The sequence below is a fragment of the Balaenoptera physalus genome, assembly GCF_965194825.1.
Source record: "Balaenoptera physalus genome assembly, chromosome: 8".
Taxonomy (NCBI): Eukaryota; Metazoa; Chordata; class Mammalia; order Artiodactyla; family Balaenopteridae; genus Balaenoptera; species Balaenoptera physalus.
In genome coordinates this window covers 94391352-94968067 of record NC_138887.1, presented here as the reverse complement: position 1 = coordinate 94968067, position 576716 = coordinate 94391352, and the positions used below count along the sequence as shown (strand labels likewise).

The 576716-nt window shown below is 37.8% G+C and overlaps 4 protein-coding genes and 1 long non-coding RNA gene across 15 annotated transcripts; 2 read left to right on the top strand and 3 right to left on the bottom strand.

Moving 5' to 3' along the window:
* Positions 1 to 112422: 112422 nt before the first annotated feature.
* Positions 112423 to 160749, top strand: FAM3C (FAM3 metabolism regulating signaling molecule C). 2 transcript variants are annotated; one of them, XM_082473278.1, is made up of 10 exons: positions 112423 to 112638; positions 125865 to 125919; positions 129839 to 129943; positions 137170 to 137199; positions 137974 to 138097; positions 148557 to 148615; positions 149732 to 149782; positions 152274 to 152358; positions 157883 to 158009; positions 158601 to 160749. In XM_082473278.1, exons 2-10 carry the CDS (start codon positions 125907 to 125909, stop codon positions 158688 to 158690), a joined length of 684 nt encoding a protein of 227 aa, XP_082329404.1. In that variant the 5' UTR covers positions 112423 to 112638; positions 125865 to 125906; the 3' UTR covers positions 158691 to 160749. The 2 variants fall into 2 exon arrangements, with proteins under 2 accessions (XP_082329404.1, XP_082329405.1); XM_082473279.1 differs by lacking the exon at positions 149732 to 149782.
* A 2324-nt stretch (positions 160750 to 163073) lies between these two features.
* On the bottom strand, positions 163074 to 180485 carry WNT16 (Wnt family member 16). The gene is made up of 4 exons (XM_082473277.1): positions 180044 to 180485; positions 179612 to 179853; positions 177503 to 177789; positions 163074 to 170707 (listed from the first exon to the last, which is right to left on the bottom strand). Exons 1-4 carry the CDS (start codon positions 180136 to 180138, stop codon positions 170243 to 170245), a joined length of 1089 nt encoding a protein of 362 aa, XP_082329403.1. The 5' UTR covers positions 180139 to 180485; the 3' UTR covers positions 163074 to 170242.
* LOC309666149 lies at positions 180319 to 200113 on the top strand. The gene is made up of 3 exons (XR_014266937.1): positions 180319 to 180414; positions 195993 to 196857; positions 197837 to 200113. It is a non-coding gene; the product is annotated as an uncharacterized lncRNA (long non-coding RNA).
* Positions 200114 to 200542: 429 nt separating this feature from the next.
* Positions 200543 to 498045, bottom strand: CPED1 (cadherin like and PC-esterase domain containing 1). Of its 8 annotated transcripts, XM_082472286.1 has the most exons (23): positions 496867 to 496955; positions 495775 to 495930; positions 465893 to 466076; positions 435706 to 435812; positions 429657 to 429732; positions 400239 to 400371; positions 398872 to 399040; positions 367812 to 367954; positions 366953 to 367025; positions 365251 to 365418; positions 363929 to 364033; positions 362197 to 362366; positions 358490 to 358560; positions 356969 to 357019; positions 352532 to 352718; positions 351359 to 351527; positions 249909 to 250026; positions 241199 to 241335; positions 225336 to 225556; positions 224986 to 225087; positions 224485 to 224572; positions 220485 to 220631; positions 200543 to 203746 (listed from the first exon to the last, which is right to left on the bottom strand). In XM_082472286.1, exons 4-23 carry the CDS (start codon positions 435730 to 435732, stop codon positions 203507 to 203509), a joined length of 2595 nt encoding a protein of 864 aa, XP_082328412.1. In that variant the 5' UTR covers positions 435733 to 435812; positions 465893 to 466076; positions 495775 to 495930; positions 496867 to 496955; the 3' UTR covers positions 200543 to 203506. The 8 variants fall into 8 exon arrangements, with proteins under 8 accessions (XP_082328412.1, XP_082328408.1, XP_082328413.1 ...); XM_082472282.1 differs by having other exon boundaries at positions 495775 to 498041; XM_082472287.1 differs by lacking the exons at positions 495775 to 495930; positions 496867 to 496955 and adding an exon at positions 492891 to 492926.
* A 7624-nt stretch (positions 498046 to 505669) lies between these two features.
* ING3 (inhibitor of growth family member 3) lies at positions 505670 to 536085 on the bottom strand. 3 transcript variants are annotated; one of them, XM_082472389.1, is made up of 12 exons: positions 531054 to 536077; positions 530737 to 530808; positions 528038 to 528138; positions 526110 to 526175; positions 517983 to 518079; positions 516092 to 516163; positions 515130 to 515249; positions 514719 to 514876; positions 513915 to 514108; positions 512410 to 512602; positions 510019 to 510057; positions 505670 to 508152 (listed from the first exon to the last, which is right to left on the bottom strand). In XM_082472389.1, the coding sequence occupies exons 1-12, from the start codon at positions 531079 to 531081 to the stop codon at positions 508036 to 508038; spliced, it is 1257 nt and encodes a 418-aa protein (XP_082328515.1). In that variant the 5' UTR covers positions 531082 to 536077; the 3' UTR covers positions 505670 to 508035. The 3 variants fall into 3 exon arrangements, 1 of the variants encoding a protein (XP_082328515.1); XR_014266639.1 differs by lacking the exons at positions 505670 to 508152; positions 510019 to 510057; positions 512410 to 512602; ... (1 more) ...; positions 514719 to 514876; positions 517983 to 518079 and having other exon boundaries at positions 515131 to 515249; positions 531054 to 536085; XR_014266640.1 differs by lacking the exons at positions 505670 to 508152; positions 510019 to 510057; positions 512410 to 512602; ... (1 more) ...; positions 514719 to 514876; positions 515130 to 515249 and having other exon boundaries at positions 517983 to 518075; positions 531054 to 536085.
* Between the last annotated feature and the right edge of the window lie 40631 nt (positions 536086 to 576716).

Below are 576716 nucleotides of genomic sequence, written 5' to 3'. Positions count from 1 at the left end.
GAGACAGAGAAATAATAAATATAATATTTGCAGTATTTATTTACTGACTGATCACTCATTATATTGGTGGACATAAGTGATGATTCTATTCACCAACCATTTTCAGGGACTTCTGCTTCCAGCCTCAACAAGTAATAGCAACTAAATTTACTCTCTCACCTTAGGCAATTTAAAAATGATCAAAATATATGAAACAAAAGATTTCAGACTCTGGACAACAGGCAGTTAGGAGAGGGATCCCTGAGAGAAGGGGAACAAATGAGGTAAGCCCATGATTACCCCAGCTAATTACCCACAAGGAGTTTCCAGGGAAAGGGAATACAAACCAGAGGCTGGCAGATTGCTTAGCTGAAAAGACAGGCCTGAGAATCGGGGGAGGAAATGGAATTTGCAGCACCCCGTTTATCAAATAATTTGATTAAACATTTCCGATTGTTTTAACCAAAATGCAAAAAAAAAAAAAAAACTGAAAACTTACGTTTTTCAAGTTCAATACCATTATAAAATACTAAAGGAGATTTATTAGGTCAAGTATCAAAGGTCAACATTTAAAAAATCTAGCTGATGATGGGCAACAAAGAAGAAAGCATGTACTGCTATGCTATGGTAGCATTTTTTCTTTTATTCAGTATTAACTTAGTTGCAAAAAGTCTGTACTTCAGTTCCTCAGTTGTGTGTATATAAAAATATGGGTAAAGTTCAGCAACTATAGGTTTTGATTGATACAATATAGATGCTTATTTAGACACAACTATGAGTTGAGTGTGCATGGCAATTAATTCCAAGTAGTTCTCCATAAATTTATTAATTTAATGATAGCATTGTATTTACTATAACCCTGTCCTCCACAAATATTCTCTTTATATTATCATGTCAAAACATTTAGTTTATTCTTAAATGTTGAACTTTTGATTTAATTTTTGGTATCATTCACGATAGCTATTTCACTTTCAACTAAATGAAATTCCGAAAGCATTACATTGGTTCTGTGAGTTTAATTAAAAAATTGAACCATTAGTATTAATTTACCTAACTTTCTGTTTGAAGCAGCTGATGTCACTGATACAAAACAGGCTTTGTTTAAGTGTTTGAAAAGTTCTGATGGGACCAACACATTAATTGCTATTGCTTCACTTTTTCTACATGCTTTTTTTAAAAAAATGGAAATCAGAAATGAGTGAAATTAATTCAAAGACTCATTTGATCTTAATGAAAAGTTGTTCCTAGTCTTCCTAAAATAACTACCCACTTCACATTTCTGAAGCAAATGTTAATGCATCTTAAGCATATTTTTCAGTGATATCACTATAGCTTCCATGTTGGGATGGTAAACATCTTCAATTTTTTTTTAGCTCATTGCTATCAAAAAGGTTCATTGCAAAATAAAAGAGACTAACCCAAAATGTAATATTATATTTATTATATTATACATATAATATTACAAATTATGATATTATAAATAAATACTATTATATCCTACATAATAAATGACTAAACCACTGTAGCAAGAGCGTTCAGACCACTTGTACACACTCTGTAGAACAACTGCTCACTCCATTTCTCCAGCTTACTTTATGCTTACTTACTTACTTTACTTTACTTTATACAATGTAAGAAGCACATTCAGTCATTATCTCTCATAATACCTACAACAAACCCATTAGAGGTTATCTAAAGGGCACATCTAGTTCATTGTAGAATTGAGATTTTTATTCAGCTCTAACACCAAAGCCTGTGTTCTTAGCGGTAATTATGTTTCATTCAAGTGTTATATGTTCTATACATACTATAAAGACTTACCTGAAATTCTCCTGTTCTGATTATATACTGCTGCCTAACAAACCACCACAAACTTAGTGGCATGAAACAACTACAATTTTCTGTTCATGGATTTTATGAGTCAGAACTTTCTTTTTTTTAATATACCTTATTTTTCTTAACAAATTTTATTTTATTGTGGTAAGAACATTTAATGGGAGCTCTACCCTTTTAACAAAATTTTAAGTGTGAGATACATTATTGTTGACTACAGATACAATGTTGTACAGCAGGTCTCTGAAGCTTGTTTATCTTGCTTTACTGAAACTTTGTATCTGTTGATTAATAACTCCCAAATTTCTCCTCCCCCCAGTCCTTCACAACCATGATTCCACTCTTTGATTCTATGAATTTGACTATATTAGATGCCTCATTTAAGTGGAATCATGTTTGTCCTTCGGTGCCTGGGGTATTTCCCTTAGCATAAGGTCCCCAAGGTTCATCTATGTTGACATATATTACAGAGTATTTTGACAGGGCACAGTAGTGCTGATGGCTTGTATCTATTCCATGAAGACTGAGGCCTCCACTAAGAGAGACACAAGTGGTTCAGTCTGGACCATCTGAAGCCTTCTTCACTCACACATCTGGTAGTTGGGCTGGATGAGCCTGAGGCTGGGTTCGGTGGGAACCAGAAAGACTGCACGTGGCCTCTCCAAGTGGTTTAGGCTTCTCCCTGCATGGCAGTTAGTTTCTGAGAGGAAGTGTAACAAAAAGGAGTGTCTGGAAAGATGACAAAAGAAATAGGAGGTGGCTTTCTGGCTTTTTAAGACCAGCCTCAGAAGTCACATAGCTTCACGTCCACCATAATCTGTTGGTCAAAACAGGCACAGACCTGCCCAGGTTCAAGGGGAGAGAGCACGGACCCCATCTCTCAAAGGGAGGAATATCAAAGAATTTAAGGTCATATTTTAAATGACTAAATTCTCCTTTTCTCTCCCTCTATCTCTGTCTCTCTCTGTCACACGCACACACACACACACACACACACAAATAGATTTGATTACTCCTTTGTGTTCCCATAGTCCTTCGTACAGACAACTGTCTGATCACCTCTGACCTGTTATAACACTTATTTGTTTACATACAGACTTTCTCTACTGGACTATAAGTTTCTTAAGGAGCAGGTCTCTTTTATCCCCAGAACTGAGCGTAATGCACGGCACATAGTAGCTGCTCAATCAACGTGTGTTGAATGATTGGTTGATGGATCGGTTAAAAAAAAAACAACAACAACAAAAAACACTTAACATCCTCCAGTTACCAATATACATTTTGTGCATTAAAATATCAGTTGCCTCGATTCTTCCTCCATTCCAAAAGGATGCCATGAAATCTCTCAGTGAAGAGCATATGAACAAATAATCTGCCTTCTTGACGGAAGGTGGAAATCATGTGTCAGGCTAGACATAGTCTTCCAAGAGAAGGTGCTGGCATCTCCTATCTCCTTTCCTTCCTTCCAGGTAAAGAACAACTCAGGCTCCCTCATCTTTCTCCATATACCCTTTGGTTTTGTGACTCAGATGCATGACAGGGACTTAACAAGATTCCCTCATGCCCAGGTGACCTAGATATTTGACCTGGAAAATGGAGCTCTTCACTCGGCCACACTTGGTCCAGTGGCTCCCCTGGGAAAGTATTTAGCAAATCTTCCTGGCTTCTTGTCCTCCTCTTAGCTCTGAGCACCACCTAGAGATCTGAACTCTGTTCAAAATGTCCTGCTCTCCACTGAATTTTAAGAGTTGATGATTCTATAAACCATATACAGAGAAAAATACAAGACATATTATTGAAATGACAGTCTTTATTTCATATTTTCCATCTTGACATTTTTTTTCTGATTTATGACATGTATTTGTTTTCCAATACTTTAGTACTTCAGATTTTCTGTCCCACATTGAAAAAAAAGCAGTGTCAAAAATACAATGGGATGTTTTCTTAGATGAAAATTTTACACGTTTCCTGCCATTCAGCTCATCAAGTTGAATTTTCTGGATCAACAGAATATACCTAAATTTAATTTTATTGTTGTTTGGTTGAGTATCTTGTAATACTTTTAACATATAAAATAGATTATTCAGCAAGATTCCTGCTGCCAGAGAAAACATTACTAAGAACTTCCTCTAGATAAGACTGGCTGGAGGGTGACACCTGAGAGCTACCTTCCTTAGCTCTGGAACACCCTCAAGCCTCACTGATTCACTTCTTTCCATAAAGCCTCCCCATGCTGAGGGAAGATGGGTCTAGCAATGTTGTCCCATGGTTAGATGTAAAATTTGCCAAAGTAAAATACTCGACCTTCAACTGAAGTTTGATAGAACCATCTCTTTTCACTCTGACCTCCTCTCTACCATATTCCCTTCCTGCTCAAGATGCTGAAGTGGCTGTGGCATTTTTTAGGTTCAGATAAGCAGAGGTTGAGTCGGAAAGAGGCCATTGAAAATGAGTTTTGGGATATTTTAGTAGAACAAGTTATAAATGACAGATTCCCAATTTTCTCATATCAGGGGTAACTTCCTTACACATCTCTAAATTTATTCATTAAATAAATGAGAAAATTTTAGATTAATAAAAAATAAAACAAAGGCCATAAAGATGAGTAGTGAAATCAAAAGGAAATTAATGTCATTGGAAAGTGAATTGTAACCAAAAATAAATTATACCAAAAGCAATAATTCATTAAGAAAAAGAGATACATTTACAAGAAAAGTAATGAATACACTCTTGGATTATTTGGTAATCCAAATAATGAAGAGGAGCAAATCATAAGAACATGTTGGAAAAATATTTCAAATTCTTCCTCACCCGACATGAAATATTGCTGTCAATGAATGCACATACATGTAAAATCACCTGGAGGGTTTGTTAAAACACGGATTGCTAGTTTCCACCCTCGAGTCTGAATCAGTAGCTCTGGGTAGGGAGGAAGGTGTAGAGAATTAACATTTCTAATTAGCTCCTGGGTGATGCTGATGCTGCTGATTCAGGGGCCACACTTAGAGAACCACTGAGTTTTTTACATCATTTTCTTACATATCTTCTTCCTTTCTTCCTTTTGCCTTTATTTTAATAAACTTAGTAGACTGTCCCATAATTTAAAAAGTAATTGATTATAGAGGAGGAGCTTCAAGAGTAAGAGTAAGACGTGGAGATCACCTTCCTCCCCACACATACATCAGAAATACATCTACACGTGGAACTGCTCCTACAGAACACCCACTGAACGCTGGCAGAAGACGTCAGACCTCCCAAAAGGCAAGAAACTCCCCACGTACCTGGGTAGGGCAAAAGAAAAAAGAAATAACGGAGACAAAAGAATAGGGACAGGACCTGCACCAGTGGGAGGGAGCCGTGAAGGAGGAAAGGTTTCCACACACTAGGAAGCCTCTTCGCGGGTGGAGACGGGGGGTCGGGGTGGGGGGAAGCTTCGGAGCCGCGGAGGAGAGCGCAGCCACAGGGGCGCGGAGGGCAAAGCAGAGAGCTTCCCGCACGGAGGCTCGGCGCCGAGCAGCAATCACCAGCCCGAGAGGCTTGTCTGCTCACCCGCCGGGGCGGGTGGGGGCTGGGAGCTGAGGCTCGGGCTTCGGTGCTAGCCGGGAGGGAGTCCGGGAAAAGGTCTGGAGCTGCCGAAGAGACAAGAGACTTTTTCTTGCCTCTCTGTTTCCTGGTGCGCGAGGAGAGGGGATTAACAGCGCCGCTTAAAGGAGCTCCAGAGTCGGCGCGAGCCGCGGCTATCAGCGCGGAACCCAGAGACGGGCATGAGACGCTAAGGCTGCTGCTGCCGCCACCAAGAAGCCTGTGTGCGAGCACAGGTCACTCTCCACACCTCCCCTCCCGGGAGCCTGTGCAGCCCGCCACTGCCAGGGTCCTGTGATCCAGGGACAACTTACCCAGGAGAACACACGGCGCGCCTCAGGCTGCTGCAACGTCACGGCAGCCTCTGCCGCTGCAGGCTCGCCCCGCATCCGTACCCCTCCCTCCCCCTGGCCTGAGTGAGCCAGAGCCCCCGAAGCAGCTGCTCCTTTAACCCCGTCCTGTGTGAGCGAAGAACAGATGCCCTCAGGCGACCTACGTGCAGAGGCGGGTCCAAATCCAAAGCTGAACCCCGGGAGCTGTGCGAACAAAGAAGAGAAAGGAAATTTCTCCCAGCAGCCTCAGGAGCAGCGGATTAAAACTCCACAAACAACTTGATGTGCCTGCATCTGTGGAAAACCTGAATAGACAACGAATCATCCCAAATTGAGGAGGGGGACTTTGGGAGCAACGATATATATATATATATATATATATTTCCCTTTTTCTCTTTTTGTGAGGGTGTATGCGTATGCTTCTGTGTGTGATTTTGTCTGTATAGCTTTGATTTTACCATTTGTCCTAGGGTCCTGTCTGGCTGTTTTTTGTTTTTTAGTATAGTTTTTAGTGCTTGTTATCATTGGTGGATTTGTTTTTTGGTTTGGTTGCTCTCTTCTCTCTTTCTTTCTTTTTTTATTCCTATTACTTAAAAAACCTTTTTTTAATAATTATTTTTTATTTTTTATTTTAATAACTTTTATTTTATTTTATTTTATTTTATTTTATCTTCTTTCTTTCTTTCTTTTTTTTCTCCGTTTTGTTCTGAGCCGTGTGGATGACAGGCTCTTGGTGTTCCAACCAGGCATCAGGGCTGTGCCTCTGAGGTGGGAGAGCCAAGTTCAGGACATTGGTCCACAAGAGACCTCTCAGCTCCACGTAATACCAAACGGTGAAAATCTCCCAGAGATCTCCATCTCAACACCAAGACCCAGCTCCACTCAACGAGCAGCAAGCTACAGTGCTGGACAGCCTATGCCAAACAACTAGCAAGACAGGAACACAACCCCACCCATTAGCAGAGAGGCTGCCTAAAATCATAATAAGGCCACAGACACCCCAAAATACACCACCAGACGTGGACGTGCCCACCAGAAAGACAAGATCCAGCCTCATCCACCAGAACAGAGGCACCAGTCCCCTCCACCAGGAAGCCTACACAAGCCACTGAACCAACCTTAGCCACTGGGGACAGATACCAAAAACAACAGGAACTACGAACCTGCAGCCTGCAAAAAGGAGGCCCCAAACACAGTAAGTTAAGCAAAATGAGAAGACAGAGAAACACACAGCAGATGAAAGAGCAAAGTAAAAACCCAGCTGACCTAACAAATGAAGAGGAAATAGGCAGTCTACCTGAAAAGGAATTCAGAATAATGATAGTAAAGATGATCCAGAATCTTGGAAATAGAATGGAGAAAATACAAGAAATGTTTATCAAAGACCTAGAAGAACTGAAGAGCAAACAAACAGTGATGAACAACACAATAAATGAAATTAAAAATTCTCTAGAAGGGATCAATAGCAGAATAACTGAGGCAGAAGAACGGATAAGTGACCTGGAAGATAAAATAGTGGAAATAACTACTGCAGAGCAGAATAAAGAAAAAAGAATGAAAAGAATTGAGGACAGTCTCAGAGACCTCTGGGACAACATTAAACACACCAACATTTGAATTATAGGGGTTCCAGAAGAAGAAGAGAAAAAGAAAGGGACTGAGAAAATATTTGAAGTGATTATAGTTGACAACTTCCCTAATATGGGAAAGGAAATAGTTAATCAAATCCAGGAATCACAGAGAGTCCCATACAGGATAACTCCAAGGACAAACACACCAAGACACATATTAATCAAACTATCAAAAATTAAATACAAAGAAAAAATATTAAAAGCACCAGTCAGAATGGCCATCATCAAAAAATCTACAAACAGTAAATGCTGGGGAGGGTGTGGAGAAAAGGGAACCCTCTTGCACTGTTGGTGGGAATGTAAATTGATTCAGCCACTGTGGAGAACAGTATGGAGGTTCCTTTAAAAACTAAAAATAGAACTACCATACAACCTAGCAATCCCACTACTGGGCATATACCCTGAGAAAACCATAATTCAAAAAGAGTCAAGTACCACAGTGTTCATTGCAGCTCTATTTACAATAGCCAGGACATGGAAGCAACCTAAGTGTCCATCAACAGATGAATGGATAAAGAAGATGTGGCACATATATACAATGGAATATTACTCAGCCATAAAAAGAAACAAAATTGAGTTATTTGTAGTGAGGTGGATGGACCTAGAGTCCGTCATACAGAGTGAAGTAAGTCAGAAAGAGAAAAACAAATATCGTATGCTAACACATACATATGGAATCTAAAAAAAATGGTCATGAAGAACCTAGTGGCAAGACGGGAATAAAGACGCAGACCTACTAGAGAATGGACTTGAGGATACGGGGAGGGAGAAGGGTAAGCTGGGACAAAGTGAGAGAGTGGCATAGACATATATACACTACCAAATGCAAAATAGATAGCTAGTGGGAAGCAGCCCCATAGCACAGGGAGATCAGCTCGGTGCTTTGTGACCACCTAGAGGGGTGGGATAGGGAAGGTGGAGGGAGGGAGATGCAAGAGGGAGGAGATATGGGGATATATGTATATGTATAATTGATTCACTTTGTTATAAAGCAGAAACTAACACACCATTGTAAAGCAATTATACTCCAATAAAGATGTTAAGAAAATTAATTGATTATAAGTATTGTCTTATACTAATAGTGATAATATTTTGATTGTTTCTGGTCTTTACTCTTTGCTTTCTTGTAGAGAAATTCTTCTCTTTAGAATAAGTTCACCGCCATATGTTGTCCTATAGCAATTAATCTCTGACCTTAATGGGTGCATAGTTAGATTTTGAAGAATTTAGATGGAAATTTATGCTCATGTTCAACATTTTCAAGCATTGGTATAAAGCCATGTAATTATTATTTTTTTAGTTCAAAAGATAAAACCTGAAAGTCACTGCATAATACAAAAGCTTGTTATTTTCAATGTAGTCAAAATGATCATATGACTGAGTGTGAGTACTGTGCTTCCTGAGGGGGTAGTTATATTTTATGCAATTGAGGTTTTGGCTAACTGTTCCAGAGAACCCTCAGGAGTGAGTGAATTTAGGGCATTCAAGTCATTTTTACTTAGTTGACACGGTGATAATTGATTCTAGATTACTTGGCACATGTAACTGTCCCTGGCAAGTTTCTGAGTTCTACCAGATGTTGGGCACGGCTCTTAGGATGCTCAGGGACAGCTTCTCATGAGCTGCGTGTCACTGCAGTGCTGCAGGGAAACAAAACCTTCATGTTTCATGTCATCAAAACATGATTCCTTGGGTATCCCTGTCTTGTATAATGCAGTTCTTACTCTGATGGGGACAGAAACCAATTCATTGCTGTGCACAGAGGTTGTATGTCATGGATTTAAACTCCAAACTATATTGATGTCCCCCCCCAAAAAAAAACCCCAAACCTATAATTTAAGCAGATATAAGTGAATATTCACTTTCTTCCATGGCAGATTAATTTCCTATTTTTCATCTTTAAAGACTACATGTGAAAAGTAACAACGAGGTCATCATTTGCTCTATAAAAGAAAATGAGAACTACGTAGTGACACTTTCGTGTAAAAAAGTAGTCCCATTTGCAACAAAGTACCTTCCTTTATGTATTGAATTTGACTATTGCTTAAAAAAAAGGACTTTTAAGAAGCAAGTGAGGGACTTTCCCTTCTGGGAAGGTGAAGTACACATACTGTTTCCTATTCCTCCTGCTAAGTACAACTAAGACCCCTGGACACGATCTATAAAACAAACATAAAACTCTGGAAGGCTGGGAGAAGGCAGATCAGATGCGCACCTCAGGACCCAACAAACAATATGGTGATGCATTCCTGGGGGTTTCTTATTTTCTGGTTTTGGGGGTTTGCCTCATCTATCCCCAAACACAGAGCTAATGAAGATGGTTTCTGGAAATGCCAAATAATACAGATGAAACAAACATACAAAAAACAAAAAACCTAGAAGCTGGTTCTTGCTAGCCAGAAGACCAGGAAAGGGACATCCTACAAAAAAAAAAAAAAAAAAAAAAAATTGCTGCACTGATCGTTACAGAGACTCCAGGTTGCCTTGTCGCTGGCGTTTCCCCCAGGACCTGAAGAAGCACTGCAAGCTAAAGGCTGATGGCATAGTTTTAACCTTGAAGGGCTCACGCCCACAGCAGACCATGCTTGTGCTGATTTCTCCCTGGATAAATCGCTGTCTGGGCACGTGACCTATACAGTCACAGGGGTCCAGACCTCAGAAGGGCTCTGCACTTGGTTTAATAATCTGTCGTCACCATCTTGAAATTCTTAATGAGTTTTGAACACAGGGGACTGTCACTGAGCACCACAAATTATGTAGCTGGTCCTGACTGTGGATCCTGCAGTGGTATTTGTGTGTCTGACATTCCTCTGTCAGAAAAGTGAGAGTAAATGTTTATCACATAAAGCCTTATCATATTTCATGATCATCAACTTTTTAAGCCTGCAATGCAAATTATATTTATACTGTCATTACTGTAATGTTCTAAGATAAATATGAAAATGACTGTAGCCAACCATGCATTATGAAAGGTCCCAACCAAAGGGCACAAATCCAATTCACTCAGTTTAGTACTTAAATGATGTGAACATGGAGAGGATTGTCAGGGAACATTTATCCTGAATCCTCCACATTCTCCACTGTATCCTCTTGTGCTTTCCATCATGATGCAGTCCTTCCTGTTTCAAATCTTTTCTCATGATAAAGTATTATATATCATTTTTACCTTACAATAAAATTTTACCAATTAGTAGATAATTCTGAAATGTTTTTATTTTTTAAACTCACTTCTAATTTTGGAATGCAACATCTTCCCCAGTAAAGAAATTATAAACATCAGATTTTAAAATGATGAAACACTTTGCTAAGGTCTCTTAAATTTTGCTAAGAGGTAAGGTCTAGACCTACTATTAAATGATATATTTACAAAATGGCAGAACTTTTCCAAAGAGTTATTTGCCCTGATTGCTTTAAATTAAGCATTTCATAAACTATAATAGGAAGCCGAATTCGTATGTTATAATATAGTTTGACTTAAACAAATAGAAAAGTTATTCTGATTTCCAAATGTATACTTTTTTGTTTTTCTTTAGAAGTTTAATTTGTTTATTTTTTGTTTGTTTGTTTTTATAAACCATGATTATTGCAATGGTTTAGACTGAGATAAACAGTTGGATTATAAATCTCTGTCTCTAATGGATTGCCTTACCCAATTCACAAATTATTTTATTCCACTCACAGGTGCCTCTAAAATGGCGGGTGGGGGGGGAATGTCTAAATTTACGATATAGCTGTTGTCATAATGTCCCTATCTGATCAAATTTTAAGCAGAAAAAATTGTTATATTTGTGTTAAAATAATAAACCATCAATCAATGCCTTGATACATGAGCTAGCACTTCCCTCAGCAACATATTTGGGGAGATGGAACAAATGCAGGCTCTCTGATGCTCAGACAATTCCCTGCTGTTCCAACAGCTCAGGGTCACTCATGTGTTGACCCTGGTTTGTGACAGATAGAGCTTACCTAAGAAGAAACTGAAGGCACTTTATACTTCTATATATCTTTGTCTTAGGTAAATTTACATATTGTCTTTCAATAGCTCTTTGAGAAAAGGAGTTTGTGATATTAGAAATCAAAACACTAAATATTTTTACATTCAGCACGTCTTCTCAGACCCTTATGTTTCTCAACCCTTTCGAAGCCAACTTCATCTTCCTTTTTAACATGCCTATGCTCTAAAAGAAATATTATTTACACACATTAAGTGTCTGTTGTCTAAAAGAAAACATCCTTTTTCTTCCATACGAAAGCATTGCATTGACATACATACACTATTGATACTATGTATAAAATAGATAACTAATGAGAACCTGCTATATAGCACAGGGAACTTTATTTACTCGATGCTCTGTGGTGACATAAATGGGAAGGAAATCCAAAAAAGAGGAGACATATGTGTACATAAAGCTGATTCACTTTGCTGTACAGGAGGAACTAACACAACATTGTAAAGCAACTATACTCTAATAAAAATTAATTTAAAAAAAAGAAAGCATTGCAATATGATAGTCCTAAAGAGATAAATAAAATAATTCCTTCCTAATTTCCATGTTACAACATGCATTCTGGTTCGGTTTTTATCTCAAATATGTATTCTAGCCTTCCATTAACATCAGTGGGATATATATGCAAAATGTATTTGAAGAGAAAATTGTACCAGAGGTTGATAAATATTTCAAGGATAAACATACAATAGATATGTTCAGTGAGCTATATATCTTCACTCTTCAAATGATGTTAAATGTACATCAAAATTGTTGACTTTTCTTGGTGTCTCAGATACCTGCTAGTGTTTAAGTAGAGGTTACACTAGTCTCCTTTCTTCAGAGTTAAGGACTCCAGTACGTACAAAGCACATGGGTCAGATATTGATGTTATTGCTCACATTTTTCACTAGATGGCGCCAGGAGCATCTAAAATAGCAGAGTACCCCACACCAGCGTCCTGAAATACTCCTTTATTTCAGCATTTCTTTAAATTGTAGAATTTCCATTTCTGAAAAAAAAAATTAATTACTTTTGCACATTTTATATTCCTATGTATACCTAAACACATGCTTTTCTATCAGTGTTTTTAAAAATTACAAAATTCTGTTGGAAACTGTACATTTTTTAACCTATTTAAATATTGCCATTTTTTTCAGGACTGGTTTTTCTTTTTTGTTTATGAACCACTTACGATGATTACTCTACTTGGTAGCATTCTGACAAGCTGCTAAGGCTTCACTTGTAGTACCTTAACAGCTTATTTTCTCAGAGTGTATACATGTCTACAAGAAAATTAGTGGCTGATGAAAGGTAAAGAGCCTTACCTAAAGTCAGATCAACAAGCGAATGGTCACATGAACCCAGCCTACATAATCAGGAATCATTATATTATAGTTTCTCTGACTCTAAGACTTATTGCATGAAGCAAGCGGTGAAGTGGGTTGGAAAATTATGCCTCAAACAAATAGAACAGAATCCTTCCCTTTGCTGATGCTGGAAAACAGTTTCTAATTTCCAGACTGCTGACCCTCCATTAAACAGTTGAAGCTTGTCGGTATATAATTTCCACTAGTCTTTAGGAGAGTTTCTTTTCTGCTCGTTTATTAGTTAATTACAGTATCAGTGTTATGGAGACAGTGAGTATGAAGGACTAGATGTTCGCAGGGCTGGCTTGGGTTCTTTTGGGTACAGGTAGAAAGAGTGACTGAAAAGTGGAAACAGGAGGAGAAAATGCAGAGACAGACCTGTACAATCAAGCCCAGAAGGGTGTTCAAGACAATAAGAAACTTCACAATCACTTGAGGATGGCAGTTAGATCAGAGGATCTCACATAGTTGGCCCCAGGGCTTTTTGCACTGCCTTGAACCCAGATTCTTTGGGCACAAGGATACTCTTCTTTGTTAGCACCTATTGCTGTTTTGCACAGAGCTTTCCTGGAAGGAGACACTTTCTGATCAAATAGATTGAGTAACTAAAATCTTATTTTAGTTATCAACCAAAGATATTTGTTTTGATTTAACTGCTTATCTATTCCTACATTTACTTAATAATCTGAGTGGCTTGTGCAAAAACTATTCAAAGCACTGAAAACTATTTTTTTAAAATAGGTTTTATGCATTGAGTTTGACTTCTGGGAAAAAATCTGCCATTTTGGAACAAGAAAGCAAATGAGCGGACATCTTTTGTACTATTTAATAGATCTCAACAATATGTACCACATAGGTGAAACCGCACGCCTCAGATGGGACTCGAACCCACAATCTTCCAATGAAAACACACAACTCGTCTCAGGACTTAATGAAGCTCAGATTCTTTATGTGTTGGTGCAGAAGGAATTCAGAGAGAGGCAAAGTGATAGGTAAGAAGTAGATTTATTTATAGCCTTTGTTAAGAGGTTGCCAAAAAATGGAGCACAAGAGGACTGTCATGTCCCAGGTCTTGGGCAAGTTCCTGGGATGGGCCATCAATTGAGGGTCCTTGGCTCTGCATAGAAAAGAATTCAAGAAGGAGCCATAGTAAAGTGAAAGCAGAGGTACACACTCGTGGTTTTCTCAGAAGGCAAGAGTGGCTCCAGGGTGCAGGGGTGATTCGTTTTTATGAGCTGGGTAATTTCATATGCTAAGTGGGAGTGGGAGGATTATTCCAGCTATTCTGGGGAAGGGATTTCCAGGAATTGGGCCACCACCCCACGTTTTGGCCTTTTATGGTTGACCTTGAACTGTCATGGCGCCTGTGGGTATGTTGTTTAGCATGCTAATGTTTACAATGAGTGTATAATGAAGCTCAAGGTCTACTGGAAGTCGAATCTTTTGCCATCTTGGGCCTAGTTGGTTCTAACTAGTTTATGTCTTATCCTCAACAGCTATGTCATTCTTTTAAATGTTGTGCCCTGCCCCCTTCTCTCCTGTCTCATTGGTAGAAAGCACATATATGTGTTTGTCTTAAGGAGTGAGTTCTAAATGTGTAGGTTGTTTACTAATTTCTGAAGATTTAACTCTGAAGTCATATCAGATATTGAGAAAGCATGAATCTCAATCAGTTACTAGGTATGTGATCCTGGGTGGGATATTAACACCTCTGACCTCTGTTCCTTGCCCCTAAAATGAGGATACTGATCTTACAGAGGTCGTTAAAAGGATTAAGTGAATTTAGATGTCTAGCCCAGGTCAGCACTTATTAGATGTTCAGCCGATAGGATTACCTCCCTTCTCCCAACTCCCCTACTCAGTCAGAGTGATGACATGTTACCTAAAATGGGCAGGCAAGCACTAAATCAGTATTTTAAAACAATGTAACAGTTTTTATTTTCTCCGTGGGTAGAGTCACTGTAACTGAGCAATGTAAGTTTCTTAATAAACTTATAATTGCCTGCTTTCCATATCTCTAAGGTAGAAATTACACAAACAGTATCAGTGTCTCTCATAGCCTTATCTGATGGTTCTATAAACTGATAGCTTTTTGCTCCCATTTCTTTTACTTGTCTGGAAAGTGAAAAGGAAAGAAAATGCGGCCCCCACTGTTACCCCCTCCGCAGCCACACAGGGAGTTCTCCCGGATACGGTGCACAGGACAAAATGAACCCGACAATTAAGATTTTGTCTCTGTGTCCAGCTAGTTTCAGGAGGACCAACAGTTATAACCTTAGCTAATTGCTCCTAAAACAAAGAGGATGTTGGCTAGAGGCAAAAGGAGAAGGGTTTATGTCTGGTTTTGTCAGCAGTTTCAAACAAAAGGGGAAAGGTCTGTGTTTGGCTTTGTCACAGGTAAACAAGGGAGTCACCTGCGAGTTCTACGGGTGTCATGAGAGAGAGGGGACAGCAAGCCTCATCTAAGTCAGATGCGGGAGGGTGGCTCTTTTTTGGTAATCTGTTTTTCAGAACATAAAATGGTGAGGGATTTCCGAAGATGAAGATTTGGAAAGATTTCTCAACCATCATTATTTTCCGGAAGCACAAGGCTCATATAAAGTTCAACATTGCCAGGCCCCCCTCCCTTTTTGTTCAAGACAAATGAATTGCATTCATTGCTGAACAGCTCAGAGGTCACCATAGTCACCTGAGTGAGGTGAACCAGGGTCTAAGAAATACTCTTGTGGGGACTCTTGCTGGAGTTGTACCTGCAAAATTAATTGAAACATCTATCGAGAAGCAGTGGCACAGGTCAGCTGTTTTACAGAGTTTTGGAGATCAGTCATCCAAAAAGAGGAATGTCTTAAATGAAAATAAAAACGCAAATAGAAAAGTTTAGGTTAAATTGAAAAGACAGGAGTTAAACCCTGAGAATGTTCGGTCCAGTGAATTCCAAGAGTTGGTGGATGCAAGTCTTTCCATTACGCAGCACTGCTCATTGACGTTAAGACATCAGTGCTCTTGGTGGTGTTGTGCAGTCTTCATTACTTCTTGTATAAGGACATGCATGGCCCAAGCATTTCACCAACCTTCCTTAGTGGCCCAGTGACTTGTCCAGGGAGAAATCCAGCCCATGCATGGTCTTCTGTAGTGGTAAGCCCTGCAAGGTTGATATCATGTCAACAGGCTTTAGCTCAAAATGCTTCTTCAGATCCTGCATAAAAGGCCAGCAATAAGGCAAGCTAGAGTCTCCATAAGGATCTGTGCAGTCAGATTTCTGTTGTCAGTGATGCCAAGTGAGGAGGGAGGGAGAAAAGTTGGAAACATTAGTTGAAGGGCTGTAGCCAGATAGTGAAGGAAACAAGAAGAATTTCAAGTTTGGTAAGGGTTGACAATTTATGCAAGTTTAACAGTGTCCAGTCCAACTTACTGGAAGGCAGCAGAACTAGTTTTTCCAGGGTTGGGAAGGACCTCAAATGAATCTTAATCAAACAAGACAGAGGTTGCATATCCTTTAGTTACCTGCAGTTTACAAAGAGGTACAAAACAGTTCAAAGACAATGAACATTTTGCTGTGTCATAATCTTCATCCATCCTAATCAAGCCTCCACTTTGGAAGACCCACCTTAAATCAAACTTCAATTTCTCAATTAATATCAGACCTTGACTTTGGCTTTTGGAGACACAGACAAAGCTCTGTCAAAGTGGTGAGCCACAATAAGCAATAAACTCAGCTTTGCCTTGTCAATAAGTTGTATTAATGGTATGTTTGGAGGGATGGCATTTGACAACTGAGTACCAAACACTGTTGGGTTGGGGAGTTGGGTGGCTTTTGGGTACCAACAGTGAAAGGAAGCCAGAATATAAGACTGCGTCAGGTGTGCGACTGAAACTTCTTCCAGGTCTTGTGTCTTAATGAATCTTAGAGTTAACAAATTTGAGGCAATACCCAGCCTGAGAAACAGATGAGATTTGACATTTGTATAAGAAACAAAATTTACTGAAATCTTCAAAGCAGTTGATTTGGTTTAGTTAAATTTGTTTCATGCAATGTCATCCTCTATTAAACATGCTTTGTGAACCTTTTCTATCATGATTATGAAAAGGAAATCTCCAATCTGGGACTAATCACAGTGTCCAAACAAATAAAATTCTGATTTTAATTTAGTAACCATTTGTGTTGCATTTAACTATGTTTAAAATTAACATAACTTCTCACTAATGTTATCACCACCACCACCACTACAAAAATTCAGGAGAGTAGCCACTAAATAAAATTTTAAAAATAAAAGTTTTCTGACTCTTTAAGGTTATAGGAGGTGTTTTAAAAATTAGAATATGTAAATATAAATACTCCCTGATTTCTGCATCTAGTAAATTCTTTAATTATTATTAAATTATTCCAAATTTTGTTTGAAAGGATTTAGTTATTAAAAGGGAAGTTTTACTACTTGTGTGAATAGACCTGTGAGAATAAATGTTAAATAGACAAGGGCAAAGATGAAACTCTAGTATATGGTCATTGGATTTCTGGGTGCCACACTTCATATTCTGGGTTTCTTGGGTTCATGTGTATAAAATGATAGTATCTTTACATTATAATTGGAGATTCCCACCCAGTTCAGAGCTGATCTCTTCACAGCTTATGTGCTCTTTTGTTAGCTTCATCTAATAGCTTCAGTCAAAACTCAGTTTGCATAGAAAATATGCGTGACACAGAGGGAAGAAAAAGAAATTTTAAAAAAATGAGGAAAGGGATAAAAAATTAGAGATACCACCATGTTGCTCTGAAACCAAGATTTTTCCCAAACATATTATAAATGAGAACTAAAATTAGTCCTTCCCTGGTGTAATGGAAAGCAAGGAAAATCTTTAGCCATTATCTCTTTTGTTCTCAATGTCTTGTCAATATTGTAAAACACACACACACACACGCTAAAATAATTTTTTAAAATACAGGTACAATAAACACAACCAGAAACTAAAACTTGTTTTCTGTGATGGTGGACAGCTATAGACAAGAGTGTATTCCAAGAAGCTAATTCCTCTCCGCCTCCTCAGGCTTTAATTTTTGAACTGGTGACTGTTTCTGGGCAGATGGATTAACAATTCACTTTGGGTTTAAAGTCATTAGTGAGACACAAGTGTGACTGAGCTAATAGGAATTACTGATTAACATTTATGAGAGTCAACTTAGCATTGCGCTCCTCTGTAAATGTCAGGCAAGTTCCCCATTGGGATTTCATGAGTACAATCAATACCACTAAAGGAAGTTAAACAAATTTGGTTGGTAGTTGTTTAAAAACATACTTCAAAGGTACTTGTTATTAGAACTGTCAACATTTCTGGGAAATAATTTTTGGAACATACTTCACGGAGGTTATTCTACTGTGGCACCCTTGCTCACTCCATTTGCACTGGAGGTGTATTTTCTTTTTTTCTGACTCTTTTATTTACCTGGATATAATTTATACCTATATGTGCATGCATAGCCATTCATTCAGAAAATATTCTTGAGTTTCTCCTATGCTGCTGACACTCTGTTGGGTGCTGGAGACTTAGAGTTAATGACAGAGACCTGTTTCTGCCTTCACAGAATCTTCTAGTCTAGAGAAGGACACAATTACAGTACACTGTGGTGAAATGTGATAAAATGGGGAAAGTCCAGTGTGATTTGGGAGCCCCTGGGAGGGGCACCAAACAGCTTTGAGAATGGAGAACGAAGTCAGAAACAGTTCCTGAAAAAGGTAGCAAATAAGGTGAAATGGTACGTTAGGAAAAAGCCATGTCAAGGTGGGCAGAAAGGATGGTCACCAGCAAAGATTTTCATATGCCCTATAGGGGTGTGACTGATGTCAATCGAACCTAGATTATGAGCACTTTCAGAGCAAGAACTCTGCCTTATTTATTTATGTAACCTTGCTGTTTAGGTCAGAGATTGGCATTTAATACTTGCACCATAAATGTTTGACCAAAGAAATAAAGGGAAAGATGCAGAGAGTTATAGTGTGTCCAGGAAGTAGGCCCAATCTGCTAGAAGAGATTTCCTGATACCCCTGTACAAGTGATCCTAGTAGATAAAGTAAGGTATGAAAGTTAATTTCATCAGGTCCCAGATGTCAACAAAACAGGCCAAGAGACCTCTCAAGGGTCATGGTTTCTCTTTGAACAGGTGTAAATCATGACAGGTGAGAGCTGTTTCTTATAGTAACTTGGGACACAGGGCAAGAGTAGATCAAGATGAGTGTTAGACGTAAGTGTGTGAATCAGAAGTGAGGACGAGATGGAAGGAAGGCATGAGAGCAGGAAAGAGTAAAAAAACAATATGTTAAAAAAAAGCTATAAAAAGAAAATGCAAAAGTCTTCGAGTAAGAAATTAAAGGAAAACTGGGAATGAAAGGAAAAACAAGTGAAGAAAGAACAAAATACAAAACAACAGGAAATAAGGTTTAAATATCCATTCCAACTCAAACTCATGAGAATGACTACAAAGAGAAATACCTCCCAGACTTTTTGGGCTATATTATCAAGAACCTAAAGTCAGTGGACTAGAAAAATATTTACCCCTTTCATTATGATAGGAACCAAGGATTTCTACATTATTGAATCAAATGTTTGTCAGACAAATAGATGTTGATAATTTTTGGAGACTATTGCCCGACTTTTTCTCCTTCAAAAAGGATTTTTCTCTAACATATATTTATGGCATTTGTTTAACCACAAGGAAACAGTCAAATTATTTTGTTTATAACCTCAAACCCAAAAGCTTGTTCTGAACAGAAATATGAACCAGAAAAAAATTACATGGTAAATCAAACCCTCATTTTGGGGCTGGGACACTGTGCAAAGTGGTTTACAATTTGTTCTTTGCAGTGTAAATGAAAACCCCAAGATATTGGCAGACGAGGAAAACATTTTTTTCTTTTAAAATTATCTTTTAGTATACATGAGAGGCAGACTTCACAAATAGAAATTTCCCATTTTATAAAAATTTAAAAGAAAATGGACCCTTGAGAAAGTGGTAATTTTTTAATATAAAAATATATTATTTGAGAGAAATGCAAATTAAAACTACACTGAGATACTACTTCTCACCCATCAGATGGGCAAAGTACAAGAGTTTGAAAACCCACTCCATTAGTGAAGCTACAGGGAAACAGTTCCCCCAATTTTGAGCTGGTGGAACTGTAGAAAATCACAACCACTATGGAGGGAAATTTGACAATATCTAATAAAAGTGCATATGCATTTACCTTTTGACCCAACCGACTCTACTTCCAGGAAACTGCTCCAAAGATACACTCCAAAACATGAAAATACATATGCATAAAATATTCATTGTCATTTTACTATAATAGCTAAAGAATGGAAATAACCCAGATGTCTGATTGCAAGACTGGTTGAATAAACTATGGTACATCCACACAATAGAATATTATGAATCTATAAAAAATAAGAATAAAAATATGTTAAAATAGGATTTTCCTTATAGTATGGAGTTATCTCTAATATTATTGAATTAAAATATTCAAATAAAGGAAAAGGATGCATAGTATTCTGTTTAGCTTAAAAGAGGGATATGAGAATTCTTCTACATTTTCTTATATTTTAGACAATAGAAAGATTATACATATATTTATTTATTTAATTATAAGGTAAGAAAGGAAATAAATGGGAAATATAGTAATAGAAATTACACTTCTTAGTATGGATGGTATTTTATAGAAACTGTATTTCTTAGTAAAATAATACAATATTTTGTAGATTTGACTTTGAAACCATTTAAATATTTTATTTAGGTATAAAACAAACATTTTTAACCCCTAAATATTTAAAGCAAAGTGAAACAAATGAAACTGTGAATCTGTTGGTGGCATCACCACACCAAGTGCATTTAAAACACAGTAATTTAACTGTACATCTGTAGTGGTATGTATCAAAAAATAATAAAGGCCTGCAAAAGAATATTAAATTATGTTTAGGAAACATCCTACTTATCATAGTAGCATTTTGAGATTGTAATTTTGAGGTTGTACTTTAGCATTTGGTGTTGTAATTTTGAGACTAATATGTGTATTGTGGGACAAAAGAAATACTTTAACAGGGATTTTCACCAAAAGAGAAAGGAGATACTTATATAAGATTATGAAAGTTAAGTTAAAAAGTCTCTAGTCCTGAATTTGATTGGAAGTATCAAGAGTCAATATAAGCCACAATGTATTTTATTTATAAAGGTTAACAAGATTAAAGTCAAGTTATACAAATTGAAACAAAGGGGATGGGAGGGTGGGGGGAAAGGCTAAAAATATAAACAAAGCCTAACTGATCTCTGGGAAAACACAAAGCAGTCTGACGTCAAACACATGTCTAATCAGAGTCCAAGGAGGAGAAGTGAGAATATAGCAGAAAAAAATGTTTAAATAAATAAAGGCAACCATTTGTCCAAATTCAATTTTTAAAAATCCAGTCAGGAATCCAAAAGCTCATCAATTCCCATGCCAAGAGAACCACACCTAGGTATGTCACAGTCAAATTGCTGAGCCCTAAAGATAAACAAAAAATCTTAGAAGCAGACAGAGAAAAATATAATACACACACTACCTTTGTGAGACAATAATAAGAATAATCCCAGACTTCTCATAAAAAATAACGCAGGCTAGAAGATAATGAAACCACATTTTTTTTTTAAACTTATTTTTATATTTTTATTTTTGGCTGTGTTGGGTCTTTGTTTCTGTGCGAGGGCTTTCTCTAGTTGTGGCAAGCGGGGGCCACTCTTCATCGCGGTGTGCAGGCCTCTCACTATCGCGGCCTCTCTTGTTGTGGAGCGCAGGCTCAGTAGTTGTGGCTCACGGGCCCAGTTGCTCCGGGGCATGTGGGATCTTCCCAGACCAGGGCTCGAACCCGTGTCCCCTGCATTGGCAGGCAGATTCTCAACCACTGTGCCACCAGGGAAGCCCATGAAACCACATTTTTAAAGTGTTTTAAGAGAAAAAAGAAGTTATAGTCAAAGAAAACAGCCTTCAAAACTGAAGGCAAAATGAAGATGTGTACAGAAGACAAAAGCTGAGAGAATTTACTACAACAGACCAGCCATACAAGATAAGTTAAATGAAGTCCCTTAAGCTGAAGAAACATAATACCAGATGGAAACGTGGGTCTAAATGAAGGAATGAAGAATGCAGGAAATGGTAAATATACAGGTAACTATAATGGACTTTCTTATCTCACTTCTTAATTTTTGTAAAAGATAATTGACTGTTTACAGAAAAATAATAACTCCATATTTATGGGGTTATAACATTTAGAAATAAAATGCATGATAACAATATGAGGAAGGGAGTAAATGGAAGCATACTGTTGAATGATCTTAGATTACATAAGAAGTGGTGCAATATTAATTCAAGATGGGCTATAATAAGTTAAAGGTGTCCATGATAATAGCTAGTGAAACCAATTTAAAAAAAAAAGATTTTAGCTAAATGCCATTAGAGGAGATAATAATACACTGCTGAAAATAAATACTCAGTAATTCAAGAAAAGAAAGGAGGAAAAGGAATAAATAAAAGATAACTAGAAAACAAATAGCAGATAGTATACTTAAGCCCAAATATATTAATAATTATATTAAATATGAATAAACTAAAACTCCATTAAAATATAGAGATTGTCAGACTGCTTAAAAAAGCAAGCTCAAACTATGTAGTATTTATAGAAGATAACCTTTAGATATGAAAAATAAACAAATCCATTATAATATTTGAATACTTCAACACCTCTCTCAATAACTGATATCATTAGTGAGAAACAAATCACCTGAGACATGGAAAATTTGAACAACACTGTCAACCACCTTGACCTAACTGATATTTATGGATCACTGCGCCTCAAGTTAGCAGATGATACCTGCTTTTTTAAGTGCTTACAAGGAAAAGCATACATTAAATACTTATATTAATAAAGAAGAAGGTCTTAATCAATTGTATAAACTTCCACCTAAAGAAAAGAAAAAAGAAAAAAATTAAAGCCAAACTAAGCACAAGTAAGGAACTAAAAAAGGTAGAGTAGAAATCAATGAAATAGAAAATAAAGAAAATCAATGAAACCAAAAGCTGGTTCTTTGAAAATATCAATATAATTGACAAACCACAGAGGCAGAGGGAGGGAGGGAGGGAGGGAGACAAAAAATATTAACAATATCAAGAAGGAAGGAAAGAGGAGGCATTCTACAGATTGTATAGAAATTTTGAAAAAAGAATAAGCAGGATGTTACAAATATCTATGTTAATAAATTTTGCTACTTAGATGAAATGAACAAATTCTTTGAAAAACTATTTCTTTTAAAGAAATTCATAATTATTAGCCTCCAAGTCCATCTGACTTTATCAGTGAATTATATCAAACATTTAGGAAGAAATAATACCAAGTGTACACACACTCTAACAAAATAGAAGAGGAAAAAACGCTTTCCAATACATATTATGGCATATAAAGCATAACCTTGATAGTAAGAAGGAAATTAAAGACCAATATCACTCATAAACATAGACCTACAAATATTTTAAAAATATATTTCTAAATCAAATTCATTAATTTATAAAAAGGATAATACATTGTGAGTGGGGTGTAAAGCAAGACTGGCTTGATATTCAAAGTCAATTAATACATTAACAAATTAAAGGAGAAAATCATATGTTTATTTCAATAGATGCAAAAAAGAGTATTTGACAAAATTTAATACAGTTAATGATTTTTTAAAACTCCCAGCAAACTATAGAGAGAAATTTTCTCAATGTATTAAAAGGCATCTTGAAACAAACAATCAAACCCCCCAAAGTATGAAAATTTTTTATATCTGATCATCAAAGTATAAACACTTCCCCTCTAAGATTGGAAACAAGGAAGGGATGGTCACTCTCCCCACTCATATTCAGCATTACACTGAGATATTCTTCATAGTATGAGTGCAGGGCTCTCCTGCCCCCAGAGTATTTCTGTAGTACATCCAGCCTGCTACCCCAGGCAGACCCCTGTCTGCTGAAACTTTGGCCACTGTCCATTTAGAACATCTATATCCAGCCCACACTGTGGAATAATAAGACTACAGGGGACTGCATGTACTGTATTACTTCTCTGTTTTTAAATTATCCCCAATAAAATCTATATTACATCTATACTGTATAATGCTAGTAGTATATGTGATCCCTTTGCATGGGTACTGAATACAGCTTGGAATTTATCCATACATGTTTTAACCATACATGTTCTAAAAGATATTTGTGAAAAGTTATTACATGATTATTTTTAGTAATAGCAAAATATTGAAAACAATCTAACTGCCCAACAAGAAAGTAGTGGTAAAATGTATCCTGTACATCCAGAAAATAGAATGCTGGACCGTCATAAAAAAGACTGAAGAAATTTGTTGTGTAATAATGTGTAATGATCTCCAAGCTACAATGCTAAGTGAAAGGGCAACACAAAGAAAATGTGTATCACAAAAGAGGATGTGAGATAGATGTTAGATAGATAGATAATAGATAGATATGCATTGCTTGTATATGCATAGCATATTTCTGTAAGGATACACACCAAAAAATATTTAATATTAGTTAATTGTAGAGACAGAAATTTGTTGGCTGGGTAACAACAATGGAAGGGAGATTTTTGCTATAATTGCCTTCTCTTCCTTTTGAATGTTGAACTGTCTTAATGTAGTAGGTAATCCAAAACTAAATCAAATTTAAAAAATAAAGAAAAAACTCGTATGAATCACAGTAATATGTAATCTTTACCCAGCACAGGGGGTGTCACCTGCCTGTTATGCATAAGACAGGTTGAGATGTGATAACAGGATTAGAATCTAGATGAAGAGATACAACAGTGCAGAGAAAGAGCATGAAGACGAAATGTTATGAGCCAAGTTCCATGACATTGTAGAGGCAATCTGCGGCATGCCTGAGCCAAACTTGGAGTCTCTCCCAGGAAAGGCTGTGCTAAAGAGGCACGCAGGCCTCTCCTACAACCCCGCACCCTTTTCTCCGTTGCCACCACCGTGCCATCCTGCAGCTCAGTACTAATGCCGTTAAACACAGCTGTCACTCACTCCTCCCCCACCTGACCTCGTTTTATCTGACGCTTTAATATCCTACTCCATGCAGTCAAAGCTAGCAAAGAAGATAAAGCAGGATTTGGAGGGAGATGAATAATAGAAAGGAGAGGAGGAAGAAAATTCCCATGAGCCTATCTGGGAATCTCACCACCAAATTATCACATAATATACATGAGAAAATTCATTTCTATTTCCTACACAACCAGCATTTACATGAAATGCTTTGCTTGGCAATGATTTTTTTTTGGATTTGACACCAAAAGCAAAAGCAACAAAAACAAAATAAACAAGGGGGACTACATCCAACTAAAAAGCTTCTGCACAGCAAAGGACTCCATCAACAAAATGAAAAGGCAGTCTTTGGAATGGGAGAGAATATTTGTAAATCACATATCCCATAAGGGGTTAATATGCAAAATATATAAGAAATTCATACAACTCAATAGCATTATGGAAAACAGTATGGCATTTCCACAAGAAATTAAAAATAGAACTACTATATGATCCAGCAATCCCACTTCTGGGTATACCTCCAAAGGAAAGGAAAGCACTATGGTGAAGCGATATCTGTACTCCCATGTGTTCATTGCAGCATTATTCACAATAGTCAAGGCGTAGAAACAACCTAAATGTCTGTCAGCAGATAAATGAATGAAGAAAATATAAAAGAGAATATTATTCAGCCTTTAAAAAGAAGGAAATTCTGCAATTTGCGGCACATGGGTGAAATTGGAGGCCATTATGCTTAGTGAAATAAGCCGGACAGAGAAAGACAAATACTGTATGATGTCATTTATATGTAGAATCTGAAAAAAAAAAACCAAAAAAACCCAACATAGGGTAGAATGGTTGTTTCCAGGGACTGGGGGATAGGGAAAATGGGGAGAGTTTGGTAAAAAAGTACAAATTTTCAGTACGTGGTGACTATATTTGCTAACACTTATATAATTGAAATTTGCTAAGAGAGTAGATCTTAAGCATTCTCACCAAAAAAATAAATAAACAAAACCAAACAAACAAACAAAAAAGGTATCTATTTGAGGTGATGGATATATTAATTAATTTGACTTGATTGTAGGAATCCTTCCACAATATATACATATACTAAATCATCACGTTTTACACTTTAAATACATTACAATTTTCTTTGTTAATTATACCTCAATAAAGCTGGGAGGGGGAACACTTTGAAAGACAACTGGATTGTAAATTAAGGAACTTTGTACTCCCATATGGAGACGTAAAGACTAAAGGTCATGACAGCAAATGAAAGGAAACGGCAAATATCAGCAAGACTGATATTTACACCCCATTAGTAAGGATTCATTTTTTTCTTGAAAATAAATATTATATTGAACTTCATTTAGGCATAGACGATGCTTGTCAGTTTATGGAGATTGTGACAGAAGCAAAAGATATGTTAGCACAGGCTTCAAGGGACAGCAGACAATTCTGAAGCACTTCAAGTTGGCAACTTTAAGTAACTTTTCTTCCTCATATATCACTGACACAAAAATATGTGAACCAGATGGTACTGCTTGGCTATTTATAGTTTGTGTTGAAACTTGTTAAAGACAGTTTGGATCATGATTAACAAATCTTATCACCTCTTAAATGAAACATACCCCAGGGTTTTTCTTAGAAGGTGTTAGAAAGGCAGCTGGTGATTATAGTCATTGTTTCTTCTTTCTACAGATAATAAATCTAAAATCACCAATGGCCTTCTGGATGTAAGCAAATATACACAGAAAATCAAAGACAAAGTTGGGAGGTAGTCATGTCTATTGAATAAGCAGGTATTCCTTGGGCCCCTGACACATGATAGAGGATGATGTTGATGGTGATGATGATGATGATGATGATGGAGATAGATAGATAGATAGATAGATAGATAGATAGATAGATAGATAGACAGACAGACAGACAGACAGATAGGGAGTTAGATGGATATAAATACATATTTTGCTTCAATGTATCTTTTCCCCTGAATGAGTTGTAGCCATCATCAGAGCTGTTCAACAGCTGTTTCCTGTTCCTGCCCTTCTGGGCACTTTGTAGATTTATACTTCTTTGCTCCTTTGCATTCGGGTGAGGCTGTGTGACCACTTCTAGCCAATGAGTTGTGAATAGATGCGCAGTGCGATACCTCTGGGCTAGTACACTTAAGTGACAATGTCGGACATCAAAAATATTTTTTTTTCCTCTCGTCACTCTAACCAGCAAACACTGAGGCAATGGCTTCTCTTGCAGCTTTGGGCTTTGAGTACTGCAATAAAAAAAAGCCCTGTTATCAACCTGTGATAAGTTGTTTATTATGAAAGATATCAGAAGCTAAAATAGCACAGCTTTATGTGGTGCTCCTATATGTCTATCTCAGAAAATTATTTTGAATTATTTCATTCCTAATTTAATATCCTTATTTTTCCTTTCTTGTGGAAATCCTAATCAACCTCCTGAACTGATTCTCTAATTTTCTGATATTTGTTCCCCTAATGTCTATTTCTTTTTTTCTTTACCACCTGGAAGTTTCCTCCATTTGTGAGATACTAATGATTCCACAGTCCCCTATACTCAAATTAGTTCTAGTAGCTTCTATGTTTTGGCAACCAGAAGAACGTAACTAAGAGAGTTATTTTTATAGGGCAGCTGTAGCATTGCAGATATTTGCTGGAAGTACCTCTTCAGTTTTTTTGTTGTTGTTGTTTGTATTTTATCTTGCTTCGTGTAGAGAAAGAAATGTTTTCTCTAAGAATAGACTTTTTCTTTCCCTTCAATTCCATTAATAAGTCATCGGCTGCTGCTTTATTGCTTACTCATTTCAGCATGACCTGTTTCAGTCAGGATAGGCTGTGTTAAGATAACATTAAGTGCTGTATATAACAGACCCAAAATTTTAAATGGCTCAAATATATTAGTTTATTTCTCACTCAAGTAAAAGTCTAAAGTCTCTACTTACAGGCAGTTTTTCCATATTTAGTAATTCAGGGACTGAGCCTCTTTCTTATATGGGGGGTTCCTATTCTCTAGAACCTCATTCTCATCTGCATCTAGCTAGCAAAATAGGAAAGGATGAAGATAGCATAACTTTCTCTTGAAAGCCTTGACCAGAAAAGGAAACACATCACTTGTACTGACATTGCATTAATACCAGGACAATCATAACAACAAGAAAGGCTGGGAAATGTAGTGTAGCTGTGTGACAAGGAATAAGAGGGACAAGATTTTGGGTGAATAGCTAGCAGTGTAGAGAGAGTAATAAGGCCCAGTGAGGCCACGAGCAGGAAAGAAGCTTGGTTCCTTTTAGAACCTAAGGAATAAAATGATGCTTCCATGCAACTGTGCAATAGAAGACAGCATTACGTAATAAAAACTTGCTTGGAGCTGAATCATTGTATATAACTGATCATAAGATATGGCTTCATATAAGTATGTTGGCACCTGCAGGCTGATACAAAGTTCACAGATCTTTTGGGACGTGTTGTTGGCAATATCTCCCTTGCTTGGGAAAGGTTAGGAAGCTTTAGCTGGGAAGAACCCCAACATATGTAGATTCTGGTTCTCTTTATCATCTTTGCATTCTTCTCAATCAAATAAACTGCACTCCACAGAGATATCTGGAATAGTGCTTCTGTCCTGAGACAAAAGTGGAGAAGTCCCTTCAAATTTTTACATGGAAAGTATTTCCAGTCAATCATTTGGTAACTGCAAAATTATCAATTAAATGTGAGAACAGAATAAAGATGTTTTCACATATGCAGAGTTTCATATGTGAGTTTAAATAAAACTTTTTATTTAAAGTTTATGTAAAATAAAATAAGAAAAATCTGATGCTAATACTTAGTTCATAGATTCTCATGACTTATTTGGCAATTTTTAAATTAAAGACAATATAGTCTAGTGAAATGTGCCTAGGCTTTATAATCAACCTCCCTGAATTCAAATCTTTGCTTGACATATTAATAAATATATGACCTCAGGAAAGAAGTTATATTGTTGCTAAGTTGTTTGTGTCTCAATTTCTTTCCCTGTAAAAATAGAAATGAAGATGGCAACCTCTCTGGGTTTCTGTGATGAGCAAAGGAAAGCATGTACATGGAAGCACCTGATACTTAGATGGGTACTGAAGGAGTATTATTATATTATTTTCAGAATCTTAGCCCTTAGAAGCAATAAACACTCTCCACCTTCCATCTTCTACTTTTCCCATGAATGTTTAATGCAAATTTTTTTCTTAAAATGTGGATTTTTTTATCCCTACATTCATTTATATATAAGCACTTGTGCTGTGGAGAAAACCATTTACTATGTGACCTATGATCATTGCAGCAGAAACCACTATATCCCAAAATATGTTTCACTTCTTTGTGGCCATACAGCCACCCTTGCAGTTACTTAAACATGCCTTTTGATTATGTTCTCCCCAATGCAATCAATGTAAGAAGTGATATGAGCCACTTCCAACCATAAAACATGTATCACTGGGCTACTCCTAGCGTTATTCTTCTTCCAGATATCTGGGGCAGTAACGATCAGGCTGATCCTGAAATCAATATTTTTAGGATGACATAGCTACCTTTAGTCTGGGTCTTAAATGATTGTGTGGAGAAAAGAAATCACCTTACTGAACTAAACGACCTCCCAGGACTCTTAAGAGAGAAATGAATGGTACTTAGCCACTAACATTTTGTGGTCTGTTACAGAAGTCTACCTTAATTAATATACCAAATGAGCCTATTATCCTGAATCTCAGTATCCATATCTGTAAACTAAGAGAGTTAGACTAGATTACTTCTAAGATTAGTTTTTATAATAACGTGGTATGACCCTTAACCTTAGGTTAGGAAAGACATTCTATAAATATTAATGTGTTCCAAACTGTAGAGAGCTACACATTAAATAGAATACTTACATTCCAGATATTAGGAAAAAGTAGAAAAATATGCATAATTAAAAAAAAAAAAGAATTGGTGAATCCAAGAGACTTAGAGGAAAAGATTTGGGCAGGAGGGAAGGGAGGGGAGAAAGAGACTACACAGTGGGTCTAGAATAACCAGAATGATGTTTGGCCTGAAGGCTGTGCTTCTCAAAGCAAACAGAGGGAGCCTTACACCCACAAAGAACAAGAGAGTGTAATGTGATCATTTGAGGAGAGAAGCAGGGTTAAATTGAGAGGGAAAAAAAAGACTTGGGGAAAGTCAGACAAGAAAAAACCATGTTCAGGAAGACTGAAATTAGAAAGCCAGTTACAACCACTGGAACCTAAGAATGGCCACTCTTGAGTCAGAAAAAGGGATCCAGCAGCCCATTTTTCTTTTGCCATCATCGACCTCAAACATGTGCCTTCTTTGCCTTTTCTGGTTTTATTACACTCTTTTAAATGTGCAGCAACAAAATGTGCAAAAAAAACCCAATAACAAAAAAAGTAGAAACCAAATTCCATAAGAACATAAACAGTGGTTTTACAGAAAGATAGAATAATGGTTCCAGTTTGTTTCTAAGAGCGTTTGCTTTATCTCAAATGGACTGAGAAATGGAGAGAGTTAGGATGTTAACCAAGTACAGATGACAAGCAGCAATGACAGGAACTATCAGAGAGAAAGCTAAAAGCAGAGGCTATTCCAAGGGATCAGACAAAGGACCAAGGTCTAGAATCAATCATTTGAGATGCAATAATAAAACAGGCTGCCAGTGATCTTGTCCCCACAGTGAGCCACACCCATCCACTGCCTCTGCAGGAGACCCTCCAACACTAGCAGGGGGCAGACAGCAGAATCAAGAAGAACTACAATTCTGCAGCCTGTGGAAGGAAAACCACATTCACAGAAAGATAGACAAAATGAAAAGGCAGAGGACTTTGTACCAGATGAAGGAACAAGATGAAACCCCAGAAAAACAACTAAATGAAGTGGAGATAGGCAACCTTCCAGAAAAAGAATTCAGAATAATGAGAGTGAAGATGATCCAGGACCTCAGAAAAAGAATGGAGGCAAAGATCGAGAAGATGCAAGAAATGTTTAACAAACACCTAGAAGAATTAAAGAACAAACAAACAGAGATGAACAATACAATAACTGAAATGAAAAATACACTAGAAGGGATCAATAGCAGAATAACGGATAAGTGAGCTGGAAGACAGAATGGTGGAATTCACTGCCACGGAACAGAATAAAGAAAAAAGAATGAAAAGCAATGAAGACAGACTAAGAGACCTCTGGGACAACTTTAAATGCAACAACATTCACATTATAGGGGTCCCAGAAGGAGAAGAGAGAGAGAAAGGACCAGAGAAAATACTTGAAGAGATTATAGTCAAAAATTTCCCTAACATGGGAAAGGAAAGAGCCACCCAAGTCCAGGAAGCGCAGAGTCCCAGGCAGGATAAACCCAAGGAGAAACACGCTGAGACACATAGTAATCAAATTAACAAAAATTAAAGACAAAGAAAAATTATTGAAAGCAACAAGGGAAAAAAGACAAATAACATATAAGGGAAATCCCATAAGGTTAACAGCTGATTTCTCAGCAGAAACTCTACAAGCCAGAAGGGAGTGGCAGGACATATTTAAGTGATGAAAGGGAAGAAACTACAACCAAGCTTACTCTACGCGGCAAGGATCTCATTCAGATTCGACAGAGAAATCAAAAGCTTTACAGACAAGCAAAAGCTAAGAGAATTCAGCACCACCAAACCAGCTCTACAACAAATGCTCAAGGAACTTCTCTAAGTGGGAAACACAAGAGAAGAAAAGGACCTACAAAAACAAACCCATAACAATTAAGAAAATGGTCATAGGAACACACATATCGATAATTACTTTAAACATGAATAGATTGAATGCTCCAACCAAAAGACCCAGACTTGCTGAATGGATACAAAAACAAGACCCATATATATGCTGTCTACAAGAGACCCACTTCAGACCTAGGGACATATACAGACTGCAAGTGAGAGGATGGAAAAAGATATTCCATGCAAATGGAAATCAAAAGAAAGCTGGAGTAGCAATACTCATATCCGACAAAATAGGCATTAAAATAAAGATTTACAAGAGACAAAGAAGGACACTACATAATGATCAAGGGATCAATCCAAGAAGAAGATATAACAATTATAAATATATATGCACCCAACACAGGAGCACCTCAATACATAAGGCAACTGCTAACAGCTGTAAAAGAGGAAATCGACAGTAACACAATAATAGTGGGGGACTTTAACACCTCACTTACACCAATGGACAGATCATCCAAACAGAAAATTAATAAGAAAACACAAGCTTTAAATGACACAATAGACCAGATAGATTTAATTGATATTTATAGGACATTCCATCCAAAAACAGCAGATTACACTTTCTTCTCAAGAGTGCACAGAACATTCTCCAGGATAGATCACATCTTGGGTCACAAATCAAGCCTCAGTAAATTTAAGAAAATTGAAATCATATCAAGCATCTTTTCCATCCACAAGGCTTTGAGATTAGAAATCAATTACAGGGAAAATAACGTAAAAAACACAGACACATGGGGGCTAACGAATACGTTACTAAATAACCAAGAGGTCACTGAAGAAATCAAAGAGGAAATTTAAAAATACCTAGAAACAAATTACAACGAAAATATGACGATCCAAAACCTATGGGATGCAGCAAAAGCAGTTCTAAGAGGGACGTTTATAGCAATACAAACATACCTCAAGAAACCAGAAAAATCTCAAATAACAATCTAACCTTACACCTAAAGGAACTAGAGAAAGAAGAACAAACAAAACCCAAAGTTAGTAGAAGGAAAGAAAGCATAAAGATCAGAGCAAAAATAAATGAAACAGAAAAAAAGAAAATAATAGCAAAGATCAATAAAACTAAAAGCTGGTTCTTTGAGAAGATAAAAAAATTTGATAAAACTTTAGCCAGACTTATCAAGCAAAAGAGGGAGAGGACTCAAATCAATAAAATTAGAAATGAAAAAGAGAAGTTACAAAGGACAACGCAGAAATACAAAGCATCCTAAGAGACTACTACAAGTAACTCTATGCCAAAAAAATGGACAACGTGGAGGAAATGGACAAATTCTTAGAAAGGTATAACCTTCCAAGACTGAACCAGGAAGAAGCAGAAAATATGAACAGACCAATCACAAGCAATGAAATTGAAACGGTGATTAAAAATCTTCCAACAAACAAAAGTCCAGGACCAGATGGCTTCACCGGTGAATTCTATCAAACATTCAGAGAAGACCTAACACCCATCCTTCTCAAATTCTTCCAAAAAATTGCAGAGGAAGGAACACTCCCAAACTCATTCTGTGAAGCCACCATCACCCTGATACCAAAACCGGAAAAAGATACTACAAAAAAAGAAAATTACAGACCAATATCACTGATGAATACAGATGCAAAAATCCTCAACAAAATACTGGCAAACAGAATCCAACAACACATTAAAAGGATCATACACCATGATCAAGTAGGATTTATCCCAGGGATGCAAGGATTCTTCAATATACGCAAATCAATCAATGTGATACACCATATTAAAAAACTGAAGAAGAAAAACCATATGATAATCTCAACAGATGCAGAAAAAGCTTTTGACAAAATTCAACACCCATTTATGATAAAAACCCTCCAGAAAGTAGGCATAGAGGGAACTTTCCTCAACATAATAAAGGCCATATATGACAAACCCACAACCAACATCGTCCTCAATGGTGAAAAAGTGAAACCATTTCCACTAAGATCAGGAACAATACAAGGTTGCCCACTGTCACCACTATTATTAAACATAGTTTTGGAAGTTTTAGCCACAGCAATCAGAGAAGAAAAAGAAATAAAAGGAATCCAAATTGGAAAAGAAGAAGTAAATCTGTCGCTGTTTGCAGATGACATGATACTATATATAGAGAATCCTAAAGATGCTACCAGAAAACTACTAGAGCTAATCAATGAATTTGGTAAAGTAGCAGGATACAAGATTAATGCACAGAAATCTCTTGCATTTCTATACACTAATGATGAAAAATCTGAAAGTGAAATTAAGAAAACACTCCCATTTACCATTGCAACAAAAAGAATACAATATCTAGGAATAAACCTACCTAAGGAGACAAAAGACCGGTATGCAGAAAATTATAAGACACTGATGAAAGAAATTAAAGATGAAACAAATAGATGGAGAGATATACCATGTTCTTGGATCAGAAGAATCAACATTGTGAAAATGACTATACTACCCAAAGCAATCTACAGATTCAATGCAATCCCTATCAAACTACCAATGACATTTTTTACAGAACTAGAACAAAAAATTTCACAATTTGTATGGAAATACAAAAGACCCCAAATAGCCAAAGCAGTCTTGAGGGAAAAAAACAGAGCTGGAGGAATCAGACTCCCTGACTTCAGACTATACTACAAAGCTACAGTAATCAAGACAGTATGGTACTGGCACAAAAACAGAAATACAGATCATTGGAACAGCATAGAAAGCCCAGAGATAAACCCACGCACATATGGTCACCTTATCTTTGATAAAGAGGCAAGAATATACAGTGGAGAAAAGACAGCCTCTTCAATAAGTGGTGCTGGGAAAACTGGACAGCTACATGTAAAAGAATGAAATTAGAACACTCCGTAACACCATACACAAAAATAAACTCAAAATGGATTAAAGACCTAAATGTAAGGCCAGACACCATCAAACTCTTAGAGGAAAGCATAGGCAGAACACTCTATGACATAAATCACAGCAAGATCCTTTTTGACCGAACTCCTAGAGAAATGGAAATAAAAACAAAAATAAACAAATGAGACCTAATGAAACTTAAAAGCTTTTGCACAGCAAAGGAAACCATAAACAAGATGAAAAGACAACCCTCAGAATGGGAGAAAATATTTGCTAATGAAGCAACTGACAAAGGATTAATCTACAAAACATACAAGCAACTCATGAAGCTCAATATCAAAAAAACAAACAACCCAATCCAGAAATGGGCAGAAGACCTAGATAGACATTTCTCCAAAGAAGGTATACAGATTGCCAACAAACACATGAAAGAATGCCCAACATCATTAATCATTAGAGAAATGCAAATCAAAACTACAATGAGGTATCATCTCACACCAGCTAGAATGGCCATCATCAAAAAATCTAGAAACAATAAATGCTGGAGAGGGTGTGGAGAAGAGGGAATCCTCTTGCACTGTTGGTGGGAATGTAAATTGATACAGCCACTATGGAGAACAGTATGGAGGTTCCTTAAAAAACTACAAATAGAACTACCATATGACCCAGCAATCCCACTACTGGGCATATACCCTGAGAAAACCATAATTCAAAAAGGGTCATGTACCAAAATATTCATTGCAGCTCTATTTACAATAGCCAGGACATGGAAGCAACCTAAGTGTCCATCAACAGATGAATGGATAAAGAAGATGTGGCACATATATACAATGGAATATTACTCAGCTATCAAAAGGAATGAAACTGATTTATTTGTAGTGAGGTGGATGGACTTAGAGACTGTCATACAGAGTGAAGTAAGTCAGAAAGAGAAAAACAAATACCGTATGCTAACACATATATATGGAATCTAAAAAAAGAAAAAAAAAGGGTCAGAAGAACCTAGGGGCAAGACAGGAATAAAGATGCAGACCTACTAAAGAATGGACTTGTGGATATGGGGAGGGTGAAGGGTAAGCTGGGACAAAGTGAGAGAGTGGCATGGACATATATGCACTACCAAACATAAAATAGATAGCTAGTGGGAAGCAGCTGCATAGCACAGGGAGATCAGCTTGGTGCTTTGTGACCACCTAGAGGGGTGGGATAGGGAGGGTGGGAGGGAGGGAGGTGCAAGAGGGAAGACATATGGGGACATATGTATATGTATAACTGATTCACTTTGTTATAAAGCAGAAACTAACACACCATTGTAAGGCAATTATACTCTAATAAAGATGTTTAAAAAAATGATAGCTATGAAGATCATGTAGAAATTTGGACAAATGTTTATGATAAAAGTTAAGTAAACAAAGCAGGTTCCAAAAAAAAAAAAAACGTTTGTAATTTCTCAAAAAAGGAAACTTAAAGGCAGGATACACAGATTTTAAGAGAGATTGGATCTAGGAAATTTAAAAATTAGAATGACTTAATTGTGTTCTAAGTGTGTATGATGTCTCATTAATCTTTTTCTCTTTTCTCTCTCTGTTTCTCTCTCACACAATTTCTTTTTATAAGATAATTCGCTCACCACTCTCTTTAGTTCTCTTCAGACTGCCTTTCTCTACTTCTGTTTACTTATGGCCTCCTCAGCTCTAAGCCTCCCAGTTCAAGAACCCAGTTGAAACTAACAAGAACAGAATTATGCTAGATAAAGGCTCACTCCACTCCCAAGCTCATTCATCCACACGGTTGGGAGATAATTCTCCATGGGTCTCTCATGTTTCAACATGTCTCGTGAGTAGAAGTCCTGACAGCTTTTGTTCTGGACTATCATTACAAGGATTTTTGTATATGGAACAGTCTAAGAAGTTAGAAATAAGGTCTCTCTCTGAGACAAAGGGCAGTGGTGCTTACTGCCTATCATAGAAGATGCAGGCTCTCTAAATGCAGGGTTCCTCTCTTGAAATACAACCCACTACGTGGGCTAGTATTATTGATACTTTTTCCCATCACACCCTGGGAATTGGGGCTCAAGAACCCAGCACAAATGCTAATATTCTGCTACTACCATTGCTGCAAATAAAACTATGATTCTTCTTCTCTAAACCAGGAGTCTCATGTTGTCTACCAGCATTAATGAAATTGTGGTAAGCTAACTTGTTAGTTTGCAAATAGCATAAAAATTTCAGAAACTTCACAGCTCTTGAATCAACTATGACCTGGAGCAGCTATGAAATATAGGCTGCCTCCCTTGCAAGTTTGAGAAGAGCAAAACCTGTAGGGGAAATTGCTTCTGTTAGACAAAATGATTTATACTTTTATTTCCAGTGTGTTAACGGTGGTTAACTTTAGAGTCTATTCCAGTGGATCTCAAACTTTTGCATGTATCAGAATCATGTGAAGGGCTTTTTAAAATGCAAATTCCTGAGCCCCATCCCACAGAGTTTCTCACTCAGTAGGTCTGGGACGGAGACTTTGCCTTCTTCATGAGTTCCCAGTGATGCTGGTCAGGGGATCCCACTTTGAGAACCACTCATGTATTCCACAGTCTAAAAATCAGGGAAGATTGGATTACAAAAGAACAAGAGGAAAAATAGCCATTAGCTGGTGATAGAGGGGCCTGATATATAGGAATTGTCTGTGACTGTATCTCTTCTCACCAGGTATGGGGTGAGCATCTTTGCAGTTGCATGTGTGACAATTAGGCCATCATTAGAAGTGTATTTATGAAGGAAGAGATATTAGTGTATTTAGAAGACAAAAGAGTAGAATGTACTAACAGGTTTCATTACTCATCCCATCTATTACTTCTTCTAGAAAATCTATGCCACTCATAATCTTTGGAACAGGCAATGGTTCATAGCTTTGTTGGCCCGGTTGGCCTATGTCAGTCCTGATTTACATCTGTTCCGGGTGTAATTATTAACAGTGCTTCCTTTACTCTAGAAAGTGTGTTCAATCCGTAGATAGCAGATGGCATCCACTTCTGCCCCTCACCCCCTTCACTCCACCCCTCAAAGCTGATTTGATAGAGAAAAACTACCTGACCCAACTATCTGATCTACTGGCTGGTTAGTATTCAATCAGATGCTCATGCTTGAAAATTCACTTTGAAATTCTTTTAGAGATTGAAGTTAAGTGGTAGTTCCTAAACTTGAAAAGTCACATGGAGCCAGGTCTCTTTTGGGACATATTTGGCCATATTCAGGATGTGTAAGCAGAGGAAGCCAGCCAGGGTAGCAATGGAGGAAGGAGCCCGAAGGAGAAAATAAAGCAGCTGTATAAAGAGGAGCCATGGAATTGAGAAGCCAGTTGTCCCCCCAGGGGACAGCCCGGGTCCCAGAGCCTCCAAGAGGCTTGGCTGTAAGTATCACCCTAGGATTCTGTAATGATTCCAAGTATTCTTTAACCCTTTATGGAAGCTAGCTTGAGAGGGTTTCCCTTCCTTGCAGGCACTTTAAGTATCTTACAATTTTATTTGTCAACTTTACCTCAATAAAGCTGGAAAATAAATAAATAAATAAATAAATATTGGGTCCAAAATAATTCACTCTGACTTCTAGAAAAAACATATCAGTGTTGGAGATTGATCTTTCTGGCTTCTTTTTTTCTACTATCCTAGCCTTGGTATGTATCTGGGGACTAGATGAAAAATTTTCCCAGCACTTTTTTATGTCTTCTTTCGCTAAAGTATAATTTGATCAAATGTATTTCGAAAGCATTTTAGGAAAACTTACTGTTTGCCAATTTAAACTATCCACAGATTGTCAGATTACACAGACACTATCTCAAATATTATAATGATGATTCATGGTTTACAAATATTAGTAAAGTGTTAAAATGAAATTTGCATTTTACCATACCATCTTCCTCACTAAGGAAGTACTATATCCATGAAACAGAAACTTTACCGTAGAAGAAATCCTGACTTTAGCAAATACAGTTGTCTGGAATTGGAAAGATAGAAAACAAACGTCTGACTTCCTCTGGACTCTCAGTCTTGCACAGCAAGCCAGATCTCCATTGAATTGCCCCAAAAGGAAATGCACGCTTACATCTCTGCAGGGCAACTCAGCACACATGTTACTGCCACAGAGGGTCTCCCACAAGCACACTTAACAAATATCCTTCCCACCACCTTGATCTCTCTCCCAACCTTGACTCATTCTTTTATTCTTGGCTATCAGAAAAAAACGAACAAACAAAAAAACATGTCTTTGCCCCATTTCAAGATGAGAATGAGCCCCTTCACTAGTTGCCCATATCCTGTCCTTCCACTCTTTTCTCATCATTTTCAGAATGTTTCCCATCTCACGTCCCATCTCACCCTTCACTGGCTTTCCCTTCTTGCTCTGTAAAATTAACCCCCTCCCGTTAAAAAAACAAAAACAAAAAAAACACCCCAGGTTGACTTTTTTTTTTTAATAAATTTATTTATTTTATTTATTTATTTTTGGCTGTGTTGGGTCTTCGTTGATGTGTGCGGGCTTTCTCTAGATGCGGTGAGCGGGGACTACTGTTTGTTGCAATGGGCGGGCTTCGCATCGCGGTGGCTTCTCTTGTTGTGGAGCACAGGCTCTAGGCGCGCAGGCTTCAGTAGTTGTGGCACGCAGGCTCAGTAGTTGTGGCGCACGGGCTTAGTTGCTCCGCGGCACGTGGGATCTTCCTGGATCAGGGCTCAAACCCGTGTCCCCTGCATTGGCAGGCGGATTCTCAACCACTGTGCCACCAGGGAAGTCCCCCCAGGTTGACTTTTAAAAACTATATTTACTCCTCGAGGTATAGTCCCCATTTCCTTTTTTACTCCAGCCTCCTCCCCTCCAATTTGCCATTTCGGCCGGAGCAATTCCTTCTGCATCTTATTACAGAAAAGCTCGCTCTCATCCAAAACCAAAGTAATCCTCTCTTCTCCCTTTTCATTTCACTCTTCCTCTTTGCAAGAAGCAACTCTATTGAATGTTGCATACTTCTTTCAATTCTCACCTTCTTCAGCTTTGATTTGTTTCTGTCAGTACTACTCCCTTCCTACCTTTCTGAATGATATTTCTCACAACTCTTATTGGTTCCTGTTCTTTTACACACCCATTAAGTGTAAGCTTTCCCCAATTTTTGATCAGCTTCTTCTTTCTGGGCTGTTTTATTCACTCTCTCAGCTTTCACTCACCTCTAACCAGAATGCTAACATTTCCAGTTTCAGAACTCTGCCCCCTTTTGAGCCTCAGACTTAAACCTACAACTGCTTGCTGGACACCTCCATGTGCATGACAAAATCAGACTCTCTACCTTCTCTCCAAGACGAATTTCCTTTAATATTCCCAGTGATCTGGCCCGGATCTAATCTCTCCTGCTTACCACTGCTTACCATTCTGTTTTCCAGCTACACGGAGCCATACACTATGTCTGCCTCTATGGCTTTGCACGCATTGCTACAACTCTCCAGCATCCATTTCTCCCCATTTTCTTCTTGTAAAAAACCCCATCAATCCTTCAAGGCCTAACTAATGTCACTTTCTCCATGACTTATTTCGAAATTTTCCAGTCTAAATTAAACTCTCACATAAAGGAAGGGTTTATGTTCTTACTAGATTTTTATAGCTTTTAACATATCCTGTCCCATATTTTAAAGGTTTATACATTTTTATTGGGGTGTAATTGACATACAAACTTACATGAGTTTCAGGTGTACAATATAATGATTCAGTATTTGTATATGTTGGAAATGATCACCACAGTAATTCTAGTTAATATCTGTCATCATATATGTTACAGAATTTTTTCCTTGTGATGAGAGCTTTTAAAATTTCCTGTCTTAGCAACTCTCAAGTATAAAATACAGTATTATTAACTATGGTCGCTATGATGCTGTGCATTACCTCCCCATGACTTACCTATTTTCTGACTGGAAGTCTGTACCTTTTGACTCCCTTCACCCATTTCACCCACCCTCACCCCCCCACCTCTGGCAACCATCAATCTGTTCTCTTTCTCTATGAGCTTGGTATACACTTTTTTAAGTACTCACTAATTGTATGTTGCGTTTGCCATGTGCCTATTGTGTGTCTAGAATTTCACACGTGTTAACATTAATCCGGTCAGCCAACCAACCAATATTTATTAAGTCCCTAATTGTAGACTGATCAACATTAGTACCTGAGGGATGTGACTGTGAACAACGTGGACAAAATCCCTGCTCTGGGGATTCTAAAGGAGGTGGTCACTTTGTATACACGGAAGTGCTCTGAGGAGAATTCAGCAGGATAACGTGGTAGTGTCTGGGGGCAGCGGTTAGGGAAGACGTACTTGAAGAGGCAGTGACCTCACTGACAGGAAAGAGCCAGCCAGATGTGAATCTACACGCAGAGACTCTAAGCGTGAGCCATGCGTGTTCCGGGAACAAAAGACCATAAATAGGGCTAAATGATGTGACGAACTTATTCAGGAGATTTAAGTAAGAGGCCAAGAGAGGGAGAGAGATAGGAGCTGGATCATGTGGGCTCTTGAAGGCCACAGTAAAGAGATTAGAGTGCTTTCTAAGTGAGTTGAGAAACCATTAGAGGATTCTGAGCAAGGGGATCACATGATCTATTATTTTATACATTTAAATCATTCTGGCTGTAGTGTTGAGAATAAAGTGTGGGAAAGGGTTCAGACAGAGAAAACCTTAGGAAATTATTGAGTAGTCCTGGAGAAAGAGGATGGGAGATGAGAAGAAGAGGTCAGATATGGAACTCAGTTTTTTTTTTTTTTTTTTTGGCCATGCCACGCAGCGCACAGGATCTTAGTTCCCTGATCAGGGATCGAACCCATGCCCGCTGTGGCGGAAGTGCCGAATCGCAACCAGTGGACCGCCAGGGAATTCCCCAAGAACTCATTTTGAGTGAGCATTCTTAGGCCTTGCTCATGTATTAAATGTAGGCAGGAGGGAAAGAAAGTAATCATGTACGAATCCTCCATTTCTGTGTTGGGAAATTGGACGGAAGATAGTGCTATTTAATAAGTTGGGGAAGGCTGGGGGAAAACACAATTTTTTCATTGGGAAGGAGGGCAAAGAGTTCTGTGTTTGATATACTAAAGTTTGTACATATTAGACATTTTTAATATTCGCAAAATTCTTAAAAAATAGATGACATCATCATCCTATTTTACAAGCAAGAAAGCTAGATATTTAGGAATGTAGTAAGTTTCATCATCCTAAGAAGTGAAGCTAAAATTCCTTCTCAGGTCTTTTCTAACGAAGAGTTTCAAAGACGCCCCATTGCCTCTCTATGAGGCATCCAATAGATGTCAGGATCTTTTTTTTTTTTTTTTTTTTTTAACTTATTTATTTTTGGCTGTGTTGGATCTTCGTTTCTGTGCGAGGGCTTCCTCTAGTTGTGGCAAGCGGGGGCCACTCTTCATCGCGGTGCGCGGGCCTCTCACCATCGCGGCCTCTCCTGTTGCGGAGCACAGGCTCCAGACGCGCAGGCTCAGTAGTTGTGGCTCACGGGCCCAGTTGCTCCGCGGCACGTGGGATCTTCCCAGACCAGGGCTCGAACCCGTGTGCCCTGCACTGGCAGGCAGATTCTCAACCACTGCGCCACCAGGGAAGCCCGATGTCAGGATCTTTGAAGGCAGAAACAACTCAGTCTGGCTCCTCCACATCATTTAACATCAGCTATTTAAAAGATGTTTCTGTAAAATCAATCGTTTTGGAATTTTTAGGGGTTTAAACTTATATATAATCATTATTTAAAGTGAAATCACTTTCCTCTGCCTTGGGAAATATATTCTTCCCAAGAAGCATCCTTCGGTATCCTTGACAAAGGAGGTGAACTTGGATAGTGAGAGGAGTGCCGTTCACCTTTATGTACAAGTACTTGAGAACTGCTTTATTGTTTTACCTTCTGCTTCCAAGGAAGAGCTAAACTGCTATGTTGGTGCGCAAGAATAAAAGAACTAAAACAGACAGGCTGACTTTGCAAGCATATAAATCACAAAAGTAAAAACCTGCTTATCTCCACATCATCTTTTCAAATTCATTTTTACTGTGCTCGTCTTAAACGCTGTGGTTTTATTAATAATTAAGTGATTGTGATAAAAGTGAGGCCTAAGTAAATGCCACGCTTTTTAAAAACGTACGTTCGTGTATTACTAAAAGCTTTCATGAATCAGATAATAACCTTCCTGATTCTAACAGCTAGAATCTCCCTATTCATTAGTCCCATGAAACATTCATTATGGTCTGTACCTAGAGCCTGATTTTCCATTGTACTCAGAGAGCCTCCGTTTATATTAATTGGGGGAGGGGGGTGTGTGTGTGTGTGCGCACGCGCGTAACCAGACTAACCCTTTAGTTCTCTTAAACTTTCTGATAGTTGATATTTGTTCAACAGAAATAACTGTGTTTCTGTGAGTACAATTAGTATTTCAATTGATCCAATCTACCTTCTCTTTCTCGAAAATTATTAAACTGAATATAGAGCTTTGATCTTTTTCAGTATTCTGCTTGAGTGAACCTCTCACAGAGCAAAAGGATTCTTGCACAACGACGACCCTGGGAAGATGAAGTGCATATGGCAATATTCCCGCTTAACTGTTGTCTCCTCTGCTCTCAGAGACATGTTTTCTTATACAACGGGGCCCTGCAATTCAGTCCAGTATAGTGATTAAGACGGTGATTAAGAATAAAGGCGCTGGAGTCCCACTGCCTACGTTCAAATGCCAGACCCCAGTTACCAGCTCTCTGAGTCTGGTCTTCATCTGCAAACCAAGGATAATAGTATCCTTTACTATTGTATAGTAGCCTAAACAATTCATAGACTGTTTGAAGATTTAACTAGTAAATGTACTTGAAACAATTCCTAGCACATGTATGAGACTAAGTATTGTTTTCCTCCCCGCCTGTTTCTCCAGTTTGATCACGAATAAGTGGCATGTGTTTAATTTCTAATTTACTGAGTAGTCTTTTTCTCCTTAAAGCAATTGCCATTCATCAATTAAAACAAAAAACAAAAAAAAACCCAGAGTTTATGGCCTAGTTGTAGAAATGAATAAATACAAGTTAAGGCTACTTAAGACCTATGAATCCATAATATATCTCAAAAACCTAGAAACATATGAACTGCAATTGAAGATTTTTTTAAAGATAATAAATGTGAGAGTTGTTACCCATAGAATGTTTGACATATAATAAAAGATAATGTTTGGGTAGTAGAAACTACATTCTCAACTGAATGACCTCTGATTAATTAAGTACTGGGAAAACAAGCAGAATTTGAATCGATATGTTTTTCAAGAAGTCGTAAGGCAGGAAATGAATCAATGCACTATTATTACACTGGTCTGGAGGCACAGCCATTTTCGGCTCATCATATGGTGACCATTCTATGTGCTTCCAAATGTAGCCACAGCCTTACAACTGTTGCCCAGACTTCACCAAGACCTGGCTCCTGAGCTACCAAGTACACATTTTGTAGACTCACTCACGTAAGAGAGAATAATATGTTTAGTATTTCCTTCACCTGGTGTTCTCATCCTCCAGACACCTGCATTTCTGTGTTCAGCATTACCTTGCGGATAAGCATTCAGGGACCACACTACAGGAGAATAGGAGAGCATTCCCCTACCCTGAACTCTCCATCTGGTCTCATCTTTCAGCTTTGCTTTCCTTCATAGCTCTTGTAATCACTAGACATACTTTAACTTTATTTACGAGGGTTGAGACTTTGTTTTGTTCACTGCCCAGTGATTGGCAAATAGTTGGTGCTAAATAAACAAACACCCATTAAGTAAATGAATAAATATTTCTACACATTTAAAAATTCTATGTATGTGCTATTTTGATGTGTATGGCAATCTTTTCTTTGCTCAGTAGTGAGGAACCATAAAAATGACTGTGCAAGCTGAAACCGTGAAAAGCAATGTTAATAATCGACGGGAAAAAATTATGATTTTTCTGTGACCTTTCAAATTTTCTGCCAAAACATTAAAAATTCTCTTATTGTCTAAATTTATAGGTACATTTAAAATGATAGTAAAACTAACATTTACTTAACACACTGTAATTTAAAATATTAGAAACATTGAAAATTAAAGTGCTTTATTTCTTTTTTAAAAAATTTATCAAGAATAGTTTGAACAGTGCTTGCCTTCTCATCCGATAACTCACAGTATGGAACAAGCATCTTTATTACACCTTGGTGAATTGTCATATTCCTTTCTAAATTGGGGTCAACTTAACCAACATTTTATCCTTTGTTCTTTTAACAGCATGAAATACCTCTGAGAATTCCTTTAATGTGAGGTCTTTTTGTCAGCGTCACTTCTGGGACCTCGTCATCTTTTTCATTACAAGCCCTTCCTCATATATGCTGATGAGGTCATCTTATTGAGTTCTCCTGGCTGCATATATAGAGCCCTTAGAACCACAGCAGCAGTTTCAACATTCCCTTAACTTCATTTACGTCTGATCTGAATCCCACAGAGTACGTGCACCACATGGTAACAGTTTCTGTCCTACTGCAGATATTACCTGATTTTCTTCCTGCCATAATGCTTAAACATTTTCAATTGCATGCTTTATGACACATTTCTCCCCAAATTCAGCTAAAGTTACATGCTCTTCAGTTGTAGTTTCCAGAGCCTGTCCTAAAGTCCATATAAGAAAATAGGATTTAAAAGTTAAAACACCTCCTTGGCCCGTTGGCTTGATTAATGAATTTGTGTTCGGTGGTTAAAAGCAAATTTTCACATTTTTAAGTCCCTAAGAGAAACAGTGACAGTAGTAAGTGCTTTAAATGTTAAACTACTTTGCTTATATTATCTCTTTCCTGCTGGGAAACTGGGAAGCAACACAACTACGTACACTGTTTTCTGTGTATGGACTGAGTAATGAATGTGTAGAGACCAATCACTGACAGCCTTTGAAAGGCGCTGTGAGGGTTGCTGATCATGACGGGCATCTGTTGTTTATGTAGTGATTTGTGAGCCAGCAGCAAAGATTGTACTTTATGCAATTACTCAGTAAATATACTGTGGAACCTGAAATTTGAACAACTGTGGTGTTGAGGGACTTGGTGTCATTAACTAAGGTAACTGCAATTCATGTATGTTGGAACGGTGCAAAGTGAGGACTCCATGTATATATATGAAAGTACCTATTTCCTGAATGCAAATCTGTATTGTTCTGAAACTGATAGAGAGAAAATCAACTGAATAAAGTGTAGGTGCAGGAAATATGTCTAGCCAAATGCTAACAGGGTAAAAGGGCCAGAAAGATGAGAAAGAAGAAATGAGGGTAAAGAAGAAATTCACGTCATGTCTCAGCAAGGAATTGGAGTTTGCTTAGATTGCATTCTTCAGCTAATTCAAGGAACGTATGAACACAGGGACCAGGAAGGATAGAGGAGTCATCAGGAGACCGCCTGGAAGAATAGTTTTAGCCTAAACCTGAAGGTTCTGCTTGATTTTAATTCGAATGGACTTTGTCTCTAGAGATATGTTCACATAAACATCCAGCAGGTGGGGGGAGTGAAGCCAGGAGGCCTTCAAGCCCCGGAGCTCTTGCTGCTCCGGAGAGGAATCAGTTTACCGGCCACGCCCTGATGCTGCGACCTGGGAAATCCTCACTTGCGCTGACGGCAAAAGCAGGGCCCCGAGCAGGCTGATAACTTCTTATCAGGGAAAGGAGCAACGTACCTTATTTTGCCCTCAAAGGTGCAACCATGGCTACTGAGCTCCACTCAGCCCCAGCCTGAAACCCCGACCCCCACTCCATGCGATCAGACATGGAGTTTCTCAAACTCTCACCTTTGCTTCATTCACATGCGCCAACAAGAAGCCTTGGGCCCCAGCATTAATCTAGATAGTCAGCTTTGCTTTCCTCGCCGGTGAAAGAGAGCTTTACCCCCTAGTCACTTCCTGGATCCAGCTCTAGACAGATCTGATCAGCCGTTTCTTTCCCTTTCCCAGCACCACATTTCCGATCCATCCGTTAGGTATCCCCACATATGTCTGCGGATTTCTTACTTGGAGTTTTTCATCACGAACTGCGAAATGTATTTAGTTCTTATTCCAGAGCATGGAGCCAGTTATTCTCACTTACCTTCCTTTGTCTTCACACATTTTCAGAATCCTAGAGATATTATCCATAGGCCCCTGGATGAGGCGGGGCCGTTTGACTCTTACAATAAGAAATTGTTATAAGTGCTCCAAGTACGAAAGCCAGCTTGTCAGCAACTCCTACAGAATTTTATTTCATACAAGTCTCATTTCTGTGTACCTCTAATTAGTGTTTTTTTCTTGCCTGTAAATTTGGTCACAAGATTTCTTGAAATAAGGTTTTTGCCTGCTCCAAACAACTAGTGACTGATAATTGGATAACACACTTGATTAGGAGTCAGTGTCTTAACCATGAGAAAAATACAAAACTTTCTTATATACAAGACAATGAAAGAGGTGTTCTTTGGAGGTGCCATGGTCAACCTTCATTTATCACTGTAGTGTGCTTTCCTAAGGGATAGTAAAATACTGTCCACTGAGAGACCTGAAATTACGTGCCAAGCTACAGAGAGCAGGGCAGAGAAATTGTGGAATTCTAAAGATGAGATGGCTTTTATTTAGTAAAATATGATACTATCAGGCAAAAAAAAAAAAGAATACTGTTTCAGTAGCTACAACCTCAGGCTTCAGGACAAACAGGCCAAATTTCCCCCTGGGACGTAAGCAATTCACAAATCTATCCACACTGAAGTTCCTCAGACTACAGTTGCTCTTATGCCAAGGTTCTCATAAACCTATTTTGCATAAGAAACTCCAAAGGTGTTTACTAAATATGCAGCTACCCCAACTCCCCTCCGCAGAGATTCTGAGTCAATTGATTTGTGAATACCAAGGAATCTAGAAGCTACTCTTATTCTAAGTCCTGCCTTGGCCTACTGCAAAACATGAAAATATTTCTAATGCCTAAAGAAGGAACACTACTGCTCCCTTTTAAAGATGAATTAGGAAGAATGCTAAACGACAAACTTCTTTTTCATGAGTTAGTTATAGGATATGTGTGTTTCAGACATGCTTTTGTATAACTACAGCAGTGATTCTCTAACTTCATTCTGCATCAGATTTACCTGGAGGTCTTGTAAAAACTCTGATCGCTGGTCTTTAACCCAAAGTCTCTTTTTTCATAGGTCTGAGATGGGCACTGGGAATCTGCATTTCTAACAAATTACCTAGAGTTACTGGTGCTGCTGCTCTGGACACCACATTCTGAGAACCACTGATCTACGAAACATGCCTGTTTTGGTTTACCTGTTGACTTCGCAGTAAAGACAATTGAAAAACAAAGTCTGTACATACTAATTGAATGCCTAACATGTGTTGATTCTACTTTAGGCATTTGTGACATTATGACGAATCAGTCAGACACTGACTGCAGCAGTTTGATGTAAATAAGTAACCAGAGGTGTGGCTGAGAACCACGCCACTGCATACGTGAAAATACGTGAGCAACTGGATCTGAAGAGAACAATGACATTCCAAAGATTGCTGTCTATTTCAAAGAAGCTTATAGTATAGATGATGATGATTCACATATAACTTCCTTTGGGACACCACAGCTTTTCCAGAGCAGGGTAAAATACAGAATTTTCCAGAATAAAAAGATAGTATGACATCAGACAAGCAAAAAATTTTAAGTGGATACCTCCAAAAGCCCTTCACTAGAGCTTGTTGCTCGTAATAAATCCATTCAGCATTTATCTCTTACTCTTTCAGGCAAAATGGTACCTGGCCCTCATTGATGTGCCCTGAAGCATGCTTAGGAAAGCTGCGATCTTGCCCCTGGGAGTACACTCCATCCAGCTCCACGTGAGGTGTGTCGATTCCTCCTGCACAGGTATGAACTCAGTGCTCGCACTTTAATGACGTCAGGTCCGCTGGAAGAAGTTTGAAAGTGTATACTAGAGTTAACATTTATGGAGCATGAACTTTGTGCTAAGCAAAATGACAGTCTAGCTTAGTGGTTAAGATCATGAACTCCAAAGCCAAATACCAGGTTTTAATAGGCAGGTGATCTGGAGCAAATTACTTAGCCTCTTGCGTTAATTTTATCGTCTGAAAAATGGAAATAATAGCAAAGCCTACCTCATAGAGATGTAATTAATAAATAATTTACTATATGCAAGACACTGAAATAATGTCTAGTCCACAGTAAGTACTGTTTGTGTCGATTTGTGATTTTTGACAAAATATGTAATTTAATCCTAACGACACTACCATGTGGGTGCTGTTATAAGATCTGGTTTAAAGATGAGAAAAAAACTGAAGCACAGAGGGGTTAGGTGACTTTCCCAAAGTCACAAAGTAAGTGGTGGCACCACTTCTGTGCACTCATGCAGTTTGACTTCAGAACTCATTTTCTTAATCTCAGCGTTATTCTGTTTCTTGAGAGAAGTGATTTGGCAAAGGCAGAGCTCATAATATATATTATATTAAATATACTCGGAGCATGTAACTCAACTGCAAGTCAGTTACTTTAAAAACATTTCCAGCAGATCCACATTTTCTTCAGACCAATGAGGAAATTAGGCCATTATTATAATTATTCTTTTCAGAATTGAGGTCGCTGTAAAAGAGGCAGTGCAGTTTTATAGAAAGAGCATTTACTTTAAAGTCTGACAGCCCTACTCCACTCTGTATCTACAGGCAAGTTATATAAATTCTCTGAGGCTGTCTGATCATCTGTAAAATATTGGTAGCAGTACCAACCTCATGGCATTGTTTTGTGGATTAAATGAAATGATATAGGTAAAGTCCCTACCACAATCCCATGCATAAGGTAGATATCAAATAATATGAATTTCTTCCTCCTCTAAACATTATATACTAAAATATTTCCAGTTATAAAAATACAGTAATACTTACCACAACGATGTCTCTCTCATAAGGAAGAAAGCACATGTAGCCAGTTCATAAACACAGTAAACCACCAGGTGTGAGCCTTGACGTAAAAGCAGAATGTTCTATTGACGGTTTTGATGGGCTCCTGCCTTAATCCAGAGGTTGAAGCTCTCCTGAGTAGAAGGCAAAGGAGATGTCTTCTTCCTTCCACTTCTACATAGGAAACAAAAGTGAAAACCTCATTGAACTTTTAGTTTACCTTTATCTCCACTCAAACACTTGAAATTTTCAGTATCCTCCTCCTTCTAATGTCATTTTGAATAATAGTTTCAATTATCAGGTTTCATTTATGAGACTACTTAGATTTCACTCCTAGAGAATATAGTACAATAGCTCTTTACTTTGTAACATCACTAGGTAAATGGATAGAAAACTGGAGTGGGAAAAACCAGAAGTGAGAAAAAATGCACAATTATATGTACTATAATTTAAACATGTCAGCAAATATTACCTTTACCTCCCTGATTATGGATCTAAGTGATCCCATGTAGCCAGAATTGAGGTTATGTATGTGTTTAAGTGTGTACATGTACCCATATGCATACTTTTTACATATGTGTATACATACATATTTGTGTGTGCATGTATACATACACAGGAATTTGTCATTGAGATTTGACCTTCCTCAGCTGGTCAAGCTGGTTAAGGTTGGGTAGGCAGTAAGGAAGGACAGATGGAGGTAAAGTGGGGGAGAGCAGCAACAGTCTGGAACCCAAATGCATGAGCCAGGACCCAGGGGGACAGGCTAAAACCTAGATCAGTTCACATTGCCTTTGGTCTTGGTGAAGCAGACATCCTGCAGACACCAGGTTCTTCTTCGCAGAACTAAGCACACACACCTAGCCCAGGAGACAAAGCAGCTGAAGAAGGATCCAAGAGAAGGTGAACAGTTACAGGCCCAGCTTCCATCCTTCCACTGTGGCCCAATGTCACCAGAAACATACAGGAAGGAGAATTCTGGTAAATGTAGTGTAGGTCAGCCAATGGATCAATGTAAGTTGATACATTATTAAGCTAGAAGAAAATATTGTGTTATGAATATCACTGAAAGGTTCACAATCAACTGACAATTTAGAAAAATCCTTTTTTTTTTCCTTCTCCCTCCTTACAAGTCATTTTTCTTTAGCCTGGCTGGATATCTTCAGCCCTAGTTTTCTATTTGTCATTTTAAAATCTAATTCCACGCTTTATGTTAGTTTGTATTTTTGTATCTGTGAAGTATACGGGGCATAGTTTTCTGAACTACAAAACATCTTGCCAAATATAGTTGCATACATTTTAATGTTTTCATAGATTTTTTTTTAAAGCTAGTGACTCTCATTACTTAAACTAGTTCTTGGATGTAAATTAGGCAACTTAAAGCAACAAACTACTCTTCCAATTATATCAGGTATTATTTAGTTACTGAGGATCCTTTACCACTGATACAATCTTTATAACTTCCAAGTAGCATCTCTAAACCACAGAGTCATGGCTGGATTTCCAATTCCAGCCTCTTTCCCTACTTGGTGAATTGATTTAGCAATTAAAAAGGAAGTAAAAAGGAATCCTCATGACCTATTTCCTTCTTTTTCCTGAGTCCTGAACCTCCTTCTCTTTGTCTGGCCCTCACCTCTTCCTTACAATTCGCTACAGCCAAATATGCCTCTAAATCAAGATATCTCCTTCCCCCAAAGCCACACAGACCCCCAAAGTGCTTCTCCCCCCACCAAAAAATCTCTCCTTACCTAGTCCTGAGAAAAAGTATATAATGCTCTAGCATTGTAATATCTAGAGCAATAGGTAAGAGTAATAATATCTCTCCATTCTATCTTCAAACACTACCGCCACCCTGCTACTGATGGAGTTTGCACCGGAGCTGCCAAGGTGGAATACTGTTTCACATCCCTCCAGCACTTTCCTTTTTACTTTTTAAACCCTTATTCAGCTGAATGCTATTCTTTAGGCAACTTATTAACTCCTTACAGGACTCACAAAGCTGTGAGTTCTTGAAGCAATTCTCTGATCCTTCCTGAATTTTTTGGGTAAATATGGTAGAGTGAGCTCCTTTCATATCTTTAACCTATCATAAAACATATCTTTTAAATGTTGCCACTTAATATGGGTTTATCTTAAGGTATATTGTGGCATCACACTTTATTCAAGTTGCTTTAATACTTCCTCTTGTATTACATTGCGATTTATCTACTTACATGAGTTTTTGTTCCTCCAAGTCACATTTCCCTGCTCTTTTCTTTCCAGAGTGTAACAAAGGGTCTGGCACATAGTAATCATTCAGTAAAGCATGGTTGGATAAATAAGGTCTTAAATGACAAAAGTCTTCCACTAGACTTTATCTAATATCCATTCCCTTCTCATCCTGAGTGGTAGTCTGAATCCAGAGGGTGGTGGACCCCATCCCTAGTGATTTACATGTAGTTGTACCCTCCTCACAGCACAGTGAGAAATAAATGCTGAAACAATCCTCAGGCAAAAGCATTCGCTTAGAAATGCCATCTGGAGGTCCTTGTGATATTCCCACCCTAACATGAAATGTTTGTCAGGGTTCCTAGTTGCCATCAACAGATGATGACTCTGACTGATTAGGCAAAAAGGCAGTTTATTCAAAGCATATTCAAAAATCTCAAAATTCCTAGGAAGGCTGGTGAACCAGACTTCAGGCTAATTCTCAGGAATGAAGCCCAAAACCTCACGACAGAATTGGCCTGATGAAAAAACCTGCTGTCGCTATTGCTTTCCTCCCCACTGAGTTCTGGAGGAAACTTGGCAGCTGCCACCCCGTCCATGCTACTTCTGTGCCAGGAACTCCACCTTGGACCCTCTGGGAAGTGGCTCCCGCCACTGCCAAGGCTGAAAGTTTAATGCATCTGTTGCCACGTGCCCGAGCCAAAATGGAAGCTCCTCTCAAGGACAGCACCCTCCTCTTGGCTCTAATAGACATAGCCTAGGCCCAGTGCCTCCATTTTATCTGCTAGGAAGTCTCGAATTTGAGTTGTGACACAATGAGGAAGTAGTACCCATTGTGTGGGAATTCACCCAAATACTTAAAAGTCTTTCAAAGGAGATGGCTAACTTTTAAAATTACAGCTACATCTTTAGAGACCAGTTCATGCTTGCTCCTATGACTTATTAATCTCCATTTCCTTTCAACACTCAACTTTGGAATCTTGGTTTCCCCAACGCTAGGTGAGGTCCTTACTCCAGCACCTGGAAGGATGCTCACTGGCCAAAACAACTGACCTTTCTCTCTGTAGGATCAAGAGATGAGATTAAGTTAGGAACTGGGACCGTACATGCCTTCTGATAACTGATTTTAGATGGCCTGTTGGTGGCATCTGTTAATGAATCACGTGGTTGAAATCAATTAGATGCAGCGTAAAAGAGCTGCTCAAGGAAGTGGATGCTGTTCATCTTGGGGAAAATATTATTTGCATTTCTTAAATTGAAAACGGTGGAGCATATAGATAATTTCCTCTCATTATTTTTTTAAATTGAAGTATAGTTGACTTATATTACCTTTAGGTATACAAAATATTGATTTGATATTTTTAAAGAGTATATTCCATATAAAGTTGTGATAAAATATTGACTATGTTGCACTTTCTTATTATTAACAGAATGATAGGATGTGTCTGGGTAATATTAATTTAGAAGTGCCACATTAAAAAAAAATCTTTTCAGAAGTCAAGAGTAGGTAGGATTATACCAATAGATCTAGCTGACAGTCATTTTTCAATATCTTGTCTCCTATAGCTTTCTTTTCTAACTTCAAAGATTATTGGTGACAATTACTGATTTTGAGACCCTTGGTGTCATAATTTTTGCTTTAAACTTCAATGAAATTTCTTTTGCCTCCATTTCAACCATATATTTATATGACCAAACCCCAACTCATCATCTTCCTTCAAAAATATACCACTTCCTAGTTCTCAAACTCAAAAAGTCTTTCTCTGACCTTGTCATTCTTTCCCCTTTCTTCTTCTTCTGTTATATCTACTGAACCTGTTTCCCCATTTCACTGTGACTTACAGGCCCTATGTGTCTTCCAATTACCCTATTACAGTACATCACCTTTTTCTAACTTTACTTGCCATCCAGTTGGGCCAGAATTCCATGATCACACCACAAATCTCCACCGTTAAGTAACCCTCACTTGTTTCTTTCTCAGCTTCCACACCAAAGCTGCCAAACTTTGCTGGAGAAAGTAAGGAAATCATGCTGATGAGATTTGTTAGATGTATGCTCTCTAACTTCGGGTGTCTGCCCTGCTCCCCCTAATTTATGTTTATCACTTCTTGTTGATGTCCTAATTCTCCAAAATGGTTCGAAGAAACTTCTCTCATTAAGCCCCCTCTAGCTCTTATCTTTGGCAGATGATTTATCTTTTACTCAGTTGAGCGATCACCAGCACCAAACCATGCTGCCTGCCCAGAGATAAAATGCTGAAAAAAATGATAAAATATAAAGTGTGATTATATAAGATTTTAATGTGCTATTCCCATGGCTACAACTCTGGTTCAGGCTCATATTCAAAGGCAGATTTACCATAAAGCAAATAAATCAAGCTTTGAGGCCCTTTATTTGTACCAATCTCAAGACCCTTGAAGGGACCTGTATTCATTTTCTGTTGATATGTAATAAATTACTTCACAATTTAGCAGCTTAAGACAACACACATTTTATCTCATAGCATCTTTGGTTCAAGAATTCAGACATGGCTTTATCTGGGTCCTCTGATTCAAGATTTCTCATAAGGCTTCAGTCAAGGAGTTGGCCAGAGGTGGGATCTCATCCAAAGGTTCAACAGGAAAAGGATTGATATCTAAACTCATGTGGTTGTTGACAGTTCCTCAAATGTGGTTGGACTGATAACTTCCAGCTTCTGTTTCTAACTGACTATTGGCCAGAAGCCACCCTCAGTTCCTTGCCATATGGGCCTCCCCAGTATGGCAACTTGCTTTACAAAGCCAGCAAGCGAGAGAGTTTGCTAGCAAATTGGAAATGACTATCTTATATAACTTAATCCCATTACCTCTGTCACGTTTTGTTGGTTAGAAGCAAATCTCTCGGCCAAATTACACTCAAGGGTAGGAGGTCACATAGGATTATAAATTCCAGAAGATAAGGATCATTGGGGCCATCTTAAAATATGTCTAGCAATATGTTCAGTGGGTCATATATTTTCATAAAATTTGCAAAAATAAGGTATGTTAATTGCAATTGGTTAAGACTACTATCTTTCTCCACTTCAACATCCCTTCCATCATAAGCCCCCCAGCAGCACCCACCCTCCTCTGTGAAGTGGCATTGGAATGATCACTTGCCCACAGGACTAAGGTAATACTGATCAGAGGAAACTGAGTTGGAGATATATTTACGGTGAATTTAGTGTGGTCTGTTAAGTGGTACATAGTCCCTTCCTTGTGCAGCTAATTTATTGCTAGTTACTCAGGTGTAGAAATGGTTTCCAAGAATACACCAGTTGCCTCCTCGGCAGTCTCAGCCAGACTTGCGACACAAAGCAGAGGTCCTATATTGATATGAACATGTCCTCAGGCTGCCAGCACTGGCAGAATTAGGGGATTTGAAAGGTATAGAGCCTGAAGCTGGCATGGGGGAAATTCAGTCATGAGATATGTGCAGTTAGAAGTGAAGGATTTGGTCCTCATCAATGTCTAGTCAAAACAAGTTCTATCTTGTCAAGAATATGTCCAATAATGCAGCATATACAATTATAAATGCACCACTTATTTTTTTGTCTTTCCTGAGGGCTAATATATGAATTATAATTATTAGATTTCCTGTACATAAAACAATAGCACCTACGTCTCTGGGCAAAGTTGTACATTTTATGTATTTCATCATATCAGAATCCATCTTAGTGTGACATTACCAATAGGAAGTTGTAAAATCAGGAGAAACTTTTCTAAATTACCAATAATCTTTCATTGTGATTAATCATACCACCAAAAAAAGAAATCATCTTTCTGTTCTTTCTACAGAAAATTATAAGATTGTTCTCGTAGGAAGAGGCCGTAAATGATTAAGCAACCAAAAAGTGTAAGAAAAATAAAATATGAATGTGTCTTGGTTAATTTTTATGGTGGGGAGACAGTAAAGATTTCTCAATAGGACATTTATGTGATTAGTGTTTCATGAAAGTTATCTGAACTCTTCAGACTGGCAAATGGGGGTCCCAGTCTAATTTTTAGTTCTATTGTCCCCTTTTTTGTTTTTGTTTTGTTTTTCTGCCAATATGTAGTTACTTGCTATTATAAAAACATCACTTTTGGTCCCTTCTCTTCCTAGTCTCCCTCTACTTTCATTTTTATTTCCTGAAATCCTACTCATTCATCAAGACCTACCTCATAAGGTTTCCTGCAGGAACTTTCTCTGCTCTCTCAGACTATGATAGTCTCTCCCAACCTTCTCTATGCCTGTAGCATTTTTACTCCACTGTCATTGCTCATTGCATTTTATCATTGCATATTGTATTTGTATCAGTTGATTTTTTAATATTTTGGTTCAACTTGCAAATTCTAAACTCTTTGAGAAAAAAATGTTACTTTTTAATCATTGTAACCTCTAGCACCTCTGAAGCTATATTTGTAGAATAATAAATATTGTTAGTTACGAATGATTGGATGAATGCATTCAACCAAATAACAAATGAATCTGTTCAAATGCTACCTCATTCATTCATTCATTCATTTATTCATTCATTCATAATAAACAAATGTTTGCTGAGGCCATACTGTGTGCCAACACTTGCAGTCATTTCTGAGAGTCTGAAAACATAACAAAACAGCAACAAATGCAGTTCTTGCCCATAGTGAGATAACATTCTAGTAGGGCAGACAAATATTAATCCAAGAATCCCTCAAGTTAATATAAAATGTCATCCTTGATGGGCCTATGCAATAAAGGTGACTCGGGCTGTGAGTATACAGTATGCAGGATTTCAACCCATCAGGAAAATTTCATGTGCGTTTCCTATGATGAACCAGAAGACACAATTCCATTTTTTAAAATTCTCTTCAGTAAGGAAATAACTATATGGGATTTCATTTAACCACTTCCATAATGTTCAAGTCCTTAACTAATAATTAATTTGATCTTGAAAATTTTTCAAGATTAGAGCAATGGTTTGTCCCATGTTTCTGAAAATCAGTACATTCTTGGTGTTGCTATTCTGAGGGCATGAGTGAAATGGAGAAACCCCAAGGGTAGGCTTAGTTCTTTCTCCAGGAACAATCCTCCCTTTCTCTGGGATCGTGGCAGTTGGTAGCTGAGTTTATCCTGTCTTGATGCTGCTGGCCAGTGCCTGTGCTTGCACGAATTGCAAATGATCTGCTGCTGGACTTCCCCAGATTAGAGTGTTATGGGTTGAATTCTGTCCCCCCAGGAGAGAAATGTTGTTGTCAGAATGTAGCTTTATTTAAAGATAGAGCCTTTACAGAGGTAGTCAAGTTAAAATGAGGTCGTTAAGGTAGGCACTAATCCAATATGACTGGTGTTCTTATAAAAAGGGGAAATTTGGACACAGAAGAAAGATAAGTACAAAAGAAAGACATGTGAAGACAGAGGGAGAATGCCATCTATAAGCAAGGAGTGCCTGAGGCTATCAGAAACTAGGAGGGAGGTATGGCCCTCAGAAGGAAACAGCCTTGAACTCCTGCACTTCAGAACTGTGAGATAATAAATTTCTGTTGTTCAAGCCTCTCAGTTTACAGTACTTTGTTATGGCAGCCCTGGCAAATTAATAAGGATATATTTCCATAGAAAAATTTATACCAAACTAATGTCTCCTGAATGTTTATCCAATAGGATTTTTAAAATTTCTTTAGAATTGTTTACATTTAAGCTTAAATGCAAATTCAGAAACACTCACCTGAAGTCTAAATGGTATATGGCCATTGAAAAAAAAACAACTAAAAGCTCTCTTGATATGAACATTTCTTTTCTGGAACTGCCTTAACTTCACTAGGCCAATTTGGGGTGACTTCCTACTCTGTGTGCTGCTACCTCTGACAGTATTAGGAGAGAGTATAGCCATTACACCCTTAGGGCAGAATGAATGAAGCCAAAAATGTTCTTGAGCTGAGCGTCAAAGAGGAATGTGCCAGGAGTACAATGTAGTTTTGTATTGAAGTCTCTTAATGCTTGGGCCAACACCTTATTTACTTTAGGGACTGAAGAAATCATTGTACGTCCTGGCTCAGTGGGAAAGGCATTTTAAAATTCATCCAAATGGCTGTTCCCTGTAAAGGCGTGCCTATAAAGTAACTTCTGTTCTTTTCACAATGGACAGCCTGAATGGTGCTTTCTTTCACCTGGTTTAAAAGGGGGAAGAAAAGGCACAAAATATATCCACACAAATAACTGCATATGTAGATATTAATGGGAAAACTGGTAAAATCTAAATAGATCTGAAGGTTAATTAATAGATTGTATCAAGGATAATTCCTTGGTTTCAATCATTGTATTATAGTTACATAAGATGTTGGCATAGTTGAAGGATATATGGGAATATTGTGCTATTTTTGCAACTTTTCTCTAGGTGTAAAATAAATTTAAAGGTAATTTTTTTTTTTTAATGTAGGCTTTGAGAGTTCTTTTTTATGGCTCAGAAATGGACCTGTTTCTTATTCAGCAGGTATAAGTTTGCATAATTTGTTGGGGAAGAGGATGAATGAATTAATGGAACTAGCATTGTTGTGTATAACAAATCAAGGAATTAATTTCATTGTTAAGTGGTGGTGTCTTGGGATATATATAATATAAACTAGTATGAATACTAGTTAGGATATATACTAGTTAGGATATATACTAGTATATATACACTAGTTAGAATAAAAATTTGTTCTCTCCTTTTATAGGTTTAATTGAACCATTTGTGAGAATGAATGTTTGTTTGAGAGGGAAAAATGAATGTTTGTGTACATATTTGCACTTGCACTTGCTTGTATGTATATATGTATAGAAAGATGGAACCCATGAGTGGGGGGGGCGTTGTGAGAGAGAGGAGAATTTAATAGTTACCTACTGTATTGATTTCCTATGGCTACTATAATAAATTTCCACAAACTTGGTGACTTGAAACAACAGAAATTTATTCTCTCACAGTTCTAAGGGCCAGATGTCCAAAATCCATTTCACTGAGCCAAATCAATGTGTCAGCAGGTCTTTGCTCTGTCAGAAAGTGCTAGGGGAGAATCCGTTTCTCGCCTCTTCCAGCTTGTTAGCATTCCTTGGCTTGTGGCTTCATCATTCTAATCTCCACCTCTGTTGTCACATGGCCTTTTCCTCTTCTGTGTATATAATCTCTCTCTGCCTCTCTTTTTATAATGCTTGTGATGGCATTTAGGGCCCACCTGGATAATGAAGGATAACCTCCCAATCTTGTGATCCTTAATTTAATCACCCCCATAAAATCTTTGCCATATGTAATGGATTGAATAATGTCCCAGAAAAATTCTTGTCCACCTGGAATCTCAAAATGGGACTTCATTTGGAAATAGTGAGAGTGTCCTTATAAGAAACAGCAAAGGACACAGAGACACAGGAGAGAAGCCCATGTGAAGATGGAGACAGATATCAGAGTAATGTTGCCACAAGCCAAGGAACATCAGGATCCACTAAAAGCTGGAAGAGGCAAGGAAGGATTCTCTCCTAGAGCTTTCACTGAGAGAGTACAGTCCTGCCAACATCTTGATTACCAACTTCTGGCTTCTGGAACTGTAAGCCACCCAGTTTATTGTTACTTCTTGAGCAACCCTAGGAAATTAATACACCGTATAAGGTACCAAGTACAGGTTTCAGGGATTAGGATATAGACATTATACAGCCTACCACACCTACTCTACCCCCAAAAGGGTAGGTATATTCACATATCACATAGGGCAGGTGACCGCATATTGGTCTTGCTTTCTGCCAGTAACCGTCCTAGACTATTTTATCAGACTTGTTGACACAAAGTGGCAATAGAAATCAAATAAAATGCTATCATCAAATAGGCAGATCAGGAGTGTAAGACAACTGACCCCCAATTCCAAAATACTCAAGAAGTGAAAAGTAAAGAGAAGGAAAGTAATTTGAGTTCCATGTGAATAAACACTCATAAATAGTAAGTGAACTGTGCCAAGAGACCATGAAAGGAGAAGACACAATATCAGGTGTAATTTATGTAATATAAACAGTAAGACTCAAAGGAATTAGGGACAAAAAAGGGATTTTGATTTGAGGCAAGTGGAGAAAATTTATGAAAGGAAAGGGATTTGAAATGGGTCTTCCCTCGTGGGTAACGGAGGAGACAGGAGACCATTCTGCCATCACTCAGGATACTCAAACTAGAGTACCCCACTCTCTGAGCCCTACTACTTGCTAACCTTGGTGGAGTTTCTGACCCTTGTCCCCTTGTGTTTCCTCAGTGGACCAACCACTCTCATCTTCCCATTCTTGCCTATCACTGACTCATTCCACTCCTCTGGCTCTAATCCCACTGACCTCTCATCATTGCTTTTCGCTCCTTTGGTCCTCTGCCACACCGCTTAGAAAAACATCCCACTCAGGCAGTAGTATATACATTTCCCTCTCACCTCCTATATAGTAGCCTAATAACCTTTCAGTTTCAATTCTCCAGAGAATAAACCAACTTCCTTCTCCATCAGGGAGGGAGGGTAGAGGTGAGGGCGGTTACCTGGCCCTGTGAAGTGCAGGAGGGGCCCTACAGGTGTCCCCAGCTCTGTATGTGGCCTCTAACCCAGTCCCTCTGCTTTCAGCTCCTCCTTCCCACAGACCCACATGCACTGATGCCTGGTGCCCCAAGGCTTGGGATTTTCTAGGTCTTGCTTCCTGTTGGCACGCTTCCTGTGGGGCCTGAAAGTGGCAGCTTTCTTTTATCATCTACATCAGCAGCGCCTCCTCTCTCTTCCTTTTATGTCATTTTCCTGTCATTTTAGAAGAGATTTAGCAATAAGGAATATTAGCAGACAGGAAGCTGACTAAAAGCTATGTATTTGATACTGACCTTTCTTTACTGGTTTGAATTCTGCGTTATTTAGAAATCACATACTTTGTTTAAGGCCATGGCTATGAAAGCATTCAAATTATGCAGTAGCATATTATGCTACTGCATAATAAAGCCACCGCCAAGAGTTTTTTTTTGACTTTTCAAGCATCAGAGTTTACTCCTATAGGAGTAAAATGACACCTAAAATGTGTCATGGTGAAAAGCTCTAGTGTGTCTAAATTTCCTAGCCAAAGGTTTTCATATCTTTAAAGGAAAAAAATAAAGGAACTAGCACTTATCAACTTGATTGTGTGCCTGTCACTCTCTAGCTTAGATCTCACAAAAATCTTCTGAGATAGGTTCTGCTCTATTATCAGGACTATTTTTATAGATGAGAAGCCCCAAACCAGAGGTTAAAGGAACTTTCTTAGTGTCATACACAGCTAGAAAAAGGTAGGGTAGGGTCCCTTCCAGGATTGACTGCAGAGTTCACGTTCTCCTACCACGTAATCAATCCACATGACTCACTGCCATTGCCAAGGCACGAGTTTGACATATTCTGCCAAAGTGATGGGTTTCATTAGGATTTAAGTGATACAATATGACAGTTACGATCTCTTCTGAAGTTGTCTTGTAAATCATGGGTTACAAATGGTTTTCTGTCTGTCATATCTATCTCTAAACTTATGCATTTACATCGGAAAGTCAAAACCACATTTCATTTCAAAAACCACATGAGTCAGTTAAATGCATTTTTCATATTTGTACTTTACTTTTTAAGGTAGTTTTGGAGTACCTACGAACGCTACTTTTATTTATTTGTTTGTTTGTTTATTTATTTATTTATTTATTTATTTTTTACTTAGATCCCCATCTATCAAAGCTCTACCTAAATACAATACCTGGTATGTGTGGAACACAATGGTATTTGCCAACTTTGAGCAAACACGTCTTTTAAATTTATTTCGTTTTTGGTGTTGTTTGTTTTGTACCTTATTTTTTAAAAATAAAAGTAGTGAAAAGAGCTTTGGCACTTTGAAGCCAGACAGTCCTGAATTTGATTTTTTCAGCTCTGACACTCAGTAGCTATGTGAATTTGAACACGTTTCCTAAGTTTACCTCCATATTCTAAGTTGGTGGTTATGATAACTAACTTGCAAGTTTGTTAAGAGGCCTTAGGGCTCGTCTCAGCCTGATTGGTTCCATGCAAGGAAACAAGAGTCTGATTCAAGCTAATACAAGCAAAAGGAGTAATTGTAAAGGTACCTGTGGATCAAAGTTCACTGAAGAGTCATCAAGAATAAAGGCAACTTGCAAAACGGGCTTTGCCTGCTTTTGCTTCTGTAATATGTATGGGCTCCATCTCCAACACCCACCTCTCCACTTCTCTCTGAACTCCTGCCCCATTCTCCTCTCTCTGCTAGTCTGCTTCCTCTGCTTATTCATAATTCTGCTCCTCGTAACTTCTGCCAGCGTGTTGTTTTGACTTACCACACTACAAACTCTTCCTTACGGTATCTTTCAGCGCCCCCTTTTGCTTCTGCCTCTGCTAATAATTGACAGATTACTTCATTTACTTTTTAGTTCAGAATTTTAAGAGCAATTCTCTGATTGATCCAGTTTATCTTTTCAGTTATTGACCTCGATTGTAGTAGGTAACTAGATTATATAGGTAACCTGAAAAAGGAAAGAGAGTCAGGTGGTCCTCCCACAGAATGCCACATACACTTCTGCAAAAACTAAATGTGGTAGTTGCCTTGGAGGTTATGTGAGTTGAACAGACAACTCTTAAAAACTCTAGAACAGCAATCTGTACCCTGCAAGTTTTAGTTTCTTTTTCCCGTTGATTTCATGGTTCCTGAATGACAAAAACACTCTGCAGATTCACCATTTGTCCCCTAATCTCATTCTATTTTCCTTTCTTAGAGGATTGAGTGATGTTGTCGGAAACAGGAAACAATAATTTCCCAACATGCCCCACAGTCAGTTTACCACTTATTCTGGATCTCCCAACGTTAACGCAGGTAGCTGGCAGGATGAAAAATCAATTTACTAAATTTTTGCTGAGATTCTTTATAAGCTCAGCACAGTGCTGGGCATTATGGTAGCTGTAAGAATCAGGCCCTATCTTCAAAGAACTCAATCTTGTTCATTTATAAGGGACTAATTCACAAGAAACCATATAGAACAATTAATAAGAAGATAGAGAGTATTCTGCTCCTTATAACTTCTGAAATCCAGAAAGATAACTGGATTTTAGACTAGATTTTGCTCTAGTTCTGAGTTTACCCTTAACTAGGCAACTTGCTTTCTAGGCCTTAACTAACTTAAGGTGAGGGAATTATGCTAGGTTATTTCTAAAATCCAATTCAAACCAATAATCCATGTCTCCATTCTTTTAAGACAAAAAATGTTTTCTTTCTTATGATTCTCCCCCTTGCCTTCCACCAGTTGAATTTAAATTTCATGCAATAGGATTTCTATCATGTAACTTTCTTTCACTGATTGAAATACATTGGAATGGTCTTTGACTCCCCACCCTCGGGCTAACCCCTATTGACCACTGAGATGCAGCATTACGATCACTCACTTGTGGAAGCCTTGCTTGGTCCTGGTTTGGTACCTTTTCTTCGTGCTCTCAGAAGAGCCTCATGCTTTCCAGATATTAGCTGGGTTCATCCTAGTTCTAGATGAGATTTATCCATCCCTTATTCCACAACTTGTGGAAAGTCCAGTGTTCTCAACAAGATTTGGTTTTGATAATAACACATTAATCACAGCACATCTTCTGAAACCTCCGCGTCTTTGCTTTTGTCAGTATTTTCACCGCTGCTTACGCCCAGGAAGATCTTAAAAAATAACTTCCTGAATTGTAATTATACCAAAAAGTTAAGAGTGGTAAGCAGATGAATGCCAGACAATTTTCTGTGTGTGTGTGTGTGTGTGTGTAATATATAATATCTAATATTAGATAGTGCTCTGGCACTATTTTATCTGTAAGAGTTAGTGTGAGTGAGTTGGATGTTCAAAGTTGACTATTTCGCTCATCAGAAACTTTTTATAGTTCCTCCTCTCTGGAGACCTTTGATGTTTGCCCTGGTTGCATTAGGGATGGGAGTAGAGCAGGGAGGAAAAGAATATATAGCACACCCTTCGGACTCCTATAGAAGCCATGGAAGTGTCACAGTCTCTCAGTTTGTCCTGTATAAATGGTCTAACACCTCACTTTAGAATGTGAAAGTACTTGGCATTTGTTTTAGTCTCTGGAACTTCAACCAGAATAGAAACAGTCTTTATCAAACAACCTGTTACAGGATAGCTAGTAAAGAGGAAACATAGGTTCTCCCTTTAAGGCACTTACATTCTGAGAAAGATAAAATATGCTGATCTGAAGCAATATAATAATATAGTCATCTGAAGCTTTTTCCATTTTGCTTAAATCCAGAATGGAACTTGAACGCTTTGAAAGGCACATCTCAGATCACTAAGGGATCATTTTATGTATTATTTATGTAGAGTTGATTGAGTCTCTGATTTACCATCTCTGAACCTTTAGATGCTTAAGGAACTCTACTTCAAATATATGTACATGCCACCCTGAGCTGAACCTAAACAATGAAGGGAATCACCCAACATCCAGTTGGTGTGCAAGTGCTTTTGAAGTACTGTATCAAATACATTTTGTCCTCCTTTTCCTTCAAATGAGACAGAGAGAGAGAAGGAAAGGGGGGAGGATCTGAAACATCGCTAAGTAATAAATAACTAGAATTACTTTGATAGTGATTAAACTCTAACTTGGATCTAATCTGATACATAGTTCTAAGTCTTTTCTTTTTTGATATTCCTTTGAGCTGGAGTATATGTTTGATCTACCCCTTGACCTCTTATTCTCATTTTCCAAAATTTATTTTTTTTTGTAGCTGTCATTTTTTTATTGAAGTATAGTTAATTTACAATGCTGTGTTAGTTTCAAGTATAAAGCAACATGATTCTTTTCCAGATTATTTTCCATTATAGGTAATTATAAGATATTGAGTATAGTTCCCTCTGCTATACAGTAATTCCTTGTTGTCCCACTTATTCTCTTTAAATGAAATTATTTTCTTGCCCTAATAAAAATTCAAGACCTTCTTTATTCTTCATCATTTTTATGATGATTAAGGGCATCCATCTGGATTTCTGGGAACCGTTCATCTTTTCCCTCCCCTTTCTTTCCATTTCAAAGTTGCCACCAAATCCTTTCATTTCTACCATCCAACTAGATATTGAAGCCATATGCTGCTCTCCATAACTGCTGTCACTGTTTGAATTCAGGCCTCCCTGAATCATCAGAAAATCTACAACCAACAAATGCTAGAGAGAGTGTGGAGAAAAGGGAACCCTCTTACACTGTTGGTGGGAATGTAAATTGGTGCAGCCACTATGGAAAACAGTATGGAGGTTCCTTAAAAACTAACAATAGAGCTACCATATGATCCAGCAATCCCACTCCTGGGCATATATCTGGGAAAAAACTATAATTCGAAAAGATACATGCACCCCAATGTTCATAGCAGCACTACTTACAATAGCCAAGACATGGAAGCAACCTAAATGTCCATTGACAGATGAATGGATAAAGAAGATATACATATATACAATGGAATATTACTCAGCCATTAAAAAAATGAAATAATGCCATTTGCAGCAACATGGATGGACCTAGAGATTATCGTACTAAGTGAAGTAAGTCAGACAGAGAAAGACAAATATCATACGATATCACTTATATGTGGAAGCTTAAAAAAATGGTACAAATGAACCTATTTACAGAAGAGAAATAAAGAATCACAGGTGTAGAAAATAAACTTATGGTTTCCAGGGAGTAACGGCAGGGGAAGGATAAAGTAGAAGATTGGGATTGACATATATGCACTTCTATATATAAAATAGATAACTAATAAGAACCTACTGTATAGCACAGGGAACTCTACTCAGTACTCTGTAATGGCCTATACGGGAAAAGAATCTGAAAAGGATGGATATATGTATATGTATAACTGAATCACTTTGCTGTACACCTGAAACTAATACAACATTGTAAACCAACTATACTCCAATAAAAATTAATTATAAAGAAAAAATAATAATAAAAGCAAATAAAAATTAGTCTGCTTTATATTATCATCATACAACAACACTTCTATACAATGATAGTATGGGGGTGGGGACTGCCACCTCTAGTCCCACCCTTGCTAAGCCATTCCTCTTGGGTCCTGAACTAAGAACCCTGGGAGAGAAGGCATTTTGTTTGGTGATTTCCTAAAACTTCTTTCTGGTGTCCAGCCCTGGCACTCACCTTTCAGGCCTTCTGATGATCTATTTGGAGGTCTCTGTACATCTCACTCTGGGACTCTGTACCCTCTGTCTAGACACATTTTTCTCTGTCCTATTAATCTTATTGAAAGTTGAGGTTCAAACTGGCTCAACCTTTAGTAAGCTCCAAATGAGCTTGGGACCTACTTTGACTGTAAGCCAGTGGCTTCAAGTGTGGATTTTATGTAAAAGAAGCCTGTTCATATTTGACTAACCCCCTCCCAGCATACCAAATGCATCTCGGCTTCGCCCTTTTTGCAACATATTATTTTTAAATTTCCAACTAAAATTTCTTTTGGTCTCTTTTTCCTCCATGGGAATCATCTTTGATTATTTAAAAACACCTAAACCAGAGTTTCTCAAACCTTAGTCATTCACATACCACCTTCACAAATTTTCCTGTATCTAATTTCCACTTAAATAATTGTTCACTTAGTAACTATCAAAATTGTGGTGCTTTCTAACAGTAGCACATATGTCACACTTTGGGAAACCTGGTTTTAAACCTACAGTGTCAATAATAGACATCTTTCCACCAAGAAAGAGGAAAACTGTTCCTTCACAGGACAATATCATTTTATAGATAAATCATTTTTCTAGAGAAAAATATTGTATAAATGTGTTAACTTTGTCATTACTAATAACTTGCTATCGGTATTCATCAATGACTTTCTGAAAATTGATAGTGAATTGGTGAATTAAGAAATATATTGTAAACAACAGGAGACTAAATTAGCAATTTGTCTTGGCATGGAACTCTTCTCTCTTTCCTTTCCTCAGTAAAAAATTTCTAGGAGGTTCAGGCCTTGGAGGCACCTAATCCTCTGATTAAATTATTAACCAAACTCTCTGCATGACTTAAGTGATTTTTTAACAGATACTTTTACTTTATTGGTGTGGTTTTGAGTAAACTCTCAATGAGCCAAAGATAAAGTTGAATAATCTGTCAGAGGATCATTGAGTATTATAGAGAGAATAACTATATACAGAATCTTCCATTTTGCTGAGTACAGCTTACTAACATGCTTAGTTTGTGTTTTAGGCTTTCAAAGTGTCTTTTTTCATGAGCTCTAAAAGGGAAAAATAAACTTCTGTCATCTGTTTTTGTTTTTTTGTATATAACCTTTGTATCATGAGAATGATTGTGGGAGGTTATCAGAAAGCAGTAGCCTTCAATAACTATTGCAAAGGGTAGGAAATTGAGTTCATCGGGTGTTCAGTAACCTGAGCAATGATCAAATCCTGAAATAGCCCATTCTAGTTATTTTGCTCTTCAGAATCCATGTAATGTCTTTCAAAGACCCAGGAGAGTTGAACAGCTTTTGAGGCAAAATGACTAGATTCCCCAAACTATATTAGGTTTCTCACCACTCTCACAAGAAAGGGTAATACAGACCCTTGTCAACGAAGCCAAAGAGGAAACAAACAATGTCCTGACTGTCTTTTCATCTGAGTAGTGAGGTAATATACAGGAACCCCTGGATTAATATGGGTTTTTCAAGCTACAGCCTCTCAACTTTGAGAAAGCAACTTTACTTCACTATTTTTATTGTTCAGTTGTGCCCTTATTACCTGAACGCTGTCAAGGTTAGATCCAAAAGCTGTAACACTTCATGCGAGGCACGTAATTCCATTACTTAGAATGTAGTTCTCATCTGGTTGTAAAAAAGTGACAGATTTTTGTGTGTAGTGAGTAAAATGGTCATTTGCCATTATTAAATCATAAAGGTTAAAAAATATAGTGAGGGACTTCCCTGGTGGCACAGTGGTTAAGAATCCGCCTGCCAATGCAGGCGACATGGGTTCAAGCCCTGGTCTGGGAAGATCCCACATGCTGTGCAGCAACTAAGCCCATGCACCACAACTACTGAGCCCACGTGCCACAACTACTGAAGCCCGTGCTCCTAGAGCCCGTGCTCTGCAACAAGAGAAGCCACCGCAATGAGAAGCATGCGCACCACAACGAAGAGTAGCCCCTGCTCACCACAACTAGAGAAAGCCCGTGAGCAGCAACGAAGACCCAATGCAGCCGAAAATAAGTAAATAAATAAGTAATATAGTGATGTTATATGAAGACAGAACCAAATAGAGAATTACATTACATTGATTACAATAAATCTGACACCAGCAAAAATGTGTAATATGTAAAGCATAAAACATTCTAAGAAATATTGTAGTTTTGTGAATTGAATTGGAAAATGCTTGATCAAATGATATGATATATTCTAATTTTTAACCCTGATGAAAATTGTAGATTTGTAAGGTGAACTGAACAATGACCCTAGTAGAAACACCTGGAATAGAAGTGCCATATTACTAAAGTGATCCAGATTTCTGAGGATTTCAAGGTTGTGCTCTACAGGGCTGGGTAGACTAGAAGGTGGGCTCCAGGTAAATAAGGGGCATTCTCTGATATACTATTGTATCCATATATCAGGGTCAGAGGTGAAAGTTTACCCTTTATTTGTCATATACTAATTTTAAATATTTATTTTTATGTAGAAAAATATATATAATACAAAAAACTTATTACAAAAATAGGAATAAATGAAATGAGAACTGAATGGCCACAAAAATTAAGTTAGAAGTCTTGGAAATGGAAACAATAGACTGGAGAGAGACCAGTGAATTAGAAGATGGCATTGGGGGAAAAAAAGAAGATGGCATTGGGGAATTCACTCATAACTCAGAACACAAAGAAACAAAAAAGCATAAAAGAGATGAATTAGAAATTAAGAAGCTCTAAAATTTTCTGATAGGTGTTATGGAAGAATAGAAGGAAGTAGCAGAGAAGTAACATGTGAAGAGATGACTAAGCATTTTCCAAAACTGAGGAAAGATTAAAAGTACATATTCTCTGAATGTCAAAGTCAAATAAAAATTAAATCTACGCCTAGGCATTTTCTAATGTCACTGTATATCCATCAGGGATAAAGAGAAAAATCTGAAAAGCTATCAGAGAGAAAAACCACTTACAAAGGAACACTATTTAGGCCAACGGAATACTTTTGAGCACTTCACTAGAGGCTATCAGAAAAATATATAGAAATAAAAGGGAAAACCCACCAAAAAAATTTATTCCAGTATTACACAGTATGTTCCTAAAGCATAACTTTCCAATATATAAAACAAAAACTGAAATTAAACACAGTGAGCAATTCACTATCATAGTAGAATATTAATTATGGCACATATTATGGTTTTACAAACTTGGAAAAAAAGAGAATGTACATCATCATGGAAATGACTCAAAACGCTATGTTAGACCAGAGGGCAGACAGCAGAAGCAAGAAGAACTACAATCCTGCAGCCTGTGGAACAAAAACCACATTCACAGAAAGATAGACAAGGTGAAAAGGCAGAGGACTATGTACCAGATGAAGGAACAAGATAAAACCCCAGAAAAACAACTAAATGAAGTGGAGATAGGCAACCTTCCAGAAAAAGAATTCAGAATAGTGAGAGTGGAGACGATCCAGGACCTCGGGAAAAGAATGGAGGCAAAGATCGAGAAGATGCAAGAAATGTTTAACAAAGACCTACAAGAATTAAAGAACAAACAAACAGAGATGAACAATACAATAACTGAAATGAAACTACACTAGAAGGAATCAATAGAAGAATAACTGAGGCAGAAGAATGGATAAGTGACCTGGAAGACAGAATGGTGGAATTCACTGCTGCGGAACAGAATAAAGAAAAAAGAATGAAAAGCAATGAAGACAGACTAAGAGACCTCTGGGACAACATTAAATGCAGCAACATTCGCATTATAGGGGTCCCAGAAGGAGAAGACAGAGAGAAAGAACCAGAGAAAATATTTGAAGAGATTATAGTCGAAAATTTTCCTAACATGGGAAAGGAAATAGCCACCCAAGTCCAGGAAGTGCAGTGAGTCCCATACAGGATAAACCCAAGGAGAAACACGCCGAGACACATAGTAATCAAATTGGCAAAAATTAAAGACAAAGAAAAATTACTGAAAGCAACAAGGGAAAAATGACAAATAATATACAGGGGAACTCCAATAAGATTAACAGTTGATTTCTCAGCAGAAGCTCTACAAGCCAGAAGGGAGTGGCATGATATACTTAAAATGATGAAAGGGAAGAACCTATAACCAAGATTACTCTACCTGGCAAGGATCTCATTCAGATTCGATGGAGAAATCAAAAGCTTTACAGACAAGCAAAAGCTAAGAGAATTCAGCGCCACCAAACCAGCTCTACAACAAATGCTAAAGGAACTTCTCTAAATCGGAGACACAAGAGAAGAAAAGTACCTACAAAAACAAACCCAAAACAATTAAGAAAATGGTCATAGGAAAATACATATTGATAATTACCTTAAACGTGAATGGATTAAATGATCCAACCAAAAGACACAGGCTTGCTGAATGGATACAAAAACAAGACCCATATATATCCGGTCTACAAGAGACCCACTTCAGACCTAGGGACACGTACAAACTGAAAGTGAGGGGATGGAAAAAGATATTCCCTGCAAATGGAAATCAAAAGAAAGCTGGAGTAGCAATACTCATATCAGATAAAATAGACTTTAAAATAAAGAATGTTACAAGAGACAAGGTAGGACACTATGTAATGATCAAGGGATCAATCCAAGAAGAAGATATAACAATTATAAATATATATGCACCCAACATAGGAGCACCTCAATACATAAGGCAACTGCCAACAGCTCTAAAAGAGGAAATCGACAGTAACACAGTAATGGTGGGGGGACTGTAACAGCTCACTTACACCAATGGACAGATCATCCAAAATGAAAATAAATAAGGAAACAGAAGCTTTAAATGACACAATAGACCAGATAGATTTAATTGATATTTATAGGACATTCCATCCAAAAACAGCAGATTACACTTTCTTCTCAAGTGCGCACGGAACATTCTCCAGGATAGATCACATCTTGGGTCACAAATCAAGCCTCAGAAAATTTAAGAAAATTGAAATCATATCAAGCATCTTTTCTGACCACAACGCTATGAGATTACAAATGAATCACAGGGAAAATAACGTAAAAAACACAAACACATGGAGGCTAAACAATACGTTACTAAATAACCAAGAGATTACTGAAGAAGTCAAAGAGGAAATCTAAAAATACCTAGAGACAAATGACAATGAAAACACGACGATCCAAAACCTATGGGATGCAGCAAAAGCAATTCTAAGAGGGAAGTTTATAGCTATACAAGCCTACCTCAAGAAACAAGAAAAATCTCAAAAACCAATCTAACCTTACACATAAAGGAACTAGAGAAAGAAGAACAAACAAAACCCAAAGTTAGCAGAAGGAAAGAAATCATAAAGATCAGATCATAAATAAATGAAATAGAAACAAAGAAAACAATAGCAAAGATCAATAAAACTAAAAGCTGGTTCTTTGAGAAGATAAACAAAATTGATAAACCATTAGCTAGACTCATCAAGAAAAAGAGGGAGAGGACTCAAATCAATAAAATTAGAAATGAAAAAGGAGAAGTGACAACAGACACTGCAGAAATAAAAAACATCCTAGGAGACTACTAAAAGTAACTCTATGCCAAAAAAATGGGCAACCTGGAAGGAATGGACAAATTCTTAGAAAGGTATAACCTTCCAAGACTGAACCAGGAGAAACAGAATATATGAACAGACCAATCACAAGTAATGAAATTGAAACTGTGATTAAAAATCTTCCAACAAACAAAAGTCCAGGACCAGATGGCTTCACAGGTGAATTCTATCAAACATTCAGAGAAGAGCTAACACCCATCCTTCTCAAACTCTTCCAAAAAATTGCAGAGGAAGGAACACTCCCAGACTCATTCTATGAGGCCACCATCACCCTGATACCAAAACCAGACAAAGATACTACAAAAAAAGAAAATTACAGACCAATATCACTGATGAATATAGATGCAAAAATCCTCAACAAAATACTAGCAAACAGAATCCAACAACACATTAAAAGGATCATACACCATGATCAAGTCGGATTTATCCCAGGGAAGCAAGGATTCTTGAATATACGCAAATCAATCAATGTGACACACCATATTAACAAATTGAAGAATAAAAACCATATGATCATCTCAATAGATGCAGAAAAAGCTTTTGACAAAGTTCAACACCCATTTATGATAAAAACTCTCCAGAAAGTGGGCATAGAGGGAACCTACCTCAACATAATAAAGGCCACATACGACAAACCCACAGCAAACATCATTCTCAATGGTGAAAAACTGAAAGCATTTCCTCTAAGATCAGGAACAAGACAAGGATGTCCACTCTCACCACTATTATTCAACATAGTTTTGGAAGTCCTAGCCACGGCAATCAGAGAAGAAAAAGAAATAAAAGGAATACAAATTGGAAAAGAAGAAGTAAAGCTGTTACTGTTTGCAGATGACATGATACTATACATAGAGATTCCTAAAAATGCCACCAGAAAACTACTAGAACTAATCAGTGAATTTGGTAAAGTTGCAGGATACAAAATTAATGCACAGAAATCTCTTGCATTCCTATACACTAATGATGAAGAATCTGAAAGAGAAATTAAGGAAACACTCCCATTTACCATTGCAACAAAAAGAAAAATACCTAGGAATAAACCTACCTAGGGAGACAAAAGACCTGTATGCAGAAAACTATAAGACACTGATGAAAGAAATTAAAGATGATACCAACAGATGGAGAGATATACCATGTTCCTGGATTGGAAGAATCAATATTGTGAAAATGACTATACTACCCAAAGCAATCTACAGATTCAATGCAATCCCTATCAAATTACCAATGGCATTTTTTACAGAACTAGAACAAAAAATCTTAAAATTTGTACGGAGACACAAAAGACCCCGAATAGCCAAAGCAGTCTTTAGGGAAAAAAACAGAGCTGGAGGAATCAGACTCCCTGACATCAGACTATATTACAAAGCTACAGTAATCAAGACAGTTTGGTACTGGCACAAAAACAGAAACATAGATCAATGGAACAAGATAGAAAGCCCAGAGATAAACCTGCACACCTATGGTCAACTAATCTATGACAAAGGAGGCAAGGATATACAATGGAGAAAAGACAGTCTCTTCAATAAGTGGCGCTGGGAAAACTGGACAGATACATGTAAAAGAATGAAATTAGAACACTTCCTAACACCAAACACAAAAATAAACTCAAAATGGATTAGAGATCTAAATGTAAGACTGGACACTATAAAACTCTTAGAGGAAAAGATAGGAAGAACACTCTTTGACATAAATCGCAGCAAGATCTTTTTTGATCCACCTCCTAGGGAAATGAAAATAAAAACAAAAATAAACAAATGGGACCTAATGAAACTTCAAAGCTTTTGCACAGCAAAGGAAACCATACACAAGACGAAAAGACAACCCTCAGAATGGGAGAAAATATTTGCAAACGAATCAAGGGACAAAGGGTTAATCTCCAAAATATATAAACAGCTCATGCAGCTCAATATTAAAGAAAGAAACAACCCAATCCAAAAATGGGCAGAAGACCTAAATAGACATTTCTCCAAAGAAGACATACAGATGGCCAAGAAGCTCATGAAAAGCTGCTCAACATCACTAATTATTAGAGAAATGCAAATCAAAGCTACAATGAGGTATCACCTCACACCAGTTAGAATGGGCATCATCAGAAAATCTACAAACAACAAATGCCGGAGAGGGTGTGGAGAAAAGGGAACCCTCTTGCACTGTTGGTGGGAATGTAAATTGATAACAGCCACTATGGAGTCTCCTTAAAAAACTAAAAATAGAATTACCATGTGATCCAGCAATCCCACTACTGGGCATATACCCAGAGAAAACCATAATTCAAAAAGACACATGCACCCCAATGTTCATTGCAGCACTATTTACAATAGCCAGGTCATGGAAGCAACCTAAATGCCCATCGACAGATGAATGGATAAAGAAGATGTGGTACATATATACAATGGAATATTACTTATCCATAAAAAGGAACAAAAGTGGGTCATTTGTAGAGATGTGGATGGATCTAGAGACTGTCATACAGAGTGAAGTAAGTCAGAAAGAGAAAAACAAATATCGTATATTAACACATGTATGTGGAACCTAGAAAAATGGTACAGATGAACCGGTTTGCAGGGCAGAAATTGAGACACAGATGCAGAGAACAAACGTATGGACACCAAGGGGGGAAAGCCGCGGGGGGGTGGGGATGGTGGTGTGATGAATTGGGCGATTGGGATTGACATGTATACACTGATATGTACAAAATTGATGACTAATAAGAAGCTACTGTATAAAAAAATAAATAAAATAAAATTCAAACATTAAGAAAAAAACAAGAGACAAATTTCCTTTGGTAGTGAGTTTTTGTTTTGTTTTGTTATTTTTAATTTAAAAAAAGCTATGTTATACTGTGGAATATTATTCAGTCATTAAAAAGATCGAATTAGAATCATGTCAGTTTCTGTCATATTTCTACTTAAAAGATAATATCAAAATGCAGAGAGGTAGATATAAAATGATACCAACGTTTAAAACTAAAATGATTCCTGGGACTTCCCTGGTCGTCCAGTGGGTAAGACTCCATGCTCCCAATGCAGGAGGCCTGCGTTTGATCCCTGGTCGGGGAACTAGATCCCACATGCATGCCGCAACTAAGAAGTCCACGTGCTGCAACTAAGAAGTCCACATGCTGCAACGAAGATCCCGCATGCTGCAACTAAGACCCAGCGCAACCTAAATAAATAAATAAATATTTTAAAATAAATAAATAAAACTAAAATAATTCCATTGTAAAAACAACCCCCACTGTATTCATATGTGTATATATTTGTATATGATTATAGGAGCAAGAAGAAAATTATGGAAAATACACTCAAGATTAATTTGTTAATAGTTTAAGGGGGTGTGATGGGCACAGAAATAGAGAGTGAAGGAGATGGAAGTTTTATTAAATTTCAATTATTACAGAAAAAATACTTTGATCAAGAGTTCTCATCTAAAATTCCTCAGAAAAGCTCTGAAGCAAGAAGAACACAAACTAGTAGTAGGAGCCCAGAACGGGGCACAGAGAAGAGGATCTTTTGTTGTAGTCGCATTACGGGGACAGAAGGGTCTATCTGGCCCCTATTTAGACAGACAGACAGACAAACCTAATTTATCTAATGTGTTGGATGGTCAAGTTTGCCACACCTTCCTGTATAGAATGCTTATGTTTTCATTTCTTCCTGTCATTTTACCTTTGTCTTTAATACGTTTCTGATTAGAAACAATTACTTCCTGTTATAAGTTGATCGAGAAACAGGAAGAAAGTCATTAAATGATTCCTATCGATTTTGTACTGTTTTGTTTTTTGGAAAAAAATGCAAAAATGTAAAAAGATACATGGTTTTCCAAATAAAATTTTTATTCTCATATACATGAGAATAGAAGGTGAGAAGACAGAGTCATTGCCTATATAGCACTCTTTGTGGAATTTTGTTATAAATTGAAGTGGCGATATGAGTCAGTAGCTGGAGATATTGGAATTAAGAAGGTTTGCTATGATTGCCGTTTGAATACAAGTGATATCGAAGCAAGTAACATAATGGAAATGGGAAAAATCCAATGGAGAAGGCAAATTGGATGGGTCATGAGAAAGAGATAATAATTTTGGAAGCACAACCCTCAACAGCCAAATAGAGATGGGTTCTGGTGCATATGTGAGGGCTTGGCCTTAGCTTGAACCAGAACAGTCTCTCCGTCATAAACAGAGGGAAAGCAGAGTGTACCAGGTGGAAATTCAAGTCGTTAAGCAGATTTGATGTGAGAAGGAAGAGAGGTTCTTTTCTAAGAGCTTCTACTTCCTCAGTGAAATCAGAAGGAAGATCGTCGGCTACCTTGAAGAGAGGGAAAAGGAGTGTTGGAAACTTAAGGTTACTTCAAAGAAAAAGAGCAGAACTGTAGAAGGAAAAGACCAGAGGAAGAAAGCCATAATAAATTCAACAAACATATATTTATAAATGAGGCTACTTTACTTTTAAAAGGAAATAAAACTATATTTATTTATGATTATCAGAGGCCCAGAAGAGGGTTGGTAGGGGAAGGCCCAAAAGATCGAAGCTCTCTACAAATTACCACTGGGGGAGTTTCCATCCTCACTCACTTCCTTGCTAGTCTACTAACTGCTTCTGGTTTTTAAGATGCATTAAAAGCTAAACTCAGCAAGAAATGCAGCCCAAAGATGTGGCAGAAGTTGAACTGAACTGGTCAAGTTTCAGGTTATATATATCCTTTAATATAACCTTCTTATGCCAATAAGTGCATCATGCATAAATGAAATGTTATGCTGACTGAGGGCTTAGCAGTATTGGTCTGGGTCTCAGATGGGTGGTTAGAACTCAGCCTCTGTTATGATTTGTCTTCTATGCCAAAATGTGCTTATTCACATCTAGGTGACCCATGGTTTTGTTGCTGTGCTCATGTAAATTTATTTGAGAACATAGCTATTGCCCGAGTCAAAGAGCTGAGTATCTAATAATCTATTTCTGAAGAAAGCCATTAATTAGTCACACAGTGCTAGCATTCCTGAGGAAAAAAGATATTTAGTCAAATAACACTGAGATGCATAAAAAGGAACATGATGGGAAAACATTGGGATTACACTAAGAGGCTTCTCACCCATCAAATTCTTCCTAAACTGTGAAGATCCACCAAAGCGCCTTATTCTTTTGTCTCAGAAACCCGTTCAGCTTAAACCCAGACTTAGGGATGGTCCAGAGCTTTTGCCACTAGCCACAGGTCACTATTCAAATTTGAATTTAAATGTTAAAGTTAAATAAAAGTAAAAAATTCTGTTCCTCAGTTGCACTAGCCACATGTGAGTGAACAGCACAGATATAAAACATTTCATTATTCACAGAAAGTTCTCTTGGACAGTGCTCATCTGACCATGGGAAGCCCCTATAATTTATCTCATCCTCAAGATTGTTTCTGGTCCAAGGGAAGCATAAAGAAACATGAAATTTTGATGCAGCCTCAGAATCACCTTGGACTTCAAACAGACCCCAAACTAGAACTCTGAGCTTTCCCAATCTGGACCTGACTCAGTGGAGACCCACATCAACCATGAGAGTTTAGAAGGAGGATATGGCAAACTTACGCCTCAAATGACATAATAATGTCTGGGAAGATCTTTTTAAAACTATGACGCGCTATACAAAAATAAAATATTCTTTCTATTTCCCTAAGCAGTCGCCTTTACTTTGTGGTGGGAGTCTCCCTAGATTATTATATTCAGTATTGGACTCTACAGCTTGAGACAGATGCAGAAAATTTGGAGGCAGTTCAGAAGAGACCCACAAAGATGATGAAAGTTTTGGAAAATAAAGTGTGGGTAAAGACAAAAGTCATTCATCCTGGGAGAAAATTTTACAGTTATCTTCAAGCATAAGCATATATATTATATGGAGAATTTTCTCCACTATATTAAGAGATATTGTGGACAGAATAGAAGAATTAGATCAAACTAATAGCACAAAGGGAAATTTCCTGACCATGGTGGCTGAGCTAGAGCAGGCTATTAAGGAAGTTTAAGGAATATTTTCTGGAAATTTTTAAAAGCAGAAAAGATACCATGTAAAGTGTTTTTTGGTCATTGACGCCTTCTGAGGGAAGCAGTCAGATATAATTCATTATGCATATATTGTTGTGTTTTGTACCATGTGCCAATCTGGTCCCAGGTGGTTGGCCCAGGAATTGAGTCTGGCTCATATCAAGCCACCTATACCCAGACCAGTAACTACTAGGAGGGCCCATCCCACAGGGGGACTTTATACTGGAAGTGATGTAGAGGATAAGGTTGTTGCCTCCCCAGAACCCACTTCTCCTTTTCTTATAACATAACTCATTAGTTGTATTGTGGAATCATCCCTGGCACACCCCCAGAGAACCCGGGTCTGGTTAATCATCTGGTTAATTCCCCCTGGCCACAGTGATTGGTTCAATAATAACAGGTAACCCAGGCAAATCCAATGAGACTCAATTCCAGGATTTTTTTTTTTTTTTTTTCCAAACTGTTGGAAGCAGAGAATCCCTCTTGTGATATGTTCGGAGGTGCGAAACTATAAGCCTCCTTCTAGTGATCTGGGGTGGGCTGTCACTGCATGGAGAATAGAGCCGTAGCTCTCCTTAGATACACTTCCATTCTATTTCTCCAGAGCAGAAACTTTTGAGCTCCTGCCAGGGAACAAGCAGCTAGAGATACTGAGCAAAGCCCTAGCTGTGGAGCCAAAGAAGGAGGTGGAAGGAAGAGGCAGGCTGGATGCTCTTCGGTACACAGACTTTCCATCCATCCCCTTCTTTACAGCAACTCACTCTCCGACTTTCAATAGCCCTTGGCCTCATCACAGTTTTTTGGGACAAATCTGTGCTGTTCTGCTCCTAAACAGTTTCCTCTACCCCTTAAGCCAGTTACCACTGCACCCTGCTTTCCCTCTGCCAAACATTTACTGAAATTTCCCAGCCATGAATGTCCACTCTCCTGTCTTTTGAGTATTTTTTTCCTTTACCATAGTTTTTTGAGTATTCTTATCCCTTACCATCATTTTAGTGTGGTCTTAGGAAGGCGAAATATGTCTTGGGTCAATCCATCATCTTTAAATTATTATTATGGTGACAGCAAACAAAATATCTAAGAAGAAGCAAAATGAATGAGGATAAGGAAAGAATTAAAGTAAGACAATGTTTGCTCGTTGTTGCCATGACAAAATGGCAGGGGTTAGGATGGTCTAACTCAAGTGGCTCTAGAAACCCATTGTGTCCTTGCACATCCTCAGAATAATAGCTAATGAATGCTTTGGGGAGGATGGAGAGCAAATCCTGCTGGGTCCTGGCAGAGACCTTGTCTGTAGATGTTTGCAACTAATTTTCCCCTGGCCCAGTAAGAGGGTTATATAAGTTAATTTGGTTGTTTTGGTTTTGTTTTGTTTTTCCTCTACTTTTGGATTAATTTCAGTTCTTTTCTCTTATGCAATTTTTGTTTATTTAACACATATTTAATAACCAACTAATAGGCTCAAATTATTGAGTTATGTCCTAAAGAACAATGATGAAGACTTAAATCTTGCTTCAAAATGTTTTCCACTCTTTTAGAGAAAAGCAATCTGTGTATTACAAAATACAAGAAGAGAAGTATTTCTGATAGAAGAGGGCATGGCAGGGCAGGAGTTGGAGACGAGGTGGGTGAGGCAGTGGTTACAGGCAACAAGAGGAAATATTTGGAAGTAGTCAATCCTTTGGTGGCAAATTGGAACATTGGTGTTTCCAGATCTCTCTTTAAAATCCCATCTCAGTAGCAGGATTAATATTGGAGAGACTCACCCAGATATGAGGGTGGGGGAATTTGTCTGGTGAAGGTACTATTGCTAAAATACACATTTTCATTCTATTTTTTGAGCTATAATCTACAATCTTTCATGGCCTTTAGTTTCCTTATTTAAAATTTTTAAGGTTGTTCTAAAATTTTAGTATTTGAACCCAAATTCTGGCTTCTGGATGATCTTCCCGTAGTCTTCCTGTTTTTACCACATCCTGTTCCCCAAACCATCAAATTCTTTTACTTTAACCTTGATTTAGAATTCAACATTACTTATTTCAGTCCCCACCCTATACATATTTCTTCTTCCCAATTTATTTCTAAGGTTGAAGTGAAGTTCAAATGAAACCTGGCAACACATAAACATAGAAAAAGGAAAGAATACAATTTCTTTTTTGGAGTAGAAGATATTGCTTGCAACTCGAATCATACCAAATGCTCCCAAATCCATGAGTGGAATTATATTAATTATATTTTTTCAAGGATATCCTGAAATGGGGTTTTTTGACCTAAATGAATCATTCTACTGTTACGATAATAATAGCCCTCCCAGGCTGAGAAAGCCCAGGTTTTCTGATACTATAATGTACTGCAGAATCATCTCTCTATCATATAATTTGGACAACAAACTTTAATTTTGTTTTCCTTCATGATTAAAAACCCTGTCTTAAAATTGGATGACTTTTTGAAATGGTCAAGAATTCTTCATTTTTGTTCTCTGAATATTAGAATCATCCAAGTTTGTGCCCAAAGAAACTTTAATTATAATGATATAAAATTCACTGAAAAAGAGTAGTACTATGCAAGCAGTGCTTTCCCCTCTTATACATTATGACACACATGAAAAATGACAATATTTGCATGTCATGTAATGGTAATAAGCTGCCGAAACTGCTGTCAGTCAGAGGAAATAAACCAAATAGTGGTAGGAGTCCTACAGGCTGATGGGACCTGCATTTCGGCACTCAGGTCCAACATCAAGGCTCCCCAGTAGGGAAACTTGGGGTGCATCATAGGCTTTGGTAGAAGAGTTGCCCAAAATTCCACCTAATCTTCTTCTAAATCAGCATAGCTATCCCTCCACCCCACCTCACACCCTCAAAAACTTGCATTTTTGCTCAAGACAGGCCAAGCATATGTGATTTCTTTTTTACATTCGTTTAATAATTTTTAAAAATTAAAAGAAAATAACAGGTGAAAATAGAATTTTACTATTTTACATTAGGGTAATATTACTACATTACACATTATGATTTTAGAGATAGACCTACTATCAGGGATCGGTGATAAAGTTGTTTACCTTCATAGCTGGCATTTAACAGTGATCACATCAACCATCAGAAGTACATATTAGTTCTCATTGTCTTATCATCCTTGTTACTTGAGTTGTATATACAATCAAAAGATGGGCAAGGCATTATGAATTCAAGAATAGTGTCTCCGCTATTACCTGGAAGACCAATATAATTCCTTAAACTTTTTGTTCATTACTGACTTAGGTTTGTAAAAGATGCTATAAAAATAATTAAATTATATGCTAGTTTGTGACTGCGGTTATACAGTTCTATCACAGAATCACTCCCACTTCACTGGACAGAACAAGAGAAGGGAAAATGATGAAGAGGAGAGTCTTAGCGGTGGAAGAAAGGAATATCTTTTTTCCTTTTTCAAAAATTAGTTTTGTAATAAAAAAGAAATACATACTCACTATGAAATCTTTAGATAATAAGTAAAGGAAGGCCTATGTCTCAGGTGATTTACTCAAAGACTTTTTTCTTATAAATAAGAAACAGATTCAAAATTCTAACAAAATAGAATGATGGCTAGAATGTATCAAGTTTTGGATACCAGACTCCCTGCAAAGCACTTTCCCAAACTTTCCAAACCCATCTAATCCTCAGAACAATCCAGTGAGGTAAGCATGCTATCTTCATCAGACAAATGAGAAGACTGAAAGTAAACAAAATTAATTGACCAGTCTGAGGACATACATAGAGCCAGAAAAAGATAGAGCAAGATTAGAAAGCTGGAAGGACTAATGTAAGTACCCCTGGTTTTGACCACATTGCTGTAGGCCCATCCATTGCCAGAAATAGATTGCACAGAAGTTAAATCAGCTCACTTACTAACTTAACAAGATAGTGAACAAATGCCAGTGGTTCCCAAACTACGTTCCACGTTGGAATCTCGCAGGGAGATTTTAAGATTCCTAACACCCAGGCCTCATCCCATACTCATTAAATCACAGTGTCTGGTAGGTGTGGGAGAAACCCAGTGTCAGTGCTTTTAAAGATCCCCACGTGACTCCCAAATACAGAAAAATTTAGAAACTACTGACTAATGCTGATTTTGGAGGTTTCAACATAAAGCTCTTCCTGTTGTCTCAAATGTCACGTAGGGAAAACCACTGGACTGAAAAGTCTGGAGCTAGATATTTAGCTACGGGCTAAGACTGCTTCCCAATTGTGGAAACCTCTGCTTCCATCTCCACAAAACAACTACTGATATACATTATTTAAACAATGGGATATGCCCAGGTGAACTGAGCAATGGTGGCAAGATGTTATATGTGCTGGAGCCATGTTGGCTAAACGTACAGAAAAGCACAAGAAAAAATTTGGCAATTAGCAGTTATTTTGATACTGCTAGACAGCCAAATGGGAAAATGGGGCCCAAAAATCCACTTTGGGACAAGATTATCCCATTTGGCTGTCTACCATGAACAAATAAGTCACCAAATGGCCTCTTCACCTGTTTTGTGCGCTCCAGCATATTATAAAAGAAACACTTACTTGAGAAACTTCTTTTTGCTCTCTTTTGTAGAAGGTAGGAATTGAAGAGGATCTTACCATCAATCCAGGCCAACACCTTCATTGTACAGCTGAGGGACAGGAGGCCCCAGATTGCTGCCTTATTCTCCCATCAAAGCAGCGGGGCCCTCAGGACTTTGTGCTCCAGTTTATATTATCTTGTGGAGATAACCTGGGGTTGGCACAGTGTCTAGAAGGGAGTGTCAGGAGACATGGCAGTGGCAGTCTGCCTGGGGAGGGGCGAGTGAGTCTGACACTCACTGTGTTTTGCTTCCCTGGGCAGGTCATGCATTCTGCCTGGTATGACCTGAGCATAGAATTTTTCTTTTACTGATGTTAAAAAGATTGTCTATCAGAACTCTCTCTCAGAAGAGGCTGTGCTACAGGTTTTGGCTTTTCTGTGGCAATGCAACAACTTTCCTAGACTAGGGCTTTCAGAGGAGATGACAAGGAGTCTGAAGCCCCTGCTTTGTGACCCCCTCGCAGATCTTGAGGTCTTAGGAGGGTGGGCTCCTTCCTCGGCCTCAATACCTACAGGTCTGGAGCACCTACCGAGACCTGGATGATTTGTGACCTCTGAACTGTTGTGGTCCCTGGGCCTTTGTTTCTCTGCATCCCTCACAGGAAACTAGATGGCTGAGAAAGGAAGGGAAGAGGGAGTTGGGCCTGGGATGCTTTCCCAGGTTTCTTACACCGATCCTCCCACACAATTATATTGTGACATATCATTACCTATACCCGCACTAGTCTCCTAACTGTAATAATTTAACTTTTTTTTGAACTACATTTATTCTCTTAAAAGGCTCTACATAGAGGAGGGGGAGAAGAAACATTAATCAGACAAAATTAAGGTTTTCCCTTGAATTACTAGAAGAAGTATAAAGATTAGTTACTTTATAGAAGTAAAATCTGACCATGTCTTAATATGACCAGATAAAATTTATCCTAGCAAACCAGTTCATTAATGACTGTGTTACCAATAGATTTATTTCATTACAGTGTTAGAAATGCTTCATTTACTCCCCATGATAAATATTGTAGAAGAAGATTACACTGTTAGAGAGTATAATTGCACTAATATGGTCTAAAATAATAGTCAGCAATTTTAGAAGTCAAATCACAGATTCTGTTTGTATTAAACTTATGAATGAAACTCCTGGCCTCTTTTCCACATGTAACATCAATCAACATGGCTCTTCCAAAATATATCTGATATAGTTGGTTTATTTGTGTACATTTTGTATTGGCTCCACCCAAATGTGCTATTTAGGATGCTAGAATCAGGTAAGTTCTCTTTTCTGTGTCTGTATTTAAGCTTTTATAAGACTATGTAGGACTTCCCTGGTGGTGCAGTGGTTAAGAATCCGCCTGCCAATGCAGGGGACACAGGTTCGAGCCCTGGTCCAGGAAGATCCCACATGCCGTGGAGCAACTAAGCCCGTGCACCACAACTACTGAGCCTGTGCTCTAGAGTCCCCAAGCCACAACTACTGAGCCAGCGTACCACAACTACTGAAGCCTGCGCACTTAGAGCCCATGCTCCGCAACAAGAGAAGCCACCGCAATGAGAAGCCCGTACATAGCAACAAAGACCCAACGCAGCCAAAAATAAATGAAAATATATACACATAAAACTATGTATGTAAACTTCCTCTCCTTTAATTCTTATATCTCCCTCACCCCCAAGCCACAAATAGAAATTTTATCCATCTCCAGCTGAAAAACTCCTATAATCTCTTATTCTCCATTCCTGCTGCTCTAGGCAAATGTCCATCACCTCCAAAATCTTCTGAAATTTTATATCCATCCATCCCAAACCCATATTTCCTCATGCCAAAACCTTCCCACTATTACTCCCTTTGGCTGCAATGCATTTGTAACAGGAATGAAAATTTGTTATTGAAAAAGATGACTCACATTTGCCTCCATAACATAAGGCAGCTGCATAAATTATGACTTTTTTGTTCAGACTAATTTATTGATATGAAGGCAGGCCCTAGAGCTCAGTCAGAATTGGAATAATTGGCATGATGAAGGCATAAAATTCTCTGTATAATTAAGGATGTAAAAGAAAAATTTTCACTTGGAAGTCAGGGGAGAAAAAGGGTTGGGAGTCCTGGAACTAGAAAAGAAGCCTCAGAAAAAAGATTTAAGTAGAAAGTGAGAAAGGACTAGGGAAAAAAGAGCAGATGAGAATATCCTTCTGGTGAAGATGTCTGTGGATCTTGAAGAAAAGTGACACGTGTAATTGAGAGGGGTTTGGAGAACTCACTTTATCTAGTCAGAGAACCTCCTTTTTTGCACCATTTTTTATGAAACGTACAGGATCCAAAGTTATCTGTATTAGTTACAACACAGAAAGTTCACTGCTGTAAATTACTAAGTTAATTAAAAGGAAAGACATTAACTAAAAATATTAATTATGAGTTGGGAACTGAGAAAAGTGCTGTCATAGTACTAAGTAAAAACCATCTATCAGTGCAACGTGTAGGGGAGGATCTTCAATAGACAAGGAGGAAAGGACCTTCACCCTCAAGAAATGTTCCAGCTGGTACTGATGGGGGGATAACTTTGTATGTCAGGCCACACCTATCTGAGGAGATAAAAACCTGGAACAAACTGCCCGGAGGTAGAGTACACCCACAGACTCTTTTCCGAATTTTGTGAGGGGTGCCTTTCTTCTTCACTCGTCAATGCATGAGTACAGGAGAGCTCCTTGGAATTGTCCAATTACATTAGGAATCTCCGTCATGTTGACCTTTCTCTCCTCCCTCCGTTCTTCCTTCTTTCATTCTTTAGAGCAACACAGGGCTGTGGGGAAGAATAAGCAACCCTTTAAAGAAACTAAACCAAATTTCCCCCCCTGGATTCTTCAATAGCATTGAAACTACTCCCTTAACAAAGGAAGGGAATTGCAACCTTAATAAGACTTTTGAAATGACTTACTGTTTGGGTCTCAAATAAAATAGAAGCAACATGAAGACAGGGATTTTTATCTTTATTGTTCAGTGCTTTATGCTCAGCACCCAGAAAAATGTCTAGATGACAGATGGTGCTAAAATCTATGTGCTAAATGGAATAAATGAATGTTCGTATGCCCCCATTATGCTCAAAGCCTATTTGATGTCTGTTACATAAAACAGCCCAGTGTTGATGGTTCTTTGGTGAAAGTAGGAGGAAGAGCAGCAGCCGTATGTGGCGTGTTGCAGGGCAACGGTGACAGCCAGAGCACCAAGAGTATAAGCAGGGATTAAGAGGGAGCAGAAATGATGCGTAATAGATCAGGAAGACACAGGGAGGAGGGAGGGGACTTCCTTCCCACAGAACATAGGATGGTGGCCCAAGCCAACTAGTTGGATCGTAGGGAAAGGTGACCCAGAAAGGCAGGAGAATTTAGGAACAGTTGAATGAATAAGCTGTGAAACCATTCTTTCCCTGTGGACAAACTCCCCGTCAGTCTAGATTTTTACCTCAGCCTGAGTTTTAGAACCAAGGACCTAAACCTCAATCACACTTATCAGATGAAGGACCAAGAGTAAATTTCACCCTGCCCCATTGTCAGTTCTTAACACTAGACCAACACACCTACACGCCAGGGATTAATGATGATGAGCTGAAGCTTCACCACAACTGCCCCCGTGACCGCTCCTCACTTTTTTCCTGAATTGCTCTCTATCCCTGGTCCAGGCTCTGCCCAGCTCTTGACTCAGCAGAACTAATATCAATCCTACCTTTGATCGTTTTGATTTAACACCAAAAGCAAAAGCAAAAACAGTAAAAATAAACAAGTGGGACTATACCAAGCGAAAACACTTTTGTACAGCAAAAAAAATCAAAATGAAAAGATAACTTATGAAATGTGAGAAAATGTTTGCAAATCGCATATCGAATAAGGAGTTAATATCCAAAAATATACAAGGAACTCATACAATTCAGCAGCAATAATAATAATAATAATTCAGTTAACAAATGGGCAAAGGGCATGAATAAACATTTTTCCAAAAAACACATACAAATGGCCAACGGGTACACAAAAAGGTATTCAACATCACTGATCATCAGGGAAATGCAAATCAAATCCACAATAAGATACCATTGAACAACTGTTAGGATGTCTATTATAAAAAATATATATATAAGAGGTAATAAATGCTGGCAATAAAGTGAAGAAGAGGGAAACTTTTTGGTAGGAATGTTAACTGGTACAGCCACCATGAAAAATAGTTATAGCAGTTCCTCAAGAAATTAAAAATAGAACTACTATATAATCCAGCAACGCTACTTCTGGGTATATATCCAAAGGAAACAAAATCATTATCTCAAAGACATATCTGTATTCCCACGTTCATTGCAGCATTATTCACACTAGCCAATACATGGAAACAGCATGTGTCCATCAATGGAGGAATGGATAAAGAAAATATGGAATATACATACAATGAAATATTATTCAGCCTTTAAAAAGAAGGAAAACCTGACATTTGCAACAATGTGGATAAAACTGGAGGGCATCATGCTAAGTGAAATAAGCCGGACAGAGAAAAACAAATACCACATGCTATCACTTAGTGGAATCTTAAAAAAGAATTCAAACTCATAGAAACTGAGAGTAGAAAAGTGGTTACCAGGGGCTGGGGGTGGGGGGACAGAGGTTGGTAAAAAGGTACCAACTTTCAGTTATAAGATGAATAATGTCTGAGATTTGAATGTATAATAGGGTAACTATTGATAACACTGTGCTGTATAATTGATAATTTGCTAAGACAGTAGAACTTCAATGTTCTCACCAAAAAAAAAAAGTAAATATATAAGGTGATGGATGTGTTAATTAACTTGATGGGAGGAATCCTTTTGTAATGTATATACATATCAAATCACCTTGTTGTATACTTTAAATATCTTACAATTTCATTTGTCAGTTATACCTCAATAAACCTGGGAAAAAAGAATATGTGCAAGGTTCTAACACATATAAATTAGTAAATAGATATATATTCCTATGGGGGAGAAAAAGCCATTGTCCTAACTGCCATTAACACAATTCAGTACACCAGGTTGGGGATTTTCATTTCCATGTGATTGTTCTTAGCTCTATTCATGTATTTCCAGCTTTCTGCTCTCCAGCCGCATGCTGGAACTGCACTTCCTCACCCTCCCTTTTTAATTTTTTTTATTATGACAAAATACACATAACATAAAATTTACCAACTTAACCATTTTTAAGTGTGCAGTTCTATGGTATTAAGTAACATTTATATTGTGCAACCATCACCGCCATCCATCTCCAGAATTCTGTTCATCTTGCATAACTGAATTATACCCATTAATTATTCCCCTTTCCCTCTTCCCACTCACCCATAGAAACCACTGTTCTACTCTCTGCCTCTATTATTTTGACTATCTAAGTAGCTCATATAAGTAGAATCATACAGTATTTGTCTTTTTGTGATTGGCTTATTTCACCTAGCATTATGTTTCCAAGGCTCATCTATGTTGTAGCATATGTCAGAATTTCCTTCCTTTCTAAGACTGAGTAATATTCCCTTGTATGCATGTAGCACATTTTGCTTATCTATTCATCTGTCAATGGAACTTAAGTTGCTTCCACATTTTAGCTTTTGTGAATAATGCTGCTGTGAACATGGATGTACAAATACCTCTTTGAGATCCTGCTTTCAATTTTTTTGCTTATATACCCAGAAATGGAATTGCTGAATCATTTGGTAATCTATTTTTAATTTTTTGAGAACTGTCATACTCTTTTCCACAGCAGCTGTACCATTTTACATTCCCTTAACAATACACAAGGGTTTCAATTTCTCCAAATCCTTGTCAATACTTGTTATTTTCTTTTTTTTTTTATTTACCATTTGTATATCTTCTATGGAAAAATGTCTATTCAAGTTATTTGCCCATTTTGAATCAGATTGTTTGATTTTTGTTGTTGAGTTTTAGGGATTCTTTATGTATTCTGGATATTAATTCCTTATCAGATATGTAATTTGCAAATATTTTCTCCTATTTTGTGGGTTGCTGTTTTACTCTATTGGTAATGCCTTTTGATGCACAAAATTTCAAACTTTTTATGAAGTTCAATTTCTCTATTTTTTATTTTGTTGCCTGGGCCTTTGATGTTATGTCCAAGAAATCACTGTCAAATTCAGTGTCATGAAACCTTTTCCTTACACTTTGTTCTGAAGTTTTATAGCATTAGGACTTTGATCAATTTTGAGCTAATGGTTTAATCTGGTATTAGATACGGGTCCAAATTCATTCTTTTGCACGTGGATATCCAGTTCTCCCAGTACAATTTGTTGAAAAGACACATTTCCCAATTGCATGATCTTTGCACTCTTGTCAAAAATCATTTGACCATATATGCAAGGGTTTACTTCTAGGCTTTCTATTGTATTCCATTGTCTATATGTCTGTCTTTATGCCAGTACCACACTGTTTTGTTTTGTTTTGTTTTTTAACCTTGGCATCTTTTTATTTATTTATTTATTTATTTATTTATTTATTTATGGCTACATTGGGTCTTCGTTGCTGCTCTAGGTCTTTCTCTAGTTGCGCCAAGTGGGGGCTACTCTTCGTTGCAGTGCATGGCTTCTCATTGTGGTGGCTTCTCCTGTTGTGGAGCACAGGTTCTAGGCGCACAGGCTTAAGGAGTTGTGGCACACAGGCTCTAGAGAGCAGGCTCAGTAGTTGTGGTGCACGGGCTTAGTTGCTCCGCGGCATGTGGGATCTTCCCGGACCAGGGCTCAAACCCGTGTCCTCTGCACTGGCAGGGGGATTCTTAACCACTGAGCCACCAAGGAAGCCCTACCACACTGTTTTGATTATGGAGCTTTGTAGTAACTTTTGAAATCAGGAAATGCTCTAGCTTTGTTCTTTTTCAAGATTGTTTTGGCTATTTGGGGTCCCATGTGAATTTTTAGGTCAGCTTATCAATTTCTCCAAAAGAATGTGCTTGATATTATAGTTAATTGTGAAAACAACCCAATTTAGAATTAGAATGCCCCTTGGAGATCATTCAGCCCAATACTCTTACTCTATAGATGATGAAAGACTTAGAGAAGCTGGGTGACTTTCAAAAGTCATGAAATGAGCTAGTAGAAGACCCAAGACCAGAACCCAGTCGCCTAACCCCTAGTCCAACATTCTTCGTGCTATACTATGCTAATTTTCTAAGAGAGAGGATTGTATTACCTCACAATAGAAAAAAATTTAAAAAACAGTAAACAAACAAAACAATTTGACAGCATTCTGCAACTAGAATTGCTTAGTTGATTTTTTTCCCACCATGAGCACCAAAACTTTTGCTGTAATAATAAAAATTATTTTTAAGCAGTTACTAAGCTAATGTGCTAAGTACTTTATATTCTGCATTATAATGGGTTCTTTGGTTACAAGCAATAGACAATGGCATAGCCATTTAAGCAAGAATGCTGTGCTCCTAACAATCAAAGGATCAAAGTAAAAACTGAACAATCAGGTCTTAGAAAGGACAGGAAACAGAATGCCTCCCAGAATTTAAGTAGCACCAATTCTCCTGGAAGGCACCCTTCTCAATGTGTCTCCATTCATAATTCAAATTTCTGGAAAGAGATTCTGGTTACCCTAGCCTTGACCACGTGCCCACACTTGACATTACAGAGTGTGGTCTGGTGATGGGCAGCCCTCTAGAATCACACATAGGCGAGAAGCAGAGCCTCAAAGATGAGACGCTGCATGACTAAAAACAAAAGTTCCCCATTATAAATACATTATCTTGTTTAATCCTGACAACACTACGCAGTAGGTAATATTATCTCCGTTTTACTAAGGAGGAACTTGAAGGTCAAAGAAGTTAATAACGTGACCACTAGAAAGTGGCTAGAAAGTGCCATTCACATGTCTAATATTTCTCTTAGCTCAGTCCGGAAGCTCTGTCTCTTTTTGAGCACCGTCTCGCCTACATTTTTGTTCCCCTCTCTGGGTAGTATTCCCTACCCTGCTGCCAAGTTAAGGAGTTAGGGTAAGTTACAATAAGCTCCCTTTGTAGGAAATGTCACTTCCGGATTGGATTCTGGGATAAAAATGGAATGCACAACTAGGATGTTCTATTTCTAAAACAACCAAGTCTTCCCTTTTGGCAGGATTATTGTTTAACCCCTTTACATCCACTGCAGTGTGGGTGTGGTAATGTGCAATTCACCTCAGTTTTGCACAGCTCATTTCCGTCACTGGATGTGTTCCTACCTATCACTTCAACAGAAGGTGGTAAAATTTGATAGAGATAAAATTCTGTACTTTTATACATGCAGAGTGATTGTTAACAGCTCTCATGGGACAAAAATAAAACGAGTATAGGTTGGGGAAACATATAGGTCTACCCACAGTTTTGCAAGAATTTTTCTTACTGTTTCTTCCCAAATGGTGATAATAATCAGCTCAGGATTGATTAGGTTTAACAGATTTAAAAAATTTCACCTAGCAAAAAAACCCTTTCTTTTAAAGAGTTTTATGCTTCAAATTTTAATGCCATAGCTTTTTAACTGTTTACTTTGAATTATGTAAAAACTAGAAACGTAGACAAGGTCCTTAAATGTATGCTAAGGTTTTTTTTTTTAACCTCTAATTATTTGGTTAATTAATAGAGACAATTTCACAGCATAAATGAAAACCAAAGATTTACGAATCACTTTTACCCTATATCAATAGTGCAACTAGTAATATTAGCAGGATAAAATTACTCAGGATATAACTCTTTTCCTTTTATTATCTGTGATGCTTAATATTGTGTGTCAACTTAGGTAGGCCAGGTACCCAGATAGTTGGTCAAACATTATTCTAGATGTTTCTGTGAAAGTATTTTTTAGACGAGATTAACATTTAAATCAGTAAACTTTGAGTCAAGCAGATTATCCTCTATAGTGTGGACTGACCTCATCCAGTCAGTTGAAGGCCTTAACAGAAGAAAGATTGACTTCCCCCAAGAAAGAGGAAATTCTGTCAGCCTATTGCTTTAGGGCTCAAACTGCAATATTAACTCTTCCCTGGGTCTCCAGCCTGCCCACTCACCCTGCAGATATTAATCTTGCCATTCTCTACAATTTCATGAGCCAATTCCCAATTCCTTAACATTCTCTCTCTCTTTCATATTCATACTCACTCACACATACTGGTGGTTTTGTTCCTGAATAACCTTGACTAATATGCTATTACTGCATTTGATATTCTAGCAATATATTTTCTGAGAGCAAGATGACAAATCCTAACTTATTTATCATGGGGATTAGTTTAGTTACTTGTTTCATGCATAAGATGGCTTTGTAATCCGATAAAGTAAGTTGTAATACAGTCCATGGTATAGAGAAGGTGCTCACTTATTTTTTGTTGTTGTTGAACTGAGTTAGAAACTGTACAACACTTCTATTATAAGAACAATTTTCTACATATAGCATAAATGGTGATGAAGATGGCTTCTCATGGGAGAAGAGCACTTTAAAGGGTATTTAACTTGGAAATTTAGCATAAAGTGTTTGAATAGCAATTGGGTTGTCATCTCCAACTATACTTTCTTTGTTTATATGCTTATTCTCCAGAGAAGATGTTATGTTAGTCATGGTAGTCTTCTCTGTATTGATTCTTTGGACAAATATTTATTGAATGCTACTAGGTCACAGGCACTATTCTACATCCTAAGGAAACAGTGATTGAGCAAAGCAAAGTGGAGCTTAAATTCTCATGGCAGAGAGTAAACAATAAACAAGTAAACAAATAAGTAATATAAAACTACTATTAGTACCGTGAAGAAAATAAAGCAGAGTAAGGGACCAGTGAGTGTTTAGGTGAGGGTCAAGCAAAGCCTCCCTACTGAGAACTGATCAGAGAACTGAATGATGAGATAAAGCAAAGATCTGGGGGAAGAAAATTCCAGGTAGAGATAACAGCAAGTGTAAAGACCATGAGGCAGGAACCACCCTGGCTGGTTGAGGAACAGCAGGAAGGCCAATATGCCTGGAGCAGAGTAAACAGGGAAGAGGAAGAAATGAAGTCAGGGAGATAGGAAAGTGCCTGATTTTGTTGACTATGTAAACGTTGGACAGGAGTTTGGATAGAATGGAACTGAATTAGGAAAAAGTTGTGAAAATCAAATATTTTTGTGGTTGATATCATAGTCTATAAATCAACTTGGAACAGAGGTTCTTTTTTTTTTTTAATTAATTAATTTATTTATTTATTTATGGCTGTGTTGGGTCTTCGTTTCTGTGCGAGGGCTTTCTCCAGTTGCGGCGAGCGGGGGCCACTCTTCATCGCGGTGCACGGGCCTCTCACTATCGCGGCCTCTCTTGTTGCGGAGCACAGGCTCCAGACGCGCAGGCTCAGTAGTTGTGGCTCACGGGCCCAGCTGCTCTGTGGCATGTGGGATCTTCCCAGACCAGGGCTCGGACCCGTGACCACTGCATTGGCAGGCAGATTCTCAACCACTGCGCCACCAGGGAAGCCCGGAACAGAGGTTCTTAATCTGGGACGCCACAGCTGCACTTCAGGCTTCCAGCAGCATTTCAGTGGCCTGCTCTTAAATACAAGTCAACAGCCAAGGTCACAGGGCACCTGAGGAAAGACCCCCTCCAGAGAGGCAGAGTTCAAAGCAATGATAGACAAGGAAGAAGACAGTGCAGAAGCAGGAGAAATGCCATTCTGAAAAACCTCATCAGAGTCTTCAGGATGGTAGGGAAGTCCTACTACAGGACTGCAGCAGCCTAGGGCAGAAAGATAGAGGGGTGGCAGAAACGAAGGTTCTAATAAAAAAATTGGAACTGATACATTATCTAATACGTTGCACAATATTGATCAGAGATTCACACTTCTCTAGGAAAGTTGCGAATGAATTAATTATAAATCCATAGAAAACTAAGCAAATGAAAAAACGAGACAACTATTATCTAGGAAAAAAATTTTAAAGAAAAATATATAAAACTTGGCTCAGTTTCAAACAAAATTTGCATACTCATACACACTAAATATTGATTTAATTCCTTTTGGTCTTATAGGAAGTAGCCTGTATTTTGATAACTTTTGCCTTGAACAATTGGGAAAACTGATACTAAATGAAAAATGACAAACTAGTGTAACAATAAAAGAATAATATGGGAAAGTGAACTCTGTATGTGTGTGCTACGTGTGCGTGTGTGTTTGTGTGTGTGTGTTCTGGATGGGCTGAGGTTCATAACACCAAAGGAACTAGCTAAAAGAGTTGAAAATTTAATAATTAATGGTGACAATATTTGTGAGAAACATTTGTTATTGTTTATTTAATTTGAACTCTAAGTTGTGCCAAGTTTGTCAAAAATATTTTCTGACAAAATAAAAACCCAGGTTCATAGGCCAAGCCACCTGAAAACTAGCTAAGGTAGTCACTGTGTGCTCTTACCTGGGAGTTCTAAGAGCACCAGTAAGCAGAGAGACTACAGATCTGTATTTTTTATAAAAAGATTGGCCCTTAAAAGAAAAATTGTTTTAAAAAGTACAGCATCCACAAAATTGAGCAATCATTGACAGCTGCCAACAGCCCAAGGTGAGGAAGGACCAGCTACTACGAGACTTCATGAAAAGCAAATCTTGACTGTAGATTGGAAGAGTTTTTTTAACCTTAAACGTTTGACTGAGATACTTGATAGAAATTTCAGGGTTTATCTATGAAACAAAAACTTGAATGGATATTGAAAGGTAGTGGGTTGAGTGGAAGCTCCCAAAATGATAGGTCCATGACCTAATCCCCAGAATCAGTGAATGTTACCTTATTTGGAAAAAGAGTTTTTGCAGATGTGATTAAGTTAAGGCTCTTGAGATGAGGAAATCAATTTAAATTATCCAAGCAGGCCCAAAATTCAGTGACGAGACACACAGAGAAGAGGGCAGACACAGAGGAGAAGGTGAGGTGAGCAAGGTGGCAGAGGTGGGAGTGACGTGGCCATAAGCCGAGGAATGCCAACAACCACCAGAAGCTGAAAGAGGCAAGGAAGGATTCTCCCCTAGAGCCTTCACATAGAGTGCAGTCCTGCCAACACCTTGATTTTGGACTTCTGGCCTCCAAAACTGTGAGAGAATAAATTTATGTTATTTTAAGCTACTATTTTAAGCCATCATTGTGGTGATTTGTTAGAGTAGCCACTGGAAATTATAAAGTGGCTACTGTTAGTTTCCAGTGGGTACCCTAACAAAGATTACATTTAAGGTACATAAGAGATTATATATCAAAAAATCAATATTAAGAGTGGAAAGGCAATACACATATATTTGGGATGGGCAGTGGGGAAGCAGGCTTTAAACATGCCTGTGATAATCCTTCCAAGTCTTAAGATATATATTAACATAGCTTCCACTCTTCTTTTCAGTTGACTAGCTTCTGTGGTTTTTTCATTTTAGGCAAAAATATACATAGATATTGACATACAGATTATAGACATAAGCAGATTTATACCAACATACAATACATTTACAATGGTTGATTCTTAACATTTTCAGAGATCTCTACTTCAAATGCACCACCACCACCTTGCTCCTCTCCATCTATCTCTGTGTGGGTTTGGTCCTTTTTTTTTTTTTTTTAAGATAAGGCTAAAACAAACCTGATAAGTCACCCTCACTAACATTTTAGTGGTGATATTTTTCAGGAGGGATTTGAATTTTATTAAGGGACTATTGAAAAAGAAAAAAGAAATCTCTTTATTGTTTTGTGGGGTCTTTTATTTATTTGTCTGTTTCATATTTCAACTTTGAAAGGGCAGAAATTCAGGTCTTCAGGGACAGAGCCATCCTCACGTTACAGTAAAATGGAGGCTTTTGTTCCAATTTTCCTACTGACTGCTGCAGTTGGTGTTTTAATAAAGACCTGAGGTTCATATATGTAAACACAATTCGTAATTCTTCTCTTAGCATCAAGTCAAAACAGCTGAAAAATGCCTGGTTTTCCTTCTGCAGACTCCAAGCCCCAAATCCCCATTCAATCTATAACCCCTTTTTTATTTCTCTTTTTCTCTTCAAGATTAAAGTTCGCCTTTGGTGTTCATGCTTTCTTTACCATATTTCATGTATATAGACGTCAACATGCGGTTGGGTGAGGAAGCACTCTACCAAGAACGGTGTGGGTTCCACACTGTTTAGAGAGGATCCAAGTGGAAAAATCTGCTTGTGCACTGAGTTTGTCAGATAAACTCTCCTAGGTGGCTACCTGGTCATCTTGCACACTCTGGGTTCCTTTAGGATGGTGCAAGCTATGGTGAGTAAATGTATAATTGGAGCAAGGAAACAGAAGTAAGATGTGTTTTACTTCCCTGAGTCAATGCCAAGTACTTCCCTAAGTAAATGCTTTTTGGAAGAGATCCAACATTATATAACTATAATGATAAAGCTAGTAAATAGGAAAGAAAAATATACAACCTATGAAAATTAATTAGTTTTTAAGTTGGAGGATAAAAGTTCACCCCCCCATTCATTTCTGTTGAACTTCTAAATAATTAAACTTCACATGCATAATTGACAGCAAAAATTGTTGAAAAGTAAGAAACACTATCAAGAATATTAATATATCTCTAGTTTGTTCAAAATCTTAGTAATATAAGTGTGCTTGGTTAATCTTGTAAAGATTTTATAAGATGAGAATTAGGCCCAATGTGTCTATTTTCTAAATCCTACTGACAAAGCTGAATTCAGCTCATTTACTTCCCCATGAATTATTGGATTAGGAGTTAAACATATTTATTGAAATATTTTAATAGTGAATTTAAAGACATTTATAATTAAAAGGAAAATGTAGGTGTTATTAACCTCTCCTTCTCCTCCTCCTTTTAAAAATTTCTTCCGGGCTTCCCTGGTGGCGCAGTGGTTGAGAATCTGCCTGCCAATGCAGGGGACACGGGTTCAACCCCTGGTCTGGGAAGGTCCCACATGCCGCAGAGCAACTAAGCCCGTGAGCCACAACTACTGAGCCTGCGCGTCTGGAGCCTGTGCTCCGCAACAAGAGAGGCCGCGACAGTGAGAGGCCCGCGCACCGCGACGAAGAGTGGCCCCCACTTGCCGCAACTAGAGAAAGCCCTCGCACAGAAACGAAGACCCAACACAGCCAAACATAAATAAATAAATAAATAAAAATAAAAATAAAAAAAAAAAAAAAAAAAAAATTTCTTCCATGTGGGAATAGAAAAAAAAAGAAACCGTAACTTTAAGCAATTATAATAAATTAGCATAGTTCATGATTAGAGCAGCCTTCTGATTGATTATATGTTTTGAACTTAATTTCATCTTTTTTTACAAGTACACACATGCTGTGAGATAACAATCTTCATTTCTGCTTGCTTCTAAAATCTATTACTTTCTGATATTGTGTAATCCATCTCAATTTTGATCCATGATGATTAGGAAGATACAAAGAATCCACTTAATCTATCACCTTTTAAAAAATTCTAACGGTGGCCTACCAAGAGTAGCCTTGGAGTTCAGAGGCTGACACAAACTCTTATTTACTATTTCATTAGGACACACTTCAGTCAATGCCAATTTCACCTTCCTGGAGTGACCAGAAGGCTTGTTCCTCCCTGAGCCTTTCTCCTTCATTTTCTATTAGATTTCCTCCAGGTATTGGCCTTGACCTCTGCTCTTGAGCTTACAAAGTCCATCAAAGTTTCCTGCCCTGGAACTTACTATCTCAAGTCCCCTCTTACTTCAAACCCTCCCCCATTGTATTGTAAGCTCTTTGAGGACATGGACTTTACATATTCTTCTCCAAATCCCCAATTCCTACAATTGCGCTTGGCACACAATAGATATTTAATAAACATATGTTCAGTGAATAAATTCTCACAGGCATTTTTAGAGTAACTAAAAGAACTTTCTCCTGCTAATATTGATCACTTTGCTTAAAGACCACAGGGAATCTAAATGGAAAAGACAAAGAAGGTGAAGAAAATAGAAAATCCCATCCTACTAGAATAATAAACCACTCCTGGAAAGGGAGCCATCAGCCAGCATCTGGGAAGATAGAATGGGTGCTAATTGGGTGTGGGCATATTGATTGATCACATCTACACCACAAACCAACTAAGATGAAGTTACATATCTGAAATCTGAAACCAGAACTCAGTGGAAAATGCATTAGGGTATGAGCATTTGGAAAAGAAAATTGACAGACGTGAGATGAATAGCCTTTCAAAGAGATGGCGTCACTATCAGAGGCCATGTGGCTGCTACAGAGATTAGGCCCAGATATTATCCTAGTCAAGTAATAAAGGAGCCACATCACAGAAAGGTGAGCTCACATTAATTTCCAACTATTGCAGTCTTCCTAAACAGGGGCTCCTCCTCTTCTAGGCTCTGAATTAGTTTACATGTAAGAAAAATATTTTGGTAGTGGGAGGGAGAAATCACTAAAATAAGGTCAAAAAATTAAAATGTAGTTATAAGAAAGAAGAAAAGGAAAAAAAAAACAGGGCAGTCTAAAGTCACGTGGTATAAGCTTTCTTAACCAGTTGGGCACAGAGCTCTTAAGAAAGTGAGAGTCACACACAGTTGGAGACCATCCCAGGACCAGGTGGCAGATAAGAGCATTAACTCAAAAAGAAAACTAAAAAGCAGGCTCTGGGAGGGACAGAGATCCCCACTGACTCACCCACCTTACCTAGCTATGGGGAGAGCACAGACACCAGAGGTTAGGTGTCTCAGTGGCTTGTTTGCTTGTAGACTTGGATGGTTGTCCTGAAAACTTTTCCCAGCCAAGTCCATGTGAGCTTGACCTTATTTGCTTTAAAGTCTGCCATTTTGCTCTATGATACCCTTTCTTCCTCTGTTTCTCTGTTACTTTTCTTTATTTCAATTTTTTCTCTTAGCCTCTTAATGAATTCATTTTGTCAAATTATAACTTGCTCAGAGGTCACCCGAGATGAAAGGATTTTTTTCTTCTCCTACCTAGACCAGGAGAAGTAGGGAGTCAAAATAGCCTAAAGGTTGGTTTATGGTGGTGGCAATATGTATGGAATTCACAGAGGGAAATGATGGGTGGGATGTATGGAGGAAGCAGCAGTTAATTGCGGTAAAATGAGCCTCAGGAAATAGACCTTAATGGGAGGGGGTGGGCGGCGGGCAGTTGTCAGATGACTGTGTCTTTCTATCTACATTCTTCCCTTTTTCCACAGAGGACATGTTAAGAGCAATAGAAAATAGTAGGATTACGCATTAAACGTAATTCCAATGCCTATTTAAGGTCACTGAAACTTGACAGTGAAAAGTGACTATGCAAAAAGTACAAAGGTATGAAGGGATGATTTTTAATAGTCTGAAAGTTTATCAGAATGATTAAACCAAATCTAAACATATCAGGTATGCTTAGTAATATTTTTTTTTTCAGTACAGTCAAATGTGTGTAAATAGCCAACCACTTAGCCTTTGCAGTATGGCCTTTACGAAAGATGTCATAAAATGTTAACCCTATAAAATGAAATTCTGAATACAATGATATCCTTTGCATTATAAGTTGTGGAGAAGTATTTGAACAGTGTTATACAAAAAGTCTTTCTCCCAGTTCATCAAATTCATTTCACCTCAAGGACACTCACTGGTACTTGGAAAGGAAATATGATACATAGAGGGGAATCTGGCCATTGGGGTGATTTGCTTAGTAGACTGTTGGTAATTGAAAGGGTAGTTCAGGTGACTGCAGTCTGATGTCGATGGATGGGCTTCAGAAGGTCCCTATACCTTCTGAAATGATAGGCATATCAAAAAGGACAAATCTCTATTTTGAACCATAACTGCCTTCTAAGGAAGTTGAATCTGTCAAAGGAAACCACGAGGTCTCAGAAAATGCTTGATGCTGCTTACAGAGCAGGTGGCCCCTTTGTTGGGCTAAGCACCTGGATTCTTTCTTTCAATATTTTTTTGGGAAAAAGATCCATGGTTTTCATCAGATACTCATCGGTACGTAGAGGCAAAGAAATTGAGAAGGAAAGGAACTAATAGAGAGGAAAACTTTTTTTTAATAAGTAATTTTTATATTGAATATTTCTGGACTCTCTTGGTATTTTTTTTTTTAATCTCCATGTGTCTCTTTTTTTTTTATAACAAAGACAGATCAACATCTCCAGGAAATTAAGATTCTTTTTTGGCATTTCCTCTTTTTCTTCTTTCTAGATATTTGTGCTTTGACATCGCTGCAAAGATCTTTTCAAAGCCAAGATGACTCTTCCTTTCCTTGAATTTTTCAATTTTGAAAGACAAATTCACAGCCTTTTCTTTTTGAAACTCACCTCACAAATTTTCATTAGGGTCTTGGCTCACAAGAAACCCAAGTGGATAACATGTGCCCCTTGAGTGTCAGCAAATGGCTAGTATGTGAGTTTATGAAGGGTTTAAACCTGTCTTAAGCCAATTTGCTCATTACAACTTTCAGATTATTTGTTACAGTTACTGGTTGTTACCAATAGAGGTAGTTGAAGGTTAATAACTACAAATTTTTCAACAGTGTATAATGAAAGTGAGCCTTGGACCAAAAATCTGCCATATATACATTTATTAAACAAATGTTTGCTAGCAAGTAGGCACAAAACAGGATAAAACCATTGATACAAACTCTTCTATAAATTCTTTGAAATCCCAGTTCTCTGTACTCTGAAGAGGTTTGAACACAAGTTGCATAAGAGGTCCGTGTGATAATGACACAATATTCTGGAGGCAGGAACATTCTAGAGGCGGTAACTTTAGGGATCATCCTTCAGAATACAAGTTACTAGAGTCTTATACCTTGTTCATACAATGGGGAGGGAATCTTCTAAATTATTTTTCTAATACATATATCACAAAGCCACTAATTCTGCCAATGAGTGAACACAGTTTTTAACCTTTGTTGTACTGATTAGCAAAGTCTTTGGCGTTGACAGGAGACAAAGACAGCTGCAGCCCTTGTATAGCTGCTTCTGGGGTGTAGCCTTCCTTAAACGTGAAGAGGTAACCCCAAAATTGTGAATTTCTGATTAAGGCACTGACTATTCTAGAGTCGAGCTCAAATTAAAACAAATGTGTCATCAGGTTGTCAAGGCTGAAGCGCTTTACAGTAACATACAGATGTCACAGCAGCTGCTTAAGCTTTTCCCTCATTCTTGAGACGTGCGCACATGACCTCTTCTAAGCTAAATCGGCTTCTCTGCACCTCATGCGAAGAGCAGCTTTGGGGGAGTTGGGAGATTAGAAGGTTTAGTGGAAGGAAGGCTGCCCAGAGTTAGGGGGCAGTACCACAGCCTGAGAGCCAAGAAGAGTTACCTATCGGGGTCCACTCAGCAAGAAGGGCCCTGAATGTTAGCCCAGGTGGCTTAATGCCCAAACAAGTTCACATTGTAACATACCTAACATGGCTGGTCACCTTCTTCAGAGATTAGCTCCCTTTCTGACTGGCAGTTTCTGGCAACAGAGCTTTTTTAGATGACCTTCTCTGTCATCTAAAATCATAATTTTGGTACATTTCCTCTCTGCGTTTTCACATCCATTCCATCCCAAAGCCTGTCTGGTATCCCTTTATGGTATTTCCCAAACTACGACATCATTTGTGGGGCCCAGTGCAAAATAAAAACGCAGCACCCCTGTTCGAAAAGCAGAAAAAAAGATACCGTGAAAGGAGCTAAGCAGTCTTTCTCTCTCAGTCTGTCCTGGTGTTTTTTCATTTGTGATTCAATGAAGCACTCCCTCAACATAGGGTCACTCAGGGCTTCCCTAGTGGTGCAGTGGTTAAGGATCTGCCTGCCATTGCAGGGGGCACAGGTTCGAGCCCTGGTTCGGGAAGATCCCACATGCCGCGGAGCAACTAAGCCTGTGCGCCACAACTACTGAGCCTGTGTGCCTAGATCCCATGCTCTTCAACGAGAAGCCACTGCAACAAGAAGCCCACACACCACAATGAAGAGTAGCCCTCACTCACCGCAACTAGAGAAAGCCCGCGTGCAGCAACGAAGACCCAACGCAGCCAAATAAATAAAAACATAGGGTCACTCAGTCCCCGCCCCATGACTACTGGCGGCCAGGTCCACTGTCCCATTAGCTGCTGGATCACATTCCAGGCCCCAGCTGGGATCAGGAAACCCCCAGTGGGCCCATAAGATTACAACCTCTGTGCCAGGACATGTTTAGTGGCTAGGTGGGAGAGGGACAAGAGCTTGCTCCCAGGGAGCTACCCACTGAATATGTCATGGCCCTGCCAGCTGGGGCTGGGCCTCCAGGCCCCTTTGTGACATGCTGCAGAGCATGCATGCCCATCTGTAATCCTCTCCATGCCAGCAGGAGGCCCCACCGGGGCAGAGGGCGGCAGTGATCACTAGGCCAGGGCAGGGAAAGGAAGCTGGGCACAGCCAAGGACACCAAGGGTGGGGCATGAGGCTGGTGGTAGAGAACCCACCCTGGGGAGATGAGGAGGCTTGGGGAGGTGGATAGGATTACTGGTGAACAGTGGCTCCACACATCCAAAACATGCTTCATTGCCCCATCAGATTTCACTTACAAAACACAGATTGAAAGATAAAGTTGTTAAGAATTTTAAGACAGTGACCACAGAGCATTAAACCCCAAGCAGGGTCCTTGTGACCGTGGGGCCCTGTGATGGTTAGCTTTATATATGTCCACTTGACTGGGTCACTGGGCGCCCAGCTATTCGGTCAAACATTATTCTGGGCGTTAGCGTGAGAGCGTTTTAGGATGAAATTAACATTTAAATCTGTAGACGGAGTGAAGCAGATTGCCCTCTCTAATGTAAGTAGGCTTTATCCAATAGGTTGAAGTTTGAATATAACGAAAAGGCTGACCCTCCTCCGAGTAAAAGAGGATGCATCCTGCATCACTGCCTCCAAAATGGGACATGAGCTTTTTCCTGCCTTCAGACTCTGCCTAGGTCTTCAACCTGCTGGCCTTGGGACTGGAACGACCTTAGTGGCTCTTCCGGGTCCCCAGCTTGCCAGCTCACCCTGCAGATTTGGGGACCTAGCCTCCGTAAAAGCATGAGCCAATGACGTATATTAGCCTATTGATTCTGTTTCTGTGGAGAGCCTGACTAATACAGGCTCTACATGACTGAGCGCTCCCCTGCAAAGCCTACCTTGGGTATCTTCCGTACCCTTCAGTTGCTTTTGATTCCCACCTTTGCAAGGTGAGCTCAGAACTTTGTCTCTTCTTGGGAGCCCTATGCCAGAGCTCCCAGCTGATCTCTCATTTGGGGCACTTCCCTGTCAGAGTCTCACAAATAAAATCAATCATTGCCACCCTCTTTTAAGAAGCATCCCATGGTTCTCCTTTATCATAAACTTCCTTAATTACATTAACACTTTGGGATCTAGCCTCAATGTAAATTTTCCCTCAATATCAGCCATTTGCCCTCATTAATTTTATTTCCTTCATACTTACATTTGGGTACAGGGGTCATTTCCACCACAATACTTTTGCCCACATTTTTCTTCAAGCCTGAAATGAAGCCTACTGCCCTTTAAGGCCCAATTTCAGTTATTTTTTCTTTCATATAGCCCATGAGAAATCTACCTAACAGCAGTTTACAATGGACTAACCTTCCTGGATCTCCTGTTCTTGACCCCTGCCCTCACCTGTATTTATGCATTTCTTGTATCTACTGTCATAAGCTTTGGCATGTATTTTTCCCACAGTGTGACTACAAGTTATTCATAGATACCATGGTACATGGATCATGTTTCCTAGGATGATATTATGTTCCTATTAGTAGCTCAAAGAATATTCTTGAAAGAATGAATGGATGAATTAATTATTGCTTATTGTAGTAGCTTGAATGGTGCCCCCCAAAAGATTTATCCACATCCCAACCCCTGCACTTGTGAAGGTGACCTTATTTGGAAAAAGTTTCTTTGTAAATGTAATTAAGGATCTTGAGATAAGAGCATACTGGATTATCCAGCGGGCCCTAAATCCAAAGACAAGTGTCCTTATAAGACACAGAAGAGGAGAAGACACAGAGAGAAGAGGAGAAAGACAGGTGACAATAGACACATTGATTGGAGTGATGCATTCACAAGCCAAGGAACGCCTGAAGCCACTAGAAGCTGGAAGAAGAAAGGAAGAATTCCCCCCTAGATCCTTGAGGGAGCACAGCCCTGTCAGCCCCTGGTTTCAGAATTCTAGCCTCCAGAACTGTGAGATAACGAATTTCTGCTGTTTAAACCACCTAGGTTTTGGTAATTTGTTATGGGCAGCCTTAGGAAACTAACATATCCATCTTTCCCTTGGGCTGTTTGTAGAATTAGTCTCCATTATGTCTGTGTATAATAGTAGAACCATTTTTATCTTAGACACTAACAAGACAATTGCTGTACACGCCTCGCATAATACGTACTGTTTGAAATGTTTAAAATCTTGGGTGCAAAATTCCTCAGGCTCTTTCAAAAACTGACATTCAAATTACATGATTTTTCAAGAATGCTGTCTTACTCTAATAGTCAAAAATGCCTCATGTGTATTCTAAAACCTTTTATTTTGAGATCATTGTAGATTCACATGTACATTCACATGTAGATACCCAGTTGGTAAAATCAAATGGTAACATCTTACAAAATTATAGTGCAATGTCACAACCAGGATATCGACATGGATACAATCCAATGATCTTATTCAGATTTCCCCAATTTTAATTGTACTCATTGGTGTGTGTGTATTTAGTTTATATAATTTGATCACCTTTATTGGTTCACGTATCCACCACCTCAGTCAAGAAACAAAACTATTCTTCTGCCGCAAGAATCCCTCAGATTGCCCTTTTATAACCATACCCACCTCCTTATGTCCCCACCCCCAACTACCCTTGAGGATAACAAATTCTCAAGAGAATTATGCTGAGTGAAAAAAGTCAATTCCAAAAGGTTATATACCATACGATTCCATTATATAACATTCTTGAAATGATAAAATTACAGAGATGGATAACAGGTTAGTGGTCGCCAGGAGGTGTGTATTCTCTTGAAAGTAAAAGTTATTTAAAATTTCTCAGGGGACTTAAAGTTGTCTTATACAGCAAATTAATTAATTAATTTATTTATTTATTTATTTATTTTTATGGCTGTGTTGGGTCTTCGTTTCTGTGCGAGGGCTTTCTCTAGTTGTGGCAAGTGGGGGCCACTCTTCATCGCGTTGCGTGGGCCTCTCACTATCGTGGCCTCTCTTGTTGGGAGCACAGGCTCCAGACGCGCAGGCTCAGTAATTGTAGCTCACGGGCCCAGCTGCTCCGCGGCATGTGGGATCTTCCCAGAGCAGGGCTCGAACCCGTGTCCCCTGCATTGGCAGGCAGATTCTCAACCACTGCGCCACCAGGGAAGCTCGAAATTAATTTTTTGGTTCAGTAAATATTTAGGGAAATCTTTTGTTCGCCTGACATTATTTTGACACTGGGAATACTCAATCCTTGCCTTGGGAAATGCACTAAAATGTCAAATGAGAAGACTCTCATTATATGGAATAATATGTTAAGCCCTTCGGTGGGGAAAATGACCCACCATGTATGAGAGGCTCAAAGAGAGACAGGATATAACAATAACAACAACAACAAACAACCAGACAAACTGTTGATGGAAATAATCAATAAACAAGCTATAATAGGAATAGAAAAGAATTTTATTTGAGCAAAACTGAGGGCTATAGCCCCGGAGACACAGATTCAAGAAGCGCTTGAATTGTGTTCCGACTACAAATTGGAGGAGGTTTATAAAGGCAAAAATCACAAGGTTACAGTTAGTTACATGAGTTATAGTTGGAGCTGGCAAGAAGTAAGGATACTGGGACTTCCCTGGTGGTTCAGTGGTAAAGAATCCACCTTACAATGCGGGGGACGTGGGTTCGATCCCTGGTCAGGGAACTGAGATCCCACATGCAGCGGGGCAACTAAGCCCACGCAACACAACTACTGAGCTAGAGCCCACGTGCTGCAAACTACAGAGCTCACGCGCCCTGGAGCCTGCACGCCACAACTAGAGAAAAGAAAACCTGCACTCCACAACTAGAGAGAAGCCCGAGCTCCACAACAAAAGATCCCACATGCCTCAACAAAGATCCCGCGTGCCGCAACTAAGACCCGATGCAGCCAAAAATAAATTAAATAAATAAATAAATCTTTAAAAATAAGGTTGCAGCTGGCAGCTGCTAGCAGATATTATTTTGAGAACAGCTGGTGGTGTCCTTGAATTCGATACAGTTTGGAAAATTCAAGTTATCAGTGATGTAGGAACACATCTGAAACCACAGTGGGCACCTAGCTCCATTATGAATGCCTGAATTGCAGTTATTCTATTTTGATTTTTCGATGCATTCTTTTCTTTAATGGTTAAAGCAGATGTACAATGCATGTTTTACAGACCATAAGACAAACTGTTCTAGGTAGCATAAAGTTCAAGCCAAATCTTGTATAAGCCAGAATGACTTCCCCATACCTCAGTATGTGAAAATTTCTTCCATCAAAACAAACAAACAAACAAAAAAAATGAAAAGGGATGGGATTGAAGAACAGGTACAATGGTGATTACATAAGAAATAAGTAAAAGTTCTGTCTCCAGTAAGGAACTGTGAGAAACTGTGAGAGAATTCGGGAGATGAGTTAAGGATGTGAGAGAGTAAATAGTTTAGGTTAAGATACAGGTGCAGACAGTTAATAATAAGCCATGTGGCCTCTGGATTCCTGGAAAAGGGTAAATGCACCAGTGATGAGCTTGACCACAGCTCTATCATTGGTGATGGAGAGATGATAGTTCTGCTGGGCTGGATAGAGCCATGAGGTGTCATCTCCTATGAATCAGACAAGCTGTACATGAAGCAGTAGTACAGAAAACAGCTGAACAACAGAGCCTTACAAAGATGAGTCCCAAGAGTTTTAGGGAGAACCAAAGTAAGGCCGTGCAAAGTTCCAGGACAACTGGCAGTCTGAACTGATAAGCAGATATCTCATCAAAGTTTTGCAGGCAGATCAGGGGGACGGTGGGTGAGGGCATTTAAGAATTCTCTCATTCTCATATGGCAAATGAGTTTTATCTCCTATACTAAAAACTATACTAAATGTTTTCCACTACTAAAGAAAAAAACCCCAAACTTTGTCAGGGAATTGTTATTGTTTTCATTTATGGGGCGGAAACTGGCTTGGACAGAGGAAGCAACTTGCCTAAGGTCACCTAGCAGCTAGTAATAGATAGAGCCAGCATCTAAATTCATCTGACTCCAAATCCAAGCCAACTCTCCCATCTCAGTGATTCGGTCAGGGAGGGGTGTCCTGGAGGTACAGAAGAGAAATGGAATTTGGGAAGGTGACATTATTTTGGAATCTATAGAAACTGAAGGTTAAATTCCCCACTCCTGGCTTTTTAAAGTGAAGTGAGCAATTTCCCTGGCTTTTGTTTCAGGAATAGAGATGGAAATTTTGAGTATTGGATAGAACTCCACAAAATACCAGATGCTATATTTGAGCAGAACTTCTCTGGGTAAATAAATTACACTTAAAAATATGTACCAAAACTCAGTGAGGCCACAGCAGTTCTACAAGAAACATTTCAAAATAAAAGTGCAAAAAATGAACAGGTTAGGGACTCATAAATATCCTTTCATATTTAATCAGGATACAAGTTCAGAATAGCTCAGATGCGGTATCTTGGTGGGGGGGTGGGGGGTGGTATTGAAGAAACTGCAATAGAAATTGACCTAAAATTAAATGCGGCTCATGAAACAAATTTTGGTAGGTAGACTCATTCCCTTCCCTATCTAGGCCACAGGTATATCAAGGAAAGGCATTTTGCACATACAGCCTTGCACAAGTCATACAGACTATAGGATTTGAAAGTCAATGGCATGGTCTGGGATTCCAGTGTTTCCATCTAATTCTTTGGACAGGTGATATTGAAATGAGTAACATTAGGAAAAAGGTTCAACAGATTTAAGAGTGTATAAAACTACGTGAAAAGAACACACAAAGATGGCAGCAAAGCATGGAATAGGTTTGGTTTGGTTTTATTTTGTTTTGCTACTTGTATGTTTCTTAGACCTGCTGTAATCACATGGGATTTTGGCCTCCTGGAGTGTTGCTGAATTATGTTTAGTGGCCACTAAATCCACTAGAGAACAGGTCTTAATGCAATACTAACCATTGGATGATATTTTGTTACCCATATTCCTGTGGCTTGGCCCTTCAAAGCAAACAATGCATTACAATTTAATGTAACTAGAGATCTTAATGTTTAATAAAAATACCACAGTCACAGTGAATCCTTTTGTGCTTAGACTAAAGGGTTCTCGTATTCAGTTCTTAATCAAGGATTGAAGTTACCGACTGAAGCAATTATGTTTTAGGAAAATACAAAGTTTGTTCCGTATTTGTTCAGTTGCTTCTTAGAGGATTTTCTGATAGATTTTTTTTTTTTTTAATGAGATGTGGAAAGAAGTGTTTTTAGATGACTTTATGTGAGGCTTATTCATTCATTTAATTAGAATTAGGGGTGCAGTCACATTTTCCCATTTGCTCTGTAGCAGTAAAAAAAAAATTATTTTCTCCCAAGGTCTGATAAATATATATTTTAAAATACCTCATAGACTATGTGAGTATTGTGTACATGCAAGATATGTGTTGTTTCTGTGTGTGTGTGTGTGTGTGTGTGTATGTGTGTGTATTTAGGCTGATCTCTGGCTTCTGTATCTTTGCTTGGCATTACAGACAGGTAACATTGCCATATAAGACTTCAAAAAGTATTTTTTAGATTATGATGCTGAGTCAGAAATTTTTCTAGCCAGTAATATTTTATAAAACAGAATAATAAACTATTCTTCTGAAGAAACCGCTAGTAATCTTAATAATTGTTTATAATACACACTCGTACATACTTTCAGGGAAAGGGAGGTTTCTTTGCAGTCATGATTACAATACATATTTTAGATGTGGGTTACCATACTCAGTATATTATTTAATATGATTTATAACCAAGACAAAAATGCCAAATTTTCCCACACTGAAAGATCTATTAAAAGATCTAATCCAAACCAGAATTTCCTAGGGAGTAGCATAAAGATATCATTAAAAAAATCCAAATTTTTATGGTCTCTATAATTTTCTTGTATGTTGCTAGAAAAGCAGTAATAGATGGAAAACTAGAGTACTTCTTTACGTAAAAATACATTTGTTATAATGATTTCATTGTATCTTACATATGTTTCATGGTAAATTAAACCACTTATTTTGTATAGACTGTGTTACTTATGGACCAAATACAGTGTCATGAAATCTGTGGGCTTGCTAGTTTATTTTTTTAGCTAGTTTTTTAAATGATACTATTTTGCTTATATGAGGTATCTAAAGTAGTCAAGCTCATAGAATTGGAATGCAGAAGGGTTGCAATGGATTGGAGAGACAGGAGGATAAGGAGTTATTGCTTAATGGGTACAGAGTTTCATTTCTTCGAGATGAAAAGAGTTCTGGAGGCGGGAGGTAGTGCTGATTGCACAACAATGTGAATGTACTTAACATCACCAGACTGTACACTTAAAAACAGTTAAAATGGTAAAAATTTGTTAAAATGGTAAATGTATCTAAGGAAAGGAAAGGAGGGGAGTTTAGGGTGAGGCATTTAGGCAAAAGTCCATCTGACTCATTCAACACAGGCTGTGAGAAAGAGAAGTCAGGAAATTTGGAGTCTTTACAGAGACAACTAGGATTAAACTTGGCTCAACTGATGACGCGTTTAGCTTGGCAGGGAAGGAGTTGGTAGGATGAGAGGGTAACACTGATGTCCCATGTCTTATACCTATAGGCTGGAGGAAGTTTGAGTCCTGAATGCACACTTCTGTAAACATTCTGAACAGTTTTTAAACCACACCTGGATGTGGTATTTAACTTAGTGTACGTATCGTATTTGACACTTTTACTCTTGTTTTTATTAGTCTACCTCTGTTTTTTCCCTCCCCCTGGTATTCTTTAAAAGCTAGGAGAGTTCCTGGCTATCTCTCTACAAGTTTGACTTTACAATCCAGTATAAGCATGCTTTAATATCTTAATGTCATCCCACTCCTAGGACTTGTCAGCTTGCATTTATGCATGTATGTATGTATGTATTTGTTTATTTATTTTTACTTTGTCTTTTTACAAACCTTTTCCTCCATGTTTCAGTAACTTATCACTACATAAAAAAACTACCAAAAAACTTAGCAACTGAAAACAGCAACAGTGATTTCTTGGGCTTCCCTGGTGGCGCAGTGGTTAAGAATCCGCCTGCCAAGGCAGGGGACACGGGTTCGAGCCCTGGTCCGGGAAGATCCCACATGCCGCGGAGCAACAAAGCCCGTGCACCACAACTACTGAGCATGTGCTGTAGAGCCTGCGAGCCACAACTACTGAAGCCTGCGCGCCTAGAGCCCATGTTTCTTAACAAGAGAAGCCACGGCAATGAGAAGCCCGCACACCGCAACGAAGAGGAGCCCCCACTTGCCGCAACTAGAGAAAGCCTGCGTGCAGCAACGAAGACACAACGCAGCCAAAAATAAAGTAAATTAAAAAAAATAATAAATTAAAAAAAAACAAAAACAATGATTTCTCAAGATTCTGTGGGCTGGCTGGTTCCCACGTGGTATTGTCTGGGGTCACTCATGCGGTGCACTTAGCAAGCAACTTAACTGGGGCTGGACCACACAGATGACTTCACTCATCTACGACTCTGCGTGGCTGGATGGTTTGGGTCTAACTAGGCCTCTCTTCCACTAATGCTTCTTTTGTTGTTGTTGTTTTTTAATTTTATTTTTATTATTTTTTTGGCTGCATTGGGTCTTCGTTGTTGTGTGTGGGCTTTCTCTAGTTGCAGTGAGTGGGGTCTACTCTTCGTTGTGGTGTGTGGGCTTCTCGTTGCAGTTGCCTCTCTTGTTGTGGAGCACAGGCTCTAGGCGTGTGGGCTTCAGTAGTTGTGGCTTGCGGGCGCAGTAGTTGTGGCTCACAGGCTCTAGAGCGCAGGCTCAGTAGTTGTGGTACATGGGCTTAGCTGCTCCGCGTTGGCCTCTCTTTCCACATAGTTTCTTCTCGTTCAGTAGCCTGGTCTGAGTTTCTTTATGTGATGACTGGATCGTAAGAAAATGGAAGCTTCAAGGCCCAGAAGTTACACAGCAGCACTTTAGCTGCATTCTGTGGGTCAAAACAAGTCCCAGGGCCAGCCTAGTTTGCAGAGGAGGGACACAGACTCTACGTAAAAGTGGCATGAATTTATAGGAATGGGAGGAATTGTTGGTGGCTGTATTTGCAGGCAGTCTACTACTCCATATACAGATAACTGATGCCGAATGAAATATTCTGCTTGAGAATGGGTCCAATCAATATTCTGAGGCTTTTCATCAAGTTTAACCTTTAGCAATATTATATAATCTTTATGTGGGAAATAGTATAGTGTAAATTATAGTTTTATATAAAACCTTGTACCCATTGAAGAGAGAATTAATTTTCTTTTTAAGTATAGACAAGAGTGAGCTTTGAGGCTTGAATTTTGGGCATGTGGGTTTGAATCTTGGCTCTGCCACATACTAGCAGCAGGATCTTGGACAACTTTCTCTTTCTGTCATGCACTTTTCTTCTCTGTATTTATAGGATTATTGTGAGGATTATATGAGTAAATATATATAAAGTGCTTAGGAAAGAGCCTGGCACAAAACAAATACATAATAAATATCGGCTTTAAAAATATAAATTATCATTACCTATTATGTAACATAGCAACACTTCTTTGGATTAAGCCTCTTGGAGCTGCAAAGTCTTCTGTAGTCTTATTAAATGCAATCACTAATCCTGACTATTTCTCCTGCCTCCCCACCTCTTGCCAAGTAAAAAGGTAGGTGAAAAAACTGGTTGATTAACAGCTGCTCTAAAGAAGTGATTTACCAACTTTTTAACATTGCAATCCCTATGAAAAAATATAATTTACATTGTAGGCCAGGACACTGCAACCTACTCAACCACACTTAACACTGTACAAATGTTTCATGAAACAATACTTATCCTCAAGTTGTGCTGTGAACTCTGATGTTTTTTTGTTCTATTCTATTTCAGTGAATCAACAACAAAATGTTGGTTGTGACCCACTGTTATTAATTTCATTACCTACTGAAGGGTTCTAAGTTACATATTACAGTCATTGGATATTCAACACACTTTCAGTCCAGAAATTGTTTCAAGTGTGGTGCTATAAGAACATAGCATATGTCATTTTCATGCAGGCCAATTTGGTTATGGAGCAAAAAACTTTTTTCACAAATATGGCCTGACCTCCCTAATCAAGAGGCTTCTAAATTCTTTCAGTGGGACCTGAGGAACTAGGGGAGGCATGGTGACAGTACATGTTGTATTTTGGTATCATAAGAAACAAAGTGCCTTGTTTGTTTGGAGCTAGATTGGCTAGGCTGGAATTCCAGCTTCACAACTTACTACCTTAGATGTTTGAACAAGTGATTTAAACTCAACTTTGGAGTCTTGCGTTTTTGATTTGTTAAAGCAAAATACAGATCATATTGACTTCGGTTGAGCTGTGAGCATTAAATGAGAACACATTTCTAAAGGCCCATCAAGGTCCAAGCAAAATAAGGCTCTCAGAATGCATTTATTGCTTCCTCCTCCTACCATGGAACACAAACTTCCAAATTCATAGCTATTACTTAAGTTCTGTGTTTTATATTTTTGCAGGAAAGTTAAGACTTGGTAGAAGACTAACTATGGTTAGACCCTATTATTTCTTTAATGCAATTTAATTTCTACAACCATTATTGTTCTGATATTCTACCTAATAATAGTTAATGATGAGAGTTATAGTTATTAATTATTCTGGAATATGTATCGGAATTATGAAACTATTTTGTGTTCTCAAGTTTTGGATAGTGGGACTTGGATTGACTTCTCAATTAACAGCACAGTCGTGGGAAAAGGTGTGTACAGGAGAAAAACATTTCTAACTGTCGGGTTGCTAAATAAATGAAACAAAAGTGAGGTGCAAAATACAAGCACTACCTTTCTCCTTGGGTCAGACATTTGGGGTTACCAACGTTCTAGCGCTCCGACAGGTAGTATTTTCACCGTAGGTTAGTTAGCTTTTAAGGAGTCAAAAGGAAATCGTCTACGACCTTACGTTGATATGACCGTCTCGTATACCCTAGCTGGGGGACTCCTAGAAGGGGACTGATTACTTTAAAATTTCTTCCTTTAAGGTGGGGATTATGTAAGTGTGGGTCAAGGCGAGGTGTGGTGGGAAGAGGCGAGACCTATTTGCCCTTTTCTGGGGTGCGGCCAGCCGCCGCGCCTGCGGCTCCCACGTGGCAGGTCCCGAAAGCGCAGCGCAGGCGGGGGGCGGGGCCGCAGAGCCCGCCCTCTCAGCTCTCCGGCCCTTCCCTCCGGCCTGCGGGGCGCCCGTTCGGTCCTCCACCGCCAGGGGGCGGGCGCGGCTTCCCGGCGGCGGGGCCCATTGGCCGCGGCGGGGAAGCGAGGGAGGCGGCCCAGCGGCTAGCTGGCTTCCTCTTGGCCACTCGCGGGGGTGAGGGGAAGCCGTAGGAACCCGGGAGGAAGCGGAGGAGCGAGCGGGAGGCGGCGGTGGCTCCTGTCGGCCTCCGGCAAGACTGACCGCAGGGAGGCCGGAAAGCGGGCGCGCGCGGCGGAGAGGCGGGCGGGAGGCCGGTGAGACGCACGGGGAGGCGGACGGAGCCGCGGCCGAGGGCGGGGAGGATGGAGGGAGGCTGGGGGCAGCCGGGCACCCACTTTCACCTTCATCCTCTGGTCACCCCGCGACCGCCGGCCCGGGGTGTGCCCGGGCGTGCTCGGGTCGTCGTGGCGCGTCCCGCCGAGGGCAGGGCGCGGCAGGACCAGGGCACCAGAGCGTGGTTGGCCGGGGGTCCGGGCCGCCGCCCCCGCGCGGGCACCCCCAGTACGGTGGCCAGCCCTCCGGCTCCGCGGAGGGCGGGGCGGCCACTGCACCTGGCGCTCCGGCCTGTAACTGGCACCTGGGGCGCGCGTCCGGCCCGGGGGGGCTCCCGCTCGGGTCGGAAATGGGGGCCGAGTGCTCTAAAGAGGCGGCGATGGAGTTGTAGGTTGCATTTGAACTCTGAGGAGGGCGGTCTTGGCTCACTTGTAAAGTTTTAGTGTCTTCTAAGTTGGAAATACTTTTTATTTTTAAAACCTATTTCGGCCCATTGGCATTCGGTGTCATTGATGGATGTGCTGTTCGTTCCTTTTTTTCTTTTTATTTCTTTTTCTTGTTTTTTCCGCATTTGTTTGCCGCTGTCCTCAGTTTCTACCATATGTTACGATTTGTGACCCTAGATCTAAATAATGAGTGTTGGACTGACGTTTGAGATTAAGATCTCCAGCTGTAATTTTTTGTGTTTTCATCATCCTCTAACTTTTGCTTTTTAAAATTTCGTGTCATACAAAACTATTTAATTGACAGAACCTTTTCCTTGTTTCTTTTTATTTGGCCGAAAAGAATATGAATACAATGATTTTAGATATTAGATTGCTTACTAGGCACTGTGTCACGTGCTTTCATATGCACATTTCTTACAACCCATAGAGTAGGTCCGTTTGTGTATCTTTCCCAATTTTACTGAGAAATTATGAACTCCCATAGACGTTACGTAGAGGTTGATGCTGACAGCAGATCCCAGACCCCTTGAACTCTTAACCACCTTTCAGGACTAATGGTATGCTGTCAAATTTTACAATTTTACATTAAGGGAAACCTTAATGTTATTCATATAGTACATCATTGAGTACAAAGGGATCTCCATTTAATTTAGAACACACAAGTTACTAACTCATGCCATTCAGCAAGAGATTGGCAGAATCAGCATCCGGGTTTGTCATATCATTAACTGTCTCTTTTTAAAGGCTGCCAGTCTCTTGAGTTCTCTGGCAGTTTACTAATTAAATCACAGGGGTTTTTTTCCCAGTGTATACAGGTGTGAGAAGCTTTGTTTCACAGATCCTGTGTAATGTTTTCTCGGCTCATTAAAGACTAGCATTTCTTGATAGTAAGAAATAAAACGAGTTTCATGCAGTGATTCTCAACCTGGGGATCTCTCAGAATCACCCATAAATGAGGCTTTTTAAAAAGGACGCAGTCTGCCCCCCCCCCCCCGCCCCCCGGCCCGCCCCCAAATCCCCAATGGAGGGGACTTCTGTTTGAAAGGGAGTCAAAATAAGACTGAGCACCACTGGGTTAAAGTGACTTTTTAAATAGACCTAATATATGTTACAATTAAAAAAGAATTACTAACTAATCTTTTCATAATTAAAGAAGATACATTAAAAAGGGAAAAGTCACTGGAGAGAGGGTCAAAGGACAAAGAGATTGTTGAATGGTGAAAAGTAGTCCCTGTGGGGAATCATAAGAATGTTATTTTTTTTTACCACATATTTTAGGTCTCAAATGGGCAGTCTCAGTATTCAACAATTTTTACATTCATTTAGACATATGAGAGTGCCTATATGCACCAGTAATTATAGGTAAGGTGGATACTGTGTGAATAAGGCAGCCTGGGCCCTCACAAAGCTATTGGGTCGGCCAAAAAGTTCGTTCGGGTTTTTCCATAACATCTTATGGAACTTTAAAAGGTTTTGTGAATTTTATTCTGCTCCTAAAATAGAGCCAGCTGATGTTCTCTCAGAGGAGGAAATTGTATTCCACTGCCTCTAAATTTCCACAGTTTACCCCATCAGTATTCTTTCATTGTCTCCTTCATCGGCCTGTTCGTTTGATTCAAGCTATTTTATTACTTACATCTGCCTTATTTATAATCTAATTAATTTTCATCTGTTCATTATTTTTCTAGTCTCTGGTGAGTTTTTAAATTTCCTTTAAAAACTAAATTTAATCCACATAACATAAAATTTACCATTTTAAGTGTACAATTCAGTGACATTTAGTGCATTCATAGTATTGCACAGTCACCACTTCTGTTTAGTTCTACAACATTTTCATCACCCTAAAAGGGAACCTCATGTTCGTTAAGCAGTTACTCACCATTCCCCAACCTTTGGCAACCACTAGTCTGCTTTCTCTGTCTACAGATTTACCTATTCTGAATATTCCATGTAAATGGAGTCATAAAATAGGTGATCTTTTGTGTCTAGCTTCTTTCACTTAACATTATGTTTTAGAGGTTCATTCATGTTGTAGCCTGTATCAGTACTTCGTTCCTTTTTATGGCTGAATAAATATTCCATGTATAGACACATATTACATTTTGTTTAGTCATTCATCCATTGATGGATCCTGGTGGGTTTTTGTGTGCTAGTGAGAAAAAGTTATGTGGACGTCTGTAGCTATGAGTCTGCATTAATTTTCATCATAAGTTCTGCATGGCTTGTTTAGATAGTATCATGGTTATCAGGTGTACTACTTGACTCTCCATACCATTCAGCATCTGCCGTTAGGTGATCATTAAATGTGTATTGAAGGACCTGTGGTCAACAAAAAATGAATTTTTTAATTGGTTCAGAAAACTTTACACTAGAATCTTCTTACTACCAGTTCTTTGAAAATGGCTAACTTGCATCTCCAGGGCCCTTGGGCAGGTGGAGCCACTCTGCTTCTCCATTTCTTCACATAAAAAGTTTGACTGACAGAATTATGTCTGCCCTGGTGCAGTGAAATTCTGCAGACTACTTAAAGACCGTATAAATGAAGTGAATGCATAGGGGAATTCTAAAACATTCAGAATAGGAACCTGTAACATCCCATCTGATGTAATGTAAAATATTATAGTTACATGAGGAGATGAAGATAGTTTACTACTTATACTCTCCTGTAATTTTGTGCCTTTCTCTCATCTCTTTTTGTAGCGATTTGTGAACTAGACACTTCTTTATCCTGCTTATGTTCAACTTATAGTTAACATGTAGTTTTATCTTTGCTGTTGTACTCGATAATGTCTGTTTCTCCCTCCCTCCCTTTCTTTCTTTCCATCTACCCATTCATCCATCTTTCTTTCTCCTCTTGGATGGTATAGTGTAGGATTAAAGTAGGTTACATTACAGCTGTTTAATTAACAGTTGTGGAGCTCTGAAGGAGCAGACAGAACAAAATGTCATTTTGTCTTGTTTTCTGTTTTTGGTATGTTTGTACTCTCAGTTACAGAAATCTGATCCCCATTTCATTTCTTCAACTGGATTATGACTTTTTAAGCAAAATTGTGCTTTGGTAGAGAGGAAACTGCAAGAAAATATTGGGACAGTTTTAATTTTACTCTCTGCTGTAACCATTGCAAACAGGAGTTCTCTTTGCTCTGTTCCTCAGCACATTATTTCCAGATTTATTCACTGCCCACCTCTCCCTCCTCACCCCCGCAGGAGACCTGGCCCAGAGTCAGGTTGATTTCCATTCATCGTTAAGGAAAGAATGAAGATTCTTGTCCTGTGAATTTTACCTTTGGGCTTTTTTGGCCTAGATCTGACTTACTCCCCACCACTACCCCAGACGTCTCTGTGTGTTTGGATTGGTGTACTGTTGGGCTGAAGTTCTCATGTCTAAGCTGGAATGAGGGTCACCTGGGGAGTTTAGTAACCATTCAGGAGTTTTAATCCTCACTCCATGGGATTCTGGGCTCAGGAGTTTGCCTCCTAAAAAGCCCACTAGTAATTGTGGTGCCCATGGTGTGTGTTATTTTATAGTTAGGGATTCAAAGAACCAGATACGATGTTTCACTGAATCTAAGATCTTTGTAAGGTACACCATTACTTTATTATTTTTAACCACAAAAATGTGGTTGTGAGCCTCATCCTGATTTAAAACTTGTTAAAATAAGGGAAGTAGTATGTATCTTGGAATCGTTAGGTACCTGAGAAACTACAAGCTCCTCTTGTTATGGTAAAGGGTTATTATGAAGCTATGGGATAAAAGAATTATAATGTAACAATTCTTTAGACCTTTTACTTTGTAAAATTTGTTTATAATAGAGTTTAATATGTGATGCCTGTACTTGACATATGTTTGTAACGAAGATTATACTGATGACTTTGTTTTAAAATGCAAGGTAGCTGGACCATAGGGTGTAATGCACTCCAGTTTGGCCCCGTATTATTTTCATCCTACCCATTTCCAGTCTTTCACATGTTGGTGTTTCAGATCAGGTGAGAAGTCTTACTTTTAAGCTTCTGTGTACGTTAGCGATTTCCATTTTGTAATCACAGTCCTTTAAAATATTTACCTTAATGTCACGTTGACATTATTGTGGCTTGATCATTTGATTTCTTTTTTATCACTTTTTTTCTGTTAGAGAGTTCATAACCCTCATTAATGCCAGCTAGCCGGTTATATGCATATACACCAGCCACCTACTGCCCTATAATGAGTAGTTTTAGGATGTTGTGGTGGTAATTGGCATCAGCACCAAGTCTGGGTCAGAGTAAACCTGAACTTTGCTTGCCAACTTAAATAGAAACACCGTGGTGACACATTGGGTCCTGAATGAGAGAATATCTGTAGATTAGGACACATCTTTCCTCATCAATGAGAATTCATTGAAGAGCAACCCCTCCTGCTATGGTGTTTCCTTAGTGACATCATTTTGGCAAATGAAATATTTTTGTCAGGAGAAACCTGCTTAACTATGTTAGATTTGGGATGGGGAAAGCTGAATACGTGTCCATTTAGTTTCTAATTACTTGAAGTATTGGTATTTACAGAAAACATGGTTAAATGCCTGTTGATCAACTGAAATATTTCAGAAGTCTAATACCAAATTTCTGAAGAGGAAAGACTGTAGGTCTCTAGCAAATTCACATCACAGTGGTGGAAGGAGTTGTCCTCTGGGATTCTCAGTGTAGGGTGAACACTGTTGCAGTAGTTCTGCTCTTAGAGGGTAGTGTGCATGGGGTCTGGCAGGCTTGATTACTTCTCCCTGCACTAGTCACTGGGGCCAAGTCAGGACAGGCAGGGCACTTGCATGATGAGCAGGGCTCTTTGCTAACTGGTTTTTAACTCGAGGGACAGGCTGGGATGACAGTTATGGTTTGTCGTGTCTCATTCTTAAGAGAATGGAGTTTTACCCAGCTGCTGCAGAACAGATGGAAGTTTTCTAAAGTGTTACTCTCTCCACGCACTGCCAGGAGAAGCAGATAAAAACAAAGGATAGCAAATTATGCTGGATAGACACACTGTGGAGGAAAGCTAAGTGCACCCAGAACATTTTGCGGGGAAGGGTGGGGTGCCTTCTGGTTCAGTTGTGCTTTTCCACAGTATGCTTTTAATTCTGTTTCTGAGGCCAGTTAGATATTAATCCTCTTTTTAATGTAATTTCAATGTGTAATTTCAATGTGATGCTATTGTATTAAGAAAATAAGTAAAGCCATATGATATTAGTTCTGAAAACTTATAAACCCAGGATTAGATCATTCGTATCCCTCTCTTAAGGTTTTCAATAGAACATTAACGTTTTCTTCTAAAAGAATTATTTATTGGTTCTATAGAGCCATTGTTTAGAAGTTTTTGGTCTGTTGCTCTGCAGTCTCACCTTTTTGAAGGCCATTTTGCAGGAGATTGGATACATTTACATTTTCCTCAGTGATCTTTGGAAAAAGTGAATATATTCTTGGCATTATAGAATTATGCAGATCTCCTCCTTTCTTTCCCAAATACTTTGTTTTTAGCTCCTTTGCTTTTTTTTTTTTCTTCTAGTCAAAATCTAAGATTAGTTTAGTCATTTAAAAACCTGGGATACTTTTCTAGTTGTTATGTAGACATCGAAAAATTTCCCTTTCACCATATAGGGTCATACTTACACTTTTAAGTGTCTGACACATGTGTGTTAAAATGGTAGATTTTTAAAACATCCATTCTCTAGGATTTAATATCAGAGTCTCTTACTAGAACTAAAATACTGTTAAGGTAGTAATTGGATTTTTTTTCTGTTGCTTAACAGAAAACACCAAATTCTGTTAAATTCACAATATTTATAACACGGTGATAGCAGCTCACATATCATACTGAGTGTTTGAATGTTAAGATTCTTCCAAATGAATGCAGTCTTCTCACCCTCTGCATTTCGTTATTTCAGAAATGTATCCCTCCTGGTGAAGATGTGTGCATAGTGGCATCTGGAAGAGATGGGTACTTGATAGCAGTCTGCACCTACTATAGTGACAGCTTTCTATTAAAGCAAAGGTTTCTTAAAACTGAATATTTGGAATTTTAAAAACTGATCAAACATCAGATGCACAGTTGCCCGTCCCCCCTTCTCCCTTTTTAAGCCCATCACAAAAATAATCACTTTTAAACACTTAAGACAACAGTTAAGATCTCGTCACCATCATTTTACAGTTAATGACATGGGATATAATAAGATTAATTTTCCCTGTTTTTTTTCATGTCTCCTGGGATCGTTTGGAAACCATTCCTAGATTTATTCCCATCTTTGCTGTAGGTGGACAGCTTCATCTGTAGGAAGGGAAGGACTTCTTTTCTTTTGAAGAGGATCCATTATGGTGCTTCTCACGGAGTATATGCTTCTTCCGTGAAGAGCAGTTGATTATGAAAATGTGTGGTGAACACGTATAGAACACAGAATTCAGCGTTGCCTGATTTGTCCTACTTCTGTACTAGTACTTCTAAGAGGACCCATAGAAGCCCTATGGGAATTGTGTATCCCACAAATAACCCAGCAAGAAATGTTGGACTATTAGAGCACGGTCAGGAAAGTTTTTTATTCCTCTATTTTAAAAGTTTTTAAAATTTAAATTCATTTTTTATTCCTTTACCTCAGGTTGGCAAATTGTGACCTATGGGTCCACATGGGTCACGAACCAAGACTGGCTTTTATATTTTTAAGTGGTTGGAAAGAAAAAAATCAAAAGAAGAATAATATTTTGTAATGTGAAAATTTTATGAAATTCAAATTTCAGTGTGCATAAGTAAAGTTTTATTATAACACAACTGGGCCCATTTGTTTCCATATTGTGTATGGCTGCTTCTCAGTTACGACTGCAGAGCAGAGTAGTTTGAATAGAGACTATATGGTACACAAAGCTAAAGCATTTACTGTCTGGCCCTTTTACAGAAAGTTGCCGACAATTGCTCTAGTTTATTTACATAAATGCAGGTATTTTTTGCAAATAGTTTTCTTTAAATACCATACTTTTGTTTGTAAGCATAACATTAGAAGAACTTACCCTTGTGACTTTTAGCTGCAGTATTCTTTTGATTTCAGTATTATGTCATTTTCCTCTTTAACTGCTCTGGGACTGAAAATTTAGTCTCTTACATTTTGATCTTGAGGGGGTCTGGGTTCTCCAGAGAAATAGAACCAATAGGAGACTGTCTGTCTGTCTTTCTGTCTGTCTGTCTGTCTATCTATCTATCTGAGATAGATAACTATCAGAAGGAATCAGCTCATGCAGTTGTGGAGGCTGAGAAGTCCCAGAGTCTGCAGTCGGCAGGCGGGAGTCCACAGGCCTGAGAGCTGGGAGAAGTCAGTGGTCTAAGTTTCAGTCCAAGTCCGAAGGCAGGTGAAGACCAATGGCCCAGCTTGAAGACAGTAGGCAGAAAGAGCAAATGCTGCCCTACTCAGCCTTTTTTGTTCTAGTCAGGTCTCCCAGCGGATTGGACAAGGCTCTCACTTGGGGAAGGCAAACTACTTTACTCAGATGTTAATCTCATCCAATAAGACCCTCACAGACAAACCCAGAATGTTTAACAAAGTACAGTATCTGGGCACCCAGTGGCCCAGTGGAGTTGACACACATAAATTAGCCATCACAGGGCCTAAATGTACTTTGATTCTATTTGCTTGCACTTTTACCTTTTTTTTTTTTTGCGTTAGTCCTCTTGAAAAGCCCTAGTTCATATGAATATTAGAATCGTCTGTTGATTGTCAGTTGATTCATTTAAAATTGCTGTCCGGGAGGAAAAATTTTCCTCTACCGTTCTAGGTTCCTCTGCCTGGTCTAAAAATTAAATTAACATGAAACAGATTAACAGAAAATCAATAGTTCAATAACATGTATACATGGGGGAGACCCAGGAAAACTGAGTCCTTAAATACTATCTTCCGCTAAAGACAAAAGAGGAGGGATGTAGGGGGTAGTGGTTTGGGACTTCAAAGGGGAGGAAGGCAATTCACATGGAGATGAAAAAGCAGATGTTTGGTAAATGTTTGCTGGGTCTTGCAGTGGCAATGGGACACCTAGAGGAATTTTAACAAACAGATTTGCTAGGTTCCTCCCTATCTACACACATGTAGTTCATACTACAGTTATCTGTGGTGATAGTTCCCTTCCTGTTATAGACCCTCTATAAATTCTTTAGGCAGCTAAGGGGGAAGGTCAAAGAGTCTTTTGGGCCTTGACTGTTTCCAGCTCGAAATAATTAATACACCAAAGAGACATTTTGGGTTGCAGATTTTGTTTCCTTACATTGCCGTTTGGCCAGCACTGAATTAAAAGTGGATTGAATGGAGTGATGATAGTTTTCTTATATTTTTGGAGTATAATTGGTAGTATTTTCTTCTGGCTTAATTAAGTGATCATTGTTTGTTAATATTAAATGTATCAGTGAGTGTGTCTGGATACTTCATTTTCCTTTGTCCTGTCTGTCTTGGACGAGTGTTCTTTTTTTTCTTTTCTTTTTTTTTAAATATCTGCGTCCTTTAATGGCAGTAATACAATTATTGGATTAAGAGACCACAGGAGGAAGGTCAGGGACGTTTCTGGAAGACAGATATGGAATACTTTGAAAAAGGGGGCGGAGTAGAGTCATGCAACGATCATTGTAAAAATATAGTACGTTATATACATATTTGTACCATCAACTTTCAACTCTGAAATAGTATTTACACTTTTGTTACAATCCTGGTTAGAGAACAGTTTTTCTTTCAAAGCTCGGCCTGATGGCAAATGGAAATTTCGGGTGAATTCATAGTCCCATGAGGTTCTTAGGCTGCCTATTCCAAGAGGAGGGTTCCAGCTTCTATTTCATCCACAGATTTCAGTATTAAAAAAGTATTTAAATTTGCTTTTACAAAAGAAAATTCTCAAAGGAGGGGAAAAAAAAAAAACCCAACCATGGCCACGCTGTGTATTTTCTTATTTTACAAACACTAAGGGCTGCAGCCCTCCACTTCAAGGCCAACACTGGTGGCTGAAGAAAAATCTCACTAATGATTGTTTAAAATGAAACAAAACAAAGCAAAAAGACACAAAGACAAACCAAACCGACCTGATCATGGCGCACTGACCCTGTGGGGCTGCCTCTCCCGCCCTTGCTTCTGACGCCAAACTCAACGACTATTTCTTTTCTGGGGGAGGGCGTTTGGTATAGAACCCTCTTTAACCTCCTACCCCAAGGAGGTGGGAGGGGGAACCCTTTGGCTGGGACACCATGTTTCCTCATTATTAGCAAGAAAGAGTCAAGGCCCTTAAGCGAGGTGGTTGAGATGGTGGGATGAGGAGGAAAAAGGCAGGAGACAGCCGGCAAGTACCGACACACAGGCGGGAAGGAGCCTTGGCCGCACAGGCCTCGCCCAGTTCCCCTCAGGCCACGTCCACGGGGTGGGCCTCCTCTGGGGCTCTGTGGACAGGATGGGGCCTCAGCCAAGGCCCTGGGGGAGGTGGGGGAGCCCGGGCAGGCATCTCTGCGCCCTTCCTGGCTCAGCCAGATGGGGAGAGCAGGGCACAGGCTTTGGGTTCCATGCCCCCTACCCACAGTGGGGACTGAACAAGTGTTCTAATACACATGCTTAGTCATTTTGACAACCCATCAGAGCCCTAGAGTGGCTAGTTGGCAGCAGGGATTAGCAATTCCCAGAGCCATTTGCAAAAGCCAAATTGATTGACATGGAATTTTGTTGGGAAGCTTCTTAGAGCATGGCAGGGAGCTGCTGGGAAGTGGAAGGGAAGTGGAATTGTTTATAGTATCAGCTTCTTACTTTCCCTTCATATGACCTTGGACAAATCCCTTGACCTCATCTATAATGCCGTAGGGCTGTTGGGAAGATTACATAAAATAAGAATGTGTGTGACTTACTCTGCTGTTTGCATTATTTCCTAGTTTTTGTTAAATGGCAAGACCTTCCCCTTGTGGTGAATAATTGTTTTTATGGCTTATTTTGTTGATATAGAATGGGCCCTTCTAATTTACCTGGTGTAGCTCGGGTCCACTTCTCAAGGAAAGAATGAAAGTATCACTTGACCTGTGTTTTTATCTATTGTCCTGAAGTTGATTGATTGTAGGGCAGTGCCTGTTTATTCAGGCCTGAATTTAACAAAACTTCATGAATTAGACCAACGTAGACAGTTGGGCTAAAGGAAATGTTTAAATTATAAGAAATTCGAAGAAATCCAGTATGTCGATCCAAGATCCTAATTCAGGTTCTCTCTTTCAATCCAGGTTACTTACTTAATTAGCGTTTATCCAGAATGGTGTTTCCTTGCTCAGGGCAGCATGATGGCCCTGCTTGCAGTGGGCTCTGATGATTGTGCACTTTACATGTTACAACCTGATCTGGCTCAGTCATTGATGTATAAAACACTGAAACTTACTGTTTTGACCTAGACTACACTTTTGGGGGGAAAATGTATTTCACAAATGTGCTGTTAGGGTTTTTGTTTATTTGTTTTTTAATCTGTCTTAAAAATACTCTCCTCCTACCACCCATATTCTTATTTTGGAAATGGCTCTAATTTCTGTATCTCTACTTTTTAATGAACATATAAGAACAGTTATAAAATTTTCACCTGTTGCCTCTGAATGAAAGGGCTCTGAGTTTCTAGCAGAGACCTTTTTCCTCCTCTTATTGTTGTGTTCATTTTCTCTGGACCTTTTCTACCTCCCCTTGATTGTTGGAGGTTCAGTTTGAGGTATATACCAGGCTCCATTAAGGTATTACTTCCCCCCGTCCCCCAAGATGATTCTATGTAAAGATTTTCTTTGTTTTTAATGTCCTCCTAAGAAGACAAGTTAGGAATGATTTGGAATTAGCATATTGTAAACAGATGCTCCTTGATTTGCTCTCAAATGTATTCAATACTCTTATGCCGATTTACACTCTTGAATCATTAATTTGCTTCTTAAGCAAACTAATTAAAAATGTGTCGTGGCTGAGATTTGATGAGATTTTAATTTAGAGATTTTATTAAATGTTATTCTCTGAGAAATTTAATGGAAAACATGGATTTGGCTAGACCACTGTAGTTGCTTATATTGTGGTCTTACTAGTGTTAAGTTTAGAAGCAGGCTGGTTAGGCAGTCCGAACAAGGGATAGGTACGTGAGGCAGTGATTGGGATTGTACGGGTGTGACCTCCTTGGCAGGTAATGGAAACAGTGAAGTAGAACATCATGTGTCTGCTCAACTGCTTATCACTCTTCAAAAAAAATTATCGCAGGCCACATTCACACAAGAGTGATGTTATTTTGGAGTGTTAGCTGGGAGGAAAGGCGTATATGTGTGTTTTGAACATAATATTCAATGTTGCTGGAAGTGAAAAGAGGATTTATAACTCATTAGGGTTTTCATTTGAGAAGCCAAGATTTTTTTTTTTTTTCTGCTTTTATGTGGTAACTTGTGGATACTTCAGTATCTCTTGTTTCCTTTTAGCGTTTTCCCGGCCTGTGGCTAAGTAACAGTGACTTTTCCTATTATGTGGAAGGTGTTCAGATAACTAACAAAGGAAATCAATAATGCTCAGTTCAGGACTAGTATAAATATAAATGTTGATATTTTCTTCAGGGTAGATTGAGCAGAAGGAAGGGAGTTCCCATAAGAACATTGGTCCTTTTAGGTGCTCACCACCTCCACCCACGATAATTCCTTATTGATGAATAAGAAAACTGCATGTCTCACTCCCTTTCAGTGTCCTTCAGGAGTCTGCCATTGTTTTTATTTGAATCATTCTGTGCATTACTAGATCAGACATCAACATTGAAACATCAGTACTAAAATACAGTCTAAAATAAAGAAATATATGTTTTTGATTGATGCAATTCATTAATCGAAATTTTCTTTTGAATACCTTTCCTGTACAGTAGATTGAGTAGACTGTGGAAGCTGTCTAGCTGAACTCGAGCACGAATTTCCTATCAAACTCGTATACTTGCTTTCCCATATTCTTTTTAAAATTTCACCTATCTAGAGTTATTTCTTAGGGGGGAACACACAAACATGTATGCAGATTTTTTTTTCCAGTATCTATTTCTTTTTATTATTACAATAATATCAGATTACAGTTTCTTCATTTGATGTATAACATACACTGTCAATAATGATAATTGCTGGAATATTTAAAATTGCAATTCTATAGGTCTGAATATGTTCTTTCACAAACTTAAATTGAAAACATGAAGAGGAAGAGGACCCCTGGTATTAAGATAAGGTGCCTTTCCTATAAGTGCTTATCATAGTGACACCTGAATTGTGTCATACTAAAAACGAAATGGCATCATATACTGGAGTGAGCCCTAGAGCAGGAGCCAGCAGACCTAAATCCTCACCCCATTTCTGCAAGTAATTTGTTCCCTGACTAGATAAGCAGCTTAACCTCTTTGGACCTCAACTGAAAACTGGTGGTTTGGAACTAAATATCAAAAGTTTGTTACAGATGCATAATCACTGAGAACAGTAGGGCATCATTCTGTCCGTGCTTGATGACAAGTTTTCCCTCCATCCTTCAGTTAGGGAGAGGGGGACAGAGCAGTTTTAGACACACCCTCCTCTCCGGAGCTTTTGTGGCCCAGTGGAAGGAGACAGGCCCAGTGCTAAGAGCTTTTTCATTAAATGTTAATATTGGTAGAATACTTAGAAATGTCATGACATTTACTTAATTAGTTTAATCTATACACTCCAAATCAAACTCAATCTAGGGAGGAATGCTCATTCTAGACCTAATGATGTTTGCCTTTTCTTTTGATTTTAGGAGCTTATTTAATGAAAAGTGCCATAGACTGAAAAACCAAGCATGAGGGTAGCAGGTAAGATACTCAATTCAGTAGAAATAATTTTGCTTTTTGTATAACCTGTTTGTTTAGTAATGACTGAATGAGAGGGTAAATAATCATTTTCTATGTTGAGTGTGACTGAATATAACAAACTAAATCATTATTTAGCCTTTTTACTTTTTTAGGTAGTTGGCAAATCATAAATTGGACGTTTAGTGGGATCTACATAAGTTTTTTGGGGACACTCCTGTTGAAATTATTTATGCTAAATATTTTAAGTTATGGTTTTTAATGTTTACATCCTTATACATTAAGCTTATTTGCCTAACAATATATAAATATAAATATATATATGTATAATGTTCATATAAAGAACGATTTTGACAACTTAGGGAGGCTGATTTTTGTTTTTGCTAAGTTCTAGCTTGTTGAGAAAAATGAATTGTGAAGTTTAAAAGCTTAAATCTTTCCTATGTGTGTACATAAATTAAAACTAGTGTATGTGAAGAATTCAGTAAAATGTGTTTTGCGTAAATGACTGTTGTATTTGCTAGGTCGGGTTTAGCCTGCATAAGTGAGGTTATGTGTAAGGACATCTGTTTCTTAGGCAGCATACTGAGGAAATTAAAAAATACCATTTGGTGTTCATAGTATTAAGGTAATTACCTTTATCAAAAGACAGATCCATAAATAACAGGAGAGGCTGAGACCTCTTCCTACCTATAGTGAAAACAAGTGTGATCCCTCCACCCTGCCCCTCTAGCACAGCCACTGTGTAGAAGAAATGCATACTTTACATAGAAATTTCTACTAAGTAGTGTGTGTCCATCATAGGAGACAGCTTGTCATTTCTCAAAATCAAGATAGTCATTCTTTTAATTATCATCTCACCAGTAAAAAAATATTCTTATGGGAGTGTCTCTAAAAGTATGATTCTAAAAGTACGCTACTTAATTAAGCATGGTGATTTGAAATAAAGCAAGTTTCTCTTTCTCATGTAATTCTACATTCATTCTAGTTGAAATTAACTTTGTCATCTAATCCATTTCTCTGATTTTGACGATTAATACCAAGGTTAATTGATGAGTAATTATTCACTGAGTGCTGATGTTATATTTGACACTGTTCCTAGTATAGGTCTCAAGGGGACTGCCTTTAATGAAGGAATAAGGAAGATTAGCTATTAGTTTATTGCTTGTAGACTAATTAGTCTCTTCTAATTAAAAAAAAAATCCTGGTTGCTTTGAAATATCCTTATAGCCATTATTCTTAACAGTGAGGCATTAATATCTCAAGTTTATGCTTTTTAGTTTGTGAAAAATAGGGACACACTCAGATTAGTACAGTCCATGGCTGGAAGTAGGAGGGAATCTCATGGATGGAATGGGAACTGTGGTGTGCTGTGGGTAGGCCCCTCCCAGTCCAGAAGTGGATGGTGGCAGCTCTGGAGGAGCCCCTCTGCAACAGGAGGTCCAGAACTCTACCGTTATGGAGGCTCTGCTGGTCTTCGCCCGCCTGCCCCTCTCAGGGACCTTCTGCTTGTTCTATCACCAGTTAGTTTCTCCACCTCTAAATTCTCTGTTTCTTAGAGCTTTTGTTTCCTCCTGCTTCCTTTGATGGTTTCTTATAATTGAATAGGTCTTGGTTTAAAACTAAATTCTGCTGCTAACTAGTTATGTGACCTTAGGCAAGTGATCTAAATTTTTGACCTTGTTTTCCTTATTTGTAAAATGAAAATAGTATCTTGAAAGGCTGTGCAAATGAGGTAGTGCTAATAAGGCACTTAGATCTGTAGTAGGCACTCATTAAATGGTGTGTGTATATTTTATATATATGTATGTATATGTAAATATGATGTATATAGTTTAGTGTAGGCTTAGGTTTAGCTTGGTATTGAATTTAGTCCACAACTTTCGTATATTATAAACTTGGTATCTTAATCATTGTAATATTTCAGTCTTGAACAACGAAGGTTTGGTATATCTGCTTTAAGGGACAGGGAAAGATTATTTGCACACGCCCATGATTGCTAGAAAATGAGATAAGACTGTCATGTGACGTATAGTCTTCCAGCCTTGGTCTTAAATGATCCAGAAGGAATATGCCACCTGTTAACCCTTCATCTATTTGGCAAACACTTGTTGAGAGTATTACTATGTATCAATACAAGGCACTCTACTAGATCCTGTGGGGGAAGAGTTCAAAGACTAATGGAATTTTACTCTCTTATGTGCTAACAATGTAGATGACTTGTAGTCACTCTTTTTTTCTTTTTTCTTTTTATTCAAACAGAAAGTCACAGAAATTATAATCATCCTCATCAGTTCACTCAGTCCCATGTAATTAATTTTTTTTTTCATCTTGATCTTTTGTTAGCACTTTTATGAATTCATCAGTTTTCCATTAGAGTTCTGAAAATGCTTATTCACTCAGTTCAGCAGTAGAGTCAGTTACCAGAAACCTGTACTTGTCAGAGTCTTTTCCATGAAAACAGGAAGCAGTTTTGGAAGGGGGAGAAGGAACAAAACAGGAGGCGGGGTGGGAATTGATTGGTTTAGTAGTTAGGCTTCCTCCTTGCTGTCTCATGTCTATTATTTATACAGCGTTTCTAAGTACAAATGAGTAGCTCTGAGAACCTCCTGCTTCTCAGCGTCGCCGGCCCTTCTGAGCATCACCCGTTCATTCGTTTCCCTTCCCCGTAAGGATGCAGTCCCAGTCTCTAGGTTTATGAAGTTAGGATGAACACAGTTCTGTTTTACTCTTCCTTATCCGGTAAGTTGAGTTTTGGTAGTTTCCCTGAAGAATGTGGTAATCTGATGGTAGCGGAGAACCGTGCAAAGCACTGGGCTCTGTCAGGATCCCTGGGTGCCTGCCCTTGTGCTGCCGCTAAGATATCTGTAATCTTGCGCAGTTGCCTCACTTGTGGGCTTTTGTTTCCTTAAGGATAGTGAAATGCCTGCTGATCTTTTAGATCAGTATAAATTAAACTTTCAGTAAGAGGGGGGAATGGAGATTATATAGGCAAATATCAATATTGTTTCTGAATAGCCTAGTGAGATGGCTCTGAAATTCTAAGAGTAAGAAGATGATGTTTCTTTCCTGTCATTTTTCATGTCCTTTCGTATCTTGTACTTTTTCTTTCCTAGGTTTGCTTAGCTGTGGAGAAGAAAGACAAGTGATGATTCATATTAAGCAGTTAATTAGTTAGTAGCAGTGCTAATTATTTGTAAGGCACTCAGAAATAGTTAAACATATAAAGGTATGGAAGACTCAGAGTCTGTTCACAGAGCTTACCATGTAACCGTGTTAAATGTGATAGGTGCCGAATTAAGTCCTCCAGGAGTGGGGAAGGCGTGTCTTAAACTTTGGTATCAAGTATGAGGGGAGATATTTCGTTGTTCACCATACCAGGAGCACTTGTGTGCTTCAAGAGATATGTGGGTTGGTGAGGACAGTGAACCTGTTACATTTCACTTGAGAACCCCTTGCCGAGTGGACATCCTGGTCTGTTGCCTTCGTATCTCTGGAAGGTTCAGTGTTTTTGTATCCTCTCTGTCTTGTATTGCCCTTTATCATTGAAAAGGATTGAGAGTGTGTCATCCCACATACTTGGTGGTGGTGTTCCATTAGCCTTGATACTTCTGTGTAGTCAGCCAGAAGTTGATAGCAGGTCATTTTTTTTCCATGAGAAAACTAAGCAGATGACTCAGGCAGTCCTGTGTCTAGGTTGCTAGACAATCTCATAATTGTTTGATCAGAAAAATCAATCAAAATAGATTGTTGGCACAGTTTTTGTTGTAACTCAAGTAAAATTAAGATCCAGTAGATAAGAAGTAGATATTTGTTAGTCTTGAGAATTTTTTAAATACACTTACGTTTTTCATGGAAATGCATAACTAAAAATTCTGTGGGCCCGTAAGCTCATGTTGAATTATTTCTGCCCTTTATCTAGGTGCTGCAAAGTTGGTGGTAGCTGTGGCAGTATTTTTACTGACATTCTATGTTATTTCTCAAGTATTTGAAATAAAAATGGATGCAAGTTTAGGAAATCTATTTGGTAAGTTTATTTCTTTTTCCCTTTCTTAAATTTTATTTGTGATGAGATTGTCTTTAAATTTTTACCAGTTATCAACACTGAGTTACTCTGCTGTTTGGGCTGTCTAGAAAAGAAAATGAAATTATATTGGTAAGTGTGATTCACTGGAATATTCTAAAATATACAATAGAAAATCTTACAATTAATTCAATATAAAGCATGAATCTTCTATTCAACATTTTGAATATATTTAATGGGGCCTGTTTTATGCATGCCTAGGGACATTATTCATGGCATTCTAAATGCACATGCTAGAAGATATCACACCCTATTTGAATTGGCTGCTTAAAAACTTGGAACCAAATCTAACCCTCAGTTAGCAAGTGATTAGGAGTCATGATAATGCATTTTAAATACCAGCCATAGAAATCCATCTTGCTTTCCTACCCTTATTTTCCTTCTGCACCATTTTTCCTTTTAGCAATTTATTTGGTGCTATGTTGTAAATGTACCACTACAAGCTGCCTTAATTCAGTTTTAAACAAAATCTTTAAGCTGATAAAATAAGTTAACATTTGAAATGTTTGAATAAGCTTTGGCTGAGCACTGTGTAAAGTATTAAAAAATAACTCATGAAAGGTCAGACTCTGAAACCTAGAAACAGTATTTTGACCTATTAGGCAGAAATCGAATGAAACAACCTTGAGATCTCTGGAATAGTTGGTGAGTTTTGCTTTCCGTAAATTAATATAAGACCTAATACATTCCCTCTCACATCTAGTTTCAAGACTCCCTTAAACCAGTGTTTCTCAAACTTTGATGTCAAAGGAATCTCTAGGGAATCTTGATAAATGCAGATTCTGATTCAGTGTCTGGGATGGGGCCTGAGAGTCTGCATTTCTAACAAGATCCCAGGTGATGCTGATTTCCCATCCATGGACCACATACTGGGTATCAGGCTTTAGACAGTTCTGGCATGTAGTCCTCAATTTCTGTATATTTTCATTTCTGTACATTTTCAGGTGACTTTTCTTACAATGACTACTTAAAAGTACTTCCTTGTATTGCACTGAATTCTGCCTTTTATTCTCCCAAGTAATTTCAATCCACTGATCTTGCTTCTACCTGCTGGAGCTCTCTTCCACATTAATGATCTCTTAAATAGTTAAGTTGTGGTTATTCTCCTCCATGCCATGTTTTTATAAGTTTTCATCTTATCAAGTTATAAAATCCTCCCTTTGAACCATTCTTCTTAACGCACTGGTTATTTTCCTCCTGTCAATTTTTTGGCACCCATCTTAAAATGAAGTATCCAGGATCAAGCATAGAATAGTTGTTGCAAAGTGTAGTGAGAATTGTCTTGACTTCTCCTGGGCTGTGTGCTTCTGTTACTGCAAAGGGCCAGCCTGGGGTCCTTTGAGAGCACAGCTGGTTTCGGTTGAAGGATGGGGCACAAAAACATGGAAGGCATTGAGGACTTGTTCAGTGTTGCTGTGGAAACAATGTGCTGTAGCTAATTCTTCTAAGTAAGGTTGATGGTAAGGGAAGACAACTATGGGGATGGTAGCTTGAGGCAGAAGTAAGTTGAACATTTTTTTCTTTTTTGAAGTGATAGAGAGGTTTTCACTTCTCTGTAGGCCTCGGGCAAGGAGTCAGTGAATTACAAATAAATGGGAAGAGATTAAACAGAGAAAAAAGGATAATCCTGGAGAGAAGGGGGCCACGGGACCATTGGTACAAATGAAAAATTACTTTGGGAAAAGGCCCACTGTTTTCAGAGAGAAGAGGCTACGTGTGGCCACAGTGTTTCCCTGGTTTGGATCTTCATCTCTAGTCTGGATGTTTTATTTGGACATTACAGGGATGGTCTTGGGTCTATTTCTTGTCTTTGATATCTGCCTATGTCACCACTGCCAGAGCAATTGTCTTGAAACTCTTGAACCTTTAATATTTCACTGGAGAGTAAAATCTGAACTCCCTGCTAGGATGGCACTCAGTCCCCAGCCTGCCTCTGCCTTCCCCACCTGTACGCCCCCTCCCTTCCTGCCCTCCCTCCCCCCGCTGGCTGTGCCCACGTGCACGTGATCTACAGACACAAACCCTGTCCTGTCCTTTCCTTCCTCACCCCGCACATCTTTCTCATCTCCCCTTCTTCTGTTAATCCTTCTCATTTTTCAGAACTGCATAAATGCCCCTTCTTGGGAGAAATTGTATTTTAGTCTCCCTCTTTTCCCTGTTAGAATGTTTCTCCTTTTTCTGAACTGTCCGTTATAATGCATAGTACTTATGTCTCAATTTGGCCTGATTTTATTCTGCCTTACATTATAGAATTTCTTTTATTCTTTTTCACGTATTCGGCCTCCCTTACTGGAGAACGAATGTTGAGAGCACTGATATCTTAGTGACTCACCTAGCATCTAGCGCTGGGTCCTCTACATAATAAATGCTGATTGAATGGAAAATGAATATAGGTAATTGAGGATTAGGATTTTTACATGGGGAGGAAGAGTATTTTCAAAGTGGGATTCATTTAAAGCTGTATTAGTTGACAAGCCACTGGTCGTTAGCTATGAACAAGCACTGAGCTACTTTAGGATAGTCGTCTTTCTTAATTTTCATTTTGATTTTTCCTAATGTTACGAACGTGCAAGTTTTTATTGTGTATGTTTTAGCTATTTAATTTAGGCATTCTTAGGGCAGATGGTTTATTTTGTTGTCATAACTGAAGTTATGACAACTGAAGTTATGTTCTGTATCCACAAAACCTATTGGATTCCAGTCTATTGAATTGGTGAAAATTTAATTTGTGTGGTTATTTTTAAATCTTATTTAAGAATAATTCAGCAAAGATGGAGATATGGTTGTGTTTGCCATTTGTTTAGCATCTAACTTAAGTTTAACTCGACATTAAGATTGTTTCTATAATCAGTATCTTAGAGGGGCCCATGAGATTAACTATAGTTCTTTTGGTGGTGAACTTTTCCCATTTTTCAACTTGTTGATATAATAACTTACTTGATAGTTTATGTAAATTTACATTCAGGTTGATTATATAGTACTCTTTTAGAAAAATAAAACATTTCTAGAAAGAAAGAATGAAAAATTTTGCCTGCAATTAGTAGTTGAAATAACCAAAATAGATTCTGTTTTTTTTAAACAACTTTTAACAAAACTTTTTATTTTAAGATAATTGTGGATTCACATGCATTTGTAAGAAATAATATGGAGAGATCCTACATACCCTTTACTCAGTTTCTCATTGGTAACATCTTATTAAGCTACATACAGTGTCACACTAGGACATCAACATGCGTACAGTCTACCAGTCTTAGTTATGATTGTGGTTTAACATAGTGTTAGTTTTCAACATGGATACTTAACAGCTAGTAAATGTACTGAAAACAGTCCAAAATATTTTTGCAGTAAGTACTTAATATTCTCTTTAGTTGATTTATTTTTACCTTTCAGATTTAAACCACTGAAATAGTATATACATATAAATTATTTGAGACATTATTAAAAACTAAAGTACAAAGTAGTTCTATTGGATTTCTTTAGCCTGACTTGTTGAAAGACATTCACTGATAAAACCAAATGTTTATTATCATTTCTTGAAGTGAAAAGCTGAATATGTTGAAAGACATTAAGAATTAAAGCTATCAAGGTAGTTTGAGAAATGAAAGTTGCAGAAAAGGAAGGATTTTTGTGTTTGTATGTTGTGCCCATACTCTACATGTGGAAAACATCCTGTTTTATTTATGAATATTTACCTTTTTGGCCTCCAGGTGTTAAAATTCTCAGAACTGCAGGCCAAATAGAGGGCTTTTGCTTGTGATGCATATTGGATAAAATTTGTTTTAATCTGAAAAGTTTTTCACAAGAGGTTTGTTTTTCCTTTGAGCATCTTCTCCCCTTACTCTTACACAAATTAAATGGAGGTGATGTTATTTCTCAAAAGTCTGATGATTAAGAAACATTTACCCCAAATTTTATCCCAGTCAAGTTTTTAAAATTGAGTTGCATTGATTTATTATTTATTTATTAATATCCCTTAAGTTTTCCAATCAAACCCGTTTGACCGTTTTAGAGGCTCATCCCTGGCTTTCCTTCTGTCTCCTTTTCCTCAGCCACACTCTTCCTCTGAGTGTTAGTTGATGATTAATGTCTCTAAGATTTCTCTCCTCAGCCCTCTCCTCATTTTAAGTCCTCCCTTTGTGTGGCCTCATCATTTGCCCGTTTTCCAGTTTATATCTTCATCCCAGGTCTCATTTACAGCTGGCCTCTAGACTTCTGCCTGGGTCTTCTCCAAGTGTCTTAAAATTAACAGGTCCACAGAGAGCTCAGCATCCGTCCCACACCCCGTCTCCTCAGTAGATAACAAACATCTTGAGTGAGAGATAGTGTTTTTGTTCTTTGGCTCATGTAAATGGATAAATGAATGCTTCTAAAGGCAAATGTCTGAGAGGTAAACTTGATTCCTCCCTTCCCATCACCCCTCCATCTGGTCTGTTCCACAGCCTTCGTTGTTCTGAGCCTGTCTACTTCTTTCACCCCCACAGTCACGGCTCTTGTTCGGGTTGCTACCCTCTTTCACCTGGATCACCTTAGCAGCGTCCTTGTCCTTGCGGACTCCCTGTCTCGAGTCTTGAATCCTCTGCAGTCTGTTCTCCACTCTGCAGTCAGAAGGATGGTTCTGAAAGCTCCCTATCCTGCTTCCTGCTCCTAGCAGGACTAGTGGTTTTTATACCTGTGATCATTAGACCTCAGACAGTCCCATTTTGTGGGGGGGTGAATATAAGTCTGGGTGCTAGAATGAGATATGGCTTTGAAAACTGGCTCCGCCGATTACTAATTATGCATAGAACAAATCCAGTCACTAAACCTATCTGTTCTCAGTTTCTTTCTCTTTAAAACAGAGGTGATGGGCAAATCAATAATACATGCAAAAGTACTTGATAGAGTGCCCCACATATGTGAATGAGCTGTTACATTACCCCTGTTTTGATCCCACTGTCTTCCCCATATCTGGCTATCGTAAGTTGGGTATGCCAGCATTCCTGATTTGAACAGTGTTCCTCCGTAGGCATCTTAACATCTGAGCCTGATGATACTTGTTTGTTTAGGTCTAAGTGAAATTGAGACTTTATTTTTTTTTTTTTTAATTAATTAATTATTCGTTTATTTTTGGCTGCATTGGGTCTTCATTGCTGGGCGCACGCGGGCTTTCTCTAGTTGCGGAGAGCGGGGGCTACTCTTCGTTGTGGTGCGCGGGCTTCTCATTGTGGTGGCTTCTCTTGTTGCGGAGCACGGGCCCTAGACATGCAGGCTTCAGTAATTGTGGCACACGGGCTTAGTTGCTCACAGCATGTGGGATCTTCCCAGACCAGGGCTCGAACATGTGTCCCCTGCATTGGCAGGCGGATTCTTAACCACTGTGCCACCAGGGAAGTCCAAGACTTTCTGGTCTACATGCTCCTAATCACTGGTTGCTAGTCACTCTCTGGCTTTCATTTTCTCATTTACAAAAGTGAGAGCATTGGACCGAATGGTCTCTAGAATTATTTTTCCCTTTTGTGACATAATTAAGGAAAAATGATATAATTAAGGAAATTGAAAGAATGAGCCCCAGCACCCTAATTTACTAATTGATCATTTTTTGTTTCCTTCAAGTCTTTGTCCTTATCCATGAATATTTTTAGTACTCACAGATAAAGTTTGTTTTTTGCTTTATTCCATGCATTTAACTTTTCCCATGTGACTGCATTGCATATATGACTTCAACGGTGCATAATATTCTGAGTGTTCTGTAGAGTTAATGACCTTCATTTACTTAGTTGTTTTCCTGTTTTTAAACATTTACATATTATTTTCAGCTTTAACATTCTGTTCTCCAGTTTCAGTACTGGTTTTACAGGAAATTTGCAGTTACCTAAAATAGTACAGAACTAAAAACTAAGTGACTATTTATAGTTAAACAGCTGGCAAGCATTTATGACACTGCACGCTTATTAGCTAAATCAGGAAATGGCTAGCCACAATACTATTGACGATCTGAATTGTAATCTCCTGGGCTGGGATCAGATGTTCGTGCTTTTTAAAAACTCTAAGTGTAGATGTCCAGGTTGACATCTACTGCATTCGGGTTAAGATTTGATCAGAAAATTCTGGCTTCCTTGAACTGATAAATGATAAAATAAAACTCTTAGTAATGACCTTTTTTTAATTATTATTATACCTAATACATTTCTATTTTAGGGAAATTAAAGCTTCCTACCACCACTATCCCTCTTGTGTTCGTCCCACTCCCCAAATCTCTTAGCCTAACCGCTGAGATAGATTTATGTATATTCTCCAGGACTTTATATGCATATGTACACTACACCATACAGCAGCAACAACTTTTAAACACCCTAATAGTCACCAAGTATATATTTTAACTCATTTAAAGGGAAGTTTGAAATACTGTATGATATCACTTATATATGGAATGTAAAAAGAACAAACTCAGAGAAACAGAAAAGAATGCTGGTTACCAGGCGTTGGGAGGGGGCGGAGTTAATGAGGAGACATTGCTCAAAGGGTACAAACTCCCAGTTATAAGATTAACAAGTTTGGGGATTGAATGTACAACATGGTGATTATAAGCTAATAATACTGTCATATACTTGAATGTTGCTAAAAGAGTAGATCTTAAATGTTCTCACCACAAAAAGGAAGTGTTAAGTATGTAATGGGATAGAGGTGCTAGCTACTATTATTGGGGTATAGTATCATACCACTATATGTACCGCTATCGTGGTAATCATTTTGCAGTTTATAAATGTATCATATCAAAGTGTTGTGCACCTAAACTTACACAATTTTATGTGTCAACTATATCTCGAGAAAGCTGGAAAAAAATAAAAAATGAATTTAAAAAAGTTAAGCTTGTAGAGTAACTTTCTGATTGGTATTTAAATTTATAATAACTAAAACTAAACATAAAATGTAAAGGTAAAAACAAAGTGCTCTATCAATAATAAAATAATACTCTCCATAATTCCTCTACTTAATTGTTTGTAGTGAATTATGTAGCCTAAAAGTTACTTTCTCACTTTTTCTCTAAAATGATATTCATGTTTTATGTATTGTATACTAAACAATAATTCAAACACATTTTTATAGGCCTGTTAGCTCCACACATGTTTAAAAGTGATACTTGCCAATAGCTTTATTCTTTCTAACGAAAATAACTTTTTTTTCCTTAGCAAGGTCAGCATTGGACGCAGTTGCACGTTGTAAGTATTTCATCTCAATATTTTGCAGATGGTTTATTCTTTTTCTCTTAGGCATATGAGAACTTATATTCAAACAATGGATATAGTTCAATGTGAGCAAAACTGATTTTAGAAATTATTAAGTTTTAAGGAAGCTATTTGATTGGACAGCTCAATATTTTGGGTATGTATTTATAATGGATATTTTGTTCCATTAGTGTTTTTTAGCTTCAGTATTATAAGTACAGAAAGTGTGTAAAAGAATTCCTAGTTAGGGGATATATGTATATGTATAGCTGATTCACTTTGTTATAAAGCAGAAACTAACACACCATTGTAAGGCAATTATACTCCAATAAAGATGTTAAAAAAAAAAAAAGAATTCCTAGTTAGAACTAGTATGTGAGCAGATATTCAGTGATGCGTCAGGCTTTTTACTGTCCATTTATTTTGCATATATGGACTGGAAACGCAAAGTAACAATTCCAGACCTCCCCCATCCTGGTTTTTTAAAATAAGCTTAAAAATAATTAGATAAAATATATTTACCCTCATGAAGATCATGTTCCTTGTTCCATTTATGTTAATTGTTAGCTTGTTTCCTAGGAGGTTCTGTTTTGTTTTGTTTTGAGGTCTTTGAAACTCTCAGGAAAAAAAAAAAAAACTAGCATGTAGTTTAAGATATGTATATCTTGGTGTTTTGCATAACGCCCTTTGTGGTTTGAGATATGAAACAAACTAAATACAGAGTCTGTTAACATCATTTTCTTAAACAAATTTTTTTTCTCTCCAAAGCTACAAAACCTCCCAGATATAAATGTGGGATCTCAAAAGCTTGCCCTGAGAAGCATTTTGCTTTTAAAATGGCAAGTGGAGCAGCTAATGTGGTAGGACCCAAAATCTGCCTGGAAGACAATGTGTAAGTATTTATCAATTTGGAAGTATAACGTGTGCTATTAAATTTTAGCAAATTGAACCTGAGTTTAATGGATCCTTTGAAAATGTATTGGGCATGCTTTTACTAAAGAAAAGTGATTTCCATTTCTATTATACAATTTTTCCCCACTCATTTAAGGAGTCTTCAAGTTCTTACATTCCATATTAGAGTGACATAAGAACATAGCATTTATTCAGCTTCGTGTAAAGATGAGCGATCTCCTCTGAGTGAATTCTCTAGATCCCAACTGGTAGTCATAGACACAGGTGGCTATTTAATTTTGATTTCTTAAGTAATAGGGGAAAAGTTAATTCATTTAAATTAATTAAAAGTTCAGTCCCTCAGTCACACCAGCCACATTTCAAGTGCTAATAGTCACGGACAGCTTGTGCCTACCCATCTGAACAGCACAGATAGAGAGCATTTCCATTGCTGCAAAGAAGTCCAAACAGGACCATTTTTGTCAAATAGATAGCACTGCCCTAGATAATGAACACTTTATCTTACAAACCAACATCTTTCATCTTAAATGTTTGAATGCTGCTTGTTGAAGTATGAAATAACCCAGCAATAACCTCAAGTCCATTGTGGCCCAGAACTGCTTGCCACTAAACTGAATGGTTTCCTTTATTGAGATGCTCTACAAAGTATACTTTTTAGGTTTTTGCAGCCTCCTACCCCAGTGTCCATTGTCACTCGATTGTGAAGTTCCTGCCTGTGAAGTTGCAAACCTTACTTTTAGTTGGTTGCTTTTAATCTGGTCTTGCCTGAAAAATTAGATATGTGAGGTTATTTAAGCTTCACATAAAATAATATATGTACCATTAATATGTAGAATAAAGAGTGAGGTAATTTTACAGATAGAAGGAAACGAAGCAGTTTTTCCCAGCATTTTGTGTGTTTTTTCTTTTTAATATAGAAGCGCTAACATTTTTATCCTAACCCCCTTTTCAGTTAACCATGCATAGGTTATTTAGCCTCTTAAAATAACACTTTTCTTATAAATTAAAGGCTTGAGCTAGATGATCTTTAAGATCCCTACTCATTTCCTTTTTTCTCATGCTGATGATAATCCATTGTTAATCCATTGTCCTCTGATGTCTCATAATAGCCTTGCTTTACTGAATTGAATTAAAAAGCACTTGGATTTTAGTTAGTAGATTTTGCATTAAATAATATCCTTCGCATTACCTTAGAATGTTCCCATTCACCATTTTCACCTTTTTCACCTTGTTTGGCTAAAGGGGCCGGAAATTTGATTCTGAATAATAAGCAGAAGTTCTCTTAGAATGCCCAGCCCACAGTAGATTGTCTTTAGACACCTCTGCCCCCTTGAAGCATGAAAGTTTTAATGCAAAAAAGAAGAGATCAAACTCTAATGAACACTAGCAAGTTCTCTATTCACAGATTAGAACAGGTTAAAAAGAAGAGAGAAGCATATGTATGTAGGCAGTGGAGTCTGGTGAAATAAGTACGGGCTCAGAGCCAGAGAATTTGGTTCTAGCATAGTGGGCATGTCATGTAGAATTTGTATTTCAGTTCGTTTAACCGTAAAATTGAGACAGGCTACCTATCCATCCTCTTTTCAGGAATCATTCTGCCATTCCCATGAGAGGTTAAATAATTGATGGGATTTTACAGTTTTGCCTCAGGCCCTGAAATCTAGTCCTTGAAGAAGGACTGAATAATTGGCCAGGGATCCCTAGTGGAGAAATAGGGACAATTCACAGTCTAGTACCTTTTCCAGTATATTCTATTTCTGTATTGAAAGTTTTTTCAGGGAATTCCCTGGTGGTCCAATGGTTAGGATGCCGCGCTTCCACTGGCAGGGGGTACAGGTTTGATCTCTGGTCGGGAAACTAAGATCCCGCATGCTCCGTGGCCAAAAAAAAAAAAAAAAGAAAGAAAAAGAAAAAAATAATAAAAGCAGATTGATACATGACATATTCATTTGTAGCCAGTGGGTAATTTGAGACATTAAATAGCATGTTTCTAGAAAGTTTTTCCAACAAAAAATGTTAAAGAAAGAGTCTAAGTTTTCTTAGCGTCATTCATTCCATTCACTTATTCAACAAATATTTGCTGAGCACAGTCCCTGCTTCCATGGCACATACAGTCTAGTAGGGAGATGGATATTTAAGAAGTAAATGCAAATAAATAATTAGAAATTGTGGCACACGCTGCACAGAGCAGCAAGGTGTGAAGAATACTTACGGGGGCAAGTGAGGTGAGATCGAGGTGTCCAACTTTAGATTGAGTGGGTCAAGGAATAATTTCTCTAAGACAGTGATATTTAGTCTGAGAACTAAAGGATAAGAGGGAAGACAGCCAGGTGAAGAGTGGGGAAGACCATTCTAGACAGAAGGAAGAGCATGCTTGAAGGCCCTAAGATGGGACAGAGCTGGAGAGAAGTAAGGGCTAGGCGAGTGGAACTTACAGGCCATGCAGGGAAAGAGATGAGATCTTTTTCTGAGTGTGCTGAGAGGTTGCTGAAGGTTTTCAAACTCTGGCATGTCATCACTTCATTTACATTGAAGAAAATGATCTGACTGCTGGGTAAAATGATTGGAGAAGTAAAGAGAGCAATTGGAGGGTGATTACCATGGCTGCCATAGCTCTTCAATTCCACTCTTCCCCCCCCACACACACACACAGTTGGCAAGAGACTTTTTTTGCCTGTGTATCCACTGAAATATGTAAGTGAATACTAAAAATACCTAAGTAGAAATTTTAGTATTTTCCTACACATGCTCTGAGCATATGCAAACTCATTTTGGACACTACTGGTCCAGATCATTGCTTCTCAGTGGGGGTGATTTTCTCCCCAGGGGACCCTTGTCAAGGTCTGCAAACATTTGGGGACATCAGAGCTGTGGAGGTGCTGCTTATAGAGGCCAGGGATGCTCTCAAACCTCCTGCGGTGCACAGCACAGCCCTTCCACACGAATTGTCAAGTCCGTAATATCATCATAGACTGAGATTTAGAAACCCCAGTGCAGATAAAAGATGGTAAGATAGGGTCGCGGTCATGGTTTTAAGGACAGGTGGACGCAGTCAAGATATATCTTGGAGAATAAGATGGATTTCAAACTTCTCATTAGTTAGAAATAGAAAATCCCGGGTATAAATATCAGGTGTCACACAATACAGGAATTACAGCTCTTTTTCTTTTGTATTAGAGAACCCATAGAGTTTACTAATATTCAAGATACAGCTTTTATTTCAGGCATTTACTCGTATGATTTCAGTTTATATGAAGTTGATATTAGGAATAATACTTCACCTTTTATTATAATCTTAATGTTTGATACAGAAATTATATGGCAGACTATTTTGAGGGATTTTTTTTTTTTTCCACATTGAGAGGCAAGATAGTGTTTTTGGCTGTGCGGTCCAAAAAGTAAAATCAAGGATACTACGTAGGTACTTACATAATCATTTAAAATATAACCATTTTAAAAAAGTAAAAACCATTCTAAGGTCATGAGTGGTAAAACAAAACAGCCAGCCAGCCAGCTGGCTAGTTTTGACCCATGGGCTGTGGTTTGTTAAACCCTTCTCTAAACGAATCATTTTAAGACATAATAGCTAGAACACGTTGGAGGTATTTGAAACAAAACTCTATTCAAAGTTGTAGAATCTATCTATAGATTGTATAATCATTTTTTTTAGCTATTTGCCTGCAGGTGTGGAGCGGTGGTGGGGCGACCTTCATATTCGTAAAGAATAAAAGAAAATATTTCAACTTGTGTTAGTAAGAGTGACTAACCTTTATACATTTAAAATCTTTAGTGGTTTGTCCTTTGCTCCCTGTAGGTTTCCCCTGATAGAATTTAGTTTTTAAAACTTGATAAGCTACTGCCCTCTTGTGGCAAGCCTATGTCATAGTGCTGCTTTGTTGCCTTTATTTCTCTGCTCTCTGATAGACGCAGCCACACACTCCAAATGATCTCTCTTGGAGAAGACGCCGTGACAATTATTACTCTAACAGGTTAATCATAGCTCTGGCTTCTTCATATCAGTGATGGCTACAACACATTTCCGAAAGGAGCAGAACAAATGCATTTTGAAACTTCCCTCTTATGCAGCAGACTTGTTTGGTTCTCTTATGGCCCACCTTTCACAACTGGTCTTGCACACACATAAAAAAGGTCTGTGTTTTATTAACTGCATTTAAGTTTTAGAGAACGAGTGAAATTTTGAAGACAGATATGCGACGAGTATGGGTAAATAGTTAAATGTTACTGAGCTTTTACAAATCAAATGTTTATGCTTTTCCTTTTTTAATGGATCTTGGAGTAGAGGTTTTTTTTTTAACTTTTTATTTTTGAAAAAATTACAGAAATCTCAGGCCGTTGCAAAGATAGTACAGAGAGGTCTCATGTGCTCTTTACCCATTTTTCCACGTGGTTATATCTTACGTATCAATAATAACAGTATAATATCAGAACGGAAATTATCAGTTAGTATAATGTGTATGTTTAGTTCTGTGTCATTTTATCATGTGTAGACTCATGTAACCAGTACAGCAATTAAGATACAGAATTATTCCGTCACCACAAAGATCTCTTTCATAATACCCTCTAATAGTCACCTCCACCATCACTGACCTCTGGAAACCACTAATCTGTTTATCATTTCTATCATTTTGATGTTTTGAGAATGTTATATAAATAGAATCATACAATATGTAACCATTTGAGATTGGATTTTTTTCACTCAGGACAATGCTTTTGAAATACTGGTTCGTATTAATAATTTACTCCTATTTTATTGCTGACTAATATTCTGTGGTATGGATATACCACAGTTTATCCATCACCTGTTGTCCTCAACCAGACAATTTCAGTGCTTCTGATTTTGGCTGTTATTGATAAAGCTGCTATGAACAGTCATATACAGATTTTTGAATTTCGAATGCATCTTTATTTCTCTGTAATAGAATGCCCAGAAGCTCTGGGTTGTGTGTTAAGTGTAATGTTTAATTTTGTAAGAAACTGCCAAACATTGTCCAGAGTGACTGCTCCATATTACATTCCTACCAGCAGTGCGTGAGCGCTCCAGTTTCTCTGTATATTTACCTGCGTTTGGTATTGCCACTATTTTTTATTTTAGTTCTAATAGGTGCGTAGTGATATCTCAATTATCTGTCCCTTATGTCTAGTGATGTTGAACATCTTTTAATGTGTTTTTTCCCCACCTGTATATTCTCTTCAGTGAAATATCTATTCATGTCTCTTGTCCATTTTCTAATTGGATTGTTCGGTTTTTTACTGCTGAGTTTTGAGTTCTTTTAATATATTCTAGATATGCATCCTGTTGTCGGATATGTGGTTTGTAACTGTTTTCTCCCAGTCTGTAGCTTGTCTTTTCATTCCACTTACCAGGCTCTTTTGCAGAACCAAAGTTATTAATTTTGATAAAGTCCAATTTATCGATGTTTTTCTTTTATGGGTTATGCTTTATTGTTTGTTTATGGATTGGTGTTATGCCTAAGAACTTTACAACAAGCCCTAGGTTTCAAGATTTTTCTCTACATTATCTTCTAAAATTTTTATAGTTTTATGTTTTACATATGAATCTATGGTCCATTCTACATTAAGTTTTGAATGAAGTATGAGATTCAGGTTAAGGGTCAATTTTTTGGCCTGTGGATATCCACTTGCTTCATTACAGTTTGTTGAAATGACTGTCCTTTCTCCATTGACTTGCTTTTCCTCCTTTGCTAAAAAATAAGTTGGCCATACTTCCACTAGTACATTTCTTGTTTCCACTGGTCCACTTCTTGTTCCCTCTTTGTTCCATTGATCTATATATCTATTCCTCCACCAATACCACATGCTCTTGATTATACTAGTTATGGAATAAGTCTTGAAATGAGGTAGAGTGATGCCTCCAACTTTGCTCTTTTTTTTTTTTTTTCCAAAATTGTTTTTAGCTACTTTAGTTTCTTTGCCTTTGTATATGACATTTTAGAATAATCTTGCCTCTATCTACAAAAAACCTTGCTGGGATTTTGTTAGGAATTTTGTTAAACCTATATGTTAATTTATGGAGAACTGACCATCTTTACAATGTTGAATCTTTCAGTCCATGAGTATGACATGTTTCATTTATTTATATCTTCTTTCATATCTTTCATCACTATTTTGTGGTTTTCAGCATAAGGTCCTACACATGCCTTATTAGGTTTATACCTAAGCATCCCCCCTTTTATTGAGCAATCATAGATGATATTGTGTTTTTAATTTCAGTTTCCTTGTGTTCGTTAGTGTATTGACACACAATTGATTTTTATATGTTGATCTTGTATCTTGTATTGTTGCTGAATTATTACTTCCAAGAGGTTTTTTTGTTTTTGTTTTTGTAGCTTCCTTGGGATTATCCAAACATGCAGATGACAAACATGCCATCTGCAAATAGGGACAGCTTTATTTTCTTCCTTTCCAATCTGTATGCCTTTATTTCCTTTTCTTGGAAGTCGACTAGGACTTGCAATACTCTGTTGGGTAGTAGTGGTGAGAGCAGCCATCCTGGACTTGTTCCCAATTTTAGAGGAAAAGCTTTCAGCCTTTCACCGTTGAGTATGATGTTAAGCAGTAGTTTTTTTGTAGACTTCTTTTTTTTTTTTTAATCAGTGTGAGGAAGTTCCCCTCTATTACTAGTTTTCTGAGACTTTTTATCATGAACGGGTGTTGAATTTTGTCAGATGCATTTTCTGCATTGAGATGATCATGTGATTTTTCTGAAGCCTGTTAATATGTAGTGGATTACGTTAACTGTTCAAATAATTAACCTTTCATCCTTAGACTAAACCTGACCTAGTCATGGCTTATGATAATTTTTAAAAAATATACTGCTGAATTCCATTTACTAATGTTTTGTTAAGGATTTTTGCCTGTATTTTAATGAGGCTTATTGGTTTGTTGTTTTCTTGTAGGTTTTGGTATCATTGTAATACTGGCTTTGTAGAATAAATTGAGAAGTATACCCTTCACTTGTGTTCTTGGAAAGAGTTTGTGTAGAGTTGGTGTTACTTCTTTTTTTAAAAACATTTGGTAGACGTCTCCACTGAAACTCTCTGGGCTTTAGAGATTTTGGGGGTGGGGGGAGTTTATAAACAAATTCAATATTTTTCATAGTTATAGGACTATTTAAATGACCTATTTCATAATGGATGAGTTGTGTTAGTTTGTACTAGCTCAGGAATTGGTCCAGTTCATCTGAGTTGTCAAATTTACATGTGTGGAGTTGTTCATAGTATTCCTTTATTATCCTTTTGCTATCTGCAGGGGGGTCTATAGGGACATCCCATTTCATTCTTTTTTTTTTTTAATTTATTTTTGGCTGCGTTGGGTCTTTGTTGCTGCACGCGGGCTTTCTCTAGTTGTGGCGAGTGGAGGCTACTCCATTGTGGTGCACGGCCTTCTCATTGTGGTGGCTTCTCTTGTTGCGGAGCACAGGCCCTAGAGCGCGTGGGTTACAGTGGTTGCAGCGTGTGGGTTCAGTTGCGGTGTGCAGGCCCTAGGGTGCTTGGGCTTCAGTAGTTGTGGCGTGCGGCCTCAGTAGTTGTGACTCAGTAGTTGTGGCACACGGGCTTAGTTGCTCCGCGGCATGTGGGATCTTCCTGGACCAGGGATCAAACCCATGTCCCCTGCATTGGCAGGCGTGATTCTTAACCACTGCGCCACCAGGGAAGTCCCCCATTTCATTCTTGATATTGGTGATTTGTGTCTTTTTTTTCTCTGTCAGTCTTATTAAAGGTTTGTTAATTTTATTGACCTTTTCAAAGAACCAGCTTTTTGTTTCATTGATTTTTCTATATTTTTCTCTTTTCAGTTCCCTTGATTTCTGCTCTTTTTAATTTCTTTCCTTCTGCTTGCTTTAGGTTTCTTTTTAGTTTTGTGAGATGAGAGCTTAGGTTATTAATTTGAAACTTTCTTTTTAAATGTGAGCACTTAGTGCTATAAATTCCTCAATCTCAGTACTCTTTTAGCTATGCCTCACAAATTTTAATAAGCTGTGTTTTCAATGTGTTTTAAAATTTCACTTCAGGCTTCTTTGACCCATAGATTATTTAGACATATATTGCTTAGTTTCCAAGTGTTTGGTGATTTTCCTGTTATCTTTGATTTTGATTTCATTGTGGTCGGAGGCACATTTGGTATGAGTTCAATTCTTTTAAATTTGTTGAGGTTTACTTTATGGCCCATGATATGGTCTATCATAGTATATGCTCCATGGGTACTTGAAAAGAATGTGTATTCTGCTGTTGTTGGGTAGAATGTTCTTTAAATGTCAATTAGACCCTGTTGGTTAATGCTGCTGTTGAGTTCTTCTATACCCTGTTTAATTGTCTGTCTATCAACTGTAGAGAGAGGGGTATTGACATGTCCAACTGTCATTGTAGATTTGTCTGTTTCTCCTGTCAGTTCTATCTGAGTTTGCTTCACATATTTTATATCTTGATTGCTTGGTATTTTAATTGATGTTAATATAGCCACTCCTGCTTTCTTTTGTTTAAACAGCTTTATTGAGATACAACTCATATACCATACAATACATTCTTTTAAAGTATACAACCAGTGGTTTTTAATGTATTCACAGATGTGTGCAACCATCACCACAGTCAGTTCTAGAACACTATCATACCTCAGAAAGAAATGCTGTGTCCTTTAGCTATCGCCCTCCTGTTCCATTCCCATCCCATTCTACTCCGTCTCCCCTCCCCCCCAACCAGCCCTAAGTAACCACCAGGTTTACTTTTCTGTCTCTATAGATTTACCTATTTTGGAAATTCTATATAGATGGTATTATATACTATGTAGATTTTTTGTGTGATCAGCTTCTTCACTTAGAATAGTGTTTTCAAGGTTCATCCATGTTATAGCATGTATCAGTGCTTCATTCCTTTTTATGGCTGAATAATATTCTATTGTATAGCTATGTCACGTTTTATCCATTCATTAGTTTGTGGACTTCTGGGTTGTTACTACTTGTTTCTTGTAGACAGCGTGTAGTTGGGTCTTATTTTAATCCACTGTGCCAATTTCGGTTTTCATTTGATGTGTTTGAACTATTTGTATTTATTATAATTATTGACATGTTAGGGCTTAAGCCTGCCATTTTATTCTTTTTTTTTTGAGAAAATTGTCTTCTAGTATTTGAAAACTTATTACATGATTCAACAAAAACATCACGCACATCATTGACAGACAAGGGAAGTTCCAACATATGTCTTTATTGTTTACTGTTTCAGCTTTTTCTTACTTTGTCTTACTCTTTAAATGAAATAGCATCCAACTTTTGTATTAGAATTTTACTCATTCATCACTTGCAACCATAGGTTAAGCACAGATGAGTTCTATGAAAATCACCTAACACATTCTGTGAGAATCAATGGCTAAGTTAAATTTATAATAAAGTATATATTTTATTATTTGTAAAATGTGTGCTACAGATCCTTTCTGTCAATAAAATTTATAATAAACTTATGTCATTGGTTGGGAATGTAATTATTCACAATAGGTAAGAGATAGAAACAATCTAAATGTCGGTTGATGGATGGATAAAGAATAGATAGATGTATCATATATGAATACGGTTGTGTGTGTTCACACATATGCAGCTCCCCCCTCTCCACCAACCTCAAACCAACCTCAATGATTGTTAATCATTGAACAGCACATCATTGGGAATTTTTAGAATAAAAGGTACCTACAATTTTAGTTTAATAATTCTAATTCAACAAACTGAACTGATAACAAGCAAATGTTTTATTCATACCTTCTGTTTCACAGTATTTATTATCTTTATGTCATGGTCTGTGAGCTGCTAGTGGTTGATTACCGCAGAATGACATTACAAGTCTTATGGTTAGATGCAGTAATTATATGAATACAATATTCCTTCTTCTGGGTATTGAGAAATTTTGCCTTGGTAATCACTAAGAAAATGTTCACAATTAAGTTAAATTCTTCTTGCTCTCAGATTATAAAAGATTTTAGTAGCATCTCGCTTCTGTTTCATGTCACATTGGTATTGTAGAAAGTAGAAAAGAGGTTACCCTTGTTTGTTCCCTTGAGGATGGTGCAGACTATGTGCATAATGTCCACATGTTTGAAGGATTTTCTAAAATGGTATTTCGTAACCTGACACACAGAGCAGCAAGAAATAGTCTAGTATTTCAGCACTAAAACTTTGTAATATATATTTCTATTCATGAAATCTTATTTAAGAACATTGCTTTAAAATTATTCAACGTTAGACTGTCTTCTGTGACTTGGTAGAGACCTTTCAGTCTCCACTGCAGTACGAAACAATTGTACGTACATATAACATCCCCAACTTTTTTTTTTTTTGTCATGGATGGCTTTGTTTCTCTAATGTATGTTTATGTTCAATATCTAATTCTAAATTTGTCTTGACTTTCCCCCTTCAGTTTAATGAGTGGTGTTAAGAATAATGTTGGAAGAGGGATCAATGTTGCCTTGGTAAATGGTAAGAATAATTATTTTAGCTTATGAATGTACTCAGTGGATATTCATATGTCCCAAAGTAAAATGCACTCTAATATCAAGAGATCAGGTCAGAAAGAGCCAGGCTTGACATTAAAGCCCTCCCCGCACCCTCCCAAAGCACCAACTATAGGTCAAGACTCTGCATCTCAGTATTTATAGCATGCTTTCTTGGAAGCATCCAGCTTGCTGTCCAGTGAGTAGAGAACTTCCCATGAGATTGTCAGGATACAACCAATCTAACATTAAATTGATGAATCCTTGCTGCAGATTTTGGAATCCTAACATAATATAGATGGACATGAATGAGGGTTTGTAGAATGACAGAGCGTGGTGGACTATTGGATGGGGTGTGGGGCTGAATGAAGAGTAGGAGTCGATTGTAATTTTTCAGTATCGTCCACACTGAATCCTGAACATCTCGAGTGTTCTTGCAAAATCACATCTGACAATATGAATCCATGAAGTGAGACTCAACTGCATACTCGTCTTCTCTTTCTGGGACAGTCACCCTTGTAAATCTGTATAGGGTGATTATAAACCACAGCCACCTTCTCCAGTTCACGGTGTAGGTAAATATTGTTTACTTCTTTCACAAGAGATACATTTTTGTGTTTCTACCTTCTTAATTTTCTTAGGTATAAAATGTTCTATAGGTATTTGTCTATTTAATTGATAGCAAAAAAATTTTTTTCAAAGGGAATTAAATATGATTTTTTTGAAAGATGGCTTTGACGATAGAAAATAGCATGGATTCATGGTTTTTTTTTTAAAGGTTTATGTATTTTGGGGTAATTTTAAAATAAGGGAAGATGGTAACACATACAGATGAAAAATATCTAACTTCGAATGGTCTACAGTCAATAGTGAACTTCTCTTTGCTACTCTTCAGCTTACAAGATTAGTGAGAAAGTCCTATTCAAAAAATACCCTTTTAGAAAAAATTTTCAGATGCATACAGGTCAAATTTTAAGTATTTGTCATAATAATTCTTCCTCTGCTAATGAATTCACATCAATCATTGGATAAGATCATTTGTCTTATATAGTGTAGAGTATATTTCAGTTGCATAATTTGCTATGAACTCATTCTCTTTCAGGAAAAACAGGAGATCTAATAGACACCAGATATTTTGACATGTGGGGAGGAAGTAAGTGTGAATAACATATAACTGTTCTGTTGCTGGCACTGAATCACATCAATATAATGTAGCCCATTAAATGAGAAAATAATGGTACTAATTTTGTGTTAGTTCATTTTATTACTCTTTCTTTTCACTGAATGTCTAGCTGTATTTAAGTGATCCGTCATACTGCATACACTTTGCTTTTTATAAAAATTGTTGGTGATGTGTAATTAAGGGCAATAATATCACAATTGAGATTTTTAAAAATCTGAGTCCTATTTTTTGCAGGACAACTAATTCAAAGCTTTGGGCTCTTTTAGGTTTCTGCCCGAAATTTCTAAAAAATAGAATACATAATTTGAAGAAGGACATAACCAGTATAAGCATTCTTAGCTGACTGAATTGATTTCTTTTCATATGATTTTTCAGTCTCAAAACTAAGTTTATAACCAGGATTATTATTCAAGTAGATGAATATTTGAGAGAAGGAATGGAATTTCCTTTCTAGTTTACTGGACTTAGAACAATCCACAGATAATCTTCCTAATTTGGAAGTTCCTCAAGGAGCAGATGGAAGTTAGACACCAGCATGCAGAGGGGAAGGAACTGGCACCTCGAAGAAGAATGTGCCCGAAAGAAGGAAGGCCAACACTGATTTATCTTTTGATTCTTTCCTAAGTTGAGGCTCTCCCCTGCACCTCCCCATCCTCATCCGCTTTGTGTATTCCCTGGAAGCCAGCAGTTGTTAGGCTTCCTGAAATTTATCTTGTTTTCAGACCATTCAGCTTTTCTAATATTTCTTCAACTTGTAATGAGATAATGCACCTATTATTTAGTTTATAAATGAGATCAGAAGGACTTTGCATAGCTGTCAAAACTGTGTAAACTTAAAATGTACCATCAATTTTAGATTCTAAAGGCGTAATTGGTTCTACCAAAATTTATTGCATGGAAAAACTCTTATAAAACTATCGTTGGGACTTCCCTGGTGGCGCAGTGGTTGGGAGTCCACCTGCCAATGCAGGGGACACATGTTTGAGCCCTGGTCCGGGAAGATCCCACATGCCGGGGAGCAGCTAAGCCCGTGCGCCACAACTACTGAAGCCCCACGCCTGGAGCCCACGCTCTGCAACAGGAGAAGCCACCACAATGAGAAGCCTGCGCACCGCAACGAGGAGTAGCCCCCGCTCGCCACAATTAGAGAGAGCCCGCGCGCAGCAACAAAGACCAAATGCAGCCAAAAATAAAAATAAATAAATAAATTTATAAAAATACAAAAGACAAAAAACTATTGTTGAAATCAGTCATGTGACCAGAAGCTCTGGTATTTCATCTCAGGTGGATTAACTACTGCTAAAAATACTCCTCAAATTAAGAAGAAGTTGCAATTTACTGCCATCTTTGGATTTAAATCGAAGTGATTTGTTAGCTGCTCTGTTACATTTTTTCTGAATTAAAAATGCTATTATTTTAAGATAGAATTCAGTTAGAGAAAATCTTTGGAATCTTTGCTGTGGAAAGAAACTGAGTAGACTTGAAGGAACCCAGTTTTGAAGTAGTATTAGACTTGGGGGCTGTAAGGAAACCTGACATTGTAAGGAGTTCAAGATGTAGAATGATTTGCAGTACCTGATCAGCCTCTTTGGCATCATCAGTTTATTGTCACTGAAGTGGTGTTTAAGCCCTTGTGAATCTTGATATACTAGATGAAGCAGGTAACGACTGCAATATTTACCTTAATTAGTTTGGCTTTTAGTGATAACTAACCTACATTCCTTCCCCTAGTTTATAGTAAGTAGATATGCCCAGGAGTTTCTTTAAATCAGTGTGTGTGTGTGTATACAGTTGTCCCTTGTATCTGCAGGGGACTGGTTCCAGGACCCTCCACGGATAACCCATAATCTGCAGATGCTCAGGTTACATAATTTGCCCTCCATATCTGCAGTTATGCATCCGCGGATTCAACCAAGTGTGGGTCATGTGGTACTGTAGTATTTATTGAAAAAAAAATCTGCATATAAGTGGACTCCTGAGTTCAAACCCCTGTTGTTCAAGGGTCAACTGTATACATATTTATATACTTTTTTTAAATTACAGATCCTTTTGTGCATTAAATAAAAGTTCTCTATCTTCATTTTTAGAAAAGTATCTGTGCAAACAATTTGCCATGTACTCAGGGAGTCCATGAGCCTTTCTCCTGCTTCCCTAAATTTCTTACTTTAAATCATAAGTCATGCTTTAATATGACTTTACTATGGTTTTTTCGTTTCGCCCCTGGAATATCAGTATAAAAAACATACAGGATGAATCAGGATTGGGAAATTTTAAGTTGATGGGAAACTTAATTTTTAACCTGTTCATAAGATTTGTCTTTCTTTTGGTTACTCTACGTTAGAAATTATTGATTTACAAGCACTTCATTTTTTATATTACTAACTTTTAAGAGATTATCATGATGGTTACTCAGTCATTTAAAAAAAAAAAAAACAACCCTCAACCCTTTCTTTTTTTTCAGATGTGGCCCCATTTATTGAGTTTCTGAAGGCCATACAAGATGGAACAATAGTCTTAATGGGAACATATGATGATGGAGCAACCAAGTATGTAAACTTAAAAATTTATGCAACTTTTCAGAGTTATAATTTATAATAATATAAGAAATACATTTTCAATGAAAAAATTTATAATATAGAGCAAAGTAATCCAACTTTCAGATAAGCACCATTAACATTTTTTTATTTTGCTTTCTTCTTTCTTGTATTTATCATGATATATTGTTGTGAAATTAGAATCACATTGTACATGAAGTTTGTTATACTCTTTTATGTTCTGTTTTTAACAACTATATAGTTTTCTCTGACAATAATATTCTTCAGTAGCATTTTTTTATGGCATTTCCCGAAGTGTGTTCCGTGAACACACTTTAAAACTGTAATGTCTCTTTTAACCTTTTACCATGTTAAGTTTCTAGGTCATTTTACCCTCCTGGTTGCATTTCTTGGGCATTCTCTAGGTGATTATTGTCTCTCTTAAAATGGTGCCCCAAGTTGGACATAGTGTTCCCAGATGTGGTCTGGCCAGTACAGGGTACAATGGAGATGCTAGCTCACCATGTTTGAGAAATTACGTCTAATATTCATGAAGACTAGTGTTGCATTCGTTTTCTTTTGGCAGTCACATCACATTTTTGGTCAACTTAAATTCTCAGATCTTCTCATTTGATCTCAGATTTTTTTTTTTTAAACCACTGCCAAGTCAGGTCTTCCTCCCCATTCAGAACTTGCTTTTGTTTAATGTGAATGGAGGACTTTATATTCATATATCCGTGTTAAATTTAATTTTGCTGTTATTGGCCCACTTGGTCTTGATTCTGACATTTGTCCTATGAGGTCTCTATGGCCCAGGCTTCGTACTCTCTCCAGAGTCATTCAGGTGTCTAAATCTAAGTCACTGGCAAACATGTTTACCACAGGCAGTGTGCCACCAGCTGGAGGCCGCCTCCAAGGGATTCATCTATTCATCACCTGCAGAAACTACTTTTCAAATGGTTTCCATTGTATCCTAATAGGCATACCATTCAGTTGCTGTTTAATTATTTTATTTTCTGAGACCATCAGATACTCATTTGAAATTCATGAACGATGCTAATTATAATACCCTGATCTACTGCCCCAAAACCTCTTCTAAATCTGAAATATATGAGATGATGTTAACTTGGCTTTATTTATTCCTGCCTCCTTCCGGCTGCTCCCTCTCTTTCTTTTTTTTTTTTTTTTTTTTTAATTAATTAATTTATTTATTTTTGGCTGCGTTGGGTCTTTGTTGCTGCGCACGGGCTTTCTCTAGTTGTGGTGAGTGGGGGCTACTCTTCGTCGCGGTGCGTGGGCTTCTCATTGCAGTGGCTTCTCTTGTTGCGGAGCACGGGCTCTAGGCACGCAGGCTTCAGTAGTTGTGGCTCACGGGCTCAGTAGCTGTGGTTTGCAGGCTCTAGAGCACAGGCTCAGTAGTTGTGGCGCACAGGCTTAGTTGCTCCGCAGCATGTGGGATCTTCCCGGACCAGGGCTCGAACCCGTGTCCCCTGCATTGGCGGGCGGATTCTTAACCACTGCACCACCAGGGAAGCCCTCCCTCGCTTTCTTTTCTTCTTCTTTGTGTAATACTCACAGGAGATCCATTCTAAAATTTCTAATCCATTCTAGAATTTTGCTAGGAGTTAGAATTAGTTTTATTGGACCATTGTTTTTAAAATTTTCCTTGTCTTTTTTGAAAACTGGAATATTTAACTAACTTTTAATGTCTTAGCATCTTCATTTTCCATGATGCTTCTAAAATAACCGACACGACCTTGAAGACTTTATTAATAAGTTCCTTAAGAATTTAAGTGTGTGACATGTGTGGGCCTGGAGGCTTAAATTTATCTTAAAGCACTTAATATGGACATTCCTGAACTACTTTTCCCTTTTTATGTTGATCGAAGAGTGTTTGCCTCACTGGAAAAGACAGTTGTGCTTTGATCTTGATACTATATCCTTCTTGTGAAACAGTGGGTCCCTTCATTATTTGTACTTGGTAGCAAAAGTTCTCTCTGTGGCCTTCAGCAGTTGTATGAGTCTCATCTCATTTTGAGCACTCAGGTCTTCCTGGTAGTAGTAGTATTAAAAGTTTTGTCATTAGTAACATGATTTGCCTTGCATTTTTGCACACTTCCTTTTCTCAGTTTGAACCCATCACACAATGTAAGTGGACTCAGGGAGTTCAAACCCATGTTGTTCAAGGGTCAGTTGTATCTCCAAAATTAATGCTATGTATAAATATATTAGTTACACTACACTGCCTTTTAAAGAAATGGGACATTTTGATACCTACGTATCAAATGCTCAAAATATTGGCTGTGTTGCAGGGTTTTAAACTTCTTTTTGAAACATGAAATCATCTTTTACTTAGTTACGTAAAAGATACCAAAAAGGAATAATAAAAATCCCCCAGAGTCTCCATAGGCAGATGAGAAAACTTTAGAAATTACTGAGAAAGTTGTCTTGTTGTAAATCTAGAGTTAGATATACACAGGGACATGTGTCAGGGGTGCCCAAGACCACCCCCAGGCTCGATGATTCACTGGGGAGAGGCACAGGACCCAGCACACAGGCCTGCTCACTCACTGCTATGATTTGCTACAGCAAAAGGATACAAAGCAGAATCAGCAGAGGGGAACTAGCAGAGAGCAAAGTCTGGAGGAAGCCAGGCTCGAGTTCCTCTCCCAAGTGGAGTGACACAGGACATGCTTAATTCCTCCAGCAACAAATTGTGACGACACTATGAAATGCTGTCCACTAGGGAAGGTTATTGGAGACTCAAGGCCCGGGGTTTTTACTGGGAGCTGGTCACGGAGGCACCCTCTGCCTTACATATCCCAAAATTCCAGACTCCCAGACAGAACGTAGGTGTTCAGCATAAACTGTATTGTTTGTACAGTTTAGACACAGTGAACCATTCTGATCAGTTCTGTGAATGGGGGAGCCTCCCCAAATCCCAGTTTCCAGATGCCAGCCAAGGACCAGTCTTGCTATTAGGGCTTTCTAAGGCCTGTTTTATTAACCTTTTTTTGCACAGGACCTAAGGGTGTTCTCATTGAAAAGTAAGGAAAGGTTAACGGGATCAAAATGCAAGGCTAAGTTTCAAGTTGCTTCTAGATCTTTGGTTAAATTGGCTTAGTTTATTCATACGGATCAAAATGACCACTTCTGAAATTTAGAAGTACAGAAGGAAAAAATGACTGCCCTTCAATATATTTAATTGATGTAAAAATTTTTAGATAAGAAAAAAATTTATGTACTTCTGGCTGGGGGCCAGGCCTGCATTTGGATAACCACCTACTTTGCAAGCAGTTTTTGTGTATGAAGCAATCTCTTGGCATTTGTGAACCTAACATTCAGCTGTTTATGAGCAACCCCGAAGCCTGTGAGGTGCAATTTTCTGAGATGTAACTGAATCAAGCCCTGAGGCTTTCCTCCAGGAGGTTGTCATTACGCTGCCCAGTAAGCCTGACCTCTGTACTTCAACACCATTTGTTCTCGATAAAGCAGCAAAACTCACTACTAGTACTGATGATGCAAGTAAAATGTTCTAATTAAGGAGCCAGAATTAAAACATTTGGATAAACTAAAGAGTAGAATATGACAGTCTGCAGATCCATGACATCCTAACACGATTTAGAAACAAGAAAACAGGGTTCAGACAATACTTTCTGGGAATGTCCCTCTAATATACAAGTTGCTTATCAAGTGAGCAGACGAATGGAAGTGATAGCTAATTCATGTAAGGATGGGTACAGGAAACACAGCTACAGACTTTGGGGAGAAAGTCAGACTCGGGTACACGTGGTTCTCTGTGAAGGTCTCAAAATCTTCAGAGGCTGAAGATGGTTCACTGGTCCTTTTGCACAGCCATTTCATTTATTTTTATTTCCCTTGATTATAAAGGCATCACTTCACATAGATGAGTCTGAAAGGCTAAATATTCCAGGGCTGCCCCTGATTTTCTTACTGATTCTAGTGAACTTCTGCCAGGAGGATAGCAGTGCCCAAGCTATGGTTAAAACAGCTCCACTGCCCCATGGATGTGGTTTGTATAATTGTGGAAGGCTAATAACATATGTAGCTCTTTCCTGTTTATGAAGCTTTTTTTAACAAAGTATCCCGTTTACCTTCAAGTAAGTTACATTAGAACTGTTGCGCCTCATGTTTCTTTCATTTATACATTAAAGGAGCCAGCTGATATTAGCATGGGCTGCTTCAAAGAAGGCTGCAGGATAAACAGGCGCCTTCCTCACTGGCCCTCCTGCTATTTTGCAGCCAATGATCCTCCACTTATTTGCAAATATAAAACTTGCCTTGCCTCAGATTTTAGAAGAACAAACCTCTCTAATTGACCTATAAATGCCATCTTTTGGGTGGTACAGAGGACTTACTGGCCAGATACCTGCACAGGTGTCCCTTAGTTGTCTTTTTGTGTGTGTGTGTGTTTTTTTTTTGGCTCTACAACCAGCACGTATCTTCTGAATTTCTTCTCCCTTTTGAGACAGAGGAGAGATGGAGACTCACTCAACATTAGGATAAGAACCTACACAAAATTCCTTAAAGGCATCTTTCAGTTAGCTGTTTCCCTAGCAGTTGCCTTTTGTCACTCTCCTTTCTTAGCCGCTATGTGGTTAATATTTTCATTTTTATTAAAAAACCACTTGGCAGTTGTCTCTGAAGTAGAATTTATATCCCTATTCTCAAAATTCATTTTCTTTTAAATAAAACATCTGGTGTTAGAAACATCCAAATTTCTATCAGCATTTACCTTTATTCTATTCAAATGTAATTTACAAAGGGTTTAGTGGAGATTCAAAGTGATTTTTAATTTTACAAAGATGTTAGTTGCTTAAGATCTTGGATTAACCTGAATAGGCACCTGCTGACTACAGTTTCTCTTATTTATTTGATGGATGTAAATGAAAATGAATTGTTGTTGTGAAATAAAGACACCTAAAAGGCACTTCTAAATAGCATGAACTTGAAATTAATTTCTAGATTTCATGGCTTTCATCACTAAAGAATTCAAATAGGACTTCCCTGGTGGCACAATGGTTAAGAATCCACCTGCCAGTGTAGGGGACTCAGGTTCGATCCCTGGTCCAGGAAGATCCCACATGCCTTGGAGCAACTGAGTCCGTGCACCACAACTACTGAGCCTGCGCTCTAGACCCGGCGAGCCACAACTACTGAAGCCCGCACGCTCTAGGGCTCAGGCTCCACAGTAAGAGAAGCCACCGCAATGAGAAGCCCGCGCACCACAACGAAGCGTAGCCCCTGCTCGCCACAAGTAGAGAAAGCCCGTGCACAGCAATGAGGACCCCGTGCAGCAAAAAAAAAAAAAAAAAAAAATTCTTTAAAAAAAAAAAGAACTCAAATAGTAGGAATGTTACTCTGATAAAATTTTTTTTTTATGTTCTCTTATCTAAGCCAGCATTCTCTCATTTATTTCATGGTTGTGTGTTAAGTATCCTAACTGTATCAGTATTACTTAGATAACATACAGGGCACTACATTTATTGTATTATTCTTTTTCTCCCTCTTTAAGACTCAATGATGAGGCCCGGCAGCTCATTGCTGAACTGGGGAGTACGTCTATTACTCATCTTGGTTTTAGAGACAACTGGGTCTTCTGTGGTGGAAAAGGCATTAAGACAAAAAGCCCTTTTGAACAGGTTAGTGTCTTAGGCTTTCATAATTAATGGACAAAAGCAGTTGTGTGAAACCATGCAGGACCTATTCCTATCCCAGTTATTTGAAACTTAGATAAAGCAGACATTAAATATGTTTGTGTTTTTCATAGGTTCTTGGTAATCAAGTATTTGAAATCACCGTGGCACTATTTTGATTTTAAACTTAAAAATAGTCAATTCTGCATGAAAATTATTTTCCTACATGACAGTGCATTGGCATATGATTAGTTTTATCTTAAGCCTTTTAGGAAGTTGGTTATTAAAGATTTTAATTGAACTTTTGTTACTGTAATCAATTAAGTTTAGAAATACTTTAGAACTCAGTAGAATGTAAACCTACTTTTGACTAACAAATGATCCTTTAAAGACCATCTGCAGTGTTTTGTTCTTTCAGCTGTTATTTGAAGGTCTGCTACTACATGCCAGACCCCAAGCGTTGCTCATTTAATATATTGAACAATAATTTATATGTTGATAGAAGTGTTACTGAAGTGAGTACGCATAAGTATGTTATTGCAGATATGCAGTTCGCTAAAGTTTTAAAAACTATATACTATGATTGTGTTCCAACAGCACATAAAGAACAATAAGGACACAAACAAATATGAAGGATGGCCTGAAGTTGTAGAAATGGAAGGATGCATCCCCCAGAAGCAAGACTGATGTGGAGAAAATTGAAGGGAGCATACTTTCACTTGCTAATGGGAAAGCCCTAACCGAAAAACTACATGTAAATATTTTAAGAGCATGCAGCCATCTCGGTGTGTGCATGACCATTATCTCTTTTGATATCAGGATTATTTATTGCTAACGTAAATAGACATCTTTGTAAATAGTCATCATAATGAGCAAATCACTGAACCATTTCTAAGCACATCTCCCTAATGGTACAATGTTCAGACTGCGATGATAATGGCATCTTTTAATTCTAAAAGCATTACACAATGGATAACTGAACAGATTTGAAAAATGTATTGATATATATACTAGTTGCTGTGAAAAATCTGTCATGGAATAATATGGGTTTTAGGGAGGAGACTTTGTTTTCTTTTATATATATATATATATATATGGCCTTTTGATGATAGTATCTTTTAAATTAAAAAGATATTGGGCTAGTTGTGTGTGTAATGTTACTTTACAGTCTAACTCCCCTGTTGTATTTCTTTTCTTAGTCTTGCTCTTTCCATCCCTAGAAACCTAGAAATAAAATATGAAAACTTGTATCAAATATGTGAAAAGCACAACAGAATTCTTCATTTAATGTACACAGTAAAGAGGAAATATATGAATGTAGGTGCATCAGGGCTGTAGCTTGCTGGATTTTGAGTTAATAGTGTGCATGAATTGATTTTGCATAAGCTATAGAGTAAGACGGGTGCGGCGGGCAACTCCACAGAGCTGAGGAACCAGGCCAAGTCCCTTCCCCAGCCTTGGTAGGTCATTCAGGACAGCATGTCAGTATAGTTAGAGCAATACTGGCCTAAGTTTTCCTTATTTAAGTGTCATCAGCATTGACCAAGTGGTTTGGAAAGAGGCATGTTTTAACGTCACAATAATTTTGGATTGTATACCAAGAAATTCTGTATTTACTTTCATCTAACTTCGTAAGAGTAATTCTTGCCTGAAAAGGTAACGACATATTTAGAAACGTCCTGATTACTGATTGGGACTGATACCATTTAAAAAAATAATTTTATTTGACACACAATGACTTTATACCCAATTCTACATAAAAATATAAGAGATCTACCTTTTGTTAACTTCAGATGTTCACAAAATGACTCAAGTTTTTAAAATATTTTTAGGGCATTAAATATCTATTGTGTGTGAAGTATCTTAAACTGGAACATAAAAAATGTAATGATCAAACTGCTATTCCCAGTAAAAGGCAGCACTTCAATTTTGGATCTAAATTTTAGATGACTTATATAAGAAAAACTAAAAGCAGTATTTTTTATTTTGCTGTAAACCAAGGTGGAAGGTTATTCAGCTATTTCTTAAACATCAGTGAGTTTGGGGGTACTGTTTCTTCCCTCAAACTGAATGTAATTCATGAATAAATGCACCTTACACATCTAAACAATTTTTGTAAACTTTTCAGATTTTTGGTGCTGATACGCTAAATCACATTCAGCATGTATGTTTTGACATTTAAAATACTTCCCTCAATTCTGTAAATTAAAAGAATGGCTATTTTACAGTTCCAGGGATTGTGAAATAAGTGTTGCTTTTTTTAAAAATAATGAGAATAAATACTCTTGGTTTTGCATTGTGAATTTTTTTGTATTATCTGGCAAAGTAATATGCCTATAGAACTTCACACTGAGGTTTGTCAAGTGTGTATTGTACTGCTTGACATGCAAAATTAAAGTCATTCCTATGGGTAAACACACTAATATCCTCAGGATATATCTTAACATGGATAGAATTTAAGTATCTAGATGGCAGGACATCCCTTTCAAGATAAGGACTATAACATGATAGCTTTGTAGAGGTGTATAAAATGCCAAAAGAAGGGGTAAAGATTGGTTATGTAACTGCTTTCATGCAGTTTGCTATTGTTTCGGTTCTGCCTTGTATACATTATGTCAACATAACTTTGGAAGCAATAATTTTACTGTATTTTATTTTCAGGTAGCTTTTAAAAATCAGCATTGTAAATGCAGCAGTGCTCATTTAATGTTCAGAATTTTCATTAAAATCAAAAATTTGGCATTGACACTTTGGTTTTTTAAATGGTGTTTAAGGACTTATGAATGTGTATTTTTTATTTGTAATCATAGAGGCTGTCCCAGAACAAGTATATTATAATATGCCTGTTAAAATTCAGCAAAGACAGTAGGAAAATAAGTGATATGGGGAAATTAATGAAAAATTGAGCCAGAATCTTTATATTCCTGACTTTAATTTGATTAAAGTTTATCATTGTTCTTTCTATATTGTATTTGTTTTGAAATGAATTAGCTGATATTTTATCAATTTTTGCCAGAAGAAGCTCAATGCCTTTAGCCTGAAATGCACTTTATATTTAGTTTATACAAATTATACATAGGTTGACCCCCCCCAAAAGATGATAGTTTAATTCAGTTTCATTTGACACTCCCCATTCTTAAATGAAAGAATGAGAAATGTGCTGTGTTCAGTTAGTAGAGCAGTTGAAAGTGGAAATGCATTTACAATAGTTTAAAAAATGAATGTGAAAGGGAAAAATTGCTTGTGTTGATCAGGAAAAAGATTTGCCATTTAACCTCTTCAACTGGGCCTTCGACAGCAGTAAGTGCATGTAAATTAGGAGTTGTAGAATGAAGTACCAGATCTTACTTCTTCTAAAGCATTCCTCAGAAGCGTTCTTTTGCTGTCTCTTCCCAGGATGATTTTTCTGTTGTAGACTTGGTTTTTGATTGGCACGTGCCAATGGCTAGTTAATCTCTGTTTCCCTCAAAGCTCCCTCAATTTAACCTGGCCTCAGCCTCTACTATTGCTCCTCTCCCCATCCCCATCTCCTTTCTTGAGGTTCCAGTGAAATCAAGAGTTAGATGGAGCGAAAAGCGGGCAGGCCTGGCCCGGGAGTATCAGGGAGCAGCAAGGGATGGTGCAGTCAGCCTGGTGAAAGCCCGTCTGGAATCTAAGAGGTGTCCTGCCCCAGAACCTTCCTCCAGTCCAGTGAGGGGCAGAGTACTGGAGGGCAGCTGTATGAAGGAAACACTTTCAACACTAAGATGTCTCTTCTAGGACTGCTCAGAAAGGAAGAGGGACTGCCAGCCCTTTGGGTAGAGACAGAAGAGAGGTTTCTCTTGGTTTTGTTCCATGGGTAGTTTATAAGCAAACGTAACACAGCGAAGACAGTCTTCCCAGTACAGCTGGTTCACAGGTACAGCTGGTTCACAGGTACAGCGGGCTGCCATCGCTAAGCTCCCTGTCCAGCTCTGCAGAAATCATGCCTACCACTGGAGTGTATTGACTATTGAAAGAACAAGTTGAAACTCAGTTGGCAAAAGATACTCCCTTTTATTAGGGAAAATTGATTTATGAACCTACAAGCTTCTAATGTTCCATATAATCATCCCATATTGTTTCACTTGATAACCAGAGAGGAGCAGGGCCTAAAATCTTAAAAGAGGAGAGAATTCTGTAATTCGACAGGGTAGCCTACTGGCTAAGAGTACACAGACCTGCCTGAGTATGTGTCTCGGTTCCACCATCAGCTACATGAGGACCTTGAGAAAGTCAGTATCCTCTCCTGTAAAACTGGGATAGAACTATGTATTTGTGGTGTTTACCAAAATGCCTGACACGAACTACTCTTTAAATGCAGCTGTTAGCATTTCTATTATTGCTCTGTCTTTTGCATTCTAGTAATGTTTTAGCCATAGAGGAAAGTTAAGTCAGCCTCTTTAGCTTTCCAGCCCCATCATACCAAGTGTTATGGTCTGAATATTTGTGTCCCCTCAAAATTCACACGTTGAAACCTAATCCCCAATGTGATGGTATTTGGAGGTGGGGCCTTTTGGAGGTGATTAAGTCATGAGGGTGGAGCCCTCACGAACGGGATTATTGGCCTTATAAAACAGACCCCAGAGAGCTCCCTGGCTGGGCTTCTCTGCCATGTGAGGACACAGTGAGAAGACGATCATCTGTGAACCAGGAGGCAGGCTGTTTCCAGACACCGAATCTATTGACACCTTGATCTTGGACTTCCCAGTCTCCAGAACTGTAAGAAATAAATTTGCTCTTTTTTTTTTTTTTTAAATTTATTTATTTATTTATTTATTTTTGGCTGTGTTGGGTCTTCGTTTCTGCGCGAGGGCTTTCTCTCGTTGTGGCAAGCGGGGGCCACTCTTCATCGCGGTGCGCGGGCCTCTCACTATCGCGGCCTCTCTTGTTGCGGAGCACAGGCTCCAGACGCGCAGGCTCAGTAGTTGTGGCTCACGGGCCTAGTTGCTCCGTGGCATGTGGGATCTTCCCAGACCAGGGCTGGAACCCGTGTCCCCTGCATTGGCAGGCGGACTCTCAACCACTGCGCCGCCAGGGAAGCCCATAAATTTGCTCTTTATAAGCCACCCAGTCTGTGGTGTTTTGTTATAGCAGCCCGAACAGACCAAGACACCAAGCCAGAAGGGAACCATTAAATGACTAGGGTAGTAAGGTCATGAGAGAGGCTACAGCTATTCACCCGAGGTTCTCCTTAACCTCCAAGCTCCTGACTATATACTACCAACCCTTCCACTCTGACACTGAACTCCCTTTCACGTGCAGAATTCAAGCTTTTGTGTATCTCCATGCAGCTAGCATTTCAAATGATCACATTGATATAGTTTCACTTGCTGGCCCCCAACAAGTATGTGAAGTTATGAGACTTCAGCCAGAGGCAGGGAGTGTTCTCCGATTCCTTCCTGTGGCAGCAGCTGAGTCTCACAGGACACTCTGCTGAAGCCCCAGCCCCAGAGAGCACACGAAAACCTCCAAACTCTCCACCCAACTACTGCGCACGGCGGGGTGGGGCGGCCATCAAGTCAGAGAAGATGCTGAGACTTGGCTGACCCCCTTACACCCCAGCATTTGCTTCTTGCTCAAAGGGCCTGTGAAGGTTCCTACCTATCAGCAGGGGTGCCTGGGCAAAAGAAGAATTTTGAATGAGAACTTTGAAACCTCTTTTTTGGTTTCTGGGATCAACACTTTCCTTATAAGTCTGTTATTTGAAATTTATTCATTGGACTTTCAGACACATTTTCAGCAATGCATTATGTGCTCAAATGCAGTCCTGCTTGTCTACCTACCACGCAGGTGCTGTTGCTACTGCTTGGATGTCACCTGATCGGATGAACAAGCTCAGTACTGGGGCGAGGAATTCTTTGCCGGGTTTTACTTAGCCTTCTGCATCACCAATGGAATGAGATGGCCAAGCTGGAAATTGGCTTCTGTGCAGCCCCGTGTAGAGGGAACCTGATTAGAGAAGTACTGTGTGCCTCGTTTGACAAGAATAGAAATGAATTTCAAAGAAAATGTCTTGCAGGTCCAAGCTCTGAGCAGAGGAGAAGTGAAAGCAAACGGTGCTGAGGAGTAGAAATATGTTCAGTCGCGGGGAAGGCAGTGGCCGCTGAGGGCTGTGATTCTCACGGGGAGGCTCTGGGTGGAAGAAGAAGAGCGGATGGTGAGGGTTTCCTGACGTGTGAGGAATGAGCCCGTGTGCCCTTGACCAAAGGGGAGTGCACCTTTCCCGGATGACTTTCTGTTCTCCCTCAGGGAGAGGACCTGAGATTTAAGATCAGTAAATGAGGTGACACTTCAACTGCTATAGAAATCTGAAACTTTTGGCCTGGGAACGGGGTTGAGAGCCAATTCTTGTGGAACTGTTAAAATCCCATTATGAAGAAAAACAAATCCCGTTATGAAAATACCCTGGAGAAGTTTCCCTGCAGTTCTATAGCACTGGGATTGTGGGATGGGCACAGTTACAGGCACTGTGGCAATTGAAATTCTGACATTGTAGTTAATATATTTAGTCAACAAATTTTAGAGTGTAGTTTCTCCAGAAGTGATAAATTGGGCATTTGGGGGAAGAAAAGTGTTTAAGCTAGCAGAGGGGAGAATTTTTTTCTCAGAAATTTATCTTTCAGCTTGTAAAAGTGTTAAGCCTGGACCCATTAAATATCAGGCATGTTAAAGAGGATTTATCACATTTACTTTTTCAGTTTTCCCATGTTGCTATCTTACCATATGCTATTTCTTGCCTTGCTTGCATAGAGCCTTGTGTGGAGCAAAAGTGAGTTGTTTGCCAGGGAGTTTGAGATCAAGCAATTAAAATGGGTAAGACTTTAAACGTACACAGTGTTGTATGTCAATTATATCTCAATAAAGCTGGGGAAGATATAAAAACAATACAACTGACAAAATTTTTTAAACATTTTTTAAAAGTATAGATTATGGACTAGAAATAAATAGGTAATTATTGACTTACATTTTGTTTATTTACACTTTTCCTTGGTTACGAAGAGTTCAGGTGTGTTTAAATATGCAGTTAAATTTAGTGATATTCCTCTTTTATCAAAGAGTAATTAGGATCTATAACGGGCCACCCTTCCTTTTTCTTGGCTAAACACAGCCGGGCGGACATGGGCCATGATCACAGACGGCTGTTACTGACATGCAGAAGAGAAGGCTTCATGGCCTCTTTGGAGGTGAATCACCCCTAGGGTTCAGAATGGCAGTTTAACAGAGGGAAACAGGCAGCCCTATATCCCCGTTCTCCCTGCTCTTCCAATTCTCGCACACAAATCAGATGCTTTCATTTTTTTCTGCAAATTTAAAAGTCATGTGAAACTTTGTGTTGACTTGGTCCACGTTTATTATTACTCTCCCTTTACAACAAGTGGGAGAGGCTGCTCTTTCTAGCATGATTTTGTTTCAAGAGATTTTAATCATGCAAACCATCTCTACTGGTTTTTCTTTGGATGTGGATGTAAACTATTACCAATGGTAAATTTCATCCATCTTTTAAAAATAACACTTTATGTAACAATTGGCTGTAAGCACAACAATCAAAAGGATGTAAGTATTTATTTAATGTCGCACTAAATTAGTTTGATCTTCACCCCTAGTCATTTCCTTTTGGAATGATTGTTAGGCTCTTGAAGCATAATCCAACTGTCAACCACATTGGGATCTAAAATAGAAGGCAGTTTAAATCACTTAGAGTTTAGAAATCAAGAGGCAGTGTATTTTAATTCCATTTCATGGTGAATTCTAAGACCTCAATTCTCCCATCACTTCTCTCCAGCTTCTCAACCAAGTTTATATAATCAAACCAGGGAGGAACACCCTGTAACTGTCATTATGTTTACAAATCCCCAACCCCTTTAAATGGTATACTGTAAACTCTGTACTATTTTCTTTCTGTGAGAGGCGCAATAACGATATGATGGTTAAGGGCACAGTCTCTGAAGCTAGTCTGTTCTGTGTGACCTGGGCCAGCTACTTACCTCACCATTACTGTGTCTGTTTCTATACAGTAAGGACCACAATAATGGCACCTACTTTATGAGGTTATCGTGAGGATCGAATGTCTTAATATATACGATTTACTTAGAACAATGCCTGGTACATAGTAAGTGCTATCTAAGTGTTTACTAACATTATTTTCTTTTTCAAAGGTGTTGAGTCCTTGGTGTACCACTGTGTTCCCTTTCATGCTGGGCCACACATTTGTCCTTCTCAGTTTACCTCATTATCCTACTCTAAGAAATGTTATGACTTGTCACATCTGGTCTATACTGAAACTGAAATTTAAAAGACAATCAAGGATCTTAGCCAATTTTCCTTAAGAAAGTCTTGTCTTGCCGAGTATACATGGTTCCTGGAGATATGATTTGAATTTTTCTTCCTTCAAGTCAGCTAAGTGGATTATAGTGTTCTGGTAACTAACTGGCTCCAAACGGTGGGTTTAATTCCTCAGTATTTGATGGCCTTTGGAAGGTGATGCAAAAAAATACCAGCAGCTCACCGAATTGCCTATAAATAAATATTTTCATGAAAAGCTCTTCTGGTTCCACATCTTAAGTAAAACCAAACACATCAGTACCGACAGTACTTCAGAAAATTAAAGTGTTTCTAAAATATTTACTGTGAATATCATGTGGTTACAAAGCTGCACAATAGGGTCATAACATCTAACTTACGTAGTTCAATTCCATCGTATTCTTAATATAACTATCATAGTTTCTTAAAAAACAAACAAAAAACCACCAACAACTAAACCAACTATCATCCAGATCATGAATAAGGAAATAATGCCATTATTTGTATTCAAACAAATCAAAGTGTTTTTGTGTTGTGTAAAGTATTATTATCAGGTAAATGCTTTAATTAACCAACTTCCTTATCCAGAGATTACAGATAATGCTGTTTGATACGTTTTTCTGGATCACATTTCAAGATAATCATCATTGCCTCTAACCATTGCCTCTATTAAGCAGTTCCAAGTGTACAAAATGTTGAACTCCTAAATTGAAAATTAATACACTGGAGTGTAACTCCCCTCCCCTCTTATCATCATAAAGGGCATTTGAACAAATCAAGGCACTTTTTACCCACCGCGATTGTCTGGCAGTGAGCCCGATCCATGTGATACCAGAAAGCTGTTTCCTAAACACATCACTAGAGCTGGGGACTGTCCAGCATAGAGGACCCTTTATGGTAACATAACCTCCTGGTTTTCCTCTGTGGACTCATCCCTTTCCTATTCTCAAACTATGTGGGTTTAGTTGGCATGAATGCCACTGCCATTTCCCAGCATGGGTCTTGATTGCTTTAAAATGATCAGTGTATATCATCCAACCCCAATCCCCAATGGCCATTGTGATTGGCTCAGGGATAGGCACATTAACCAATAAGAGCCAATGATGACTTTTGCTGGGCATTCTGAGAAATAAGTTTTGCCCTCTCTCTTGTGTGTGCAACCAAAAACAAAAAACAAAAAACAAAAAACAAGAACCTCTCCCTTTCCTTAGAATGAGTAGTAGGAGAATGTTAGATCTGGAAGGAAGTGTGGCAGCCGTGTTGATGAGAAAAGCCGAGAGCCCAGAGCTGCTGAGACTAGGGTATTGGGGGGGTTGGCACAGAACCCTGTGGAGCCTACCGTCGAAGACAACATCACAGAAGCCAGCTTCTTTAGGCTGGAGATGGAGAGACCTGAGTCCTGGGAACATGGCGTGAGCTTTCGGATCAAACTTCACCTGAATCGGTCACAACTCTAGACTTTTCACCCACCGAGTCAGTACATTTCCTTTAATGTTTGTCAGTCTGGGTTGCTTTTTTTGTTACCTGCACCATAAGAAGCCCTAAACCATGAAGGCACAATAGCCTAAACTGGATAGAAGCGTTTGGGCCCCAGAACGTGTATTTCCAGGAGCACCATGCTGCTACCTATACTACGATGGGGACTGGGAAGGAAATGGGCCAAAGCTAGGCTGTCAACCAGTAACACAGGTGAGACATTCATGGATGGCTTCCATGGTGACGCCAGGGAGATGGAAAAGAAGAAACCAAAGACACAGCTTGGGAGCTGGGAGTTCTTGCTCAGGCAGGCGGGGGTTAGGGGGTGGTGCTGAGTTGGCACCACTGTTTTTCAGCAGTGGCTGAATAGTAGTCATGTATTTGTGAATTAAAGTCTCCCTGGTTCTCACAATCGGTTGGTAAGTTAATTACGAAAAGTTTTCTAGTTGATAGAAAACAATGGTTATTAATGGAAACTGCAGTCTTCATGTTTTAAGAAAGAGTGCTTATTTTCAACGCAGATAAAATAGATATACTTTGCAAAAAAAAGGCATAATAATAAGTGTCTATTTTTCAGGTTATTCTCATCAGTGGATGCTGAAGAATGGTAAACCGCTCTTAAATAAGCACTGTATTTGTTCATTTGTCATTTTGGAGTCTCTCATTCAGTAAATAGTAATTTTGTTAAACTTTAAGGGTCACAGTTAAATGTTTAGCCTTGATTTTAATATTAGATCAGAGTCATTTTCCATGGTTTGCTCTTTTTCACAAATTATTGCTTTGCCTTTTAAATAAAATTGAAAGGAAATAGGATGAGACCAGGGTGGGCAGGGAAACATTTCTTTAGCTTATTTTGAGAAAAAGAATATTCTTTCTTTGTCCATTCTGAACTTAGAAAATCTATTTTTTCTATATGATACTGAAATATTTAACAATTCATAAAAAACATAGCATTTACATTAAACTACCACCTTAAATACAGCCCTGTAATTTTCACCAGGAACCTTGTAAAATATCATGACTCTACATGCATGAATACTAAAACAAGAAAGACCACTCAAAACTCACATGGAAATGCAGCATTTCACACAACATATTAAATATCCAGGATATCAAATCCACAAATTGATCATTATTCTGATTTAGATTCTTTTTTCCAGTTAAGACTTTTACTGTATCATTTATTATAATAACCTTACAAGTTAAACATAACTAATTGAGAACAGAATTCAACTAATCTGACTGCTGAAATAGCACAATTGTCAATATATTGCCGCATATTTTAATTTACAACATATAAAGCTGCCATTTTGGCAGGAAATGCATATCCATATAACTGCTCAGTGAACTTCTTTTTCAATGTATGAAAAAATGTCAAAGTTAATAGTATGAAAGGAAACAGAAGCTAATATTATTTCTGAGATAATTTTATTGCCTTAGCTCTTGGGCTTTGGCAAAAAATATCTTGTTTCAATATATATCATATAACTTAAGAACATTATTTACAAAATATTAAAAAATTTAACAAAATACTGTACAAAATACTGTCTTTACACATTTAAAGGGTAGTTTTCCTTAAAATGTACGAGAGCCCTTTATATTTCTACCTCTGATTTTCCCACATGCTTTCAGGATCCCTTCCTCCAGTATTTCAGAGCTGAGTTTTTAATAGTGGAAGCTGGTCTATAATGAAAGTGTGAAGCCAAAGATAAAGGTTGCTATATACCTTACTGATACTCTTGTAGATCAATTCTCCTGGTTAAAAGTCACTTAAACTCCAAATCATACATTTTGCTTTTTACATTTTGCTTCTTACATCTTGCTACTTTTGTTTTGTCACGAAATATCGCTAACAAACATGTTTTAGGGGTGTTATATCACTTATGAAGATTCTTTCTTCTGAAATGAATGAAAGTGTTAAGTAGGCACCCACCACTTCTGTTAACCTGTCCCAACACCTTCTGTTTCTATGCACCAACACTTAGTATGATTTATTCATAAAAAATACTCAGAGAATGAGATTCATGTTTACTGCTCCTTGCTGCTCTAATAGATGTCTTTTAAAAATGACTAATATTCACCCACCACTACTGAGTTCCATAGTCAAGGATCTTATCCTGAGTATGGACCAGGTCTCTCGGCATGAAGGCTCTTTCCTGTTCTTTCTTGCTTACGAGACAGTTTATCTTCCTTGCCCCTCAACATCTGTTCCCTAAACCACCAACATATGAACTCAAACTTTTTCAGTTTTAGAATCCCAAGAAATCTACATGCCTAGTGTGTGACATTGACATCGATCAGGTAAAGGGACTTCTGAGAGAGCCTCGAGGATCTGGGAATTCTGAGGAGGCAGGTGTCAGGCTCCCCAGCCCAGCACAGTGGGAGCCACTCCCGTTGTACGTCTGTCACTGGGGACTCTTGCCCAAGGCTGGCTGGAGTGGTTACTTGCAAGTGTGGACATCAGTCATGCTTTCACACCTCCTGCAGCGGACATAGCAGCACCAGATAAACTTGCACTCGCATCGCTCCACGTGCCTGACCACGTGGGTGTTGTAGCCCCTGCCGCAGCAGAGGAGGTTGCAGCCGTCTGCGCCCTCTGACGTGCGGTTGCACTCTCTGCCTTGGGTCCCTGGGATCCCGAGTTTCTTATCCTCTACACAGTAATTAGGAGACTTATTAACGTAGAGCAGATCATCCTTGTGGATTGGTATTTTCCTCTGATCTTTCTCTCTCCTGTGCATTTTCCTCTTTATTTTGTCTGAGATTTGGACACTGTTTTCATATTTATCCTTCAACAGACGGCCAATCTTTTCGAAAGAAGACATGGTTTTCCAGCATGTTTTCACAGCACAGGAGCCGGAAACTCCGTGACACCGGCACTCTAATGACATCAACTTGGCGACAGCCTGAAACCAACAGGAATTGAGTGAAACATTGTTCATGAAGTGTTTTACTCAACAACAGAAGCACTACCAGCCTAATCACTTAACTTTCTGGATCTGTTTATTCCTGTATAAAAACGATGGTTATATACTTCAATTAAAATTAAATAAAATAATAATAGTTTTAAAAATACTTCAATTAAATAATAGAAATAAAATAATAATAATTTTTAAAAATAAGGATGATTTTGCACGTAAAGGATCTTTTAGGTTGCTTAGAATTCAAATGTTTTGTCTTTCTCTTCACCCTACAGAACAAACCTTTCTGAGTCTAATTTAAAGCTGCAGACCAGGCTAATAATGTTAACAGAGATTAGCTGAGATAACAAAGGGAAGCTACTTTTATTTCTAGTCTCTCATTTAATTTTGGGTGCGAAAGGATGTTCATTAGTGCCTCTATGTTCCTGATACCGTTCATTTTAGCACTTTGCTACTCAGAGTGTGGTTCATGGGCCAATAGCACCAGCAGCACTTGTGAGAGATACAGAACCTCAGGCCCCTCACCAAACCTGCGGAATCAAAATCTGCATTTTAATAAGATCCTCAGGTGACTTGTATGCCCACAGAAACACCTGTGGAACTTTACAAATAACCCCTGAGATTCTTATTTAATTTGTCAAGGTGGGGTCCAGGCAATGACTTCTACAAAGCTGCTCAGATGATTCCAAGAGCATTTAAGGATGAGAGCTACTGAACTGACAGTTCTCAGGTTTGATCACTGCAAAAGTCAGTTATATTCACAGGGGTTTGGGGGGATATGCAATCCCCTGGTCACAGACCACATGAGAAATCCTGACTAATCAACTTAAGTTGGTCGAAAGAAGGGGCTGGAGAGTGCGGTGGCTCCCAGCCAATTCTTCCCCTTTTCTGGAAAATTAATTCAAAACATACGTCCTATTCTTGAAGGATCAGTGGCACCCTCCTAACATAGAAAAGGTATAATATTTATACGATTTTTCAATTCTAAGTGCCGAGTTATTCTGTTCTGATGGAGGAATTCCATGAGATTACATACATGGGTTAGAATCCATTGCCTGACACACATTAAGGTCAAAATAAATTCCCCCCGTCCCTGAAGAAGAAGGTACGGTAAGAGTTGAGATAAAATTTCAGATGGGGCTAACCGTGCAAAAACAATACAGAGATTTCTAAAATAAAAGTTTATAGTTCTAATTTCTTACATACCGGCCAGTCAGCATAACTTCCTGCAATCCCCAGAGGATGGCAGAGCAGATTAATAAATCGTCAGGACTAACTGGAGAGTTGACATTCTGTCAACAGGCTGGGTAAAATAAAAAACGGATCTAGCCATTCGATAACTTGGAAATTATGTGTGTAATCTCGCCAAAGAAAGGAAAAACCCCACCGCTTAAATTCCACTTAAAGTTCTTATCAAAACTATAAAATGACAGGGGTTTCTACTTTGTTATTTTGTACCACAGTTGACATTGACATGTTTGTGGAATGTTACATTTCCTAACAAATTAACTAAAGTTTCTGAACTATCTAATGAGACAGAGTATTTCAAACAATTTGTTATATTTGCAGCCTTGAATGAGAGCATATGGTATTGATTTGTGTAATAGTCAATACTTTATATTAGTGTTTAAAATAATAAACCGAACAACATTTAAACACTGTCTTTTATAGGATACGACACATATGCTTGTTTTGAACTCATGAAACTAAGAAGCCAGTAGATATGTCTATTTCTTATTATCTCAGGTAAAATTTACCTTTCAATTGAAAACAATTTGGCACACAAGCTTATTTGGTTAAATTTATGGCATTTGATATTCACAAAGCCTTCAATTTTTAAAAAGTCTCCAGGCAAATAAATGTTCAAATTAATGCGATCTGCCTACTTTTGTTCAGATTTTAAGTGCCCAAAGGATATGAGAAAAAGAGAGCTCAATCAATGCCGGGTAACAAAAAAACAAATTGTCCAAAGAAAGCCAAAAATCTAAGAATGTAAGTTTATGTGTTTAAACCTGATCAACACTCGTTACAGTCATCACTTAGTGATTTAGAGCTGCCTCTCGCTCAGATTCTTGACTGAGGAGCTGACTTTTCTTTTATTAACCAGTTCAGACATCACCTATGGTGTTGCCAATTTGCAAAGCATGGAGGACAGAATAAACGCTCACCAAATACTCATTGAATGGTTAGTCTAGCTCACTTGAACAGTTTTAACTCATCCTCTGTTGGTAATCTGAATAAAGAAGAGGTAATAAAGACCACTTTCTTCAACAAAAGAGTCACTGCTAGGAAGTCAATGATATTGGGAGACCCTGATCTGGCTGGGTTTTCCTCCAATTCCTCAGCCTACAGCAGTGCTAGGACACAAGAGTGACACACTACTGCACAGGTGTGAAGGATAAGAGGGAAGACTGATTTTGAATCCAGGGATACCACCTGCTGAATCTGTATCTGAATTTTGGGGAGATTTTCCTGCCATAGAAAACTAGAAACTTTTAAATACGTGGAGTTAACTAAACTTTCTAGAGATATTTTTAAGGAATTTAATTCTATTATCTTTCAATTCCATTACCTTTTTGTCTTTAACGATAAGTATAAGAAAAGAAATAGTATTTTTATTATATATGTGAATACTATTCATATTGATATTCTAGGATAGAAAGACAAAGAACTTGACATGCAATTTAAATGATTATACCCTTCTAAGACTCCAAGGAAGAAACTTGGACAAATAGGGATAAAATAAAGCAATGCAACCACCACTAGGAGAATGTGATGAAATGCAGAGTTCAAGGGCAGATAACATGTACACACACACACACACCACACACACACACAGAATTTAACACTCAGAGCACATTTTCATAAATTATTTTACTTGATTTAGTTTTATAGGAAGAAATGCCTTGCATATAGTAAGTAGTTCATGCACATGTACTTGCTTATTATTCTAATTTGACAGAAAAATAAATAGCCTGGTTGAGACACTTGTCTTCCATAAGGATAGATGGTAATATATGATATAAAGTCTTTATATGCAGCAGGATAATTTTGGTAAAACAGAGAAAAATGAAAGTGGAAAGTACAAATATATTTAAGAAAATTGCATGAACACTCCAAAAAATATATATTCTGGAGCTTTTCAGCTAGGATTCTTAATTGATGTCAAATAGCCATTCTGAGCTGCAGTGATAGCATAGTGATTTTCTAACAGGAAAAGTAAGAGAATAGCAAGCGAATGAGTTGTGTGTGGTTATGAGAAAATTCCTTTCTCTACTTCGCTGAGTTGTTAAGTTTTATAATGATATTAAGAGAGGAATGTTTTGTTAATTATTGCAAACAGATGTGACATTTAGGTGGAATATTTTTAAACTATGGGAGAGCAATTAGGAGCATAGCATTTAATCTACTGGGTTTCCTATGTTAAATTTTGGTTTGATAAATTTCTGATGAAGTGAAACAGGAAAGATGTTTCATTAACACAATGTAAAACCAGAAACTGTTTGAGAAGTGGTCTAAGGAGTTAGTTTTGACTCAGAGGTAACACAGCCGGAGGTGATTGTTTTTCGGTAGGTTGCTTTATCCAAACTTTACAGAAATGACTAAAAAAAAAAAACAACTGTTATGGAACATTTTGTGACATTTCATTTGTCAACTATCAGATGATCTGTTTAAGTTTTTATGAAAACGGTGACATAAATTGGATGGCTAATTGTAGTATTCCTATTTCTCTGACCCATTTTGTCCCTTTCAGTCCAAAAATATATATGAACCTGCTGAAAAGCAAAACACTTGTGTGTTGTTCAAGTGCTTGTAAATATTCTTGAAACAGGTTAATGAAATTTAGGGGTGGGGCCCATGCCACTTTTTTGAGTTACTCATCATAAAACAAATTACGGGGTAGGGAAACGTAAAAGTTTATGAGGTGGACATGGGAAGAATGGAAGTATTTTAAGCACACCAAAAGAAATACCCACAAATATTCCAAGTCACATTATTCTCAGAAGTTCTGCCCCTGGAAGACATCACATCTTTCTGTTAGACAATCACCATTTGGCAACATTATTCTTGGAGTCATAACTTTAGGAATGGTGTCAGAAACCAAGTGGGAATTAGAATATTTAAGGTCAGCGATTAGAAAATCATCTATTCTGCTCACAGCACTACTAAGCGCCAGTACCCACATTTCTCTGAACGCTTTCCTACGTTTTGAGTTTGGGATTTTGAGATGAGGAAAATCAACTCAACTGAATGCAGACCTTGAACCTTACTCAGAAGGCTATACCTATTAGATTAAACTCTTAATTGCCAATATTGAAAATGTAGTATTTTGTTCTTCCATGTTAGGTAATATCTTGGAAACCTGGTTGATTTTTGTTGTTGTTCCGGTGCTGGTGGTGGTGTTGGGTTTTTTTTGTTTTTTTTTTTTAACCACCAATGGAAAGAAAAATATTAAAATCTTTTGAATTGTAATAGTTCATGAGAAAAGACCAACGAAAACATCAGTGTAGTACCCTCAAAATATCCAGGTAATATTTTGTAATATTTTAAGCTTCCATCTAGACCAATGTGGAAAAAAGAAATTCAGTAGAGATAACTGAAATTTACACAAAATGTGTATATACCTAAAGGCTGAATTTTTTTGGCGTAATTAGAATAATAGGGAAAACCTCAGTAAAGTGAGGAGATTGTTTTATTGCCGACAAACAGTGGATTAAAATTGATGCTGAATAGTTGTATGTTTCTTTTAAAAAAATCAGAATATAAATAGATCAGAGTTAATAGTTACAGAGGCAAATATTGCTACCTAATTAGAAAAAAAGCCACATAAGATGGAATAAAACTAAATAGCTGTCTAATATTGCTAATAAAAATACATTTTAGAATACTTTAGGACTTTTCATAAGTCTGGAGATAACTTTATTCAAAAGAATGAATTATAACATGAGTTTGAAGTTTTGTTTTCTGATTAAAGTTTTTTTAGTCTCTACCAAATTATTTAAAGAATGACTAAAGAAGATTTAAGGTCTAAGGTGATACTAAATATTCATTCAATTGTTTTCTTGTTTTTAAAATGTATTAATTTGACTTGAGGTTTTTCTCTAGTTTAGACTTTTAAACAACAAATGTTAATTACCTTTAACCTCTTTTATATTAATATGTTAGAAATAATAAAAATTCCTTTATTGGATATTATTTAAATTGAAGCAAAAACTCATTCATTTAATTTTTTTTAAATGTAAAACTTTATCAAGAAGAGACCTGTGCATAACTATGGTGTTAGCAGGAGTTACTTTAGTGAGATAAATTAACTTAAAATTTCAAAACAAAAAAATGAAAAGCTTACATAGCTATTTACTGACTTTCCTATTTTCTAATCTTCCGTTTTGAATCAATATTCAAATAGAACTGAATAGTCAAGTTTGAATTTGAAGTGTTATGGTGATATATTTATTGAGTTTTCGGTTTTTGTATTTTAAACCAAAGTGGTTAAGTAAAGAAAACTGGCTGAAACTTGCAACTATTCCAAGCGAGTTCCATTTATTCACTTTCCAAAAATGTAAAACAAATGCAGCATATACTTTAAATATTCCTAAGAGATACCGCAACTCGTTTTAATTTATTGCAGGAGAATGTGGCAGATTGCAATGACTACTTTGGGACCTTTACAGGTTATTGAATATTTACAATAATATAGGATATGTGGTGATATTCCCATCCTGAAAAGATTATTACAAAATAGAAAATCTATATTCCTAAGAGAGGTTTTGACTGTTTTTGGAAAGTCACTATGAATTACCAAGTAATTCAACTATGTTGTAGAACTCAAAGCTTATTGTGTCAATATTCATTAAGGTAAATACATAAAAGTTAAATTAAGCTACAAATTTCCTCCATTTTTAAGATAATTTAGCATTAAAAAATTCATAAAGAGGTTAATTAGATGTGAGTCTTCAAATTTCCCTCTCCCTAGATCTTTAATATATCTATATTTTTAAATATCAAAATATTTAATATATCTATGGTTGCTTTACATTTATCTGTATTTATCAGTTTTTACAGTGAATCTACATTGCTTTATAATAACATAACTAATTCCCTTAAATAAATTTTGTTTTACAAAAAATATTGAGTTGTGTATTCTCTAATGTATTCAAGAATGTTTTGCTAGAGAAAGTAAGGACAGAACTGATAACTTCTTTAGATGCCATTGCCTACTAAAATATAGATTTAAAAATATAATGAAAATTCAAATTTGAAAAAATGAAATTTGATTCAGTCCTGTTAGAAAGGCAGATACTGTAAGTCTTATTCTGGCTCTGCAACTAACCATCTAAGAGGGTGGAATAAAATGACCCAACAGGCACTTGTACTTCTGTTATTTTATAATTGGTGTTTTAGGTATACAAAATATACAATCACAAATATATTCTATAACCAGATTCAACTCACATCAGATGTAAACTTAAACTAAATCAATATGGTCAGTACAGGCTCATGAAATAATATGTATATATATATATATAGATAGATAGATAGATAGATATTTATATATATACTTGCTGTTATACATATACAATAAACACACATATAATTTTACATATCTATCTATCTATCTATTTATCTATCTATATATATATACACACACACACATACATATATATTCTTAGACTGCATGCGTTTGGTTTTTAAACCATTTGGTCAGATTGATCCAGAAGTGTAATCCTAGTGTTATTTACCTAAAGGCACTGGATTTCTATTCCATTTTCTAATACATACCTGCCTTCCAGCTTCATTGTTATGTAGGTTCATTGCTAATAGTACTTTGCTTTCTTTTCCCGTGGTGTTTCTGATGGGGAAATCTAGGAACTTTCTGCTGAACCACATGCCATACTGGACATCATCAGAGCAGCCCCCCCAGTGCCAGCCTTCACTTGCTGAGCCGCCGTTCTGCAAGGTGGTGTCACAGGAACACTCAGTCATGTTGCCTGCACTGCATGACCTGGTCACAGAATGCACCAGGCCTGCAGCCATCACAGCATAAATAAATGCTGTTTCCTTGGTGCCTAGAATAAAACATAAGTTGCTAAATGAATGTCATACCGTTCTCTGTTTATGTTCATAACAAAGCCTTCTACTTACCTTCTTATCAGGGAAGCAACTTTTCAATGGATGCTTTAATGAGTACATATTTAAGAAAGGACAATTTCATATTGTTCTCAGCTTTTAAAAAAGCAACATTAATTTTCAGTATGATTTTCCTATATTGTATATCATAAATTGTCCTCATACCTTAATATCATGTTTATTTTTAAAATTTGAAATGTATGTCAGCATCCAGCTCAGCACTTAACAGACAACAAAAATTCTATAAATACACGTTGAATTTAAAATCCCTCGTATGGATACGTAAATAGTGATACAATGCCCAAAGGAGTCCTGCTTACCCTTCTCGTTAAATTTAAAATGTGTTGTCAGAAAACACAAGGTGAAAAATTTGGTATGACTTTTGTTGTATAAAAAATACACGTCAGAATGCAAATTAAAATTAAGCAAAGACCAAAGCAATTAGGAGATAAATGTTGCAGTTTCCTTTCACATCAAAGACTGATTTTTTAAGGATATCCTGAAAAACAATATTAATATGAAAGTTAAATACTATAGAAATATTCTTATTACAGTATTATATCCTCTTACAGTATTAAATGCAGTTAAAGATAATTGAAATGTCATCAGCAAAAAAAAAAAAAAAAAAAAAGAATTGTTACGGAAAACAATTGAATATTGAATATGGATATAACACACCTGCAATAGGTTTTGAGCTAAAATCTTTGCAAATTAAAGTCCCATTAAAACAGTAATAAAATGGTCTAGAAGGGACTCAGCAGGCGACTTTTTTTTTCCCCCTTTGGAGATGTTTAGATTGGAGTAGAAACGTTATCACGTCGTTGTCCAATAAACCCTTTCAACAGCAGATGCCTCTACATTTCAGCAACTGTGAAGAACACATCCTCTTCTTCTTTTCTTTTTTTTCTGCAGGGAATCAGGGCTCTTTCGGAAGGGTGTGCCGGCCAAAGCGCAGCGGGGCAAAAGCGATGCTTTGGCGGCGGCGAGTGTAGGGACCCGGCGGGGAAGGGTCAAAGGTGGAGGGGGAACCGAAATGAATGTGAAAAACAACTAAGGATCTTTCAGCGCCCAGGGCCTGAAATTCTTTGAATCTGCTGATACCTCTGTACCTTTATCCTTACCAAGTCACTGCTAGGCCGGTGGAAGTGGAACTTTGTTTTACTGCAGCTTCCCGCGCCGCGGCTGTGCGCACAGGAGGGAAAAGGTAGAAGGAAAGGAATAGAGGGGAGAACTAAAGTAGTGCTCGAGTTAGCCTCACGTGGGGCTGTCCGGGACAGTCCCTTTAAAATCGCCATTATTCCGTCTTCCCGGTGCTGTGAGGAGCCAACCAACTTGAGGCTTCGCTGCAATTAGCCAGTGCGCGGTGCGCAGCGGAGCTGCTTAAATCAAAGCAGATGCGGCAGCGGCATTCCCTGCAGCCGACATCATGTTTCTCCAGCTGGTCACCCACGTAGGGGGGCGCTACGGGGTCCGAGGGGTCGGCGGGGTGGAGTGTCAGCTTTTCCCCAACTCCGGCCGGGCGCCGCGGGAAGGAGGAAGAGCTACAGCTCCACGCGCCCCGCTCGGGACCTGGGGTGTCACCCCCTCCAGGACCGCACCTGCACCCCGGGTCTGGCTTCCGTCGCCCCTAATTTCATTGCACTAAAGGACCTCTCTGGGGATTTAGGGAGCGACGGGACCACGCAAGCACTCTCTATTTACAAGAATTGGAGGAGGACCTGCCCTCCGTCCCGCGCCAGCTGAGAGCGTCCCGGGACTCACCGCTGCTCAGCTCGTAGCCAAAGAGAGGGCTGGCGTCCGGCGGGGCGGCGGCGGCCACCAGGCAGTTCCATCTCTCGTATCTGAACTGGCTCCTGCACTCCTGAATGCCCAGCCGGGCGCCCTCGCAGATGCTCGGCAGCAGGTACGGTTTCCTCTTGCACAGCTCCTTCTGGCGGCTGTTCAGCGGCAAGTTGGCGCAGCCCAGCTTCTCCGGAACCCCAAAGGAGGCGATGCCCAACCACCTGTAAGACACGGCCGCCCCTAGCGTCAGCCGCTGCCCTGCTCTCCTCCCCAGTCCCAGATGTTTACCCGAAATTTAGGTCGCCCGCCCTAGGGTCCCGCCTCTCCTCTCCAGCCTCAGCTGAAAGTTCCCTGAGGCTGGGCATCCCTTTCGCCACAAACCCCGTGCGCCCCTGCTGCCCCCATACTCACATCCAGTTTCCTTGGGCTCCGTAGGGGAACAGCGCGAGCAGGGCTGCCCACAGCGCGCACAGGCGGGACAGTCCCAGGAGCGCTGCTCTGTCCATGGCCCCCGCATGGAGTCCCCCAGGCCCAGCCGCTCCTCTTTGACCCTCCCCAGCCAGAGGCCCACCAGGACAGAGGTCAGTTCCCCAGCACCAAGGTGTCCCTCGCCTCCTTTCTCCCTGCAGACAACGTAAAAAGAAGGCCAGCCGTAGTAGGGGCTCTCAGCAGCCTCGCGAGCTGGGAGCAGCGTGAGGAAGTTGGGAAAGTAGCCTGGGGCACTCCTCCCGAGACGAGTCGAAGATGTGCAGGAGATGCGGGAGCGCCCCTCGCATTCCAAGGTGAGAAACTTCTGTTGATGTAGCTCTGTCTCCATCGCCCCCGGCCTCTCCTCCCATCTCCTCCCCCTGGCCGCGCCTGGAGCCTGATTGGCCCAGCAGCGGCCCCTCATCGCATCAAACCGGGACCTCAGGCTCCCATTGGCTGAGAGCAGGTTCCGCGGGGGGCGCTCGGGCCCGCTGTTCCCCGACAGCCGGTCCAGATCCTGTGTTCCTGACCTTTCCTCCTGTCACAGTTTCCTGAGAGCGGGTCTCTGCGGGAGGGGTATTGATTCAACCCGAAGATTGATAGGGGCGCTTCTGTCTTAACAACCCTGGGTGAAGGTGTGGGTTGAATGGGCGATGTTTGAGCTCCACCCACCCCAGTCTCATTTGGATTAATTACCCTCTGGGTGGAGCGGATGGAAAAATCTCACTGCACCCGTTTCTTTCCTCTACTTCACCTCACAGGAGAATAATCTTTTTGAGTCAGAGTTGGTACCAAAAAATTGACCTTTCAACACCCTGCTTGAGGTCTCAACGTGTCAGGAGACTCTAGAGAATGAGTGAAATACTTGTCAAGCTTGAGATCGATCATCATCTGTGCAGGCATTTCCTTTTATCGAAAGGGAAGATTCCAGCCTAGCATCTAATCTACCATATTTAAGTTGTGTTAGGTGATTTCGTTTTACGGTTTTGCTTATTTTCCGTAGTCTTTGAGACTGTCAGAAGGTGGAGGCCGCAGAGAGAATGTGAGTGAGAGCTGTCTGGAGAGCTCTAGGAAAATGAGGGCTGTGTTCTTTCCCTTCTCTCCAATGCACACTATGTCTCTCTTGGAGACTTTGGACAGGGCTACACATTGAAGACAAATTTTAAAAGCTTACTTATGAAACACCTACTGTGTGGCCACTGTTGGGAGAATTTATGAAGATCCCTTCCCTTAAAGGCACAGCCTTTCTGGCCTTGTCTCCAGCCACGGAGACAAGTCTGAAACAAAATAATTTGAGATTATCAGTAAAGGAAAGTATAGAATCTGGCAAGTTACTGTTTGGAGCCAAAGAGTTCGGAAACAGGAGAATGTTCTGGTGCCCGGAAGTTTAGAGAGTTTAGTTAACCAGTGTTTTCCAGGATAGAAGATCTCTGGGGAGAACTCTGAATTCAGGCGGCACATGCTTAGCTGTGGTATCAGGAAACCCTGTCTCACCTAGTTGGTGACAGGAAATGTTTATGAGAGGCATCACCTGCTCCTCAGAGGACTTCTGAAATGTTAGTAAGCTCTCAGGGTATACCACCTTAGTGGGTTCCAAAATCTAGACTTACTCAAGTTAAAGATTTACTTTATTAGCTTTATCCTCAAATAAATGATTTTATTTGCTGCATGTCTCCTATATCAGCCCAGAGCAATAAAAGCTCACTGGAATTCCCATCCTATCCCATTCATTCCTTTATCCACCAAATATCTATTGCGTGAACGCTATGTACCAGGTCCTAAAGCCACATTGTAATTTTTAGAGAGTCAAGATGATGATAGGGTGTAGTTACTCATCCAGAAATATTTTGGCTAATGGCTAGTGGCCTCTCTGAAAATCAGAGGCTTCATCCAAGCTCACTTTATTCTGTGAGCCTCTCCATGAGGGATAGTGGAGCATTCCCTGCTGAACTCCTGCCATGGGGCCCAGTACACGAGATCCTGGTTTTGAAAACAATTTACTGAACAGATTAACAACGTGGTGAGGAACATCCCGAGCAGATATCTAAGTGGCCCAAATGGTGAAACTAGAGAAGAGGCTTCCTCTGCAGGGGTACTGGGGAAGAACTGGGGGAGTGGAGAACACGAATACTTTAGGTTGATTTTTCGAGCCAACGATGGTAGATGTTTTAAGGAAGTTGCTGGACTTTTTTCCTTTAGGAAGATATACTGAGCCTCCATTATGGGTTAAAAAGTGGGGATAGCACTGAGTTAAATGATACTGGAGTTTATAGACCAGTTGGCAAGACAGACAAGGGGGCGGACAATCACAGCCAGAGCAATGAATGCATTGGGGAAGTACTGTGCGCTCGGAACACACACTGTAGGATTACTTAATCTAGTTTGGGAGTGGGGTCATTTGAATGTTGCCTTTGTTGTTAGTCTAGGGATCAAACACTGTCCAGGCGTCCAGATAAACCTTTAGAGGGGCACTCACGGTACTCTGTTCTTAGAGTCTAAGACCACTGGCTCAACTAGTTTCAAATCCAAGGCACAGTTTCAGGGCCTGAGTGGTCCTGCATCTTTTCTGTGTGGTCTAGGGCCTTAGGGGTCATTCTGTTCATATCTCTAAAGCAAAGGAGACTTACTTCCAGGAGATGGTCCAGCTGAAGAATTAAGCTTCTTATTCAACAAGCAGACGTTTGAGTGCCTATTTTGTGTCATGCACTGAGAGCCTACATGCCCCCTGTGTTTTCTCTCTTACTCTCTGTCTCTCTCTTCTCACTCCATGCAAAGATTCAAACCCCTCAAATTGGTGCTCATTTTATAGATAAAGAAATGAATTTGGAGAGACTAAGAAACTTGCCCAAGGCCACTCAGCTAGAAGATAGCAGAGTCAAAAATTGATCTTATTTTAGAGGTCTTGTTCTTCCTACCACAACGTACTGCTGCAGAATTTGATTAAAAAGCACTGCTTTTTTTTTTTTTTTTTTTCCTTTTTTTGACCAAATTCCAGGTATCTGGCCTCAAGGTCTAAATTCCTCTTTTGTGTCCCGTGGATCTTTATATCACAGTTCACAGATCTCTCCATCAAGAGACATGTTCTGTTCTGTGAAGATAAACAAAAACCCACAATGGGTGGGTGGGTCTCCTGAGGAGGTCTCCCTGAAGTCGGGTCCCTCAGAGGCAGATGATGGCCTGCATGGTTGCCCTTCCATTCCACCCCCCACTCCCACTTTGCTGTGTGGTTTTTGTGGACCGGGAAGAACAGTGGAAAGAGCATTGGGCTGAGTTGAGTGACTGGGTTTCCGGTCAGCAGGTTATAATCCTGGGCAATCAATTTCACTTTCGATCCTCAGTTTTCTCACCTGTAAAATGAGCAAGAGCTCTTTCGGATCTGAATCTCTTACTGGAGTTTCCACAGGGCTGGAGGGAGGGAGGCGGTAGGCATGCCGTGTACGTGTATGTGGTGGTGTGGGGAGACTGCATTTGCTAGTGAATTTGCACTCCTAGGAGGGGGAAGCCTAGCGACCGGGCTTGTCTACCTGAGAGAGGGACCCCAGTTCTTAGGGTGGCACAGGCTAGAGTTTTCTGGCCCCCATTTTGTATCTTCTGTTCCACTTTTCCTTGTGGATTTTAATTAAAATGAATTATTTTCTTTGCAGAAATATCTTAAGATGGTCGAATTTTAAAATGTATTATAATCCTGTCAGGTCACATGAAACTTTATTTAGAAGATAAAAGAAGTTACAGATATCTTCTTTATCCTGGAATATGAAGGTGAGGGGCTCCTTCAGAATCTAATTTATATCTCTTATTAATTTGAAGTGGTTCATCTCTACTACCATTAGTGGGGATTATGCTCTGTATTTAAAGTTGAAGAATAAAGTAAATGATGGGTCAAATCCAAACATATACGCAACTACACATTTCAAATTGTTTATTACTTTAGCAGCAAGAAGGAATCTCATTTCCTATTTATTATTTTTGATTTTGTAATTCAGAGAGAGAACAAAATATTAACTGTCTGATAGAACATAACCTGGTGCTTACTGTCTTATGCAAGCTTTCTAAAAAATGTTGTAAAGATCATACCCCTAATTGTTCAAAATGGGAGCTGAACTTGTATCATCTCATGATCTGAGCCCAGCTACCTAAAATTTGATTAATGCTGTTAGGCAAAGCACAGTGTAACTCCAAGTTTGCACAGATTACTGAAGCATCTGTAGCTTCTTGATCCGGCAAGAAGGGTACATGAATTTGTTTTCCTGGCAACGGTAAGGTGTTTTGAGCTACATTCTGGAAAAGGGAATTTAGGAGGGAAAGCCAGAGGAAATATTCGTTTCACTCAAAGAAGCTCTTCAGAGAGACTGCATCTCTGACCATGGTCCTCTCTGACCAACTGGGCCAGTTGAACCAAGATAAGTAGCAGGCCAGCAATAAATCCCACCTCCCATCCAGGACAACTGTAGATTATTAGCTGTAGAACCCAGGGGAGGCTGTGCCTTCTGGTAGTTTTCTCTCAGTCGCTGGGAAACTCAGCAAAAAGTCTGCCCGCACTGATATGCCTTGGACTTTGCCTCTGGCAGTCCATCAGAGGACGAGACTTCTAAGGGCCCTGTTGTAAGAATTTCTGCTGCAGATCACAGAGACTTATGTACTGGAAACTGATACCAGAAGCACCCCAGCTGGTCTTAACTCCCATGATGGAACAGAGGACCAGAGGTGACTTTTTTCATAACTGGGTCCTCACCATTCTATTTTAAATTCCACCTGGATGCTTCCAGTGTGGGACGGAGCACAGGCTTGTGACCACTGGCTCCCAGGAGGGGGCGGAGAATGGCATTCTGGATGTCCTGCTGCCCTTTGGTGGCCTGAAAAGCCCGACTTGGAGCAGCAGAGCAGACACCAGTGACAGAACTAGGAGAAGGGGCAGGAGTTGGAGAAGGATGCTGTCTTGCTTTTTAAATTGTCACAACTATGGAAGTAAAAAAATGTTTCTTTTGTTTACTTGTCCTAGAAAGTAAGATTGAAGAAGACTCAATAAGTGTTAATAGAAAGTGGCTTATCTCTAGTGGTATTTGCACTGATTATGCAATCTTTTCGGAATGCGGGAACATAAGTAAAATCCTTGACAAATAAGAGTGGTCACTATTTGTCAAAACTGAAATACATGGAGAATGTTGAATCTCTCCATACCCCTTTTCAAAAAATTTTTTTCTGAATTCTGTATAACAAAACAACTCAATTAATGAATTATTATTGAGTTTAAAAGATTATCAAGAAAACTTCAAAAATCTGGACTTTCATTTTTTTAGGAGTACTATTTATGGAGAGATCACTGGGATGTCTATAATGGAAAAAACCAAATTTTCTCTTTTTTTTCCTTTTAACTAAAATCAAGCAATCTCAAACTTTAAGGGAGAAAACTTGGAGGGAAGAGTCATTTAGAAAGAATCGATGGTGTCTATCTTATTCTAACTGTTGGTCTGCATAATTACATTTAATTGTTGTGATGTAATTCTGCTGTCAACAAAATGCCAGTCAGAAATCAGCAAATGCTGAAACTGCCTTTGTATTCGAGGCGGTTGTCCATACGTTTAACCTTGGCTACTGTCCTCATCATGGGTGGCCAGCATGTTGAAGTGAGGTTTGTTAAGTCTGGTCAAGCGACAGTTGCCATTTGGTGTTTACTCCATCTTCACACCAGACGAATCACATTTAAATTTAACTTTAATTTTTTCACTTTCCCCACTGAAACCTTTAATGACTTCTTATTTAACCCTCCCTATGTTGTAAACCCTTTGGTTTGACTTCTAAAAATCCTTCATTCAGGATTTCTCCATAGCTGTCATTTTTGATTAAATTCACTCTATTTCCTTATGGTCATTCTCCCTAGGCAGCCCAATGTCTTTCTTCCCTTTTCCACAAGCAGGGCTTGCATGTTACTATTTCGGTTTCTTGAGAAAACCTGTCTCCATACCTAGAACTTTTTCTTTCTTTTTTTACTTACCCAAGCCTGCCTACCCATTCTTTAGGTCACACTTCTTCAGGAAGTCTTACACAGTTAATCATATTAACACCCCTCTCTGCCTAATTTCTACTTCATCTGAGGTACCTATCAGAAAATGTATCGCTTAATTTACTTTTGCTTTCTGATGGTTTAACGTGCCTTCACTGTAAGTCACCAATTACATTATAAACCTCTTCAAATCAAAGAATATGAGGAATCCTTTTGCACACCCCCCCAATGTCTACAACAAGGCTGAGTGAGTAGTAGGTGTTCAATATTGGTTGTGTGGTTGTCGTTTTAACAGACGAGGCATCTCTCATAACACTGGAATGAATGAAGCATAAAGTTGAGAGCTGTCAACATTGACACCATCTACTAATTTGCCACTTTTCAACTGGAAGTTTGCCATGACTTGTACCTAGTACGTTGCATAGTACGGGCCACATGGTCTGCACAATTTCCAAGGGGACCATCAGATGGCTAGGTCTAGAGTATTCGCAGCTTCGATTTTTGCTAGTGTTCAAATCAGTAAATACACTGATACTCTTAAATCTTTCTGACAAATCTGTAGCCATGCCACGTGCTCTTTCCAGGTACGTCTGTTGAGCTCTGCTAATAACTCAAACTCTTACTTGAAGTAGCCTCCAGAGAGTGCTTTTATTTGAGTCAGCAAGTGCTCAGAGCCCAGGAGATTTACGAGGGTTCAGAGACATAAACATGAACGGCGTTGAAGGTGTGAGGTGTGTTCCAACTGTAGCCCCCTCCCCTTCTGTTAGTGATTATGGGAAGGGAGGCATCAATACAAAAACAGCTGACTTGAGGGCTCTCAAGTTCGCAATCTGATGAAGTCTTCTGGTGCCGGACCAACTTTTGGGGTTGTCACATGGCTTAGTGAAGCAGCTTCCAAAATGGGCTGAAAACCACAATATTGATATACTGGGCCACGTGCCAGAACAGAGCCTGAGTCCAGCCGACTGGGTAAAAGATTTCGGTTGCTACTTTAGCACCAGCGTATTGTCTGCAATCCCCAGGGCACACTCATGAAACCAGCACCAGACAAATACAGTGGAGCCACTTTTTCATGCTGTTTTGGGGAGAGAACTAATATTTGCCTTATAGGTTAACTGCGTTATGGCAGGCTTCTGCTGAAAGGAGTTTCCCTTCAGGGACTGATTTGGCCTTCAGCATATCTTAATCTTATAGTGATTGTTGGCAGTCCGGGGTGGGGTTCAGTGCTGGAATCTTCCCCTTGATACTCCCCTCCCCTCCCTGTCCCAGGGGTTCTGATGAATAAAGCATGCAGACAGAGAACTGAACCAGTCTGGGCAAAGTATCAGGTTTATTAAGTGTTAAGGCTTCCTAGTCGAGCTAGATTATGCAAAGTGAAGTTTTCTATTCCTTCCCCCTGAATTGAAGACAGCAAGGCTGATCGAATAGATCCACCCAGGCTCACGCTGAAAAACTGGACCTGAGAAAGGAGGCTGGCAGGAGGCCACAGGAAGTGGAGAGGACAGCCCACTCTACCGAGGATGTCCAGGCCTATGAAGAGGGCAGGTGGGGCCGTCTTGCTTTGGAGGTACCCACTGGTGACAGGGACCAATTGACTGGCCACTCTTTCTCTGCAGGGGAGGAGTAACCAATGAGGTGGGAAATAGGGTACAGATTGCCTCACCATAGAAGAAAGAAATGAGAGTACAGAAATGTTGAAGGTTGTCCTTACTTCCTTGGGCAGACAGAGCAAGGTAATCAGTCTGCTACCTACTGTAAAATGCAGCATGGCAAGCCCTCAAGATACATGGGCAGGCAGATGAAGAACCTCTTACGGAAGCTATCGGCAGGATAACTATGACACAAAGGCTGTGGACTGTAGTCTGAGAAAAGACAAGCTCTGCAGTGATAATTAGTATCGGTGTAGGGAGTGGTGAGGGGAGGGCACATCAATACCCGTTGCAGCACTAGCCCCCTGTGCCCTTGGAAGCTCTGGTAAGATACAGATTAACCCAGAAAAGCAGAGGGATGATTTCAGCAAACATCATAGTGTCCCTGAATAATGTCATCCTCCTCTACTTATTTAACCTCAGAACACATTATTTGGTTTATTTTTCTGCTTGTGGTTTCCTTTGGTAACAGTGAAATTAATTCATGGTCCCTCACACATTGTCACCTCAGGCAAGTGGCCCAGAAGCATGTTGGGTGGTCTAGAGTAATCGATATAAGGATAGAAAGGCGGATGAGGAGAAGTCACCAAATAGGTGATCAACAGAAGGCTTAACATCAGTAGGCTAAATTTGAGAAATGTGTTGTAATATTGATGTATATAGATGTTCATTAAAATGCTGAAGAAATATTTTGATTCATTTCATAGGCACAATTATTTGTTGATAAGTTGCATAAATTTTCAGACCAGACAAAACATGTTAGAGCTCCTTGTGATTGCATACAAAGAAATATGCTATATGTTTTCAGGATAATTTAAATCATTTGATAACACTTAACGATGGAGGGTTACTTTTGTTAATCGCTTGCTTTAAGGTGTGTCTTCACTTGGCCCTCAAAAACGAACAAAAGAAAGGAGTTGAAAGTCATAAATATATTTCACAGCTGGAGAAAACAGAAAAACCCCTCAGAAAGAGTAAACTCAGGCAGCATTGTTTATCTTTCTGACTTAGCTTTATTCAGTAGCCTCTTGGAATCTTCCTTTCTTGGAACCTTTCTGTGCCTCTTTTCCTTATATTTAAACTATACCTACCGTTCAGTAATCTAATCAAAGGAATACACCAGTGAATCAATGGAACTTTGCAAAACAACTTAAATAAAACGATCCTTCTACTAAAATTCTCACAATATCACAGGTTTTGAAAAATCATCTGTATGACATAATTAAACAATTAGCTAAGTCTTGTAATGAAAAACAGCAGTTTCCTACTCCCCACTCCCTGTACACCCTCCCCAGAAGTACTAAGTTCCTGCTCTCTTAGCTGAATTCTTTTGGTATTTTGCTCTAACCTGTTAAACATCATACTTATACTGTTACTTTTATTTTTTTATAAATTTATTTATTTATTTATTTTTGGCTGCGTTGGGTCTTCCTTGCTGCCCGTGGGCTTTCTCTAGCTGCGGTGAGCGGGGGCTGCTCTTCGTTGCGGTGCACGGGCTTCTCATTGCGGTGGCTTCTCTTGTGGGCTCTTGTGCAGTGGGCTCTAGGCGCACGGGCTCAGTAGTTGTGGCTCACGGGCTCAGTAGTTGTGGCTCGCGGGCTCAGTAGTTGTGACTCACGGGCTCTAGAGCGCAGGCTCAGTAGTTGTGGCGCACAGGCTTAGTTGCTCCGTGGCATGTGGGATCTTCCTGGACCAGGGGTCGAACCCGCGTCCCCTGCGTTGGCAGGTGGATTCTTAACCACTGCGCCACCAGGGAAGCTGTATACTGTTACTTCTTAATTTTGAAAATATTAGGCTTTATCTGTGATTTTCCACTCTGGAATTTGAGGATTTGCTTTGCTTCACTCCTCCTCCCACCGTATATTTTTGTAGCCTTTATATTCTCAATATATTTATCTCAAAATTGTGGTTAGGTCAGCAGTCAGTTTTTATAAGACACATAATGTTATTCATGCTAAGCTATGTAGTGTACTATGATTATTTTCCTTTCCTTACTTGCTTTTACCCCTATTTTCCTGGTTTCCTTTTTTTTTTTTTTTTTTGGCCACGTCTCACGGAACGTGGGATCTTAGTTCCCTGACCAGGGATCGAACCCGCACCCCCTACAGTGGAAGTGTGGAGTCTCAACCACTGGACAGCTGGGGAAGTCCCCTGTTTTCCTGGTTTCTTTGTGCTTATCACGAATCCAACCCCAAACCTCCCAATTTTCTAAATCTCCTGAGATGAATCAGAAGCTTCATCAATTTTATCTTTTTGACACAGAGTCTCCCATGTCCCCTGACCTGTCCCAGTCTGGAATGGTTGCCTCCACATCTGGTGGCCAGTGTCATCGTGATCTGCTTCACCATCATCCCACAGATCACATTTTTCTTGTGTCTTTGTAGAAACCTCATTTTCTGAATCTTATGTATTTCCCATTTTTGGTTTAGGCCCCTGTTCTAGGGGAGCACATACTCCTGTAGCTTCCTGAGAAAGAGTGTATGTGAGATAAACTTTATGAGAACTTGTCTGTCTTAAAATAGTTTTATCCTATTCTAGTAGCTTGACTAGTGGTGAATTCTAGGTTAGGGATAATTTTCTTTCAGAATTTTGAAGACATTTCTCCATTGTTTTCTAGCTTCCATTGTTATTATCAAAACATTGGAATATACTCTAATTCCAGATCCTTTGTATATGAATTTATTTTTTTCCTTTGATGTCTTTTGAAATCTTCTCTTTCTTTGTGATATTTGGAAATTTCATGATGGTGTGGCTAGATGTGGGTGTATTTTTACCTACTCTGGACTCTCAGTAGGCCATCTCAATGTGAAAATCATGTTTTTGTAGAAAAATATTTTAAATGTGTTTCATTGATGATTTTCTCTCCTCTATTTTCTTTCTGCTTTCTAGAACTTTTATTTTGTGAATGTTGGATCAACTGTCTGGTTCTGTAAGTTTTGTAAGTACTCTGTTCTAATTTTCATATCTTTTTTTCCTCTAATATCTGTGAGATTTTTCTCAGTTGTATCGTTTTTGGTTTCTATTGAGTTTTTCATTTCTGCTGGTATACATGTGTATATGTGGATATGTGCTTGTGTGCACGTGTGTGTGTGTCTGATTTCCAAGAGATCTTCTTTATGTTCTCTGCATGTTCCGTTTTAAAATTAAATAATATCCTGTTGTGATTTTAAGGGTGTGATATCTTCTCGTCATTTGGAATATATGTATTAGTTTCCTATTACTGCTGTAAAAATTCTCACAATTTTAGTGGCTTAAAATAACACACATTGGTTATGTTACAGTTCTGGAGGTCAAAAGTCTACAGTGGGTAGAGTCTAGAGCACGGACTCTAGGCACGCGGGCTTCAGTAGTTGTGACACATGGGCTCAGTAGTTGTGGCTCGTGGGCTCTAGAGCGCAGGCTCAGTAGTTGTGGCACATGGGCTTAGTTGCTCCGCGGCATGTGGGATCTTCCCGGACCAGGGATCAAACCCGTGTTCCTTGTGTTGGCAGGCGGATTCTTAACCACTGCGCCACCAGGGAAGCCCAAGGACAACTTTTATTACAGGGAAATGTAAGAAATACAATTAGCAAATGGGCTACCATGGTTAGGTTTATTCCAAAAACAAGAAAATTCTCATGATTCTGAAGACTAAGCTAAGAAAAAGATAAGTCCTTTTCAAAAGGCAGTTTCAAACTAATCAGATTAGTTAGTATAAAATAAGACATTTTCCTTTTGTGACTACAATTAACCTCTCTCTGATTAAGACCATCTTTGTATTTTGTCAGCAATGCAGTTACCTAATGGCAGTAAAACCAAACACACATCTGGATAATTGAAAATTTTAGCTTTCAGCTGGAGACTATGACCCATTGTTGCCTGTTTGTGACATAGCCTCTAAGTTCCACTTGCTGAATTTGTGGTTAAATTTTAGACCATTTTGGCTGACTGATGATCATGGCAACAAATGACATCTGCTACCGTTTCTTAAGGTTTCTAAACCCCCTCTTTCTTTCTCCCCTTAATTCCTCTTGCTCCCATTCCTTCCCTTTCCTTATTCTTCTCGTGTTCTCTTGCTTCCTCTTTTTAGTTTTCTTTCCTTCTTGTAAGCCGATGGTCAAAACTGGCTTGCCTTCCCAACTGGTGTGCTGCTGAAAAAAAAAAAAGCTGACATTTCTGGAACTATAAGAATTTGTGGTTTAAGTGTTTGAATCCTGTTCCTCCAAGAAAACTTTTGCCAGTGGTTGTCTTTCAGTACGACATAAAAGTAAACACTTGCAAAGTCGAGTACACTCTGTTTAGGTTAAAAGTTATGCTTTACATTTTCATGGAAGAGACAGAAGTATAGAAATTTTTGTAGTTTACCCTCAGGCCACTAAACTATCTTACCTTTCTGGACGCCGGAGACAATGGGCATATTTAGTCAAATTTTAAAAATACTTTAAAGTCCTTTAAAACATGGAATTTCACCACTGTGTTCTTTAATCTGCCTCATTTACCAGTGACCATTCACGTCTTAGAAGCCTGTGGAATATATGTTCTCATAGACATGATCTGGAGGAGTTTGTTTGGAAGCTCTAGAGGGAGAGGACCATTGTCATTATACACCTGACTAAGTAACTCATTTTCTCTCTGAAAAATGCACCTGCACGGAACCATGAGAATAGATAAAACCCTTGGGACACAGCCCACCAGACCAGACAAATTGATCCTGGCAATCCCTGAGATAGCTGGCATCATAGCCCAATTGCACTGATATTCAAATCCTCTAAGCAATAAAGCATGAACATAAACTTTTTATTTCCATCAACAATTAAGCCGATGAGTGATTGTCTCCCCTTTAACAATGCTTTACGTCTTTGACAACTGTCTAAGTGACCTGCTTTTAGATGCATTGGGCTCCTGCTTAAAAGTGCAATGGCAAAAAAAAAGCACAATCTTTCATTGTTTTGGGCAGTGGAAACCAGCACATGAAGAGCTAGAGGAGGAAGAAATGTGATTCTAATTGGGTCTTCTGACTTAGCTGAACTGATAAAATGCAAAACAACGGTAGGTTATGGGAAGAGCCCAATCAGGCCATCTTTGAAATCTTCACCTCTCCAGGTGAAAAATTTGAATTCCTTTAGCAGTTCTGCAGAGGTACTGTATTCCAAGTCCGTTGCTCAAGAATAAACGATTTTAAATTTCAGCTGTCAGAAGTGAACTTGGCACACAGCATGGCACTTGGGCACAGTGGCCCATTGGCAGCCAATGCCCCTTGCTTCTCAGGCTCCCCTTACTCTCAGAGGGATCTTCTTTGCAACTGGGTTCCCTTCAAAATCATGCCCCATTCCTTGTATTTACTCAGTGCATTGACTTTAGCCAGCTACTGGGAGAAAAATAATGTAATTTAATTCACCCCTACTAGAAATGTCTAACAGGCCCAATGTTCCAAGGATATTAGCATCTTAAGAGACCCTGAAGGTTAATGTAAGTGATTTCACTAATTGAAAGGATTTCCAACAGAAGAATCTAGTAAAATAAAGAATGGTGGACACAGTGGGGAGCCATCTGGTAACAAAGCAAGGAAGCTTTCCCTTTGCCCTAAATTCCAGTCGCAGCCCTCTTTACACCTCCCATGTTTAAAAGGCATATATAATGCCACTGGCAAAATTAAATTGCTGAAAAATATATCTGCCATCTAGTTTTAGAAAAAAAAAACGCAGGCAATTAGTTAATCCACGGTTGCAAAAAATTATGGAATTGGTGAGTGTAAAAGATGCAAGTACCTATTTGAAACTCACCAGAAACAGATGTCTACCTATGCTTTTCAGTGAAAATGTGATCCCTCTACCCATAGCGCTTTCAATTCCATAATTAGATTCAGTTGCATTGTTAAAGTACTGTTAACATTAACTTGTATCTCATATACACGAGACTGGGAATACACATATGTTAACTTGAACCAGCTGTTTGCAAAATTACTACAATATGGCCAGTACTTCTTTTAACCATTATGTCCTTCCATTCAAACATGATTTGCATCTGTAAGCACTTATTATGTATAAAATTAAAGGAAGATTTATGGCATAAAAATGATAAATTTTGATGCTACATTAATATTGCATTTGACAATAGTACGGTAGAAAAAGAAAGTTAATAGAAATATTTCTACAGATCAGAAGCCGTGCTTCACTGGTGTGCACGCCTGAAGGAGCGTCTTCCCACAAACCCCAGGGTCAGGTTAGCAGGCAGCTCTGGATGGGGCCATCTCTACAGCCTCTCTCTTGTCTCCTCTGTTCTTGGGAATGGCAGAATCTTTGAGATAAGTTATGTGATGCTCCTCGCTTCTTCCAACAGCCCCATTTCTGGACAGCTGATTTCTGGAATTCTGCAACTAAAAATGTCTGACTTTGTCCTCTCTGAAAACCTTAGTACCTTTCTGAGGGCTTGAGGCATAGGGCCTGATTATTCGTAAAACCTGGGCATGACTTCATCAAACCCTTTCCAGTTTTGACAGCGCAGGGCGGAAAGAGCATCAGTGAGTGCTGAGATGAGCAGTGAGGTGGTCCAGCGAAGAGGAGGCAGGGACACCTCAGACCTGCGTGGACTGCAAAACTTAGGGCCCGGCACCTGGCGTCAGCAGCTCCCTGCGCGCCCAGCAGCCTCCCCGGAGCCCAGGCAGGCAGCTCCCATGCGTGGCTCACACCTCCCCCAGCTACTTCTTCCGTGCCTCACCTCAGTCCAAGGGGCCCCGTGGGAACAAACAAACAATTGGCACTTGCTAGAAAGGGCTTAGGAAGCGATAATGCTATTTCTAACATAAAGCTTTGTCAAAGCCTCTTGGACGAGCTCTATTTTGAGCGCAACTTCTAGCTCCAGAAAATGCTAGAGTTGGTTAGTGCATTTATTTTTTCATGTTAGAAAAATTCATTGAATGTCTTTTCTGTGCTAAGCAATTTATTTCTAAACTGAGAATGCAAAGATTAAAATACTAAGTGAAAGAAGCCAGCTGCAAAAGACCACATATTGTATGACTCCATTTATAGGAAATATTCAGGGCAAGTTAATCTATAGGAACAGAAAGCAGACCAGTGGTCACCTAAGGTTGGAGTGGAAAAGGGGAAGGGTGGAGAGCAACTGCTGTATTTTTTTTAGGGGGACAAAAATGTCCTAAAGTTAGATTATGGTGATGGTTGCAAACGTGTAAATACACTAAAAACCATTGAATTGTACACTTGAAATGAGGGAATTTTATAGTATGTAAACTGTATCTCAATAAAACAGTTAAAAATAAATAGTAAATAGGCACAACCAAACAAACAAAAAACTCAGTTCCTTCCTTGTGGATTTGATATTCCAGTGGGTACAAATTATTAAACAGACAAAGAGAGATAAAGCTTGGGATGGGGGGAAGCAGAGAGCGCTGAGGAAACACAAAGAAAGGCCACTTTGACCAGTATTTGGGGAATCAGAGGACGATTCCTAGAGGAGATGGCGTCTGAGCTGAGAGGCAGTAGACAGAGAAAGGAGCATGAGAGAAAAATATATGCTGAGCTCCGACACTATGTTAGGAAGTATATGGTAGAAACTTGCATAAGAGTCAATCCCAGTGGCTAGTGGGAAGCAGCCGCATAGCACAGGGAGATCAGCTCGGTGCTTTGTGACCACCTAGAGGGGTAGGATAGGGAGGGTGGGAGGGAGGGAGACGCAAGAGGGAAGAGATATGGGAACATATGTATACGTATAGCTGATTCACTTTGTTATAAAGCAGAAACTAACACCATTGTAAAGCAATTATACTCCAATAAAGATGTTAAAAAAAAAAAAGAGTCAATCCCAGGCCTTGAGGGGCTCAGGTTAGTGGGGGGATGGGGGGTGGTGAATAAAAATCGGGGAGTTTAGATAATTATTATATAATGTGGTAGTGCAATGACAGAGTTGGATATAGGGACTGCGGAAGTAACAGGAAGGGGGACAAATTCCACTGGGGGAGGCAGTTCCGTTTTAACCTAATGAACTGTACCACCGTGATCTTGCCAAGTGCCTTGCATGCAACGGTGCCCTCGCCACAGCTTACAGGATTCCGTGAAGCCGCCCTCTCACTCCTCACCCACGTCAGCGTTTGCCAGCGGGAGAGCCCGGTGAGAGAGATCAGAGCCCCTCAGGAAAGCTGGGAGGGGGAGAGGAGGGCGGAGGCGAGGGGGCGGAGCGCATCACTGCATCCCCGACTAAGAGTAATTGCTCCCAGAAAGCCCTAACGATCCAGTTTTATTTTCAACAGGGCACAGAGCTGCCCCGGCCTCTTTCCTTCTCCAAGTTCTCTTTATCATCTTAGTGGAATCCAGCTTTTCCTAACATCGTCTCAAGCTGATGGTTTCTGGCAGTTGGGTCGCCTGTCACCTCCCAGAGAGAAGCATCTGCCAGACCCCGCCCCTCGCACGCCCCTCCAGGCTCTGCCTGGCAGCGACCTGCAGCTGCATTCCCCGCGTGTCCAGACGAGCACCTGACTGAGGCCTCCAGAGACGGAGAACCTGTTACTCTGAAGGTTTTCCACAGCGTTATAAATCAAAATTAAGAGGAACGTTTCAAAGAAACTAATACAATGGCTAAAAGATGATTTGGTACCTCTCGACCATCTATTTTATTTTGTGTGTATGTGTATGCACACGAAGACACACGTATTTACACAAGTGTGTGTATGTGTATTTTTTTTCAGTATGAACTTTTGTTTAAAATAATCCAGAATTCATTTCTGAATCCCTTATTTGACACACACCCTCTGCCCAGACACAGACCAGAGAAGGCTCGGTTTTGGCCTCCAAGTTTGTGCTTTCATGTCTGCAGAGGCAGGATAACAAGTCCGTGCTCAGTGGTGAAGGGAAGGCATTTATTTGCACTGTAATTGATAACAGTTTACTGAAGATGCTGCCCAGGGGGGCTTCCATTGGGAGGGAAATCGACTTCCAGCAACTCAGTACTTCAAACGCTTATGATGACCCCAGGAAACAGAAAAACACCACTTAGGCCGATCACCTACTTCAGACTGCCCATCCTTCTGGGAAATAGAAATCTGAGAAACAATGTCTGTATCGGCCTCATCTCAGAATCCATAAATAATTCATGGAAGATTTCCATTTATTTATAGGGTAGGTGGCCAAGAGAGTTCCGGTGTTTACCAATAACATGGCCCTGGAAACTCCATCCTATTGAAATGATTCCTGTTCTTGGCAGGAATAACTTGTGCTAAGGTTGTATCCACACCCTTTAAAAACATGCCATTGATTTTGCATAACTAATGTGAACACTGAAATGGGGAATTTTTTTTTTTTTTTTTGCTGCCCCGTGCAACATGTGGGATCCTAGTTCCCCGACCAGGGATCAAACCCGCGCCCCCTGCATTGGAAGCACGGAGTGCTAACCACTGGACCGCCAGGGAAGTTCCCCTGAAATGGGAACTTTTTAGAGACAAGTACGAACAGAGACCAGGTTTTCCCCGGGGGGTATGCACATGTGGTGGAAACTGGGGAACCCAAATCTGTGTCATTTGATGACTAAACTCCTTTTAGGCTACAAAGGCATTGTTTCAATTTCCCCCTGTGTGATGCTTAATTCAGACCAAATTTTATCTTATAAGTAGAAGAAGTAGCTGAAAATAATTTCATGCCCTGCCAATGACATAGGCACCGAGTTTTAACAAAAGGCTCATAAACTCTTTTTATGATACTGTAAAACTGGAGAGCTCTTGACTGTTAAAACATAAGCTTCATGTTACATGTAACTAAGGCAGGGAGGAGAGAGTACAAATGTAAGTTTTAAAATGTATCTTGTATTACATATTAAATGCATGCGGAAAATACTGCACACACGTTCAGTTTCAAAGGCAAAGCTGAGGACAAGCAGTAGGGTGAGTGATCCCATGGGTGAAAAACAATGAAGTGAGGAATGGATTGCTGTTCCAAGTTCTCCAGAGGATGTGCTATGTTGGTGGTTCGAGGTCACTTTCTATGTTTCCTGATTATAAATAAGAAGGTATCATTAAAGGCACATTCAGCTGCTATTTGGTTAATCTAAGTCATAATTTTTGGTCCAATAAAGTTTGAAAATTATTATTTATTTTTTCCTTAGGAATGAGACCCTCCAAAGTGACTTGTGTATTAAGAAGAGGTCTGAAGAGATGTCCAGGGTCTGTCAAAGGCAGCTGGAGGTGCTCATCATTTTTATCCATCCCAGAACCCAGTGTGGGAAGGGGCTCTCTCCTCTGCTGTAGCCCCCGTTTCCAACCAGTTCTGATGGTGATGGGCCTAAAGCATTAACATAAGCCACACTGGCTTCAGTGTTGGCATTTTGTACCGTAATCTCATCTCCATGTTTTTACTGCAAAGGGACATCAAGAGTCCTGAATCCCAAACCTTCAGCTATTAATGTAAGAAGATCTACAGAAGACCAAACAACCTCATATCAAAGTGGAGATCAGTGGATATATGATTGAACATATGTTACAACATATGCCCATTTTATTTTAACGTTCTTAAAATTGTTTTCTAATATTCAAATTCATAATTTAATTTTAAAAGCAGACAAATTATAGACCAAATAAAAAATTAAATTATGGACTGTAAAGAAAATCAAAATGTTGACCTTGATGCCATATACTGAGATTTTAATCTACAGATTTTGAACAGATTTTATTACTTTTTAAATATGGAAGTACAATTGAACAAAATATATAAATAAATCACATACCATCACCATTAAATCGTTTAGCCTAGCACTAAAAGCTGCATCAAATTGATGTATTTCACCAGCCAACCATAAAATAAGAAAAATCACTACAAGTTGAGAATCAGCTGAATACACTTTATACTTATGACACCATGTTGTTTCTGAATTCTGATGTGCCTATAATCAATTGTAATTACTTCGCTTTTAAAAGATATAAATATTTTAATGATTTTTATAGGAATTACTTTTCCATGTAATGGAAATAATAATATGAAGCTACACATAAATTTCTTAAGAAAATAACTTGGTTAGATATATTAAATGTCTTCCCATAACCTAATCTAAAATGCAATTTTCCCCCCAGATATATTACACAAAGAGTTGGAAAAGAAGACTTTTAAAAACTAAGTGAAAACAGTTCTTTGCATAGTGCTATGGACTTGGGAAAAGATGCCAGTCAGCATAAATCTAATTTACCTAGATATGACGATCCTGTAGGAATCCTTTTATAGTGTTTTTTTCTAAACATAGCTGCTTTAATTTTGTTCTTACCATTAGTTGGGTTTAAGTTATTATCTTTATTTACACTGTAGATAGACTTACAAATTGTAAATACTCTTGATAAGTTTTAAGAATTAGTGTTTTGTGTGTTGAGTATGTAAAGCATAGTGGTCCGACATTTAATAGAGCTATAAAACAAATTCTTTATATTTCAACGAACATAGAGAAAACAAATGGAGCATGATTTTAGGAGGGGACTGCACGGTCTGAATCAGTTAGAAAAATATGAGTTCTACAGCCCCATACACCAAGTGACTGAACCGTAAAAGAAATATGGAAGTTGCTAATAGCAGTTACCGCAGCAATAAAAGCATGATAAAAGGCTCTTTGACAGTAAGAAACCTTGGAAGCTGGGGCAAATACAAAATCTATTTTGTAGCGACTGGCAGTATCCTGCTGTCTTTAGTAGGTCTTTGGGGTTTCTGACGACGTCTAGTTCATCTCCTTAAGTTGAAGTGATCTATCAAAATGCCTTAGTTCCGAAGAGCAGTCAAAATCATTTGAACTTTAAATACATATTAAAAAAAAAAAAACTACAGTAGTATTGGCAGAGCACTTACTCCTTGGTCCAGTCAAAATGGTAGAATATGCTGTAGTGCAGTATCGTTTTGTACTTGAATACATGTTTTTGAAGTTATCAGCCCATATAAGCTTACTCAAAGTCTTGTTTGTTCATTTTAAATACAATAATCCTAGCCACTGATTTTGATGACATTTTTAACTTTCTTTTTATAAGATGAAAATGCTCAGAGAAAAATTTTAGATACTGATGATTCTCTCAGTATTTGCTCAAATTAAGGAGCCCGTAAGATAGTATTTAATAAGATCCTAACCCTGATCACCTCTCTGAGCTCTTAGCTTATCACTGTATTAGACACCCGCCACTCCTCTTCAGCCCCCTCCCACCATGCCAAAGCATTACGGCTTTGAAATAACTCTTATTGGGTTACATAATTTTTGACCAGTTTCTGTATTTCTTCTTGGAATCTTTCAGTGAAATGGAACTAAAAGAAGAAATTTCAGATGCAGAACAGCGTTATTTTTTCCCCATAAACATTACCAGAACTATTTCCATCTCAAGAATCAATGCTTTTTTTTTTTAAAACATCTTTATTGGAGTATAATTGCTTTACAATGTTGTGTTAGTTTCTGCTTTATTTTATTTATTTATTTATTTATTTATGGCTGTGTTGGGTCTTCGTTTCTGTGCGAGGGCTTTTTCCAGTTGCGGCAAGTGGGGGCCACTCTTCATCGCGGTGCGTGGGCCTCTCACTATCGCAGCCTTTCTTATTGCGGAGCAAGGCTCCAGACGCGCAGGCTCAGTAGTTGTGACTCACGGGCCTAGTTGCTCCACGGCATGTGGGATCTTCCCAGACCAGGGCTCGAACCCGTGTCCCCTGCATTGGCAGGCAGATTCTCAACCACTGCGCCACCAGGGAGGCCCAGTTTCTGCTTTATAACAAAGTGAATCAGCTATACATATATATATATATCCCCATATTCCCTCCTCCCTCTTGCGTCTCCCTCTCACCCTCCCTAATTCACCCCTCTAGATGGTCACAAAGCACCGAGCTGATCTCCCTGTGCTATGGGGCTGCTTCCCACTAGCTATCTATATTACATTTGGTAGTGTATATATGTCAATGCTACTCTCTCACTTCATCCCAGCTTACCCTTCCCCCTCCCCGTGTCCTCAAGTCCATTCTCTACATCTGCATCTTTATTCCTGTCCTGCCCCTAGGTTCATCAGAACCTTTTTTTTTTTTTTTTTAGATTCCATATGTATGTGTTAGCATACAGTATCTGTTTTTCTCTTTCTGGCTTACTTCACTCTGTATGACAGACTCTAGGTCCATCCACCTCACCACAAATAACTCAATTTCGTTTCTTTTTATGGCTGAGTAATATTCCATTGTATATATGTGCCACATCTTCTTTATCCATTCATCTGTCAATGGACACTTAGGCTGCTTCCATGTCCTGGCTATTGTAAATAGTGCTGCAATGAAGATTGTGGTACATGACTCTTTTTGAATTATGATTTTCTCAGGGTATATGCCCAGTAGTGAGATAGCTGGATCATATGGTAATTCTATTTTTAGTTTTTTTAAGGAACCTCCATACTGTTCTCCATAGTGGCTGTATCAGTTTACATTCCCACCAACAGTGCAAGAGGGTTCCCTTTTCTCTGAGGGAGGAACACTCCCAAACTCATTATTGGATTGGATATATTATTATATATTATTACTCCCAAACTCATTATATAGATTGGATACTAATCAATTTTTACCAAAAATAATTCACTTCCTTTAACCTTTACATCGAAAGATATGTGAAAATGCATACTCTATTTTTTCTCATTCAAATTATGAACTTGTTAAGCACACACACATACACGTGCACAAACATACACACACTTATTTCCCCAAGGTAAATAAAATGTAGTTTATTCAATTAAGGAGTAACTAAAATGATTAGTAGCATTTCAGTGCCTTATCTTATAAACAAAACTCATCACTGCACTGTGTTCAAAAGCTTTGGTCATTGTACAGCAGAGAGTTCATTTGATTAAAATTTAGAGAATATCAGGGTTGCAAGGAAGTATATCTTATCTTATTGAACCACACTCTAGTAGTTGAATCCATGGGATGATATCTCTGCCAAGGGATCACTGACTATGGTGTATGCCTCCAGTAAAAAGGAAAAAAAATATACTCTCTAAACACAGACTATTACTAGTAAGACATTTATTAATTGTATTATTACAATTGTTTCTAAAATCCATTATTATTGCAATGGTGAAGAGGTAAATGCAAAGCTAACCTCAGTCAGAAGTGTATTACAGTTAGGTTGACAGTAAATTACAAGAAACATCCACTGACTATAAATCTGTTACAGAATATGTAATACTGTACATTAAAACAGGATGGAGAAGCTACATGAATTGGCAACATTTTATATCACTAAAAAACCATTGAAAACCTAAAAATGATGCTTGCATATAGCTGCAGATACTAGAAAATCTTTCATTTTAAAAGTTAATTCTGTACCATTCTTTTAAAAAATTTATCATCTGTCAGATGCAGGTATGTATTGTTTATATCAAGTGATATTCGTGCCTAGATATAATTTAAGACCGTTAAATATAAATTCATATTTACTTTCATATAAAAATATATATAAAAATAGAGTATTTAAAGGAGGTGGATATTCATACTAAGGAACTGATCAATCAAAATAGTTTTATGTTTTTGTATAGTAATGAAATTGAGGTATTTGTACATTTGGCAATTTCAGCTAAATACTGAATTAACCCTCTCAGCCTTTTTCCCCAAAAGGAAAATAATCCTTTAAGAGCCATTGTAACTGTGAGATGTTATCTCACAACAAAGCGTTTGTACAATAAAAAAATTTACTATCTTAAAGTATAGAAGAGAAAGTTCTCAGTACTAGGATTAGATATGTTTTACATGTATGCCACGGTTTTATAAAAAAATAATTATATGTCTTTTCTAAATCTGGATTAGATACAGTTGCTCAGGAAAATCAAAATACAGTTACTAGTAACAGAGTAGTATTTGTGGACATATACAAATGCTTTCTGGAAATAAATGCCTACGCACTTGAGAATGCTTAATCCTTTGCAAAATATTTACATAAAATATAATTGCAATCTTAAATTATATAGAGCTCTAACAGCAAACAAAAGCTTTCTTAAGTAATACCATCAATGAAACATAATAAAGTAACCCATGAAGAACTATATTTTGTTTCTCACTTTAAAATTACATATTTAATCAACTCAGACTGCAGTTACCCATCCAAGTTCACAGACAGGCTAGGAGGGAATGTTTATGAAAACTACAAAGAATGCAAAGAAATATATTGGTGTTTTAACTGTAAAATATTACACTTCCTATCTCTTTCACAGAATCTCTTAGAATTCCCTGGAGGAGCATTACTATTCTTTTCCTTTCAGTTATAGGATGTTAAAAATCTAGGAAGAAGCGGTTTTCATAAGCATTGGATTCACAAAGCCTAAAGCCTCATCAACGCCATGTTTTCTCCTGGTAAAGCGCACAAGCGTAATCCCCACTTGCAGGTGTAATGTAATCCCTTTTTCCCCTTTCCAATACTAAGGTAACGATAAAGATGATAAGGCAATACTCAAGAGCATTATCTTTTCCCCCCATGTTTCAAATGTCTATATTTCTCTTTATTATCACAATGCAATACCCAGGCCACAGTGGATCTAGTTTATGATTATACTTCAGGTCACCATTTTCTAGTTCTGTCTTTCATCTTGAAACCAGCTGATTTCCACGTGCACATCCTAACTTTATAAAGCTGTAGAAAAAGAAAGTGTTATGGCTTTTTTAGCTACGTGTGCGTTGGTGTGTCTGTGTGTGCGGGTGTGCCTCAGCATGGGCGGTGGGACCAAAATACACAGAATGCACAGGATTTGGCTGCTAAACCATCGTCCGGGTGAGTGACTCGAATCCTATTCCAAGTTCAGTCCTTCTGCAGAGTCTGCACAGTTCTTTCACTGGCACACATCCTGCTGAGAAGGATTTCAGAGCAAACCTGATTAACTGGACCTCTGACGTGATACGGTGATTGAACATTTGTTACAGAGTCTTGTTGTCGTTGTTGTACTTTGCTTTGATTGCTGAAATATTTTCCCACAATATGATTTCTTGATCGTTTCATTTTAAGAAAGTGATATTCTTTGGATAATTTTGATTTCACTACCTGCAAATAAAGAGCAAAAAAAAAAAAAAAAAAATAGTGAGGTAAAATCAAGGACATTTGAGACCTGCAAAGAGCAGGGTACCTAACTCACAAACTTGGAAAAATCATCTCTAGCACATGGATGTTATAGATGCTGCCCAAAGGGCACGAATATGATTGACATGATCAAGAACCAAGGTAACTTATCTTTCAAAAAGGACCAAGGTTGAAATTAGAATTTCTGCCCCTTTTCTCACCTCAGGGCAGCTGTCTTTAATGCAACTAAGGAGTAGTCTCAGACAGTGTCTCTGCCACACTGCTGTGTGTGTGTGTGTGTATGTGTGTGTTTACACCAGATGCGAACATACAGAGGACACTGACATGCCTTTGCTGAGTCACTGATTCAAACATGGTACCCTAAGCCTGTCATGGCATCCTTTTATAGAATGATCACTACAACTATTTTCAGAGAAAAGAGAAAATATTTTTGCGTTGCACACCCATAAGCTGACGCTGTTACAGTTAGTAGTTTCATTTCTCTGGGCACTTAGTAAGTCATGGAATCTGAAGGAGCAGCCTATGCTCTATTAAGCTAATAACTTTATAAGTGTTTGTACATATGTATAGTTTTACCTTAAAATTGTTTTGAATAGGCAGTATAAACATTTATAAAGCATAAAAGAGTGTAGAATATAAAGTTTCCTTCCCATCTCTGCTCCTCACTTTCAGTCACTCAATAGCCTCCCCAGAAGCAACATATATTATAGTTTCTTTGGGATTCTCTTCATGGATATTTTATAAATATTAACACACACACATAAAAACAAAGAGGCCATATTTATTGTCTATTTGTACAGTATGTAAAACTTTGGTGAAATCCTATAATTGTCAGCTTTAATCACTGGGCTAATATATCTCAGGGAGTTAGCAACAAAAGTCAGAGAAAACGAGGTGGGGACCCAGAGAGACTGGGGGACGGGAGGGTTGAGAAGTAGGGAAAAGAGAAAATACCGGCAAAAATTTTTTGGGTGTGTTTACAAATGAATAGCAAATCTTTAATTTCATCAAATTAATGCAACTGTAAGACATTTTCAGTCACTATGGACACATTATTTATTACTGATGACTAATGAAAGCAACACTAGCACATATGGATTTTTAAAATTCTTTTGAGGGCCATGTAATGATTTAGGTACGTATTTTTTGATCCCATATAAAACAATGCAATGAAAACAGTTCCAACAATATAGAATATTTGAAAAAAGTAGCATGCGATCTATTTTGAAGGTAGGTATTTTTAGTTATGTTGTAAGTGAGCGGGAACCATTTTAGAAGAGTTGTTTGAATAGAAATTCTGTAACAGTCTACGCCGAAAGGTTAAGAGCAGTGATCTTTAGGTGGAGGAATTATAGGCAATTTAAAATGTATTCTTTGTAAATTTTTGGTCTTGACTTTTTAATTTTACTGCAATGAATGTGCATTACTTTGTAATCGTAAAAACACTGAAGCTATTCCCATTTTGAAGAAAAATATAACAGGAATGCCTTTTAAAGCCAGTATACCCTGCTAACCCCAAATAAATGAATTTTTTTTTGTAACTATGGGAGGTTTGGCTTTTCACGATCAGGCCCTCAGATGAAGTAACTCTTAAGTAGTTCAGTGAAATCAGCGGGTTGTGGTGAGGAATCCCTATGGGTCGTAATTTACAGCTCAGTCTGCAGTTAACCACTGATTAATATTCCAGGTCCCAACGTTGTAAGTTTCTATTATGTGCCGCTCCTTCTACCTCTGTTTGGTTGTACAATAACTTCAAATATGATAGGCTGGGGAGGTGCACCAATGTTTTCCTGAAGGTTTTGTCCATTTTGGAGGAGGTTTGTATTCACCTATGGCAAGATAAGTGAACATTCTTAAGGAAGTTTACTTAAGGAGACACTGAAGCATAAATATTACAGTCAACCCTGAAAAAATATTATTCCAATGTTCTGAAGCCAAAATAAGGTTAATTTTGTTTATATAATGTTATCTTAAGTTCTGGCTTTTTCAGTTGCCTGATGATTTGCATGCTAATTACATGAAGAATATAAAAAGGTTCATCCCAATGCAAAAAGGTCATATTCCTTAAAAATTTTAATGCTTGGTGTGATTTCAGGGTTGCATTTAATGTTGCATTACCAGTGTTGGATAATGCTAGTTTAAATGCTTACAGCAATCTTGAAAGTGATTCATACAAGGGATATACAAAAAATACCTATTTCCAGTGTATTTGCTGAAGCATGTAGCTTCCACTTGGGAGTACTGTCAGTATTTTGCCAGATCACAGTGGGAAGGTTGATGATATACTTCTATTTTTAAATCACTAAGGTGATCTCTGAGAAAGGAAGATGGGGTGATGGCGTCTCCGCCAGCTTCTGAGGACCAGCCTAATGTCTCCTACAGGGAAAGCTTCTATTATGCTATATGAGATTGACCCCTACACAGCCACGCCAGGCATTGGCCCAACAATACCTAAGTCAGTTGGTTTCCTTTGAAAACTATTTTTCAGGAAATAATCAAAGATAATGAGTTTCCCAATTCCTTTGTTAAGCCAGTATCATCCTGATGAATCCTAAAAGCTGACAAACCTACAGAGAAAGAATGATTTCAATTTTGATTTGTCAAAACACAGACATAAAAAAATCCTCCCCAAAAAAAAAAAAAAAAAAATCCTCCCAAAATGTTATTGCAAATGGAATCTAGGAGCATTTAAAGACTCTAGCAGTATTATGGGCTGTACTACTAGCACATACAACTTATTTCAGGAATGTTAAGCTTCAATATTATGAAATATTTTGTCATAGGAGATTACCAAAGAATTATTTGTAGCTATATGATTGTTTGCCCTGAAAACTCAAAGGAATCTACAGTAAAATAAGGAGATATTTTAAAGTTAATATTTAAAAATTATATAGCTTTCTATATTCTATCAATAATTAATAAGAGATATATCAGAGAAAAGATTTCATTACAATATTAAAACAACTTCATCAAGTTCAATGATAATCTATAGGACACGGGTGAAGAATGTGTCAAAAATTTAATGAGACATAAAAGAAAACATGAATAAATGGAAAGACATAACATGTCAAATCGTCCCAAGTTAATTAAAGAGCTATTCCAATTTTAATCACAACAGGATTTGGGGGTATGTGACAAAGGAATTCTAAAACAGATCTTAAAGAATAAATGTAGGAAAATAGCCAAGACCATTTGGAAAGAAAAAAAAAAAAGCAGTGATGAGAGGATACTTTCAATACCAGATATTCATTCATCAACAGGACTTGAATCTACCATCAACCTACCATGGACTCAATTTGTTGGCTGTATAAGCCAACTATAAGCAGAATTCAATACTGAGGTAGAAAAAACAGAAATTTTCACACTGCAGGTTAAAATGTATTTTATAAACTGCCTGTTCCCTAAAAATTATCATGGAGAAATAAGGTAGTTCTAAATAGCACCCAATGCCATATAAATCCAGTGACCATAAATGTTGACAGCCTAATAGTTTTAATTACACGGGATTAAAATCAAGAGTGTGTGTTTAAAATGGAGCTAAGTGCCAAACTGCTAATAGGGTCTCCAATGAAGAAGGGAGTGAAAATTGAGGGTGTGTGTGTACTGTAAAAACAAAAGTATTTTTGTTTTTATTGTATATACTTATTTAAAAATGTTTAGCATTAGCAAGAATTCATGTAATCCTTTTATAACAGAAAAGCAGTAGAAGAGAAACAAAGTGATGCTGTATCTTACAAAATTAAACTTTATGATTTATTTTTGCCATACAGTATCCATCTTTCAATCTTCAGAGTTCTCTGTGTTAGGAAACACATGGAGTAACTCAGATATGGTCCCTACCCTCAAGGGGACTATATAAAGACACATGTCTAAGATACTTGAAGTAAGAACAAGAATGAAATGACTTCAAAGACATTGTCTGAGACTAGATCCCCAAGGTCAGGCACCATGTTGTTTCCATGTAATGAATAGTTCCTTAGTAAGTACATTAAGGAGACAGTGCTAATTTATGGTGGCCATGATAACTTGTTCACACAGCTATTATTTCTTTGAACTTATTTGTAAAATTTGGTGTCTGGTATTGCCGTCAAACTGCTATCTTTGAGTTTCAAAATATTACTGTATTTTACCTACTCTTATTGACTCTAAAGTGGAGGAAGAGGAGTTAGCTACATTTTTAAGTCTTGGAAATGTTATGCAAGTGAAGGATGTTTGATACCTGTACAGTAAAGAGCGAACTGTTTCTTTCCTTTGATCTTATGTGTAGAAATGTGCCCATGTGAGTCCTTCCAAAATCAGACGACCATTTGGGGTTACTAAATTCCAACTACAGTGGAGATTGGAATGTGGCTTTGAAAGAGAGGTGTTAGCAATACAAATGTTAGGTTTATCTCTGGGGCATAATAATAGTAAACAACAAAAATGAGCTATTAGAAAACAATGGTGAAAGATTCAGGTCTTGAACCAGAGACAAAGGACTCTAGATGTTTGTGTACAGTGGTCACCTCAATCAGAGACAAATACTAACGTCTTGATGCTTCCAAATGCTTCTCTAAATCTGGGTGCATACGACTCAACAACTGAGAAAGAGACGCATCTACCAAGAGGAAAAAGGAACTACTACATATGGTTAATAACACATACCCATGTGACTGGGGAAATGTTTACATTGCTTGAAACATGAGTGTTAGCTGGAGTTTTGTTGTTCTTTTTTGCCACTTTAAAATAATCCAAAGTAACCCCTTGTCTTTAGTTTTGTTGTCATTATTTTCTTTTTGTGACTTTGCTGTGTCAAATTATATTTAAAATTAGGAAGAGAGAGTGAAGGACAATTGGTCTCCATAAATTGTGATAACCTGTTAGATCAGCATTGTTCCCTAATCACAAGTATAAGTGTAATAATAAAAAATTTTTTTTCTCACAGCAATGTTCAAATTTAGATTAAGTTACAAATAGGAATAGACTTTTAAGTAAAGATTATAGTGTTTCAAAACAGTAATAGATTTTTATTATAGTATTTATGGAAACTTGGAGAGGAGTAATTTCGGAGCTGGAATCAAGGGCTGCAATGGGGATAAGATATTACAGGTTATGTAGATGATCACATTTTTCTGTGACTCAGTCCAACAAAAATTCTGTGCTTTGGTGTGTAGAAGTAACTTTTGCTTTCTCTTAGGCTTCTTATATGCTAAGAGGTCTCCCACTTTATGATTGTATATCTTTCCACATCTCTATATAATTAAGGACTTGGGCACACAGACATTTTAGAAGGCATACAAATGCCCATAATTCAACTTGACTTGTTTGGGTCAATGGCTATTGTAAGACTCCCCAAACAAATGAAAAAGTGTTATAAATTACAGGACAAAAGTACATGGCAACTTTTACTATTAAATTCATGTAACTTCAACACTCAAAACTGATTTCACATAAATAGTCATCAGAATGAATGTGTTACCATGTCAATTAATTGCTGCATCTAAAATAACTATGAATTTTCTCTTTTAAAAATTTAATTTATTTTTATACAGCAGGTTCTTATTAGTTATCAATTTTATACTTATTAGTGTATACATGTCAATCCCAATTTCCTAATTCATCCCACCCCCCCGCCCCCGCCCCGCTGCTTTCCCCCCTTGGTGTCCATACGTTTGTTCTCTACATCTGTGTCTCTATTTCTGCCCTGCAAACCGGTTCATCTGTACCATTTTTCTAGATTCCACATATATGCGTGAATATACAATATTTGTTTTTCTCTTTCTGGCTTACTACACTCTGTATGACAGTCCCTAGATCCATCCATGTCTCTACAAATGACCCAATTTCATTCCTTTTTATGGCTGAGTAATATTGCATTGTATATGTGTACCACATCTTCTTTATCCATTCATCTGTCGATGGGCATTTAGGTTGCTTCCATGTCCTGGCTATTGTAAATAGTGCTGCAATGAACATTGGGGTGCATGTGTCTTTTTGAATTATGGTTTTCTCTGGGTGTATGCCCAGTAGTGGGATTGCTGGATCATGTGGTAATTCTATTTTTAGTTTTTTAAGGAACCTCCATACTGTTCTCCATAGTGGCTGTGTCTTTTTTTTTAAATTTAATTTAATTTATTTTTTTATACAGCAGGTTATTAGTTATCTATTTTATACATATTAGTGTATATATGTCAATCCCAATCTCCCAATTCATCACACCACCCCCCCCCTCAATTTACATTCCCACCAACAGTGCAAGAGGGTTCCCTTTTCTCCACATCCTCTCCAGCATTTGTTGTTTGTAGATTTTCTGATGATGCCCATTCTAACTGGTGTGAGGGGATACCTCATTATAGTTTTGATTTGCATTTCTCTAATAATTAGTGATGTTGAGAAGCTTTTCATGTGCTTCTTGGTCATCTGTATGTCTTCTTTGGAGAAATGTCTATTTAGATCTTCTGCCCATTTTTTGACTGGGTTGTTTTTTTTTTAATATTGAGCTGCATGAGCTGTTTATATATTTTGGAGATCAATCCTTTGTCCGTTGATTCGTTTGCAAATATTTTCTCCCATTCTGAGGGTTGTCTTTTCGTCTTGTTAATAGTTTCCTTTGCTGTGAAAAAGCTTTTAAGTTTCACTAGGTCCCATTTGTTTATTTTTGTTTTTATTTCCATTTCTCTAGGAGGTGGGTCAAAAAAGATCTTGCTGTGATTTATGTCAAAGAGTGTTCTTCCTGTGTTTTCCTCTAAGAGTTTTATAGTGTCTGGTGTACTATGAATTTTCAAAAAGCCAATATAAGAAGGGAAAGCTTGGTGAATTGGAAAAGTGTCAGGCAGATTACAAGCAAATACCTTTTCTAAAACTGATCTTGACTTGAATAACACCCAAGGAACTTCTGATGTGGTTCCAGATCCACAGAACAAAATAGAAAACAATTTTCAGTGGTGCAAGTGTTCCAAAATCGCTAGACCAGATTAGGGGGGAATGTTCTGATTACAAATGTGTTTCACAATCATGGGTAGGGTCTGAGGAATGAGGGTAATTGTTTTTTAAGGCTAGAAAACATGAGCTTGACCAGGCAAAACCTGCTAACACAGTCTTTTAAGATAAATGTATATTATTGAAGTACTTTTTATTTGGTATAGTCATTCTGCATTCAATCCAAGATCCAGTCACAAAAGTTATGACCAGCTGCAAAAGTAGTTTAAGAATTCACAGAAATAGAATAAAAATAAAGTGACAGACAATAGCTAGAAGCCAGTCCTTATAATTTCATTTCAGGAAATCATGCAATTTTTACAGATAATAAGGAATTCTTTCATCTACCCCCCCACCCCCAATATTTAATTATGGCCACATGAAACAAGCTATGTTTTGAGTGAAGGGAGTCCAACTTCTGAATGGGTCAAAGATGCTGAGGATTAGAGGGCAAGACTAAAGTTTTCTTTAGGAATGAGGATTTGTTTTTTTCTTTTTGTTTTTGGTGTTTCCAGATATGCAATGTCTCTGTCTCCCATCCTACCTCCAAATCTTCAACGCTTTTTACCGGACAGCTGAGGCTTTTTCATTCCTGTCTGCAGTCAGAGCTCAGTTCCTGACTTTGGGAACAAATTCTGCTCTGAAGTGGGAAGATTCATTAGAGGGAACTACAGATCAGTAGTTTACCAGTTTCATGTTAAACTGTTGGTTCTATCTTGCACTTCTACGCAGTTCCCCAGAGACTAACTCCCTGTCTTAAACTCAGTTTCCTAAGTGGGTGAGTATTCATGTAACTGGATTCTTGATACTATTTGAATAACCTTTGTTAGTCTAATTGATTTCAAGCTACGTTACTTCCCTGCTCTATTTAGATGGACATGTTGTGTCTTGGAATCTATTTTGATCTTAACTCACAGGTGTTTGTTTCCATCCATCTCTCCTGAACGTAGAATTTTTATTTAAGAATATGGCACTATTGGGAGTTCCCTGGTGGCCTAGTGGTTAGGATTCTGAGTTTTCACTGCCATGGCCCGGGTTCAATCCCTGGTAGGGGAACTGAGATCCTGCAAGATGCACAGTGCGGCAAAAAAAAAAAAAAAAAAAAAAAAATATATATATATATATGTATGTATGTATATATATATATATATATATATATATATATATATATATATATATACACACATATATATATGGCACTAAAATGTTATTTAGAAAACGATTTGTGTGGACCAACATTTCTCACTGCTGGAATCATTGTAGGGATTTGCCCAGCACTATCCTGGCCTTTTTAAAAGAGATCTTCTACTAGGCCATTGCATTTCTTGTCAGAAGAGCTCTCCAGCATCCTGTCTGAGGTGGCAGATGACTGACCATTTAGGGGGCTTGGGGAGAAGTTTAGGGGCTCTACTTTCCAGCAGCCAATTTCACTTTCGGCTTTCTGATTTCAGCTTCTAGATTAGTTTGCTCTTTGCTTTCCCTGTGTTTCTGAGTCTAGACTCTCTGTTCAACTTTAAAAGAAATCATATGTATGGGTGTAGGTTCTTGACTGCATGGGTTGGGGTAAGGGACTCAGGGTCCACCAGTTTTGCACACAGACTTTTAACCAATTGTTTTCTGACGTGTGCTGTAGCCCTGCCTTCCTCAGCACGTGGCTCCTTCAGGTCTGAGCCATTCAGAGGATCCGTGGGTCAAGGGTGCCCCTCATATAATTGGTGTTTCTCCTCTCTAAGCACTTTTTTTTTTTAGGGAAAATATGAACTTTTATTTTTTAAAGCTAGGAACAAATTTTTAATATACTTTTTAGTTTTTAATTGAAATATAGTTGATTTACAGTGTTGTGTTAGTTTCAGGTGTACAGCAAAGTGATTCGTGCATATATATATCTGTTCTTTTTTAGATTCTTTTACATTATAGGTTATTATAAGATATGGAGTATAGTTCCCTGTGCTATACAGTAGGTCCTTGTTAGGCACTTTACATTGTAAATTCCTTTGCAGGCTAAGTCAAACTTCTTAAAATGAATTCTGTCTGTTATGAGTTATTTCTTATTCTGTCTTTTTTTTGGGTGGTGGTGGTGGTGAAGATTTATGTCTTTAAAGTCTTTTTCGTGGAGTTTCAAGTGGAAGAGAAGATAAATGCTTGTGGTCAATCTGCCACATTTAATCTGTACTCCAAGAGTGATTTTAGACCTTATTGTCTATGCTAGTTTTCCCAAAGTGTGTTTACTGAGGTGTTAATAGCTGTTATTAAAAAAAGAAAAGTGGTTCTGTGGCCAACATTTTGGGAAAAACTGGGTCAAACTAAGCTAAACCGTTTCTTTGCTGTAAGGGCTTTCGGGATCATTTAATATACTAATACTATTTAAGAATCCTTAAAGTGGAGGGGCATACAGTATTTCCCAAACCCCAGATCCTGTTTTCACCAGGCTAGAACGCTAAAACCTAAAGTAGGAAAAATGCTAATCAAAGCAGTTCAAAGTCCATCTCAGCTTGGCACTTAAAGGTTGGTAGTGAAACCGCCAGAAATAAGCATTCATTGCACAGAATATGAGATGAAATAGTGATGGGTCAGCATCTCTTTTTAAGGCATGTTGACATTCCATGTTCCAGTACTGCAGAGGTTGGGCTGGATAACTGCCTCCTGGGGATATAGTACCAGTGCAACGTAGGGTGACTGACACTTTTCTTTGTTCATCCTCCATTATAACTGTCCTTCTTAAGAGAGATACCCTGATGTTATTGGGTATCCACCATTCCACAGCGGATGGTCCCTTTGGAAGAGGATTTTGTACCAATCCATCTCAGGAAAGGTTGGGCTCCATTATGGCTAATGAGTTCATTCTCACCAGGCACCGATCTTGAATCTAATCGGCCACTAGAGAAGGCTAGAATTCACTTGCAGATGGAATGAACATGAGTTATTTTACACAGAAAGGACTGTTTAGAATTATCTTCCAAAAAATGGGGTGTGGGAATGGTAGGTAGTGAAAGCTTCTGTGACTCTTCTTTAGTTACAGAGCCATTGAAAGATTTCAGGTGACACCATTCCATTTGCAGTGTAGAAACATTACACTTGGTGAGGGCAGGAAAGATGAACTCAAGTAGTTCAAAGTGAAGGTTCCAAGAGGAAGACATTGTAATAGTCTAGGGCAAATGAATGACAGGGAAGAAGACCTTCCATCTCACCTTGTTCATTTACCAGCATCCTACCAACTATTTACCAGTGTCCTTGACCTGGTCCTCTCCCACACTGTCAGGAGCCTTCCTCTACCAGCCCTACCCACTCCTGTGTACTCACTCTACCGCTTAGTATTAACTATTCCCCCTCTGCCCATAAACATGCCAAAGTTGTTCCTCCTATAAACTGTCCCTAGATCACTTTCTCTTCTAAATCCAATATCTTCCCCTCTTTCTTATTGTTACTTGTTGAAAGGTTTTACCTTTTCTCACTTCTTATACCTCTTCATTCTATTGTAGTTTACTCCCTGCCCTCAATATTTTACTGAAACTACTCTTAATATGGTAAGAAAGGACCTTATCAATGCCAAAAATCAATGACTATTTTAAAATCCCTATAGAGTTATCTATTACACTGGACAACATTAGCCCTGTTTCGATCTTTCCTTACACATTTTCACTTTTTGGTTTTCCATGGCACCCGACTCTACTAGAGCTTTCCTCTAACAGTTTATTCTCTAAATTCAAATGCTCCTATTTCTCCCAACTTGGCTTAAATATTGGTGTTTCCAAGGGTTCCTTCCTCAACTCTTCTTACTCTTCTCACTTTCTTTGGATGATCTATTTTCATCGTTTCGACTATTATCTATTTTCTGAGGACTTCCAACTTTTTAATCTCCAGCCCCACCCTGTCGCTCAAGCTTCAGATGTGTATCTCCAACTGCCTGTTAGGATGCTCCACCTGGATGTTCCACAGGCATTTCAAACACAATATGTTCAAAACGGAATTCATCTTTTCCCTAAGCCTGTAGCTTCTCAGTTACTCTCTGTCTCAATTGCCGGTTCAGTTCTCTAATCCGTCACCCAAGTTAGGAATCAGCTTTGATTCTTCCTACTCCCTCATGCCACTCATAAGATCTACAGATACATATTTAATAGGGCTTCTATTTGTCTGCTTCTCTCTTATGATTGCTGTCTCTATCCAGGTTTGGGTGAGCCTTTATCATCTCTTACCTGACTTCTGAAAAAGTCTCCTAACTTCTCTCCCTGGCTGAGTCCTTTTCAAACCTTCCCTCCTCATGGTTCTCAGACTTACCTATTTGAAACAAAGATGCGATCATCTCACTTCTCTCCAAAACCTTTCATTGACTCTCCATCACTTAGAGGATAAAGTCTAAGCTCTTACCATGATCTGGCCCTAGCCTACTTTTCCCAGTCCCCTTTTATAATTGATGTGCTACAATATACAGAATTGCTTGTGATTTCCTGAGAACATCAGGTTATCTCAAAGCTACTTTGGTTCACATTGTCTTAGGGGTTGGAATGGTTCCTTCTGCTATTACCTTACTACTTGACTAGGACCAACTCATCCTTTAATAATAAACTTGGGTAGTTTTCAAGGAGAGGTTCACTCAATCCTCAGATTGGATTAGGTGCCCCTTCTTGGTATTATTACAATACCTTATTATATCTCTTTAACGTATTGTTTCATAGTATGGATTTTTATGTCTGACTCTCTGACTACAATGTGTTAAAGGTAGAAAATGTGTCTTATTTATTTTTGCATTACTGCTGTTTAGCTCAAGAACTGGACTCAGAAGATAAATATTGGACAATTAAGTAAAAGAATAAACGTGGTCGAGGCAAGTGGAACAGAGTATAAGGGAAAGACTTGGAAGAATATGTACGAGGTAAACAGGATTTGGTAACTAGCTGGTTGGAAGTTGCTAGGGGGCTGAAGAAAGATAAGGAGGAGTCAAGGATGACCCTAGCTTGTAAATGACAGCGCAAGAGAGTAAATTCAGGAATACAAGAGAACAAGAGAGCGTAAGGGGAATATTAATTCTCAATCTGGAAACATGTTGAGTTTGAGATGCTTATAGGAATTCTACAAAATGTCTTCCTACTTCATTTGACAGCAGTAAGTACAATGCCTACATAGACACTCAAAAATTTGTTGAATTAGATTTCTATTACTAATTTATTAAAAATAGCCATGCTGATAGTTAAATTCTGGGATCTGCTATGTAAGATAACTATATTTGAATCAGTTATTTTTTCTTGAAAAGTCAATATTTCAGTTTTTTAGACAGATGAATTTAAAGGCTTTTTTCTTCAACTGTGTTCATAATAAACTTTGAAAGTTTGAAGGAAAAAGAGAAAACCTTTAGGTCCACAATACAGAAGGAAAACATTTCTAGGCCAGATAAGCTTTTGTTAATTTAATTAAGATTAAATAATAACAGGAAACCATCTCTGACAAAGAACTGAAAACCTCTTCTTTCCAAGGTGCAAGAATCAAAGCAAACCTGTTGATATTAGAGCTGGGCAGTGATGCCGGAAGGTTTCTGTGTTTTGTTTTGTTTTGTTTTTGACTGAGTCAAAAGCTAGAGCGACATCTGCCAGAAAACAGAGACATCATAGAAAGTTTGTGCAACTGGTTAGACTGACTAATAATCACATAACAGTTGGCTGTGGATTTGCCCCTTCTGCAGCCAGGTTTGGGCTGGTAATATGTTTGTATCCTTTCCAGGTTTTAGCTCACTCACAGTAGATGTTTGCCACATAACTAAAGGCACCATCCAAAACCACTCTTGGGCGAGAGCTACCTGGATCCTGTTTGTTGTCCTATATAAACACTGGGAAAACAAATTCCACTTCTACCCATGAAGAGAAACACCTGCTTTTCTAATCAGCAGGAACATTTTAGTCGAAATTGATGCATACCAGTTGGGAAATTGTTTATAGATTCATGGTGGCAACATATCCTCTCTTGGTGACTTGACAGATGAAAGAGACACCCCAAGACCTTTAATCTCACCTATGGCAGCAAGAGCCCACTGGAGCAGGTTTGTTATGTCTAGGATAGAATTCTCACCACAAATCAAAGAGAACACATCGAAATCTCACTGTGATGATTACAGCAATCCTTCTCAGGTATCTATGAATCTATAGTGGGAATAGTTTAATTGAACACCAAAAGATATAAGGCTCCCAAACCCAAATTCTTATTGCTCTAATACAGTAGATCTTAATGCTTGCTTTTACTGTACGACAAATTCCTTTCCCAGCTCCTGAGTCCAGCACAGAGGAAGAAATGGTTGTTATTAATGAATTTCTGCCTTTAATGTTTTGTATGAGACCAATAATCTATGTTTTCTCAGCTTACCACATTCACCATCAAATCATTCTTTGCAAAAAGCTTTAGATTTTCTTGATTGTTTATAGTAAGCTAACAGTGACTCAAGATGTTTGGTGATGGTTTAGAAAGATTATAAAACATCCGTGTCAGCACTGGAAACTTCCTGAGGTACAAGTGGTACAAATTGTTCAAGAGTTAAGCAACAATTATGCCCAAGTGATGAATGGGTTTAGAGACTTTGTGATAAAGGGAGTCAGCTGAGAAAGATGATCTTATCAGTTCTATGTTGTAACTGGAAAGGCAAATGCTTCCAGAAGTATTTCAGCTCCAACATGAAAACATCAAAATGAATAACACTGCTCGAGAATCAACAGAGATAATTTGAGCGATACCTATATAGCTTGCCATCAAGATGGCACACATTAGAAATAGGGTTTAATAAAACACAGTTTGTATATAATAATTGCACACAAAAAATTATAAAATCAAATAAGTGAAGTAATTTTACCTGACATGCTTAAATCATGATTATGAAAATTAAGGATGGTTTTTATTAGTAATAATTATAAGCCAATATTCTAGTTCTGATGGCTCAGAGTCTTTACTGTAGTTCTCAAATTCCATGGCTCTTACTGTCAACTGGTTGATCCTGTGACAATCATGTGGGAAGGGCATCTTCTGTTTTTATTTTTTATTTTGTTTTAGCCGCACTGTGTGGCTTGTGGGAGTTTAGTTCCCCAACCAGGGATCAAACCCGGGCCCTCAGCAGTGAGAGCGTGGAGTCCTAACCACTGGACGGCCAGGGAATTCCCGCATATTTTGTTTTTAATTGGAGCTACGTGGGAAATCAGTAGAGGACTTCTCTTTTTTAGACTTCCAGAGCACTAAAGCTGAAAAAAGAAAAACAGGTACCCTCCCCCAAAATACTAACTGGAGACACATTATGTAAAAATAAATAAGTAAACCTTTTCTAAAAGAGGCAAAAAACCTCTGTATGTTGTCATATGTATGTTGTCTTTCAAAGCCCCCATTTTCTGTGGGTTTGGCAACCTTTGGCTTCTTTTTACAGCCAAAATGGTTATGGTGATACTGGGTTGGCTCGGCGGCAAGTTCAGTTTCTTCCTCTTCCAAGCTACCTGCTCTTGTATTTCTAAGCCTTGACCTTTTGCAAATAGGAAAGGCACTGGAAGGATATTTTCTTATGGAAGAAGTAAGTAGACACACAGTATCCTACAGCTTAAAAATCTGATCTGCAACAGCATGGCCAAGCTTCAAGTTGCTAAAATGCCATGCTCTCAGCTGTTGGTGGAGGCTCTCGCTTCTCTGAGATGCAGTTCCATTGCCACACAAAAATATAACATGAATTCATTAGCAGAACATACAGAAGAACCAATGCAGTGTCAATAACTTTTGGATATTCATAAAAATCTGAGGATCAAGACGGATTCTGATAGTCATCTTAGGGCTGAAAAACAGGATCAGAAGAAACCTTTAATTGTCACCTCACTAGTCAACCCACTCATGACTGCACTCTGGTTTACAAAGGGGGCCACACTAGAAAAAACAACTGGATCAGTATCTGACAGGACGGTCAAACGAGACAATCTCCATTGCAGTTTCAGCTGAAGCTCCTGAAATCTAAAGCCAACAACAGTAGCCTAGTAACCTCATAGTCCAAAGCAATGTCCGGGCAATGTATGCAAAAGTGTGGACAAAATCCAGCTTAGCAAACCCTTGTCTGATTAGGTGTTGGGAAAAGGAAAATAAGGAAGAGAAAGAATTTCTGTGAAGGGCATTTCCCCAATACTTTACGGTTTTCCTCCATCTTGGGCAGTTGCTTCATCCTTGCTTTAAGCCAAGTGAGACAGGACTTCAAGGAACCAACTTTAAGAGGCGGACATGTGCCCTTTGGGGATTGGAAGCATTAGAACTGGTATGAGACACCATGGCTATAGATCAGCTTTAAGGTGGCAGAGGGAGTGAGAGAGCAAGAGTGAGAGTGAGAGCTAGAGAGAGAAAGAGAGAAAAAAGAGACAGGGCTTCACTGGGAGCTCACTGTATTTCTACCAACAGCGGAGCAAGGATGCTTGGGTGTTTCTTGTGGACCAAACATGGGCAACTAAGTGTAGCGAGCCTGGATATTTTCCAAGAGGAAGCCTGGAGAAGCAATGTGACCCCCAACAGAGGGATGGACAGTTGGAAGCCAAGGGGGCAAGGAAGGAATGCAGCTGTAAGGGAGACATTGCCTCCGTCAAAGAAGCTATTATCAGAGGGCTCGGTGGGAGTGTCTTCAAGCAAGTCCACAAGAGCACCTTCAAAAGAAAGAATCAGCATGTTACGCCCAGAAAGCACATCGATGGGTTATGCTTATGCCACTCAGGTCCGACTTTTGTTGCCCTTAACATCTCCCTAACCTGACCCAATGAAGAAAGGGATGGGAGAAGAGTAGCAAAGCACGATGGGGAAAAAGGAAAGAAGCCTCTTGCACCCTCTCTCTTACTCTGGGCTTTTGAGACTGAGGCAGGCCTGAGCTGGGGGAAGGAAATAACTTCACGCGGTTGTAACACAGGACTGGGTAGTTTTAGTTCTGAAGTGAGAGTCTTCTTGTGCCTGAAAGTGATTGGAGTCCTATTATTATCTGAAAGTGGCTTTAAAATTTTGGGACTTACCAAGATTTTATGCAAGTGTAGGGAGGAAATAATCCACAGAGTCTGAAAGTATGGGGTGGGGGGAAGGAAAAAAAATATTTTCTGCTATCACCTTCTCGGCTAAGACTATTTAATTACTGGCTACAAATAAAATCATTTCCACCACTAGGAAGCAAAAACTATTCAAAACACAGGCCCTCCAGGAACTCCCTGGTGGTCCAGTGGTTAGAATTTGGCCGGGGCCAAGTTCGATCCCTGGTCTGGGAACTAAGATCCCATAAGCCACGCGGGGCAGCCAAAAAAAAAAACAAACAAAAAAACCAAACCAAACAAAGGAAAACAAACAAAGACCACAGGCCCTCTGGTTAATGCATTGGATAAACCAGTGGAGGAAGCTCATTCATCAATTTAGCCTTGATTTTCAAGCTCCACTAAGACATTTGCCACCTTCTCTGGATACAATTTCTGATGGGAAGGCTCGGAGTCTATTAGAAAAGACAAGTGCTCTCCAGGTTCCCATCTTCCTGCTTGTGTTGACCAGTGATTCTGGTTTTCAGGTGTCTACATAAACAGTAAATTATTCTAACACGCTTCATTTTGTAGAACCTCGAGTTGGGACTGCTACCTGCTTTGGCTGAGTGATGATGAACACATTGTTTAATCTCCTCCGGACATGGTTTCTTTAATGCAAAGTAAGACTGACAATGCAATTAAAGATATAATGAGAAATTTACAAAAATCAAAATCTACACAAATCAGAGAGCCAGCATAAATACCTCATGAAAATGACATCCGCATGTCCCCTGCAAAAACTCTTTGTATCGCCCCATTGTTATAGTGAATGTGTCAACCACTTCATAGCCATATTTTTTTGCAGCTTCCAGAATAATCAAATTTTCTTTCCATAAATTCTGAACTTCACTCTGTATTGGAAAAGAGAACAATAAGAATTTTGATTAAGAAGACTTTTATGATTTAATAATTTAGGTAAAATCATGTAAATGTCATCTTTTTTAAAGATTGATCTTATTGTAAGATAAAGAATTAATTTCTTTAAAATGTGTTCTAATTTTCATGTTCCCCTTATATAAACATTGATGTAAATATAAAATAGCAATATATCAATATCTATAGTGACACACAGTTTGGAACTTTTTCTTCTATGAAAAGCAGTTAGGTTTATTGCCCACAGAGATCCACTGAAGTAGCTAAGATTCTCAATTTAAAAACCAAGACTTGAAAATCACAAATTCTAGCTCCATCTATTTGAATTCTTATTCTTTTAGGCATCTGAGTATTAATTAGTATGTTTTGTTTTTAGCTCTGTGCTGGAGGACAGGAATACAAGGATAAATAAACCACGGTACCTGCTCTTAAGACATTGCATTCAAATAGGAGAAACAGATATGTAAATATTTACTAAGTCCTTTATTGGAGGTAAATATACCAGGCTCTGGGCTGGGAGAGAAAAGGGAATAGCTCTGCAGGGGCAGGGGGACAGCTGGACAGGGAGACTTCAGGAGGAGTTCCTGAGCAGAGTGAGGTTTGCTGGTTGGCAAACAGAGAGGGGGAGTGTGCTTCGGGCAGCCCCAGAATTGAGTGAAGGCTCCAGCTGCTGCTTCTCTAAATCATATTCCTCCCTCGCTCCCCAGCTGTGTCTGAGGCAATGATGGAGCTCGGCAGGGGTTCTAGTTCAGGTCCACTGTTGAGAAGAGGTACTCCTCCACCAAGTACTCCGGCTCCAGGATGCCTCGTCGGCTTGGCCAAGACTTTCTCAGACTGACCCATAGTCTGAGACTCTTCCTACCTCATCCACCTTTCTTCTACTCCCTTTATATCAGACACATTACAGTCCAACACGGTTCCCAGTACAGAGTAGACATTCAAAAAATATTTCGTGCAAGATTGAGTGATATGCATTGGGTGGTGTGGTCTGAAACTGTTCTCGCCTACTCCTGCCCCCTCCTTTTTATTCTTCTCAAACATTCTTTCTAATAAATCCCTTTATTCGGCTAACCCTGTCATGGTGTCTGTCTCTTTGAGAACCCAAACTAACACAGGGAGGGAATTGAACTCCCCTTGTCTTTGCTAAAGAACAAAAATAATTTGTTTTCATTTTCCAGGTAAAACAGCAAATAATTACTTGCATTTATTAATCCACCTGCAAGGTAAAAGAAGCAGTACAAAGACATCTAATTTTCTGTCTTCTCCACTGTGCTTGCATAACTATTTTTATGTGACATTCAAAGAAGAGTGTTCCCCCCGGCCCCCCAAATAAATGTAGTGAGTAGAAAAGGCTCATAAAGGAAAAACCTGGAGGAAAAGAGACAGATGGGAATTTGGTCTCTGCCATCCCCTGAAAAATAATGCTCAAGGTGCTCAATACCATTTGTAGGCCTTTTCGTGGTTGGTGACAGTATCCTCTCAACTTTAATGTGTCCAATTATAAAAGGTAGAAGAAACTTTACAGTAAGTGTTTCACAGAGAAAGTTCAGTTCTCTGGGAAATAGACTCTGAGTCAGAAATTTGCATGCAGGGGGCCACCAGGAAAGCGCCCTGGGGATCAACTCCTCCAGGGGAGTGAGGGCCTACACGCTGGATAGAGAGAGAAGTTGAGCTGCAACATCGTTGCAACAGAGGCTTTTGCTGATCCCACCGGGAGTTCTAGAGCTGGGGTGGCCCTTCTGAGACGGCCCAAATTAAGGAAAGGGGGCTGAGTCTTGGTTGAGGCTCTGCCCAAAAGGCAATTCCTGCTGGGACTCAGGTCACACTCGCAGCAGCCCGGAGGAATGAACGTCTCAGTCCCGAAGGGACCATCTGGGAGCATCCAAATCCTACAAAACATCACTCACTCACTCACGTGTGAGAGGTTTTCTGAGAGTCTCGTGTGCTGAGCACGGTGCTTTGCATTTGGGGTACCGGAGTGAGGCATGCAGACTTCCCTCCCCCGTGCCTGCTCCCACAGACATTAGTCTAGCAGGGGAGACAGACAACCAAAGCTGGTATCTCTTGAGGGACCCGCATGAGGACACCAGACAATGTTACAGGAGCTCAGAGCAGGAAAAGCCAACTGAGTCCAGGGTGTCAATTAAATCTTCCCAGAGAAAACTTCATTTAACCTAACACTTGAAGGGTGACCAGAAGTTACGCAGGTGAGGGGGTAGTGGGAGAGTGTTCTTTAGGAAGAGGGAACAGTGACCTCAAAGACCTGGAGGTGACTGAGAGCATGGCATGCTTGAGGAGCCGAAACACTCGGTGTGGAGTGTGTGTGTGTGCGTGCACGCGTGTGTGTGTACATGTGTGCATATGCGTGGAAGCAAGGACTAAGTCTACCGAGGAAGGCGGAGGCCACGTCTTGAGTGGCCACGATGAGGATGATGAATGCCAGTGTCTGATGACAAGTTCAGAGTTCTTTTCTGCCTCCAACTTACTCTTGTCCTTTTCTCTTTTGTTCTATCATTCCCCCTCCTCTTCTTCCCTCCTTTTGTTTTCACCCAGTTTGCAAAGACCGATGAGCACAATGGAAGCCCTGGAGGCAAGCACAATGGTTAACAGTGTCTGGCACAAGGTAAGTGCCGAAGAACTGTTGGCAGAGATGAGTTCATTCTAGATCTAAGCAGGCGTCACAAGTACTCCAGTTCCTGTGAGAAGCCACAGTCAAGGAAGCAAAGCGGAGCTACCAGAGTCCTCAAGAAGGAATTACACATTTGACCTGCAGCTTTCAAATAACATTAAAGGAGATTCAACTCATAACCCACAGAGACAATTATCAAAAGACCCCTCTTCTAATCCCCGACCATCTCAAACCCTTCAGCTACCCCAGATGCTAAATGTCTCAACTCACTTTAAATGACCTTAACCCTTCCTGACTCCAAGAGGCTGAATTTGGAGGTTTTATTTGGACCACTTTCTACCAATTCTCCTGCTTTTGCATCACAGATCTGGCGGCCAGGCAGGCAAAGTTTCGAGAAAGTAGAGGAGGGTCCTGTAATCCCTGTTGAAGAAAGCTAGGAGTGCTTGTAATTGACACAAAAATAAATCTCACTCGGTTTACACATTAAATGGACAACCTCTTGTCTCCCCAGTTCCCAGTGCCCCCCCGAGCTCCCCTGAGCAATTGCACACAAACCCGGCTGCCTGTGAACTCTTCTCTCTGACAAGAGCAGCTGGTTCTCTTATCTACAGATGTTGTCTTTCCTTTCTTTTCTGAGACTTCTATTTAGTGTTGAGACTAACTATTTACTGTCTTCTGTAAGAACTGGTCAGAGGCCTCTAACTCCTTCCATTTATGAATATCCAACCAGAGGCAAGATGAATGATACTACTTTAAAAATACTACTGATTTTTTAAAGCAATCAGTCAGAAATCATCTTAAAAAGACACCTTTTTCCTAAATACTCATTGATACTGACAATTTCACATGTGTTTCAGCACGAGCCTTTAACGGTGTGTGAAACATTACTGAGGTAAGGAGATACTTAAAGCATGATCCATCTCATCTACCCCTCAGGTCTTTATCTTTTCAAACTCTGGTACCCCCTTTCTTCTTTTATGAACTCAAAGCATTATTTATGACATATTTATGGGCTGTAGTCCCCTTATTTCCAGGAATAATTATATCTGATTTATAATCATAATCCTTAAGTATATCATCTCCTTCGAATTTTATGAAGGTTGCTTAATATTATGTAGTGCCCTTTGGGTCCTTTCTCAGACACCAGCAAGGATCCTTATAGGAACCTTGAAGTTCACATAGCCTGGTGAAAATGGGCTTACCTGCGTTAAGAAGTGTACTCCATCCACCGGCAGATGAAATCCAATTCCCAAAGTTTTGATGATCACAAGGATATTGAGTAAATTTTCCCTGTGAAATAATCAGAACTCAAGCCATGAACTTTGATTACATTTCTAGATGTCCGTGTTTACATAAGCAAGCAGAGTGGAATTCCTTTAGAATGTGATAATTGGCATATAGGACTAAATTCTCATTTTATAGATTTAATATACATTAGTGTTGTTTTTTTTTTTTGTGGATAGAGTTTTATGTGTCAGTGGGCATGTTTTGATCTGTAGTAAATGTAAACTTGGATGCCGAAGAGCCAGCTTGTGATTGGAATATAAAAGTATTTTGAAACATTTTAAACTAGACTTTAAATACTGGATTCTAAATTACAACTTGCCCTTTATATAAAATCTTGATAAAATTCTGTCACATCGAGTAACTTTTTTTTTTTTTTAATTAGAACACTAATGGCAATTATTATTGCAGAAATGTACCTCTTTAAAACCTTATGAATAATTTGCAGGTGATTGGAATTAAGCCACTGAACACCACCAACGACTAATACAGTCTGGCTGGTATTCTCCAGGGGATGTGATCTGAAAGAAAAACAACACATGTTGCCTTGAAACAGATGGTAAACATTTTAACAGAATTGCCTCACATTTCATTGAACCATATCTGGCATCCCGATCACAGGACCTCCCTGTCATTTCTAACTCGTTTTCAGCCATATCACTTGGTATTTAAACTTTTCAGTGCATTTGATATACAGCAAACAATTATGACAGCTAGTAAAACATCAATCCATTGTGGTATTGTTTCATTCAAAATAGTTCCACTGTACCTTTGCAAGAGATGTTCAAGGGCTTTTTCAAATGTTGGTCTCAACGAAGGGCTTATCCAGAACTGTGGATAGTAGGAATAACTGATCAAGGTCTTCCCACCATTGACGTTGTGATACAATTTAGTGCCATGAACCTTCTGCCATTCTTGAAAGGTTTCATTCAATCTTTCGATCAGATAGTACATTATCCCTCTGTTGGTCGAATCTCCAATGAAAAGAATCTATAAGTTAAAAAATTTTGCTTTCAAATCTGATGCTTATATGATATAGAAGACAATATAAAATAAATAATTTGATGAAAACAAAGCCGCAAATCTAATTGAAGGACAGCCCTTTAAATGGTTAGAAATGACATTAATCGTATTCTCCCCCAAACCTGTTCATTTTCCTTTTCCATATTCCTAGTAATGACATCATCTACTAACTCACGTTTAAAGCTTTTTGCTTTCTTTATGCTGTCTTTAATTTCTCTAACTCTCTTACGCTCTTAACTTTCTCATCGCATCAGCTTAACAAGTTTCATTGATTCAAATAGGCATGAAGTATTCTAGTGCTGTAAGAATACTTAGAGATTTTCCAATCTCTTTATTTCATAGATGAGAAATCTGGGAATCCACAGAGGTTAGATAGCTCGATAGAGGTCAAGCTACTACTTGAGAAAAGAGCCACAGGACTGGAATTTAATTTTCTGAAAAGCAGTCTGTGTTCCAGGGTGCAAATCCCAGTGCCATTTGCCCTGGAAGCCTCTCACGCATCACCTCCTTCCCATTCCCACCAGCAGAGCCCTGCTTCAGGCTCCGACTGCCTCAAAGGTGTGCTATTGTTAACACTTGCTTAATAGGTCTTCTTGCACAACGGCTGCCCTCTAATCCATTCTCCACACAGTAATACTGGGATAAATTTCCAAATGTCTCATCTCACTTTCACACTCAAGAACCTTATCGGCTCGCCGCATACTACAGAGTCAAATCTTAACTCCTGAAGTTCAGTTAACATTTGCTGAATTTTTATTGCATATCGGCTTTTGCTAAATGGAGATTTCTCATGGGCTACTCACTTTTAATCTTCATAATCATGAGGTGTGAATCATTCTCTGTTTCACAGATGAGGGATTTGAGGCTCAGGGAGACTGAGGTTATAAATCTAGTAAATGGGGAACACAGGACTCAAATCCAAGTCCTTTATCTCCAAGTGCAGGGTCGATGGCCCCATCCTCTCAACACTTCTCCTAAAGTAAGCAGGTCAGATTCCTACTTTTTCACTGAACATGATTTGCACTCAACAACATCTGTTTTTCCTTGTGCTAATCCGTCTGCCTAGAAAGCCCCTCTCTCTGCAACCCCACCTGTGTAAATGCTACAAATCTCCAGACTCGCCATAAATGGCTCTCTCAGCTGGTCTTGTCCAATGCCCCAGCGAAAGCGACCTTCTCTGTCCTCCGTGATTTCATTATAATTTTTATTTCCATTACTGATTTTATCAAAGACTACATGAAATTATGGCTATTTGTCTCTGTATCTTTTTTCTCATATCATATCAAGAAGTATTTGAGGTCAGAGTCAAGGTTAATTTCTAAACTCTAATTTCCCCCATAGTTCTATGCATGCATTTTAAAAATATTTACTGAACTGAACGTCAAAGGGACTTTTGTTAGAGACAATTCCTTTCAATGTCTTTGGAGAAGGTTTAATCATGTACATATTCACTTCTGATTTTAAGAGCAGTCGCTGCATCACTTCTCAGGCACTAGTGCATTCGTCCATCCATAGTGAATTTAGTGAGACTCTGCAAATGTTTATTTTTTCCACAGTAAGTGTATTCAAGTAGCTGTGTGAAGAAACCCAGAAGGCATTCTCCTTCAGAATTTGCTTCCCATCAAACACTGTTACCATAAGCATCGCCAAACTCAACTGAATGACGTAAGATGTCAAGGCCCCAGTCACTGAGTCTCTCGGTCAAGTTCCATTTGGGGCAATAAAATCCCAGTATGAGAAAGATACTTTGTGAAATCACTTGAAATTCTTCCTACTGGATTTGACCTATAATTATTTCTGTTTGTTTTTCTGGCCCAGATTTCTGATGTTTTAAAAGGGAAACTTTGAATAATCAGGAAAGCTCTTCATTTCAGAGACTAGTAATTATCCAACTCCATTTGTAATAGTTTGCTAGGGCTGCCATAACAAAGTACCACAGACTGGGTAGCTTAAACAACAGAAATTTATTTTCTCATGATTCTTGGCTAGAAGTCCAAGATCAACGTATTTGCATGGTTGGTTTCTTCTGAGGGCACCTCTGCTTGACTTGTAGATGGCCATCTTCTCTGTGTCTACATATGGTCTTTCTTCTGTGTATGTCTGTGTCTTAATCTCCTCTACTTATAAGGATACCTGTCATATTGGATTAGGGCCCACCCTAATGGCCTTGTTTTAACTTAATCATCTCTTTAAAGGTTCTATCTCCAAAACAGCCACATTCTGAGGTTATTAGGACTGGGAATTAGGATTTCAACATATGAATTTGGTTGGGTAGAAACACAATTCAGCTTTTAATACCAGTAAAGGACCTTGGAAATCCAGTTGTTAAGCTAAATTTCCACTGCAGATTTTTCTTATGGGGTCTTTTCATTTCAGTATCAAGACGCAATCCCTCCTAGTGTCTCTCTGGGCAGCCAGTAAGATCACTGGGTGTCTGTATTGTGGGCTACAGAGAGAACTACAGAGGTTGCAGAAAATCCAACGAGCTGCATGTGACTGAGAGAAAAAAAAATGTCTAGATTTCCATTTTTTTCTGTGGGGTTGTATGAAGATGCAGCCCACCAGTGCATGACAGGGGCAAAGAAGTTGTGTTTCAGAATTCTTAGGTACTGTTATTTATTAACCAGATGGTCTTAGACAAATTACGTGACCTCTTCATGGGTTCATTTCCTTATGTGTATATTGGGGAAAATAATAGCACCACTGTAAAGGTCTTTAATGAGCTTTTAAATACTGATCTTATTCCTGGCACACAGCACACAACAAATGGGAGCCAGCATTAAAGCACAGGAAAGCAACAAGTGCTTTGGAATGCTTCTAGTGTGTCCTGCAGTGCAGTGCTAGGCACTTTAGAGTTTGTTAGCTATTTCAGAGAAAATGTTAGTAAAGATAGGAAGCGTCTAAATCACAGCAGCCTCTCTCCTGTCCTATCCACCCTGTTACAGACTCTCGGCAGGGCTAGCAGGGTTGCTGGTGAAACTGAGACTCTGAATCAAGAGCCGGAAGAGACATCGCCACCCTGAGCAAACCAAGGATCTCTGAAAGGTTCCTCGCGTCTGTCTCCACTGCTGATCAGTGACTAACAAGAGCTACAGGGATGGGAGAAGGAAGCATCACCACCACCATCTGCAAAACAAGTTCTTCTAAACGGCAAATATCTAGACAGCATTTTTCAAGTCTAGTAGACACAGGTCCGGGAAGACTATGTCCTAGAGAATTATCTTAGCCCAGTGCCTTTCTATTCATGAAAGACAGAAGTGATAAATTATAACTAAAGTGAAAATGCACTTGTGAATTTTAAATTGCTGGTTCTGTAGGTGAAGCAGATTTTGGAAGAGGTTAATTGGTATTCCTAACTAAAAGATTCCTAACTTCAAGATATCAGCTTTTTTAAGTGCACACAATTAAAAAATAATACCCAGAATAAAAGTGGTTCTCTTCAGCCACATGATTCATATTCAGTCTTTATATCTTTTAGATCATTTGACTTGGTGAATTTTTAAAAGGAAATTTGCAGATTATTCATTTTCAAGGTCAACTTCTACTTTAAAAGGTCTAAATTACCATAACAAATATTTATAACTAGCCACACATTTTGTAAATAATTCTTCTTTCCTGTGAAGATTATTGCCCTATACTAGCATGCACAGGTGTTGGTTGGCAGATGCAATCAGAGAATAAAAAAACCAAGTAACCAGTAAGCAATTATAAAAATAATCAATGTTAGCAATAAAACATTAAAATAACTATTTCTTCCCCTAACAAAGATTTTTAAATGTCCAATGATATCATTAGTTCAGGGAAATGAACCCTCTCATATAATACTATGTAAGAACCACAAGGGAGAGATTTTTTCTTTCTTTCTTTTTTTTTTAAACTGTTGAATTCCAAGCGTCCAGAATACTGCCTGGTGTAAAAGTCAGTCCTCATTTGTTAAATGGATGATTGGAAACTTTGATGTTGTGTATATAAATCAGCAGTTTTCTACTTCTACGAAATTTCACGGATGCCCATGAAAATACATTTAAAAGCAAAATAAACTGGAAGCAACATAAATGTCTATCAGATTGATTATATTAAGGTATAATCGTACACTTGAATTCTTTTAATCTTTTAACAATGATATTGTAATATAGATATATTGTGATGGGAACATTTTAGTTAATGTTTATAAAAAGATGATTACAATCAGAATATAAATAATTGTTGCATTTTTGTAAAAGTAAAGCATATGGATGCATAGAAAAGCCCTGATTTTTAAAAAAAATTTATTATTTAATTTATTTATTTTTGGCTGCGTTGGGTCTTCGTTGCTGCGAGCGGGCTTTCTCTAGTTGTAGAGAGTAGGGGCTACTCTTCATTGTGTTGCGCGGGCTTCTCATTGCAGTGGCTTCTCTTGTTGAGGAGCATGTGCTCTAAGCGCGTGGGTTTCAGTAGTTGTGGCATGTGGGCTCAGTAGTAGTGCCTCACGAGCTCTAGAGCGCAGGCTCAGTAGCTGTGGCACACGGGCTTAGTTGCTCCGCGGCATGTGGGATCTTCCCGGACCAGGGCTCGAACCCGTGTTCCCTGCATTGGCAGTCAGATTCTTAACCACTGCGCAACCAGGGAAGCCTGACCCAGGTTATTTTGAAGTGAAGATATTATGACAGTTTATTCTTTTCGCTCATTTGTATTTTCTAAATGAACAGATATTGGCTTTTTAGATTAATTTAAAAAACAAAAGCAGCAACAGTGGCAACAATAACAGTAAATCTGTTTGTTTAAAAGCATTTTGAAAATTCGCGTAAGAACAATCAGCTTAAATAAACTTTATTTCTACTTTTTTTTAATTTTGAAATTCCAGTGTTTTTTTTTTTATTGGACTGTAATTGCTTTACAATGTTGTGTTAGTTTCTGCTGTACAATGAAGTGAATCAGCTATATGTATATGTATATCCCCTCCCTCTTGGACCTCCCTCCCACCACCCTCCCATCCCACCCATCTAGGTCGTCACAGAGCACCGAGCTGATCTCCCTGTGCTATGTGGCTGCTTCCCACTAGCTATCTATTTTACGCATGGTGGTGTACATATGTCAATCCTCATCTCCCACTTCGTCCCACCCCCCCAACCACCCCCAACCCTGTGTCCACAGGTCCGTTCTCTACATCTATGTCTCTATTCCTGCCCTGCAAATAGGTTCATCTGCACCATTTTTCTAGATTCCACATATATGTGTTAATATACAATATTTGTTTTTCTCTTTCTGGCTTACTTCACTCTGTATGACAATCTCTAGGTCCATCCACATCTCTACAAATGACCCAATTTCGTTTCTCTTTACGGCTGAGTAATATTCCATTGTATATATGTACCACATCTTCTTTATCCATTCATCTGTCGTTGGACATTTAGGCTGTTTCCATTTCCTGGCTATTGTAAATAGTGTTGCAGTGAACATTGGGGTACATGTGTCCTTTTGAATTATGGTTTTCTCAGGGTATATGCCCAGTAGTGGGATTGCTGGGTCATATGGTAGCTCTATTTTTAGTTTTTTAAGGAACCTCCATACTGTTCTCCATAGTGGCTGTATCAATTTACACTCCTACCAACAGTGCAAAAGGGTTCCCTTTTATTTACACTCTCTCCAGCATTTATTGTTTGTAGATTTTTTGATGATGGCCATTCTGACTGGTGTGAGGTGATACCTCATTGTAGTTTTGACTTGCATTTCTCTAATAATTAGTGACAGTGAGCATCTTTTCATGTGCCTCTTGGCTATCTGTATGTTTTCTTTGGTGAAATGTGTATTTAGATCTTCCACCCATTTTTCAATTGGGTTGTTTGTTTTTTTGATATTGAGCTCCATTAGTTGTTTGTATATTTTGGAGATTAATCCTTTGTCAGTTGCTTTATTTGCAGATATTTTCTCCCATTCTGAGGGTTGTCTTTTCGTCTTGTTTATGGTTTCCTTCCCTGTGCAAAAGCTTTTAAGTTTAATTAGGTCTTATTTGCTCATTTTTGTTTTTATTTTCATTACCCTAGGAGGTGGGTCAAAAAAGATCTTGCTGTGGTTTATGTCAAAGCGTGTTTTTCCTGTTTTCCTCTAAGAGCTTTACAGTGTCCTGTCTTACATTTAGGTCTTTAATGCATTTTGAGTTTATTTTTGTGTATGGTGTTAGGAAGTGATCTAATTTCATTCTTTTACATGTAGCTGTCCAGTTTTCCCGGCACCACTTATTTAAGAGGCTGTCTTTTCTCCATTGTTTGTCCTTGCCTCCTTTGTTATAAATTAGGTGACCATGTGTGCGTGGGTTTATCTCTGGGCTTTCTATCCTGTACCATTGATCTATATTTCTGTTTTTGTGCCAGTACCATACTGTCTTGATTACTGTAGAACAATGGCCTAAGAGAATCAAGATTAAACATTGGTTCAATAAACCTATCACAGGAATAACACTAATCGTATTTTGAATTCCAGTAGCAGCTTTATTCTAAAGATTGAATGGCTTTTTCCTATGTAGCATCTCTCTTCTGGTCCTGTGGTATGAAGGGAGGCTGCCTCCATCCAGGTGGGCTCTGGAGAGGAGCAGAAACATCTGTGTCTCAATGTGTCATCAGAGGCTGGATCTCAGCTCATCAGCGGGAGGCAAAGATGTGTTTAGAAGAGTTCTGCATCTGTTCTATTCCCAAAACTTGGCATGCAAAGTGTCACTGAAAAGTATATAGGGTATGGTGTTTTTTCTACTATTTTTCACACCATCATGGACCATAGGACCTAGAAGCACATCCTGTTCTTAGGCTCTATTAAAGCTTGGGCTTACTTTAAAATAGTCTCCTTAAAAACCATAAAATTGTCTTTGTTTTCATTTCTAATTTCTCAACATTATATAGTCCCTGTATTAGGTGACACAGGCTAAGTGCTATTAACAAACAGAGCCCCAAAATGTATAATGGCCTAAACACAATTGATGTTTACTTCTCCTTCAGGAAAACAGTCCAGGTGGTTCCAGGCAGGGGTATGGGGGTGGGTTGGGGCAGGGAGGTTATTCAGGGTCCCAGGATGGTTAGACCGTGCCTTCCTCAAATACGGATTCCAAGACCTCACTGGGCATTGATATCCAGCTGGGGGAAGGAGTAAAGAGCTGCCAGGTTTCCTATGGGCCCACCCTGGGGGCTGGGCACATCACTGCTGCTCACATCCCATTGGTTGGAACTCAGTCATATGGTCATGCACCTGATTTCAAGGGAGACTGAGAAATGTAGTCAAGCTCTGTGCCAGAAAGAAGAAGAAATGACTTTGATGAACACTTCCCTAGTCTTTACCACATTCTCCTACATGCTAAGTCTTTCTGGGGAAAAAAAATCGCCTAAATTCAGATTTTCTGCCTGTGAATTAGTAAAAGTGTGAAGCATATGAAAGCCTAAATTTATAATCTACATAATGCATAAGAGCACTTCTGTTCTTAGAGATATTGATTCCTTGGGACAAATAAGAGCAAGAAATATCATTTATTAGTGAAAATACAACAAAAACTTTGGGAATTTTTGATTGAAATATACGATAAAACAATTTTCATCCCACTTTATTTCATCATGAATAAAGGGAACTAATGATGATGATACCTAACATGTAAATATTTTACTCTATTACCTCCTGTCTCCACAGTCACCAAAAGTAACAAGGACATAGTTAGCAAAGCAAGTTATAAAGAAATGAAGAGAAGCAATGGGGGCTGTCTGTGTTGAGTCAATATAAAGTTAGTTTGTTAGCTTCTCAGATTCTTCTGATCTGTTGAAGTTAGGAAAGAACTGGGTATATGTAGAATCAATAGACAGGGAAAAAAAAAAAAACCCTTGATTTAAAATAATTTTCCAGTATGGAGGTTCCTTAAAAAACTAAAAATAGAACTACCATACGACCCAGCAATCCCACTACTGGGCATATACCCTGAGAAAACCATAATTCAAAAAGAGTCATGTACCAAAATGTTCATTGCAGCTCTATTTACAATAGCCAGGACATGGAAGGAACCTAAGTGTCCATCATCAGATGAATGGATAAAGAAGATGTGGCACATATATACAATGGAATATTACTCAGCCATAAAAAGAAACGAAATTGAGTTATTTGTAGTGAGGTGGATGGAGTTAGCGTCTGTCATACAGAGTGAAGTAAGTCAGAAAGAGAAAAACAAATACTGTATGCTAACACATATATACGGAATCTAAGGAAAAAAAAAAAAGGTCATGAAGAACTTAGTGGTAAGACAGGAATAAAGACACAGACCTACTAGAGAATGGACTTGAGGATATGGGGAGGGGGAAGGATAAGCTGTGACAAAGTGAGAGAGTGGCATGGACATATATACACTACCAAACGTAAAATAGATAGCTAGTGGGAAGCAGTTGCATAGCACAGGGAGATCAGCTCGGTGCTTTGTGACCACCTAAAGGGGTGGGAGAGGGAGGGTGGGAGGGAGGGAGATGCAAGAGGGAAGAGATATGGGAACATATGTATATGTATAACTGATTCACTTTGTTATAAAGCAGAAACTAACACACCATTGTAAAGCAATTATACTCCAATAAAGATGTTAAAAAATAAAAAAATAATTTTCTATCTTCCTTTCTTTCCTCTTGCATAGGTTCTATCTTCAATATTCACAGAGATGGGGATATTTCTTCAGAACAACAAAGTGCATGGAGATGCCAACACAGGTCTCAGCCAGCTAATAGGAACCCACTGGAAGCTTCCAAGAGGGGAAGTTACACAGGAGCTTCTTGTCCATTAATCTAGGCAATGCCTGCTTACTGGAGAGCTCTCATCTTGGTAAATAAAGGAAATGAAAGTGAGGTGAGGAGGAGTCCTATTCATTACATCTAGTCCAGGGCCAAGCATAGCCCATACGTCTAGAAAGCTCCACAGTGATTCCGATGAGCCCCGTGATTGAGCACCACTGCCCTCATAAAGTAACTTCCCATTCTAAGTGAGGTATAGGGTGATTCAGCTAATATGAAGCTGAGACTGATCAGATGGCTAATGATATTTAGGGCATGATGAAAATCTAGCTCATCAAAGTGTCTCTCTGTGAAATGTAATACGATTGCAACGAATGTTTTTTCAATGATGCATTTGATTAAACTGGCTATAGAGGACCAAACAAATTGCTCTTTGGAGTCAAGAACAGATGAAAACCGACATGTCGGCAAGTCACTCTAAAACACATGAAATTTGGCAGAAAAGAAAAACAAACAACTGAACAATATCACCTAGACATAGACCTTCTAACTGCTTGGAACAAAAGTATGTATCTATTTTGCCCTTCTCTCTGGATTGTGGGCATTATGTGTAAGCCATCCTTTCCTGGTGAGAGTCAGGTACACTCCTTTTCTTCTGTTCACCCTTTTTTATTGAAACTGACAAGCAACAATGAATTGTGTAACCATAATGGAATTCACGTATTAGTCAGAACATATTATCATAAATTGGGCGTACTTCAAATATGTAAACACCTTCAAGTCCAAGACAGTACTTAACTTGCAAACATAGCTTAAAAATGCAAGTTACATTTCCTGTTTTAACAGCTGAGTTTAAATACTTTCAGTAAATATTGCCTTTTTATATTTTCCTTTCTTAATTGCACTCTTCTCTCAGATATTTTATTACTGAGTAATAAAATACTGAGTTTGTCAGTTGAACTATGTTTCTGACAAACAAAATAAAAGCTCGCTTCATTCAGTTTTGGTCAGCCTCCTAAGTTCTTTCAGTTGTAAATTTCATTACCCTACTTCTAAACTATTTCCTATGTATTTTGCACTGTGATTACAAAGTTATGCTCTGATAAATTTTTACAAATGTTCCAACCAAAGTTTATTAAGTAAGAGGTGTGTATCTATTTAGAGACATTTGTCAAGAGTATAACTGAACACATAGTTTGCTCTTTTTCAATGAATTTTACTTTGATTCAACACAAAACCTATACATATCTACAACAGCTTACAAATGAAATAACTCATATTTGGATAGATTTAGAGTAAAAGGGGTCTCGTATTTACCTGCCCTCCAGACACTAACAAGTATGCCATAGAAAGTGATACAAATGCTCTGAGGAGAAACCCTGTGCCATCTTTCTGCAGAGATCAGCCTCCTGTTCACTGAAGTAAAGGCAAATGACTGAGGTATAAAAAGTTCGGTCCTGCTTACACACCATTGAGTGCAGTGACATTCCTGGTCAAAGTTACAGGAAACTTGAACGCCTTTTTAAATCCCAACTGATCTGTGTTTTGTTTCTTCCCCACCGGTGGGCCTCCATTTCCAAGTATAGCCTTCCATTCATCACTGGAAAGCAGTGGTAAAAAGATGTAAAAGGTCATAATAACAACATAAGGAAATTCAAGTGAGAGAAATGACTACTTGGAGATTCTAAAGAAAGCAGAATGCTGTTTGAAGGCCTAACTTTCCAATACTTCTCACGGGCCCAGTCAAATTCTGTTGCCATTTAATCTGATTCTTTTGAGAAAGATAGCTCAGTTTAATGTATTTCCTTAAAGGTTGCCTTGATTAGGATTTAAAATAAACTTCTGGTTTTTTTGTAGCACAACATATTTGCACTACTGTACACAGTAACAGTGACATTTTTGGCTTCTCACGGTAAAAAATCTGAGTTTTCCATATTAATTGAAAGTTTTCAAATGAGTAAGGGTACTATACCATTAGAAATTGCATGTCTAGGTATGTCCCCACTTTTACACAATCCAAGAGGCATAAACTGGAGCACACGGAAAACGAGTAACTCAGAATTACCTCCAGTGCACTCCTCGCCTGCTTGGTTCCTGCCCATTGTCTGTTCCCTCCATTCTCTGTTCCCTCCAGTAAGAGAAAATTCAAAGAAGGCACTAAGCTTGAATAATACAACTCTCACCATAGGTTCTTTTGAGAAAAAATGAAGATCTTTATTTTTTTCTTGTTCAATTAAACTATTTCAAAGTCATGTGATTGGTAGATTGCCTATGACTACCAACACCACTCTGCTCAGGCACTTTCTCTTTTGGCAACTTTTCCAGACCTTCCCAGTCCAGGTCAGGTGTCAGCCTCTGGGCTTCTCCCAACCTTTGCAATGCTCACGCTATACTGTAACGATCACTTCTCTCATTTGTCTTCTTCCACTAGAAATTTGGCACCTTGGAGGATCGTGGTGTGCACACGTAGAACAGATTCTTAGCTCAACAAATCTACATGAATGAGTAACAAGGTGACATCCCAAAAGTTGAAAAAGTGTTCTGGGCTTAATTGTGTTAAGTGGTCAGCTGGATTCCACTCTGTGAGAACATGTTAGGGATAACTGAGGTTGCAAGGTTTCTGATGTGGGGCAGCAGTTACTCCGATGCCTTCAATGAATAAAAGAGTCACTTCATTCCTGAGTGCCAGTCTGAAGCTGCTGTCCTTTTGCATTTGTGAAGTGAATTTCTGGATGATATCACCCGAATAATATGCCTCTTTTCTTGAATGTTTGACATGGCAAAAAGAGTTCCCTACCTGCACCTCACCCCCCAAAAGAGTCAGGTGTTTATAAAACAAAATATTTGTGTTACTTTTTTCTCTATTTTTGTAACTGATATGCTTTAACATGTACTTGTCTTTGAAATAGAATGGTGATTGTAAAAAGTTCTGGGTAGGATAAGAACTCCATTGCCTCAATAATGAAATATAAGAGTTTCACGATCACTTTGTATGTTTATATTTTTCTCCAGGAGAATGAGAAATAGATGTATAGGGAAAACCTTCTGGTAACCAACTCCTATTCATAAGTGAAGCTTTCTTAAAATAAGTGCGATTTCATAGTTGTAATCGTGAATGTTTACACAATCATCTCTGTGCTGTGTGGTACATGAGGGTATAAACCTGTCTGCACATTACCAAGTCCTGTGATTCGGAATATAAAATGTCTTTCTCAGTTTTTCCCTTCTTTGCATTTCCACGGCCTCTGCCCAAGTTCTGATTTATACAACTTTTCAAAATATAGATTTTTGGATTTAAAAAGGTGCTCACACATTGTAAACATAAAGGTAATACACATACATGTATCCCCTGCTTTCCGAAAGTTCAATTTATGCCACTTCGTTTTTCTGAAAGACCTACATTAAGACAGGCATTTTTCCTAAAAGTGAAAATCCTCTTCGGATTTCTTTTGGTTAGCAAAAATAGGTACTAATATAGGTCTTTCAGAAAAGCAAAGTGTTGTCAATTGAACTTTCCGAAAATCGGGGATACTCTTCACTTTCCTCCATTTCGATTTACGAAAGGCTTCATAGAAGCACTCTACTTTTGGATAGCGGGGGAAACCTGTATTTAAAAAGACTTCTTCACATTTTGCCAACCATAATTTACTACCTGACTTGGCTTCACGGCCATACGACCTTGGCATTCACACAGGGTCTGTGTGTAAAAGGATCCTGTGCTTGGTTTATTGCTCTGCTTTTGCCTTCTCAAAATTCTTAATAATTATTGAACACAGGGTCCTGCACTTCCGTTTTGCCCTGGGCCTGGCAGAATATATGGCCAATCCTGTCACCATCCCACTCCTCCGCTACTCCCCTCCACTTATATAATCACTCTTTTAAAAAAATTAATTAAGTAATTAATTAATTTTGGCTGTGTTGGGTCTTCATTGCTGCCCGCAGGCTTTCTCTAGTTGTGGCGAGCGAGGGCTACTCTTCATCGCGGTGCACAGGCTTCTCACTGTGGTGGCTCCTCTTGTTGCGGAGCACGGGCTGTAGGCACGCGGGCTCAGTAGTTGTGGCTCATGGGCTCTGGAGCACAGGCTCAGCAGTTGTGGCGCACGGGCTTAGCTGCTCCGCAGAATGTGGGATCTTCCCGGACCAGGGATTGAACCCGTGTATCCTGCATTGGCAGGCGGATTCTTAACCACTGTGCCACCGGGGAAGTCCAACTTACGTAATGATTCTTAAGGGCTTGTTACTTCCAGAAATATTCCGTGCGTGTAAGCATGTCTGCATTAGGTTTTGCATTGATGAGATTATTCTATACGTATTCTTGACTTTCGTGGCTTCCTCAGTGTGGCGTGATAGAATTTTTCCATTAAACAGTCTCTGCCCCTCCCAGCACCATGCCCATTTCTTCCTGCCGTAGGCAGTCTCCATACTATTGCAGGATGGTTTTTCTAATTCTGGTTGTGCCGCTGCTCTGCTAAAAATGTACAATGCTTCCCTGCTGGGTATAAAGTAAATTGGCATCCTGGTAAACACAGCAGACTCTGTAGGACCACTGCCAGTATGCTGGCAAATTTGAGTTTCTGAGCTTGCAAGTCTGAAGGACACTTCTGGACCCAAAGAATCACTAAGAGAAGCCCTCACTGTCTAGCAGCCAGCTGGTCGGTCTCTACGGGGATCACCTGATCTGAACACAGGCCTTTATTTTCAGACTTTGTAACATCATCTCTCTCTAACGTGTAGGAAGAAGAGATCTTCCCTTTTTCTTGTCATTACTTTGTAGAGTTGCTAATAATTGAAATGAACAAAGACAGTATTGTGGACTTTGTGTTTGTGTCCTCCTGAAATTCACATGTTGAAACCCTAATTTCCCCCCTCCACACCCGCCCACCATGTGATGGTATTAGGAGGTGGAGCCTTAGAAGGTTATCAGGTCTAGATGAGGTCATGAGGGTGTTGGCCCCATAATGGGATTAGTGTCTTTATAAGAAGAGGAAGACATTAGAGGTCTCTCTGTCTCTGTCTCTCTACCTTATGAGGACACAGCAAAAAGGCAGCCAAGAGAAGCCAGGAAGCGGCCTCTCACCACAACCAAACTGTGCTGGCGCCCTGATCTTGGACTTCTCAGCCTCCAGAACTGTTGAGAAATAAATATCTATTTAAGTCACTCAGGCTATGGTATTTTAAGACTGACAGGGAAGGCATTTAGCTTTCTACAAAGTTGATTAATCTACAGCATGGGATTAGATCATATAGACTTATTCTTATTTTACAGATGAAGAAAATGAGCCTGAGAAACAATGTGTCCTGTCCAAAGCCATGGACTTTAGTGATGAACTTTAACATCTACTGACTTTCAGGTTAATAGATGATGACATCTTGGAATCTTCCTGAGGTCAGAACGAGATTCTTAAAGAGTCTGGAAAAGGCTGACTTATGACAACGACTATTTTCATTGTTTCCAGTCCTACATTTCTAGGATATGGAGGTTGGGTTGTCCAAATTGGTGGTTCAAACTGCCTGAGTAGTGGCCACTTACATACATGTGTGATCACAGGTGAATTACTCAATCTCTCTGAACTTTAATATTCTTAAGTAGAAAACGGATCTAAAAATATCTACCTTACAGACTTGTGAATAGGAATAAATAAAATTTTAACTTATTCATTTACTCAACGAATATTTATTAAGTGACTATTATTTTACAAACGCTGTGCCAAGCAAGGAGATTATGGTAGTGAATCAAACACATTGGCTCCCCTCCTAAAGCTCACAGTCTGATAGGATTTAAGGTGTGAAAAAGTCAGTAGCACGGTTCTTTGCACAGAATCAATGCTCACTTAATAATACAGCAACAGAAGTTTCTGACATTTCTTTTCTTCCCTTCCCTTTTTTGAAACTAACTAATACTGCTGCTTTATCTTTAGACATCCTCTCAGTCACAAACTTTGGGGCATGTATATTAGAATCTCCATGAAGAAGAGGTCCATTCCCCTGCCTTGCTTCTCCCACCTGTCATTCTTCTTTAAACCATTTGCTGGTAGAAAATCTGAACATAGGCCTAATCTGAAAAATTGACATATATTTACTCCACTGTACTTTATGAATCATAGAGCTTCTTAAAAAAATCAGTTTTTGAAATCAGTCTTGCCCGTGCTTGAGAGTTTGCAAATAGTTTGTAAGGAAATGTCCATCTAATAAAAAGTACTTTGAAAGTCTGCAGAAGGATTACTTACTTCATGTTAACCAAGCATCTCAGTCTATGTGCCCAGTTCGCACGTCCGAGAGCTCTGCCAGAATCTACCTAGTCAGAGCACGCCTAGCAAGGAGACACTGCATGTCCAAGAGATCAGCTTAGAAGCCGCACTAAAGGAAAAGCAGCCTAGCGAGGTCCACGCGAGACCTGCCCGGGAACGTGAGAGAAGATCAGGAAGGTTAGTGTGTAAAAACCATGCTATGCACGGGGTATGCTGAAGCAGAAGTCTTACATGCAGGAACATTACACCGCCTGTGCGAGCCACAGATGGCTGTTTTAACTGCAGTGCCTTGCGAGAGCTGCAGGTGACAAGGCCAGATGCTCTGAATCGCCAACTGTCAGTTGACACGGCCAGCTCTTACCCATGTGGGCTGAGAAAGCCAGCATGGAACTGGGTCAGCACAGGACAGGACATGATTTTAAGGGCCTCAATCTGTCAAGTAGACTTATTTGGAAATAACTGAGCATTGTGAGCAAAAATTGTTAAGGCTCTTCTATGATAATGCATTCATTCAGAAAGCCAAACTGCATTCAGTTAGCTGTCCTCTGCAGAGTGAGGGAGCAGGAACTGGTCTAGTAGGTACAGTTCTGGTGCTGTGGGTGGTGTAAATGAAAGGTTTCCCCCACTGATCCAGAGCCTACCTTCCTTCCTCCCAGGCACTGCTGGAGTTGAGGCTTAGTTAGGACACCATATTGACAGTTGTGAGGCTGCCAAGTGACTTCTCTCCAGTCACAGGTCCTGTTGTCTGAACAGCTAAGGCAAGGCACGATCCACTGGCCTGGAAGAGACAGCAAAACTTCTTTGGTTCCATTTCTACGGGTGAAATTACAGTTTGCAAGTAAGTCTAGAATTCAGCGATGGCACAGCATTACAGAAATCACAGGGAGGAGACCACTCTTACATAAACCCAGTGGAGCAGTGCATGGCCTCCTGCCGACCAAACAGAATCTCAAGTAGTAATGTTCTGAAATAACACAGTTCATGCTGAAGTCAAGTATGAATTCTGTTCCGTAAAAACACATACTTAAAAAAAAATTAAAGTGACTGGGTACTACTCAGTTATTATTTATTTTCAAAGAGTACACGAGGCACTTAATAGGACCAAAGTATATAGGGAGCCACTGATACTGAGGTAGCTGGCCACAGATATTTCCTAGCCTAACACATGCTTAGGTTACCAATCCAATAATAGTTATATTCTCTGCTCTCCAGAGATTCAAGATACGATAAGACAATTACTTTAATATTCTGATAATTTATTGTTCTGAAGACTAGCGATTGCTCCTTAATTTGATTGGTGGCCTTTTTGCTGTGAATATCTTCACCTCTTTCTAGCTCTGTCACCTTAATTTTTTCATCTGTTAGATGAGGTGTGTACTGTTCTCCTCACATGATTGGTATGAGGATTTAATGGGATAATGTATTTAAAGGACCCAGCACAGTTACCACATCATATTCACCTTTGTTAGCAGCTGATTTCAGGCACAAAGTAGGGCACAAGCTTTAGTAAATGTTTATAAGATAAATGAATATTCTCAAAAAGCTGCATTTAAGATCGTTCTTATTTTATTGATAAAGTAACATGCATTCAAAACACTGCAGCTTTTAGTGTGAGTGGACACATTAATAATGTATTAGAAAAATATCAGGAAATGACTTTTGAGTTTTGTTTTTTCCTTGTTCATCTTTTCAGGAACGGAGAGTGAACCAGCATGTTAAACATGGAGCAGTTATTTGTGCCCTTTGTGGAGAATACCTTGATGTCTTCAACAATCATCTGCTCTACCCAAAAGGTCTTGCTTATGTTACTGCTTCATGTTTCTCTTCAAAATATTGAGGAGCTATGGGACTTCCCTGGTGGCACAGTGGTTAAGAATCCGCCTGCCAACGCAGGGGACACGGGTTCGAGCCCTGGTCCAGGAAGATCCCACATGTCGCGGAGCAACTAAGCCCGTGTGCCACAACTACTGATCCTGCACTCTAGAACTCACAAGCCACAACTACTGAGCCCACGTGCCACAACTACTGAAGCCTGAGCGCCTAGAACCCGTGCTCCGCAACAAGAGAAGCCACCGCAATGAGAAGCTCGCGCACCGCAACGAAGAGTAGCCCCCGCTCGCCACAAGCAGCAACGAAGATCCAACGCAGCCAAATAAATAAAGAAAGAAAAGAAAAACCTTTGTTTAAAAAAATATATTGAGGAGCTAAATATTCCCAGATAGTTTTTGAGTTAGAAAGGAAAGTTTTTAACAAGTTTATCCACTCTGGCTTTGATCTATGATTCTGCTAACAAAAGTATCTGGTGTGACACTAATTTTAGCAGGAAGAATTTCTACTTTCAGGGGATGAATAGGCTTCATTTTACATTTCATGACTCGGGGATGTCAGAATTGTGTATGTGAGGGTTTGTGTGTGTGGAAGTAGTTACAAATAATAAAATAAGGAGAGAGATCTAGTTTATAGCTCTTACTGGTTGATCACAGAACAGCCATAAAAAGGAATGAAACTGGGTCATTCATAGAGACATGGATGGACCTAGAGTCTGTCATACCTAGTGAAGTAAGTCAGAAAGAGAAAAACAAATATCGTATATTAACGCATATATGTGGAATCTAGAAAAATGGTACAGATGAACCTATTTGCAGGGCAGGAATAGAGATGCAGACTTCTTAGAGAACGGACCTGTGGACATGGTGGGGGGAAGGGGTGGGTGGGATGAATTGGGAGATTGGGATGGACATAAATACACTACCATGTGTAAAACAGATAGCTAGTGGGAACCTGCTGTATAGCACAGGGAGCTCAGCTCGGTGCTCTGTGGTGACCTAGATGGGTGGGATGGAGGGGGGGTAGGAGGTCCAAGAGGGAGGGGATATATGTATACGTATAGCGGATTCACTTCGTTGTACAGCAGAAACTAACACACCATTGTAAAGCAACTATACCCCAATTTAAAAAAAAAAAGTATGGGTATATTAAGAGAGAGAAACTGGGAGAAACAGAAGGAAATAGAAAGGAAAGGAGATGAGAAGAGTATGACTTCCAAGGAAGAGAAGAATACACACAGCAGAATTGCTTTAGTGGAGGACTGTGCCAACGGGAGCTGAGCTACTGGACAGTCCAAAAGTAATGTGGACTTGTTTATTCCTCTTACCATACAATTTCTTCTTTGCTTTGATTTTTAAACTGAATGTGAATTCCAGAAAACTGCCTTATTCAATATCTACCCATTAAGTATACTATCTCCACAATTTCAGGTCCGGTGAATGACCTTCCATTTCTCTACATACATATCACTCTCCATCTAGGAGGATTTTCATTCAATACAGTACTGAAGTATGTACCCTGTTAGGTATTAGGCACTCTTGTTGTTAAAATAAGGTAATAACTAAGAAAGAAATAGTTAACATTGTTATAGCACCTCTCAGATGTCAGGGATATTCTGAGCACTTTAATATATTAACTTATTTAAACTTAGAACCACCCTATTATCACCCCCATTGTGCTAATGACTTAACTGGGACTCAGAAAGGTTAAGTTACTTGTCCAATATCTTCCAGCTAGGAGGTGGTAGACCCAGGACTGGAGCTGAAGAGTCAGCTCCAGAGTCCATGATGTTGATTATAATGTGAAACCTCAAAAATTATAATCAGGTGAGAAGGGTACAATTTACACATGTAAAAAGCTTAATAATAGGTAATTCATAATTAAGGAAAAATATCAGTGTGGTACTCAAAGAGCCTGGGCTTTGGAGACACACACCTGGGCTCTCCTTCCAGGTAGCTCTGTGGACCTCAACTCAGTACATTAAAGTCACCTGGAAAGGTTTTTAAAATCCTCATGTCCAGGTCGTACCCTAGACTGATTACCTCAGAACCACTGGATATGGAACTCAGGTATCAGTATTTTTTTTTAATGCTTTTCAAGTGATTCCAATATGCAGTCAAGGTTGAGAACCGCTGTTTACCTTGGACAAATTACTTAATCTTTTCATGATTACATTTACTTCTCTTTAAGAAAAATATGTAGAGCATCGGCCACGGTGCCTTTATACTAGAAATCGATGAATATATTTTACCGTCCCCACCCAACTTCACCCTAAGCAATCCATTGCAGTTCAGAATAAAGACAGCACCATGGGGGTCAGAGTTGTCTGGCAGGTTCCGTGGAGCAGATAAGATGTGAAGAGGGATTTGTGAATAGATAAGATTCGGAGAGGTGGAATGGATGATTTTAAGTGGAGACAGACCTGACAGGAGTGAGACTGAAGAAGTGACTGCTCTCCACGACAGACCGTATATATTGGAGAGAAAAAGAAGGTCTGCTCGGTGAAAGGTGTTTCCAAGTTTGTAGATGGAGAGAATAGCAGTAATACTTAAAGATACAACACCGAACATTTGGGAGCAGTGCTGAGGTTTGAATGGCAAAATGAAGACTGTTCTCAAAAGTGTTTGTTTCTCCATCCAATTCTCTTTTATAATTCTTCTGCGGTTTTCATTCAGAATATATCTTGCTTTCTAATTCTAATTTTGCCCTGGCATACAGGGTTTGTAATCAATAATCTACATCTTTCACATCTTTGTTTGGCTCCTAATACTATTTGATTTAGACACGGCCTTTAAGTTTATCCTTCGTCGATGAATTCCTCAAGAAAACCTCCTTCTGAAAGAGTCTTTTTTTTTCATAGAGATTCTGTGGGTTGTGGATACAGTTGGAAGGGGCCTGGGATCTCCTCTTTTCCATCCTCTTCTTTTACAGTGAGGATAACTGAGGCCCAAGATGTTAAATGACAGAAGTGGGATCATGCCAACAGGGCTGGACCAAAATCGAGGTCTCAGAGTCTCCAGTGTGCTGATCCTTGTATCACGTTAGGTTAGGTCAGCACATAATCATCAGTTGAAAATGCAATATGGCTCAGCAGTCCCTCTGGTAGCACTTATAGAAGAAAACCACAAACAGGTTGTCACAATCAATGTATTTTTATTTTTAAAAGCTGGATTTATTCAGTGGGTTCATGTACTCAGAGACTAGGTTTTTAAAAAGATTCTTAATTTTCTTTTTCGTAAGACGGTGGTATGTTGGGGACATAAATGTGTTTCTGCAAATGAGATATTATTTAATAATACTTTGAAGGGCTCAGTTTTCCTCAGATCCTTGAGTATCTAACAGCATGTGTATCCCCTCCCCAAATACTGCCTCCCCACCCCACCCCCAAACTCGTTGACAGCTAGTTTTGCACAAACCAAGCTCTTCGGCCATTTGCTGCTAAGGCTGAAGAAACAAGTGACCAATTGCATGCACAAAGATCCAAATATGTATTAGTTTGTGGGCATAAAATCACATGCACATAAAAAAAGATGCCTGATTGGGTCTCTGAAAACTTAGCTCCAATGGTTCATACTACTATATATTTATAGTCATAACTCTTTGCATTTTTGTATCGCTTAATAATGCCTTTTTTATTGTGAGTTAGTAATACTACTTGAAATAGACATCTGTATAACATCTGCAGGACTGGGCTTTCTTGACATTTTAAGTGATTCCGGCTCAACAAAAATTGTCAAGAAGAAGGACATAAATTCTGTGTTATATATTTAAACAATGAATGAATCAAAGCTGTGATTTCTGAAATAAAGTATGACATATGTCTCAGGGAATAACATTCTGAGGAATGAAATTGCCTTTTGGGAGAAGTTATTTAATTTATCATTATAGCTTTATATTTAATGCAAGCTAGATTTCAGCCATTTAACTGAATTGGATTGGGTGATATAATGGAGAAAAGAAGTTTGACTTTGTGATTTAGGGCCATGGGGAGATGTAAAATCATATAAATGACAGCACTAAGTCCTGACTCTATAATGCTATAAAATAAGGCAGTTTTTACTTAAGAAGAAAAAATACATCTATATTTTCAATATTAGAAATATTAAAGTGTAAGTTGTTATATTTCCTTCCAAAAAAAGATACGATAAAAGTTTACATATTATAAAATTCAATCTAAATTATTTTCTTTAAATGTAATTCTCATTCAATGATCATATAAATTTCTTCTTTCTGCAAATTAGGAGAATTACTTTTTCTTTACTGAGCAAAAGATTTTATTCTTAGGTTGTGTCTTATAGTTAAATTATTTTCAAAAGGCTAGAATTCAACTTAGTAAAAAAAAAGTCACTCAAAATTATATTAGCTAGTGTTATTGGAAAAACATTTTTCAAGGAGAAAAAATGGATTCAGTTCTGCCAAATAACTGTAATGTGCTGTGAAAATAAGATTTTGGAGCCATTCTATGGCCTTATAAGCTAAAGCAAGAGTCCTAAAATAAACGTCCTTCCAATGTCATCTAATGTGACAACTTCTTTCTATAGAAGGGAGTCCTACCATCAAGGAAGGAAATCATCTCTGACAGCAAAAAAAAAAGTGCATTCTTGCCAACTGCTGTCTCTGATCTCACTCATTTACCTTGAATCTTTAGGTCTCTAGGACCTCAAGGATGGAGCTGTTATCTCTAGTTGATTGTGCCCTGCGGCTCATAGTCTTCTGTGAAAGAGAGGAGGGCTTGGATCTTGGTTTTAGTTCAGCAACTATTTTTAAATCATATCTCAGACACTGAAAGATGAATAAGGTACAATCTTTGCTCTGGACACACTTGTAATCTACGTGCCGCCATCAGTACAAACTTATTGCTGATGCACCTTTGACGTATTAATACATCTACCCTGTACTACACGTACACATACTCCTATATCCATCATAAAACATAAAAATAAGCATAATTAAATAAAAATAAATGTACATATATTTTCATCTTTACTGGCTTCTTCCCTGTGGATTGTTCTGTGCCACTCACTCCCCTTGCATGGCTGCAGTTTTCCACTTTGAAGACTACTGATTAGAGGAAGAGAGAGAAACATGTAAATTAGATACTTGAAATATAATGAGGTGAGTGCTATTTGTAGACATATGTCCAAGATATTCTGGGTGCATAGAAGAGAAGCAACTCTGGGGGTGGAGTAGTAAAGAAGGACTTCCTAGGGAGTAGGACATAGCATCAGGAGAAGTTAGATCAAGATGGGAAGAAGACTTTTAGGAGCAGGGAACAGTATGGACAAGAGCCTGGAGTCCTGCAGCTGATTATCAGCATGAAATGAGGTCAAGAGGCTAGGATGGGGCTTCCCGCGTGGCGCAGTGGTCAAGAATCCACCTGCCAATGCAGGGGACACGGGTTCGATCCTTGGTCCGGGAAGATCCCACATGCCGTGGAGCAACTAAGCCTGTGCACCACAACTACTGAGCCTGCACTATAGGGCCCCCATGCCGCAACTACTGAGCCCATGTGCTGCAAGTACTGAAGCCTGCACGCCTAGAGCATGTGCTCTGCAGCAAAGAGTAGCCTCTGATCGTTGCAACTAAAGAAAGCCCATGCGTAGCAACGAAGACCCAATGCAGAGCAAAAAAAAAAGAAGAAAAAGAGGCTAGGACGAGTTGGCAGAGATAGGAGAGGTCAGATTATTGTCAGGTTAAGGAATATGGACTTGACTGGGGTGTCAACATTGTGGTTTTTTTTAAAGAGGCCTAACTACTCAAGTTACCAGAAGGCCCCTGTGTTTTTATTGTTTGGTTTTTTTTTTTTTTTTAATTTTATTTATTTTTGGGCTGCACTGGATCTTCATTGCTGCACCCGGGCTTTCTAGTTGTGGCGAGCGGGGGCTACTCTTAGTTGCAGTGCGCGGGCTTCTCATTGCGGTGACTTCTCTTGTTGCAGAGCATGGGCTTTAGGCACGCAGGCTTCAGTAGTTGCAGCACGTGGGCTCAGTAGTTGTGGCTTGTGGGCTTAGTTGCTCCACGGCATGTGGGATCTTCCTGGGCCAGGGATCGAACCCGTGTCCCCTGAATTGGCAGGCAGATTCTTAACCACTGTGCCACCAGGGAAGTCCCAAGGCCCCTGTTTTATGGCAGCCTCTCCTGCAAGGACCAGGCATGGCTTCAGAACAGAGCCTGGCATAAGTTACTGCAAGTTTAACGGACAGAAGAAGCTGCCACTTCTTGAGGAATCTCAGTAATGTATCTTCAACTTTTTGTTGAAGAACTTTTGACTCGGTTCAGTAGGAGGAACAGAATTAAGTTGTTTTATGATTCTCATAAATTGTCATCTGATAAAAAATACCTAGACACATTGGTGTCTCCTTTGTATATAAGAGTATATATCTCATTTAGCCAAGAATCATAAATCATACCACCTGACACACCATAATGGGTAAATTCCTCCCTATGCACTGACTGTAATTTATTATTTAGGACACATGTTCAAGAAATGCCCACGTTTGTTAACCGTGCATGCCAAATTGCAATTTGTCCCACCCATTTGTGAAACTCATTTCCTGTTCAAGCTGTGGTGTGAAGTTCATGGCAAGGGTAGAAAAGCTCCTGAGTGTTTTCTCAGACTTTTTAGATGAAGGGAGACTTGGGGTCAGGAGGCCAGAGCAGTAACCAGGACTCGCAGAGAAGAAGCTCTTTGCTCCTCTTACTGCCTTGGAGGCATTTTTAGTTCCAGCTTTGGCTTAACCCCACTAGCTTCCACTGAAAGAATAGTGCTGGGGAAGGAAAGAAACAGGGGAAATAGACAGTGGCACCAAAGTGCCTCATTCCAGGTCTGCCCTAGGCGTAGGCAGGATTGAACACTGTAATTTGAATTTGACCTCATGATTTTCCTGCCTCTATGCATGCTCAATATATGGGAGACGTTAGTGACCATTCCCAAAGATTTTTTTTTTAACCAAAAGAAATGGTTTAAAACTGAACTTGTATCCTTTGCAGTTCTTTGGGTTCACAAGGTCAACTTATTTTGTACCTACTCTGTGGAAAGTATAGTGTTAAGTGAATTGGTAGAGTGTGAACAACTCAGACGCCCTGCCCTCATGCAGCTGACAGCCCAGGAAGACTGACATCAAACAATCAATTACACATTTAATCATTTAAATAATTGTGGAAATTGCCATGGAAGAAAAACACTGGGTGCTATGAAAATACGTAATAAGGAAAACAAGTCAGAGACTCAAGGAAGGCACTACAGTACAAGTGACTTTTTGGCTGAAATCTACAGGTGAATATGCATTAACTAGGCAAAGAGCAGAGGATGAAAAGAAAAGCATTTGATAAATCAAAATATTTCACATATTAAAACAATGCATTTACATTAATTGTATGTGTTGTAGTTCATATTAATGAAAAAGTATCATATTACCTTGATTTTTTTGTACAAGAATAGTTTAATAAATAAACATCTACTACTTATCTATATTAAAGGATTTTTTTTTTTAAAGTAGAAATTATATCCAGTGTAATAGTCACCTTTTGTGTCGCCAGATGGACAGGTCTTTAGTCCCGGCTGTGAAATGGCTTCAATGTAGTCAGAGGAAATAGGCTGTAACCCGCAGGTTTCCTCTGGTTGAATCAGCAAACCACAATCCTGCATTAAAATGATAAAAATTAGCTGTATAGTAATTAACCTGACCTGTAGTAATAAAATCTACAAAACAAGACTTTCTGTGCCAAATAACTTTTGGATAAAGGGGAGCAATTCTTGTTTACCCTTCTCTTGATATTTATTCATCAATAGTTGTTTTTGCTATTAATAGCTACTTCCATTAGGGGATTCATATTAATAAATTCTAATGATAAGTTAATCTTTATTTGGGCATTGATACTCATGTTACTGCTCTGCCAATTTTTAAAGAAATAAATGCCAGTTTTACTTTAAAAATATACCTGTGTGTTGTTGACTCATTAAAAATATAACATCGTATAATAGAGGACAATATATCAAGGGGAAAAGACTCAATGTGAGAAAAGAAATGGGAAATATTTGGGGAGAATGTTAATTTAACAGATGAATTTCATTTCAACACACATTTATTAAGGATCTATGATATGCTAGAAATGGAATCAAATACATATATTTTATCTAAAACACCTTCACATATGTATAAAAGTAGGTAACAGCAATGAAATTCATTAGGGAGGCATGTTCTGTACTAAGCAATGCCTTCCATAGTCTTCCATATGCATTGGAGAGCAGCAGTTCGTTGGGTTTGAAATATCTCCTCTGCTCTAGCAGGTTGTCCCGCTCTCATTTTCTCTTAGCTTATCCTACAAAGCTATTGGCATCTGTACCTGTCCTGTATCCCTCTATCCCACCTCACCTGGTTCCACTGCCACTCTTTTCACCGGGTTCTCTCAGGCTACCACAATTAAGGCCAGGTAAAAATGCTAAAATCACTCTGAGGAATGCTTTCTTCCTAATTGTGCATGGAGAGCATCTTTTTGTGTTTTCCGTCTCTTGAAACAGTAGCACAGTTATGTGTTACTGTCTGTCGGCATCCTTTGTTTCCTTCATACTCTTCACCACTTGGTAATTGCATTGGTTATTTGTGCCTTTTCCACTAGACTGAATGAATACTCCATGAGAATGGATAATTATTTTGCCCCCACATACACCCAGTCCCTAGCGTACAGTAGATAATGATAAATATTTGTTGAATGTGTAAAATGTTTCAGTTAGTTGTCCCCCTTTTTATATTATAAATTCTCAGTAATGGAGAGAAATAATTGTTTTGACCTCTTGTTTGCTCTGTACCTCTGCCTCTAATGAGCAATTTCTGGTCACCTTCCCTCAGACTTTCAAACATCCTAACCACCAACTCAGATTCCTAGATCTCATACCAAAAGGTCCAGGATATTAAGGAAAAAAAGGAATGGAGGTAGTGTGCGACTTTTTGAAACCTTGACTTAGTATACATATTTTCATTTTTTAATTCATGACTGAAATTGAAGTTTAGGAAACTGATTAAAATTAGAATTGTGATTTGTATTAAAATGTTCATTATAATAAAGCAGTTAAAAATAACAAAGTTTGTAATGATGTGAGAAGATTTAGTCTGAATAAACATCTATGAATGATATATGTTAATGTATGTGTGATATCTATCCATTTGTTTTTGGTGGAGACTAGACCTTTTTTGCCAGAAAAATGGTATTATGTATCTATCAGATTGAAAAAAAAATGTTTTATATCAAATGTTAGGGAGGGTGGGGAGAAATAATTACCATTATATACTGCTGATAAGGAGTACAAATTAGTTCAGCTACTTTGGAAGGTAGTTTATAGTAAAATTAAAAATTCACAGACTCCATAGCCCCAAAGTTAGACTTTTCAAAGTCTACTCCAGAAAAACCCTCATGCAATGCATAAAGAACATTGTAAAGACAGATCTAAATGAACGAAGATGGAGAGATTTCCCAGGCATACAATTAAGAAAAAACTGAAGACCTTGTTTTGTTCCAGAACAATACATTCCACATGAAGCACATTGTGAACATGCGGCAAAGTCATCTAAATTTGGGTATTTCAGACTGAGGTGTTGCGTTCAATTTATTAACAATGCAAATAATGTTGAAACATTTCTAAAAGTCTGGATTTAGATAAACATTTGTCTAGAGATGATTGTTTGGGGTCTCTGTGACGTGTGTGTGTGTGTGTGTGTGTGTGTGTGTGTGTGTGTGTGTGTGATTGCGCCCTAATACTCATCTGGAGGGCATTAGAAAGAGTCTAGATCCCAGATGCCAAAGCCGAGCGGGTCTCTTCGAAGCTGAACATGTCATTGGCTGTATCAATCAATTAGAAAGATGTATTGTTAGGTGTGCTGATGGCTTATCCTGTAGGGAACCAAACTCAATCTCTGATGAGTGGGTGTGGGCTATTTCAGATATGTTAGCCACAGGCAGCCTTTCTGAGGAATGACATCTGAACTGAAGGATGTGAAAAATTGGGGGGATGAGAATTTCAAGAAGAAGGAGTTGCATGTCAAAGGTCACAAGGTGGGAAAAGGGTTTATCTGACATCATAGGCAAAAAAAAAGTTATTAAAAAAACTATGTTGAAAATCTATATTTTAATAATCAAATCATGACATTTTTTTCTTGAGATGCACCTCCAAGTTTATCTGCTACAAACTCCTACTCAGAGGAAGAATGATAATCCATGATGTGGTCCTGAGCAATTCTGGATACAGGCTTCAAATGGAAAGGTATTGATTTAATACCTAGAAACTGCAAAGTGCCTTGCTAGAATGCAGGTACCTAACCTCAAGCAACATAATCTAGTTCATCATTAGAAGTTTCTTCTTAATCCTGAACTGAACTCCATCTTATTTGTTCTAATTATCCTCTTTGGTGCAGTTTAGAACAAATTTATTGTAATAATATAGAAGCATGTTCTGACCTGGCTTCAAAGGTGCTGAAACAAATGACTGGCAATAGTGAATAATAATATTTTTAAATGTTCAATGTTTGCACTTACTGAATACCCAAGATCCCACACATGAGCCTATTATAATAGAGTAAACATAATGCAGAACACAGAAAAGCATAATGTAAGTGGGAGCCAGACCGGGTGACCGCTCCGGCTGCTTAGAATCTTGGCCTTGTCTTCGCGTTTGAATTGTTCCCCGGCGTGGTGCTATCTCTACCTCAGATGGAGGTTCCTAAGGGGTACCTGTTCTTCCACAGTCAGCAGGTCAGCCCTGTGATACTTGCACTCATGAATTTTAGTCCAGCTTTGCCATGAACTGGCTGTGTGCTATTGAGTAAGTCACTTGATCTAGTTTTCTCAATATAAAATGGTGAAGGGTAGAGAGAAGATACCACAGCAGATGATGTGAGGTGCCTACACAATATTCATTCTACCTTCTTCCTTTCTAGTAGAAAGACCTTCATTTTGTTGGAGGGAGCAATGTGTTTAGCATTAAAAAAATCAAACAAACAAAACTCTATTTCCCAGTCTCCTTGGTAGCTAAACATGGTCATGTGACACAATTCCAGCCAAAGAAATATAAGTGGAGATTGGCTACGGATCTCTGGAAAAATTTTGTTTCCCTGATGCCATGTTTTCTTTGTCACTCTGTTTCCGATTTCTGCTAGGAATGTGGATGTGAGCCTGAAGGAGGAGCAGCCATGTTGTAACCATGAGGAAACCATGAGCAGAAAGATAGAAAGTAGGACGCCCATGATGCTGTAAAGCTGCCGCAATGCTGACTGACTTTGGGCTGCCCGCCTCTACACTTCTTGCATTGGAAGAAAAACAAACACCTACTTGGTCAAACCACTATGGAAATATAATATGCAGCCAAACTTCTCTCTTCCTCTAAGAGTTTGTGAAACCTATTGTCGGGCCACATGAAACTTTGAGAATCCCTTTAGATCTTAAAAGTGATAAACCCCACTAATAAAAAAATTAAACAATTTTTGAAAGGGAAAAACTCATTAGCATATCTCATTCTTTCTTCACTGGTGTGATTAGTAATTTAGTCATGTTCAGGCATATTCAAGAAAATGAATAATAGCTCTTCTGGTCTTACATGTCATCTCTTGGAGCCCCTGAGTCTAGATACATGGAAAAGGTAGTATTTAGCAGAGAAGCTTAAAATTTACCCCAGAAATCTCCACATTTAGAGGGTATCCCTTTGCTGGAGACTTCACAAATTCCTGAATGGACTGTCATAGCTTTCAACAGAGTGCAATGAGATAATTAATGGATTTTCTTGTTCAAACATGTGCAGAGTATATACGTTTAGTACATAATTTTAAAAATTTGCTTAACTTTTCATGAAATGCTGTAGTTACCAACAGAAGATATTAAGGTGCCCTTGGCTTCACCCTCTGCCCTACCCATGAATACATGACCACTGTTCTTGTTACCAATTCCTCTGGAAGCCCATTTAGTTTTGTACAGATGTATTTGGCCACAAATGAATTAGTAGTATTTTTCATTTTTAATGTGATTTTGCTATAGTTTTAGAGCAATATCAAATTGGACTATTTGATCTAGTAGGTAACTTTAAACCTTACCTACTTTTTTGGTGCCTAAGAATCATTCTTTTAAGATCAAACAGTTCTCCCTTTCTTCCACTAAATAATGAAAAATGTCCACATTCTAAATTTAAAAATATACATTTACTCCTTGTGGCACCCAGATTTTCCAGAGGGACCCATTTCCTTCCCCTGGGCTGCTGCTATTTCTAATAAGTCAGTAGTGACTGCTCAAACTTGACAATATTGGCACGGTTGCCTCCCTGCAGAAAGGCAGAGTCCTCTTCCAGATCAAGAATGTTCCTTTTCCCAAAAGAGACTAAGTTCTTAATGAGCTAATTTCACTATCTTGTTCCAAAAGGATGAATAATTTTCTGTCTTCACATTGCCTCTAAATTTAACAACTGCTTTCCTTGTATTGTAGTCAGCCAGCCATAAAATAGTAGCTATTGTGTGATTCACAGTATTAGACACAGAATGACCATTTACAGAATAATTATCTGAGGTATAGATTAGCGATAAATCATTACAGCATAATCCATCTGAAATCATCTTTTACATACCACAGTGATCCTAAAACTGAATGTTTTTCATGAAGAAAAGAATGCATATGCAGAAAACTATAAGACACTGATGAAAGAAATTAAAGATGATACAAATGGATGGAGAGATATACCATGTTCTTGGATTGGAAGAATCAACATTGTGAAAATGAGTATACTACCCAAAGCAATCTACAGATTCAAGGCAATCCCTATCAAACTACCAATGGCATTTTTCACAGAACTAGAACAAAAAATTTTACAATTTGTATGGAAACACAAAAGACCCTGAATAAGCCAAAGCCATCTTGAGAAAGAAAAACGGAGCTGGACGAATCAGGATCCCTCACTTTGGACTATACTACAAAGCTACAGTAATCAATACAGTATGGTACTGACACAAAAACAGAAATATAGATCAATGGAACAGGATAGAAAGCCCAGAGATAAACCCACGCACATATGGTCACCTTATTTTTTATAAAGGAGGAAAGCATATACAGTGGAGAAAAGACAGCCTCTTCAATAAGTGGTGCTGGGAAAACTGGACAGCTACATGTAAAAGAATGAAATTAGAACACTCCCTAGCACCATACACAAAAATAAACTCAAAATGGATTAAAGACCTAAATGTAAGGCCAGGCACTATAAAACTCTTAGAGGAAAACATAGGCAGAACACTCTATGACATAAATCACAGCAAGATCTTTTTTGACCCACCTCCTAGAGAAATGGAGATAAAAACAAAAATAAACAAATGGGACCTAACAAAACTTAAAAGCTTTTGCACAGCAAAGAAAACCATAAACAAGATGAAAAGACAACCCTCAGAATAGGAGAAAATATTTGCAAATGAAGCAACTGACAAAGGATTAATCTCCAAAATATACAAGGAGCTCATGCAGCTCCATATCAAAAAAACAAACAATCCAATCCAAAAATAGGCAGAAGACCTAAATAGACATTTCTCCAAAGAAGATATACAGATTGCTAACGAACACATGAAAGGATGCTCAGCACCGCTAATCATTAGAGAAATGCAAATCAAAACCACAATGAGGTCTCACCTCATACCGGTCAGAATGGCCATCATCAAAAAATCTACAAACAATAAATGCTGGAGAGGGTGTGGAGAAAAGGAAACCCTCTTGCACTGTTGGTGGAATGTAAATTGATACAGCCACTATGGAGAACAGTATGGAGGTTCCTTAAAGAACTAAAAATAGAACTACCATATGACCCAGCAATCCCACTACTGGGCATATACCCTGAGAAAACCATAATTCAAAAAGAGACATGTACCACAATGTTCATTGCAGCACTATTTACAATAGCCAGAACTTGGAAGCAACCTAAGTGCCCATCGACAGATGAATGGATAAAGAAGATGTGGCACATATATACAATGCAATATTACTCAGCCATAAAAAGAAATGAAATTGAGTTATTTGTAGTGAAGTGGATGGACCTAGAGTCTGTCATACAGAGTGAAGTAAGTCAGAAAGAGAAAAACAAATACCGTATGCTAACACATATGTATGGAATCTAAAAAAAAAAAAAAGGGTTCTGATGAACCTCGGGGCAGGACAGGAATAAAGATGCAGATGTAGAGAATGGACTTGAGGACACAGGGAAGGGGAAGGGTAGGCTGGGACAAAGTGAGAGAGTAGCATTGACATATATACACTACCAAATGTAAAATAGATAGCTAGTGGGAAGCAGCTGCATAGCACAGGAAGATCAACTTGATGCTTTGTGACCACCTAGAAGGGTGTGATAGGGAGAGTGGGAGGGAGACACAAGAGGGAGGGGATATGGGGATGCATGTATACATATAGCTGATTCACTTTGTTATACAGCAGAAACTAACACAACATTGTAAAGCAATAATACTCCAATAAAGATGTTAAAAAAAAGAATGTAATGCATATAAATTCATATTCAAAGAGATTTATATGCTTTACAGAAGGCAATTTGGAAATATTTCACAAATATAATTATACTGCTAAGACTTAATCCTACAGACATACTTGGTAAAGTCTCCAAAAATTCATGTGCAAGGAAATTTACTAGAGCACTTCGTGTAATAGAAAACTTGACACTACTTAAGTGTCCATCAACAGGGAACTGGTTAAATAAGTTATACATTACACAATGGAACATTCTGTAATTCTTAGATGAGAAGGAGGCAGAGTAAAGATATATAGAGAGATATAAGGTATATTATTAAGAGCAATAAAGCAAGTTGCAGGACATTATATACACCTTGATCTTATTTAGTAAATAAAGTGCTAGAAATTATACATGCTTGACTGTGCATAGATAACTTCTGGAATGGTGCACAGGAAACGCTGAACAGTGGCTTTCTTGGAAAATTAAGGATGGTAGGCCAGAGATGGAGAAGCAAAAATGAACTTTTTCTGAAGATTTTTACCATTCGTATGAATCATACTTTTTTAAAAAAATACAAATTTAAGTAAAGAAAATAATATTTAAAATCATAAAGTAAAAGAATAGAAAATCAGAAAAGGACTGATAGTGCCTTTGAAATTATATTAGTTTCCTATGGCTGCTGTAACAGAGTAGCACAAGCTAGGTGCTTTGAACAACAGAAATTTATTGTTTCACCGTTCTAGAGGCTGGAAGTCCAAATCAAGATACTGGCAGGTTTGGTTCCTTCTGAAGTCCATGAAGGGCTATGGGCCTGCAAAGTCATTTAATACTGTCCTGTGTTCACAGAGTTTACAGTTTATTAGAGGAAACATAACTACAAGGGAATTGAGTAAATATTCCAGGTAGAAGGAGGAGCATGAAACATTCTAGAACTGAGTGAAAACATGGCCAATCAAGTTCCAAGTGGGCAGTGTTTGGAGACCATGATAGGAAGTAAGTAGAGATCAGTAAAGTTATTTTGGAATCGTGATTCTAATCCTTGGCTCATTCTAATGACACAAAATTTAGGATTGTGGCAATGAACTAAGCTTCCTTAATTTTTTTCTGTTTGAAGATTCTTATCAGATAAATCTCTAAACTCTATTCCCTTTTATAAAACTTATAAAATTTTTTACTAAGCAGCTGCCCTTTTAAGGGACAGTACAACATTAAACATCTTTACTGAGGAGTAAGGGACATTTTGACTTTAGTTTGTTCTAATAAAATATTTGCAGTGAACAAAGTTTACCTATATAATTGCCTTATTTTGAATTGTAATGAAACTAAGTAGCTAGCCAAGTCATTCTGCACTTCGTGCAGAAGAGATCTCTAACAATATTGCTTTAAAAATTGATGTGTTTCAATGCTAGATGTTATCCTGTTTTAGTGAGAGTTTACAAATAAGTTTTCAATTTTAATTGTTTTTAAAAAACAATGGAGGGGCTTCCCTGGTGGCGCAGTGGTTGCGAATCTGCCTGCCAATGCAGGGGACACGGGTTCGAGCCCTGGTCTGGGAAGATCCCACATGTCGCGGAGCAACTAGTCCCGTGAGCCACAACTACTGAGCCTGCGCGTCTGGAGCCTGTGCTCCGCAACGAGAGGCCGCGATAGTGAGAGGCCCGCGCACTGTGATGAAGAGTGGCCCCCGCTTGCCGCAATTGGAGAAAGCCCTCGCACAGAAACGGAGACCCAACACAGCCAAAAATAAATAAATAAATGAATAAAATAAATTAAAAAAAAAAAACAATGGAACCTGGTGTTGGGGAGCAGAATTGTATATGCAGCTTGAGTTGCTATCTGTGTTTGGAGTTCATAGTCTTATTTAAAACACATTAGAATCCAAGTAGTGATGAACCACCATATAACACCATTGCGTGTGTTTGTTTCCTTAAAAAAATATCAGCTGAAATGTGGCTGTACATTATACTACCTAAGAATTTTTAGTCCCTTATGAATTGAACTCAGTTACAAAGGAAATTGAAACAAATTATAAGCAGATGAATTAGTTCTAGTCAAATAAGTTTATTAATACGACATCAACATTTGGAATACTTCTTTGTACTTCTCATGCATTGCAAATCCCTGAACTGACAATATGCAGTTTTCTCTTTTTTAATCTAGGTGGTCTCCAAATTAACTAGGATGGGGCCAGTGTGATCCTGCTTGCTGGAGTCTGCTCTGAAAGGCACCCTGTATTCTTAATTTAGAAATACATCTGAGTCTCCAGGCTTTGTAGAATTTGGACTGGAAAATCTAGTTACATGGGGCCTGTGAAATGACTAATGCTTCCCACTTCCGGTGAGCTAGAAACTCCAAGGAAAGCAGCCTTTGTTGTGGTCTTTCAACACTTTTGGTTTTGGTTCCAGATGGAATCCAGAAGGGTAGATGTGAATGCAAGTGAAAAAAAGAATGAATTTATATGTCTGAATATTTGAAAACGTTCAGTTCTTTTTGATTTGTGAACAAAGAAGTATGGAATTGGAGCTGAATGTACAATGATGGACTCTCTCATACTTTGCAGAAGCTGGATCAGTTTGGGAAGTGACAGAACAATAACAATAACAATGACAAAAAGAAAAACTTATTTCATATTCCAAAGGAGCAAATCGATTATTGGTAGACTGAAGAAAAATAGTAGTGAGTGGAAATAGGCAGTAGGCTACAGAGATATTTTAGAAGATGCGTATTTATCAATAATGTGACACCAAACATAACAAATGTTTGCCACATATAAAACAGCAAGTGGGTCTTCCAAGGATATACCGATCAGTCATAGTGAACATAACTGCTGTTATAAGTATTTCAGCATGGACCGTCCCACTTATAAATAGTCTACTAATAAAGAATATGAGGTTGTGATCTTTAAAAATGTAGCTCTGGTAGGAAAATTGAGTGGCACAAATGGAGTTGAATATTTTAATAAAATATGCAGTCACAGCAGATTTGGGCACCATGTGGCCACTTCCTGACTACATTCATCTTGGTAACTGCTACACAAACACACTTACACCTACACACACTTATACATGCACACACAGGTGCACACATACTGCGATTCTTAGAATTGTGAGATTTTAAAACTTGGGGGGAGTATGTTAGGCTATAAAATAATTCTATCATTACATGTCGTAAGTTATAAATTCTGCCTCCTTTGAGGCTTTAATAGTAATTGTGTAGTGCTAAATAGTAGTTTTAAAGATTACCCACTAATCAGCAACCTATACATCCACAGTTAAGCTCAAAAGCATGCTAAATGTAGCTAAATTCTGTTTAGAATAAAATGCTGATACATTCAAAACTGAACATCCAAACTGCTATGATATTGTAAGATAAAAAGTTAATATTAATTTTTAGTATAAACATATCCTACCAATGCAAAAATTAGATACCTATGAAAATAATTGTGCAATGACAGGCAAGTCCGTTCTTTGTGTCGTCTTATATTTTAATACATGTTAATCAGACTTTTACAAAATACTCTAAAAATACTCTAGCAGCAGTCTAAAGGTCATCCCCCCTAAGATATTAATTAATTACACAGGGAAAATTGTAACGTTACAGTGGAGAAACCCGGCCTACACTACCCTCATCAAGTGATCATGAGAAACACATCATTTCTGCAGTATTCTTGCCACAAATGTTGAGCTTCATTTAATGAGAAGAAAACAAGATACAATTCCAGACTGAGAGGCATTCTACAAAATAACTGACCTGCATTCTTCTAAAGTATCAAGGTCATGTGGAAGTGTCACAGATTAGAGAAGACTAAGAATCATGATAGCTAAAAGCAATTTGGGATCCTGGAACAGAAAAAGAATATCATTGGAAAAACTAGTGAAATCCATATAAATTATCTGGTTAAGTAAATATACTGTACCAATATTAACTTCTTACTATTGATAGTGTTGATAAAGTACCATCGTCATGTAAAATGTTAATATTAGGGGAAGCTGGGTAAGGATATTTGGGAACTTTCTGTAACTCTAGAATTAATATTAAAAGTTCAAAGATTAGTGTAATTTGACCGCCATGTTTTACATTTTTCTCGAAGGGCAAAAATACACTGATGATAGAACGTTTTAATCATTCAAAGGCTTTTAAAAAGTTTTGTTGGAGGTTCTTTCATACAGCAGAGCAATGGCTCTGTGTAGTCACACCTAACTGGCATTCACGGATATCCCATAAAGCTTGATCTACAAGCGCTGTGCTCTAAAAAATTATGAGAACTGTGGGAGGACAGTCCACAGGCTAAAGAAATACCTATTGTATTTATGGACTAACTCTTCAGGAGATAACAATCTCCCGGTCAGTTGGCAAGGATCAAGGGAAATGCCATTTATAGAAAACTCAGGTTATGTCAAGCACCGGGGAAGGCATACCCTATACACTACTGCATTGAATCTTTACAACTGTTTGAAGTGAATATTATCCTCATTCAACAGATGAAGATATAAAGATTTGTAGAGCTTTGTGGAAGCTTTTCTAAAAATCAAGCACCTTAGTAAGTAGAGTAGCTAAAGTTGGAACCATGGGTCTGACTTCAAACCCCTGCTTCATAGACTGAAAGACAAAATAAGATAAAACAAAACACACTGTACTCAGACATAAAGATCGTGTTTATGAAACATTTAGACCAATTAACTCTTCATCAGGGAAGACTCTTTTTTCATGGCTACAGATGGCATCCCTAAACATAACCAGCTGTACTTTAAATGCTTACAGTTGGTCAAAAGTGGGACTAGGCAAGACTGTGTATGATTCAGGCCAAATCTATTCCCTCTGGTGGAAGAAAGGCCTCCAAGTACCTTTCCAGCTTATGCTTTGTTACTCAAATACTTTTTTACTTTTCAGTACTAGCACATTAGGAAATTAATTATTAACTAAAGACTTCACATTGATTCCCACAGTAGACAATGAATACTTATTACTGCCTATCATCAAGGAACATATTTGTTTTCATATGATTTTCAGAATCATCAGTACTCATTTGTCATGTGTTTTCAGTTCTCCAAAGAAGTTTATAGTTTATGACATTTATTCATTTGTTTTTTTTTCAACTGATTCCTTTAACAGACATTCGTTCAGCATCTCCATGAGCCAGACACAGCCCCTGCCCTCATGAAGTTCTAGCAGAGAAAACAGATATGTAAACACACAATTGCTGTATAAAGTGCTAAACTGCTGTCATGAAAATTGTTCTGGACACACGGTTGGCACAAAGGAATGTGATCGACTCTGTTTTACAAAGGAGATTACAACTGGAAATATATTGGAGTTCACCAGGCAGATGGGGGCTGATGGGTTTCCAAGCAGTGGAAACAATGGAGGCAAGCAGGGGTGATGGCGGCTCAAAGCAGCTGATCTCCTGTGTCAATGCTTACACAAGAGTAGGCACCCTTTATGTCTGAAGACAACTGCACCCTAATTTATAAATCGCTACTTTCCCCCCCGCCCCTGCTGTGACTATTAGCTTGGGATTCAGTCCTTAGCCATAAAATCCGAAAGACAATCTGGAGCAGATTGGGAATGGCTTTTGTCTACTTGTGTTTGGGGACTGTGTAAAACATATGGTGTTAGTTACAAAACTCTGAAGCAGTTTGCTCAGAACCTACCCCAGCCATATCAGTTCAAGCTTTGATAGTGTCAGTTATCAGCAAGCTTGCCCAGTGAGGACTTGGCATTTTCCTGTGGAAAATGTGCAGTCTTCCTTGGCATCCAACGCAGAATTAAGGGTTGCCCATTTTAATGGGGGAACTTAAGACTCCATGACCCCGTTATTAGAAGGTGTCCTGGAGAAATTTCAAGATATAAGATTGTCATTGAGTGTGTCTTAAATTCCCCAGGGGTTTTAAATTATCTCATTATTTCCCGAACTTGAATGCTGTTGCTGTGATTTGATCATTACTGGTAAGCGGTTGTTACAACTCGCTGTGTGGGATGAAATGACTCTTTCATTCAAAGCCAAGTCTGATGAGTGAGTCCTTATAGATCACATCTCTCTGTCTCCACAGCTTTAGCCTCTGGGATGAGTCTGCCCCAGGGTGCCTCCCTCCACTCAGCTGAAACCACTGGGTCTTCTCTCCTGGGCCACATGCTCAGCAGACCTGCCTTCTACCATTGCTTCTCAGTAATCCACAACCACGTGGCATTTCAAGCTGACCTCCACAATGTGTCACTTCTCTGCCTGAGTCAACAGCTGTTGCAGGATTCTGCCGTCACCAATCAGATATGCTTGCTTGGCCTAGCAGAGCTGAGTTATAGGGAATGTTGCTTTAAAGTCAGAGGCCTGGCTTTGTTCTAGAACTTTGCAGTTGTTACCCTGCCCAGATCTGCTACTTGGTTGTCCTCAGTGTTTTATCTTTAAAAGGCCATCTGTGTCTTAAGTCTCCACTGCATCGACTAACTCTGACAGGTCAAAACCAAAATGGACATAGCACTAGACATGGCTAATTCCCACTCATTCCCCCTTTCTTATGCCAGATATTCCTTGTAACTGGAGCTGGGATATAACTAAATGGTTTAACAGCTAAGGCTGATAATTGGCAAAAAAGTAGTATCCAGGAGAATAAATTGTTCAATAGATTGGCCATTATTTTTTTTATCATTTCCTATGGTGTTTCATAAAGTTTCAAAACACTAATTCTACTCTAAAATTTTTATTGAAATAAAAATGATTTAATAATTCAGAGAAGGGCTATACCTTCCCCCAAATGCATTCCATGAAATACAGATTTCTGGGAGGTTAGTAAGTAGGTGTTAAGTCCGAAAATAATGGTGCAGACCAACTAAACAAATTTTTGGCAAAAAATTTTAAATAGATTTTGCTTATTTTCACTGTCAGTGGTAAGGTGTTCTACTAATAAATTTTTATTATTTAATAAAGCTGATTCTGAAAAGTGTTTAACAAGTTGTCATGGTTAATACTAGAGATAATTCAGCTATTTCAGAGTTTTAATTTCCTGAGGAGAAAGTCATTTTTTATGAAATCTCTTCAACTATTTCTTAATGAACCCATGACCAGGAGAATATATATAAATTTAGCTGTTCTGATGACTAGTTTGTGTCAAAAACACTAAACTAAGAAATCGTGTGAGATCACTTGTTCTATGATGGGGTCGTGAGCAAAAATCTCACATGTGACAGCAAAGACTAAAACAAAAGGAAATACCGCAAAGCTATATGGAAACAATTAATAATATACCTTTTTTAAAATAGTAAATCCATTTACTATTTTTTTAAAATTATAAACAAAAGAAATATTCTGTGATGACAGACATCTGTCTGGCATAACTAAGAAATCATTCCTAGGAAAGAATAAGTTCTTGAGTTAGCTTCAAGTTTTCCTTTTTGAGTAAGTCACATATTATGTACATGATATAACCCTATTCTATGAATACATCCATTTCTTTGTTCGTAATTTTCCTGGGTATCAATAACAAAAGTCATTATTCAGACTGTACACTATGCTACTAAATTTAATTTTTATAGTGGGATTTCTTTTCTAAAAAACATCAGTCACATTTCTTTGCTACATCAGATGCTATCCATTATTATGTCCCTGAAATTGGTATATACTAAAGAGTTAGCTTATGAAGTTTTGCTTGAATGCAGAGTCCTGGAAAACAGAGTCATTGAGGCCATGGTGGCACATAATAAGGGAATAGAGGGGTCTAGATCTAATATGTTTAGTAGTACAGTGCTTAAGGGTGAGTGCTATTGTGTGAGACTGCAGAATTCAGATTTCAGCTCCACCACCCTGTGACCCTGGGCAAATCAAACCCCTAGTTGGAGAAGCTTCCTCTTCTGTGAAAGCCTGCCTTACAAGACTGCTGAGAGGATTAAACAAATTAATACATGTAAACAATGAAGAACCATGTGTGATCCACAAAAAGGGCTCAATAAATGAGGCTATGATTAGAATTGAATAGCATGTGCCAATGGTCACATTACGTACATTATACAACATAGTTAGTTCATAACTCATAATTCACTATGAGTTAGACAGTGTTAGCTCCACTAAGAGAAATTCTAAACAAATAGCACTTACAGAGTTAAGTAATTTACATCATGTGTGGTCAGAATTTAGACACAAGTCTGTATAATTCTAAAACCCACACTCATTTCCTCATATCATTCTGGAATTTAAAATAAAAAAACCTGGGTTCATGTTAGCTCTGTAACATGGGACAAATTATTTTCTCTGAGCCTCAGTTTTCTCACATTTAAAATGGGGATATCAATGTTTATTGCTCGTATAGACCTAGCATTGTTTCTATTCAAATAATAATGTGTGAGAAGGCACGGATCACTTGTAAATTACTACACAGTGCTTTTTTAAATTCTTGATGACCACTATCTAATCTATTACTCAGCAGCTGGCTTACGATGAATATATAGGTGGCAGCAGTTAACTCAATTAAATACCTGTATAATTTAAGTTTCCTTTAAGCTGGCTCAACATTTTCAGGTTCCCCCCCCGCACCACCACCACGTTGGGGAAATTTCTAACACATATAGGAGAAAAAATTATTTTTATTTGCAACTAAGTTTTATGAAAAACCAAGATAAAAAGTATATGTATTTTATTTTTAAACTAAAAACAAAAATCATTTATTCCTTGTAATGAGAATTAGACATTCAAACATTTTTCTCACATTTTAAGAACAATTTTGTAAGTATTGTAAATCAGTAAAAATTAGAAGGTGGTCTGATATTGTTGAGCAGTATTAAATGGTGAAAGTAGGCTGCAGGCTAGAAAAAACAATTATTGATGAAATTGTATCTCCCTGGATATACATAAGAACATGTAACCAAGGATGTTCCTTTCATTATGGAACAGGAGAGGAAAAAAAACAATGTTTTAAAAACCTGCTTTTAAAGTTCACATGTAATACTATATCATATTGGCTTCAATAATTTAACCTATTAGCTAAGAATATTAATCTGCTTGAGGATTAAGAAATTATTGTGCTCCTTTTAGCTATTATTAATCTTAAACTCTTTTAAAATTACCTAATAAGTGTTAGCTTATTTAATTCTCAGTGAATTTAAATAGCAATATACAGTCAACCTTCCATAGCCACGGGTTCCCCATCCGTGGATTCAACCAACCACTGATCAAAAATATTCAGAAAAAAAAAAGATTCCAGAAAGTTCCAAAAAGCAAAACTTGAATTTGCCATGGTATTTACATAGCATCTATACTGTATTTACAACTATTTACATAGTATTTACATTGTATTAAGTATTGTAAGTAATCTAGAGATGATTTAAAGTATATGGGAAGATGTGTGTAGGTTGCATGCAAATACTACACCATTTTCTATAAGGCACTTGAGCATCTTTGAAGCAGATGCCAACGGATGACTGTATACGTAGTTAAATGAGTCCTTTCTAATGAGTTCAAAAACAACTGTAGTCATTTCCATATTAAAGAAATAGAATGCACTTTATGTAAAAATAATTAAAATTAAATAAAAATAGAAAGCTTCAAACCTCAAATGTGACTTAGAACATCCATGGGTCCTTTTCTAAAAATAGAGGAATAATACAGTTAGAAGCTCATGTTTTCTGAAGCTTTCCCTACTACGAGCAGCCACTGTCTATTTTAATACAACAGAGAAAGCCATTTGGAGTTCTTTTTAGAGGTTGTATACAAAGCATTAATGCAAGTGTTGAGGGAGACTAGATCTTCAACTTACAGCCAAGAAATTATTCACCATTCATTTGCTCAGGGATGATCTGTTGAGCTCTAACCACGGAATAGAGATGAATAGGATGAAAAAGCCCTCATTTTCAAGGAACATAGTGTTAAAAAGGAGCGGAGATTTGAAGGATGAATAGGAAGAGAAGAGGAAACAAACGTCTTCAAGAACAGAGAATAAACATGCAAGAGCTTAACAATTAGAGAGGTGTGGTGTATTTTAAGAACATCAAGGACACAGGTATGGCTCAACTTTAGGTTTTGTGGGTAGCAGGGACAGAAGTATGGAGTGATATAAACTATACTAAGGGATTTAGATTTTATCTTTCCTCTCCCCTCATTTACTTACTTAGTATTTATTTATTTATAATATATCTCTGTTCATTATGAAACTGGAAAATAAAAAATAAATTAAGAAAAAGAAAATGTAAAGTACAGGTAACATTTTGGATTTCTCCATGCCTCTATACGTACATACTGTTCCACTTGCGTATTATACACATAGTATTTATTACACGTCCATCTATTTTACAAAAGTGAAATTAAACTGTTCACTATGTTTTGTAACCATTTTTTTTTTTATCCTGACAGTACATCATGGACATGATGGAAGAGTTTTAATGGTGATGGTGGTGGAGTGGGATCTTGCAACACAATTAGATCTGCATGTTACAAAAGAACTACAGAAGCCAGACTGCAGACTTCTGACGCTAGAGGCAGGAAGGTGGGTTAGGAGACTATTATAAATGTTCAGGGAAAGGGATCACAGGTTGAATTAGGATGCTGAGGAAGTGACCAGGATACAAAAGATGTGTAGGAGGTAGCTGTAAGCAGTGAAGGAGAGGGGGGGAAAAGGATAACTTTTGGAAATCTTCGGGTTACTGGATGGACAAATGAGAAGGAAAGGGATGGTTTGTGTACAAAGCGAGGTGGAGGGAGAGGTGTTCAGTTTAGTCGTGGAACTGGAAATGCTTGTGAAATATGCAAATAGACTGTCCAATGGACAGTGGGATAAAAGGTTTAAATGTAGAATTCTGAGGAGAGGACAAATATGGTGATATTTATCAAAATACTGTTTCTCAGAGTCAGAGTAATGTTTCTTTGACTAATCATTCACTGTGGGTTATGAGAAGTTGCACAAGTCCACCCAAGTGACGATTCGTCATCTTTCTAGAATGATTATGTTCTACAATTACTTGTTCAACTTTGTAAAAATCCACTAGCTCGCTAGTGGGTACAGGCTCAGATCCAATTTTTTTGGCATAACAACCAAAATCCTTCACACTTGAAATCAATTTTTCTCACTTGAATGCCTTTTCCCGTCATCATACTGTATTCCATCCATGCGATCTACCTGCTCTTCCCCTTCACTGTCACCTCTGTATAGAAGTCCTAGGATGCTCTGGGGCCACACAAAATTGTTATGTCTTGTGAGAAATCTTTCTTGGCTCCCACTCCCCTTCCTGCCCAAAAGAGGTTGTTCTCTTTGCTGTAATGTCATAACACAACACATTTATCAGACATATCATACTCTATTGTAACTACTTATATATAGGTAGGTATATTTTTCTCAAAGATTGATATTTATGTATCTATATCTATTTTTATATATGTACATGTATACATATGTATATGATTTATGCATCTCTCTCTCTCCCCCATACATATATATATACCTATATATTTGCCCCAAGAACTAGACAACATAGACAGTATGCAGACAATAGTATCGACTGAATAAATATGGGTTTTAAGTCACTTTGGCCTTTGCTCAATATATGATTTGTAGTAAGCCATATATTTAATCAATATTAAATATCAATTCAATTCTCTTTCAGCTTCTTGGCATATAATGATATTCCCCTTGGTAATAAGAAAACCTGAAATTAGTGCTGTAGGAAAGAAGAATCAATACCTCTCAGTGATGTATATAAATTAATGGAGCACTTCCCAGTGCAAGTTTATGTCCATGTGTCTGAGACCTGAGCTTACCATGTGATCTGTGTTTTTCTCCTTACTATACAATGTTGTAACAAACACCAGTGTCGATGAGGGTGTGGGGACACAGGTACGCTCATACATTGTTTATGGAAAGTAATTTGGCAGGGCATATTAAAGTTCAAAATTCTCATTTGTTTTCATCTATTAATTTCACTTCTAGGAATCTTTATGACAGAAATAAGGGTGCAAGGGAGATTGGTTCAAGATGGTGGAGTAGAAGGACGTGCGCTCACTCCCTCTTGAGAGACACCAGAATCACAACTAACTGCTGAACAATCATCGAGAGGAGGACACTGGAACTCACCAAAAAAGATACCCCACATCCAAAGACAAAGGAGAAGCCACAGTGAGACAGTAGGAGGGGTGCAGTCACAATAAAATCACATCCCATAACTGCTGGGTGGGTGACTCACAAACTGGAGAACACTTAAACCACAGAAGTCCACCCACTGGAGTGAAGGTTCTGAGCCCCACGTCAGGCTTCCCAACCAGGGGGTCCGGCAGCAGGAGGAGGAATTTCTAGAGAATCAGACTTTGAAGGCTAGCTGGATTTGATTATAGGACTTGGACAGGACTGGGGGAAACAGAGACTTCACTCTTGGAGGGCACACACAGGGTAGTGTGTGCATTGGGATCCAGGGGAAGGAGCAGTGATCCCACAGGAGACTGAACAAGACCTACCTGCTAGTGTTGGAGGGTCTCCTGCAGAGTTGGGGGGTGGCTGTGGCTCACCGTGAGGACAAGGACACTGGCAGCAGAAGTTCTGGGAAGTACTCCTTGGCGTGAGCCCTCCCAGAGTCCGCCATTAGCACCACCAAAGAGCTGGGTAGGCTCCAGTGTTGGGTCGCTTCAGGCCAAACAACCAACAGGGAGGGAACCCAGCCCCACCCATCAGCAGACAAGCAGATTAAAGTTTTACTGAGCTCTGCCCACCAGAGCAACAGCTGGCTCTAGCCACCATCAGTCCCTCCCATCAGGAAACTTGCACAAGCCTCTTAGATAGCCTCATCCACCAGAGGGCTGACAGCAGAAGCAAGAAGAACTACAGTCCTGCAGCCTGTGGAACAAAAACCACTTCCACAGAAAGACAGACAAGATGAAAAGGCAGAGGGCTATGTACCAGATGAAGGAACAAGATAAAGTGCCAGAAAAACAACTAAATGAAGAGGAGATAGGCAACCTTCCAGAAAAATAATTCAGAATAATGATAGTGAGGATGATCCAGGACCTCGGAAAAAGAATGGAGGCAAAGATGGAGAAGATGCAAGAAAGGTTTAGCAAAGACCTAGAAGAATTAAAGAACAAACACCCAGAAGAATTAAAGAACAAACAAACAGAGATGAACAATGAAATGAAAAATACACTACAAGGAATCAGTAGCAGAATAACTGAGGCAGAAGAAGGGATAAGTGACCTGGAAGACAGAATGGTGGAATTCACTGTCGCAGAACAGAATAAAGAAAAAAGAATGAAAAGAAATGAAGACAGTCACAGAGACCTCTGGGACAACATTAAATGCAACAACATTCGCATGATAGGGGTCCCAGAAGGAGAAGAGAGAGAGAAAGGACCAGAGAAAATATTTGAGGGGATTATAGTCGAAAACTTCCCTAACGTGGGAAGGGAAATAGCGACCCAAGTCTAGGAAGTTCAGAGAGTCTCAGGCACGATAAACCCAAGGAGAAACATGCCGAGACACATAGTAATCAAATTGGCAAAAATTAAAGACAAAGAAAAATTACTGAAAGCAACAAGGGAAAAACGACAAATAATATACAAGGGAACTCCCATAAGGTTAACAGCTGATTTCTCAGCAGAAACTCTACAAGCCAGAAGGGAGTGGTATGATATATTTAAAGTGATGAAAGGGAAGAACCTACAACCAACATTACTCTACCTGGCAAGGATCTCATTCAGATTTGACAGAGAAATCAAAACCTTTACATACAAGCAAAGGCTAAGAGAATTCAGCACCAACAAACCAGCTCTACAACAAATGCTAAAGGAAATTCTCTAAGTGGTAAACACAAGAGAAGAAAAGGACCTTCAAAAACAAACCCATAACAATTAAGAAAATGGTAATAGGAACATACATACCGATAATTACCTTAAACGTGAATGGATTAAATGCTCCAACCAAAAGACACAGGCTTGCTGAATGGATACAAAAACAAGACCCATATATATCCGGTCTACAAGAGACCCACTTCAGACCTAGGGACAAATACAGACTGGAAGTGAGGGGATGGAAAAAGATATTCCATGCAAATGGAAATCAAAAGAAAGCTGGAGTAGCAATACTCATATCAGATAAAATAGACTTTAAAATAAAGAATGTTACAAGAGACAAGGAAGGACACTACGTAATGATCAAGGGATCAATCCAAGAAGAAGATATAACAATTATAAATATATATGCACCCAACATAGGAGCACCTCAATACATAAGGCAACTGCCAACAGCTATAAAAGAGGAAATCAACAGTAACACAATAATAGTGGGGGACTTTAACACCTCACTTACACCAATGGACAGATATCCAAACAGAAAATTAATAAGGAACCACAAGCTTTAAATGACTCAATAGACCAGATAGATTTAATTGATATTTATAGGACATTCCATCCAAAAACAACAGAATACACCTTCTTCTCAAGTGCACATGGAATATTCTCCAGGACAGATCACATCTTGGGTCACAAATCAAGCCTCAGTAAATTTAAGAAAATTGAAATCATATCAAGCATCTTTTCTCACCACAACACTATGAGATTAGAAATCAATTACAGGGAAAAAAACAAAAAACACAAACACACGGAGGCAAAACAATATATTACTAAATAACCAAGAGATCACTGAAGAAATCAAAGAGGAAATCAAAAAATACCTAGAAACAAATTACAACGAAAACATGACGATCCAAATCCTATGGGATGCAGCAAAAGTAGTTCTAAGAGGGAAGGTTATAGCAATACAAGCCTACCTCAAGAAACAAGAAAAATGTCAAATAAACCATCTAACCTTACACCTAAAGGAACTAGAGAAAGAAGAACAAACAAAACCCAAAGTTAGTAGAAGGAAAGAAATCATAAAGATCAGAGCAGATATAAATGAAATAGAAGCAAAGAAAACAATAGCAAAGATCAATAAACCTAAAAGGTGGTTCTTTGAGAAGATAAACAAAATTGATAAACCATTAACCAGACTCATCAAGAAAAAGAGGGAGAGGACTGAAATCAATAAAATTAGAAAAAGGAGAAGTTGCAACAGACACCGCAGAAATACAAAGCATCCTAAGAGACTACTACAAACAACTCTACGCCAATAAAATGGACAACCTGGAAGAAATGGACAAATTCTTAGAAAGGTATAATCTTTCAAGACTGAACCAGGAAGAAATAGAAAATATGAACAGACCAATCACAAGTAATGAAATTGAAACTGGGAATGAAATTGGGTCATTTGTAGAGACGTGGATGGACCTAGAGACTGTCATACAGAGTGAAGTAAGTCAGAAAAAGAAAAACAAATATCGTATATTAACACATATATGTGGAACCTAGAAAAATGGTACAGATGAACCGGTTTGCAGGGCAGAAATAGAGACTCAGATGTAGAGAACAAACATATGGACACCAAGGGGGGAAAGTGGTGGAGGACTGCGGGGGGTGGTGGGATGAATTGGGAGATTGGGGTTGACATATATACACTAATATGTGTAAAATGGATAACTAATAAGAACCTGCTGTATAAAATAAATAAAATAAAATTTAAAAATTGAAAAAAAGATATAAGGGTGCAAATATATAAAGATCTCTATGTAAAAGGATGAGCAATATTCATGATAGCAAAGCATAAGAAACCATCTGAATGTCTGTCAGTAAAGTACTAAGTAAGTCAATACAGTACATTCACATAATAAATACAGTACATTCACATAATAAAATATTATGCAGCCATTAAAAAATGGAGGTAATTTTATATCACTGATCTGAAAAGATGTACATACATATTTAAGTTGGAGGAAAAAGAAAGTTTCTGACCACTATTTTAGCACTTTTCTTTTTTATTTAAAAAAATACATATATATGCAGAAGTGTATATAGATACGTCAGTATCAATCTGGTCAAAATCTGGAAGAATATTCTCCCAACTGTTAATAGTATTTACTATCAGAGTATAAGTGTGGGTGACCAGATGAGTGGAGAGCAGATTTTCATCTGATGTTTAACTGTTTTGTTTTTAAACTTTTTGAAAAAAAATTAGTGGGATTATGAGTAAATTTTTCTTTTGATCTGTAGTAGTATTTCAACCAATAAAAAGAAAAAAGAATAAAAAAGAATAAAGCAAATTGGTATATACGGATCTAGGAAGATATCCATAATATTGCAAGGGAAAACATAAGTTACAAACAAAAGCTTACATCTCATTTTTTGCTAAATATGTATAATAGTTAAAAGGCTAGATGTATTTATACCAAACCGCGATGTTTGGGGCAGGGTTAGAAAAAGCATTCGTGATTTGCTGTATACATTTCATAACGTTTGAAATAAAAGCAATAAAAAATAGTAAAACAAATAACCATTAACAAGAGGTCATCATGGTTTGTTTTATACCCTAGATATGTTCTTTAAAAGTTCTGTGCAAATTAAATTTCATTAAGGAAAATTATATTTTAATTAGATCAGTGGCGTTTTCAGTTATGCAAAATATCTTTCTCTAAAGCGAATATACCTTTTTTGTGCTATTAATATTCACGACTCCCAGCTGCCCATTTCGGCCTATTTAAGGCTTGTCCTTTGGAGAAATAGAAGTCAGGGGTTCTTAATTATCTGTTTAAAACCTGTCAGAGAAAAATGTTATTATTTTGCTTTTATTAGCCCTCTCAGGGAAAGCTCCAAGCCCCACTTCTATGCACTCAGTCCCTCTTTTTTCTTTTGAGGGAGGGGATCTGTCCTTTTTCTTTTGAGGGAGGGGATCTGTTTTAGCATTGATGTAGCTTCCATTTCAACATGGAAGAAGGAAGGTTACTACTGCCTGTACTCACATACAGGGAGCAGATGACTGGATTTGCCCCAGTTAAAAAATCCTGAGCCAGTAGCTGTCCAGCAGCTTTCCCGTCAGAGGGATGAGCTTTTCTTTCTCACAGGCAGGAAGCTGATGCCCACATTTGGTCCAAAGTCAGCTTTTATCAGCCTGTTTAAGTTAACAAACTAAACGGTTAGGTAACTTTCAGCTTTCTACTTGCTAACTACCCGTGTTCCAAGGTGTCTTTTATCAACAGTTTCTGAGTATTTAAAATACATTGAAACTGAATAGGTCACAGCACCTTAAGCCTTCAAAGACAGCAAAGTCATAACTCGAACCCAGGAATCACTACAGGTGAATGTTTTTGAGAGAGTCAAGATAAATAAGCAAAATGAACGATTTAAATTTTATTCCTTTATATAAAATCATATATAACTCCATTCTCTAGTTTGGGGCTACTAAAAAAGAAAATTAGCTCAGTGTTAACTGGAGCTCAGTTTTCAGAAAATAAAAATAAAAAACAAAATACCAGAAACCTCTGAAGGTGTGAAGGAAAGATTATATCCAAATATAATTCATAATAATCTGGATTATATCCATTTTATATCCTGAAAATAGACTTTCTTAAATATCAATGGAAGCGTGTCCAGAAAATCTTCTCCTACAGTGTGAAAAGTGAATCAAGAATTCAGAATTACTTACAGGGTGAAAAATAAAAGAGGGGGTGAAATAATTAACTTACTCCAAATGGAAGTGTTGCTTCATTGACAGGTAAGTGGGATTTATAAAATCCCAAGTTATAAAAATTTATATGATTTCTCTATTTCTAATTTATAAAGGGCAACGTTTCTAATGGTCTCATAAAACATGGGAAGACTTTTTGTGTTTGGCAACATATAAATTTTTTAAAAATCCTCAAAAAAAAGGAAAAATTATAGTAATTATTATACCTGTTAGTACAGTCACGTCGTTTTCTCAGTATTTAAAATTCACTGGAAATCTTGATCCACAAAATAAACCTCACTTTCCAGAGTGGAAATTATTTCAGCCTTTTCTGAATCAATAATGAAAAGGAACTGCATTTCAGAAAAGAAAACCAATGTTTTATGAAGGTAGCCTGCAGCCCCCATTTGAATCATCAAGATTAGGCAATGACCCTTTTTTGGTTATATTTATTTACCTGACCATTTTCTGCAAGAAAGGAGCACTGATAGCTATATAAAGCTCCGACACATGTTGCACAGAAAGGACTATATAATCTGCTATTATTTCTGCCTGTAAATGACTACATGTCTCGCACTAGCCTGAGGCTGAATGGGCTGCCAGGAAACTTGACCTGCATCACGGGCTTAATGAAGCTGTAAATTTCTGTTTATAGCTCTTTCCACTTTTAACTAGTATTGTATCCGGGGGAAATGAGATAATGTGCCTCTCCTTTTTAGATCATCTGGGCTACTGACCAGTCCTCTGAGAAGGGGCAAGCAGCACAGCCTGGGCACCACTTGGGCACTGTGACCTGCTCTGCCCATCGCTCTGGAGGACCAACCAGACCCCACCCCAGGTCGAGCACCTGGGGGTCGTCACCAACAGGAGCAGGGTCTGAGATCTGGCTCCCTGTAGATGTGTGTGATGGGCAGGCTTTGGAAAATATCTGTGTAGAATTTCCTTCTGCCTTTTCCCAGATGAAACTGAACAGGGCTGGGCTCTTCCAACACTTTTACTTGAAGTTTTCCTTCAGCGTCTCCAGCCTTTTTCCAATACTTTTTGTGATTCAGGGGTTTCTACTTTGTAAACCTGATATAGACTTTTAGGTTTCTGATCTGCTGAGTATTTAGGTCACCATGGCAAAAAAGCAAAGGATACTATTATTTTTGTAACTCAACTGTAAATGAACTTTAGTTTGTCTTTTAAGCCCGTTCTACCTCATTTTGGAACAAACGGTTTGAAGCTGAGACATCATTAAGTAGGTGAAAGCAATTTTTAGAGTAGGCATTTATTTTCCTGTGAGTGTCCTGGGATGTGCGGTGTTGAGGAAATAGAGACTGTGGTGAACCTCTCCTTTCTGAGCCCCTCTGTGCCTCCCCTCCTTGAGAGTGGAGAACGGGGCCGGGACGAGAGCAGGTGCAAATGGGGGAGTTCTGGTGGAGAGGGGGATGTCTTGGCTTTTTTGACTATGTAGTGACAGCTCCAAGACCTGAGAACAGCGCTGCCCCGTATCCCCAGCTAGCAAGCAGCTTCCCACCTTTTCTTCCTGTCTTGTGTTTCTCTTCTATTCTTTCTTCTAATCAGCTGTCCTTGGACATACCGATTTGACCTCTGGATGGCACAGAATGGTCTGTTGGAAGAGTGGAAGCCATGCTGCAGGGGCTCAGCTGTTGACAGAGGAGGACGTGGAAAGATGGTAAGATGGCCCCAGGAGTCACAGGGATAGAGAAACAATTCTTTTTATGTATGGAGGTGACTTGTATGTTTGCTGACAGACAGGAAGAAGGTAGTAGAAAGGATGAGTCTGAAGAATAATGAATTGATGGAGCAAGGCTTCCAGGAGACGGGAGGTGGTGAGGTCTGAGGGCAGTGCAGAGGTTAGCCTTTGAGAAAGGAGGACCCTGTGAAGGTATACAAGAATTTGGAGACATTGTGGGTTCATACCAGCTGACTTTGATCTTGTTAATGATCTGTTGAGACTGAGGGCATAGGGATGAAAGCTTGAGAAGAGTGGAAAAGATTTGGAATGGATGGATCATGTCCTCTGGTGGTGGGCCAGGTGTGTCATCTTTATTTATGATGGGCTGCACGTCAGTGTGTCTTAAAATAGGACAACTGGTTTCAGAGATGAACAAAAGCCTAAGCCCAAAGGAGGAAAAAACTCTAGAAAAAAAATGTAATCAACGTATTTTGCATCAAGCATGTTTTGAAAACTTATTAAGTACAAAAGCCTTTCTGGAGGTGCTTTGGAAAATGTATCAGAAGACCTGGGTTATAGCACCAACTCAGCTACTTAATAGCTTTGCTGGCTTCGGCAAAAATCATTAATTATTTCCAAATAAGGTTGTCCATTTGCAAGTGGGTATCCATTCATACACTCAATAATTATTTATTGATAGCCCACTACATGCCAGGAGCTCTGTTAGGGATTGCAGGCACAATAGTAAACAAGATTCACTCTGTTCTCAAGTTTCCATCGGTACGGTGGCTCCCAAACTTGCTTCCTTTACCAGGAGGGTCAAATGAGTTAATACATCAGAATGTGTTTTGATAATTCTGGAGCCCAACTAGAGAAAAATAAATGGATAGGAAAGTAATTTTTTTCTTGAAACAATTGTCCTGTGTGATCACCATCATAACAATGATGACAGTTTCTGGATAGAAGACTCTACTTCCAAACGATGCCCTATGGCTCTCACCGGCTTAGAATTCTTTCCTTCGCAGCTTCCCAGCCAGGCACAGCAGCCACTGTCTTTCACTGGGAAGTTGGGAGCGTGGCTTTACACTGCGCTCATGGCAGCCTCACCAGTTCCGTGTGTCTCCAGTGACTGGTTGACCTGTGCCTGTGGCTGGCTCCTCTGAAGACATCAGTGCTAATTCCAGCAGAGGCACAACACAGAGCCATCCTAGCAGCCAAGTGTAAACCAGAAGAGTCCTTTGATCTCTAGCCTGGTGCATTCTTTGAATGGTCAAAACTCTGGAAGGTCAAGCTCAAAGAGTATGTCTGGCGATCGGAAGCCAGGTCAAAGGTAATGCTCTGGAGAGGATTTCTGGGAGTAGAATTAAGGAAACTGCCTTTTCTTTTTGATGTCTAAGTCTAGCATGGAAAAAATATTCCCTGAAATGCATCCAGGAGCTCTGGGAAGAGTCTATCATTACATTTATGGCCAGTTTTCATTTTTTTACACTACATCCAACGTTCTTTAGCATACCCCATCTCGCTTCACAGTTTCCTTTTCTCTAACATTCAAATATTGTTGTCAGTGGTGGAAGGCAGTGGGAATCTTTCTCTTCTTTTGTGTTCAGGTCAAGGAGGAAGTCTGTTTCAAAAACCAGGATTTTTCAAACAAGAAAAGATATAGGCTGCAGATTAAATGAAGAGCAAAGGTAGGGAGAAAGATGAAATGGAGATTGCTTTATTTTCTGCTTTCTGTCTTCTTCTGTGAAGGACCGTGTCTTGAAAATGGATTCAGAAATTAGACTCCTAGAGAGTTTACCAGATAGGGGCAGGGCCCAATCATTCCATATCTAGATGTGAGCAAAGCAGCAAAAACTGTGAAGAAGGCAATTTCCTGGACATTCATCTCTAAATAATTGATTTCAGTAAATCATGTGGTTCTTGGGGTAGAAAAGTATATTTTCCAGAGTTTCTTCCTCAAGTTCTGGTTCTTGACCTTACCGTCTGACACATACCTTCTTCTGCCATTTGTCTCAGATCTCATTTTCTCAAAACCCTAAAGATCTATCTGGTAAAGGCAGAAACTCCCATACATGTTACAGTGAACGCAGGTTTTTGTTTGTTAAATTTTGGTATGTGATTCCCTGTCTAGCCTGGTCTGCCCTTCTGTCCACTGCTTTCCTTGCCCTCTCATTCTCTGGTTTACCTTGAACGTGAATATTCTTCTGTGAAAGACCCTGACATTGAATGCCTGTGGGGAGCTGAACGGCACTTCCCAAGAATGACGCTTGTCTCTCATTGTTATTTCCCCACTAACCTCAAGTTGGTGGTGTGATGTGTCTCTCTTCTCAGGCTTATAAAGTTCATTTCTCTTTAAGTGTTCTATTCTGCATTGGTCTCTATTGAATTTTCTATTTAATTCAATCTCACAAATACTTACTGATAATTGTGCTTGGTCCTGTGTGGGATCAAGATGTGAATAAGACTCTATCTCCTTTTTCTTGCAAGGAACTTAAAAACGTTTGCAGGAGACCGCCAAATGAAAAATGAGCCAAATGCTCTAACAGAGATGCTGCTGGACACAATGGAGGAGAATGAACTGAAGGTACACCCACATCCCCATGAAGGCTTCCCAGGACCTCTTCTCCATTTTGCCTCTTTCTGATTTCCAAATTCTTACATCACTTATTTTGGGCTTAAATCAGCATTTTCCACGGTATGTTCCTTGTAACACTAGACCCAAGAGATGTTCTCAATTGATGAAAAACAATTTCATGATCAATTAAGAATAAGAAATATCGTACATACATTCTCTTCTCAGAAATCTACACTGTACATCAGTATATCTGAGTCTTTTACCAGCAGAGAGGCAGAAGAAAATTTTTTTAACCCAGAATATTCTGATCCTATATCATCACACATCACTTTCTGCAAAACACCTTATAGGAAAAGCCATGTTTCTCAGACCACACTTTTGGAAACATTACCCTAATTGATTCATTGAATGATAAATATGAAAATCCCATTTGTTTGCAAGATTTATATTTTTACCCCCATGTACAAAGATTTTATTTTTCTCACCTTTCATGCCAAATGGATTTTTAGGTGTGTAGAATTGTGCTGTCCAGGAGCTACATGTAGCTTGTCTCAGTTTGAGATGCATTGTAAGTATAAACTACACAGCAGATTTGGAAACCAATATGAAAAAAAGGATGTAAAATATCTCATTAATAATTTTATACTGATTATATATTGAAATAATTTGGGTATATTTCATTTAAAAACATTATTAAAATGAAATTTGCCATTTTAAATCTCACTAAAAAATTATGGTTAAAAAAGAACAAAGTAACAATTGGTCAATATATTTACTATCAGCAAAAAATAAACACCAACATATAATGGAAAAATATTATAAGGTAAATCCAGTAGCATTTCAATTATTTTGCTGACATGATGAGAACACGTGATTTCCCTTTCCTTTAAATTAAAAGGTTAGAAAAATTAACTTCGTTTCTTTCTTTTTACTTTTTTAAATGTGGCTACCAGAAAATTTAAAATTATATATGTGGCTAACATTATCTTTCCACCGGATGGCACTGGCCTAGAAAATAGGAATTGTGTTTTTCCCATATTTTGTATTTTACTGTAGCACCCTGAAAGATGTTTTATCCAATGAAGATATTTAAAACATACTTGTTGGCTGAATTAATTTTGGTTGGCAAGGTTAGGAGAGCCAGTGAATTGAATTGTATTCTCCAAGGTGTTCACACTCTGACTCATTATTATACCCCCTGTGTGTACTTTTCCTGTTGTCCATTCCCTACTTCAGCCTATGAATCTCCGAGAACAAGGTCCAGTAGTGCTGAGCTGATACCATCTGAGACCCCTTGTTAGATTCTTCCTAGCTCTGCAGTCAGAATGCTAATGTGCACATGAAATTCCGACGTCAGCTCAACCATTCCAATGGCATTTCAGTAAATTTCAATAGATTTTAAGCATTTACGGGCTGTAGCTATTCCTGGGCATTGAATTTGTATTTATTGAATAGATGGCCATTGTTTCTCATAACCTCTCTCACTCTACTCCCTGGGGGGTAGGGGAAAAAAACAGGGATTAAAATCTCCACTACTACCACACTTGCTTCAGGGAATCTTCACAGATGTGTACTGAACACTGAAGGTCCATATAGTAAAGCTAGGAAATAACTGACTTAGGCTGTGCTTTCAGTTACTGATAGAAATGATATGATAAAATCACACACTTGGATAAGTCGCCCCACGTCTGTGACATAATTATGCCCGTGAGTGGTATCTTGTAACCATCTGTATCTATAGCCAGGTGGAGGGGTTTGAGGTGGCTGTAATTTCACCTGAACCTACAGAGTAGCCTCTGGCCCAGAGAATTCCAGAGGGTGGTGAGAAGGCAGCCTTGATGGCAGCTGATCTGAAAGTTGCCTCGAGAAGAAAACAGCAGGATTGGGCAGTGTTCTCCAAGGCATGAGTCAGGGAACAACGCCATGGAAAATAAACTGCAGATGCTTTCAATCAGACAAAAGTGTGCCCGCTCCACTCACGCTCGCCATCCGAGGAGAATCATAATGAAAATGGATCTGATACGCTACTCATCTTTCACGCAGAAGCGTAGCATGTACACAAGAAACCATACTGATTGTAACTATCAAAGATGAGCTTTCATATAAGAAACTACAGAAAGGCATCAAGAAAGATGTTTGCCCATGACATTCAGGACTTTGCATGTGAACACTAAGGGTTCTCATTTTGTCAGGCCGGTCCTACAGGGTCTTCTGAGACTTTCTAGTTTATGGATGCCAAGATGGAGGGGAATGGGGGTGCCTTTCTTCTTAAATACTAAAATATTCTGCTGGAACTAGCTTGTCTTCTGCATAATAACTGCCACCCCCAAATGCTATTTTTTAACTCTTTTATAGTAAACAAGTTGTATCAGTGTTTCTCCATCGTAATTCAACCCACAACCTTTTGTTACTAGACAAACCGTGAAACACATTTCTGAACACATCTCCCCAATATTAAAAAAAAAAGTCCATGATTCTCCATCGACATTAAACAAAGGCCATATTCCCTGGCCTGGCCTTTAGGGTTTTTATGATTTGGCCCAAGCTACTACTCCACCTTTACCCCCATAATCGGCTTTGTATACTCTACACACTAGGCAACTTGGGCAGCTTGCTCCTCTACTCAGGTGTCCTGGCAGGCCCAGCCGCCAACTCTGCACGTTCAGCTCACACTCAACATCCAAGGTTCAGCCCAGTTCCACAGTTCTCTCAATAGTTGGGACCTCCCATCCCCTGGGTCCCCTCAGCACTTTGCTAAGCATTCTTCTATTCCTTCTACACACACACACACACACACACACACACACTCTCAAGTGTAATGAGTTAATACTTCTGCCTGAATTAAATTCCAGCTCTGCCAATTACTAGCTGTGTGACCTTGCCCATTACTTAACCTCTCTGTGTCTCACTCTCCTCAAATGCAAAAATCAGCATAATAATAGCACCTACCTCATAGCGTTGTTGTGAGGAATAAATGTATTTCCATAAAGTGCTTAGAACGATGCTTGATATATAATAAGCTTTTTGTAAGTGATTTGCTATGAGTAGCAGTAATCATAATAACGGAATTAGTGGTATCATTATTAGTTTTGTATCCCTGACAGCACTTCACGTGAACTTGCACATTTTATGTGATCATATAAACATTTATAGAATAAAGGAATAAGTAAATAAACACAAAACAAGAAATTTTAAGGTGAGAATCAATGCACTAATTTGCTATTATTTAAAAAAACTGATCTAGGAATTTTCTCTTAACAATGTCAGGACTTAACTAGATACTCTTTAGGAAAAAATTGTAATTTTTTAAAAAGGAAGAACTAAAATAAAACAAAGGTCTGCTGCTGGCAATTTGTAGATGAACTACATTTTTTTTCGTTGTGCAATGCATTGTTATTTTATTAGCATCTTATTTAGAGGGCTGTTACATTGCGATACTTAAAATTTTTTTTTAAATTTTTATACAGTTTTTAAAGGTTACACTTCATTTACAGTTATTACAAATTATTAGCTATATTCCCTGTGTTGTACAATACATCCTTGTAGCCTATCTTACACCCAGTAGTTTGTACCTCCCACCCCCCAACCCTATGTTGCCCCTCACCCCCTCTCCTCACTGGTAACCACTAGTTTGGATGAACTACTTTTTGAAAATGCATATTGTAGTGTGCAAGTCTGGAGAAGCAAACATTTATTTTATTTTATACCTGATGTCCTTCAACTGCGATAAACTTACATAAAATGAAAACTGAGTTCAGTTAAGGCTGAATGACGACTGAACTGAGTTGTTTAAGTTTCCAGATGAATTTTATGCCCATTATCTCATTAAAGCTTCCCTACTCTAATGAGCTAGACTTGTGGAAAAAAGGTTTAAAAATAAAACTGAAAAAAAAAAAATGAAGTGTGATCTGAAATGTGACCGCGTCTAGTCTTCCCCATCAGCGTACAGTAGCTCAGGGCCTGAAGAATCATTCTCTGGCCTTTGAAAATCAGTGTGCATTTTGTGGAGGAAAGCTGCCACCTTTCAGTTACAGTATTTTCCCCTGCTGTCTTATGACAATGTCCTGCACTAAATTTAACATGTCCCCAGACTCCTATTTAATTCTCACAGCTGGGAGACAGGACAAGCGCAGCCAAATCTATTTTCCTAGAGTACCTACAAATCTGCCCTTTAATAATTTATTTTCTCCTCTGTAATGGTCTCTAACTGAACTCTAATAGATTTTGCCACAGAGTTGCTGCTTTAATCAGAGAAGAGAATTTTATGGGTTTATTCATCGTGCGCTTTCTCAAAAGCTACTGATTAAGCATTTGCCTTATTGTTGCAAGCAGTCAGAAGGTACACCGGAGGCTGCTGGCTTACTGAACGTCAGCCTACAGGGAGCTGTCACACGAGGCCCGCAACAGACTGCATACAGTTAGTGCCAACTGAGCGGACTGAAGTTTCAATTCTCTCCAGCTCTTAGCAACAGATTGCTCACAGCAATCTTCTCCCCACCATCTTATTCACCAGGACTATTCCAGCAGGCAACAGCAAAACTCCTCCTCGCTCCCCACATCCCAAAGCAGCTAAATTATGTTGAAAACTGAATGACATGCTTGGCAAAGGAATGTATTCTACCACGAGACTGCGCTTACAACAAAGTTTACTTTGGCCTACTCAACTAGCAGACCCACTGAACACCATCTCCCCCTGCCTTCTAGGAAAGTGGCAAGAGTCGCTTCATGTGTTACATTCATGGCACAAAAGCAACTGCCAAACAACACAACAAGGCTTCCTGTGCTCCAGAAAAACTCCTACTTCTCTACAGTAAATTTATAGCACGTTCATGAGAACACATATTCAGACCAACACCGACCAAGCTTGAGGTTTTGTTAGAAGTCATGACACCAGGAATAGGCAGTGAGTAGTGGTTTTGCAAGAAAAATAACCTTACATTTATTTGATTGTTTTATGATGAAGATAAACACTTTCTTCAAAATTCATAGCTGTCTGGATGTCCCTTAAGTTTCTTAGACACATATGCAAATTTCTCTCTCCCTTTCCATGGGCATTACCAGGTGGGAACCTACAGTATTTGCCCAGCCAAATATTCTTGAGGTAAATTTAGTTATGATTGATCCATGACTTGCCCAAACTTTTCTACATATGGGTCCAGAGCAAACATTTAAAGCAGTTTTTCATATTCTCAGACGAGCATAAGTGTGTTAAATGTACTTCTCTGTTAATCTAAAATGATTAGATTCTTAAAAACAGTAAATCCTTACTTGAATTGTCAACGTTAGTTATGTTGACGTACTTTCAGTCACTTGACAAATGAGCAGTTCTTTGCTTTAATAAGGGCTACCGTATAGTGAAAGGTGCTCCCCACCATCCCCCCAAAAAATGAGATTAATTAAATTATGGAAGAAAAAAAGGAAAAAATATTTTTTAACTTTTGTGTCTTCATAATCAGGTTGTTAATTCTACACAAGGATTTCCAGGGTTAATGGTGTAGATATCTGTGTAGATATTTTATCATGTCTACTAAATGGGTCTGAGGTCTTATGTGTTTATATTTGTACCTCCTAATTTTGAATGAATATTAATAGACTGATCAATAAAAACAAAAGACTTTGGTATGGTGGTTTGTATATTGTAGTAGACTAAGAAAGAAAAACATAGCATTTCTAGAAAAACTAATAAAAAGGATCATTTTAGTTCTTCTATAATAGAATTTATAAAATTGAAAACTCCTTTTCCATTATGAGACATTAGAAAGCCTCAAAACACAAACGAATTCATATTCCTTTCTGTTCTTCATATTATATTACATTTTCTCATATGCAATGAGACATACTGAGTTGAAAAGCTTGACAGATTTAACAGGAAAAAGACCCCAAACCATGTTCAGCTGGTAATTGGAATGATCATCGGTCACCGTTTTGCTATGTGGAGACAAAACATGCTCTGCTTCAATGGCCTGAAGAGCTGGTAAAATGAATTTGTAGTTTGGTCTGTGAATTAGTTATTTTTAATTATTATTCAGGTAGTGCCATGAACATTTGTTACTGCTATCATTTAAAAATATATTATAGTCAGTGCTTGCTAATCCATAGTAATAGAGGCCAAGCCTGCATAGATAACTGAAGTCCACAGATATTAATTTCTAACTCTTATTTTATTATACATATATAAGAAAAGACATCAGATTTATTTCTGAATTTTTATATCAGGCATTTATTACTCGTATCCCAGTTTTGCAGGTTAATTAGAAATAGTGAAAATTTGGCATAAATCAGAACCAGGATTAAATCTTAACTCTACTACTAACCTTGGGCAAGTTATTGCCCTTTTAAAACCTTAAGTTCCTCATCTGTAGTTGACAACACATATGTAGTGGGGTTTTGCGAGGTAACGTATATAAAGGTACCTAATATAAAGGTACCTAATGAAGCAGAACGCACAGTAGGCGGTCAGGAAATGGCAGGTCCCCCAATTTCCCCTACCTTGCCTCTGCTCTGAGTCTCCTATCTTTCATTTGCTTATAGCCTACTCTTTAGATTCCTGGAGCACATCACGACATAGCTGAAATTTTCAGATGATCCAGGAGAAGATGAAGAAATTAGAGAAGAAATTGAATTAATGTGATTTTGATTTTATTAGTTGAAATGGCCCAGTAGAAACTTCCACACTAAAGAAAGAAAAGCTTTAACGTCCACCAAACAAGCCTTAAAGGTATTAGGGTACTATCGATGGTTTATTTTTTCTACGAAAGTAACCCAGATTGTTCACATTTTCCACCATTTAGCTTGGTATCTTTAATACAATGTTGGCTGGACTAACTGCTCTCACGTTTCACTCCTGGTTCTTTCTCTTTTAATTTTTTTTATCGAATATTTGTTCATATGCATTGTAAAAACAAACAGAAATTAACCATAGTGATGGCTAAAACATAAACCACAAATTTGACTGAATCAGAGGAGGTCGTTTTGGGTAACCCAAAATTCCATGTCTCAGTGTATTTCAGTCCCTGTGTCAACTTATTAAATGATAAATGAAAGAGATCAGATGGACAGAATAAAAATTAATCCATTTTAAGAATTCTATATGCTCTTCCAGATCCAAAAGGAAATGTGATCTACGTTTTGAAAGCAGTAATGCCTTAGAATGATTATACTTGATGAAGTTCCCAGAAAATACATGGTTGAGCCTGGTGACAAATTGTCAGAAAGGCAGGGGGAAGTGCTCTGCTTCTCCTCAACTGAAAACAGAAAAATCTTATCTATTTTGCCTATTCTTTAGTTTTGATATAAATGTCTCTCTTTGTCACCAGGGATGAACATTTATTGAATTATTTTAAAGCATGTGTTTTGCATTCAGACCCAGACATGAAGAAAAGGTAATTTTTTTTCTGAAGATTTCTTTATCCTTTCATCCTTCTTCTACTTCCCCTGACTCCTAATAAGTATTAGTCATTCAAATTTGAGCACAATGTGTATCAAGCATTTGATGCACAATATTAAGCTATGTGATGAGTACCAAGAATAAGGTAAGGTTAGCCCTTGTACTCAAGGATGCTATTACTTGATTTCAGAGAGTATACGCACAAAGCAGCACATAAACTCGTGTATGTCATCCATCGTACAATCATCCAATCATCAACATCAATTGTTGTTCAATTGAATTGAGACTAGAACAACATATTCTCCCTGCTGTAGGAGAGGATGGGGGAAAATGGTGAAAAAAATAAGATGACACAAAAAAGTGCCAAAGATATTTAGGAAGTAGCCAATAGATGTAGCAGTTAACAGCTGCAAATTCAAATATAATGTTGACGCTTAAACTGAGTTTCCCCTTTCCAGTTTCATTCTTCTCTGCTCTGGCTTTCTGATTTTCTCATACACGAGAAATAGGATTGCTATAGAAGGTATTTGCAAGTATGTAAAAGTCTTTTTACAGACTCACTTATATACCCACTGTCTAGGAAGTGTTTTTGTTGCTGCCATTTAGACAAGAGATCAAACAACAGTTTGACTAAAATTTTTCCTGTGGACCTAACTGTAGTGTCAGTATGTTGTTATATTAGGGAAATTGCTGAAGGAAAGTGCATAAATTTGAATTGTTCAAGTAATAGTGTTTCTTTTTTTCTTTATACCATCTTTCTCAGTTTCTGTGATGAGCTTGCCAATTAAAAATACATTTTGACTGTGGTCCGAAACTGATATTTTGGACTCAAAATTCAATGAAAAAGAACCACAGAGGCATGTGACCAATAACCACCCAAATTTAAGCGAATTAGAACTGTTCTGTTTAGCCACACTAGTCAGAAAGCCACAGGCATTCCACCGCCCCAAAAGGATCCGGAGAATTGATGGAAAGTAGAAAAAATGAACACAGACTGCACATAATTGTACTGCAAAAACCATAGAAAGAACCCCAAATTTCAATTCAAAGGCTTCCCTTGCAAAAGAGGCTTTCTAATAACAATTTTGACTAAGTTTTTCACTCAAGTGTTTTTGAAAAATATGCCTTCAAGAATCTATTCTAAAGTATACAACTTATATTTTTGATAGAAAGGGAGGCAAGTTTATAAAAAAATTACCTTTAACTTTTCCTTTGTATTTTTTACGTTTGAAAAATAGAGGTATGTGGATGACTTTTAGGGATAGAACACATTAATTCATCTTATTTCACCAACATTTACTGAGAACTTTGACTAAATCACAATTCATTGGATGTGAAAGATACATAAATAAAAGACAGAGTACCAGCCATTAAGAAGTTCTTAGCTGGTAAGACAAACCCTTATAATACAGTGTGATACGTGCCCCGTGACAGGTAAGAAAAGATAATCTGAGGAAGCCTGAAGTTTTCTCCCACACTTGGTCAAAAACCTCAGATTGACTTCCTAGGAGAGATTAAACTTGAACTGAACGTATTTGCCAGGAAAAGGAGAAGAAAGCATTTCAAGCAAAGGGGTAGCACGTGTAAAAGAATAGCAAACTAGAAGGAAATAATAGTAAAGTGAGGAGTCCAGAAGATGAAGCGCAAGATGGGAATTGGAACCATGGGGGCCATTATGTAAGGAGACTAGATTTTATCCAGAAGGTATGGGGGACAAGAGATTTATGGGCAGAATAAAATCATAGTTGCACCTGAGGAAAATCACTTCAATAGAATTGGGACTAGAATTGCATGAGACGAAAAGCGGAGAGAAAGGTGTGTCAGAAGTCCAGGTGAGAAATAATGAAGGTAAATTCAAAAGATACTAAAGATGCAGAAATGCTAGGATTTGTTGATCCATTAGGCATAGGTAGAGGCGTGGAGAAAGAACAACACCAAAAATCTCAAACAAGTCTTCCTAAGTATTATATATTGTTTAATGTATTTCTATTTTCTGTTGAGAGCTGCAAGGATTTTTGCTACCTGACTTTACAGCTTGATCTCAATTCAACTCACAGTGCCCTTGAAGGTAGACAGAAATGAAGGTTTGCCCAGATTGTCTGAAATCCTTCATAAAAAGGCACCCATTCTCTACACTGTTTGGGTGTAGAAATTAACACTAGCCTTTCTTTGACAACTTTTAGTAACTCTTTCCTGTCAACCCAGCAAATGAGTTTCAATGCATCCATTCCACCAGATAAAAGTACCAAGGGAGTTTTTGTTGGGTTTTTTGCACCAGCAACATTGAACTACGTGTTGTTTCTCAGACACGCTAAACTGCTATTCATCTTTCCTTCCGATGTCCTCCCTCTCAGGAGGGCTGAGAATGTGCCCTCCTCCACAGTCTCCCTTCTACCAGTCCTTCAAAATCATCTCGAATGTCATCTCCTCCAGAAGTCTTCCCTAATACAATGAAATCAATGCTTTACACGTTGTACACTGCAGGATATAAATTTACAGTGTCCTTTTGACCACTAGGGCGTGAATTTCCCTTGAAATCTGGAAACTATTTGTTAATCTCTAAACACCTTGTCTTTTTCCTGTGCTCAGGGTTTTTAGAAGACTTTGGGTTTGAGTTTATATTCCAAAATGTGGCAAAAGCATGCATCATACAATTCTTTTATTTTCCCCCAAGTACCTATCCTCTGAGATTGGGAATATTTTCCTCATTCTTTTAATCTGTCTTTCCCTAACACCACATGGTCCTTACCTCCAACTGACATTGACATTTACAGGCTAAAGGAACCAACACTGTAAGAGTTAAGACTGACCAGACAGGAGTTAAAACTCAGCGATGATTTGGGGATGGGGAAAATCTGATTTGTATATGTGTGATTTTTGTAAACTAATTTGTAGTTTAACTCACATGACTTCACCAAGATTTAATAAAATCCTGTCATCACCTTCAGGTTTCAACTTTAGATGTTTGTTAAATGTTGTAGAATAATTCAGAGCTGACTTCATTTTTCAGAGTTTGAAAGTCTGTATTATTTGAGAGAGTTTTTGATGGTCAGAAAAAGATATACATTTCTCTGATAATAGGAAATAAAAGTGGGTGAATAAAAAGTATTTTATTAAATATCACCTAGTTATTGATTTATTTTCTTGTTTTCCTGAGTCTAGAAAAATTTTGTCTCTCTAGTTTTTCTAAAGTTAGAATTGATATTAGTCATGAAAATAATACATGGGATTGGAGCAGGTTAGTGTCTGAAAAACACAGGACCGGAGGTGAGAAAACCTTGGCCTTTGTCCTATTTAAAATACTCAGATATGTGGTCCTGGAGAGAGAAACTAACTGCTCTTGGCTTCAGTTTCTTCTTCCACAAATTAGAAAGAGAAGGGAGAAAATGGGCTAGAGGTTACTTTCAACCAATATGGCCATATTTAATTGATATTTAGGAAGGCAACCTTGCCATGTTAATAATACCTTGCATACATGCCAAATACTTCATTTATTTGTCACAAGTTACTTTATGAGCTTTTCTAGGACTTTAAATGGCCTTGTGGAGCTCCTAAGGAATAAAGAGATGTTTTTACTTTGCTTGACCATTTCTAAGAAATATCCTTAAAGTTTACAGGATCAGATAAACAATGGGTGAATACATATAAATATACAAATCCTTCTAAAAACTAAGTCAGAAAATGCCATGCTTGTTCTCAAAACCATCCAATCCCTTCCCCCTCCCCCCACAATAAAATCTAGTCTTCAGTGTGGTCTGCAAGGCTTTTCACGATCTGTTTCCATTCCCCAGCCTTCCTGCACCCATCCTGCTCTCTCAGTCTCTCCACTCTCCTCCTCACTCTCTCTGCTGGAGCCACACTGCCTCCTCTACTCATTGTTCTGCAAATCAAGCATGCGGTCACCTCAGGGCCTTTGCATTTGCTGCTCCTTTTGCCTGGGCTGCTCTTCCCAGAGAGCAAGGCTCTCTCTCTCACTTCGTTCAAGTCTCTGTTCAAATGCCACCTCATCAATCAACTGTTAAAAGAGCACCTTTCTCACTTTTTGCCCTTTTACTATGCTTGATCTTTCTTCATAGCACTTACCACTACCAGACATTTTGTATATATATATTTTTTAATTTTAAATATCCCTTCAACCCAAATGTAAATGTCATGAAACCAGGGATTTTTGTCTGTTTTTGTTTATTGCCTGGTTCTTGTCCACTGCCTAGTGTCTGTAACAGTGTCTGATGCTTAGTAGACTCTCAATAAATACTTGTTGATTTGCCTGTGGAATGAATGAATAAATCTTTACATCTCTATCCTAAATGGACATCGAGTTAAGACGGTAAAAAAGGCAATTATAGTCAACTTACGCAAAAAAAACTTAAGAAAGTAGAACAAGGGTTTGGCTACAACCAACCTCATTTCTTTTCAAAAAATTGTGAGGACTTAAAAATTACCCATGGATAAACTATTTTTCATAAATTGCAAGGCATCGTGGCTAAATTATTTATGTTAACAATCTTTCTTTGACTTTATGGGTCTTCTCCACACAGACTTCAAAAATATCCGCCATAAATGAGAAAAGCTATCCTGGAACATGGAAGATGTTAGAAGTGAGGATAGCACTGAACACTGTTATGTGACAATATATATTCAGGGCTGAGGAATGCCAGAATCTCACCATAAGTTCCTGAGATAATCATATAAGGGATAATGGCAAATGAGAGCCAAAGTCCCCAGGCTCGTGTTTGTGTCCCAGTTTTCTTTAGTAAACTGGGCAGATCACGTACTCAAAGTGCAAGGAGCAATGTGTCCCTGCCCCAAGACCAAATCCCAATCTTACCTTTCTACCCTCTTCCCATTAAGATAACAGAGCCCCAAATCACACCTGAGATGAAAAGGACTTTTCTGCTAGTCACAGCCCACATATTTTGACCACTACTCCTCTTCTCTCTTGGCTTTGTGATGCCACACGCTCCTAATTTTCTTTCTTCATCTTTGCCCTCCTCCCTCCTCTTTTCAGTCTCCTTTTCTGGTTCTTCCCTTTCCCCATCTCTAAAAGTTATGGTCTTCAAGACTCAATTTTTGCATCTCTTATCTTTCTTCCTCACAAACTCCCTCTAGGAAGTGCCTTTCATCCACACAAAGTTGTTTAGTTCTAATGTTTTATTTTAGAACGTTCAGAAAAAACAAAAATAGATTAATTGGTGTACTGAATACTCATCTTCAACAATTAGAAACATATGGTTAATCTTATTTTATCTAAACTCCTATTCCCTCGTCTACTCTCAGTGGATTAATGTAAAGCCGTTTCCAGACATCATGTCATCTCATCTGTAAATTCTTCAATATGTATCTCTAAAAGACAAGTACTTTTTAATGTAACTAAAATACCACTGTCAAATTTTAAAAAATTAAAATTCCTTAATCTCAGCAAATATCCAGTGTTTACTGCTTACACGTTACTCTTACTGTTTTTACGTGTATTTGAATCATTGGTTTGTTTGAATTATGAGTCTAACAAGATCTAAACATTGCATCTAATTGGGTGGTACTGTGTTCTTCCCTATTACATCATATCAAGAAGCACATATCATCTGGTTATTCAACCTGTAAAATTAAAATAAATAAGTAAAATTTTAAAAATCTGTGTTCCAGACATTATAGCCACATTATAATATGGAACGAGACCAGAGTCTGAAAAGCCAGCTCCTCTCCTTGTTCCTCCAGGGTGATAGAGACTTTGTAATTTCTAGGTTGCTTCATCATGCTCTTTTGCTTCTCATCTCTTCTGTCACCTGTGTAAGCAATTCCCTCAATTAAATTAACTCTGTTTGAAAGACCTGAAGTGTTTCCTGTTCTTGACTGACTTGGCTGATACAGACAAGAAGATCACGAGTTTAATTTTGGTCATGATGAGTCTGGGGTGCCTTTAGGTGCAATGAACATAAAATCTAAATGCCCATGCCAGCTCTACAAAGAGCTGCATGAGCTGGTCCTGGGTACCTCTTCATCCTCTCCATTCTCTTCATGTACCACCTTCTCCCTAGGCCAATCACTTTCTCACCAAACTAACCTTTCATTTTTTTTCTTCAAAAGTGCTAAGCTCTTTCTTGCCACAGACCTTTAAACAAGGAGTTTCTTATGATTTTCTTATCCCAAGTTTTCTTAAGACTGGTTTCCTCTTATTTGAAATATCCCTTTCACAGTGAGACATTCTCTGACAACCCTACCTATAGGGCTCGTCATTGTCCATCACTTCTCTTATAGCACTTTGCATAATCCATAATTACTATATCCTTTATTTGGATGTTTAATGTCTAAATCCTCAAATAATATACTGTACACTCCACAAGAGCAGGAGAAAAATCATGTCGATTTTGTTGACCACTGTCTCTCAGTGCCTAGAAAATTGCATCTACAATGAAAAGAATGAGTGAGTATGTTTCAGAGCTGGCCAGGTATGCTAGGGGGCAGTCCCCAGCTGGATCTACAGTTTAGGCTTCAGGGATGCATGAAGCATCAGAGTAGGCTGCATCCAAGTGCAGAATCCCTTGAAGCATAATGTCCTAGCTCACTGAGATATATGCTCAAACACAATCCCTTGATTTTTTTTACCTCTTTGTGAAGGTGGGTAAGGAAAATTTCTCCTCCAGAAAAGACAAGACAAATTTAAACAAACTGAATCACTGGGTAAGAAATCCAGCTATTGACTAACTTGATTAAACCAGTGCTGCTAGACTTATAAAGATTTAAGATAACTTAAAGATAAAAAAATTTCTAGCAAATTTATAGAACACAGAACTCTTTCATTTCTCTGAGTCTCATGAAAGACTTTGTTTCATTGATAAACCGCTAGGCACCTATAACATTTGATGTTTTATTTTTATAGTTTTGCCAGATATATGCACAATATCCTCATGTTGTGAATCTTCTAAGAATTACATATTATGCTGGTGTTCAGCTTTTCAGGCACCAGAAAATAAAAAATTCATACTGGCCTTGGGATAGCATTTCTGTGGAGGCATAAAATATCAGGAATTCCAAATAGAGTCATAATGACTCTCTTTTATAATAACCATATAGAAGATAAGTGCATCTCACCCACAATATTCAAACATTATTTCATGATTTTTTAAATTTATGGAAAAAGAAGCTTACTACAAATCCCCATGCGTATAATTTCTAGGTAATTTGCAAGTCTTTAAGCAAAATTTGAAGCATATTTTATCAAAGATAGAGAAAGACTAAAGGCCACAGCAAAAATTTAGACAACATTTGCAAATACATTTCCCCGTCTGCTCAAAATTATAAATAAAAAGGTCTTGAATATGCAATAAGATTTTGGGTAGGAAAGCAAATAAAAATATATGAAACTAAATGTCTTTCTTCTCCTGGGTCTGTTTTCTTAATGATGGTGTGGAAGGGCAACCGGTGTAACTACTAAAAACATATATTCCATAATAACTGGTGTTACAACCAGTTTGTTGGATATAGCTCTTGACACTGTAATACATTATCATATATGGCTAATTAGTTGTTTGAAAAGCATTTCAAATGTCATATGTCAGATTACTACCTGCCCACTGCAATTTTCCCAGCACATTGCTTTCTTCCCTCTTGTTGGAATGGGGCTTACGGATTGTTCAAGCAGAGAATCTCAGTTAGCAGGAGCATGCTGTGGATCTAAAAAATCCATTAGGAAACTGTGATAATTGGACACATGTCAGCAATAGCAATTAATCATAAGAACTCCCAGTAAACGCAGTTTGCCCATGTTCACCAAATGCCGTTGCTTGCTGAGCTTTGCAGTTCCAAATTATGATGCTTCCTAGAGATGGGGAATGAAGTGCAGAAGGTAATCATATTGAACTTGATCTTTCTCTGTCTAGTTTCTACCACAACCTCCACTATTACTTAGATATTGATTCCACAGCTTAAAATTATATTCTTAATTACAAGCAATAAAATATATTTTATTTTTACCTCTTGGCTATTATATTTTATCAACCTTTGTATATTGCCTATTTATTTATTTTATCTCCTGTGATTTAAGAGGGACTTTGGGGAGGAGACCTTCAAGATGGTGGAAGAGTAAGACGTGGAGATCACCATTCTCTCCAAAAATACATCAGAAATACATCTACATGTGGAATAACTCCTACAGAACACCTACTGAATGCTGGCAGAGGACCTCAGACTTCCCAAAAGGCAAGAAACTACCCATGTACCTGGGTAGGACAAAAGAAAAAAGAAAAAACAGAGACAAAAGAATAGGGATAGGACCTGTACCAGTGGGAGGGAGCTGTGAAGGAGGAAAAGTTTCCACACACTAGGAAGCCCCTTCACTGGTGGAGACGGGGGGTTGGGTGGGCAGGAAGCTTCGGAGCCACGGAGGAGAGCGCAGCAACAGGGGTGCGGAGGGCAAAGTGGAGAGATTCCCGCACAGAGGCTCGGCGCCGACCAGCACTCACCAGCCCGAGAGGCTTGTCTGCTCACCCGCCGGGGCGGGCGGGGGCTGGGAGCTGAGGCTCTGTCTTCGGAGGTTGGCTGTGTGAACACAGCCTGAAGGGGGCTAGTGCGCCACAGCTAGCCGGGAGGGAGTCCAGGAAAAAAGTCTGGACATGCCTAAGAGGCAAGAGACCATTGTTTTGGGTGCCCAAGGAGAGGGGATTCAGAGCGCCGCCTAAACGAGCTCCAGAGACGGGTGCAAGCCACTGCTATCAGCGCGGACCCCAGAGATGGGCATGAGACGCTAAGGCTGCTGCTGCCGCCACCAAGAAGCCTGTGTGAAAGCACAGGTCACTCTCCACACCTCCCCTCCTGGGAGTCTGTGCAGCCCACCACTGTCAGGGTCCCGTGATCCGGGGACAACTTCCCCGGGAGAACACACGGCGCAGCTCAGGCTGCTGCAACGTCACGCCGGTCTCTGCAGCGCAGGCTCGCCCCGCATCCGTATCCCTCCCTCCCCACCGCCTGAGTGAGCCAGAGCCCCCCGAAGCAGCGGCTCCTTTAACCCCATCCTGTCTGAGCGAAGAACAGACGCCCTCAGGTGACCTACACGCAGAGGCGGGTCCAAATCCAAAGCTGAACACCGGGAGCTGTGCGAACAAAGAAGAGAAAGGGAAATCTCTCCCAGCAGCCTCAGGAGCAGCGGATTAAATCTCCACAATCAACTTGATGTACCTGCATCTGTAGAATACCTAAATAGACAACGAATATTCCCAAAATTGAGGCGGTGGACTTCGGGAGCAACAATATATATTTTTCCTTTTTCTCTTTTTGTGAGAGTGTATATGTATTCTTCTTTGTGTGATTTTGTCTGTATAGCTTTGCTTTTACCATTTGTCCTAGGGTTCTGTCTCCATTTTACTTATTTATATTTTCTTAGTATAGTTTTTAGTGCTTGTTGTCATTGGTGGATTTGTTTTTTGGTTTGGTTACTCTCTTCTTTCTTTCTTTTCCTTTTTTTTTTATTACTTTTATTTTTAATAATAATTATTTATTTTTTATTTTAATAACTTTATTTTATTTTTATCTTTCTATCCTTCTTTTTTTCTCCCTTTTCTTCTGAGTTGTGTGGCTGACAGGGTCTTGGTGCTCCGGCCGGGTGTCAGGCTTGTGCCTCTGAGGTGGGAGAGCCGAGTTCAGGATATTGGTCCACCAGAGACCTCTGGGATCCATGGAATATGGGCTCTCCCAGAGATCTCCACCTCAACGCTAAGACCCAGCTCCACTCAATGACCAGCAAGCTACAGTGTTGGACACCCTATGCCAAGCAACTAGCAAGACAGGAACACAACACCACACATTAGCACAGAGGCTGCCTAAAATCATAATAAGGTCACAGACACCCCAAAACACACCACCAGATGCAGTCCTGCCCACCAGAAAGACAAGATCCAGCCTCAGCATCCAGAACACAGGCACTAGTCCCCTCCACCAGGAAGCCTACACAACCCACTGAACCAACCTTACGCACTGGGGCAGACACCAAAAACAACAGGAACTAGGAAACTGCAGCCTGTGAAAAGGAGACCCCAAACACAGTAAGTTAAGCAAAATGAGAAGACAGAAACACACAGCAGATGAAGGAGCAAGGTAAAAACCCACCAGACCAAACAAATGAAGAGGAAATAGGCAGTCTACCTGAAAAAGAATTCACAGTAATGATAGTAAACCTGACCCCAAATATTGAAATAGAATGGAGAAAACACAAGAAACGTTTAACAAGGACCTAGAAGAGAGGGCAGACAGCAGAAGCAAGAACTACAATCCTGCAGCCTGTAGAACAAAAACCACATTCACAGAAAGATAAGATGAAAAGGCAGAGGGCTATGTACCAGATGAAGGAACAAGATAAAACCCAAGAAAAGCAACTAAATGAAGTGGAGATAGGCAACCTCCCAGAAAAAGAATTCAGAATAATGATAGTGAAAATGATCCAGGACCGGAAAAAGAATGGAGGCAAAGATCGAGAAGATGCAAGAAATGTTTAACAAAGACCTAGAAGAATTAAAGAACAAACAAACAGAGATGAACAATACAATAACTGAAATGAAAAATACACTAGAAGGAATCAATAACAGAATAACTGAGGCAGAAGAACGGTTAAGTGACCTGGAAGACAGAATGGTGGAATTCACTGCTGTGGAACAGAATAAAGAAAAAAGAATGAAAAGAAATGAAGACAGCCTAAGAGACCTCTGGGACAATATTAAACGCAACAACATTTGCATTATAGGGGTCCCAGAGCGGGAAGAGAGAGAGAGAAAGGAACCAAGAAAATATCTGAAGAGATTATAGTCAAAAACTTCCCTAATATGGGAAGGGAAATAAGTCCAGAAAGCGCAGAGGGTCCCATACAGGATAAATCCAAGGAGAAACACACCAAGACAGATATTAACCAAACTATCAAAAATTAAATACAAAGAAAATATATTAAAAGCAGCAAGGGAAAAACAATAAATAACATACAAGGGAATCCCCATAAGGTTAAGAGCTAATCTTTCAACAGAAACTCTGCAAACTAGAAGGGGGTGGCAGGACATATTTAAAGTGATGAAAGGAAAAAACATAAAACCAAGATTACTTTACCCAGCAAGGAGCTCATTCAGATTCCACAGAGACATTAAAATCTTTACAGACAAGCAAAAGCTAAGAGAATTCAGCACCACCAAACCAGCTTTACAACAAATGCTAAAGGAACTTCTCTAGGCAGGAAACACAAGACAAGGAAAAGACCTACAATAACAAACCCAAAACAATTAAGAAAATGGTAATAGGAACATACATATCGATAATTACCTTACATGTAAATGGATTAAATGCTCCAATCAAAAGACATAGACTAGCTGAATGGATACAAAAACAAGACCCCTATATATGCTGTCTACAAGTGACCCACTTCAGACCGAGGGACACTTACAGACTGAAAGTGAGGGAATGGAAAAAGATATTCCATGCAAATGGAAATCAAAAGAAAGCTGGAGTAGCAATTCTCACATCAGACAAAATAGACTTTAAAAAAAGGACTATTACAAAATACAAAGAAGGACACTACATAATGATCAAGGGATCAATCTAAGAAGAAGATATAACAATTGTAAATATTTATGCACCCAACATAGGTGCACCTCAACATAGGCAAATGGTAACAGCCATAAAAGGGGAAATCGACAGTAACACAATCATAATAGGGGACCTTAACAGCCCACTTTCACCAATGAACAGATCATCCAAAATGAAAATAAATAAGGAAACACAAGCTTTAATTGATACATTAAACAAGATGGACTTTATTGATATTTATAGGACATTCCATCCAAAAACAACAGAATACACTTTCTTCTCAAGTGTCCATGGAACATTCTCCAGGATAGATCATATCTTGGGTCACAAATCAAGCCTTGGTGAATTTAGGAAAATTGAAATCGTATCAAGTATCTTTTCCGAAAACCACGCTATGAGACCAAGTATCAATTACAGGAAAAAATCTGTAAAAAAACAAACACATGGAGGCTAAAGAATACAGTACTTAATAACCAAGAGAGCACTGAAGAAATTAAAGAGGAAATCAAAAAATACCTAGAAACAAATGACAATGAAAACTCAACAACCCAAAACCTATGGGATGTAGCAAAAGCAGTTCTAAGAGGGAAGTTTACAGCTATACATTTCTACCTCATTAAATAAGAAACATCTCAAATAAACAACCTATCCTTACACCTAAAGCAATTAGAGAAAGAACAAAAAAACCCCAAAGTTACCAGAAGGAAAGAAATCATAAAGATCAGATCAGAAATAAATGAAAAAGAAATGAAGGAAACGAATACAAAGATCAATAAAACTAAAAGCTGGTTCTTTGAGAAGATAAACAAAATTGATAAACCATTAGCCAGACTCATCAAGAAAAAAAGGGAGAAGACTCAAAGCAATAGAATTAGAAACGAAAAAGGAGAAGTAACAACTGACACTGCAGAAATACAAAGGATCATGAGAGATTACTAGAAGCAACTATATGCCAATAAAATGGACAACCTGGAAGAAATGGACAAATTCTTAGAAAAGCACAATATTCTGAGACTGAACCAGGAAGAAATAGAAACTATGAACAGACAAATCACAAGCACTGAAATTGAAACTGTGATTAAAAATCTTCCAACAAACAAAAGCCCAGGACCAGATGGCTTCACAGGTGAATTCTATCAAACATTTAGAGAAGAACTAACAGCTCTCCTTCACAAACTTTTCCAAAATATAGCAGAGGGAGGAACACTCCCAAACTCATTCTATGAGGCCACCATCACCCTGATACCAAAACCAGACAAAGATGTCACAAAGAAAGAAAACTACGGGCCAATATCTCTGATGAACATAGATGAAAAAATCCTCAACAAAATACTAGCAAACAGAAGCCAACAGCACATTAAAAGGATCATACACCATGATCAAGTGGGGTTTTATCCCAGGAATGCAAAGATTCTTCAATATACGCAAATCAATCAATGTGATAAACCATATTAACAAACTGAAGGAGAAAAACCATGTTATCATCTCAATAGATGCAGAAAAACCTTTCAACAAAATTCACCATCCATTTATGATAAAAACCCCCCAGAACGTAGGCATAGAGGGAACCTACCTCAACATAATAAAGGCCATATATGACAAACCTACAGCCAACATCGTCCTCAATGGTGAAAAACTGAAACAATGTCCACTAAGATCAGGAACAAGACAAGGTTTCCTACTCTCACCACTATTATTCAACATAGATTTGGAAGTTTTAGCCACAGCAATCAGAGAAGAAAAAGAAATAAAAGGAATCCAAATCGGAAAAGAAGTAGTAAAGCTGTCACTGTTTGCAGATGACATGATACTATACATAGAGAATCCTAAAGACTCTACCAGAAAACTACTAGAGCTAATCAATGAATTTGGTAAAGTGGCAGGATGCAAAATTAATGCACTGAAATCTCTTGCATTCCTATGCAGTAATGATGAAAAATCTGAAAGAGAAATTAAGGAAACACTCCCATTTACCACTGCAATAAAAAGAATAAAATACCTAGGAATAAACCTACCTAAGGAGACAAAAGACCTGTGTGCAGAAAACTATAAGACACTGATGAAAGAAATTAAAGATGATACAAACGGATGGAGAGATATACCATATTCTTGGATTGGAAGATCAATATTGTGAAAATGACTATACTACACAAAGCAATCTACAGATTCAATGCAATCCCTATCAAACTACCACTGGCATTTTTCACAGAACTAGAACAAAAAATTTCACAATTTGTATGGAAACACAAAAGACCCTGAAGAGCCAAAGCAAACTTGAGAAAGAAAAACAGCGCTGGAGGAATCAGGATCCCTGATTTCATGCTATACTACAAAGCTACAGTAATCAAGAAAGTTTGGTACTGGCACAAAAACAGATATATTGATCAATGGAACATGATAGAAAGCCCAGAGATAAACCCATGCAAATATGGTCACCTTGTTTTTGATAAAGGAGGCAAGAATATACAATGGAGAAAAGACAGCCTCTTCAATAAGTGGTGCTGGGAAAACTGGACAGCTACATGTAAAAGACTGAACTTAGAACACTCCCTAACATCATATACAAAAATAAACTCAAAATGGATTAAAGACCTATATGTAAGGCCAGACACTATAAAACTCTTAGAGGAAGACATAGGCAGAACACTCTATGACATAAATCACAGCAAGATCCTTTTTGACCCACTTCCTAGAGAAATGGAAATAAAAACAAAAATAAACAAATGGGACCTAATGAAACTTAAAAGCTTTTGCACAGCAAAGGAAACCATAAACAAGACGAAAAGACAACCCTCAGAATGGGAGAAAATATTTGCAAATGAAGCAACTGACAAAGGATTAATCTCCAAAATATACAAGGAGCTCATGCAGCTCCATATCCAAAAAACAAACAACCCAATCGAAAAATGGGCAGAAGACCTAAATAGACATTTCTCCAAAGAAGGTATACAGATTGCCAACAGACACATGAAAGAATGCTCAACATTATTAATCATTAGAGAAATGCAAATCAAAACTACAATGAGATATCATCTCACACCAGTCAGAATGGCCATCATCGAAAAATCTACAAATAATAAATGCTCGAGAGGGTGTGGAGAAAAGGGAACCCTCTTGCTCTGTTGGTGGGAATGTAAATTGATACAGCCACTATGGAGAACAGTTTGGAGGTTCCTTAAAGAACTAAAAATAGAACTTCCATACGACCCAGCAATCCAACTACTGGGCATATACCCTGAGAAAACCATAATTCAAAAAGAATCATTACCAAAGTGTTCATTGCAGCTCTATTTACAATAGCCAGGACTTGGAAGCAACCTAAGTGTCCATCAACAGATGAATGGATAAAGAAGATGTGGCACATATATACAATGGAATATCACTCAGCCATAAAAAGCAACGAAATTGAGTTATTTGTAGTGAGGTGGATGGATCTAGAGTCTGTCATACAGAGTGAAGTAAGTCAGAAAGAGAAAAACAAATACTGTATGCTAACACATATATATGGAATCTAAAAAAAAAAAAAAAAGGTCCTGAAGAACCTAGGGGCAGGACAGGAATAAAGACACAGAGAATGGACTTGAGGACATGGGGAGGGGGAAGGGTAAGCTTGGACAATGTGAGAGAGTGGCATGGACATATATACACTACCAAATGTAAAACCAATAGCTAGTGGGAAGCAGCAGCATAGCACAGGGAGGTCAGCTCGGTGCTTTGTGACCACCTAGAGGAGTGGGATAGGGAGGGTGGGAGGGAGGGAGACACAAGAGGGAAGAGATATGGGGATATATGTATATGTATAGCTGATTCACTTTGTCATAAAGCAGAAACTAATGCACCATGGTAAAGCAATTATACTCTAATAAAGATGTTCAAAAAATTTTTTTAAAAAAAGGACTTTGGAATTAAAATTTAAACTTCTTTGAAATAAGAATAGATACTCTGAAATAATCCTACTATAAGTATTTTCCTATGCTATTTGCCACAGTCATTTACAAAATGTATATGTATAATTACTAAAGAGTAAGAGAATGGAGTATTCATTGTATCTCATTCCATCTCTGTAACAGAGATACATCATTTGCTGTACTTTTCGGCCTAGTAAATATTTATATTTGTATATGCCATTAAAAATGTCCAGAGACAATATACTGTTCTTCATAAAGAATGTATAGAGTCATACAGAATTGATGATATTGCTAGAGCGTCTGCTTTGTGTCTCGGGAGTGGTGACAGGGTTACACTGAGCCATACCTGGGCTTGCACACCTTATACAACCATTCATGATGAACAGCACCCAATTCTGAAATTGGTGTTTCATCAAAGGCTGCTGTGTAGTATGAACTGCAGAACAGAGTGGGGTTAAGCTCCTCATAAAGGAATCCCTGTGTCGCCTTCACTCCTTACTTAACAAGAATTAAATAGTTCCAGACAGAGCAACAATTATTTTTATGCTTTCAACCACATACTTAATTGAATATTGTTCCCTCCTCTAGGCTCTGCAAGGGTCACTTTGTTAAGGAAACGTAACTGTTTTCAGAGAGAAGTTGTTCCATTTTATTGAAAACTTATTAATCCTCCTATTCCCCATTAATTTACTATCAGTGGGAACTGAGTACACTTCTGCATCCTCTTCGCAATGATTTTCTGTTCACCCACCACCAGTTCTTACTCTCATTTCTTTGCCAGGTTTTTGATTCAGGCAACTGCTAAGTGTACTCAAAGTATAACTCAGAAAATAGTTAACAATTGTCTTTACTATAGTTAAAGATGGAAGAAATGGAAAACCCACCCACTGGTTTTCTGTATGAAATACGATGCAAGGTTTATTAAGAGGAAATATGAGTCCCCTTAAAAGTTTAACAAGAAAGGTTACGCATTGTATGGCTTTTGATGGATGTAGTAAAACCCAGAAATAATGAAAAACAGTTTTAGGATTAAGTTAAAATAATCACACTATTTATTTTACATTTATCTGAAACTGGACCAGATTCTCAACTGTGTTTACATTTCAACTGTTCACAGAAACTGTTCGTTTGCCCTCAATTTTCCTGTGGACTTAAGGTACTCACTCTCCGCCCCTTTCTACATTGTCAATTTATCATTTAAATAATAGGAAAAATGGCTGTATCAAAACGCTTCAACATTCACTAAAGAATGCAACTGTGGTTCCACTTCCTTCCTCTTGGGTGAAAAGAGTCACACAAAAGAAATAATTTTTAAAGAAGTGCAGAGAACAACTCCTTTCCCCCCCAAATGAGCTGCATGAATCTTTAATCATGAACAGTCTGATACCTCTTCAGTTATTAAAACTTAAACATGTTCTGTGCCTTATTCTTTATATTATAAACCAGTTTTGAAAATAAAATTGAAATTCGCCTGGCAAAAAATGCTAATTATGTTCTTCTATTCACATCTAATCCCCACTAATAGGTGAGGTATTTCATCCCAGTTAAACATTTACTGGAGCAGTTTGCTATAGCTATTCATTCACCTATCTGCTGTTTGTTGCTTGTCTACTAGGGGCAGAGGCCTGTGAGGAAACATGAAGATGAAATCCACACTGTATGTGACGTACAGAAGACTCCTGAACTACTCTGCAGATATCTGGGATTCCCGAAAGTCCGTACTGCCCTCCAACCTCCCCGTGGGAAGCTTTATGAGGATAATGGCGCTTTATGTTCTCAAATCTATGTCCGAATTAATACTCAGTAAGTAAATTCCTCTTGGCTGACAACTGTCACCGACTCTAGCTGTCAAAAGTTTGAAAAACTTGGAAGCAAACATCACTTAAATTTCAAAATTGTTATTGCCATATGCCACTTCATCTCCTGCTGACAGCTACAAAAAGAAGAAATTCTAAGCTGAATGGAAGCAGGAACTGCTGGAAACCTTGAGGGAAAGAACTTATAGGGTTGTCAAAGCCAAATGGTTTCTAGGCCCCAAAGTTTTAGATAAACACTTGGCACGTGGGGGAAGATTGTGGGTTCTATGGGACATAATTACTATGAATTATCCGTAACTATTAATAATTACTATTTGGGGGCAGATTCTTACATTTTTGTAAGGCTTTGTAGAAAAGCTAAATGAGTTTTTTTCTTCGAAAGGACAAAGGTTGGACCTTGGAATAGTAAATAGGAATAACTCTTTGAAGAAAAAAAATGTTAGTATAAAGGGGAGTAAGGTAAAAAAGGGAGTAAGGTAAAAAGAGGGAACTAATATACTTCAAACACCTTCCATGTACCAGGCACAGTGGTCCTCAGGCTTCATAATCAAATTAATTGTTTAATTAAATAATGCTCCCAATGACACAGCCAAGTAAGTACTACTATCCCCATCTTAGAGAAGAGGTAAAGTAGCTTGCCTGAAGTAATCCCAACAGCAAGGGGAACACTGGAATTTAAACCCAGGGCTGTCTGTCTAGCTCTAGAATTTATGCTCTCACCAGTGGCCTGCTGTTTCCAGTTACACTGAACATCAGTTGAATCAGAAGAGAAGTCTCAGCCTTAGAAACGTAATGATGCTCAATAACCACAAAGCAAATAATCAAAAAAGGAAGGGGGATGGGAGGGAGGGAAGAAGGGAGGAAGAAAGGGAGGGAAGAAAGGCAGGCAAGAAGGGAGGAATGAAAGGGGAGGGAAGGAAGGAAGGAATGAAGAAGGGAGGGAGGGAGGGAAGGGGGAAGGAGGGAAGGAAGGAAGGAAAATGACTTGCTGAACTGTTACCAGTTACTCTCTCCATTAAGTGGATTTCTTTCATTTTGATAAGGGTTGATCTGCTTTTAATGAAATAATAAATACCTTAACATGGTCTACCTAAGTCTTCTGGCATTATTTTTATGCATTTTAAACGAATTTTTATTTCAGGAAATGTAGTATCATTAAAATTTTAAAAAGCGTTCATTTAAGTATTTAGTGTGGGCTGACAATTCTAATTTTACTATAGCTTTTGTACTAGTTTTTACTGTTTCTTATTGTTAAAAGTACTGAAATATTTTAATATGTTGGATGAGTCCAGTGAAGAATATTTTTGTGAGGGAAGTAAACATGTGTGACACAGCTGATACAGATAGACATTAATGGCCCCTTAAATAGTTCCCCATGTCTATTTCGGAATAGATATGGCTTTTGAATTTCCATATATCAGCTTTGTCCAGAAATATCTAATTCAGAACCATATTAAGAGTTGTGAAACTGAAATATACTCAATTAATATGCATCGAATATTCACTTTTTAAAAATTTTATTAAATATCTATTTATATACTTTGCCTATTTTATTTTATTCATTTATTTTTGGCTGTGTTGGGTCTTTGTTGCTGTGCGAGGGCTTTCTCTAGTTGCGGTGAGCGGGGGCTACTCTTAGGTGCAGTGCACGGGCTTCTCATTGTGGTGGCTTCTCTTGTTGCAGAACAAAGGCTCTAGGCACGTGGGCTTCAGTAGTTGTGGCACGCAGGCTCAGTAGTTGAGGCTTGTCTGCTCTAGAGCGAGGGCTCAGTAGTTGTGGTGCATGGGCTTAGTTGCTCCGCAGCATGTGGGATCTTCCTGGACCAGGAGTCAAACCCGTGACCTGTGCATTGGCAGGCAGATTCTTAACCACTGTACCACCAGGTAAGTCCCTAATATTCTTTTATCTAGAGTTGTCTGACAATTATATCCCACACCTGCCATAAACTAGGTCTGTGACTTTTGGAAAGTGACATCCACTCTGTGCTTCATTTTTTTCATCTGTAAAATGGACCTAATAATACACCTTCCTCACATTTTTGGAGGATGTAGGCTTTAACAGTTTTACTAGCGTTGATTAAAATATTACAAATGTATTCATGCAAGTAACAATACTTGAAAACTTTTAATATTAGCCAAGTTGACATTTTGGTTAAGGACTGACTAAGTATCTTTTTAGTCAGAGATGTAACTGGAAAGAGCTTTTAATGTTATGTTTCTGATATTGAATATAAATGTTTAAAACACTTTATGATTACCATTAAAAGTCAATAATGTATTTATATATGAATGACAGCCATATTTTGTGAGAGATGTATTTCAAACAATTACCTTGAATTCCATCCAAAGAAATATATAGATTCCAACATAATTCAGTCATTGCTGGGACCTGGAGATAGTGGTTCTTTACCAACCAATATGTAAATATTTAAGTATTTGAGCAACTGGGAACTTCATGACCCAGTTTATTTTTCATTTTTCATGCTCCCTCTGCATGGAATAGCCTTTTGCTCTTACATGATGAATAAAATACCACTAAATCTTAATGGATACCTGAAGTATACACCTCTGTATCAAGCAAGCTAGGGAAAACATTCATTTTTTTAAAGAAATGTGAAATAGGTATTAACTAAAAACAATTTTTCTCCTCAGTATGATAATCACTCACATGAAAGCATAGTGCATCAGTTCATAACAAATCAATGAAAACATAAGAATCATCACACACTATCTTATGCAATATGCCTGACTGCAATAGAACTCTTGCTATTGGGTATTTCTTGAAAATGATAAAAAATAGTAGTTTAAAAGGTTATTTTGCAAAAAAGAGCCACGTTAGTTTGGAGATAATTAAATGCTCAGACACATCTCTGCTTATCACCGCATTCGTTTTAAAAATTACTAAGTATTAGAGGTGAGGTATTCATTTTAAAAACAACCGATTGATCATGATAGTATCCTGTTCCTACCATAAAGGGCAGATTAAACTCTCTTCCTTTTTTCTCTTCATTTTTCCCCCATTGTGTAGTAAAGACATATCTAAGGGGCACTGAAAAACTGGGGCCAATAATAGCAGATGTAAGCAGTATAAAGACCCTGTACCGAGGTATAATTCACTGGGGGGTGTGACTGCAGGACACTTGGGGAAGAAGAGTGTACAGAAAACGTACCAAATAAGTCTAGGTTTTTGTATGAACTCTACGTGGTTGTATTAAAATAATTATTTTTAGGAAACCTATTGGTTTCAAAGTATTAACATGAATATTAAGTTCTCTCCTCACTTGATGGACTGCTTACTTTGGTATTTTTGACTTTTCTAAAGTCTAACTTTTGTTATGTGTTTTGTAAAAAATTAAACTTAGGTAAATGGTGAGTTTAAACTACCAATTAAATGGATAAACATATAGAATCCAGTGTTCTTGGAAAGAAAATCAGCAAAACAGATATATTCTGATTAAAAAGGAAAAGAGTATATCTTTGTAACTGTACATGAACAATGGCAAAAACCAAATTAAGAACCTCAGAATTCTCAAAAGAAAATCAAAGTTGCTGACACATTAAGTCTATTTCCATTTCAATGTTCTATTTTCTCAGAGAAATATATTTCTAAAAATCTGAGGAAACAATTCACATATTGACTTAAAAAAAAAGTAAAATAGGCCATCAGCTGAAAACAGTTGTCTCTCCTGCAGTATGATAGTGTACTCATGTGAAAACATAATGAATCAGTTTAGGAATCATCACACACACGTCTCTTGCAGTTTTCCCAAGTGCAATGAAACCCTTCCAGTAGAGAATGTGTCAGGAAGAAAGCTAGACATCATCTGGGCTACATCTGCTATTATTCCAGGATTTTGGAAATCCAAGAAACTTCATTCATTGAGAGGATAGCAAAGTGATGTGAACTTTGACAAAGTTATACAGTAAACAGGAAAACACAACTGCAAATAAACTCTGTGCTCTAAGTGTGAGGGGTTGATTGCAATGCATATCACAGAACACAGCACAATAATTGTTAGCTTCTTTTTTCGTTCACAAACACTGTGAATAATTGAAACCATTAGAAGTTTATTAATGAAACTTCAGACTACCAAAGGAATATGATTAATTTGACTTCTTATTATACTAATTAAAATGTACTTCTCCCTCACTACTTTGCACCAGGGCTAAACAATAACTCTAATACACAGTGATTACGAAGTTAGCAATAAACTGTTATGTTGAGTTTAAAAGCCATTGCCATTGAGCTGTTATTCATCTCATATCTTAAGCATCTGAACACACTTAAATTCAGGTAGACAATAGAAAATCATATAAGGATATGAAGCAAATAAAGTGAGTTCCATAATTAAAAGCTTAAAGATATAGAGTCATGAAAAAAACCATCTTCCAGTGCTGTTTGTAAGAAGGTACCAGAAACATTCCATTCTGTACACTATTGTGATAGTAAGTCAGCAAGATATAGGGCATAAAATCATCTTCAGATAATAATCCTCCCCATCCTTTAAATTTATTGCCCATATACAATAAAATGTAAAGGACGATGTTAAGTTGGACGCTTTCTGACATGCTTCGTTTGACTTCACTCCAACTATCAATCCCTACTTCATTCACTGCCAAACTGCTTACAAAGAGTATATACATCTACTGCTATTAATTTCTCCTCACTCACTCCTTTCTTACCCTAGCGACCTAGCATCTGCCCTCACCATTCCAGAGAAACGGGACCTTCTACGATCTCTAAGCTCCTAACTGACTGGGCCAAGAAGAGGTCGGCTCATACTCTCACTCCTCTCCAGTGTTTGATTCCACTGATCACTCCTTTTGAAACATCTTTCTCTCTTGATTTTTCAAGGCATGGTACATCTTGTTTCTCCTCTCACATCTCCGACCTTGTTTTTCTGTTGCATGTGCTGGCCTCTTCCTTTCCCCTACCCTCTACATATAGGGCTATTCCATAATTCTCTTCCTGAATATCTTCCCCCTCCCCCTTCTTGGATAATCTCATTTGGCTTCACAGACTCAGTTATCATTTTTATACCAATGACACCCATATCTCCAACCCCAGTCTCAACTCTCCCCTTCAAATTTCTATTCAGTTTGCCTGATATCTCTGCTACGTTACCCACCTGTGCCTTCAATTCAGCTGGTCCAGTGAACATCCCCATCCTCTGCACAAAGTCAGCTCGTCTTGCTCTCCCTGTGTATTTATTGGGGCCACCATTCACCCTCTGTCATCTAAGCTCAAATCCTTCTATCACATTTCACTGCTTTGGCTGCTTCACTCTCTGATGGGTATGTTCCTGTCCATCATCACCATTGTTCACTTTGCAACATCATACACAGTCCTGCCCACCTGGTTGCACAACTTTTTTTCATGTTTAAGACTCTTCTTCAAATGCACTTCAAGTAAATATTTCAGATCAAGCAGCCCCCACCCCCTCTCTGCCCTGACACTACAGCCTAAGGTTAATGCCCTTCACCGAAACCAAAAAATACCCACGTGTATTAGTATAGCAGCTACAGGTTTCATAGACCACAAACACAGGTATGTGAAAATATAACTTTCTTTCTCTGAAAAGAAATTTAATTTCTAGTTAAATGCCTATTCCTCAAAGCAGTCAGAGGATGGGAAACTTCTCAATGCATTTGCCTTTGGTGATGGGGCCACTGGACATTTGATGGGGCTGTCTCGGGTGCTACCTCCTGAATATTCACGCTGTCATTTCTCCTGCTTTGCTAAGTTGCTGGCTCAGCTTGCTCCCTCCTTAGAGGCCGCATTCAGAAAAGTGAGGGAGAGATCTGCTGTGCTACTGGGTCTCCAACAACTTTGTGGTTCTTGTGACAGAAAGAATCTGGTACAAAGGCTCCTTCTCAGGGACACTTCCCAGTACCCAGCTCTCTCTCTTCCCTGCTGCTTTTCACTCTTTTTCCACAATTCAAAGAACCTTCCTATCTTGGGGGTGGTTGTAAGGGACTGGTTCCTAGAAACCTTTTCTGTAGGGGAGAATTCAGCTTATTGAATCAACTTTATCTTCTTGTTCATGCTATAACAGCCTTACCCCCTGGGGCATAAGCTACTTCCTACTGTGAAGGCAGGTAGGGGTAACCAGAAAAAGAGGGAATAGGCATAGGTTAATATTACAAAATATCATTTCATTACATTATAATAGCATAACTTAAAAAACCATAGGCAAACCTATCCTCCAAATAGGACAATCGCTCAGCTGCAGTGCATCACTTCCTACAGGCTGTTCATTGGAAGGAACTGCCCACTGCACTTTTTTTCTTTAAACTTTGTTCATTTCTATGAACAGGTCACAAACATTCAATGCCTGTATTTCTTTTCTAAGGATATATTTTTAAAAATTTTAAATTTGTATGGAAACACAAAAGACCCCAAATAGCCAAAACAACCTTTGAAGGAAAAAGAAAAAAAAAAACAGAGCTGGGGGAGTCAGGCTCCCTGAATTCAGACTATACTACAAAGCTACAGTAATCAAAACAGTATGGTTCTGGCACAAAAACAGAAATATTGATCAATGGAACAGGATAAAAAGCCCAGAAATAAACCCACACACCTAGGGTCAATTAATCTATGACAAAGCAGGCAGAAATATACAATGGAGAAAGACAGACCCTTCAATAAGTGGTGCTGGGAAAACTGGACAGCTACATGTAAAATAATGAAATTAGAACATTCGCTAACACCATATACAAAAATAAACCCAAAATGGATTGAAGACCTAAATGTAAGACCGGATACTATAAAACTCCTAGAGGAAAACAGAGGCAGAACACTCTATGATGTAAAGCACAGCAATATCTTTTTGGATCCATCTCCTAGAATAATGGAATAAAAACAAAAATAAACAAACGGGACCTAATTAAACTTAAAAGCTTTTGCACAGCAAAGGAAACCATAAACAAAATGAAAAGACAACCTACAGAATGGGAGAAAATATTTGCAAATGATGCAACTGACAAGGGATTAATCTCCAAAATATGCAAACAGCTCATGCAACTCAATATCAAAAAAACAAACAACACAATAAAAAAAAAATGGGCAGAAGACCTAAACAGACATTTTTCCAAGGAAGACATACAGATGGCCAAAAGGCACATGCAAAGATGTTTAACATCACTAATTATTAGAGAAATGCAAACCAAAACCACAATGAGGTATCACCTCACACCAGTCAGAACGGCCATCATCAAAAAGTCTACAAATAATAAATGCTGGAGAGGATGCAGAGGAATGTTGGTGGGAATGTAAATTGGTACAGCCACTATGGAAAACAGTATGGAGTTTCCTTAAAAGACTAAAAATAGAGTTACATATGATCCAGCAATTCCACCCGTGGGCATATATCCAGAGAAAACCATAATTCAAAAAGATACATGTGCCCCAGTGTTCACTAAAGCACTATTTACTAGAGCCAAGACATGGAAGCAACCTAAATGTCCGTTGATAGTTGAATGGATAAAGAAGATGTGATATATATATATAAATGGAATATTAGCCATAAAAAAGAATGAAATAATGCCATTTGCACCAACATGGATAGACCTAGAGATTATCATACTAAGTGAAGTAAGCCAGACAGAGAAAGACAAATATAATATGATATGGCTTATATGTGGAATCTAAAAAAATGATAAAATGAACTTATTTACAAAACAGAAATAGACTCACAGACATAGAAAACTTATGGTTACCAAAGGGGAAAGGGAGGAGGAGGGATAAATTAGGAGTTTGGGATTAACATATACACAGTACTATATATAAAATAGATAACCAACAAGGACCGAATGTATAGCACAGGGAACTATACTCAATATTTTGTAATAACCTATAAGGGGAAAGAATCTTAAATGAATATACATATGTATATATATATGTGTGTGTGTGTGTTTGTGTGACTGAATCACTGTGCTGTACACTTGAAACTGACACAATATTGTAAATCAACTACAGTTGAATAAAAAAGTCCAAATATATAACGTACATGATTTATATATATACACATATATATACATCTGAATCACTTTGCCATATACCTGAAACTAACAGATCATTGTAAATCAACTATACTTCAATAAAAAAATTTTTTTAATTAGAAAAAGAACCTAAAACCACAAAAAAATATTTTCAAAGACACTGTCTCACCATATACCTCAACTGCAGCATTTCCAAAGAAAGGATCATTTAAGGTAAATATATGGTCTTTATATGTGGGGTTTGTTTGTTTGTTGGTTTATTCAAAGTTTTAAAGCCTTTTTGGGGGGAATTTTTTTCATGAATTGAGAGTTTTCACATAAAAACCTCATTTTCTAAAATTTTTAGGAAAATATTAAAAATGGGCAAAGTCAGGGATTTGTACAGAACTGGCTTGAATAGAGGTTGAGAGGATGAAGAGAGGATGAGGGGGTGCCAAGGAGAGAGAACTAATATCAACTCAGCACCTTCTGTGGGCTGGACCACTTGACACACCTCACTGTTCTATTTAATCCTTGCCGTTAGGGAGGTGAGATTCCATTATTCCCACCTTAAGAAGCTAGTAAGTGACACAGCCACGAGAGGAACCTGCATCTCTCTCACTAAGAAGTCACTTACCGAAGGGGAAATAGCTAGCAAATAATTTGATCCCAATGCATCTAAATCTCCGTGGTCGTTCCCATGAAAACCAACAAACACACCAAAAAACACAAAATGTTAACTGCGGCCATTCCTTGCTACTCCAAAGCAAGCATCCGGATGTCAGAGTACTCTTACTTCCTAGGTAGTAAGATTAAGTAGTTGTAGGTCAAAACATGACAGATTTACCTTAAAGCTATCAATCCTATTCTTTGGAGCACTTCTAGTCACTATAATCATTGAGTGTTTCCTTTCCAACCATTGCAGAAATTCCCATGATAGGAATAATATAAATAACTTGTATTTCATTTCAGATTGCCCTGGTCTTTTTCCAAATGGGAGACTACCTGCTAAAAAGTGTACAGTAAGTTACATCTGAGTGGTTCTTTCCACTGTTTCTATAAATGAACAAAGTTGTGATTTTTCTTTCTAAACCATATCTGTTTGACAAGATATACTTGCTGTGATACAGATAAAATATCTGTCTCCTCCAGAAGCCACTGCACCTTTCAGGTATTTCTGAGCTGTTGTCATGCTCCTCTTCTCTGCATTTGGACATATTTGGTTCCTTTAATCATGGCTAATAAATCAGTTCTTTTAGTCTCTTAATGGTTTTTCTTGCCTTTCTCTGAACTCCATCCAACTGGTTTATATATTTAGTAATGAGCAAACCAAAACTTAATATAGTATTCCAACGGTGATTCTTTTTCTTTTTCTGTATTCCAAATGTGATATTACAAAAGCTATTGATTCCCTGTAAACCACTTGAAAAAAAAATCCAAGGAAAACCAAAGGAAACAGAGACAGTGGTGGCTTCTATGACTGCTGTAACTCTGTGAACTACTTATAGAAATTCTCCTCTTTCATTGTTATTTGGTAGGCTTTGTTTGTTATAATTTTTTTAAAAAACAATTATGAAATTCATGTTATTGCCAGGGCTTTTTTTTCTGCACGTGAAATCTTTATTGCTCTAACCCTATCCCTGTGGAGAGGGTCTTGCTGGCACTGGACTAATTCCTTACATGCTTCAAACCTTCCTGTCCTAAATCACCAAGCGTCGTTCATTCCAGTCTCCTCGGTGTCGGAGGCCTCTCACCTCAAGTCAACATGTTGCTTCTTGTACCCCTACTGCCACTGTTTCTCTGCAAAAAAGATAAACCATATCCCGTGGTCTAGCTGCCTTGCCTGACAAATCTTTTGTCATCAAGAGCTGCTTTCGAGCTTGTCTCACTTCAGTGGCTCATTTTGGTGCCAGCTTTAGCCTTCCTTTATCACACTCTTCCTACACTGGGTAAAGAGCCATATTGTGCTGACAAGTTCCAAAATACGATAGTCGTTAATTCAAAATTTATTTTAACTTAAATATTAGACCCTCATTTTAAAGAAATTCCATCTCCAGTTTTGCTGCTTTCTTGAAATATTCATATTTGAATCCAAGAAACATTATTGCAGTAATGACGCTGATGGCTTTTAGCTAAGGCAGAATGGAAGAATAGTTAAGAATACAAGACTCTGAAACCAAATGTTTGCATTTGAATCCCAGTTCCACTATCCTGTGGGATCTAAGAGATACTAAACTGCTCTGCGCCTCAGTTTTTATAATTACAAAATGGGAGGTTAATAATAGTATCTATTTCAAGGGCTGCTGTGGTAATTAAATGCATAGCAACACTTAAAACACTATTATTTTGCGAGTGAGTAGCTACAAGCACCTCTGAAGAACTGCATGTCATGGAGCTAAAAAACAAGGGAGGATATCAAGTCCCTACCAGCGTCTCCCCAAAATGGTCTGTGCCTCAAGGATACTGATTTCTGGTTGGAAATTCAAAACATGTACGCACACACAAAGAAAGCAGACAATCACAGGGCAGTGTATATGCTTTATGCAGATTCATATTCATTTATATAAAGTTTGGAACTATTAATCACTAAGGACTTGCAAATTCTTCAATACTAAATCTAGATTATTTTCTTAGGCCTGATAGGCAGAGCCAGCTGGATGTGTCTATACATTGAGAAATCAATTACATGCATTTTCTCCACGTTATCATAGATTATATTCTGTTTGGGATCTGACTTTGAGCAGAATGATATGTAATATAAAACCCTAAAATACACAGGTATTTCGTCTAAGCTATCATCTATCTATCTATCCATTTATGATAGGACTGCCTTGTATTTTAAACAGACTGGCCCATAAATCAAAATTCTGAAAGGATATATAGAAATGTTTGTTAAAATATTTTATTGACACCAACACCACTCTACCTTTCTATGAGAAAGCAGCTTTCTACAATCTTTAAGTTTCATAGGAGATTTATTAACTATAGTAAAGTAAAGAAAGAAAAAAATTAACATAGTTCAAATTCAAAATAGAGAAAAAAATATTAGGAAAAAACATTAACAGTATTTCAATCTGGACAGAATTGATAAAACTGTGAGATAAAAGAAATATATCCTTGGCTTTCAATACTTGCCTAGCATTGTGAATTAAGCACTGGATTTAGAGAAAATCTGTTAATATATTTGTAAATCTGTAAATATATGTCTCCAAACATTCAATCTAGAAGATACTGATTTCTGCCCATCTGGTACAATTCTTTCTGCGGCAGACCTAATCACTCTGCTCAGTGTACAGAGAGGACCAGGACTTACATAGGGATGTGGTCTGAGAGTTACTAGTTGTTTAATCTTGACAAGTTATTTAACCTTCCCTCCCCTCAGGCTCTGTTACCACTCTACTCTATACAGCTTTCACTGTAACCCACCTCAAAGCCTTCCTTTCCAGAGAAGGGTGTAAATAAATAATTTTAAAAAGAAAATGCAACTCAAGCCTAGATTTTTTTATTCCAAATTCCAAGGTCATGATGATAGTTGAAAATATATTATTGTCCATTAAGAAATCAATTTAGTAATAAATATTCATTGATTTTATAATGAATGCATTTTAATTTAGGAATAGTAAACAGAGATTTCTCAATTCTTAAGCATTGAGAGATTTAAAAACAGTAAGAAACACCATTTTATCCATTGTGGTAGGAATACACAGGCTGTGTTTATGGCATATTAGGAAAAATTTGGAAAAGCAAATATTCAGGATATTTCAGATAATTTCATAGTATTATTTTATTGTATTGACTGAGGTTTACAAAGAAAGCCCAAATAGATTATAATATATTATTTTAATAACATGTAGGTTGCAGAAAAACATGACTGTGAGGACAGGCTTAGGAGGTATTGTGGATGGACATAACAACATGTGCACTTTTTAAATTCTTGCTTCCAATGAAGTCTGCAATCATGTGAATAATAACGGAATTTGGAATATGGTATTTTTCTAACAAAGATACAGTTATTTTTAATTAGGGAAAATTTACTAGCTAAATTTTGGACACATAAGTGATCATAAACTAAGTTTATGAATTTCTCTAAATTTATTTATTTATTATTATTATTATTTTATACAATGTTATTGACTTTATTCCCTGTGCTGTATGTTACATCCTTTTGACTTACTTATTTTGTAGTTGGTAGTTTGTACCTCTTACTCCCCTTCACCTATTTAACCCACCTCCACCTCCTTCCCCTCTGGCAGCCACTAGTTTGTTCTGTGTACCCGAGTCTGTTTCTGCTTAAATTTAGATATTACATTTTTTCATTTGATAATCTAAAATATTATTTCTATTATCAGTTAAAACAAATTTACTCCATTGGAAAATATGTAAAGATGTATTGAAGAAAAACAGGTATTTAAATTTGAGTAATTTTAATGTTTGGCACAAGAATTTTTCTAAATTTAAATGGTAGAGAGAGATTAACATTTACTGAGTATTCTAGAAATTCTTTGACCAACACTTTTGACGATGACAAAATAACCTCCTCGGTAGGTAATATTAGATTGAAAGACATAAAGATCTCATCTTTTGAATTTTAATAAAGGATGAAAACTCATTTCTCATTACACTTTGTACCCCTCATCATTGTACTTATGACAATTAAAACTAATTTATTATTTGTATACTTATTTATTGAACATTTATTTTTTCCACTAGACTCTGAACTCCATGAGGACAGAGATTATACCTATTTTAATCTACACTGTATTTGGAACATAATAATAATGACAATAGTGTGTTAACTTTTATTGAGTGGTTATTGTCAGACCCTTTTCAAGCATTTTATATATATTATTGTAAAGTACATTTAATTTTATTTGTTGAGCTAATAAATCCAGGCAAAAGGCCTTAAATTTATAGAATGAAGTACAAAAGACTCTTTTGCCAAGCAGAATGTGGTCCAGGGTGAGAGGGCCTGTAAAGATCAGCTACTCCATATAAATGATGAAACCGACAGGCCACAGATGGCCAGCAGGCACATGAAAAAATACTCAACATAGCTAATCACCAGGGAAATGCAAATCAAAACCACAATGAGATATCACCTCACACCTATCAGAATGGCCATTATCAAAAAGAACACAAATAACAAATGTTGGTGACAATGTGGACAAAAGGAAACCCTCATACACTGTTGGTAGGAGTGTAAATTGGTGCAGCCACTGTGGAAAACTGTATGGAGGTTCCTCAAAAAACTATAAATAGAACTACCACATGACTAGCAATTCCACTCCTGTGTATATATCTGAAAAAACCCCCACTAGTTCAAAAAGATAATGCACCCCAATGTTCATAGCAGCATTATTTATAATTGCCAAGACATGGAAACAACCTAAGTGTCCAACAACAGATGAATGAATAAAGAAGATGGGGTGTATGTATGCAATGGAATACTATTCAGCCATAAAAAAGAACAACATTTTGCCATTTGCAGCAATATAGATGGACTTGGAGAGCATTATGCTAAATGAAACAAGTCCAGAGAAAGACAAATACTGCATGATATCACTTATGTGTGGAATCTAAAAAATACAACAAACTAGTGAATATAACAACAAAAAAAAGCAGGCTCCCAGATACAGAGAAAAAACTAGTGGTTACCAGTGGGGAGGGGGTGGGCTATATTGGGGTGGGGAAGTGGGACGTACAAACTATTGGATGTAAGATAGGCTGAAGGATGTATTGTACAACATGGGGAATAGAGCCAATATTTTATAATAACTGTAAATGGAAAGTAAGATTTCAAAACTGTATTTTAAAAAACCTGTAATGTTAAAGTTGTTTCATCAGGACACTGCAAGTATGTGCACATATATTTGTAATATTATATTTCAATTGTTCAATATAATATTATTGTTCAATATAATATTAATTTCAATTGTTTTCAACCATTAGAAATCTAGAATTTTTTTTTAAAAACCTAGTTGAGGTTTTAAACTTCAGCTTGATTTTCCCTTTTCTTATGACCGTGAAACATCTGTAGAGTTTGCCATATGGAAGTGTCTGGCTTTACTAATAGTCTTGTTTCTAAAAAATTATATAGGAACGTGTTTTGGCAAAAAAATCATAATTAATAAAATCATTAATCATAGTAAATGTAATGCTTCAGAGAATACAGAATTTTGATCCTGTGGTTGGGGAAGACTACTTTTGAAATATTAGAATTTTCTCACTGACTTTTTAAGAATTGTAAATTTAAAAAAATCACTTCCGATTTTTATGGAGTGAAAGTTTAAATATCCATTGGGTAAAGAGGTCAGATGATAAGTAGCTTTTATTGAGCAACTCTCTTTACAACTCTCAGTACAACTCTGATCAGTAATAAATACTCATGCTATTATGGTGTCTAAAAAGTACGCCAGTAAGAAAGTACTCTGCCTACAAGGAGAGGCTGAGTCGAGTAAGGACCTCGGAAAGTGAGCTCAGTTCTTGCAAGTTTAAAAGCAGTAGACTCTTGAGGAGAACTAAAACTAATGGGTCTAGTACGGTCTTTCATGCTATAAAATCCACACAAAGTTATTTAACTTTTATATCAGATCCCAAATACGTTAAGGCATCTGCTTCAAACAGTTACAGGATGCAGGTAATGCATCTATTATCTTCATTAAGTTTCCCAATCAGAATTTATGCTATGATCCCTTTCAATAATCCCACGGTTTTAAACGTGATATCCCACCTTGCTGGAATATGACGCTTAGAAATCAAACAAAACAGGCTGAAGCTAGTGAAGGATGAAGGTCTCAGTACTTGTTTCGTTCCAAAGAACTCCTTTTTCCATAACGAAATGAATTCTGTTGACAGCCCCTTATTCTTAGGGTCCTTCCTCTCTCCTACAAGGGCTGAGGAAGGTTTCTTACGCTCTTTTGCCATCATCTTGGCTGCCCTCTGATTTCATGACCTTTGAGTTAATCCTTCTTTTTTTCCTATTAGCAAGTGTAAGCAGGCCAACTTCAAACGAACTGCAATAGGTCACGAGGTTTAATGGGCATAGAGATAATCATCTAAATTACATTTCTAGGTCTGATGGGCTAGACAGACTCAAGAGGGTGACTTTACCAGCAAATTTGCTGTTAATCAGCCAGGTTGGTGGGTCTGAGTATAGCTGCCTTTGCCTTCCTCCCCGAGGGGCTGGCTCGCATTGACTGATGAGTGAAGGCAGCTGCATTAACTTTCTTCTCCCACAAAATGTGTCGTGTCCCAAAAGGACATGAAAGTCAAACGTGGCCACAGCTCAAACACCAGACGCACTCTTTTCATCTCGGTGGAATTATCTGCCCTCTACTTGTAGATCGTGATCCTCTGCACAACAGTTGTTGCCGATTTTCACGATCTGTTAACACTTAGGAATTTTTACATTAAAGAACTTTTTTCTACATTTGTTTCTTGTAGCATCTAAGAAAATGCCATAACCTATTGTATATTTTTATTGCTGCATGATTCTTAACTTTAAAAGGAAGACGAAACATGGAATTACTCTAAAGATAAAAGGAACCAAAATAATTTTGCCTCTTAAAATTCAAAGACAAACATCCCTTTGGAACTGGCAGAGGGAACATCATCATGAGTTGTTTTTACAATACAGGCTTATCCAATCTGGTTACAAATTTCAGCGTATATCAGACAAAAACAGCAGCCTTTCCTCTGATAGAGTATGGTGTTAGAATATATGTTTAACTGAAATGCCAAAAAAGAATGAACTGGAATCATTTTTAAATTAATCAATATGTTGAATATATAAATGAATATGATACAGTATCTCTCATCTCTATAACACTTTATAATTTACAAAAGCCCTTTTTATCCATTATCATTTTATTCTTAATTACAATCCAATGAAAGAGTTTGGGGCAAATATTATTATCTCCATTTTAAACATCATAGCAATTTTCTGCTAAGTGGCAATCTCAATGTCACTAAGGTAGTAAGTGATAGAGGTCAGCAAGAAAATCCAGGTCTTCTGATGCGACACCCAATCCTTGTGTATAAATGAGTAACATTTCACAAAATGTGGTCTTCTGGTGGAATGCACTAGCGGTTTAAAAAAAAAAAAAAAGGCATTCACTCAATGAAGCCTTCTTGGCAGAGGTGGTGGGTAAATTGGGTTTATTCAATTAGCATTCTAAAGTGAAACAATCAGATATACTGAACTGATTTAACAAGAAGGATGTTAGTTTGTCAAAATAGCTGCATACATTACAATTCTTCTATAACCTTGGATGACTCTGAATAGCATGAAGTGTATAAAAGCCACAAATACAAGAAATCATATTTTGGCTTGATGCTGAAGAGACCGTGTAGAAATTTAACAAACCAATGGAATACAAATGATTTAAATGAAAGCCAGAAATCAAAAGAAATGTTGGAGTTTATAAATGCCATTCTTAAGATATTTTAAGACTTTTTCGAAATTGTAAAAATTTTACCTTCCCCACCCACTCACATACCAAAAAGAAGAAAAAGAAAGGAAGAATTTGGAAACTTTAGACTCAGTGGTGGTTAATTACACAGAGGACTGATGTAGTAGGATGAGGATACATTGTGAACTGTGTGGTGAGGTCTCTAGAGACTGGGGACAGAATGAAAGAGAAGGAAATTAGAGTGTGGAGGGTATTCATTTCTAAGAAAAGGACTTTTTAATGAAGTACAGATTGGTCAGATGATTACTAAATATATCATCACTCTTTGATGACTGAATACTAGGAGGAATGGGGTAAAGACTATTTGAATATATTCATACAAGAATATGTCACCAAACATGAATCTGGTCCATCGATGAGCACAGCCTTTATTTTCATTACTGGTCAGTTTAGAAGTTTCAACTTTTCAATGTTTAACAAAAAGAAGTGGACTTTGGCTTTTAAAAGTTGCTTTTTATCAAAACAGATACAAACAAAAAAACAAAAGAAAACAAGAAAAAAATACTTATTGGATTCTTAAACGAAGCTTTTATCCAAAATATACTACTTTGTTTGGTATGTCTTTTACCTGATATTTGGTGAAGTTTTCCTTTCTGTTTTGGTTCCTTTTTGTTTTCATAGATTTGAATTACGTTTAGCAAGGGCAAATGAAACTAAAAAACATCGTCATTTATGTTATCAAAATAACCATTGAAATATTCAGTCTGATATAATGTTATATAAGCAAAACATGAATGCCTTTGACAATTTTGGAGAATTCAAGAAAAAACGTAGGAAAACGTCTTTGTTGTTTAGAATCACTTATAGGAAAGGTTAGAAAATGTTAAGAAAATGAATAAATACACATTTGTGCCGTAAAGAATACAGAGTGATCAATATAAGATTGAAAGTCAAGCTATGGGAAGCACCACTGACGGCATTTATTTTGTTCCCTGAAAAGCTATCTCCCTGGTGACATTACCTAGAAATTAGTCTTTTCACACACCACAACAGGGTTTTTTGAGAAGTAAAGAAACTGTTTTTCCTATCATACAAGTAAATGGACTACAGAAGAACCATACTGAAAAGAGAATGCACCTGAGTTGCATAATCCTAAAAGCAGGTGCTTTTTATATGAGAAAGAAGGGCATACACTCCGATATTAAAAGGCAATGGTTCTCAGAGGGTGGTTCCTGGACCAGACGCCCAGGATCAGCATCACTATGAAACTTGTTAAACATGAAAATTCTGGGAACTACACTAGTCCTACTGAGTCAGAAACTGGGGCTGGGGCCAGCAATCTATGCTTTAACTAGCCTTCCAGGAGATTTCCAAGCATGCTCAAGTCTAAGAATCACTAGTATAAGGAAAAGCAGCGATGCGAGAGGAATGAAAGGACACTGAAGGCAGTTGACTATAGCAAGGACAGTGGGCCCTGGCAAAATGGTCCAACCCTTTCTGAGGGAGGGTATCGTCAGCCTGTACAAGCAATCGGTGACACTTAAGAAGCTAAGGTCGAGATGGAAGTGAACTAAAGAAGTATACTAGACTGGAGAGGAATGAGATGGCAAACCATGGGTCTAATCCTCCAAATCTGCTTTGGCACACAGCCCCCTTAAGCCCTGGGCCCAATAGCCAGCAGTGGGACAGGCCCCATGACATCTGGGAAAGGGAGTGATCACAGGGTCTTAATGAGCCCCTTGAATCAGACTTGTGATGTCCTAAACTTTTGATCTTTGGTATTTAAAACACACACACAATGAAAAAGAAGAGAATAGCATCTAGCAGTAAATTGAGACTGGGATAGTCTTCTAACTTTTCATTTATTTAAAATGTATAGATTAGTGAGGTTTTAAAAAGTCATTTGGTCCACCCCACCCTGTGATGCCTGAATTCTTTCTTTAATATTGCTCCCAAGTAGTCAACTAGTCTATGCTTTGGATACTTTGAAGAGAAACTGATTGCTTTTCGAGGGCACCTATTTTATTGTCTTTGGAAAGCTAGAGGTATGATAATGAGCTCACTTATATTGAACTGGTAGCTGTCTTCTTGCTGTTGTGAGGCTCAACAAAATACCAGAATTAGGGACATTTGTCATTTTTTTAACTGCCCGTTACTCAACCTCTTCTTATTTAGGAGGAATCCTGTACTATGAAATCTGGGTACACCTGCTCCATCTGTCTAGTAAATTGGATGAGAACCTGTGACCTAAATTTGACAACTGGATATCCCACCCTAAGAATTTGAGTCTGGAGCAAATGACAAATAAGAAGGGACAGTTTAGAGATTATCTATTGGCCCTGATGTTCAGCAGCAGTGGCAGAAGCAGCCGCCAGTGATGATGCCAGGAGGGACATCCAGACCAGATGGTTCCCATGGCGTGACATTGTCTGGGGCTTCTTCTACTTCCCTTGATTCCTATCTATTTTCTGGTTCTTTAGTCTTTCTGCAATAGCTCAGTTTTACAGGTTGTCAGGTATATTTTGGACAAGTTCCTTTTCCACTTAGGGTAGCCAGAATTGATTTCTGTTTCTTGCACCCAAGAACCTTGACTGTTAAAGTAGATTATGATGGAAGGTTGTGGGAAGTTGGGAGGGGGTAAGAAATAATGAATTTGACATTAAAGATGTTGACTGTGACAGAAGGTGGGTTATCTAAGTAAAAGTGGTTCATAGGCAGCTGGAGAAGTGGGTGGAGTCCATGAGGAGGGTTGAGACTGGAGGTAGGTAATTCATAGCCATCTTTAAAGTCCTAGGGCTGGAAGAAATATTCTTCCAGAAGATGAACCCTATATGGAATTCACCCATCTCTCCTGAGAGAGTATTCCAATTTCTTTTGATAATTGTTTCTTATCCATAGTCAGCTATGAGCTTTGGGTGACTGACCTCTTACCAGCTCTAGAGATAGACCTTGTTGGCTTAAGTTAATCAACAGTAAATAGTTGGGCACAAAATCAAATCAGAGATAATGAGATTTGTGCAGATTTTGCAAGAACTTCTAGGAATGCGACATGAGGATATGAAGTCTGTTATGGCCACAGACATGTGTAGACATCTGAGAGGACCTACAGTTGCCCAAGAGTTCCCAGGTGGAGTCTGAGGGAGAAGCAACAACCAGTATGGACACCAGTGAGATGAAGAGGAAACGGTGACACCATTTAAGCACTGAATCAGACTTCACCTGAAGCCAAAAATATCTCTAGATGTTTACATGTTTATGTTACTAGCTGTTACATCAGCTAGTAAATCCCCTTTATTTTTATTTATTTATTTTAAATGATAGTATTTTATTTAATTATTTAATTTATTTATTGGCTGTGCCACGTGGCTTGAGGGATTTTAGTTCCCCGACCAGGGAGAGAGTGGAGTCCTAACCACTGGACAGCCAGGGAATTCCCCCCTTTGTTTTAAAATTCAGTTCAAGTTGGATTTTTAACATTAGCAGCATAAACTGTTCTCACCATTAGATCCCTTCTCTTCAACTCCCCACACATATTAAGTTTATCATTTGTAATATGAGTAAAGCGGGTTATATCAGAAGACACAAACTGACAGTCTGAGTTGAATCTGATCACAGAAGTTTTATCTATGTTTGTTTGGTTTGCAGAGGGTCCCTTTTTAAAAATTATCACCAACGTATAAAACTTGGGGGGGTCTTCCATTAAAATCCAAATATTTGGTTTCTTTTGAAGATTCAGGGGATCTGACAATACTGAGCCAGAATTCCAAAATGGCATGATCACCTTGAGCTGAGCAGTTGCCGTTCACGTTGAACAAGGCACATGCTTTCCATTTTCCACAGTGCCTACCACCTCGTATTGCCTCACATTGGTCTAATTCTGTCACGTACGTTACCCACCTCTGAAAGGATTTGTGTTTGCAACACTTAATGGTCAGTGAGGTCTGTCCAGGCCTCTTAAGTTATTTCATTTAAGTAAAAGGTAAACAAATGCAAACAAAATGCAGTGAAACTGCCACTCTTGAAAGAGGAACTAACACACATTTGGAAGCCTAATCACACTCCGTATATCAGGCTTATAGGAATTTATTTGGGGCAGAACATGATGCCTGATAACAGGCATTTTATTTCATGGCTGAGCAGGTTTCCTCACTTGTCATCTGGGGCACAAATATCTCAGTGGGTTAGGAGCAGCTAATTAAATAACAATGACTATCATGAGCTTTAAAACCAGACAGACCTGAATTTAAGTCCTAGGTCTGCCCCGTGTTTGCTGTGATGATAGTGCCTATCACATACGGTTGTCATGTATAAAAGTGATAAAATATGCCAAGAACAGAACGTGACATGTAGGCATTTATTATGATAGACTGCTGTACTGTATGAGCTTATTCCAACAGTGTATAATAGTTCTGATTGAGGACTTTCAACTTGCAAGGTATAAATAAGAACTAATTTAATTTTTTCCAATAACTACAACTGTCATGCTCCATTGACAAATCTATCCCCTGTCTTAATGGGCCTGGACCCCTTAATGATATTAAAGCTCTGTATCATTACACTTCAGTCATTGTCATTTATAAAAAGTCTCATTTTCATTAGAAAGGTTAAGCCTATTCACTAAAACTTTAATTTTATACTAGACCCAAAGCTTTCCAGAGGGAAGGTTAGACTTGTAGCTCCTGCAGCTTATGATGGGTTTAATTCTAAGATGGCCCTTACAGTTCTTGGCCCCTAGTGTATATACATGTTCTTCCAGTTATTCAAGAAAACACTAATCTAGATGTTGCTGTGAAGGGATTTTTGCAGATGTAATAACGTCCCAAATCAGTTGACCTTAAATTAGGGAGATTAAATCTGGGTTTAGAGATCCGAGACAGGGAAGACAGAGAGAGAGAAAGAAATGAATCTGAGAGGGATTCAAGATGTGGGAGATTCTCCATTGCCAGCTCGGAGATGGAGGGAACCACATGGCAAGGAATGCAGGCAGCCTCTGGGAGCTGAGAGAAACCCTCAGCTGACAGGTAGCAAGGAAACAGAAACTTCAGTCCTACAGCTGCAAGGAACTGAATTCTGCAACAACCTGAATAAACTTGGAAGCCAATTCTTTCCCAGAGCCTCCAGCCAAGAATTCCACCTGACCAACACCTTGGTTTCAGCTTTCAGCTCCTGAGCAGAGAAACCAGTCACACTGTCCCTGGATTTCTGAGCTACTAAACTGTGAACTAGTAAATGGATGTTGTATTTTTTTAAAATTTTTATTGAATATAACTGATTCACAATGTTGTGTTAGCTTCAGGTGTGCAGCAAAGTGATTAGGTTATCTATCTATCTATCTATATGTATACATATATTTTTTTACATTCTTTTTCACTATAGGTTATTACAAGATACTGAGTTTCGTCCCCTGTGCTATACAGTAGGTCCTTGTTGGTTATCTACTTTATATGGATGTTGTTTTAAGCTGAAAAATGTGTGATAATTTATTACAAACAAATAGAACACTAACACCAGGAGGCTGGAGGTAGTGGATGAGATATTCTCTCTCGGGCTTTCCTAAACTCACTCCTCTTGATCTGAGTCAGGAAGAAGGAGAGGGAAAGAGAAACCTCCTCTTCAGTGCTCATCATTGTTGACCTAGCTCATTGTCTACACTTGATGTGGATGGAGGTAGCCTCAAATAAGTGCTGATGATGAAGCAGCTGCCTGGAGCACTGAGTCTCAGCTACCTTTTTCAGCTGAGCTCATTTACAGCCTAAGGTACCTAGTTGTCCCATGCTGGGTCCCTGATTAGCCTATAGAAGAACCTAGGTTTTTCTACCTTCTACAGCTTCAAAACTGGGGGCTATGGCTTGAGACAGATATATCTCCAGGCCTTGAGATATACCTCTTGGTATAGATATAGTTCTAGGTCCTTGTCCTTTCTTAGCCTCTGAACCTCACCAATTGCAATATCTCAGAAAGCTCTTTCTCCTTCTAGTAGTACAAGGTCATTCTGCAAGTCATGTAACTAAGCAGACATCCAACCGGGTAAATAAACACCTTTCTCTCCTTGAAATCATCTCCAAACTATGAAGGTGATTCCTTCAGAGAGACGAAATCATGGACACCTTTCTCCACTAGAAGTGGTGGGAAGTAGGTAGCCTTACTTCTAGAGCAATGCATTCCCCAAAGGTCAACTCTTCTCTTTCTCAGTCCCTTCATACCTCTCTTGATGCTAAGTATGGGAAAGTCAAAGGCTAAGAAGGTGGCTTTCTTTTTACTGAGGCAAGAAGTGTTTAGAAACTTTGCATTATTTGGTTACCTTCAGGGGCAAGAATGATGCCAACACTATTCTCCTACGAATGTAATGATGCATTTTAACATTTTTGAAAGGTTGTATCCATATGACCCAGAGCATAACTTAAAGAAACAGAACATATATTTTGTATTTAGCTTGGAAGTATCATTTAATTTTACAAATATCAATTAAGAATCTTTCTAGGCATTGTACTAAGTGGGGTGATTAAAGACCTAGAATTTGGCCTGAAGAAACGTACTCTGCATGTGTGTATGCATGCAAACACCAATGCACATATGTGCATGTGAAAGAGAGAGAGACAAAGAGAGAGAATGAGAAAGAAAGAGAGAGGCAGAGAGATAGTAGAGAGACAGAGCGTAAGTTCCAGGAACAGACTGTTAGTCAAGTATAGTGTTATAATAAAGATTTACCCACAAAGATTTCACTATCTTGAAGAATATTGTGCTAATGGGTAGGGGAATTCGCTCTGTTTAAAATAGGATATGAAAGAGGTTCTGAGTGCTCCTTCTGGTAAAAAAAAAATAAGAGATTCATTTAAAAAATACTTTTAAAAAATACATTTAAACCAAACATTTGAAGACTTAAACATGTGTATCCCCTCTAATTCTTTCCTGGTGTAATGAATCCATGTACTTGGCCTAATGGATCCATGTACTTTTGTTTGGATTTTTTGAAAAAGCAAAACAAAACAAAACATGAACAAACAAACACAAACTTTTGATCAAGTCAGAGGCCCTCTTCGACCTCCCCCAGAGCAGGATCTTACTGAAAAGTGACAATCCTTCTCCACCCATGGATCCTCAGGGCAGTTTTGAAAAATCTGAGATGTTCATAGATGTTTTTACTCTTTCTTGGATGTAAAATTTAAACTTTATACCATTTTTATTATACCTAATAAAAAATGAAACCTTTATTCTGTGGGTCTGCAAAAGCAACTTTTGAAGTTGGATGTATCTATCAACATACTTATTAAAAAGCATTTTTTTCCCTACAGTTTTGGAGAGAGTCTGAAAACCAATGTCAGTATGGCTTAGATATTCATAATTGTTTACACATGTTTCAGTAACAAAATATATTTGGGGGGGTTGGCACTTTACTTTTAGGATTTGAGGCAGCTGGAAATTATTATCATTATGGGCAAAAGTGTTCTAACTAGATAATGGTGTTAAAAAGAATATAATACTCCTGGAACATTACTTCTAATATACAGCACCTATTATTTTATTAAGTTATTTAAATATGGATTGGTTGTTGTCTGGTCAGTTACACACTAAGATATCTAAGTAAATAGATATCTCAGAATTAGTATCAAATAGAAAATGACTGTGGTTTCCTATTATTAATATTATTATTGTTACACCGAGAAACCTTAGTAATCCTTTTAAGGGCTTGATAGTTAATATTCCACATATTGCAGAGACAAATTCTAATTAAATATTTAAGAAATAGGACATCGTTTCCAATCATGATGCAAGGTATCAAATACCTTGGAGATGTATAAAAATTCTTTTCATATTCGCTTATCCAAGGGAAAAGAAACAATAATTAATAAGGGATTCTGTGCCTCCCAGAACCTGAAGTGTTTCTTCTAAGGAGCTAGACTATGTTAAGAACCAAAGGGAAGCTAGGTTCAAAGGAAATTCATCTAATATTTGTGCTCTGGTTATGAAAGGGAGTGAGAGGCTGATCATTAGCGGCATGTGGCCAGTTGGCAGGAAGGCTGCGGGCCAGACTGAGGGGTTAGTGTGATCACAGATGGACTTAGCATGGGAAAGAGGATGCCAGAGAGTCCCAGGCAGTGCATGCTATTTTGGGGGCTTTATACGAATCATTATTTTTTCATTCTGTGCCAGTATTGACACAGACAAATGTATTTGTTCACTGGCTATTGAAGATTTGCAGATTACCAAAATAAGTCTCATCCTTGGACACATCACTGAGAGAGGATTTTTTAAAATAATGCTTTATACTACCTCTAAATATAATGCCTTCCTTTCATCAAGAGGATATATTTTTTAATATCAAGAGGATGCCAAAAGACTTAACAAATAAGGGTGTGGAATAGTAGGGTACATATTCTAAAGAGGAAATAGAGACCTCTTTTTATTCAAGGAGAATGGTTGGTAAATTTGCAATCGATCATTCATTTGATAAATTTAGAAATATCAATTTTGCATTAAAGACTTTCTTAAGGATGGAGAACTGGCTCAAGGAACTCAGGAACCGTGTCTAGGTCTGGATTCCAATAGCTCTTCTACATAGGGTACAACTACTCACTGCCGGGAGGTTTGATAACCAGCCCAGGGGTTCTCATCCTCACTCTGCAGTGACTGGCAATGAACCTTGGTAATTTATTGACTATAAACCTTGGCATGTTATTGAGTTTTATTTGTATCCAGGGTGAGGAGTTAGACATCCAAGATTCCCCCAACTCTAAAGTTTAATGTGTCACATACATACAATGGAATATTACTCAGCCATAAAAAGAAGTGAAATTGAGTTATTTGTAGGGCGGTGGATGGACCTAGAGACTGTCATACAGAGTGAAGTAAGTCAGAAAGAGAAAAACAGGGCTTCCCTGGTGGCGCAGTGGTTGAGGGTCTGCCTGCCAATGCGGGGGACACGGGTTCGAGCCCTGGTCTGGGAGGATCCCGCGTGCCATGGAGCGGCTCGGCCCGTGAGCCACGATTACTGAGCCTGCGCGTCTGGAGCCCGTGCTCGGCAACGAGAGGCCGCGATAGTGAGGGGCCCGTGCACCGCGATGAAGAGCGGCCCCCGCTTGCCACAACTGGAGGAAGTCCTCACGCAGAGGCGAAGACCCAACACAGCCATACATACATACATACATACATACATACATAAAAAGAATGTAAGCAGACAAGAATAGCATTAAAAAAAATAAAAATTAAAAAAAACGAGAAAAACAAATACCGTATGCTAACACATATATAAGGAATCTAAAAAAATAATAATAATTGTTCTGAAGAACCTAGGGTCAGGACAGGAATAAAGATGCAGAGGTAGAGAATGGACTTGAGGACATGGGGAGGGGGAAGAGTAAGCTGGGACGAAGTGAGAGAGTGGCATGGACATATATACACTACCAAACGTAAAATAGATAGCCAGTGGGAAGCAGCTGCATAGCACAGGGAGATCAGCTCGGTGCTTTGTGACCACCTGGAGGGGTGGGATAGGGAGGGTGGGAGGGAGACACAAGAGGGAGGGTTTATGGGGATGTATGTATATGTATAGCTGATTCACTTTGTTATACAGCAGAAACTAGCACACCATTAAAAATAAATAAATTTAAAAAAATAAAGTTTAATGTGATGTTGGAACACAAGTTTAACAAATGTCATAAAAATGAATATAACTCCTGCCCACAGAGCTACTGGTCAGTCCTACAGCTAGAGACATACTCAGCTACTCACACTCCCCTCCACTGGCATCTGCCTCATTTTCAGCTTTGGCCCCTGAAGCCCTTCCCCGCTATGATATCCTCAGTTAAGAAGATTTTTTCCCAAGTTTTACTGAGATATAACTGACAAAGAGGATTTCTGAAAGTTCCCTGTAACCTAACCTCACTTGTAAACTTTCTTTTATAGAAAAAAAAAAAAATGACTACATGATCCAAACAATAACCTACAAATTAACATTTGGGGCCAAAGCATTTTGGAAAACATATACTTATTTCAGCAATCTACTTTTGGAGCAGAGCGGAGTGCCTAAGAGCATAGCTTGTAAAGTAGCAGAGTTCTGGAACCAGGCTGCCTGGGTTCAAAAACAGACTCTGCTACTTCTAAGCTATGTGACCTTGGGCAAGTTCTCTGGGCCTCCATTTCTCCATCTATGGAATAGGAATTATCAAAGTGTCTACCTTCTAAGTGTTTTGCTTTGAGAATTGAGTTAATAAATGTAAAGCAATTAGAATAGGCCCAGGCACACAATAAGTGGTGGAAAAAATGTTAGATACTATGCAACTTAAATATTCTCAAAAGAGACAAATTTCTAATCTGTGAAGATGTATTAACATTTGGGAAATATCCAAAAGTCATTTGGAACAAATTCTGATTTTTAAAAAGTGGGGGAATGTTTAGCAGTTTGGGTTGAAATTATGATGTGTATATAGAATGAGACTTGTTTTCTCATTTAGATTATTATCAGGTATAAATAAGTTTATTGTCTTTTGAAATGATGGCTTTCAAAATGATAGTCCTTCTTTCAAAAAGAGATTATACATACTAAAACACTAAATTATGGTTATACCCTGTGCCTGATGACACAAAGGTATAATCTTTGTCCTTTGCTGTTCATTTGTAAAAATGGCACAGGGAGCATTGAGTTCCTTATCTTTAATGGAATCCACCAGAAAGATATCGCCTTGTTTGGCAAAGAAATACTTCGCCTCTTTTTGTTGAAAACTCTTGTATTCTCAGTTTCTCAGCTGAGATTGCTAACAAGATGACATACAAAATTAATCATGCAACTATCAAAATTAAAACACATGTTCAGGGCAAATTTTACACTCAATTCTGGAATTTTTGTTTTAGCACCTTCGCTACAAAATTTATAGTATAATTTAGCACAGGTGGTTTGTTCTGCAAAGCCCTTCACATGTTTACATCTTGTTAAATCAAAATTTAAATATAAGCAATTAAAAAATCTCCAAATCATTTTGGTAGACCTCAATAGAAAAAAATAAAGCCTGTTTTAAACTTTCCTCCTTTACCAACCTGAAGACATATTTTATTTATCTGCCTATTTCTCTTTTGCAAACACGTATACTGAGCTCCTCCTGTGCCCAAGCACTATTTGAAGCTCCTCACGATATTAACTCAGGTTTTCCTTAAAACCACCTTATGGGGTCAGTACTATTATATCTATGACAGATGAGAAACTTTCATAAGATCTCCAAACACGCACGTGATGAACTGCAACTCAAATCCAGACAGCATAAATAATGTTTTGATGAAAGTATTTAAGAGGGGTTATTTCACTTAAAGAAAATGTTTCCCTCCCTGTTATTTCTAAAACCTTTGAAATCTGGGTCTCTTAACTTTATCAGGAATTTAATTTTAAAATAACCTATCAGGTCAAGAATTCCACATGAAAAATTTATTTTCCAAATCATTAGGTCTGGAAAGATCATCCTGAAGCATTTGGGAGGTGAGAGGGAGGGGAGGCAGAGGAGGTGAAAAACCCCCCAAAGTCAGTGAAAGTCTGCACCACATTGCTGAAGAATGAGGTTCTGAAGAGTCGGGGGGCCAGTGGAGTGGAGAGGTCTGATGGGCTTTGAACAGTGAGGTCATGCTCAGTGTTTTAAACTCATTAGTCCTGCCTAAAAAAAATGGATGTGGGCAAGAAAGAAGAAAAGAAAGACAAATTAGCAGCATTTTCAAAAGAAGTTAAATATGTCAGGCAGTCAGGGGTCCTAATTCTGCCTTGAGGGAACATGTGTCAAACCAGCTTGTAGTTCTGCAATCGGTGAAACCGTCTGCAAGAAATACCCCATCCCTCATTCTTGTTCCTACAACACACGCCTATGGAAGGAAAGGTTAGAGTTGGTCAATTGCATGTGGAAATTTTCTCCACATCACCTAATTGAGACACGGGGCCAATCTTTCTTTGAACAAAAAACCAATCTGGTATAGCCTGCTGAAAGAAAGCACAGCGATGGCTCTGACTAATGAGGACAACGATAACTGCCCAAATGACGTATTATTAAATTTCGTCCCCTGGACCACCATGACCTACAACTCACAACCACTTTCTGAGCCCGGGAGCAGAAAGCAACGGTGAGGAAGCGCTGCACAGATGTTTATTTCTAAGGCAATATTAGATTTGGTGGCACTCTGAAAACTATAATAATTGCTGATTCTCTGTGCTCACAGAGATCATTGAAAGACTACACATAACTCCAAAATGTCCTATTGTGATATAGATACTAATTTCTTTATCATTAGGACTATAAATCAAATAATATGTGGCAATAGTATAGTTGCTGGGACAAAGTAGGTGCTCAATAAATTGAATTACAATCATGTACAGTTATGCCAGAAATGAAACTGTCCTTATTATGCTTGTTGCTGCTAGGGATCTTCTGCTTCAGATTATGAGTTACTAGAATAAGAATTTTTTTTAACATGGACTTTTTCATATCTCTGAAATTGTATACAGCATTGGCTGTGATTGTACATTATTCCTTGAGACAAAGGGTCAAAACTTTCATGAGATATTCAAAAGGGTACCTGCTTCCTCCAAAAGATGAAGAATCACTGGCTCAGGGACATCATTTGCCTTCCCTTGTCTTATACAGAGCCAAGCTCTGTTGTTTGATGAAGCCAAAAATGTCTTTTTAAAAATAAGTCATGTTCTAGACTTGCTTTGGAGTGGGAGGAGGACTTATAAAACTGCTCACCTTAATACCCAAGGTCTCTCCTCTCTCTCACTACCACCCTCGCTATTCTGGTGTATAACTTTGCTAGAGTTAATCTGGACTTGAGAAATGGGCAAGAAAATGGAGAAGGAGAAATTAAAGATCTAGGGACCCTCTGCAGCCATTAAAGCCCCAAAAGTGGGTATTTAGGAATTGGAGTTATCAAAAAGGGACTCTGTTTATCTGCTTCTCTTTTAACTAAACCTCCTTCAAAGTTTCAAATGTCACATTTGAAATGCGGTAAATCTAACAGAATATTTTATTTAAAAACCTCCCAGGTTTTTTCTTTTTCTATTTCCCTGTCCAATAGTTCTGAAATTAGAAGACTAATTCTTAGAATGTCAAAACATAAACTTCAAACGAACATGACTGTATACAGAAGGTTGCACTCAGGGAAACCTCTGGATGCTGTCGGAAGCCAGGAAGACCCGATTCTCTTCCACAGGGTCTTGGCGCTGCTGCGCTAACGGTAGTAAAAGTTTGTTTCTTCTTGTAAAAGAAGCAGATGTGACTTGGAGAAACATGGAGGAACAGATGTGCTGAGCAAACGTTTTTATTTAAGCGGTAATTTATCTGACCATAAGTTACATTAACTCAGAGGTGAGTGTTTAACATAACTCGTTTTCACCAACTCAGAAAGATAATTTATAGAAGCACTAAAAGAGATCGTGAGTTAAAGAACACACCCCTATCATCTTTGCCTGCTTTTTAAGAAAACAATGTTACACAAAATTCCCAAGCCTTTGGTGTCTGTGAAGGTTTACTGGGCACTGAGGTAGCCTCTGCGTTCAGAATGTCTGGGTGTGCAAACTGCTCGTGAAAATAGCAGATCATTCCCCTGGGTGCTACATGGGCTCATGAAGAATGCCGGTAAAGGGTTGTGCAGGCTTAGCGCACAGAACTTGAAACAACTGCAGAAGGCTAAGTGCTGAAGTCAAGGGCATTTAAGAAGACTTGAAAGAGTGCCTACAATTGAGGTCATTGCTAAGGAAATGGATGAATCTGCTGCAGATCCTGCAGAGGGAAGCAGAAGACAAGAGCCAGTTCTCTACCAGGCGCAGTGGCAACCATGCCTACAGCATACACTACTTTTAGCAGTCCAGGAAAACATCTGAATCTCCCTTAAATTTAGAAGAAAGAAAATGAAATTTTAGGTCCAAGAAAAGTCTCTATTCTCTATAGAGATGAGTCTTTCTAGAGAAGAATATTAATATGTTCATCGTTATATCAACACAGTGGTAAAATACAATTTTAAGTATTTTTTTTCCTGAAAGAAGGGGTCCACAAAGGCAAAAGTGCCAGGACCCATGAACCTCAGGAATGCAACCGTGTGGAACAGCCCAGGTCACTCACTGTCCTTTCTAACTCCCAGCTCGTCATTCCTGTCCTGATTCCTTTATAATTCCAGAATTTCTCGGTACTATAGGCTCCTACTTCTTTTGCTGTCCTCTTTCTTCCCTCATCTCCTTCTCTATACACTTGCAGGTAAGCCCTAGAGGGGCATCGGGACCAAGAGTTTTCATGATGGTGATGACGACGATGATACTAATTCAACCTTGACCGAGCACTTGATCGTGTACTAGGCTTGTGACAGAACTCTGCATTAATTATCTAGTTGAATCCTCAGACTGGTGCTATAAGATAGGTTCTATTACTAGTTCTAGTCTTGAAGATAAGAAAACTGAAGCTTAGGGGAGCTTATAAGCCTTGCACTAGGAGACACAGCCAATGAGGGCAGTTAGAAGCAGAGCCGGGACCACAGTCAGGCTTCTCTGACAGTGATTATAAGCATGAGCCTTGGAGTCCATGGCTTTTAATCACTAGGTTAGGAAAATGGCCTGAGATGCTTTGTTAAGATGCAGTTTGCCCTGATAAAATAATTTCCACAGAGAAAAGTGACTCTCATCCTATTTGTAGAGCAAGAGAATATTCTGACTTTTACAAAGGAGACATTCTTTTCTACATGTTTAAAAACTAAGTGCAGTATTCGATCAAAGCATTCAGGAGCCTACTTAATTTTCACTCATTAAAGGCAGAGAGATATCATAGGAAGTCATCAGAGGTGGAAATTTACCCTTGAAGAAACTGTTCATGACGCCCTTGAGAAATATCACCAAAATATACAGCATTTAATATAAAATCTAAATAAATATAATAAATATAAAATATAAATAAATTAATATAGATAGAAATAAATAAATTAATGTATAAATAAATCTAAAAATATAAAATACTTAGCCTAAGACTTAGTTTCCTCGTAGAAGGGGATAGGGTGGAGTAGATAATAAAAATTAGCTACATTATCTAATCTGCTTGTGAAGATTAAATAAGAGTCTGAAAGGCAGGATTTTTTTCACCTTGACGACTGTGTCACTGAAGCACTGTCAAACTGTCAGCTCTACAGCACAGCCTTCTCACTGTCATGAAGTATGCGTGAACAAAGTTTTTTTTTAAGTTTTGAAAAAATGTACTGTGGATATTTTAATAGAAACAATAAGGTAGTAAGGTGTGTTCAATAGTGAAAGCGATTAATTGGAAATTGTTCCAATTGTGTAATCAAGCATAACATTAAAAAAAAGCCTGTGCACTAGAAATCATTTTAACAATGAGTAGCAATAATAGTATTCTGGCTAAGTAGAATTCTAATATGTAAACTATTATAACCTCATTTAAATATTGGATACCAATATAGTCAGATATTGGGATATATAAAGTGTCTAGTAAAATATTAGATATTAGCTCTAAAACTTTCCTCATAGGTAGACTCTCAATGGGAAGACTCTGCTATCTGATATTACTCACCAAATAAAGATTATGAAGACCTCAGAATTTTGCAGTGACTCCAGAACATTATAAAAATTATCACTGTACATGACCACAGAAACAAATTTAGTTGACTAAATTTGAACAAGTTGAATTCTCGCTGAATGAGAGTTTCTCAAAAGGTCAATTAGATTGTAAGTGTGAGGAGGGTTTTAGATTCTATGGCCCAGAGTAATGATTAAGGGGATAGATTTGCGTCAGACCCGTATTCAAATCCCACCTTTGCCACTAATTACACATGTTATGTAGAAAGCCTGGACAAGCTTTCTAACTGTTCTAACTATTCTAAAGTCTTAGTTTCTTCGTATGTTAAAAAAGGGAGGGGATAAAAAAAATCATCTGTTTAGGGTTGTGGAGAACACTAAGTAAGGTAGGAAGAAAAAGTGCTTAACATGATGCCTGGCACGTGATAAAAGTTCTATAAATGTTGCACGACTACTCCTCCTCCGTCTGCGGCTGCTGCTGTCCGTGTCTTCCCCTACAGCACATGGCAAATTTCTAAGAGCAGAGTGCAGAGCAGATACTTAATAAACAGTTGCTGGTTGGGAGCATTTCACTACAACACAGACGCTACTGTTGAAAAATTAAATCGCATTCCTCTGGTATACTGACGTAAACAAGGTAACTAAAAGCCACTAAAATGAGTATTTCAACAATACTACAACTTTGGAATCGAACAAATTTTTATTAGGCAGTCATTGCTAAATGCTATTCTCTTATTATGGACATTTGCTAACACATTAGACAACTATCATATGAGTTGTTTTATAATTGTCCTTATGTGTTGTTGGAAATGTACAAAAAAAAAGGGGAACATTTTATAAAGCATTTCCAAATGCTATAACTGGAGTCATTCACACATCATTTAATAACTCAGCATCCGGATTGCTAATTAGTGCTTTTGTAAAATAAAGCAGCAAATGTCAGTTTTAAATGCGTAGCTAAATGCTGGACGTATCATTTTTTTAAATGGTATTTTTTCTTTCCTTGGTATTTTCCCTTTCTTTATTAATTGAAATGTATTCTAAAATGAAAGCTGCTTCTAGCAAATGGATCCATGAAATGTAGTCTCCTACGGTTTTGCCCTATGACCTTTCTGCAGATTTTATTTATGACTCTATCTGGCACAACACTTTGGAGGCAAAATGTATATGAGACCACAGATCATCTGTACAAATCAATTTCTGTGGATGCTCTATTGTTATCCATGTCAAAACTTTTTGATTTGGAAGGAGATATTAAAAGAAATATTTCCCCATATGTATTTTAATTTCCTTAGAACATAAATATATCTTCTTAATTCCTATGCATGACATATTCCAGCAATAATAACAGCTTATTACTATCTAAATCTTTTTCCCTAACAGCAAAACATTATGTTATTTATGGATAAATCAACATGAAATAGTCTAGGTATGTTACTTGACTTTTTATGTTTCATTAAGAATCATGTTTTCTGTAATTGAATGCATACTTCTGATTATAATTACATTAGACAGAAAAGATGGCAAATTAATGAGGAGAATAAAGAGCTCTCAGAGTCCTATCACTGACTACAGAAATGATTAAAAATATAAGGATGAAAACAGATAAGAATAATACTTCAACATTCAACTTTGAGGGATTACCTTTAAACTATTCATACCTCTAGTAAATCCACTACAGATTTACTAGCTTTACTAGTAGAAAGTAGAAAAGCAGGACCTCTTATTGATATACATCAGTGGTTCTCACTGATTCTCAAAGATGTCCTCTGAGGGGCTGATTTTGCCCCTCAGAGGACATCTGGCAACATCGGGAGACACTTCTGGTTACCACCCCTTGGGGAGGGGCGTACCACTGGAAATCTAGCGGATGGAGGCCAGGGATGCCACTGAACATCCTACAGTGCACAAGACAGCTCCCCAGAATGAAGAATGATCCAGCCCCAATATCAATAATGCTGAGGTGGAGAAGCCTTGGTCCAAATCTGGTTGTTTTATATCAGTCATGTAAATTAGTCCTTTCTCCCTCATTGATAATAACTAAACTAAGAGTTGCCTCTACAGCTACCATATGCAAATTCCAACTGGCGATAAAATTAGAAACAGACACTAAACTCAAATAGTTAATTATGGCTAAGTAGATACTTAAAATGTTTGATTATGTAAATAACACGGAATATATATTAACAAATTAATTAAATTATCTTACTATTCACCAAATTGTCATAGTAATTGATTTTTTAATTGACTGGTATGCCTTATATTTGCTTTCTTCTTCACTGTTAGTCTTTTGGTTAAATAGAAAAATGAATAGTTGATGTCCAGAAGGTGAGAGAATGGGGGAAGGAGAAATTAGGAAACTTGATTAACTGCAAATTGGATTCTCCTCTTTTGGTTACTTGAAGGTGGACTGTTCTGTTTTTTTTTTTATTAATTTATTTATTTTTGGCTGTGTTGGGTCTTCGTTTCTGTGCGAGGGCTTTCTCTAGTTGTGATGAGCGGGGGCCACTCTTCATCGCGGTGCGCGGGCCTCTCGCTATCGCGGCCTCTCTTGTCGCAGAGCACAGGCTCCAGACGCGCAGGCTCAGTAGTTGTGGCTCACGGGCCTAGTTGCTCCGCGGCATGTGGGATCCTCCCAGACCAGGACTCGAACCCGTGTCCCCTGCACTAGCAGGCAGATTCTCAACCACTGCGCCACCAGGGAAGCCCTGGACTGTTTTTCATGTTTATTTAAAATTTAATAATGGAGTCCATTAGGCCAAAATCTAATTTGAAATGTAAGGAGGAATTATAATTTTTCCTCTTAATGAACAAATAAAATATAATTAAGGTTTAATCCATTTCCTTTTAGATTGCCATGTATAGGCTTTGGGGAATCACATACATGTATAACAGTCTATCATTTAATGTGCAGTAGTTCAACTCTGGATTTCAACCTTAAAAATATAACGAAGGCACTATAGTTGTTGGAAAAAAAAGAAAAAGAACAATTTGGAAGGCCAAAAATTTGATAGAAGATTAGAAATGTTATCCCTCACTTTTTTTATTCTACACTTCATCATAGCATCAGTTTGCCATGAAACCTAAAGACTCTAATGAGATTAAGCATAAAAGATAAATAAGGGAAAGGTCTCTGATTAGAATTTTAACTGGAGCCCATGGTGAGAAAATCCTACCTCTGCTATTGACTCCTCCCAGTTCCCGAGGCCTCTCATGCCTAGTTAAGTGTCTAAAACAATCCACATTTTTCATTCATTATCTTTTCACTCATTTTACGGTTTCTAAAAGGAAGGCTAAAAAAATAGTAGTACTTATTACTTTTCCATTTTATATACTAGAGTACTTCTGATGGACCACCCATATAATCTTTAAATTAAGACCTTCTGGAAAGGATTCTTATAAATAACTGAAATATTTTTCTGCAATCATCTGTAGGATATATCCCACAAGAATTTTCTAATATTTTTCTTGATATTATAGTAACACATTCCTAATACAACCTATTGCCTAAGTTAACTGCATGATAATTAACTTCTTTCTGATCAATATATTTGAGAAGGGAGGCATGTCTTGGAATATATTACATACTTCCCCACTAATGGATTTTTCTTATATTATTGAGGTATAATTTATATTTAGTATACATAATTTATATATAGCCAAACATACTTATAAGTATTATACACAGTTAATTGCACAAATCTGAAGTGCACAATTAATTAAATTTTTATACATCTATACACCACCTGGTTATGTATGTAACCACCACCCAGATTAAGATATAGGACATTTGCCCAAAAAGTTTCCTCATGCTTAGAAGCTCCCACACCTTCTAGGTAACCACTATTTTGATTTCTATCACCATAGATTAGTTTTGACTGCTCTTAAACTTCATATAAATGAATTATAGTACGTCTTTTTATGTCTGGCTGCTTTTTCTCGACATAATGTTTTGGAGATTTACCCATGTTTGTGTGTATCAATAGTTAATTTATTTTTAAATGTCTCAACAGTATTACATTGAATTTGTTTATCTCTTTTCTTATTGAACTTTTTCCAGCTTTTAGATTTTATAAACAGCTTTTAGATTTTATACAACTGATATGAAGATTTCTTGTGCTTAAATGAAAAGAGCTATCAAGCCATGAAAAGATGTGGAGGAAACTTAAATGCACCACTAAGTGAAAGAAGCCAACCTGAGAAGCTACATACTGTATGATCCCAACTGTATGACATTCTAAAACAGCTAAAGCTATGGAGACAATGAAAACAAATCAGTAGCTGCCAGGGGTTGGCAGGCAGTGGGAGAGATGAATAGGTGGAGCACAGAAGATTTTCAGGGCAGTGAAAATACTTTGTATGATTTTATAATGTTGGATCCATGTCATTATACATTTGTCCCAACCCATAGACTGTATAACACAAGGAGTAAACCCTAAGGTAACTATGGACTTTGGGTGATTATGATGTGCCAATGTAGGTTCATCCCCGGTAAAAAATGTACCATTCTGATGAGTGATGTTGATAATGAGAGGCTAGGTATATGTGGGGCTGGGTGTATATGGGTAATCTCTGTACCTTCTTCTCATTTATTGTAAACTTAAAACTGCTCTAAAAAATAAAATGCTTTAAAAGTTAAAAAAAAAAAAAGATTTCTTGGATATATCTTTTGATGGACCTATGACTTCGTTTATCTTGCGTACGCAGTTAGCAGGATTGCTGTGTCATAGGATGTTAGTTTTATGTTAGCTATACTAATACTGGCAACTTTTCCCAAAATGGGCAAACATTTGACACTTCCCCCAGCAGCGTATGAACGAAAGCTTGCTCCACGTCCTCTCCAACACTTTGTATTGTCAGTCCTTTTAGTGTTTTTCATTGTGGTGGGTTGGTAGTGGTATCTCACTGTCATTTTAACTTGCATTTCCCTGATGGTTGATGGAATTGAGCATCTTTTCATATGCTTCTTGGCCATTGGGTTATCTTCTTCTTGTAAAGTAAGTGCCTTTCCATCTCAGCCTCATAATTTTCTGGCAACTTTTCTTGACCATTTTTTTCCCTAGTTCACGGGGAGTTGCAAACTCTAAAAAAAATATCAGATGGCACCAACAGACCAAAGGGTCACCCAGCAGTCCGGCTGCCAGGCTTTTGCCCTCACTCACCCCACCTAAGGATCCCTGGTTTGTGTGAAGGGGGCTTCTCCCCACCATCCTCCAAAGGGCGGTTCTTCCTGCCAGCGGACTAGGCCAATACCACTCTCTGGAGGACAGCAGCACCTGCTTCGCTAGTTTATTCTTTCTCTTCGGGCTCAGGAGGAAGGCTCCTGCCAATGTTAGTGGAGCCTAAAGCATACTTGACTAGACAACTGGAATCAGGCAATCGGGGACGGCAAGCTCCAGGGGTCTGCATCTTCACTGGAGTCCACAGGGGCAGGTCCGCTCCTCAGTGGAAGGCGTGGCGGCCTGCAGTTGCAGAGCCCAGAGCCGAGCAGGCAGGCACGGGCAAGGACTGGGGCCACTCCTCCTTCTGCAGGTCCCACGCCCCAACCCCACCAAGCCAGCCCACCCTGGAACAAGGCCACCTCAGCAGCAGTGTACTTTAATCATCACAGGACTTTGCAATACACCAAGGGTCAATGAGACTTATTTTATTAACGTCAAGGAAACTTAAAAATCATCTAATCCGGTTCCTCATCTGTTCCTTGAGAGATGGATTTCCAATTGATGCTTGAATACTTCCTGGCACAGAAAAGTCCCCACCCGTGAGGGAGCCAGGAGGCAACGTGATACAACATGGACTTTGGAACTAGGCACAACTGGATCTGAATCCAAGCCTTGCCACTCACTAGCTATGTGACCTTGGGCAGTTTCTTTAACCCCTCTGATCTTTGGGGTTTCTCCTCTGAAACCGAGGGCTAAGAGCAGAATTCAATCTATAAGGATGCTGTAAGGATTAAAGAGACTATAACTAAATCTAAAGCATTTACGACAGAGCCTGGCACATAGTAAATGATAGTCAATAATACCTATTTGGGAGCAGTTTTGACCTTTAAAGAACTCTTTTTTATACAACTTGGATCAAAACTCCTACACCTAAATCCAAGTTACAGCTTCTGGCATGACATCAAATAAACTCATTTTAGTTTCCAGTGGAAGGGACAGCCCCAGACAGTGTCACAGGATTGGGAAGCATGTCTGGGGAAGGGTAAATAAGCCAGGTTAGCAGAAGCATAAAAGACACTGACAAACAATGAGACATGAGGCTGAAAAAACATATGGACCAACATGAGAGAAGTGAATGACCATCAGAGGGAGAGCTTGGAGCATTTTTGGCAAAGCCTATGACAGAGTGCGCTTTAAGTTGATCAAGATCAAGCTTGCAAAACTGAACTGGAAAAGAGTCAGACAGATGCAGGGAAACAAAGCTGGGGATTATTTTAGTATTTGAGTCAACAAGTAACAAGAACTGAACCAGAATAGTGTCATATGAAGGACAAAGAAAGGATAAATCAGAGACAAGTGGGCAAATCCTGCAGATTCCACCTCTGCAATGTCCCTTTCTACTCATGGTATCATCTCCATTCCTACTGACACCTCTCTAGATATTTATCATGTATATAATTACAATTAAATGTACAAAGGTCTCTTCAAATGACAGCCAGGTAGGAATATATATTCCTGAAATGAATGTCAGTGTTAAAAGATCCAGCATAAGGATTTTACACTTTTATGAACACTTAGAAACTTAAAAAATTTTAAATGGGTTTTGCATATAGCAGAATAATGAATGAGTCATTTACCATGTTTAAGTTTAGAGTGGAAACAAAATATACAGCTATGCCAATAATTGTGGGTAACACAATTACATTTCAAAAGATACAGCAAAAATTCAATAGCACAAACCTAACATGAAAAGTGAAAAGTAAAAATACATTCTTTCATGCCCTAATGTAGAAATTTTGCTTTACTTTGTAACTTTCATTATATATTTACTCCATATAAAAGTCAAGTTTACTGACCAGTAAAAAGGTAGTTACCCATAGAGACTTTTAAAAATTAAAATCTACATTAAAATTAAATCTATGGTGCTTTTTGAAGTAAAAATAATTGTTGTTGGTAACCATAAATATTCTGGAAAAAATCATTCATACTCATAGCTTTCCCTCAAAGATGATTTATTTTAAGAGTTAGTTTCTATATAAAATATTAGAGTCAGAAAAAGAAAAATGGAAAAACATAGTCACACACTAAAGGTGAGAATATTTAGTTTGGAAATAACTACACACACACGGCATACACACACTTAGACAAAAACACATCTCCCTCTAGGTTTTGGTTCCCTCCCTCATGAACATTTTTGGTGTGGCTCTATAATTTGTTTTCCAGCTTGGAAAAAGACTGAGGTATAGCAACCCTAAGAAAGCAAACTGAAAAGTGCATAACTGAGAGGAACATAATCTTGAAGTCTTCTCCATAGTCTAGACCCCTGTTTCCCCAACTGTGTTCCACAGAAGAATATCAACAGGTAGTCCATTAAAAAGATGTCAAATAAGTTTGGAAATGCTGGACACTACATATTCTTCTTTTGAAAGCCCACCATTTAAATAAGTATCTGAAACGTTCAAAGAAGTCCTACAGTAAAGAAACCTACTTAATTTTGTTTAATCCATTGCTTCATAACCATACAACACTACTCTTTGCTATCGTTTTTTTAAACATCTTTATTGGAGTATAATTGCTTTACAATGGTGTGTTAGTTTCTGCTTTATAACAAAGTGAATCAGCTATACGTATACATATATCCCCATATCCCCTCCCTCTTGCATCTCCCTCCGACCCTCCCTATCCCACCCCTCTATGTGGTCACAAAGCACTGAGCTGATCTCCCTGTGCTATGTGGCTCCTTCCCACTAGCTATCTATTTTACATTTGGTAGTGTATATATAAGTCCACGCCACTCTCTCACTTCGTCACAGCTTACCCTTCCCCCTCCCCGTGTCCTCAAGTCCATTCTCTACCTCTGTGTCTTTATTCATGTCCTGCCCCTAGGTTCTTCAGAACCATTTTTTTATTTTTTAGATTCCATATATATGTGTTAGCATACAGTATTGGTTTTTCTCTTTCTGACTTACTTCACTCTGTATGACAGTCTCTAGGTCCATCCACCTCACTACAAATAACTCAATTTCGTTTACTTTTATGGCTGAGTAATATTCCATTGTATATATGTGCCACATCTTCTTTATCCATTCATCTGTCGATAGACACTTAGGTTGCTTCTATGTCCTGGCTATTGTAAATAGTGCTGCAATGAACATTGTGGTACATGACTCTTTTTGAATTATGGTTTTCTCAGGGTATATGCCCAGTAGTGGGATTGCTGGGTCATATGGTAGTTCTATTTTTAGTTTTTAAGGAACCTCCATACTGTTCTCCATAGTGGCTGTATCAATTTACATTGCCACCAACAGTGCAAGAGGGTTCCCTTTTCTCCACACCCTCTCCAGTATTTATTGTTTGTAGATTTTTTGATGATGGTCATTCTGACTGGTGTGAGGTGATACCTCATTGTAGTTTTGACTTGCATTTCTCTAATGATTAATGATGTTGAGCATTCTTTCATGTGTTTCTTGGCTATCTGTATATCATCTTTGGAGAAATGTCTATTTAGGTCTTCTGCCCATTTTTGGATTCGGTTGTTTGTTTTTTGGATATTGAGCTGCATGAGCTGCTTGTAAATTTTGGAGATTAATCCTTTGTCAGTTGCTTCATTTGCAAATATTTTCTCCCATTCTGAGGGTTGTCTTTTTGTCTTGTTTACGGTTTCTTTTGCTGTCCAAAAGCTTTTAAGTTTCATTAGATCCCATTTGTTTATTTTTGTTTTTATTTCCATTTCCCTAGAAGGTGGGTCGAAAAGGATCTTGCTGTGATTTATGCCATAGAGTGTTCTTCCTATGTTTTCCTCTAAGAGTTTTATAATGTCTGGCCTTACATTTAGGTCTTTAATCCATTTTGAGTTTATTTTTCTGTATGGTGCTAGGGAGTGTTCTAATTTCATTCTTTTAGATGTAGTTTTCCAGTTTTCCCAGCACCACTTATTGAAGAGGCTGTCTTTTCTCCACTGTATATTTTTGCATCCTTTATCAAAAATAAGGTGACCATGTGTGCATGGGTTTATCTCTGGGCTTTCTATTATGTTCCATTGATCTATATTTCTGTTTTTGTGCCAGTACCATACTCTCTTGATTACTGTAGCTTTGTAGTATAGTCTGAAGTCCGTGATCCTGATTCCTGCAGCTCTGTTTTTCTTTCTAAAGGTTGCTTTGGGTATTCGGGGTCTTTTGTGTTTCCATACAAATTGTGAAATTTTTTGTTCTAGTTCTGTGAAAAATGCCATTGATAGTTTGATAGGATTGCCTTGAATCTGTAGATTGCTTTGGGGAGTATAGTCATTTTCACAATGTTGATTCTTCCAATCCAAGATAATGGTATATCTCTCTATCTGTTTGTATCATCTTTAATTTTTTTCATCAGTGACTTATAGTTTTCTGCATACAGGTCTTTTGTCTCCTTAGGTAGGTTTATTCCTAGCTAGTTTATTCTTTTTGTTGCAATAGTAAATGGGAGTGTTTCCTTAATTTCTCTTTCAGATTTTTCATCATTAGTGTATAGGAATGCAAGAGATTTCAGTGCATTAATTTTGTATCCTGCTACTTTACCAAATTCTTTGATTAGCTCTACTAGTTTTCTGGTAGAGTCTTTAAGATTCTCTATGTACAGTATCATGTCATCTGCAAACAGTGACAGTTTTACTTCTTCTTTTCCAATTTGGATTCCTTTTATTTCTTTTTCTTCTCTGATCACTGAGGCTAAAACTTCCAACACTATGTTGATTAACAGTGGTGAGGGTGGAGAACCTTGTTTTGTTCCTGATCTTATAGGAAATGGTTTCAGTTTTTCACCATTGAGAAAGATGTTGGCTGTGGGTTTGTCATATATGGCCTTTAGTATGTTGAGGTAGGTTCCCTCTATGCCTACTTTCTGGAGGGTTTTTATCATAAATAGGTGTTGAATTTTGTCGAAAGCTTTTTCTGCATCTATTGAGATGATCATATGGTTCTTCTCTTTCAATTTGCTAATATGGTTTATCATATTGATTGATTTCCATGTATTGAAGAATCCTTGCATTCCTGGGATAAACCCCACTTGATCATGGTGTATGATCCTTTTAATGTGCTGTTGGATTCTGTTTGATAGTATTTTGTTGAGGATTTTTGCATCTATGTTCATCAGTAATATTGGCCTGTATTTTCTTTCTTTCTGACATCTTTGTCTGGTTTTGGTATCAGGGTGATGGTGGCCTTATAGATTGAGTTTGGGAGTGTTCCTCCCTCTGCTATATTTTGTAAGAGTTTGAGAAGGATAGGTGTTAGCTCTTCTCTAAATGTTTGATAGAATTTGCCTGTGAAGCCATCTGGTCCTGGGTTTTTGTTTGTTGGAGGATTTTTAATCACAGTCTCAATTTCAGTGCTTGTGATTGGTCTGTTCATATTTTCTATTTCTTCCTGGTTCAGTCTTGGAAGGTTGTGCTTTTCTAAGAATTTGTCCATTTCTTCCAGGTTGTCCATTTTATTCGCATAGAATTGTTTGTAGAAGTCTCATGATCCTTTGCATTTCTGCAGTGTCAGTTGTTACTTTTCCTTTTTAATTTCTAATTCTATTGATTTGAGTCTTCTCCCTTTTTTTCTTGATGAGTCTGGCTAATGGTTTATCAATTGTGTTTATCTTCTCAAAGAAACAGCTTTATTTTTACTGATCTTTGCTATCATTTCCTTCATTTCTTTTTCATTTATTTCTGATCTGATCTTTATGATTTCTTTTCTTCTGCTAACTTTGGGGTTTTTTTGTTCTTCTTTCTCTAATTGCTTTAGGTGTAATGTTAGGTTGTTTATTTGAGATGTTTCTTGTTTCTTGAGGTAGGATTGCATTGCTATAAACTTCCCTCTTAGAACTGCTTTTGGCTGCATCCCGTAGGTTTTGGGTCACCATGTTTTCATTGCCATTTGTTTCTAGGTATGTTTTTATTTCCTCTTTGATTTCTTCAGTGATCTCTTGGTTATGAAGTAGTGTACTGTTTAGCTTCCATGTGTTTGTAGTTTTTACATTTTTTTTTTCCTGTAATTGATATCTCGTCTCAGCATTGTGGTCAGAAAAGATAACTGATACGATTTCAATTTTCTTAAATTTACCAAGGCTTGATTTGTGACCCAAGATATGATCTATCCTGGAGAATGTTCCATGAGCACTTGAGAAGAAAGTGTATTCTGTTGTTTCTGGATGGAATGTGCTATAAATATCAAGTAAGTCCATCTTATTTAATGTATCATTTAAAGCTTGTGTTTCCTTATTTATTTTCATTTTGGATGATCTGTCCATTGGTGAAAGTGGGCTGTTAAAGTCCCCTACTATGATTGTGTTACTGTCGATTTCCCCTTTTATGGCTGTTAGCATTTGCCTTATGTATTGAGGTGCTCCTATGTTGGGTGCATAAATACTTACAATTGTTATATCTTCTTCGTGGATTGATTCCTTGCTCATTATGTAGTGTCCTTCTTTGTCTCCTGTAATAGTCTTTATTTTAAAGTTTATTTTGTCTGATATGAGAATTGCTACTCCAGCTTTCTTTTGTTTTACATTTGCATGGAATATCTTTTCCATCCCTTCACTTTCAGTCTGTATGTGTCCCTCGGTCTGAAATGGGTCGGTTGGAGACAGCATGTATATGGGTCTTGTTTTTGTATCCATTCAGCCAGTCTGTGTCTTTTTGGTTGGAGCATTTAATCCATTTACATGTAAGGTAATTATCGATATGTATGTTCCTATTACCATTTTCTTAATTGTTTTGGGTTTGTTACTGTAGGTCTTTTCCTTCTCTTGTGTTTCCTGCCTCGAGAAGTTCCTTTAACCTTTGTTGTAAAGCTGGTTTGGTGGTGCTGAATACTCTTAGCTTTTGCTTGTCTGTAAAGGTTTTAATTTCTCTGTGGAATCTGAATGAGATCCTTGCTGGGGAGAATAATCTTGGTTGTAGCCTTTTCCCTTTCATCAATTTAAATATGTCTTGTTACTACCTTCTGGCTTGCAGAGTTTCTGCTGAAAGATCAGCTGTTAACTTTATGGGGATTCCCTTGTATGTTATTTGTTGCTTTTCCCTTGCTGCTTTTAATATTATTTCTTTGTACTTAATTTTTGGTAGTTTGATTAATATGTGTCTTGGCGTTTTCTCCTTGGATTTATCCAGTATGGGACTCTCTGCGCTTCCTGGACTTGATTAACTATTTCCTTTCCCATATTAGGGAAGTTTTCAACTATAATCTCTTCAAATATTTTCTCAGTCCCTTTCTTTTTCTCTTCTTCTTCTGGGACCCCTACAATTAGAACGTTGGTGCGTTTAATGCTGTCCCAGAGGTCTCTGAGACTATCCTCAATTCCTTTCATTCTTTTTTCTTTATTCTGCTCTGCAGTAGTTATTTCCACTATTTTATTTTCCAGGTCACTTATCCGTTCTTCTGCCTCAGTTATTCTGCTATTGATTCCTTCTAGAGAATTTCTAATTTCATTTATTGTGTTGTTCATCACTGTTCGCTTGCTCTTTAGTTCTTCTAGGTCCTTGTTAAACGTTTCTTGTATTTTCTACATTCTATTTCCAAGATTTTGGATCATCTTTACTATCATTACTCTGAATTCTGTTTCACGTAGACTGCGTATTTTCTCTTCATTTGTTTGGTCTGGTGGAGTTTTACCTTGCTCCTTCATCTGCTGTGTGTTTCTCTGTCTTCTCATTTGGCTTAACTTGCTGTGTTTGGGGTCTCCTTTTTGCAGGCTGCAAGTTTGTAGTTCCTGTTGTTTTTGGTGTCTGCCCCCAGTGCGTAAGGTTGGTTCAGTGGCTTGTGTAGGCTTCCTGGTGGAGGGGACTGATGCCTGTGTTCTGGTGGATGAGGCTGGATCTTGTCTTTCTGGTGGGCATGACCGCATCCGGTGGTGTGTTTTGGGGTGTCTGTGACCTTATTATGATTTTAGGCAGCCTCTCTGCTAATGGGTGGGGTTGTGTTCCTGTCTTGCTAATTGTTTGGCATAGGGTGTCCAGCACTGTAGCTTGCTGGTCGTTGAGTGTAGTTGGGTCTTTGCGTTGAGATGGAGATCTCTGGGAGAGCTTTTGCCATTTGATATTACATGGAACTGGGAGGTCTCTGGTGGACCAATGTCCTGAACTCGGCTCTCCCACCTCAGAGGCACGAGCCTGACACCCGGCTGGAGCACCAAGACCCTGTCAGCCACACAGCTCAGAAGAAAAGGGAGAAAAAAAGAAGGAACGAAAGAAAAAATAAAATAAAATAAAATAAAATAAAGTTATTCAAATAAAAAATTAGTAAAAATTTAAAAAATTAAAAAGTAATAAAAAAAGAAAAAAAAGAAAGAAAGAAAGAAGAGAGCAACCAAACCAAAAAACAAATCCACCAATAACAGGCACTAAAAACTGTATTAAAAAACAAAAACAAAAAACAGACAGACAGATCCTAGGTCAAATGGTAAAAGCAAAGCTATACAGACAAAAATTACACAAAGTAGCATACACATTCAAACTCACAAAAAGAGAAAAAGGAAAAATATATATATATATATCTATATATATATAAAGAAAAAAAGGAAGAGAGCAACCAAATCAATAAACAAATCTACCAATGATAATAAACTCTAAATACTAAACTAAGATAAACATAAAACCAGAAACCAGTCAGTCGCATACAGCAAACCCCAAGTCTACAGCTGCTCCCAAAGTCCACTGCCTCAATTTTAGGATGATTTGTTGTCTATTCAGGTATTCCACAGATGCAGGGTACATCAAGTTAATTGTGGAGATTTAATCCGCTGCTCCTGAGGCTGCTGGGAGAGATTTCCCTTTCTCTTCTTTGTTCGCACAGCTCCCGGGGTTCAGCTTTGGATTTGGACCCGCCTCTGCGTGTAGTTCGCCTGAGGGCATCTGTTCTTCGCTCAGACAGGACGGGGTTAAAGGAGCAGCTGATTCGGGGGCTCTGGCTCACTCAGGCTGGGGGGAGGGAGGGGTACGGATGCGGGGCGAGCCTGCGGCGGCCGATGCTGGCGTGATGTTGCAGCAGCCTGAGACGTGCCGTGCGCTCTCCAGGGGAAGTTGTCCCTGGATCACGGGACCCCGGCAGTGGCGGGCTGCACAGGCTCCTGGGAGGGGAGGTATGGAGAGTGACCTGTGCTTGCACACAGGCTTCTTGGTGGCTGCAGCAGCAGCCTTAGCGTCTCATGCCCGTCTCTGGGGTCCACACTGATAGTCGCGGCTCGTGCCCGTCTCTGGAGCTTTAGGCGGTGCTCTGAATCCCCTCTCCTTGCGCACCCGAAACAATGGTCTCTTGCCTCTTAGGCAGGTCCAGAGTTTTTCCCGGACTCCCTCCCGGCTAGCTGTGTTGCACTAGCCCCCTTCAGGCTGTGTTCACGCCGCCAACCCCAGTCCTCTCCCTGGGATCCGACCTCCGAAGCCCGAGCCTCAGCTCCCAGCCCCCGCCCGCCCCAGCGGGTGAGCAGACAAGCCTCTCGGGCTGCTGAGTGCTGCTCGGTGCCGAGCCTCTGTGAGGGAGTCTCTCCGCTTTGCCCTCCGCACCCCTGTGGCTGTGCTCTCCTCCGTGGCTCCGAAGCGTCCCCCCTCCGCCACCCCCCGTCTCCGCCAGTGAAGGGGCTTCCTAGTGTGTGGAAACCTTTCCTCCTTCACAGCTCCCTCCCACTGGTGCAGGTCCCGTCCCTATTCTTTTGTCTCTGTTTTTTCTTTTTTCTTTTGCCCTACCCAGGTACGTGGGGAGTTTCTTGCCTTTTGGGAGGTCTGAGGTCTTCTGCCAGCGTTCAGTAGGTGTTGTGTAGGAGTTGTTCCACATGTAGATGTATTTCTGATGTATTTGTGGGGAGGAAGGTGATCTCCACGTCTTCCTCCTCCGCCATCTTGAAGGTCTCCCCCTCCTATCTTTTTTTTAAGTACACCTACTAATATCTTTAAGAATAATGGTTCTGTCCTGCTTTAGACCAATGTATACACCACTGTGAAATTCCCTTTGAGTTGGTGGTAGTTCATAAATCACAGGTGTATATTTTCTTGAAAAATAAAAATCTCAGCAATGAGTACCCTTACAAAACAGCGTTAAATTCTTGAGGAGAGATGAGATTGTGGTGGTGGTGCATAGAGGGGAGAGAACACTCTATATGGCCACTACATTTAAGAAAACATGGTATCCATCCTACTCACTGAGGCCCAGTCAGCCATTTCCTCTCTTTTATTAACCGTCTGTGGTTCATGCTCCCACTAGCATATCAATCACTGAGACACGACATAGGTGCAATTATTCTGTCTAAGTGGATTAGTAGATATGGTAAGAGTATCAATTACTACTTCCCTGGAATCACTTGTAGCCAGGGTGTATGATGTAGGCAAATATAGAAGGTTATACACAGACTCCTAAAAAATGAAAACACAGAAGAAAGAACCACCAAATAAGACAAAGTCTCTGGGTAATGTTCACCCTCCTCCAAAATCAACAGGGCTACAGAATGGTATGTGTTGCTCACTAGAGCAACTGCAAACTTTAGAAATGATTAAGGTACAAGAAGTGAAAGCGAAATGTATCTACCCAAGGAAATTTAATTTCGTTCATCTGGTATCCCTTTTGTAAAATAGTTTCATAAATTTTCCTCTTATTCTTTAAAACAAACTCCACTGAATCTAGTTTAAAATTTCAAAGTAGTTCCAGGGACAAATCCAAGAAACACAGCACAATTTAAACAGGAAATGTAAAAGCAATTTCATAACTAAGTGAGAGTACTCAGACATTTTTTTCAATATTAACCACAATAAATCCACTGCACACTATAAGTGCAGGGAATAGCCACCACACTTAAAAGAAAATCACTCACAAAAAGGTATCTTAGATACCTGGCTGGTACTCTTTTTTGAAATGAGACCACAATTATTTGGATTTGAAAGCATCCACTTTTTTCTAATAATTTTCATTTGGCAATTTTCACCTGGGTTAAAGGATCACTCCCAATTCAACCCATGTGCAAATGTAAAATTCACTTACCTGCACAAAACCGCATGCTGTGAAGTCCTCAAACAAAGGCAGACTTGGACGGTCTTCTCTATAGATGGTGAGTTTGTATGTGATCAGGGTCTCACCTTGGATTGGAGATTCATCCACCACAAGCATTGAGATTTTGTTCATCCCTAAGCCCAGAGGGTAGTTGGCAAAGCTGGAGAGAGAATGAGAGAGAGACAACCCAAATTGATTCATACATCAATATTTATTAAATGTATACAATTTTCATTAAAAACAGATAAGATCTGCACCATTTCATAAGAAACCTAAAATGTGAAAAAACTATTTTAACTTATGTTTCATTGTGCTTTGGTATACCAAGAGTTATCGTGCAGAGCAAGTCATGTCCCCTATCAATTACAGGGAAGGGGACTAATATTATTAACCACCTGTCAGGGTCATACATTATCCCATTTAATACTCACAACTCCATATAAAAACTATGATAGTCCCCGTTTTAAATATAGTAGAGTATGGTAGGGTCAGTGTTGGGACCCAGGTTGGCCTGACTTGAATCCTATTTCCTTTCTATTACACTTTCTGAGCTCTCAGGAATGCTGGGTGCATTTCTTTCCCTACAACATAGGAAAATGAGTATACTTCTTGCCATGGACGTAGCATGTCATAAAATTCTACCTTCTGTTCAAATTATAAACCAAAGAGTTGATGACTCTCAAAAGAGTCAACAGAAAAAAATCCCATGAGACTAAGAAAGTTAGTGTTACTATGTCCACAAATTGTCACCAACATGTTTATTAAGTAATTAACACCTGAATCTTCAAAAACTTGAGGAGTTGGGTTGGGGTAGAGGAGGCTACTGTTCAGAAGGATGAACTCTTCAACTACCGAAACACATGAAGGTAACAATAAACTCAATTTTCCCCAAATGAGTCCTCGTTAATACTTTTCATACCACAAGATCCTCTCTTGTTACAACATTGTTACAAAGATTAAACAAAAAGATTGTTACTAGATCAGTAGAGCACTCCTGTGTTCTTTTAAACCACATGGCACCTGTAAAGCAGAGGGATTTCACACCCTGGCAATCCCTCCAACAGATCTTGTGCCGCAGGTTTTCTGAACCATCTTCAAAGGTTGCTTCCAAGGTGTGCTTCCCGCTATGATGTCTCCCCTCAGCCCCTGTCAGCTCCTTCATACCTTGGTCCTGCCCGTTCCTGCAGGTACACCTTGCACTGACACTTAGAAGTCTCTGCTCCAATTGTCAGCGTTACCACATCAAATGGGACTTCAGAGTAATAATCTTTGATCTTTGAGTTAAATTCAGGATTTAGTTCCAAATGCGGATGTGTGAAGATCTGCTTGATATGACATTGTGCATCTTTATCTGTTTAAAAAAACAAAACAATGACAGAAACACACCTGTGGCATGGATAAATGTTTAAAAATCATATATGATTAAGGTTTTTAAAATTCTTTTGAATAACTTTAGTGATCACTGCTGATTTTCCATTTGGTCCTCTGGTCATAGTTGATTTGTGGCTTCAGCTGGGTTTTCTATTTGCCAAATTTTGTAGACCTTGCCTCATATAACAGTTGTTGACTTTAGTTGATATTTTTTGCTCAGCCTTTAAAAGTTTAAAGGCACAGAAGGTCAGAAAATGTCTCTCCAGTGGATTGATAACATTTTGTAACATTTACTGCATATATCAAGCAACTGTGTAAATGGGGGGGAGATGACTCTGTGGGGTGGTGACAGAAGGATACCAGCAGGGAATAAGGAAAATTTCTTGACGGGAAGTGTCATTAAACTGCCATTGGATTGATATGTAGCTTACAGTCAGGAGGGTGAGGCAAAGAACGTGAAATCCAGTATCATGCCAAACAGTCAGACACAAGAACATGAGACCCCCTCCATACTCTACTCCAGCCACCTTAACCTAAGAAAGTACCCTAAAGTATAAGAAGGAAATGCTATCCTCTGCTCAACCCTGTTACAGAACCTAGCATATTATTTCATATAATTGATTCTAAGCCATTTAAAAAAAAGTGTTTCTATTTGATAACTCAATTTTTTGCAAAAGTATTTTAGTGAGAAAAAACTAAAAACATATTTCTAGGCACATACACCAGCCACTGCTAAACTATATTGTGTTCATATTTGAAATAAACAAATTACTCAAAAGCAAATGTTTTTCAAAGAAATATTAACAAGTATTTTGTGCCAGAAATACTTTTCAATAGTCAACAAAATTCCAGTAAAGGTAAACATAGGAAATTCTATAAAAACCAGTAAAATGAAAATGTCTTCTGTTGCCTTTAAATAAGATGCTCAATGATGTTTAACACAGCGACAAAAAGATAACACCAGATTTGCCACAGGAAGCTATACACCTGCACTTAAAGAAAAGTCGATTATCCTGTTAACTGCTGTCTCTTCCTCTATTGTTATAGAGCTATCACAACGATTTTTCTAAAATCAAATCTGATGATTTGGCTTCAGTTCTTTAACAGTTTCTCATCACGTCCAGAAGCTAGGCCAAGCTCCCAATAAAGCTTACAAGGCATCTCATAACCACTTCCTTGGTTCTCCTTCCCATCTCCCATCACATCCTGGACTTTGTGATTCAATACCAAAAGTTTTATATTTCTTTGCCAGACATGGAGACAGATGCATCACCAAATCCATGGCAATGAATACCACCAACTTTATAGGTGTTTCATTCTAGTTCTGAGGACTAGGTGTCAGCTTAATTCCCATCGTGCCCTAAAATAATGAAAGTGAATAAATGTGTGTATTTCTGACCCACATTCTAGGATAGTTTTCTCAGCTGGTCAAAGAAAAAACTACTCTGGTACAAATTAGGAACAATAATAATACAATAGATATATTGTAATTTCATTGCAGGGAAAAGTCAATAAAAATAAGTCAATTTGGTTGAATAACTCAGTGAATTAGGTAAATATCTGCTTGATTGATTTTACTTGTTACGAAAGATTCTATCTGGGTGACAGATGTAGGTGGACTTCATCTATAATTTCAATAATCCTACCAGCTCCTAAAATTTTTTATAATAAAAGAGAACAAATGAAAGAATAAGGGTGAGACTGTATTATTAGATTTAATCTTGAAAAGGACCATAGCTTTTCATTTGAATTCAACCACTTATTAATAACACATTCATTTTTTCATCAAAGATTTTTTTTTTCTGGCATAGTCTATGTTCAAGGCACTGAGATAAGCACAGTAAAAACAGGTTATTTCTGATCATGAGATCTGATTCAAATGGAGACTGTGAACCCAATCTAACACTTTAAACAAGCTGGAGTTCAGGGGTATGGAATGTGCTTTCAAAAGCACCATTTCTTAGGCAGAAAGGGAATATAAATACGTGTGCTACACTTTTATGCTCAGAACCAGTTAGATGAATAACAAGGTGGAAGATTTTTTTCAAAATAGTAATCATAGGAAATGTACTGATACTTTAACTTTATATATTTTTATAAAATAGTCACTGAGAGTTAATTTCCTTGCAGTTTATACTTTCACTTAACAGTGAACATTTTCAATGGGGCCTGCCCATTACAACACTGAAACTCAGCCCTAAATGAAAGAAAATGCGTAATCATTCTCTTAAGCAAGATTTTAGCAAGTGCTTGTTTTTGGTTTCATCAGAAACTCTTCACCTCTGGCTTATGTACTGCATCCTAGACCCCTGCTTGAAAGCTGATTTTGTCCTGACATCATCTTCAACTGAATCATCAGTGGTGCTGCCTACAAACACCTGGTGTTTCCTTGGCATCTTTCCCAGTCCAGTCCCAACTTGTCTCAGGCCAGCTTACCTTAGCTCTGCAGAGAACCCACTGTGAGGTAAGGTGGTAGCAGGCTGCTTAACGTATTTGGCAAGTATATATGGGAAAGCTGTTTGAAGTCTTGGTTGCTTTTAATGGATTTCTTTTAACCGCAGAATTTTGTTGCCCTCTTGAGGGATAATCATAACTCATATTAAACACAAAAACAGCCTAGACACTGAAAGATAATCCCACTTGTTCTAAGGCATCGAGTTATTTTTTAAAATCTTTTACCATAAAAATAGTAAGATTAATTTTGAAGACCCAGGTAGGACTAGTTTTTAATCAACATAAAAATATGAACAAAGTTGAAGAGCTTATTTAACGTGTTTGTATCCTCTACCCTATGCTACCTGAAAACTAAAAAAAAAAAAAGATTAATTTGTACAATTGTTCCTCTTATAAATGAGAAAACAAAAGACCAAAGAGGTGAAGTGGCTTTCCTGATCTAACCCAGAGCCTGGCACACTAGACCCTCAACAAATGTTCATTCTAATCTTGCTCCTAGTTTTCTCAAAATTAGTCCTTTTCTCACTACACACTGGGTACCAGTCTCCCAAGAGAACTGAGTAGCATGTATTTTTCTAGCAGTGGGAGATTGGATGATAAATGCAGAGAGGGAATGGTGTAAGTATATCTGTTACTTTTTCCTGATTAGCAGTACTTTATTCAAAATGTTATTATTTTTAATTGGATGTATTTGTTGATTCTATTAAACCACATTATTGTATCACTTCTCAGCCTATTGTGATTTTAATGATACTGTTAAAACACAGTGAATGAATTAAATTGCATTTTAGAAGAGACAAATTAGATTTATTAAATTAGAAGACTTATATTTATCATAAATTAGATCTTAGTCCATAAATTTTATTGTTTTCACCTTTAATGTTTTATCAGAATAGATTTTTTTGTGAAAGGCTAAATTTTCTGTGTATGTTTCAGCATCAATTATATATATATATATATATATATATATACACACATATATATGTTAAAAAGGTATACACTGCCAAAAAACAAACCTGATAGAATTCTTATGCTTCCATCATATTATTATAGGATATTAAGATAATACATGAGCCTTGGACAAAGAATCTGAAGACCCAGTTTCATGATCCAGCTCATGCATTTAATAGCACTGTGATCTTGGAAAAGTCAGTAAGATTCCCTAGAATGATATATTTGCAAGACCACTGGAATAATACTGACCAGAGTGAAGAAAATTATTTAAAAATTTAAAAATCTATATAATACTTAAAATGTATTACTATTATATATGTATTTATATTATTGATTATACCTTGGTAAAAAAAATTCATGAATTTTAAGAAAAGAAATTGAAATTTGGCTTAAAAACTCTCAATTGTTATAAAGAAAACTCAAATCAAGTACTATCCATTATATCAACAATCTGGGAGAAAAGGATCACTGTTGGGTGGTGAGAGTCCTAAAAATCAATATACAGAGGAGATGCCAAGCTCTTCCATTTGAGAGTCCCCAAGGCAAAGCACTAGCACCGTTAGGGCCCCTCAAAATAAGTTTGGAAGTTACTGTCTTTAAACAAGTTACTGTCTTTAAATACAAAAACATAATATTCCATTTTCAAAAATGGAAAATTAAAAATCTTTTTATACAAAAGTAGCAAATATGAACTCATTCAGAAATCTCAAGACTTCTGAAAATTTACATAAAATACATTATCAGCCTAAAGATGCCCCAGTATGATGATTTATTCAACCTAACTGTTGATTATGATTCTGAAGCACTTTCATTGGAACTCACCATTAATGCAATGTATTTCTTTGGTTTCATTAATAATTTGTGGAACTGCAGCTAAAAAAAGAAATGTAAATTAAAAAATGAAACTATTAATCAAAATAAAAAGAATACATATTCAGGTATCTGAAACTCAGGATAATTTAATAAAACACATATTTTATTATTTAATTTTTATTACATCAGAAAGCACTTCTAAGTTAAACTGAAAGCTACAGTAAAACAAAAGAAGCTATTTGGTTCAAATTGCAGAAGAATAATTATTTCAAATAAGAAAATATTAAGGGAGAAAAATGAATGGTCTAAATGCCATCTATTGCTTGAAGTTGATCTATCAGAATTCCTCTAAGTTCTATGATCTTATGGCTATAATTTCTCAAATCATTAGAATTACATCAATTCCATCCAGTTGGTTCCACTGATATTTACTTTGTTTCTAAATTCAACCAAACATTTATCTAAAAAACTCCTTAATAAATACCAATGGGACAAATGAGTGAATAAAAACAGAGTGCTTAAAGAAATCATTTAGAGAAGAAAAAAATGGTGGGAGAGAGAAAGACGATCAGAACAGCAGTTTAACATCAGTTCTTCCCTGACCTTATTGATTCATTTTATTATCAAACTTTAGCATGCCTCAGAATCATCTGAAGGGCTTGTTGAAATAAAGAACACTGGGCCTTACACCCAGAGATTCTGATTCAGTAGATGTGAATTTTCCAAGCTTCCCAGATGGTGCTGATGTTGTTGGTTTAGGGGCCACACACCCAGAACCACTACATTGGATTAAACCTTGATTTGTAGTAGGAAAACTTCGATTTAAAAAAAAAAATGTAGACACATGTACTTCTTTTCATTGTTTCTTCTGAAAATTAGAAACATTTCCTTTTCATGTGACATAAAGCTCAGATGTTCTTTAGAAGGAAAAAAACTGAAAATTGACATAAGCTTAAGAGAGAAAATCAAAATCGCCATTAATTTTCCTTAAGGTCCATATTGCTTGTAGCCAATTGTTTCATTTAATAATATATCTTAAACATCTTTCATGTGTAACTATTTTCCCACAATATTAGAATGGCTTTATAGTAATTTATTGGATAACTATAGCTTAATCCAATCCACTATTATTGCAATAATGGTAGTTGCTATTTTTTTCATTTATTAGTAATTTATGTAATTAAATTTTTGTGTACATTCTTAATTATTTCCTTAAAATGAATATCTGGAAGTGAAATTTCTGGTACGTAAGAATAACTTTTAAAGCTTTTCTTACATGTTGTTAAATGGCCGCTTAAGAAAGATTGTTCTAATTTATACACCCACCAGCAACATGAGAATACTCATTTTCCTACACTCTTCCCAACTCTATTATCTTTAAGAGGAAAAATCTTTCCAAATTTGAGGGAAAACAGCATTTTCCAGTTTAATTTTCATTTTTGATTGCTAATAAAGCTAAACATTTTTTTATGTTTTTGGCCACACAATACTTGTTTTTCATGTAGAAAGAAGTGGGACTACATCCTTTACCTTTTTTATTTTCAATTGCATTAAATGGTACTTGTGGTTTTTTCATGTTCTCATCCTCTGCGAAAGAATTCCTGTGAATGCAATATCAAACAACTCTGGATCAATGCACTGAACAAAATTCATGGAAATTACATCTAACACGCTATCTTTTTTCCTGTGTGTGAGCACAGTTATTTTGATGAACACAAAGGAAAACTTTCTGGATTTCATTCCTCAAAACTGGCAATCTTGTCTCAAGTGAGGTGGTTGGAAATCTCATCATCTCTAATCAGCAGAAGCACATTTGAAGAAAACCAGGGCAAAAAGTCACTCTTTGGTCCAAAAGGGAACAATCTCTGATAGCCCAGGTCCAACAGAAGTGATTCAGAAACACACATTCCTATTGGAATCTGTTTGGCTAAAATTACAAAGTCTTGAAGCAAGAAGCCTTGGAAACTCTGAGACACAGACTGAGAAGAACATCCATATAATCTAAGAAATTGAAGCGTACCATGCAGAAAGTGACCTGTCCTGCCAAGGATTCTATCCTTAAACTCTGATGAACAGGAATGAATTTTAAGGGTTAGTTATATCTTGGTGTGTTTGCCTCATTTTTCTGTTGTATAACTAAATGCTCAGCCAGATTGGCCTTTAAATCCTCTAATTTGGGACCAAAGTAATCTAAGTTGCAGACAGAAAAATTGCTGGTCCTGATGATAGAGAATACTGGACAGGATGTGACTTGACTTTACTGTGCTGGGTTGTGAGGCTCCATTTCTACTCCAGAGAAACAGAGATAACAATACTGGCCTTACTTCACAGGGATGCTATGAAGATTCAATCAAACGCTCTGTGTTAAATTACATTTTATAAAGATTTATTGTTCCAGATATTGTACTGTACTAGTAGAGATGAATAAGGCATTTCCAATTCCCTTAAAATATAAACATCAGATAGGAAATTAAGAAGCATCAAGGAACTAAAACTATAGTTAATGTTGGAAGGTGTGATAATTTTATTGCAGTTTTATTTTTAAAGTCTTTTTTTCCCTTTAGTATATGCAATGATGTAATCAGGGGTGAAAAATTATGATGTCTAGGACTTTAAAATACTTTCCTCCTCCAAGGAATGAAGAAATAGATAAAGCAAGCATGGGGTGAGATACGTTTACTTGAAGTTTGAGTGCCAGGCCAAGGTAAAAAAAAAAATCTCTGATTTCATATGAAGTAAACACTCTAAGCAAAGCTCATAAAAGATACAACCCTGAAATGCATGTAAACTGAATCTTAGAAATGTTACTACCTTAATGGAACGGGATGCTTTGTATGTTAACTCATCCCACAAGTGACTTCTTGTGTAATTTTGTGAATAACTTATTTGTTTTGAAAATGTGTATATTCATGGAAAGCATGTGATTAGAGCAAATTACACTTGCTACTTTATTTCCAGTAAAGTGAAAATCAGCAGAGAGTACACACACATTGATTTTAGTGTTTTCATTCTGTTCAGATTTCCACTAAGTCTGTTGGGACCTCTGGATTCTGAGCCTCAGGGCACAGACATAAGTGTCACTTTTTCTAAATGTTGCTTTTTTGACTTTATTTCTCCTCACCTTGTTGCTATAAGCAGATGATCTTTATTTAAAAGGGTGGAGGAAGGCATTAAACCCCACAGATAGTACAGGTATGTAAAATTGGCTTTTTTGGTATGAAAAACTGCAGATGACCATTGTGAAGATAAGGGCAATTATGAATGACTATGTGTGATCTTCAACTCAAGTAGCTGCGTGGCTTGAGCAAATAACCCATCTTCTCAGCACCTCAGTTTCCTCATCTGGAAAATGTGTATCATATGCATCCTCCGTGTAATACAGCATGAATGATAATTAAATATATATACACTCACTGGTAAACTTGAAGATAATTAGAATTGAGTATTCTTTCTTAAAATGTTCTAGAAACAATTTATGTAATTGCTTCTTGATAAAGACTTCAAGTTTACTTATCTTAGTGTTAACTTAGATAAAGCTTTCATACTTATCTTGATTTTCCTATAAATGAAAGAAAAATATATACCCCATTTGTCGATGCTAAAGTGACTTTTGGATGGTATAGCAACAGGAAACCGAAAGTATATTAATATTTACTACCTATCTGCTCTGCAGCACACCACACACTATGCAATACATGATGGAGGTTATCTTATGCAATCTTGAAATAATACTTGGTAGGTGGTATAATCCATATTTTACAGGTACGGAAACTGAGACTCAGAGGAAAATCTTACCTGCTGTAATTAATAAACTCTAGAGTTGGGATTTTTGAATCCAAGTCTGTCTGATTCAAAAAGGTCCTGACTTTTTCTAACTATATTTAACACTGACCTTTAGTAAATTTCACTGTTGGAAGGAATCAGTTAGGGTTAGAATTAGGCTTAAATTCAATATTCTGAATTTAAGTCAATTGCTTAACCTTATAACAAATGTGGACCTTGAGACAAATTTCGGGAATAAACTTTCCAAAGCTTGCATATCTCAAGGGAACTTACCCAAAGTTAAAAACCATACTTAAATAGACTCCTTGGTAAATCAAGTCTGCTCTTCCCTCATCGACAACGGCAAGAGACAGTCTTGGATTGAGTGAGTGCAAAGAACAAACAAAGGGACAGTAGGCTGTATTATTTAAAACCTAATTTTCAAACAAACAAACAAAACCTTCTATCAATCCTATTATTTCAGAGTATGGAGGGAATAAGGCCAACTGCATAAAGATGTGGCAATTAAAGTGAGTTCTGGTCCTGGGAGATGTCCTGTGAATTCTTTGAATGTGTGATTATTTGTATTTTTGAACTATAAAAACAAAGTTTCTTATAGGACTGTTTTCACTGTCTCCTGAGGCAGAAGGAAATGAAGGACAAGTCGTAGAATTGAGGCCGTTCGTGAGGGTAACTTCAGAGACATTGATGACCATGCACGGCCATCTAGGCTCTCATTCCCTTAGGAGGTCAGGTTTACTTGTTTTCCTGGCAACAGACAAGTCAAATACTCACTTAATCCTATCATATAAAAGGGAAGCAGACTTAGCTGGCACCATAGGCACTGCCCCTTCCCCTGGCAACTGGGGGTGTTACTATGTTCACTGGCCCAGCAACCCTCTTATTCACTCATTACTACCCCTCATTAGAATGGAAGTGGACAGAGGAGGCCAAGGACCTTTTCTCCTGGCCGAATGCTTCTCTCTGAGATTCCATCTTCTAAAACAAAGTTCTAATCTTGCGGTAGAGACAGACATATTTATAAATTTGGATAGGTTTTGCCTAGAATAAAGTCATGCCTCAAAAACTCCAAATGAATGCTCATACCGTCTCGGGCTCCACTCTGACTGATGGTTCATAAAACAAATCTCACCTAATTCTTTCTGTCTGATGCTCCCGTAATTCAAGGATATATATCACAGGATGAAACTAGCTTGAAACTTTTAATTTTAAACATGACTTTTGAATGGAGTCAAGTCCTGATGGTTTGAAAAACTGTTGGATATATTTTTGTTACAGTGTTTGAAGACCACTAGAATCATTATGGTTTCAATGTTTTAAAGAAGCTTATTTTCCAGAGCATGAATTTTTGGACACACTTCTTTTTGTTGCTTTCTTTAATGTAGGCAATGCCTTTTGAAATCAATCTTTAGAGATTTTTGGAGTTGCACAATTCAAATTTGTGGCTCTCTTACCATTCCAGCGGGTGTGGCTGTGCCTTTTTATTCAGGAGCTGAAATTGTTCAAATACATTTAAAAGAGACCAGTATTGGGTCAGGATGGAACCAGGTTTCCCCACAGGATTTGCCATATCATAAAATTCACGCATCAAAGATTGAAACCCAGGAGTAGTAGACGGGAAGAGCTGAGAAGGAATATTCGAAAGCAGAATATCAGAATAAGTTATGGAAAATAAAATGTAGTATTACTAGGAAAGGCCTTATATTTATTTATTCAGATATTTTAAAAATCAGATATTTATTTAAAATCCATTATCTGTACCATAATTTAATTTTCTGTGTTGCTGTCAAGGTAAATGCCACTTTTTATAAGGAAGTAATTTTGCTGATGTTTATACTTTCAAATGGGGTGAATTTTATTTCTCTTTTCATTGAAAGGAAATGGATATCTGCTTTCTATAGATACCTGAAAACAGCTGAATAACAGAGTGAGTCAGGTAGCAGGAAAAATGAGGAGAGATCCTCTTGGGTTACAAGTGTCTTACAAATGTCAGGGTGAGAGATATTAATCCTACCCCCCAAAAAAAACTATGGTTATCCTCTTTCTACTCTGAGAGTCAGGAAATTAGTGTTTGCCCTTTCTCCTACAAAATAATTCTTCTATTCTTCACATTGTGCCAAGAGATGTTCTTTACTTTCACAATATCTTAAATTGAAAATATTGACGGACGAAGGATGAAGCTAGGTCTCTGATTATCTTTGCATAGTATTGACCCAAACTGTCATGAATGTAATACTTACTATATTTAAATTAATTAAAATAACCCATCAATTATGTTATCTTTGGAGTAATAAGCTTACTTTGAACCCTCTAAAATATGGAGCTAAATTATAAAAACAAGTGTCAAACCTTCACTAATTAATTTAGTAAGTTGGTTATAACTCATACAAGTAGCATCTGAATACACAGATTTTTTTATAGTAAAAAATAAATATTTTATTCAAACAGATTAACAATAAATTACTAGTAGACTTTTTAAAATGCTATTTTAAAGAGATATTTTGTATAAACAAATCTTAGGTAGAAAAATATGAATCCAATGTAATTTACCTATATAAGGGCAGAACTAGAAACAAAGCAAGTACTGAGCATGCACATGTATATGTAATAAATTATCCTTTGATATTGATCAATAACTTAACAGAATCCAGGAAAATACATAGAAAACAAAATAAATGCCATTTATATTTTTTGGCTGAAACCAGTAAAAGTTATTATAATTATTTACATTTTCTTTCTTTGGATTTTGCTACAGAGTTACAACAAATTAAGATTTAGGTAGTTTTAAAAAATATTATTGTTCTATTGAGTAATATTTACTTTTACACAAACGAAAAAGGGCATAATAAGCACAAGGAAATTTTGGTTACATGTATATGTCCCAAAGCTAAAAGCAAACTTTTCTGGAAAAATGTTAGCATTTTCCCTTTAAAAACTATCAAATCCTGCCAGCTATACTAATTCCATATTCTTTCACCTTTAGTAAGTCATTATTATCTGCAAACTCTTAAAGAATATGCATTCTGCTCATCTTAATATTTATATCTCTGAAAAGAAGAAACTTACAAAGATTTCTATTCCTTAAAGAAATATCTTCACCTAGTTTTAAGTCAAAATCAAGTCTCTTATGGCTGATCTACTGTAATCTCAGTAATCAAGAGGAATCAAAGGTCACTTTTGTTTTACCAGTTGGAATTGTCCCAAACTCCTGAGTTCCTTTACGAAAGTCATAATTGAGTTAATCTCCTCTAAAGATAGGCATTGATTTAGTTCTTTTTGATAGTTTTCACTCTATAATAGGGGAGAAAAAACACAACTCTTAAGCAATTGCTACAAAGTCAAACCATGTTTAACACAATTCAAGAACCAAATTTTGAACTCTATAAACAGCTGGGCTAATTACTTCTAAATAATACATAATAACTTTAACTTGCCAAAATGATGTCAGAATATAAGAAAACTTCATATTTGAAATAGCTCAGTAATACTTTGGTAGTAAGGTTGGGAAATTGGGCCCAGAAGGACAGAATGAGTGTGACAGTTTGGAAATGCAGGAAAAGTCCTTTTTTAGTCTTCAGGGTACAGAAGAAAAGAGCAGCAAATTCACACGTGAACCTCACATATGGGACATCACTATTTTCGAGTTTCACGGATTCTAGTAAACAGACTCACCCCCCCATTTTCCTCACATTCATTTTTCATTATAATGCATCCCTTAGAGCAAAAGATACACATATTACCATTCCCTCTGGGTCAAATGGTTCTAATGGTTTTAATGGCAATCCACTCACTAAGGAAGGGAAACAAGGAACTCTAGGAAGGAATCAATACAATCATAGGGAAACAGCAGTCTATAATGTCATCTCTCTCAAAACCATCTCTCTGTAGAGCGTTGCTTGTTGGTGAGACCCTTCACATTCTACTTTTCCAAATTTTCCAATTATGGTTTTAAAACTGAAAGATACATAGAAAACAATACTGTACCTAGTAACCTGTACAGATTTTTTTATGCATCAAGAAAACTTGTACTAACAGATCATAAAAATTAACCAATCTTACTCTGAAGCACTACTCCCTAATCATCAGCATATATCTAACCAAAGACGTTAACCAGATGTGAGTGCTTTAAAAAAAATTAGTATTACAACTCTAGTCCCTTGATGTTAATCTAGAGCACTCACTGCTATTCTAGCTGCCTCTAAAAGGTTCAGGTATTCCTTTTAAAGTATTTTATAATATGTAATATGTATTATTCATTATAATCACAAAATTTCCCTGGGAATTAGGGACTGCTTTACTTCATTTTCAACCCATAATTTCATCATAATCAGTCAGTCACATACTTAAGAGACATAAAAATAATATTGGTCGGAAAAATATTAAGAGGTTTATATAATGGATACAAATCAATTTCAAATGAATTATCAAGTTGCTTACTTGCACAGTAAAGAAAATGGCACCTTCCAAAAATGAAATAAACAGTTGTCAGTACAAAAATATGCACTTACCTTAAATATACCTGATCTATAAAGTCTCTGAAATATCTCAGAAAATATGGAAAGTGAAGATTCATTAGACAGGAGAAAATTGAAAGTGTCTTTTAAAAGGAATTCTTCTGTGTTTTGGTCCTCAAAATCCATATTATCATCATCTTGAAAATTTAAATGCTCATGCACCTGTGAAAGAGTAAAAGCACAGCAAATATTTTTCATTGACTTACTTTTAATGCAGTGAAATCACTCCTAAGACATGATTCATTTCCTGTTGGATTATAGATCAGAACTGACATCTAGTGGTCCTTTTGGAGGGCAACAGTTTTATAAAATCTAAGTAATGCTCTTTTGAAAATACGATTCTTTATAAGAACATTAACTGCTTTGTAAAATCAAATTAGTTTGTCTTGAAATTCTTTATTGTTGAAGACCTTGTGTTTATGGAAATAATATATAACATTTCTGAACAATAAATTTTAAAAATCATAATATAAACTATTAGATATGTGTGTAAAATAATGAATAAGTGACCATTAGAAGATGTAGATTCATAAAATTTCAAAATTTTAGAGATAAATCTTTGAACTATTCAGCCAAATGTCTGAGCCATATATAATGTAATCATTCTCCTTGTGTAATAGTTTGAAAACCAGTCATTACAGTATGAAGTTGAACTCTGGTTGCACATAATTTTATTTTGTTTCTCTTCATTTCTTCTCATCCCATAACCCAAGATAGCTTTCTTTAGACTAATGCAATCAATTTTAAAATCTTCTTGCCACTAAGGGCTATTTTAGATTAAAAATATGCTGGAGGAGATGATCTGAATGAGTTGATTTAATTTAAGAGGAAGTAAAAGAATCAGAGTGTACAAAAAACACCCTTACATTTCCATATATTTATACAAATATTGAAAACAAATATTTCAAAAATTCCTATGGCTTTTAAAATTAAAATATAGGACAATTTTAAACTAAATATCTATATTAAAGAATAAAAGAGTTACCTTTTTTATAAACCCATATGAATAAGCTAGGTTACCTGCTATTTTCTATTATCTAAATGTCTGTTTTCCTGCATTAACACATACTGAGCTTTATTCCACATTTATTTCATAAACAGTGGTTGAACCACAAAAAAATCCATATTTGTTCAACAGGGATGCAGAGTGGGTATTGTAACTCAAATCAGAGACTCTCCATATGCTAGTTAATTCTCTGAACCACAGTAAATATAAGTCTGTAGTAAGTTTGATGCAAGTTGCACTTATTTTTTTTTTTTTTTTTTTTTTAAATATTTATTTATTTATTTTTGGCTGTGCTGGGTCTTCGTTTCTGTGCGCGGGCTCTCTCCAGTTGTGGCAAGCGGGGGCCACTCTTCATCGCGGTGCGCGGGCCTCTCACCGTCACGGCCTCTCCCGCTGCGGAGCACATGCTCCAGACGCGCAGGCTCAGCAATTGTGGCTCACGGGCCCAGTTGCTCCGCGGCATGTGGGATCTTCCCAGACCAGGGCCCGAACCCGTGTCCCCTGCATTGGCAGGCAGACTCTCAACCACTGCGCCACCAGGGAAGCCCAAGTTGCACTTATTGATCGGTTACTATGAATGAACACACCACCACCACCACCATACACACACACACACACACACACACACACACACACACACACACCCTTCAGCCAAAGGGGGAGATCCCATGAGGACTCTGGCATACTCACCTGGAGCACTACAGGGGACCTGACACTGCCATAACCCATATCAAAAGTGAAAAGTTGAAAACATAATCTGCATCTGAAATAAAAACACAAGGTAACAAAAATGCATTCTATTTGCTGTATTTACTCTATTATTTGATACTATATCATTAATAATCACTAAGGTTAAATTTCAAGGTCCATACTAATTACAAAGAGCAGTGGCTTGGATAATCCAAAATTGAATACAAATTATCTTTGGATTTGGAGTCTGTTTCGTTCCTTACAGAAAATACAAATATATCTAAAGTATTCATAATACATTAAACGAAACAATGAAGTGACTCCACAAAAACGTAATATGGAAAAGGAAGCTCTCCTACTCCTCCATGCTAGGCATTCTTATTTGCGTATAAAGCCTGATAAAGCTTACATGGAGGCACCTCCTTTTTTGACATACTCGATTTAAAATTTCCCTAGAAAAAGGCATTAAATTATACTCAAGTAAACTGAGATATGGAGATAAGAGTTAATGAATTTTGTTAATAAAAATCTATAAATAAAAATATACCTAGTCAATGGAAAGCATATATGATAAAAATAACTGAGCTTGAAAGGGGCTGCAATTAAAAAGATAATTTAAATAACTGTGCCTTATTTCTTGTCACCACTATTTAAATACTGGTGAGTCTTTAACATGCTCTGAAGTTTTAGGATCAACAAATTAGAAAACATAAGTTTAGAAGTTCATATTTTATACTGATATAAAATTTTCCAAGTAGCACCTACTTGTGATAATTAAGATATATTTTCACTAACAATCAATTGTTAGAAGTAGGGTTTTTTTTCCTTTATTTTTTTTAACATTGAAATTTGTTTTTACCTATGGAAGACCTTTGGTCCCAGAGTAGATGTTTCACTGAATACTTCAGCTGCTAGCAGGAGTTTGCTAATTGCTTCCTTCATGTTATCAAAAGCCTGAAGAGGTGAACTTGTTCTCAGAAACGTCTCAAAAAATGTTTGCAGCTGTGAACAAAGTAAAGGATTCACATGTTGAAACTACAATCTCAATTTGTCTCTCTATCATTTCCAAAGTGAACAATGTGAAAGATCCCTTTAGGCTATCTCTCCTTGACACACTCAAAAAAAACTCCTTAAAAAGGAAAATTTGATCATCTAAGACATATATACATACATATATATTTTATATATACATATATATGTAAAATATACTGAAAGAGTATATAATATACTTAAGGTATATTATATAATAAATATATATTATCACATAATATATAATGTATATATATTCTATACATTTAAAAATATAAGCCTTCCGATTGAATGCGGGGTGCTGAAATTACATTCTGTAATTTAAATTACTTTAGAGGTGCTTACTCCATTTTTCTTCTCATTCCATGGCACGTAATCATGGAAAGTGAAGTGGAATTCACAGAGCTTGTGATCAGAACTGCCAAGTTTAATTTGTGACTCTTCTACCTAGGTGAACTTGGACTTGCAACTCACTTCTCCAAATTTTTGTGTCCTTTTCTTTAAAATGGGTTACTACCTACCAACAAGAGAGTTGTGAGGCCAAATTACAAGAAAGTCACTGTAAAGTATGAAATTCAAATCTAAGCTTTTTATTATTATCCCTTTCCTGCATATATCAGAACAAAAAGAACTATATCGAAATTGCTTCTTCTTCAGGGTATTTTGCTGTGGGAGCTCTAGCCAACCACAGAAGAATCTAAGAGAATCTCAGTGTCCTCCTAACATGTTAATTTCAGGCTTCATGTGGCTAGAGAGAACGGGGCCATATTACAAAAAGGGGAAGGATGTTAGGTTTACCTCTTCATAGAAACACTAGTTGGTATCACAAAGAGCTATTTTTATTTGCTTAAATATGAAAACAATCACAACAACAAAACTATATCTTGAGGATGCTTAACACCAAAGTTAACATCAAGTCAAACTTTTTAAAAAGTATAAAATAGACCTCATATTGATTCATAAACTTTCTCTGGATAAACATACGCTTTCAAAAATGAAGAACAAAAAATATTTTTTGAAAAAACATGCAGCAGGTATTCTATTAACATTTTTGGAAGAACAAACTAAATTTATCTGAGCTGGGTAAGACTGCAAAGTGAAAAACTTTTGTTGCTATAATAATGAAGGACAGATATTGGCACAAATCACCTGAGGGAGATGGTAAATGTATCTTTAAGATACCCAAGCAAAATTCACCCAAGAGAAACAAATGCTGATCAGCTTCATAAACTTTTCCCAGCTGAAAAACAGAAACTTAATGAGATGTACACTTTAAGACCCTACAAACACATCATTAGCATTTGGCAGTTGGGGTGTTTTTCCCTCTCTAAGGACTAAGGAAAATGAATGCAATTACTGTATGATCAAAAGAAAATAAATCAAAGCTAACACTAAAAATATTAACACCCTTGAGTCAAAACAGAGTCACATGTTTTTCCAAATAAAAGTAACTCATCACATTTCACTCACTTCACCATATTATATAGAAAGGGTTATTGATAATATTATTGCATTTTTCCATTTTAATGTTTTCTAAATATCACAGGGTTCAAGGTTAATAATTTAAGAAAGTTGGAAATGTTTGTGTAGCACATAGGATATATAAGATTCATTATCAAATTATATCCTCCATGGTAAAAAATAATTAGCAAATTAATGCTTAGGATTGTATTTATTCTTCTACTGTGGAAATGTGTATTTCTTAATTTTTGACTGTAATTAATTTTTCACCATGTGGAAAGCACTATGTGCTGGGTTTTGGGGGACAAGGTACGTAGCATGGTGGTAACTCTATAGACTTTAGAGGCTGAAAGTCACAGTTTCGACTTTGGTTCTCCTGTTACTACTAAATTGTGAGACCTTGCGGGATTACTAACAGTAACTTTATAGAGGTATTGCTAGGATTAAATCAGAGAATGTACATAAGGTACACCGTCACCCATCACACATCAATATTCAGTACACGTTAGCGCCTTTTATTAATTAAAACAAAAGTCCACAGCCTTCCTTCAAACAAGGAAGAACATTTAAAAAATATATGATAAGCCTTTCAATAGAAATATATTTAAAAGGGAGAAGAAAGAGGCATGATGGGTAAATAGACCCCATCACTGGTATGTCTCCCAGCAGAAGTGAAAGAGGAGAACTGAAGGACCAAAATAACTGGCTTTCCTCCCATTTCCCTAAAACTCAGCCTGCCAAGAGAAGGACCAGCCTCAACCACCAATCATGAAAGCAGGGGGACAAGAAGCTAGACAGCTGCCATTACGAACAGAAATGTGGAGAGAGGAGATAGAAATGGCATTCAAAAGGCACAATTCAAAATAGAGAGACTTCTTCATTTTTGTATTCGTTCTGTTAACAATCTTTGTCTCTATATGCATTTCCTTCTATCTCATTGCATGCATTTCCATTTATTTAAGTCCTTCAAGTCAAAGAAAATTCTACATGAGTCATCTCTTTATTTAGTACAGTGGCAAGCAAATTACATATGCCAGAAATGAAAGTAGAATCATGCAAATGCTTACTATTTATTTTAATCATCAACTTTCAATAAGTCGCCCAGAGAGGGCAGAACACTTATATCAATTTTTGAAACTAATCCACTTAGGCTAAGTGGCAGACTTCTTTGACTGTCTGCTCATATTGTAATTTGTTACACTAATTTATTTCCTGGGTCAAATACTTGAGTTCTGTGTATCTCAATGTGCTCGCACGTAGAAAGAGAGAAATGTGTTTGATGATTTCATGAGACAATGTCAAATCTGAAATTATTTGATAGCAATTCCATTCAAAGCTATCAGAACCCAAAATACACTTTTCACTCAGGAGCTTTCTTAACCCAAGCACAAATATCTGAAAGAACACCTTCACATTCGTAAGTTAAAATCAGCCGTGAACTCAAATATCATGGAGACTTCTCCATCTCTAGATCAAGACTCTTAATCGATGTTTTTGAATTCCCTAAATATGAGAATATAAGATCCCAAGGAAATCAGTGCCTTCGCAGTAAGGTAAAAATGAATAAAAGAAGATCTTAAAACATTTAACATGACATGAAACTATTTTATGAACTATAAATTTTCCTCCTTCAGTACAAAAATGAAACACAAAATTTAGTGCAAAATAAATTATGTAGAAAATGACCTTGTAAGATCATGGCTGTAAAACCAGGCAGTTAAAGCATCACCATTTGTTTGTACTTGTGTAAAATTCAAGCAATAACCCAGTAAGGTATTTGTAATTTCCACATCTAGCCATTGAAATATACGTAGATGGGTCAAAATTATCAACTAAAAATAGAAGGACGAGAGGGACTAAGGATGAACTTCAAAATATTTGTAGGAAAACTTCAGTTATGTTTTTAACATCTTAAAATATTTCTAAATTGCCCTTATATTCACTTCATTCCTCCACCTCACCTCTCACAAACCCCTCCCGTGCTAAATTCTGGGCTTCACCTGATTAATTTCCATTATCCTCCCATAGGACATTAGGCAGATTGTTCTCAGTGGCAAAGCATGTTGTTCTGTGTTAAACTTGCTGACTTTCTTGTTTGCTCTCACCATTAGACCATAAGATCTTTTAGGGAAGATATTGTACCATTTTATCTTTGGGTGGCCAGTATCTAACGCAGGGTAGTATTAAGTAAACACTGTTGAGTAACTAAACCTAAGTATAACATTACAGAAACCACAGAGACGTTGATAAGAGAAATAGTTTACTGGAGCTTCTGGATAACATAAATTTTCTCCTTAGGACAACATGTTTATCTCTCGTTTCCATCTCGTGAGCGAGGGAGGATGAGCATTTTTCTGGTGACTTGTAATAAAACCTTTGAAAAATAGAAGCTCACAGCTGTTCAGGAGAATTTTTGAGATAAGAAAAATATAACATAAGAGTTAAAACACAGGATGAAAGATTAACCAATATTAGAGTTTTTTTAAAAAGTCATGTTCTTGACTAACTGAGAAGCTATAGCAGAATACTGATATTTCAATATTTTGAATTTTCAGTAGTGTTTAATAGCATTGTACCTTATTAAAGCTTACCAGAATTTCCCTCAGTATTAATGCGGGAGAGAGAAGTTTTCATCTTCTCAAAATAAAGAAGAATATTAGTACTTAAAACCATTTTGCACCAACAAGCATATGAAAAGATGCTCAACATCACTAGTCATTAGGGAAATGCAAATCAAAACCACAATGAGATATTACCTCACATCCATTAGGATGGCTACTATAAAAAAATAAAATAAAATATTAAGTGTGGGCAAGGATGTGAAGAAATCAGAACCCTTGAGCACTGTTGGGAGGAATATTAAATGGTGCAGCCACTATGCAAAACAGTATGGAGGTTCCTCAAGAAATCAAAATAGAATTACCATATGATCCAGTAATTCAGCTTCTGGGTACAGAGCCAAGAGAACTGAAAACAGGGTCTCAAAGAAATATTTGTTCATCCATGTTCACATCAGCATTAGTCACAATAGCTAAATGGTGGAAGCAACTCAAGTATCCATCCATGGATGAATGGATAGACAAAGTGTAGTATATACAGACAATGGAATATTATTTAGCCTTAAAAAGGAAAGACATTCTGACACATATTGCAACTCAGATGAACCTTGAGGATAGTATGCTAGTTGAAATAATCCAGTCACAAAAGACACTGCATGATTCCACTTACATAAGGTATCTAGAGTTGTCAGATTCCTAGATATAGAAAATAAAATAGTGGTTGCCAGTGGCTTGGTGGGAGGGGGAAATGCAAAGTCGTTTAATGAGTATATAATTTCAGTTTTGCAAAAAGTTCTCGACACTGGTTTCACAACAACGTAAATATTTTCAACACTACTGAACTGTACACTTAAAATGGTTAAGATGGTAAACTTCATGTTATGTATATATTACCACAATTGTTAAAAATTTTGAAGTAATATTGCAGTTTTCACAGCCTTACTCCCTCCAACAACCATGTTTAAACACCTGTTAATTTTGTACCACAGAAGTCCAAAAGAACACTTTTTTAATGGTTATAAATTTTGCAAAAGAAACAAAACACAAAATAACCCCTCCCTTGCTCCATTTCTCAGCTCCTGCAAATATTGGAAATAGTTTCCATCTCTATTCCGTCTCCTCTTAGTCACTGTTTTATCCAGAAACAATCTTTTAACCTTGAACTTTCTGCTTGTTTAGTCTGAGAAATATCACACAGCAAGCTTGAATGCTGGTAGGAATGACCAAGAATAGAGGACAAATTTATGATGGAACACAAAGTCTAGGGGATGATCATTTCAGTTTAAAAGGAAAAGACCTTTTTTTTTTAAAGGAAAATATCTTATGTGATATTTTCCCTTAAAAGGAAATATCACATAAGAGTTCAGACTCAATTTTATCCACGGTAGAACTAAGGACACAACTAAATATATGAAATCCAAGAGTCTATGTTCTTTTCCAGATTAAAAGGGGAATATGCATTCAGATCTGCCTCTTTTTAATACAGTTGGAATTTAAGTCTATTGTTCTTGATTGATATTATTCTGCCTTTTACAGACTCAATTGGGATCTCTCTGACTCTGACCTAACCAATCTCTCTCCCTGGCACTTGCCAAACTCTTAAAGTGTATCTGAAGGAATTTGAACACCTCAGAATTTTATCCCAATGTAATATATTTTATATACAAAGTATTTTTTGATCACCTTATAATTCTCAATAAGAAAAATGTTTATAAATTTAATTTAAAATTTCAGTTACCATATGGCTCTAAATTTTAAAATATTTTTTCCAAAGAGTTACGATTACAATTATTTGTTGTACACAATTGGTCAGAAAAATAGAAATACATTACAAATCTTAATAAATAATTTATAAAATAAGAAGTAAAATTGTTTTGGAAATGCACCCCTTAGATGGATACGACTTTTTTTTTTTTTTTATATTATTTATTTATTTATTTATATTTTTGGCTGTGTTGGGTCTTCGTTTCTGTGTGAGGGCTTTCTCTAGTTGTGGCAAGCAGGGGCCACTCTTCATCGCAGTGCACGGGCCTCTCACCGTCGCGGCCTCTCTTGTTGCGGAGCACAGGCTCCAGATGCGCAGGCTCAGTAGTTGTGGCTCATGGGCCCAGTTTCTCCGCGGCATGTGGGATCTTCCCAGACCAGGGCTCGAACCCGTGTCCCCTGCATTGGCAGGCAGATTCTCAACCACTGCGCCACCAGGGAAGCCCCGGATACGACTTCTTTTCATTCACTTAGTTGAGTCTTTTTATCCGTTGAGACAACAGTATTTATTGTTAGAATGAGAAGGGTTCAACATTGGTATTAATATTATTTTCAACGTAAGCATGGAGAAGATTTGTTCACACAAATACATAGGTGTAGATGGAAGGGTTTAGTTAGAGCAACATGACTTAATTCCTTGAGCTCCCTTCAAAGTATATGGAAAAAAAAAAACCACGTAGTGATTTATCATGAAATATTTAATTTTGTTAAAAACTGAAAACAATCTGAGTTGTGGAGGATTTGTTACTTGGTGATAAGCATCCTTCACTTTCTCTAGTGAAAACCGTATTTAAATGCGTCTGTTTTGGGGAGGGGTTGCAGAATTTTTTCACCCTGGAGCAATCATTATTATAATATTAGGGATAGATGAGCGCTAGGTCTTTCTTTTGAAGAGCAGAGGGCTGTGCATGAAGGGATGGGGAATAAAAAGCACCCGCTTTAGAGGCGCTGTCTCAGCGAGCTCAAATTTTAGGAAGGTATACATGTGAAAGATGAAGTTATGGGCATTGATTCTCTTGAAACTATCTATGGGCCTGTGAACCCCTTGGAGAGTCTTCATGGCTCCCCAGAGGCACACGACACCCCACCTGAGGATCATAGCTGTGTCTGGCCCAGAGAACACATCTGCTGCACGTCAGAGGGCTGTGGAAGGAGATGAAGGGCTGGTGAGCATTCTGGACCGTAGCAAGAAGTCTCCTTTGTGTTTTAAAGGGTCATGATTTAGGTGGAAAATCAGATATATAAAAACAGAAGGAAAAGAGAAAAAAAGTTTTGAGAAAGGGAGGGAAAAAAATGACTAAATTACAAACCTAAGCACTGATGTAATTTTTCATTTCACGCACATGTGGTATTTGGATATAATTCTATGTCATACTTAATAATACTCACTAACCTTAGCCAAGTTGACACCATGTGCCAGACACTGTGTGTTTCTCATGCACTGTTGTGTTTATATTCACAGCAATGTTATGAGGTTGATACTCATTATCCCCATTTTATAGATGAAGAAACCGAGGGTTGAGAACACAAGTAATTTGCCTAAGGTTTTACAGCTAAAAGGTAACCAACATGGGTGTTGAAACCAGTCTGCTTGGCTGCAAAGCCCCAGCATTCCCTCTGCTATTGTGGCTTTGATTATACAGATTTAGGAATGTGGATGGACCCTGAAATATTGAAGAATGAATCATCTGTGTTTTTACTTTCACGGAAAATGTGTTTGAAACTGTCACAATTCTCAAACACCCACACATCTAACAAATCAACTCAACAACTTGAGCATTTGTGTAGCCTAATTACCTTTTGGAAAAACTAAGGACATTTCTTTGTGACTTAAATGAAATTGCCTGGATCAAGAACAAATTCTGTGTTAAGTCAAATGATTTAAGAACATAAATATTCTCGTCATTTGTTTTAGCTCATTGAAAATTGGCTTGCTTTAGGGTAAACCACAGAAAAACTAAATTAATTGACTGAACCTAAATTAGGATAATTTTTCCTCATTCTCTGGAATTATATCAAAACTCCAATATTTAAGTAAGTTTCATGCTTCCAGTGACATGAATAATTTTATTCATTTGTACTTCTTAATAACCCTAAGCGTTAAAGCATACATTAAAATTGGAAATTCAGAAAGTAGATTCTGTGATTTAATCAGTTTTATGGTTAAAAATTTTTTAATTTCCCATATGTATATCAGAGAATTGATCAGAGCAAGGTACCAAAATACAGAAGGCTATGAAGAGCATAAAAATTTAATTATTTGCTTGGAACGGTAGAACCCTGATTGCGTTATATTCAACCTTCTCAGGGAGCTGGCAGATTATCCTTATTGCCCCGTCTAGAATCTCTCAGTAGGATATAAAGGATCAGAGAGATTTTACAGAAAAAAGTAAAAGTTAAAGTTGTAAGATTTTATCATTGGACTCTGTGGACATATGTCTACTCATTTTCTTTACATGAATGCCATTGTTCAAGCAGGTCACAGCTTCTGCATTTTCAGTGTCTAGAATGCACGGTCGAATGCCTGCTGCTTCTGGTTTGCTTTCTCCAACCTCGCTCTGTCTTCCACCCCAAACGCTGGACAAACTGAACCCTTTCTAGGGTGCACAGATTCCTAAGTATTCTCTTCTCACCTTCTTATCGGAATACGTCACACTTCATCATCCTACTAACCTCCAAGGGAACTGACCTGTGAGTTGAGGTCCCGTGTGTTTGAAGATAACCCTCGATCCCATGGTGGTTGAGAAGCAGGCACTTCTGTCTGGGTTGTTTTTACAGTAATGGGGACCTGGACACCTGGGACCTGCCTTGTCACACTAGGCAGGCTGAGCAACTAGTTATTCTGTTCACGTCTTAGAAGTGGCAGGATACCTCTGTTGGAAATGGCAGGAGGGAGAGGGAATGAGGTGGAGAAAGGCAGGGAGGAAAGTGAGCGGGAAAAGAAATACCAAGTTCCCAAGGCGAGAACTTATTCTATGCAGGGCCCTCAGGCAGGGTTTGGAGCAAAGGAGACCTAAGAACCAGACAAATGGAGACGAAGCATGTAAACGGGTAGTCTGCCGTGACAGCAGGAAGCTCTCCTCCTCTCCACCTCCTCACTTCCCGCTTCTCTGTCCCACTCCCTTCCATGTGCTCTGTCTCAGGAAAGGGACCCACCAGTCACATCATGGCTGAAGAGTCCTCTTTGAGCCCTCTCTATCTAGCCCCTCTCTCTCAACTCATCACTGACTCTTGTTTCTACCTCCAAAAGGTGTCAGTTTCTCACCTTCTTTAGACCACCACCTCAGCGACCCGTCCAAGCCACCATCCTCCTCACCCAGATGCCTGGCAACTGATCGCTCTGTCCCCACTCATAATCCTCTTCAGTCTGTTCTCTACACAGCAGCAGCAGAGTGGGCTTGAAAAGGCAGAGCTAATGACGACACTGTGGTGTTCTGTGATCCTGCCTGGACTCTCCTGCCTCAGGGCATCGGAATGGGCCCTTTGCTGGGAATGCTTTACCACCAGCTCTTCAAATGACACTTAGTCTCCTCCACGAAGCACAGCTCAGATGTCACCTGGTCAGGGAGATCTTGCTGCCTCTCAAAAGTGGGCGACCCACTCACTTTCTACACAGCTTCCTCCCTCGTTGCATTCTTAGCAATAATAAAGATCTGCATTATGCCAAGGGAAGTAAGTCAGACAGAGAAAGACAAATACTGTATGATGTCACTTATATGTGGAATTAAAACAATACAGCAAACTAGTGAGGATAACAAAAAAGAAGCAGACTCACAGATACAGAGAACAAATTAGTGGTTACCAGTTGCCGGGGTGGGGGGGGCAGTAGCGGGGGAGGGAGTGGGAGGTACAAACTATTGGGTGTAAGATAGGCTCAAGGATGTATTGTACAACATGGGGAATAGAGCCAATATTTTGTAATAACTGTTCATGGAAAGCAACCTTTCAAAATTGTATTAAAAAATGTAGTTCTCTGTATTTTCTTATATATGTATAATTAATTTTTATCTGTATTTCATCTACTATTCAACACAAGAATAAACTCTATGAAAGCAGGGACTTTGTCTTGTTTTTTACTATATCACTTGAACCTAACACAATGTCTAGCATATGAGACACTTCATATGAGAACTGCCCAGTAAATATTTGTACAAGGAATCAAAAAACTAATTTAACCCATAGGAAACTAGTCCTATTTTTCAGATAGAAAAAGTGGTTCAGAGAGGTTGAAAGACTTGCCTGAGGTCACACAGTTGGTACAAGGATCTTCCTACTGCATATCCATATCTAGGCCTCTAGAGGTCATGCTTTGGGATTTTTGTTTTTAGTTCTGTAGATCCAGCACTATAGATCCAGTACTAGTGATTTATTTCTCTCTCCTTTAGAGTAAAAATGCAATTGGATATACGCTTCTCACTCAGCCTGAAAGAACGTCATCATTGTCTTATTCATATTTTAAAATCACATTTCTTTTTCCTTTTACGGTAACTCCTTGAAAGCATGAAAATGTAACACAGTTCCTCAGCATAATGTTTTTCTTCTTTGACTTCTGAGTTTAAAGTAATAATTTCACTCTCTGTGACTTGAATACATATTCTTTATGTAGATGATTTGGGTAATCAAGCACATGGGAAAATTCTCATGCCTTTCAAATATTTCTGGAATCAAATTTCTGATAGAAATCAATTTGGAACAGTACTTTTTTAAACAGGTAAAGGAGGCTGTGATGGCTGGAACTATTGGATTCTGGAAGACTAGACACCAGGCATCGGGAAGCTGGTTTAGAAGGGGACACATACCACATATAGATACATATAAATACAGGGATACCAGGAATTCCTCTCTTGTTTGCAGTACCTTTCTCCAAATGGTAAAACTTGCTTCACAGAGCTTCTAATAACTATTAATAGAGTTTCATAAGCATGGAGGTGAGGGAGAGAGGCCAAGCTGTTATGAGACAGAGGACAGAGTCGGGGGTATGGAGGTGCTCCACATCAGGAAATGAGGACGTCAGAGAATGACTGCTTCACTGGAAGATGCTCCAAAGAGACAGAACTTACAAAAGCAATGAAATATGTCTGTATATTGCAGTTCGTATAGAATACAGCACGATGCGTGTGTGCAGAATCCTGAGAAAGAATCCATCTTTGTCTGCCTTAGTAACATTCAGAGAAATGAAAGACAAACTTTCAGTTCCACCTCACAATATTAGGTCATTTATATAATTCAAAGGAATTCAGGCTAAAAACCGATTTGACGTTCAGGTTGAAATCAAATAGAAGTACACACAGAAGATACGTGGATAAAAATAATGCACTCTCAGATGCTGAGTCCAAAGTGCTAGTGCTAACTTCACAGTAATTAAAAAAAAAAAAAAAAAAAAACCTATGTATTGCAAAATCTCCTTAAATGGAAAAACAATTCCCAGTGACTTACAAATGTTGATATCATTCCAAATAATTATGTGACCTAGGCAATTTAAATTGCACTGAAGATTTACCACCATTCAGAATCTCTACTTAGCAATATAGCCTTACTACCACAGCATGGATTATCAAATAACTTTTTAAAAATAAATATGTATATTCCAGTGAAAGAAAATGGTCAGAGATTTGCTGTCCAAATATTTTTGCTTTCTCTTTTTCTTTCACTATTGGACAGTGCAGGCAATACCTATAAAGACCACTTGGGGGCAATACAGTATTTTTGTTGTGTCTCATCACATAGCTATGTAGGTTTCAGAGAAGATTGCTGTTTCTTTCAAATTTGAAGCCCCATTTTAATATATGGGAAGGAAAAGGCTGTATTTCATTTTAAACTTACAAGGCATAAATCACATAAGACAAATGCAAGTCAGATTTTCTCCTGAAGGGAACAAAAGTGTGTCTTCTTTTAGCAGACAAATCAGTCTTACCTAGTTGGCACATTTGGGAATATTTTATATTTAGAATTTGTCACAGCTTTAGATAGATCTCAAAGAATAAAGGAAACTGTTAATAGAAATGTTTAAAATAACAAACATATAATGATCTTCAAAATGTACTAGTGGAAAGTTATTTTGTTTCTATACTTAAAGTGAAAATGTAAATATCACCTGTCTTCTCCACTGAGTATATATTTTAGAATAAACTTAAGCATTAAAGTAATTAATTTTTGACATTTACTGCCATTGTCTTCACTGTTATTACTTTGCATTCACATCACACTTTGTAAACGGGTTATTTTATTACTGATTATTCTTTTCAGCAATTTGATGAGTGGAGTCTCTATTCCAAGCCATTTCTCTCCCCTCTGTCTGCTGAGTATTAAGTATTGTCAGGCACCGAAGGTGTTTCTTTTGTAAATCAAAGATAAACATAATCTCTTCTTTAAAGAATTTTACATGTATGTAGGCCAAGTAAATTTTTCTGCTTCGTTTTTGTTCTCTTGATTCTTTCATTTACTTTATCTAATTTTTTTCTCCCAATATATTTTCCTGTCCTCAGAAGATATTTAACATTACCACAGGGATGCAAAACTCAGGTGAGTCTTGTTGTCAAAGTCCAGGAATCAAGGCTTATGAAATTAAATTTGGTAACTCTCTTGGTGCCTTCTCAGAAGTGAAAAAAAAATCAGGACGATGGCAGGGAGTTTTGCCTTAATTCATGGGTCCATTACCCAAAGATTCATCTTAACAAATCCTTATCATATGGAGGGTAGTGAAGGAAGAGATTATAGCTGCTCTGCCTTTGAACATCTTTCTGGCTTAGCTAGCTCATCTATCGAAGAAATAATGAGAAACTGAAAAATTAAGATGGTGTTCCCTGTGGATGCTTAAACGGCTCTGGAGCACTGTTTACAAGACTCCTCATTTTTCATGCTCAGTTTTTACTCTAAACCCTTGTTTATTTTATAAACTTCTGATCAGCGAGGTGTAACAGAAATCAGAGCAATAAGTCTGTACGGGATAACTACAGAAAGAGAAAGAGCCTCCATAAACTAATTTATAAGCGCTTCTGTGATGTCCACAGGCCGTCGACTCCTAGGCTCCAGTTTGGAGAAATGACACTTGATCTTTGCAAATCCTTAACTGGGCATCTTCCTCATCCCGACACAGGCATCCACTAGATGGCGCCAAGGAGAAGGGGGCTTTGAACAGGACAGGTAAAGGGGGGGGGGGCGGGGAGCAAAGGAGTAGGCAAATACACACCCTAAAACCCAAACTACCACTAAGGCCTTCCCTCTTCCATCCCTCCAGCATCCTGAATGAATTCACTTACTTCACCTGATCTCACACTGAAGTCCCTGAATATCAGTTAACCTCCATTTTCCTGGATAGATAATTAACACTTGTCCATCAGTTTTCGTGCATTAAAGGAAATAATAATTAGCAAATTTATTCATTAGGGTTAAGTTTCACCTTTATGTTGTCACTACAATGCATACATATAATGGGTCCATATCACATAATTATATCAGTTCACTATGTTAGTTCAGAAGAGATGACATAATTAACAAAGATGGTATATATAAATTCATTATATTTATCTTCTGTTGCAGAACCTACTCTAAAATTTATCTTCTGTCGCAGAACCTACTCTAAAATATTTCCCCAAGTTTCAGTTTTTAGCAAGTTACAATGAACAAGATACCTTTAATAAAAATGATAATGATAGACAATCATTCACTGATTAATATTTTTTGAGGGCTTCCCTGGTGGCGCAGTGGTTAAGAATCCGCCTGCCAATGCAGGGGACATGGGTTCGAGCCTTGGTCCAGGAAGATCCCACATGCCGCGGAGCGACTAAGCCCGTGCGCCTAGAGCCCATGCTCTGCAACAAGAGAAGCCACCGCAGTGAGAAGCCCGCACACCGCAACGAAGAGTAGCCCTCGCTCGACGCAACTAGAGAAAGCCCGAGCGCAGCAACGAAGACCCAACACAGCCAAAATAAATAAATAAAATAAGTAAATTTTTAAAAATATATATTTTTTGAGTGCCTGGCACTCTCCAGATTTTGCCTGCAGTTCTGAAAGCTTAGGGTCATGTGTTTAAATGATCATTTTTGATCAAGTAAACATGGCCATGATTAATGAATAATTTTCTTAGGCTAATAATCCAGGTTCAGTATTAAGAACAAATGAATGCACAAAATTACCTGAAAGCCTTTTATGGAACAAAGATGGAAATGAATGAGTGAATAAAATGAATGAATAAAGGAAATTTTTCAACACAAGAGACAAAGTTGCCATGAGCAGTATCAATGCCATCAACAGCATAAAATTATTTTGCATTTTTTCACTTTAAAATCCTGGGCAGTTGCAAAATAATCATTCTTTTTCTAGAGCTAACATATACCTGAAATAATATTTAACACCAATATGGGCTGATTAGATAAGTGTTATTTTGCAATTATTATTTAGGATTTTATTGTAAGTCAGTTCTCGTCACATGTTTATTCAATTTTATTCTGGTTATCTATAATTTCTATTTATATAAAATCATACTTCAAAATGAACACCCTGATGCAATTTTTAAATTTGATCCAAGCAAGAGTAGACCAAGTAATACATCAACTCTTTTTACAAACTCCTAGAAGCAGGCTCTTATTCACATTCCTTCTATAGCTGACATAAATCTCCTGGGCCTACAGAAGGGCCAGATGCTCAGTGAAGAAGTCTTTTGCAAGGTCTGCTCCATAGTCTGCAGTTTTAGATGTAAAATGAAGATCAGTAGAAGAACACTTCCTCAAGTTAGAAAACTATATTGTAACTTTATACCTGCTTCGAAAGACATTACTCATTTTTACCTTGAGAATATATGAGCTATCTCACCTGACATTATGAAAGGCACTGTATAAATATTGACAACAAATGAGGCTAACTTTATCCCTACAACTGTATCATGTTTCCAAAACTGAATAAGAGACATATGCATCTTTTAAAAGGGGTCCTTGTAAATAACAACATGCCCCTCTTTGCCAAGGTTCACTCTCTCCTCTGTGCACATTTGCTGATTGCATCGATGTGAGAGGGAACTGTGGGCACTGGAAATGGAAGAATGGTCCCCCAAAGGCCAGTGCAGTGGTGGTAGAGAGCTGGTGATTTAGAGACTGGGCAGGAGCTTGCTTTAACTTTGGTTTCCACTGGAGGTGATTCTCATAGATACTGATGTGAGCAAAGACGGCAATGTCCTGTGTTTTCCCTTTTCTATCAAAGTGGCCCTGCCCAGAAATTCAGATGATGCCATCTGCCTATTACATTTCCTGGAAAGCCACTAGAAGATCATTGCAAAATACAGGGCTGAATGAGAACAGCTAGGGATTAAATATCCTTGGGCAATTTCTTCACATGGTTAAACAATTTTAAATGATCTTTGATTGAATTCTACCCAAGCATTTATCAAGAGCTGATTACATTCAAGGAATTATCCTCATGCAACCTCTGAATATCAAATATCAACAAAAGAACATCTTCAAATATGGAATGGCTGATCAAAATACAAATTCATTTAAGTTATGTCTCAACTAGACAAAATAAGGCTTTGGATAGGTCTTCCTGCCAGAAGTCACAAATCACTCCAGCAATACATTTTCATCAAAGCAGTCAGCTACGATCACAAGTATATAGAATCTCCAGACATCATAAAGAAGTTATAGACAGGAGAGTTTCCTCTCTGCTGGATAACTTTACAATGGATGAAGGGATAACTTGTGACTTTTTACTCTAAGAACCAAATTTAAATTTCTTGCAGTTAATCTATATGACTTGTGTATAAAGACAGCCATGGATGTATTTGACTGAAAGTTATAGCTACAATGTCTGTGGAAGAGTTCTACTCTTCAATGCATAGGTATAACTGGAGTGTTTTATAGTTGAATTGAGAGCTTTTTCAGGGAAGAAATGTTTGAATAAAATATTGCTTGCAGTTGAATTTATTATATGCACCAAGAAAATGACATTGCTTAACAGCAAGCAGCAAAAATGGTGGTTTTAAAACTGGATCAAAGGATATAATAATCAAATGTTGCATTTGCTATTAATTTTCTTTCTTCTCCACCTCCCTTTCCCTTTTAAATTTGAACATTCTTTGGAAACATCTAACACTTATATTTTAAATTATTTTTATTCTACAGAAGGGGATTTTAGAAAAGTTTAGTTTATGAAGCTTCTTTTTCCATTATTTCTCAAATTTGCATTAATGATATTTTTCAACTCTCTCCAAAGCTATAGTACATAAAGTATCTCAGCAGCAGACGTAATTGGAAATAAATGAGCTCATAGTTATATCTGTTATTACTTTCATACTCCTTTAGCTGCCAGAATGTTCTATAAATGGCCACCAATAACCAGTTTAGTGGGCTTGCCTCACTGCACAGTGCATAAATCACTACTGATTTAACCGAGTAATTTAGCCTTTGGATTCAGGACTCCGTACAAACACACACACACAAATTATGTTTTGTGGAAATTTAAGAACACTATTTAATAAAACATTGACATCACATGGTTAGTCTTTAAAGTGGGTTTTGGTCCTGTCCTCCACGTTAGCATTGAAAACCATTTCTATGTATTTTTTCACTTCCAAAAATATCACAAGGTAGCTGTATTTTGGAGAATGGCTAAGTGATTTAACAGATAAGTATAATCTATTTGTTTTAACTGAAGCTGTAAGTACTTCAGTTGGGTAAATAAATAGACCCTTGTTTTCTGAATCTATCTGTAGCATCAAGTATAACTTTGACCTCTAGAAGGAAATAATTGCTCTCTGGCACATTAATCCAGGAAGCTGCACTACCTCCCTTTGAGAGCAGATAACAGTACTGTCCAGAATAATCAGGCAAGATCTTGAAAAGACAAATCCCAAGGAGAGGAAGAAAATGACAAGAACTGCATGGTTTCCCATGCTACAACTGCAGCTCGCGTCTGTCCTGCAGACATGACAAAGATATGAATAACAAACAAAGCAGTGAACAAAGCATGAAAATCTAAAGAAAACCAAATCACAAAGAGCTTTCTTTTCATATGATTTTCCTTCAGGAAACACATAAAAACTATCACAAAAAAAGCATATCATTTCTACCTATCATTTCTACTGGGGTTGGGGGATGTGGTGCTTAAATAAAGAAAAGACAAAACAAAACTTAAAAACAATTACTTGGACTATCTAGGAGCTTCAGTCTCCCATCAAGAGGGTGAACTATTAGAGGTTAAATGAGATTAAAGTATGAATTTAACTAAAGGACAAATGAAAACTTGTGTGAAAATGATTTTGAAAGATATTTTGAACTGGCTTGGCCAGTGGTGGCAGTGGGCAGGGATTGCTGGAGCTTGAGGAGGGTGTTGCCAGAGGTTTCTTTGAGAGGACAGTTTGGAGGAAAGCATTTTTATTTCCCTCCTGCCTCCCCCTGTGGTCCCCTAGGACATTCACTGCCTGCTCCTTCCCTGTTAAGGATGTGAAGCCCACCAGGATTCAGGTTGCTGAATGTCCCGCTCAGATGAGGAGGTGATGAGACGTGTGGGATTACATCACATCTGGCATTCACTCCTCTACCCTATTCTCTCTCAAACCCCAAGTTTGATGGATTATAATGAAGGGGAGTGCCTCCTCCCAGGGCTTTTCTATCTAAGAGGTTAGGGAATGAGATTCTGACCAAGGAAGTCACCTGATACTGTAGTAGCAGAGAGAAGTGATCAAAAGTGGTTTTACAATGCCTGGAACTCATCCTCATCCCTCTTTTGGATTTACCTGGCCTTCCCCCAATATGATAATGGTGAGAATAAATAGTATCTGCAGGATAACTTAAGCTCAAAGGACAAAATAGGGGACAAATGAAAAGTATAGCCACCTGGAAAGAAAAGTAACAAACTAAATGCCATATATCACGCTCCTAAAAGTAAAGGACAAGGGGTTCTGTGGCAATGGATAGCACATTGGACTTCTAAAACCAATGGGCTAGGAATTTAAAATAAGCATGATTAATATACTCAGAATAGAAATAGTGGAAGATAGCAGCAAAATGAAATATTAAAGAAGATCATTAAAAAGAACCAAGAGGAAAAATAGTAAGAAATCAATAGATATAAGTAAAAATGTGCGTAGTTCTCAAGTTAAGGGGTATCGGCACATGAAGGAAGGGGTCAAAATCTGGACAACAGAAGAAAGAAAGAAAAAACAGTGAGCAAAAATATTCCAAGAAATAATGGAAACAAATTTCCCAGAATTAAAGAGTAAAGACTTCAGGCCCAAATTGGAAACACAAATAAGAAAAGAAACAAATCCAGGGGGATGTTGTGAACACTTTAGGGGACGTGAGGGTGATAAATTTCTTGATAAAGTTTGGTTAGGTTTGGTTTTTTAAGAAAACAAAACAAAACAAAAAGTGATTATTTCAACCAGAATTAAAAATCTACACTGTAGATCTACACTGCAATGTGGGGAAGTAGTGTAGAGAGCAAAGGATATTAGTCTTAAGGGGGCAGAGTGGGAGATATTAAAAATTTAAGAACTTAATAGGAGAAAATAAGCATGAATGTATGTCTTAAATGAAGGATATCCACTGCATGTTATATTAAGAATGTATAACTTTTAAGCTGACTGAAGAAAATTAAATCTGTACAGTGAAAAGCAGGAAAAGATATTTTAAATAAAACAAAAAGAATGCATTGAAAAATTTTAAAAATAAGATGGTAGTCACAATCTAGGCAAATCAGTTAAAAATCATAAATTAAAAATGAAGATTTCAGATTGGATGAAAACAATAAATTCCAAAACTATATTGACTATTTAAAAATAAATTTACTACAAAGACATGTAGAAAGGGGAAAATTAAAAATACATATGGTAAAACAAAAATATGAACTAAAAGAAAACTCACAGCAATCTTAATATCTGACTAAAATAGAAATTAAAGCAGTAGTATCCTAAGACAAAAAAAAAGCTAATATATACTGGTTAAAGGAACTAAGGAGAAAGAAGTTGTACCCATCATAAATAACAGGTACCAAACAATATAACTTCGAAATAGTCAACCCACTGAATGGCAGAGAGAAACAGACCAACAACTATAGTTGGAGATTTTAATACATTCCACTTAGCAACTATCAGATCAAGAGGAAAAAAAAATAGGTATCTGCAAAATATGATTAATAAGAGAGCCTTTAAATATTAATATATACAGAATTTCTATACCCATGTAGGGTTTTTCTTTTCAAGCACCCATGGAAGGTTTTTTTTTAAATAGAAAGATTATTAATAAAAGAAAGCCTGGATAAATTCCAAGATAGCAGTAGCATACAGGATTTGTCTTCTGATAATAATGCTATATATTAGAAATTCATAACAAAAGCATAGCTGAAAAAGAATCCTTTTTTATAAACTGAATAATATGTTATTAAATACCTTGAGTTAAACAAAGCAATCATAAAGAATATTAAAAAATAATTAGAATTAAATAATTCAAAATTTATGGGACATGCCTAAAGCAGGACATAAAAGGAACATATAGCTTTAGCTATTTTTACTAGGAAACAAAAAATGTTAAGCATAAAGGAGGCAAACATTCAAATAAAGAACTATAAAGAAACAATAGAGCAAACAAACAAAACACTAGAAGCCAAGAAATGACACAAATAAGGGCATAAATCTGTGAAACTGTGAACAACAACTTCAAAATGATGAAAAAGATTAACAAAATAAAAAACTAGTTTCTTTAAAAAGATTTAACCAACTCTAAAAAAAAAAACTTCTGGCAATTCTAATCAAAAAATTTTAAAAAACACATATCTACAAAGGATAAATTTAAAAAGATGAAATAGCTATAGACACAACAGATACAAAAATCAAAACATTATAATCAACTATACACTAAAGAATTTGAAAATTTGACGAAATTGGTAACCCCCCCAAAATTGCCAAATTGTACAAGAAGAAATTGAGAACTTAAAATCAAAATGTTTTAATAAGTTGAAATGTCAATGCTATTTTAAAAAACCTTCAAATCTATTTTTTCAAGAGACTTGTACCAAATTCCTGAGGGTAAGCTAATTTCTATCTTATATAAGTTGTTCCAAAAAACTGAAAAAAAGTGAAAGTTATCCAGCTTAATTTTACGAAGCTACAATAATCTCAACTGTAAAAACCAAGTATGAGAAATATAAGAAAATATAAGCCCACCTCATTCATGAACAAAGGTATAAAAATTGTAAATAAACAAATCCAACAGAGTATTGAAAATAGCACAGAATTATCAAGTAGGTTTTATCTCATTTATGCAAGGAGGTTTTATTAAGAGAAAATCTAGCAATATAATACACATAAACTTGAGGAGGAAAAAAAATCATGATTATCTCAAAATGCAGAAAAAAAGTGTTGGTGAAGTTCAAAATCATTTCATGATGAAGATTCCCAGCAAACTAAAAATAAAAGAGAATTTCCTTGACTTGGTAAAGTTTATAAATCCATACATCTTAGAGTTATATTGTAAAAAGATTTATAAATGAAATCATGTGATGTCTTGTATTTGTTTCAAAATAAATTAGTGTTAGGGAAAGGGAGTAAAGAGGGTACAGATGAAACAAGACTACCTATAAATTGTAATGGCCAAAATGTAATGATAGATCCATTGTACCTAATTATATTATTCTCACTACTTTGGCAGACATTGCAAAGATTAAATATCAAAAACCTACGGCGCACATTTTACTTAACGGAGAAACTTGAGATGTGCTCATCTTAAAAGATGTTCAACTAAACAACATTCACTATCAGTTCTACTTTTAAAGATTCTTGGCAACATTAGTCAAGGAAAAGGGAAAAAAAGGAAAAAGAAGGAAGTAGAAAAGAAGATAGCCAAGAATTAAAAGGAAAGAGATTAACATGACCTTATTTGCAGACAAAACACCTAGTAAAACCAATGATATTAATAGTTATATTATTAGAACAAGTTTATCAAATAGAAGTTCCACTTTAAAAACAGTATTTCTTGAAGATGGCAGACTAGAAGAACATGGAATTCACATCTCCGCACAACTAGGGCACCTACCACGCATCACTGGGGGACTATGGACACCAAAGGGGATGGGAGGAACTGCCACTGACCAGCTTGCAGGAGGTCGGGCCCAAGCTCCTGTGGTGGGAGCTCTGAGTCCAAACCACTGGACTAAGGGAGAACCTCAGACCCCAGGTTAATCGGAGTGAGGCCTCCCAGAGGTCCTATTCTCAGCACCAAGACCCGGCTCTATCCAACTGCCTGAAAACTCCAGCGTTGGACACCTCAGGCTAAACAACCAGTAAGACAGGAATACAGACCCACCCATCAAAAAAAAAATGACAAAAAATGACAAAAGAATATGTTACAGATGAAGGAGCAAGGTAAAAACCTACAAGACCAAATAAATGAAGACGAAATAGGCAAACTACCTGAAAAAGAATTCAGAGTAAAGATAGTAAAGATGATCCAAAATCTTGGAAACAGAATGGAGAAAATACAAGAAACATTTAACAAGGATCTAAAAGAACTAAAGAGCAAACAAACAATGATGAACAAAAAAATAACTGAAATTAAAAATACTCTAGAAGGAATCAACAGCAGAATAACTGAGGCAGAAGAACAGATAAGTGAGCTGGAAGATAAAATGATGGAAATAACTGCCAGGGAGCAGAATAAAGAAAAAAGAATGAAAAGAATTGAGGACAGTCTCAGAGACTTCTGGGACAACATTAAATGCACCAACATTAGAATTATAGAGGTCCCAGAAGAAGAAGAGAAAAAGAAAGGGTCTGAGAAAATATTTGAAGAGACTATAGTTGAAAACTTCCCTAATATGGGAAAGGAAAGAGCCAATCAAGTCCAGGAAGTGCAGAGAGTCCCATGCAGGATAAACCCAAAGAGAAACACGCCGAGACACATAATAATCAAACTATCAAAAATTAAATACAAAGAAAAATATTAAAAGCAGCAAGAGAAAAGCAACAAATAACATAGGACAGAATCCCCATAAGGTTAGCAGCTGATCTTTCACCAGAAACTCCGCAAGCCAGAAGGGAGTGGCAGGACATATTTAAAGTGATGAAAGGGAAAAACCTACAACCAAGATTATTCTCCCCAGCAAGGATCTCATTCAGATTCGACAGAGAAATTAAAACCTTTACAGACAAGCAGAAGTTAAGAGAATTCAGCACCACCAGACCAGCTTTACAACAAATGCTAAAGGAACTTCTCTAGGCAGGAAACACAAGACAAGGAAAAGACCTACAATAAAAAACCCAAAACAATTAAGAAAATGGTAATAGGAACATGCATATCGATAACTACCTTACATGGAAATTGATTAAATGCTCCATCCAAAAGACATAGACTAGCTGAATGGATACAAAAACAAGACCCATATATATGCTATCTACAAGAGACCCACTTCAGACCTAGGGACACATACAGACTGAAAGTGAGGGGATGGAAAAAGATATTCCATGCAAATGGAAATCGAAAGAAAGCTGGAGTAGCAATTCTCATAGCAGACAAAATAGACTTTAAAATAAAGACTATTGCAAGAGACAAAGAAGGACACTACATAATGATGAAGGGATCAATCCAAGAGGATATAACAATCATAAATATTTATGGACCCAACATAGGAGCACCTCAATACGTAAGGCAAATGCTAACAGCCATAAAAGGGGAAATCGACAGTAACACAATCATAGTAGGGGACTTTAACAGCCCACTTTCACCAATGGACAGATCATCCAAAATGAAAATAAATAAGGAAACACAAGCTTTAAATGACACATTGGACAAGATGGACTTAATTAATATTTATAGGACATTCCATCCAAAAACAACAGAATACACTTTCTTCTCAAGTGCTCATGGAACATTCTCCAGGATAGATCATATCTTGGGTCACAAATCAAGCCTTGGTAAATTTAAGAAAATTGAAATCATATCAAATATCTTTTCCGACCACAGTGCTATGAGACTAGATATCAATTACAGGAAAAAAATCTGTAAAAAATAAAAACACATGGAGGCTAAACAATATGCTACTAAAAAACCAAGAGATCACTGAAGAAATCAAAGAGGAAATCAAAAAATACCTAGAAACAAATGACAATGAAAACACGACAGCCCAAAACCTACGGGATGCAGCAAAAGAAGTTCTAAGAGGGAAGTTTACAGCAATACACGCCTACCTCAAAAAACAAGAAACATTTCAAATAAACAACCTAAACTTACACCTAAAGCAATTAGAGAAAGAAGAACAAAAAAACCCCAAAGTTACCAGAAGGAAAGAAATCATAAAGATCAGATCAGAAATAAATGAAAAAGAAATGAAGGAAACAATAGCAAATATCAATAAAACTGAAAGGTGGTTCTTTGAGAAGATAAACAAAATTGATAAACCATTAGGCAGACTCATCAAGAAAAAAAGGGAGAAGACTCAAATCAATAGAATTAGAAACGAAAAAGAAGTCACAACTGACCCTGCCAAAATACAAAGGATCATGAGAGATTACTACAGGCAACTATATGCCAATAAATGGACACCCTGGAAGAAAAGGACAAATTCTTACAAAAGCACAACATTCTGAGACTGAACCAGGAAGAAATAGAAAATATAAACAGACCAATCACAAGCACTGAAAATGAAACTGTGATTAAAAATCTTCCAACAAACAAAAGCCCAGGACCAGATGGCTTCACAGGCAAATTCTATCAAACATTTAGAGAAGAAATAACACCTATCCTTCACAAACTCTTCCAAAATATAGCAGAGGGAGGAACACTCCCAAACTAATTCTATGAGGCCACCATCACCCTGATACCAAAACCAGACAAACATGTCACAAAGAAAGAAAACTACAGGTCAATACCTCTGATGAACATAGATGAAAAAATTCTCAACAAAATACTAGCAAACAGAATCCAACAGCACATTAAAAGGATCATACACCATGATCAAGTGGGGTTTATCCCAGGAATGCAAGGATACTTCAATATACGCAAATCAATCAATGGGATACACCATATTAACAAACTGAAGGATAAAAACCATATGATCATCTCAATAGATGCAGAAAAACCTTTCGACAAAATTCAACACCCATTTATGATAAAAATTCTCCAGAAAGAAGGCACAGAGGGAATTTACCTCAACATAATAAAGGCCATATATGACAAACTCACAGCCAACATCATTCTCAATGGTGAAAAACTGAAACCATTTCCACTAAGATCAGGAACAAGACAAGGTTGCCCACTCTCATCACTTATTATTCAACATAGTTTTGGAATTTTTAGCCACAGCAATCAGAGAAAAAAAAGAAATAAAAGGAATCCAAATCGGAAAAGAAGAAGTAAAACTGTCACTGTTTGCAGATGACATGATACTATACATAGAGAATCTTAAAGATGCCACCAGAAAACTACTAGAGCTAATCAATGAATTTGGTAAAGTAGCAGGGTACAAAATTAATGCACAGAAATCTCTTGCATTCCTATATACTAATGATGAAAAATCTGAAAGAAAATTTATGGAAACACTCCAATTAACCACTGCAACAAAAAGAATAAACTAGCTAGGAATAACCCTACCTAAGGAGACAAAAGACCTGTATGAAATTAAAGATGATACAAACAGATGGAGAGATATACCATGTTCTTGGATTGGAAGAATCAACATTGTGAAAATGACTATACTCCCCAAAGCAATCTACAGATTCAGTGCAATCCCTATCAAACTACCAATGGCATTTTTCACAGAACTAGAACAAAAAATTTCACAATTTGTATGGAAACACAAAAGATCCCGAATAGCCAAAGCAATCTTGAGAAAGAAAAACAGAGCTGGAGGAATCAGGCTCCCTGACTTTATTTTATACTACAAAGCTACAGTAATCAAGACAGTATGGTACTGGCACAGAAACAGAAATATAGATCAATGGAACAGCATAGAAAGCCCAGAGATAAACCTATGCACATATGGTCACCTTATCTTTCATAGGGGAGGCAAGAGTATACAATGGAGAAAAGACAGCCTCTTCAATAAGTGGTGCTGGGAAAACTGGACAGCTACATGTAAAAGAATCAACTTAGAACACTCCCTAACACCATACACAAAAATAAACTCAGAATGGATTAAAGACCTAAATGTAAGGCCAGACACTATAAAACTCTTAGAGGAAAACATAGGCAGAACACTCTATGACATAAATCACAGCAAGATCCTTTTTGACCCACCTCCTAGAGAAAGGGAAATAAAAACAAAAATAAACAAATGGGATCTAATTAAACTTAAAAGCTTTTGCACAGCAAAGAAAACCATAAACAGGATGAAAAGATAACCCTCAGAATGGGAGAAAATATTTGCAAACAAAGCAACTGACAAAAGATTAATCTCCAAAATATACAAGCAGCTCATGCAGCTCAATATCAAAAAAAACAAACAACCCAATCCAAAAAATGGGAAGAAGACTTAAATGGACATTTCTCCAAAGAAGATATACAGATTGCCAACAAACACATGAAAGGATGCTCAACATCACTAATCATTAGAGACATGCAAATCAAAACTACAATGAGGTATCACCTCACACCAGTCAGAATGGCCATCATCAAAAAATCTACACACAATAAATACTGGAGAGGGTGTGGAGAAAAGGGAACCCTCTTGCACTGTTGGTGGGAATGTAAATTGATACAGCCACTATGGAGAACAGTATGGAGGTTCCTTAAAAAACTAAAAATAGAACTACCATATGACCCAGCAATCCCACTACTGGGCATATACCCTGAGAAAACCATAATTCAAAAAGAGTCATGTCACACAATGTTCATTGCAGCTCTATTTACAATAGCCAGGACATGGAGGCAGCCTAAGTGTCCATCGACAGATGAATGGATAAAGAAGATGTGGCACATATATACAATGGAATATTACTCAGCCATAAAAAGAAACGAAATTGAGTTATTTGTAGTGAGGTGGATGGACCTAGAGTTTGTCATACAGAGTGAAGTAAGTCAGAAAGAGAAAAACAAATACTGTATGCTAACACATATATATGGAATCTAAAAAAAAAATGGTTCTGATGAACCTAGGGGCAGGACAGGAATAAAGATGCAGATGTAGATAATGGACTTGAGGATACGGGGAGGGGGAAGGGTAAGCTGGGACGAAGTGAGAGAGTGGCTTGGACATATATACACTACCAAATGTAAAATAGATAGCTTGTGGGAAGCAGCCACATAGCACAGGGAGATCAGCTCGGTGCTATGTGACCACCTAGAGGGGTGGGATAAGGAGGGTGGGAGGGAGACGCAAGAGGGAGGGGATATGGGGATATATGTATATGTACAGCTGATTCACTTTGTCATGCAGCAGAAACTAACACACCATTGTAAAGCAATTATACTCCAATAAAGATGTTAAAAAATAAATAAATAATAAATAAATAAATAACAGTATCAAAAAATAATCTAGGGAATCTTGAAGTAAACTTAAGCAAGACCATACAAGATCTCTGTGGAGGAATAAAAATTAAACTCTAATAAAGGACAAATAAAATGACCTGAATAAATGGAGAGACTTAATATTATGAATAATCAACTCTTCAAAAATTAAGCTAAAAATTCAATGTTATTATATTGAAATTCCAGTAGGACTTTTTTTTGGAATTTTTGAATTTTATTTTATTTATTTTTTTATACAGCAGGTTCTTATTAGTTATCTATTTTATACATATTAGTGTATATGTATCAATCCCAATCTCCCAATTCATTCCACCACCACCACCACCCCCGCCACTTTCCCCCCTTGGTGTCCATACGTTTGTTCTCTCCATCTGTGTCTCATTTCTGCCCTGCAAACCAGTTCATCTGCACCATTTTTCTAGGTTCCACATACATGCTTTAATATACAATATTTGTTTTTCTCTTTCTGACTTACTTCACTCTGTATGACAGTCTCTAGATCCATGCACATCTCTACAAATGACCCAATTTCATTCCTTTTTATGGGTGAGTAATATTCCATTGTATATATGTACCGCATCTTCTTTATCCATTCGTCTGTCAATGGCCATTTAGGTTGCTTCCATGACCTGGCTATTGTAAATAGTGCTACAATGAACATTGGGGTGCATGTGTCTTTTTGAATTATGGTTTTCTCTGGGTATATGCCCAATAGTGGGATTGCTGGATCGTATGGTAATTCTATGTTTAGTTTTTTAAGGAACCTCCATACTGTTCTCCATAGTGGCTGTATCAATTTACATTGCCACCAACAGTGCAAGAAGGTTCCCTTTTCTCCACACCCTCTCCAGTATTTGTTGTTTGTAGATTTTCTGATGATGCCCATTCTAACTGGTGTGAGGTGATACCTCATTGTGGTTTTGATTTGCATTTCTCTAATAATTAGTGATGTTGAGCAGCTTTTCATGTGTCTCTTGGCCATCTGTATGCCTTCTTTGGAGAAATGTCTATTTAGGTCTTCTGCCCATTTTTTGATTGGGTTTTTTTTTTTTTAATATTGAGCTGCATGAGCTGTTTATGTATTTTGGAGATTAATCCTTTGTCCATTGATTCGTTTGCAAATATCTTCTCCCATTTTGAGGGTTGTCTTTTCATCTTGTTTGTAGTTTCCTTTGCTTTGCAAAAGTTTTTAAGTTTCATTAGGTCCCATTTGTTTATTTTTGTTTTTATTTCCATTACTCTAGCAGGTGGATCCAGTAGGATTTTAAAAGTATAATTGATATTCTAAAATGTTTATGAGGAAATAAATGCCCACCACATAGTTAACAATCTTGAAAAGAAAAAGTAGACAAGAGGCACCTCCCGTGTCAGGCATGAAGACATACTTATACTGCCAAAATAATAAAAAAGTGTGGGCCAACTGGAACCGAATTAGAGACATCAGAGGTGGCTCCATATACATATGGAAACTTATACAACAAAAGTGATGTCAGATTCATAGGAAATGATGAGTTTTTAGCCCGTGAGAATGGAATATTTAGAAAAAAAGAAAAAAACTGGATCAGAGGTGATCTCTAGTTGAATTAAATATTTATATGTCCAGGGAAAATTATAAAGGTAATAGAAGAAAATGGAGAAGCACACCTTTGTGACTTAGAGATAAGAAAGGATTTCTGAAACTAAATCCCCAAAGAGGAACCATATGGAAAAATTAATTTGATTAATGAATTGAAGATTTCTAATCAAAAAATAGCACTGTGATAAAGTTAACAGAGAGAGGAGAAATTGAGCTATTTGCAAGAGCAAGATAACACTTTTCACCTGTCACAGCTGGGAAAGGTCAAATGTTGGCCTATGTGGGGGCATGGAAACTGATACAGGCATTTTGGAGGGCAAGCTGGCATTATTTAATTCTATCAAATGAACCTATATCTTATGCCCCAGCCATCCCAGTTCTGGGTATATACTCTTCAGAAAATCATATGCAGGTTCATAAAGAGTCAGATACAAGGATTTGTGCATTTGAAGTATTGTTTGCTTTAGCCAAGAGCTGGAGCAATCCAGATGTCTATCACTGGAGCAGTGGGGAGGTAAACTATAAGGAAAAACACATCACTAATACTGCAAATCAGTGAAAAAGTAACAGAAGATATACACATAGCAATGTGGAAGGTTTCTTCCTAAAAATACATAGTGCTGCATTTAAAAAAATAGTCAGAGGGACTTTCTTGGCGGTCCAGTTGTTAAGACTCCGCGCTTCCACTGCAGGGGGTGGGGCATGGGTTTGATCCCTGGTTGGGGAACTAAGATCCCACATGCCGCATGGCCAAATATATATATATAGTAAAAGAAAAAGAAAAAATATCTAATATAATACAGTTTATATGCTAAAGATACTTGCATGCATAACAAAATAAAAATACTTATTTTACAAGAATATGCACAAAAAGGCACACATTGGGGGCTTCCCTGGTGGCGCAGTGGTTGAGAGTCTGCCTGCCAATGCAGGGGACACGGGTTCGAGCCCTGGTCTGGGAGGATCCCGCATGCCGCGGAGCAACTAAGCCCGTGAGCCACAGCTACTGAGCCTGCGCGTCTGGAGCCCGTGCTTCGCAACAGGAGAGGCCGCGATAGTGAGAGGCCCGCGCACCGCGATGAAGAGTGGCCCCCGCTTGCCGCAACTAGAGAAAGCCCTCGCACAGAAACGAAGACCCAACACAGCCAAAAATAAATTAAAAAAAAAAAAAAGGCACACATTAAATCATTATAATGATGGCCTTTGAGAGGAAGGATAATTAAGTGGGAAACGGCAATAAAATGTATTAAATAAAACAGATAAAACAAGAGAGGAGGCTTGCACACACAGATGTTGCAAGTTCTACAAGGACAGGGATTTGGGTCTCTGCGCAACAAACATTTGTCGAATACATGAATGTGACATGAATAGAGGATTATGATTCTTGTATCTCTCTATATCTGAGTCCTAATTATTTGGTTGAATCATATGAAATTGTAATTTTTTGTAGGTCAAAAATGGCCAATTGTCAGCAATTGCATACAATTCAACTTAATAGAAAAGGGCAATTGGGGAATAATTAAAGGTTCTTAGGGAAATATAAACAGCCACTGTGAAGACTTGTAGGAGATGACATGAAAGACAAATCAAATTAGATTCCACTTTTTCATGATTAAAAACCACTTAATACTGATATAATTGAGATGAGATGATTGTCTTTAAAATAAACCACTCTTAAGACCTAAGTCATTAACACCATTTCCTTAAAATATCAGTTACCTATTTTACTAAGTAATGTAACATCTGCATCTTTTGTCATGCTTATCTGTTTTTTAATTGACAATTTTTAAACATACCCTTTAAAAATTTTTCACTGTTGGAAGATTTTCCAAAACTTAAAGTGCAGTTTATGTAAGAAAAATTCTGAAAAGTATCAAGTACAGTCACTTTTAAATCTCTCAAAACTACAAAAGGCACTTGTGCCTTCTTTTTCTTAATACCATTTTTTATGATTAAAATACAAAAACCTGTACATATTTAATGCATACAATTTGATGAGTTTAGAGATAAGTATACACCCATGAAACCATCACTACAATCAAGTCATAAACGTATCTATCCCCTTCAAAAGTTTCCACCCACCCTATTTATTTATTTCTTTAGTGATAAGAACATAAAATCTATCCTCTTAGCAAATCTCAGTATTATTAACTATAGGCGCTATACTGTAAGTCGATCTCCAGGACTTATTCATCTAGCATAACTGAAACTTTATACCCTTAGACTAACACCTCCCTATTTCCCTCTTTCCCCAGCCCCTGGTAACCACCATTCTATTCTCTGCTTCTGTGAGTCTGACTAGTTTAGATTCCTTCTATAAGAGGGATCGGATAGTATTTGTTCTTTGAAGGCATCTTTGATCTTACAGAAATAATTGTTCAGAAAACAAATAAGAGGAAGTGGGAAGAAACTGAAAGAATGCATGTGTGCATTTCCCCTTAACTACACTCTGAAAAATTATTTCTGTAAAATCAGAAACTCCTTAAAATTTATCAAGTATATTCTCACTAGACCTTATTTTCGAATGAGCTAACCTGAATTACCTCTTATAACTAAACTTTTTGGAGGTTATTATTAAGTTCTACCTTGAAAACTTTCTCATCATGCTTTAGGCTACTATGTCAGGCACCCTTGAGAGCGTTGTTTTTTACTCAGCAAATATTCCATATTGAATGGTGAAATGAAATAGGCATTATGCTTCCTAAAAATGAAGCAAAAAGCATAAGGGCAAAATTATATTTTCCTTTGTCGCACTGACTACATTTTTCTTGAATGAGTGGAAAGTCAAGAAAAACAGACCACAGCTGAGAACTAGTTCTACAATGGGTCAAAGAACTGAACTAAAATGATGAGTTGAGAAAAAAAAAAGATGTAGCCTTTGTGATCCCTAGCGAATTAAGCTGTTTCCAGTTCATTTTTGAACCTGCACCTATTAAATGAAAATCTCTGCTTGCAGCAATAAAACGATACAATCTTTGCTCCTTGGGATTTGATAATCATAAAGGTCGGAGAAAGGCAGCCCAACTTACTTTGCTTATCTCCAGTATACTTTGTGGGAAATAACTGCTTCAATGGAAATTTTACCTTGACAGTGAAGCGTTTTTTCTTTGGTGGATTCCAAACCGTGCCAGTCGAATGAATGAATGCACGCAGAGGAGTTAAGGATGTCACCAGCACATACGCTTTAAGAATTACAGATAAATCTTTGGCTCTCAAGAGTGTTTCTTGTGGAGCTAGGACTGTGGTTTGATTCCTAAAAAAGTAAAAATATAATTAAAGCTCCATAATTTGGGGTGAGTATGTAATTTATAAATTGCCTCAGAGCTTTGTACACCCCATCTCTCTTTCACTGGACCCCAGCCTTCAGTGTATGGGTTTCCTTAAACAATGTCTAAAACTGTACCTAAAATGAGGCTTAAAGATCTAAAAAATTTAAATTAGTCACATCTGGTACCATCCCAACAAAACTGATACATATAAAAGTTTAGGATACCCCTGAAATTTTCCAGTTCTGCCCTCTCCTACCTTCGCTCTATCTTTTCCTCCACAAGAAAAGACACTGTTTCTCAATAGTGGACAGGCAGGTCACCAAAAATATGCCAAAATACTTTCCCCACTAATTTGATTCTACCTAATAACCTGCACCACAGATAATTAAGGGTTAATTTAAGGAATGAAATATTAGGAAACACTTCAGTCTAAAAAAGGAAAAATAACACTCATGAAATATTTTGTGATAAAACAAACATACTTTCATCATAAATGATACCAAAATGTATAACTATTTTCTTTTCTGCATCATATTTCTATATTTCAAATATCTAAGTTCAATCAATGAAAAGAGTGTGCTATTTCATCTTTTTAAGTCTAGGTAAGCAGAAATGCATATGATTCTTCAATAAAGACTATTAACTGTGGAATACTACCTAATAATTATAAAATTACATGAGGCAAACTATTTTGTGTCTTGGATAAGATAATTAAAATCTCTTAATTTTTCACTATAATTTATCTACATGACAAAATCCTTTCCCTGGAGGTAACTTGAATAACTTGGTACCCTACAGTTGCTTTCTCAGAGCCATAAAAAAATAATAATAGAAAAAAATCATTCAGCCATACTCGTAGACTAAGGCATGTTATTTGAGTATAAAATGGAAGTTAAAATTTTAGTTTCGCATGGCCAAGGTTTTAAATTCAATTTCCATTAATGTAACTTCCTGGATAAGAGTCCTATTTACCCAAATGTTTATTCTATGGCAAGAGAGATTTGAATTAGTGTAGCAGAAAATCGATGGTGGCATTATTTATTAAGAAGAGATAGCCGAAAATTTATATAACAGAACCTAATAATTCAAACGTAAAACCCCTAGATGTGTTTGGTGCTTTTCTCTTATTAGCTATCTCTTAAAATGCATGCTTGACGTAACAATTCAAGATGATTAGCTTACAGCTGTTCACGTCTCCAGTCCCCTGGTTTCCACATATGTGACTTCACTGTTTTTAAAAGGTGACTTGAAGTACTCAGCTTCAATTGTATGCTCTGATCCAGACACACTGAGGGGCTCACCGGAAGTTGCAATTCTGAAAAGATTCAACAGAGCAAAAAACAGTCATTATATTGTTTCCTTTTGGAATGGCTTCCAAAATAGAGTCTGCTGTGTTAAACTACTGGGTCCAAGGGAAATAGGCCGCAAATTTTCTCCCCATTCTGAATCAAGCAAGGTTCAATCCCTCAAGCATGAAGGCATGTTTAGAGGGGCATTTGCTTTGTAGTATGTTATCTTACCACAGACTAGAAAAACAATTAAAATAACTAATTTCAAATTTTCTTCTCAGAAGGGGAAGTAGATATGATGTCTCCTTCTGTCCCACACCAAGAGGGTCTTTCTTCCATACAGCTAAGAGGTGCTCTCTCGATTAGGGGATGGTGGCTGCAGGAGCTGACTTCTGTTTGCGATGAGAATTTTATATAGATAACTTGAGTTGATTTCTTGACAATACAGTCCTTCACGTGCTAGAGTTTGTCGTGCTTCATGACCTTGGTAACCTCAACCAGAGTACTTCATTATTTTGTAAAATATTATTTAGTGGGTTTTTGAAGTGTGTAAAAGTAAAGACCAACAATAATGACTTATTTCCGAACACTCATATTGATACTTTTAAAAAATAGTTGTATGTACAAGGTTAGAAAAATCAAAGTGTACAGAAAGCTATCAAATGAAAAGAAAACGCATCCAGCAATCCACGCCCCTCTAGGACTTCTCCCAATGTTTACACATTCACTTTTGAAGTCTAGATAAGCAACAATGGATAAGATACATATGATTCTTCAATATATAAATTGATATAAATATCAATATATCTATATAAACCTATATGTGCAGATATTTCTGGGTTTTTTTAATTATCCAAAAAAGACATAATGATCTATGTCTGGCTTATTTACCTAATAATCCATCCTGGAGTCCTTTCCATATTAGCATATACAGAATTACCTTATACTTCTTAATAGCTTGGAGTGTTCCATTAAACGAATATACATTTCATTTAACCATTCCGTTATTGTTGTGTACTTAGATTATTTTTGTAATGTTTTTCTTCTGTTATTTCAAAAATACTACAATGAACGCTCTTATACATCTATTTTGGTGTACTTTTACAAGTTTATCTAGGGGTGAATTCTAATCTATATGTGTAATAGCCGGGTCAATGGGTAAATGCATTGTAAATTTGATCAACATTACTCAGTTGCCTTCTAAAAAGGTTGCCCCAATTTCACTCTTTCCAACAGCATATGAGAGTTGTTGTTTCCTTCCTGCCAGGTCACAGAGCTTTATTTTTAAATTGTACAATTTATCTAGCTCCCCAAATGGAACAAAGCCTTTAAATTATTTTCCCCCTTGTGCACGTTTCATCAATACTAACACAGTTTAATTTAAAACACTTCACACTCTTAAGTAGGAGTCCGAAAAAGTCAAGCTGTTCAATGATTCCCATATCTCATTATTCAGCACAATGTGATCTTTCTCAAAAAATGATAGCCTATTTGTAAGGCTTCCTTATTAATGAAGTTCTAATACATCATAATAAAGGAAATATTCAAATTGCTTGTTTCTGGAGGAGACAAATGAAGAGTCATTAAGGTAATTTCTTTCCTGAGAATCACAACTTCAAAAGAGTTAAGTATTTATATAAACCTTTACATTTGCAGTAAGAAAGTATGCTCTTTTCTTTTTTTCACTAAATAGACATTTTTTAGAATTTATTACTAGGGAAAATTTTTTCTCTCCAGAAGAGCTAATTTGTAGCCTTCTTTTGTGTAATATGAGAAGAGTGTAATTTCCTCTGACTTCCCTTTTACCCTTGCTACCAGGAAGCACAGCACCAGTTTGAAGCCCAAGCAGAGGTGACTTTGAAAAACCTAGACATATTAAGTGTTTCACCAAGGTAGTAGCTCAGCGGTTTTGAGGAAGTAGTCAGCAAATATGTCAAAAGAATACATGATTTTACGTCATCTTTTTCCAGTTTAGTTCAAGTGGAGGAGCCTATAACGTGTAGTTGAAGGAATCCAATATAGGAATTGCCAAGAATATGTCAAATATCCACATCAGCCCCTGAAACTGTGATTGAGTAAGAAAATTGAATATTGATTAAAGTAATTTTTACCTTTCGTGATATATATATCAGATTTTCCATTATATCATTCCAGGTTTGTAGGTTACTTTCAACAATTCTAAAACAAATATCAAACAAAAAAACCCCACAACTCTAATTAGATGTCCCCTGACATCTAAAATGATTCCCATTTCCCTTAATTACAGCCAAAAATTAAAAATAAGCTCCATTAATATCTTTAAAAACTGTAACTGAGGGGTGGGATAGGGAGGGTGGGAGGGAGACACAAGAGGGAGAGGATATGGGGATATATGTATACGTATAGCTGAGTCACTTTGTTATACAGCAGAAACTAACACACCATTATAAAGCAATTATACTCCAATAAAGATGTTTAAAAAAAAAAACACCGCAACTGCATTTTATGGAGCTTTAATAAATAATAGTGGAAACTTTAAGTACCCTAGGTTCTTATTTAACAGACTCAAAGATTTGTCGTTAGTCACCACTCCTTGTATCCTTCATTGGGCGTATCTATCAAGGCCCTCTCAATAGACCAGTCCAATCCACTTATTTTAATATTCCATTCCCCTTCTCCCTTGGCCCCCAAACACATAGAGGAGCCTAGAAATCTCCTACCAACAATGCCAAAACTAGCTTCTGTTTTTGGAAGGAATTTGGGAGATGAGGTTCTATTTAGTCTTCTAAATGGCCTTGTAATTCATTAACATGTACTTATTAACTATTTTCAGAAAGTAATTAAATATGGAGGGCCCAGCATGCGTCTTTTGGTTTTCCTACCCCACACTATGAGATCTCAATGGGTAGCAGATACAGATGTGAAGTGTCATATGTGCTTTTATTTATTGACTACTCTTGGCTTATTTTAAAGAGTCCTGAAGCCATAACTTGACTGCTCACTCAGGGTAAAAATGAACAATTTGTTAAGGATGCATGAAGATTGCTCTTTTTGTACCTTCTAATATCTGGTTGGCCAGGTCCTGAGTACCTGCTGACTGGTGCAGTTTTCTGTAAAGGAAGATTAAACCTGGGTTTTCATTTTGATTCTTACCAACCAATGCTTAATGGGCTTGTGACATTGTCAAGGAGTCTTCTAGAATCCAGGATGTGATTCTCCAGGAATCTTCTGAACTTCCCACATCATGGAACATAATGTTGATACAAGTGTGCAGTAAATATCTGTTCTAGCAATGAACTAGCTTTGAGGGGTTAAGCTAACGTGCAGTTGGAGAACAAAATGAGCATTCCAATGTATTAAAAATATTTTATTTGGTTATTTATTCTTTCCCGTCTATGTGGCATATAATTATATACATCACAGGCAAAGACTAAACACTGGAAAACACTTGTACTAGCAAAGATTAGCTGCCAAATTTATATTGTATTTGATTTAATGTTTTGCCCCATGGCTAATAATTAATAGGAAAGTAATAGTGAAAGTATAATTATATTTCACAAATGTTTAAATATTGTCTTGCATTTCATATTAGGAAGCTAAACTTAGCCAGTATTTTCTTACTTCAAACCTTGCAGTGAAGATAAAAGCCCTTAATTAATAATTAACAACTGGTTTTGAGATTAGATGTGTAGATAAGTACTTATGAATGCATTAATTGTTCTTCCTGCCTGAGAACATCTACAAGTCTTACTCCTAAGCCTGAAAAGACACCCCCAGAACTTCCATGCACAGAAAATATAAATAGAACAATTAATATACGCCCAAACTAAAGTCGTAGCCAGGAAATAACTCTATCAGTCAAAGTATGGATGACATGACAGAGTCAAAGGGATAAGTGAAGAGACTATAAGAGACTAACTAACCAAAATAGATAATCAACAAGGACCTACTGTAGAGCACAGAGAACTCTACTCAATACTCTATAATAACCTATATGGGAAAAGAATCTGAAAAAGAATAGATATATGAATATGTATAACTAAATCACTTTGCTTTTCACCTGAAACTAACACAACATTGTGAATCAACTATACTTCAATATAAAATTAAAAAGAGAGAGAGAGGGCTTCCCTGGTGGCGCAGTGGTTGAGAATCTGCCTGCCAATGCAGGGGACACGGGTTCAAGCCCTGGTCTGGGAGGATCCCACATGCCGTGGAGCAACGGGGCCCGTGAGCCACAACTGCTGAGCCTGCGCGTCTGGAGCCTGTGCTCCGCAACAAGAGAGGCCGCAATAGTGAGAGGCTCGCGCACCGCGATGAAGAGTGGCTCCCACTTGCCGCAACTAGAGAAAGCCCTCGCACAGAAACGAAGACCCAACACAGCCAAAAATAAATAAATAAATAATTTAAAAAAAAAGAGAGAGAGAGAGAGACTATCAAAGAAGGAGCTGATAACAAACGCAAGGGTAGAGTTAAGGGAAAACAACACCAGGTAGTGAAGCTCCTCAGGGCTGACGAATGGAAGCTCTTACCACCCCTAGCCCAGGAGGGAGCCAATTACAGATCCAGGCAAAGGGCACAGCTGTGGGAGAGGGCACAGAGCAAGAGTCACGGCCACAGGTAGAGGCACACAGGCACTTCCAAGCCAGGGTCCCACAGGTAAGCAGCCAGGGAATTAATGGCCTAAAGTTCTCTCCCCCAAGCTCTGGTCTCCTGCAGGAAGTCAGGGGACAAGGGAGCCTTGCTGATGCTGTCTGTGGAGGGCAACTTCCTGGGGAAGGATCTAGAGGGAATCTGGAGGGGCCAATGGAGAATATCCAGCCTATACAACCCCTAAACTTGGTCAATACAAATTTGAGCCCTGGTCTTCTTACCAGCTACATGTCCTGGAGAAATAATTATATGTGTGTATGTGTGTATATATGTGTGTGTGTGTGTGTGTGTGTGCACATATAGAAAGAATGAGTAAGAGAGAAAAAATATTAGCTTTGATCTCAAATAGGAGCATTTATATATGGCAGCAGGGAATGGCTTAGGCTAAACCATATGAAATTGTCTTTTGTTAGGTCAGAATAATTAACTATTGATCACGTATCAGCAATTTCATAAGCTTTTCCCTACTGCACTATGGTGGCTATTGAAGGGAAGCTAGAGTGCATAAACATACAACTTGCAAAAGAAGATTCCAGAGCTAAAACGTCTGTGGGTAGGAATGACAAAGGAGTGTGATGGTTAATTTTATGTGTCAAGTTGACTGGGCCAAGGGATGCCCAGATAGCTTGTTAAACATTATTTCTGGATGTGTCTGTGAGTGTGTTTCTGGAAGAGATTAGCATTTGAATTGGCAGACTGAGTAAAGCAGATATCTCTCTTCAATGTGGGTGAGCGTCACCCTTGCGGGTCGAGGGCCTGACTAGAACAAAAAGGCAGAGGAAGGTTGAATTTGCTCTTTCTCTAATTGACTGAACTGAGACATTGATTTTCTCCTGCCCTCAGCACAGTGGTTCCCAGGCCTTTAGACCCAGACTGGAATCTGCACCATTGACTCTCTATGCCATCAGCTTTCCTTCATCTCTGGTGTGCAGATGGCAGATCGTGGGACTTCTCAGCCTCCAAAATCATGTGAGCCAATGCCTTACAATCAATCTCTTTCTCTCCCTCAATAGATGAATAGATATAGATAGACCCAGTAGTCCTTCCCCCCTTTATTCATTCCAAGACCCCCAGTGGATGCCCGAAACCTAGGATAGTACCAAATCTATATACTATGTTTTTTTTCCTATACATAAACCCCTATAATAAAAATTTTCAATTAGGCACAGTAAGAGATGAACAATAACTAATAATAAAACAGAACAATTATAACAAAAATACTATAATAAAGATTATGTGAATGTGCTTTCTCTCTCTCTCCATCCCTCTCACAAAATGTCTTATTTAATGTCTTTTCCAACTTAACTAAGCACTTACTGCAGCTGCAACTTTTGCTGTTTGAGGTGCTTCCACAAAATTAGCACCAATTTCTTTTTCCTTCTTCACAATTGCATGGATAGGAGATTCATTCTTACAGATCTTAACAACCTCAGCATACAGTTTTCTCTTTCCTTATTAAGTGGAGAAACTTAAAGGAAGCACTTTACAGCTTCTATTTGGCATATCCAAATAGCTGGCATCACTACTCTTGTGCTTTGGGGTCATTATTAAGTAAAATAAGAGTTACTTGAACACAAGCACTGGGATGCTGAGACAGATGCTCTGATAACCAAGACGGCTGCTAAGTGAGTAACAGGTGGGATACACTGGACAAAGGGATGATTCATGGCCCAGGTGGGATGGAGCGAGATGGTGAGAGATTTCATCACGCTGCTCAGAAAGGCGTGCAATTTAAAATCCATGAATTGTTTATTTCTGGAATTTTCCACGTAATATTTTTAAACCATGAGTGACCACAGGAAACTGAAACCTCGGAAAGTAAAACCACAGGTAAGGGGGCCCCAACTACTGGTTGTTTCTCTGGAGAACCCTGACTAGTACAAAGGATGATCTTGAAATCACTCAGTGAGTGTTCAGCACATGCTTTGAAAACAGTAGAAGCACAGTCCAAATTCTACCAATTCCTAGAAAAGGAAAGTCCTCACCACTAAAGGTTTCTTCTTTTGCATGATGATGAAAAAGCAGAGCAGCCAGCCCAGTGGGTACTAAACAAATATATGCTGAATGAATAACTAAATGATTTCTATGCACCTTTACAATTCTAAATTTCTGTAATCCTAGGCGAAAAGTTGTGCTATATTTTAAATATATGCTATATATGACCTAATGGAGAATATAAGTGACAAGGGCCCAAAGGCCAGAGCTGAAATGTGGTCCCCCTGGGAACTCAGCTGCGTTCCAGCGATCACAAGTGCTCCGCAGGATCAACCAGCTGTTATATTCGCATGAGGCCCAAGAAACCTCATAGAAGAGACTGTAGCTGGACCCTCTTTAAGTTCCCACACTCTGAGAAAGTATTTGGGGAATATCAACCACCCCTTCACCTCCTGAGCAGTGTACAACATAGGGAGGAAAGACACCCAAAGTAGAGTCAAGGTCACAAACTTGATCACTCGTTGGCAGTTAGAAAGGAGGGATTATTTTCAGTGCATCAGAGGGTTTTCTCAGGTCACTGGACTGTAAACCCTATAAGGGCAGGGATTCTGGGTTTTTCCCTTCATTGCATATTTAGTGCCAAGCACAGGCTGGCACTGAATATAGGAGCTCAGTGAATCTCTGCTTAATAAGTGAACCCCAATTTCTTTCGACCCAAATAACTAGAGATACGTGCATTGGTCATAGAAAACAGCAGCTGAAATGAGAAGACTGAGCAAGCCAGTTGCTGGGTGGTTTTCCTAGAGTTGTACGACGTAACCTTTTTTTTTTTTAACTACCTAGGAAATGAGTGTAACATGGGTAGAGATAGTTTCTCTCCACCTCAATGTGGTGTTCCCTAGAGTGGCGTGATTTGCTACGATCATATCAGGACACTGCAGCACCATGGGGGCAGCTCCAGTGAGGGGCAGAGACGGACACCTCAAGATGAATTGTCTAAGGCCAAGAGGGCTCATATTAGCAGAGCCCCCGGAACCCACATTGAGCACAGGAAGCCATGGAAGAGAAGGTCACCAGCAGACAGCCAAGAGGATGGCTGCCCTTTGTAAGCAAGGGACATCCCATAAGGGAGGATTTGGGGGCCCAGGTTTTGTTTGTTTTACCACACAAGCTGAACCTGGGCCTGAGAAGACATGGGTGAAACCCATAAAGACCCATGTTCTAAATTGTCCAGCTCACTGTAATTTAGTTGCTAACCAATATTTTTCTTTCAAAAATGTTTTACGAATGATATTCCAAGTAACATTTATTTTAAAAATCATAATTCCTGTCTATAAATGGATTCCTAGTCATAGGTATCACCATGAGCTAATTCCTTAACTTTTCTGAGTTCCGTGTCTTTATGTGAAAAATGAGAATAATAATAATAGTAATATTAAGAAGAAGAACCTACCTCATATGGATGCTGACAGGATTAAATATGGAATTTCCTTTAAAGTCCTTTGCACAGCATTGGGCGTATGTTAAGTGTTCAAAAAATGCTAAATAGCTAGTTGTAGTAGTTTAGTATAATCTTATTCTATAACATAGAAAACGTGTTTGTCACTTTGGAAACTTCGAAGAGTAACTAAAATGTTATTCCTTTTGAATTCATCCATCACTAAGGGATTCTCAACCACTGCTAGCTATCAGAAAAAGGCTAATCTATTAAATTCTCTTTTATGTGATTCTTAAACATCTGACATTTGACATTAGTCAATTAAGAACAAAGCAGGAAGTATGTGTAGTAAGCACAAATGTGTAGCCCAAAATAAAACACAGCATCCTTATTGCAGGAGGCCTATAAAGACACACATAGTTTTTAGTGACTTTCCTCAAGTTTAGCATTGTGGTAGCCCAGCAAAGCAGTTAAAGGAGTTCTGTATTAAGGCTAGGTTTCTATAGATGGGGTAAGCGAGGACTGACCCAGTTACTGCAATATTTAAGTCTGTTCCTCTGTATTTTGTTCAAGGGGAGACTTTGCAAACAACCAGAACAATTAGCTCTTAGTCAACAGAGCTAGATCTTAGTCAACAGATTTATGACACATAAATGAAACTCCCTAGACTATTTATGACACATAGATAAAACTCCCTGGAATATTTCAGACCTACACTTGAACTTAAATGTTATAATGTGAGGATTTATATACTCCAAACACACCAATTCCTTAGCACAATTTTACTTTCATTTTATGAAAGTGGCATTGGCCAAAGAGTATCTTTGAGACAATGGATATACCAAACACATAAAGGCATTATTAATACATAATTCTAGCCTTAAGTCAGGCAACTCCAAATTCCTTTTTTGAGACTTGACATTATTATATTATTACCTACGTGGCTTTGATACCAATAGTTTACACTCTATAGTTTCAGCATATCTTTCCTATGCTGTTACTATATAAGGGTACATCAAACCGCAAATACAAATAGCATAGTAATTCAATATATTCCTTTTTCGGGAAGAAGAATAACTTTCATTTTATTTTATAGGAAATGAGGTGCAGTCCACATCTTGATGTACGTGGAGACACAATTTGAGGCATAAAATGACCAGATTAATTTCATAGCAATGTGCTTTAAAGGGATAATCATTGCATAAAGTTTCCACCAACTAACCAATCAATCAGTCAACTGCTTACTTACTGAGCACTCAGTAAATGCAATGCCCTCCTTTCTGTTCTTTTTCAGTGAAAGTGTCAAAGTCATGCAATTCTACAAAAACAATTTTCCCCATGGACTCCTCTATGTTTTGACCATGACAACGTAAAAACCTTGAATTCTGCTCATTTTCCTTGGTAATAAAAGCTATGTCTAGACTCCTACTTCAATTTCTTGCCCCTATGATTTCACTGCAATGACCAAGCAGCATGAAAGATTGTTTTATTACTTTATGGCAACTTAATTTTGCTTTGATGTTTTTCTACATGAATTTTCCAGGGGAAAAGAAAAGGAAAAGAAAAAATACTTGGCTACTTCAGCAAGCCCAAAGATGAATAATTTGGTATAAATTAATGAGCATCATTAATAACAATTTGAAACACAACCTCCCGCAAATATTAGTACCTAGAGTGCAACAAATATGATAATAGAATAGCTGTCTAAGCCCACTCACTGCAAAAATAAGTTAATCACTTTATTAATATTAAACTTTTCCTCAGGAACATTTTCTGGAGTAAACCATGAAATGTTATTGATATCATTTACATCAGAATAATAAATGACTTACTAGAAATTTGTAACAGTGATTCCAAATTCTTTTTTAAGTATATTGAAGTCAATCTCAATTTAAATGTAAGACACAAACACAGTGAGTCATTGCGCCTATTTTAAGTGAAAACATGCATGAACATAGCTCTTCTTTAATGGCACCTTCACGGACCAACTCTGTCTTCAATTTTCACCCTATATTTTTGGTATAATAAAAGGTACATGGCATCACCGTCAACCTCCTGCTCTACTTCTATAGTATTTACAAATAAACTTATTATATGTGAACCAGTACATATTTAAAATAACAATATTTTCATAATATCTGACTCCAAGAGTGAGACAAATATAGAACATTCAGAGACTAGAGGCAATTGCCAAAATGAAATCTAATGAGGGCCAGAGATCCCAATGCCAGAAATAGGTCAAAAACATGGAAATATGTCAGAAAAGATTTTTGGTTATGACACTGAGCAAACATGTTCCTACGGAACGATTTTGTCCTCAGGTCCTTTCCCTCCAATTGACCAGCGATATGACTGGAGTCTGTGGATGTCAGTTTCGGCTGAGCGACACAAGAGTCCACTCCTCATAGACGAGGGCACCAAGGGCAAGTCAGAAGCCAAGCAGAGCCTGACAAGAGTTTCTGAAATGGTGCTTCAGTTTCACCTAAGCCCACCAGTAGCCAGGTAGGTTTGGCCTATTTTGTATCTTGTAAATGACTAAAGAATTAACCAACTAACTGAGCCAAGGGAGGGAAGGGTCTTCATATCTGAAGTGTTAAATAACTGTTGGTCTTCAAAGATGTTAATTAGGTGATTAAAATCTTGAATTTTTCCCCCCTAAACTCTCTACTCTGGGTAGAATTTAGGCCAGGACATTAAATTCAAATAAATATTTTCTATAAGAATATTCTTCATATTTTCTTCATACATCTCGCATCTTTTGTACTGCCAAGTTGCTTTTAGCATATGTGTTCATATGTGTATACCTATGCATATATATAAATTACCTAATTTATATATAATTTATTTAATATATTATATAAACATATATTTATATTATATAAAAATATTAATTATGTACATATATTATTTTCCAGAGATTTAATACACTCTAACTCAAGCTACAGAGTTTTTTGTTTTGGGGGGTTTTTTTGTATTTTATTTTATTTATTTTTTTATACAGCAGGTTCTTATTAGTTATCCATTTTATACATATTAGTGTATATATGTCAACTCCAATCTTCCAATTCATCACACCACCACCCCTTGACATCAGCATTTTATCTCAATTAACACCACTTGTTTGCATGTCCTTGCAATCCCAGACTGTACTTCCGGGTCTAAGCTGCTACTTAGATGCCTTAAAATAGGTGGGTGGTGGATAATGTCATTTATATCTTGGTATTTCTTACAAAATACACTAAATGTCTTAGGGAAAATAATTCTCTGGCATCCAATAATATCTCAGTCATTTTCAATAAATTAGGGATGTGCAGTCATTGCTTTAAAAAATTCTGTGACCTGCGGCATCACTCAGGGGTTCAAAGTCATGCGTTAACAATCAAGCTCTCTGCTAGAGTTTGACTCTGTAGACCCAGCCAATGGAAGCTGAATCAAAAGCTTGGATTGTAAGTAGTGGAAAAAATTCAAGCTAGTTTTAAGTCAAAAGGGGAAAAGGCTGAGTAACAGTGAAAAATTATCAAAGTAGAGGTTTTCTGCTCCTTTGGTCCTCTTTTCCTCTCTAAGAAAGAATGATACATGCTTATATGGGAACCAAGTCTTTGTAATGCTGTTTGAAGTATGGGAAAAAATAAATTTATTTTTAAATCTATATAAATGAGTTAGAGAGAGGAAAGTGGACAAAGAGACCATTGAGGAGAGAGGATGTGTAGGATGGTGTTTTGGTGAGCTGGGGGGGTTGCCTAGGGGAAAAAGAGGGTTGTAAAAGTAGAATTTAGCAGAAATTTCATTGTGTGTTGAATAAGGCTAATTGCCCCTTGGCTGCCATATTGTCCCCAACTCTACTCTCAAAAACAAATAAACAAAAAAACTATTAAAAAATTTAAACTACTCCTCAAGGCTTATTTACCAGTAAGTCATGCTGTTATTGGAGGGGGCGTTTTAAGTAATGTTCAGCATTCTCTCGGAGGGGCCATTTTTGCCTAGGCCCCCTGCCACACCTGGCTCAATCCCCTGGGGCCAAGGTCAGGTCCCTTCGGCCACTTGGCTGCTGGGGCGTATAGCTATGGGGGGGGGCGGGGGGGGGCGGGGGGGGTGGGATGTGATTCAGGCACAGGCAGTTGAGCAAAATCTGATTTAGAGAAAAGCACATTAAGTTTCTATTAGAAGTACGTTCATTCAATTTCATGGATCTAGAGTGAAAAGTGACGAAGGTTCACGGCCGCCATTATCCATGGAATGATTTGCGATTCACGTTTTCAGCTCGCTGCCTCACAACTACTCACCTGGCCTCCAACTCACCACTCCAGCTGATTTCTCTGAGAACGTTGCTCTTTACTCAGCATTTTCTTCGGTCCCCCAAATCTGGCTTTTATTTACCAAATCACTTAAACCATTCACAGAATCCATTAGTCCCAGGGGCTTGAGGTGACATTAGGGCACATATTTCTGACTAGAAATTTTCCAAATTGACATGAGACTCTAGGATTTTGGGTTGTTTTTTGGTTTTGCTTCCCTCATGATCTATATTCTATATAATTAAGGGCTTTTCACCCACGAATGGCTTAAACCGTTGTTTCAGTGGCTTACAAACAGCAAAATACCCTATTAAAATCTGTCCAAAAGGTAAAATTTCTCTTAATTAAAAGCTCAGAGTACACCTGGCACGTTGTTTGTTTTGCTCGTGGCACAGCCCGTGTAGATTTACCAATAAATCATGTAACTGGAAAAATTTTAAATATCACTTTGCCGGTGGTATCTTTGCTTTCCGTAGTCCTCTTTGAATATAGTTTAAAGTTCTTTCTCTTAAATGACACAAGCTCTTCTAAAATTGGCTGCTGAATGACCTACACAGGACTGAGAGAAGGAATCTAGAAACAGAAACATTACAAAATACTGAGCCGAAAAGATAAATTTGGCATAATCAGTTTACTTAACCACGTAATCTTTCTCTTTTTCTTCTTAATTCTGTATTTAGATACAAAGTAAACATTCCCGATTCTGCAATATTTGGAACACAAGAATATAAATAGCTATGGCTTTATATTTGAAGGATAAATTCAGTCCTATTTCCATATGCTTAACAGAAATATTTCAGGTCCAGTCGTGACACTGTTAGAACTCAATGATATTAAACACAACCATCCCAACCCCCTCAACTAGGAAAAGACAAGACACCTACTTTTTGTTGCTGTTCTTTGAGACCCTATGGTCAATGAATGATGACAAGAATGCTATCTGGTTATTATTTACCAGTGGGATGGAGTTTTAGAGTGACACCAATCCATGTCCAGCTAGGAGTTCACCATGTCTGGCCCTGATTGGAAGAACTGTGGGAAAAGCTAATAGTAAGGAATCTGTCCTAAAGAAAAAAGAGTGGCTGAAAGAGAAGTCCAAGGATAACAGGACAACATGAAAGAGGAGGGCACCTTTTAGTATGTTGCTCCTATATTACACAGGCCTTACTGCCACTCCAGGTTTTAGGTCAGAAGCTAAAACAATACTGAAAGAATGTTTTTTAAGTGAGAGTGTAACATTACATACATACAATAGAAAAAAAAAATAACGTAAAGAAAGATTTTGACTATTGATTTTTTACTACTAAATCAATTTAGTGTTGACTTATTCAGGCTTCTGAGAATACCAGTAGACTTCCAGACAATGGACAAGACAGTGACTGGTACATGGGACATGGCACCAACAGTTTCAGCAGCAGCCAGAGGAGAAGCAGGCACAGCATGAACCTCAGGATCCCTTACACTCGGCATGGGACAGCACAGACAATGGCAGGTGCAGCAGCAGCATCTGCCACGGGGCACTCCAGCGGCAGAACACCTTTGGTGGGTGTGACCAGCGGTTACATTGGCCGCAGATGACCACAGGGTACCAGAGCAGAAATGGAGAAGACAGTGGACAAGGTATCGAGTATAAGAGGATTGTGTTCGTGAGCACATAAGATACACCCTCTAAGACAAAGGGGGCATTTGAGGCCATCACAATGATCAAGAAAGCTACTGAAATTTAATGATGAGGGTTATAAAGCCCAGATCTCTGCCTTGTGTAGGATAAGGCTGATGTTTACTTGGAATGTACTGGTAAGGTGTAGAGTCCAGCGCCCGTTTGAATAGTGAGATATCCATTCTCATCGGCCAAGGCACATACCGCAACAGCTGTTACTATATTGACTATTGCTCTGTGTAAAACAATAAATTCTCCCCCATCCTATATCACTTTTGAATGTCTCACTGGACATTGATGTGGATGAAAAGCCTGTTGGTAATTATTTGAACCTGGAGTTTGACTCCATTTTATATATAAACCCCAAGCATTTGACCCAGTTTTAACATACACTGAATTTTTCATAGTCAAGCAAGGGGAACACTATACTTTGTTTTGCTTGTGGCTGTCTCAAGAGTTGTTCACCAACAGCAATGTGACCCATGGAATCTTAGTTTCCTTATGATACAACTGCACCAATCTGAATTTGTACCTGTCACATTCATGGAGATTCAAAATAAAAGAGGGAGCATTTGACTATTTCATTACTCCTTATGCTGTCATTATGCCTAAACATTTACATATTAGATTACAAATTGTTACACTATAAAGTACTTGCCTTTTATTTGTCCTTTATATCAAAGTTAGGGCATTACATTAGGGCTTGTTGAAATTATGTGTATAGGTAAGTTATAGATACTTCCTTCCAGATCAACCAGAGATTAATAAATAAATTTATCCAAAAAGAACGTGAGGTCTGATAGGAATGAATGAAAAGATTGCTTTAGGATGATCCAAAAGTGATTGGAAGCAGGATTTTGAGAAGAAGAGGCCTGAAGATAGTGAGTGTAGGTGGAGGCAAAGAAATGTTTTTGTGACCATTTTAAGATCCTAGCTTTAAGTTGCATTGCACAGGGAGATCAGCTCGGTGCTTTGTGACCACCTAGAGGGGTGGGGTAGGGAGGGTGGGAGGGAGACTCAAGAGGGAGGGGATATGGGGATATATGTATATGTACAGCTGATTCACTTTGTTATACAGCAGAAACTAACACACCATTGTAAAGCAATTATACTCCAATAAAGATGTTAAAAAAAAAAAAAAAAAGATCCTAGCTTTATTCCCAGGTTAGTGAATCCTGAAAAACATGGGTCTCACCAACTGGATAGGAGCAGTGGTTAGTACTTATCAACGGATATTTATGGAAATACTTACTGAAGCAACTAATATTTATGGAAATGCTTATTAAATACTTAATGTTCGTGGCTTGCTGACTCTGTGTGAGGCATGGTTCCAAGTACTTTAAGGGCACGAACTCCTTCGATCCTCTTACCAACCCCAGGAGGCAGAGTCATGATTGTCCCTACACTGCAGACAGAAAACTGAAGCACGGAGAAGGTAAGAAACCTGCCCAAGGACAGTGGGCTATTAAGACGTCTAGATGGGATCCACACATATGCAGCCGGGCTCAGTCTGCACTCGCCACTACCCAACAGCAGATGTGCCATCAGGTCAAAGCAATTACTTGTTCTGACAGGAAATCATATATCACCCACAAAATGTAATTTTGTTCTACTTACATTCATTAATTTCACATCCCCAGATTGGTGCTTTATAAACCCTTTTGGCAGCACAGCCAGTGAATTCTAAAAGCCCTCCCGAAAAGGTCAGAAGAGCAGCTTTGAAGAGCCAGGACTACTAATACTTGGTCCTTCCACGTGGCCCAAAGTGGTCACTGTCATTCCAGAGGCCCAGACCTCAGGTTGGTGGCTACACCCACATCTGAGTTGCCCCGAACCCCAGGCATAAGGCTGCAGTATGAGGTCTGTCACGTGAAATTTTCTACTTTGCCTAAAAATGGTTGTGGATGGCTTGAGGAGCTGAGCCTGAGCGGGCACATCAGATAAAAAGGTAACAGAAGAAAGGTAGAGAGGACCCTCAAGAAAGTGCCAGTGAGCACTGAGGACCTGAGCTTCTGACTCTCCCAGGGTAGGCAATTCCCATCTGTTACTGAGTTCCCCATTAACAAACTAAAACAAACAAATAAAAAAGACTAAAACAAAACAATCTTCTGCCTGCAGCAAATTCACTTAATACCTCGTTATATGTAAATATTATGATAAATAAGAAATTATAAGAATTACTTTAGTTGATCAAATAATAATATTGATGATTAATAATGATAATAATAATCATAAAGTGGTAAACAAGTTCCCCTTTCTCATTAGGCCCAGGTATTAGGCTTTCTTAAATAGCTCCTTTCTTATTTTCTTGCATTATAAGGGACAGGCTTAAAATACAGTATAGTGGCTCAAGCTTGTTACAAGAGGTATAGCATGGTACCTGAGATATGGATCTGCTCCTTTCCAGCTGTGTAGCTCAGACGTTCTTGGAGCTTCCATTCCTTTATCTAAAGAAGGCATATCAGTATCTGCCCCACAGATGGTTACAGAGGGTTAAAAGAGTAAGTAGATAAAGGGCTTGACACAGTGTCCGACACATGATAAGTAAAGAATTAATGTTACCACGTGTTATTATTTGAGGGTAATTTATCTATAATATCACCTTGTGGCATAAATCATGAAGCCCCAATCTATTTGTAAAACAAACACAAAATTACTACTAATCATGTTTGATGACTATCTATACTCAACCTCTAACTTTAGATAAATACTTGGGCATCAATAGGCTTCCTTTCCATATCAGCATGCCTCCAAAAAGAAGAATATATATTGTTGTGACAGTTTTATGTCAATCTGAAAAACTGAACACCTCATTCAATTTTTCTCTCTAAATCAATTCATGGATATCTTGAGCAATATAGAAATAATACCTTAATATTACTTTTATAGATTTACAACACATATTCGTTTATAAAGCATTTGCATGACAACTCTGTGAGGAAAGAATGGTCACTATAATTGTTCCTATCTTACAAGTCTAGAAAAGAGGCACAAATGGACCAAGTACTTTTCCCAGAGTCATGTCACTATACTTAGTAGCTGGGTGGAACTAGAATTCAGGTCTCCTCATACGGGGACCACAGGATTCGTGACTTCCGCCTTCACTAGGTTGAAGGTTAGAATTCTTCTGACCTCTTAGGCTAGGATTCTTGCCAGTACTTATGAGCCCACTCAGAAATGGATGAGGCAAGAGAGTCCGTCCAAAGGCCTTCTCAGTTAATGTGGCTGAATTACCTACTTCTGTCTATTTAGGGGTAAGCTGACCCTTTGATAAGCTACACGTTTTCTTGTGAAATGACTATCAGCACTGGGATGGTACTGCTGCTATGACTATGATATCATTTTTACCATTAGGTGGCGCTAAGAGAAGTTTAAAGAAAATCGTCCCCAAAGTTATCGAAGCAGTGAGTCACAGGATTTGAATGGGGTTTACCATATAACAGAGTCTCTGCGTCTCTCCCAGACAGAAGCACACCCAACCCATCATCAAAGGGTAAAGCATCTTCCAAAACAACTCCATTCATTCAGTTAATTATACTTTTGCCAAGATACGTATCCTTTCTAATCATAACTTCAACTACAGATGAAGGATTCTAAGATTCTATTTAGGGAAATGGATGTATTTCACTTTGTAGCTTGCTGCAAATCCCATTTTGGGTTTTTATCAATATATGTTTCAACAGGATCTGTCAGACTGGAAGACACTAAATGCCTATTAAAATGTATCAGTCCTAATAAATCATATTATTAATTATTATGGTTACAATGAGAACTTCAAGAGACTAGTCACAACAAGCATCATCTTCCCACGAATAAATGTGTTATGTAACATACACTTTATGAAGTTGTGTGCCTTAGGGCTAATGCATCACTTTAGTGGGTTTTCATTTTCTAATATCAATGATATCTTGCAAATCAAAAGTCAGTTCCCAGCCCTGGAGTTCCATGAAAATGAATGAACAAGCCATGAGCACTGCAAACCTACTAACATTGTTTTTCTTTCATAACACTTGTCATTTTGTTGTTGTTGTTCAGTATCTACCTCTACCACCAGAAGGAGACTGGGTAAGAGATTTTCTTGAAGTTCAACATACTATATCCTCCAACACCAAAATCTCTCTCTCTCTCTGTCTCTGTATATATATATACAGAAATAAATGAATCAAAATCATAGAATAGTTCTCTTTTGCTTATTGAGTTTACTCACAAAACAAGGCAAGTATGTAACTTTCAGGATGAATTTTCACCACTTCAGCAGCTAAATTCTAGAACTTGATTTCATTTTGCCCCCTTCTTAATCTAGCTCTTGTAATCCCCAAATAAAGCAGCCCCTGATGGCTTAAAATAAAAAGGTTGGCCATTTCTGTAAGAGGTTTTTCATCTATTTTAAAGCAAGTTATGTTTTTGGGAGGCATCTTATCAAGATTTCAGATTCTCTGCTAGTATTTCTGTTGCAAATACAGTGGCTCAGGAAGAAGTGATATGGGGAAAATATCACAATCACTGCTTGGGCAATGTTTCTGTTGAGGAAAAGGCAAACAAATATGGCAGAGTTTATTTTAGAGGGCAACATACTGAGTCACGGAACGTATCTACACACAGCGAGGAATAAACTATTGATTAATAGATGCAGGCTGGGCAAACAGGGTAAACAAATCCATGAAGTACAAGTATAGTTCACTGAGTTTTTATTACGTTATGCAAAGGGAACTCAGTTTTGTTGTTTAAAGTTGTTCATGTTTTAACAAGTTGTTTTGGTGCCATTTAGACACGGTGCTACTCCACTATGTTTAGCACAGAAATAAGTAAATGGGGACTTGCTGGAAAGATCTGGACAACAAAAGGGAGTATCTCTCTTATCACCTCTTCCTCTATGGTCTGTTGAAAACCAGATTTAATCATCAGAATCACACACATTGTTGCAAGTGTGCTACGCAATCTTGCCCCTCATGTGTCCCAGTGTTTGGCACAAGATAACAAACTCCCTGAGTGAAATGAGTAAATATACCTACATGATGGCAGGAGGTACACAAGTCATGCACCAGAAATGTAAAGATTCACCAAACCAGTTCAAGTTTAAAAGGTCAGGGCCATTTAACCAAAGAGCAGAGGGGTTAATCAGCTCCCTCAGCCAGCCGGTCTTCAGCACAACTTCGGGGATGTCAAGGAGCTGCCAAACGTTTACTGGAAAATGGACGTGCTGTCCCTTTCACACTGTGCTGATGCCCAAAGTGCAAAGTATAACGTCGTGAGCAACACCAGCGCAAGAAGCACCTTTGGGTCACTGAGCTCGATCTAGCTTCTCCCAAAGAAAAAGTGAGTCTCCCAAAGCTCCCTCTGACCCCCAGACCTCAGTGCTACCAGCCTCCACTGACCCTCCCTCCTGTCTTGCCGGTGGCCGGGCAGGAAGCACGTCACAGTATATATGCCAGGCACATCGACAAGTTTGCTTCTTAGTCTTAAGATATGCCAAATGGAAAGAAGAATTGCGTAGCTTATGACTAACAGGCTATAATAAGCAGCAAATATTTTTTCCCATTTTCAAGGAAATGAAGCAAGGCGATGCTATCGTTTTCTCAAAGTCTCCGTTTGATTGTGTCTGTGATTAGTCCATTTAGAGATTTATGGCTCACGGGCAGAGTGATCAGTTTTATGGATAGGCCAGACTCAGTAGATGATTGCTGCCTTTGCATGATTCAATAGTTTCCATGAAATTCGGACTGGTCTGCAATGGTGTCTAAAATTGTTATCCATAAAATTATTATTTTGGGTTGAAGTATATCGAATGAAAAAAAGGGTATACTTGAGAGAGGAAAGTAGTGCAGAACGAATTAATTTCTCATATTAGCTAGCTCTGGAGAGCAGAGAAAGGTCTGAGAACGTGTGAGAACTGGGGTTCACGGTAGAAAGTAACAAAGAGAAGGAAACATGAATATTCCCTCACTTTAAAATGAATCATTTAGGCAGAATGATTCGTTCTGCCTAAAGAATGCCATGGGCTTTATCATAAACAATCAATAAATATTTATCAAAACCCGATAATAATAGACATCCATTGTTTTTATCGGTCCAGTATCTTTCTTCCTTTGGGGATCCGTTCTCCTCTCACCATATGGATCTGGTGAACTGCCAATTGCGGTTCCCTGCCTCTTCCTTGGCTGTTATGGGCTGAATTGTATCCCCTCAAAATTCATGTTGAAGGCCTAACCGCCAGTACCTCAGAATGTGACTGTATTTGGAGAAAAAGTCTTTAAAGAGATGGTTAACTTAAATGAGGTCATTAGGGTAAAGGCAGGAAAAGGAGCGGGCAGTAAGCCTGGTGTTGAAGGGACAGTGAAGGGAGGGGCTTGGCTTGAGCAGAGAGTTAGGTTGGGGGACAGTAGGAGACCAGGGAGAAATGTAGGGACCTCAGCCTGTGGCAGGCCGTGAATGTCACCCGGAGGAGTTTGGAGGAGTGAAGTGGTTAAGAAAGCAGACTCCAGACTCATACTGACTATGTGAAGATACCATTTGTTAGATGTGTGATACTGAAAATTTTACTTAATTTCTCTACACTTGAGATAAATAGGAATAATAATGATATCTCCCTCATGGAGACATTGTGAGTACTAAATGAATTAATATACATATGTATATATAAGTATATTTTTTAAAACAAAATATATTATTAACATATATTTTACATAGATATTGTATAAATAGGTAAAATATATACTAATATAAAACATATGTAATATATATATATTGGGATTACTCCTCTTTATTTTTAACTCAACAATATAGTGTGAATATTTTTCTATGCCAATAAATGTAGCTCTCCATCACTTTTTTTTTTAAGATTTTCTTGTTGTTGATGTGGACCATTTTTAAAGTCTTTATTGAATTTGTTACAATATTGCTTCTGTTTTATGTTTTGGTTTTTCGGCAGCAAGGCACGTGGGATCTTAGCTCCCTGACCAGGGACTGAACCCGCACCCCCTGCGCTGGAAGGCAAAGTCTTAACAAGTGGACCGTCAGGGAAGTCCCTCCATCGCTTTTAATGTCTTCATTAGTTTTCCACAGATAAACATGCCATGATTTGCTCACACTTGAATTGCATAGTACTCTAGTATGTAAAAATTGTTCATGAACAGGAAAAGTATGGAAAATTATGTAGTTTCACTAAATTTACATTTTTTCTTGCTTTTTGCTTATCTGTATTTTCTATTCTTTTCATATTGAATGTAGCTCACTAGCATAATAAAGGCATAATAAAAGGGAAAGGTAAAAGGAATTAAAAAATGTATGTTAGATCATTTTTAAAATCTGATTTCTATTTTCCTTCTCATGGGTGGCCAAAAAACTTAATAGGACACAGGAAAGAAAGAGAAGAACATTTCTATGAACTTTCATGCCTGAAAATAGAATCACGCTTGATAAACAGAATCCACCTCCACTGACCACTATTCATGCTCTCTATTCTAAAATTCTTTCTCTAGAGTCATGGTTCCCAGGCTGAACTCTCTGGGGCTTTTTGGGGTCAGACAGGTGTCAGGCAGTAGCCTCCGGGGGCCACCAGAAGGAAGAAAAAGAAAGGGTAAAGGAGAGGACAAAGGACCCTACCCTTTTTTGACCAAAGCAATTTCATTTCTTCCTATGTTACATAGGGCTTCTGAGATTTTTTTTTAAGTTAAGGTTTTAAGGGTTTTTTTTGTTTTTTTTTTTTAAGGGCTTAAAAAAGAAAAATAATTCACCTCACATCCTCTGCAAACAAGATCAATGCTCTTTCTTTCTGATTTAGGTTTTCTGGCCACATCTCAGACATCTTCACTTTCTTTCACAGGTCCAAAAAAAAAAACAATGAAGCAACAATAGTCAGCAAGAAGTATTGGATTTATTTCCTCTGTCCTGAATGCAGAACCATTAAGATGAAGAAACCTGCCCAGAAAGCTCATCTATAAGAAGTCCTAAAACATTACTGGGTAAGTAATGAGAGATACCTCGCAGCACTGTCTCCCTACTTCGTCCTTCTGGCAGTCAGCCCTTAGCCTCTCCTCTAAAGAAATGGTAAACAAATATTTAAAGACTTTTGGGTTGAAATGGTACAAAAATACAAGCCTGCCCATAAGAAGTACATATCCATCTCCAGCCTGCATGAATGAGGATAACCAACGATGTGAGAAAGTGTTAAGCTTGTTCTTTTTAGACAGGAATAAGGTGACCAGTCTCTTGTCTGCAATGGTAATCACCTAGAAGTGGGTACCACATCATATAGTTTATTGATATCTTTCTGCCTTGTGTGTGAAATATGGTAACAGTTCTCTAGTTCTTTCATAGATGCAAATTCCTTATTACTCAAAATGGGTAATTATATCTTGGAGGAAGGAGACTGTATTTTCCACTTCTCCTGCCCTGTTCTCTGCTGCACAGCACTAATTCAATACGGAGCTTGTGTAGGGAGTAAATGGATAAATCCGTCCAAGCACTGCCAAAACCCTCTGATGATCAGCAGGGCTCCCCTTCCACAATTCCAACCCCCTCCATTAGCATCCTCTCCAGTCTTTCATTTAAAAATATTAGAGGAACTGGGGCTTCCCTGGTGGCGCAGTGGTTGAGAATCTGCCTGCCAATGCAGGGGACACGGGTTCGAGCTCTGGTCTGGGAAGATCCCACATGCCGCGGAGCAACTGGGCCCGTGAGCCACAACTACTGAGCCTGTGCGTCTGGAGCCTGTGCTCCGCAACAAGAGTGGCCGCGATAATGAGAGGCCCGCGCACCGCGATGAAGAGTGGCCCCCACTTGCCGCAACTAGAGGAAGCCCTCGCACAGAAACGAAGACCCAACACAGCCATAAATAAATAAATAAATAAATAAATTAGGAAAAAAAAAAATATTAGAGGAACTGTTATACACCAGGAATTATGCCCATGCACTGAACCTGAGAAGAGAATAGTAAGGCCCTGCCCTCAGGGAGTCTCAGTCCTTGTGGGGAGACAAACACATACAAATACAACTACGACACACTGTGACTGGGCTATTAGGGAAGCTTTCATGGGTACAATAGAAACAAAGAGGAAAGAAAGTGTAAATCTGCCTCAGCAAATCGGGTAGACTTCACTTGGAAGACAGTCCTGAGCAGCAATAGTTTAGATTTTCAACGTGAAATATTATCTCTGAGTTGGTGAATCAGGATATTTATTTTCTTCTTCATATTTTCTTCATTTGAAAAACAATATGCTCAACTTGGAAGGGATGTGTCCTTTTTTCAACAGTTGACTTTTCTGAGACCAACAGGTGAATGACAGATGTAAGCTCCCGGCATCTAACTTGTTTAGCCCAACTGATGGTTTGCTAAAGCTGTAGGAGACATTCTTTCACAAACCACCAGCACGTTCTGCTGGCTTTTCTTTGGAAATACATCCTGAGAACGGAAGAGAGGGTCTTCTCTACCTAAACTGAATTGAACAGAGCACTAAGAACTACAATTTGCTTCCATCAGCCTTAGAATGCATGGAAATTCCTCCTATATTTTTCTATATTGCAAGTAGAAATATATACTTTCTATATAGGAGTCATTCTTAAAATGTTTAATATGTTTTCATAAGTAGAGGGAAATTAGGAGAGGCTGCTTCATGGGCCACTAGCCAGTTGTGTCGGTGATGGTGGCTGAACTGACAATTGCAGGAGTAGTATGATTTTTTCCATTTTAGCAAGTGAGGAGGACATCCTCGGAAAAGGGAACAGCGAACTTGTGTGATTTTTTCCAGTGTTTATTGTGTGGGAGCAGAGAAGTCAGACTGTAGGGTTTTTCTTAATTGGTGGCTTAAGGGCTGGTGTGGAGGAAAAATATAGACACTTCTAGGGAAATACTTCAAGTGGCAGACTAAGTGGTCCAGGCTTAGTAGGAAAGAATTTATGGCCAAATATGGCTGAGGGCCTTGGAGAAAGCAGCAGAATTAAGAATACTGAAAGTGACATCTGAGATTCTAGGCTCAGAGGCATTGAAGGAGTGAAAAAAGCCAGAAAGACAGTGATTATAAAGTGGTAAATTAGTTTAAAGTCTCAAAGATGGATGTAGTTGTCTGTGATGCAAGTTACTAATCAGCAAGGCTACACAGGCGGGAGGCTGAAGCTGCAGAGAAATGAAGGTCATGGATTTGATGAGATCATAGAGCTGTGATGCGGAAAGGGTCATTGGTGTGGACATCAAAACTGATAAGAATGATGGCAGATCTGAAGTCTCCAGAAGTTAACCAAGGTGATGATTTTCTTATTGACTATTCTGATCAGGATGTTGAGAGATGAGAGTAAGGAGGACTGGCAGAGAGACATCAACAAATCCCTCCCAACTCCAGGGATTAAGGTTTTAGTACAACACCCAGCTTCATTGTTCTTAGGGATTAACAAAGTTACCACTTTGTGAGGAAAATGGAAGGTGGAATTACCAAGGGTTTAGAGAAATGCAAACATGTGCTAAGAGGAAGGAGTGGAGAGAAGTACGGGAATAAAGAGGTAGAAGGGGAAGGACCAGGCCACCAGATGGGATCTGAATCTTAGTGGTAACTGAATTTAACAGGGATGAGAAACATGAGGGAACTTTATGTTTCCAGCAATGCCACTCTGCTGAGGTATATCTGGGTGATGCCACGTCATACTGCCTTGTACTTTCCTATGTCTTCAACTCCTCTTCTCTTCTTGGAGCCCAGATGGCTTATGTTAATGAGTCTATACATTTGATGACAAGCCAAATACTGAAAATGTGCAGGTTATTTGGTCTCTCAAGCTTCTGTATGTGTTACGAATTCTTTATGTCACATGCCAGGCTCTTGTAAACATTTGGGTGTGTGACTTCTGATCTAGATAAAAATCTATCCCCAGCTCAAGTCAGAGCATCAGATAGCTACCTGGGCCTCACTGTTTAGTCCCGAGACAGACTGCCTAATAGACTTGTTTTATTTCTGAAAGAGATGGAGGAAAAGATCACTCTGGCTATAGTCTCGATAATGGACTGGATGAACTGAGTGGGAATTTGAATGCGCTTCCAGAAATTCTACCAATTAGAAATTCATTGGGTTTGCAAGCTTCTTTTATAAAAATGCAAATACATCTAAGAGGCTTATAACTGGGGTGAGGGTGTAATTTAGTCTGAATTAGTTCCATCAGCTTACTTTCTGCTATTACCTAGCTGTAGTCAGTCATACTAAAAAGATGAGAGTTTTACTTGGGGAAAGAATGTTTTGCACAAAGGATATAATCATGTGTGGGACAGAGGTGGAAGACTTTGGAAAGATATAAGCATGAAGGAGCATTCAGAGGACACACAGAGGGGGAGAGGGGGTGTCAGCATTTGAGAGCACAGAGAATAAGCAAACTCTGGTCTTCTGTGAAAGTTTGCCTGATTGCCTCGTAGAGGTAAGTCCCCAATTTCCTTTAACACTGGGAATCTCATTTCTCACATTCTTGTTTGAAGGAGTACATTCCTTACAGCAGAGGAGAGGAAAAAATGAAATCAATAAAAATCCTCAAATGGTATGAAGCACTGACAATTTCCATGTTGCTTTGTTTAAATTCAAGCTAGGCTATTTGATTCCCTGACAATACTTCACTGATATCATATGATAAACAGAAATTTTTAGACCTAGCATTTTAAAAACAATCAGCAGTTCCATGTGAGATAAAAGCTATTATTGGTCAATATTTAAAAATAAGTTCAATTATGTTATTTAAAGATATATTTTATATTTGGTAGTAAATATCTATAATTTTTTAAAGTCTACACTTGTTTCGATACAACAGAATGTGTAAATTCTATTTATCATTTTCTTTTTCTTTTTTTATGTACTCACGTTACTAAAAAGATGAGGCCAGAGATCCTAAAATGTTCAAAGTGCTATCTTTGAGTACGAGTCTGGGTACATTTCAAATTTCACGTAAAAGCCTGCGCTCAGAACTAAGATAAAACTACTGGAAAGAATGAGTAATAGCCAAAACTTTGGCACACTCCTAACCAGGGCTTCTTGGATATCATAAAGGAGAACAAAAACAACAACCCAAGTAAAACAGGTTCCGTGATGTTTTGTTTTGTACTTATATTTCAAATATAGGGGAAAAAAACTTTTTATCAAAAAAACCAAATAATAAAAAGCAACAAAAACCATCAGCAAAAAGTTTGGGCCAATGAAAACATTTGATTTCAAACACCAAAGCATTAAATGGCAAGATAAAAATAAACCTTTGTGCTAGCCAGTAAAAATTCCATGGATTTGTGCCTTTCAATGTGAGTCACAAGTCTAATGGCAGATACACTCTGTGTGGTTGCGGAACGGAACAGACTGTCTTAGTCTTACACTCTGTCTTCAAACGCTCCCATATATCTGGCCCAAACTCTGCCTGTCCTGCCACACACTCGCAAGGTCCCACTCAGATTTATTAGGATGATCATCCCTCCTTTCATGGCATCCTTGTCTCTACCTACTGCTCAAGATAAAGCCTGGGAGAGCGTGTCTGTACGGGAAAAAGGCACGGTGGAATCATGAAATCTCACCATTATTGATCACTGCCAAATGTCTTATTTTTATAGATTAAAAAACTGAAGCACAACCAGGCTTTAAATCTTGCTCTGAATTATACATTGTTTAAGCTTCAGAGCTAAAACCTGTCAGGTGTTCTTCTCTGAAATGGTTAGGAGATACTTCTCCATGCATCTTTCACATTTTTGCATCCTTTGCAAACAGAGGCACTGACAATCTGTTCTGAACTATCTTTTCAAAGATATTTATGCAGCAGATAGCCTTGAAAGATAGAGATGGTGTCTCTCTCCAGAGCAAAGAGAAGTTTTTGTCCAGGATAACAAAAATAATGTCTCTCTCTGAGGCGAAGGGCAGGCATACTCACTGACCATCAGGAATATTCAAACTCCCTAAGGTCAGAGCTCTGCTCTTGAAATGCAAACCACTTAGTATACAAGTGTCACCTCCTAGCCTCTTCACTTGCCCTGGGGGAGCTGCGATTCAGTGAACCAGTGTAAATGCTGATAATCTGTCTGCTGCTATTGCTATAAACAATAAGGTCATTTGTCTCTGACCCAGGAGTCTCCTGTCTTCTGCCAGCTCCCATGAAACTGTGGCAGGCAGATTTGTGAGCTTGGAAGTAGGTGAAATCTCAGACTCTTCACAGTTTTTGCCAGAAACATAAAACTGTAGTGATAATCAGTCATATAAAGAGAGAAGATATTGAAAGGCCTGTTGCTGAACTTTTCAAATCTAGGATCATCCAGTTACCAATTTGGAGGTACATAATATGCATATATTGTAATACGCTTCATTCTTCAAATAAAATTATACACACACATAGACATACCTGTAGCTACACTTTATTTTTTAAATTAAATCTGTGAAATGGGTCTCACTCTACTCACTATATAGATTAAAAAACAAAAACCAACAAACCCCAAATTTAACTCACACAGCTAATAGGCAGTGGAGCTAAAATCTCTGGTTTCAAAATTTGTGTTTTGCCTGTCTCTAAATGAAACACAGCTCAAAACAGCATGGGCCACTTTGGCTTTAAATAAAATGGCTAAAGTATATAGTATTATGTTTAGTTTTACTATCTTTTTAATAATACCTTACTTTTTAAAATAACTTTAGGTACCGGCATGATGCTATCTAATCTGTCTTCAATATTAAATATTCAGCATTCACAACAAATAACGTGTTTTTTAATCTTGTGAATACTGATTTTATAGTGTATACTGTATATTCATAGCCAGAGTCTCCAACATAAGCTATTGTTTATAAAGCTTATATCAGAAAACAATGTTGTAGACATATTGCTTTAAAGCTACATATCTAAGAAAATTATCTTCAGCTACAGAAAGATAACATTACAGGAGAAATAATTCCATTAAAAAGGCTGTATATTCCATGAAATTACCTTGTTAGTCACAGAGATAAATAGAAAATTACAAACTACACAGAGTGGGGAAAGGTGTCTGGAACTTATAGATGTTCTTGAGAAAAAAAAATGTTTAAAGCAAAAAAGACAGAAAAAAAACGTTTTAATTTTATGGAAGCAAAATATAAACTTAGGTAAGAGTTGTTTGGGGAATTTTTAAAACTGGTAATCCATTTCTGGCTACAAACAGGTTTTCATTATTATGATTCTATTCTGCTAACTCCAGTGCTAATCAATCATTTTGAAATGTAAACAGCAACAAAGAAAAACATACTTTAAAAGTATGTAAGTTCTGGTCAAAACATAAACAAATGTTTTTCAAATTGCCTTAATTAAAGGATTTCTAGATACTCATTAATAATGCATTACTGGGAATAATTATTTTACTTGCTTCTCACAAAAACATTACTTTTCTTTTTTTTATAAAATAAAAAACTATCCAGCTAAAGTTTACAAAAACAAAACAAAGAGATTAGGGAGTCAGTTACAACTGTCATATAAAATGATAACTGCAGAACCAGGTTTATACAGCTATCATTTATTTTAAACAAGTATCTTAAATTGAAAGATTAATTGCTGATTTATATTTATTTTATTTTAATCCTTGGTAAATGACAATAGAAGACTGTAGTCTTTATAATGGGACATGCCAATGTGGTTAATGTTTGATGTAGAAGCAGAAACCCCATGGAAAAGCTGATGGGTTAAGATACCAGTTTTCTGATTCAACTCAGACACAAATTAATTTTTAAAAACATAATTAAAATTATGTGGATTTAAATTTTAATTATATAGTGCAATACTTTCTAGGGGCATAGCTATTAAACATTAAGTGGGTTTTAAACTAGAAATGTGAGGAACTCTTTCACTGATGGGTTTTCAAGTAGCCTATAATTTCATCTATGAAGACTCATATGCCATCTGATGTGTTCTTTCCACTCTGGGATTCTATGAAGAAGTGAGATGGTAATTTTTGTCCCAAATTTCTAAAGTTGTCAAGACAAATTGAGAGAACTTCAGAAAGAAGAAACAAAATTGTTAAGATCAGAATCACTTAATCATAAAGAAATACATTTTTAAAAAACCTCAAGTTTTATATAATTAAGAAGTACTATAATAATTGCTTTAAATATGAAGCAGCAATTATTTTGAAGACAAATACATAGGAAGAAAAGGAATATTCATCTAGAAAGTTAGAAGGCAAATCTGAAAGAAAGAATATCAATGTTTTGTGTTATTCCTTATTATCAAGGTCCTCCCATTGGCAAAACCTTGTGGATTCTGGCAGATTTGTGATAGTGGAATTGATAAACAAAGGAGCTTAGTATGCTGATCTGAGGGCTTCTTAGTCAGTGTCTGCTGAGGAAGCCTATATATCTCACAGGTTTATGCATAAGGAAGCAAATGAAAGATTACCTGGAAATCTTCTAATTAGTCGACATAATCCTTCCTTTCTGCAAAGCTGATGTTGTATTTCTGGTAATATGTTTACCTGAAAGGAATAAAAAAGATTCTAGTGAGTTAAGCATTCTCTGCTAAAGCAAAGAAAATACAAACAGCCTACAGGGTACAGATGTGAAGCATTGTCTACACCAACCACCTCCTACTTTCAAATCTCTGTAAGTCAACTTTAAAATCCAAAATAATAGAGTGGTTTATTTGATAACATAAAATAAAAACGTGCCCTTAGAAATCTTCAAAATATTTGGGAATACTTGTTAAAACCTTGATATATTTCAAAGCCATGATATTTGCTAGAAAAAATAAGAAAATAATTTATGTCACTATGGCAAATAGAGTAACACTACTAACTTGACAGTTGCACATTTTGCTTTGGCAAAAAATAGTACTAAACATTCCTCAAAGTCAGCTACACTCCCAAGTTCCAAAGGCCCTCAATGATTTGAATCACAGACATCTAGTGGTAATTCAATGCTAAACCTGTTAGCATTTATAGTTTTCACTTCATACTGAAGGGTATTTATTGCTTTCGAGTATAAAACCCAGTCACCACAAAACTATATTTTAACAAAAATTTGTTCTTAGAAAGCTTCATAAATGTTGTCATAAATTCAAACATATCTTTTAATTTTTAAAGAAAAGATACAAGCAAGCTTAATTCCCTCCTCTTCTGAATTTACAGATTAGCTATTCTCAGCTAAATCCCCCAAATAATGCCAAACATGGTAACGCCTCGTTAAAACCAACAGAAAGAGTCAGTGTAAATCAGCTTGAAAATCAGATTCATTTTTGAGCAATTATTGATTACTTTCAAATTAATTCACTCTACCCTAAAAACGTATTAGAGTTTCTTTGCTGTGGCCAGCTGGCCTGACTGGATAAAAAGAACTCAGCTGCAGCTGGAGAAAAGAGAGGGAACCAGAGACATGGGCTGTAGTCCCACTTCTGGCCTGTATCAAAATCAGAACCTTGAGCCCGTCACTTTACTTCTTTTCAATTTCTCCATTTGTGAAATAGAGCCTTGGGTCTCTAAATACCACTTCCGCTCTAAGCTTTGATCAATTCAATAATTCAGTCATAAGCTGTAGTTTTTAAAAAAGAATTCATTTAAAGTGCTTTGAAACAGTTCATCATTTAAAAGTTCTCTAACCCTTGCAATCTTGTTAACTCTATCTGTTTATTCAGCAAACTGTGAACTTCAGCCCAGGTCATGCATAAATAAAGCCCAGGCTTCAGCAGAATCCGCTCTTGTGAATATGATAATTGAGAAAAGTATATAGTACACTGTAGATTTTAGGGATGTCTACGTTTCTCAAATTCAAAAGTGATCAGTTTTAGAGTCTAAATGTAGGAAAAGAAGAAGGGCTTTCATAAAGTCCTGAAGTTTTCAGTTCAGCCTAAGACAGGCTGGAGGGAGGGACAGAGCATGATTGCAAAGGTCTGGGGAACCCATCCTAGAGGCTTGGGGGTTTTGCTGTTGTTGTTAACACACAAAGAGCCTTTCTAAATTAGATTGTGAAAAGGTTTAAAAGTCAATAAACTTGAACCATTTTCCTCCACTTAAGGAAAAAAATCACTCAGTTGCTATTGACTAAATAGAATCTTTAACAATAGAACGGCCAAGAAAAAGAAGCAGCATTAGGTAAGTAGTAGTGAAGGCTGTGTATGGACACAGGTCCTATTGAAAACCTTCTCCCACTTCTTGAAGGGCTCAGAGTAAATGTGCCGGCCTTGCAGACGTGTAGAGCATCCTTGGTATGCCCTCCTGACCTCTACAAACTGAAAGGACTAGCAGAGCCCTGGTTAAATGGATCACAGTAACTGAACTAACGGGCCAGAAGAATGTGTGTAAATGCTGCAAAGACAGAGTACAGCTTGCACAGATTTCAGATACAAGGGTAGTTGTTGTGTCATATCAGAGAGATGACTTTTCACATGAGACCTTGGGTCACAACGATGAACTGACTCAGGGTCAACAAAGCATTTGCTTCAAAAAACCAGAGCCAAGCCAAAGGAAGCAACTGCTCTCACTTTCCCATCCCCTACCCAATGACCTCTTCCACTGCTCTTTCCTCCAAAGGAGGAAATTCATCTTTGGAATTCACAGAGTAGAAGAAGATGACATGACCATGGTGACACGTGACACTAGAGATATCATCTCCGTTCTACTCTGGAACTGAGCACCAAGCTAAGCAGTTAAACTAAATAACTTGGCACAAAAAAATAAACACATACAAGGCTATGGGTCCTACAGCTGTGCTAAATCAACTTTATTACACATACTAACTTTCTTAATTAACTTTTTAATTGTTAAACCTAATCATGTTCTTCAATATCCTAGTGCTTTTTATTCTTATTTTTATGTACATCATAAAATATGTAAGATTTGCATCATTATCAAGTGGAACATAAAGAAGTTTTCACTGGGATTAGCTGACTTTTATACGATGAGCTTCTCCAGCTTAATACTGCAATAATTTTTTTTAATAGAACTTAAGTTCACAGCAAAATTGAACAGAAGGTACAGAGATTTCCCATATACCCACTCCACCGACCCACACACAGCCTCCCCCATTACCAACATCTCCCCCAGAGTGGTACATCTGTTACAGCTGATGAAGCTACACTGACACGTCATTACCACCCAAACAGTCATTTTTAATATATACCGATTTTGTACTGGGTTCGAATGCTTTATATGTGTGTGTGTGTGCGTGTGCAAGTGCACGCATGTATATTTTATATAGACAGCTGTTTTTCTTGGCACAGAAGTTTCTGCATCTTTGAAAGGATTAGAATGCATATAAAAAAATGATAATGACATTTGGGCCCTAGAATATTTCTGAGATCAAACTGGGAGAAAGGAAATGTGCATTTAAAAATATTTCAATCCTACTCTGTGGTAATCTAAATTGTTTTCATTACATATCGTCAGAAGCAAAAGTAAAAAAAAAAAAATCATTCTTATTTTGAGACATATTTCATTAATAAGAGCAACAGTATGATGTTAATCATAAACATTCAGAAAGTGTTTATAACTCAAAAAAACTAAAACTACAGTAATACCATTAACTCATTAAGGAAAGTAGACATTTGACATGAGCTATTTATATAAAGTGTAAGAAAGCACCCAGGGAAAAAAATTTTTTTTGGTCACTCATGAACATTGAGAGTGACACACATGTCACATTGTATCTTAGGGAACTGTCCTTTTTCTTCATTAGATCTGTACAGATGCTCACATCTTGTATCAAAAATCAGACCTTCTCTGAAAGCTGTTCAGTATCATCCATAAGGAAGAGAATTAATGGCAAGAAGGGAACCAGCTAATCAAAGAAAATACAGTCTTATTATCATCCATGTCTCTCCCAGGTAATTATCACTCCATCACGGTCACCTGAAAATGTCCTAGCAAGCTGTAAAATAAGAGCCATTTCAGTAGTTCTCAGTGCTCCAAGTACCAAAAACAGCATCCCAGATTCAGGGACTGCTAATCCTACAAACATTCAGAACTAGAAACGAATTTCTCTGCTCTAGAAATACCAGGACCTGTTAGAGGTGAGATAGAGCCCCACTTACTAAACTTAGTGTCACCCCAAATAGTGGACCTTGCTTCAGTTTCAGCATCACACGGACCAATACAGTTTTAAATTCCTGTTACTTTCCTCCTGGCTAGAGAGACTCCTGGTCATTCATGATCTATAACAGACCTTAAGATCATTTTCATTAAGCACTTAAATTCCAAAGCTCTGAAGTGGTGAGTAATCCTCATTTGAGCAGGTGCCCTTTCTTTGTTCATTCTAAGGTCATTAACAATCCTATCACATACCCAACAAATCTGAAGCAACTTCTGTTTTGAATACTTATGTTTACATAAATAAGTCATGGTTCACAAAACTTCAAATTATTCATGCTCCAAAGTGACAGTTATCTAAATGTATCATTTAGAATTTGTGTATTCTTTAAGAATATTCATTAGAATAGGCTTTAAGTGCAGCAGCTAAATATTTATTTAGAAAGGTTCTATAGTGATATGGTTAAGAACACAGAATTTAAAGTCAGACTTCCAGAGTTTGAATCCTAGATGCTTCATTTATTAGCTAGGACGACTTAAGTAATTTTCTTAATCTCTCTGTGCTTCAGTCTCTTCATATGTAAAGAATGTATATAAACAAACATGTAAGCACTTAGAATCGTTCTCAGGAGGAGGCCTTCGCAAGAGATTGGAAGGTGGGAGTAGAGAGAGGCTGAATACTTATCTTCCTGGCTTCCTCTCTGCAGGGCTATGATTTGGTAATGGCTACATTCCCCTATGTTTATAGCTCCTTTCCACGGATCCCTCTTTCTTGGCTCCGGCTCTTATCTGGTTTTGCTATACAATTCCTTCTATTGTACACACCCTTCTTCAGACCAAGGGTGGTAAAACCTTATGATGTTGTTGGTCCCTGGGTGCCTCTAATCTTTTTTGTTTCTCTTATCCTGCCAAAAGCTCTGTAAATAGCTCTTTCATTAGTTTCTCTTCAGTTAAATCCTTTGGAGTATGGCATTTGTTTCCTGCTGGGAGGTTGACTGATACACACAGCAAATATTGTCAACTTTATCCTGTAGCTGATGGGAAGCCATGCAAGATTTTAAGCATAGGAGTAACCAGGTTAATTCAGCATTTTCTATTTTTCACTCTGATAACTGAGAGCCCGATGGATTTCAGAGGCAAAACACTTGCTTCAGAAAAATCAGTGAGGAGGATTCAGCAATTGTCCTGGTTATACATGGTGACTGTCTAACCAGAATAAAGGCAGTAAGTATGGAGAGTAGGTAAGATATTTGAGAACTATTTAGAAGTTGAATTCCTTAGTATTCATGATTGATAGAATGCAGATGACAAGAGAGAGGAAGGGCTCAAAGGTGAAGGCCAGATTTCTATCTTAGGAAGTGACAAGAGTGGTTAAGCACACTCATGACCAGCAGAGCAGTTCTGCAGAGCTTCTAAATGCAAGCACAGAAGTGAGTTTACCAGGGAAAAATAATGAATTCATTTTCTCTACGTTGAGTCTGAGGTCCTATGTGACATCTAAGTAGAGATGTTCAGTGGGTAGTTACACATGCAAGCCTGAAGCATGGGAAACTGCTTTGAACTTTAGATGTAGATTTGGGAGTCATCAACTACAAATGGTAGGTGAAACGTTAGGGGTGGTGCTGGGGAACAGAGGCATTTAAAGAACGGACAGAGAAAAGGTGGCTCGGAAGGACACAGAAAGGATGGCCAAAGATGTACGAGAAGAAGTGAAAGAATGTGCTCAGTCTAAAGGTCAAGGAAGGAAAGTTAGAAGGAAGAAGGAGTGATCACAACTGTCAATTGCAGAAATATCAAATGATCACGGTAGCTACTATAGTACTCTTTTACTACTGAAAAATAGCTATTGGCTTTGACACTTTTCTCACAGATTTGTTAAAGTTACCAAAAATAGAGCATATGCAAATTTTCCAGCTCAGTGACTAGCACATTGTAGGCATCTGATAATTTGTAGTTAATTTTTCTAGAAGCATTTATAAAAGTTTACACACAATAGTAGATATAGGATGTCAATTTTAAAAGTTAATTAAAAAACTATATAAATTTGTTATAATTCAGGATATCAATTTAAGTTTGAAAAGTCAAAACAGGGATCTAGTAAATAAAATTTTTACTACTTTGGATGGACAGGTGGCCAGGGTAAGCAACACTCCATAGGCTATGTATTTCAAGGTCAAGTTTTGGGTCCCACTAGGTAAAACTGGATCCTTATTGGTAGCAGCTGAAGTTGAAGGGGGTCTTATCAAACCCAAATGGTGAAATTTTATGGTAAAGTGTATAAGGCATGGCCATTGAAACTTTCTCCAAAGATGCAACGGTTCCAGTTTTTCAAGACTTTTTTTTTTTTTCAACATTATGCACCAGGAAGTACTGGTGTTAATATTCATAGGTCTGATAAAATCTGTGCACATTTTGAAAAAGAATGTTTACCTTTTGATGTAAACCTAACTGGCACATGTCCTCCTCAGATATGCAAGGTTTTCCACCAGCTTTCCTAGAAGACAGGCAAACGAGCAGATCCCAAGAGCCCAAATCACCTAATAGCAAAAGAGTATGGAAAAACAATTTCTTATCAGATTTTTAAAGGCACCATTTACTTCTTCAGATTAAAGAATGTAATTATTTAAATCCTAAAACACAAATAACAATGATTCTGAATATACTTAAAAGTATATATTCAAAGTAACTAAAATTCACCTTTTCTAATTAAGCAGAAGTAACACTTTAATATTGTATCCTAGGGAAAATCCAATTATCTTAAGTTATATCATAAAATTCCTTTAAAAGACTAAAATTAGAATGTTTCAAATCACTAATTTTATAAATTCATAAAATCCTAATCAGAGCTTGGGAGGAAAGAAAATTATAAAGTCTTTTAAGAGATGAGAGAGTTATAACGATATGAAGTCAAAACATCGAACATTTTGCTCTGGGCCTCCGTATTACCCTTACTTTTCATAGCTCTTGAAAATCAAAAATGCTCTTAAGGGGCTTCCCTGGTGGTGCAGTGGTTAAGAATCCGCCTGCCAGTGGAGGGTACACGGGTGCGAGCCCTGGTCTGGGAAGATCCCACATGCCGCGGAGAGACTAAGCCCGTGCGCCACGGCTACTGAGCCTGCGCTCTAGAGCCCGCAAGCCACAGCTACTGAGCCTGCGCTCTAGAGCCCGCAAGCCTCAGCTACTGAGCCTGCGCTCTAGAGCCCGCAAGCCACAGCTACTGAGCCTGCGCTCTACAGCCCGCAAGCCACAGCTACTGAGCCTGCGCTCTAGAGCCCACAAGCCACAGCTACTGAAGCCCGCGTGCCCAGAGCCCGTGCTCCGCAACAAGAGAAGCCACCGCGATAAGAAGCCGGCGCACCGCAATGAAGACCCAACGCAGCCAAAAATAAATAATTTAAATAAATAAATTTTTTAAAAATGCTCTTATAAGTTTTCTTACAAAGAAAAAGTTGTGTTAGGTAGAAAATAAAATTTAATGAAAAATTTAAGATAGGTTTAGTCTAAAAGGAATTTGTGTTCTAGTTATAGACAGAGTTGACTCTAAAATACAGAGTATAACACAGACCAAAGAAATGATATTTCACCAAGAACAAAGTTCTTTGCCAATAAATCATAGTTACTTGCCAAAATAATCTCAGCAGAGTACATTCTTGCATAAGTAATTGAACACTTAAAAATTAACATTTATGTGGCTATATATGGGTTTATTTTCCCTTATTCTTTTGGATCTATTTACATAAATTTATCAGCTTACCTTGCATATAATTGCTGCTTTAGAAATATTTGTTAAATGCATGAATGAATAACTAGCTAATGATAGGGTAGTAAACACATTACTTCAGAAACAATATAGAAATATCTATCTCAAAAAAAAAAAAAAAAAAACAGAAAAAGAACACTAAGTAATATATAAAAGAATTGGTCCTACCTGGGAAACTTTCTCCATTTTGGATGGAAATCCGGTTTAGAAAATGAAGCAATTGCTGTACACATGGCATCTTTTGTTGATCAATACTAAGATAAATGTTCCTTCAAGTAACTATTTATGCCAGACCTCACAAGTCAGTTCCTGCGTTATTAGTGGCTTCAAAAAGCTAGAAAATGCCTCCAAATGCTATCTTTTAAAAATTTCCTAGAATTTCTCACTTGAGAGCATAATGCTTTCAAAGAAGAATTATACAGGAAAAAAAAAGTTGATGAGGAAGAATATCTATGACAATTTGGAATGAAATTTCACTCTCCACTAACCAAGTCCTTTTCCATTTGACAAGTCCTGTGCTGTCCGAGCTATTGGTCCCTCTATAGTTGTCCTGTTGCTGGAAGGGAAACCTCTCTGCCAAACAAAAGGATCCAGACAACTGAACTCAAGTTAATTGAGCTCTTGTCCTAGAGCTTCTCCGTTTGCGTGATGTATCTCAAGATGCTGGAAGATAGCACAATAGTTCAAAAGAACAAGGAGAAATGATGCTGGTGATTGGGAGTTGGGAGAGATCTCATCCAGGTAATAGCCATCAGGCCTTAGGTGTCAAGGGTCTACCCTGTCCCATGCACTCTCACTTTGAAGGAAACTACAAGCAGATTCCAATGGCCAAAACCTAATACTCTATGATGATTCCAATACTTTATTTTAAATGTGCACCTGGCATTTTCAGCCAAAACCTTTTGATATGTATTCAAAAGGGAAAACACAGAGACTATTTTCATTCAATATTACTTCTAGCCCAGGAAACACTAAAACCCTAGAGGAAACTTCCTGTTATACACAACTAAATATTTTAAGAAGATAAGAATAGGCAGAGAGAGAGGAATTTCATATTATGGGCTGCATTGTTTGGGTGTTAAAAAACAGTATGTTTTTTATATTCCTCTAAGTCTGAAGCATGCCCCCCTTCACTACCCAAGGCATACACACAATTTCTAGAATTGACAGAAAAAAATATATATTTAAACCATAAATGTTTGAAACTGGAGACACATTTAACTAATTCAAAGTATTCAGTTTATTAAGAACCTCCTCTGAGCTGAACACTGTACTAGAAATATGAAAGCAAATAGCAAAACAAAAGGGCAGACAGTCACTGCCCTTAGCAGCAATAAGGGATCTAAACATCAAAAAGAATTTAGGCTAACTTATAAAGCATCACACAATTTCTTGACATTCATAAGGTTACCCCTCATCTCTCAAAAATATTTAATTAATATTTTAAGTTAAAAGTTAATATTTCAAAAATACCATATAGCACATCAATTTCCTCTTAAAATGAAGTAAAGTATAACCAAAAATTTTCAGCGATCTCTTCATGTCCTTATGCCTAATTCTTGCTACCATGGTCTGAAAAAAATGCTGATTGTTTCCACTCAAAATTCCTATTGTTACCCTTGCTGAATTCTACATCAAACTTCCAAATCTCTATTTCCTAGTTAAATTTTCTAGTTAAAGTAGACCTTTTCAATTTCTCTTCATTTCTATCTAGAAATCTACTCCCTTGCCTGATTCCCACAGCCCTTTTTTTAAAGAAAAAAGCTTTATTTGTTTTATGAGTGGTGCTATGAATTCAAGCTTGGTTTAAAAAACTCCCAAAACCATACTGAAATCTAGAAACTGGGCAGAGAGCAAAGCATACTCACTAGTGAAGTAAATAACATTCAGAAGTCAACTTTGGAGCATCTGGGATACAAATTTGTTCCTCAACAAGATTACAAATTACTATATACTGTGAAGCTTTGGGGTCACGCTCAACAACCTAGAAGCATGAGTGTTTAGTGGACAATGCGTACAGCAGAGACTGCAGACTGCAGGCACACAGGGGGAGTAATGCCCGCATTTAGGGTGCATTTGGTCTGCACAGTGTTTGTTTTGTTTTTGATTTTAAGCGTTTGTCAAAATGCAAATGTCAGCACAATTCACATAAAAATCCAGATTTCAGCTTTCATTTGAAAACTTAGAAGTTTTGGGTTCATATCCTACAAGGCAGCCACTGACAGCTGAGGCCAGCTTCCCACATTGTCTGTAGTTTACCTTAGTGGCCCGACCTGGCCCAAACTCTGCCTGGGCTCTGCCTTTAGTAGCAGCAAACAGTCCTTAGAACTGGTATAAAACACTGGTTTGTCAGTTTTCCATGAATTGTTCATTCAGCAAGTTGATGTTCCACGTTCTAGCTCTCAATGAATTAGGCTTGTTCATTAGGTAAATTGGTTTTGTTGAGATGACTATAGGCAGTTGATATTTGCTCAGTTGGTCTTTAAAGGATGTCTGAACATACCCTTTGATTTCCATCTTCGGCCATGCTCTTTCACAAGGTTGAATACGGTCACTTCACCTCCAAAGACATTTGGTTGGCTATGTTAAAGTTGGCAAGGACTGAAGTGTGGTCTCTTAGAGTCGTTCTTTCTCTAACAAGCCTGGAAAAAAACCGATTGGCCTGTAGCCATCTTTTTCCCTTATGTCTTTTTGGTTGGATTACTAAAGTGGACCAGGTCCCACTCTTAGGTGGACCTGCCTTCATTTCTTTCTTGTTCACACTTTCTCTTTGGACTCTTTCCACATTCAGTCTGTCTCAGGGCTGTTGCCACAGTTATACGTGGCCCAGGACAGGCTCTTTGTAGGCACTGAGGCAAACATTTTTGGTGTTGGTCTTACTTGATGTGTTTCTTCTGTCCCTTGAAGGTCGACATTAGTGTAAGAGCTGAGAAGTCAGATTTGGATTGAAACTAACACAACATTGCAAAGCAACTATACTCCAATAAAAAGTAACTTAAAAAAAAAAAAAGATTTGACTTGGGGAAAAAACAGGCAAAGCAGATCCTGGCCAATCTGGATGATGGCTTCTTAGGTTTTCCTGGCATAGGGAAAGGAGACCTTTATGTGACTCAGCCTAATTCTTTAGAATACTGCATTAGGATTTGGGCGCCAAGGCCACACTAATAAATAAGGAATAGTAGCAGTAGTAGTGGTAATAAATCAACAGCAATTAGTTCTTGAGTACTTAGAGTATGCCAGGTACTGTTCCAAGTATTTGCATTAATTAATTTATTTTATACAATACCCTGCTAGATGTACTTTTTCTTTTTTTTTTAAGTGCAGAAAGGTTAAATAACTTGCCCAAGGTCAGCCATCTAGTTCGTGATGGGAAGAGAATTTGAAAACAGGAAGTCTAGCTCCAGCAGCCATGTTTGTGATCATTACATCATTATTGCTTCAAAAAACAGGGAGGCAACAGAGACACTTAGCTTTTGATGCCTTATATGTATTAACTTATGCAGAACTTCCAACAACCCTGTGGAGTAGAAACTATTATTACACATACTTTACAGAAGAAGAAACTGAGACAAAGAGGAACTATCTAGCTTTGGTATTTTCTCAACTACTGTCCAGTGTCTATTTTCCTTTGGGACCTTGGAGGAAAAAGACTACAACAGGTATAACTCAGGTATTCCTAGACCCTCACCCAGCAATAGCACCCTAAAACATTATTAGTGATACCACTGGTAATCGAAGTAAGAGAAATATTCATGTGTAAAAGGAGATAGCTCTCAACTGCACATGTACTCAGGAACTATAAATATTAACTGGGTTTCCACCTACTTTTGAAAAGAAACCTCTGAAAGTTTCTCAGATTTTTTTTGATGGTTAAAATGATTTCTTTCCTTGTCACAAAGAAACCAGAGCAGGACAAGCTCCCAGATCAGGCTAGCCAAGCCCTTAAATAGAGAGGTCACAGGACATAGTTCTAAGGAAACAGGATATGGATGTTCTATTCTCCATCTCAACATGAAAAATCTATAGGATTCTCCCCACAAACTAAAGAACATTATTGCTCATTATCATGCCTCCATAGTGTTGGGTCTGGAAGCAATGAAAACTCCACAGACAATTTTAGAAGGAGATGTCAGGGTCCAGCTTTATTAATTCACACATAATATGGCACTGACTATAGTTTAGCGTTCTCAGGAACCACCTAACATCTCAGTGTTAAAAGTAAGAGCTATTTTAAAAGGTTTTTGTTCTTGTTTTTGTTTTAATCAAGCATCTGCCCTAAGGAGTGAGGCTGCCTTTAGAATATTTCCACCCTCTCATAGTCAGGCTGCCATGTAAAGCACACAATCGTTCCTGGCTCTCAGATGACCTCCTCATTGATAAAGTCTACTGGATCAGTAATTCAACCCAGAGAACAACGGAGAGCTCTGAGATAGCATCATTCTTATAAATGCTGTTTATTCTCAAGGAATGACAAGTCTATTCCTGCTTTATTTTTCTCCATAGCATCTATCATCATCTGACACATTATGTATTTCTTATCTATTTGTTTATTGTCTGTCTCTCCCCATTTGAATGTGAGCGTCACGAGGGCAGAACAGGGCCTATTTTAATCACTGCTGTATTCTCAGTATCTACAACAGTGGCTGGAATTTAACAAGTATTTGCTACCTATTTGCTAAATGCATAAATGAATGAATAACTGAATGTGAGCAGTAGACCAATAACTAAGACTCAATAAAATGCTGGGATATTGAAATATTTTTGTAAAAATTAAAAATGGATGAATAATAAGAAAAAATATTAGAGTAGGTTTTTTAAAAAGGACATAAAGATACATTTGGTTCTTAGTAAGAATGAAGGAGAGAAGTACATAAGAAAAACAAAGGTAACCGGTCATTGCATTTAAAGAATTGTAATATTAATTCTGAAAACTAATAGCAGATTCCAAGTGCTTTACTTATTAGAAACTTTTCTGTGAACACATACATTTGATTGAAGCAGAAAAGATTTATAAAGTATGACTTGGAAAAGAAATTTGTCCAGGAACTTTTAAGATACATAGCTACTAAAGCCAAGTCTCATTTACTTATTCATAGTATTATACTATTATATTCCTTAAGGATACAGTAGTGTGATTTCCTAAAATTTGTTTTATTTCAGTGTGAAATACTGAAATGTTTAATTTTTAAATAATACATAATATTCCTTTATAATATAACAATTATTAACTAATACATAATATTCCTTTATAACATGAGGATATTTCACATGTTCACTCTTCCCTTTGTATGCCCTTTTCTTCACAACTATAAGATTCTTATCACATAACAAAGTCTTCCTTTCTCTGTATCCTTCTTTTACCAGACTTAGTAGATAGTTTACATTATTGAATACATTATTAACTTATTAATAATAAATTGAGTTCTATACTTGATTCTACCACAAGATTGTTTGAATATAAATTAGCCATTCCTGAACCAAGCTGCATTAATCTGTTCCCTTAACTGTATTCTTAATATGATGGATCTACCCATGCTTAATTAATTTTATTCATGGCTTTTCTTTAAGGACAACAAACATTCAAGTTCTTGTATATAACGCTGATTATACTAGACACTTAGTAGATGTTTATTGGATTATATATTTCAATTTTCAGAATTCACTTTAAAAGAAATCATATACATTGAAACTTGAGATTTTCAATGCATTATGTAACATGGTCACAAAATCTAATTAAATCTGGTTTCTTGCCCCAAGACTCTGGTCATGGATTTTTGCTTGTTATGCCTCTGGCTCCTTAACCTCTAAGAGCTGATAATGAAAACTTTGTGTTTCACCGCAGAGAAATTCTAAACCAGCTTTCTGCCCTAAGAGAGGTTTGGAGATTGTTTCTGTGAAGAGTTTTGAACTCCTGAAATTTTTCTAACCTACTCACAAGCTCAAGAAAGCAATATTATGCTTAAACTTTTGCAAAAGTTAAGACTCCTGCTCTAAAGAAACTTTTCATTAAGAAGAGCATGAAAAGAAATATATCAGTGTACTTCTATGAAATAAACTCAAGAAATGCTTACTTTAGAAGGCTTGCTAAAGTTTCCTTCCATAGGTTTTTTTGTTTGTTTTCTGTTTCTTTTTCTTAATATTTGTTTATTTATTTGGCTGTACCCGGTCTTAGTTGCAGCATGAGTGCTCTTAGTTGCGGCATGCAGGATCTTTAGTTGCAGCACGCAGGATCTAGTTCCCTGACCAAGGATCGAACCCAGGCCCCCTGCATTGGGAGCTCAGAGTCTTAACCACTGGACAATGAGGGAAGTCCCATAGGTTTTTTTTTTTTAATAATTTTTATTGAAGTATAGTTGCTTTACAATGTTGTGTTCGTTTCTACTGTATGGCAAAATGAATTGGCTATATATATATAGCCGATATATATATATATATATATATATATATATATATCCCCTCTTTTTTGGATTTCCTTCTCATTTCGGTCACCACAGTGAATTAAGTAGAGTTCCCTGTGCTATACAGTACGTTCTCATTAGTTGCCTATTTTATACATAGTATCAGTAGTGTATATGTATCAATCCCAATCTCCCAATTCCTCTCACCCCACCCCTTTTCCCCCTTGGTATCCATACATTTGTTCTCTTTTTTTAAAGTGACTTTTTTTTTTTTTTTTTTTTTTTTTTTTTAGAGAACGAGGGAAGTTTCTTTTTTTTTTATTTTAATTTTTTTAATTTATTATTTATTTATTATTATTTTTTTATTTTTGGCTGTGTTGGGTCTTCGTTTCTGTGTGAGGGCTTTCTCCAGCTGTGGCGAGTGGGGGCCACTCTTCATCGTGGTGCGCAGGCCTCTCACTGTCGCGGCCTCTCTTTTTGCGGAGCACAGGCTCCAGACGCTCAGGCTCAGTAGTTGTGGCTCACGGGCCCAGTTGCTCCGCGGCATGTGGGATCTTCCCAGACCAGGGCTCGAACCCGTGTCCGCTGCATTGGCAGGCAGACTCTCAACCACTGCGCCACCAGGGAAGCCCAAAAGTGACTTTTTTTAAAAAAGATTTTCATGCCACTTATATAGTCTTCTATTGAAGTACAGCTGATTAGATGTGTGTGCAAGTGTGTTTAAACTTTTACTGCTTCAAGACTATTGTTTGTCTGGGAGAAAACTCTCATTACTGCATTTTACCAAATTTCTACAAGTCTGGAATTCTCACCAGCTTACGAGACCTTCAAAGAAATGAACTCTGCAGCAATTTAAAACTCAGACTGCACCTAACACTCAGATAATTGGTTTCTAATTCCACTCTCCAATACGAGGAACCAGGGGTCCTTGGAGGTATGGCTGATTCAAGGGCTGGGAAAGTAAGTGTACAAGATGAGTCTAGAGCATCACAGTGCCAGAAAATGAGGAAGAGCTCAAAACCAAACAAGCAAACGAACAAATGAACAAAAGCAGTGACGGAGGTATGTTAAAGGGGCACGGGAGCCAATGGTCAAAACTGGAACAATGTGAGCAAAAAATAAGTAAAGTAATATTGGTATAAAATAAATATCCACTAGTCCATACTGATATAAACAAATTATTGAATAACAAAGTAAATGGGGAGGAAGAGACAAATCTCTGGTGTGGAAAAATATCAAACAAAATTTTCATAGCTACTACAGACTCAAGGAGGTAGATCGCAACTCCCTAGTCCTTCGGCATGAATTGCTCACAGTGACACCCTTCCAAAGAGTCCAGTATGGAAACGGGAAATAAAAGTATAATTTGCAGTGGAAAAACCTGACAAACACTACCTGTCAGGTGATTAAGGCTAATAGCAACAGTGATAAGTCATGTGGATAGTCTATACCCTTGATATGATATGATGAGAATTTTACCTCCGTGGTCTTACTCCCCCAACCATAACCCTACACTAATCAGAAAATACCAGGCATGACCCAATTGAGGGACATCAAAACACCTGACCAGTTCTTCTCAAAACTGCCAAGGTCATCAAAAGCAAATGAAGTCTGAGAAACGGTCACAACCAAGAGAAGCCTAAGGAAACACGACAACTAAATGTAATGTATCCTGGATGGGATCTTGGAACAGAAAAAGGACATTAGGTAAAAAGTTTAAAAATCTGAATGAAGTATGGACTTTAGTTTTTTTAAAAAAAATCAGAATAAACATATTCTCTGGAGAAAAAAAGATGATGACTGTTAAGTATATGGTTGTAACTAGACACATATTAATTACAAAGCTCACCAAGTATTTTATACTAAGCATGTTGTATTACAAAACCAATCTGCACTACAATGCAGAAAATGAAAAATAATTACTTTCTATACCAGATGAATTCTCTGATAAAGACAATTCCGATGGTATTTAAAATACAGAAGACTGAAAAATAGATCAAGTTCAGGGTTTGAAACCCTCCTCAATACATGCAGCTCCCCAAATTTCTAGCCTTTCATTTCACTTGTTACCATTTCTCTCTAAATTCAACTCCTTTGGTGATTTTATTTACATTCATTGCTTTAGCTATTGCTTTCCTGCCACTGACTCTCAAATTTACATTTCTTAACCTTTCTTATGTTTCAGATCTCCAGTTACATCCTAAGACAGATGCCCTGCTGAACACATATGAATCAGAACCTGTATCTCCTGCCAAAAACCTGTCCGTCCTTCCAGTTTTATTACCCTCAAAGGTGTAGTCACCTTCTCTCCCCTCAAGCTAGAAAGCGTAACATCAACTTCAACTAGTACTTGTCTCTCATTCCACTTCCCATTGATCTCCAATTCCCATCCAACCTAAATTAGAATTTCTTAAATATTTCCTGACCTTTCCAAATCCTATCACAGTCTCTAAATCTAAGATCTCACTATCTCTGCAAAGTCTCCTAATTAGTCGCCCTGCTTCTATTTCTTTTCCCTTCATTAATCCATTTTCCTCCATGAAGCCACAATCATCCTCTGAAAACACAGATCTTATCACTGCCAGCACAATACAGACCAAATTCCTTAGCAAAGCAACAGAGATCCTTCACACCTGCCCCAACCTAGTTCTCTAGCTCTTTCCCTCAAAGCAGCACTCCCCAAACCCCACTTCTTCTCAGCCACATGGACCCTTGTTGGCCCCTGAGACTCCATACACTTTTATTTATTTTTCAATTAATTTTTATTGGAGTAGAGTTGATTTACAATGTTGTGTTAGTTTCTGCTGTACAGCAAAGTGAATCAATTATACATATACATATATCCACTTTTTTTTAGATCCTATTCCTATATAGGTCATTACAGAGTATTGAGTAGAGTTCCTTGTGCTATACAGTAGGTCCTTATTAGTTATCTGTTTTATATATAGTAGTGTGTATATGTCAATCCCAATCTCCCAATTTATACCTCCCACCTCCCTTTCCCCCTTGGTAACCATAAGTTTGTTTTTTACATCTGTGAGTCTATTTCTGTTTTGTAAATAGGTTCATTTGTACCATTCTTTTATATTTTTTAATTTGTCTTTCTCTGTCTGACTTACTTCACTCAGTATGACAATCTCTAGGTCCACCCGTGTCACTGCAAATGGCATTATTTTGTTCTTTTTTATGGCTGAGTAATATTTCATTGTCTATATATACCACATCTTCTTTATCCATTCCTCTATCGATGGACATTTAGGTTGCTTCCATATCCTGGCTATTGTAAACAGTGCTGCAATGAACACTGGGATACACATATCTTTCTGAATTATGGTTTTCTCCAGATATATGCCCAGGAGTGGCAAGGGATTAATCTCCAAAATACACAAACAGCTCATGCAACTCAATATCAAAAAAACAAAAACCTAATCAAAAAATGGGCAGAAGGGCTTCCCTGGTGGCGCAGTGGTTGAGAATCTGCCTGCTAATGCAGGGGACACGGGTTCGAGCCCTGGTCTGGGAAGATCCCACATGCCACGGAGCAACTGGGCCTGTGAGCCACAACTGCTGAGCCTGCGCGTCTGGAGCCTGTGCCCCGCAACGGGAGGGGCCGCGATAGTGAAAGGCCCGCGCACCGCGATGAAGAGTGGCCCCCGCTTGCCGCAACTAGAGAAAGCCCTCGCACGAACCGAAGACCCAACACAGCCAAAAATAAAATAAATAAATAAATAAATAAAGTAGCTATTAAAAAAAAAAAAAAAGGATTAAAAAAAAAAAAAAAAAATGGGCAGAAGATCTAAATAGACATTTCTCCAAAAAAGACATACAGATGGCCAAGAGGCACATGAAAAGATGCTCAACATCACTAATTATCAGAGAAATGCAAATCAAAACTATAATGAGGTATCACCTCACACCAGTAAGAATGGCCTTCATCAAAACATCTATAAACAATCAATGCTGGAGAGGGTGTGGAGAAAAGGGAACCCTCCTACACTGTTGGTGGGAATGTAAATTGGTACAGCCACTATGGAGAACAGTATGGAGGTTCCTTAAAAAAGTACTAAAAATAGAGCTACCATATGATCCATACACTTTTAGACCTGTGTGCCCTAGCATGCAGCTCATACTGATGAATGCTCTTCCCTCTAAAATCTACTTGAGAAATCATTGTCACATATCAAGTATTCACTTGTGACACCTACCTAGACCCCCACATTCAGAATTGGTCCCTTCCTTTTCTGTTCTCTCAGAACATTTTATTTCTGCTCTTCATTCTGCTCCTATTGTATCTTATATTACAGTTAAACATGTACATCTTTCCTACTCAAAAATTATCCTTGGATCTGTAACATTTTCATATAGTGAAAGCTTGTTAGAAATGAAAAATTTCAGTCCCCAACTTAGACCTCACCAAATCAGATTTGTCAGTAGCAAAATCCCCAGTATGCACATGTGAATTTGAGAAACACTGATATACACCTCTGCCTTATAGTTCCTTGAAAGGTCTCACTCACTTTTATAATGCTCTCTCTCCATCCACACCAATTTTAGTATCCTACACCTAGCTCATGTTTAATAAACATGTGTTAAATAAAACGTGTTTAGTGCCAATTATAAAATATTCTGATGCCTGGCTATAATGTCCTCGTCATAATCCTTGTTATGAGGAGGATGCTTGAAAATGGGTTCTTTTATTACTTGAGTACTTGACTTGAGTTTTTGATAGACACTCCTTGTACCAAATTCCACAGAACGGTGCAGGAGGTTTTAGTGTATAATTAGTGTGGTGACACTTCATTTAACCAAATATTATTCCTTCTTCCTGATTTATTCAAAGTCATTTTGCATGACTTCTTTAAAATGCAGTGAATAAAACCTAATCATATCTGGTTTAACATTGTAAAATAATGCACTGGGGACTTCAAGCAATCTGAGAGGGAGGTGGGAGTCATTGATTTAAAATTTATTCTAAGAATAATTACACACTAATTCAGCACAGATGAGAATCAAGGCTTGAGAAAATATAGTTCACTAACATGAGAAAAAGAATCAATTCTCTCAATGGCCTATTACTTAATGCCACAAGTATTTTAGGATTACACAGCTCTTATTCATAAAGCATTATTTTCAATAATCTTTGGAGATTTGCTTAAACCAATCATAATATTTCTGTGAGATATTTATGGGACAGGTCTTATCTTCCATTTTCATACCAAGCAATAGATGATCTAATGAGCTTGTTCAAGGTCATTCCAAAAAGCAGATGTGAGGCCTAAAACTCAGATCTCGTAGTGATACTAATACCACTCTTGGGAGGATATTATGAAAATTAAATGAGTGAATATTTGTAAAGTGCTTAGGACAGTGCCTAGTACTTGATAAGCTTTACATAAGTATTTGTTGTTTAATGAATAGATAGGTGGGTGGGAGGTAAGATACAGGCAGATAAATTTGCAATTCTCGATGATAAACTCAAGAAGCAATGTGACGTCTTCTATATGTCTTGCCGCCTATTATTTAAGGCTTCTGAATAGGGCGGTATGAGTAGAATTTAGAAAACACAGAAAATAATCTTCTCTCTCAATTCTGCATCACCCCCTCATGTTTTGTTAATAGGCCTTCTTACGGTAGAAGGAGAGTATGTTAACTCAACAGACACCATTTGGTGGTTTTGATCTAAGGGAAACAGAGGACTTCATCAGCACGAGGCCTCAGTTAAAATTCATACACATTATCTAGAACTGGGATCAGTTTTCTCTCATTGGCAGTACAAGTGCATTTGCTAGAATATGTGACATCTTGAGCCCTGAAACTGATGATGAAGGAAGGTACATTTTCATGAGTGAGTAGCAATGAGCCCCATGTGGTAGGTGTGACCTGACTAGTTAGGCCAACCCTGTGGGACCCTAAAGTGGGTGCTTTAGGTAAGGAGGGATTTGGGTAATGGGTAAGCAGAGCTATTGCCTAAAACCCGTTTCATCCACTTCATAATTTTCTTAAAATTGGCCCTGCTCCCAGAAGCCAAGGGGGTATCAGAAGTGTCTCCTCAGGCTAATAATGCTGTCATCTATGAGATGAAGAACACTTAAGCCCATATGAAACTATGCCAAGTATATTAAAGTGTACCGTATTATTAAAGTGTATTGTTCCTACACATCTATGAAGCACATTTTTTCCACATATTTTAATAGAATTCTGCAAAATTGGTGTTTCCTCTAATCTCTTAACATGAGTTTTCCACCTCTCCAGAGAGTCTAGGAACATAATTTGCTATTTTTCTCTCTATTTATTACTCAAAATTTGTAGTGTAATCTCATTTCCCTTGTTTTGACTGTCCTTATTTAAAACCATTTTCTTTATTTCTTTGACAGTGCTAATTTTAAGATTTATGTATATATTTAATTATCTTTTAATGCTTTAACTTCTATCGAATTGATTCCCAAGAATAATATTGTTGGCTTAGAAACTATAAGTATTTTAAATGTTATAGATTTTCCTGATTGCTTTCCAAAAAAAGGCTACAATATTTCACATTTCCACAAGCAATGTATGAGAGCTTCCTTTCCTGGAATGTCTACCAGCAACAGGTGATATCACCAGTTTTGAAATTTGCCAGTCCTGGGACTGTAAAGTGATATGCTATACTTTAAATGGTCTTTCTGTAGCTTTTTGTGAACTTCATGATCTTTTCTCCTTTGTTCTGACATTTAGATATGAAAATATAAACTGCTTATTCATATCCTTTGTATAAAAAAGATTTACAAATAAAAAATTAAATTTAAAAAACAAATTGATGTGTAAGTAAAGCTTCCTTTCCTATGAAAGAATTTAAATGATGTGACATTTTTAACTTCTCAGATTAAAAAATGTGATAACATCTAATACTGAAGATCCGTGGAGAACTAGCACTGCTGATGAAAGTAAAAATAGGAACCATCATTTTGTAGAGGAATGTGGCAGGAAGAACCACAGTTTTAATATTTTACCCATTGATACAACAATTCCACATTATACCCAAATCTCAAAAAAGCAATATAAACAAATATGGTAGTAAAGTTGGATTTTATATTAACAAGCTGAAAAAATTCTAAATATATGTCAAGAAGAACTTGGTTAAAAAACTATGGTATACCCATACAATAAAACACAAAACAGAATAAAGCAAATACTTTTCATACACTTTCAAGAAACTAGTATGATATTGTGGTCAAAGACTCAGGTTTGGAGAAAGACAGTCCTTGGGTCAAACCTTAACTCCACCATTTATGATATACACTGTTCAGTTCCTCATCTGTGAAACAGAAATAGCTACCTTGTGGACTAGAAGTGAGAATTCAATAAGTTAATGTATATAAACTACATAGCACAGTGCATGTAGTTAATGATCAAAAAAGGCTAACTTAAAACTAATGATATAACAATTTATCACAATCCTTAAAAACTACATTGATATGACAATACTTTTATCACAGTCTTTATTTTTATCAAAATATTAAAAATGTCTCAGGAATTCCCTGGTGGTCCAGTGGTTAGGACTCTGTGCTTCCATTGCTGGGGCCCCGGGTTCGACCCCTGGTCGAGGAACTAAGATCCCGCAAGTTGCATGTGGCAGCCAAAAAATTTTGAAAAAAAAAAGTATCTGTTAAAACATGTGGGGTAAACTATTGTAAAAGAGACAGGAGGCAAAAAGTCAGGATGTAAATGTGTGTGTGTGTGTGGGTGTGTGTGTGTTTGTGTGTGTGTGTTATGCTTAGAGAGATGCCTGGAAACATGCACAACGTTGTTTAACTGAGTTATCTCTGGGTGGTGGGATTTGGAGTGATTTTCACTTTCATCTTTGTACTTGCAACGGTTTGATTCAATATTCTACCATAAACATATAACATCTTTATAAATGGGAAAACTATTTTCTAAAAATGTGGTTAGAATATGCATCCAAATAAAGAACTATTATTTTCTAAGAAAAACAGACATTGAGTCTTTTCAAACATTGTACACCTTTCAAAGTACTGTAAGATGCCAATCAACTGCTTTATACAAATGAAAAAATACATAAAATTAACATAGATCTCAATCATTTTAAAATTCAAAATGTCTCTGATGAAAATTGATGTAAAATACTCAGTGTGACAAAGTAATAGTATTTCTTTCCATAAGACAGGAAACAAAATCAGTCTCAGGGTGCTATAGTCATGCTGTGTACAGTTATGAGTTCGAGATTTCAGACAACACAAAGTAAGGTCTTCCTGATACCCTTATTATGCTGTTTCTCCAAAAATGAACAAATAATGAACAGGAATCCTTGAGCAAACAAACCAGTGGAAGGGCAAACACTTGTTATTCCTGATATTGGCTCTCTCAGATGAGCCTTCAGATTACCATGGAATGTGCCTGCCATCCTGGCATTCCCAGCATTCCTACCACGATGCAAGTACCAATTTCCAGCAGAATCTTAATCTGTTTTATACTACAGCTGTGAACTTGGATTTCCATGCTATACTTCCATAGAACAACAACAATTTTGTGAGTGCAATATTTACAATAGCAAAACATTAAAAATATCATAAATATCTAACAATATGGGAAAGATTAAGGACATTAAATTAAGTAAATATTAAATACATCCAGTAATATAATTTTATGTAGCCCTTGAAATAACATTTACAAAGTTTTTACGGCATGTATTTCTGATATAATAGTATGGTAAAAAAGCAAACTAGAAAATTGTATAAAATGTATAAAAAACTTATAAAGAAATGTGTCCCAAATTAACTGTCTTTGTTGGTGGCATTTTAGGTAATCTCCCTCATTCTTTATTATTGTTTTTATATATTTTCCAGTTGAACTAGATCTTAAATATCATCTAATCCAAAAATCTTCATCTTCTGTAAAATGAAAGGAATCTAAGAAATTAAGTAACTTAGTCATGGTTTCACATAGACATTGCAACCCAAGCCAGTATTCCTCTCTTCCACAGTACCATCTTGCTTCTCTTTGGGAGCATATAACTATCATTTGGAATAAATTATCTGTCCACATTTTTACCCTGATCCCACTATCTTCAAGCAACCCCAACATGTCCAAAGACAGTTTAAATTCAGTTACTTGTTGCTATCATTTTTAAATGCGATCACTGGTCTTGACTGTAAAGAATTAAGCTAACATGTACCAAGGCTTTGCATGTTAACTCACAATTAATGGGTTTAGCATCTACGTAAATTTAGGAGGGGGCTTCTCACCAAGGTAGAAGGTTGATTCAGGGTCCTAGCAAGGCAAATGGGGAACTGCTTGGCCACTAAATACTTAAAATAGCAAACAGGCAGAACATCTTTGTGCTTCTGGAAGAAACACTGAAAATCTGTAATAAAGAAATACCTAGGACAGTAGTTTTCAACAAGTGGTCCAGGACCAACACATTAGCATTACCTGGGAACTTATTATTTCTTAACCCACCTCCCTATTCTTACTGAATCAGATCAACTGGAAGTAGGGCCCAGCAACCTGTGATTTGACAAACCTTCCAGATAATTCTAATGCATACTAAGTTTGAGAATCATAGTCCTAGCAAATTGGTAGATACTATGGTCAAACTTTGCCAAAACCATGTTCCTTAAGCAAACATTCAGGGAAGGATTCCCTTTACCTTCTGGTAAGTATAAAATACAGAGCTAGCAATTAGAGAAGCAGGGCCCCCTGAGAGTCATTTCTGTCCTCTACACCCCTTAATCACTTATTTGGTCACTCTGATAACGAGATGGAATGCTAAACAGATTTTTTAAATTCCAAGAGTTCCCTGCTCTAAATAGATCATTTTGTTGCACAGATGATGAGATTCACATATGACTTTCATGTTTTTCCTTAGACAAAGAGCTGAAATGAGTTATTATTATTAAAGGTTATTATTAGCTATTGGCAGAATTCTTCTTTCTTTGAAAACAGAGACATCACTGGCTTGACTGACTGTGAAACAAGGTTACAGAGAACTTTCACTAGAGGCAGTGGGCATGTGAGTTCTGTTCTTCAGTTGGTTTTGCTCAGACACATTCTGAAGCACAGTTCATTTTGCTCTACAATACAGCTATTTCCTATCAAGCACTCACTATCTTTTCTCTAAACTTCAAAGAAGCAAATGATGCTTGAATATCTGAAGGAAATATTCAGCTCTTTTATTAGTATATTTGTAGGTTTATTTTTTCAATTGCTTATTCATTTAATTGTGTACCTACTAGGTATACACAAGGCACTGTCCTATGCAGGATAATGAATAAAAAGATGAATAAAATACTCCCTGTTCTACAAGAAGTTTGTCATATAGAAGGGGAGATGAGAGTAACAGACAAAAATTATAAAAATATAACAAAGCATAATCTAGGCATCAGAGGTATATGACTAATGTGTGATGGGGCCTTAGTTAACTTGTTTACCATTTCTAGTTTGAGGGGAATTTATGGGTGAATTTATATATTAATTTGGATTTTAACAAATGGCAGAAAGGAGGAAATTCTAGGAGACAAAAGCCTCAATAGCACTGCAAAGTAGAAAGCTTTGAAATGTGATCAGGCAAAGGTGAGTAGCCCAATCAAAGTGGTTCTCCATTCTGCCCACATATTAATATCACCTGGGAAGCTTTTAAAAAAAAGTAATACCCAATATCCAGAGAAAACTATAATTCAAAAAGATACACGCACCCCTATGTTCATTGCAGCGTTGTTTACAATAGTCAGGACTTGGAAACAACCTAAATGTCCATCAACAGATGAATGGATAAAGAAGATGTGGTATATATATACAATGGAATATTACTCAGCCATAAAAAAGAATGAAATAATGCCATTTGTAGCAACATGGATGGACCTAGAGATTATCATACTAAGTGAAGTAAGTCAGAAAGAGAAAGACAAATACCATATGATATCATTTATATGTGGAATCTAAAATATGACACATATGAACTTATCTATGAAACAGAAACTGACTCACAGACATAGATAGACGAGGTTGCAGAGGGGGAGAGGAAGGATGGATTGGGAGTTTGGGATTAGCAGATGTAAACTATTATAAATAGAATGGATAAACAACAAGGTCCTACTGGATAGCACAGGGAACTCTATTCAACATCCTGTGATAAACTATAATGGAAAAGAATATGAAAAAGAATGCATATATATGTATAACTGAATCACTGTGCTGTACAGTAGAAATTAACACAACATTGTAAATCAACAATACCTCAATAAGATAAAGTTTTTAAAAAGAACTCAGGTAAAATAAGAACTTTAGGCCATAAAGTTAAGAATTAAAAAAAAAAAAAAAAGTGATACCCAGATCCAATCCCTTCCCCCCAAATTCTGATATAATTTTCTGAAGTGGGGCCTGGGCATTGGCTTCTTTAATTTTTATATTCCCTGGGTAATTCAAGTATGAGGACAAGCCTGAGAGCCATGCTACCACAGGGATATGGAGGTGTCTGACTCCATGGCTCCGAATGCTGGGGTAAGAAACGTGCGTTCTGTTTAGGAGGAAATAAGAAATCATTAAACACTTCTGCACAGGAAAGTGATGTGAGCAGAGGTGTGCTTGTGGAATATGAAACTGGCACGTGTGGTGGGGTTGTGTAACAGAAGGCAGAGACGAGCATCTGGGAGAGTAATAGTTACTGTGATACCACCAAAGAGGCCCAGTAACTGTAAGGAGTGTGGAGTCATGGCCAAGAGAAGGCCTACCTTACAGGGCTCATGGTGCCTGATATGTGCTGTGGCTGAAGGAGAGAGAGGACCTGATGACGAGCTTTAGAGCCTAGGAGGTGAGGGAATGCCGTACTAGTCAGAGGAACGTGGCTGGCAAGACCCACAGAATGGAAGCATCACGCATTATCCATTATTTATATACGCCGAGGCCCTGGGACACACAAATCAAAACTACCAGGTACCTGGAAAATCTACGCTTTCTCAAAACTTTGCCTATAGGAGACAGATTAGGATTCAACATTATTTAGAGGTTCTATCCCAAGTGGAATATTTTTTTTGAGACATAAATGACATCTAACATTATATTAGTTTCAAGTGTACACCATAATGATTCTCTCTCTCTCTCTCTCTCTCTCTGGGTATGTGTGTGTATATATATATATATGTTGTGAAATGGTAACCACAATAAGTCTAGCTAACATCCATCACCACACATAGTTATACATTTTTCTGATAAGGAGAACCTTTACAATCTACTGTCTTAACGACTTTCAAATAGACGATACAGTACCATAACTCTAGTTACCGTGCTATATATTACATCTCCAGAACTTATTTATGACTGGAAGCTTGTACCTCTTTGATCACCAGCCCCAGCCTCTGGCAACCACTGAGGAGTTCCCCAGAGGAGATCACTGAATCTGTAGAAAGATGTCTTGAGGGAGTATCAAGACAGGAGGAAAAAAAGATGGCTAGGGATAAATGTCCTGGAGAAGGCTCATATTTGGAGGAAAAACATAAAGAAGGAAGGGTCAGAAAGGTGGGAGAAGCAGGCAAGGGCACTATCAAGGAAGTTAAGAGAGAAAAGGGTTTGTAAGAAAATCCCGGAGCACGTAGCACCCCCTCAGTGCTAGGATAGGTATTTATTCCACTGATACACACATTTCACCAAGTTTGGGAAACACTGCTAGAGTAAGATCAAGGAAATTGAGAAAATTATCTCAGTGAACTTACATTAAAGCCTAATTTACATTCCACCCATGCTCAAACATGCTCTTCTACCAAAAATAATGCAATTGTAAATATGGTGGCTGGATTTTGTAACAAAAAGGAATTTCTTGGTAAATTCTGAAAAGACAATTTTGGTGGGGTGAAAATCTGATTATTGAGAGTTAATTAGAGAGAGATTAACAAGGGAAAAAAAAATTACTTTTCCTTAAGTCTTTGTTTCCCAAACTGTGGTTTGTACTTCCACAAAGAGACGCTGTTAAGAGGAAGCCACTTTAGCTAAAAATAAGATAGAAACCATATAAGATATCCAGAGCGAAATATTAATTAACTGAGAAAAGTCAAGTCTAAAAAGGAAGTGATTCGGGACGTTTCAACAATATTTGTAACATTGAAAGTAGAAAGTAAAAGTGATACAAAAATTAAGAGGCGGTCTTGAAAATATGGTTAGATGCTCCTAAACTCCTACCAAATTGAGGGCAAGGTCTAAAATATTTCAAGCAGCGAAATCTGATAATACACTAGCATAGTAAACGCACTGTATCTGGAGTCTCCAAACACCCTTAAATTAATCCACATACTCTGTCACTTGAAAGGTCCCAGATGAAGGAGTTTGTTTTCCTTCCTGGAGTCTTTCTCCATCTAAATATAATACGAATATTTGTTTTTACAAATTAAATCTGTCATTTAGAGCACAGTTTAGTCTGTGGCAAAACCAAGCAAAAAAGTCTAAGTTCCAAACAAAACAAAACAAACAAAAAAACCCCCAGTCTCCTCAATTCTAAAGAAATATGAAAAGAACAATGACCTGTAATAAATTGCTTATAAAAAAAATAAAAACTTATAAAATTTTCCATGCCGCATCTTTTCTAAAAAATAAAAGCAGAAGGCAGTGCATTTAACGAAACAGTACAAAGAAAGTATCTGCAAAGCTGCATTAAACATTTCCCAGCTATGGAAAACTCAAATACCCAATCTGGTTTCTATGAAACTTAAAAAGATCAAACAGTTAGAAAGAAGCTAGGCTTGAAGGAGAAATGCTAGGGATTTCAGTAAACATCTGGTTACCATTTTCAATTGAAAGAAGTAACCCACTTAAGGAAGTAGTTTAGTTTCTTTGGAGTAAAAATGAGACAGTGGCTTTTTGTTCCCTTTTGCACAGTGGAGGGTAAAGGAAACATCAGACTGGAGAGGTCACTCACAACTCAACTTTTGTAAATAAGAAAGTTTTTTTTTCAAAAACTAAAGTAAATTGAACTCAGGTCCCTGTAGTATAAACAACTCAACCGAGTTAAGGTTAAATAAACATTCCTTGAGCTCTCCTGTGTCAATTAAAGAACAAATTCTGTTTGGTTGTAAATACATCAGTAATTCTATGAGCAATGAGGAAAATAACAATAAATGCAAACACAATTACCATGTGTCATAACACAAAAAAAATAGAACGGTGCAGCCCTATATGTTTCTCTGATTCAATTTCTTTTCTTTTCTAGCTTGATTAACTGAAGGCACAGAAGCACTTCTGATACCGTCCAAAACCTATTACTTGCCTAATAGAAAACGTATGTCCAGTGTGTTCGAGGAGAAATACCGACAAGGCAAAACACACTGTGCCTTTTAAATGTGGCCTTTACTCTTTTGTGTTCCTGCTAAACAGTCGTAGTGCATATTAAACTCAGGAAGGCAGCAGGAGTGCTGGTGTGGGGCTGGAGGGGAAGAGGAATGAGGTGTTCATTCGGCTCTGAAATTTTAACTGACGAGAAGAAGCATCTGTTACGAACGTGCACTGCTAGCCAGGAGGGACCGTCTCCAATTTTGCCTCCAGATACACGTTTCTCCACTCCTTCTTTGCTTCCCCTTCCTCTCTTCTGCCCAGAGAACAGGAGACTAAAAGCAAAGACTCAAGGAAAGGAATCCTAAAATGATAGAGGTTTAAAATCTTGTCTTGCTTTCTCTCATTCTGTGTTGTATAAATGTCAGCGCGCGTCCCAGAGCTGCAGATTTGAAAGGGGCGTCGATGGTTTTACTCATTCTCCTGGCTGATAAAGCAGCCACTCAGCAGTGTCCCTGCTTTGCTCCCATTCCAACAAAACTTCCTACTCTTTGAAATGGGCTGTTCCACTGCTGGATGAGTCTGATTGATACAACGTTCATCCTTCAGCGGGTCCTATGCCTTCTAGGGTTACCACAAATAAATCTTGTACTCAAGCGACCCGTTAAACAGCGGGAATACAAAAATACTGGCCCAACTACTTGCAGGGCCTCCCTGAAACGGTCTTTTCAATAGGAACAATCTATTTTCCCGTTCCTGCTACAGTTCTGGTTTCTGCTGCAACTGTAGAAATATGCCCTCTTCAAGTATACATAAATAATTCCGACCCAACGATAAAATATGGTCTGCATCAGAGTCTCTTGAACTACGTATTACTTAGACTCTACCCTGGGAGCAAGTTTAAAACTTTTGGAAAACATTTATTTTCTCTTAGGCCACTATTCGTTCTACGAACTAAGACAATGATTTACTAAATAGTACCTCGATGCTATGAAAGAGAAAAATTTGATGGTGCCTCTTTCTTTTTCTTTAGAGAAGTACATGTTATAAAAATCCTGGGTCATATGATATGTTTTTCCAAAGCAAGGGGCTGTAAGAGCATGAAAGTGAATATTTTACACTATGCTAAGAAAAGAACCAGAAGGCGAAAGGCAGAGGACACAAACAGGACCTAAATGACATGATGGGGTTTTTGACCTTTAATGTTGTCTACATTCACGAGCTGAAAAAGCTATATGCTTACTTTTCCGTGTCCTTAACTGGAGAGAATCTTTAGGTAACACTGTGCATTCTATTGTTTTACAGAATATTAAACCTTCAATGAATCAATCATCACCTCTAAGCAGATAACCTACAAATCTACATCTCCTGCCCTGACCTCCAGTCTCTGCTAAATACATCCATATGAAAACCTCAAGGCACCCGAGTCTGAGTACGTTCAGAACTAAACTCATCCGCCCTCCCTACAAAACCAATAAGCTGAGGAACACCGCTAAACGTGGCAGAGGAGTCTTGAAAGCCAGAGGGGAACAAATGGACACAAGCATTAAAAACCTCAACAGTATAGAACTGTTTTATGTATAAAGTATTAGCTCTATCTACTACTGAATTTGTGGTTGCATTATTTTTGTTATAAGAGATTTGAGCATGAAAAGAATACCAGTGTTCCTATAAAGTTACATAAAAATGAAAGGTTGATGAATTAAATTTTAATGTGAAAGTCTGAGGTAGTTCACTATTTAAGGGGCTCAGCTGTTGGTGTACTATTTTATCCTCGTTTATTCATGTATTCAGTAAATATTTATTGCGTGCCCCTATGTGGAGGGCTTCATTTTATGTGATGAGCTGAGCAGACAGGGCTCCTGACCTCAACGAGTTTACAGATTTTTTAGAAGTGAAGTTGTTTTTTCTGAATGGAATGATCCAAGAGACTGTGTGTTGGAATTTCAGGAGGGTTTACAACCCAGATCTGTCAATGAAAACATGTTAAATTGGGAGGGAGACTTGGAAAGGATAGGACCTGATAGGGAGACCTATCACGTTCATTTAATGCAAAATATCCAGTAGCAGCACCCTTCTGGTACTGATAGAACTCACTTTAAACGTACCTCTCCACAAAGGAATATTCACAATCTCCTTTCTGTATCTAGTTCCTGACAGCAGTAGCAATATTACCTCCCATATTTAGAGTGCCTACCACGTGCCATTCTCAGAACTATCTCAAAACAATCCACTACGAAGAGAAAACTAGGGCTTTGAGAGGCTAAATTGCCCAGGGTAGTGTAACCATTAAAGGTAACACCAGGGAGTCCAACCCAGGTTCAGTCTTAACTCCACAGCTTATTCCCTTTAATTACCACAGTCTACTAGCTCCCCAAGAAAGCAATTATTGTGGTTAAGCTCTTCTTACTTAATTTAAATCTCAACTTCCTTATGGCTTCGTTTTGAATACATATAAACTAAAGAAAAATTTGAAATACATTTTCCATTACAAAAGTTAAGATTGGTCTATAAGAGATGTTTCTTTTCCATATAAACTGCAGAAACAGCTTCTGGAAAGTAGCCATTATAAATAAACCTTCAAAATTAGACTAGATTTCAAATGATACATGGATGTGTTGGACATTTTTAAGAGTGCAGGTGAATGTAAATAAAACTATGGGAGGAGAGAAACTATGAAATTATAAACAGGGAAGGAAATAGGCTTTTTCTTCTTTAATATATTTTCCACAACATTAAGTAGTGATCTGTATCTCTCGCTCTGTTGACTATATCTTTTAATAGTGCATCCCAAGAACACAGTTGGGTAAATGACAGTGTCCTTCTTAGTGGGGGGAAAGCTGTAGCAATATTATTTAAAATATGATCTCCAAACACAATATATCAAATGTAATATCAATACAAATATCGATAAATACTATTTATCACAGTATTAACCCTAGCCCTTCCTAGAAAGGTTTTCACTATGCCATGCTGTCATGTTACACTCTCAGCTCGCATTGGAAGGTTGCTATATGAACCAAGACATGACATCCACTTCGCCTGCAATACAAATGTTGCTCTGACCCTTGACCCGTTACATAATGTCATCAACTTAATAATCCCTTTGAAAAAGTTGTTTTAAATGTACTACTTGGGCACGTCGGAGATCAGCGGAAGGAACTATAGAATTCCCTCCTTCCTGAGAGCGAAACCTCTATTCTTTCCCTTGTTGCTCTGGGTACTTGGCAGCTCAAACCAAAATTAAGCCGAAATTATGGTAGCTAAGAGGAATATCCAGTTTGAGCCCTAATTTTATATTTCCATTTTAGTAATCATATTATTATATGTTTGACTATAAACCATCAAATCCTTTTTGAATGAGGTTTGATGTAAGTTAAAAACCTAACCTACCTCAGTCCTAGAGTTTAACCATCAGCTTGGTCTGAAATCAGATGACACAGAATTAGTCTAGATCCATGGGTCAGCAAACGTTTTCTGTAAAGGGCCCAATAATAAATATTTTAGGCCTTAAGAGCCATAGAGTCTCTGTTGCAACTACTCAACTCTGCTGTTGTAGAACAAAAAAGGCCAAAGACAGTACAAAAACAAATGCGTGGCTGTGTTCCAATCAAACTTCGTTTACAGAAACAGGCGTTGGGTCAGATTTGGCCAGTGGGCCATGGTTTGCCAACCCCTGGCAAGAAAATTTCTATGGTCTTTCACTTTCTGTATTTCTTCAAAAACCATTCCATGTAAAACCCCCAAGTTACAAAAACAAGAGCAATTTGAAACCATAAGAGTAACTCCAATTCTGTAGCTCTGATAGCAGTTGGCATTTGTTTTTCACGTTGACTATATAATACACTTAATTTAAAAGTGCAGGATGCACTCAGGAATGGACAGAAAATTGCTAAATATGCTCTACTCTTCAAGTATTCATAAATAATTCTGATCTAATGATAAAGTCCATTGAATCAGAGTCTCCTGAGTCACACCCTTCTTGGATGTTGCCATGGGAATAGGTTAAGAACTTTTTTGGAAAACACCTACTCTTTTAGGCCACTATACTATTCCACGTACTAAAGCACTGATTTACTAAATACTATCTAGATACTAGGAAAGGGAATAATTGGTTGGTCCTTCCAATCTTTTCCTTTAGAGAATTATATGTTCTTACAAATGCAGGGACATAAGATATATTTTTCCAAAGCAGGGTATTGAAGGACCATAAATGTATATGTTTTACATTCTGCTAAGTTTTGTAGGCATAAATCTGTAAAGACAATTGTCCTCTTACTGTTCTCAAAATCAGCTTAAAGTCGAAATGCTGATAAATAACTATACCAATAAATCTTAAGTAGTTCAATGGCATTGTAGCAGGCAGACTTTTGTATCGTTTTATTCCCAAAATTAACTTTAAACATTGCTATTCTTTGAACCAATAGTATATCCCTTAGGACAATGCTCCCCAAACTAGGTTACATGTCAGAATTACCTGTGTCTGTTTTTAACATATAAATTTCTGGGTCCCACTCCCAGCCTACTGAATGAGAAAAATATCGGTGGGGCTTTACTTTGTTTCTTCCCAGAACTCTGATGCGTGTGGACAAAGTGATTACATTCTCACCACATACTTTTGTGAAGTAAAAATTCATTACTGCCTTTAACAGATAAGAGAACTAGAACTCAGAGCACTTAACTTGCTTAAGGTCAAGTATACACAGCCTCATAGTCGTTCCGGTTAGAGCCACCAATTTCTGTTATATCATAGAATGGAATTAACCGGGGAAAAACATAATGTCCATATTCGAATTTACAACCCAAGACTGGTTACTTTTCCTTTCAATAAATGTTTACTAAATTAGTGGGAAAATTAAACACAATATGAAGCCCAAACGTAACTCTGCAAGAACAGATTATACTGAATCGTAGGACGTTGCCTGCCTGAACTAGCACCCTTTAATTTTTTCTAATTTTTATCCATTTCTGGCCTTAAATGGTTAAAAAAAAAGTGGCCCCATGCTGGAAAAAGGCCACCTGTGCTTCAAAGGATGGCACAAAAAAGAGGTCAGCAGAAATGGTGGGGGTCGAGTCAAAAGAGGATTGGAAAGCAGGTGGAATAAATGAGTAGAATAGGGAAAATGCATTTTATATTTATTTTCCTAGGACTTTATAAATGTGTCAGATCTGCACCTGAGCACTCTTGTACTTTGTGGGAGTGCCTATTTTGTTTTTAATGTAATATTTTCAAATTTCAGGTTAGCAAACAGCAATGGTGAAAAGAAAGATAGGTGGGGTAGGTCTCCAGATCATTCTGAATTGCTTCCACTTTCCCCAAGCTGTTCAACATGGGGAGATGAAGTTTAAATGTGCCAATATAGCATCCCACTATCTGCTGCTGTACACATAGTAAAATAAGCATGGGGTGGGTATGTGGAACTAAACAAAAAAAATTTTTGCAAGAATCAAATCTCTAGAAAATATTTTTGACAGTTAAGTGCTTCAATTCAAACATAACTTGTAGATTAAATGTGTGGCCACGGAAAATAAGCTGCAATAAAAAAGTGGCTTTTTTTCTGTAGGTTAGATAATCAGGGACATGTTAGATGACGGTCATAGAACTTTTTTTATCTCAGGTATTCAATGCACATGCTCTCACAGTGAAAACTACAAAATCCAATGAAGAACCAAAAATCAATTTCCCATACTTGTGAAATTGCTACCCTTTCTTGAGGCTGATCCAGGAAAAATATCTTACTATACAAAGTAAAAGAATACCCAGAAAGAGGCATGGATATTTTCAAAGCAGAGGAAATGTGGGGAAAGGGAGCCAAATCAGTATTTACACTGACAAATTCTGGTGACACCATCTAGTTATCTTGTGCTACGGGCCCAGCAGCTCCCTTTGCTGCCAGATTCTATTGCCTTCAGGCTCTCTTCGCACTTTCTTGGTATTTGGAAGCTACAAAGTCATCCTCCTTTTTCTTGTAAAACTGACTCGAGGACATCAAGGGAGAGAAGAGCCATATTCCTTGTTTTGCAACTGGAGAAAACTGAAAATTGGAATTGAAGTTGAAATGCACAGATAATCCAAGCTGTGCCTATACACAGTCAGTAGCAGCACCAAGGAGACAGAAGAACGTGGGAATTTCAGGCAATAGTGTTGTGTTATCAGGGCCAATGCTTTGCAGGATTCCAGGAGCACAGCTCATGTGGAACAAAGGCGGTGGTTATACAGTCAAGCACCTGGTTCAGCGATGGGCTAAAATAATTTACGGGATGAGAGGAAGACTAAATGTTTTACGTCTTTCCTTAATACCAACAGCAGCTATTCTGATCAATGGTTTTCTGACAATATCATTTATGGATGTTCCAGAACTTTAGATTGGTCCTTCTTAATAGAACCAACCCCAGTGAGGTTTGTAAACTTGGTTTCCAGCTGCTTTGATATTCCAGAGCATTCAACTTCCCTTTTGTTTTTCTTATTTGTTTCCAAAAGCTCTAGGGACCAGCAAATGGCATTCCTGAAGACCTGTGCTAATGACCTCTGCACATTTTTAAGAACTTTCTTTTCATCAAAGTGGATCTCTTGGGGCTTTCTTCCCTGGGAGTTTTGTTAGCTAAGCAGCTTATAACTTTACCGCCAACATGGTAAAAGGTAGTGAAGGGTAATCATGGCTAAATGTCCCCCAGCCTCTTTCACTGACCAGCATAAACCAGCACTTTAAAGAGCAAGGGGGGACCTAACAGAAGAGCAAGTGCTACAAGGATGTCAAGATGGCTGAAAGTGAAATGACAAATGAAAATTATTGTGGCACCGGGATCTGACTTTTTCTCCCAAAGGAAACCATCATGGAGATCAGCAGTGGATTCAAATTGCATTTCCTCCCCTCCCTTTTGATAAAAAGAAAAACAGATACACTGTATTGTCGGAAAGAGAAAAATCTGATTGGCTCATGGAGAATGAGTGCTATACATCCTGGTAGCTCTAATAATGATAGATTAGTGCAGGATAAGGGGCCAAAGAGGAAGTGGGCAACACGGAGGTGAAGAGGACGAGCACAGAAGTGAGAGTTGGAACACAGGGGTTCAAATCCTGCCCTTCCAGCACTCCAGGTTTAAGATACAAGGTGAGTCACTGCACCTCTCCAAGCCTCAGTTTCCTCTTCTGGAATTGGGGAAGGAATGAATATTTCTTTTTTTTTTTTTTAATAAGTGCCTTGCCTTTTTTTTTATACATTATGTAATTTTTATTTATTTATTTATTTATTTTTGGCTGTGTTGGGTCTTCGTTTCTGTGCGAGGGCTTTCTCTAGTTGTGGCAAGCGGGGGCCACTCTTCATCGCGGTGCGCGGGCCTCTCACTATCTCGGCCTCTCTTGTTGCGGAGCACAGGCTCCAGACGCCCAGGCTCAGTAATTGTGGCTCACGGGCCTAGTTGCTCCGCGGCACGTGGGATCTTCCCAGACCAGGGCTCGAACCCGTGTCCCCTGCATTGGCAGGCAGATTCTCAACCACTGCGCCACCAAGGAAGCCCAAGGAATGAATATTTCTTCATCTTAGGGCACTCAGGGGCCTTCAGTGAGGATTAAATGAGGCCACGAATACAGAATACAACATGTCACATGGTTAGTTACTCAAGAAATGTCAGCTGTTACTGTTATTGCCCTTTTTGACCCTCATCACCTACTCAACTTTTTTTTCAAATAACTTGTTTAAAAACTTGTCTCTTATTTTTCACTTCAAATGACAGAAATAAAAAGTACTTGACTAGTAATGGCATGTGAGATAAATATCTATACTTCTTTTGCATTTAGAACCAACCTGTGAATCACATTTAAGCTGGCTTCTCGAAACAATTTCCAGCACATTCTACTTGCAGTCAGATGGAGTGGCAATTTTCTTAAAATATGGAGCAGTTTGGTGCTGGGCAGAACATGTATTTGGGCTCATAAACAAAAACATGTTTTACGTAGCATTTAAAGATGAACTATGCAGCTCCAAAATGCTACAAAAATATAAACAAAATAATTTCAGGAATAAAGAAATGTAGCTAAAAGAAAATGGGGAGGAAGCAGAAAAGGAGCCAAGTTTTCTATGATGCAAGAAAGCTGATCATGGGTAAAACTTGGTTCTTGTGAATTTTTTTAGAGGAAGATAGTAGCACATTTCAGGAAATATTTAATATTAGAAGGCAAGCAACTTCGGTAATTACTCCGGACTCTGACCTTTTTCTAGTAGCCCCAGCCCAGGGTCGGCACCGAGCCTTTCTTCAGTGATGACAACCGCATAGTGATGCTGAGTGAGAATGCGCTGGTGGAGCTGAAGCTCCCTTTTGCTGGAGGAAGGAGGCCTGTAGAGAACGGCCTTTCTGCCATGGCTGCCGAAGTGGGTCTCAACTGACTCTTCGATCTACAGAAGGAAAGAAGGCATAAAAATTCAAGGAGAAAAAGGAGCACGTTTCCCTTGAAGGAGATCATTAATGCAAATCGGGGGCCGTTCAGAAAGTTGTCTTTTAAGTTTTTCTCTGGAAATGAATGACAGATCCTCTGAAAGGCTGACCAGGACAAAGGCAACCTCATCTGCGAGAACTGAAGGTGAACTGTATTTTTCTCATTATTCCAGAAGGATGAAAATTTCAGGCCATTAAAATATAGAGTTGCTGGAGGAATACCGTGGCATGGAAATACCGAGCTCAACTCTGGCTGAAAAATAGAAATTAATAGCAACGCTTTTCATCTGCATTGTGCTTTTCTGTAGTAGTTCCAACTGCCTTATCTTTTAACAGTTCTTTTAGGTAAACACATTAGAGGAAATAGACTCAGGGAGGATGGATTTTGCACCGGAAGGACAGGGGAGTACAGCTGAGAAGCAATCCCAGAGCTCTCTGGAGATGCACGACGCTGCTGCTTCTCTCCATCAGGACGCAGCAAAATTTGAATGCATCTCAGTGAGGCAGGATGGAACTTCATGTGAGAAGGGGCGGGTATCACTTAAGTATCATAATTTTAGGTTCTTCCTTCAGTGGTTTATTGCTCCTCCAAAAACATATTCTTTCTCACGCTGATGTTTGAAATACCGTTAACAAGAGGGAAGTTTGGGGACTTCCCTGGTGGCACAGTGATTAAGAATCTGCCTGCCAATGCACGGGACACAGGTTCGAGCCCTGGTCTGGGAAGATCCCACATGCCGCGGAGCAACTAAGCCCACAAGCCACAACTACTAAGCCCGCGCGCCTAGAGCCCGTGCTCCACAACAAGAGAAGCCACCGCAGTGAGAAGCATGTGCACCACAACGAAGAGTGGCCCTCACTCGCCGCAACTAGAGAAAGCCCGCGCGCAGCAACAGAGACCCAACGCAGCCAAAAATAAATAAATACATTTATAAAAAAAAAAAAGAGGGAAGTTTTGAATTGGCAAGTAGAAAGAATACTGACATTGAAATTCATTATACGATTTAATGGCAGATACTATGTGTTTTCCTGAAAATTTGTGACTAAACCTTGATTAAGTAGACATTTTTTACTACGGGAAGGAGTGATGAAAGTGGATGGGGGTTAGAGAAAAAAAAAAAAAGGGAGATGCCAAAGAAGAGGAAACAAAGGGGTTGGAGAAGGCAGATGAGGGGGAAGAGGTAAAAAATGAAATTGGGAAACCACATTACTTTTAGTGGCAGCTCTGAATCAAATTGTCCATTTCATGGATCTAAGACACATTTTGTACCCTGTCTTTTCACTCCTTAAATTTCTTCATTATTTCCCATTACTGACCGAATCAATTCCACATCTTTATCAAGGAATGTAGGCCATTTGAACTTAGACCCATCTTCCTTCTCTGGTCACGTTGTACTCTTAGTCATTTCCATTCCTGATCCCATCCGGCTCCTTCATACAGACTCCACTGTGCCTTCAACCCACAATTCCTTCCTCTCTCTCCATTCTTCTGTTTAGCAAACTCCAAATCAAACAGTACCTCTTTGGAAAATTTTCATTGAAATACATCCTTCCATCAGCACTTATGAAATTGTGTCTCTCCCTGATGTGAGTTCCCTAACAGGCAGCCTGCATTGTCCCTGTGTCTCTAGTACACATCGTACATACTTAATAAATGAAGATACCTAGTAAATTAATGGACCGTAATGCTCTATCAAGATCTGATCTTTGAATATACATATGGAAAGAAGAAACAGCTTTAGCTTGTAAACGCTTTGAGGGCAGGAACCATATCCTATTTTCATTGCATACAAATGATGGCTATCTGAAAATTAATAGACAAAGCATGCTGTAGTGCAGAAGGACACAAACTCTGCAGCCAGACTGCCGGCTTCAAATCCCCTGGTTCCACCAGCACTAATCATGTGACCTTGGACAGTACCTTCTTCCTAAGTCTGCTGTGAGGATTAAGGACTTAATATGTGTAAAGTGCTTAGAACTGTGCCTGGCATAAAGGAAGTCCTATATATGTGTTTTTAAAATAATCATATGTCAAAAAGAGCAAAGAGTCAGGAACACTGTTTCTGTATCTGAGCTTTGCCTGACACATGCTAACATAGGCTCTTAATACATGTGTGATGAATACAAAGGAAAGAAAGAGAACACCAGCTATCACACCTTCTGTGCATGGTACTTTGGGAAAACATGATCAGATATTTTCCCTTGTTAAAGGATATTGCGTTTTATTGATAACGAAACTACTTAAACTTAAGAATTTAACTGCAAACTGGGACATAACTCCCCAGCAAATGTTGTAATTGTTCGTAGTGATAAACAATTAAGAAGGAGTATTTGAAACCAACTACTGGACTCAGGAGTTAGAGGGAAACAGTAGCCCATAGGAGGCCAAAATAAACAAACATGCGTCTAGGTGAAAGGGGAAGACAGATACTTCCAAATATATCACTGTCACTCAAGCAAAATACAATGTCCAGAATTCTCTTCTCACATTATTTTCTTTCACAATCACAGGATGCCCCTCTCGATTACAGCTGGCTCGGGTACAGCAGTGATTTCACATGAGGAGAGTGTATTTCCAAACTTTAAGTTCTTATTATTTTGAAAGATATAATCCCTCTTTCCCACCCCCACCCCCCAAACCATGATCAGTTTAAGTAAGAGCAGCAAAGTTCTTGCCGGCATATCTTATAGAGAGCATATTTTAAATAAAGTGTTAATTATTGGCCATATTTTATCATAACCTTTATAACACACTGAAATTTTAACTCACGTCTCAGACTGCAGAGAATAAATAGGAAATGAGTTTGTCTGTCAAATTATGTTGTATTATCCTGTAATACAAACTGCCCCTGCTGTAATATTTGTAACACCCTGTATCAGCAGAATGGCCGAATACCAAGGGGCGAGGACGGTTTTAGCTGGTCCAACAACAGGGGCACGCACTGCGTATGTGAAATACAACTATGTCAACCGCACCAGCAAATGCGGGATTATCAAATGCCCGCAGCCGCACTTTTGGAAATGAGAGCTCCTGATGACTCCTACAAGTTTGAGGGTATATTTTTAGTGGAAGAATACATTAAACCTGGCTATCACTACAACAACTGAACTTGAGACTTGCGGGTCTGCTGCGGAGAATTTAGAAAAGAATGAGTGTTACTGGATGTTGACACTCTGAACCCCGAGCCACTTCCCTCCCTCCCTTCTTCCTGAGAGATCTGCAGAATAGCTCCTCAGAAATCACTTCGCTGGACTACACGGAAGTTGCTTTATAACCGAGCACATTATTTTTATTGGAAGGACTTCAAAATCTGAAGCCTCTATGCCGCCTTAGGATAGAGTGTTGTAATAAACTAGTTGGAGGGTTAGATGCAGCCATGTAAGGAATCAAAAATCTAGATTTGGATTCTGGCTCTGCCACTCGCGTGCTTCGTCCGCTGGGGAGAGTGATGTAATCTCCCCACATCAGAGTTTTCTCATATGTATAGTTGAAGTAGTGAATCCTACTTCATGAGATCGTATGGTGAAATTAAATCAGTTTTCTATATGAAAGTGTCCAACACAGCAGTGATGTAATCTCCCCACATCAGAGTTTTCTCATATGTATAGTTGAAGTAGCGAATCCTACTTCATGAGATCGTATGGTGAAATTAAATCAGTTTTCTATATGAAAGTGTCCAACACAGCAGTGATGTAATCTCCCCACATCAGAGTTTTCTCATATGTATAGTTGAAGTAGCGCATCCTACTTCATGAGATCGTATGGTGAAATTAAATCAGTTTTCTATATGAAAGTGTCCAACACAGCAGTGATGTAATCTCCCCACATCAGAGTTTTCTCATATGTATAGTTAAAGTAGCGAATCCTACTTCATGAGATTTTATGGTGAAATTAAATCAGTTTTCTATATGAAAGTGTCCAACACAGCATCCCACCAATAAACCATGTTAAATATACACAAGTAAAATTGAATAAAAATCTATATCCCATTGTAACTCTGCTTTTATATTAGAAATTCTGTAAGTTTTTCAATTAATATAGTTTGGTCTCTGTCATAAAAAGCCTTTCTACAGTAAACTATATGCTTCTATATACCCTGATACATATTTTTCTCTGTCAGGCTTATCATCTTTTAAGGCAAAAATATGATTTCTTTATTGTGTTTATTGTCTGTTTCCCCACACCACAAAAGAAGGTAAATGAAAGCATATATTTTTGTCTGTTTTGTTCACTTTTGTTTCCCCAGCCTAAGAATAGTCCTTGGCACATAACGGGCACATAATAAATATTCTTTGAATGAATGAATACAAACATCTTTTTTTTCAATATGTAAAAGTCTTTTTTATAAATACTACCATGGAAGATTGGGATAGAAAGTGGTGAAAATTTGTATTAAGAAATTTGTTTCAAATGTAAAATCGATAGCTAGTGGGAAGCAGCCACATAGCACAGGGAGATGAGCTCGGTGCTTTGTGACCACCTAGAGGGGTGGGATAGGGAGGGTGGGAGGGAGACGCAAGAGGGAGGGGATATGGGGATATATGTATACATATAGCTGATTCACTTTGTTATACAGCAGAAACTAACACACCATTGTAAAGCAATTATACTCCAATAAAGATGTTTAAAAAAATAAAAATAAAAATAAAGCAATTTGTTTCAGTAGAATAGTGGCAAGAATGACAAAAATAGAGTTAAGTACTTGAGCAAAGTAATGAATTTACAGTAAAAAAAAATTCAATAAAGAGCTATATTATAAAGGCAGTATATTTCTCTGTTACTATTGACAAGTCTTTACCAAGACTTACGACAAAAGCAAGAAATACAGCTTTTGAAAATATAGTAGAGATGAGAAATAAAACTTGTTTTTTTTCCATACGACAGAAAGATTTTTTTTCTGGATTTATTAAAGTAGCTACGTATTTATGACGCTTTTTGATGCTCAAATACAAATCACATAGTAGACCTCGTATGTGTGTCATATACAACTAAAAGTCAAGTTGCCATGCTGTCTAGATTTTTGGCATTTTAGAAATATTATAGAGTCTATCATAGTGAATTACGTTTAATTTTTCCACTACGAGAATAGAGAATTTTTTTCCATTGGCAAGATGTACACTTATTTTAGAGAATTCAAGGAATAAAATGGATGGAGTTTTCCAGGATGCATATCCTATACATTTTCTACTTAAACACTATTTATAATTGTAGGACAGTTTAGGAACTGCAGGTTCCCTGGATATGCAAACAGAGCCTCGGAGAATGTTCCCTACTTAAATGAACATTTAGTGACCCTCGCCCTCCATCTCACAGCTGACTCAGCTGAACCTTGAGCCCGTCATGGAACGATCACACATTTCTCAGAACTACTCCATGACAAATGAGCGCCCTCTGAATGTACCCCCAAACTGTACTTTGGGGCTATCCCAACACCCAACACCCAATGTAAGGCAAATTTACCCATCTGTGGCTCTATGTAAGTTCTAAACAAAAGCAATAAAGTTTCAATATTAAAGAGTATCCACAATATAACTTTGATGAAATGGCACCCATTTAAATAGCTATTGCCAAAACTCATCTTCACCTATTCCTCAATCTAATTTTCCCTTTGACACTCTTCACAATTTATAGTTACAGATTGCTTGTTTACTGTCTGCCCTTCCTACAAGTCTGTATGTTTCATGAGGGTCTAGACTTGTCTGCTTTGGTCATTGTTGTACACACAGCCTACTGCCAGTTTCTAAATAAGAGTGAATGGGAGGATGAATGAGCAAATGAATAAACGCTAAATGCAAACTATGAGTTCATTACTTGTAAATATATGCATGCCCTTTCATTATTTTACTCTCCGTCAGGTAAAAAAACCCACTAGAAAGTCTCAGTGGAGGCTTTGACATCCGCATCTCAAGTCATAAGATATCCATGACCTCTTCATCCCTAATGACTCTCTCCTCCACTTCACTTCAACCACCCACTCCAATGGCCAAATCTTGCTTGATCTTTGTGTTCCCCCAGACAGTCCCATCTCTGAAATTATAAAATGAGATACTCCATTCTCCGATCACATTCATTTATTTCCAGATCTTCTCATTTATTCCTAATATATCAGTTCTTCAACCACTGGTCTTTCCCCTTAATGCCAACTTTCTACTAGCCTCCTTTCACCTTCCTTCTCCGCATCTCAGATTCCAGGATCCAACACTCTCTACCCAGTACATTAAATTCCCTTGCTCCATTGTACGTGCATCACAGTCATATGGCAAACCTCAAGCATGGACGAGCTGGAGACACAGCATTAAATAAGACAGGCAAGTCTCTGCCCTCACAGAGCTGACAGCCCATCAAGGAAGGCAGACATAAACATCTAGTTATAATACATGACGACATGCCAGGTAAACCGGGAGAAAGAGGATGCTGTGAAAACTCTGATCTGAGAGAGCCGAGGAAGATCTCCGCAACCCGCCTGACCTGCTCCTGGGCTGGGGTGGCTGAGAGCTGCTGAAGAAAAGGGCTCAGTTGGACAGATCCTGGTTGGCAAAGCCAGTTCAGTCCTCACACTTCCCAGACCATCCAACTATGCTTCCTGGGTCAATTCTCTCTCACATTCTCCAAAGTGACAAACTTTCCCACTCTCCAGCCACCTCCTTATTTCTACAGATAACATCCTCCTCCTGACAGAGGAAAGGAGCCCTCTTAGAAGGAAACACACTGAGTTACACTACGTCTGTTTGGGCAAACCTATAGCCTATCAGCACAACCAGCATTTCCTCTTTTCTTCTGATTTCCACAGAAGAAACCTGTCCACTTCTTATCGATGGTCAATCACTCTGCTTATTCTCCAGACTCCAGAATCCCCCTCCCTCCATGCAACAAACCTCCTCTCAAGTTCCACCCTCAAATCCCTGAGAACTTTCTCCTTCTTTTAGCTCCTTCTCCTGGATCCTTACTATCTCCTCCCCCTTCTCTCCCACTGGCTCTTTCTCAACATTTATTCATTTACCTATTTAATATTTTTGAATGCTTTCTATGTGTCAGGCATGGTTCTAGTCTCTGAGAAATACAATAGTGAAGAACCTGGATAAAGTTCTAGCTCTCACTGAGCTTACTTTTTAGTGGGAGGAGCAATAGACAATTAATGGAATCATGAAAGATAAGTTCTTGCAGAGATAAGATATCTGGTCAGGGCAAAGTGTCAAAGATGACCCAGATGGTCATGCTACTGTTGCTTGCATGTGTTATGAATGTTGTGTATGAAAGACAATGAGAGAAGAAGGATAATTCTTGGACAGAGAGAAAAGATAAGAAGAGGTATTAAAACAGAAGTCCTTGAAGGTCAGCAGCAGAGGTACTTTTTATTGTGAGTGGTAAATACGGTCAGGTAGGCAACAAGAAATAACTGGCAGTGAAGATAAAAGTGGAGGTAATGCAACATGACTTATTATCTTGTTAAGTAGCTGGTAGGAAACCAAAACCTAGTTAGCAGTAGAGAATTTAAAAGCCAGGTCATGGAAGCAACCTAAATGCCCATCAACAGACGAATGGATAAAGAAGATGTGATACATATATAAAATGGAATATAACTCAGCCATAAAAAGGAACAAAATTGGGTCATTTGTAGAGACGTGGATGGACCTAGAGACTGTCATACAGAGTGAAGTAAGTCAGAAAGAGGAAAACAAATATCATATATTAACGCATATATGTGGAATCTAGAAAAATGGTACAGATGAACCAGTGTGCAAGGCAGAAATAGAGACACAGATGTAGAGAACAAACATATGGACACCAAGGGGGGAAAGCGGGGTGGTGGGGGGGTGGGGGGATGAACTGGGAGACTGGGATTGACATGTATACATTAATATGTATAAAATAGATAATTAATAAGAACCTGCTGTATATAAAATAAATAAATAAAATTAAATTTAAAAAAATAAATAAAATGAAGCTATAATTGCAAAAAAAAAAAAAGTTGGTCACTTTATGCTGGTCTTTCTACCTAGGTACAATTTTGATGAACTTTGATGCCGTTTACAAAAAAACCATAGCAGGGAAGAGGTGGATGAGGAAAACTAGACTTACTAAGATAAAGTGAGGATGTTTTCTTGTTTTCTTGGTTTTCTGGATGGATGGGTACCATGATAGAATTTCAGAAGACCAGACTTCTACTACCTAAATCACAGGATTTCCTAAGAACTATATGTCATGGTTCCCACAATGCAGAAAATAAGTTGTGTTGTTTTTTTTTTTTAATGGAAGCATTCAGTGACCTGGGTGACCATGCCACAAGAGGGAGACCTGAGATCTGTCTTAAGGAGGCATCTAATGGCATTGGGGGAACACTGAGAGGCAGAGCACTTTGAGGAGAGGTCAGTGAGTAAACCACACTGTGGAGCCAGGTTGGGTGTAGAAGTGAGACAGAAAGGGGGCAGGGTACAACCCTTAAAAAAATGACAGCCATTGAGGGTACGACATAAACTAGTTAGAACCAACTAGGTCCAAGATGGCGGACAAGTCGACTTCCCTTGAGCCTCCATAGACGCTCATTGTAATACATCAGCTAAATGACACACCCACAGGCACCATGACAGTTCCGAGGCCAACCATAAAAGGTCAAAAAGTGGGCTGTGGCCCAATTCCTGGCAGTTTCCACCCCTTCCCCAAAATACTGTAGTTGAAATAATCCTCCCACTCATTAGCCTATGAAATTACCCACCCCTATAAAAACCGACAACCCCATACCCTGGGGCCTCTTGCCTTCCAAAATGGCCCACACTCTGTCTATGGAGTGTGTATCTCCCTGAATAAACCTTCATTCACTTTACTCTGGCTCGCTCTTGAATCTTTTCCTGCGCGAAGCCAAGAACCCACACTTGGCTGCCGTCCCAGGGACTCGCCTGAGTCCTGGGATGTGATGATCCTCTAGAGCCCCACCTTCCTTCCTGCAACAGAAGGAGAGGCAGCGACAGGACAGTCGCACCTCACAGCGTGAGGGAGAGGTCAGGTACAGAGGATGAAAACATTCCAGAGGTGGGGCGAAAAGTCCCAAAGAAAGGATGTGCTGTGAAGATCTTAAGTAAACAGAGAGAGAGTCTGTAAGCCTGACACATGAGAAGAAGAGAGGAGGGCACAAAAGAGGAAAACAGAAGAGAACAGCAGGACAGAGCCTGACCCGGCCATCCTAAGCTAGAAAATATTTAATGAGAAAAAAACATCAAATTGCCTTAGTCCACTGGGAACATCTGAAACACTGAGACTTAAGAGATATGGTATGATTTTTCCTCATCAGAAGAGACTTCCCACTCCATCTATAAAGTACAAAGCACATAACCTGATGGTAAACCATGAGAATGCCTCGGCCATCTCTGTCTAATGCCCTTCTCTGCCCTCCCAACTCAGAACCACACTGCGCCTTTCTAAGAGGGATGCGCAGTATAGAGCCTGTGTAGCCAGAGGAAGGAGAAGAGGAGCGCCTGGAGAAGAGCAACTTTCAAGACAAGAAAAAAAAAAAAGAAAAAAAGGCCACTTCTCAGCTCTTTAAACCCCAGCCAATGCACAGACAGGCTGGGCGTAGCTTCAATTGTGTGCTGCTCATTCCTTCCCCAGGCTGACCCGCACACAGAGCAGGAATCTTGGAGATAGAAACTGAAAACAAACCAAGAACACAAGAACAGGGGTTTCTCCTGGAGTCCCTATCTGGAGTCTGCTGCTGTGATTGCTTGCCTCCCCACGCCTGCAGTTGCTGACTGCCTATCTTACCCCCCCCCCCCGAAGTGCTCATCCATTTCAACCAACACGGAGGAACTTAGATTCCCTCTCTGCTTCTCCCAAATTTTTGTTCCTCTTTTCTAGCTGTTTTGAAAGTCATAGTAAGCATCTTTTTCAGCTTCCTCTGGAGGCTGTTCCTCCAACGAATTCAAGACTCCTTTCCTTGAGGTGCCACCCACGATGCACAGCTGTGGGCCATCAGTTTACTATTTGCCATAACTTTATAGACATAACAAAACTCAGCTGAGATTACAAAAACACAGGACTAGCTGGGAGATGGTGGTCATGATAGTGTCCTTCCAGACATCTTTAAGAATTAGATAAAGCTTTAAATGAGATCAGAAGAGAATGTAAATTACTTTTTCTTCTGGCACAGTTGATTTTACTTTCTATTTTGGATCAAATAAAAACCACTCTAAGTGTCCCTCTTTTGCCTCTTCTCCTTCCTTCTGCTTTCCTCTTTCTCTACGATTCTTTCCCATTCTCAGTCTTCTATTAATCCAACACTTAATCACATAGAGGTTCAGAGGAGGAAGACGTTATTTGCTTTCCATCCTCAAACCCTGGTAGCATTTGCTGGCCTTAGAGTAACAGCTCCCCAGCCCCCTGAATCTTATCACGGTGTCAGCAGTAGTTAAAGGACATCCGTAAAAATATAACAAAATATAAAATCAACAATTCCCAATTATGAAATACCAAGCAGAGGACAAGGAGAGACCTTGTTCTTTTGAAAAATGTTAAAATAATAGCAAGTCTCTGTCCCCCATGCCAAAACAAGGAGTTAATTCAGCAATTCAGTCTTAAAATAGAAGTCCATACAAAGGCAACGTAACAGAAAGCAAAGAACACTGGGGTCATTACAACAATATCAATACCTAAGCAGCATACAATCTACCAAACAGTTTAATGGATGCCAGAGACCCTGAATCGAAGTCAGAGGCTTTGCCAACAACACCCCAAGGACTTCTGAATCCTGAGTTTCCATTCTCCTTCCCACCCAACTCCCCCATTCATTGTCTGCTGACACCACTTAAGCTCCACTAGGTGTACTTCCCTTTCCTCAACTGCAAATGAACATCAACCTCCCAACCTACTTTTCTCGCTGTTGTAAGGATCGAAGGAGACTCAAACAGCGAAATAAAAGCTCTAGAAAGTGTACAACCCCTCATAAATGTAAGGCGCATTTACATATCTCTTAAAAAGTGATCACATTGGCACTTCCCTGGCGGTCCAGCGGTTAAGACTCCGTGCTTTCACTGCAGGGGGCGCGGGTTTGATCACTGGTTGGGGAGCTAAGATCCCGTGGCCAAAAAAAAGCAATGGTATAAATATCACTTAAAAATAGCATAAAAGTGATCTTGACAAATTAAAATATTTTAAATTGTTAAAAGATAAACTGAGGCATATTTAAAATTTTAAGAGTTTATTTGAGCAAAAACCCATTCCAGTTGGGCAGCACCAAACCTGAAGTGATTAGGAACATTCTGCCAACGGGAGCTGGGGAAAGACTTATATAGGGAAAGTATGGAAGCAGAGAAAGGAAATTATTGACGAGCTGTGGCCTAAAGCCTAGTTGGCTGTTTGTGACTGGTCATCCTTGGCGTTTTGATTTCGGAACCCTGAGCCATTCACAGAATTAGATTTTGGTTTGCCTACAGAGGCCCACACAGCCTCACAGCCACCTCGGTCTAATGGGCTCCTTGTTTCATTAATTTAACAAAATTAAAACCCTAAAAACGTCAATCAAATGATTTCATAAGGGTTCTGTCACAAGTAGAATATTAAAGGGCTGTGTTTATACATTAGGGGCATTAAAGCATTTAAAAATAATCAATGGATCACCATTTCTACTATTCTTCTCTGCTAAAAATCCAGTGTCAGAGCAAACATATCATTGTGAAAATAAAATATGGCCACTGATACCATAGACACAATGGACACACTTTTTAGATTTGGGTGCCAGATAAAAATTAGGCAGTATGTTCATGGCACAACTAAATATGATGTAATTTTATACCTTGTTATCATGTCCTATAAATAAATTCACAACCAGGATACAAAAAGCCCTTAGCAAGATTACATTCCCTCTTTGGGGCTTAGAAATACGGTCACCATTGTTTGGTCTTAGGACCTTCCCTAGGACTTACCTATTAACTCACTTTCACTCTCCACTTTAATCCTATTCCCTTCTCTGCACCGTCCCTACTACAAGGCTTGCTGCAGGTCCTCCCACCACCCATCCTGCCCAGTTTATGCCCTCGACTCTCCTCCTAGCCATGCAATGCTCTCTGCACTTCACCACTGCACACGCTAAGACCCCAGGCGCCTGCATCAGGCCATCGTGAAGAAACTTGCAGCGGCCAGCCAAGAATCTCTTTCAGCACCATGGCAAATATGCCCTCCCCTGGATAGAGAGTCCAGCCTACATGAAACACCTGCTGGATGCAAGGATAGAATTCAGGCACTGAGGTGGCGATTAAGATTCTCCATCCACTGTCGATCCGGTCACCACATTCATACTCCCAGGAGAGGTTCCTAAGGCCACTTCAAGTGTCTCATATTGTCAATCCAGGCAGATAGCATCCCCGGCTCCTTTCTTCTCCCCTCAGCACTCACATCCAAGTAGCAACCAGCTTATCTGGATTCTGCCCAGAAACCCAGGGTCCCCATGAACTGCACAGATGGTTAAGGATGGAGAGCCAGCATACTCCACGCGGGTGGTGCTGCGTCTCCAGGGCAGCAAAGGTCAGCTCCAGTTCTTGGGTGAATGAAAGGCTACAGGATAGAGGCACACATCTCACAAACCCAGAGGAACTCTGCCTCACCCTACCCATGCGGGGCTCAAAGTATTATTAAAAAACAATGGGGCAATGGGTGTTAAATATCTAGACACCAAAGTCTGCAGAAAGGAAACATCCTGCCTTATATCAAATGTGTAGACCAAGTCTCCTTAAGTGCACGTTTAGGCCTTGGCACACATTGTTTGCTTGCTTACTCTGAGCACCCCTTGTTCGCTCAGAGTGAACACAGGGGCTGTTCACACGCTATGGCCCGCTCATCTCGTCCCTTCAGCTCACTGGCCAGTACCAATATACAAGCTTGAGGACTGCCCCGGGTAACTCTCTTCCCAGCTTGACTGAGCCCTGAGAGCCCTCTTCTCTGTGCTTCCCCTTTACAAGCCCCCATCCCGTCCGCCCTGACCCCCCTCACATTGTCAGACGCTGTACCATCACACCACCACCTCATAACACAACCTCACGTATTCCTGCCAAAATCTTAGAGCTCTCCAAATTACACACTCATTCTAGAATGTTTAAGTATTTCATGGCCAACTTTTTGCTTTAAAAATCAAAAATTGGCAGGAAATGACAATATCCAGTAATACCACAACATAAGCACTATCTCTAGAGGAAGGAATAAGACATCATCTAATACTGTTATCAAATTTTCAACTCCCTAAACTCTATAATCCTTTCCGTAAGGGATGGATTGTATTGCAGAATATCGTTTGGCTTTTTTTTCTGTGACTGGCTAGAAAAGTAAGTTCTCTTCCTAGAAGTCCAGTTTATTCTTAAAGGGTCCACCAGATGGTCTCATAGGTCAGGCCTGAAGAAGAAAGCATCTCTTCAAACACGACAGATTGCTTTGGTTTTCTCAGGAAAGCAGGAGGTAAGGACATCTTATAAATGGAGAAGGACCTGGATGAACCCAGTGGAGGTCAGTGTTTAAGAATCCAATTGAAAGCCCAAAAGAAGACTTTAAGGACTGCTGGCCACCACAGGAAGTCCTGTACTGGACACACAGCGTGAATTATACGAGTTCCCATTCATCCATTCATTCAACATTTTATGTGCCAGGCATTGTGTAAACTTGATCCCTGCCCGGATCTAACTGCCAGTAATTTATTAGAATGTTTTGTGTAAATGCTAGACTTCCCAGGGAGTGGTTACATTATTGCAAGTACTTGGTTACTTTGTTCAGGGTTTTGCTAAGAATTGTGCTTAAGATCATGTGCACATCTTTGGATGATGAGACATCCTCCCATTTATATCACAGAAAAGGGCTCCTTTTAAAGTGTTGTTATTTTATATTAAAAGCAGGAAACAATTCTAGCTTCTTGAGGTTTCTATTTCTGACAGAAGATAATTTCACAAATACATTTTCTCTGCTCTACAGCAAACAAGTGTGTTTAAAGCAGACATAGTATTACTTTAACCGTTGTTTCTTTAAAAGAAAAGTAATCAGCTTACCTCTTTTTCCCTCGTTACTCCCCCATGAAAAAGAAAATTAACTGCTCCAAATCTATCTGCTCTAAAAATAGCTTATGTATAGCGCTAAAATACATGGATAAATAGGTTTAGCTTATGTGTAGGAAGCTTCAGATGTGTTACTAATTTTCACTATTTACTTGGAAAAAATAATTAATAATAAATGGAGGAGTGAGGAAAAACCCATTTGAAATCACTTCTGCCCTCTGGGTGTGTCCAGTAGGGAAGGTTTACTGCTCAGTATGAAAATTGACTTTCTGGCTGATACTTTGCTAAAGTCAGGCAGTTCCTGCCTGCTACATAAAAGTTAATTTCCTGTTCCATTTTTCCTGAGGCATCTGTGCACTTTGGCTAAATTAATGCTAGATTTTCCACTAGGAAAGAAGCAGGCTTAGGGCTGAAACTATTGGAATGCTATTATACTTCCTATCACTTGTTAAAGAAACAGTGAAACTCAACTGTGACAGGGCCAATTTGGACTCCTAGTGGCATTTTCAAAAATAACTGTATAACCTGACATCTGTATAGCACACTATACTGTAAGTTTTTAAAGAAAAAAAAGGAGTATTCCTGGTACTCACAGTTATGCTGTATATATGCGCTCTTCTCCCTCAAGAGGCGCCAAGTGCAATGAGAATATTTTCATGGCATTATTCTTTGGGACGTGTTAAATTAATTGAACAAGTAGGCCTGGAGACTGAGGTGGCTCTAATGCCAGTGGTCTATATACGCAAATCAAAGTGGAGGTTTTGAAACTGACACTTAAGGACAACCAATCACAAGCAGCAAAGGAGGCTTTAAGCTGTGGCCAATCGATAATTTCCTTGCTCTGCTTCCCTCCACCTTTTCTGCGTAAAAGTCTCTCCCTGGGCTCGTGCCCTCGGAGCGTTCCTAGCCACTTCGGATTTGCTGCTGCCCAACTGGAATCGACTGTTGCTCAAATAAAGTCTTAAAATTTCCAATGTGCCTCAGTTTATCTTTTAACAAATGTGATAATGTTTAGTCGCCTGCCTTTTATAATCTCAATGTTTTCCAAAGCATTCTGCCTAATTCGTGCCTAATTTGATCCCATATCATCCCTGTAACAGGCATTTCCACCTACATGCCGCAGCCCATGAACATGAACCCCAAAGGGTCACTTGTCCATGGTCACTCAACTTTTCAGCACTGGTTCCAGGTCCCCATCTGTGTGTGTTCTCTTTTGCCTGGAGACCGTGAGTGGGGCACAGCAGGATCTGCCTCAGATACACAGACCTTTAACAGGTGGTTCAGGAGGTTTCCAGAAGTCTACACCACCAGCCCGACACCATCCACTTTTTCTTATTGCAAAACCGACGAGAAACACCAGGATCCTGGTGCAATATTACTATTTAAATAAATTCTCCTTTCTTCCCATAGATTAGTCATTGTCATCAGGCTTTTCCCCTTGCCTGACTCTCCCATCCTGAATTGGCCACTCTTCCCCAGATGTCTCTCTTAGTCATAGTCAGAATGGCAGCAGATACCGGGTTCTTTTTGTCAAGATCAGCTGTGAGGTATGTTATAAGATATTGGCTATAAAAAGAATTAAAATATCAAAATTTGTAATAATTTACACTTTATAAATCAGGGAACACCTGCTGCATGCCCACTACTTGCAGGCAAACACTTTCTTGAGTGGGAGAAGGAGGAAGTATTGTGCACAGCCCTGGAAAACCAGTGGAATGTGCCTGCATTTGACTGCACTGAGAGTGTCAAAAAGAAAAGTGACAGACTGTTAGTATAGGACACACCGCTTTAAACATCTGCCTAAGCAAAATATAACGAAGAAAGCACATAGGCTGAGGATCAAAAATATGTACTCTATGTGCATTATTGAAACAAATATAAGCCATTTAAAGTGCTTGTTTTTGTGGTCAGAGCTTAAACCCAGCTTCTCAGGGGCAAGAAGGACACCAAAATTTATTGAACACCAACTCTAGTCAGTCACCATGCTTACTGTTTTCAAACACATATTCAGTTTTCACAAGTAAGGCTTAATTAGCTTCATTTTTCCAACGAGAAAATTGAGAGTTTAGAAATCTAGGTAAAATTTGTCTATGTGCTATAGCCAGTAAATGACACATCTGGAATTTGAACCAATGTGTAAGAAAGCCCATGTTTGTTCCACAACATTCTGATGCTCTATTAGACTGCTTATTCCATATACTGAACAGGTTTGGGGTTAGAAGCCTTGCTGGGGATAGTCAGGTCTGTTCTCCCCATCAATATGCAGAGTCTCAGAGCCTCTCCCTTAAAGAGTTATCCTGATTGGGTTGCAGTACAAGCAAACTGGTGGGGGGTTCTATTCAGAGTCCCCAAGTAAGGATTACTGAAACAAAATGCAGTTCTATTTCAGAACACGTTGATAGGACCCATTCTGCACTTTCAAATTCATGTGCTCTTCTTAATTATTACTTTGGTTCATCTGTTAAGTACCCATAACCTCTATTAGTGAATTTAATTGAAAGTAGAATAAATTTTTTTCATTAAGATCCTTATATATAACCAAGACTCAATCAATGCATCTTCTATCATTATATTCCTTTTTTAACCCTGTGCCTGATAACCAAGATATTTTGGTTTGCATTTGGAACAAGTCTTTGGAAAGTACAAAGGTTGACAAAGGACTTTTACCTTGCAGATTTCCAACTTTGGTATAGTTTCTGTTAGAGAACATAAATCCTATTTTAGAACATGAGCTCATCCTTTTAGTGAGACTGGCTCCCTAGAAAAAATATCCAATGGAAACCAAACAGAAAAGTAAAACCAAAACATTCTTTTCACCCCAAAGGCCACAGACTCCAAGTTGATAATAGGAAGCACTTTTTATAATGTCAGTGTATCCAGTGGTTTCCATTTCAGAGGGTTTATCTTATGAGAGTTTCCAATTCCATTAGAACAAGAAACAGAATTGCTTACAGAGAGAAAGAGGCAGAGGCTATTGCCACTACTGTGCAAAAAAGAACCAAGAGAGAATGACAACTATAAACTGATTAATTCCTTGATTCAAAGGAAATGTAACATAACTTGCTTAAATATGAGCTTCATCAAGACTTCATTAAAGTTTGTCTAATGTAAGCAAATTCGAATTTGTATAAAATTCTCTCAGTATGAACAATTTTTCATCCATGTGCATATTTCATTGTAAAAATTTAACATAGCTCTAATCAACTATCTCAGAGAGAGATTGGTTCAAGATGGCAGAGTAGAAGGATGAATGCTCGCCCCTTATTGTAAGAGCACCGGAATCACAATTAACTGCTAAACAATTGTCGACAGGAAGACACTGGAATTCACCAAAAAAGATACCCCACATCCAAAGACAAAGGAGAAGCTGCAATGAGACAGTAGGAGGGACGCAATCACAATAAAATCAAATCCCATAACCACTGGGTGGGTGACTCACAAACTGGAGAACAATTATACCACAGAAGTCCACCTACTGGAGTGAAGGTTCTGAGCCCCACATCAGGCATCCCAACCTGTGGGTCCGGCAATGGGAGCAGGAATTCCCAGAGAATCGGACTTTGAAGGCTAGCAGGATTTGATTGCAGGACTTAGACAGGACTGAGGGAAACAGAGACTGCACAGAATAGTGTGTGAATCAGGACCAAGGGGAAAGGAGCAGTGACCTCATAGGAGACTGAACCAGACCTACTTGCTAGTGTTGGAGGGTCTCCTGCAGTGGCAGAGGGTGGCTGTGGCTCACTGCAGAACAAAGACACTGGCAGCAGAAGTTCCAGGAAGTACTCCTTGGCATGAGCGCTCCCGGAGTCTGCCATTAGCCATACCAAAGACACAGTAGCCTCCGGTGCTGGGTCACCTCAGGCCAAACAACCAACAGGGAGGGAACTCAGCCCCACCCATCAGCAGAGAAGGGGATTAAAGTTTTACTGAGCTCTGCCAACCAGAGCAACACCCAGCTCTACCCACCAGCAGTCCCTCCCATCAGGAAACTTGCACAAGCTTCTTACATAGCCTTATCCACCAGAGGGCAGACAGCAGAAGCAAGAAGAACTACAAGCCTGCAGCCTGTGGAACAAAAACCACATTCACAGAAAGATACACAAAATGAAAAGGCAGAGGACTACATACCAGATGAAGGAACAAGATAAAATCCCAGAAAAACAATTAAATGAAGTGGAGATAGGCAATCTTCCAGAAAAAGAATTCAGAATAATGATAGTGAGGATGATCCAGGACCTCGGAAAAAGAATAGAGGCAAAGATTGAGAAGATGCAAGAAAGGTTTAGCAAAGACCTAGAAGAATTAAAGAACAAATAAACAGAGATGAACAATACGATAACTGAAATGAAAAATACACTAGACAGAATCAACAGCAGAATAACTGAAGCAGAAGAACAGATAAGTGACCTGGAAGACAGAATGGTGGAATTCACTGCCACGGAACAGAATAAGAAAAAAGAATGCAAAGAAATGAAGACAGCCTAAGAGACCTCTGGGACACCATTAAACACACCAACATTCACATTATAGGGGTCCCAGAAGGAGAAGAGAGAGAGAAAGGACACAAGAAAATATTTGAAGAGATTATAGTCAAAAACTTCCCTAACATGGTAAAGGAAATAGCCACCCAAGTCCAGGAAGCGCAGAGAGTCCCAGGCAGGAAAAACCCAAGGAGAAACATGCCGAGACACATAGTAATCAAATTGACAAAAATTAAAGACAAAGAAAAATTATCGAAAGCAATAAGGGAAAAACAACAAATAACACACATGAGAACTCCCATAAGGTTAACAGCTGATTTCTCAGCAGAAACTCGACAAGCCAGAAGGGAGTGGCATGATATACTTAAAGTGATGAAAGGGAAGACCGTACAACCAAGATTACTCTACCCTGCCAGGATCTCATTCAGATTTGATGGAGAAATCAAAAGCTTTACAGACAAGCAAAAGCTAAGAGAATTCAGCACCACCAAACCAGCTCTACAACAGATGCTAAGGGAACTTCTCTAAGTGGTAAACACAAGAGAAGAAAAGGACCTACAAAAACAAACCCATAACAATTAAGAAAATGGTAATAGGAACATACATACCAATAATTACCTTAAACGTGAATGGATTAAATGCTCCAACCAAAAGACACAGGCTTGCTGAATGGATACAAAAACAAGACCCATATATATGCTGTCTACAAGAGACCCACTTCAGACCTAGGGACACATACAGACTGAAAGTGAGGGGATGGAAAAAGATATTCCATGCAAATGGAAATCAAAAGAAGTCTAGAGTAGCAATACTCATATCAGATAAAATAGACTTTAAAATAAAGAATGTTACAAGAGACAAGGCAGGACACTACATAATGATCAAGGGATCAATCCAAGAAGAAGATATAACAATTATAAATATATATGCACCCAATATAGGAGCACCTCAATAAATAAGGCAACTGCTAACAGTTATAAAAGAGGAAATCAACAGTAACACAATAATAGTGGGGGGACTTTAACACCTCACTTACACCAATGGACAGGTCATCCAAAATGAAAATAAATAAGTAAACAGAAGTTTTAAATGACACAATAGACCAGATAGATTTACCTGATATTTATAGGACATTCCATCCAAAACCAGCAGATTACACTTTCTTCTCAAGTGCGCACGGAACATTCTCCAGGATAGATCACATCTTGGGTCACAAATCAAGCCTCAGTAAATTTAAGAAAATTGAAATCATATCAAGCATCTTTTCTCACCACAACGCTATGAGATTAGAAATCAATTACAGGGAAAAAAAACATAAAAAACACAAACACATGGAGGCAAAACAATATATTACTAAATAACCAAGAGATCACTGAAGAAATCAAAGAGGAAATCAAAAAATACCTAGAAACAAATTACAATGAAAACACGATGATCCAAAACCTATGGGATGCAGCAAAAGTAGTTCTAAGAGGGAAGGTTATAGCAATACAAGCCTACCTCAAGAAACAAGAAAAATGTCAAATAAACCATCTAACCTTACACCTAAAGGAACTAGAGAAAGAAGAACAAACAAAACCCAAAGTTAGTAGAAGGCAAGAAATCATAAAGATCAGAGCAGATATAAATGAAATAGAATCAAAGAAAACAATAGCAAAGATCAATAAACCTAAAAGGTGGTTCTTTGAGAAGATAAACAAAATTGATAAACCATTAACCAGACTCATCAAGAAAAAGAGGGAGAGGACTGAAATCAATAAAATTAGAAAAAGGAGAAGTTGCAACAGACACCGCAGAAATACAAAGCATCCTAAGAGACTACTACAAACAACTCTACGCCAATAAAATGGACAACCTGGAAGAAATGGACAAATTCTTAGAAAGGTATAATCTTTCAAGACTGAACCAGGAAGAAATAGAAAATATGAACAGAGCAATCACAAGTAATGAAATTGAAACTGGGATTAAAAATCTTCCAACAAACAAAAGCCCAGGTCCAGATGGCTTCACAGGTGAATTCTATCAAACATTTAGAGAAGAACTAACACCCAACCTTCTCAAACTCTTCCAAAAAATTGCAGAGGAAGAAACACTCCCAAACTCATTCAATGAGGCCACCATCACCCTGATACCAAAACCAGACAAAGATACTACAAAAAAAGAAAATTACAGACCAATATCACTGATGAATATAGATGCAAAAATCCTCAACAGAATACTAGCAAACAGAATCCAACAACACACTAAAAGGATCATACACCATGATCAAGTGGGACTTATCCCAGGGATGCAAGGATTCTTCAAAATACGCAAATCAATCAATGTGATACACCATATTAACAAATTGAAGAATAAAAACCATATGGCCATCTTAATAGATGCAGAAAAAGCTTTTGACAAAATTCAACACCCATTTACGATAAAAACTCTCCAGAAAGTGGGCATAGAGGGAAACTACCTCAACATAATAAAGGCCATATATGAAAAACCCACAGCAAACATCATTCCCAATGGTGAAAAACTGAAAGCATTTCCTCTAAGATCAGCAACAAGACAAGGATGTCCACTCTCACCACTATTACTCAACATAGTATTGGAAGTCCTAGCCATGGCAATCAGAGAAGAAAAAGAAATAAAAGGAATACAAATTGGAAAAGAAGACATAAAACTGTCACTGTTTGCAGATGACATGATACTATACATAGAGAATCCTCAAGATGCCACCAGAAAACTACTAGAGCTAATCAATGAATCTGGTAAAGTTTCAGGATACAAAATTAATGTACAGAAATCTCTTGCATTCTTAGACACTAACAATGAAAGATCAGAAAGAGAAATTCAGAAAACAATCCCATTCACCATTGCAACAAAAAGAATAAAACACCTAGGAATAAACCTACCTAAGGAGGTAAAAGACCTGTACTCAGAAAACCGTAAGACACTGATGAAAGAAATCAAAGATGGCACAAACAGATGGAGAGATATACCATGTTCTTCGACTGGAAGAACCAACATTTTGAAAATGACTCTACTACCCAAAGCAACCTACAGATTCAATGCAATCCCCATCAAATTATCAATGGCATTTTTTACAGAACTAGAACAAAAAATCTTAAAATTTGTATGGAGACACAAAAGACCCCAAATAGCCAAAGCAATCTTGAGGGAAGAAAACGGAGCTGGAGGAATTAGACTCCCTGACTTCAGACTATACTACAAAGCCACAGTAATCAAGACAATATGGTACTGGCACAAAAAGAGAAATATAGATCAATGGAACAGGATAGAAAGCCCAGAGATAAACCCACGCACCTATGGTCAACTAATCTATGACAAAGGAGGCAAGGATATACAATGGAAAAAGGACAGTCTCTTCAATAAGGGGTGTTGGGAAAACTGGACAGCTTCATTTAAAAGAATGAAATTAGAACACTCCTTAACACAATACACAAAAATAAACTCAAAATGGATTAAAGACCTAAATGTAAGACCGGACACTATAAAACTCTTAGAGGAAAACACAGGAAGAACACTCTTTGACATAAATCACAGCAAGATCTTTTTTGACCCACCTCCTAGAGTAATGGAAATAAAAACAAAAATAAACAAATGGGACCTAATGAAACTTAAAAGCTTTTGCACAGCAAAGGAAACTATAAACCCTCAGAATGGGAGAAAATATTTGCAAACAAATCAATGGACAAAGGATTAATCTCCAAAATATATAAACAGCTCATGCAGCTCAATATTAAAAAAACAACCAACCCAATCAAAAAATGAGCAGAAAACCTAAATAGATATTTCTCCAAAGAAGACATACAGATGGACAAGAGGCACATGAAAAGCTGCTCAACATCTCTAATTATTAGAGAAATGCAAATCAAAACTACAATGAGGTATCACCTTACACCAGTTAGAATGGCCATCATCAAAAAATGTACAAACAATAAATCCTGGAGAGGGTGTGGAGAAAAGGGAACCCTCTTGCACTGTTGGTGGGAGTGTAAATTGATACAGCCACTATGGAGAACAGTATGGAGGTTCCTTAAAAAATTAAAAATAGAATTACCATATGACCTAGCAATCCCACTACTGGGCATATACCCAGAGAAAAACATAATTCAAAAAGACACATGCACCCCAATGTTCATTGCAGCACTATTTACAATAGCCAGGACACAGAAGCAACTTAAGAGTCCATCGACAGGTGAATGGATAAAGAAGGTGTGGTACATATATACAATGGAATATTACTCAGCCATAAAAAGGAACGAAATTGGGTCATTTGTAGAGACGTGGATGGACCTAGAGACTGTCATACAGAGTGTAGTAAGTCAGAAAGAGAAAAACAAATATCGTATATTAACACCTATACGTGGAATCTAGAAAAATGGTACAGATGAACCGGTTTTCAGGCAGAAATAGCGACACATGTGTAGAGAACAAACGTATGGACACCAAGTGGGGAAAGCGGGGTGGGGGGCTGGTGGTGGGATGAATTGGGAGATTGGTATTGACATATATATACTAATATGTATAAAATAGATAACTAATAAGAAAAACATCAAAAAATAAAATATATGCAAGTAGATTAATAAAAACAAACAAAAAAACTATCTCAGAGAAATCCACAAGCATTAAATGCTCATCATTAGCCCAAACAATTCTAGGAAAATCACATACCTGTTAGTATGCTGACAACATCTCCTGAGAGCCTCCTATACATAGACCTCTGTGTTTAGATGCCATCAGCACTATTTTAGGATATTTACATCCAAATCTGGTTAAAATATAAAAACATGTAAAAGGAAAACCTCAATTTTTGGCAGAATCTGTTAAAAAAATGGAAATTGCTTGAGACAAAGAGGGGTTAAATGATGGTGACAGAGAAGCCAAGAGGGATGGGAAGTATCTAGCGAGGCATATAGGTTAGGAGAGGATTTTTTGTTTTGTAATTTATGGTAGATACTTGAGGATGTTTATTTAGAGGAGAAGAATCCCAAAGAGACAAATGAGCTCAAGAGAAGAAGAGAGATATATAATAACTGATGAAGCAAATTCAATGTAGCAAAATGCAAGATCGTTACACTAGGCAAAAGTGCAAGAAATGGTACAGGAAGGACTTCGAGGAATATTGGTACAGGGAAAAGACGGAGTGGAGGACCTGAGAGTTCAGTGAAGGGAAAAAGAGAGAGGGGAGGAGCTCCTCTGATCTCCCGGCCTCTGCTTTAAAGAGGACTGTCTCTGACCCTTAAACTCATGATTCATTTATTTATTCATTCATTGACTAGATATTTATTCAGTGCTCATTAGATGTCAGATACTGTTTTGGCACTGGGGATGTAGCAATAAACCAGTCAAACAAAGTCCTTGCTGTTAAGGAGCTTATATTCTATGTAGGGAGACAGATAGTAAACAAATAGATAAATATTTATTCAGGGTCAAAATTCTTAACCTCTTTCCCCTACTCTACACCCACCTCATCTCTCCACATCCTCAGCTATAACATGCGGATAGTGCTAGCATCATAAACTTTAAAAAAAAAAAAATTCAGCCCAAACTGAAGACCTTGCTTAGAGATGAGCAGGCCTTACTCTGAGTGACATATCATCCTCCCTAGGTTTTCTCTTGGTTCTAAAGGCTCATTTTACTGCGAAAAGGCAATAGCTTAGAGGCTGGAGAACAGGGAGAGAAACTCAATGTATCTTTCCTCTCAGACTCTCCTTACCCACGTACTTATGTTCATTGCAGCAATAACTCATTGCTCACCTACTTTGGGAAGGCCGAATGTTAGGGTCTATAGAAACTACAGAGATGGGTAAATCCCCAAAGAGATTAAATAATAATTATCCTGATAGTTAATACTAACTGAGCACTTCCTACCCGCCAGACACTTCAAGTGCTTCACATGATTTCTCTCATTTAAGCTTCATGGTAGTCTTGTAAGATGATAATATATGCATTTTCAGGTGAGGAAACAAAATCCTGAAGAGGTCAAGAAATGTTCCCAAGGTAGCAAGGTAACAAGTGCTATTGATTTGACTTGAGAGCTCACGTGCTGAACCATTCTGCCTCCCCAATTTTATTAGTTTCCCAGGGCTGCCATTACAGAGTACCACACACTGAGTGGCTTAAAGCAACAGAAATGTATTGTCTCACAATTCTGGAGGCTAGAAGCCAGAAATCAAGGTGTCAGCAGTGCCATGCTACCCTTGAAACCTGTAGAGGAATCCTTCCTGGCCTCTTCTGAGCGTCTGGTGGTTTGCTGGCAAGCGTTGGGATTCCTTGGCTTGCAGCCGTACCACTCCCATCTCTAAAACAGCATCTCAACTGGTCCGCCTGCCTTCAATTCAATCCCCTCCAGTCCATTCTGCAGTGTGCATTCTGGAGTGTTCTCTCTATTCGTGCCACATTTTGCTTTTCATTCTTTGGGGGTTCCCTGTTGCCTTCAGGACAGAAACTAGACTCCTTATCATGCCCACATTTCCGACATCTAGATCCTGCTGAACTCTCTACTTCATCTATTTGCCTTCTTGCTCTGCTTCCCTCAACACATCACACACACACACACACACACACACACACACACACACACACACACTCGTTAATTTCTTCTTTGCAAATGCGGTGTTTTCTGCTTGTAATACTCTTTTCTTTCTCTACCTTTTCTAGTTCCTTCTCATCTTTCAAAATGTTGTCTTAAAGTTATGGATTCCCTAACATTCTATTTATTTACTTGTCTGTCTCACAGTGCTGTATATTTCTGTATCACCAGTACCTGACACAGTGTCTGGTAAGTATAAATTGTTCAACAAATATTTACTAAATAAATGAAGAAAATGAATGAATGAATGAAAGGGATGAGAAGGAGAAAACGTAAAGATGAAGGAAGGGTTTTTTTTTCAGTGGGACAGGAGAGTTCTCAGTGAGATAGTTACAAATATTTCATTTAAAGAAAGTGATGCTATTTCCCAAGAGTAGGAACATATTTAGAAATTCTCTGTGGATTTTAGAAAGCAAAATTAGCACAACTACTGGATCAAACACTAGATCACCCTGCCCTACCCCTCCAAAGGGCATTACTCATGCCATTGTTGTGATCATAAAGCTATGGACACTTTTCACCACCGTGCCCACCAGAGACCTGGACGCTCCTATGCACATTACAGATTGAAAGGAGGGTCCACCCCGCTTTTACTTGGCAGCACTGCACCCACCAAGGCCCTGGCTCCCCCATGGCCACCCAGAGAGTGCACGCAACACTACTTAGAGGTAGCATGGGACCAATTCTAACCAATGAAAGACGGAAGAAAGAGAAAGCCAGGAGAGAGATAAATTGTTTGTCCTTCTTGCCCTTTTCCCCCCGGTGCCTGTTCTGAGATGCAGTAGTTTAATACAGCCTCTCTGGAAATGTCTCCCAATAATTCACCCATTTGTGTTTGCTCTCCTTCTTTCTTTATTTCCCCCTCTCTCATATTCCTGGGATTGCACCAACCAATAAAATGTTATCATCTAAGTGTTTGCCATAGGTTCTATTTCTGGAAAACCTAGGCTAAACAAGTAATTTTTAGAATTTTCAAATGTTAAATATATTATGCATTATTAGAAACAGATTAAATAAAAAGTATTTGTAGTGAAAACATTCACTTATCTGCATTGGTGTATGGTTGGACAGTGGGAGAGTAGTTGTAGGGAACTGTCACTGAAAATAGTCAAGAAGAAATGGAAAACAAAGAGTCAAACAACAAAGAAATAGTCTCCTTGTGGAACATCAACAACAGATAATCAGAAACACATGGCTATGGTGAGTACAAATATACTCCCCAAAGAGCTAAGTTTCCATTAAAGGAGGATTTACCAAGGAAATTTTCTTCCATTGTGTCTGTTTATAATTTAATGTGCTTCCTATGTTATGGAATATTGAAATGTTAGATTCTAGGAAAATAAATAAATCTATTGTGTGACCTACTTCAGTGAAGATAACTGAAATTGTCTTCAGTTTATATATTAAGTTGAAGTAATTTTAAGACACAGCACAAGCAACTAATACTGGGAGAAAACCCAGAAGAAATGACAAAAGTACATCTGCTTAGCAAGGCTCTTTGTAAAGCTCAAATGGAAAAAAGAATTAAAATCTGGCCAGAGGAGAGAGGGCACTTCCTCACTATGGAAAGTTGGCATACACCATACCATGATCTCAATCTGTGCTGAAAACAGTTTTAGACATTGAACCAGATCCCAATTACAAAGGTGTAAAGAGCAGTCACTTACCTTTAAATATTTGCTACTACAGAACGCTCTCGTTACTTGGCTGGTAAAGCACAAAAGGTCCTCTCTTAGAAACAACTACAACCAAAACAACTGGGAAATACTTATTGCTTATTCATGAAAGTACGAAAACTATGATTCGAGAAATACTCTATGAGTATACTTTGGTTTCAGAATGTTTATCCCTGCAGACACTACAGCATTCACTGAAATCGTTTTTCAAATGTCCTCAAGTGGATTCGTTAAGATTTTTTTTCCTTTTTTAGATTTATAAACTCAGACCCAACTTACACTTCCTGAAGGGGCAATTAAAGTTGAAATGTACTGCTTTTTAAGCACTTTCTTATTTCCTAGTGTTTCTTTAGGTTTGAATATCTGAAGAGGATCATAGTTTTTCCCAGAGAACAGCACATACATGTACACACATTTTTTGCATAAAATGCTTGGGTTTGGTAGACATCTTATACATCCAAATACTTTCTGGAATCCATGAACCTTAGGTCAAAACCTAAGGTTTAGGTAACTTTAAAAATCACCTAAAGATGGATGGATACAAGTAAGGGAAAGCGCTAGTAAAATGAATATTTTGGTTTGCCAATAAAAGTAATAACAAAACCCAAAATTTATAGATAGAAACAATGCATCTTCTATAAAATGCCTAAAAAGCTATATTTTAGGTCTTGAGGAAAATCTAGGTAGCATCTTATCAGTTATCTTTTTAATGAACTTCTTAAGTAGCTGTTTTTGAGAAGGATCTATGTATGTACTCCAAACACATTTCTTTCTTCACTTTAGCTGTCTGAAAGAATATTTAATCTTCAAAAAGGGATTATTATTTGATTCTTTTCTGGAACATATATTACAAGGAGAACTAATTTATATTGGATTTTAACTAACTTCCACATGATACTTTCTGTCTAATAAAAACTGGCTCTAAACCAAAGGCTGGCCCAAGTTAAGCTGAAAATAGAGGTACGTAGCAAATGTTTGGAAATTCAGTTTTCATATCCACTGAGCTTCTGAACTATAATTGTGACTTCAGAATCTTGCTTACAGTTAAAATATTTAAGACTGTGGAAAAAAATCATCATGTGTTAGGCATTTTTTGTGAAGAACATTCTAGAGTGAATGTTTTACACGAGCAGCCAATAAGTTTCAGATGGTTTATAAGTGGCAGGAGGTCCAAAGCTGAAATGGAATTTTCTGTGACAGCCTACAAATAACAGTTAACATATGCCTAAGTTACAGGCAAAAACAGGAGTCACCGTAAAGTCAAGTAGTGAGTAAGAAAGGCCGTAAGTTAATGAATAAAAACCTTTTTGTCCAAAGTTCTTAGCAAAAATTTTAGGTACTTAAAGAGCAAAACCGTCTCAAATATTTTTAAAGAAATTATACTTATTGGAAACAAACAAGAAGTGACTTTCAAAGTCATAGTTTACACCCATCATAAATTTGATGTATTAAAAATGTAGATAAGAGTTAAGTTAATGCTGGTATAAATTAACAAAAAATACAAATTCTTCAATTAATTTAATATTTGATTCACACTTGCTGTTGAAGTTTCATCTCGATGTGTTTCTAGTGATATTATCTGCTTTTATGTCCTATTTCTTGGTCAAGGTATTTCTTGACATTGTTGATAAAATAAGTCACTCAATCACCCAAAAGTCTTCACATTTTCTTTGTTCAAACCTGATATTATCTCGTATTTCAGTAAGTTCTTACAGCTGTGGTTTCACAAATTGTTATCAGAGCTTTGAATTTACTTTTATCTAGAGCATCTTCCCTGCAGTAGGAACCAGATGGATGTACCATGTATGTCATAATGTGGCCTGCCTAAACATCTTTGAGTGTCATCATACCTATCTTACCTAGCTCAAAGGGTTATGAGTCTGAAATGAAATACATAAAAGAATTTTTAAAACAAGATGGTGTGGTGTTAGCAATAATGGTAGCAGTAAGTGTTGGTATTCAACAAGAAATTCTTCTCCAAACACTAACCATGATCATAGGACCTACCTAAATCTACTGTAGATATAAGATAGTACTTACAGATTCCTAAATTATCTTGCTACACTATTGCTGTAGCATAGAAATCAGTGGTTTTGCTATCATGAATATCTGTGTGTGTTTTTCTGTTTCTTTTCTAGACTGGATTATTTTAAAGGTCTTCATTTCACTAACAGGCATGAACAGAGTGGTATATTAAGATAGAAATTCTGTGTATTTACTTGTGTTTTGTGTTTTTCCAACACTTGACAAGTAAGATTAGTAAAGTTAATTAGAATAGTATAAGTATAGAATAATCTGTATTTTTCTAATTCTATAAGCAATAAAATGCAGTGTCAATTCTTTTGAAGAAGCCTATTATACTATTTTTTAAATGCTTCAAAAAAATAAATATATTGCTTTAGAAATGTGACAAATAGACTTAACCCATTATAAAATGTAATTTTGCAGTAACTTCAAGTCTGGAATGGTCTGACCACTCATACTGACTGCCTTGAGGAAAGAGACACTCAACGTTTACCAAATTTTATGAATATTTGATTTTTGTTCCTGAACTGTAAATCTTCAGCTCTCTCAGAATCCCAGTATCTTAGAAAGAATTCACATCATTCCCATCTCCTCCAAATTGTCTATTTCATTTAGCTGAAATGAGGTGAAATTCTGAGAGATCAAATAATGACCAGGACTCTCTGGAAGTAAATGTAAGAAGTTTAAGCTAACATGTGTTTCACTGTCATAAGGTCACTGTCTGGACTGTGTATACTCTGGATCCTTTTCAGACCTCATGGAAGTTAATTTTAGTCTGACAGAAGGGACAGAGAGAGGCAGACTGCTATCTTTGCAGAAAATGTCAAGGTTACGCTTATGACCGCCTTACCTTTCTGACTTCCTGTGCCTTATCGGAGAGAAGTAAGCACTGCTTGTCCAGGGAGAATCCTTCCTTGCATCTGCTTGCCTGGGTTTCGGTGGGTGTGTTTGGGGCAGCCTCAGGGACAGCCGCTGTGAGCTTCCTTGCCCCCCGGAATGTCAGGGTCTGGTAGAAGAGACAGATTGCCACCACCAAGCCCACCAAGAAGGGCCGGGGGCAAAATCGCCGACGACAAAGGAACACTGGACGACAGACCATGACCAGTTCAGCTTCACTTGGCCCCTGTCCACGTTGCCGGAAAAGTCATAGCAGCTATTTTTTGTCAGCATGAAAAACACAAATCTGTCTTCTTTTTCCACAACTTAAATCAAATCAAGATAGCTCCATCCCCACTTAAGAACTTTCCGAAGTATCCTGCCAAAGAATCATCGGTCCCAAAAGTCTGAGGCGGTTAATAAGAGCCCTTCCATGGATGACAGTAAAAAGTGGTTGGCCTCGGTTAAAAAAAGACATCAAAATAATAATAGTTGTAACTAATAACCTGAGCGTACCCCAGGGCTGTCAAACTGTTGCTTCCGGTAATGCCTTATTTTTCACAACATCCTTAAGCTCACAGTAAAAGCTTCACAGGAAAAGAGAAACAACAGCAAAGTAAATCTGGAGTCTAAAAACAGCACCGGAGAACGCAATAGGTTTAAAGCAAAGTGCCTGTTGCACAGCTGGAGGCGGGCCAGCTTGCCTTAACAGTTCCTCATTTTTCCTCCGGTTTTAAAGCTGTCCTGCTTTCAGCCTTTCATGTTTCTTAACTGCTTCCCTTCATTCCGTTTTAAACTGCCACTTTCCTGTAAGCCTTCACGGCTTTTAACAGAAAAAGGGAATACAGGGTCTGAAGGGACATGGTTACCATCCGCAGGGTTTGGCTTGTATTTGTTCCATTCCGTTTCAAGTTCAAAGTTCTACGTACTTACTCAGTTTTCATCCTTTTAGCCAGAAAAAAAAATAGTTTCCATGATCCCCTAATGGATTGCTGATCAAAACCACTCGGAAGGAAACACCCAGTCGTATGACTCCAATTCATCTCCCACCCACGGACACACTCACGCAGGCACACGGAGCCACACGCGCGCGCCGGCCGCACTCGCGGAGGGGAGCGGGGAGCAGGGCGCCGGGCGCCGGGCGCGGGGCCCTCGGGCAGCGCAGCCACTGTCCGGCGAGGGGGCGGGGCTAAGACCCGGGCTCTTCGGTCCTCGGGGGCGGCCGGAGCGCGCTGTTAGCCCAGGATCAGAAAGGGTGGGCTTCCCCAGACTGGAAACAACATTTCTCATTTCCCCTGAAATGTGACTGTCCACCCAGAGGTGCAGAATTTTAAATACATATTTGATATCTGAGCCTTTCTGTATTTTTTTTTTTTTCTAATACAGCATTGGAAAAACAAACAGCCCTTCGTCAGTTGATGTCAAAGGTCGAGGCGGAGACTAAAGCAGGCTCAGTGAGGGAATTGGGAGGATCTTCACTCGAAGGAATTACGGTCACTCTTATGGGGATAAGAACATGAAAGTCTGTTGTATGCACTGATTCCACTGGAAATGCTCTTTTTCTGCTCAGTACCTAACTCATATCCCATTATTGCTCCTTTCCTGGACTAGGGCTGAGTCTTTCAAAGGCTAATTGCCTGACACTTCACTCCCATAATGAGTGGACTGTAGCAGACGTTGGTATAACTTTTGGCCATCAGAAGGGGGTACGCGGCACGCTTTGTCCAGAAGTCAACTCAATCTAATGCTATACAGACTGCCACAAGGAACCCCTAACAGGGCAAGTCTGCAAACTCCAGCCACTTTTGCTGAGTCAGCTGAGGGAATGCCATGGAGAAAGGCAATCTGTCCAGTGCATGTTGCTCACCTCTCCCAGCCTTTGCTTTGCGATCTCTGGACACCCAGGACTGGCTTAGGCTCATAGCAGATATTCTTCCAAGGCTCTTCTAAATAGGTTTTGTGACCTGTTTCTGACCCAAACTCGTTCTTGTGGGCTGAGGTTCTCCTGTGAGGCCACACCTCTAAAGTGATCCCATCCCTTAGGCACGCGCCTGTCAGTCACTTGTATTTTGTGAGACGGAGCGCCCCCTAGGGGTGCTCGCTATTATAGATCCAGAGACAAAAGGTCATCTACGCTTCTCACTTGTAAGAAACTACTTTAACACCTTAACAGATTAATTAAAGCTTTAGAGAATAAGTATTCACACTAAAGCTAGATTTATCCCGAACCCTTGCATATATCCCCTCCAGTTTTTTAAAAATATTTTTTATTTATAGATTCAAAGTCCTCAATCCCATGACAAGTGAAGTATTGATAGCAGGGGGAAATGAAGTGGCATTTGACTTTTAGAAGCCAAGAGAGTTTTAAGAGGAAATGGTTAAACAGTAGTGTTGGAAGATATAGTTACAACGTAATTTGAGAGATAATAGGAATTGGAGATCTGGAATTGTCCTTGTGTTGGTGTGATCTGAGGCGAGACGAAGTTCTTTACTAGGTGAAAAGGAATGAACACGCATTTCTATTAAGGCAAAAAATCTGAAGACTGAGAGTCTTAGGAACCTGAAGGGTTATTTTTATGCATTATTAAATTGAAAACATAAACCAGATGCTAAAATCATATTGTCTTTGATCTGGCAGAAGTGAAAGACAACAGCATAGTTAATTTTATAGCTACACTTCAAGTAACAGGAATCAGAAAGAAGATGGCAAATTAGTGTTCTAGAAATGATACTGGCAGGTTGAAGAACCCAGTGGGAAGATGGTAAATAAACGACTATCTGCAGAAGTGAGAAAAGGGATAGAGTGGGAAGTTGGAAAGAAGAGGCGGGAAATAAGATACGAATAGACTAAGGCAGTCCATAGACAACATCTGACGTTAGAGTTAGCCCCATCTGGGTTTAGAATCATGGCACTGCCTCTTATCACATGGTTTTAAACAAGTGATTTGTGAAATGAGGATACTAATGCTTCCTTTGAAGTGTTGTTGGCGTGACTAGATGAAATAATGTATACGATAAGCGTTCTGTGCACATGTGTTGGAAAAATGCATGCTGAATGCATGTCTGTTATGTTTTCAATCCTGTGACTGAGCTCAGTCTGGTTTGGTGCCAGACATATGAACAGATAATTATCAAATATCGGGCCTCTTGGAGAAGCCCCCAAAGCAAACATGAGCACTTAGTATTAGTTCTCTTTCCTTTATTCTTTGAGGTGATGGTGGGGGGCCGATGCTGGTTTGGGAGAATGAGAGCAAGAAAGGGATGGGAGTGACCAGAAGGTGGAGACTACAAGTGGGAGGTATTTATGCCCTAGTTGTAAGGCAGGGTGAAGTAGGAGCATGTGTTAGAGTCTGGAGGTGTCAGATCAGGGAACAGTGAAGACAGAGAGTAAGTTGGTTCAGTGGGAGGAGTAGGAGGGTAACACACAGTAGAATTATATGAAACTGTGGATTCTGGCAGTGTTTCAGACTGAATGTTTTTGTGCATATAATTTCATAAAGTACCTCTTTCCCTAAATCACTTCAGTATTCAAGGGCCTGTATTTAGGTGGCATCAACCTGGGACAATAGAGTGGCAGGTCTTTTAGAATCCTACAGTTCAAGGTTGGACAAAACACAACAATCTTCCTCTTCAAACCTCTCTAACACAAAATATACTCTTCCATCACACTTATGTTCTGTTTCGGTTTTGATATGAAGTGGGGGTGAAAGGAGAGGTTGAATTTAATAATTGTTGTTTGAAAAGGTATTTTTAAAAATTATTTTATTTTTTAAACTAGAGAAATAAAGCTATCTCTAATAGAGAATATTCCAGTATCCTATCAGGAACTTTGGGAAAGTATTTATCTCTTTGAGTGTCACTTTCCTCATAAAATAGGGGCTTCAGTGATCACTAGATAATCTCACAGGTCACCTGAGGCTCCAAAGTTATGCTTGTAGGGATGCATTTTTGACATGGATTTCCTCTCTGTTGCAACCTGGTAAGAAAAGGAAATCTTCAGATTCTGGGCCCACTTGGTTTCCTGCAGGGGAAAGCCTTTTTCTTTCAAGAAAGCTCCTGACCACAGGGATGTAAAATTCAGTTGTAGATACTAGTGGTGATGTCATGAGCTAAGTCCTGGGGGTGCTGTCAGTCACACCTGGGCACTCACCTTCCAGTACCTCTTCCCTAGAGAGCCTGAATGACCTCTTCCCAGCTCCTACCACCTCTCTTCTAATAATGACTATGGAAATTTCCCCATAAGCTCTGAACATACCGGAAACTTTTAAATCACGAATTACATATTGAATCTTTACTATGGAAAAACATCATCCCAGGCAATGTGGAAAACTGAAGACATATAACAAATACCATAAATGACTAAAATATGATAAACACAATGATGAATTGGTCAGGATAGGATAACTTCTGTAACAAATAACTTTGAAATCTCAGAGACTTGATACAATAAAATCTCGTTTTGCACTCATATAATTTTTCAGTGTTTGTCAGTTTCCATTAAGACATTTAGTACCCAAGGTCCTTCCACCTGGTGACTTTCCATACTCTAGAATCTTGGACACCCACGGGGATCCTCTGAATCCTACTAGCAGATGAGAAATGAGAAAGGCAAGGAGAATTATGTGAGAGGTCTTTTGGGACTAAGCTTCAAATCGGCATATATCCTTCAGTCCACATTCTACTGGTCAGAGCTCAATCATATGGACCCACCTAACTGAAATTGAGATTGGAAAATGAGGTTTAGCTACATGCCCAAGAGGAAAAGGAAAAGAGGCTGATAAACATAGCATTCCCAACCACAACTAAGATGGAGATAAGTCAAGTGCCATGGAGAATTGTAATTGGGAGTTCACATCTTTTGAGAAGTGATAAGGAAAGCTTCAGGAAAGTGGCAGTTTCTCAACTGGGCCCTGAAAAGTCACAAATATTTCAGCTGCTGCAGGTTTTATGTCTTGGTGGGAGACGACTAAGGATAGAACTGAGAGTTCGGTCCTGATCAAGGATGGCTCTAATTTGTAAGTTAAAGGGTTTATTTAGCCATCTGTAGACAGGAATCCAAAAAGTTTCTTCCCCACATGATTTATTAATGAAGATATTATGATAGCTGTCAGACTAGGAAGGCCATTATCTTCATTTATCTGAGAATACTGTCATATTACCACTATCTTTAGTTGTAAACTCACAAAGCAAAACCTCTTTTGTTTTTTAGGTAGAATAAGGACAACCACATGGGTAAAGTTTATGTGGTTACTCTCAATAGTGCAAAATATATGCAAGATTGAAAAGTCTGTGTGCAAGGTCAGATTCTTGCCTTAGGGCCCACACTGTCCTTGTGGAGGAAAATGCTGCACTAGTGGAAGGTACGTGCATATACACCTGATCATGTGTTATCCCACAAAGCCTTGCAAACACAGAGCGCTAATTTATATCAGGGTTAGCATCATGCGTCCTTTCACTTGTCTTTAGAACTTTACACCTCCCGCTCATTATAATGAAAAACCAAAAGTTCTGTCTACACTTAGGCTCATGTCTTGTTCTTGATATGCTGGAGGAGTATGAAGAGAAATCCTAACACAGTGTTGCAATTTTTCTGCAATTTCTAATGCAATCAACATTTAAACTTGCTTAATTTCCTTTTAACGCAATTCCGTTGCCTCTCTCCTAAACATTATGTGGAGTCACTTTTTGTACAAATCTATGGATTTCAATTTAAGACCACTGAAACTTTATGGGGTTTTAGTGCAATAAAAAAAAAAAAAAAAAAAGATTTTTCCCTTCCTTGGTAGCGGTTCTAAAACCACTCTAGGCTGCTGAATGGTGAGCTCAGGATTTGCAGAGGTCTGGGAATTGCATTAAAGGGTAGAAGGGACTTCCCTCAGGCACAGCATTTGTTCAATTTACACATGGAAATAAAATACCACAGTGAAAATCTTCGTTTTTCTACTATCTTTTTCTTGTTTGATGTCTGCTTGAACAGATACATTCTATAGTCTCTAAATTTCTAGATGAACAAAACAGTCCAGATAGACTAAATCCTTCAGACTAAATGCTTATCATTTTTTTAAAAAAATTTATTTATTTGGTTGCACCGGGTCTTAGTTGTGGCAGGTGGGCTCCTAAGTTGCGTCTCCAGGGCTCTTTGGTTACAGCTCACCGGCTCCTCAGTTGCAGCATACAAACTCTTAGTTGCGGCATGCGTGTGGGATCTAGTTCCCTGACCAGGGATCGAACCCAGGCCCTCTGCATTGGGAGCACGGAGTCTTATCCACTGCACCACCAAGGAAGTCCCTAAATGCTTATCCTTTTAAATTGTCCACTACACCAGTGTTTCTGAGCATATAAATCTCCTGGAGAGTCCATATGAGAACACTTGGTGCTGCCTTTCTGAAACGGGACGTACACTCGCCAGCTCTCCATAGTTCTTGACCAGTCACTCTACTTATTTTTCACAACTTTCTCTCTTCATAAGCATTTTGAATTTGCTTGCACCAGTCCCCAAAATTACTTTTATCATATTCCGTGCTGTATTCTAGTTACTAGTGTACTTGTATCTCTTTACAGTATAAACTGCTTTCTGACAGAAACTATTTTACTCATCTCCCTATTCTTGCAGTATCTGTGTCTTCTTGCAAGTGATTAAAAAATTCCCATTTGTAGAGGTCTATACATCATAAATTCAAATATTTTTCCCTATTACTGCCATTTTTCCCACAAGAAATATTTCACATCTTGTTAACATTTAACCCAGTGCGGGTAATTTTGTTCCCCAGAGGGCATTTGGCATTGTCTAGAGACTTTTCTGGTTGTCACAACTTGTGGGTCCAGGAGGGACGCTAATGACATCTCGTGTGTAGATGCCAAGAATGCTGCTAAACATCCCACAATGCACACGACAGCACCACCACAACAAAGAATCATCTGGCAGAAAATGTCAATAGGGCAACTGAAGTTTAACCAAAGGAATAGTTTGTTGCACAATTTTTACATGTGGGTGCCAAAGATGGTCTGTTACTTAATTTAGAATAGTGAGTCCCTGAGCAGCTTGTGGCAATGACAGAATTAGCTTCACTGGGATTTTAACCATTTCTTGAATGCGTAATTATACTGCTCCCCCAAACAAATGCAACTTGGGCATATAATCTCCTTTAAGCCTTCCAAATTTGCTTTTAAGGTTCGCATACTCTACACAGGCAGAATGGTAAATATTTAATCCAATGAATTATACATCCCCAATGTTTTACTATTTTGAGATGTAAACTCACACCTTGGCATGGAGCCAGAATTCCTAAATTTTTATCAATTAATATATAAAACATGAACAAATTCAATTTGTTATATCATAGTATCAAATTATGTTCTTTACCTTAATTAGAAATTTCACTCCTCTTCTCTGTAGATTGACAATATAATATTCCTTGGAAACCATAATACATTTAAAGAAATTTTCTCAAGATAGCCACATAATTTAGCTTGTTTTCTTTTAAAAAATGTAATCACAGTTCAATCATCCATTTTTATTTTCAGAACATAAAAAGTATTTTGAAATTTTCCCAGCATTAAATTTTCTCCCTGAAAGACTGATGTGTGTGATGGGGGATGGGAAGGGGTAGGTTTGGTCTTATCACTCCAATGAAGACCGGCATTCATTTAGGCAATCTGAGTGGCTAAGAAGGAAACGTTCTTTGACAGAGTATGGTTCTTTGGTTACATGTATACTACATAAAGTCAAAAGACTACTTCTATATTTAAATCATATGCTAATATATGAGCTTATTTTTTCGTTTTGTTTTGTTTTCAACAGATAAGGGGACTCGCTCAAACATTCGTAAGTGGCAACCATTGGAAAAGTGAAAAATCTTTTGGCACACTTGGGAAACCCATGAAAAAAATTATCCTTATAATCAATGCCTCAAACTATTCAAGAAAACAATTCTTTGTCATATTGAAGATAAATATATAAATGCTTCAAGGATACAAATAAAAAATTGATAAATTCTAATGGGACATACTGGGGAGGTCACATTAAAAGTTTCTACTGGGCTAATTACAATATTAGCAAAATCACTCCAATGAACTGACTCATATTTATGTTCAGGGTTATTTAGAAATATTTCTGCCTGGCCCCTTGTATTCCATTTGACCTAGACAGCTTTTTAAAGTAACTTGGTACCAATTATAATTATTCTTATTTTAACGTATTAGCATGGAGGGTCCCTCTACTGGAGTAGATTAAACAGTGCAAAATGAATTAAAATATGACCACTGTTTTCTCCTACAAGCAATATTAAACTTGTAAATGTTTTAAACTAGTTCATCACTAAAGACTAGCAAGTATACACTTTCCTATGAAAAACTACTCTTCTTCACTAACAGGCCAGTAGAAGTGGGGAACGGGAATAAGCAACACACACACCTGTACACATTCCTTACCCTCACCTCCCACATTGGCTTCTGAATTTTCAATGAGCAGCAGAAAAATGAATGATTATAATGTTCTCTTTATAGTCTCCTTTGCCAGGAGTGAAGAAAAGTATACGGCTCTGAAGAATTTATTATTAAATTTCTTTCAAATAAACATTGTACTATGTCTAGGTTTCCAGGAATTTGTTAGTAAATAAAGTCACTTATCTTATTAAGTTAAAATATTGACTTATAAGATATACATGACTTACTACTTTAAAATGGAAATGGCCAGAAGGGGGTATGTATATCTCTTCCTTATTATCAAACTTAAGTTAAACACAAAACAACTTTCAAGTCATTTCATCTTTTAATCACTTTAAACTTTTTCTCTGTAGCAAAATCTAAACATGAATATTAAGATCCTGGTTCAGAAATTACAATCTGTTTTAATAATTTAGATTTTATCATCTAAATAGGGAAATCTGAAACTCTTGACTAGCAATTCTGATTCGTAGTTTCAAAAATTGGGAGAAAAGATTCACCCTAAATTTAGAATTTTTAAGCAACTTCCAAGTTATAGACTAATTAATTTTTGTCATCTCTAGTTTATAATCTCAATAAGAAAAGTGCTATGATTTCACTAAACTGTTAAACCATAAAGTATTTAACTGACAACATGTAAATGCTATCACTACTCCTATTGACAAACAATTCCATGGCCCAGTGTAAAATGCCCACGAATAGACTCTCGCTCAGCTTTCCAGTTTCCTTCCCTGACAGCACATCTTCCTAACCCATGTCCACTCATTTCGGACTACTTTTAAATTCCCAGAATGTTTGTGGCTCTAGAACAATTTCACCTGCCTGGAAAACCTTCCCTGCTTCATCTGTCTTTAGGAATCAGTACAAATGATACCTCCTATGTTAATCTTCCCAGTGTTCCCAGAATACTTTGTACATCCATCTATTACAGCACTTATCAAAATACAGCAATTACTTGTTAACGTGTCCATCCTTCCCACTTCCCCCACCAACACACACACACATGCCCATATACACACAAATACCTTCATCTGTGTATTTTCAACATCTAGGTGCTTAACGTTTAATTACAAAAAATGAACATTTTTGAGGATATTCTTTTTCTCTTAAAACCCATCTGTTGAAAGATTTTTTTGTTAAATGTGAGAGTTGAAGGAAAACACTACAACGTCTACAAAGAGAATCTTACTCCTGGCAGTATATTAAACATTTATTTTTCTAAGACTAAAATAATTAATTAATTAATTAGATCAAGAAGACTATTTCTGAGGTCTAAGGACGAAGAGCACTAACATTGCACAAAACAAAGATGGTTAAAAATCTAAAATATGTGGAATTTCTTTAAAGGAGAAAAGAGCCAAAAAATGAACTGCCCTTAAAAAGAATGACTGTATGTTTATCAAACACTCAGCTTCATTTAGGCATTTAATTAAGCCATTTATTGCTTCAAATGTGTCACCATGAACATTGTAATATACACTCCACAGCAGTAAGGCCTCAATTTTCACCACCTATAAACTGTGAACCCACATTTGGATTTTTTGTGCCACCAACTGTTACACGAGTTTTGTACAACAAAGATTTTTGAATGTGTATATTATAAGACCAAAAATGCTCATATACTCCTTGATGTAAATGTCACAAAGAATATTAATAGTTGGCCACATTTTTTTTTTTTTCCGATGAGGTAGTTCCATGTTTGGCCCATTGTATAGATCTCAGATATTAACAGGTTCTACCCATTACTAAATAACTGCACACAATTTTGGTTTACTTCTTTATACACACTTCATAAAATATTCAATGTCTGAGCTTAAAATTTGTCAAAATGTTTTTCTGAGTGATTTAGTTAAGTAGTGGAATTCACACATTGAAAGGGGCTATATAGCAGCTGGAAATAGGGACGTTCCTGCCTCTGACAAGGAACTTTCTCTTAAAATAAGGCTGTACATAAGGCTTTTTCCCTTTGACCAATTCCTATAAAACAAATGAGTTTGGAAAAGTCATTATATATAGATTAAACAATACCACTGAGCATCTCCAGGCAACATGCTAATAAGCTAACTGAATACTACATTATATATTATTTTTTAAAGGTTTATAAAATCTCCATGAAAATACTGAGTATCATGAAATCATGAGTACCCACAAATGAACCTAACTTAGTTTTATGGGCTGTCCAATTATAAAATCAGACTGCAGCAGCTCAGAATTATGGAATCTTGAAGCTGGAAGAGACCTTTGAAATCCCCTATCTAATCCATACCCTTTGGGTAGCATTGCATAGATTTCATAGTTTTCTGTATAAGTTCTAAGAGGCTCATAAGTGGTTTTGATTAAAGCAGAAATCTGATGGGCCCAGTAAGTTTCAATATAAAAGAAATACGACATAATAAGTATTTCTAAAGTTTTAAGGATTTTTCTATCGACCAGACTCGATATTATACCTTAAATAAAACTTCCACTATGCAAAATTTATAATTTAAATAGCACCTATAGAATAAAACCTTAGGAGTGCTTTATAGACATCCTGAAGCCAGCGTCACCCTGGTTTAATAAGGCCCAGAGTGATTAAAGATGTGAATTCACTGTCATACCAACATGTGGTAGAATCAAAAAGAGAACTGAATTTTAAGCTCTGATCCAAGGGTTCTCTTTACTTAAGTTGGCCACACTGCCACAAGTCAAAACAACTACAATCATTATTTTCATTTTATCTGCTGTAGTTAGACTTCTTTCATGTCCCTCAGACTGAAGGAAAAGTCAGGGAGATGTTCTAGAAAAATACATTTGCATTTCAAATTTGCATTAAAAATGTCTTTCCCTTATTTTCATATAACAAATTCCAAGCATTATTAAAGAAATAACAGATTACGCAGCATTCTGTGTCCTGGGTCTCTGTCCTTTTTAGATTATGAAAATCGGAAGTTAGTTGGAATTAAGAAATTTTCATTATTAAGTGTGAAGTATAAATACAAGTAATTTTTTAAAAACTTTATTTTAACACCTAATACAATTCCAATTTTAAGGACTACTTGCACAAAAAAATAAACACATTTGGTATAAAAATGTATCACTTATAACACCCTTTCCCCTCAGCCCCTCCCCCTCCCACCCTCATGAACTGCACTCTATCTGGATGCAGAAACATATAAAGACTAATGGCACAGATTAGTTTTTACCTACAGGAATTTCTGTTTATGTACCCAGGTACTCTAGAGGACACCAGCCCACTTTATCACATGAACCATTTCCTTCAGCCCGCTGAATTTAGTTTCACAAAGAAACAAAGCTTATTATAAAGGCATTTAAAAAACCATTATCTTAAATTCTTTTTAGAAGCACTGACTTTTTTTTGTTTTGCAACCATTTATATACAGTGTTACGTAACAGCTCTGGAGTACAGTACATGCAGCAGAACATACCTGTTGAATATAAAATACTTTTCTTAAAATCTTCATCATTGGAATTCTTTGAAGTCTAAATTATAGAATGCCCATTACTTGGAGAAAATGGTTGAGGAGTACAAACGTCTGCATATGTTGGCCACTGAAATAATCCAAGGCTGACTGGAATAATATTCAGAGCACACCAGGAGTGCATAAATAATTTACTTACATTATTAAAATACAACCCATAAAATTCAAGTTCAAGATCTTACAGGATTGTCTATGTAAATCCTTTAAGTGGCTGCCTGGAAATGCATTGTCTCTTCTCTCTTTTTTTCTTTTTTTTAAAGTCCTATATAAAATGTTGGAGTTTTTTTCTTTCTCAAATGAAACGACCACCCTTATTTGTGCCGACTGCCTCTTCTTTTCATGGCAGCAGTGCACTGTGGACAGTACCATTTTCCTTTTGGTGCTTCTGTCAATCCAACACATCCATAATGGAACCATTCTATGGGGCACTAGAAAGCAAAAGTGCAAAGAAATAGTTTTTAGTAAAAGATTAGGAAGTATGTTAAAATATGCCCAGCAGACTAAATATTAATAATTAGAGACATGGAAACAGAACTTTGACACCTAGGAACTGATTTATTGTTCATTTAGTCCAACTGGTAAGTTTCAGAGATGAGGAAACGGAGACACAGAAAATTATGCATCTTTGTTAACTCTGAGGTTCATGTAATCTACTCCCATAATCTTAAATAATGAACACAAATTCACTAATTTCCATTAAGCTGGAGAGTACATTGATACCAACTCACAAGGACAAGAAGAAGTGAGATGGGTCTCTCACATAGGCGGTAAATGTATTTTAAAGATTTTATTTAATATTCAGCCTTACTCATTTCCTCATAAAGTAGAACAAGCTACTTGTAATTAAAGACATAAAGGATTGCCCTGGGTTTCCTTTCTGGTGTATCTATTACTAAATATGCAGAGAAAAAGAGTTCCACTGTGCAATATACTAAGTGGTTCTACACTCTCACAGAAAATCTTAGCACCTAGAAGAGCACAACTGGGAACGAGAGGGATCAGAGAGAGCACGACGGGGTATTCACAGAACTCTCATCCCTCATTTGCACTAAGCGCCCCAGAAGACAGTTTACAATGGTCTTTTTGAAATGGTTTTGCAATAATCACAAACAGCCCACAGTGGTTCTGCACAGGGAGTAGAAGGAAAGTCTTTCTCCATGTGAATGTGTTGTTAGGAACCTGGCAGGTCAGGAAAGCACACATTTTCATGAGCCAATCCTGATCAATTTTCAAATTGTTTTAAAAATTTTAAACTCTTATTATTAACCTTAGGATCTTGACATTACTGATCAGTCCTCTTTAGAATTCAGGGTTCAGTTACCCCTCTGGAGGAAAAGATGGACAAAAGGGGGCTGAGCTGCGTGACAGTAAGAAGGCAGTGGAAATTACTAGACAAAAATATTCTCAGGGGGCTTCCCTGGTGGCGCAGTGGTTGAGAATCTGCCTGCCAATGCAGGGGACACGGGTTCGAGCCCTGGCCTGGGAAGATTCCACATGCCGCGGAGCAACTAGGCCCGTGAGCCACAATTGCTGAGCCTGCGCGTCTGGAGCCTGTGCTCCGTAACAAGAGAGGCCACGACAGTGAGAGGCCCGCGCACCGCGATGAAGAGTGGCCCCACTTGCTGCAACTGGAGAAAGCCCTCGCACAGAAACGAAGACCCAACCCAGCCATAAATAAATAAATAAATAAATAATTTAAAAAAAAGAAGCTTTAAAAAAAAAAACATTCTCAGCATTCAAAACATATCTCTAACCCAAATAAAGCTTCAAAGAAAATAAATAGGAATTCTTTTCTTTCAAACCTTCTTTATTTTTTTAATATCAGAAGTGGCTCTTATCAGCTGACACTTGCAGAGTACCTTAGGAAATACTACACTAATAGGAGGAAAATAACCCACGTTAGAGCCTTCACCTTAGCATCATGCTTCCTGAAAGAATGTACTGTTCTAAAGTTCCAGCTCTTCACTGTGATAAGCGAACTGAATTCTAGCAAACACAGCATTCTTTGGCAAAAGGGGAGGAGGAGGGTGTTTCTAATTTTCATACAACGTAGCACCTTTTGGGAAGTATAATCCGCACATCAAACCGTAAAACTAGCTTTAAAAAAGTTAAAATCGGGAATACATTAAGGGACAGTATCCTATTTGGGGGAGGAATACTCTAGCATTATTACAATGAACATAACTTCAAACCTGTTTTCTTATACTGAGAGACACAGTAAACAAAAAAGTATACATTCTAGCAATAATAATCTGTGATTTTTTCATTCCTAAATAGAAAAATTGAATACTTACATCCTGGTTATCGCAGCCCACCATCTCACCATAGGATACCTAGTTAAAAGAAAATTAAATATTTTTATTATGACTATATAACAAGCATCTAAACCCAAATTAATTGTCTATGATACTGTTAAGAAAATAGAGGGAAATACACTGAATGTACAACTGCATTAAGAAACAGGGCATATAGTTTTACACAGTTTATAGTTTTTTTTCTGAAAGATTTTTTTGGGACTGGGATGTAGGGGGAGATACACAGAAATTATGTACTCTTTGAAAGTCTGCAAGAATTTGTTCTGTAAACTACCTCGACAAAGGAGCCAACTTTTTGGGTGGTTTCTTTCATAAAGATTTTAAGTTTCTTTCTTGATTATTTACATACTTAAGTTTTTATTTACTTTTTCTTGGGTCAGGTTAGGTCATTTATATTTTTGCAGTCAACAGCCCATTTCATTGAAACTTCTAAACTTATTATCTATTTATTATATGTCCTTTCTCATTTTTCTTTTTGCTGTTCTTCACTAGCACTTTACAGCACGACTTCCTAATTCCTGAATTCATTTAAGTTCTCAATGAACTGAATACATTTTCAGATAGAGTTTATTTTACTAGATGGCATACTTCCTGATTCTTTGCATGAGTGAAAATATCTGTTTGCGGTTCTATGCACATGATCAACAACTTCTCTGGGTAACAATTTGCCGGGGGGTGGGGTAGGGGCCGGTGGGGGCACTTAGATTTCTCCCTCAAAGCTCTACAGACATATTTCATCAACTTCTAGTTTTTAGTGTTATAGAGGGGAAATCTAGGGTGAATCTGATTTTGTTCTTTTGTAGGTAATCTACCTCTACTGCCAGGATATTTATAGGATATTCTTAATCATTAATGTTAAAAAATGTTTATCAGGTGACAGCAGAACTAGCAACTCTTAAATGGCATATTCTTAAAAATTAGACTGACAACTCACATTGTTAAAACACAATATACTGCAGACAGATTAAATATTTAAATGTGAAGAAATTAAAGCATATCAACAGAACAAAACATTTAAAAATCAAGACACATTTATAAGGGGTAAAGGGGAAGAGGCCTTCCTAAGGATATAATCCATGGCTGAATTCATAAAGAAAAAGACTGACAGTCATTACTACATAAAATTGGAATTTTAGAATTAAAAAACTAAACCAAGCAAAATATTTATATGTGACAAAAATGATAGAAAAAATCAGCCAACTCATAAAAGAAGAAATCAAGATGGCCAAAAAAATCCAACCTTACTACTAAGGTAAACTGAAACAACTGTGTGATTCAAAACTATCAAAATTGGTACATGGTTTTTAAGAGAGAATAAAATGCAGTGCTGGACAGGGTTTAGGAAACAGGCATGTTCACCAATTTGTTAATTTTGGTAATAAATTTTAGAAGATAATTTGGTAGTTGGTATCAAATATTTATAACTTAATTTTAATTCTAAAGGATTGCCCTAGAAATTAGATGTATGAAATGGATTACATAAAAAATGCCTACCATAATGTTATTTGTAATTTTCAAAAAATAAAACCACTAAAATAATTTATAGCTAAATATTGACTAAATATGTTACAGTACAGAGTATAATAGATAACTGTGAGAAGGAAAAAATGACAAGAAAAATCATGTTCAGTACACATGATTTAGTGAAAAAAGCCAGTTACATAAAAGGACATACCATGATTCCAACTATCAAATTCAAATACACATACACCTATGTGTGTATCTGTGTACATATGTATTATGAACTGAATGTTTGTGTCCCTTCACAAAATTCATGTGTTAAAGTCTTAACCCCCAATGTGACTGCCTGTGAGGAGAGGATAAAGGTTAAATGAGGCCATAAGGGTGGAGCCCTAATTCAATCAAGTTGGTGTCCTTATAACGAAAGGAAGAGACACCAAAGCTCTCTTTCTTCACCATGCGAGGACTCAACAAGAAGGGGGCCGTCTGCAAGCCAGGAAGAGAGCCCTCACTAGGAACACAATTGGCCAGCACCTTAATTTTCGACTAGCCAGCCTCCAAAACAGTGAGAACACAAATTTCTGTTGTTTAAGTCACCCAGTCTGTTGTATTTTATTATGGCAGCCTGAGCAGGCTAAGACAACATCCATGTGGGGTATATAGTAGTAGTACATCGAAATGTTTAATTATAGGTTATATCTGAGGGCCGAGATTATGGATGACTTATGTGTTTCTTTATAGTCTTTGTATTTCCAGCAAACACATCATTTTTATAAGAAGCAGGAGAAAAATATATTAAAAAAGCAAAGGTATTTTTAACTGGAGTAAAAAGAACTCTAAAAAAATGGAGTAGCTCTTTTTCCTAATTTATTCAGATTATGCTTTTATAGACCTATGTCAGATTTTTACCTGATTACAAATGCAGTATCGTGGTTCATTTGGGTCATAAGTCCAATCAACCTGACTGTTCGAATCAGATTCTGGTACAACTGTTGTTTGTTGAGAGATTTCTTGTACAACAGTTGATGACGAAGAACATGATGATAAGGAAGAAGAGGAGGAGGAAGATGATGACTGCTGGCTTGAAGACTTGTTGTTGTTTCTGAAAAAACAGTATCAGTTTTATTTGCTCAGCATCCATAAGAAGTTACCTGAAAATAACTTCTAAGTAAGTGGTATGATATGAAATAACATTAAATGTATAAATTAATATTTAACACTCAAATAATCTGATAAACAGATTTAAAAGCACAATTGTTTACAGCAGTAAAACATTTTTCATAACAGTTTATTTTTATCTGAGATTTTTTTGTTTTCTGGAGAACAAATATATTCAAAGGAAATTCTTTCAAAATATTTCAAAGTTTTTAGAATAAATTTTTAATCAGTTACTACTTACCATTGATTTAAATTGTAGGTAATACTTTTAAGAATTAGTATTAGTTATGGCTACCTTACAGACATTCTTTGTATTTTTAAGCAAACTGAATACTCTTCATCAAAATCTAAAATACAAATACACAGAAGCATTTGATGAAAATAATCATGACCATCAACTGACATGTGAATACTTACCTGTGTAGGACAGGAAACAAAAAGTGTTAAAATTCACAAGAAATTTACCATTAACTGTATGCTAATAAATTTTTAAAATACAAAATTTATCATCAGCAGTTATAATAAGTTTGGGTCATTAAATGAATTTTTAAGATATTTAGCACTTTTGCGGTAATTCTACATTGATCATTCTTTTAGAGATTTAGTCACAAAAAGTACAGGAACACAGAAAATACAACATTTACTTGCAGAAAATACAATACATTTAAAGAATAAATTATGATACAATTATGATACAATTCTTTTGGCAGAGCATTTGAACTTTCACTATGTATGAATACCTAACATATGTAGCTAATTTGGAAAGATGGTGCCAAATGCTGTTAGGTTTTCATATAATCATCCTAAGAGTCTCATCCACAAAATCTAGGGATATTTTCATAATTTCAATTTTGGGGATGTAATACCAAGAATTAAGACAACTTGCTCTTAATCAAAATGAAGAATCTTATTTAAAAAAATTTCCAGGAAACACATGACAAAATAAGGTGTTATAAACAGAAAAAGTTTCATAAAATGGTTTATTTTAATGAACAAAAGAAAGTAAAGAGATAGTCATTTATTAATAAACCCAATTTAAGACTCTAGAAAAATTACGGTCTCTTAGCACTTTTTAAAGACTTCATCCTTTTCAAAGTAAGTCAGTGTGAAGGAAATGTCATGTCTTCCCACCTCCCCAAAGTTCACCCTGGCCCACGATATCATGCTGCCTTTGTTTAGTATACGGAAGCCCAGCTGGATGCCAGGTAGTCTGCATACTTAGTAAAGGTACGGGCTACTGTAGCAATAAAACTTACTTGCTCTTTCTCCCACTCCGTGAATCTGCTGCTGACGAGCTGGCGTTCTGTGTCAATGTAGTCATGAGCGCTGAAGATGATGAATAGCCAGCTGCTTCCCTGGGCATGGAAAACTCTTTTCCCAGCTGAAAGTCATTATTCTTAAATGCTTCATAACTGGCTTTTAAACTTGATGTTCTTCGTCCCTCTTTCATCTTAGAAAGATATTCATTGGTAGTATTAATAAATATAAGTATGTATATTTTCTTTTTCAAGTCTTACTAGTTACGGCATTATTTTGGCTTATCCATTATTATTTGGTTTAAACCATTATTTTCATCATTGTAATTTAAGCTATTTTATGTAAAGATTTAAGATCAGTTTTTACCTAGTTATGAAGTAACTACAGGATGGGTATCTTAATTTGGAATACAGATAACCAGTACAGAAGTGAACAAACTCAAGGCAACCTAAGTTCTGTGGCTATAGAGAAAGCCTGGTAGAAAGAACTGGTAGAAAGAATAAAGTATAGTCCTAGCAGATGCTGTGGCTTACAGTCAAGAATATGGGTGTCATGAGCAATTACTATGAGGAGGGATCTGCATGAGGTTGTATGAATCTATTTTTTACTTTTCATTATCAATCAGGGAATTTCTGCATATTCATTTCATTAAATAAAATGTCAGATAGCATAAAACTATGATTTAAAAATGAAACTCTACAATGCAAGAAGACTCTTTTTGTTCCTACCTAGCTGTTTCTATTTGAGTTTGCCAAGGATCCAGACAAAATTTAACATTGTTTCCAAACCTTTTTCCTTTTTACCTGAGCTGTAGCTTGAACTGCTTGAGCTGCTGCCATGGTAATTGCCCCTGCACCAGTTCCTGAAGACAAGGAGCCAATATTATAGGATGCCAGAGGCTGGGAGGAATTCACATTGTAAGCATTGTTAGAAGAGGCTGTAGAATTATTATTTCGACAACCTGTATAGAATTAAAGAAGCAGTAAAAATGGTTAGCGAGAACATAAAGTTAGTGAGCTTAAAATATATTAGTTCTCAGCACAGATATAATCACTAAATTTAAAATTTTCATGTCACATTTTTGCTTCTTTCTTCCTATGGCAGACTTTAACCAGGTAAAGAATCTGTGTAATTAATCTTAATTGCTGTCATTTCCCTTTATTTTAATGCAAACAAAAAAAGAAAACAATCATATTTAAGATTAATAAACTTACCTAGCGTATTTTCCTTAGAGGCATCTGATGTTAGGGTAGATAAAAGAGCTTCAGATTTAAACTTCTTTTCAGGTATATGATCTGTTGTCGTATGGTGAGAAGTTGGATTATATTTCCTTTCTGAATATAAATAAAAAATTCAAATTTTTTTAAATTTTAGAGAACTATAGACAAGGCATAATATTGTACTTTCATCTGGTTATAAACTGATACAGTTATGATCTGAGTTCCTCATGGAATACAGAACATTATGTTTTCTGAGAAGACAGGACAAACAGAACTCTCTGTGTCACCTGTTTTAGTAAGAGCAGACTGCTTGGACATTTAAAAAACTTTAATAGCAAAGTAGTGAAGATAACTCATGATACACCATGGTTTCACATATAACATGAGGAGAATTTTGTTTTCAAAACATTAACTACAATTTAAAATAATTTTCAATCAATCTTTCTTTCGTATCAAATTGCTCTGTCAAAAAAAGGCACCAATACGGTCATCTAGCCAGCTAGCATCTGACTAACCATTCATTTACTCACTAACTCACCAGCCATTTATTTGAGACTTTATTATAAGCCAACAGTAAGCTAAAAAATTGAAAAGCAAGGATAAAGAAGACGAAGAGCCCACAATCAAGTAGTTTACTGTTTGGCTTAGTTCTAACACTCCCTGGAGAGAATCAGGTATCTGTATGTAGTCAGTATACACTGCTACTAGTACCACACGTTCTTCCGCAATGAATTCCAGGGAAAACAGACTACCTGTTCCCAAATCAAATATGCTCTTCCCAAATGAAGAAGATAAATCTGCCAGTAATTGCGATGAAAAAAATACATCTCACAAAATAAAAGGGGAGGATATTTGTTTCTCAATTGGTTGTGTAAAGCTAGTGAAAGAGAATACATAGATAATATAATGAATTTTTAATTGTCTTTAAAATATTAGCTGTCCTAAATCAAACTTACTTTCCACTGGAGTATGTGAGTGAGCATGGTGATTGTTCACTGGCTGTGAAGGAGTATCTAATTCCAGAGATCCTAAAAAAAAAAAAAAAAGAGAGGCACAGAGATAGACCACATGAGATATCGCCACAGAACTTTACACATCAATCAAATACAGGCACTCTGTACCCTTAACCAGCAAAGGACTGGCAAGCTCTGATGCCTATGCCTGTAGCATTTTAGCCAAACACATTAGAGGGTCACCACTGCCAATTTTACCCTGAGCCAATCTGATCCTCTTTCTAAACAGTAAGTTAACCTATTTTTCAATATTCACCTTAAGTACAAAATGGGTCAAGGCATGCTAATGTCTGAGTTAGGGAATTCACGACATTTGGTACCACATAAGTGGATTAATGGGTATTATAACTCCATTACTAATCTGAAAAACTCCACCTAGAGTTACTGAGCTGAGGACCTTTTAATGGGAGAGTCTAAAGTATTAGGCAATGGGACATTACTATATGAAAGAAAATTCTTTGATCATTAAAATGACATGCGATAGTAAAGACTTCCTAAAAGAAGTTAGGGATTTTGTTTGTGAAAAGTGATGCACAGAATCTCTACCGCCAAGCTTTACAATACTTGTAAAGAAATTTCCTGGGTTTATCTTGATCCCTTGAGATGAAATTATGGCAGGGCACAGGGTGGAGCAATTTTTATAACTTGATCTAATTTACTTTCATACGTCTGCGTCCTTACGGAGGATGCTTCATTAACCTTCCTGCAGTACTGAATAGGCATGGCTTATTGCTACTCACACCTACTATCAGCATTTCAAAAAAATAAAATATTTTATTTTGTCTCAAAATACTTATTATCTTCAGATAGGGTCCCCCTGGAATAAAAGTATCACAAATAAATGAGATGATCACCTAAAATGATGGCTCTATTTCTGAATACAAACATGCAACTATGGGTCCCAAGATGGATTCATGTGTGGATGCTGCCCTAGTTGACGTCTAGTGAGTATATAAACAGAGATATAGGTAACCTAACACTCTAAAGAAACCTTTCATCTGTGCGTAGAAATAGGTACATGTTGCTGTACCTATTTCTTGCTGTGGAAATGCACCTAGAAAAAGAGATGCTTGAATCCTTTAATCAAATTCTACTAGAAATCAGCCATAATACTGACTTGATTCAACTAACATTTAGTGAGTGCCTACTCTGGGCTTAGCACAGCACTATCTGCTTTTATCTATTTAGGCTGGAAGAGCTAAATTAGTTAAAGAAACAGAGCTCATGTCTCCATTTTGGGGAAGTCTCCTAAGTTAAACCCTAGAAGTGATAAGAGTAAATTATGGCAGGAGATCAAGTCGAGTCTTGCAGAGAAATATTAAAATGGTTTCTTGCTGATAAGAGAAAGTTTAGGAAAGACTTCTTGAGAAAAAGAGGAAGTGTTGAAGAACTCATTAAAATCTTTCTTAGTAACACAGCTGAGGGAAAGCTTTAAGGCAGTCCTTAAGAAGAAAAAATAACAACCTTCCTCAACACTTAAGTGCATAAACTGGCAGGGCAAAGTCAAAACACGTAATGCCAGATGGCTGACTTGTTTCTAGATGGTTGTATTCCTTTAAATCTCTGTTCCTACCACTCATCTTACTAGCACATATCCATGTTAAAAAATGGAATGACTTAATATGTTATTTTCATACAGAGTGAGTGGATGATATATTATCTCTCCAAGTATCCGTGACCCAAACAGTCCAACTGCTGGGGACCAAGCTACCCCACCCAGGTGCCACCGTCCACCAAGGAGCAGGATCTGAGAAGCCTCTCTGGGACGTGTGTCTCCTCAATGATGTGCACATGTACTGTCCAACATTGATGCAAAACTGTAAATTTTACTTACGCCTCTCTAATATTTCTGTAATTCCAGCATTATCAGCTTCCAGTTCCATTTTAAACTTAGCCAGTTCCTGATCCAGCTTTCTCAAGTGTCGATCTACCTGTTTCAAAGAAGATCAAAGATAACCACCACAATTTGGGACACTATTAAAGTGTCAGTTTAATGAGGAAACCTAAATCTTTATTTCTTTTAGTGCATCTGCTTTGTATCCTTGAGCAAGTCAATTAACCTACACCGCAGGTTTTTAACCTATAACATGAGGGTGCTAGGCTAAGTATCTCCGAAGTTTCCTTGAATAAATTTTAAGTTTTAAGAAACCAGAATCGCAATTTGTTAGAAAATGTTTGGAAGAAGTAGGATATGAAAAGTAAAGCAAAGATGGGCGGTGGGTGGTACAGGAGGGTTGGTAACAGTTCTTAGTATGCCCTGCGATTATTTTCAGCCTAATCTCCTACTTATAACAAGGCCATCCACACTGCCAGACCATAATAACTGTCACAGTAAGGAATGAAAGATCCTCAGTCTACAAACAAAGAGGCTCCTATATTCTATACATACATTTCTCTAAGGCAGGAAAGTGGACCATTATACTTGTAAACATTTATGTAAAGAGTTGAAACAAAAGGGGTTTTTAGCCAGAAAATGCCATTCCACAAACAGCTTGGTCAAAAGGGTTTTATTGTAATACTGTTGCCCTTGGTTAAGGTGGCAAAATTGTATTTTCTCATTCACCTAGAGATCGTTGGACTGATTTCAGAAAATTTTATGACACCTCAAACTAGCAACAAGTCTTAATGTATTTTTAAAGCTTAATATTAAATTTTTTCAATACTTATTCAAATTTACTACTTTGAAGTGAAACCAAAAAACACCAAGTCTTGAAAAATATTCATGTCACATTATTGTCAACATCTTTTTTTCAAACTCTAGTTTCCCTCTTAATCACTGTTATAATTAAGAGTAACTTTCTCACAAATGTCAAAATGCTATGATACACCAGAGGGCAAAAAATTTAAATAAGACTTTCAATTAAATAATGTGTATCTAAATGAGGGAGTGGGGAAGAAGAGTAGCAAAAGACACTTGCGGGTGTTAGATGCCACTAATGTGTTTGGTGCATTGGAAGCTTTATGTTTTCTAGTCCTTGCTCTAATCTTTTGAGATAGGTTATTACTGTCTCCACTTCATAAGTGAAGAAACTAAGGCTCAGAAGGGTTAAGCAACATGTCCAAATTCAATAACTAGTGCCTTATAAAAATGAGACTTAACTCTGATCTATTTGTAATAGATTGTGCTTCACTGTTTATACCTAACATTGCCCTCTGAACTTCCACATGCAGAAGCCAATTTTTTAACTCAAAGTAATAGAATTCAAATTGAAAAAAATAAGAATATTGTCTTATTATTTGTATTTTGTATGTTAACAGTAATCATTGGGATGCTGGTTTATGATTTTTCAAGAATTCAAGGCCCAATTTTCCTTCCAGCTTCACACATAATTTTTCAGAGCTTGGTAGAAGTTGTAATTACAATATTTAAAATTCTATAGGGTCACGTATTATAGACACATGCTACTATTCAAAGAACCTGCAGGTAACTGAGCATCCTTTTTAATGGAAACTCCCTTCCAATGATAAAGTGTGAACACAGACCTGTTATTCAAGAATATCTCTTACATTGTCAAAATTTAATCTCAAGGGAAATCAGAAAAAATACTCATATTTAAATTCCAAGTCTACTTAATGCAATGAAAATACTCCACCACCTTTCTTACCTACAACTATACTACTAATAAATATTGAGTTCCTATCGTGTGCTTGGCACTGGGTAAACGGAGAATACCTGAAGAATGAGAGAATCCCTGCCTTCATAGGAATTAAAATTTAGCTGACAAATCAAGATTTATGTAAGATTTTTAACACAGTAAAGGTATAAACAAACAAATAAATAAAAACCTCCTAGATGTAACAAATAAAAAACAGCGAGAAAGGGTCAGAAGTAGCACATAAAGAAAAAATATAATATTGGGCTACTGTAGACATAAAGGAATTAATGAATGAGTTAGATACTGAAGAATGGATTGTCTTCAAACAGGTGGAAAGATGGAGTGATAATTAAATAACTAAAGAATGTATAGAGACAAGAAGACAAACAGAACTCTCAGAGAAAAACACAGTCTGGTGTGGCCTGTCATAGGGGCAGACAGTATAGAAAGGAAGTGTTAGAATCTCGGCTGGAGGCAGGGGGGATTGAGGTGAGATAAAGAAACCATACCTACCTCCTTAACTCATTCCACCCCTGAATTTAAGAATTGCTTAATTATCTTTTAAGATAGCACTAATAATGTTTATTATACCTGAAAACATGGAAATAATGATGGAATTCCCAATATTAGATAGTTCAGAAAAAGCAGTGGAACCCAAAGAGTTAATAACTCGAAAAACCGAATTCACAATTAAAATAAACAGATGCAGAAAAGCCTTAACCACATTGTGGTGGGGAGTTTTGTAAGAGAGCTTTCAATCATTCCCACCTCCTGGTAGGTAAAAAAGATTATGAACTGATTAATATTATAAGCAATTATCAAACAATGAGAATTCTTTTTATTCGATTCACCACTGCTGTACTAAATCAAATTAGGAGTTGGAAAGAAGTTGACCACAAGATTTAACTTAAGCTATAAAGCACCAGGATACTTAAACAGCATTAAACAGCAATAGCAGGAGCTGAACTGAATGTAACTGAAACCTATTATTAAGTGCATTCCCTCTACCTACATGATTCTGAATGCGTAAAGCACCTATCCTAGCTGAGCACCATAATGGCCCCCCCAGATATCAGGTGAAGCAAGAACCCAAGTTACCATACCCCTCTACAAACACCTGACCCTGTAAGACTGGTTTATAGTGGTAAAGAGGGTACTGATCCAATCGAGAGATTTTCCATTAACCACAGATTTCTAACACAAGGCTGACCACAGAGTCTAATTATTGATTTGTTCCCCACTTAATGTCAATAAATGCTAGCCACAAAAGTTCCTTATTCTACAACCCTAAATCATATCCTACAACCCCAAATCATAACTTCTTTAAATGTATTGTCCTTTTTCTGACCTTTACAGAGACCAAGGAAATTCTGTCAACATTATTTGTTAATATATTCATGATCATAAAATATTTAAGTCACCTTGGCCCCTCTGCATGAAACAAACAAAAAATCCCGACCCTTTAATTATTTTTGCATAGAGCTGTAATCCTTTATTCTTTCTCTTTTGTCTCTCCCAGTTTTCCAACATTCAAATTTTAAAATGTATCACTTGATGGACTCAAACTGAACTGAATATAGCTTTTTAAAAGTTTTTCCATGATTTTATGGCTTCCAACACTGTCAAATTCTAAAAGTTAGATGTCGAGTTTGCCCTTTCACAATGAGCACTCAGTCCACAAGGTTTTAAGTTGAAATCCATGGCAATAGAGAGAAATTTCTATCCATGAAAAGATCTAGTAATAGGGAATCAGGAGGGTAAACTGGGGAATAGAAAGGAAACATGATGGCAAATCATTTCTCTGATGGTAAGTCATGAAAATGATTCTTCACATCCTGAATTATATTTAAACTAGATGAAAATTTGATCCATCTTTAGGGTGAATCAAATACTTAAGGCCTTAGCACATAAACTACATCTAATCATTCTCCTAAAAGACAATAAGGATAGGAGACAAATCAAAAGGTCAAGCTCACATAATATATTTCCTTAATTAGAGTTATCAGATGAGGAATTCTCAAATTTATAGGTAAAATGTGGGCCTGAAATATAATCATCTCAGGAATAAACCAGGATATAAAAAAGAAGCAAGTTCAAGGGTATTTAGCACTGTAAGAGGCTGCTAAAACCATTCAAGCATTAACTAAAAGCTCGAGCTTTATCAGCGTATATATAAATCACCTTTACTAGGTATTGTAATCTAATGTGGACTTATGAGAGTGACATCAGGCTGAGGAACACAAAAAAGTGTTTAAAGCCTATGAACATCAGGATTCTGGAAGGAAATTATTTTAATAAGATAGATTTTTTTTTGTCTGTTAGTCAAATTTCACTAAACCCTCTTAAATAAAGCATCGGTTCATTCCAATAAACCCCTAGTTCCAAAAATTTCTTCATTTGTGGATATTTATGCAGTCTGATTTTTTTCCTTAATAAATAAGGTAGTCAGTACAGTGCTGGTCACAGGAATAAAAAGCTTACTACTGATTTTAAAAGTAAATAAAATATTTTAATGAAAAATAATACAATGAAATACTGTGCTATAGAAAACATTGAGGGGCAAAATCAAACACAATTATATACTCAATTGCTGTATCTCAAAACCTGTAAAGATAATACCTGCTTACTTGACATTTCCATAATAATATGTTTAAGCAAAGCCATACATACAATGTCGTCTAAGGTGTGTCCCACTCCTCTGTTTAAAATCTTTCACTGGCCTCCCCCTGCTCTTAGACTAAAAACACTGCTTCATCGGTTTTTAGGCCTGCGCGTGCTGGCCTCTGCCTGCCCCGCTCACACCCTCTTCTTCTTTCCCACGACACACCAACCGCACTGGCCTCTTTCCTGGTGCAACCTGTCAGACCCTTTTCCACCTCAGACACTGCACTTGGTCCATCACCTGCCTGAAATGTTCTTCCTTAAGCCTGTCACATGGCTGGCTCTTTCTCGCTTTCCAAGTACCGCCTCAGATGTCACCTCCTTAGACTACACTCATCCTGACTAGTAGACTCTTAAAGCCTCCCCCAGTTACTCACTCTTTCCCCCTCTTTCCACAATGTTTATTTCCTTCACAGCACTTACCAAAATCTCCAATAATCTAGTTTGCCTATATTCATTGCCTGTATCATTACTGCCCATCCAGCACCAGTGACCACGCATAGCTGGAGATCTATAAATATTTGCCGTATGAGTGAAAGTTATACTCTCCCACTAGGCATAACTGTATAAATACAAGTACCATTGTTTACTTGGTAAAGGATCTATAAATAAAAATTACTGTATTTTTACGCTTACACTATATCTTATCTATTCACCTCTGAAGCACGGAGTCTTCTAAGCTCTCACCTGTTAAATGTTATAGGAATTTAATGAGGGTGCATAATTGATTTTAACATTTTAACAATTATTTATTCATGAGAAGTGATGCTAGTGAGAGAAGTAAAACGAGAAGACTTAAGTTTTAATACAATGAGTTCCAGGGCCTAGGAATTCTCAGATAAGAACAAACTCAGAGGACAAGTTTGAGCTTGAAGAATAATTATTGCATAATTGCTAAAACTAAGCATACACATGGAAAAGTAATGGAGAAATGTTTCTCAACGTGGGTGGTGAGTGTGGCGCCGCTGGGGTAAAGCTGGCATCACAACAATGCTTTACCGTGTGGCATTTGGTCTCATCAGCCTCTGGAGTTGGGGCTGAAGAGGAGAAGAAAGCTACCTTTACATGGGAACCACTGAACAGAGTGAGAAACAACGCAGGTCAAAGACAGAACCCTTCGGAACCGCTCTGAGTGATACCCAAGGAGACTGAGAAAGGCCACAAAGGTGGGAGGATAAAAAATTAACATAAAGTCTCAAGAAGAATGGATTTTATATTAAGGATATCGTGGTCACCTGGAATAGCAATGGAGTATTTGAAAAGGAAGAAGGGGGGGGAGTAACAAAAAGAAAAGGGGAGGGAAAGAAAGGGAAGGGAGAGAGATAAGAAAGAGTAGAGAAAAGACAAAAGGCAGTCTTAGAAATAAATAATGGGGGACTGTGGGGAAAAAAAAAACAGGTTTAACTTGGCAGAGCTGAAAGGGAAGCAGTGGCTTCAGGAAAGTAGAAAATTTGTTAGAGAAATGAGATGAAGTGAGTCTTTTTAAAGAGCGAGTGCTTACTATCTGCCAAGCTACGAGCACTGTGTGTGTGTGTGTGTGCGCGCGTGCGTAGATATAGATAAGAGATATACAGAGACAGATATAGACATATGTATATAGATATATCTATATTTGTCTCTATATCTCTGTCGAAAAAGAGAGAGAGAGAGATTGATTCAAATCTTCCTTTAAGGCACAAATTAATACTGCTGTTTTACAGATAAGGAAACTGAGGTTCCAGGATTAAATAACTTTTCCAAAGTCTTGCTGTCAGTGAAGTAGCAGAACTCACGTCTGCAAGAATCCATTATGGGTCCTTGCTTTTTATTACATTCATTACATTGTATTAAATTTAATACATCACCTGTTATTCCTTGAATCTCTAGCCTAAATAACCTACCTCCCTCAAAGAATTTACTAATTTTTATTTTCATTCTGTGTTTATCCATTACCTCTGAGTGAAATGCTTTCCCCTCAATACAATACCTGAATCCAGGCCTCCAAGGCTCTGAATAAATTCTGTTCAAAACTCATCTCATACCCTCTAAGAAATCAACAGTAACTCTGCTTGACTTAGGTCAGTCTTTTACCAGATCCCCTTAATACCCAACTGTATTCATCTTCATTTGTTAACATGTTTCTATACAGGCTCTTCATTTTACTTATGGGCATGTCTCTGTGGGCATGTCTCCCCAACTAGTTAACAAACGCCTTGAGGACAGGAGCATTTATAGCATTTACTCTTCATTCCTCCATTGTACCCACATAAACCTCCATTACACCAAGTACACAGTGGATGAACAGTGTGGTTTGTAAACAAGAGATGGATACACGCACACAAACACACACACATTGAAAAAGCATATATTTGTTATATATATATTTTTTCTAAATGCATGAAGTACTTTTAATAAAGGTGTAAAAAGTAGTAAAATAAAATATAAACAAAAGATTGGAACCAAAGAGCTATATGATTTAAAAAGCAGGTAGTTTCTAAATAAAGTTTGACACCTAGTCACTACGTATGAGAAAGAATGTTACTAAACAAATTAGTCCTGGATTCAAACATAAATGTCTTTCTCTATGTTTATAGACCTAATTCAAGACCAAAACAATTAAGAACTTTTTTTGGGTTTCGTTCCACAGTAAATCAAGCTACCGGCCCACTCTACCCTTCTTTAGTCAGTATCTTTTATGAAACTGTTTTTAGACTAACTGTATGAGCAAAAGAGCCTAGGTCTTTATAGCCATTAAAATATTTTCACTATATAAAAACAATTAAGCATTTTCTGTGATTTTACATGACCAATGTTTTCTAGTTTAGTATAGCATTCACAATGTATACCATATGGGATATGTACCTTTTATCTGTGTCATGCTCACCAATGACATTTATATTAACACGTATCTGTTCAGTAATAAAACTGTATCCAGACAAGACTACAAAAATAAGATATGAATCCATATGCTAAAGTTAATCAAAAGTGAGCATTTGTCTTCAGCTTTAACTTGCTTTGAGGGAGAATCAGAAATGAGTATTTCCTAAAGTACATACTTTGGGAGAAGATGCTTTACGTTAAAAAAAAAAACATAATTATACCAATTTGAGAAATATTGCATATATCTGTCTTCTTGGTGATTTCAATCTTTAAGAAGTGCTGCTGCTACTGTAAAAAACCGTTTTTAAAGTTCATTTAATCGTGTTTCCCAGTTTTGCCACCTGTGCCAGTTGTTGAGTGCTATCTACTGACGTCACTTAATAGACAGCTGAGTGCTATCCATTAACACAGATTGAAATAAGTCTCTTCTTCATTTTAATCAGACTACCAAGAACTATCAACACAGTACTCTTACGTGTATTTTGCCACAGAAACAATCTCAAGATGATTTATCAGGCAAGTAAGCACACTCCCTTAAGAAGATAAGGATTAGTAAAATAAACACCTATTTTTGTTAAAAAAACAAAAAAACGCCTAACGTCAACTACAATCTTATAGCAATGTAGATCTGGCTAAAATATAAGGTTCTTGACCTATTGACTGTGGACTCTCTGGCTCTCTTCCACAAAGAAACCAAAAAGTAGACACTGAACTCTGAAATTAAATGGGATCAAGAGAGCAATGATTCAGTTTAATCTGTTCTTCCTATTACATATAAGCCAACACCATTTAAAACATAATCCATAATTCAAATATGGCATAGCATGCACATTAATTTTACTTACCAAGTCATATATCTGGTTTGCCAACTGTACCTTCTCGTCTGCATCCTCCAAAGCTTTATAGTAATCCTGAATAAAAACATTCGTGTTTCAAGAATAAATTAATAATTAAAAAATATGTGTATGCAGGACATATAACTGCATTTTTCATTATCATAGCTTGTTATCACTGTCAGTCACTATGCATTAGCAATAAAAATCCAGTTAGGGAGAGGGTGGGAATGGGGTAGGATTAGAAATTTTAGACAACAGCCAAGGATTAAAGGAAGATGTTCAGAATTCCTAGAAAAGATATAAATAAAAAATAAATATCATCCAAGTCTAGCCTCTATACTAGTAAAAGTTATGTGAGCCAATGAATAGTTCTTTTTCTTTAAAAATAAATGTTATTTAAGGTGTAAGACTTATCTAATTTGTAAAGAGTATTTATGCTATCCATTTTTAAAACTTGTTATAAAAGCAACTTTTGAAAGGATTCTCACCTACATGTCCATTGTTTCCAATTGTTCTATAATTCTCATTTTAAGCTAGGGATCAATTCATACAATCAACCTATACTTTAGATTTCTCCCCCATATAAAGCAAATTATTTTTAAAAAATTCTATGAAGTTCCATTAAGTATCAGACTTTTAGGGTATATCCAAGCTGTGCTACACCAAAAACCTAATAGGATAAAGGGATGATGAATGACTTTAAGATGCGTATATGTGATGTCTATACTCACACACACCGGGGCCTCCAGATATCCTCCACGTCAGGACTAATTCTATAAAAGATTCTGAAGTTTTTGCTCCTAACAGAAATAACATTCCCCCCATGTGGTAAAATAAACAACACAACTAGTTTTCAAATTTCTTTCTCAGTTGATTCTTGAACAATTCTATGAAGGTTGGGGGTAAGGGAGCCATTATTACTCAGAGGTATTAAAGGACCTGTCCCATGTCACATAGTCAAATGGCATAGTCATGACCAAACTGAGGGCTTGTGAGTAGTTCTTCCACCGTATCCCCAAATAAACTAGATCATACCTTTAAAGCAAACCTTGAGGGGAGAGCTGATACCCATTCTAAACTGGAAGAGAGCTCCGAGTACTATAAAACTAGCAAAAACTCAAAGAATTCTGTATTTCTAGGCCCAACTGATGTACAAATTAAGACTTTTAAACTAAATACTTTTTAAGGATCTTTTCAATTCTTAGGATTCTGTTCTTCTATGATTCCACCAACCTAGGTACCTAGCAATATATAAAATATGCTTCAAGGTTGCTAATTTCCACCCCAGTCTGTGGCCCAAATTGGAAGACAATACAGATATAAAGACAAGGCAACTTTAATTACCTGTAACTAGAACAAAACAAATTAAAAGAAAAAATGTTCTTTTTAAATGGTTTTGTGACTCTCTAATGAGTCACTAATTATTGAAATAATTTTCTAAATTACCAAGATGCTTCAATGATTAAAAATTCCTGGGACTTCCTCGTTGGCGCAGTGGTGTGGGGGGCACAGGTTCGAGCCCTGGTCCGGGAAGGTCCCACATGCCACGGAGCAACTAAGCCCGCGAGCCACAACTACTGAAGCCCGCGCACCTAGAGCCCATGCTCCGCAACAAGAGAAGCCACCGCAATGAGAAGCCCGCGCACCGCAACGAAGAGTAGTCCCTGCTCGCCACAACTAGAGAAAGCCCACGCGCAGCAACGAAGACCCAACGCAGCCAAAAATAAATAAACAAATTTATATATTAAAAAAATTCCTATACCTGAAGCTCTAACATTTAATACATCATTTTTAATTTTATAAGTCACGTTTAAACTCTAAAGAGCTATTGATAACTTTCCCTCATTTTGATATCCCCCAAACTATTTAATTTTAAAATATCTTCCTCAGAGGGTCTCAAAAATTCACAGATAAATCATCCAGAGTGTTGAACATACCTTTTTAATGGATGCCATTTGCTCTTCTCTCCACTCCGGTTTATTTTTCTTTGCGTTCATGAAGAATTCACTGACTCTTTGTTCTAGTTGATCCATTGCATCTAGGACATAATAAAAACATTTCACATTTAGATGACCAAACTCATACACTGAATATACATGCTTTGATGTGAAGAAAGAATAAAATATCTGACCACATACACTCTTTTACTTGGTCTGTAACTTAAATATGTCATGTTCTAATAATGTAAATATATGGGCCTTAATTACCTTAGTAAAAAAAAAAAAGCTACAATTTTCCCTACTGACAATTTATTTTTGTTGTTACTTCTAAACTTTTTCCAATAGTCAAAGTAGTCAACAATGTAGATAGATTCTATACCATAGTTGTTGAATAGTACAGGCTTGGGGTCAAAAACTAATGGTATAAAGTCAGCCAAATATGCTGAAACACGATTTCTTATTGAAATCACCACTTGATAATCCTCACATTTATTTCAATAAGGAAATGTGATAAAAAGGTTTCAACCTCTTGCTATATACCATTAAGCACCCCATCATCTCATATCATGACTGAACGTGGTAGGTACAATCATTTATTCACTTAACGCACATTATCATTTGTTCTAGATAAGTTTTCCTGAAGTGTGTGCTAAGAATAGTCATTTCATTCTATGTCTGCTAAAAAAGGAAAAATAAATAAAAGGGATTTTGTTGCTACGTAAATTGAGGAAAACTGTTTTACTATACTGTTTTGGAGATCTGCAGTGCGTAATAGTGCATTTCCTAACTTATTTGACAAAGAGATATCTTTTGTTAATCCATAATACCTATTCACTTGAGATAATCCTAATCATTGTAAAAAATGCAAGTTTAAAAAAACCTCTAACTTATATAATCAAGTCCAAATTGCTAGAGGACTTAACATTTGTAATGATAAAGTATAAAATAACAACTACCCTTTATTGAATGCCCACTTCGTATCAGGTACTAAACGTTCTAATTTATCTGTATTTCTTTTAATCCGCAAGACAGTAAAAATCCCTCAGAAGTGGTAATGTGGTCAAGGCCAATGAATAAGTTAGTAAAGCCCTAAAATGAACTCAGATCTGTCTGATGATAAAATCTATGTTCAATCCTGTAGAAAACCCTACTTTAGCAAGTATTTAGCATTTCAACTACATTAAAGTTAAAATGAATTTCGTGAGCAAGCTGGAGAAACAACACACAATTCAGACTTCCACACTGCAATCCACTGAACAGAAGAAGCTGATTTCCATGATGTATCACCTTGTATTATGCACCACATAAAAGCGACAGGAGGCTAAGAAAAGACTATTCATGAACACTGGGTATGGGAGTGTGTGTGGCATGGTGGGGCAGAGAAGCAGGGGCGGGGGGGCAGGTTCTTAGCTACCTCAAGACTCCCGCACTCTGGATATTCTGTTTTCTGGTCGTTTTCCGTGATACTCCTTTCTTCCCTATCATACCGCAAAACCCAGATCTTCCCCGACCCTTACTTTTCTAAGAAGAAAACCTGTCAGCACAAGAAACTTACCTCAATCCTAATTCTATGTATACTCCAAACATAGCTGGTACACATGGGATCAAGAAACATCTTCTGCAGATACATCCCATGAAGGCCAGACATTAGTATTATTTAAACAATTAAGGAGTACTTCTTACATTTCTCCAAACAAAAGGAGTGACACAAAGCCAACAAAGTACACTTGATTATACATTTTAATTATGTATCGTATATTTCACATTTAAAATTTTTAATATAGTATCTCTACAAGATAGTTGGAACAGCTATATTATATTCATTTCACAAAGGGGGAAGGTGTGTGAGGTTCTTTCAGAGCATGATGGACATATATTTGGTACTCAGCACTGTTTTCTTGTTTCGAAATTTTGCTCTAAGTATTTACCTTGTTATCTCCAAAGGTATTTATTCTTTACCCTCTCTGAATCATAAACTCTTTAAAGAAACTTCACAGAAAAAAAAAATGTTCAAATAAATTAAATACTGTTCTATGAATGAGCAAGGTTATTTTGGGGAACACGTCTCTGGACTACCAAGCTATAACTGAAAGAAGAAAAGTCAAAATTTTTGTTACAGCAGACAAGAAGCTTTACAGTAAAATTTTATTTACTTTCTTATTTTGACTGAGAAACTACCATATTGTTGCCAGTTGAGAATGTATCCTTTAATGTGTAACTTTTCAAATGCGACATTCCAAGTTCACCAGGGTCTCTAAAGAACTACATATAACCTGTGCTTCTACGTGTTGTCCGCTCTTGAATTTTGATTAGCATGAACTTCAACAAAAATATAAATGCTGAAATCTACGTTCTATATACATTAAGTCTCAAGTCTAAATCTTCGCAACATGTATGCCGATGTGCACTAAAACATATCTACATTCTCAACGAAGGTATAGAAACTTTTATTGCACAGTCCCAAATTCGAGAAAGGAGCACACGTGCTCTAATGCCACCTTCTCTTGTAAAAGCCAGGAGAAAATTAGCGTGGGAGACAGAAAAGGCAAGATTTGGCATTGCCGGTTCTTTTGGACAACTGCTTCTGTACTAGCGAGTGAGCCGGAGGAGAGCCAAATAGCAGAGTCGGTGGCGTCGATGGCAAGTAAGTCTGGCACTGACGCGCGCAGCGAACAAGGGCAAACGCGCCGACTTACTCTGCACCTGCAGGTCCATCTCGCGCATCTCGGTGAAGCGGTCCCGCAGGTCCATTGGAAGCTGCTCAATCACTGCCAAAGGGAGAGTCCGTCAGAGGGGCGGGGCCAACGGCGAAAGTACGCGCATACGTCACTACGTGCGTGCGTGCGTCGGGGGGGGTCGAGGGAGCCGGCAGCCCACAGCGAGGCTGCCAGTTACCGTGAGAAAGAAACATCCCCCGCCTCCCCCTCCCTCCCGCCATCCCGCCAGCCCGTCCACTCCCGCCCTCGCCCGCCCGCAGGTCCCCAAGTCGGGCCCGCCAGCGCCGCCCACTCACTTTCCAGATAGTCCTCTAGGTACAACATCGCGGCCCTTAGAGCTGGGGGAGCGAGGGGGTCCAAGGGTTTATTTGTGTCACTCGCTGTCGCCGGAGTTTTGTCCCTTCCAATATGGCGCCTCCGCTAGCAGCGCCCGCTCGGCTTCGGCGGAAAAAAAAAAAAAAGAAAAAAAAAAACCACTTTGGCGCCTGACAGCGCTTGCCTCACCGCCGCCCGGAGCGGTCATTGGCTGGCTGAAGCAATGACGTAAGCCGACCGGAGTCCGCCCCCGCGCCTTTGTGGGAAGTGTAGTTTTAGCACCTCCCCAGCAAGCTTGAACACGCTGGCAGTCCTCCACGTGGAAACTACAAAAACCAAGCGCCGTTGCGAACGGTGCGCAACAGAATCCGAAATGCGGTGCCTCTGTTTATTTGTTGATATTTACACGGGGAATGACGGGAGTTGTATGCGCCTGCCGAACACAACTAGGAACAAGTTTTCACCTGTTTTTTACTGCTGTGATTCCACGCCCTGGCGTTTGTGAGTCATGGATTTCAAGTAGTGCTAGGCAGACGGCAAAGGTTCTAACGCTAGAATTATCAGCAAAGTTCGGGCAATTGGAATTGTTTAAAACAGAACTCATTGCTGGAATTTATCTTCCGTATCCACTCCTAAAGATGTAAATGGGACGATAGATTGGCTGCCATATAACTAAAATAGTTTACACTCAGAATATGGAGTAAATATGTATTTCCCTTATTAAAAGGTGAACAAATATTTCTCAATAGCCTCTTATACGTTCTATTTTGCGGTCCGTCTCGTCTTCATGCTAATGTAATCTATGCATATACCTGCACCAGAAAAAAAGTGAGCAAGCAGAAATAACGGATGAAACCTTACTATCTAATGGGCTATCTTAGCAGTAACTAGATAATGTTGAGTAAATAGCCTGTATTAGACGTCTGTAGTCCCGGGAGTTGTCTTTTTTTTTTTTTTTAATCTTTCGACTACTCCCCGCATTTGTTCAACCGTGTTATATTTAGCCTTTCACTGCTCAGTTTGTTTCCTTTTTCTTTAAAAAGTTTGCACTCAGTAGAGATTGGGTATTATTATTTTACAACTGTCTTAACTTTTTTTTTCCAGGGAAATGTGTCTTTAGTTCATAATTTAATGTTCTGTTTATGTTTTTCAGATTGGAGTTGAAACACTTTATGCATGTGTTTCCTTTCTCCCTCCTTTACTTTTTCTTGTACTCAAGACTTTTTCACAGCTCTTAATCAGGATACTTACCTGTCATATTGATGAATCTCAAAGGAAACGTACCTCAATCCTAATAAGAATTACCGAGTTTATTTTCTGTACTTTTATCTAAAATCTAATGCATTCAGTCTTACTTCCTCCCTCCGTTTCTTCTTCTGGCTGCTTTTAAGATCTCTTTGATATTTTTGCAATTCACAGTGATGAATCTAAGTATGAATTCCTTCCTTTCCTCCCTTCCTCTTTCTTTCCTTAAAAAAATTTTTTTTTAACCATGCTTAAGATTTGAGAGGATTTCTAAATCTCCGGAATGATGCCTTGCAACAATTGTAGAAAATTCTCAGCCATTATCTCTTTAGAGTTGCTCATTTCTTATTTTTCTCCATTATTTCTTAGAACATCTATATGATATCAATAAGATTTTCTCACTTTAAACTCCATTTCACTTAGTCTTTCTTTTATATGGTCCATCTCAAATTTTTCAAATACTTTTTAATTTTAGGAGTTCTATTTGCTTCTCTTTTTGAGCCATTTTCTAATTTCTTATACAAATTAAACATAGTCTATACTGTCTGTTAAATCCAATACTGAAAATTTTATTGGTTTTTTGTGCTGTTTGCTGTTTCTTCTAGCTTTTGCGCATGGTGCCTGTTTCCTTGTGGGTTGTTATTTTGGACTCTGCGCTTGTGTTTCTGGGGTTGTAACTGGGAATTCTTTGAGGCCAGAGTTAAAACTGAGTTTTCCTAGAGATTTTTAGAATTTGCTTCTGCAAGTTGCTTGGAGGCACCATCAATCCTAGTACCAGATTAAATTCTCCACTTGAGGTTTATTGGATTGCACAGATAGATTGAATTTGGGCCTCAAATCCAAGTGGCTTGTTATAGATTCTCAGGGGAGACTTTTTCTTCCTGGGTTCCAAGGTCAAGACAGGCATGAAGCCCACTTTGGCCCTCAATTATTTCTCAGGATATTCTCATTTTTCTTCCTTCCTTCCTTGTTTTTCCCTGTGAGAATTTCTTCATTTCCTACCAGTTCATCAATGTATTTGATTTTTTTTTTAACTCTTCATTTTTTGTTTTCAGCAGGTGGTTCATTCAGAGGAGGCATGCTGTCAGAAATAGAAAAAATAGAAATAGAAATCCATCATTTCAGTGTAAACTGAGCTTCTTCAGGGAGTTTTCCATATTAAGGAAAAAGAGATAATATATGGTTCCCAATTTAGTCAATATACATACATACTCCTGAAAACTAAAAAATAATAAAACCTACACTCTATATATTTTAATTAATGAATGTATCAATAATTCTTTTTGTTGTTTTTTTGTTTCTTTTTTGTTGAGGTGTAATTGACATAAAACATATTCGTTTCAGGTGTACAGTATAATGATTTGATATTTAAAAAAAATTTTTTATACAGTTTTAAAGGATACTTTCCATTTACAATTATTACAAAATATTGGCTATATTCCTCATGCTGTACAATACATCCTTGAGCCTATCTTACACCCAAGAGTTTGTAGTGAATGTAATTCTTATTCTTGGACCATGTATCAGCTGCAGAAAATTGTATATGTACACACATGTGGTAGCTTCTTACATCATTAGGTCATATAGTAGATACCACTTGGAGTAGCTGCCCACTTACAACCACTACTGCATTTCTAGGCAATGCTCCTCATATACAGGGATGACTGTATCTGTATTACATTACTGTGGTAGCTGATCAGAGCTCATTAACTTACCAGGGACAGACCAAAGCTGGGCCTATTAGTTGCATTCTCTTAGGATTTGAAGTTGGGAGTGAAGAAACTTGAAAACTGAAGTCAGGGTGGCAGAATTGCATTAATTTCAGCACAGTAAATAGGTGGTCCACAGGCTCCTGTTGCTCAGATACCCCAGAGACGCTCTGGTTTTTTCCTTGCCTTTTTTTCCCTTTCTCTGTCACTTTATCTAACATGAGTTTTATGACCTTGAGAAAGTTATTTTAACACTCTGTGCCTCTGTTTCCTGATCTGTAAACTGAAATAGCAATAGTAGCTAAATAGTTACTAAATTATAGGAGTGTTAGATTGAAATAATATCATCCAAGCAAAGCAGTTCGGTTAATGCCTGATAAATGTTATGATACAATAAATGTCAGCTTCCATTATCATCATCATTAATAGTGTTAAGACCCTTTGTAAGTTATCCATATTGCAGATATGCTCCTTTGTGCTACTATTAGCTTTGCCTTGTATCCCTGCTTATTTTGAAGCTGGACCACCTAGAACTCGACTGTTATACTGCCACTGTCATACTAAATTTAGAGGAGAAGTGGTTCGGGGAAGGCTATGCAAGAGTACTGCAGTGAAGGCTAAGTAGGGGGAATTAGAATATAGGGAAGAGGTTCAAAGCCGATGCAAAATATGACTGTTACCAGGAGTCCAAGAGAAAGGAAAATTTAAATCCTTCATATAGCATATCCTCAGGGGAAACTTTGCCTGTGTCTTAAGGTTCTGCTACGTCCCTATCTTGCAAAGAAAACTATCATCTTGAAAACTTGCTAATAAAACTTTGGAATGAAATATTTTCTTAACTTTGTGCCAAGCAATATATCCTCCCTGACAGGGATATAATATGGGAAGAAAGCAGAGTAAAATGCTGTCTTTATATGACCTCTCTAATTTTACATCTTTAAAATTAATTGAGTCACTTAATAGATCAGTTATAAGCAGTAGGATAATAGTCTTACTTTGTATATCAATGGATGTTTCCATCCTTTTCCACTCTCAATACTCAACTAAAAAGATGGCTTTAAGGAAGGTTCTACTTTCCTGACCTGGTTCCTGAGTGTTTTTGATGGGAGAATCTGGAGAAGAGGAGAGAGAGGAAAAAGACAGCAAGTGCCTAATGGGAGGAGAGTTACGGAGACTTTGCAGAGCGGATTGCTCTGTGAAGGTTCAGCACGTGGGAGGGGCACGATATTGAGAAGAATGATGGATAACTGGCTCTGAAGCTGTCACAAGACCATTCCCCCAAGACAAATGGAAATTCTGGATAAATACAATAAAAAAACTTGAAACCCTCAGGTGCCAGAAAAGAAGAGTAAACTCGAAGTCAGAATAGTGAGCAAGAATTGGAGCTGAAAGAACTAAAGAGATTATTGTCTTAACTGTTGGGTGGTGGGAAACCCATATTGCAGTTCTCCAGATGGAGACGGTCCACATCATGAAGTGTTAAATAACTTTTTTTTTTGCATCACCTAAATTGTCTTCTTTAATCATTTTTTAAAGACAAGCCTGAGGTCATAGATTTGTAGGGAGCTAAAGCTAACCATCTTGCAAAAAGCCAGTAATCTCAGAGGACTGCTCCTTCTGTGAAACTGGGAAAACAGCAAAGAAGCTTGCCAACCATCTACCTAGAATCATAAGTGAAAAGGCAACCCAGAGAAATTTAGACCCCAGACCTGCACCCATGCATGCATGAGTGTAGAGTCCAAATTCAGACTCCTTACAAGGTTCAGGGACCCTTTAACAAGGTAGTAAACATTGGTCAGGCCCAGTGAAACAGGAGAGAGCTTATATGGAGAGAAATACACTAATACCCATTAGGGTTGCTCCTCAGGCTAGGACACAAAGAAGAGGAACTTCTGCTGGAAATGAGCTCACACTCAAATGTAACAAATCACTTAAGGAAATGAAGACTCTGAGAGACTGTAGCAGATAGAATAAATAGGGGAATTATAAAATGCAAGTTTCGGAGTCATGGTTAATGAAATCAATATAGAAAGTAGAACAAACAAGAAAAAGAGAAAAGAGAAAACCTGTTGCTAGGAGTTCCAGAGAGAATAGAAAAAAAATGGAGACACTAAAGGCTACATACTCTATGACTCATACTCATGGAAGTGAAGTTTCTGAATAGGTAAAACTAATCTCGGGTGATAGACATAGGAGAGTGGCCACTCTTGCGGAAAGTGAGGTGCTTGACTAATCTTAGAACCCTTTGCTGACAGGGTCTGTTTCTTATGCACTGCGCTATTCCCAGCTTGCAGAGGCACTCAATTCCTACTTTTTGCATGAATAAATGGAAGCAGTATTGGGTATAGTAGGGCTTTTCAATCAGACAGACCTGCGTTTGAACACTGTTATTTGCTCATATGACCTGAACCAAGTTGCTCAATATCCCTAAGACTGTTTCTTCACCCTTGAAATAAGAATAAGGAAGGGTACTTTGCCCTATTAGATTGTGGCGAGGCCCAAAGGAGTAATGTTTGAGTACATAGCCCAGTGCCTGGCACAGAAGTGTAATCATGAAGCAATATTATTTGTAGAAGTGACAGTACTGTTAGGTAAATGGTCCAGTAAGTGCTATTCTAAGGGCATTACAATGGGAGCAGGCAAATAAGAGGGGGCATTGTCTTTAGAGGATTAAAAATAATCCTTACAGTCTGCTTTTATTGTCACAATGTGCCAGCGATTCTAAACAGTGTCAGTGATAAAATATTTCTCCCTGAAAAAATATTTTGTTGGTCAAAGTTCTAAACAACCTCTGAAGTTATGATTGAATTTTAATAACTGGCACCACATATTCCTGTTAAAGAGTGGGTTGGAAATAAACATTGAAAGCATGCTGATTTGTAAAGACAAAGACACAGACCTTGAGTTATTTCAATTATGTAATTCTATATGATCACTTGGAGTTTTAATTTGTATTTTAAATTTAAAACAGTGAAACTGTCTATGAACTGCTGGGGTAATATTTTTGTTTGTTAAATGCAAATTTTAGCTCATACATGAAACATATTCCTAAATTTAAATAATATCTTGAAAATTGAAATGTCTTCTTTTAAAATTGTTAGTTTTCTCGTTTGATATGTAATTGCTATCACATTTTAATGTAGTTTTTTTATTACTGCAACATGCCAGTATGTTTTCCCTTTTCAAAAATTGCTTAAATGTAATTAAAACGGATTAATCCATTACTTTTTTCCTTTTCACTGTAAAATTAATTATTCATTACAAGCATGATTATATACTGAAGTTCAACAAAAGAATGTAGACTGTCTGAATTTCTTTTCTGGCCATTATCATTATTTATTTCATGTAATGATTATTTTTGAAAATAATTTTCTTAAATTACTAAGAGGAGTATACTAAGAAAATTATCTGCTCCAGGTGGTAGATACACTGAGATGCTTACTTCGGGGCTTCTCACAGAAGGCAAATGTAAATGTATTTATACACAATGGCATCATGGTCTATAACTATTTTCTGTGTTTGATTTTGAAAGCCTTAAGCTCACTAACATTCATTTTCCTGAGACTGGTAATGTAAAGGTAAATTATCAAGCATCTTCTCTTTGTGATACAACATGAAAAATTTCAGCGACTGTAAGGATTTTTAACATTGCTGGAAAACCTTCAAAGATTTTCCTTTTCTCCTTTTATCACTCAGGAGCTCTATGATATTGACAAGAAGCAGTGTTTGGAAAATTCAAGGGGTTTTTTTTCTTATTTTTATTTAAATCTTGTTTTTAATCATTTAAGGCTTAGGAAGTCTTATTTTGCTAGTAGGGGCAAAACATTTTTCTAAACTTGGTTAGGGTATTCCTACCACTGAAGAAATAGAATGTGGAAATATGACAATACAGTACTTTTTTATACTCTGTACATAAATATCTTATGAAACTCACTCCACTGTACTAAAAGCCTGCCTTCTCCACTAATCTGGAATTCCTCAAGGGCAAAGACCATGTTTTATTCATCTGTTGATCCACAGATCTGAAGGTAATATGAGTTTAATAAAGATGTAATGCATTTTTGAATGAATGAATGCATGAGTATCAAGCACAAGTTCATAAGTTTCCAAGTTCAAACCAGAGAGGGCAAGATGAAGTTATCATGATTGCTAACTACTAAGCTCTGTGAAGAAAATGGGATTCCAGTGGTCATTCAAGTAACTGGAATGGAATGCTGACGAGAATTTTCTAAATAGAATGTTTTCAAAAATTCTCAGGTTCGGGAGTTGATTTACTTCCAAAGTAGCTTTTAATTAGGCTTGCCTAGAAGAGTAGGCAGAGGGAAAATGAAAGTAATATGGTAATTCATGATGCTCTATATTTTAAAAAAATCATTTGGAGTTCTAAATATTAATTTGATGAATAAGTAAGACTCCTAGAGAACATGAGAAAGAATATTATTACAGTTCATTTTAGTAAACATTTATTGAACAGCAAATACCACTAATACAAAATATGGCCAAAACACAGTTTCCACTTTTACAGTATGTACGTCTTGGTAAGAGAAGCAGGTAGTTAGGTAAATACAGTGTGGTAGGTGGTTTAATATGGTCAAATTTTGAGGCTGCTACTAGGTCATTCAGCAAGAGTAATTCACATAAATTTGATTGAGAACTGATGGTTTCATTGATGAATGGTGAAGGTGTAGATTCAGCAAAAGGAAAAAGTGCTGGAGACCAATATAAAGATGTAGTGGATAAAATATCCACAGATTCAGGTATATTCCAGCCATTATATATCATATTTTTATTACTATATAATTATTCAGGAATGCTAATCAGCTGATTTACACGGATACAATCCTAACCAGTTGTTAAAATATTGAGATAAGATGTTTCACATCATATGCCATCAGGAAAACGCAAATTAAAAAGAGATACACTATTAGAATGGCCAGAATCTGGAACAATGACAACACAATGCTGGTGAGAATGTTGAGCCACAGGAACTCTAATTCACTGCTAGTGGAAATACAAAATAGTACAGGTACAGCCTCTTTGGAAGACAGTTTGGTGTTTTATTATGAAACTAAACATATTCTTAGCATACAGTCCAGTAATTGTGCTCATTAGTATTTACCCAAAGGAGCTGAACACTTATATCCAAACAAAAACGTGCACATGGATGCTTATAGCAGTTTTATTTATAGTTGCCAAAAGTTGGAAGCAACCAAGATGTCTTTCAACAGGTGAATGGTTTAAAAACTATGGCACATTCAGAAAATGGAGCATTATTCAGTGCTAAACAGAAATGAGCTATCAAGCCATGAAAAGACATGGAGGAACTTTAAAGGCATTACTAGGAGAAGCCAATATGCAAAGGCTACACACTATATGATTCAAACTATGACATTCTGGGAAAACCAAAACTATTGAGACAGTAGAAAGATTGGTTGTTACCAGGAGTTATGAGGGGGATTGGAAAGATGAATAGGTGGAGCACAGAGGATTTTTAGGGCAGTGAAAATACTCTGTATAATATAATGATGAATATGTCATTATATGTGTAATTATGCATTTGTCCAAACCCATAGAAGGTACAACACCAAGAGTTGTGAACCATATTTTACACTATGGGCTTTGGGTGATCACAATGTGTCAATGTAGATTCATCAATTGTGACAAATGTACCACTTTGGTGGAAGATGTTGATAATGGCTGTACACGAGTGGAGGTAGGGAGTATGTGGGAAATCTCTGTACCTTCCCCTCCATTTTGCTGTGAACTGTTCTAAGAAATAAATAAAATCTTAATTAAAAACATAAATAATTGAAACATTTCTACTGGTTGGTAAGTAGCAGCTGCTCTGAGCCACTAGAGTGTCCCGTACCACCCTGGCTACCCGGGCCCTTCCTATTAGACTCTCTGAGTCTCCCTTATTATGTAGCTATGATAGAGTTATCTCACTCAGGTGAGACCAGCCTCTGCTATATGCGTTGTTAATGATATTGGAGATCACTCTTGATACATAACAAAGTAAAAAATTGAGTTACAGACACTGCGTGGAATATGATAGTACTTTTGTAAAAAAAAAAGTGTATGTGGATAGATCCATACACACTTACAGACATATGTAGATTTAGACTTGAATTTACATTAATTAGTTAACAATAGTTATTTCTGAAAGATAGTGGAATTAGAAGTGATTGTATTTTCTCTATATATTTCTGTATTTTCCAAACTTTAAAATTATTTTATAATCAGAAATATATATGAAGAGAGAGAATGAGAGGGAAATGAAAGCAATCAGATTGGTAACCTATGTAGTGTGTTGTGTCTGCATCCCCAAATTTTTCCAAGTTCTATAAAACTGAGCAAATATCTGTCAACTATTTTTAGAATAATCAGTTTTATTCTCTAAAAACTTTCATGCTGAGTTATATTGCTATCAGTATCAAAGTGGTGTCCAAGAGTCAAAATACCAAGCCAAGTCATTAAGCAAAGGAAACATTCAGGATTTTGAGTCTCATTACCTAGTCTCATTATCAGCCTTGGGTCAGACACATAAAGGTCAGGATCTGGGGGAAGCAGATACACAAATAGGAAATGAGGTCAGAACACAAGGAGGAAAGGATTATTTGCCAAGTGAAATCCTGGAACACTGGACAACATGCAAAATGCTAAGTTAAGGTCGGCTGAGGTAGCAGAAACAACATTGTTCAGGCTTTGGAACTAATTAATAATAGAATTCTCACACTGTGTTGATTGTGTGATGATGGCTGGAAGGTGTGACGATGAGAGGAAGAACACCATCAGTGAACGTCATGCTATCACTTGAGCTGCCTTCTCATCTAGCTCAACAAATGTGTTTTAGGACTGAACTGATGGCGTAAACAAGTAAGTCTGTATGTCATCTAGATTATAAGTGGACCCTGGGAACAGATAACATTGTTGGATGCCTAGGGCCTTGATTCATAATGAGACTACGTTACAGATATGATTGCTAAACTGTAGACCAGTGGTTCTCAACCAGGAGTGATTTTGTCCCCCGCGGGTCACTTGGCAACATCTGGAGACATTTTAGTTGTCACAACTTGGGGGTAGTACTACTGGCATCTACTGGGTAGAGGCCAGGGCTGCTGCTAAACATCCTGCAATGCACAGGACAGCCAACTGTGACAGTTAGTAGGTCCAAAACGTCAAGTTTGAGAAAACCTGCTTCAGACTGATGTTGTAGTTGAGGAGTTCCCAACCTTCTTGGGTCAATGTTCCATGCCTATCAGTAACATTGTGGTCTCCTTAACCAAATAGTGTTGGTTTGAGAAAATCATACAGTAGAGGGCAGTGATAAACAAATTTTTATATTATATTATCATTTGTCCTCCATAGTTTTCTTCATTTTTCTACTTCTCTGATCCCTAAAACAAAATAATAGCAAAAGCAGAAAAATAAAAATAAAATAATTTTGTATTTTTGAATAAAAATATCACCACATTTTACACAACAGTGTAGTAAAAATTTTAGAAGTTCCACAGATATAGAAACAACAACTTATCTTCTTAGTATATACCTTGAGCACTGATACCTGCAACTCTTCACTCACTAAAAAACAAACAAACAAAAAACAACCAGTGGCATCTAAATATTAAGAAAATGAAATGTATCACCTAATACTAATGTATAATTGATGATACTTTTTTTTTTTGGTAGACTATTCCAGTATTTAATAACTTATTTCTGGGAACTGCCAAGTCCAACACATTTTACCAAAGCATATGTTCTTTTGTAGTTGATTTAATGAAATTCAGAGACATTTATTTTCTTTCCATTGGACTCTACATGTTCAAGGAACTTTTAAAATATATCTTTGTTTTTTCCAAATTAATAAATAGTCATCAAAAAACCCAAAAAGTTAAAGAGAGCTTGAGATAGGTCATTTTGTATATTCAACTTTACCCTTCCCCTTGGTAAAAATAACAATAATATTACTTATTCTTACTATATTTATAATAATAAAAAATCATGATAAAAGACCAGGAATCTTCCCAATCTGAATCAAATCTATCAATATTTTCCTTGTGGTTTCAGAATTTCATCATGTTGCAATAAAAGCCTTTCCTATTTTAAGATTTTTAATGCTCACCCCATTTTCTTCTAGTTATTTTAGGATTTCTTTCTTTATTAATATTCTTAAACAACCTGAAATTTGGCTTTGAATTATTATATGAGAAAATCAATCTAAAATAACTTTTTTCTAAATGATCATTCAATTGTCCCCAAATTTTACAGACAGAAATAAAGGGGATAGATAATAGATACATATGGATTTTTGTTTTGAGTAACACCTGCATGTGGTAACAAATTAATAGTATAAAATAGCTTATAATACAATGCAACAGACTCCTGCCCTATCCTTCCTCAGCTCCCTTCCTTTCTCTGGAGGTAATTACTGTTTCTGTTTTTAATTCTTCTAGTAGTTGCCTTCAGAACTCAAAATTTCATGTCTATAAAGTTCTTAAAGTATTAATTTTGGATAAGATATATTGTCTCTTCAATACAAAAGATGAGAATATAGAACACTTACACTCCCTCCTTGCTTCCAGGGTTTGATAAATAATTGTTGTTTCATTGGTTATATTTGTAATGTTAATTATATACACTTAAAGTGTATCACTATAATCCTAACTCCAACATCTTGAGGAAGCACCTATTGACTTCTCCCTTGGAAGATGAAGTTACTAGAGTGTCCACCTTATTTTCTATCTTACCTCTTCCCCTTCAATTTCCCACCTTCTGTAGCTATATTGTTACATTGTCATATTTGTTAATACTATGTTTTGCCTTGTAAGCAGAGACTAATATTTCTTCCATTGTCTCTAGGATAACTCTAAAAGATTAAAAATCGGAAACATTTACATCATTAGGACCATGAAAGTATTTTTTAGTTCTTAGGCAAAGAAGCTTTTCTTCTTTAGGGGTCCAGTGTTACAATCTTGCGGACAGTCGAAAGAAAGTGTTTTCAACACCACTTTATACATTCCATTAGGTGCTCAAAGTCATGCCATTTTTTACTGTGTTTTATATTTGGACCGTTGATTATTTCTCTCTCTCTCTCTGTCTCTCTCTCCCCGTAGTTTCCAGTTATTTTTCTATTTTTCTCATGCTAAATCCTCAACCGCCTTTAATTTGCCATCACACTATCTCTCTTTTTATATTCTACTCTAATGGGTACTGGTTGTTGTCTGTGCTTACTGCACAGTTGTCATCCTAGAACATTCCTTTATTCTTACTGGTATATGAAATATAATTAATTTTAAAATAGTGACTGTTATCTTGCTAAATTTATGTAGTTTTAGTGTTTTTTGTCTTGTAAATGTCTTAATATTTTCTGGTATATAATCATGTCATTTGTGAACAAAGACAAGGTTATGGCCTGAATTGTCTCTCCCAGATTCTTAAGTCCTAATCCCCTGAGAATGTGCCTGCATTTGGAGATAGGGTCTTCACAGAGGTAATTAATTTAAAATGAGGTTATTAGGGTGGGCCCTAATCCAATATAACTGGTATTCTTATAAGAAGAGGAAATTTGGACACAGACACACACACAGAGAAGACTATGTGAAGACACAGAGAGAAGACAGCCCTCAGAAGGAACGAGCCCTATCAACACTTTGATTTTGGTCTTCTAGCCTCCAGAACCATGAGAAAACAAATTTCTATTGTTTAAGACACCCAGTCTTTGGAATTTTGTTATAGAAGCCCTAGAAAACTAATACAGACAATCTACATCTTCTTTTCTATTTTGTCCTCAATTACACTGGGTAGAACCTCTAGAATAATGTTGAAAAGTGTTAGTAAGGAAAATGTTCCTGCCTTATTTCTAGTTGTAAGGGGTAAGTGTTCAATAGCTCATCATTAAATATGATGATAGCTGTAGGATTTTTGAAGGTAGCATTTACCCAGCTGAGGAAGTTCTTCCATTCTATTCCTAGTGTGTTGAAAGTTGTTTTTCAAAATCATGAATTGGTGTTGAATTTTGTCAAATACTTTTCCTAAGTCTAGTTATATTATATATGATTTTCCTCCTTTGTTCTGAAGATAGTGAATTTCATTGATTGATTTTTTTGAAGATTAAACCAACTTTGCATTCCTGGGATAAACCCCACCTGATTATATACTATAGTAATATTTTCTATATTTTGATAGATTTGATTTGTTAATATTCTGAGGGATTTTTGTGTCTAAGGTTATGAGGATTATTGGTTTGTAGTTTTCTTTTCTAGTCTTTTCCATGTATATTTTGGTATTAGGATTATGTTGGTCTCCAGTGGGAAGGTCATGAGGAACTCAAGAACAGTATGCTCTTTGTTTTAACATTGTGCTGGAGAAGTTAAAAAGAAATAATAGAAAACTCCTAAATTATTTGCTTAAGGAATTCCGAAAAATTTATAACTGTGATAAAATAATTTTATTTTTCTGACCTGTAAACTCCAAATTTTATTCTGCAATTTATAGGGTTGTAGCATCAGGGAAATTCACAATCCTACCAGATCTTGTGTGAGCACAATTTTTTTTTTTCAAGAAAGAGTATGGTATGAAGAACAGGAGAGGGGTCTTGTGGGAAGTTTTAGATGACTCAGAGATCCCCAATGCCCGAATCTTTCTTAGCATCCACTGACAGAAAAACTAAACCCTCTTTTTGTGGTTAAATGAGGACATTCCTGCCTTACTTGAAAATCCCTTATTGAGCTCAATTCCTGAGAGAGTTACCTCTCAAGGGAATCTAATTCTGCTCATCTCTCACTGGTATCTCCTCTGATTGTCTTCAAACTCACAGCTAGAATCAAATTCCAGCCTGACTCAGAGGCGAAATACAAAGTCAGACTCTCCGTGACGACCTAGATGGGTGGGATGAGGGGTGTTGGAGGGAGGTCCAAGAGGGAGGGGCTATAGGTATACATATAGCTGATTCATTTCATTGTACAGAAGAAACTAACACAACATTGTAAAGCAATTATACTCCAATTAAAAAATAAATAAAGTAAAATTTAAAAAAAGAAGAGAGGGCTAATGTGCCCCCATTTGCAACATTGTGCTAATTTATTTTGGAGAAAAGGAGAGCAGAATTAGAAATGGATCATAAAGATACTAAAGTAGGAAAGGAGAAACAATTCTAGGTAGGTGTGGATTTATATATATGGGTGCATATAGACAAGCAGTTGGGAGTAGTTCTCTGACTGGTTGATTAAATGTGTATTTAACAGTGACCTACATTTAATGAAGTTGAAATGCCAATATTCCTTGATGAGAAAAATCTAAACTGAAGGAGGCAGGAAAGCTGAAATGGACTTATCAAATGTGATTTTCTCACCCTCCCCTTAATCATGTCTGCTTTGTGGACCAGAAGACCTTCCTTTTACTAAGACACTGAGAAACATATTTATGAGGAGAGCACCACTAACTTTGAAAAAATACTCTCGGGAAGTATTCTGTAAGCCAGGAATGCCAGTAAAAGATGATGCAGTTGGCATGAGCTCTTTGTGTGCAATGGGGATGCTAGGATCCAAAGCAGCATGAGCATTCAAACAGGGCATTTAACTACCAGGGGCAGAATGAGCTTGGTCTTAATAAACACTGGGGCCTGAATGGTAATGCGAATGATCTAACCTGCAAAGATCTTTGGTGATGGCTAATTGTTGGGCAGGTCCTGGTGAGTTAAATAGTTGGGCAGCACACTAAGGTCCTATTTATCCTCTATAACTAAAAATTCGAGGTCTGGAGAACAGGAGCTTGATCTGAACCCCTGTATTACGTTCAAAGACCTGAGTAGAATCCCTAGAATCCCTTTAATGAAGAGGCGGTTGGTACACTAGAGAAGGGACCTCGCATCATTATAAATCAACGCCATCAATTTTCTTACTAACTTTCCCCAAAGAAACAACAGGCACTTAAGGGAATACACTTAAGTGTATTTTCTGGGACTTTGGATATTTCTCTCAACTAATTGTTAATCTTTGGGTAAAAAGAATGCTATGGTCCACAAATGAAAGTAAGTGCTTATAGAATTCGTGTAATTAGTAGAGTTTTCAACTGACTTTGCCTAACAGTGGGCCCCATGCTACTCTGAACTCAGTCTGGGATAATTTCCCCTGTTCCATAATATAATGTTGAAATAGATATATTGAGCAACTGGGAAAATCTCCATTTGGTAACAGTAGTACAAAGGGTCAAGTGGAAACTTTATCTTGCACCCTAAAACTTCCAATTATCAAAAATGATATACATTTCAGGAATGTCAGAGAGATGAATCCTACCATTAAAAATTGAAAGATGTCTGCCTGGGAAAACTGACCATCATCTCTCTGTGTGAGTGTAATAGAATGCTAACTAGCCTCTATGCTTCCCCCCACCCCCTTCCTCTCTAGGGTCCATTCTCTATGTGACTGGCAGAGTTATCTTTAAAATAAGGCCAATGATTTTTCTCCTCTGCTCAGAACCCTCCGATGGTATACCATTTCATTCACAGTAAAAGACAAAGTCTTTACAATGGTCTACAAGGTCCAGAGTGATTTGTCCTGTTACCTTTGCAGTGTCATTTTCCTCTGCTTTCTCACTTCACTCACTACACTATAGTCATGAAGACTTCCTTACTGTTCCTTACACATACCTGTCATGCTACTGTTGTTTCAGATGTGGTCTATTTCCAGGAGAAAGTCAGCCCATCCTCCAGCACCTGGTATGCAGCTCTTGATCTGTGAACTGCTTTTTTCTATATTTCAAGCGAGAACATCAGAAGTTCTCTTTCATCTAGAGGGGATAGCAGTGTACCTCCACTATCTTGCTTCATCTCCATGCCACAATATAATCCATAGGGACATTGATTATCTCAACATCTTACTAGATATTATTCTGGCTCACGATATTAATGAAATAATGCTGCCCAGAACTTACAGGTATTTTAGAGTCCTTGTGTATCAGACACCGTTTATGAACACCTTCAGAGCCTCTGGCGTCACCTGTTTCTTGTTCTAAGCTGTCTGAGCTCTGGCTGACCTCACCAGGGCACAAACAGACAGGTGCCTTACATCTTTCTCACACAATGTGCATCTTCCCTTTCCCCTAGACCATGCAATTCTTACCTCTAGCCCGTGCTGCATGCCTCTTACTTCTTGCTTCTGCTCTGAGATCTTGCCTATGCATGCACACCCTGGAACTTCAGAGCACTTAACACACTATGAGGACAATCTTTGACCACTGAAACGTGGAAACCAATGGATTTTTTCCACCTCCCAATCCACCAAGTGACTATCTGGAAATGCACTTTATACACTTCTTGAGAACAAGCAGTGGCCAGGTCAGAAACTCATCCTCCTATTGACTCTGCTTTCTGGGAAACCCAAGCTGAGACAGCTGGTACCAGAAGTAACTTTACAGAGCATGCCATTAAAGTATAATTTTGGAATTGGTTATTACCTGGTCAGAGGGTGATGAGTGGTGTGGTAGTAAACCTATATGGAGTATAATTGTGCTACTGAGCATTTCTCCTGTGATAAAGTCAGATGGAAGGTGAAATATTAGGCTGGGCTGTGGCTGTGGAGTCTGAAGAGCATGGAAGCAATGCTAATTAAAGAATTGTGCAGTGGGGTGACGAAGCAAGGAGTCAGATATATCAATTCATGATATGGTTAATTGTTTGACAAAATGATCTGTGACTTGAAAAAAGACAGTTTGGAATATTGGTAACAAAGGGCTTGGGGTAATGATCCAACATGTGAGAATATTTGTTTCTCATATGAATGTTCACAAAAGACCCCCACTGCAAAATAAGCTTTCCATAATCAGATGAGAAAGATGCTCAGTTCTGTGGATGTCAGTCAGTTACTTTGCAGATTCAACTCCAAGGCTGGCTTAGTGGGCACTGGGGCAAGGACAGAGATTTTGTTTGGGCTCAACAACAAGAACTTTTCTCATCAAGATTGAGTTGGTCACTGCCACAACTATGTGTCAAATTTGACAGCAACAGGAACCAGATCTTAGCCTATGAGGCCCAGGCAACTTTGTGATAGAGTGAATATGTTGGAGATCTTCCAAATTTGAAGTGGCAATAATTTTTTCCTTAGGGAATAAAGTCAGTTTTGATTCATAGGATTCACACATCTTACCGTATAACAATCCTAAAAGAATCTGTCCCTATGGATTGGTAGAATGGCCCATTGAAGATCAGATTTCATGTACTACCTGATGGGATATACTATCTGCTCTAAACCAGGGACCCATATATAGTGTTACTTCTTCAAGTTATGAGTCCTGGAATGTAATTCAAGTGAGAGTGACCCTCTTCTCAAATATTTGATTTCCAGCCTTCTGACTCTGCTGGTTTAGATGTAGTAATTTATAAGATTTTAGAGGGTCTCTTTTTAAGCAGAGGTTTTCATTTATATGAGGGGATAATGTAATTATGTTGCATTATTTTAGGCTGCTTTTACTGATGTAATTTTCAGAAGTTCAACTTTGAAAAAAAGAGTGTGTATAATGTTAGGCAGCTAATGCATTAGGCTGTGGTGATATTTGTCATATTTTTGAGCGCTCATTGAATGTACTGTCTATGTTTGGGGAATTCTTTATCTTATGGGAATAAAAGCCATGTAGATGATTGCTTTCACAGATTTCCTTACAGCGTGTGATCTCAGCTCTGCCAATAAGATGAACCCATAGTGGACCAAATCAGAAATTAGAAACTGATAATGAAGCCAGAACTGTGAGGAATTCATTCTGATAAGTGTGGTGGTGTCCACATCCAGGACTTGCAGCATGCAGGGCTGCTGGTACAGTCTGCACTTTCCATAGTTAGTGGTGACTGTATATGTATGTTCAATTCAGTGCTGTGATTTTTTTTTTTTTTTATATTGTTCTTAGTTGTGAAGCTTCTAAGCCTGGTTCACAGGTCCTGCCAGAGAGTTGGTGAGCTACCCAATGTTTCCTCTGATTAATTCATTAACTACTTAAACTTATCAGACCTAGTATCTATTGGTTTCAACCAAAAACCTTACTGAAACAATTCTTTTTCATTTTATTTAATTGTTCCTTTTCAAATTCTTGAGATTAAAAGATTTATTTCTATTCATTCTTATGTAGTAATATGTATGCACAATACTAACATTTCCTTTAAGCATTGCTTTATTTTTTCTGTGTTATTACTATACATGGCAAATATTATAAAATGTTGATTTTGATATCCTTTTACTCCCAAAATTGTTTTACCAGAGAATTTTGAATTTCTAGATAGTTGTGAGGATTTTATGTTGCTACTGTTTCTATTTTTGTTGACTTCTAATTTTCCTAACTTGTGATCAGATCATTTATTTGGTGTTTCTACATTTTAGAATTTATGGAATTTTTATAGCTTAACGTGGGGTAAATTTTTGTAAATGCTTAAAGGAATTTTTGAAAAGTTGTGGTTGTGTTTTTGAGGATATTGATTTCAATATATATTCAATACTTATAAGTTCTATGATATTGTTACTGAGGGCCTTTATAGTCTTACTATTTTTCTATCTACTTAATCTATCATATGCTAAGTATTGTTATTGTTGTTATTTTTCTATGTCTACTTGTATTTCCTACAGCTTTGTCTTTTTTCATTTTGAAGCTGTTACTTGGTTCATAAAGATCCTTGAGAGATATTTACTGTGGATTGCAGTCTTTATTATTTTAAAGTATTTTTTTCTTTAATACTTTTTGCTTTGACTTAATAATTGCCTAATATTAATATTGCAAATCTTACTTTTCCCCATATGATTAGTATTTGTTTCCTTTTTTCTTTCAATCTTTCTTGAATCATTTTATTTTAACTATTTATCTTATATCTGGTTGGTTATAATTTTGCAGGCAATCTAATAGATTAATGTGTTCTATTTCACTTATGAAATATATGTTGAAATTTAGTTCTGATCACATTTTTTGTTTTCTGTTTTTATTGTTTCCTTTTTTTTTTTAATGATTTGCCAAGAAAAAGATTTAGAGTCCGATTTTAAGAGATGAAAAAATGGTTTTCTCCCTAATCATGAGTTGCAACAATTACAGCTTAACTCTGGCTTTCTCATCTCCATTAAGATCACTAACCATGAGCCTTTCTTAGTGTCAAATCCCCAGAGACATGTATAATATCCCCGGCTTCCTAACTCCAACATTTGATTGAGCATTTTGGATGTATTTCTGCTGATATATCAAATATAAGACATTATTTTCCCTTATGAGTCCTCCCAATTAACTTCTTCACGGGAGGAACTGCTTTCTTTCTCTCTCCCATTCACAATGCTTTCCACTTTAATGCCATCTGGTAGAATAAGAGTTCATGATGACCTATGTGTGTCCAAAATGTTTAAAGTTATCTTTTCCTAGTTTTTGTCTTTTTTCTTTTTTTTTTCATTTTTATTTATTTATTATTTATTTTTGGCTGTGTTGGGTCTTCGTTTCTGTGCGAGGGCTTTCTCCAGTTGCGGCAAGTGGGGGCCACTCTTCATCGTGGTGCGCGGGCCTCTCACTATCGCGGCCTCTCTTGTTGCGGAGCACCTGCTCCAGACGCGCAGGCTCAGTAATTGTGGCTCACGGGCCTAGTTGCTCCGCGGCATGTGGGATCTTCCCAGACCAGGGCTCGAACCCGTGTCCCCTGCATTGGCAGGCAGATTCTCAACCACTGCGCCGCCAGGGAAGCCCTGTCTTTTTTCTTAAAGAGTTATTTGTTCAAATGTATCATCCTTCTCATTCCTTTAAAGCTCAGAACTTTAAAATCAAGGTTCATTAAATTATTTAAGAAAATCTTTAACTTTTCTTAAAATCTTACCATTTACATAAACTTAATAGGACTCGTGCCTCTCTTCTCTCCTCCTTCCTTCCCTTCCCAGCCTGCGTTATAAACACACACTCATGCACAGCTTGGTTTTTAGGATTATGCAGTCATACATTCTTTTCTCAGTAGTAAGCATGAGTGTTAACCATCTTCATTGCAGACTCTTAGAGATAGCTATGTCAATGCATGCAATTTGATGATGATGAATACTGAATAAGTAGTTCTTTATCATTCTTATGAAAAAATTTACTTTAAACTATGCATCTATTTTTAACCCAAGAAATAATTTATGGGTGGCAACTTATCTATTTCAAAATCAAGATTATTCATTACTTGGTTCACCAACAGGAAAATGGAATTTCCGTATACCTTCAAACTTGACTTTTAGCCCAGATTTAGAGAAATACACACCTTCTCTCTTAGTTCATTTCATTTAGAGCTGAATTAGTCATAATTTCCTTTTTTGTTTCTTTACAGTCTGCAAAAACATCATCAGCTATTAACCATTTAATTTCCATTTTCTCAAAAATTTGTTTTGAATTAACTTACGTTATCATTATCTACTCTTGTTAGCATAAAGAGCTTTAAAAATGATCAACCCTTAGGCAAGTGAAAGTTAAAAAGATCAATTTTAACTTAACATTTTATTTGTGTGTGCAGTAAAAACCACAAATTTTGAAGACTCATCTTTGCAGTTGTTTTAAATGAATTAAAACATAATGCAATTTTGAATCCCATTCCTGGGCATATATCTAGAGAAAAACATGGTTCAAAAGGATACATGCACCCCAGTGTTCATTGCAGTACTATTTACAATAGCCAAGACATGGAAGCAACTAAATGTCCATCAACAGAGGAATGGATAAAGAAGATGTGGTACATATATACAATGGAATATTACTCAGCCTTTAAAAAGAATGAAATAATGCCATTTGCAGTAACATGAGTGGACTTGGAGATTATCATACTAAGTGAAGTAAGTCAGACAGAGAAAGACAAATATATGATATCACTTATATGTGGACACTAAAAAAAAATGATACAAATGAACTTATATACAAAACAGAAACATACAGGCTTAGAGAACAAATTTATGGTTACTGGGGCGGGGCAGGGGGGAGGGATAGATTGGGAGTTTGGGATTGACATGTATACACTGCTATATTTAAAACAGATAACCAACAAGGACCTACTGTATAGCACAGGGAACTCTGCTCAATACTCTGTAGTAACCTAAATGAGAAAATAATTTGAAAAAGAATAGATATATGATATGTATAACCAGATCGCATTGCTGTACATCTGAAACTAGCACAACATTGTTAATCAACTATATTCCAATATAAAATAAAAATTAAAAAAATTAAAAATAAAAAGATGCATTTGAACCTTTCAAAAAAATACAATGCAATTTTGAAAGGTTACTTTTGGATCATTAAAATATTGAAATGTCTCCAAAGCCTGATTCTTATTCAAAGCTGTTGATAAGATATTGTTTATTGCTTTTATTGTTATGGCAATAGATTTAGAGATAATTTTTAACTTTAATTTTTCTCAAAACCTTTTATATTGTAGTGTCTTCAAAATATACCATGTTTTTTTTTTTTCTTTAACTTTTGTTGATGTATTGGTTTGTAGTATGTGCTTAGGAGTTGGACAGTGTGGAATCAAATGCCTTCTCCATAACTCATTGGCTGTTACTTAATCTCTCCTTGTCTCAGTTTACTTAGCTGGAAAATAGGAATAATAATAGTTCCTACTTCATAAGGCTGTTGTGAAGAATAAAAGAGTAGCTGTATGTAAAGTTCCCAGAGGAAGCCCTGACATTTGTAAGCACTACAATACAGCAGCTACATTTCCCCGCAGTATATAGTGTAGTCATTAAAATCATGGCGCTGGAGCTGGGCAGACCTGGGAACAAATCCCAGGGCTACCTTATATTGTCAGTGTGGCACTGGCAAGTCATTTATTTGCTCTCTCCTCCAAGCTCCTATTTCCCTATTTGTTGAGGGTAATAATACATACTTGGCTACATTAGATGAAAAGTTATCATAATACCTATCATGTGGTAAGCACTCAATTAATGGTACCCAGAGACTCCAAATATGTTTCAGACAGTCTTTTATATATATATTTTGACAGAAACTAAAGAGCAAGTTTGTGTGTTAAAGTGAAGGGAGATAGAAAGAAAGAAAGAAAGAAAGAAAGAAAGAAAGAGAGGGAAAGAGAGAGGAAGGAAGGAAGGAAGAAAGGGAGAGAGACAGAAAGAAAAAGAAAGAAAGAAAGAAAGAAAGAAAGAAAGAAAGAAAGAAAGAAAGAAAGAAAGAAAGAAAAAGAAAAAAGAAAGAAAGAGAAAAAGACAGAAAGAAAGAAAGAAAGAAAAAGAAAGAAAGAAAGAAAGAAAAAGAAAGGGGGAGGGAGAGAGTAAGGAAGGAAGGAAGGAAGTTAGTTTATATTCCATTGTATTTTTAGGTGTATAAAGAGTATAATTTCCTTAAGTGCCAGCCTGTGGAGAAAGGTAGGCAGGAATGAAAATCTCTTTGACTTGAATTAACACAACTCTGTGTTACTCTTTCCTTACTCCAAAGCTTAACTGGTCTAAATGTCCTCCTTTGTCCAAATACTAGTTCCGTGCTGATCCTCACACCCAAGCCTGAGTTCATGCAGGGCAGGCAAATGTCTATGTGGGAAGGCTTTCCTTCCAAAAGTAGTTTCTTCATAAACAAGCCACCATTAAAGTTATTATTTTTTATAAAAATGCCTATTCCTTGGGAGTTGTCAGAAATGAGTGTATTTTGGGAATTATTTCATTCATTACCTCTTAACAGCTAAGTGAGAGTAGGGCACTATACAGTTGGAATGAGAAACAGAGTGAAGAGTATTTTAAAAATCCAGATGATTTTTGGCGGGTGCAATCCATTTATCTGGTCCTGGGAAGCTCAGAAAGTAACAACTAATTTCCTTTAAATTTAAAAAGGAAATATGGGGATATATGTATATGTATAGCTGATTCACATTGTTATAAAGCAGAAACTAACACACCATTGTAAAGCAATTATACTCCAATAAAGATGTTAAAAAAAAAGAAATAGTAAAATACAAAAGGAAATTATTGTTTTGGCAAATACTTATATTTTGCAGACACAGCAAGATAAAAAGAATTGAACACAGAATTATTGTAAATTTGTGTTAATTTACAGATCAAGAAATTGCAACTTTAAAATAGTTCCTGTTTTACAATGGCTAAAAATAACCTCTTGGAAAAAAAGCCCAAACTCAGGACTAGAGGTCAGTATAAATAGGAGCATGACTCACAGAAATCACATTAAAGTTCCATCTGAAAAAGCAAGTGGAGTAATTTTTATTCATATTTATACTATATACACATTAGAAGAGTTCTTATGATTATGACTAATTCAGAGCCTTAGGTTTCTTAGATTTCTCTCCATAAATTACTAGTTTCTCATCTGTACTCCTCCTCCCCCTATAGTACTGTGGTCAAAGCACAACATTTTCAATAGGATGTATTTAGGCATTTTTTTCTCAAAGTTCTTGCTGCTGATGTAACTCTGAGCTTGTGCCACAGATCTGAGTCACTGTCATAGTAACGCTTGTGCTTTCAATATTGAATGTTCCTAATTTAATGTTATTGCTCTGTCTGCCTCTTTACTATCTTAATAATGATTACAATATGCATTATTTAGCTATTGTTTCACAACAAGTTAAAATTTTGTGACTTAAAACACCAGTAAACATTTATTAGCTCTCACAGTTTCTTTGTCAGGAATTCAGGAGCTGTTTGATGGGCAGCAATTCTGGCTCAGGGTCTCTTATGAGGTTTCAGTCAAGATGTCTGCCAGGGATACAGTCATCTGAAGGCTTGACTGGGGCTGGAGGATGTGTTTCTGAGAAGGTTCTCTCACATGCATGGTAAATCGGTGCCAGTTTCTGACAGCAAATCTCAGTTTCTCTCCACATGAATCTTTCCAAGATCCAGGAATCTTGAGTGTTCCTACTGCATAATGGCTGGCTTCCCTCAGCACAAGCAATCCAAGAGAACAAAGCAGAAGCCACAGAGCCCTTTAAGAACTAACCTCAGAAGTCACACACTCCCACCTCTACCTTTCTCTGTTTGTCATCCATAGCAGCCCTGATTCAATGTGGGAGGAGAGCACACAAGGGACTGACTACCAGGAGAGGAGAATCATTGGGGGCCATCTTGGAGGCTGCTTATCACACAGTATAAGTATATGATCTGTTGGCCAATACTAGACACTATTTTATGTCTCTTGAACTGGGCTTTTCTATTTTCCAACAACTGTAGATAAGCCTGTCTTTTTGGCCTTAGTGATTTATTATAAATCCAGATTCTGGCTACTCCTAGTTTTCACCATCCAGCTAAACTAGAACCCAAGAAATGCAAGTCCTACTAGAACATACTTCTCAATTAAATCATCCAGGAATTAGTAACCAGTTTTGACTCTCAGTGAATCATTTGTTGGTGAACTTAGAGTATCCCTTGCCCCTTTTCAAGCTTAATAACATTACACTGGTCAGTGTAAGCCTTTTCATAGTCAGTAGGAGTATTATACACTTCTCTTGGATAAAATATGTATGGAAATAAGAGAAAGAATATTAACTTCATGGAAATGTGTATTATATGGTTAACCATAATGATGGAACTTTTTTTTTTTCCAAACTGTACTTCTCCACTTGTTTTCCTTAAAATTATTATTTACCTGGGTTATAGAATGTGACTCTCTACCCCAGGTTTACTCTAGAGAACAAGTTTTACATGGAGGAGGTTATTGTTTGTTTTTGTTAAAAGTAAGTTTCTGGTAGTCTTATTGATTGAAGTATAAGTTTCCCTTGATAAAAAGCAATTGTACATAACAGTGGACTAACCAATGGCACATAGTTCTATAAGCCAAAGTACTTATTCAAGAATGTGGTAAAATGATAATTATATAACTGATTTAACCAAAGAGTGTCATGATTAATGACACAGAATTCTATAAGCAGAGATATTTAAACAAAGAATATGGTAATTCATATAATACTTTTAGAACAAAACATTGTTTTTTAATTCTCTAAAACAAAAATTACAATGAAAGGCAAATTATGTAAATGAATTATTTTGGATTTCGATTTGCAGAATTATTGAGCAGTTATTAAATTTCAGAACTTGAATAAACAGTAATTAATGACCTAAAATTGCTCTAAATGTATATTTTAGAATAAATGTACAATAGCTAGTGTAAATTAATTGATTCTTCTAGTTAATTTTATTTACTGTAATTTTAATTAAAATCTCTTAATACACATTAAAACATAGCAAAACAAATTTTTTAAGAAGTAGGTCCCTGCTTTAAAGTTGGAATCCTTAGAAGATATTATTAAACTATATATCAGTGACTCAGTGAAATTCACAGGAGATAGCATTTCCCATTTAAAATTCCTGTAACAGCTCATTGGGCAAGCTATATAAGTTTACTTCTGGTAATTTCTAGTAAAGTATTTTTTTAATTAATTAATTTATTTATTTTTGGCTGCGTTGGGTCTTCATTGCTGCATGCGGGCTTTCTCTAGTTGTGGCGAGCGGGAGCTACTCTTTGTTGCGGTGCGCAGGCTTCTCATTGCGGTGGCTGCTCTTGTTGCAGAGCACAGGCTCTAGGCTCATGGGCTTCAGTAGTTGTGGCACGTGGGCTCAGCAGTTGTGGCTCACGGGATCTAGAGCGCAGGCTCAGTAGTTGTGGCCCACGGGCTTAGTTGCTCCACTGCATGTGGGATCTTCCCTGACCAGGGCTCGAACCCGTGTCCCCTGCATTGGCAGGCAGATTCTCAACCACTGTGCCACCAGGAAGCCCAGTATTCTTGAAGCACACAAAATTAAAAATTGAAAAGGCTCGGGGAAAGGAACTGAAATACTTTCCCTTTCCTTTCCATTAGCTCTAAGCTTGCAGTCCGGATCCAGCTGGTCTTTTAACAATTTGCCCTTTAGAGTTAGGAAGGGATAATCAAAGAAAAGATCATATAAAAAGGTGGACAATAAGGAGAAGTGAAGAAGAAGAAGGCAGTAAGCTCACTTGGAGCAATTAAAACCTGCTTAGAAGTTGTGCTATAGACTGAATGTTTGTGTACCCCAAAATTCATATGTTGAAGCCCTAATCCCCAATATGATGGGATTTGGAGGTAAGGCTTTGGGGAGGATAATCAGGTTTAGTTGAGGTCATGAGGGTGGGGCCCCCATGTTGGGATTAGTGTTTTTAGAAGAAGAGGAGGAGACTGGAGCACTCTCTCTCTCTCTATCACGTGAGAAAGTAGCTATCTACATATCAGGAAGAGAGTTCTCACCGGACACCAAATCTGCACCTGATCTCAGACTTCCCAGCTTCCAGAACTGTGAGGAATAAATATCTGTTGTTTAAGCCACCCAGTATATGGCATTTTATGTGTGTAGCAGCCGATGGTGACTAATACAGGCAGATATCTCTGGGAAGAAGGTTCTATGTAAAGGGAACAGATAGTAAAAAGCCCTGAGGGGGGAGCATGCCTGGTGTGTTATAGGAACAACGAGGAGCCTGGTATGGAAAGAAAGAGAGTACATCAACCAATAATATATCCTTAAACTTGATCAACCAAAGTGGCATCATTTAATCTTCTGCTAACCCAATAGTTATTATAAACCTAGTAAGGGTGTGACTATCACTCAGGGAGCAGGAGATTTGGGGATTATTAGGGAAACTCTGTCCTCTCCATTCCAGGACACTTTCTTTAGAGGCCATTATGTTTTAATAACAACCACAGCAATTTTACCCTTAAAAGTAGCTCTGTTTTGTATAATGTCTTGTTCATTCTAAGACTCAACCTCCTCTCTTTTCTCTAGAAGAAGAAATCAATCTCCATAATAGTCGAAACTGCATAACCATGTATGTAGTTATGAGCTCAATGAACTGATGAAATCCTTGTGTTTTATTTCCCCTGGACAAACATACTGGGGCCACTTTTAAAATGCACTATCAGCACTCTTTTAAATAACTCTCCAAGTTTGCTAACCTATCATAAGTTAGCCTAAATGCCATGAACAGCTTGCTTTATGACTTAATGTACCTAAAGAAAATCCCTTGACTCTTTTTTGAATATAAATTGCACTTCTAGCAAGTCCAATTAAGGAAATGAGGTTTGGCCAGGAGTCACATTGAGTGTGTGTGTGTCTCTCTCATTTTTGCATCCTTGTGATTGACGAAGTCCAGCTATAAAATTGGAGCCTGTCATCTTATTTTCCATGACAATTTGGTGAAGACGTGGGAGGATCATCAGATCCTGAGAACAGCAGAGGAGACATCAGGACATCAGAGGACCAGATGTGAAAGGTGAAACTCCCTACTGTCTTACTTTCATTTCTTTCTCCTCGTTTCCCCTTTCCTGTCCAGGGTTGTTGAGGTTATTTTCATCCTAGATCTGTTTTTTATTCAAAGATTTTGTTATTTTAGTTAAATATTATAAATTAATTCCACGTATCCAGCTCTTGGGAGACTGGGTAATCCCTACTCCGTGGTCTTTAAGAATCAAGCAATTCTGCAATTCTCTGACACCAATTGGGTGTCTTACAATTCAATTCTATTTTGACGTTAACTACCCAAAGTTAGCATCAGACTCCACAGATTTAAGGATTCAGTCCCACAAGGCTGCCCTCACCTCAGATACCAGTCCCAAGTCTTAAGTCCCCAGGCTAACTGTAATTTCGTCTCATGTGGCTGCAGATTGTGAGACTGTCACAACTCCCTATCCCATTCAGGCTCAATAATTCATTAGAATGACTCTCAGACATCAGGAAAAGACCTTACTTACATTTAAAGGCTTATTATAAGGGATACAACTCAAGAACATCCATATGGAAGAGATCCATCAGGCAAGATGCAAGAGTTAGGGGTGGCAGGGAGCTTCCATGCCTTCTCAGGGCCCATTACCCTCCCAGCACCTCGATTTGTTCACCAACCTGGAAGCTCTCCAAACCCTGTTGTTTAGTTGTGTGTGTGTTTTTTTTTTAATTGAGATTTTATTACATAAATGTGATGGATTAAATTATTGGCCATTGATGATTAAACTCAGTCTCCAGTCCCTCTCCCTTGCCTGGAGGTTAAAGGGTGATGCTGCAAGTCCTAACCCTCTCATTACCTGGTTGAGTTTTCTTGTGATTAGTCCCGATTATTTGGAAGCCATCTAGGGGCCTGCCAAGTCATCTCAGCAAAAATCAGGTATGGTTGAAAAGAGCTTGTTATGAAAAACAAAAGATACGCATATCACTCAGGAAGTCCAAGAGTTGTACGACCTCTGTGTCAGGAACTAAGGACAAAGATCAAATATGTTTTTTATTATACCACACTTATCCATCTCATGTCTTTCCTATTAGACACAATAAAAAGTTAATGTGTCCTTAGGAACCAGTTTAAAGGGGCTCTCGCTAGCCAACTCTGGGAATGATAAATGACTGAGGAGGCAAAGTTAAGTAGAAATGTCAACTGTTAAATGTGGAAGGAATAATGACGTTTGAAAGTAACCATTTGGCAACAATCAGTTCAGGCAAAAATCATCAATGGATGCTAGAACAAATGGGTACCAGTGTGATGAGAAATAGGACATTTAAGTAGTCCCAAAGTATCTCTGCCCAAATGCTAATCAGTGAGAAGAGAAATATCATAATTTTGAGAAATCTGGTAGACACTACCTAAACACATGACTGATGTTAATACCAACAGAAACGAAGCAAATTAATATCATATGCCTCTCGACATGATGCTTTGGAAAAACCCAACGTTGCTTCTGTAGTACTCTTGCCAAAAATGTAGAACCTGAATCTAATTGTGAAAGAATATCAGACAAGCCCAAGTTGAGGATATTCTACAAAGTAACTGGCCTATAGTCTTGAAAAATTGTCAAGATCATGCAAGACAAAACAAAACAAAACAAAAAATTGCAGAGGATCTATTCCAGATTAATGGAAGACTAAGCCTCAAAACTACATGCTTCAGAGTCACCCACCCCTAAAGATATGTTGAATAGATACTGAAATTTGAATATGTATAAATGTTTGCAGTACTGTTTTAACACAGGAAGTTATCTTTGGTTTATAGATGCAGGACTTATTCTCTCAAAAGAGCCCCTAGCACTATGACTCATAAAACCATAGTTTTTACAATTAAAAGGATGTTCAGAAATCTCTTATTCTCTAGTTGTGAGTGTTTGAATAAGTGCTTGCTCTACTATCAAATAAATAAAAAGTACTTGATTTTACAAAATGAAGCACTTATTGGTAAAAATACAAAATATTTGAGTTTGATTTTTTTCCTGAATGACTATATGTATGTATTCGTATGTAGTTAAAACATATATGAACTAAGTGGTTTTGATCAAGAGCTATATTTTCTAGCATGGTCTGAGGCTCAAAATAAATGCAGCTTTTAGTTTGATAAGAACAGCCCACAGGCCAAATAATAAGTAAGTAGCTTAATTATCACAGGTACTTTTCTTGAATGGCAGTTTTAAATCCTGCCTAGTAGCAAAAGCCCTGGTTGTTAAATAATAAAAATTACGGGCAGGAGGTTATTCCAACCAACCTTACCCCTCTCTGCCCTGCTGCTCTTTAGTTTGCCCAATGTTTTGAATGCACTTAATGCTACTGAATTGTACACTTAAAAAATGATTAAAATGGTTAATTTAGGTTATGCATATTTATCACAAAAATTTACAAATAGCTTGTAAATATCTCATTTTAAAAAACTTTAGGTATTTTCCCAATTTCTTTATTATTTGGAAAAAGCTTTTCAAAAGTCAGGATCACAGATGTTGCTATGATCAACATGCTTTGTGACATAAAATCCCTCATGTCTTTGGTGGATATAAACCATAATCCCTAGGAAGGCCAGTCAAGGAACCTCAGCTTGTGGCTGGCTCCTTATTCCTTCCTACATGTAGCCTTAGTAAATGACAAAGTCTTTATTTGGACCCTGACTGTGTGGTCCCATTCTCCCTAATGCTTTGTCTCTACTACTTCTGCTGCACCAATGTCTGCTTCTATTGTTTTTTACTAACTGCAGCCTCCTTGTTGCATTCATATTCTCAAAAAGTGGGTCAGGTGATCAGTTAGTCTCTACCTAAACTATAGCTTCTCTGACTGGCAGAGTTCCTAGAAGTTGCCGGGCCAGGTCTTCTTTGGGTCAGGCATTGATACATGCAAGATGCAAAGTTTTGGCCAGGTTTCCAGGGAGATATGACACAAAGCATGGCAACAATTATGCAAAAACAGGTTCAGGCTATTTCACTGAGCATTAAAACAACCATTTTGAAGGGTTAATGTAGCATGTATTGAATCACTGATACATTGCATGCATTGTATCAGCCAAATTAGAATTAAGGCTATCACTACAGATATGCCTAGGCAGAAGATATTGCGAAATAGTGCACTAAGTGAAACAGTTCATCAGAAACAGCTGGGCTGGAAGGCAGAGTAATCTGTGATATTGGCTTCAGATTCCTAACCAAACTAAAGGTCTACAAGAGGAGTGGCAGATGGTGACCTGTTGCATATTTGTAATATCTCACTTGTCATAATGACTGTATCTTATACCTAATATATTTCATCACCATCGACTGAAGCCATACTTTATCTAAAATGACCAGATAATATCACCACTACCAAGATCCTGGACCACAGCCAGTATTCTGGCATTCAGTGATCCTTGATGCAACCTAACACCACTGTGAACAGGATGTTGAAGCAACTGTTGCAGTAAAGCTGAAAGGGGACATTTGCAATCAGAGAGCAGAAGAAACACGTAGCAAATTGTACAAGCCAAGGTCAAGTAATGCAATAATGCCTTGAACAAAACAGGATCTTTTTGGTTAAGAGTTTACTTGAATAAGTGAAGGCAGACTCGGAAATAGAGCAGTCATTTCCCAATAAAAATGCTCCTTTGGCAAAATTTGAGCATTTTACAATTTATTATGGATTTATGTAAATTACCCAGTATGTGATTTTTCAAATTACTCATGTTGATAATTAGGGAATAAGCTCAGGCTGAGTAATATTTCATTATATTGAGTGTATCATGCTTAGTGAAATAAGTCAGACAGAGAAAGACAAATACTCTATGTTATCACTTGTATGTGGAATCTAAAATGAATGTATATAACAAAACAGAAACAGACTCACAGATATGGAGAACAAACTAGTGGTTAGTGGAGAGGGAAGGAGGGAGGGGTGAGATAAAGGTATGGGATTAAGAGACACAAACTGCTATGTGTAAAATAAGTAAGCAACAAGGATATATTGTACAGCACAGGGAAATAGAGCCATTATTTTTAAATAATTTTAAATGGAGTATAATCTATAAAAATCTTGAATCACTATGTTGTACACCTGAAACTAATATAATATTATAAATCAACTATGCTTCATTAAAAAGTAGAGAATAAGGTTAGGAAGAGAAAAAGAAGTCAACCAAATAGTAGAGAAAGTACACTTTCTTTTGCAATTAAGACTTGGAAAAGATAAAGAAAGTTAAAGGAAAGAAAACTTAGTCTGCAGAAGAGGCATGTACTGGGTCATGTACAAGAAAAAGCTGTTGGAGATGAACGAGGGATATGGGGACAGGAAAGCAGGTGGGAAGGCATTGGCATGTAGATGTCAACATCCCTAAACCATCAAATCAGAAAAGCATTAAGCATTTGGATAAAAAAATGTCTTCTCAATGTGAGATGGCAAATGTATTAAACAATGAATGATACTGGCCTTTCTCCTCCCTCTTATCTACGAAAATAAATTCTGGTTTTATCTAGTCGGTTCCCCATCCCCTCACCCTCCACCAGACTTCTACTAATCTCCAAAAAAGGACCTGTCTTGTTCCACTTGTCTTTGGAGCTTTCGTGATGAACTATTAAAAGAAGGAATGTGGGCTGAAAGAGAACAATTTGAGTACTAGAGTGGCTTGAGGAATAAAAGTTTCATGGAAGTTTTTCAGAGGAATTTTGAAGGGAGGGGCACAGAAGCTACCATATGAGAGAGATGCTGATGGGGGAGGGAGGAGAATTTTAAGCACTGCAGTAGAAATATGCCGCCCTCGTGAACTTTAAGAAATACATGTGAAGAGCTTAAATTATTTTAAAATGGTCTCTTTGGTTGTGACTGCATTGCTGATCTGAGCCTGGACCTCATGGACTCTATAAACATTGCATTCACTTGTACAAAATCCTCAGTTTAATCCAATAGCTGTGCAAGTATCTTGTTGAAGCTGTAGTGAAGAGATGGGGTCTTGATAGTGGTTTGGGTGGCAAATCAAAAAAACCAGTACAGATTAAATTATTACTTGTTTTCATTCATTGTCATTGATCTTACTCTTAGTGATAATAGATTCTTTTCCACTCTGTGTCGTGAACATAAAAGTCTAACAGCTTTAATTGGTTAATTTCTGACTTTGCTTACTCTTTTCTATTTTTCTCAACTCTAAATTCTCCTACACAGGAATTTTCAAAGACATGGCCTCTACAGTTAGGGAGCTACTTTTGTATTTTTGAAAATTTTATTTTTCATAAATTTTATTGTTCACCTCAACCATAGAGTTCTCTCTTTCCACACCTGGATTTCAGACACAGACGCACCAACCTACAAATAACCAGACTTGTATGAAGATGTGCCCACCTGCCCGGGTCCCCCCACCCCCGCCCGTCTCTGTCTGCTTTTTTCTCTTTCTCTTATACATTCACACACACACACACACACACACACACACACACTTTGTTTATTTGTTGGCACAACTAAAAAGGTGGCAATAAGAAAGATTAATAACACATTTCCCTCTGCCAAAGCCAAAGAGTTGATGGCAGTTCTTATTTGACCCTTACAGTTTTAGCCATTATGAAAAGGATCATGTGGCTTAAAAAGCAATTAGTGGGGCTTCCCTGGTGGCGCAGCGGTTGAGAATCTGCCTGCCAATGCAGGGCACACGGGTTCGAGTCCTGGTCTGGGAGGGTCCCACATGCCGCGGAGCAACTGGGCCCGTGAGCCACAACTACTGAGCCTGAGCGTCTGAAGCCTGTGCTCCGCAACAAGAGAGGCCGCGACAGTGAGAGGCCCGCGCACCGCGATGAAGAGTGGCCCCCACTCGCCGCAACTAGAGAAAGCCCTTGCACGGAAACGAAGACCCAACACAGCCATAAATTTAAAAAAAAAAAAAAAAAAAAAGCAATTAGTGAAGGCCTGGATGACCCGGCAAAATGCACCTTGAATATTGCCTGAATGGAGTAAGTTTGATAAAAGACCTAGCTATAGCGAAAGAGCCTAGCTTCCAATGGCTGTATTTATGACTACTTGGATCCCAAATATGTAAAGACTGTTTATGCCATACATGCTGCAGGGGAAACACAGCACTGAATAGCTATCACCTGAGCCCTGCTGGAGAAGCAACTACTTGGAAGAGTGTCTGATCGGGTCCAGCCCAGAGATATTTGCAAGGTCTCTCCTCCAACAGCAACATCTAGTGTGGAGCGTCCTTCCCATTAACCAGGTGTTAAAGAGAAACCAGACCTGGACAGTAGCTAAGGCCATAAAAACAGATTTTATTCAGAAAAACTATTGCAACTGGGGAAAGAGACCTCAGTATAGAACTGGCTCAATTCTGAATGCAACCAGGAAAAGTGGGAATTTTTGTCTAGGGAGCAAGCTGGGGGTTGCTGGATGGAGAATTACGAAAAGGAAATATCAGGAGCAAAGGGGGATTCTGGCTAAACTGACTTAATACGGTTCTTGGTGAAGTCATGCCAGGGTGATCAGACATCACTTGGAGGATGATAGAGGATGAGGAGCTTGACTAGATATTGAGAGTGATAAGATATGGAGGATGGGGAATTCTGGTTAAACCAATTTCGCAGGATTCTTGCTAAAATTGGACAATACAGGGATGAAAACAGAAGCCCCAAACTCGACTTCTGGTATTGAAAAAGAGCTCACAAAAGAGCCTGACTAAAGTTCAATCATGGAGAGAATCTTTGTCAGTATAAACTGGACAAGTTATCTGTATGTGCACCCATGTTCTGTGGCCCAAGTGTTTGGTTCAAAAAGAGTAAATACCAAGGGCAGCTCCAGAGTTTGCCCTTTGCATTAGTTCCAAATACAAAGTCAACCTCAATTAAGTTTCCTTTGGGATTTTGATAATGGATATAAAAGTTTCCACAAATTCTGTCTGTAATGTATTTTATGAACACATAATTTGCTATTGGAAATTTCTTCTCCTTTCAATTATCTTATGCAATTACACCTTTCTGAAGATGGTGAGATCAACTGATCTGCACTATGAGAAATACTAACAAAGTCCTATTATTTCCCCAGGTTTTTGCTTTTCCACGAGTGTAGACTAGTCAACCAAGATGAACTCTTTACTCTCTCTGACAAGAGTTTTTCTTTACACTCAAATTCCTAATTCTCCCTGGAAGTCCCACAGTAGCCCCATCAGAAAGTTTCCCTGAGGTATGCTTCACAAGTTCAGTTCAATTTTACTCATCCTACACCCTCAAAAATACAGCCTCAGCCTTGATTTTAATTAAAAATCACTTTCAGGATGATGATTTTCTAACCTTGACAATTAAGAATTTGTGGAATAACTTTAGAGAGAGTTCTTGCTCTTTTCTCAGCCTTGGGCAGAGGCAGAGCACTGACCCCTGCATTTTCGTTAAGGTATCACTTCAGCACCATCACAGCTTTTGGAACCCTTGGTGAGGGAGAGATATAGTGTCACAAATTATCCTTTTCTTCCCTCTTGAGAGTAAGCAGTTCAAACCCCAGAGACTTTAGGTTCTCCCAAATGAACACTTGTGGGGTTGGGGACACCTTTGTTCATCTGAACCAGAAGCATAATCTCTTACTCTTTGGTCATTCTTTTAATAAGAGTGTGTCTGTCTAGTTTTGCTTCCCAAGGCAACTTACCTTTCCATTAGTCTTCCTGTTTCCCCCATTTCCAATTTCCTTGTGTATATGATTTTTCTGGAAAGAATAAATGCCACCATGACACTTAATTTTGACCTCGATACCTCTATACAGTGGGGAGCCATGCCACTCAGAAGCGTATAGTGTTTTCTTACACTGAATTTTGCTGGCTCACTTCAATATTTTCCACCACTTGCAAGGATATGGGACCATGTCATTCTATTTCAGTTGGGTGGGGTTTGAGTATGAGGGCTTAATCTGATAATGGGCATCTTCTCCTCACCTCCTGGGCTGAGGTAAAGGTTTTCAGACTGTCACTGAGGAAGTAGGACTTGCGAGTCCTGAGAGACAGACCCTCCACAGAGTCCACCTATGTGAGGGATCCACGAGTTACTCAGGTCTACATTTCAGTCATCACTGAATAAGAGACAACTCTCTCCTCCGTGATTAACATGGCATTGATGAATCATTTGCATGTATCCAATTTTCACTACTTTGTTAAACTTAAACAGAATATATTAGCACATGCTCTTAATATCATATATATCATGCTCTTTTCTCAATTAAAAGATTGTTCCTAAACAAAGATAACTAAATATAGGCCTAAAAAGTCATAAAATGAAAATGAACGTTCTTATAAATTCATTTTTAGAAAAATTGAAAATCTCATGGATTAGCTCAATTTTTATAAGAAATTTTATTTTATCATATATTTTAGATTTTGGTGAAGTTCCCTTGGAATCAATTTGCTAATGGAAAATCAGCAAATTGCTAATTTTGCAAATGCATGATAATTTAATTTGATTTGAAATAGATTGTAAAATTTTTAAGAATCACAAGTGGAAATAAACAATAAATAAATCCACATGCTAGCAATGTTTTATTTTAGTTAACCAAGTTAATTCATTGATACATTTTCTTAAAACATGCTCAGAAAAGAAAAAAGATTAATGCCTGCTTAGGTATTACTTTTAATAATATCACTGTGAGAAGTCATTAAAGTATTTTTAAGTGTGCTTTGCTAGAAAGAATTATGCAGGATGGAACTTGGTATTATCTGCTCTGTATTTGTATGCATTGGGGCCCTGGCTGGCAATGGATCACACAGTCAGTTTAAGAAGGAGAGAAAAGGGTCAAAAATTCCAGAAATCTAATAAATGTCTATTCCTGATGGCCTCATTCCATGTTATCACTTCTCTTCTAAAGTGATATTTCTATTTTCCTAACAGATTTATAAAACAAGTGCTTTTTTGGTATATGTCTTTTGTATCTTATAGCAATTATTTGTATTTTATATTAGTTTCTCCTGAAAGATTCTATTTTTCTTTTACTAAAATTGTCATGTATGTTTAATTTAAATACCATTGTTAATTAATTCCCTTATTTTAAAAAGCATGACATACGTTTGTTTGGTCTTTCTAATTTGAAAAATATTTTTAAAACTAATTATTTAATAAAATTGGAACCTTTTTTCTACTTCTGACAAGAGAATAGATTTATTTCTCATTTCATCAAATAATGAAAACTGAACAAATGCTAACAGCTGCCAAGCCATTAACTCGCTGCTTATGCTGAAAAAAAATATAATGTTAAAGAGGCAGACATATGGGCTTTATATCATGTTTATGTAGGCATTTGTGAATTAAATTCCAAAAATGTTCTGTCCCAAATCATAGTTATATCTTTCACCTTAGGGCAATCCATAAAAATTAATACATTAGGTTTTGGTAGAGTTAGTATATTCCATTTAATGACAGTATGCTTTGTAAATACTAGAAAATATTTTCCTTTTTGGTGGTGGTGGTATTTGTTTTTTATTGAGGTATAATTTGCATATAAGGCAAGTCATTCTTTTTGTATTTTGAAAAATGCACCACAATCAAGATAGAGTACAGTTCTGTCCTCCTCTCAAATTCACTTATATCCCTTTTGTCATTATCCTCTTTTACCAGACTGAATCCCTGGTATGCAAAGCTTTGTTTTCTGTCTGTATAGTTTTGCCATTTTTAGAATGCCATATAAATAGAATCAGAAACTATGTAACTTTTTGAGTCAGATTCTTTTTATTTAGCATAACGCATTTGAGATTGATCCACGTTTTTGTGTTTATCAGAAGTGTATTCCCTTGAATAACTGAGTGGTATTCCATTGATGGGTGTACCATAGTTTGTTAATTCCTTCATCAGCTGAAGGTGATGTAGCTTGTTTCCAATTTTTGGCAATTATGTAGAACTTCTATAAACATTTAATGTATTTTTCTTATCTTAAATCTCCAATTGGAGTGAGGATGAATTCATAGAAATGGTAATGGTATAACAAGTCGCTCCTACCAAAGCATTACAGTACAGTTCTTTTGGAGATAGTTTCCTCAAAATGCAATATATTACCTATGATCAAGGTATAGGTAAGTATTTCTTGTGTGACATCTCTGTCATCTAGGAATTCTTTACCACAGTGACTTAGGCCTGATCCATTTGGGACTCAGTTGTCCTCAGATTACGTAACATGTATATAAACTATTAAAATCATTCTATGTTTGCTCTTTAAAAACAATCAAACAATATGATAGGAACCGGAAGACCTTTAGCTAGGCAAAAGAGAATTTAATGACAAAGTGATCAGAGATGCATAAAATAAAAGAAGGGTAGTATATTCTTTTTCTAAGAGCAGTTGACCAAGACCAGAATAAATCAGTACTATATGTGTATGGGACAGGGTCTATGTCTTCTCAGCTATGTAGTACTCCATATCATCTAGCGCTTTGTGCATAATGGTTTCAGTGAATAGAAAAAATAATGCATTAATATGCATATGTGTATATATACAGCGAGACTCCAAGGAAGAAACATCAGTGTACCATACTATCCTTCACTCCACTTCTTTTCCCACATTAAGAAGTCACACCTTTTGACTTACTAAATATTTTTCTGTCTTCTTCTTTCTATTTTAATTTTCCATGCTCTAATTCTACAGACACATACTAAGTCCAGGTAAAAAAGTGATATATTTTATTATCTAAGCTTACAAACCTTTAACATGCCTCCTGATTTTTGGAGAAGATCTTTCACAGTGAAAAAAAATACAATTAAAAGAATTATGGGAAAGAGATTTATAAATGAAAGTTACAAAAAATTAAGATGCTTTGTGATATTTAGGATATATAATATAAATGTTTCTTTTGAACCTAAAGTTGGTATTTAGTTATCATTAGTTGATATTTTCTCCCACAAAATTAATATTGAAGAAATATTTAAGAAGGGGAGCCAAATGAGGCACTTACATGGTCTACCATGTGCCTCAATATGACTTTGTTTTAGACAAATTGATCATTAAGGGAAATGCTTATAAGCAAACTAACTATAGATGAGTTACTTAGAAAGTCATTGATTTCAGGATCTGAGATTAATATTGGAAGTATTTATTACAAAAAATAATTATTAGGCCAAAATCACCTTGAGGAATTTATTATATAGAAATAAAGGTAATCAGTTTGTAAATATTTGCACATAAGAAAATTTATTGAAAGATTTTTTAATGGTCAAAAACTGTAAAAATTTGAGTGTTATTAATAGAAGAATGGGTAAGTAAATTTCAGTACATCTACACAATGTAGCTATTCAAAAGTATGAATTCTATTTATATTTGTTGACTCAGAAGGATGTAGATGATGTGTTTTTAAAGGAAAAAATCAGATTGCATATTAATGTAAATATATACAATAGTGTTACCCCATTTTTTGTAAAACAATAAACAAAACGTGTGAGTGAAAAAGAGAGAGAGGGAGAGAGCGAGAGAGAACGACAGAGAGCGAGAGAGAGGAAAGGGAGAGAGTGGCTGTGAGTATGTGTGTTGACACTGGTTTGAGTGGTCATGTGGAAATGCAGGTTATCCCTGTTACGTGGGTGGAAGGGTATTTAAAACATGGGGTAGTGTATCTTCCTTTATCTTTGTGTAACTTTTGCTTGATTCCGTGGCTATAATTAGCATGTGTTCCTGTTGTAATTTACCGACACTTTTAACAAAATTAAAATTTAAAATCGCTGTCTGAGGAAACATCAGTTTCCTTATCACTCTAGCTCTTTTCCCTGCAGCAAATTTATGGCTAATCAAGGAAAAGTTCTTAATAACTGTCTGCCTTTGGTAATTTAAAGACTCCCCTACCTAGAGGCATGGTATGAACGAGATGTCCTCCCAAGTTCCTTCTGACTTGGCACATATACTTATAGTCATATGAATATTTATTCAACTATATTGTATGAAACTATATGGCACATTTTAGCCCCCAATATTTTTCTCCCATTTAACTCTGTTTGTCTCTGTAGAATTAGTATTTTACAACTGAATCGAGTGAATGATGGACTTTCAAGAAATTTTCCATGAATCTAGAAAATTTCCATGAATACATATATGTAGAAATTGAGGTAGAAATAAAGATGATGTGAGAAAATAAAGAAGCTAGTTGCCATTTGAAAGCAATATTGTTTGCTAATCTGAAAACTACATTTATAACTATTCATTTCCTCCTTGATTTTGTCCCTGTGCTCTCTCGGTTCATTTTATGTAATATTTTCTTTCTATTTCAAAACTTTCGAAGTGCTGTAAGCAGCCTCCTTACAGTAAAAAATTAACATTGAGGTTAGGAAGTATAAGGCACTAGAGATACTTTTCCATAGCAGTTTAAATTAACTTAACCATGGAATGAAATTGAAGTATTCTGCAAAGAAAACTAGAGCTGTATTACTCTCTTCCCCATCACACCAGGTGACCACAGCTACACAACAGCAAAAATCTAGTATATATTTCAACCATTTCCCCTTCTGAAACTGAGCTTTGAGAGACAAGGATCAGACTTCTATGTTTCATAAATACTCATGATGTTCATGAATTCATAAATATTCATTCATAACTATCATTTTTCTAACCATATTCAGTAATTCAATAAATATGGATTAAAAATAACTCCTTGTAAATATTTTCTGTAAATCACCCTAGTACAATAAACAAATAATTGCTACTTCAGCCTTGGATGACAAAGAGAAAATAAAAGTACACTCCTCTTGTTCCTCCCTCTGCTTTCCAGGAAATTTACAGATACAAATATTCTCTGTGTGTGATATTCCTGTATGTAGATGTAGGCATTCCATTTATTATGGATGAATGTGGGATGTGGTGGAGTTATCAAGTGGTGCTTGGTATATAAGAAACCAATTTAGAATGATCTGTTTCTGTACGCCTACAACCATATGGGTTGGTAACTTACAGAATGGCTTGATGGGAGGCTCTAATCATATGGACACCTGCTCCACTCAATACTACATAGAGATGTTGATGAGTTAGTTTCTCTAAGCTCAACTTCATCATTCTTGATTGCAGTGCCTACTTCATAGGATTGCGAAGAAGATTACATAAAGGGTGGCTTGCAAAATACTCAGCAAAGTTCCTGGCACAAAGTCAGTGGTCTACATATGCTGGCCATTAATGATATAAACTATGTTCAGGGCCATTTCTCGAATCCACTGAGCTAGAAAAATTGTTTTATTCTGTTTCTGTATGCTTCCATTTTCTAGGTCCAGCAGTAAATTTAAGAAAATCGATTTAAGACCAAGATAATTTAAACAAAATGATAGCTAATTCTCAGACCAATTAGACCAAGGGAAATTGTGACCCTGAAGTAAACATAATGGAAAATACTCTTCAGAACTGCCATGGTTCTTAAGAAGTAATCAAAGGTGAGAGCATCAAAAAAGAAAATAATAACCCAGAGAGGACTACTCTTGCAGCTTCTGAAAGACAGAAATAGCAATTGCAGGTAATTTTAAGCAATCATTATTTTTTTTAATAAATGTATTTATTTTATTTTATTATTTTATGTATTTATTGTTTTTAGCTGTATTGGGTCTTCGTTGCTGTGCGCGGGCTATTCTCTGGTTGCAGCGAGCGGGGGCTACTCTTTGCTGCGGTGCACGGGCTTCTCATTGTGGTGGCTTCTCTTGTTGTGGAGCACGGGCTCTAGGTGCGTGGGCTTCAGTAGTTGTGGCACATGGGCTCAGTATTTGTGGCTCATGGGCTCTAGAGCACAGGCTCAGTAGTTGTGGTGCACTGGCTTAGTTGCTCTGCAGCATGTGGGATCTTCCTGGACCAGGGATTGAACACGTGTCCCCTAGAGCACAGGCTCAGTAGTTGTGGTGCACTGGCTTAGTTGCTCTGCGGCATGTGGGATCTTCCTGGACCAGGGATTGAACCCGTGTCCCCTGCATTGGGAGGCAGATTCCCAACCACTGCACCACAAGGGGAGCCCTTAAACAATCTCTAAATTCTCTTTCTTGAAACTGCCACTATGAGGAGTGAGGAAATTGTTATGAAGTACTTTTTCTACCTCTGCCTCTAATACCTGGTTGTTGTGAATCAGGGAAAAGAGGCAGGAGAGGTGATAAGGTAATAGGAAAATATGGAAGGGGTGAGGGGAAATCTTTATTAACTTTGTACTGTTATAAATAAGTTTATAACAGCAGGCTCACTTTTTAAAAAGTGCACAAGATTGAAGAAACAGATAAGGAAAAGAAGCAGTGTTTTGTTTTTTTCTTAACATCCTTATTGGAGTATAATTGCTTTACAATGGTGTGTTAGTTTCTGCTTTATAACAAAGTGAATCAGCTATACATATACATATATCCCCATATCTCCTCCCTCTTGCGTCTCCCTCCATCCTCCCTATCCCACCCCTCTAGGTGGTCACAAAGCACCGAGCTGATCTCCCTTCGCTATGCGGCTGCTTCCCACTAGCTATCTATTTTACATTTGGTAGTGTATATATGTCCATGCCACTCTCTCACTTCGTCCCAGCTTACCCTTCCCCATCCCCGTGTCCTCAAGTCCATTCTCTACGTCTATGTCTTTATTCCTGTCCTGCCCCTAGGTTCTTCAGAAACTCTTTTTTTCTTTTTTTTTTTTTTTAGATTCCATATATGTGTTAGCATACAGTATTTGTTTTTCTCTTTCTGACTTACTTCACTCTGTATGACAGACTCTAGGTCCATCCACCTCACTACAAATAACTCAATTTCATTTCTTTTTATGGCTGAGTAATATTCCATTGTATATATGTGTCACATCTTCTTTATCCATTCATCTGTCGATGGACACTTAGGTTGCTTCCATGTCCTGGCTATTGAAAATAGTGCTGCAATGAACATTGTGGTACATGTCTCTTTTTGAATTATGGTTTTCTCAGGGTATATGCCCAGTAGTGGGATAGCTGGGTCATATGGTAGTTCTATTTTTAGTTTTTTAAGGAACCTCCATACTGTTCTCCATAGTGGCTGTATCAGTTTACATTCCCACCAACAGTGCAAGAGGGTCCCCCTTTCTCCACACCCTCTCCACCATTTATTGTTTGTAGATTTTTTGTTGATGGCCATTCTGACTGGTTTGAGGTGATACCTCATTGTAGTTTTGATTTGCATTTCTCTAATGATTAGTGATGTTGAGCATTCTTTCATGTGTTTGTTGGCAATCTGCATATCTTCTTTGGAGAAATGTCTATTTAGGTCTTCAGCCCATTTTTGGATTGGGTTGTTTGTTTTTTTGTTATTGAGCTGCATGAGCTGCTTATAAATTTTGGAGATTAATTCTCTGTCAGTTTCTTCATTTGCAAATATTTTCTCCCATTTTGAGGGTTGTCTTTTCATCTTGTTTATGGTTTCCTTTGCTGTGCAAAAGCTTTTAAGTTTCATTAGGCCCCATTGTTTATTTTTGTTTTTATTTCCATTTCTCTAGGAGGTGGGTCAAAAAGGATCTTGCTGTGATTTATATCATAGAGTGTTCTTTCTATGTTTTCCTCTAAGAGTTTGATAGTGTCTGGCCTTACATTTAGGTCTTTAATCCATTTTGAGTTTATTTTTGTGTATGGTATTAGGGAGTGTTCTAATTTCATTCTTTTACCTGTAGCTGCCAAGTTTTCCCAGCACCACTTATTGAAGAGGCTGTCTTTTCTCTGTTGTATATTCTTGCCTCCTTTATCAAAAATAAGGTGACCAAATGTCCATGGGTATATCTCTGGGCTTTCGATCCTGTTCCATTGAACTATATTTCTGTTTTTATGCCAGTACCATACTGTCTTGATTACTGTAGCTTAAGAGTATAGTCTGAAGTGAGGGAGCCTGACTCCTCCAGCTCCGTTTTTCTTTCTCAAGATTGCTTTGGCTATTCGGGGTCTTTTGTGTTTCCACACAAATTGTGAAATTTTTTGTTCTAGTTCTGTGAAAAATGCCATTGGTAGTTTAATAGGGATTGCACTGAATCTGTAGATTGCTTTGGGTAGTATAGTCATTTTCACAATGTTGATTCTTCTGATCCAAGAACATGGTATAGCTGTCCATTTGTTTGTAACATCTGTAATTTCTTTCATCAGTGTCTTATAGTTTTCTGCATACAGGTCTTTTGTCTCCTCAGGTAGGTTTATTCCTAGGTAGTTTATTCTTTTTGTTGCAATGGTAAATGGGAGTGTTTCCTTAATTTCTCTTTCAGATTTTTCACCATTAGTGTATAGGAATGCAAGAGATTTCTGTGCATTAATTTTGTATCCTGCTACCTTACCAAATTCATTGATTAGCTCTAGTAGTTTTCTGGTATAGTCTTTAGGATTCTCTATATATAATATCACGTCATCTGCAAACAGTGACAGCTTTACTTCTTCTTTTTCAATTTGGATTCCTTTTATTTCTTTTTCTTCTCTGATTGCTGAGGCTAAAACTTCCGAAACTATGTTAAATAATAGTGGTGAGACTGGGCAACCTTGTCTTGTTCCTGATCTTAGTGGAAATGGTTTCAGTTTTTCACCATTGAGAACGATGTTGGCTGTGGGTTTGTCATACATGGCCTTTATTATGTTGAGGTAAGTTCCCTCTATGCCTACTTTCTGGAGGGTCTTTAATCATAAATGTGTGTTGAATTTTGTCAAAAGCTTTTTCTGCATCTATTGAGGTGATCATATGGTTTTTATCCTTCAATTAGTTAATATGGTGTATCATATTGATTGATTTGCGTATATAGAAGAATCTTTGCATTCCTGGGATAAACCCTACTTGATCATGGTGTATGATCCTTTTAATGTGCTGTTGGATTCTGTTTGCTAGTATTTTGTTGAGGATTTTTGCATCTATGTTCATCAGTGATATTGGTCTGTAGTTTTCTTTCTTTGTGACATCTTTGACTGGTTTTGGTATCAGGGTGATGGTGGTCTCGTAGAATGAGTTTGGGAGTGTTCCTCCCTCTGCTATATTTTGGAAGAGTTTGAGAAGGATAGGTGTTAGCTCTTCTCTGAATGTTTGATAGAATTCGCCTGTGAAGCCATCTGGTCCTGGGCTTTTGTTGCAGTGTTTGTTAATCAAATAAAATGTGCTAAGCACTCAGCTAGGTGCTTTGTATATACATATAAAATTTATTTCATCCTTTCATTAATCTCACAAAGATGTTTAGTCAGGATAGGGTAGGTTATCCTATAATAACAACTCTCAGTGGCTTAAAACAGCCTAGATCTAGGTAATTCTCAAAGGCAGCTCCTTTCCCTGTGACTGCTCAGACTTGCAATTCCATATCATATCAATACATCCTTCCAAAATTGAAAACAAAGATACTTCTGTAAAGTTTCATAATGCCACTTAATGTTTCTTCCCAGAAATGACATGTTACTTCCACTCATCTTTCATTAGTCAAAGAAAATTACAGCAGCATGTGTCACTTCAGTGAGGAACAGAATGTAACTTCCTCATGTGCCTCAAAGCAGGAGAGCCAGAAATTCTGGTGAGCAGCATTGATGTCTATCACAAAAAGGGACTTCCTATTTTGAACGTAAGGAATCTGAGATTCAGAGATATTAACAACTTAGGCAAAATCACCCTCTTCCTATGTGATATATTGGAATGCAAAATTCCTAAATCTATATTCTTTCCATTGCAACGCCTTGCCTCACATATATTCACTATCACATTGGTATCAATGTCACACACAGAACAAACATATTTTCTACTTACATCAAAGTAGAAGTGAGCATTATAAGTTATCCTATAGCCAGATAACACAGAGAACTGTGCCAATTACTGTAAAAACTACTAATATCATAATCATAGACTTTGGGAGGAGTTATTCTTGTCCATTTTTGATATTGAGATCCAATATTTTCGATCTTGCAGTGTTGGTGTATTTTTTATTTGTTCTGGTTTTTGTTTTCAAAAGGATTTTAGCACTTGTGTGTCCTGAAGGAACCTCTGTTGTGTACTTACCGCCTGGTAAAATCCATGGCATGCAGTTCAAAGAAAGTGCACCAATTAGGCTAAGAACATTTTCCAGATTCAAGGAAGCCTTCTCCACATTTGAGCATGGTCTATGGATCAGTGAAGATAGTAGTTCAAAGGGACTAGTCAGTGTAGTAAAATAAGTACCCTTGTTACCCATTAAAATTGCCTTTGTAAATAAAGTACAGTGAGTTTCCCTTTGATCTTAGGAAGATAGTCCAGCATGCTATACATAGCACAGAGATGAAAGTAGACAAGGCTGCTTAAAATGAAATATGCCGCTGAGTGATGTAAAGCTTTCAAACTCTTTTGAGCAGAAGCAGAAGTAATCTTATAAGTAATGTCCTTGCTTTGCAGTATTTTCATAGGGCATTTGGCACTAATTTCAGGTGATTTTTTTATTAATATGAATAAACAATGGGTACTGCTGGGAAAATGTTATAGAACATTAGGCATAAATATGATCAATGATATGATAGGCTGCATATATTTGTTTCCATTTCTTGAAAGTTATATCTAGCTTTCGTATTATTTCATCAAGAATTTCTTGTCACTCTTCTCTCTGGCCAGGACATTACTTTTTTTTAATTTAA

Coding starts and splice junctions, on each gene's coding strand:
- CPED1 (XM_082472282.1), bottom strand. CDS start 496,023: ATGGTCTGTCGTCCAGTGTTCCTTTGTCGTCGGCGATTTTGCCCCCGG. Junction 225,557..241,198: donor AGTGCCTGGGAGGAAGGAAG/GTAGGCTCTGGA, acceptor TTTAACTTATAG/ATTCTTTTCATTGGAGATTC. Junction 225,088..225,335: donor CTTGAACATCTCTTGCAAAG/GTACAGTGGAAC, acceptor TTTTTCTTTCAG/ATCACATCCCCTGGAGAATA.
- WNT16 (XM_082473277.1), bottom strand. CDS start 180,138: ATGGACAGAGCAGCGCTCCTGGGACTGTCCCGCCTGTGCGCGCTGTGG. Junction 179,854..180,043: donor GGAGCCCAAGGAAACTGGAT/GTGAGTATGGGG, acceptor CGTGTCTTACAG/GTGGTTGGGCATCGCCTCCT. Junction 170,708..177,502: donor ACAATGAAGCTGGAAGGCAG/GTATGTATTAGA, acceptor TGTTGGTTTCAG/GCTGTCGCCAAGTTGATGTC.
- FAM3C (XM_082473278.1), top strand. Junction 152,359..157,882: donor TATGATGATGGAGCAACCAA/GTATGTAAACTT, acceptor TCCCTCTTTAAG/ACTCAATGATGAGGCCCGGC. Junction 158,010..158,600: donor CAAAAAGCCCTTTTGAACAG/GTTAGTGTCTTA, acceptor GTGTTCCAACAG/CACATAAAGAACAATAAGGA.
- ING3 (XM_082472389.1), bottom strand. CDS start 531,081: ATGTTGTACCTAGAGGACTATCTGGAAA. Junction 526,176..528,037: donor AAATGGCATCCATTAAAAAG/GTATGTTCAACA, acceptor GTTTTTATTCAG/GATTACTATAAAGCTTTGGA. Junction 510,058..512,409: donor GATACTGCATTTGTAATCAG/GTAAAAATCTGA, acceptor TCTTTTAACTAG/GTATCCTATGGTGAGATGGT.